Here is a 412745-nt window from a genome sequence, read left to right on the forward strand (position 1 = left end):
ATGCCCTCTACTATGCGTATTATTCTATGGAAGCTCCACCTCAAACTGAATGACAAGCTCGACTCTCCAAATTTTCCCCTTTCTAAAAATCTTCTCCTTCTATCACCTATGGCTATTCCTAGATTCCTATTGCAACGAGCTAGCTTCTAAAGCACGAGGCTTCTTCGCTATTTGCGGCTGTGCGCGGTGTGTACAAATGGTCACAGCGGGCTGCGACGCCTTTATTATACAAAAACAGTACGCTCTATTCTATTTATCTAACGCGCTCATTGGTTTAGCAGCAGAATGTCATCGAAAGTTGGTAACCAATGATGATGATGATGAACCCCGCCCCAAGTGCGAAGATGGTTTTGAGACAAAAGTAGATTCAGTCTAGTACAGTTGATTAAATCTACTTCTAGTACAGTTGACTAAATCTACTTCTGTCTCAAAACCTTGTTTGCAAATTTTCTCTGCTCACACGTTATTACATTTACCTATCGTATTCTACCGAGTAACATATCTATCATATGTAGATAGACAGAGGATCAAATGGTGCACTCGGCTAGTCAGTCCATCAGGCAGTCAGATTGACTATTCCCGGGATGACGTATTGGCCTGAGATAGGCCCGTGGAAAACCGGCCCATGCGCGGCATTGGCTTGGTCCTGTTGAGGTATGGCCGCGGAACCGTTGCGGCTCCCGGTGTCTTCATTGCCACCAGCCCTGTTCGCAAGCATCGGAGACGAACTACATTTACCGTCGCCCGCGGACGCTTTCAGAGCTTTGTCAGTTCGGATATAACCTTCTAAAATTGCCTTGGATGCCGCGGCCGTCGCCGCTGCAAAATTCTGCCGTCCCTTATGCTTATGAGAGTCCGCATAGTCACACACACCCTTAACCACGATACAGGGAACTTCGTCCCAGACCCCAGCGCCCTCCGTCTCAAACGCAATCACGCCTGCTTCCCTCGAGAACCTGTCTCGGTCGGCAGCCGACTTCATCACGGTATCTCCCGATGCAACCGCCCCCACATGTACTGCCGGCTGCCGAGCCGTATCGCTGTCATCGTGTTCTGACTGCCGTTTTGCCTGGAGCCGTTCCCTCGCGACAAGATGTTCGTCGTCGCATCCGAGATCCGCGCATGACGAGCTGAGGGCCTCGTCGCAAACGGGGTCTACGTCGCTGAAGCAATCGCGGCAACTACATGTTGGCGATACGCGGTGCTTGTGACGGTAGGCCGGCTCGAATAGCCTGTCTTCCGCCGGTCCGGGGTAGTCGTACTTGCCCCGACGCCTTGTCTGGGCAACGTTGGCCTGCAGCTGCCGAAGAAAACGGGCAGTCCGTTGTTCGAGCTGGTCGAGGCCCCGGTCGGTCTCGAATAGAGCGACCAGATTGCGGACGTCTTTGTTCGGCCGGCCAAGATTGTCCTCGACGGTGTTCTTGCGTACAAACTTGTCAGGATACTGCCGGCCGAAATCGTACTGGACGACGGTCTTGCTGATGACTATGTACATCACCTAACAAAACCTCGCCGTCTCGGCCGCAAGGCATAGCTCCGCACACGCCGACTAGGAGGGCCAGTTGCAAGCCTCCGTAGCTCGATCGCATGCTTGCGGCCGCGCTGGCCGCGTTGGTCTTGCCCATGTGCGGCAAAAGGGCCAGAACGACATTGTATTTGCCCACACGGCCAGTCGTATAGCTGTTGGTGTTTGGACGTGGCTGTTCAGCTGTTCAGCTGCGGGGTCCCCAAAGTAGGGCTGTGCCAACAGCGCTTCAAGCAGGCAAGGCTGCACCTTGCACCTCCTCCTCCACAACGACACTTACGAACGAGCTGTCACTCCCAGAGGCTATGACCAGCGACAGCGGTGACGATGGATGCACCCACTCATTTTCATGACACAGTCAGTGGTCAATACACCATCGCGGCCCCGCAAGCGTCCCTTTGGTCAGGATACCCACGATAACCTGCTTATGCTTACTGCGTTTCTCCGGCTTCTAGGAGGAAATTACTCGCGTCCTAGTATAGTTATTTACTATACAGTCCGGAGACGAGTATATACAATATAATATAATATAATACAATTTATTACGCCTGGCGGCTTATTTTGGCCAATAGGGCACTAATCACTAATACTTATATATATAGCCTGGTTTTTATCCTCTTCTTCCCGAGCCTATGCTATACTATATATTACTTAATCTATATTTATATTTCCTAGAGCCTAGATTATGCCTTACTTTTTACTATATAAATTAAAATAGGTCTCCTTAAGCCTATAATATACCTATTCCTTAATTATGCTTTTCCTTCTACCTTATTACTCCCTGTGTTATCCTGTAATTTATTAGTATAGCCAGTAAACTAGCTTAAAGGCTATTCTTTAAGTATTTAATATCCTATCTATAGCAGCTAAAGTAATATCTACTTATATAAGATAGGGTATTAGGTATTTAGTATTTAATATAAATAGGTTAGTAAAAGTAAGTAGGTAAGATTCTTATAATTTGGTTTTAGTATTATATATTAAGTTAGCTTATAGCTATTATAAATTATATAATTATATAGATTACTTATATATTTAGTATCTACTTAGTATTATTTAATAATAACTTTCCTCCTAGGTAGAATAAGAGGTTCCCTCTTAATATCTTAGTATATTATAATATCTTAATCTTATATATTATTTATTTCCTATATTAAAAGAGAAAGTACTTTACTATTTTTATTACTTATTTATATATATATTACTATAATACTATTATATTAATTTAAAAGAGGTATTTATTTAATCTGGCTATGCCTATCCTAAGCTATAATAATATACTAGCTTCTCTTTATAATAAGCTATTATAAAGTAATTAAGTATACTTACCTAGGAGTATAATATTAATTTTCTTTAAAAATTTCCTAATATTATCTAATAGCTATTTACTTATATACTAACTTAATTAGGCTATATTTAGGGTTATTAATTATATTTAGGGAAACTTCTAAGCTAGGATAATACTATCTTAGGTTATATTTTATATCTCTTTCTTTATTATTTTTAAAAGCCTATATTTAGTATTAGTAAGTATTTATATAATAGCTATTATATTTCCTTTAATTCTTAATATATTAATAGAATTATATATATATTTAATATACTCTTAACTAAACTACTAATAAGGGTTTTAAATTATAAGTATAATAGCTTTATTACTTATTAATAATACTATATTTTAATACTTAAGGTTAGGTAAGTATTTTAATATATAAGTTATTATTATTAGTTATCTAGAAAATAGGTTTTACTTTATTTATATACTAAGTATAAAAAAAAAGTACTTAAGCTTTAGTCCTCCTTATATTAAGGCAGGGATCTTAATAACCTTACTAACTTTAACTACCTTATTTTATACTAAACTACTTACTGTAATATATACTAATTATCTTAGATTTACTTATATTATCTCTAAACTATTCTTATTATTTACTATAATTTATACCTATTTTACCTAGGGTATTAATATAAAAGGGTTAATTATTTTTAGTTCTTTTATTAGAATCTTATTAAGTGCTATTACTACCTTATAGAATAATAAGTAATTATATCTTTTAAACTTTTAAATATAAGATATAAAGCTTTAGAGAGGGTTAATTATTAGAAGGGTATATAAATTAGTTTATATCTTAATAGCCTATCTCTAGAACTACTTATATATATTAGTAATATATACCTCTACTTTTATTATACTTATAGCTATTATAAGGAATATCCTTATAATTAAATTTGCCTTAATCCTCTAAACCTAGTTAATAAGGCTAGCTTTTTTATATTTATATATATATATTATATATTTAAGGCATAATTTATAACTAGGGCTATTATAGCTATAAATAACTGCCTTACTATCCTTAGAGTAAGACCTCTAAGCCTTTATAGCTTTATTATAATATTTAATCCCTTAGCTATTACCTATATAATATACTCTTTATATTTAAGGCTAGTATTTATAATTATTCCTAGAACCTTAACCTAAGTCTTAGGCTAAATAAGTTATCCCCTAATTATAAAAGGTTTCTTATTAGACTTATATACTTTTTATATAAAGTATATAATTACTATCTTTTCTATTTTAAATATTATATTACTTCTTCTCTCCTAATTTAGAGCTTTTCTAATAATCTTTCTAATCCTATTATAATTACTTTCTATAGTTAGATTTATTACCTAGGTAGTAAAGTTATTTATAAATACTATTACTCCCTAATAGTAATTAATATGTTACTAAATAAGGTTTATATTAAAGAAAAGGAATAAGATTAGGGATAAAAAGAAGCCTTATAGTAACCTGGCTTATAATAACTCTTACTTTTTAGATATCTATCTATTAACCTAAATAGTTATTATATAATCTAAGCTAAAGGCTTTAATCTAGTAAAATAGATCTTTTAGTATGCCTCTTACTCTTAGTCTTTATATAAGTCTCTCTTTATATATCTTATTATAAGCTTCTTTAACCTTAAAGCTTATTAAACTAAGGATTTATTAACCTTACTAGGTAGTATAAATCTGCTCTTATAGTAATATTAATACCTACTTAGTAAAATATTATTTATAAGCTTTAAAGTAATTTATTAGTAATAATTTATATATTTTAATAGTATATAAGATCCTTTTTATAATAATTACCTTTAGTATTTTACCTAAGGTAAATAAAAGTAAGATAGGCCTTTATGCCTTTATAATTAAATAATTTTCCTTATTTAGTTTCTTTAGAGAAATAATCTTAATATATCTCTATTAATTTAGTAATATATTATCTTCTAGTAAAATATAAAAAAGTAAGAAGACTTAGTGCTTAATAGAAGGCTAGATCTATTTTTAGACTATAATAAATAGCCTATCTTTACTAAGTACTTTTTATAATTTTGCTATAAAAAGCTATTATTATACTAAATATTACTATAAAGGAGGTAAAATAATAGCTTTTTATAGTAAAATTATAGAAAGTATTTAGCAAAGATAGGCTACTTATTATAATCTAGAAATAGATCTAGCCTTCTATTAAGCACTAAGTCTTCTTATTTTTTTATACTTTACTAGAAGATAATATACTACTAGATTAATAGAGATATATTAAGATTATTCCTCTAAAGAAACTAAATAAGGAAAATTATTTAATTATAAAGGTATAAAGGCCTATCTTACTTCTATTTACCTTAGGTAAAATACTAGAGGTAGTTATTATAGAAAGGATCTTATATACTATTAAAATATATAGATTACTGCTAATAAATTACTTTAAAGCTTATAAATAATATTCTACTAAATAGGTATTAATACTACTATAAGAGCAAATCTATATTACCTAGTAAGGTTAATAAATCCTTAGTTTAATAAGCTTTAATATTAAAGGAGCTTATAATAAGGTATATAAAGAAAGACTTATATAAAGACTAAGAGTAAGAATTATACTAAAAGATTTACTTTATTAGATTAAAGCCTTTTACTTAGGTTATATAGTAACTATTTAGGTTAATAAATAGATATTTAAGAAGTAAGAGTTACTATAAGCTAGGTTACTATAAGGCTCCCTTTATCTCTAATCTTATTTCTCTTCTTTAATATAGACCTTATCTAATAATATATTAATTACTATAGGGAAGTAATAGTATTTATAAATAACTTTACTACCTAGGTAATAAGTCTAACTGCAGAAAGTAATTATAATAGGATTAGAAAGATTATTAGGAAAGCTTTAAACTAAGAAAGAAGAAGTAATATAATATTTAAGATAGAAAAAATAGTAATTATATACTTTATATAAAAAGTATATAAATCTAATAAGGAACCCTTTATAATTAGGGGATAGCTTATTTAGCCTAAGACTTAGGTTAAGGTTCTAGGAATAATTATAGATATTAGCCTTAAATATAAAAAGTATATTATATAGGTAGTAACTAAGGGATTAAATACTATAATAAAGCTATAAAGGCTTAGAGGTCTTACTTTAAGGATAATAAGGCAGTTATTTATAGCTATAGTAGCCCTAGTTATAAATTATGCCTTAAATATATAAATATATATATATAAATATAAAAGAGCTAGCCTTATTAATTAGGTTTAGAGGATTAAGGTAAATTAAATTATAAGGATATTCCTTATAGTAGCTATAAGTATAGCAGAAATAGAAGTATATATTACTAGTATATATAAGTAATTCTAGAGATAGGCTATTAAGATATAGATTAATTTATATATCCTTTTAATAACTAACCCTCTCTAAAGCTTTATACCTTGCATTTAAAAGTTTAAAAGATATAATTACTTATTATTTTATAAGGTAGTAATAGTACTTAATAAGATTCTAATAAAAGAACTAGAAATAATTAACCCTTTTATATTAGCACCTTAGGTAGAATAGGTATAGATTATAATAAATAATAGGGATAGTTTAGGGATAATATAAGCAGATTTAGGATAATTAATATATGCTATAGTAAGTAGTTTAGCGCAGAATAGGGTAGTTAAAGTTAGTAGGGTTATTAAGATCCCTGCCTTAATATAAGGAGGACTAAAGCTTAAGTATTTTTCCTTTATACTTAGTATATAAATAAAGTAAAACCTATTTTCTAGATAACTAATAGTAATAGCTTATATATTAAGATACTTACCTAACCTTAAATATTAAAGTATAATACTATTAGTAAGTAATAAAGCTATTATACTTATAGTTTAAAACCCTTATTAGTAATTTAGTTAAGAGTATATTAAATATATATATAATTTTATTAATATATTAAGGATTAAAGGAAATATAATAGCTATTATATAAATACCTATTAGTATTAAATATAAGCTTTTAAAAATAGTAAAGAAAGAGATATAAAATATAACCTAAGATAATACTATCCTAGCTTAGAAGTTTCCCTAATTATAATTAATAACCCTAAATATAGCCTAATTAAGTTAATATATAAGTAAATAGCTATTAAATAATATTAGGAAATTTTTAAAGAAGGTTAATATTATACTCTTAGGTAAGTATACTTAATTATTTTATAATAGCTTATTATAAAGAGAAGCTAATATATTATTATAGCTTAGGATAGGTATAATTAAATTAAATAAATACCTCTTTTAAATTAATATAATAATATTATAATAATATATATATAAATAAGTAATAAAGATAGTAAAGTACTTTCTCTTTTAATATAAGAAATAAATAATATATAAAACTAAGATATTATAATATATTAAGATATTAAGAGGGAACCTCTTATTCTACCTAGGAGGAAAATTACTATTAGATAATACTAAATAGATATTAAATATATAAGTAGTTTATATAATTATATAATTTATAATAGCTATAGGCTAACTTAATATATAATACTAAAACTAGATTATAAGAATCTTACCTATATACTCTTACTAACCTACTTATATTAAATATTAAATACCTAATACCCTATCTTATATAAGTAGATATTACTTTAGCTACTATAAATAGGATATTAAATACTTAAAGAATAGCCTTTAAGCTAGTTTACTAGCTATACTAGTAAATTATAGGATTATATAGGGAGTAATAAGATAGAAGGAAAAGTATAATTAAGGAATAGGCATATTATAGGCTTAAGGAGACCTATTTTAATTTATATAGTAAAAAGTAAGGCATAATCTAGGCTCTAGGAAATGTAGATATAGATTAAGTAATATATAGTATAGCATAGGCTTGGGAAGAAGAGGATAAAAACCAGGCTATATATATAAGTATTAGTGATTAGTGCCTTATTGGCTAAAATAAGCTGCTAGGCGTAATAAATTATATTATATTATATCTTATATAAAGAGGTTTTTTATAATACCGATTTATGCTTATTTTAATACTTTAAAGCTTATGATATTATGAGATATATTAAGCTAATATAGTAAAAGTCCTGAGTAACTTAGAATTTAGGCAGAACTAGCCGTCTAAGGCTAATTTATGCTTGGATTTAATAATTTGTAGGGCGCTTGTTTTCCTTCTATGACTTTTATTTATTCCTATATAATATAAAGCTACCGCTTAGATATTATAAGTTGCGCCTGCAAATTCTTAATAACTAGTATTATATTAAAAGCTTATATACTATGTCCCTGGCTTTAATTATTAGGCTGTTTGACTAGGCAATACTAATAATAAAGTTTAGGTGCTTAGCATAGACTTGCAAACTAATAACATAAACTGGAATCTAATGTTCTAGGCTCTTATCTTAAGAAAAGCTGGACCTTAAATTTGCACTCTTTCCTCTTAGGTTGCTGGAGGTAGGCTGTTTGAGTTGCTAGTTAGGGTCTATGACTCCTTCTTTGGCGTGTTTAAGATTGTACTGCAATCTAATCTGGCGTAACTTCTGCGGATTCCTATTTGCAGCCAGTTTAACTGTTTCCTCTACTGGGTCGAGGCTATTTCTTTTAGCAATGACTTTTAGGATAACCTTGTATGTTCCTGCCTCCAGGGTGAGTTTATAGTTAATTAATTGACCGTCGCCAAGATAATATAGAGAAACTCGATAAATATTGATCTTGGAGATAATAGGCTGCAGGAGGAAATAAAGGGTAAAGTTATACTCCCCTTGAAGCCCTGGAAAGTACTGATTATCTAGCTGCTAATCTTTTAGTTATATAAATTAATAAAGTGATTAAAATATACCTGAGATAGAATAATAATTACGGTGCTCTTATCTTTGAGATTAATAATAAACTTTTTCTTTAGAAATCCTGATAGCTATGGCATAAGAGTACTTATCTACTTCTGTGCCATAGTCTACCCGTGATGTAGAAGTTAAGTCCTATATATATAATTAAAATTCTCTATAGCATCTTCGTAAGTTATCTAGAAGATGCTATTATCACCAAACTCGTAATGAAGTGCATTTATTGTATAGGTATTTTATTCCCTAGAACTATCTGCCTATGCACCACACCACTCGCCATAGCCAGTATCTGACCTTTGGCCCCAGGGGTTCCTTTGCATATGTTAGCACGTGTATTTATTCACAAGAGAAGGAGAGAGACAGCAAAATGCCAAGCAGCCAGCTGAACAGCACTAACCTAATCTTGACCAAGCGAGTCATGCCGCCATGCTCCTTCTTTAACTTGATAGCCTTGAGGATAGAGTAGGTATGGCTTAAGATAATTCTATTTTGGTGCTTAAAGCCAGGGCCACTTAATAATGTGAAAAGAAATTCTCTACCTATGATACCGCAAGAGAGGAGCTCATGCCAGAGTCATTCTTTATTGAGAATACTATTGGTTGTAATAAGTGTAGCGATACCGCCAGTGAGATCCTCTATTGTAATGCCAGCCTATCCTCCGTCTAGAGCTTGGTAATCGCCGTGGACTTTGGCGAACTATCTTCGGCATTAGCTGAGTATATACCAGTTAAGAGGGAAGTAACCTACTGCCTTCTTAAGTAACAGAAGCTAGGTCTCATTTAGATCTATATACTTGGCAAAGAAGAGAGCTTCTGAGTTAGACTATTTCTGTTTGCAGTAATATCTTGCTTTACTGCCTATAATATTATACGTCTCCTTATTAAAATCCGGCTCTTTTAGGTAAAGATTATTATTAACTACTGTTGAGATCTAGGCTCTATCTCTGTGGAATACAAAGCCATAGACCCCTACCTCTTCGTTTTGCGCTATATAGATCTTATTTATTAAATCCTCCTGATAAGTAATAGTGCCTAACGCAGCAAGCCACTAATAGTTACTGCTATTTTCCTACTGAATATCTGAGCTTAAGAATCTACTTATAGTGAATTGTAGATTTTTAAAAATCTAAGGAATGCGATGAACTAAGCCGGGGAGAGATGTGTTATCGTCTTTATTGCTATGGCTATAGTACTGGCGTGATAACTATGGCAAACCCTTTACAAAGGGATTTTTGCCATATCTGCTAGTTTGCTTAATGTATGTCATGAGATCAAAGAGGTAATTATGCTGGCTTATAGTAAAGTCACTTTTGATATTAAAGTCTGTGTCGCAGAATTTGGTATTGCTAATATTGCATTGGTTTACTATGCTTTAAACCTGTGACTAGTATTTCTAAGTAGCTATGTTATAGCTTTGAGTGATAATAAATGGCTTTAGGTAGTAAGTATTATCTGCAAGAAGAAGGGAATAAAGGTTTGTAGGAAATATCAATGTAATAAGTCTTGGTGTTTAAGAATGTAACCTTGACTAAAAGTCCATGATTTAAGTCTGAGAGTCAGATGACTTGATTTCTCTACGTTGTGAAAGGGCTAGTCCAGGGGTTAGTGGCCTTGGTGGTTTTATTTTGATTTTACGATTTACAGGGACTACAGATGCAATGCAGACTATATTAAGCTTCCCTGAGTTCTGACGGGGGCTGTTTTTAGCACCCTTGAGTGCAAAGCCCCCTCTACTAGCAGGGGGTCTGCTTATAGCACCTTACTACTTTGTCTAGGCAGTATCCCTGTATATACTACCTTTCACTGAAGTTTCACTGTGTTATAAATGCAAGAATTAAATTAAGCTTTAAACTATTGAAAGAATGTAATGCTACTGGCTAGTATGTCCTCTGTGCCTTTTTTTTGTGGTATGTCTCTTTCTTGGCTTATTAGGCTTGGTGGCATCTATCGCGCCTAATGCATTAACCTGTATTTCTAGCTTGTTATATATAGCTTTAAGCTTTCTGATCTCTGCCTGAAAAAAAGAATACCCATCTATAGCCTCATGCCGCTCCTTCTTAAGTCTCGCAATTATTATGTTTTGCCTATGTATTTCTCCTTTGTTATGCTTAAGCTCGGAAGTCAGCTTATAGATCTGGTCTTCTCCTAAATTGACCCTTTGCCTCTAATACGAGACTTAGGAACTGAATATAAACACTTGGCGATGACATGATGCAATTTGAAGCTTATTATCCCTCAGAGACTTCTTCTGCTCTTTGATCTTGCTGCAGTACTGCTCTAAGAGTAAGTTGCTTAGCTCCTTCTTGAATACCTCTCGTTTAATTTCTTTATTGCGCTCTATAATCTCGTCTTTATATTAATTAAGAACTAGGTCTCTAAGCTCTCTTTAGAACCTTTTGTATTTAAGTTGCGCATAAATTTAGGACTTTTCTGTTAATATCCTTCCTATATCTTTGGCTAGCTTATTATAGTTCTCTTATAATTGCTGCCGCTTGCTACGAATCTTGGCGTTCTCTTGCTAAGCCTAATCGAGTTGATGCTGCAAAGATCTTTGATTCTTTGTAAGGGAGTTATTTCTCTGGAGTATTTGGCTGAAGCGATTTTTGAGCGCGTGATAAGCAGTTGCTATGCATGATGTGTAGGCTTTGTAAGCGTTTGTAGAGCTTCTAACTACTTGAGATTGGTTTGGTAGCGCCTAGGCTTGTTAGATAGGTTTAGAAGCAAATAGTAAAGAAACCTACAGAAGGCATTTCTTTTTCTTCTATTATTTCTTTCTCAAAAAGTTATAAATATTAATCTTAAGTACTTACAGCGGATTTCCTTTGGTATATCCACTAAATAGTCTCAGAAGGGCTTTCAAAAAGAAGCCATTCAAGGATTAAACCAGATACCCTTGCTTAACTACCAGAAGAAGGGTAGGTCAAAAGCAGACACCCCTGACAAGACGCCTCGAAATCAGATATGCCGATAAGTAATATATCTATATATATAATCACTAGTCAGTGCTAAACTCCTGACCTCTTCACATCTACTGCGGTAGAGATAGCAGCTTATACGATTAGGGCTCAGGGGTATCGACCCCCAACCATCACAGATGCCTCATCAAGCAATAATTATCACCAGAGCCCTTAACCGAGCTTAGTACCTTATGGCGGTTTATTAGTTATTTTGCAGGATCCCTCTCTTCGAAATCCGATTATTACGGCCTGTAAAGAGATTGTTAATTTATAGATAGAAAATGAGTTAAAAGATGCAACCGCGGGAGATGTTGAGACCTACCGTTACATTCTCAGCTTAGAGGAGGAGATTACGAAAATCAGTAACGTCGTTCTTAGTAAGATAACACAAGGGAAGAGACTAAATATAACCGCTATTGCCTAAGAGATTGGCAAAAAAGAAATTATTAAGTTCTTTATTGAATATGCATTTGACTTATGCATAGAGAAGAAAGAAGCGCTACAAAGGGAGGCATGCGAAGAAATAGAATGTATTCTTGACGTTCTAGAAGCAGGAGGTAATAAATACGATATGCTAGGTATAGATGAGCTGATTGTGCTTCCTGACCTTAGAAAGCTGAGACGTAGAATTCTGTACTTGGTATACCTAGATAAAAACAAGGACGAAGAAGCCCGGAAATATGCCTAAGGTCAGTAGTGCCGAACCTTATCCCTTATCTGTTACTGAGATACGCAACAGAGGTCAATAGTGCTGCAGATAAGCTACTTAGTATGAACTAGAAACTGTATTAGCCGCCTACAGGGTCCTAAATCTTTAAAGAATATAAGGGAGTCTTTGGGCCTGGGGTATTTGCAACAGGGGATACAGAACCTGATAACGATGAAGATTTAGACGCTGAGGATGATGTTATGTCTGTACCTGATATCCCTAATGCAGTAAAGAAAGTTTACAAAAAGGTTTCTAAATACATCTAAATATATATTTTTAGACTTTACGAAAGGCCTGCCAGTATTTAATAATAAAATCCGAAAAGCTAATAATAAGATCAGGAATCTAAACGTCAAGGCTGGCATTTCTAGGGACTATTACTAGGCGGACAGAGATGTTTTATAGGGCTTAAAAGAGGCGCAGGTATATATAATCCGGATTCGGGAAACGCAAGGCGCGAAAGAAGCTGAGAAATAGCTTTCGGTTTTCAAGGGCTAATACGAGAAAACCTGCAGATAGCAAAACTTTTAATGGCCAGGAAATTAGTCAGAAGTTATGGTATAAGCTATTCATAAAAAGCTGGATAAAATAAACCAAAGCAAGCCTCCTCCTAATAAGGAAGACAGCTTAGATGCAAATATAACGGATACTAAAGGCAATAAGGAAGAAAGTAACCTAGTTATAGATATGTTGGATGCTAATAACGTTAAAGGTATAATACTTGGTTACTGATTATTGCGGCAATATAATAGATTCTAGGAGTAATATTTAACTGACGACGTCATATTTTTTATTCAGTCCTTAGGAGCATTGATTTTTAGGGTCTTTTCACTAGGGGATCTTGGTTATAAGATTTTAACTAAAGCTCTAAGCTACTATAAAGACGGTAGGAATAATATCTCCAGACATATCAAGGCCATTACCAGTTTAAATCCCTCTATCACCCTAGCCATATATAATGGAATACTATGCATTGGCGCCAAGAAGTCAGGTAAGCCCCCTAAAGGCAGATTTCCCGACACCTAGATATAGATTGCATTAAAACAAGATAGCAATCCTTCAATAGCAAAAATAATCCATAGAACTGCTCTGCGGAAGTTAGTGAAAGATACTAATTCTTAGATAGAAAGGTTCTATAATAAGGTCGGCGTGGAGCCACTATAGGCCTATATACCTTACCCGGATCCTTATAATCAATTGCGTCCCCGGCCCCTTATGTTTCCAGCACCTAGAATCAGGTATTATGAGTATGATTATCATTTGCCGAAGGCTCTGCTATTTCATGGTAACATGGGGTCAATTGGATATAAAGAGGCGGCTACCAGAAGGGCGCCTTAGACGAGATACTCTGGTGCTTAGCCTTAAATTGCAAGCGGTCTAGAGCGGCTGATCGCTGCTATGGAAACTCTTGTACTGGCTATGGCAGAAGACAGAGAAGATCGCAAGAGATACTAAGACTACATAGAATCTAACTTACTAAGAGAGGGGTAGGTATTGAGGTTTAAGGGAAAAGGTTATAGGGCAGGTCCCTTGGCACCTTGAGTTTATGTTTAATATGTAGTTTATTTTCTATTTTTATAGGTTAAAAGAGGTGATTTGGCAGCTTGAGAAATGTAGGTATATATAACAACATTATTTTAAAGTGGCATTAGTATAGAATAAGTGTTTTTACTACATTGGCAACTATCTGTAACTGTGGTCTTGCCCCACTAGACTATAAAGAGCGAGAAGGCGATATCGAGATGCACTTATAAAGGATTTCTAATAGTTTAATCAATATTAGTAACTACCTTCAGTAAGGAGGATAAGATATTTGCCATTAGCGCCTAGGAGTCTGGTTATGAGGATGTTAATTGTTATCCGGTGCTGTGTAAAAACCTGACTCTTTATGATCGCCATGCCTATCTAGCCCACAGGGAGAGAGCTTAGAAATCTACAGGTCGGCGTCCCCGTGGTATCCTGCCTTTTTATCACGACGTCGGGCTCTCCTTAGTGGATCCTTGTAATAGTTATATGCAGGGAAACCCTAGATTAAGGAGTAGGGCTAGACCCTGATGAGTTTGCATTTATAGAATGCTAAAACTATTATATAAGATAATGAATCTTTTATTAATGCTTCTCTGAGTCGGTAATATGATATAGGTAGCAGGCATAGGAATATTAAATAAATGATTTAATAATAATAATAACTATCTAGGGGTATGGTCCTGCTACTACACTAAAAGAAGAAGAAAACGCATTTTATTACAACCAAACTGACGAGAGAAGTGCAGGCTGCTTAACGCATTATGACTGCATTAGATAATATAGGAGCACTGGGACTTGGAGTTGGTGTGGCTCTTGTAGAGCTATTTAAGCCTGCGTGGCCGGTAGTTGGGATGAGAGGGAAGGGAATAGGAAATGAAGTGGGCATAGGCGCCGTGCCCTGGCTTGAAGGGGTTGTAGATTTGCTTGTATGATATGTTGCGGTTGATGTGTATGGCGTATTGCTGTTTGTCGAAGCTAATATAGGCGGTATCTTACTTTCTTAACTAGGCGACTTGAATTTAATTACACTAGTACCGACTAAGCCGCCTGCTTCGATAGTTAGATCGATAACTTCTCTCGGTGTTAGTTAAGCTTAGGTATCTTAGGAAAGTATAAAGACAAGTAAGCTGGGAAGGAATAATATGGTGGCTTGTCCGGCTGAGAGTCTGGTAGCTAAAGATAGAATATATATGCAAGGGGCAGGAAAATTCCTGCAGGACCCAACATATATCGCGCTAAATCATTGCTAGGATCTGGTTTTAGCTCCTTAATAATTAAGGGGTATAAAACCTGCACCTCAGACTTAATTAGTAAGTGCAATCCAGAAAAGGTGCTTAGCTTAGCATCTTGGTTTATATATAAAGTTATAAGGACCTGCAATTAACTGGCCGTTTTATCTTATTTACTATCCTAAGATCTTTTCTTCCTTCTAGTATCGTTATTATTACTAGCCCTCGGTATAATAAACATTATGCCTCAAATAACTCCAAAGGGGAGTAATAAGAAACCCAGGAAGCGAACTACGAAAGAACCTCTTAATGCAGCATCAAAGAGAAAGCTCTTTATATCGCCTTAAGAGTAATCGCCATATGCAAGAAGTCGTCGCTATAGTTAACCCCAAACTAAGAGATCACCGCAGCTAGAGGGTTTAGCCGATATACAACGTTACATTAACCAGCTGAAAATTCAACCTAATAAAGGCTTAGATAATAAGAATAAGAACGCCTTAAAGGAGATACCCGATCTTAAGGATAGGAATCTTTATGTAATATTCTATGTGCAGTCTTCTCGTTGGCTTGCAGCGCTCCTGCTTCCTCTTAATGACTTACATCGAGTTGGTATCTCAGAGACTTTTGATAGTCTGGGTCTTTCTCATAACACTCTAAGCTGTATGACTTATGATCTGGATTCGAGCAAATTGGAGTGGCGAGACGGGTTTGGAGATAACGAGCCACTTTCCTATTAGCGCAAGTTCCCTATAGCCTATTACCTATCAGATCCTGATTCCCCAGAAGGTTTTAACACACAGTGGATTAGAGCAGAAAGTCTTTGGGAATTGAGTAGTTATGGTTTGGAGTTCGGTATAGTCTGCCTGCTGTTTACCTTTATGTATTGATAATTAACTGTGGTGCATAGGTGAATAGAGCGAACTGCAAGCGGTTACTGCTAGACTTGCATCTAGAAGCATAATAAAGTTTACGATATTGAGCTTCCCTAAAATCAGCCCTAGCGTTATGTTAATAACTACCAAATTGCCTCCTAATTGAACCTAAATAATCTGAGTTTCTCTGCATTCTATGACGGCCGGGGAGAGGATCTCAGTTGAGTGCATCCTTCTAGACAAAGTACCTGAGGTTCCGAGGTCGCTAGAATAATTAGCAACTGTAGACAAGCTTAGCAAGCGAACGGGCATTTCTAGCAGCTTATTAGAAATCAGAGGCATATATGCAGGTGTAGATATATACCTGATCCCTAAAAATACGAAGTTGCCAGGGATACTGCAGGTTGCCTCTCGATGGCCACTGCCACTCCTAGATCATGTCCTGCGCGAACTTTCGATAAAGTTAATTAATAGAGTTTTGTTAGGTCCCGAAAACTTTAGGATTCCCAGGCCCCAAGAAATCTACTATTGCCCTCTATGTTCTAATAAAAAGAGGTTCCAGCGAGTTGCGATTTTTATCAATTATTTATCCGATATCTATTAGTAGATCTTATAGGGACACCCTATGACGATTAGGGTAGGGCAGCATACATATAAGGCGATTTAGCAGAGGCTATATGGAATCTAAATATAATATAATAATTGTTTTATTTGTTTTAGAATCGGCCTGTCTCTTAAATCACTAATTTCTCGCTTAAAGTATGTTCTTATATCCCTGACATGCCTGCCCTTATCCTGGATAACAGCACTATCGCGCCTAGCAAGAGAATAAGCGCCTCACTCCCAAGTAGAACAGTAACCCAGAGAGGATATCTATCGATAGACCAGGCTATTAATCTAGACATCAATTAGGTAATGCTGATATTAACCAATCCCGTTTGGATCTACAGCTGATTTCTATCCAGATGATTATGGGCTTGGAACTTGAATAGTACTATCTGGTTAAAGAGCAAGGCTATAATGCTTGAGATTATAGTACTACCTAGAAACCCTGTTGCTAAATTGCTAAAAATGGTTCTTTCGTGGTCTAGAATAGTATTAAACGACATTATTATTGCAGCTATGACGGCAACTAATGCAGCTAGAGAGTTAAATCCTCTATAGAGCTAAAGGATTATATTATAAACTATAAAATCTACTGCTAATATTAGCTCTCTTCTGCAAGTTAAAACGGTTGGTACTGATGAATGGGATCCATGTTAGTGGGGAATAAATAAGTAAGAACGTTTATGCGATTCTAAGGTGTTATGCATATAAGGATTTCGAAAGCCCTAGCTCCTATATATTATACATTTAGGCAATTGCAGCCTAAGTGCTGCTCTAAAGATACGTCTTACTTATGAGATTAAAAACGTATACCCTGGTAAGACCGAAATGCGTACCCTAGTATTACCGAATACAGGGGTATCATTTTCATCTAATAAGCCTACGCCGTATAATGCTAATATATAAGTAATTCATAAGTGAAGCTGGTATTACTTCCTAGGCGGATACATATATTCTATCGTAGTAATATAGATCGACCTGCTAGTCCGCGCCTAATCGACAGGGAGATAGTAAATGCTTATGGCGAGTCTGTTTCTCTAGATGCTACTCGGGACAAACTTAAAGTGACTAAGAATTTTGACCGATAATCCCCTGAAGAAACCATCTTGGAAAGAACACGCGAAGTTGGACGTCTCCGTGCAGAAGTTGCTTACCTGCAAGATGTCCGATGACTAGGTGAATACCTCTGTGAAGAGGTTGAATATGTTATTGACCGGCTATAACTAGCCGTTATTGCTTTTTATAAAGGACTATAACAGATCGAAGGAGGTTAATTGGATTTGGCAAAGTAAGGATTATGTCTGCTTAGGGTATATGTATTCAAATGAATTCTAGTAGATAGTTAAATGATTCTATTTAGCTACTAGAGCTCGATAAACAAATTTTAAAGAATTGGGAATACTTTGCCTAATGTTGCAGCGATCTAATTTTCTTCTTCTATGGGTGATAACCTAGGGCGCCTCGAGCTTGCCCAAGGACAAAAGTCTAACTCTACTAAGTCAAGGTCGTCTCTAAGCAATGGACGAACAATCCTGGTCACTGCTTGAGCCGTGATTGGTTCCGTGCAAACTATAGATGTTAGCTTTATTAGGGTTTTTACAGGGAGGTGTATATGAGAAACTAGCATACGGCTTCCACTCTTGCGTCTTTGCATCTTATCCTCTAGAAGGCTCTGTGGGTCCATAATGTCATAGTTTAATGTAAGTTGCTTAAGCTTCTCTCCTTTCTTTACGGATATGCCTCTCTCAGTATCTTTGGCCAGATATCTTCCTCGTATGTATAATTGGATGTCCTGTGATAAGATTGATATGAGTTGCAGTTAACGGCCTGCTTAGGGGATACTAATGTAATTGATGTTCCATGACAGGATCTCGTTGATCCATTTGTTTACCCAGTACCTATATTCTATGAAGTGTAAGTTTTGAATTAGTCTGAGTATTGTAGACCCCACCTTCTGCTTTAATCTCCTAATACAGGATATGTCTCCTGGTTTTTGTTTGCCATTCTCTATATAATTGTAGTTGCTTATTTATGTATGGCAGTTGCCCTGCAATGCCAATCCCTGTAGCAAAGAGTAATACAGTCCCGTATTGATTAAGTTTGGTAGTGTTACCGTATGGCCCTTCTATAAGGGCTGTGTATCTTTCGAAAAAAACCGCCAGACGAAGTCGACTAGTAAAACCATGACGAGGCTGGATGATGATCATAATCACCTGTTGTCTGCCATTGCTTTTGTTACTTAGGTACTCCTAAGCTACTTGGAAAGGATAATATTGGAATAAGGCAAGTCGCGGGATACTTAAGAATACGAACTGACTGGCATGAAACTTTAGAGGCCGCGGCATAGTTACCCTGACTTCTATGCCGTTCTCTCTAACCTGCTGAATAGTAGCGGTAGAGATAAGTTCTGTTGAGATGTTGATAAAAAGGAGTTTTAAAAAGAAAATCAACTTGACTAATGCAAGGATTGATATTGCGATAATAAGGTAGAGCCTAGGGATCTGTGTTATGTTTGTTGAAGGTAGGTGAAACCAGAGACTAGTAATTATTGTGATAGAAAGAATGAGGTGCAATATCAATAAAGGCTCGTACATCTATTTCCAGAGAGCAGGAATTGATATTAATAAGATTGCCCCAACAGAGCTGGCAGCCTTTATATCGTTAGTACTACTAAAGTTTTTAAGAGCTAACGGCTTGCAAAAACCAATTACTTGGTAGAAGATATGCAATATACTTATAACTAAACCGGCTTTATCTGGCCATCTTCCGAGATCAATATCGCTATGCAGCCATGAGAGAATGGAGTGTAGAGAAGCTTCAATGATGAAAACCAGACTGATGTATTTATGCAGAGTGAGATAATTATCTGGCCGACTTGAAAGAATATGCGCGATTTGGTTAAACCGGCCACCTGCATAAAGAGGTACGAGGTTTATTAATGCAGCTCTTCTAAGTCTTCGTGTGAAGTCAGAGCTATCTTTCACATCAACGACAAGCAGGCAGACATTGGCGTTGAGGTAAATAATCATTAGCAATCCGCAGTATCTTGATACTTGAAGACATCCACCAAGCCACCTGGGCAGGAGGGAAAAATAGATTTGACGGAGAAAAAAACGACGGATATGACTGTATGCAACTTAAATAACGGAATAAAAGAACGAATAGATGAGTAGAAAAAGGATAACACTTCCTATGAGGATACCGTAGATATCCGTAGAATCCATAATGGCAGTTGGCAGCCAGGAGTTAGTTAATTAGAAAAGGAGCGTCTAGTAAGTATATCATAATAGATATGTTAATCGCAAAACCGGCATGCCTACCCCTGTTAACAGGCAGAAGCTAGTAACACAGGTCACGAGGGGTGCTGAAACTAGACACTCTATGAGAGGAATATAAAAGCTCGCGTATTTGCCCTCTAATGGCGACGTCGAGAAAATACTTCTATGTGGATATCCTATCTCAATAGAAATGGAAACTACTCGAAGCAAAGCTGAAGAACTTGAAGATGTTGCCTTAAAGGCTGCTTAGGTACCCCTTCCGGCTGAATCCCTATTAAGCTACGAAAGAATGGTTGTGGAGTCGCATGAAGTTCCTCTTCGTTGGAACTTTCTTGCTTTAATTTCCAACTGGCTTTTACTAGCAGGCTTTATTGTATTTCCTGGAATATTTACCTCTATCAGTCGGAGCAGACTTTTGAATTATAACCAGGCTGGGCGTGTTATCTAGAGTGCTGTCTGTAACGTCCCCTTGTTATATATTGGAAGCCTGTCTTGTATTATCGGTATTCTAGGTATTCTTTAGGCGTGGTGGAACCTTAAGTATAATTGGTTCTGGCTTGTCTATTGAATCTTTCTGTTAGTATGTCCCACAGCTAAACAAATATATGCTGATATATTAGAGCCCTGGATTACTTAATGCATTAATGGCTCTTTTAACCGGGCTTACAAATGTATACACCGCTCAAGATGGTGATTAGTCGGTGGCAGCCATAGTAACAGCTAGTATTGCTGGTTTTTGTAGCCTGTTTATGGGCTTAATGCTGCTATTGTATTAATTCTGGTTCTTACGGCTTCTTAAATAATATTAGATTCAATATCGTGCTGGAAACCATAATACTTGCAATAGAGCTTTTTCCTAGTAGCTCCTTAGATATCTGGTATATTATACTTGAATGTGTTTATTTCCTGTTATATATGCTTATGCTGTTGATATCTTAATATGAATTTGAGCGCATCTGATCCTAATCTCTATAGTTTAGCTTGATAGATGCCATAGGTGGTTTCTCGGGAATAAATGCGTAACTTCAATACTTATTGTAGTAAGATATACTGTAACTCATCTAACTAAATATACTCTGTAATATGAAATCTAAATAGTGGCTTCTGTTCTGATTGTGATGGTCTGTAGGTTAATTCTTGATATGCAGGCAGCTCATATGGCAATGGCGCCGGGCCATCAGTAAGCTTAGCAACCTGTATAGGTCGGTTTCTAGTACTCTCTATAGACCCTGGACGGAGCCTTTTCTTCTCCTTTGTTATGCCCTTGTCCCTGTTACTATGATACCAGTGATGGTGGTGAACGTGGATATTTAGACCGTTGCCACTTATTAGAGCACGATAGATGGTCTTGACTGCGATAATGATACTTCGGCGCATGGGTTTGCTCTTGTGTGTTTGCTGGCAAACCGGTTGCTTATGAGATTTACTTGTAACTCCACGCTGTTCCTGATGACAACGGCGACAGATGGAATGGGTGCGAGGATAACCCTGGCCAGCAGGGTAACGACGATGGAACTTATCTGACCGAGGGCGATGATAGATACTGCAAGTATGCGATTTTATGCCAGTTTCTATGCCTATCTTGTTGAAAGTCGCATTGAAAATGATCTTAATGGCTTGTTCATGCTTTTATGTATTGTGGCAGGAGACCCATGGGTGCGTGTTTTGTGTCCTAGGTTACCAAATCCCTACAGACAGCGGTGTTTAAAACAGAACCGGGCCTGGGTTATCTCGCTCGCATATATATATTCACGGCTTCTCCTGCCAGATTAAGTCACAAAACGCTCTAATATGTAAACAAGATGGCCAGGTGTAACTATAGCCATTGGTTATGGGTTTCTACTTAGGAAATTCTATTAGTCTATTATTCGGGGAGACTGCAACGGCTTACTTCTTTATTTCAACCTGAAGTCCTATGTCCGAGCCTCAGTATTATCTTTGGCAGCCAGCAGAAAAATCTTATTAAGAAACGTCGGCAATATGCTGGTAGGCTTCGCTTGGATATTGATACGAGAGCGGAAAATGAGGAGCCTGTGCTGATTGCTAACGCTACTATGCCTCTTTATAACTCTTAAAGAAGTTTTGGGTGTTGCTTATCTTAGTCAGAAACCCTGCTATCGCGAGAAATGTCTGATACCTAGTCTTATGGGCTCCTGTTCTCTTGCTTATTATATTAATTTGTGGATATCTTCTGCTTCTATTTATATGAACCTTTAGACCTGGCCAAGGTTGTGCGCTGGATCGCCACTTGGCCATTTTAGAATGGCCCCCTCTGGAAGCCATTATTGATGATTCTTCTCTGTGAGAAATACTTGCTGCAGCCAGATGCTGCGGCTGTAGCAGAGCGCCTCTTTACCTTAACAGTTACGGAACTGACCTCTAATCTATTGGATTTCTACTTCACTGACTCTTGGTTTCTTCCAGCCACTGATTTAAGTTCTTCTGTATCGATTGAGACTGGCTTCTACGAGCATCTTGCAGTGGTTCGCCAGCGACGCCGAGAATCCGGGCTGCTGTTATCTATTAAGTATATAAACGCATTATTTAAAAGGGCTTTTAAGTCAGCAGGTACCCTATACCAGCAACCCATCGATCTCATTCGCAGTGCTCAGCGCGATATTCTAGTTTCGACTGAGCTAGCAGACCATCTTACCCAGTTCATAAGTCATATACCCTCACCGGAAGATCTTATCTCCTTTACTTCCCCTATAATTGCATCTAGTTTATTTTATAACCATTATCTTCCTGATATGCATTATAGGTTCCTAGAGACAATTCAAGACCTTACGCTAAATCTTATAGTGTTTAACCCCTAAGATGTCTTTTAAAGCCTATATAGAGATATCTGTATGGAGGCCTGTAAGCAGGCGACTGCCGTCAATCGAAATGAAGGACATCTATTGCCAAGCAGTCTTTTGAATTTAATTATGCGCAGATTCTCCTGTTTATTCAACCGCCTCCGAGAAGGCGAGTCGTCAAAATGCATACACAAATCTGTACTGATCGGTCACTTGGATCGCTAGGCCAACATTAAAACCTACAGAACTTATTTCTCCTGTCTTACACGGATTCCGAGGCACAAGTTATTATGTGGCCATTAGATCTATGAAACTTGCGTTCAGGTGTTCGGCGTATTAGAACAAGCTAACCCTTATCTTTTTTCCCTAAAGAATTATTTGCTTAATGGGGATGTTATAGACTTGGTGGTACGTATTCGGCCGCCTACAGCCGGCCACTCAATATTATGTATTAATGGGGGTGGCGTTCATGGAATAATACCTCCTGCTATCCTAGGTCAAGTCTAACAGCAGCTTGATCTCCCTATACCAATACAAGAGTTCTTCACACTGGCATACGGTGTAAGCGCAGGTATGTTGCCATGACTAAGCAACCCTAGCGCGCGGAACCGCACTAACTGACTGCCACTAGGGGCTTTAATAGTACTTGCAATGTTCGCCAATGGGTGGTCGGTAGAACGATGCGGCGTTGAATTTCAGAAGCTGGCAAAATCTGCTTTCCGGCCTCCATTAACAGCATCCGTACCTGGCGTAAATTGGATCCGGGCCATTCTTTTGGACTTATTGTACTCTGAAACTGATATTGAGATTGCGCTGAAGAGCGTCTTTGGTGAAAAGGCCTTTACTGAAGTGGCGTATGCGCAGAGAATAGGAGCGAAAATTGGTATTCTGGTAGTAATTATTAAACACCCTTCTTCTCTTTGCCTTTTTACGAACTATAATAACTTAAGGCAAGGAACACGAGGTTATATGGTTCTGATAGCAGCAGAAAATATTAAGACGTGGGAAGTGTAAGCCGTGGCTAGCCTTAAAAGCTATAAGAACTACTGGCTAATTCTTTAGTAGAGGAAGAAGTGCCTTAGCGGCACTATTGTTAGTGCTGCGCTTATATTTAAGGGCTATGCTGAATCTAACGGCGTTTTTAGATACTTCTGAGTAAAATATCTTGCCGGTCTCGGGATATTCCAGGATGCGGGGGTTTTAGCAAACAACCCCCTTTTGATCGCGTTAGCGGAGTTTGCGGCGATAAATGGCAATGCGCAGCCAGACCTCGTCTTGAATGTAGGGACCGGAATGTCACTAAATGCTCCCTTAAGAGACGAAGAGTCAAATTTTATCACTGATAGCTGGATCTTGCGACTTAGATGCGCGTGTATGTCTCTAATGCAAGGACGAAGGATTTGGGATGATGTCATAAGTACCGATATCAATGCCGGTAGGAATTATGGCAGGTATAGGCTGGACCTCACTATCTCAAATCTTCCCGCTATTGACGATACTATATTGATGCCTGTACTCCTATCTATGGTGTACTGGGACGATATACTGCTCGGAGCTGTGCCAGAAATTGCTTACCACCTATTTGCAACTCTATTCTACTTTGAACTGACCGCTTTGCCTTAAAAGAGCGGGTCGAACCTCTATGTCAAGGGCAGTATACTCTGCACTCGAAAAGGTAGGGACGCAGCATTATCAAAGGTAGCCAATAAACTACAACGGTCAAAAGTATATATCAACGGAAAGTCTTGTTAATCGACAGTAGAAACAGACGAGCATGGCAATATTCAGCAGCACCTTGAATTTATGACTGGTCAATCCCTGCTGATTGAACTAAAGGAATAAGGTAGCTTACGCACCTTTCCAATCAGTAGATCACCATATGATATCACGAATCTCATTAAGAGAGGATCTATAACTGCGGTTTTCGGGATGCGAACCTATAAAAAGAGAGTGCGGGAGCTTACTTGCAGTTGACCTTCTAAGCAAAGGAGACTTTATAGGGCATGTTTATCTTCTTAGTAGAAGGAGGAAAAATAATGTGAGGACAATGTGGATATATTTATAGAGTTTTATCATGCTAAAGTCTATCAACAACATCTCTCGCTTATCTGTGCTGTTACTCCTGAGAATAACAAGGGGTAAAGACATCTGGCACTATAGGGCTAAGAAACTTTTTAGGTTTCTCTTCAAGGGGGGCACTCGACATTAAGCTGCTCAAATCGCTGCTAAAGTCGCTCAACAAAGTCTTAGCCTTCTGGCCGAGTAGATATCTCAGGTCGACCTGGGGAGTTAGTTAAGCGACCTGGGGTCTACGATACCTGGATTAGCTAACGCGAATAGCCTACTCTGTTGTACTTACGGTGGCCCAGCCGTGATCAGGTGAAAATGTGAAAGTTTGGTTTTGTAAGGTCTTCCTGTCCTGCATGATGATGGTAATATTGATGCCGAAAATATGTGAGTATTGCTTCATTTTGTTTTTTAATGTCTAAGTGCGTCTTTTGCGCTGAGTGACCTTTGGATAAGACATTGCCGATTTAATATAAAAAATCCAGGAGCAGTAGCTCTATGTAGGGCGAGGGAAAGAAAGAGTCTATGTCAAAGAGTTTAAATGGTTTATGTAGGTCGGGTCGAATCCGATCCTGTCCAAGGAATTACATCATCACGAGCACGGAAGGTACTAGAAACGGCACTTCCACCATTCGCAACCGAATGAGTCAATGCCTCGCAGGACAGTACTGCGGGTTAAAGCAAGGCACGAAATCGACCTTGCAGGGATCAGCTTTTTGAACCCCCTGCATAACGGCAGTTAGAATTGAACACGCGACTTGGAGACAAGGGTCAACAACCAAAACGAATTCTTTTAAACTTTACGCGAACTATGAATACAGCTTAGCGCGCACTGACCTCATTTCACTCATCACCTCCCCGGCCATGCACAAGGATTTATCATCGAATGCTCCCCATGCACCTCAATGCGGACGCCCCCATTTCAGACACAGCTTGAGCTCTGCGCCCGCGTATAGTTTGTGGTATCAGACGATGTGATGTACACGCCCAAGCAGCAAAGTGTTTGGTAGGCAATGAATTATGCACCAAGTGAACTAAGGCATTAAGAGTGTGAACAAAATCAAGTCATAAATCGGCCCTCCCAGATAGAAGCGAGCTGTTTCCATCTCTTCTCATTCGTTTAGTAGTAATCATAACCTGAATCAACAACAATCATTGCACTTCATTACAGTCTCAGCGCAACTGCTACAAATCAACACCGGTGCCATCAACACAGTAAAACAGACAACATGGAAGCTACCAATTATTCTTGTAAGATTCTGATTGTCGGCAGTAGTGTCGCTGGCCTGGCCTTGGTTAACATGCTCGAACGAGTCGGCATAGACTTTGTCGTCCTCGAGGCCGGGAGTAAGATCGATCCCAGTGTAGGCGGAGGTATTTTTGTGCAGCCACAGATGTCTCGAATACTCGATTAGATAGGTTGTTGGTAAGTTCCCTCCTCATTGTTTCTTTGAGCCTGTCTCGTCCCTTGGACGAAATATCATTAGTCCATTTTAGTTGACATAAAAAACAGTATGTTCAAACCATTCCCTTTCCATTTTCTTCTAGTATGGACGTTCTAATAAGTCTATGGTGATGAAGGGACGCTATTCGAAATGGCATCCAGGACCTCGACAATCACGTTTCCGTTCGGCATCAGCAGGGCAATATAAGATTTGAGTTCGACGGCCTAGCTGACGCTCTACAAAAGAGGTTCGTTTCAATTATATCGATGCAGCGGTAATCATTCGTCTGATAACCTGTATAGACACGGATATCCGGTCGTCTTTGTTGAACGCCAGACTCTGTTTCGGACCCTTTATGACAACATGCATAACAAACACAAAGTCTTGCTACAGAAGCGGTTCGTCAAGCTGGAGTACAGTGATGATAAAGTCATCGTCACGACGCAAGATGGGTGCACTTATGAAGGCGACGCCCTTGTCGGGGCTGATGGAATGCATAGCCCTGTACGTAAGGAGATGCATCGCCTTGCCCACAAACTGTCACCGGGATACTTTGACAAGGATGAATACTCTCGTAAGTGTCACTTGAGGTTGACCCGACGGCTTCTGAGGTAGCAACGTCGCTGACCTATATGGACCACAAAAGTGGTGCCGTGCCTGTACAAGTGCATTTGGGGCATCTCACACCCCACACCGAGCATCGAGTCGGGTAGCATCCATGTTGTTATGGGCAAGGACCACAGCTACTCGCTGTTCACCGGCCGCGAAAAGCTCTATTGGTTCCTATACGTAAAGAACGCTTCCACGATGCACGGAAAGCAGGTGCCTCGCTACACAGCCGAGGATGAACAGCAGCTTGCCGAGCAGTATTTTGAAGATCGCTTCAGCGAGACTGTGACTTTTGGCGACGTCTACAAAAACAAGATGGTTGCGAGCCTGACTCCTCTGCACGAGTATCAGTGGAAGCGATGGCACTTTGGCCGCATCATGACGATTGGAGATGTCTGCCACAAGTTAAAGAGCCATAGCACAGCGTTATCTCCCCATAGCTCAGCCAAATAGTGATAGAAGACTAACTCAGTCAACCAGGTCCACCCCCTCGGTGGAAGCGGAGGCGGTGCCGCCGTCGAGGACGGCGCTGTTCTCGTTAACGCATTACTACAACGACTCCGACGATCGCCAAGTCGGAAGCTATCCACGAGTGACTTTGACAATATATTTCCAAAAGCGCAGGCCGACCAGGAGTATCGCTCGCGAAGGCTTGTCGACAGCGTCACCGAGAAACAGAAGGTGGATGCCATGCAAGGGATCTTCGCACCACTGGCCGTCAAATTCATTATACCGAACCTGACGGATGATCAGGCGCTAGCCATGGATAGCGCCAGAGCCGTGACGGGACAGCGGATCGAGGCCCTGCCGGTACCGGTCCGGGATCGCTACGTGCCTTACAACGACGAACTGCCGGCAAAACCCCTGCAAAAGACTTCTCTAATGGTGAACTCTTGCTTTGCAGGCTTTCAGTTACTGCTATCTATGGCTGCATATGTGCCACTCTGCACACTGGTGTCCTGGATCAGCATCTTTCGAGGTCTACTCCACGAGAATTACCTTGAATCACTTGTCCACCATCTGGTGCAAGCCCGTGAAAACTCTTCAATTAATCGAGCATCACACTTCATGCTGAGTCTGATTCTTCTCACCCCCGTCTCCCTGCTCTGGTCATTCGAGGGTTTCCGCCGAGGCAACCTCGGCTCCCTATGGTCATGGTACGTAATTAGTTACTCGCTGCTTTTTGACTGCAGATTTCTAACCAGTATCAAGGCCTATCACGTTGTTTCTTACAGCAGGACTGGCAATCGGCGAAGCACCGAAGGTCATCCCTCTCTACTTTCTGTTCTCGATGCTAAACTTATCTAGAACCATGTTTACCTTTGTGACCGGGAGGCCGGTTCCTCTTGCCATAGCCAATGTCATGGTTCCTGTGACCTTGGGCATTTATGCTGTCGAGATCGCCCTCTACGTGGCAGTGGTGAGGAAACCAGTTGATGACGGCTACACTATGGCTATGGGAGGCTTACTTCCAACATGCGCGCCAGTTATCATAAGGCTGCTTGCCTCAAAAGCCCCATCAAAAGATCAGTCAGTGGGCCGTGCTTCTAAGGATTACATGGCACCATACATGAATAAGGACTTCCCAGCAATCACAAGTTGGTATCGAGTTATACTCATCCTGAGTGTGGTAGGAGATATGCTTGTTATGGCAGGGCCCTCTGCCCCTGCGCAGTCAGCCCTGGTTTCGACCAGCATCGTTATCCACTGCCTACAGTGTGTCTTTCAACTGAGGTGTTTGGGTTGCGCAACAACAAGACAGGCCGCAGCCGCAATGGCCTTGATTATGCTGGGGACCAAGGTTTTTGGACACACGACAGTCTATTGCGGGTTATGGTATTGGAGGGAAAACGTCATTTACGGTTTGAGCAAGTGAATTGTTAAATGAGACGCAAAGCCTGCCAGCAGAATGACAACACAGAAGGTTACTACCTCTATAATCCAAACCTGACTCCTTGCAACGGAACAGGAAGGTAGGATTGAAGGTAGGGAAAGTGGGGGTTCGGGTTTAGAGAGCTTGCTAAGACATGGGGCGAAGGAGTACTCGTAAGCGTCTGACGAACAAGTTTCCTGGGCTGTTGGGCGTGCATTTACAATCGATATTACTTCCAGAACATCACTCCAAATTACCTCATTGCACACAAAGAAATGTTTGCAATCTTTGTGGTGCAGTTTAACGGAGTTTCTGTCCAACTTATCTCCATGCATGATCGACTGGAGCAGGTTACCTAACAATGGAGTACCAGACCTTGGTCATGGCGTCATACAAATTTGAATCGCCGAAGTGCAATTTTGTTGTGTAATAGATGTAGCTGCCAGTATAAATTTCTACCACACAGTTCTGTTGCATAAAGGTGTTGTTTTATTGAGTACGCATTGCCGGGCATCTTATCATCAGATGTATCACTAGCAGACCCTAAATAGACCTGTTGCATATCGCTTGTACCTGCCCTCAATGCTCTGCCAATTACTGGGACACCCGCATGAGATCATTTTCATAGGACTACTTGTAAATACATTATTCCTGATATTAGATGACGAGAATTATTTTTGTAAGCAGGGGTTAGAATGATACCAACATAATGCGACAGTGACATAAGAAACGGGCCTTTATCCCGCTGGCGGCCCGTTCCTAACCGCCACTATTCATGCAATACGACGCCGCATGCGACAAGCTTAATCATCTAATTACATCGAAATCGCGTCAGAGGACGCGTGGGAAGCTACTGAAATGTTCCTGGTGGTCTGTTGCAAAGGTTCCCTTACCCCCTGTCAAGTACCCGCACCAATGAGGTGCGGGTTTGCGCTCGTGAAATAGATAACAAAGTGAACCAACATGTACGTTACACACTGATAATAAATTAACGGCTGTTATCAAATTGATTTAGTAACGCCTGATCATATCTTTGGCAAAACACCCCTGGCTGCATGCCTTGCGGCCGTTGTGGGCGTTCTATCTAGGGTAGTATTACATAAAATTAACACCACCTTACTTCATGAAGGACTTCCACATAAGTCGGACGGAAGCAAACGGCGCATTTTATGCTCAGTCGGAATACAAACTTCCATATGCCATGCAAATCCATGCATTACGAATGTAACGAGATCGGGGCCAACGTCAAAAGCCCGGAGATTCCTTCAATTGCAATCCCATCATTCTGCCTGGCGTAGAGGCGTATGCAGACCTTCCAAACGGAACTCTGGTATACAGAGAAAGGAACCTTGCAAATCCCGGAGCTTTGTCGCCGAGTTGTGACGGATGAAGGGCACCTTGATCTGCGCTCGTTGAGAAGCTTCTACTGCCTCACCAGCACAACGTCCTGAAAAGGGAGGCGATTAGCTCGGCAGGAGACAGGATTTTGAACATGTAGAAGTGGCCAAGTCTCTTGCAGTGGGTAGTCCGATGGACTGCGCATGTGTTCAGCTGTCGCTTGATGCAAAGCTCATGTCACAGCTGGAAATCAGATCATGTTCGTCGTAATGTTCCTGTCAAAGCTCGCATCCATACCGTTTAATGAATGGCTGGAAACTACGTTCTGCCGCCTTAAACCATTGCGTCTGAACTACACACGTGTCCTTGTACCGGAACTACCATGTTCTGGTCTGGTTGATTTAGTATAATAACCAGCCCCCCTTCTGCAATGGCCTTCAGATTAGATTGAAAGAACCATTCGTACGCTCTCAAGTCAACCGAAAGCTAAGCACAAATATCAACAAAGTCAATATGATTAACCAGAAGCAGGAAGCACAAGACCCTAACATGGTTCCTAGTGAAGCTGCTAGTAAGAAGACCAGTGTTGAAGCCTTCAAATATGACTGGGACCGCGCAGTGGCCATGGTGGCTGCTCACTCCAATGAGGTAAATGAACCAGCACACCGTGTCGACATGAGCTTTGACTAAATCTTGCAGATTGTCCATGCTCCGTTTGAATACCTCGACAGCCTGCCGAATCCGAAGACTCTCGTTCCAGTAGGTTCCCTGTCACAGGGTATCATGTTCTTGGCTTCTTTATTGCATCGGCCCATGAGTTTCTACAGCTAGTCGATGGTCTCCACGCTTGGTTTCGCATTCCTGAAGACCAACTCGTTAAGATCCGAAAGATTGTGCACGAGGTGGACCAGACAACTCTGCTGTGAGTTCCTGGCTACAGTTCCAATATTGCTAAAGTTGAACTGCAATGCTCATTCTGGACAGTATCGATCATGTTTTAGACAACGACACAGAGCGACGCGGTTCTCCTGCCACCCATCTCGTCTTCGGAGTCGGTCACACCATCAGTACCGCGCTGGTTACGTATGGGAAGATTTATGAATTGGCTTCAACTTTGAGCGATGTTGCCTCCCGCTCCCTACTCGGTAAGGCGTGCCCCGACTGTACAGGGTAGGAGTGGCACTGACGGCTTGTAGATGAGATCAAGATCTTGTACTCGGGCCACACGCACGAGTTCTTCCAAACATACAACTGCGCCCCACCACCCATTCCAGTACATCTTAAGGTCCTCGAGCAGAGTAAGTTGTTCACCCCAGACAGAAACTTAGCCAAGCTGTCACTGACGACTGGTTCAAGAGACTGGCAGCCTTTTCAGAATGACATCCAGGATGATGCAGGCGGAAGCAACCAAGAACCAAGACATCAACATCAACAACGTTATCACCGTTCTTGGCCGCTATTATCAGATCCTCAATGACTTTCAGGACATTACAGACACGGCCCTGGGCAAGATCTCGTTGTCCGACAAGGATGACCTTGACCAAGGCACCTTCACGCTGACCTTGATTCATGCACTCAACGAGCAGAAGAAAGCCGGCAAAACCGAGCTGATTGATATCATGAAGTCCCGGAGCGACCGGGGCTTGCCCTAGCTCCGGTTTCCATCGCCGCTTAAATCCGTACACCACCTAGCTATGTCATTCAAAAGCTCTCAGGTGGACATTTTAAGAATCACTTGCGTGATGACCCTTCCATTCAAGCACCTTAAGACAAACGTACCATACCTACTCTTACATCTATTTCCACTCACGCTTGTCCTGCCATTACCTCGGTAACTTCAGAGCAATAATTCGCCGTCATGCCTGCCGAACAAACGCCTTCTCTTCTCTCTCGACACCGCCAACTCTCCCCAAATGCCTCGCTAAGAGTTTCTCCTCTGTGCCTTGGTACGATGAATTTTGAAGATGCCTACACAGCCCGGATGGGGGAATGCTCGAAGGAAACAGCCTTCAAGATCCTAGATCATTTCGTCAGCTCAGGCGGCAACTTCATCGATACTGCCAATGCCTATCAAGCCGGTCAGACGGAAGAATGGCTCGGAGAGTGGATCACAACCCGACAGAACCGAGACGACTTGGTCATCGCCACCAAGTATTCGGCCCCGTATAAACCCATTGATGGAACCAGCAGCATCACGACGAACCGTGGCGGCAACGGCATTAAGTCTATGAGACTCTCCTTAGAAGCGTCCCTTCGAAAGCTTCAGACATCCTACGTCGATATCCTCTACGTGCACTGGTGGGATTATGCAACCACCATTCCTGAACTCATGCATGGGTTGAACGACCTTGTTACCTCTGGTAAAGTTCTATACCTAGGCATTTCTGACACACCCGCTTGGGTCGTCTCGAAAGCCAACCAGTACGCCCGAGTGGCTGGCCTCCGGCAATTTGTGGTCTATCAAGGCATGTGGAATGCGTCGATGCGCGATTTCGAAAGGGATATTATCCCGATGTGCCAGGATGAAGGCATGGGCCTTTGCCCGTACGGTGTCTTGAACCAGGGGAGATTCCAGACAGAAGAAGGATTCAAGGCTCGTGAGCAGAATAACGGAGGCCGAAAACACACACCGCTCTCCGGCCACGACAGGGCAGTATCCCGAGCCTTGGAACAGACTGCTTTGTCTCTCGAACCCCCAGAGGCCATCACTGACGTTGCGCTATCATATGTTATGCAAAAAGCACAATTTGTCTTTCCAATTGTTGGCGGGAGGAAATTGGAACATATAGAAAACAATATTCGGGGCCTGAGGGTGGCGCTTACAGATGATGACATGGGCAAGATTGATACAGCATCTCCATTCAACCCGGGATTTCCTCACACATTTCTCAGTGGCACTCTGTTGGATGGGGCCGATGCTCCTCAAAGCGGAGCATACGCGCCTGGTGATGTGTGGTTGCTGAAGAGTCTTGGGACGATGGATTTCCATGCTGGACTAACACCTCTCAAGCCGCCATCGGTACCATAATTAGAATATTAGATATCAGACAGAATTTTAGAGGAGCTGTTCCTGGAAGATTGCTTGGATACTCTGATAACAGGCTTAAACGATACATTCTACAATGCCCCCAAGGACCACTGAACGCACCATCATAGCCATTCCTCCCGCTAACCATTCGTTCAGTTCTATGCTAAAAGCAACAATGCCGCAAAAGTTCGCACTTTCGACGAACAACAACGTCTTTCAGCGCAACGCTCACGCAAATAAGAATGGTAGCAAAGGCTACTCGACATAGGTACATAATGAAGGGGACGACGTGTCTGTTTATTCTGTACAAGGCCCGGCAGATGAGACATAGCAGCTAACGTTTAGGCGACGACGACGCGACAGCCCTTCCCGAACGCGCTGGATGGTAAACTGGAGAGAGGACTCATTCAGTATCCGCAACTCCTCTGCCGCAACCCATCCAGCTGCACTGCTATCCAGGAATCCTGGACCGCAGCCATAGAAGCTGTTAATTATTAGGTAAATTATATATTATTCCTCTTATTATCTAATCTCTGTTTCTGTCTTACTACTTAAGGTTTAAAGCAAGCTCTATATGTCTTTTCTATATTATGTAGAATTAACTAGAAGCTGCTTACTAAGTATATCCTAAGATAAAACTTGAGTAGTATATAATCTGCTAATAGGTGCCGCTTTTATAGCACCCCTTAGCCCCTATTAGCTTATACTAGAACTACTTACCCTAAGCTCTTAGTCCTAATTTTAGGACTAGGACCTTAAGTATTACTATACTCAAGACTTTATAGCTATGATAATAACCCTGACCAGGGGCACCTTCTAATCCTACTTCTATACCTAGATACCACTTTTATACTAGGATACTACTTTTTAATCTCTTAATAAAATCAAAGAGCTTAGCTATAATTAAATCCTCTTATGCCTAAAGTAATAAACTCTAGTATAAGGCTTCTTACTCCTAAGAAGAAATTATATCTTTATAATATATATAAATTAAGTTATTTCTTCTTATTTATATTTAGACTTCTGCTTAGTATTTAGACTTAATTTTACATACTTATATATAATATTTCTTATTATAATATTTACCCTTCCCTTTTTTATATTTATAATATATTAATATTTAGCTAATTTATTAAATTTATTATATATTATATCTTGAAACCTATTTAACTCTCCTTATACTACTAATATTAATAATCTTTAACTTTAAGTAATTAAACTTATATAAAAGCAGCTTACTTAATATTAATAATATTATCCCTTGTTTATATTAATAATATACTAATATTTAGCTAATTTATTAAGTCTATTATATATTATATCCTATAATCTATTTAACCCTCCTTATACTACTAATACTAATAGTCTTTAACTTTAGGTAATTAAACCTATATAAAACTTAATATATTTTCTTCCTATTTCTTTATAAAACCCTATAATTACCCCTCTTCTATCTTTATTAAGGTTTAGTCTTCTTTAGTACCTTCTTAGCCTATTACTAGATAGCCTTAAGCTACTTATTATATAAGCCACCTAGGCAAAGGGCCTTAATAAATTCCCTTTCCCTCTGGCTTAGATTTACCCCTCTAAGTAATTTCCCTTTTAGCTTATAAAGTAGTTTTATCTTATAATTAAGAAAGCCTTTATTAAGTATCTAATAATAAAACTATAAAAATAAGAGGATTTTATAATTAAAAATTATTAATTTAATATAGCTAGTATTATCTTTTTTTCTTTAATTTATTTTAATTTTTATTATTATATTATGAAGCTTATTATAATTATCTTTCTTAATAGCTTATTTAATTTTATAGGTTATATTATAACCTTTTATTAGATAATACCTATTAGGATTAAATACCTATAGGCTTCTTCTAATAGTAAGTATTATAATAATAAAGCTATAATGCTATTAGTAGTTATAATTAGAAGTTAAATTAAATTACTTATTATAAAAGCATAATAGATACTTTAAATATACTATAGGGGTTAGTAAAAAAGTGGCCTTTAAAGTAGGTTATAGGAAGAAAATTAAGGCTAGTTAAAAAGTAAGGCTTTTTAGCTAGGTTATATATAGCTAGGTTTAGGCTATAATTAAGGTAGCTAATTATAATAATATTAACTTAATAAAGCTTTACTTACTAAGAGGTAATACATATTTAAATTATAATAAACTTTAAAAATACTTAAATATACCTTTTAAGGCTAACTTATAAACCTAAAAAGATAAAAAAAATTAACTACCTTATAATAAAGACTATAAGGAGATATAAAGTCTTATAAATAAAATATATAATAATAAATACTTAGAATGTTATATATAAGAAATAATAAAAAACTAGAAAAAGTATAACCTTATTAAGATTATTAATAAAATATAAAGAAATAATAAATTCTAAGACTAAAAAATGTAAAATATATATAATATAACTACTAGGTTTATAATATAAGTCTTTAACTTTAGGTAATTTAAACTTATATAAAACTTAATATATTTCTTTTAAACTTTATAATTACTTTATCTTTATATATATTATAGCATATTATCTTCTTTATTTATAAGCCCTTATGCTCTTATAGTCTAAGAGGTTATAGTACCTATAATAGCCCTTTAATTAAATAATAGTATATATTAACATACTAGGGGACTTCTAGGACAGAACAAAGAAGATTAACCATCTGAAAGTCAGATTAAAGACAGGTTGCTGTTTACTACCTAGTCCAGGTGATTATAAAATAGTTTGTTGTCGATGTCGAATCTTTTGTCTTATAGGTCTGAGAGTAACAGAATGGAACCCAGACATTTAGCAAGCCTCTACGTGCTATGCTAACCAAGGGAGAAAAAACTTACGGGCCGCGCTTTTTGTGATCTTATCCCCCAATCGTTTACTTCTAGCCGTGTACTCCTTTTTCTCATTAATATGTGGAAAGGATACATCAGGGACATCTTTTCCCAAAAACAAGCACAGCGGTTCCCAACCGTCGGCCAGGTTGAAGTCAAGAAGCTGTTCCCTCGGAACACTAGCGCGAACGTATTCGTAGTGCCTTATATATGCTGCTCTCAGATTCTTCTCAACATCTTCGGGGCATCCCGATCTGGTCCAGCCCTGCTGCGTTCGGAATGACACCGAGCCACATGGGTAGCCTGCGTAGTCGCCGACTTTTGTAACGAACCAACGCATCCAGGGGTTCATTATCGGCTTAACAACAGCCTGCATGCTATTACACCAAGCGTCGATATGGCGCTCAACGAGGATCACCTTGGCATCAGGATACGCCGGGATCAGAGACTCAGCATAGAAAGACGCCACATCTGAAACGGCGTCGTACTGCCCAAAAACCTGGTCCCATTGCTCTCGAGAGAAGGGTGCCCCGCGATACGTAGGGAGGCTTGTGAATGTAGCGTCGTTGGCCTGGTCCAGGATTGGCCACTGCCATTGTAAATGGTCGAGCTCGCAGAGATCCCATCCATGGTGCGTGTTGGGGAACCCAAGTATCTCGAGGGCCTTCATCAACGAAGCAGTACCTGTGCGGGGGCTGCCCAGACACAGAATGGGTGGTCTTTCCAGTGGCTTGACGGGACGAACTTCTCCGCCTTCCGGAAAGATTGATCGACGGGTGTAGACTGTACCAGCGGGCTTGGATTCTTCTGTCGGCGTCGAAGCCATCGTCACAAAATTGATATGTATGTTTCTTTCTTGGACCAGTCATATCCAGTACTCAGCTAGATATGAGCGAGCGAGTGGTGAGGGACGTGGTAGCTTTTAATGTTGGCAGCGCTTCATCTTCCGAGCACGGATTGGATCGGTTAAGTAAGTGTCATAAAGTGGAGACCATCCTCAGGCCAATGTTGAGCACTTCTGTTCTCTGATCGGATGGGTTTGCACGTTAGTGTAGGTACGCTCCTTTTAGGTTAAAACCACTCAAACCCGTGTTTCCTTTGTAGAAAAAACAAGGCCTTTGAAAACCACTTTTCTATCCTACCTATCGCTTAGCACGATATCCAATCTAATGACAGGTTGCCCCACCTGCTGAAACAGAAATGGATTAGCTGATCAAGTCAGCATCGGACACAAGCGTGCACACCTGAATTGAGACCGACCTGACCAATCACATCTACCTACTAACCGTAGGGCTTTCTTCGGCGATGATATCTTTTTTTTTCCTCCTTTAAAGACAAGGCATTTGATAGGCAGGCTCGCATTCAGGAGTGGGGGTTCTGACTTCCAAACAGCCAAATACGAAATTATTTGCAGGCCTGTGAGTTATACCAAATCTTTCAATCCGGCAGGGCCGCATACCATATTCATCCCTTTCCGCGCGGCATATGAGGGGAAGAGGGGAGGTCACTCACCATCGTGATTGGCCATGTCAGACTCTAAACTAACTTTGACCAGCTTAAACAGCAAGTGGTTCACTCGCATGCACTAGACCAATAAATGTTAATTTGTCTACCAGATTCATGATACCGTCAACCGACATACACCGCGTCTTTGGATGGTTATACTTTTAAAGGCAACGTATACCTTGTGTCAACTCGATGGACTCCTGACCACTATTTCTGGATTGCTGGGTTCCTGACGAAATAGATTCATGTGTTACTGATTATGTTATGGGGCCTTGATGTAGGGCGCCGTCAGGGCGCACAGGTCCTGTGCGCTCGAGGCACAGCTCCCCTGTCAGCAGGCTAGGGACACAGTCCCCTGACTAAGCAATTCCTCGCAGAGAAGCAACAGAATAGTTCAACTGACTGGTCTCCTTAACAGCTGCTGCAAGCGTCTCTTTTGTCAGGAGTTGTTTTTTGATGAAAAGAGCCAATGCGTAGTGTCCTAGAAGCCGGGGTTCCTCCACTCAATCCCCCAGTTTCGCCATGGCCCACGCCAACCCATTTCTGCCACGTCTATCCGTACTCTCGATCCATATTGACGACAAAACCCCGCATCTTCTAAAATCACTGCACTGCATGGCGGACTTTCAGATTTATGTAGCATGGGTCTACCATCCCCTGTGCAATTCGTTTGCCGCCGTACGTAAGAGGCCAGTTCGGACTCAGCCCTATTGGAAACGCATCCCTGCCGTCAGCACTACTACCCGATGCGACAGGCTTCCGCTCCAAAGCTCCCAGAGATGGGCCCTGATTTGTGTTGTGATTGGGATGGCGCCCTGTCAATGAAGGTGAGACAGTGAATAAACATGTCGCAAGTGAGGATAAAGTCAAGCTGTCCCAGGCAAGTGTAGCCAACCACACGACTATTCTAAACTATCCATCACCATGGCAGACAACAACAACCCCTCCCTCGAATCTCTGGCAGCGACCGTCTCCGAGACGGTCAACGCCCTGTCCGCCAAGCTCAAGGAAATCGCATGCCCCGCGCCGTCATTCGCTGAAGATGGCCTCGTCGAATACCCTAAGCTCCCAGAGCTCAACGGCCTCCGCTTCCAGCTTATCGACGCAGCAGCAGACCTGTACCGACTTGCCCTCGGCCCAACCGACAATTCCATGTTTGCCCCCCTCCATGTCGGTTCGCCCACTCTACATACCAAAGAATCAGACCAGCTCACTAGATCCAGCTCAATTATGACGCCACCGTCATCGACGTCCTCAACCACTTTGACATCTGGAACGCCGTCCCCGTGGGCGGTTCAGCATCATATAGTGAGATCGCCACCAAGGTGAGCCTCCCAGAGAGCCTCGTCCGCCGCGTCCTTAAGTACGCCATCACGATCCGCTACTTTGCTCGTGACCCAAGCGACAAAGACCGCGTCGTCCACACCTCGCTGTCCGCCGTCCCCGCCAAGCAGTACCTCATCCGCTCTTGGTTTCGCCACCACTTCGACGAGGCGCGCGTTGCGGGCGTCCACTTTGCCGAGTCGTTTGAGATGTTCAGCGCCGGTAAGGACAAGCCCAGCGAGGAACCCATCGAGAGTCCCTTTTCGCTGGCCAACGTGGATAAGCTGAAGACGCCTGAGTCATTCTGGGATTACCTCAACCGCGAAGCAGAGGGTAAACCCAAGGGATGGCGGGCGACCAATTTTGCCGAGAGTATGCAGGCGGCGTCGAGTGCGTCGGCTATCCGGGCCGACGATCTGCTTAAGATTGGTTATGACTGGGTTCAGCTCGGCGACGTTACCCTTGTTGATGTGAGCAATCCCAATCTGTTTCGAGACAGTATTGCTGCTAATATGCTAATATGTCCTAGGTCGGCGGCTCAAGTGGCCACGATGCTGTCCATCTGGCTCGCACGTTTCCCAACCTCAAGAAGATCGTGGTCCAGGATCTCCCCGAGGTGCAAGTGGCCTTTGATGAGCGCCTCCCTGAAGAGCTCAAGTCCCGTGTCATCTTTGAGCCCCACGACTTCTTCGGCCCGCAAAACACCCCCGGTGACGTCTACATGCTGAAGACGATCCTGCACGACTGGCCGGACAAGTACGCGGCCAAGATCCTCGCCAACCTGGTGCCGCAGCTCAAGTCAGGCTCCCGCATCCTGCTTGTCGAGGCGGTGGGCCTGCCAGAGGGTGTCGAGCCGCCCTTCCAGATGCTGGGACGGACTTTTGCCGCCGCGGACTTGCATATGCTGGGCGTATTCAACTCCTTGGAGAGGAATCTGGAGGATTGGAAGAAGCTTCTGGGGGATGTCGACGAGAGGCTGGAGATTGGCCATGTTTCAGAGGTGCCTGGGGCTCTGCATAACTTTATCGAGATCAAGTTCAGCGGTTGATAGATGGAGATTTAAGTATGCATGCCATATATATTGAAGGTAGCCAGACATGGCTATATAAATATTGCAGTAACTTCCTATATAAATATGCATAAATATATTTATGTTTATATGTATGTAATATATAAGTATAATATATACTTATGTATTTATATTTATGTATATTTATATACAGTAGTAGGCTATAATTTCCTTTTTTGGCCTAGTAAACGCATAGTTGTGTATGATACTGCTAGAAGCCTTGTAAAGAAACTAAAAGTCTTTAAAACAGATAAGAATTCATTTAAGAGGACATAAGATTTGAGTAAAGCATGGGATGATAAAACGTAATAGAATATTAAAAGCCAAAATGTTCATTAACCTATCGCCACACTGCTGTCTCATTTTCTTGCTAAACTTGAATAGTTCAAGCTTAACTTTAACTCTAAGTCTCTGAATATCTTAAAGATACCCCCGATGCATCTATTAAGACTGAATTTCTTCAGTTGAGGAACCTTTTGAATTGTCTTTACACCTCATACCTTTTTAGGCCCGATCTAAACGGTAGCAGGTAAACTAACACCTGCTTCCGTTTGAAGAAAGATTTGTTAAACCCTTGTAGTTATCAGAGCTTTGTATCTGTTGTCTGTCCTCGAATAAAAGGGGAAACTTACAGGTCCTTAATTAGTCATGCAGTCAAGTCAACGTTTAGGATTGTATATAGAAGTGATATGCATTTAAGACTAACTATTCCTGAATAGGGACAATATATCCCTGCTTTTGCAGATAACCCTACATGGTTAGATAGTATATTAGGATTAACAGGACTACTAACATTTTCGTGTTTTGTTGTTTAGAGTCCGAGTCTCCGCTTCTGAATGCGAGCTGACCTATTATAGTCCTTATACTGAAATGGGAGCCTTGCTTAGCGTGATAAAAACAGACAGCTGAAGTGGTATAGTGCCCATAACAATAAAACATTCTGCTATTACAAAAGCACCTAATTGTTAGCCTTGATAATGTATTTGATGAAGTCGCTCAGGGACAGATCAGGTTGAAGGGTTAAGAGACAGAACCTCTGCTCTCGCCCGACTGCACTATTCCCGACTCGCACACTTTCCCCATCACACACAGTTCAAGACAGGCCTCATGGCTGGGTATCAAGCAGTTAACAACCTTGAGGTACTGAAACAGCGCGAACACAGAACCGGACACGACACAAGTCATTCCACGGCCAACTCCATCGGGATACAGTAGTCAGGAGGCCATCACCAACGAGACAGGCCAGGCCGGACTGCCAGATAAGTCTTGTCAATGGAACTTAAACATAAACGAAAGGCCATTGCGATCTCAAGACACATTCGTCGTCCCACCACGGTGACAACAAAATCGACAATGGTGTTATAGAATCAGTCTGCCTGGAATGATCATTCTCACCTTCGGCACGGGTGTCATCCTGTTTTCTGTTGCGCTACTCATCGCCCTTTGGCAGATTGCTGACAAAGCGAGGAGCCGCCATCACCGAGCCGAATTCTAGGATAAAATTGTTCTTTGATGGCTGGTCCACGCGACTTGTCACCATCTGTTCTGCCGCTATTCAAGTGTCGATGGGTTTCCAGATTAGACTTGCAGCAGCGTCTATGGCGGCTGTCATACTAGAGACTACTGGCAGTTGCTTCTCTGCCACGGCCATCCTATCGACCCAGAGGGCTTCAAGCTCCAGCGCCGGCCCAACGGATCTTCTTCCTACAGCTTGGCGAAACTGTCTTGCAGGCCGCCCCTTAGGTTTTCTTTACCTTGTTATCCTCCCATTGACGTTTTTCGTTGCGTTAGTTTCGACTTTGGCCAAGACCAGATCTCGAGTCCGGTGGCTAAAAACATCGAATCCGTTGGTTTTAATACATCAGAGATCTTCCCATTCAACGGCATCTCATATTGGAAATCAAGACCGATAGCTCATTGGCGCTTGGCCGAGTCTCGTCTCGCCGAGATGGAAACAGGGCTTCGCACTGAGAATGCTGTTGATACGGGCGACATCTATCGGCCAATGCTTCCATTTGACAGCCCCCAAGACAGGGCTGCTCTCGAGTACTACGCCGGGCCCGCTGTTGTCGTTAATCAGCGAACTGCCTGCTTCGCACCGACCTTGGACAATGTCGAACTCATTTACGAGTTAAATAATGGTTCTGCGGCCGGTGGCTTGTATCTCAATGCCACTATTGCCGTCGAGAATCAGACTGACTTCATTGGGACTGATCCGAGCAAGCTTGGACAAATAACCTGTAGGACTCACAATGGTGGCTTAGCATAGACCCGTTCCTGCTACCAATCTCTCTATGCATCAGCGTAGCAAATACTATGTCCATAAAAAATGGCACCGAGAACCCCCTCTCTGGCTGGGCTTATGGCTTCAATTCGGTTCTGCTCGTCAACTCAGGCTCAGCTTTGGATGGGATTGCCCCTGTCTCGAACGAAAAGACTCAAGATTCAAGCCTGCTGAAAATACCGGAAGCGTTAGATAACTTGACATTACGCCGAGATGGACCTTAGACAACGGCCTTCACAGCCAGTGGGACCGATGCATTCAATGCGACCATCTGCTATATCAGCCAGAACCTACCTCACAAGTATAATGTCACTATGATAGGGAGAGCTTTTCCCTCTGAACCAGAGTTCCTGGCTGAGTGGTCAACCATGATGGCCGCAGAAAGTGGCACAGGTATTCTGCAACAGCTGGGTATCGGCATCTCTCCTGACAGTACGAGAGGACGCGGAATCCTAGACCTCCAAGTTTACTCTGGTCCGGACCTCTGGGAAGACCTGGATGACGGAATGTAGGTACAGACTGCATACTCTTTGGTCTACACTTCTCGAATTTTCCGCCCTGGGCAGCTGGAGCTTCGCGGGCAGGGATTGTGAAAGATGAATTTCTGGCCCAAATCATTTGGCCGACCCACCCAGAGCATGCCGCCGTGTTCCAAAACATCCTTCGTCTGATTGGCGATCTAGCGTAAGCGATATAAGCAGCTATCTTCTGCTTCTACCAGATGCTATACTTCAACTAGCTGCTAAACTTTAATCCTACTCGCGAAGTCAAAACGATTTATGCTCAAGAGGTGCTTATCCCGCAGCACTGGAGAGGTTTTGTCGTGGTTATGGCCATCATAGTTGCGCACTTTGTCGTGACTGCTCTAACTATGGTACTCTTTGCGCAGTGCACCAAGTCTTCTCTGTTCGGCAATGCCTGGCAGGCTGTCTCGCAGGTAGTTTCTGCAGATACGCAGGATATCATCTGATCTGCGAGCAGCGAAGGTATAAAGGATAAGGATATGGAGGTACTCGCGAGATTAACAGGGCGAGATAAAGAAGTGATTGCTTTGTCAAGTGGTGTTGATAGTGGCAGAACGGAGTTGCGTGTATATTAGATTTAGACAAAAAGACAAGGATTTGCTAGATCTGTCTTAAAGAATTTAAGAACAGAGACAGTCATTAAGGAGGAGATAAAACTGCAGCCATATGATTGAAAAGGCTGAATATCCTTCTAAGTAAGGAAGTATGTTTAATTTTCTATGTACTTTTATAAGAGATCTCAAGGTCGTTAGTGGTAAGTAATTAAGATAGATTTTTCTAATAAATAGAATTATAGTATAAATGCCTAAATATTAATAATATATTTACTTTATTTAAGTATAAATTATAAATTTATAACCTATAAAGACTGCCTTTCTTTTAATAATTTATTTCTTTATTTAATATAGCCCTTTATAGTAATTATAATAAAATAGTTTAATTAATTAAAATATATTAACTAAGTAGTTTAAATTAAAGGTATATAAAATGCCTTATAGTTTTTAATATATATACTTATTAATTTATAATTAAAGTCAAGCTTTATAGAAATATAATATTATTTTAGCTTTATTTTAAGGCAAGCTCTTATAGATATATTATATATAAAGTTATATATGTTAAAACACCTCCTAAAGGGCATTGTTAACTAAAGAGATAATAATAATAAATAGTAGTATATAATAACCCTTAAAGCTAATGCCTTAAATCTTAATAATATATTTTCTATTTCTAGGGAAATCTAATTTAACATTAAGATATGTCTTAATACTTATAGTAATAACTTATTAGAATAATATTATTTATTATAAAGCCAGTCTAATTAAAGTTATAAATATCTGCCTCTAATATGCTATATTTAATAATAATATTCTACATAAGCTTAAATCAGCTATAAATTACCTCTAAATGTTTATATCTAGCTCTTTTATAATTATATCTCTGAAAAAAACACATCGTTAGCTCTGGTAGTCACTTGGCAAAGCTTTAGTGCTTGCTGATAGAAGCAAGTTGCAGCTAGTAACCAGCCTGTTTGTTATATCTTCTACATTGCAGAGGCAGGGAGGAAATGGTCGCGTATCTAGATTAAGAACATATCAGGAAATTATCTCCTCTAAATCAGTTCATTTTCGAGATTAGGTATGCAGTTGCATCGAGCAGGGATGCAGCAGATATACAAGCGAATGTTGAAATCTAGAAACTTCACTTTAAACTTTCGGGCCCTTGCGGTCTGCAAATTGACTAGTCGACTATCATTGAATTAATTAACAAAACCACAGACTAAGTCGCTGGCAAGTAAACGGTGATAAGATCATATTATGACGCTTTATATTGTAATTTCCAAGGTCTAGTGTTGGAGTTCCACTCGTCAATTTTCCCTCTCCACACAGGACTCTGGCTTTTTGCCTCATCACGCTGTGAGCTATGGTTTGGACGAGAATGTTGCCATATAATACCCGATCCTTACCCTTTCGCCAAATCATTCACTTGGTGCAGGTCCGTAAAACAATGCTCACCTGCACTCGATCTGTTTGTAGTTGGAATGCAGGGCAACAGCGCAGTCTATGGCGTCCACCGTCAGTGAATGCTCCGATTAAAGCGAGAGTTTCGAGTGATGAGTCTGCCGTGATTCTGGTCAAAACTTACGTCCTCGGAAAATAATCTTAGTATCGACGAAGTATGCGCACGGTCCAACGTGGGTGTTCTCAGTGTTCATCACCGTGCATGCCTCGTGTACATAATCTAGAAATGTGAGAATTTTGTTGTAATTGACCAGCGATAATTGACTCACCACCTCGGATCCAATAATGTTCGTTGTTGGCGGTCCATACTCCGTTCCCATCCTTGGTCCAGGCGGACGAGAAGTCCGTCAGGGCAAAGAGGGCTGCGGCAACGGGAATGAAACGCATTTTGAAGGGTTGGGGCTTGGCAGGTGAATGAAGAGAAGACTGATGATTCTGATTCAATCCATAATGCAAGAAACAGCCTTATATAACCTGCACACGTGCGGGCGATTTCTCCATAATTGTTTTTAGTTTGATGAGTTGCAAGCTTGAGGAAGGATTGTGAAGCATAGCTTAATTCCTGCTTATTGGAGGAGATGAGGATCTAACCATTTGAAATAAGCTGTTCTTGTCTCGCGGGGCTATGTGCCTCTTTACACGCCCATCATTGGCTTGATCGGACTCGTATGCGCTGGAAAATGACAAGCGGGGTTTTCTCCTTAACTTAGACGCTCAATCATACTCATGCTCCACTTCAGGCTTAACGAACCTGCCCCAACAAGGCTCGTATGCCCACTATAGGCTGGATACATCGGATTTAATTATCTACCAGGATTACCCTTTCGCAATTAGCAGCCCTAAGAGCTTAGTTAGAAGTCAGACGGCTATCATCCAAAGTTCAGGACTTTTGGCAGATGCATATACAATTGTCCCTGCATGTCCCGTGCACAAGTCATCAAACAAGCTCAATACAACCATTAATATAATATGACTGCAGTTACTTCTGTTGATACAATTTAGGCTTATGGCTTATAGAGACTGCTTGAATGGATTTACATTGCGAGGTGCAATATCAAAGGTAGCCTGGAGATGGTGGCGCTTGTAGAGCTTTACGTTACCAGTCAGAATCAGCAGCAGTGCTTTATTCAGATCTAGCACTCCACAGGTCGGCCAGTATTGCTAAACCCCGAGCATCCCTAAGGTCGTCTCTTCTAAAAGCTTACAAATGTCTCGGGGTTTTAATGCCACTATGAAAATCCGCAAGGCAAGACCCTCGTTTTAGTCCGCATTACTTATGATATAGAGATCTACCCGAGGCCTCCGACGTCCTAGCTGGCAAGGAGAAAGTTGCTCGTTGGAGATGCCGTCTTTGGTTAGATCTGAACCGTGACGCTAGACTAGGCATCTTTTCTGATTTCGTCGGCGCGGAGTGCGGCCTGGGTCGTCCAGGGTTGCGGTACGGACAAGGAGGATGTTATTGCTGGTGTTTGTAAGTTTGGGATTTCTCTCGGTCAACTTCCCATCTGATCCTAGCGCATGTACAAGGTCGGACTCAAGGTCGGACTCTAGTCTGCACAGGCCAAGACAGGGTTCCTTTAAGGAAAATTCATCTTCAACGACTTAACGAGGCGAATCCTGGGGCGTCACAGTTGTTGTTGATACGCCTTAGGATAAACACACGTCACACAAACTTAGTTCGTCCCTATTCGTACCAAAGAAGCAGAGGAAGGTGGGAGGTTGTTGATGTGCAATTTTCTGGGCCCAGTTCCCACTGTTACAGGAGCCAGTGGAGGAGATTTAAACGTCTCTGGGACATACAAATAGAGGTAGAACAGCTGCTCAGGATCATCTGGAGGGCGTATGAGGTAACTGGATCATCTTAACTTTCACATTCTTACTTGGTTGTTAAATACTGGATGCGATTCTTTAGTTCTAAGGAGCGTAGCTTGTCGGACCGGGGTAATTTGTTAATAAAGGTGGATAAGTGGTTGACCATTATATCTCTGTCTGAACTTCCTGGAACTGTGTACTAGTTTCTTGAGGTTGGATCTCGAAGCTAGGAGGATGGATAGCGGCGAATCTTTCAAGCCGAGACTTTCATGCTAGCAGAGTAGTATAAATAAGCAGACTATTTCTATAATATTTACTATCGATGAGCTAATAGTTGCGGTGTGAGAGTGTTACTGTTAAATCCAATCTCATTTAAACAATGAATGGATTATTAAACCATCGGCGGTGAGCGGATGGAAGGCGCAAGTCGCCCTCTAAGAACGGATGCTACCTGAGCTGTCTCGTGGGGCTAGGGATCATCCCTCTGATTCTCTGCTTGATAGGCCCCCTTGAAAGCTAACTCTTTTTCCACATGTTCAGTGTCCTATCTTTAGTAACTCAAGCATGGTATGTCAATCTGAGCCTGTTTTCATATTGTAGTCAGATGTGATGTGAGTATTTAGTACGTTGTGCTTTGTCTCTTATATTCCCTCGCAGCTCAGGCTTCCCGTCGCTATCGCAAACTTGACTGCCAGTATGGGTTAAGTGCCTATCCGACCTTGAGTTGCCACCAAGGAGCTACAACGCAGGCTACTAAATTCGTTAAAGAGAAGATGAAAATGATCAAGATAGCATCTTCTGGTCAGCCCAAGAGCAACTAGCTGAGCATTACGACGGCTAAGATAGTAGATATTGGTAATACTACATCCCATAGGCTCGACCGAGTCTCCAAAAGGTATCAAGACCACACTTCTTTTCGCCCTCTATTCTTGCGACTGATAAGCCCTCCACATTCGTGTAAAAGGTATCGGGGAACCTGGCAGGAAAACCAATAACAACGACGAATAGCGCAGATCTGTCTTCAGACAATGTAATCGCCCCTTAGCATTGGTTGCGGAATGACCAGATGTGGTCATTGAGGAAGCTCGGAACAGTAGGTGCAGAGCCACGCTGCTGCCAGTTGGATCCCCTACAGTCGCATTCCCTGATTTTTTATCAGTAGTTAAACTATTCACATAGAATAATAAAGAATAATCTTACCGGAAGAATATAGTGCATCCTGCATCACCTCCTAGGGAACTCGCCCGATCGCCTTTACCGTTAAGATTCCCTATGATATCCTTAATTATTAAAATTTCCATATCCAAGGATAGGCATGACATACAACAGGCGGCATCGTTATTACATGCCTCGATATGAGCAGCTCCACCATAGTTAGCATCATCGTATAAGACGAAATCTCTGGCTGATGCCACTAAAGCAAGGAAGATAACGGCGGATAAAACGATCTGCATGGTGGGCAACAGAGTACCAATGACTCTTATGAAAAAAGAAAGCTGGCTATAGAAGAAGAGGCTTAAGAGGACCGATGTCATAGACTTACCTTTTGGAAGTGATAAACAAGCGATTAGAACAGGCCTTATATATTCTGAGACTTAGCTGCCAATCAACCTGCTAGCTCAGAATCCAATAAGGATTTGGAAAGTGCTCTAAAGAGCAGTTATTACAATTTAAGACTCACCACCCGCTTACATGTAAGCAGGTGAGCGGCCGTCGGCTGGGTAAACGGCAGGTTGCAATTTGCTAGCGATTCTAAGGGCTGCTAATTGGCTGCTTCGCATTGAGGAGCAGAGGCTCAGACATTAAAACAATGATACCCGAAATGTTGTCCTGTTAATTCTACTAAAGCATCTAGCCTCATATGGGGAAGTAGACTGCGGGCGTTGAAAGTCTACACAAAGCAAACAATCCCTTTTCCTGTCACACGCACGGATGTAAGGCTCGGTACTACGTGAACGAGAGGTATCTCTTGTGGATTCGAACTTTCGGCATTTGTAGTATCTGAGACCATCAAAAACATGTTTGAGCCCGATCCTAAGCTATTCTGCGACAAAGTTACTGGTTGATGCGACTGAGCATGTCATGCCAGCCCTGTCGGCAGCACGGCAGAACCAGGCTTTCTATCTTATGAGAACATAACCATGGGTTGCACAGTCAATTTTCTTTATCAATTTAAGATAGAAAGGGTTGTGCTGAGGCTGGCTTTTGTCATTCATTGATGAAGTATTCATCCTTCCTGGGCCAAAAGGTTAGCATGCCTACTCAAGCAGTAGTCGGTCACTAATACCTACCTTGATCCCCAAGGAATTTCCTTAGAACATGGGGCAACATCCTGCGGATAGTCGAGGTCATCCATATCATGTCATGTTCTGTCTGTATTCGTCTCCGAGCTGTAGCATGCATCAGTTGGGTACCGAAAAGCCTCTCTGTCTCACTCAGTGCCTTCATTAACCGATACGCCGCGAACCGTATTTCCAGACAGTTACATCTCGTCGCTACAAAGTGCAAGATGGGCGAAGCCTAATTCGAAGAAAAACTGTGTCGATCACAGTGTGTGCAGGTCACTGAGACAAGTTGCCGATTCGACCATCTCACAAGAGGCCTTTGTATTATCATCATCGTCCGCTGCATTGCAGAATAATAGGTTAAAACACGCTTGACATAATTGGAAGCGCATCATCGTTAAGGTGTATTGCCCGTTGCAAGCACCATCTGCCTGTGCCGCTGCATGGACATTAAGGCCTTTCATCAAGAATTGCCATCTTTCCAGCAATGACTTGATGTACTCTCGTTCTATGTCCTGATCGAAGTGTAATCCTTGTTTCTTTAAAGAACAAAGCCGCTTTAATCGGTTAAAAATGTCATCTGTCATCACCTGTGCATCTTCCAGACTGTCGAACTTTGAGGGAATTACAAACCCCAGGACAATAGAGCGGCTAAGTTCTGTGGAGTCACTGCCGAAGAGTAGGGGCAAGACACTGATCCGTCGGAATATGGGGACCAGATGCTCTCGAGCCCAAGGGTTGTTGCAACGTTCCATGATGGCAATGCCATGGGCGCAATGCCGAATAGCCGTTCCGTTATTCGATTGCAGAAGTTCTATACAGGTGAATAAGATACACCCTAATAGTGCCAAGACATCACTCTGAGTGGTTTTGAGTCCTTGAATGGCAGAGTTGTAATGGTGTAATGCAAGGCTGGGCATAGCTGGTGGTGTCTTTTGGGCTTCCTGAGTCTCATAGAGAGAACTGATTGCCAGCAGGGAATGCTTCACTACTGGCTCTGACTCGCTGAGCTGCATCACTAGGTGGGTCCAGAAATAGGGGCTCTTGGGGCCCAATAGGCGTGGCGCGGCAACCTCGCAAAAGTACTGCAGTCCTCTACATTCCGTCTTCGTTCTCAAGTATTGACAGGTCACGGCCAGATGAGCCGCCGGCGTGGGCTGGCGGCCCTGAGGTGCGTAACCATCGCAATTGCGGCCAGTATTTGTGCAACGTCGGCAACAGGGCCTGGTCTCGTCACATTTGATCTTGCGGACCCTAAGCGATGCCAAGTTAGAGCATGTGACTCCGTGGTCTGAGGGATACCTACTTGCAGGTGATGCACCCGGTCCTGACCTTCTTGGAACCCTTTCGTACCATTTTGCAATAGTGGCTGTTGCCTGTGTGTCAAAATCCGAAGGAGCCTATGACAAGAACGAGGAGAATTTTTGAGTCCACCCCTTGAAGGGTGGAGGTGATTTTATGGCTGGTATTGATTGTCATGGGTTTTGGTCTGATTGCATTAGCCGTGATCTAAGGTTGTCGCTAATCCCGCATTTGGCATTAATGCCACGTCGACGGTGGGACTGATGCCTAAACCGTACATAAGCGATTCTTAGTGCTTACCAGGGGGGATCGGCACTTGGGTTTTCCAGACCACAACCCCAATTCCTAGTCATATCTACTTAAAATATAAATATATTTTCCTGCCTTATATTTATAATGCTATTGCATTATAGGGTCTAAACTTAATAATCTTAAATGCTATTAAGAATAGAATATAACTAAGTATTATATTTTCTTATTTTAAAATTAGGTTAGCCTTATTTCATTAGCTAAAAATATTAAATCTAAAGTGAAATTAATTAACTTTATTAAAATATATTATAACCTTAGTAGTTATATTATATATACCCTATAAAAGCTTATATTAGGTATTAACCCACTAATAGCTATAAATTAACCAGAGCTAAATCACCTTATAAATAGAATTATAATACTCTAAGAATTATTATAATTTAACTGCCTTAATAAATCTCTTAAATTACTTTTACTATAATATAATTAATAAGTATATAACCTAGATAAGTATATAACCTAGAAATCTTAATTATTATACTTTAAATTACTTTAAGACTATAATAAACTATCTAATTAATTAAAACTACTTATTATACTCTTGCTTAAATAACTCTAGAACTACCTAATAAGTCCTTATATTATAGCTAGCCTTATTATATATATTATAATATTAAATACCTAGTTTAATTAACCTTTTTTAATTACTACTTTATAATACTTCTATTATTACTTATATATTAATATCTATTTAATTAATTACTTATAATACTTTATATATAATTATTACCCCTTCTTTCTATAGTTTAGTCTTTTTAACCCTTTAGTACTAGCTTAGTATCTTATTTATATCTTAAAGATTCTAGAGCTTAGCCCTTAATAAGATAACCTTATATATAACTGCTTTTATTACCTTAGTAGCTAACTTTAAAGTATTAATAATAGATTTTAGGAAGCTATTATAATAATACTTAATTTACCTTTTAAGGTATTTAAATTAAGATTAGGCCTTAATTACTATTCTTAGGGTCTTAAAAGCTTATAATATTAATAATTTAATAGCCTTTTTAAAGGGCATTAAGGTTTATAATTATATATTAAGCTTTAAGATTATAGTTTTTAAGTTAAGAGAAGTAAATTTAACTCCTTTAAAACCCCCTTAAATATTACTTTTTATAAAAGTAAATTAAAAGGCAATATAAAAGGCCAGGAAGAACTTAGTCTTAAAAATATAAGTTATAAAATATTTAATTAAATACTTTATTTCTTAATTATAAGCCTTTTTTAACATTATAAAGTACTAAAAATTAAAAGGCTAAAGTAAATAAAATATATAAGTAGGTATATAAAATATAATAATTTTATTCTTTTTATAATATTTCTTAAAATTAATTAAAGAATAGCTTTTATAACTATTAAGGATTAAAAGATAATAAGGATTAATTAATTAGTTAGTTATATATTAATTAAAGTACTTTAATTACTTAAGACCTAGCTTATTATTTATTTACTTATTTTAACTTATTAAATAACCTAATTAGCTAAAAGGTTATATTTTAATACTAATTAGTAAAATAATATTAACTTATATTAATAATACATAATATAATTAATTAACTTTTTATATTAATTACTTAAATTATAATAACTTATTTTAATTTCTAGGTTATATTAATATTAATTTTCCTTACCTTTTTAAACTTATAATAATCTTTATTTTTTATTTTCTTTTAAGTTTATAAATTAGCCTTAAAAGATATATTTAAGTATCTCTAAAGTCTAATATAATTTAAATATTTATTACCCCTTAGTAGGCAAAGCTTTATTAAGTTAATATTATTATAATTAGCTATTTTAATTATAGCTTAAACTTAGCTATATATAACCTAATTAGAAAGCCTTATCTACTTTTTAGCTAGCCTTAATCTTCTTCTTATAACTTACTTTAAAGGCTACTTTTTTATTAACCCTTATAATATACTTAAATTATTTATTATACTTTTACTTTCAATTTAGCTAAAGGCTAAGTAATAGAGATTATATTATAAACTTATTAATAAGTAATTGAATTAAACTTCTCCTTATTTAATTATAATTATTAATAATACTTATTAAAAAAAGCTTATAAATACCTAATCCTAATAGGTTATATTTAATAAAAGGCTATAATATAATTAATATAATTAAAAAAGCTCTTATATAAGATAAAAAAGATAAAAGTAATATCTATTATATAAAGGCTATAAAAATTAAAAATACCTAGGATTATAAGGATAATACTATTTATATTAGGCTAATAGCCTTTAATTATAAGATCCTCTTACTTATATAGCCTTACTATAAGCTAATTAATAAAGGCTTCTTTTATCTTAAGATAGAGGAATTTAATAGGCTAAAGGGGAAGCTAGTTAGAGGGGCAAATCTAAGCCAGAGGGAGAGGAAATTTATTAAGGCCTCTTATAGCAGCTTATATAATAAGTAGCTTAAGGCCATCTAAAGGCAGGCTAAGAAGGTACTAAAGAAGACCAAGCCCTGGTAAAGACCAGGCTGGTTATGGTCTTAGACTATAAGAGTATAACTAGGACAAGGGCATGTTGTTTCGTGATATGGATATATATTGCAACCCCCGCGGTTATATCACGTATACCCCATATTTTTCGACATATTACTAAGAGATCCAAGATAATTATGCTCCTGACCGTGATCGCCTATAAAGGATTATAAAACAAACCGTGATCTCTCTATTAGGATTATGGCTTTAACTGTAATTACTTAAAGATTATTCTAGTATATAAACTATACTTATTAGCACTTTTATAGATTTAGCTTACTAGCTATTAATAGAACTTCTTTATATTAATTAAGCTTAATATATATTAAGTCTATTATTAAGAGATATATTACTTTAATAATACTTAGTATTATACTTTATATAATCTATTAATATTAAACCTAATATAGCTTAGTTTATTTATAATTAGGAACTAATTATTATATATATTTAATAATATTTTTATATAAAGTATTATTTAAATCTATAGCTACTTAAATAATATATCTAAAGATAGTTTTTCCCCTCTCTGTATTAAATTACTTTTATAATCTGCTTTAAAAAATAAGTCTTAAGTTTAAATTATAAATATTCTACAGCATCATAAAATATCTCACTCTCTGGTCTCGACTCTAATCCCTTTACCTCCTCGCTCACCACGCTCTGCAGCAATAACTCAAATGCTTGTGTAAAGCCAGCCTCAACATTCCGTCGTTTAACCCTTTCTTCTACAATTTGTAGAACTGTAAGACCTTTGCTATCAATACATTCAACATCTTCCAGGACTAGATAATAAGAGGTAAGCATCTTTATCGTTTCAACGTCAGCATGGTAGGCCGCCACATGCAATACGCTGGGATAGGCCTCACTATAGCCTCTGAAATCCACTCCGCTGTCTTGCAGAAACTGGATTGCCGCATGATTGTTGTACTCAACTGCGTAGAAGCCTGGTGAGCGACCATCATGGCCTTTCATATTGACATCCGCGCCATTGGCAACGAGATACTTCATTGCTTTGTTGTGACCCTCGATAATAACTGTAGTCAGCGGAGTCAGGCGTGGGATTGTGGGCCAGTTGACGTCGGAGCCATATTCTACCAGTGGTTCATAATAGGCTAAATCATCCCAGTGCCCTGCCGCGTAATGTAAAGCTGTTTGGCCTTCGACATCATATTGTGCTACGTTCGCACCGGCACCGAGAAGCGGACGAATGCTGTCTGGGTTGCGCGCCTCTGAAGCAAACATAAGAGGGCTGTGGCCATTTGGCGTGTTGATATTCGGATTAGCTCCATATCGAAGCAGGGTAGTGACAGCGTAAGTCATGCCCCGTTGAGCTGCCCAAGAGAGAGCGGTTCGACCTGATCCATCAACTGAGTCCACTTGACCTCTACTATTAACAAGATGCTCCTCTAATGACGATTTATCAAGCCCCAGAACGAGGCGATGTAGAGGTGGAAATCGCATCTCCTCTAGGCAATCTCTATCGTTGAACAATTGTTCCATCTCCACTTGCGTTTCCTGGTCATAGACACCGCCCAAGATTTTGGCCCAGGCCCATTCTAATGAAGAGCTGTTTAAATCAGTGACTGCCTTAAAGCTGTAGGGAGTAATGCACTTACAGTTGATTTCTGCCATCCTCTATAAGCGGATCAGCTCCAACGGCTAAAAGAGATTTTATGATGTTGGTATAGCCATAGCTGATTGCGTACTACTAGGGTGATAAGAATCACGACTTTGCATTCCCAGGTTTTTACAGTTGTTCTTACATGGAGTGGCGTCCAGCCCCTGGTATCAAGAGTTAGTCTTCCTCGGTTTAGTGTTTACTTGCGATGGGCTATTACCCTTTGAATGATGCACTAGGGTGAACCAAGCGTCCTTCAAGCATCTTATGTATCCCACCAACATCGCATTTCTCGATTGCCCTGTAGATCGAGAAGTCAGTGCTAAGGGGTCGAACCTTGATGCATACGGCCGGGTCTCCCTGTGTCGTAGTCATATAGACCAGAGAGACCATTTTGTTAAGAAAGGCGGTGGGAAGATGGTACGTGAAGTTGAATGAAAATCGAGATTTATGCATGCAACCATTGTGGCAAGGCCTCGATAGTAAGGGTATGCTGGAAAAAGCAACAAATGCTTCGCCTAAAATCTTTTGCGCAAAGGACGGTGAGCGGTAGCGCCGTCTTTGGTGGCAATGACATTCGCATCCCAGAACGCAGCCGCGTTTCTGGAATCTTGAAAATTCTAACTTGAGCGTTGAAATTGACTCGGTGGATATTTGTATGGACGATGTATTTGGAACTGGAGAAAGCTGAGGTAATGAGCGGGCAGCTCCAGCAGTAGGCGTCTCATCCGGTTTTCCCATATTGGATTTATTCTTTATTGTTTGCGAACTTGTAGTGTCGGTAGTCCTCTGCTCAAGGGTTACAACAGATGGTGCAAGGTTTTCCAGCAAGGCGATGAGCTGAGTCTGGCGTTCTGGAATAGTGCTCAACGCTGCGAGCGATCGAGACATGTTTTGTAATAACGCATCGAGATGGTTGTGTCTTTGTCCCTCTTGATGTATGTTCTGACTGTTCTCACATAGAACCTTGGTGAGTAGAACAAAATTCCGGCTAGCTTGCGTACTGAAGGTATGTAAGCAAGCCATTCATTGTTTATAACTAGAGAAATAACACCTAGAATACGTGTGAGTTTATACGCACCTTGCACTTCCCGAGAAGTAGAGGATTATATTGTCTTTCTGCTCTCGCAAATTCGCTCGTAACGTCTTGATTTTGTTACGATGCATCATCCAAGTCGCGCGATCGATGATTGTATTATCTTTGAACTTGGACTCTATCATCCTCAGAGTCTCTTCAATCTCGATCAAGCTCAATTCGAGCCTTTTGAGAAGGAAGCCAGCCTTATCGTTATTCTGAAGATTGCACCAAACTGCGTCCGAGTCTGTGAGTCCTAGACGGTGTTCAACATGCCTAATGGATGAGATATTTTCTTTTACATTAGAAAGGATTATCTGCGTATCAGCAACATCATTTTTGAGAAATGAAACTTCAACTGGTGCGTCGCGATACAGCGAGATCAGTCCAAGAATAGTTTCCGTCGTTTTAATGGAGGCTCCAACGACAGCTATAATTGAGCTCGCAACTCCTAGTGCTTCAGCCATGATATCGGACAATCCGGTTTTCGGAAAATGACAGGGTTCTCTGAGGCGTGATAAGTACCTCTCAGGTTTAGGGAGTTAAGGGAACGAGATGAATAAATATTTGTGACTTGCAAAGTCAGCAACTGCGAAAATAAGGGTCCCAGCAGTCGACGGATGAATTAATATAGACCGCGATATGAGCAAGGCAACCGCATGGGGTTCGCTTAAGGCAACTGAGTTGAAAACTGCGTCGCGCCAAGGCGTAGCGCTTATGCACATATGGCCATTAGTCTAATTTCTAAATGGCTACATGCTCGACAGGGTAGTACTATTGGCTGAATCAACTACATTTTGACAGAAACGTGGCCGCCTCAGCTTGGTAGTCCTTAGGGGGTAATAAGACTTTGGACCTTGAGCCCTGGTGATAATAGGGATCTAAGCTTACTGTAAATTCTTCTCAGCCTTTTATATTAAACTTAGGATTTAAGCCTTATATTAATAGCTCTTATTTAAGTGTTAGTATATAACCTTAAGTAATATAAATATAATGGTTATATTACTTCTTTTTATTTAGGAATAATATAATATAAATTTTGCCTTAGTTAATAATAATACCTTTAACTAAAATATAAAGAATAATAATTATTAAAAATTTAATAATAAGAATAACTTTCTTAATATTTAACATTAATAGTAAATTATAAATATAAATATTAAAATAATATATAAATAAGACCTAAGTAAGACTAATAAGAATATTATTAAATATAATAACTTTTAATTGACAATTTGCCATATAAGTAACCCCCTAATAAAAAAAAACATAATATAGTTTACAATTTACCATATAAATAACCCCTAAACAAAAGAAATATAATATATTAATCAGGTCCACCTCTCCTACCATAAAAAGGCCAATTTAGCCCCTGTAATAATTTTCCTCCTAACAGTATAATCTTTTATTTTGATCCCGCACCGTAAAACCAGACACTCCAAATTTATCAGGCTTTGTTCCCGCTGCATCCAAAAAGGTTAACGGCGCATCGGCTCCTTGCTGGGGATTATTAGCAGCCTGTAATGGCTTGAAGCCCTTGCTCTTTGCCTTATTATATGCAAGTGTTACACCTTTCGGCAGATTAGGACTGCTGTATAAAGTGCACGACCGCTTGCCGCTATCCTCCTTCATAAAGGTATGCTTCCACACCCAGTTCGTACACCGGGTCGGCAATTCTAAGCATTTCGCGGCGCAGTCGCAGGCAGACCTAAACCCATCCTTAAAATAGAAGTGTAGCTCCGTGACAACGCCTGTCATATCAATACCCTGATAATACCGGACGCAGCCGCCGTTATTATTAGGAGCCTGTAGAGTTGGGAAGCGCCCCTTAGTAATCTTGCCTTTGCAGATTGCCCAGTCGGAGTAAGTGTTGAAGTTTGGGAAGATGTCGGCACCTGAGTCCTGGTGGCTATGGGAGTCGAGGGGCGTTGCCAGGGCGGCGGAGGCAATAAGGAGGGAGAGAGTAGTGATAGTGAAATGCATTTTGGCGAGTGGGCTGCTTCGATGAGTGAAGGAAGAGATAGTCTCAGCGAATTAGTGAACTGCGGTCTTGATAGAAGATTAATCCTGGAGAGAACGGGGATATTTCGTTTCATATCCTGATGACCGTTATTTATACTTCTCGATTAGCGAGCAAATCTGGCTAGGTTATCTTGGTCTGAAGGATCTTTAGTGTATACCCCCAACATCATGATGACGATCCGCAGTCAAGAGGCTTCGTCGGCTGACTATGATTTATGCTCTGGCCTATGAAGCAGGGAGGAGGACATTCAGAAGACTTTCCGCCATTGCAGTTAAATCGGCCTCCTTCTAAGAACTGTAATTAACAAGGAAATCTATTTATAAGGTTAGGCTATCCTTAGAATAGCCTGTTTAGAGGCTTAAATCTCCTGTTAACGGATGGTCTGGTAGTGCACCTATATACAATGTCAGGTGAGACTGCCGTAGCTAAGTGGATAGATACTAAAAAATCTAAAAGTTGGGCATAATTGCGTCACTATGAATTACTTTGAACTGTAACACCTAGATTTAAAGGATATCGGTACTTTCTATCCAATCACTATAAATACTTCAAGATAATACGAGAGGCGTTCCGACTTATGATTGGCTATTATTACACTGGAGTTCACTACCATCCACTACACCTGCACTCGGATGTATTCATTCCGGAAGTAATGAAAGGCTCCTAATATGTTAACATATTTTACAGCATCCAAAGGTTAATTAATACGTAGAATGTTACTGGGAAGTGCGTATACAAATGATTGGAGAACTTTACCTACTGGGATTTTGGCAGGGATAGCTATTCCAAAATTGCCCTCTAGAGGGAGGGCCAAGCCTAGCAACCCAAAGACCGAGAGCCAAAAATAAATATCTACTTCACTGTTTTAATCGCCATGATTCGTATTTATTAAAACTCGCAATGCTAGGAAGGTTACGCCGCCCGTATGTCTATCGCTTTTTTCTTTCGCTCGCAAACGACCTAGAATCTGGGGAAGCCTATGCAATCTTTAAACAGCCATGAGGCGTCGACCACACTGCATGCCACGTATAACCGCAAGCCGTCTTAGCGACAAAGGATGAGCTGCTCAGTCATGATTAAATAATCATCCAAGCGTTGATTTATAAGGAAGGATTATAGCAGAGAGGAATTAAGTATAAATTTAACAAGAGTTAATACATAAGGCCTATAACTAAAACTACTTAATACTCTATATTGCCAGCTTTATAGATTTTTTCTTTCTTTTCTTTTTTCCCTTACTAAAGTCATGTGCTCTGTGTCAGGAGAAGATAAGGCCAAATAGATACATAGGTCCATATAGTCACGGGTTGGTACACAGAGTCAGTAATGTCTAGTGTTATTTCCCTCTAATTAATACATCTTAGTGTTTTGGAAGCTAATATTTATTAAATCCTTCCTTAGCCACTACTAAAAATTAGAAGCCATAATAGAATCAATTACATAAATAGTTAACTATAAGCCAACTAAATACACTAGTTAACCTTTATATAATAAATGTATAGCATTTGGCTATTGCCTATAAATTGAGAGCTATAACTAAAGCTTCTTGTAATAGGTATTACTATATCAGAGGAAGTTCAGCTGGATTGGAATCCGTTGCATTATGATAGTTGAAATAAGAATACTAGAAAAGGCCTGCACCCGAATAAATCGACGAAGCAAGGCAAGACAAAGTAAGCTCCCCGGCGAATTTGCTGCTGTTCACGAACCTCCACCGTCAATCAACCACCCACTCCAGATAACTGGATGTGGGGATCTCCGCGTCGGGCGGATGAAACTATCCGACGGGGAAATGTGAGGAAACGGATCCAAACTTAGCCGGGGAGGGTCGGCCGCCTCTAACTTATAATAGACCCTCCAGTATGTATTTCGCCCCACTTGACCTCACGTATAAGACAATTACACAAGCTTACCTTGAGATAAAGTAAAAAAACTTATCAACCAACTATAGCAGCTTGACTTTTATTGCAAGTAAATGTTCTTGAGAATCAGTGCTTATAGGTGTTATTGGTACGATCTATTTATGTACTGCATGGTTAATATACTGTGATTGGCAAGACGGGTAAAGTCAGACAACAGCCGCGAATAACAAGCGACTGTACGCCTTCTCAGCCAGAGCGGGTGAGCGATCCCCGGCAGTACTCCTTCCAAATAGCCAAGTCAGGTCAATCCCGAACCTGCTTAAGCGCATCCTTGACAATGGACCTTCAGGACGGCTTTTGGCTCAGTCCAGGATGTAGCAGTGCGTGATGAACCTTATTGCACTCCTTTGGAAAGCTTCCCTTGTGGACTCCAATTTCTGGGCGTCAAGGGGCGGCTCACACCATGGGGGTGAAGCCTTTTTCTATCTTGGCTATAATGTCTGTATTTCTGCAGTTTGTCTTTCCGGGCCCCTGCTTGGCGCATTCTTTGACTTAGGTGATCGGCGTTTCTTCGATCACGGCAACCCCATCTGCCGAGCCTCCAACCTATATGGGGTTGTAAGACAGTAGAGGGTGTCCCTTGCCCCGACCAGGGCTTGCGGCTTGCAGATATCACCCAGTCGAGATCGTTTGATATCGTGCGTGGTTCTGTGTTATAGGAGGTGGCCTATATGAACTGCGCCCTATCCCTCATGGCATACTCAACCTCTTCGCGTCTCTTAGCAAACCACTTCTCCTGCGCATCTTGACCCATCACTCCATCATGACATCAGCATATGGCATGTTGCTTGCCTCCATAGCGGCGTTGTGTAAGTCGTCCGCCAAATAAACCACAGACTTTCAGAAGAACCCCTCCCTAACATGGTCGTTACCTTGACCCATAGACACCTGCAGCACTTTAGCTCTTACCTCATCCTTCTGTCCCAACAACGGGGACGTCTGTTTCCGTTGGGGTGTCCCCAAGGCATCCGCAGTGTCAGGCTCCGGCAACATCTACTTCCAAATCGAAGCTCCCACCAGCCTAACATGGGCGGGGCTCGGCATAGGCACAGGTATGCGAGGCGCCGCTATGTTCCTATTTTATCAGAATGGTGACGGCAATATCACTCTGAGTACGAGAACCGGACGTGGCCATGTTATGCCCGAATACACAGAACGAAGTGAGGTCAAGCTGCTCGCTGGCTCTGGCGTTAAAAATAATAAGATGATTGCCAATATTCGATGTGGCGACTGCAGTAGCCTGAACCTCGAAGGCTCCAACTCTTGGATCGCCGCCTGGAAGAATGGCAACCCGCTTAACTCCACGAGTCTTTCCGCGAGAATCTTGGAGCATGATGGGGACAGCAGCTTCAATATTGACTTTGCCCAGGCGTCCATGAGCTCGGACAGCAACCCCTTCACGTCTAGCAGTAGTGGAGACTCAAGCTCCAACTCGGAGTCTGATTCTGATTCTGACTCCGGCTCCGGTAATGGTGCTATGCCAGAGGCAGAGTACAGTAGCACGAGCGATATAGTGCTCCGTGCCCATGGAGTTATCATGTCTATTGTCTTCCTCGCCGGATATCCCCTGGGAGCCGTACTCATGACTATGATCGGAAAATGGTTCATTCATGCCGGCTGGCAGGTCATTGTTTTCGTGGGTATGTGGGCCGGCTTTGCCCTTGGTTATGTCTATGCCCGTAACGATAGTGATGTAAGTGAACCCGGCCAGATACAGATGCACTAGCCCCATAGTAAAGCCACGCGTGCTAACTATATTTCTCTAGTGGTGGAAACAAGCTCACACAATAATGGGCACCATAGTCGTTGCACTGATGGGCCTGCAGCTTATTCTGGGTTGGGCTCACCATCGGTACTTTGTGAATTACGGCAAGCGAGGACTCATCAGCCACGCCCATATTTGGTTTGGATGAGTCCTCATGATCCTTGGTATCATCAACGGAGGGCTGGGTCTTCAACTAGCAGGCTCGCCTCAATGCTATGTCATTCCGTATTCTGCCGGTGCTGGTATCGCCGCGGTGCTCTACATCACTGGCATATTCGTAGGTGGGATGAGAAAGATTACACGCGCGAAGCAAATTTCGCCTCAGATAGTCCAGGAGGAGCAGTAATAATTCGGAAAAAACGAGGACATGGAGGAAAGGGAGCTAAAGGGACTTTAGGAAAAGTTTAGTATGATAATGCACTCTGTAAGTGGGCTATCGCGGCCCATATAACCGCCTATTAGCTCTTAGGATATAATATAGTAACTGGCTATAACTTAGGGATCGTTATTATCATAAAATTTGCAAATCTAAGGCTACTGGACTGGTAAAGAGTCAGTGAAATTCAAATTTGCCTTTTCACTAAGGTATTCTCGATTTCTGCTTGCAATTACGGGCGTCCGGTGTTTTGGCAAATAAAATCCATATTTTGTATAACTATTGCATGCCGAGTACTTTATTAGGGCCGAACTGCATAATATTAAAGCTTGCCACCATTGTAGCCTTTATCTAAGTTTAAATGCTTCGTTCATAATCTGAATATCTAGGCCCTCTAGTTGCTTCCCTTGTTTATGGTTCCATCTAAATGCCAATGACTCTCTATTTAATATCCCATGAACTTAACACTCCCTAATTGAGCCGCGGCGGATACCATACATTCCACGATAGGAAAGGATTACATCAAGACGTGCCCGCAGCGCATTTGATAATAGTTACTTTATGTTTGGTTAGGAATGGGGATAGGAAGAAGCCTTCTAATGCTCCACCGAGCAATAACAGCCTATTTCCTTATCCGCTGACCTTAGCCGCCGTATGGACTATATAGAGACTTGTTCTCGTTAGAATTTCTGCTTGCAGATATGAGAGTTGATGGCTGAACCTGACTCTCCAGATTATTATGTCATGATCCCCTTGCAAATAACAGTAGCTAATGGTAAGAAGAGATTATGGACCTTTAATTACTATTAGGCTGTAAGGATAATTTCGGGAGTATTCCGGCATTCTAGCCCTACAAGATGCGGAATGCTAGGATCATAAAGCTCCCGATTGAGGGAAGTAAAAAGAACGGCGTGGTTATTAGTGAAAATGAATTGTTTGCGGACCAGGATCCGCTTATCGTATTTATAAATATGGGGACTTCAATGATTATACACCGTGCTTTGAAGTTGAGTTCCTCCTCTTGGTAAATCTCACAGATGGGGTGGGAAAAATAAAGAATAGGTAAACAACGGCTTGATATCCTTGTATGGCAAGGACTGCGTCTACCCTCGACGGAGGTTGGTTTTGTCTTAGCAAGTAACTTACTAAACTCTCAAATAAGTAAAAGTATAGAGTCCCTTCTTATATTGCCTATAGCTAAGCATCGTTAGGAGTGAACTCTCCATCCATCCGATCAGCTAATCGTTTAGCAAAAAGAGACTCCCAAGTGCAGCCCCGTCTGCCAAATTGAGTCTAGAGGTCTGAACATTGAAAAGCCTGGCTATCGAGTTCCACATCTGACAGGAAAAAATACAAGTTTCATAATTCCAGCGCCTACTAAATAGGACACTTGCAGCTAGTAACAAAGGGAGGGCAATCGCAGCACACGGGATCCTTAGCCCAAGTGATGTGAGCGCCAAGGTTATACATATGGTTTAATGAGTTATACTCTGCGTACACCTTATTGACCCTGCTGGTCTTAGGGTTCACGAACACTATGTGGATGCCAAAGGTGCGGCCTACGGTCGGGTACTCGGGGATTGAGAAGTCGCCCTTCCAGTAGAAGGTGAAGGTATTGCAACCGTAGGTGACCAATCCCTTCTTCCATTGGTTAGGATTATTCTTGCGGATGAGTGCCTTAATAAACTGGGCGCGATTTTTAAAGATTGGAGGGAAACTATCGGTCTGTGAGGAAGTATTAGGATATGTCCTCGGACAGGGCATAAGGCTTGAGAGAACAGGCAACATGCCTTGGCCCACTTCTCGATATTCTTCTCAAGATCACCGCCTACGGCAGTGGTTATCCACCATCGGGTCTGGGAGTATATCTTGAGGTCCTCATCAAAGGTCTTCTTCGCCATCCTGCCGCCGTCTTCGATACCTGAGAAGGTCGAGATGTACTGGTTGAGAAGGGCCTCGAGTTTATCGCGGGGGACGCAGGTCATAGCCTTGCCTTGATACGACTCTTCATTGGTTTCTTCATCGTAGTACTTGTTGTATTCGTACTTGGCAATGTGGGGGATGCCCTCGTGGGGATGGAAGTTCTCCGCGTTGTTGTCGGCGTCGTTAGAGTGCTTACGGCGAATGCTGGAGGCCATGGCCGAGAAGGCGCACGCCAGGACGTAAAGAACGAGTGATACCTTCATTGAGAGTTGGTAAATCTTTGGTGCGGTTTCTAAGGTAAATAAGCTGTAAATTGTTCATGAGTCGACTGCCATAATAACTTGTAGTGGGCGTCTCTTTTAAAATACTTATAATCTGGGGTCTCAACGAGGCTACAAGAGCGCCATGGTAATGGCTTGGAGTAACTTTAAGCTATTGAAACTTTAAATGCCTACCTCCGAATAGTTACTGTGGGGAAGTCTAGTTTGTATAGCTGCAATGAGCCAGTTTCTGATTTGGAACTTACATCTTTTAACTCACAATCAGTTAGGTACTGGATCACGATTAACACCTAAAACGAACTTCTATCTCAGTCAAATGAAACTAATAGTAAGTAATAAGTAAAAGGCTACAGTACACACCCCATTCAGCTTACAGCACTGGGTTCGTGTTATCCATTACGTGGATTTGCACTGCTACAACTTACAAGCCATTTGAGTTTCTCTAGGGAGTTTCCCTATTGTCCGAAATAGGAGTCTTGGGGTCTTACAAAGCTATCCTAAACCAGACCTCAACTCATATATGGACGGCTCCTCCCCTTGTGAACACCGATCTAGACGCCCAGGTCTCATCGAGGTGGGCACTAGCTCGAGGAACTGACGCTCACGCGGTTTCTATTAGGCTTTTTTGGCGAGGATCACTGACACTGAGCGGCTATGGCGATTGGATGTGGCTGGTGAATTTCTCACCTGATGTCCAGTGTCTCACATTCGGCGTCACGCGGATACAATCAGGTGACGCATCCAGGCCGTGCATCTAAGTTTATTTAGTAGTCTTGCAGAGGGATTTAGCATAATAATGTGAAAACTAGCAGATATCAAGTCACTAAAAATACTAAATACCTTTGTAGAAGTAGTAGCTAGATACTACACTAGGGTAAGAGTAGCAGTCGCCGAGATGGCGGTGTCCGCTGTATAATGAGTGTAGCAGTGGTCTAGCCAGTTGCGAATGACTCTAAAATCGATCGAATCCGGGGGCATATTTGTCGAGCAGCAAGAATCAGGAGCGTAGTGTCCGGACAACAGCGAAAGATGACTTTTGCTTCCAAGTCGATCGTTCTGCTTTACATGACTTGATCAGCTGCCTAGGTCACCTTTTCGGGTCTAACATCTTCCCTCGTATCAGAGTTCTTATGGCTGGTCAGCAAGATTTGGGATCGACAATATATTGACCAGAATTTGTTCACTTCGCAGGACGGCTACAATCCTACAAACGAACAGTAAATGTGATGCTTTCAGTTTCAAAGGTTTATAAGCCCTATTCGTACTTTTTAATAAGCATCCGACTGATATATAAGTTCATTCTTCTAACCAAAACGTACATTTCCTTTAGAGGATGCCTGATATCTACAAGCCTTAAGGCTAGTCAGCTCGCGTGAGACGAATGAATGCAATTGACAGTAGTAAGTCGCGTGTTAGCGCAGACATTGCGCGCATTATGGCACCGGAACTATCATATGGGCGCCCTTATGATTCGAGCGCATACATAACTTTGCAGTTCCATGGGACATCGGGTTCCCACATGAGATATTTTCCTGTTGACAAAACAGCTTTATTTCTGGACTCGCGCTTCGTGCTCCTGAGCCACAGAAATAGAAAGAAAGAAAATTCAAGTAGGGAACTGGATCAGACATTTGATACAAGTGACAGAGAGATTCTGCTTTTTAGTTCGGAGCTAGATAAGTGTTTTAGTTTCACTCTCCTCATACTAAATCAGACTCTCACTAACAGCATACCAAAGACCGACAGGTCCACGACTGATGATCGGCGTGTGCGTCTCCGATCCAGCAATACGCCGTGCGATATGAACACGAATACATATGGTTCATATTGCCAAAGACGGCATCGAGGCATAATTCAAAGACCTGCATTCCGAAAGGCCTACATTGTTTGTACGTCGACGGGTAGATGCAAAGCTCTTCACATCCATAGTTATCATGTAAGAAGCTGCGCCCAGTTTGGTACCCCGCAATCCCGAGATCGCCATATAATCTTTGCTTATCCTCAACTGCTTATTTACCTTAAATAAGCCACAGACTGATGATCAAGTTGTGGCTTACGAGTGAAGCCAGCGCGGTATTAACCGAGTCCCGCTTTGTTCGCATTCTATGGACAATTCATTAAGGAGGGGGGAAGGGCAGCATTCACACCAGTATACCTACAGTAATTCGGGGCGCTATTTTGTTTGTGTAACACCTCCAGCGGGTCTGTTGCCCGCATATATCATCCTCCGTCTCACGACGGAGGAGTGTAAAGGCTATGCAAAAGCGTTAGCAGCAAACATCGATTCTAACCATACCGAGGAGCAACATTCCATGCTGGATCGTTTTATACGTGCTGTCTAATAACAGTACGTTAGGGACTAAAGAGTCAGGACGAGCTAATAAAATAAAGTGATCCGGCTATGACTATGTCCGGATTCGAAGCATTCCTCGTCTCGCTGATTAGTGAGCGGATGCATGGAGGTTTGTGTTCCAGACTTTTCGTCGCGTAGCTGCGATGTCATAGGAGAGCGAAAAGTACATCCATGATTACAGATGAACCTTATGGCTTCTGTCCCCTCTTGTCTCCGCACGCGTGCCAAGGCTTTAGAAGGTCGCTACTAGTTTTAGAATAAAACAAGTAAGCTATCTCTTTAAGCGGCACAAGGCAACAGAGGGGTCACGACTGGGGTCAGGGGCCAATCAAAATGATCGCGATAATCGGTACATTCCGCTCACACCTAAATTGGTGTGTAATAGAGGTACTAACAGTTAGTATTATTACAAATCGCTATATTATATACTTTGCAACCATACCTAGTCTTCTAGCACCCCTGATTTCCTGATATCGGCTTGAGATAGCCTCCTTTTTCCTTCCTTTTTTTAAAGGGTCGAGGCTGCCCTTGCCGGCAGCCCTTATAAGTTAGGCAAGCTGAAATACGGCCTCTATAGATATAGTTAATATCTCTTTGTAGGTGCTTTTGCCGCAATTCTATATTATTAATATCTTCTTCCTTCCCTAACTAACTTCTCTTCCTTATACTACCTTTAGCAGCATAGGTATTAAAAATCGCATTATAAATACATTCCTTCTAAGCTTTAAGCATACTATAGGGCTTCTAATAAGGGTGCCAGGTCTTCTTTTATAAAATAAAGCTATTTATAAGTGCAACTTTAAGGAGGAAGCCCTAAAGCAACGCCTACTAAGGACTACAGCAGAAGTAATACTTATATATTATATAGGACCTTATCTAATTACTGCAATCCATGTGATTTATTTTATTATTATACTAAGCGGCAACAATAAGTATAGGGATTATTTTAAAGCTATTCCTATTAAAAAGGCACTGCAGCTCTTTTACCTCTGCCTTTATGCCTTTCTTTACTAGCAGCTTCCTCTTTTTTAATATATACTTATAAGGGGCGCCTATATGCATAGTTAAAAGGAAAAGCACCATGCTACTATCCTTCTAAGCGATTTAAATAACCTAGGGGGAATAAAAAGGAATAAATTAGTAAGGGAAATACAGCTAAAAGCTATTTATACCTTTTTATCTAGTATTAGGATTAGTATAACCTTATTATACTTTAAAGGCATACTATTAGGAGCTTTATTAGTCTCTTTTATCCTCTTTATTATAGTACTAATACTGCAGTTAGGGCATACTATACTTATAGCTTTAAAACTAAACTACCTAAGAAGGCAGAAGAGCTGTAGTAATAAGAAGAGGTTATCTATAAAGATATAATATATCTAAGGAAGTAGCCTTTTTACTAAGTAAACTATAATACTCTATATATTACTAAGGGGAATCTCAGTCTATAGCTTTTATTTCTTGCCTACTAGCTTTAGCATAGGTAAATTAATAATAATAGTAGTATATAATAATAACTTTATATGCCAAAGCCACTAAAGAAAGAAGCCCTATTAGGTAATAACCTAGACTTTAAAGCCTACCGGGGTAGGCTTTCCCTTAATAAGTATTATCTCTTTTAATCTGCCTATAAACAGCACTATATACTTATCTATAATCAGATTAGTCCTTAGAAGATAGAGCTTAGTTAATACCTTCTATATAAGATTAGACTACTTTTTAGCTGCTTAGAAGGTCTTTAGAAGATTACTCTTATCCCTTATATTAACTTTAATATAATTAAAAGTATAGAAATACCTATTAATTAGCTTAAACTTCTATAGTAATATAAACTTAATAATTAAGTAAAGAGGGCACTAATCTCTAAGGCTAGGTGTCTTTTAATAGTCTTTTATTATTATTTCTTTATAAATTCCTAGGTAAATAATAACTCTAAGCTATATATAAGCCGTTAAAGTAGAGATACCTTCCTATTTAAGGATCTATAAGTATTAAGAAAGAGAGGTATTCTAGTTATTAATAATAGCATTTTTAAGCAGGCAAGTAACCTAGCTATTAGTATATTTAATCTATGACTATATAAGGGAAATAGGTATAAAAAGCTAGAATAATTAAAGGGGTTCTTAGGGTAGAGGGTTAATCTTAAAATCACGATATTTAAGGTTAAAAGGTTAAAAATCCTGACTGCAGCCCTCTTTGGGCGGAAAATTAGGCACGGTAGTAGGGTCACTTAAAGGGGGGGTCTTAAAGCTGTGATCATCTAAGCTATCTTATATCTTTAAAGAGCTCATCGTTTCAATTGCGACAGGCTAGGGGCTATTTGTGTGAGGTTTTTGATAAATTTGGTGGTGAAAAATCACCTAGCTATCTGACGAGAACCTTACGTACCCCGCAGGTACTTGCGGATTTAGTAAGCAGAGTGGGGCTAGTGACATGAGTGTTGCCTTGTGCCGCTCAAAGAGATAAAGCACCGAGCACTAAGCTGTCGACTCTACATTCTATTAGAGCATAGAAAGGGCGGCTGGTGGCGGTGAACGGGTTCACCGACCCTTTCTATCGCGCCCGGTTTACCTTTGTCACAGCTCGCTTGCTGCTTAGCGCCTATTGCTGAAACCCAGGAGATCACCATTTCGCAAGCTTCCACCACGACGGCCTTTATCTTCTCACAGCAAGCCTCACATGCTTTCAGGCCCAAATGCTTAGGTTTCAAGCACATGCTTCACCCTATGTGATACTGACTCGCGCCACAAAATACGCCAAAAGCTAAGGGTGTAGGCGTCAGCTTGAGGAAGGGTTCGGGGAATTTACCCGTGACAGGCTGTTGGGCCGTATAACCAAGACGGCCTGATCTGCCGGTGACCGCGATACGGATACTATGTAAGGAAATATGCTCACCTCAGACACATGTAACTTAGACCATTTAATAACGCCTTCGACTCACACAGTATTGTTTTTATAATAGGTCTATTTTACCGATGGAAACAACTTCGTCCCAACTCCTCCATATCATACGCCCCTCCAATACACCTCTGGCACATGATGTTGAGTCGCACTGGGCAGCACTTCTGCCATCTGAGTTCATTACCCCTCTTGTCTCTTTCTCTTACAGGGTATTTCCTTCTCTTATCCTTTAGAGATAAGAGTTCCCCGATATCAAACGCCTCTTCATGACTCATACCACCCGCAATGAAACGGCAGACTGCTTTGTGGGAAGCACAGACCCTGCCTACAGATTGGAGCCTCGGTCCCGTCTTTGTCGCCTCCATCTCCTTCGACTCTTACCATAGCGCTTATTTCCCAGCATATAAGCAGACTATTGACTGTCGTAGCAATGTCACTCTGTATCAAAGGTGCGCTTCGCCTGGCGCTGATTGTTACTCATTCACCAAAGCCGTCCCCATGTCCGTCGGCATATAAGGCTGTGTATTCTCGCCCGTCTCGCCCGCTCATTGCTAGGCCATGGAGGTACGCTGACTCAAACCATCTACTCAAATAACTACAACCACTTTGGCAATGTCAATGCTCATGTCACTACCAAACTCCGCGGCAGCTCCTCCTCGCAGATGCTACTCGGGTACCAGTAGTGCATATGCTAACCCTGATGAGGACTGGACCAAGATCTCTAACACTACTGAGCGCCGGCGGATACAGAACCGCATTGCTCAGCGTAACTACCGTACGTTCTCTCCGCTAACTCCGAGACGCTAACTTACACCGGACTTGGCTCCTAAGGATTCCAAAGCTCATTCCCAACCATAACTGACATAAACGCTCGCTTATAGGCAAGAAGCTCAAGCGACGCCTCGAGGACCTTCAGCGCCGTGCTAGCTCTGCTGACCCTTCCGGGCCTAATAAGCAGGCCCAGGAGACCACCGAGTCAAAGCGATCCTTCGAGTCCCAGAAGTCGCAGCCCGCTAACTCCGCCAAGCCAGTCATCTCTCAGAGCCAGTTCATGCCTCCTAGGGATCCGACTGACAATCTATTCTTCACCGGAAGCCCCGACGACCAGTCTCGCTCATACAGCGTTTCCCAGTTCACATACTCAACAAATCCGGTTACTGATCACAACTTTATCACTCCCTTCGATTCCCCTCAGACCTATGCAGCTATAGCTACTACCGACGCCCAGCCTAATTACCTAAATACTTCCGTCACGCCTATAATACCTTCTCCCAGAATGCTATTTAGCAATATGACTGAGCAGGAGCCATACACCAGCGACACTGAACTGACCCCTTATACGACTTATGGCTATATGTCGCCTATGGACTTCAACGCTCCAAGCCCCTACGACCAGTCTAACCCTCATGTGAGTTGTGCCACTCAACGCCTCGCAGGGTAACTCGAGACCCATGTATCTGATAGGGTTTATAGACTCCTCCGCTCTCGACATTTTTGGATAATTCAGCCACCTATTTCAAGGCCGAATAGGAATATCCTATCATGCATCGGTCGATGCCCAATTCGCCCAGGCTGATGCGGCGTTGATGCAACAAAAGCGGTAGATGATATCGCGTGTCATCGCTTCGTCCAAGGATGGAGAAGATAGAATCGAGGCTGAAGCTGAATATGTGTCAGTTATATTAGGCTGAGTAAGTTGCGTCGCGTGTCTACTCTCGCGTTCAAAGTCAAAGTGAAGGTCAGAGGCGGTCGTTAGAAGATCCTGGCGCGTGACGGACGGAGCAACACACGTACGTGAAAGCTTGACAGAGATGAAAGAGCGCGCCGAATCGGGGACAGACAGCCCAGTGTATCGTATCAGTCGAGTGGTAAAGTAAAACAAAGGTTCAATGGCGAAGAAAATAAGGCCCGGGCCGATCCATCGTCCGAGGTTCCAAAACGCGGCTTTAATTTCTGGATCAAGACACGTAAGAACACAGCAAAAGATCACGTCCTACCCTACTTACAGTATCGGTCGTCGTGGCTTATATTAGAATTTTCCTTTAATTAGTCATTGACTTATTCTGGGCTTTGTTTAATGCTTGTCCTTCTAAAAAGCGGCTGGTGATGATAAGAAATATACTCTCTGACAGTTTTCAGAAGCAGGATTCCTTAGGGTTAGGGTTAACTGCATCATCAACTCATCGCTTGCGAGTTTCACGGTCTTAGAACTGGATAGACCCAGCAATGCTAATGATAACAAATCGCCGCCCAGTCGGGGTCCGATGATATCCGACACAGGTTTTGTTTTCCTTCGTTCAACGTTTTTACCTAAGCTGGACTACAAATAAATCGCTCTCAACTGTTCAACTTCCTCTTTATATTATCTTTTCGGTCAGCCCATAAGCTGCTTTCATCCATAGCCTTAGTTTTCATTTCCAGGTGCGTCTTATTGTGCCTCCTCGCCTTGCCAACCATCGAAAATGCCGGAACTTCACGACAATGTGTCACGTGTCAAACGCTTCAATTTTCTCGGGACCACCATTTTTGTCGGCCTTCGTGCAGCAGATGTGTGGCTGCAGCGCGCCCTACTCGAGAAGGGCTGGGCATCCAAGTTGGTCGAGAAGGCGGGTGGGCAACCCGTAAGCCTTGTGGACCCCATCACTGCACAGATACAGCCGTACTTTAACGTCATCTCTCTGATGGCTCTTGGCAGCAGCTTGAAGCAAATTCTGACAATGCTCATCGTATCGGAACAAGACACTCCACCAGCCTCAGCCTTCTTGATTGCACTTTTCAACACTATCTTCAATTCTCTGAATACGCTTCTCTCTGTCTGGGATGTAACGTCACAGTCACCTGTTACCATCCTCAGGTCGCCTCCAATGCTGCTTGGAATTAGCATATATGCGGTTGGTATCTCCGCCGAAATGACATCGGAACTTCAGCGGATGATATTTAAAAGAAATCCTAACAATAAGGGTAAACCATACTCTGGCGGCCTGTTTTCTTTTGCTCGGCACATCAATTACGGGGCTTATATACTCTGGCGAGCATCCTATGCCTATACCTCTGCGGGATGGCCATGGGGTCTTCTTACGGGCTCGTTTTTCTTTCATGATTTCGCTACTGGAGGCGTCCCAGTTTTGGATCGATACCTTACAGATAGAGTCAGAACTTCATATCTCTCACCTTGACATGATATCTAACCATTTTATAGTATGGCGATCGATGGGCAGCAATCATGTCTCGTGTTCCGTATCGTCTGCTGCCATATATTTATTAGTAGTCATGGCGCCTTCGCTGCTGAAACTACCAAGAACGGAACATAAGGGATACGTATTATGGCATGTCTAGCTAGACCGGAGCAACGCAAAGATTAATCGTGCCAATACTCAATTAGTTCACAATAGGGCTCATAGGAGGTTGGTCATTAATACATAGAAATGATCACTCTATTAATGAGATCACATAGTTGAAAAAACACTATGGCTAACTCATAGTAGCATATTAGTCGATTTAGGAATCGTAGCCTTACCCCCAGCGAGATTAATCCTTGCTGATCTCCTCTCGTCTTCGTGGAATAACTGGATAGCAGACGGAGGATCTTTGAGCGCTATACGTATAGATCCATAAAGAGTGATCAGCGTAGCTTTGCAAGCTCGTAGTACTGAATAAATCTCCAATACCTTACCAGAGAAAGGATAGAGGTAATTAATTACGTATCCTAGCTGCACTCCTTTATCGATGAAGGACGTATGACTTGCAAGAGCTTTCCATGCAGCAAGCGCTAACGGAGATTCGTGATCATTGACTGCGTGGAGCAGCTCTAAACTCAAGATGAATTGAGGTACATAGGAGCAATGAAAAGCTGGTTGATCAGAGGTTCCCAATACTTGAAACATTGCCAATACTACAGGAGTCAGCAGAGGAGATATTATGAGAGAACTAGGACTTGATGACTGTAGTCAGGACTAAGGTTCAGGCTCGAATGGTCTGCCACTGCAACAGTCCTCTGATTGGCCGTGTAACTGATTCGGTTACTAAAAGAAACGCTCGTACTGCAGGAGAATGGATGGCTGCTGCATACTACGGCGAGAGTATGTGTTTCGCATGGCTCTGCGGCCGCGCTCTTAGTCAGATAATTGCGAGCGGCGACACCAATGCTAGCTCTGACTGGTTTCCATAGACGTTTCTCATTACAGGAAAAAGGCTTAGAGAGAAGACCTCCAGCTCGAGAAAGCGAAGTCTCACCTCTCACATCACATATTGAAGTTTTATGGCACTTAATTGGAGGTCTGAGATGCGGAGCCCCTGGTCTAGAGGGTGCTCTGTCTTTACGATTTCTGGCGAGTCTTAATTCCTGAAATATTATATTCTTCATGCCTTTCTGTCGCAGGGTAGGCATGGTCTTCGTGGCATCAGGAAATAACTGCCTTAATAACCTAGCTATATACTTTACTTAACTCTCTGGCAGTGAGTAACCCACCCTCGGAACAACTAATTAATATACTTTGCTGCTGTTCATCATATTCACTTCAGCCCTTTAAGCACGCTCAGTGCGATGGCTTGACTTGAAACTCTCTGCTCAAGGTAACCAAAGAATACGCCGAGAATTATCAATCAACAGCAATCAATATTGTTCACGCGCTTAAAGAAAAGCGAGTCGCAAAAAGTGAGACTACTGATCCTTCCGGCATAGGGGGACGTATCCAGATGGAGTGTAAAGAGCATTTCGATGGGTTTCATTCGCACGATCGTGCAAAAATCGCAAGTAACTACAACGAATATTAGTATCTTCTAGATCCACGGGTGCTTTTTAAACGTTGTGCATACTCTTCGTTTACGGCCCAGTCAAGTTTTTGAGCATTCTGTGACTCGACAAACCGCATCGACCCTTTATGCTTGGACTTGTATGACGAGTTGGTAAAAGTCTGTAAGTGCCGGGCATCCACGTCCTTGCACGAGCAAGCCTGCCACGCACATTAACGAGTGTAAGGGACACAAGGCTCGGTATGGGCTAAGGGGTAACTCACGTCGGAGGGTTCCATTTGATGGACGACTTGGCCTTGCGAATGCTGCCTTGCGGAAAACAGAGCCCCCAATGTCTGGATACAACCAGTATCGTCAGAGCAACTACAGTCTCAGCCGGATTTTGGCGCAGCAGGACCTGCGGTATTGTCAAGAGAGATACAGGCAGAGTATGTGAGAATCTAGCTCCGCTGCAACACCAAGGCCGCATGAGTTGTGTTTTGTGCCATATCGAGTCACGGGCGCTGCCTAAACTCGGAGGCGACCTCCGCCTCCCTCCCTGCCGACGTGGCGAGAGCCGGAACCATAAGTGGGACTTACTGATTGCGACGCTGGTCGGACACCGACGGCGGTGGTTGTGGATACCGTGCACAGGTCAAGCCGGCCCCCGACGAACACCGTGCCTCTAGTTTGTTATTTGTTGCGTTCCACTACTACTCACGGCTTTATTCGGTGTCTCTCAGTTTCCGACTGACACCTTTGAGCGATACTCCGCGATCATATCTGGATGACAAAGCAACCACCGTCTGTGAAACCATTGAATTTTTGACTAAGCAGAGATGTTCTCGTCATCTTGCCATCAGACTAACTACTATCACAGAGGCATCTAAATGTCAGACAAGGCTCGGACGTTACTTAAGCGCTTCTATAATAACTATTGATTTTTGATTTTTTTCCCCCTTTTTACCTTGGCAGATCCATTTGCGATGCGGTCGCTCAGCATCTGCCAAGCTTTTCCCAGACTGTGTGCTTCCTCAGGCGACATTCCGCGGCCTGCCCACTTAGCCTCATTATTCAGCCGGGCGTGATCCACAGCCTATGATCCTTTTATCTCAGAAAGCTTCCCTTGCGTGACAATTGTACCAATAGAAACTCTTCAATCAAAGCTGGGCAAGTGACATACAATGGTCATCAACCCTGACAAGAACGAATTTGCTCCAACACCAGAAAATGGAGTTGGAACCAGGAAGTCGGGTATAAGAGCTGCCCCAATCTTTTATGATATCGGTCACCAACAGATAACGTCTAGATACATCACTACGGCTATCGCCATCATAAAGCGATGATCCCCCATAGCGAGAAAGCGTCTCGACTAGATGTCGAAAGATCCTATGAGTCAACAGCCGACCAATTTCACCCCCTTGATACTCATGCGCATGATAAATCGAGCCAGACAAAAGATTGTGAGAACGCAACTGCCCCAAACCCTATTAGGTCTATTGAGATAGTAGAAGATCTCGAATTACAAAAGTGGAACTATCCGAAGGGCAACGTGCCGCGGCTCGGTTTTGCATTCTTGTCTTTCATCATTGCCGGCATGAACGACGCTGCAGTTGGGGTACGAGTTTGAGCAATGTCTTCGTTTGTTACACAACGCTAACAGCGACAGGCCTTGGTTCCTTACGTAAGTGACAAAGTGTTTGACTGTGTGCCATTTCATGACCTTTCGCCAAACATGATCTGACGCCGATGTAGCTTGAGAAATACTACGATCTCAACTATACAACAGTGTCGCTTATTTTATTGACGCCATTTGCTGGTTACGCCATTGCCGGCTTTCACCAAGGCACATATTCACTTACGTTGGGGCCAGAGAGGAGTCGCCATTCTGGCGCCTATGTGTCATGTCATTGCGTTCACCATCGTCACAATTCACCCACCGTTTTCTGCTCTGGTTGTGCTCTATGGCTTGAGTGGATTTGGTAACGGACTGGCCGATGCTGCGTATTGTGCCTGGGTTGGAGCTATGGACAAGTCGAATCAGATTCAAGGCTTTATGCATTCTTGTTACTCTCTGGGTGCACTATGCGGGCCTCTCATCTCGACTTCGATGGTCGTTCACTCAGGCTTGCCATGGTACTCGTTTTTCTACGTCATGGTTGGTATATCGGCCGTTGAGTGGGCTGGACTAATGTTAACCTTTTGGCGAAAGACTGGCGCAGTGTACCGAGCGGAGAATTCAGCGGGAGGAGAAGACACGGGTGCAGGTACCAAGGAGGCCTTGAAGTCCAAAGTAACATGACTAGGTGCTCTTTATTTCTTTACCTACATGGGAGTCGAAGGCAAGTCGAGGATTTAACCTGAAGATGAGGAAACCAGACAACTGACTCTTTGAAGTGGGGCTTGGTGGCTGGATTGTCACATTCATGTTACGTACCCGAAAAGCAACAGCATTCTCATCAGGTGTTTCGGGTTCGGGTTTCTGGGCCGGTCAAACTCTGGGGCGGGTAACCCTGGATTTTGTGACGGAGAGATATGGCGAGCGAATTTGCATCACGATCTATCTTGCCTTTGCTGTTGCCATGCAGCTCATCTTTTGGCTTGTGCCTAGCTTCATGGCTTCTGCCATCGCCGTGGTTTTCTTAGGAGTCTTCCTTGGTCCCATGTTCCCGGGTGCCATCACAGTAACTGCTAAGTTACTTCCCAAGCGCATCCATGTAAGTGCGATAGGCTTTGCAATGTCGATGGGAGGCACTGGCGGAACTATTTTCCCTTTTATTATTGGTCCACTTGCGTCCAAGTATGGCGTCTGGGCTATGCAGCCTTTTATTCTTGGACTTCTAATCGTGATAGCGGCTACAAGTTTTTGCTTTCCCCGAGTCTCGAGATAATCTGGTGTATGTTCGATGGTAGAACTCGGATGCATTTTCTATGTAGCTGCTAAAAGCTCTCCGAGTAGGGTCTAATGTCAATCTCTTGAGTGAATGCAGACCTATGTTGTGTGTGCAAATACCAGTACGTTTCGGCGATCTTGGGAACGTGATATCAGCAGTGGCTGTTAGAGCAGAGTGAGGCATAGATTTACACAAGTACCAAGCTCTACTGCTGAAGGCCCGTTGCTGACACAAAGGAGACAGGCTGCTTGTTGAGTAGCAGCAGTAATTGGCCGATTCCAGTTTCCAGGATGAGTGATGGAGACATGGTCATGGATATGTTGGAGACTAGTGCAGGAACTCATATTAAATTCCAACATTCAGCCGATGTGGTGTGCTCAAAATCGCAGGACAGAAATCCATTCTCACATCAATCGAGACTCATACGAAGCCTGGGCTGTAGTGTTGTGCATTTCCAGGGCTTCAAAGTTACGTCAATCACTAAATATAGACACACATACGCAATGCCGACCTTCCGCAACCTTATCCTCACTACATTCAACTCAGAGCCTTCAATCATCAAAGTTGGCACGGATTATTATATTACCACCTTAACATTTACATGTTTCCTGACATACAAATTCTTCTTTCAACTGAACTCGCAAACTGGCGCCAACTAGACTGCAAAGCCTGTTAGATATACACAGGGGCATGAGTAGCGGTGACACATGGGCAATATGCCTTTCACGCGACGGGAACAAGTTTTGGCTTGTATATACTGATGGGAAGAAAAAAGACGAGACATTTCAGGATTTACGCAATTATATCACCCCCAGTCCTTCTGTTAACGGTCTAGAGTTAGACTCAATTTAAGCCACTTCTTTTAGTATTAATCCATCACTATTCCACGATGATAATGGTCGGGAAAAGCTGGTCAAATGTTGAAGAGATCACCATCTTCTAAATGGCGACCACTTTTGCGGCATCATGCTATGAGAATTCGATCTGGCAGCTGGCGAACTTATTGATCCACTAAAGATCTTTAATGGGATTCAGATTGACGTTACAAAAAGACCGCATATTTGCAAACAGAACGACAAGTGATATTTTCCAATTGCTAATAATCGACATCAGCACACAGTCATGCCTGCACGCTTACGCAATCACATAGCGCCTAGGGTCCCTATAAGCTACACAACAAGGAATATGTTCTCACTTCACGGCAGTTCCCATCAGCCATACTATATTATGCCGGACGTAATGATTCACTTAAGACTTCACCTTGACCTCCAGTCAGAAATCTTTAATCATTTTATTAACTGGCGTTCCATGTTATGCCGTAGAACCACTTTCTGATTTTGTTGTTTATAGGTGTCAGTTATATCTGTCACACAGTCAAGCCCTCGCAAGCGCATCAGGTCTTACATACTTACCATTTGCCAAGAAAAAGCCAAGGCCACAAGTATACTCCTCAGCGCTGTCAGTGAGCCAGCAGCGCATCCTTTGTTCATAAAGCTTGCATTTGAAGGCCGTGCTTATTACGAATTGAGTTTGCGATATATGCTGTGCCCATGTAGTGACTTTGGTCTGTCCCGACTGACTCAGATAACCTGATCTGCCTGACCTCAATGGTATCTGGCAAACCTATCTGTCATGTTGAGCAAAACCTCTTGGGGGAACGCGTACATCGATTACGTTGCTATAATTATATCTGCATAGACATGCTCGTCATCAAATTCAATCACTACTTGTCTCGGGTTTCTATGAAATCTTTCACGTTCGTATGGTTCTCGGTTGTTAAGGACAAGGGGACAACCCAAGCGGCTAGGAATAAATAACTAGCTGTTCGATATAGTGCTCAATTTGACAAGTCTTCTTAACTAACACGGTGGCTTGACGTATTATCACGTACATAGGGAACCACGAATACAACATCTTTAATTCTCCTACCACGGTAGCTGAATTCTGCTATTCCCCCATGCGATTGCCGAATTTACCACTCATTAGTTGGCCAGAGAGAAGTAAGCGTGAGGAAGCTGCTCCAGACTTCGCTTTGACAGATACTCCTCCCAGGTTTCAGGCTTCACTTCCTTATATTGTTCGTTATCAGTCTCGGGACCGACGAACGTCTGACCATTAATCCAGTAGTACATAAAGAATCTGCACCACAAATTAGCATCATAGGCCGAGTTGTTCAGACACGGTCCGTAGACGCCCGAACCTGACGAAAACATTTGAGACTTACAAAGGCATGTAGCTGTATACGTCGGCCGCGTTCTTTTCCCGAAGAGCATGCATCTTGGCCTTTAGGTCCTCTAGAGATCCGAGGCGCTCGAGGTTAGGCTTGACGCCGTAGACCTTACCGAAGGTTGCAGCGATCTCCTTGATGGATTTGCGATCGCCTAGATCTATACCAAAGCTCATCAGTAAATGATTACAGGTGATTTAGGGGCGTTGAATTAGATCTTACATTTCTTGATTCCAATGGCAGACTTGTCAGCAACAATGGCTGCCGTAAATTCGGCGGCATTCTCATATGAAGTGCCCTCAAATGGTTCGTCACCCTCACCCCAATAGCGCAAGGTTTGTGTTTGCGGGTCCCAAACGCTAAAGAATGGGCTCAGAATAGGATCCATAAAGCCACCAATCAAAATGTGAACACCCTTGGTAGTTTTCTTGGTCTGAAGATATGCCTTGACATGGATCATGGGGTCCTTGGGGAAAAGTTCGCCGAGCTTCAGCTTAGTGTAATCCAATGACCAGTCGCTGGCAATGTAACGCGGTACACCAGCTTCATCACAAGCATCGATGAGCTTCTTCTGACCATCAATCATGAGATCATCGGCGCCAAGGTAAGCACAGATAATCACGTCGGTACCGGTGACAAATGGCTTGATGCTCGCGTCGTCAAAGGCTTCACCCTTGAAGAGCTTGACACGGGGCGACTCGGCAATCGAGGGTATCACCTTGGATGGATCGCGAGCATAGCCGAGAAGATTGATGTTGGGGTTCTGAAGCAGCTTTGAAGCAACCAGGCGGCCAAATTTGCCTGTGATGCCAGCGATGCCAACGGTAAGAGACGACATTGTGATGAGTGCGGACGTATTTAGTGAGGAGTAATTGAGTTAGGGAAAAAGTAATGATACAATCGAGAAAGAATTGATGAGAGTCGACTGAGCCGAGTTCGATATGTGTATTTATATCTTTAAGCTCTCGTCCCAAGGGAACATGAGGTACGCCTCCCGCAGTTGGCTGATGAGCTAAGCTGCACGCCAGATGATCGTTGCATGCGGTCTTGGTCGGACACCGATGTTACCAGCTTAATAAGAACTCTAAGAGCCCGACTTGACCTAGCTCAATAGAGCTTAGCGCGCGAGCGGAGAGATCCATATTTTGATGAGCTCTTTGAAATGCATGCGTGGCGGCGTTATCCAGAAAGGCTCAATCTCACCATCCTCTCCCAACCTTCGTGTCATTTCGAAGAGGCGCCATTCATGTGCAGGGTACAGTTAGATTGCGAATCTAGAGGTGTTTGTATTTTAGTATGGTTGTAGAAGACTCCGATCCATCAATTTGAAGGTTCAGGGTAGGCTTAGTTCTAAATAAGAATAACCTAAGCCGCACAACACGAGACGTTCCGCAGACCATGGGTTTATTCGTAATTTTAAACCCCCAAATTCTCGTTCCTAAGTAAGCATTAGTTCTTCAATCAATCCAAAGGGGCCGTATCTTCAAGGCTGCTTTAATTTGAACCTCTTTCCCAGACAGCTTCAAAGCATGAACATGAACATGTTACTTGTGAGTAAAGATATCGAAAACTACACGATATAAAGAAAGCAATAATATCAGTCTCCCTCCATCCAGCTGCTACCCGACAGTATCTACTTTGAATTGACAAACGCGCTATTCTTCAACCATGTCTCCATCTTGGTCACATTGGGGTGGACCTTCTCAATCTTGGCCATATCTGCACCATACCCTTCATCCCTGAACCAATCCACCATGAGTCCCATCTCTGCAACGCCATGCTTCAGGGCTTTGCCGAGGAGGCTAAAGGTAGTGCCAGCTGGCCTCCCTGTCACTCTCTGGAACGTATCGCTCAATTGAGAGAAGGTCAAGACATCTCCCGTGAGGCCAACAGCCCTTTTGTTCCAGGTCTTGGGGTCGTGAAAAGCCTCGGCTGCAAAGAAACCAATATCCTTGGTAGCAATCCATTGGATTGGCTTATCTTTGATTGTATCGCGCAGCATAGTCATGAACACCTTGCCCGGGAAACCGGGGACCAGATTGTCCATGAAGATAACCGGTCGTAGGATTGTCCACCCCATGCTCTTTCTGGCAGTCGTATCGCGTAGATAGTGTTCAATCTCGTGCTTTGTTTTGAAGTGCGGCACGGGTGTAGGGTTGTCCCACGATCGCTCGTCGCCCCCACGCTCAACGCTGCTGTACACAAAGTGCTGCACACCAGCCTTGATCGATTCATCAATCATGGCTTTGCCCTGCTTGATCTCGCCTTCAAGCGTAACGCCTTTACCCATCGAGACCTGTACGGAGTACACACCCCAGAGTGGCACAGTTCCAGCGACTTGTTTCGCAGACTCAAAGAGTCTGGCTGTAGAATCGAGGTCGCCCTCGACCAGACGAATCAAGGATGGCGATTTGGCGGCGAGGCTTTGGGCGCTGGGAGACTTGGCATCACGAGTGACGGCGAGTAGGAGGAAATCGGATGGTTTCCTGCTAAGGAGGGCGTCTACGACGGCACCACCTTGGTTACCCGTCGCACCAGTAACCAAGATTGCTCGAGACATGTTGGTGAAACGATAAACTAGGAGATTTGAAGAAGAGTAAGATAAGAGAGTCGGATGTAATGGCAGTGCTTGAGAGAAAGATAGGTGACTGTCCCTGCTAAGAAGTCACAGAGTTCAAGCGGCCCATGTCTTCCTTAAAAAGTTTGAAAAAGAAGGTGCACTAGAAAAACAAAGCTGTCTGGCCAGCAGGAAATCCCTCTGTTCACGTTTGGAGCTGTCCGTTTCTAAGATTGAATAATCAAAATATCTCCTGCGGCATATGTCGGACACCGAGATTGTTAGCGTCCAGGGATGATGCTTAACTTCGCGCCACTGAGTCATAATACCGATCGCAAAGCTGTGGAGGGGTGCCACAAATTACTTACTAGTAATGTTGAAGCTCATCTGATGTGGCGAGATACCTACGAAGAATCGATAACTAGTCGGCTTTGGTAAATAAATAAAAAATCTTTAACATCTATTCCATTGCAGCACCTCATTTTACTTGCCAGGACCTTTCGTTATTTTTATTTGTATTCTTTCTTGTGGAAGCATGGCCTAATTAATAACTATTATCTTATGAAACACCTCAGTGCCCTCAACAGACATAGACTGACCTGCCTAAGCCAAGTCCTGACTGTTCAGCCTAATGCTGGCCTCTAAAGAAGTGAATGTAGACTTGCCTAGTGCGTCTAATAGCTGAACAGATCGCGATCGTGGCTTTCCAACATCTGCCAAGTCTCGGCTACACTGGAAATCCGCGACGAAAGACTTATCTGGGTTCTGCCGTCGTAGGACAGCAAGAATCGTATCAAAGTTCCATGGCTCTGCCCAAGCAAAGATTCTTTCACCCTGGACATCAGAGAATATTGTTCCCGCAACGTGAAGCTTCGCGGTATCCTGTACATCAACAAAGTACTCTTTACAAGACTGTTAGTGATATTTGCTCTGGAATCAAATAAACTCGGCATTGACATACGTGGAGGGATATTCTTCAGCCGTTCTAGATCGGTCCCGTTCCAGAGACTCTGAATGAAGGATGACGTCGAAGGGTGGCCTTGATTCACAGGGTCAATGCTTTTACCAAAGTTTGTGCTAGGAAGTACTGCAGCGAGTCAGCCTGGGTGGGTATCGGCACCGGGGTGGACGACGCCGTCTATACCTGTGTTTACAACCAAGTCCGACCGACGGGATTGGTCCTTGTGAAAGAAATCCCACACAGCTCTTTCCGCCTCAGTTTTGGTGGCTGCATAGGCCACGTACCACTGTGCCAGCGAGGGTGAATCATGCGCCGCCATCACCGCCTCGTCATTCCAAGTGTCCTCCGTCACCACGATGCCTTCCACTTCAGGTCGAGGAAGAACCGCTGCAACTGACGAGCTGGTGAAGATGAAACGCTGCACGCTCGGCTGCTTGTTGGATGCTCTCAAGGCATTCGTGGCGCCAGCAACCGCAGCGATGATCAAGCTGTCAGTGCTGGTGCCCCAGTCCAGGGGCGAGGCAATATGTACAACCGCAGCAACCCCTTTACAAGTATTAGCGAAATTGAACTAGTTGATTCTAGGTGAGCCTGATTACCTTTTATAGCCTCTTCGAATGCATCTGGCAAAGTCAAGTCGATAACGGGAAATAGCGTAAACTTGTCTTGGCCATACTGCTTGACGAAGAGGTCTTGGATCCAGGCGCTTTTGGACAGATCGCGCACTGTTCCATGAACATTGTACCCCCGTTCAAGGAACTCATTGGCAACGTGAGACCCAATCAGACCGTTGACACCCGTCACCAGAACGGTTGAGCCTTTTGGAATAGCGAAATGTTCGTTGGAAAGAGGTGACATGGTGGGCGGTGAGCTTTACCTAGCTGCAATGTGATGCGAGCCGGAAGGTTGGCTAAAAGATAAAACTGAATGACTTTATCACGACGCTTTAACTTAATGGCTAGTGCGATGAACGAACGATAAAGTTACAGCGACCCGGTATCCGACAAGGGCCGAAAAGGGATTGATCGGTCTGGATTACTAAGATAAGGTAACTAGAATGCTGAGAAGGTGGCAAGGGTAAGTAAATTTGCAAAAGAGTTAGAATGCATAGATGTCCGATGCTTATAGATCATAATCAGTCGGAGTCCGATCTAACCCACTACAAGCCTACTCAGTGTCAAAGCCAGCTAAAATCAAAGTCAATTCCTGCGACGACGGTCTTTTACCTACCAATGACCGAGAAAAAAGAAAAAAAGGAAAAACGACCACCAAAGGAGAGGGAGAAGTCTTGTCTTTCTATAAAATTGTCTGTTCCCATTGACAATTGCATCCGATCTTTTCCCAAGTAACGGCAGCATATCCTTTCCCTTAAGCCAAGGTTTTCGCTCCTTAACACTGTTTCTTTTTCTAATCTGTCTTACTCTCTTTTATTCTCTCCTCAAGCAGGAACCTGGTTTGTTCAGGATGAGCGACGTGCCCAAGAAGGCGCTGGAAACGGACTCGGGTGCCGCAGCCGAGACCTCGATAGATAATGAAACTCAAGGACCAAGTAACACCATGGACGACGAAACAGCGGCGCTCTATCCCGTGGGGATCAAGCTCGCGCTCATAACAATCAGTCTCATGTTGGCCGTTCTTTGTGTTGCTTTGGATAATACTGTGAGTTATCCTTGTCACATTGCTCTCCCCCCTATTAATTAAAATATCCCAGATTATTGCTGTGGCAATTCCGCACATCACAGATCAATTCCACAACCTCAATGATGTAGGATGGTATGCTTCAGCCTATCTACTGACGACATGCGGTAAGTGCGCACCAAAAGAAATTTACCAGATGGGAATACTCATATCATGGCCTAGCTCTGCAACTTCTATTTGGCAAACTTTACGCCCTCTTCAGTGTCAAGATCGTTTTTCTCTCGGCGCTATTTGTGTTCGAGCTTGGTTCTCTGATCTGCGGTATTGCACCAACGTCGACTGCGCTCATCATCGGTAGAGCAACCGCAGGCTTGGGCAGTGCTGGCATTTTCACCGGTGCGCTCGTCACGATTGCGCACACAGTTGCACGGGAAAAGAGACCCATGTTCTTCGGCCTTTTGGGCGGCATGTATGGCATAGCTTCCGTCGCTGGACCTTTAGTAAGTTTTTGCCCTCAATTGTCGCAGTGGACGAACCTGACTTTATGATCAGATGGGCGGCGCTTTTACGGACCATGCAACATGGAGATGGTGCTTTTATATCAACCTGCCTCTGGGTGGTGTGACAGCGGTTGTCATCCTACTCATCCTGAAACTACCCCCCAAGCCGGCTTCAAAGCGAGGATCGTTTCTCCAAGTTCTCAAACTTTTGGATCCCATTGGAACTGCTGTTTTCATACCGAGCATCATTTGCCTCCTCCTGGCTCTTCAGTGGGGAGGGGTCAAGTACCAGTGGTCGAATGCACGAATTGTTGTTCTGTTTGTCATGTTCGGCGCCTTGCTTATTGGATTCGTAACCATTCAGCTAATTATGAAGGACGATGCAACGGGTAAGTCGAGATGATGAGAGGGAATCATCTCCACAATGCTAATATGGACGTTCAGTTCCGTCACGAATCGCTGGCAATAGAACTATTGCCTCAGCTGCCCTGTTCGGGTTCTGTATTGGTGGCTCATTCTTCATTCTGACATACTACATTCCAATCTGGGTAAAGATCCACGTATCGTACGCACGAGGTTATCCTATATGCTAACAATGCGCAGTTCCAGGTCATTAAGAACACATCTGCGGTTCGATCCGGTATATACTCACTACCTATGATCCTAGCAAATGTGGTAGGAATTGTCGGCGCTGGCTCCTTGACTACTAAACTTGGCCACTACGCACCCTTTTTCATCGCTAGTGCTGTCATCATGTCTATTGGCGCTGGACTGATTACCACCTTCACCGTGCACACTGCACAATCCAAATGGGTTGGTTACCTATTCATTTATGGCTTTGGTGTCGGCCTTGGCTTTCAGCAAGGTGGTGTAGCCGCACAGGCCGTCCTGCCTTTAAAAGACGTGTCTATCGGCACTGCCATGGTCATGTTTGTGCAGATGCTAGGTGGAGCCCTGTTTGTTTCTGTTGCTCAAAACCTGTTTACCAATCAACTAGTCAAGAACCTGATGGCTCTGGGTATTCCCAACCTGCATCCTGAGGTTATTGTACATGCGGGAGCGACGAGTCTGAGGTCTATGATAGACCCTGAGGCTCTGCCCCAGGTCTTAACTGCATACAATGCGGCTCTCGTCAAGACGTTCGAGCTTGCTCTTATAATGAGCTGTCTTAGTATCTTTGGTGCTCTGGGTGTTAAGTGGAAGAGCGTTAAGGGGAAAGAAGTCGCTCCAGGCGGCGCTTAATACTTCGGTGGTAATTTGAAAAAGGGCACAGGATACAGCTATTGCACATATATTTCTATGTGCAATTCGCGCTATGAGATAGACATACAGGATAAAAAGGGAGAGACCTTCGGAATGTCATTTTTAGAAGTCTTGGTTATATTATTCGAATCTTATTTACCTTACTGCTCACTCCCAGAGAAAATCAATTCCCTCTTCTGCCATAAGAAGCGAATACAGTTTTCGCATGACTCTAGCATCGTGACTCAATGCTTACACAATTAATTGCCCCTGAATTAAGTATTGGTGCCGACGCCAATATTCGAAGACAATGTTAATTAAAGTCAAAGCTAAAGTGGGTGGGTTTTTTTAGTGTGTGTCGGTGTCCGGCGGACACCGAGAGACATTCTACCTTGCTTACTAATTTTGCCACTCAACATTTGTTCGCCAGGCGTCTCCCTTCTCTCATCTCTTAATGACGTTGTGGACGTCTGGAATGGTTCATCGACAGCCCAGTCGTCTATTCCACCATGAGTCAACAGCAGATGCGCCTGTCATGTTTTGCATGCAAAGCCAAGAAGCAGAGATGTGACCGAGTCTTTCCCTCCTGCAGCCGTTGCCTCAGAACAGACACAGAATGTGACTTTCCGCGCTCAAGGAGGAGCCAGGTTGCTAGACCTATGAAAGTCCAGGAGTTGCAAAGCAAGCTAGGTGTGTAGCAGACTCCCGTTTCCTTCCCTAACATTCTGAGTTCTAAGGACATAATATGGATCAGTCAAACTCGAGGACGAGATCGCGTCGTTGAAGACAAATAATCAAGTATCAGACAAAAATGTATCATCTGATCCCCAACAGACAGATCACAGTCCTAAAATCATCTCGGAGCATGGACCGGCTACTGTGCTGCACTCGCACTCGGCGAGCACCGTTGTAGCAAGCCCAATTCTTACCAACCATGGCCTCACATCTGATGTAGTACTTGAGCTGTAAGGTATTCGTTACTGCAAGACCCCGTAGCCGCTAAGAGAAACTTTGCAGAACAAAGGCGTATTTTGACAGTCTAGCATACGCTGCACCGATGATTCACGAGGATCGCTATTTGGCATCGCTATCCCAACCCCCTGCTCATCAGCCCCCTCTCTGCCTGCAATATGTAGTCATGGCTCTAGGAGCATATGCCTCATCTTGCTCTCCCGAGTTTGTAGAATCGCTCTATCAAAATGCCAAAGCTCACGCGACGTCAGAGGACCCAGATGTATGCTTCCATTGCCACAGGCAGGTGATTTAACAGCTGATCAAAACAGGGGGACGAGCACGACCTTGTTACTCTATCACATACGCAATGTTGGTCTCTGATAGCCAACTTTGAGGCTCTACATATGATGTTCACCCAAGCATTGACCAGCTTATGTCGAGGGATCCGCATAGCACAGGCTCTAGGTCTTCACCAACTGGGTGAAGAGAGTGAGGGGGCGATCCTGGCATCAGCTCAGGAGAGAATTATTCTGGAAGAACAACGCCGAACATGGTGGTTTCTTTTTCTTTCAGACCGTCTCGTTTGTGGGACGACAGGCCTTCCTTTATGTATCAACCAGGAAGATGTGAGATTAGTTTCTATTTCATGTCACGGTCTCTGGTACTAACAGTGTACAGGTGACGGCGTTACTTCCTACATCAGAGAAAGCGTTCGCAGACGGACATTCAGAATTCGCTAGTCCTTTAAAACCTCTACACAGTTTCACAACTCTAGGCTCATCAATCCTTACAGTCCGGGTGTTTATCGCGAATCTCTTTCACCGGGTCTTGAACCATACTTCCTGTATTAGTCCTGGAATACACATCAAACGAGACCAGCACGAGTTTTGGGATCGACATTGCCGGCTTGATAACGAGCTCTCTCTTTGCATCATCAAACTGCCCGAAAATGCCCGCATTGGCAATCCTATCTATAACCGAGACGCCGTTATAGTCAACACCGAACTTCAGGCAGCCATCATCAGCCTCCATCGAGGGGCGATTTGGAATCTCCGCTTTTCCGAACGTAATTCGTGTGGAGAAGAGATAAAAAGACAACAAGCGCACCATAGCCAGGAGCGGGTGATGAACTCTGCGCAAGAAATCGCTCATATCTTGCGTATCGCTGGGGCCTACTCGACAACCTTTATGAATCCGATACTCATCTTTTCCGTCTATCTAGCTGCTTTGGCATTCATAGAAGACTTTTTGGATACGCAAAAAGAACAGAGTCAGGATACTGCTCTGATGTTCCTATCTGCCTTAGTTACGATTGGTGTTCGCAATGTTGTGGCGAGGTCACTAGCAAAGCAGGTTGCTAAAGACATGAGTCATGTTGGTATTGAATTGCCGCCAGATATAGTAAGTGTTGAGCTTAAGCAACTCTATGCTGGTTCTATCTGTGCTAAATTTATAGAATTCCCAGGCCCTACAGTCAGACTTGCCAAGCTTGTTCTCAGCGGAAGTAGGAGTTGCAGCTGCTAACGTGTCATTTCGATGTTTTATTTAACTTAATTCATGTGCATTATGGGCAGTTGGCGATTCCCACTTAAGTCAGTGTATATTCGACTGAGCAACTATGATTCTGATGAGAAATTCATCCCAATCTCGGAGAATTATCTTTATTCCAGGGGTCAATTAGCACTTATTTTTTCCAAACTGCAGCAGGAACTCCTAGTCTTATATAGCTTAACTAGGTATCTATATGCCTAGATACCTTAAGAATATATTTTTTTATCTTAGAAATTACTTTATAATTTTATTATAGGAGTTAAAGTAAATAAGCCCAAGGGCTACTAGAGAATAAAGTATTATTACGTATTATATTTTCCTAAATTACATTAGTATAACATGATAAAGTATTCAGTGCCTGCTCCTCGGTCAAGTGATGTACACAACCCTCAATTCGTTGGGTAACTTGTTAATTCCATGTCCACACCTTGTCGAGGTTAAGGCCATCAAGTAGGTTCAAGTCGGAGATAGTGTCATGGGCCTTGTTCATGATGGAGCATATAGCAGTGATAAAACATCTTAATTAATACCTTCTTAGTATTTATATCTTTAAACCTAGGCCTATAGATATAATACTATAAGAAACTGAAAAAACCTTAATAAATGATATATATAGGTTCTTAGAGTATAGCTCTACATAGCATATTATTTCTTCAACCTATAGCCCCTGTCCTCCCTACTTCCACTCAACTTTAATAGGGTCATGATTTCTAGAGAACTTTTGGCCCCGGAACCACAACTCAAAGCGTATATCAGCTGGAGCTACAATCACATGGATGTCAAACTTGCAGTTATAATACTTATATCCTTCACTAAAACAACAGAAGCCACGCTTCTCTTTTAGCTCAAGCTCATGTTGTTGGACGCCTGTGAGGTCGCTTTTCACGTTACAAAGTTTCTTGACACCCGCTGTTGATCAGAAGGGTAGAAGACTTAGTTAGCCGGATTTCTGATTTGGAGGCATGAGGCATAGTTTATTTGCCATCCTGGCAGGAGCCACAAGCACATACCTTTCCGCAGACTTCGGGGGAGGACATCAACCTCGCTTCGAGAAATGACAATCTGGGAGTTCCAAGACCTACTTGTCTGGCCTGGCTTCAATCGGATAACGAACTGCTTCACCAACGGTTCATTCGGGTCTACCGAGTCCCCCTATGTCCTAAGTAAGTATAATTGGAAAGGCTGTAGGCGGAATTCTCGAACGCATACCTTGCGAATAATCCACTGGACCTGGTTGACGGCCCATCTTTGACCAGGGTCATGGTCATCCTGCACAATCTCCTCATTGAAGTGACGCTCTGGGTTGTATAACTCGCGGACCACGACACCGTAGCTTGCTCGAGCGATGTATGAAGCCAAGACTGGTTTGTTTCCTGTTTCTATGCGCTGCTTGTGATCTTGAAGGAGGCCTCTTACAACAGTAGTTTGTGGGAATCGACTAGGAATGACAGAGCAATTGCGAGCGCTGGGGTGGTGGAACCGGTTGAGGTGTTCCCGAATGCGTTGTTGCACATATTCAGAGCTGCCCAGTCCTCCAGAGAGAATCATGCGTGTCTATGATTTGTATCAGCGGGAGACTAGAGTGTTGGCGACTGGGAAACCTACCACTTGCTCAGTAGGTTTGTTCTCCGCCATCCAGTCTAGTTGTTCCTTGATTATTTGTATGATGCGTTCGATATGGGGATCGAAAAGGGCTTGGATTTCACCACTATGTTTCAGTTAACTCATCGTATGATGTAGCTGAATTCTCTGTTGGAACCAACCTATCGAAGATCATGCGTCCTTCTTCAATTCTAAGCCCCCCATGGCTAAAATTATATGGCAGGCCAGGTACTGGGATCTTATAAACTGGGGAAGAAAATGAGGTCTCACCAAAATGGTGCTTGACAATCGTGAAACGCTCACTCATCATCAAGGTACCAGGGAGATCTGGATAATCATCCAGTACGCCCGGGTTAGAAGATAGTCGGTGCTCGACCAGATTCGCGAACGCAGAGTCAATGAGAGTTGACCCTGTACCGATGCCGCTGACCTCGGCGATCTGAGATATCTGTACAATATCATTCTCAACAGAAGTGACACGCACTAGTGAAAGGTCTGTTGTGCCACCGCCAGCATCAACGGTCAGGAATATGTCCCCAGTTCCGAATTCAACGACGCCGCTTTTCAAAGTGTCAACAGCCGCGGCTTCGGCCTCCGTCAGATCGATCTGTGCAGAGTGTCCAGGGCCTTCAGTACCGAATCCAGCGTCGCGGATGATTGATCTAAATGTGTTTATGACTTCCATACCTTTCCAAGTTGTAGGTACACTAAAGAGAAAGATAATGGTCGAGCTGGCCCAGTTCCTTACTCCAGTGCTTCGTTCATACGTGCTCTTCACATGACGGTAGATGCCTCGAAGGTAGTCGGTAATGCATCTTGCAACGTCTTGAGTGCTCCGTGGAACATAAGTCAAGCCTCCTTGCTTTGCCTCGTCATGGGTGGCTTGATCAAGAAACACCTTGAAAAGTCGACGTTCCGTCTTCCCATATGAGAGATGAGAATCAATAATATCACATTGAAACCCCCAAGAGGAAACAGTATTGTCTTGGTTATAGACCAGACGGGTTGGAACTTTTCGTTCGCTTTGCTGGTTATTTCCTGGCCAGTTATCCAATATGTCGATGGTGCCAGTGGAATATAGCAAACCGACACCTTTCAACTGATCAGTTACCTGTAATGTATCTATCGCGCTATAAAGAATTCGCCATCTCACCTGTGAAGGTCGTGCCAAGATCGATGGCTACTGTGGCATCTGGCCTTTTAGTCATCCTGGGAGCACAGGAACAGCGCTCTGCCTTGCAGTTTGGTGGTTGAGGTAGTGTAAAGATTGTTGGACAAGTTAGCGTAGCGCAACGCGAGAATGTATTGGAAATGAATGAAACTTGTTGAGCGAAGGTGGGGAGTAATTGAAATTCGAGGTGCAATCTTATAAACATTCCAACTTGCCTGTCAGCGGGGCTAGACGGGAATTGCATGGGTAAATCTAAAAATGGTTGTTTATTAGGGTCCTCGGAGATGTACTGTGATGGATGAAAGCCTCTTTTCACCAAATGCGGCTTGCAAAAGGCCTAGACCTTCTCAAGGCGGCGTCGGTCACTCAGACGAGGCCAGAGCCACGGCGACAGGCTTGGTACTAGTGCTTATGGCATGCTGTTCTTAGTTGATGCATTCGCACGACTGAGATGGAGAGTTTACATACGACATTAAGAATAACCGAGGGGTTTCGTCACACCGCACCAACGGCGTGCTCCCTTGTCGTTCTATAAGACCCTTTGTATTTGCTCATATCGGTGTCCCTCTCACTTGCCTTACACCTGAACAATGCACTTCTTATCATAATGGGATCCACACATACTTCCTTCACCTCTCCCGGGACTACCACAAACCCAAGTTCTTCCTCCCTTCCTTCAAAGTCCGAAGAATTAAGACCTGCCTCCATTTCAATCCCTAAAACACACTCGAGCCTTACCTCCGCGTCCACAATTGACAGTGGAACAGATGCTAGCGCCGGCCAAACCAGTCCTCAGGAAACAGGAAATAAGGCGAATAACCGGATTGAGCCCGGTGCTGTTGCTGGAATAGCCATTGGGTGCCTCTTTGCTGGTATATTTGTTGGTATTTGCTTTGCATGGCTCCTTCAGCGCTTTACTAAGCGCCGTCCGAGGCATCGCCGGGCAATCCGTATCGTCCGCGCCCCCAAGAACCCCGATACTGACAGCCCAGGGAGTATGGAGTCGTCAGACAATAAAATCAAGGTGGAAAATTTCATCTTGCAAGCAACACCCGACAGAGAGGTTGTTGGCATGTTGCAGCGGCTAGAAGTTATCATGGAGCAGCACATCGAGAACTACTACCACGTTAAACCGATAGACATCGGTGTATCGGTTCTGGCTGAGCAGCTCACGAATCTGGGCATCAGCCAGGATTCCTCGGGGTTCGAAGCTGAGGCTGTCGCTAAGTGGTGTCTGCATCCTGCTTCTCGTCGATTGGGCCTTCAGCATGTTGTCTCGCATGTTCTTTTCAACAGTATTGACTGCAACTCCCGGAACGGCATATCATTACTACCAGGACCTGCAATCAACTTCCTCCGGTCTATTCGCTCAATCGATAAGTCCCGAGAAGACTTCAATGGTAAGATTCATTATGGCATCTTTTCGCGCGCTTCTTAATCTGACCGCTAACCCCTCTTCCTCCTCCTAGTTATGTCAGTCGTCTTGACAAAGTGGCGTACCCTGTCCGCCCTGCTACTTCATCCCAACCCCAGTGAGAGAACGCCCCTTGAGGTGTCTGAGCGTGCAGTGAGACATCAAGCAGAGGAGCTTGTTAAGGAACTGGATGCATTTCTCCACTGTTTCGTTACGCCTGATCAAGATAACTTGCAGAAACAGCGCCACCACATGTATTCCATCATTGTTGAGGCGGCTAAACTCGGCTATGCACTGTTTTCGCACACTGGCGACTGGCGGTTCATTTACAAAGACATGGGTACGCCAAGGGCTGTCGTTCTATGCGTCGGCTTGCAGAAGCTGAGCCATCGGGATGGGCGGCGACTCTCGTCACCCCAGCTGGTTGTGGAGCCACGTCTGGCTACTGTGTAGTGCCTAGTAGAGTTGAAGCCATATTCTTTATATTTACAGTTTTTAATTATCAGTATTCACCAGGATTTCATTCACAGACTCATTTTAATTGATCCACTGCGGCTGAACAGCCCTAGTACGACACAAGGTGCTTGATTGGCAGCCTTGTCTTTGTGGCCAATAACAGTCACATGGCGCCGCCTTGTCGTCAACCTAAACTGCATATCGCCTGATCATCATAAAAGTCACTCGATGAGCTCCGTAGGTAAACGGAAGGCGGCTGAACAGCCCTAGTACGCCACAAGGTGCCTAACTAGCAGGCTGAACTTTGTGGCCAATAAACAGCCACATGGCGCCGCCTTGTCGTCGAGCTGAACTGCACATCGCTTGATCATAATGAAAGTCACTCGATGAGCTCCGTAGGTAAACGGAAGTCAATAGAATTGCTGTAACCTGCAAGGCCCTGAGAATACGTTGCATCCCGCAAACGGGGATGTTACCCTCGTTGCTCTTCGCATGATCCCAGTACAGTATCCCATCTTCCATCCACCAGACACGGAGATCTTCTTTCGGAAAGCGACACTGACGTATCACTCGTACGCAGCCGAGAAAGTTCTCGACAACCTCAACACCATTCCCCGAAGTACACACGCCTGCTGCTATGGCAGAGATTCTTCCAGCTGTGGGAGCCGTAGCTGGAGTTCTTCGCGTGACATATCAACTGATTACCCTCGCCATCGAGAGTGGCCAAGTCAGTGACGAAGTGCGCCGGAGCCTTGAGCTGGTCCGCACCTGCGAGCGAGACCTTCAACACCTTGTCGGGTTGCGCGAGGAATATCTGGATATCCTGGAGCGAAAGCCCATAGAGCTTGATCGCGTTAACACCATCATCAGGGCCGCACACCAAGGGCTCGCCGAAGTATGCAAGATTGTAGAGAAGTGCAGGCCAGAGGCAAACCAGGGCAGGATACCCTTCAAGCGCCGGTCGCGGTGGATTTTCCTTGACTCTACAGATTTCTACACACAGATACCTGTGGTCAGTGGCCACCATCGCGCGGTGCTGAATGAGATATCCTTTCTGCGGCAGATCGCTCTCCAGGCTCCAGTTCCAGTGCCAGACCAAGTGCAGAGCGAGAAGGTCGGATTGTCGCGAAAGAAATCCGTTGGTATCGACAATATTGCTCTCCTTGGCAATATCATGGGCGGCAAAGCTGGTTAGTATCTCTCTGTTGTGTCTTCTTCTTCTATCCTATCTAATGCTTTCAGCAGCCAGGAGATACTCAACCCAGGGAAATCGAGACATGGTACCGGATTCTGCTCCTAACGAGAATAATGCGCAGCCTGGCCAGCCTTTCCACTCGTCTGCGCCACCGCCATACAGGGCTGCTGATAATGTCCAAAGCTCTACTAGCCAGCGATCTTGGACTTCAACGCCAGAGGCAAGTGATACACGGTTTGATCAAGGAAGCCGCCAGGAGATGCGATATAGCCAACAGAGATATCTCAACTCTGCCGATATCCAGGCGACCAGACGCACTCCGAGCACACTACATGACACATTTTGGCACACTCCTCTCCGAGGATCTTCAGGCCTTGATTCAGATCCTCTTTATCAACCCAGGTCCTCTTATCCGGTATCACCGCCATGTGAAGATCAGTATAACATAACAGAATTACAAGCAATGCCGCAAACGTTACACCTTGATTCTCTTGGGTCACGGTCTCCATACCAACGTCGCGGAATGTCTTCATTTCCTCAGTATTTCAACGCAACTTGCCAAGAAAATGCTTTAACGTCCAGCTTTTCAGGGAACGAAATAGAGAGTTTATCTCCTCCGGTTTTACAAGCTCAACTACTGGGTCCTCCAAGGCTCCCTCCAAGGGGATCTCCGGAAGGATAAAGATAAGAGGGGTTAATCTTAATATAAAGTTTAATAGATATTTATAAATTATGATTACTTAGTTTTATTTATATAATCTTAAATATTATTATATTATATTATAACACTGTAATACTATAATACTATAAACTTTAATTTTTTAATACTAACCCTATTCTGACTCATGCCCTTAACTATTCTAGGAGGTTAGGCTTTCCTCTAAGCCCTTTACTTAAGCAAGCCAGTTATAATTTTTTATTAATGTGATTTTAATATTTGGCCTTTCTACTTATGGCACTGCTGTTAAAATAAAGGCTTAAGACAGCTGTCAGATCAGGGCATATTAGAGGGCTATTAATATACAAGCAACATTATATGTTTAGCTGAGATAATAAACTAAGAGGTCAAAACTTAGTGGCTTGAGTCTATTGTTATATTAATGTAAAACATTTGCATACCTGTGTGTAGTGTTGTGAGGAGCTGAATTAGTGGATACAGAAGATGTCCCTTGATTGTGAAATGAGGAACGGCGCAATTATGCAGGTCTGACGACATGTCTGTTATCCTTAGTTGAAGGTCGCTCAATGTAGTATAATAGTAGACATCAGCTCCAAGGCGAACAATGGTTTCTATGGCAATAGCTGTCATGTGCAACTCGCCACTATAATGATGTCAACCCAGCCATGAATCGTACATAGTGGTATATTTCATGTTCATTAAATGTCATTCCAGCGGTCCGCACAGTTTCAGGGAGGATCACAAGTTGAACGACTAGGCTTTCCAAAAACCTTTTTTGGGTGAGAATGCGAGTCAAATTCTCATTCCAGTCGTGTGATATTTTCTGACCATGTTCGGAGTTACTCAAGACTTTGGCAGGCCTAGAGCGGCGGTCGGAATAATGGTGGTTTCAGGGGTAGTAGTTGTTTGCAATGCGGAATGAATTTTAAGGTAAGGCATTACACCATGGGAGAGCTACGGTCATGACTTTATCTAAACTAGGCTTTCTATAACCATCCATAAACGGAAGCTCAGCCAGGACAAGCCTGCAGAGCAAACATCTGAGCAAATAAGAACACCCGAGAAGGAACAAGAAACATAACCTGCACCTGCAATAGCTACAGGCTAGTTGAGACCAATATCGAGGTTTATTGAATAAACATGATTATGGGCAAAAACGCCACGATAAGGGAATCATGTTTTAGCCATTTATTCAATCACATATTGGACTCTCCCTTGTGTCAACCTTTAAGCCAAGTTCAATAGATAGAGGGTATAGATAAACCTGTCTAGGCACCTCTGTTGCTGAGTTTCTCAGCTGGCAAATAAACGTAGGCCGGGATTACAGTTGTTTTACCAATGTGAATTACATTATTCACAATGAGGTTGCAGCTATCCAGCATCCAGGTTGTTGCCTCTGCGGTACTGCTGCCGGTCTCCCAGGCATTCAGCATCGTAACAACTAATGATGCAAACGCTCTGGCCTCTGCCATATTCGGTCAAGGCATAACCATTCTCCAGGCCTCTTTTTCAGGCGCAACAGTAAGTTCTGGAACGTTTGCCGATGGGCCTTTTGGTATCGGAAGCGGTGGGATACTCACCTCTGGCGCTGCTGTTGGAGCTCTACCCAACGGTGACCACTATGTCAACAACGGAGCACCTGGTTCAGATACTTATTGCAATGCAAACACTTTCAATGCAGCGATATTAACTGTCGACTTCTTCCTCAATCCAACCTACAGCGGTGTCAGAGTTGAGCTTATTCTTGCATCGGAAGAAGAAGGGTAAGTCGCACTCTCATGTGAACCAGAAGCAACCATTCAACTGATAGTGTCCAGCGGCTCTGCTGACCCCATCGGCATCTTTGTTGGTGGCACGCAATATGCCTTGGATCCCAATGGGAATAAGATAACCGCGACCAGTCCTTATCTTGCGCAGCCTATTGGCATCACACCGCCTGACAGCGTGACCTCATATCCCGGCTCATCACCACCTTTCTGGATTGATATCCTCACCTCTGGTGCTCAGACCATGGTCATTGCCATTTGTGACCAAGGAGATTCAGAGTGGGACTCGGCGCTCCTGATCAACGCTGAGGGTTGTATTGATTGTGATACTGATGTCCGCCTCGCTTATGTGACGACTACGACTACATTACCACCGGGTGAGGCGACTTTCACCTCTACTACCAAAGCTTCAGGAACTGTGTCAGGAACAATCAGGATCGGAGTAACAGCGGACGAGACCACCACCACCACAGCAGAGCCTACCACAAATACTACGCAAGACTTTACAACTACAACTGAAGAGCCCACCGCCACTACTCAGGAGACTACGCCTACAGAAACATCAACCGAGGCCAGCAGTACGTTGACATCTTCAGAAGAACTGCTGGATACCACCACAACAACTCTTGTGACAAGTGATGTGACGAAAGAGTCTTCAACCATTGCGATTGAGTCAACTTCTGAAATCATCACTACAACATCCCTGGATTCTTCCACTCAGAGTACAACGGGTACAAAGACGATCCGTACTTCTGATGCCCCCATTAATGGCACCACCACTTCTTCCGGCTATGTTAAAACGCCCATCACTGGTTCAGCAGTCTCAGCCTCTACCGATGAACCCACCGAGAGCTTGAGTAGCGATATCTCAACTCAGGATACTGCAGGTATGTTATAAGCCCAGGCTACCACAGATCATCATCGACCCTATCTGCAATGACAGGCCCTGCTAGAAGTCATCTATGACATTATCAGCTGTAACGAGGTCAGTACTAATATTGGATCCAGTTCCTAAGCCTGACATTACGACGACAGCAGAGTCTCTGGGAGACACCACAGTCCAACAGACCGAGCCCTCGACTGACTTAAATCCTCCCTCCTCCCCAGGGTTTGCGGAGAGAACAAGCTCTAGTAATAGTAAGTCTCCAACAGCCGTAGAGACACAAACCCGATATGCTATTTGTCGTTTCTCTATACAAACTATCTAACTCCACATTCTCATTAGCCATTACTTCAACAGCTGGTGGTATACCAACTCCAGCAACATCGACAGTTGCTGCCTCATCTATTATGCCGACCAACCTACCTGTGATTGGGACATTTAGGTTCTTTGGTTGTCTCGGTTCTCCAGCTGGCTACCCTAGCTTTGAATTAATCGGCGAAGGACCCGACATGACTACTGAAGAATGTGTAAGAATCGGCACTGGATATGCTTACATTGGTATCTACTTAAGGTAAATTCCTAGCCATGAAATCTAAGTATATAGCTTACCTTATTCAGGTCTTGCTATGCAGCAGATACGTTAGACTCTGCCGATACGGTGGCGACTGGTCGTTGCGATATACTATGCCCTGGTGACCCAGGCCTCTTCTGCGGCGGGGTGGTCGAAACTAGCTTCAAGTTTCATCGGGGCCTTAGCCATCGGGAAGCTCCGCCAGGCATTCTACTTACCTTATATGCACAGATCGAAGCGATTTCTAGTTCTTTAACTACTTCGGACGTTCTCAGCGCGGTGGACGTGAAGACAGACAACTCTCTCTTACCTACTGGTAATCCTACCATTCCTATTTCTCTTTCTTCAAGCACACGATCTCTCGTTGACTCTACTATTACCGTAGAGCCTTCAGTTACTATCATTCACTCACAAGGCAGAAGGCCTATCATTCCCCCATTTCCAACAACTATCCCCTTCAATGCAGGCAACTTCACAAGGACCGAAGCTGTAGTAATTACTACTATAACATATACAGTTGTTGACCCCAAAAACCCATCTTACTTGACCGTCACCGAGCTTTACACAACCTTAAGATCTCCTCCCTGCCGTCACTGCCAGTATCAGCAACCACAAACGGTAGAGATGACCACCATCAAAGTTGACTGCAATGCTTGTGGCCACTACGGCGAGAACACAATCATTCTGGATGTTCCAGCGGGCGCAGTCGTGGTAGCTCCGACCGGAGGTCACTCAGTTCACGAAACTCACCAAGTGCAGTATCATGAGCCCAACCCGTATAGACAGAAACCTCGCCCCGATGAGTCAGACCCTCATATTTGGCAAAAGCCTCGGCCACAAAACACTTCGCCTGCCACTCGCAACGAACTACATGACGGCGAAGGAGGACATAAGTTTGTTCAACCTCAGACTTACCAAGGCGGACCAACTGGCACTAGGAGCAGTCATGGACAAGGAGAGCCCGCTGTAGTGACTAAGACTGAACCAAAGCCTACACCGGTAGGATGGAATAGACAGCCCGAGCCTCCAGAATCAACATTTTACCGCAGGCCAGGTCCGGCATCTACACCAGTGGCGCTTGATGTGCCTATTGTGGTGGTCTCAGGGGCTGTAGCGAAAACGATGGAGGGTATGTTTATGGCGATCTCCTTGATGACTGTATTTGTTTTCTCTTTGTAAGGATATAAAAGTTTGGATAAGACACCAAGACTAGGTAAATTTCTAATATATTAAATCTTATCTGTATATTGCTTTAAGAGATATACTTAAAACATAATGAATAATAAAGTTACATATAAAATTATCAATAATAAATTATGCTGCCTGAATATATTTAATACAATTCTTAATAATTCTATTATATTTTACTACATGTATTATATTATATAATATATATATATATTTAGTCAGACCTTTTCTATTAAGTATATCTGTATTTATCTCGGCAAAATCCACTAATAGATAAATTACGACTAATTGCCCAAATATCAGCCATGGCTGTCAATAGGAATTCATATATGAAAAGGCAACTCAAGAGGTTACTTGACGATTCTGTGAGGAACGGAAAACATCCACTGGGTTGCAGAAACTTAACTGCTGTACCATGAGTTCAACCTACGTGTAGCTGAAAACGATTTTGAGCACGTATGTCATCACCTCTCAGACTGAAGCCGCGCATGATTAGTTCAATCATCCTCCGACTTTGCGTATGGGTTCCTACTCGAGGCTCATGTACCCGAGCGACTATCCTCATTGGCGACAAATATGAGTCCGAAACAAAGTTTCTATCTGGAAATGGACCTAAGAGACTCTCCTGTCCCTCCTATTTGTAGATTCAGAAGGCGCAAGAGTGAATACGATGATTCCCTAATAGCTAACAAAGCAGGTGTTTAGGCAGGATCAGCAGAGGAGGCTAGAAGGTAAGTAATCACAGTCTCTTATAATTCGCATAGTCCATTTAAGTATCCTGTAATCGCAAAACAATCACTGACAAGAACTTGCATGTTCCACTCCACTGGATCAGCCATACGCCATTGCCATCTCCAATAACATCGAAATCGGTCCTTAATATCGTTGGGATCTCCGGATCTTTCTTTAACTGGTCACCATTCTTGATTAGGTTCAAGAGCACCACAGCGTCTGCTATGAAGACGGAAGACATCCACGTCTGAGCCCTTGTGGTCCTATCGAGGCTTGTGTAATCAAACTAGTACTTTCAGTGGATTGCGAGGTTGAACTCCTAGTCTGAAGACTCGGTTCCTTTGTAGATTGACTGTCCCCGGCCAATTTACGACCAGCCTCGTGACGTCCCTGGAAGAACTTAGCACGATATCCCATGTCACGGGCTTTCAGGGTGCATGAAATGGTTCACACTGACCCTCACACTCGTGCCATTGATGGAGTTGAACGTCTGCATTTTCTTCACGCATGCGCCCAGCTACTGGATCTTCCGGTCGCCGCTCAACTCGATGTAATAGGACACAGGGATGGTGTCGATATTCTCGATGTAGTTGATGCACTTGTTGAACTTACCGTGGAGGACTTTTTGCTCTGTTGGCTTGATATATCTCCTGGAGATAAAATAAGCTCGAAACCGTCAATAAGCTGTGGGTGATGCAGGCCAATGTCGACCACTGCGGAGTTATAGCTACGACTCTGGGAGCTACATGTCATCTTTATCATTTCTAGCCTCGTCGTGATCACGCTAGGCTTCTCCAGCACCGAGTCGACCCCATTCAGCGAGACATAGAAGGACGCAACCTGGTTCATTTGACTATGTCGATGCCATGGAATTGATCTCAGAGATGCCTGGCGTCAAGGTGGGCCAACGAGACCGTTATGGTAAGACAGCCATTGACATCGCACTCATCTGACAGAGCAAGTATGTTGGTATCTTTCCCGCACGCAAGATGCCCAACATCAACATCTACTCCTGAGATCTGATGTATAACACGCCAAAAAGCCGATATGAGATCGAAGATCATCAAGTCGATACTTGCTATGAAGGTGACTTGCTAGAAAGGAATGCTCGGCGCCAAAAGCCGTCGAACGAGGAACATGAGGAACTAGAAAAACAGTATGTACCCGATCAACGGGCCCTTGTTATACCTCCTCCTAGTAAGGAAAAGAGCAAAAAAAAGATTACCCAGAATAAAGGCACTAAGAGAACTTCAGAGAAGAAAAACCTCAAAATCTAATAAGAAGCACAAAAAGGACACGAAGTAAGTAAGGGTTACGCAGGAGTTTTAAAACAAGATACAGCATATGCCGCTTCAGGTTCTTGCCGAGGCTTTGCATCTATAGGGACTTTTACTTCATCTGCCTCTGTAAACCAGAAATTACATATGCAGTATAGGAAACGATAGGGAGTAGTTCTCCTACATTTCCTGTCTTATTCCTAAGCTTCGGAACTATGGCACCAAATAGTGCCGAAAGGAGAGTAATAAAAACGTGACGTTCCCTCATTTAGCAGACAAGGTCTTCCGCCTTCCTTTATCCGACTGCATGTCGGGTAAATCCCTGTTCGAACGGGTGTGTGATGCTCAGAATTCCCGGCATATTGACTAATTCCGTCGTAATTTCTGTTTCCGTCGCATCGGAATGATGATAACCGTATTTCATTATAGGTACATGAACCATTTGCGACACATGAATCACATATTTATTAGCTGCCAAAATCTAGATCAGCGCCAAACTCTAATCCTTTATTCTTTACTCGCCGAAGTTAGTGCATTGTACTCCTTAGTTGCTACGATGGAGCCGTCGCCTACACATCCCAAACCAGGAACCATGTTCTCCCTCGAGAAGTCTCCAGACACGCAAGACATTGAGGAGGGCACAGTGCACCAGTAGGATACTAAGATAAATCTAATATGGATGGAAAGAGAGTATTAAACACGAGTTACAGATATGGTCAACCAGCGCCATCTGTCGACGAAGGATTAGAGTCCAAGCTTCGATGGAATATGGATCTTCGTATACTTCCCACGGTTACAATTATTTACTGTACGCCCCGAGAGTCCAAAGCCGTAGACAAGGCGTAGCTGACACACTCACGATTCAGTGCTTTGCTTTATTGATCGCGCAAACATTGGTGAGTATATCAAGACACCCACTCTCGAGCATATCTCTCATAACTCTGCAGGCAATGCCAAGATCGCAGGTCTAGAGGCCGACCTGAAGATGCAGGGTTACGACTTTAACGTTTCTCTCTCCATCTTTTATATCTCCTACATCTTGTTTGAGATCCCTCTGAATCTCCTGTGCAAGCGGATAGGGCCGGGCTGGTTTATACCTGCATGCTGTGTCGGCTTTGGTATCTGCACCACCTGCACAGCCTTCGTCCATGACTTCTCGACTCTGTGCGGGCTCCGGTTCTTACTTGGCGTCTTCGAAGCGGCCATGCTACCGGCTAACGTGTACTATCTCTCGCGTTGGTATCGACGCAGTGAACTGACCTTTCGGCTTTCGTTCGTCATCATCTCGGCATCCTTGGCGGGTGCATTTGGGGGCCTGCTTGCCTCTGCCATTTTGCGTCTTCAAAGTTTCGGCTCCTTGCATTCTTGGAGGATGATCTTTGCGATTGAAGGTTGGACAGCCCGCGTCTACCCATATCTTGATGCTTAAGCAATGCTAATCCAAGCGATTGAAGGTACTGTGACCTGTGCAGTGGGAGTGATCTCATTTTTCACGCTTACCGATAGGGTCGAAACTGCCACCTGGTTATCACCGGAGCAAAAGAAATTAGCAAATGCAAGAATCATAGCAGAAAGAGTCGGAACAACCGAGATTATCGACACGTTTGGTACGAAGAGAATGCTCCGAGGCATCCTGAACCCAGTGGTGCTGCCAACAGCCGTGATATCCTTCTTCAACTTCATCACTGTACATGGCCTGTCCTTCTTTCTCCCTACCATTGTTCGCACAATCTTTCCTCAGCACTCTGTCCAGAATCAGCAGCTCCTCACAGTTCCACCAAACGTCCTGGGCACGATTATGTGCATGCTATTCTGCTATACAAGCTGGAAGCTGGACAAGCGCGGCATCTTCCTTATCATATGTGCACCGTTCTCAATGGTAGGGTACAGCATGTTTCTGGCAACATCCAACCCACATGTGCGCTATGCGGCAACATTTTTGCCCGTATGCGGCATCTTCGCGTTGGGAGCATTCCCCAATGCCCACGTCTCAGCAAACGTCATTTCAGATACTTCTCGGTCTTCTGCGGTCGCCTTCAACGTGATGCTTGGTAACATTGGAGGTTTGGTATCAACTTGGGCATTTCTCCCTTTCGATGGACCCGAATATCGCATTGGTAACGGTTTGAATCTGGCAGCACAATCTTCTGTCTTTCTGATTGGTGTCTGTATGTATTTCGCGATTGAGAGGAGTAACAAGAGAAGATCTGGAGTGAATGTGGAGAGAGTATTGGATGGGAAGACTTTGTCAGAAATCCAAGACCTTGAATGGCGACACCCGGACTTCAGATGGCACAATTAGGATAAGTAAGCTGCACAGACTATCTACATGATTGATTCTCTTGATAAGTCGTGCCGAAACCCTCTGGATATTATCATCTATCTAACGTCCTTTTCTCCACCACTTGAGGAAACTAGCCACAAGAGTCTAAAGTCTAGGTAGCTTTTAACTTTATAGTTCTTATAATAATTCATCATACTCTTGTTTTCATTTACTTGTTAGACCTTCTCATGAAAATGCATCTGATGCCAAGCAATGGTAATCTTAGAACCGACGTCCAATTAGCCTTATACCCCACGGGTCAATTCTAGTCAGGAGCTCAGTGCATATCTAACCTAAAGAATAATCTTGCCATAATCGCATCTCGGGTTTTCTAATTAAGGTGATGCAAAATAACTTATGCAGTGCACGCAGATAGAAAATAAGCCGGGTGGAATATCATAGCCGAAAGAAGCGGGGTATAGCACTGACTGGCTGAATTGCATCTCCAATCATGTCCGAGCGGAACGGCCTGAGCTACGGAAAGTCTTTTCATATCATATATGCGACGGAACTGCGATCCGTAGAACCTTGTCTGGTCCACTAGAGCCCGGCCTTCAGTGGCCACGCCGCCACTGTACTTGGCGCGGAACAACTGTATCAGGTTTGACGGCGTAAACAAGGGAGTCAAACTGAGGAAGGAGATAGCAGGCCCTGTAATGATATTGCCGCTCTGTTCGAGAATGGGAAGGCCGAAGAGCCGATTTGCGTAAACCGTACATCCGTATAGCACGAGGTGACACAGACGCCGCCTTCATAAAGCAAACCCTGAAGCACTATACTAGCAAACCTCTTACCGTCTACGTCAAGTACAGTAGCCAATCCTAACAAACTCATTGCATAATTTCACTAGTCTTGATCATGATGGAAAAGAATTCCTCCGCGCCTCCAGTTCTCCCAGCTACTCGCCTGCGCAACCCTACAGTCAGCCTTACAATCCTGGAGCCGCTCAGCAGGCGGGGTTTCGGGCCAGGACTAATCATCCTCGTGCCCGAGACTGGCAAAGCCACCAGTGATGCATTGCGGATCGATGGATGCGTGCCGTCTCCGTTGATGAAATGGGCAGAAGAGGGCTACACTGTCGCTGAAATTACAGAGGCAGGACTTGCCAACCCTGATGTAGCTGTCAGTCAGGCGCTCAAGGAGCTCGAGGCTGCGAGGTCCACTGAGCCTAAGAACGTCGTTGGTATCATAGGTAAGTCTTGAATTATTAAACATTAACAGAAGAACCGGACCGGCGAGCTAATAGACCTCCTTGTAGCATACTCGACAGTGCTTTGGAACCAAATAGCTCCCCATGTCGACTCATTCTCACAGATCTCAGGTGCTGTCATTTTTGGCGATCTTGGGGATGGCGAGACCTCTGCAATCGCTTCCTCAAAAGTCCCACAGCTGCATCATCTTGCTGGGAGTGCCTCCAAACGCTTGCAACGTACAAGGGCGGTGACGGCTTACAACTACCCGGAAGCAACATCGTACTTGTTCGCCACTCCTTTCAGCAAAGACTACATCTACAACATGGAGTCTATTTCTCATAGCCGAAGTCTTAGCTTCTTGAAACCTCTTATGGACGGTCCTTACTTTGATCTAGAAGTTATTTGGGACGAACATACCTATTGGGAGTTCGAAAACCGCTCCGTGGAGCATACCATGAGCACCATGGTACAGGAGCCATATGTTAATCATGTGCCTACGGTAATCGCCTTTCTCCCTTTCACCTTGGTCTAAAGACCAATGTCAACTGACTTATAATACCCAGATGACAGGGGGGGTCGGCCGGGAGAAGCTAACTGCCTTCTACCGCGACCACTTCATTTTCCAGAATCCTCCAGATACAGAAACCTGCCTCATTAGCAGATCTGTTGGTATCGATAGAGTCATCGACGAGTTTATTTTCATCTGCACTCATCATTCTCAGATTGACTGGCTGTATGTCTCACAAACTAATCCACTCATTCGCGAATATGCCAACTGACGCTTTTTCTACTAGTGCACCAGGGATCCCTCCCACAGGGCGAAAGCTTGAAATACCTTTCACCGCTGTTGTTAACATCCGTGGGGACCGGCTTTATCACGAACATATTTGTTGGGACCAGGGAACAGTGCTAGCGCAGTTGGGTTTAATGCCTTCCTACCTACCATATCCTCATCCAGTGCCCAATGCGCAGGGTCAAGAGAAATTGGAATACCGCGTCCCTATCGCTGGTGTAGAGACTGCTAATAAATTACGGGATAAAGATGCTGTCGAGTCGAATGAGATGTTCGCGTTTGGTCTTCGCAAAGTCTGATCAGGGATGGGATGATATATTTAACGGAGTCTTTCTTTATTATAGCATATAGGCCAATATTTCAACTGCAAGTCTCTTGACTCATGGTTGTAGACGCGTGACAGTCTCCAAATCTTATTACTGAGACAATAAGATGATGGTAGGGGCATGAGTCGGCAGCACTCACCATTCATTCGTCCCAGCGCAGGTCACAAACTGGTGTGAGTTTGTCGATCCGGACTTTACCGGAGAATACGGAATGACGGACGGTGCAACGGCTCTCAAATAGACATCCGAAGAGTATGTGGAGTAAGCCAAAGGGCTCAGCCAACATAAAGCCTCAAGTCCACCTCGTTAGCACGCGTATTCCGCTCGCTTCAACACTCTGTGTTTCTCTCAAATCATTCTGACCACAATCTCAATCAACCAAGTTATCCTTAAACAAATCTATCATCAACTTTCGACTATGGCAGACATCAAGCTTCAGAATGTCCGGCCAATGTTCGAGCTGCGCAGCCGCAATTATATTGTGACCGGCGGCCTCGGAGGTATCGGCTACGCAGCTGTGCGGTCTCTTTGCGAGATGGGCGCCAACGTAGCCGTGTTAGACATTCAAGACAAATCAAGAGACGCATTTTCCAGCGTGGAAAACGAGTTTGGTACCAATGTTTTCTACTTCCAGACCGATGTCACCAAACTTGACAGCCTGAATGCTGGTGTCGATAAGGCTATTGAGGCCCTCGGGTCGCTTGATGGATGTCTACCTTGCGCGGGGATCAACTGCAACAAACCATTTGTTGACCAGTCATGGGATGAGTTCACGCGCATTCAGGAAATTAATGTAGAAGCCATACCTTCCTCCCTTAGGTTCTGTCAACTGTCTAACGTTCCTTTACAGGTGCGGGGAACATTTTTCACTGTCCAGCGCGTGGTCAAGCAGCTGATCAAGCAAGGAACCTCTGGTAGTATTGTCATGATGGCGTCTCAGTGCGCTCACATCGCTATTCCAGGCTGCCGCATGTCCTCCTACAACGCGTCCAAGGGCGGCGTTCTTATGCTTACAAAAGCACTCGGGGTAGAGCTGGCCAAGCACAACATTCGTGTTAACTCCATCTCACCTGGGTACGTAGATTCTCAGATGTTCAGGGATGTATTGGCCACTCAGAGTGAGCGGGATGCGAAACAGCCATACCAGGCCCCGCCATTAAGGCGCCTCAGCGACCCAAATGACCTTACACCTGCTATTATTTATCTTTTTAGCGATGCGTCTAGACACATTACGGCTACAGATATCAAGATTATGGGTGGATTGGACGCTGGGCAGATTGACGGACACATTACCTACGAATAAGAAGACCGGACTGAGTAGCCAATTCCACAAGCCATTTATGATAATTAGTTAAACACAATTGCGCCCAATGCCATGTTTATCCTCCTATTGCCGGATTCTCATGAAGGAGTAAATGCGTCCTCCTGGGGTCCACAATATGGATCTGCCATGTATATAATGAAGCTTCTCGATGCGTGAGTATTCCGCTTGTCCTGCTGTGGAGAGAGCCTAACCCACGGCCGAGCATCCCCAGGTATTCTCTTCACTCCTACAGACCACGACCGGGTTCCGGATCCACCTTTTCGGACCGTTCCGTAATCACGGCAGACCTGGTTGGAAAGGTGGGGCCACTTCCGAAATCTCCTAATCTCTCTCCGATAAGGTCGTCGCAGTACTAGTGCAAGGCTTATGTTGATGCAGAGGCTAGTCATTCCATTTTATGCTTCGGAGTTGTAGCGTCGAGAACAACCGCTTGGGGAATGGCACATATTGGTTTGGAGCAGGGGGTCCCAAACGGTGTAACATGGGATCAGGAAAGCTTATCATGGCGTAAAAGAACAGCAGGCCATTCCATGTCGTAGAAGACGCCCATTCTATCCAGGCCGTTTGCATTTGTACTTCCTCTGCCCATTCACTCTATCTTATCCATCTCATCTATCTCACTATCTCCAAATCAGATCCATCTTGCATTAATCCAAACATGTCAGAATCATATGACTTGGTCGTCATTGGCTCTGGTGAGTTCCAGCTCCCCTCGCAATGCAGAATTCACACCAACTGAAGCTACCACAGGCTGGTTCGGCCTCGGCGCCTCCAAAGCCTACATCGAGACGCACCCTGATGAGAAGGTCGCGATTCTTGAAGCAAATGACTCCGTTGGAGGAACATGGTCGGCCAACAGACTATACCCAGGTCTCAAGTCCAACAACATGATTGGAACCTACGAGTTTCCTGACTTCCCCATGAGCAAAGACATTTACGGCGTTGAGGAGAACGATCACATTCCTGGCAAGACTCTGCACAAGTATCTCACTGATTATGCCCGGAAGCATGGCGTACTTGAGAGAACCCAATTCAACAGCACAGTTAGTCAAGTAGAGCAGACCAGCGAGGATGGCTGGAAGCTTACTGTGGCAAGCCCTCAGGGTGAGCGTCAAATCGGAGCGAAAAGAATAGTTGTCGCCACTGGTCTCACCTCTACCCCCAACATGCCTTACTTTGAAGGCAGCGAAAGCTTTGGCAAACCTCTGTTCCATGCCAAAGAATTTTGCTCTCGAGCCGATGAGGTCAAGGGCGTTGAAAATGCCATTGTGGTCGGTGGTGCCAAATCTGCCTATGATGTTGCATACGCTATGGTTGACGCTGGAGCTCAGGTTGACTTGATCGTCAAGCCAGAGACGAACGGCCCTGTGTGGATTGCGCCTCGCTGGGTGACGCCCGTGAAGGCCCGTATCGATAAGACATTGACTGTTCGCTTCATGACATGGTTTGCTCCCTGCCCTTGGGGCCACGAGGATGGCTTCGGTGCGATCCGGCGCTTTCTTCATGGTACGGCGTTTGGACGCATGATTGTGCGTGCATTTTGGAGATCAATGGGCAACGACGTTTTGAACCAGATCAATTATGATAACCACCCAGAGACCAAGAAGCTAAAGCCGTGGTATGACGTGTTCTGGATTGGCAGTGGTCTCAGTATTCTTAACTTCAACAAGGATTTCTTTGATTTGGTCCGTGATGGAAGGATTCGCGTCCACATCGACAACGTCAAACGTCTTGAGCCCGGCCAAGTCCTTCTAGAGTCCGGAAAGAGGCTCAAGGCAGATAGCATGATCTGCTCTACAGGATGGAAGAAGGAGTCGCTCGTCAAGTTCTCCAATATCGGCGAGCATGCCTTTAGCCTACCATATGGCCCGAAGGAACAAGCCCAGCTTAACACCGAGTTCGATGCGCGCGTTAAGAAGCAGTTCCCTCAGCTCAAGCAACAGCCCAAGCTTCGCTCCCCTCCTCGCCCAAACGCTGAGCCTCTGCGGAACTACCGCTTTATAGTCCCTCCTGCTTTTCTTGGTAAACGCAACATTGCCTTTGCTGGTATGATCTCGTCTGTTACAACGGCGGTCTGTGCTTCGATGCAGGGAGTGTGGATCTCTGCCTATTTTGACAACAAGTTGGTTCGAGAAAGTAAGTCTCAGGAGGATATTACAAATGAAGTCATGATGCACACGCAGTGGGGTAAATGGCGCTACCCTGCTGGCTATGGAGCGAGCCTGCCTGACTTTGTGTTTGAAGGCGTTCCTTATGTTGATATGCTGCTCAAAGACCTTGGCATCAGGAATCGTCGCAAACCGTCCTTTTACGCTGAGCTGACGTCCCCGTACACCCCTCAAGATTACAATGGTGTCATGGACGAGTACAAGGAGCGTACACAGGCCACATAATTCTATGAAAACATCCTTTGTTGGTTATTTGTCTACTAAATCGTTGAGGAAGATACTATTCTCTGTTATATTATTAATCGGTTGGGCTAGTTAATGATTCATCTGTGTTCCCGTGATTATGATACTGAATACCAAGAAGGGCAGTCTACCGATCGTTCACTCAGTTTCGTTTAGTCCCAAAAGGCGGTCTACGTAGGAGATGTACGTGAAGTTTCGCCAAGAGATGTTCACTGATGGTGTAGTTCAGTGATTCTTTCTTGGAAGCGGCAGCCTTTTACTTCATTCGTCGATCAGAAAGGCAGATCAAGATGTCACAGTGTCCTCCGCTCTAGAAATTGAGATCAAATGATGAAATTCCCTCCAATGTAGACCATGGTGTTAGCAAGAAATACAAGAAGGGGGCATTCTATCAGTAGGCTACAGGTGAAATCCGCATCAGCCTTCACTAGATGTTGATGCGAGCACCAGATGGCTGAGATCTCTGGACGCCTGACAAGAATTAGTCTATTGAAATGTTAGAGTATCCGTGAATAAGCGCCAGCAGTAGGAACGGAAAAGACATTGGTTCCAGACTTCGGAAGCAAACCGTAGTGCTGGTTCGGGTCGGTGGGGTTAACGGCTCAAAGCCATTGCAGCCCCGACCGGAAGATGTCCTCTACATATGTTCTCCAGGGCTATGTATTCACCTTACCGGTTGGGGTAATAGATGCCGATAAGATATCAAAACACCAAGTTCCATTATATACAACTGTCAGCTGTAGTTAACCTCCACTCGTCGTCATATTACTTCTTACATTACATCATTCTCTTACTCCATCTAACCATGGCGCACCTGTATGTACGACTTTGTCTACCGTAGACATCATTTGCCGGGCCTGCCTTGAATCAGCCCTGGCACTTTTACTACTGTGGCTAACTGATTATGTTACAGAACAACCTACTCTGCGTCTTTTGCCTTTTTTGAAGCCCTCTACGAGGTAAGAGCTATGCTGGCACTATTCTAAATCTTCCAAGGAGCGAGCATTGGACTGACCTATTGCTATCACCTGTAGGCTGGTGTTCGCTATGTCTTTGCCAACCTCGGATCAGACCATCCCGCCATCATGGAGGCGCTTGCAAAGGCGAGAGAGCTAGACGACGTCAAGTTCCCCACGGTCATTACATGTCCCCATGAGGTATGTCTTGCGATTCCTGCCTCGAGACTTGAATGCCTGTTCAATGCCTCGTTGGGGAAACAAATTCGTTCTAACCCGTAGATGTTAGTTCGTGGCTATGTCAATGGCTGATGGATTCGCCCGTGTCACTGGCACACCCCAATGTGTGCTCGTACATGTGGACGTTGGCACCCAGATGCTAGGATGTGCCATGCATAACGCCTCATGTTCTCGTACTCCTGTCTTCGTCTTTGCCGGACTCTCCCCATTCACCCTCGAGGGTGAGATGAGGGGTTCGCGCACTGAGCATATTCATTGGCTACAGGATGCACACGATCAGAGAGCTATTGTCGCTCAATATTGTCGCTATGCTGGCGAGTTCAAGACAGGCAAGAACATCAAGCAGCTCACCAGCCGGGCTCTCCAGTTCGCCACAAGCGACGTTCCCGGCCCTGTCTACATGGTCGGCGCGCGCGAAGTCATGGAAGAAGACATCCCTGCCTACTCTCTGAAGCAGGAGGAATGGCAGCCTGTTCTGCCTGCCGCTCTTCCGCAGCCAGAACTGGAAATCATCATCAAGACCTTGGCTGAGGCAGAGTCGCCATTGATTCTGGTCGGGTACTCTGGTCGCAATACTTCTACAGTACCAGAGCTTGTAACGCTCGTTGAAAGCATTCCTGGAATTCGAGTTCTCGATGCCATGGGCAGTTCACTGTCTTTCCCCTTTGGCCACCGCGCATCGGTGGGTGTCCGCATTGGAGGACATCCGGCCATTGAGAAAGCCGACGTTATCCTAATTCTCGACTGTGATGTGACTTGGATCCCGACCAAGTGCAAGCCGCGAGAGGATGCCAAGATCTTGCATATTGATCTGGATCCGTTAAAATCCAACATGCCGCTGTATTACATTCCTGCGACTAGGAGATATCGTGCTGACGTTGGCGTTGCCCTCGGGCAACTCAATGACTACGTGCGCACAACTGACAAGTACTCCAAATTGACCATCCAGGAGCCTTACATTTCGCGCTGGAACAAGTTAGCTGAAGAGCACAAAGAACTCCTCGACCAGGCCGCACAAGCTGCGGCTCGTCCCGAAGACACGACCTCATCTCCAAGCACATCGTATCTCTGCGCGGAGCTACGACGACATTGCCCCAAGGATACCATCTGGTGTCACGAGACTATTACTAACGCGCCTTTCATTCATGAGCAGCTGCAAGTTGATGAGCCTGGCCATATCCTCGGCAACGGTGGAGGTGGTCTCGGCTGGTCTGGTGGTGCCAGTTTAGGCGTCAAACTGGCATCCGACTATCTAGCTGGAGGAGAGGGCAAAGGCAACTTTGTCACTCAGATTGTGGGTGACGGCACATATTTGTTTGGTGTTCCAGGCACGGTATATTGGGTTGCCAGTAGATATAACATTGCCACTCTTACAATTGTCTTGAGCAATAAAGGTAAGCACAAGATGCCCGAGCAGAATATGACTGGAATATTCTCTAACAATAAGGTCGTTATAGGATGGAACGCTCCTCGCGTCTCGATGGAGCTTGTCCACCCGACAGGTTACGGATCCAGGATTAACAATAAGGACCTCAACATCTCATTCGATCCAACGCCTGACTTTTCGGGCATTGCGAAAGCGGCGTCTGGCAACAAGGCGTGGGCTGCCGTGATTGCCTCCGTAGATGATTTAGATAGACTGTTACCTGAGGCTGTACAGCAGGTCAAGAGCGGTATTTCCGCTATTGTGGAGGTTCGCCTCAAAGGATCGTGGGACAAGCCATAGACGGTATGATTCATTGAATTTATGCTCAATTAAGTAAAGACTTTTTATTTCTCAATCCTTAATCCCTGCACAACTGTGATGATCTTTATGCCAAGAGATAAGAGGTTTAATACTTCAATGTTAGCCTGAACCTCATCAGACAGATTTCTAACCAGTATCGATGTCTGTATCTCGGTATCACGGTCCATTCGGTTACATTATGCCTGCCCTACTAGTCCCACGTGGTAAACAACTCATCTTGGCAAACACAGCCGTCACACTTGGCCCGTAGCATGCGCCAAGAGCCCGGACCAAGTCTATTTCCTTCAACCACGACATCGAGAGATGGCTCCCCGATAGTCCAGCGACCATCCGGTCTGATAGCAGACAAGACCGCCGAGATAGGAAGACATCTCTCACCGGCTAAATTCCGAACTCTGTGCCGCTCTCAAGATCTCCGGGGTAGCCTACGCTAACGCATGCCGTCCGTCCATCCATGATTCCGATACGCTAACGTGGGATCCGGCCGACCTCCACCAGGGATCGGAGCTGCGCCGCCCATGTTTAGCAATAACGTTAATAATCACATGTGAGTATGACTTTTATGGCCGTTTATACGGGTATACGTCTACGGCGTATGACGGTTCTCCATTTCAAATTACCTGAGCGAATTTGCCATTGAAGCGAATGAAACTGACGTTGATCTTGACAAGTGCTTCAGTAGAGCCATTTTTACCTGTCATTCACATATCATGAATCACTTCATTACCTCAGGGCGCATGATGCGGAGAGCCAGGTCGCCCTTGCCACGAAAGTTCTCTACCAGCAAGACCATTCCTCTCATCATCAACGGCAAGGATATCGTAACAGACAAGACCTTCCAAACCATAAGCCCTCTCAACAACGAAGTAGTCTGGAACTGTTCTGCCGTTTCGCAAAACCACATCGATGAAGCCGTCTGTACTGCAAAAGCGGCGTTTCCTGCCTGGTCCAAGACCAAGCCCTCTCACCGACGCGATATCTTCCTGTCAGCTGCTAACATCATGGAGAACCGGAGAGAGGAGCTCCTCCACTATCTACACCAGGAGATGGGAGCAGGCGTTGATTTCCAAAATTTCATTCTTGGCCTCGCCATTGAGGGCTTGAAGGATACTGCTGGCAGAATTGCTGGTGCCGTTACTGGTAGTGTTCCAGAGTCCATTCATGAAGGGATGCGTGCCATGATCCTCAAGAGGCCCTATGGTGTAAATCTTGGTATTGCGCCATGGTAAGCACACACCTCGCCTATATTCTGGCATAGGAATTGCGACTAAACTGACTCTCTTGCAGGAACGCACCATTTCACCTTGGTCTACGCTCCATCACGTTTCCCCTAGCCACTGGCAACACAGCCATCCTCAAGGGAGCAGAACTGACTCCAGCCTGCTACTGGGCCATCGCTGATGTGTTGCGTGAGGCGGGTCTCCCAGATGGCTGCCTTAACCTTGTGTTCCACCGGGCGCAGGAAGCTCCTGGCGTGATTGAGAGCCTTGTCAGTCATCCAGACATGAAGAAAATCAACTTTACTGGGAGTAGCGGCGTTGGTGCTATTATTTCATCCATTGCTGGAAAATACTTGAAGCCAGTGGTCATGGAGCTCGGGGGCAAGGCTAGCTCTATTGTATTCAAGGATGCAGATCTAGCCCAGGCTGCTGAAAACTGTGCAAGAGGTGCTTTTTTTAACGTGGGTTTAGGTCTTTGATCTCTTCCATATCTCGCCAGGTTGCTGACCCTCACTCAAGGCTGGCCAGATTTGCATGGCTACCGAGCGCATCTTGGTGCACTCCTCCATCGCCACTGAGTTCCAAAATGTCTTAGCCAAAACAGTCAACGCAATGTTTGGATCTCAGGAGGACACTCCGGTTCTCATCACGTCTGCCGCCGCCAAAAAGAACCGGGCTCTTGTCGAGGATGCCATCTCTAAGGGTGCAAAACCTCTGGATATGTTCACAACAGATCTAAATGCCAACACTGTCGATACCAAGATGCGCCCTGTTGTGCTTACCAATATGTCAACATCGATGGATCTATATCGCCAGGAGTCGTTTGGACCCAGCGTATCGTGGTTTGCTTTTGACACAGAGGAGGAGGCTATCAAGCTAGCTAATGATACTGACTATGGCCTTTCAGCATCTATTTATACTGAAAACCTGGGAACTGCTTTCCGTGTCGCCGAGCAGCTAGACTCGGGCGCAGTGCATATCAATTCTATGACAGTGCATGATGAGTTCGCCCTGCCTCATGGAGGTGTTAAGAAGAGTGGGTTTGGTCGTTTTAATGGGTATCAAGGGTTGGATGAGTTTATGTACTGTAAAACGATAACTTGGATGGAGTAGGAGAGTTAGGGGGTGCAGCATGTTCGGTACAGATCTTGATCTCTACTGCTGCCAAGTCCCCAAATGGTCTGAAAGAAGGTTAGTAGGCAATGATAGCTGTGACGACTAGTTAATTGCAATGAAGTAAGCCTGAGTTTTCCAGACGTCTTCGGTTGGCCGAGATGAGACAGCGGAAGTGAAATTAATTTATCTGGTAGCTTGCTTTGGATGCGGGAAACCATGCTAAGATAAGTATGGTCTGGTTAATTCGGACTATAGATTTCCCGACAATCGCTATCTGTGCTATTTTTACCATTATTTCACATTGACTTACCCTATGGCTTCTCTAGCACCTGAAGTTTTCGTAAACACTATTATAATATATTATCTCTACGAAAACGTGTCTATCTGACTAACTGGCTGACCTACACAGACTTTGATCTTGTTAATAGATACTGAATACCGGACAACATGAACATGGTGAGGTCATCTGATCAGTATATATATTTCTCACGAGAAGCTGTAGAGGACAATTCGGGGGCACTAGTTCGTGAACCCCTTGTCCGGACAACTATGACATGCTTTACATAAATTTAAGAAACTATAAAAGTAACAAATAGCCAAAACTCTGCTTTACCATCAACACGGTTAGAAGGTTATCCTACCTCGCTTTTCCTGCGTCCTACGTCTTCCGTCCCTAATGGAAATCCTCCTGCCTCGCCTAGCTCGCGTAAAACCAAGCGAGTTCCGGAACAGGGCAGCCCTAGCTTCCTCAGCGCCCCACTAGTTTCCGACATCGTTCCGGTACTTGACCCTTGAGATTGGTGATATTGTGGATCTTTCTTTCCGTAGCTTGAAACTGGACCCCATCTGTTCTCGGCCTTGTGATTCTAAATCTCTCTAATCTGCAAGAGCAAACAAGGTGCATAGATATGAGCGGCATTGGCAGATAACCCTTCAAGTTGTTACCCCTAAGTTAGAATTTAACTAGCAGAAGAAATAAAAGATCATATATGTCCTAATTAAATTGGTGAATTATGCTGAGTAATATTTATCCAAAAGGGCCCGCGAGTTAGCTCTCCTGGCAAGTCACAAAATCAGGTGCAGTACAAAGGCATATCTTTTGACTCGTTGCGGCTCGGCTATTCTCGTTTCCCTGAACTTTGTTTATCTTTAGGGGGTAACATCCAGTCGATTAAGTCAACCATTGGTTTCTGATTAGTTATCTGAGTCGCGCAGTCGCGCAGGGTAGGATGCCTTATCTTCACCCCTTGTTCTCCTCCAGCCAGCTAAGGTCACTAGGTTCAAGGACCACTTTTTCCCCGCGTTTTGGCGTTTTATTGTAGAGTACGGGTTTCCTTGTTATCAGGTGTTAGTGTTCGAGTCCTGGATTCACTGTTGTTGCCGCTGGACTTTGCCAGTTGAACCAATGGCAATACAACATCATAGGTAGCGGGGTAAGATTCGAGACCTTGGTGAGATGTACTCCGTGTGAAGTTTCGTATCTAAGGGTTTACAAGCTGCAGCCAGACTCACCCTTGTATAAAGACCACTTGCAGTGCAATTGCCTTGCTTGCGCCACTGTTTGCCGTGTTAAACTTTAAAGCAGACTTCGTGCTTCAATTCCCTTCCTCCGATACATCATCTTGCTTTGTCTCGTTTACCACCATCTAATCTTTTCTGTGGCCTGCTGCTCGCCACCTTTGCTGTCAAACCACCATGAGTCAAAACCAGTCAGCCAAGCGGTTGGCAGCTTCAAAAGGTGAAAGTGAAAGTACAGGCAAGAAGCGAGTGCGATATGCCACACGAGCATGCGACGCATGCCGCAAACGCAAGGGCCGATGCAGCGGAAGATATCCCTGCGAACACTGCGTCGGCCGCAATCAGCAGTGCGTGTATACCCTGCCAACCAACGATTGGCGCGATGCGAATCCAGCTCAGGTGCAGGATGACCAGATGAGGCGGCAGCTTGAGCCGCATCTTTCTCAAGAACAGCAACTCTACAACGATACGTAAGAGACACCTGTGAAATTTAAAGATTTGGTCTTTGTTTTACTGAAGTTTATAGCAGAATTCAGACGGCATCGCTAGGAAGTCTTCTAGTAAACCTCCAGCAACAAGTTGAATCTCTGGCAGCACAAGTGAGGCAAAACAACACCGAGAAAAACATCCCTTCTCAGTCTCTTTACACGGCATCGAGCCAGACGCTGGTAGATCCGGATCTTCAAATGTCTCAGTCTTTGATAACACCCTCTGTTGTCGGGGCCAAGGAGGCTCGCCCGCACAGCAAGTTCTACGGGCCAACAAGCCCGGATTACAGCTTCAATCTCGCCCAGAGCAAGTTATTGAACCATGCCACTTCCAAGGCGGATAAGCCACTTCCTGTCAGCATCGAAGAGAACCAATCTGATGATGAAGATGTGGAAATTGATCAGTTTGGGAACCTTAACCGACCTACTCAGCTGCAAATATCGTCATTGCCGCGGCAGCAGAGATTACTTCTCTTTAGAAACATCCTCAGCTCCCGGGAGGTCAACTCTCTCCTTATTGTTTTTCAAGAGACGATATGCGAGTACCATCCCATCGTCGATGCGCCGTCGCTTGTCAAAACGGTCGAATACTGGTATTCAAAACAGACTCTCCCGAATAACTGCACTCTATCGGCCGTGGACGAAGAGGATCTCATCGTCGCCAATCTTGCCATTGCCGTGGCTCTTTGTGTAGAGTCCACGATGCCTGGCTCCGAGTCATTGCGAGCTGCTGAGACTCTCTACCTGAGTTGCAGGGAACTGATCAATGCCAAGGTTGTCTCACCAAGGCCGACCATCAAGCATATCGTGATCGTCCTTCTAGTAGGACTTCTTCACTACTATAAGAATATGCCCCGGTATGCCTGGCGCATGTGTGGACTTGCTGGCCGGACCTTTATGGAGTCTGGCTTGCACAACACCGACGTGTTACGCCATGTTGTGAAAACGGAGGCTGATCTTGAAGAACATGCTGTCATAGTCAGCACAATTCAGGTTCTCGACCGGCAATGGAGCGCATCTACAGGATTGCCGACGAACTTCAGTAACTGGGAATTTGACATTGAGTTGCGACAAAGGGTAAATGTGCATTCCTCTTGAATATTTGGACTAACTAACTAACGTGGCCTGTAGCTCAAAAACCCGTACCTCATGGCCATGACAGCCTTCACTGCCATCAGCGACAAATTCAGCGAGCCCATAATACGGGGCGCCAAGGGAACCTGCTGTGAAGACAATGATGACTTTGAATTTATGAACTTTCAAATCGAGCAATGGCGAAAGAAGTCGGTGGGGAAGTTTGACTTTGGACCACTACAGAATATGGAACATGCGAATACGTCGCTTCCTCCAGCTTGGGCCATACTCCTACATCTCCGTGCCCACGCCGTTCGCGGAATCCTCCTTCGACCCTTTTTCTTTCCAAACGTGCCAAGTGCCGTCAGCCAGCGTAGCATTGAGCCTGGAATCGAGTTGGTGAACTGCATCGTTGACACGTTGACGCGGCTTAACCGGTACACTGATGTCTATCAGAAACAACACCCGCCGTTTCAGCATATACTAGCTGCTGGCTGTGCATTATTGTTCCTCGTGCTGGCATATGTCCAGGAAAATCGTGACAACGTCAACGATGCTCTGCCTAGCAACTTCTTCGACCAGGCAAAGAGGAACTTTGAGAACGCGTACTTACTGTCAAGTACATACAGCAAGTCTTCGCGAGCTGCGAGGAGGTTAAAAAGACGTCTCGTTGGCATGAGGGATTTACTGGTGCAAATGGGTATTGTACGTCCTGATGAGTATCCCACGCAAGAAGGTCAGAATCAGCAGTGCACAGGCACGGACATCACAGCTCAAAACATGCAGCAAAATGGGAATGCATCAGTGAACGTCCCCACATCACAAGAGACTCAGTCAATGAGGATTTCGAGGGCAACTGAGGAGCTGCTCGACTCAGCATTCTTGGATTTGGAGAACGACTTACCATTTGCTATTAATTCACCAGCTTCCTCTGACTCGATGCCCTGGTTCGGATCTGGTCAATTACCAACCTCGTCCATGGACAAATGGCCTACTCTTAGTCCCGGTTCACTTCTATGGCAGTCTTGAAAAAGTGTATTATGAACGGAATTAGGCATGAGATACTTTGATAGCCTGTGCTGATCTTACTACTGACTTGTTCTGCTTGAATCCGTCCCATCTCTCAAATCCATCCGTGTGAACCCCCATCAAGTCCAACATGCGCCCCACGCTCTGGTTAACTACATCCTCCAGACTGTCAGGGTTGGTGTAGAATGCAGGAACAGGCGGAAATATGATAGCCCCAGCTCGCCGTAGGAACAGCATGTTGTCCAAGTGGACATCACTCAACGGGGTCTCTCGCACGGCCATGAGTAACCGCCTGTTCTCCTTCAAGGTCACATCTGCCGCCCGCGAGATCAGATCATCACAGTAGCCGCTTCTTACAGCTGATAGTGTCTTCATACTGCAGGGTACAATGACCATACCGTCGTGCTGGAATGATCCTGATGCGATGGGGGCTGAGACGTCTCTTGCGGTGTAATTCGCATGTGCTAGCGAACGGATCTGTTCTTCAGTCATTGTCGTCTCGTACTTGAGAGTCGCTAGCGCCCATTTACTAATGACAACGTGCGTCTCTATCCCAAGTTCACGTAGAAGCCTCAGCAAAGCGATGGCGTATGGTGCTCCTGTGGCCCCGGTGATCCCTACAACAATGCGACGAGGGCGAGATGGCGTTTGGTGAATAGAGGATGAGGTGAACGTTGGTGGCGGGTTCAAAGGTTTGCTTGGAACAGTGAAACAGCGTCTGGATGTATGCTTTGGGGGAGGGAAAAGAGGGTTCTGGCGTTGTGGACATTGTAGCCCACGAGCAGACAATAGCTTTGAAGGCGAATGAATGCGTCGGAGCTGAGTAGGCTTCCTCATAGTCAGATCAGAATTGGATTGATACTAGGAGCAGAGACGGTTACTCCAAAGGGTATTGTCATAAAATTGACATGTTTCAGAGACAGCCAGGAGTTGTTGACAAGTATGTATGGCATGACAATCGAGAAACTGTACTAAAGGCGTCTTGATTCCGCACACTTTCGCCCCACGCGGCAACTCAAAGGTATCTTGGACTGAAGAGGGCCGATATTCGGTGACGACAACATGGAGTTATCCTGATGTATTGGATCGGCCGCTGGTGTTCTCAATTCCAGTAACACTGGCTCGCTAGCGTTTGTGCCTCTTCGGAGGATTCCGCAGTGGCCCGAACTCGTTCCTAAATTAGCGTCCGGCTAGACTTCAGTGCTTCACATCTGCTGTAACTGGACGACTTAGGGCGGTTACTGGAGATGATGGGCAGTATTATTAACACGAATATTAATGTTGCCAATTGAAGTGTGACTGGAAGCGGCTGGCAGTCAGTCTTCGGAGCAATTGAGTATCCCAACATCAAGTCGTCCTTTTTAGCGCAATGCTTCAAGCACCGAGTAAGCTGCACCTGCTATTCCCAAGAGGCCTAACCAGCAACCTTACGAAGCGTGGAGGTGTCTCTGGCGCCTTGCCACGGGGCAGAAAATACAGTACCTCTCAAACTGCCGATGGGCCGGACCCCCAAGAGGCGCAACTCGACTACCGCAAATTTCTAGACATGCTACGCCATGACAACGATTTAGTCGAAATCAACACCGGGGTCGATCCTCACTTGGAACTCGGCGCAATTATCCGGCGTGTGAGCGAAGTCAACGACAAAGCCCCCCTCTTCAACAACATAGAGGGTGCGCGTGACGGTCTATGGCGCGTCGCCGGAAACGCAGCTAGTCTTCGACCGAGCGAGAAGGACAGATATGGAAGGATAGCCAGGAGTCTTGGCTTGGAGCCCACTGCGAGTTGGAAGGAGATATGCCACAGATGGCAATCCGGCAAGAGGGCTAAAGTCCTGTCTCCTAATGTGCTCCCATCGGGCCCATGCAAGGACAACAAGATTATCGGGGACAAGGTTGATCTTACTACCCTTCCAGTGCCCTTTCTTCACACCGGCGATGGAGGCAAGTACATCCAGACGTACGGTGTGCATGTCCTCCAAATGCCCGATGGCTCTTGGACGAACTGGTCTATCTTCCGCGGTATGGTCTATGATAAGAATCGTATAGTCTGTCTTGTCGGTGGTGGCCAGCACAATTCCATGATACGTGATGCGTGGTTGGCTGCGGGCAAAAAGGAAGTCCCCTGGGCTTTGGCTTTTGGTGTTCCACCAGCTGCATCCTTGGCAGCCGCCATGCCAGTACCAGAGGGTGTTTCTGAAGCTGAATATGTTGGCGCATTAGTAGGCAAGCCGCTTGATCTTGTAAAATGCGAGCTCAACAATCTCCTTGTTCCTGCCAACTCGGAGATTGTTTTCGAGGGTACACTTTCACTGACTGATAAGGCTCACGAGGGTCCCTTTGAGGATTATCTCGGGGTGATATTTGAGGGTGATCAACGCTTGCAGCCTCTGTTTACTGTTGACGCCATCACATATCGCAACGATGCTATCATGCCTGTGTCTGTCCCGGGCCGTATCACTGATGAATCGGTGAGACCCCAGCCCCTCAGCCAATATTTTAGATAACTATACTAATTTGCGACAACTACAGCACACAACAGCAGCACTTGCATCTGCCGAGCTTCTCGAGCTGCTACAGCGCGAAGGACTTCCGATCAAAGAAGCCAACTGTCCCCTCGAGACATATGCCACATGGTGTGCGCTGCAAGTTGACACAGAGAAACTGGGAGACATGAAAACTAGTTCGGCCGAGTTATGTAGGAGAATAGGTGATCTTGCCTTCAAGGACAAGAGCTGTATGCTTGTCAACCGTATCATCTTGATTGGCGACGACATCGACGTTTTCAACTGGAATGATGTTATGTGGGCTCTAGTCACTCGATGTCGCCCTGGCAAGGACGAGACCCTATTCGAGAAGGTTAGAGGTCATCCAATTACGCCGTACATGTCTCACGGGCCACACGGTGATCCAACTCAGGGTGGTAAGATTGTTTCAGACTGTTTGATGCCGATTGAGTATCAGGGAAAGAAGAATTTCAGGGAATGTAGTTTCAATAAGTCGTACCCGGATGACATAAAGAACAAGGTTCAGGCAGGATGGAAGGATATGGGATTTACTGTGCAGTTATAAGGCAAGGGTGTAGATGCGGTAGCTTGGAAACGTATAAATGTATTCGCATTCTTGGTGCTGCGATCAGATAATAGCTTATGTGGCAGAGATCATGAGATTATTTGCAAGATCTGCTCCAAATCAATGACGACTGCAGGGAAATCACGAAATATTTATCACTGCGGGCTGGGTATAGTTATTGAAACATTCGTAGTTCGCTGATAGTGATGCGCAAAGGTAAATGAAGGAACGCAGTACAGAACTGGTGCATCACATGGTGCCTGCATCTAAGTTGCGCGCATAAAATGTTGTGATTAACGCTGGAGGATGCATGCTTGATTTAGATACATAGGAGGCTGTCGCATTGTTGCGCTTAGGAACTCACAATGATATCTAAAATACGTAGTCAAGTAGGTCCAGGCTGGTCCAGCTTCTAGAATATGCGGAAAATCAAGAAAGATCACACCTTTATTGCAACAGGCTATACTAAATCACCCCCCTAAAGTCTTGACTTGTTTTGTAGCTTGTTAATCTTCTTCGACGTCTTGATAAAGGCCTTGTAGGTAGGGAACAGCTCCTTTGGGTCGTACTTCTCACGAATACGAAGGAACTTGGCCAATGCAGTATCGCTCATCACCTTGGACTATAAGAAGAAGAAAACAACGCGTCAGTGCATGATCAGACCGCAGCTACTCGAATTACTCACATTGGCATCTTCACAGTTGATATCTATGTCGGTGATGTACTGACCGACAGCAACAGGGAAAGCCTGTCTGTAATAGTCACGCATGGGCTGCATGATGCTGGGCTCTAGCTTGGGGTCGGTCCAGCCAGTGAGTGTTGAGATGTACAGATCTTGAGGCAGACTCAAACAGGCGTCATCCTCATCCGGTTTGATGTCGCAGTGGCAGATGAAGACAGAAGAGACGCGGGTCGGCAGCTTTAGCATGGCAGGTCGGATGCCTTCAAGGAGCTAGGTTTGGACAAGGATGGTTAGTGTTCTGCACTGTCTTTAGTTTTGGAGATATACTTACTCGAGCAAGAGGGACATCTGGATCGTTCATAATGCTGTTGATAGACCACCGCTCTTGGCCAGCGTTACCTAGGAAAGTACGCTTGCGGGCAAAGACCTCCTCAAATGTTCGAACCTGGACAGGTTTTGACTCGATGAGAAAGTCAGCAACTTCAGGTGTAATCCTATCATATGCGCTGAGCAGAGTGCGGGCTTCTCTTTGCGTATCGGTATAGCAAAGGTTGTTCAGAGTAAGAACAAGTGTCGCGTTGGGGGGAACGTCATCTGTGGTATAGGCCGGATCATACTTCTCGCGGTAGTCGATGGTCAAGTTCAGATCAGTACCATACTTGGGAGTGTCTCGGCCACGCTCAATAGCCCAACTCATCAGGGCCATGTAGTTCTCATCATTGATCACAAACTTGAGAGTCTTCTCCCACATGGTAGATCTCTCAATTGTGCGACCCCAGAAGCGTGTGACTACAGCGAAGAAGCCCATGCCACTACCACGAGCTGCCCAGAAGAGATCCTGGTTCTCGGTACGGCTAGCGATGAGAGTGCGGCCATCAGGAACAACCATCTCGATCTTGGTGATCCATGTTTGGTTCGTCGCGCCCCAGCCCCGAACAAACCAGCCTTGGCCACCAGCTAGCATGAAGCCTGCCGATCCAACAGTAGGAGCGTGGCCATGAGGGAAGAAGCGGTTGACTTCCTTCAGCTTTGCAGCCAATTCCTCAACACGAGAGGAGGGACCGAAGCAGATCTCCTTTGTAATAGGGTCATAGTCGATGCGGCGGTTCAGGTTGACCGCGTCGATAAGAATGCCACCGTGAAAAAGGGCAGGAAAATGGAAGATGTGACCAGAAGATCGAACACCAACAGGTACACCAAGCTCAGTTGCGCGTGCGAGGGCTCTGGCTACTTCAGCAGGTGTCTCGGGAATGTGTATCTCAGCAGGAAAGCGCTCAATCTTGTGGGCGGTGGGATTCATTCGTCGGCATTTCTCGTAATCTGGGTCCCCTTGAACCAGGACTTTCTTGGAGTACTTGGGTGTAGTGGTATAGTAGCGATCGTCTGACATGGTGTTGGATTTGTGTGATGCTAAGATTAATTGAATGGTGACTGAGGCAAGGACTATAATGCTGCAGAGGGATATCTGACAATTGAGTCAGCGACTTCAACATTTGTATTAAACTGTCTCGACTACTTCCCCACGTTTTGCTCCGTAAACCGTAAAATGAAAACCCCGCGTGATCTCATCCGTTTCATGGGTTACAGAATATTCCACTTCGGAAGCTACGTTGGGGTTTTCGTGGCCAGTTAGAAGCCCTCGGAACATTCCTAAAGCAAGTCTCCCTACACCACATGGACGAATTCCGCTAGTATTCATCGACGAATTCTGAATCAGAGGAATAACTGTGGAGGATAGGTTATCCGTATTGAACAGGTGTAGGCTACACATTGCAACAGTTATCCAGCACTACGGACTGAGTATCCGAACCTCTGGCTACGGGGTTGCACGGCAAAAGAGCCGAGTCCCACGGGAAGTAGACCATCCAAAATCACCCAGTCTGCTATGGCGGAGGTAGGTTTGGGAGAGTCAATGGAATAATCGCTATTACGTACAGACTATATTCTGTGATTTCGCACCCTCACTCTCAATTCATTCATAGTGACCAACAATTAGGAAAGCCGAAAGCCTCCTCTGAGACGCCAATCCGACAAGTACTAGACACGATCTAAAGCCAACACTTCTCTCATGCCTAGAAAAGTAAGCGTGGCGGAAATACGCCAACATGGGATTCAAGAGGATGTATGGATTGTTGTCAATGGCGAGGTATTCGATATGACCCAGTTTGTGCCTGAACATCCTGGTGGGGAAGAGAGTAAGCCTACTACCGCAAGCTCTTTGCCACAAGAAGCAATAATCATGGAATTACTAACTTTCTGAACTCAACAGTCATCTATCAATATGCTGGCCAAGATGCCTCCACGTCGTACAATGAGATACACTCCCCGTCCTTGATTAAGAAATCTTTACCCACAAGCTGCCACATAGGCATGTTGGACACGACGACAATCGATGCGGCATGGAAAGGCCAGGAGAAGGTTGCAAGTTCCAATCTTGACGCTACTATTGATATCGTATCCGAATCTAAGTCCAAGCCTGATCTGAGTGAAATCATCAACCTGAACGACTTCGAGCGAGTGGCGGAAAGGTTCCTCGCCACTAAGCCTTGGGCAGTCATTCACACTGGCTCCAATGACAACATTACACGCGATGCAAATAATACGTTTCTCAATCGAATTTGGCTCCGGCCAGAGATAATGAGAAAAGTTGGACAGATAAATACTCGTCAGAGATTATTTGGATGTGACCTTTCAATTCCCATCTACATCTCGCCCACAGGAGGGTCAAAACTTGGCGGCGCCGAAGGCGAGATTACACTGGCGCGTGCTGCAGCAAGAACTGGCATTGTCCAATGTTTTGCTACCCCGTCGTCATATCCTCATCTAGAGATCTTGGAAGCTACGGAGAGACAAGCTTTCTTCCAGCTGTATGTGAACAAAGACCGATCAAAGTCCGAGGCCGCCATTCGGGACGCTATTTCTACCGGTAAGATCAAGGCTCTCTTTGTAACAGTGGATGTTCCGGTTATATCGAAACGGGAAGAGGATGAGCGAGCCTCGTCAAGTTTAGGGTCTGGACAGATGAGAGACAAGAAAGGGGCAGGGTTTGCGCGACTTGCTTCGTCTTTCATTGACCCAAACGTTTGTTGGGACGACATCAAGTGGCTACGTAGCATTCTTGGCGACATACCAATCGTCATTAAAGGTATACAGCGAGCATCCGATGCACAAATGGCCCTAGCTGTAGGCTGCGACGGCATCGTCATCAGTAATCATGGTGGGCGGGCCGCCGATGGTGCAGCCCCTGCTATTCTAACGCTCTTGGAAGTGAACAGGATCTGTCCAGAAGTGTTTAAAGGTATGAAAGTCCTCATTGATGGAGGGTTTAGACGGGGATCCGACGTTGTCAAAGCTATTTGTCTTGGCGCTTCAGCAGTCGGCTTTGGCCGCCCGTTTTTGTATTCTCTCGGCTATGGTCAAGAAGGAGTTGAGCATGCAATCAACAGTATGTTCCCCCACTCTGACAAATTTGACTAACAAGGCTCACTCGTGTTGCAGTTATCAAGGATGAGATGGAGACCGCTATTAGGCTTTGTGGAATAACAGACTTGATGCGGGACGCTCACCCTGGTTATGTGAACACAAGAGACCTGGATCATCTAGTTCCCGGGCCAAATGACGATCTTCCAAGCAGACGTCTTCTGCCAAAGAGCAGATTGTAGTCAGTTGCTAGATTGGGGTTAGATAGTACAACAAGTCCTTAGTATCTCACCTCATGTATAATGTTCCCGAAATCCTGACCAATGCAGTGCCGCTCAACCCAGCCTGTTATCACCCATGAGTCTACAGGGTTGGGTAAGTGTAGATCGCGGACTTCGCGTTCCGCTTGTAGGCGTAGAGTCCGTTAACATGATCCTGACGCTGAGTCGGAAATGCGGGGTGTTCACGGAGTCGCGGGATGGTTTACGCCACATACTTGGATGAGTTTGATTGCGCCCACTTCCTACTCTTGATCACTTGGGATTGAGATGCAGGTGTTAGCCACGTTACTAAACAATAAAGGCTTCTACGCCATTGTAGCGATAAACAAAGAACACTGTTGTGAATTGGACCAACGAATACTCTCTCCAGAGAGGAATTGGGAATTTAGTCGGAACATGCTCACGGAGTCGCGTTCCGCCTGCACCACGTCTTTAGTCGCAAGATTGATTCGTTGCTGCGCTAGCTCATCCTCTTGACGCTATCCTCTACCAACGATATGCTATGCCTGGTGAGGGGAACCCTTCCGCTTCGCTTACGGATCCTGTCCCCTGCAACATCTCGCTGTTCAGAGGCAGCATGTTTGATATAAGAAACACACACGAGACATTACATACACTCTCCTGCCTTTTCTTACATGAGGCTTTGCTATTTCTGCCTTCAAATAACAATTGAATATCTCTCGCCTACTGCTATCTATGTTAAGAGATGAATTCCAAGACAAAGGATTCGGGGCCATCGGAGAAGATGGAATTCCCTATGGAAAGATCTCACTCCATGGCGGACGCTGAACGGGTGACAACCAAGAACACTGATGCGGTCGAGCTCGCCAACCTCGGCTACAAGGACGAACTCCAACGACGTTTCTCGCTACCATCTCTTCTTGGTCTCTGCCTTTGCTTGATGGGGACGTGGGAGGCTTGTTCAGCCTCCATCGCCGCGGCTTTGACGAGCGGCGGTGCGCCATGCCTCTGGTATAACTTGTAAGATTAAGTCTTGGGTAGCATTGACTGTCAGTCTACTCACAACCGTGGCAGTATTCTCTCCTTTCTATTTACCCTCGCGATTGGCGCCTCTCTTGCCGAAATCGCCTCAATATATCCGACGTCTGGTGGTAAGTACTCTAATAAAGCGCTTCACGCAACCCGTTCGCGCCTTGGAACCGAGAAGAGACTTAAGACATATTTAGGCCAGTATCATTGGGTCACAGCATTATCTCCCGACCGTGGTAGAAAGACAGCTTCGTGGCTCACAGGGTGGATATCTATTGGCGGCCAGGTTGTTTTACTTGCATCGGCTGGCTTTTATTCGAGCTTCATGGTCCAGGGTCTCATCTCCCTCGGCAATCCATCCTATCACCCAGAGCGATGGCACGCCACTCTCATCTACATTGGCATTTTGATCTATTGTGCAATGTTGAACATTATCGGCGAGAGGGTGCTCCCGACGGCGAACTTTATCTCCGGTATGCTCACCACGCCTCCCCTCCTTTCTTCCCTTGGCTAGACAGGCTCTAACAACACCAGGCGCCCTCCATATCTTTGGATTCCTTGCCGTCCTAATCGCACTCGGTGTCACGTCCAAGAAAAACACTTCTGAATACGTCTTCACTACGACCTTCAATAATACGAATTGGAATGATGGCGTTGCTTGGATTGTCGGCATGATCAGCTCTATATATCCATTCTTAGGGTACGATGGTGCTTGCCATCTGGCTGAAGAACTACCGCATCCTCGCCGCAATGTACCACTCGCGATGATTGGAAGCATCGCCATCAACGGTGCTATGGGCGTTGGCTATGTCACAATGTTGCTGTTCTCAGCGGGATCGCTTGACCGCATCCTGGCTACACCCTACAGACTTCCCTTCATCCAGATCTACTACGATGCGACTCATTCAGTCGTCGGCACTACATTCATGGTCCTGGTATCGGCTTTGACAGCAATTGCTGCCGCTGCTGCAGGCATGACTTCTGCTTCTCGAACTTTGTGGTCCTTTGCGCGCGATGACGCTACTCCCTTCCACTCATGGATCGGGCATATCCAACCTAAGCTCAAGATTCCAGTCAATGCAGTTCTTGTGGTTTTTGTGCTCGATTTGCTGCTTGGTTTGCTGTACTTGGTCAACCCCACAGCGTCCAACGCCATCTTGTCCATGTCCGCTACGGGAATGTACCTTTCCTACTTAATGCCTGTTGCATGCATGCTGATTTGGGGCCGAAGCAAGCTGCAACCATCAGATTATGGCCCTTTCAAGTTGGGAAAGGTTCTAGGAATTTTCTTGAACTTGGCTGCCATTATTTGGATGGTGTTTTCTATCATCTTTAGTCTATTCCCGGGTTCTTTGCCTGTAACGTCCGAGAATATGAACTACTCAGTGGCTGTTATGTCTGGTTGGATTATACTTGGAGCTGTCCACTTTGCCCTTATTGGTAGGAAGAAGTTCAAGATGCCGGTTGTAGCAGCCACCGTCGTGGAGGGAATGGAAGTCAAGTGACAGAATCGGAAGACCTGGTTCGTTTGGAATCAGGAGGGGAGACTGCGTGGCTTCCCTCAGGTTTGTGTGATTTGCTTTCTGGGCTGTACGAAGTTCTGCTGCATGTTTTGACTGCTAGGAGCCATGTCTTTGTTGTAGCTATTAATTTACGTTTCCATTATGACCTGAAATCCGCTTCTCGTCTTCTGCTCGTTTGCCTTTTAGTAAATATTTACATCCCATCGAGACGGTACTGGGGAAACTCCCCCAATGATGAGTCCCAGGATGTGAGGATTCCCCCAGACTATCACCCCTTCACAAATCTAGCTGCGACTCTGTGTGTTAAATCGTGGCAAACGGAGTACTCACCCTGGAGTAACGGCGATTCTCTAATTGGTTGCCCCGTATTCTCTTTCAGCCCATGGGCCTTTCCGAGCTAACCAGGGTAGGAATGGCCTTTCAACGGAACGCCAGCGGAAGGGTGCGGCTAGTCACTGACCGTTCCGAATCACGGAGGATCCAGGCACTGCATTTCCTATGTCTGGGACAGATTACTACCGTCAAAGGTAATGGCCCCCGAGGGTTGTATCCAGGAGCTAGTCTGTCAGTGTGAGTGCAGGCCGGAATGTGCAAGATGCGGCCGCAGTGTAACGTAAGTCGACCTTATGTACATCGGCGGCGTTCGAGGACACTGGTGGCAGGAGACGACACCTGTTTGGGATGCAGAAAGTACCCATGACTACATAGGGTATCATGAGAGTCGTTAGATTCCGCCGGGGAATGATCGGGAAGTTACCCAATGTTGATTTCATAGGCACGGCTGATGGTCGTTGCTTGTCATATAGGTAACATTAGATAAGGTTCTGCGTGAGGATTTCCTGAAGTCTCCGACCACCTACATTAAGAGTATTTGAGTAATGGCGAGTATACGGGCTTTGATCGGAAAGAAGCCGGTATGCCGGGGATTCAGAGCCCTTGGTTTCAGCGATCGGGGCATAATCGGGAACATACTGCGTGCCAGTAGTCGAAAGCCAAAGCCCCTGAGAGCTATTTGAAGCTTCGAGAGCATGACTATACAGACTCCCTTCTCGTAAAACTGCAGAAAGGCCTTATTGTCTGTATCTTCGTCCTGTCCCACTGCTTGAACTGTGAATATTCTAGACTTGAACCACCAACACGCCGAAACAGCAATGTCCACTCAAAGCGGCTGGCGCGCACTTGACATGGCTGTTATTGGAGGGGGAATTGGAGGTCAAGCAGTTGCTACCTCTCTTCGTCGCCAAGGCCACAAGGTCACCATTTACGAACGCGCTGATTTTGCCGGCGAGGTTGGAGCCTCCATCTCATGTGCTGCTAATGGTACTCGCTGGCTGGAGGAATGGAAAGTCAATATTGAGATTGGTGATCCAGTTATTCTTAGAAAGTTAATCAGTCGTGACTGGAAGACTGGTGAGCCCATTAGCGTCTATGATCTCAAGGATTATAAAGAACGATGGGGCTATGTAGGTGATACCCTGACTTTGAACCTCGATCTGGAATAGGAATGCTGACAGCGATACCTAGGTCTACTACATGTTCCATCGCCAGTACATGCATCGCATGTTGATGGATAGTGCCATTGGTGAAGGCGAAGGCCCCCCTGCCCAGCTTATTGTGAACCATCAGGTGAGTTATCAGATACAGTATTGTCAGATGTTACAGCCATGTCACTAACCACTGTCCTTTATTCTAGGCTACTGATGTAGATGTGGAGAGTGGAGAAGTCACCTTTACAAATGGCAAAAAGGTAAAACACGATGTAGTCATTGGAGCCGATGGGATTGGATCCACCCTTCGAAGTGTTTTTGGCATCAAGCCCGATCGCAAACCGGCGACTTGCACCTGTCTACATACCAATGTTGACACTGCAAAGGCTGTAGAGCTCGGCTTAGTTGACTACTCCCAGAACAGCGCTCTGGAGTATTGGGGAGGTTACAACACTCATTTCAAGATCGTTCTATCTCCTTGCAACGGAGGCAAACTCCTGTCTTACTATTGCTTCTTCCCACGCGAAGCTGGCGACCTCAAGGCACAGACCTGGGATCAAGAGGCAACCCTAGACGAGCTTCTCGACCCATACCCCGATTTGGACCGGTCGGTCTTCAAGCACCTTGAGATTGGGTACGAGATCCGCCCCTGGAGATTGTGGCTTCATGAGCCTTACGATCACTGGACGGAGGGGGTTGCCTGCATTATGGGGGATGCTGCTCATCCGGTAAGTCGTGATGTTCTTCTGTCTCTACGCTTCATGCACTGACAGAGATGAAAGATGATGCCGGATCAAAGTCAGGGTGCTTGCCAGGCCATCGAAGATGCTGCCGCTATTGGTCTTGTTTTCAGCAAGAAGCACTTTAACGGCGATATTCGCGAGTCTCTCAAAGTCTTTGAGGAAGTTCGCAAGCCAAGGGCTACCAAGGTTCAGGCTGCATCGGCAAGGGCCCGGGAGAACATCAACGAGCGGATTGGTGAGAGATCTAGAGCTGATAATGTATGCAGATGCTGACAATTGCGGACAGGCTTTTCTAGCAACACAAACACCAAGGTGTACAACGTTGCAACTGAAGATGGTAAATTGACAATTGATGAGATGAACATGTAAGTTGTACTTGAAATCGGAAGTGGACTGGTTTTTACTGACTCTCTGAAGGTATAATATGCAGAACCATGTTGCGAATGTATTTAATGAGCGAAGGCTTAAGGAAAACATTAAGTCTAAAGAGCCAAAGGAGGAAGACCATAAGTTCACACTAGGCAGAGACACGCTTTCCCTGGCTCAGCATAACAGTGTTTCAGCATCTTAGGTTATATGACTGTTGTTTTGTAACACTCTTATAGCACCCACGGCATAAGCATGATCATACAGGCTCCACAATGCTAGTCGCAGCTGGGTACAGCCACTGCCTCAGCTGCCTAAATCCTTCACGGCGCTAAACCAAAATCTTGCGGGATAACGGTCTTTTGAAAGTTACCGAATGTCCAAACCACCATAATTGATCCGACGGACTATTTACTACTTTCCTCAAGCTTACATCCTAAAGGACTATCTGTAGTACCCGTTCTATATAAGCCACCCAATTGTCCTGAAATTGTAGCAAGAGAAGGACTTAGTCGAGTACTTTATCCACAGACTCAGAAACCCTCCTCTTTCCAAGACGCCAGTTAACGCAACTTCCCCTTAATTACCATAAGCAATATGTCGACTACTGACAGCAAAACTTTCAATTTTTATAATTTCTTCTTTAAATGGATTGATCCCATTATTGCTCTCGGAGGAGCATATCTCAACTTCATTGATCCAATTGGCGCAGTGACCTCAATGGCACCCAACTCAAAATACGACCCGGATCAAGTCTTTCTCTTCCATCAGAGCGGCGGTCTTGCATTAGCTGTTGCTTTTCTGTCCGCTACTATTCCTCGATGTTCGAAAGATATTACGGTATGGAGAATTTTGCAGTTTTCACTGCTGCTGTCCGACCTGGCGGGCATTAGCGGAGTGGGTTTTGCCATGGCCCGCCAAGGGAGACTTGGAGGAATCTGGACTTCAGATGATTGGGGTTGTGGTGGATCGTATGTCTTCCTGACCTTAGTGAGACTGCACTTTCTGGTATTTAGCCATGGAATTACTGGCATAAGCGACAGTCCGGTAGTTAAAAAGCAGAGCTAGACGTGCCCGACAATGAGGGGTTTTAAACAATGTTGGAAAATAAGATCCCTGTCCCGAGATTTGACTACAGTAGGAGCTGTCATAGATGCGACAAATTAGGTAAAGCGCAAACTAAGAATCCGGTATCTTAGTGGATCGTAGATAGTAGTATATACATGGCGCTTATTATGACTCTTATGGAACTCCCCCTTAAACATATGACGACTAGGAACTACTGACATAAGCATAGTGGCTTTGTTCTCCCATTCTCAAAGACATCACTGGTATGCCAGAGTCTCTATATAGCCAGATAGTTCCATTACAGGTAAAAAGAGAAAGATCTGTATTTCTTAGCCCCTATTTTAATCTTTAAAACAAGCAGTACGCAACAACACTTGTCGATCGCTCACAATGGGTAAATCTGTTATGATTAGTATCTTGGAGTGCGACAACCACATTGATCCTGACAGGTCAACGTGGGGTGGCTATGGCCCTCTTGTTTCCAAATGGCTGAGGTCGAACCATCATTTGCGGGAACCCGCGGAAAAACGTGTCTGGGATGTGAGGAATACCATGGACTATCCAAAGTCAGGAAGTTACGACTTAATCATAATTACTGGTTCACTTGAGCCATGGCCATTGGAACTAAATTGCTGAAAGGCACACACTGACGACTTTGAACTTAGCGCAAACCCAGAAGGTCAGGAACCCTGGTTGGTGAAGCTTCGAGAGTATATTAACAAAGGAGTCGAAACAACACCTACCAAAAAGTTTGTCGGCTTTTGCTTCGGCCACCAGATTTTGGTTTTGGCTCACGGGCTATGGGTTGAATGCAGTGATTCGGGATACGAATTGTCTGCAACAACTATCCAGCTATCGGATACAGGGGAAGGTCTGTTCAAACAAGACACTATTGTACGTTCAAACTGAAAATTGTTTCCTTTAAATGCAGGGACTTATGTGAACATAGTGTTTAAATGAGGGTCACCAGTTTCAAGTTAAAGACCAGGACCTGGGACAACTTCAGAATCTCGGGTCGACGGATCATACTCATGTACAAGGTCTCTTTCTTCCAAAACGTCTTTGGTCACTGCAAGCACACCCTGAATTTAATGCCACAGCATTGGATCAGATATTGGAGTTTGTTAAACCGAAATTATCTGATAAGGAATATCAGAGTGCAAAAGAGAGAAATACAGGCAATGTCGAGCAGCAAGTCGCATTAAATTCATTGGTCAACTTCATCTTAGAATAGAGACAAAGATGCTAGCATATTAAAACTCAACCTCAAGCATTTGTTTAACTCTGAAGCACTAGGTTATATGTAAGAGACTCGTCGATGTCTTCTAGAACTTGGGATATTAATAACAATCATTCTCAGCCTACCTCTGCGACTTGGCTTATATTTCGAGAGGCAGACTCTGGCGTTCTGAAAGGAGTTATCCTAGACGTTTTAAATAGTACTAAGGCGAAAAGGCCAAAGGCAATAGAAAATATTCCAGTGATTGGGAAAGTCTAAGTATAATGCATCTCCTTCATTCTGTTTTACTTCTTCCGCCATCTTCGCGACAGAACAAAGTCTCATGGCTAGGTAAACTTGCATCGATGTCTAGAAGCCAGAAATATAGTGTCGAGGAGCTGATTAATATCTTGGAACCTTAAATCGATAACTCAAAGATATCTCAAGAGGTGAAAAATAGTGTTAATTACAGCAGTAATTTTAAGCAATTAGGATATATAGTCTGGTATTGCATATCTGTACTATATATAACATTCCAGGATTATGAGTTCTAGACTGGTCTTTATCGCACCAGTCGCATCTGCAATTCAGTAATCATTCCAGACAAACATATATCCCTGTCAGTCTTAAACATACCCCCACACTACGACGCTTTTGGGAGCATAGAGCACGATATCGTATTTCTACCAGATGCCTTACCATCAAGCCGCGTTTAACAGCAGTTAGAAGGAGGGGTTTCTACAGAGTAGTGGCGTCTCTGAGAGACATACCTGAACTACTAGTTTCAAGTCAGCTAACCACAAAATGCCAAAGCAATAGTTCCTAATTGAGCATCCAATCATCCTTCCATGCTAGTCCCAACACCAGCCGAAGCCGGTGCTGCTATCAGAATTCTATAGTGGGGCCAGTGCTTCATCCTGTGTGAGTAATGGGACGAACACATATCGAATTACGCTATCTCACGTTAATAATCATCTGTGATGCATCAATAAAAGGCTTGTGACGCCAAACAAGTCAATTGAGATACTAGTTTCCAATTAGTACGGAATTTTATGTCCGTGATCCCATGCGGGCTAAGGCCATGAGGGGTCTCGTCTTTTTAGTTTGTGATATGTCAGACAGTATTCCAATTCGGTCAAGTTGCTAACCCACTTCGCTGTGATCCAGCTAGCCACTCCGCAAGTAATATTTCGATTGGTGGGTACCATTGGAGATTCGCCATAGCATTGCTAGTTCAGCCACTTTTCTCAATTGAGCTTTCTTGTCCTGTACCTTTGCACTGAAAAAGCATCTTTCAGCTAGCCACATAATCCAGTTACTCTGCATCTTTGGGCGTCTGCAGCACCCTATAATAATGAGCACCTGATAGCTCATCGTAATGTGCGATTATGCTCAACACTCCAATCATCAGTGGCTTCTCTTCCTGTGATCGTTTGCTGACTTCTCCCTTCCTTGTCCCTTCGCGATTCTCTTTCCTTTCAATGGAGCGTCCTAGGCCCGTACGCCCCAACGCAATGGAACGTGTCAAGCCTTTGGCTCCCAAGCTCATGATCAACATTCATCCTGAATGGGTGAAGAAACTTCGAGATGATTGGAATATTTGCTGTTCATTTGGTTTCAAATCCGACTCATCAAAGGAGGAGTTTAACATTATTGCATGGGCTAGGAGTAAGTGATTTTTATATTAGGTATTGCGTTACAGGCTCGACAACTTTGAAACTCACCTTCGCTCAATTCAGCTCCTCAGAGAAATTATAATGTATCATTCGAGGATATATATGAAATTGGCGCCTACGCTGATAACGTAAAACTAGGCGGTATGTACCATATAACGCAAGTTTATGTCTTTGATCGCTCATTCTTCTGTGATAGATGAGATTGTTCCCAATACGGAGTTAGTACGAGTCAAGCTTGGTGATACCGTCTCCCTCAGTAAAGGCTGGACCATCTCGCTCGTCGAGCCCCCAGAAGATGTTGCTCCAGACGGTTTCCGGTTCCGAACTAAATCAGATGGGGATGCTTCCGCTGTCGTCATGAAATACATCCATCAGGAAATGCAGCCTGTTTACATTGCTGGGCTAGGAACCGACCCCCTGCCATCTGGGACTTACACCATTAAACCCACAGGCAATGTTTGCTTTTTCTTCCTTGGTCAACAAGAGAAGACAGCCTTTTCACTGAACAAAGTTTCCAATCCCAAGATTATACAATATGCAGGAAAACTCCCCCTGACGGTTTCTTACGATCGTGAAGGCAATTGGATAGTTGGCAATGATATTGATTTAAACCCAGGAAGTCATTGACTATCTTCCTTCAGTTGAAAGCTTCAGGGGTGATTCTGAAACCTTGAAATTCAATGAAAGAAGATATTAGATTAGAATATATAACAGAGGCTGCCTCGGTTCTAAGTTAGGTGCGATAAGTTAAATTGATGTCAATCCTGAGAAAGCAATGATTTGACAGGAGGCTCTGTGATGTGTTGGTTTTCTATTTCTATTTCAATTACGACAGGTGTCAATTCCTCCGCTAGTCGGTTCTTTGCAGGCAACCTAGAAACCTAACCACTCCTGTATTTGCTTCTTTGAGATGGGGTCTATGTAGGCGTATGCATGCTTTAGTAGTGACAAATCTTAACTGCAGATAACACATCTACCCCCTTAACTTGGATCTCCATGTCCAATTAATTAAGTCGTAACTAAGTAGTAACAAAGGCATAAAGTCACATATATAGATTATTTAAAGTCTTCATGAGATTGCATTTTGACAGCAAGGTAAAATGGCCTATGATGATAGTACTAGCTAGGTATGTCCATCTAATAGTTCGTGTAGCAGTGGATGCGCTCATGTCTCAGCTTAATTCTGCGTCCAGTTGCCGTTATAATCAAGCAGTGCCTCAGTCTTTCCGGTCATGTCAACCTGCTTGGGTTCACTAACGAACTCAGAGATCATGGTAGCGGTTTCAGTGTTGGCCTGGAACCAGACGGCTACCTTCTCGACGGGGGTTAGATCTTCAGTTCCCTTGGGAAGTGGAGCCGCTGCGCTGAAGTAGATGGGCGCAAATTTGCCATTGATCCTTTTGTAGACGACAGCAGCAGCGCCGTTAGTCTGGTTGATAAAGCGGAAACCGCCTTTCGGCGCGTTTGGATCGCTGTTGATGTTGCCATTGGTCCAGTCGGCAGGCAGAGTGTAACTCTGGCCAAACTGAATATCAGCAGTATCCGTAGATGCGTTAAAGATCACTTAAACGACTGATCAGCAACTTGATAACGTTGAGATAATCCGGTGAGTTAGCTTATTTACCTCCATTGTTGAACGCGTCCTGGCTAGCAGCGATGGCGTAAGAATTGGTCCACTGAATGGTAATATTACGAGCAATAGCTAGAGAGGAATAATGAGCGGAATTCGTAGTCAAGTTGTACAAAGATGTTGAATCTGTGTCTTACCGTGGGTTGAGGCAACAACGTTAAAGTTGACCTTTCCTCCAGCCTGAACACCAGTAGCGAAGCAGAGTTTCCAGCCCTGCTGGTTAAACTGCTTCACCTTGTCCTCGGAGACCTTGATTCTGAGAAAGTTGGTAGACATTCTGATAAGGGAAATTCAAATCAATAGGTTTGAAGGTAGGAGTGTTTGTTTAAGGCTCTGTAGTTGTTTGTTGTGATGAGTGTGGGCTGGCCATTGAAGACGACGTTGCAAGCCGGATCTTTATACTTCTCTCTGTTCTCTTTTTGATCACCAGCATTTTTCTTGTAAAGTCATACCATGATGCTTTGGGAAGCTCAGCCAGCCTTCAGCATCAGGTTGTTATGGTCTGGAACACGACTTGGGTAGTTATCTCGTGTTGCAACAACCCCGGCTAGGACATTCTGTGGCTGCCTGAATATGTAAGTCTCAGTTGATGCCAAGTAAAGTCAATAGGCGGTTAGAAGATGACTTGAGGTTGTTTTGTGCATCCGGAGTGTGATTACCTTGCTCCGCAAAGAGTTAATCGGATGGGACTAGTCTTTCTTACACTATCATTTCGTATTCTAGTAAAGCTCGTATGCAAATGCACGACTAACTTTCAACAGAACTGACCAGGACCCAATTTTGCACAAACGCCAAGAATGGGGTGGGGAATTACATATTGTCCCCACACCGCTGAATGATCTGAATCTATTTCAGTTTAGCGGTGACTTGGATCTTTAGCCGCAGTGGTTCAATTTTGGAACTAACCCGCCGAATCAGGACGGGAGAAGAAGGGAGCTAAGAACAGACAGCCTATCGGGGGCGCTTTTGCTTTTCCACTGGCTGGGAGACCGTCAGTGAGACCAAATCACTGCATGAGCTGAGCCTCCTTGGCGGTCGAGACCACTGTTCGGTCCAGAGTGCCGCGCGTAAATTCCTTGGGTTCTTGAAAGTTCTACAGTCTACGGCCCTTTGCGGCAACACGCCAGTGTGATCTATCACGATTCACTCTGTGTGACTTCCCAAGTAGTGAATCCCATTATGTAACGTGCGGGCGTGTTCTTCCAACATTCATACCTGGAGAAAATGTGATGAGCACGTTCCATCGCCACTTCTCAATCAAAATCAGGATCATAGTGAGACAGGCTCCTTTCATCCTCACCAAGCACCATGGCGCCCCCTTTGCCCCTGCCGTTCCTTGACAAAGTGGTTGTTTCGAGATTGCGGTTTCCGCTCTATAACCATCTTGAGAACCCAACTAAGGTCCATTTCAGCCTGGAAAATGTGAATATCCTCGATCACGATGGGATCATGACCAACGGCAGAAAGGGGCTTTCTCCCATTGCAATTACCAAAGAAACAGAATTCAGCATCCAGCTATCACCACAAGGTCTGGAGTTAATCGCAACCCTTACCCCACCCTTTTGTCTTACTGCAACCTTGGAGAGCGCCGATGTGTTTAAGGTTGACTTTGTGAGCCCTGCAGTGATACAGCAGTTCACCCTTATTCAGCCCAGGGTCCAGGGTCAGCCAAAATCTCTCCCTTGGGTTCTTGATGGTCAACTGAGATGGTTGCTCCGAGGTTCCAAGGAAGACCAGCCGCAGTATTATCATGATGTGTTAGTTGAGATCTACACGCTGCCAGAAACGTTGCCGCCTTACTTTGAAAAGCAAGGCATACCACTTTATCTACTGCGGCTGCCTTGGTATATTCGTACCTGGATGCGCCAAGTCGAGCAGCCTCTGGGACAGCCCGCTGTCGATTGGCCCTCGTTTGTAGTTCAAGCTTTAACATCAGGTCCTCAGCTTGAATATAAAAACTTCAACGGTGTAAGTCAGTACACAAGCTGGGACCCCGAATGGATCGGAACTGCCTTGAGGGCTGGCCAAAGCATCGTCAGTTGGCTGGACCTTTGGCTCTGGGACTTATACCATAATACTCTTCCAGGCGCAAAGCATCCGGTAGATATCTATGACCTCGCCAGCCTCTCGCAAGTTTTAATTAGTCTCGGATTGGAGTACTCTAAGGAAAGAACTGGAATGAATTACTTAACACCTTTTGGTTATATCAAGCCAACCAAATTGATCGGACGTGTTGAGGAGCCGCCCAACCCGGATAATCAAGACAGCATGTGCAACAACCCATTATATGCTGTCGGCAGCATGTACGACAAGGCCATGCTATGTGCAACAGACTCAAGCACTCGCTCATCGCTGGATTACCACCTTTTCCTCACTATACAAAAGGATGATTCCTCGTATGTACTTGACGCCGGCTGTGGACCTCAGACAGGGACAACAACTCTTCAAAGCTATCCTGCTTCTGTCATCGATACAGACGCCAGACTCTATAGCCCCCCGAGTTATCCTGGTACTACTCAAGATGTTATTCACGGACCAGGAGTCAGTGATCTGGCTATTTCACGGGTTTTCGAGAAAAGCAAAGACTCATCCGCACAAGATCCCAGGACAATTCTCGATAAGATCAAAGCCCTTCTGAGCACTGAGGGCAGATTGTGCGAGCCTTATATATCTGTTTTACCAGGAAAGTATAACATGATGGCGACATGGACTCTTCAGCCATCGAGTCATTCTGGCGCGTTGGCCACTATTACATTATTTTCGCTTTGGTCTGAGCAGTCTATTCGAAGCTTGTTTAATCGTCGCAGACGTTCTAGTTCTCTATGGGAACTCACATCAGGTGATCCCTACGACATCTTTCTTGATAAAACAATAGGTAGCCTCCGCATGTTCGCCGATGTGGACCGTCATTATATTGCCACCATCCAGACCAGACACAGCAAATCTGACTCCACTAGGTCGCTCAAAGATAAGATAAAAAATGTTCTTTCATCCTCTTTACAACCACCGTTGACCATCCCGGACTACTTTGATAGCATAGTCCAGGTATCCCCTGTGCTCAGCAAGGAAGCGACGATAACAGCCAAGGGAAGTGAAGATTTTTACGTACCTTCTCCAAAGTCCTATTGACTCGGGATTAGACCAATGTTAATGGAAAGAGGGATGTGGTTGGCTTTCATGTCCAGATTACACAGGACAAGGCGGTAAACTAGACCCCCCTTCTATACTTGCATTCCCCACTAACTATTATCCGAGATCTTGACCCTGGTAAACGTCATCCATGAAGGGAATACAGCAACATTTCAGTTTCATTGCTCGTGCTGCCGGTCAAGCAGTAGTGAAGTTGACGTTGTATAGTGGAGACTTAGCATCGGATTATCAGGAAGTAACTATAAAGGTTCCAGAATGAAATAGCCTGTATTGTACTTTATAGTCTACGCATGGCTAAGAACGCTTGAGCATTAGGGGACTTCAAACCTCTCCTTTATCATAAGAGTTCATATAGGTTCTATCCTCTTTGCACTATGTTAACAGCCCTTTGTGTTGCTTCTTCCGGTAAACTGAGAATCTCATTATCGACCCGTTGCGTCCTCGTGAAATCCCCGTTTTCGCTGCTGGTGTTAAAGATTTGTCCAAAGATAGCCTTAGCAGTGCCTGATATCTTTTCCTCCTTCATTTCCTCCCTACCTTCGCTAATTCGTCGCGCAGTAGTCTTGTACTGGATATCCCAGTCCGTAACAGTGAGTCCCATGACGCGATTGACGCTGTCAAGCATATCCCACTATAAAACCCGAAAGCTATAAATAAGTATCTTGCGATCTTTATAGTCGGCGATGAAGGGAGAGGGGCCACTCTCTGGTAGACTTGTAGAACTTGGCTACTACCTGGACATACTGCTCCTATATGCTGACTGTGATAACCTGTTTGCTATTATTACGGTATATAATCTGGCCCATCCATAGCTTTTAAAAGAGTTTATAAGAGAGGCAGTAATACGATTGCTGAGCATTCGTTCTTTGGACACGATCAAATGGTATGCACGCTTGTCATAAGGCGTTGCTGTGATGTCCTCGGCGCCGGGCAGATACTGTCGACATTTTGATCCAATGCCGTCTGCTGCAATGACCAGATCAGCCTCGACGGCGGTCCCCTTCTCCGTTGTCACAGCTGCGGTCCCATGATTCATGTAGAGGATCTTCTTTCCAAATAACAGTGAGACATTTTTGAATCCATCCAGTCCCTAGTAAAGTTCACGGTGCAGATTTGGTCGATATAGGGTCCCACGTGGGTAGTCGTATGACCATTTAATTCTTTGGCTGTGAGAGTTCGCAAACGCTGTGGCGTTATTGCCCGCTCCATTGCAATCTTCTTTATTGACTCGTACAATCCGCATGCAGCGAATATTAGGACACGATGACGCCTGCTCCAAACACTCATAACTTATGATCTGATGGCTGGGATCTGTATGTGTGGGGGGACCGGGCAGCTAAAAGTCTTCCTAAGCTGGCGCCTACGATAGTAATTCTTAAGTCGTTTGACATGTCTCAGCGAGATTGGGATTCAGATCATGGGACAGATATGTAACAAATGCAGATGTTTAATTGACAGCATATACTAAATCGGAAGGATATTTCTAACTATTAATGTTCGGTTTGACTAATCTGAGCCGTTGGGATTGAAGGTTAAGGCACTTCTGTCTTATCTTCGAGAGAAGATGCTACTTATTAGGCAGCTGTTTCGATAGCGATGTCTGTAGTTGTAGTAGTGTCTTCCTTTCTGAAGCAGGAGTCAGAATCGACGTCTGCGTCTGTTGTCGCAAAGCTTGAGAACAGGGAGCAAATCCCAGTGGATGGTCTGCGCTGCGCAGCGTTACAGGAAGGTTCATCAGCGCATGCCTTAATACAAGATACGAAATCATCCGTCCAAACATTGGCAATACCTGCGCCTCCCAAAATACCAGTGCAACACTCAAGTCCAAATTGAGCACCATCGACGGTGTATGGATTGTCAAGTTGGGCACAGGATAAAGGAGCTGCACTTGTAGTTGCAGCTGCACTTGTAGTGTCGATGGTGGTGGTAATCTCAAAGGAAGTAGTAATGTCCATTTCGGTAGATTCTTCCGCCTCTGATGTTTCAATAGTGCCTTCGGTGGTAGTTGTTTCAGAAAGATAGGAAGTTGTATCCACCGTAACCGTTGCGCTTGTCGTCAAAGTCGTTGTTCCATGTGACTCATCCAAAGAGGTAGAGGGAATTGTGGAAGAAGATTCCTCTGTCAGAGACGTAATTGTAGCGAGGCCTTCTGTAGCTAAAGAGAAGCTTCTGTTCAGCAGATATGAGTAGAAATTACTTGCAGTGCTTACAGGTTGTTATTAACGAGGGTTTGCAAGGCCCCGCAAGTTCAGACGTAGCATCCCAAAGGCTGACAAAAAGAAGATTAGACCGCATTCTAAAGGAATTTACAATCCTTATAAATGAATCAAGAGAGGTTTGAGTAGACTGAATTATTCATAGGAAACAAGAAAGGAAAATAAAAACAAAAGTGCAGTTGAGTGCAATTGAGTTTTTCATAGAATGAATGATCCCAGTCAGGGCTGAGTCAATCGTGTTGTTTTCGCGATTGTAGTTAAGTTATTTCCCGTGTTCAATAGTAGTAAATAAAGCATTGCCTAAGCCTGTGCTAGTGGTGGCTTCTGAAGATTCCGTCCAAGCGTGCAAATCAAGGGGTTCAGTTATTTCGTTATGCAAGAAGTATAATACGCTATGCTTAGTACGTTTTTGCCACAAAGGCTCGATCTTACCAGGCAACTACTTTACAAGAGATATATTGCATCTAGCGTTGGGCAATAAGAAATAACTTAGGCGACTGAACTTTTATAAATATCTATTCATACCCTGGAGCAGCTCCTAGAGTGAGGTCGTATTGCATCGACGCTTTGCCAAAGACGTTGCAGGCTCCTCTATATGATTCTTTCGAAGGTTTGCTGGCTCTAAATACAAACAAGACAATGCACGATACTACTGGCTCGGATTGTACTTACACTCACGTTGAGCCTGGCTATCAAGGCTGGGATGCTGCTCTTCCTAAGCGCCCACTTCATCGTCCTCGCGATCGTTTCTGTGGCGGCTACTGCTTCTGGTCTTTCCCTTGGCGTTGAGCCAACCTGCAACGACCCTGCAATGAGTTCAAGTGAACTTGGCTGCAACAGAGAATCTCAATTAATGCCATGCCCGTAGTATTCCTATTATTTCTCCTACTTAAGCTGATTCAATAAGTATCTCAGCTTGGCTGTTACTACTTTAACTAACCAGTTATAAGACTGCACTGAACAAGGAAGTTTAACGTATGATTCTTGTATAGGAGTGCATAAAAGCGCGGGGTTTTGAAGTTATAATTGCGCGGGAAACAGTGCCAACACCAGACCCTGACACACCCGGCATATAAGCGATATCGCTATGGAAGACATCAGAGTGATCTCCTGTTGTACAATTGGCCTCCTCCCGATCACGAAACTGGTGACGTCAGTTTGCTATTCGGAACTCTCGGGCATTCGTCAAGGTGCCAATCATCACCTTGTCTCATGTACCAGGGAATTACCAAGCGTCTATAAAACGGCGCTCACTTTACGTAGAACTCCCAATTGAATACTAAGTAACAACATCACAATGAATTTTAAATTAATACTTCTTCGACATGGCCAGAGCACTTGGAATGAAAAGAACCTTTTCACGGGCTGGGAAGACGTGGGTATAACTCAAAACGGCCGCGCTGAAGCAACTCAGGCTGGGGCGCTGTTGAAGAGACACAATCACCTACCAGACTTGAGTCATACCTCGCTACTGCGACGTGCAATCACGACAGGCAATATTGTACTCGACGCAGCAGACCGTCACTGGATTCCCGTTACGAAAAGCTGGAGACTCAATGAGCGCCACTACGGCGCATTACAAGGCCTCAATAAAAAGACCACGGCGGAGAAATACGGTGATGAGCAAGTTAAGATCTGGCGGCGCTCGTACAATATTCAGCCGCCACCAATGTCTGACGACGCCTACCAGAAACAGAACGAGTATACGCGCTTGCAGGACCAATCCATTCAAGCCCCAAGAACAGAATCATTGGAAGACGTGGTGGCACGCGTGGAACCGTATTGGAAGGAGTGCATCATTCCTAACTTGAGATCTGGCAAGACTGTGCTTGTTGCGGCTCATGGGAATTCACTTCGTGCACTGGTTAAAATCATCGATTGCTTGGGGGATGAAGAGGTTGTGGAGCTGAATATCCCTACGGGGACACCTATTGTTTATGAGTTCGATGACAGTCTGCGGCCAGTAGTAAAGGGTGGCAAGTGGCTTCAAGAGTAATAATTATTAAGAATATTAGATCATGAAATCCAATACTCCGTATACAATAACCTAAGTATAAAGAGTCTGGCGGATAAACGGGGTCAGCCCCGACTTTACAAAATCAGGGTTTCTCCAATCCGTCCAGTTGTGATTCAACAAACCCCACAGTTCATCATTATCCGGCTTCCCATAACGCGTGTAGTAGCTTCCTGCAATCACCCACATAAACCAACTAGCCTTGAGGGAGCCGACATAGCTCCTCAAGCAAGTCGAGTAGACCCCCTGCCAGGTCGTGGCATCCATCAGGTGGCCCCACTCGGTGAGCTGTACAGGAAAGACGGCTTTCGTCGCATCATCAGTGGAGTTCATACCTTGGAAGCCCTTGGTGTAGAGATGACTCTTGAGAGTTGCACAGCTGCCAACCGTCTTTTCATAGTTGTGAATCTCGAGGACAAGCTTGTCAGAGAATCCTGCAAAGGCAGCTTTGTCAAAGACCTCCTTGCCAGGTGTCAGTGCTGTTTGTGTGAAGACTGGAGTGATCCACGTGTCGTAGCCGAGGCCGGAAAGGTAGACCAGGACGTCGCCATTGGCATTGTTGATGGCCTTGGCTCCCTGCTGCACGTATTTATACCATGTCTGCCAATTGTATGTTTTGAGCAGGGCAGGGTTGTTTTCCACGTTCCGAAGCTCATTTCGAAGTGACATTGCGACAAGTCCGGTCCATTGCTTTCCCTTGTCTGCATAAGCGATCGAACTGTTGATTGTAGGACTGACTTACATGAGTTGCCATGTAGCTTAACCCGCGCAGCCAGTTGGCGATGTTGAATTGGCTATCACCCCACCAGGTATTGCCGTCTGAGCCGGAACAACACCACTTTGCTTTAGAAATGTGGTTATCTAGGAGAATATGGATGTTTTGTGTGGCCAGTTCTTCAGCAATTGCGTCAAATACCTAGGTTTCAGTTAATATAATCCGAGAGCAGATAATGTGTCTGTACCTGAAGTCGGGTTGTCTCATTGGTGAAAGATGGATTATTCTCGAGCACTTTTGCGAGAGCCAAGGTTCCATTTTCAGATCCTAGACCGTTAACAAAGGCGGTCTCGATGCTGATATCTTTACCGTCGTTGTCGTATATCTGATCAACCATTTCGATGGCATACGTGAGGCGCACAGCGTTGAAGCCGACACTCTTTATCTGGGATACAATCTGCTCAACTGAGCGGTATTGCAAACCTTCTGGAATCATGACCTCGGCAGCTCCAGGCCAATTGACGCCGGCAAAATGGACTTGTTGTCCGGAGGCATCAACGACCCAGCGGCCATCGGTGCTGAAGGGGCCGTCGGGCCAATCCGATGCATCTCTAGGATGTATCTGCGTCGCCCACAAAGGGGAGGCAAAGGCCAAAGCAGTAGATAAATAACTGAAAGGCTTCATGATGAGAAAGAATGCTTTGCTGGATAATGTTGTTGAGATAGGAATTCATAGGTAGGGCAATAGCCTGTTTTATAATCATATGCTATGAAACCAGTAAACGCTTTTTACAACTCACCTCTAAATCATTCCCTCATGCCCACATTTCTGTGTCCTATCCTTCATACACCAGCACAGGCATTGCTTCTAGCCTTTACCCTCAATCTTCACTCGAACCGATTGGTCATCTCTCCAATCCCCCGTATGTTTAAAGGGGTCAATGCGACAAACCCCATGGGGAAGGTTACTAAGGAGGCAGATGGCCAATTGGCTGTATAAGTAGTCTATGCTCAAATAGGATATAGCCCGATGCCCGATCCTCGAAGACCTTTCGGAATGTGTGCATCGCACTAACTATCTAACTGGACCCGAGCTTGGAATTCAGTTCAGTCTTGTTCAACAAGGTCATCGGCATTTGTCGATCCTCAATCCTAGAGACAACGCCTACGAGAAATTAGGTAACTATCTTCTGGACTAATATGAGTTAGATTCGCAGTACCTAAGATGATCAAACACACTGAGGTTCCAATGCAGGGCTACTCTATTGCATGTCTATTGCATTACTCAAGTAGCGTTCTCCTTTGATCTCGCTAACCTCATTAAGTCCGGAATCGACAAGTGAAGGAAAGGCTACGAGATATTGCGAATCGACAACGGGTTACTTTCTCAAGACTCGGAGATGCTAATGAGGTGGCTGACCCAACAAAGCAAGTTCGAACTGAAAATATTTGATGCCCCTGCACATGTTCTGTACCCCACACTTCGAATACGAGGATTGCCGTTGGGGGATTGTGGGGTAAGCCTTAGTGTGAAATAGCAAGAAGTCATAGATGAAGTCTAAAATCAGTGACATAGCATTGGCTCCGGACTCTCGGGACTCGGATGAAGACTCGGCAAGTGTGAAGATTGAGATGGGTCCTTGAGAAACACCACTACAACACCATCGCCAAGAAAATAAACCTTGATATCATGCTTCCAGCTCTTTTTTTGATCGGTTGTTTCACCACGGTGGCAGCTTCCAATGGCGTCATCAATCCAGGGGCCCCTTTATATGACACCGACGGGAGAAGTCTACAAGCCCATGGCGCTGGTCTGCTTGAGGTTAATGGCACTTACTACCTCATTGGGGAAAACAAGACAAGAACTACCAGCAATCCTCGAGGCAACCTATTCAACAGTGTGGCGGTATGTTCCTAATCGTCCCAAAGGCCAGCCTCTCAGCGCATAGCATAGCTCACTGAAGGATAAATAGTGTTACAGTTCCAAAGATCTACTCTCGTGGGAGTTTCAGAACAATCTTCTGACAAACACCAATCCTCACCCAGATCTAGCGCCGGATCGTGTGATTGAGCGCCCAAAGGCTATATACAACGAGGAGACGGGCAAATATGTGATGTGGATGCACGTTGACAGTTCGGATTATGGGGATGCCCGGTCTGGTGTTGCCGTGTCTGACACACCCTGTGGAGACTATGAGTACCTCGGCAGCCTGCGACCAGAAGGCCACATTGCTCGCGATATGACCCTTTTTGTTGATGATGACAGTACTGCCTATCTTGTTGCTGAAGATAGAAAAGAAGGTACCCACTTCTTCCAGCTGTCTGACAACTATACAGTGGTTGATTCTTTGGTCGCTACCATTCCATACTCATTCATGTCAGCACTGGAAGCACCAGCTGTTGTGAAAACTGATGGAGTGTACTACTTCTTCGGGAGCCACTTGACTGGTTGGTCGACGGTACGTTCACATCGCTATCTTTCAGGTCTCATACGCTAAAGGCTTTCAGAATAACAACCAATATACAACGACCGAGGACCTCAAGGGATCGTGGTCCAAACCTGCAACCTTTGCGCCAACAGGCAGTAAAACTTGCAATTCCCAGACCACATTCGTCTTTCGAACGGCCGCTGGCAAATTCGTTTACATGGGCGACAGATGGAACAAGAATGAGCTGGACAAGTCTGGGTATATTTGGGAACCGTTGGACATTGATGTTGAAGCAAGGAACGCTTCAATGTCGTGCAGAACGACTTGGCAGCTGTCCGAAGTAGGACTATAAGAGACAGTATAATCAATATTGAAGAGATTGACTATTCAAGAGGGTTCTATGATGAACGTGCCATGTATTTACTTGATTCAAATACTTTCTAGTACAAATCCGTATGACTCAGGTTTAACCTTGACTAATAAATCATCCCGCACACCAGGTCCACACGTAGCGCTACCAACACCAGCGACCCTCGGACTCAGATTAAGAAGTGTCGCGTCTTCGCGAACCAGATCACAAGGATGCTTTGCGTTCTCGATAGTCTGATCTGACAGACGGCCGCCAGTCCAGTTGAAGGTGCTGGCATCAAGCCTGGAGGCTTTGATTCCGTGACCATCTGCATCCACAAGGCGCACCCAACGCGTTTCCATTCTGTTTCCGTTCCCTTGGGGCACATCATATGGAACTTCGAGGTCATCAACAGCCGAAGACCAAATTCCAATGGCTTGTGAGTGTTTCTTATCAGGGTAAGACTCGCCCGGACCGCGACCGAACCACGAGGCTTGGCTAAGACTCTTGGGCAATCTGATGTTCAGACCAACTCGCGGTACGTCGACTGGGAACACTCCCTTGGGCTTGAGGTCAAGGTTTATCGACAAGACGCCTTTTGATGATATGTGGTAGACAGTGTGAATGTCGTATCCCCATCCCAAAACCGGTGGCGCAAAGTAGGTCTTGGTCTCGATACTGACACCTGAGCCGTCTTCGCTTTTCTCGACCTTGAACGACCTCAGCTGAGAAGTCATTCGGTGAACACCATAGTCCTTCCATACGCTGACCGCGCTATCCTTGTCGTTGTCTGTCGGCGCGCGCCAGAAGCATGGATAAATTGCTGCACGAGTGACTGGATCAACTTCGAGAAGGTCTGATTCGCGAGACCATTTGGTGATGTAGCCTCGTACACGATCGAAATGGATATTCCAGTCCGAGCCGGACATTTCAACCTTGGTTCGAGTTTCGACAACCTTGACACTTCCAGAGGAAGTTGACAGACTGGCGGGAATACTGGGTTGTCTGTTGGCGGAGATCTTATGCTGGAAACATGCAACTTCATGCGAAGCTGGTGCCCACGAGGTAGATTCCTTGAGAGCAAAGGATACGCTCAAGAAAACTTCCTCGCCATGATCTGAGTACTGGGTCAGGTCGATGGGCAGATCAAGCTTTACAGTATTCCATGGTTGGGCGCTTGGAACTGCAAGTTTTCCTGACTCGAGGAGGGATACCCTAATTATCCTTGGTTAGCTTCGTCTCTCTATAGTTGAATGCTGTCTTACTTGTCGCCATATGCCTTGATGGCATACTTTGCCTCCAAATGGTCCAGGCCGATAAAGTCATACTCATTAGTGATGAACACCTTGCCATCCTCGTACTTGAAGTTGATGGGTTGGAATACTCTCTTGAGCTCAATCAGGCCTGGGGTCGGTTTGTGCTCGCTATTACAGAGACCATCCATGACAAATGTGGAATCGTTTGGCTCGTCACCAAAGTCACCTCCATAAGCATAGTAGCCGTCCTTGTGCAAGAGGCCGTGGTTGGCCCATTCCCAGATGAAGCCACCCTGGAGGCGTTTGTACTTGCGGAATGCGTCTTGGTAATCATCCAGACCGCCAGGGCCATTACCCATAGCGTGAGCGTATTCGCAAAGAATCACGGGCTTCTCCCACTGCCCATCCTTGATCCCGTCGATTTCAACATGTCTCTTGAGTCGATCTTGATCAGGATACATGTAAGAGTACATATCAGTCTCTTGTGCTTTGATGTCGCCTTCGTAGTGGATAAGTCGGTCATCGATACTTCGTGCATACTCGATCATCGCTACATGGTTAACGCCGTAGAAGGACTCATTGCCAAGAGACCATGAGAAGATACAAGGATGGTTCTTGTCCCTCTGCATCATCTGTACCATCCTGTCGAGGTAGGACTCTCGCCATTCGGGATTATCAGAGGTGAATTGGGCTGCTTTAGGGAAGAACTCTTCCTTGCTTCCCTCGTAATCCAGATATGGAGCAGGCGTGACGTGTTGAGTGACAACATCATAGAAGCCATGACACTCTAGGTCAGCTTCGTCCATGACCCAGAATCCCAGCTCGTCAGCCAAGTCATACAACCAGGGCTGGCCAGGATAATGACTTGTGCGGAGGGCATTTATGTTGTGCTGCTTCATGAGCAGCAGATCTTGCTTGAGAAACTCATATGGAACCGCCCTTCCATGGATTGGATGGTGGTCATGTCTGTTCGTGCCCCGAAGGAGAATTGGAGAGCCGTTGACAGTGATGAGGCCCTCTTTTAGTTCGATCTTGCGGAAGCCAACGTTCTGTGCAATGGTCTGGATTGACTCTCCTCCCTGTGTCTGGAGAGATATCTCGAGCTGGTAAAGGTAAGGGCTCTCGGCAGTCCACTTCTTTGGATTTGAAACAGGAAGTTCAAACTTGACCTTCCTGTTGGCATCGACAGTCTTGCGTGTTGAGCCAACTTCGATACCTCCATCTCGAAGAATAAGAAGAAGTTCAGGTGTTGATGGGTCAGGCTGATTCAGGGTGACATCGACTTGAAGAACGGCATTCTCGTAGGTATCATCGAGGTTTGTCTTGACAAAGAAGTCTTCAATCCTGTCTTGTCCAGGGAGTGCCAATAAAGTCACATCGCGGAAGATACCTGATAGCCACCACTGGTCTTGGTCCTCGATATATGATGCCTCGCACCATTGATAGACTCTCACTACCAGTTCGTTTTCATTGTCCTTCTTGGCGATGCCTGTGATGTCGAATTCCGCAGCGTTGCGACTACCTTGCGAATATCCGACAAAGGAGCCATTCAGCCAGACGTGATATGCGCTATCAACACCGTCAAAACGCAGTCGAAGTTGAGATGTGCTATCCCATTCAGTGGGAACCTTGAAGTGTCGCCGATAGGTCCCCGTGGGGTTCTCGGTTGGTATGTAAGGAGGGTTTGATGGAAACGGAAATTGGACATTGGTGTAGTGCGGATGGCCATGCCCTTGCAATTGCCAATGGCCCGGGACATTGATCGCGGACCAAGTCTCTTCGGGGCTCCCGTCCTTTGGGGGGTATTCTGAAGCTTCTAAGGGCGTTGGAGCGTATTGGAAGTCCCAAGTTCCATTGAGCAAGAGATGCGTAGGAGGTAACCAGTAGGCCCTGGGAGCAAGCCTATTCCTCTGTATCACCTCGAGAGTTTCGTAATCTGGCTTGTCCATGGTTAAATCTATCATAGAAAATTGACCCTTGCTTAAACGAAAACTAGGGCTTGTTTGTATGTGCGTTGAGAAACAATGGAGTTATAGGCACACTAATAAAACCAGAAACCTGCCATGGAGTTTGGTGATGACAATCGGTGGATTGATTGAGGGGGACGATAAGATGAAAGCCCCCACTTTCGCCGAAAAAAGCCGGCGAGCCGACCTTCCGCAGCAATGACTCGAGCGAGATGCAGGAAACCCCTCATTTGCGAAGCTAGCATAAACACTATAGGTTAGATGGCCGAGTTTTCACAATAATCAGCATAATGAGAATCTAAGATGGGAATGCTTTGTGAGCAATTACTGCTTTCTTGAAAATTGGTACTAGTTGAACCTAACTTCAACAAACTGCATACAGAATGTGCATATCGCCTTCCAAAAACCTGAGTTGATTGGGACTTTCCATCTTATTCTGTTGGCTTATTATATCTCGCTAGAACATCATGATCTCTCATTGTCAATTGACCGAATTATTTCTGCTTAATACTGAAGACTCAATGAATTATACTCTGGCCTCGGCTTCCCACATAAACTGATTGCCCCAATCTATCTATATCGACCCTCGCTTCTCAGTCTCGATAACTTGAACAGTCTTTTCCGTGTTCTTCAGAACCTCTCCGACCAGTCTGTCTCCCATCTCGGGACCATCGAGCACCAATGCTGTCTCCTCCAGGCTCAGGCCACGCGTCTCGACAAACAGGAAGTAGACGACAAGAGCCTCTACAGCCAACCAGACATCGTAAGTAATGTAATACTTCCAGCCCGAGTTCGTGACACCAATTGGGTTGGCGTATTGATTGAAGATAAGAGCGCAGGCCACAAACAGGTTGTACAAGACAAGGCCTCTTGCACGAAGGTTGAAAGGAAGGATTTCAACAACATAAGTGACTTGGAGAACACCCCAACCTGCTGTGAAGAAGACATTGAAGAGGAAGATCATGGCAAGAACACCCTTGGCGATGCCACTTGGGCCTCCAGTTCCGTCTTCATTGAGGTCGGTGGACATCTCGTAGGTCGCCTCAAGGGCGGTCCAGACAACGTAGGTTGCCAGTGAACCAAGAGTCGAGAAAAGGAACAAGGCGCGGCGAGGGATGCGGTTGACGAGAAGGGAAAATACAACACCCCAGAACAATCCCCAGACGGTCAGTAACGCATTGATGAGTGTCTGTGTCTCCTGAGATCGGTAACCAATCGAGTTGAGAATCAAAGTCAAGTAGTAGCTAATCAGACCATTGCCACTCCATTGACTAAAGAAGCCGACTGCGAGAATGATGAAGAAACGATGGCGGTTACCCCTGGTCTTGAAGAAAGATAGGTAGCTGGTGGAACTCATAGCGTCGTTCTCCAAGCGAATGGCAGTTCGGATCTCCTCCATCTCGACAGCTACTGCGGGATTGCTGCTGTCTCCGTTGGCGTGATACTTGATAAGAAGCTTCTCGGCCTCAGGCTCGCGCTCTTGGGCCACCAGCCATCGAGGGGACTCGTCGATGAGGAAGCATAGACCAAGCTGTAAGAAACTGGATAATGCTTGAAGGATGGAAGGAATGCGCCAAGCCCAGTCGCTGTTGATTCTGAAGGTGCCGTAAGTGATCCAAGCTGCAGAAAGAGCACCAAGACCCCAAAGAGTGTTGTAGATAGAAACCATAGGCGCTCGTTGAGTGGGATACGCCAACTCCATAATCAGAACAGGCGCAGCTGTGATGTTCAGAGCCAAGCCGAAACCGAGAATACCTCTAGCAGCAATGAACATTCCCGTATTCTGGGCTCCACCTTGAAGACCAACACCGAGAAGCATGATAGTCGCTCCAACAACAAGGCCAGGGCGACGACCATATTTATCGCAGAACCAGGCACAAAATGGCAAGGCTGCGAGTTGGCCGATGTTCTGAATTGCGTTCAAGCTGAGGTGGGTTAGGTTAGTTATGGAGCCAAGAGACTTGACAAGGTGCCAAGATTTAAGCCTCAACGGTCAAGACTTACATGGCGAGTTTATTGGCATCGGGATTGTTGAAGGATGCCTTCCACGTATCCAAGCTCTGCAATCCATTCATCATACCTAACAAAGTGGTGAGTAAATGTGAGCTGATACCAATTGATTAGGCTGAGCACTTACTTCCATCATAACCAGTGGCATAACTGGAGATGAGCGAAAGACAGAGAATCGCATTGAGTTTGAGGATGCCCTTGTTGGTCAGCCAGCCAAACCAGCCAGCGGCCAATTGGTCGTCGAGGGCAAGTGAAGCCTGTGCTTGAACCATTGTGATGCGATGATGAGACGAGGTTTGACTGGAGACGTGCAGAATGAGAGAGGGGAGGCAAGGTAGCATTATCTACCATCTGAGCCCGATACCGTATCTCTTGTGGGCCGGTGTTCCCCGCGACGTTACTATTATCGGACCCCCATGGGGGCGAGCTAGCTTAGTCCCCAGAGTGCACGCGACCATGATAGACAAGGATGGAAGTGATTAGCATCGGAGAGTCCACCGAACTTTGCCGGAGCCAATCTCGAGCCGTTTTCTAGCCTGCGAGGTTAGTGCTATCATCTGATCAGGGTCCAACCAGGCACTCGGAGCCGAAATTCCAAGCGAAAATAAGTCCCTCGTGTTGGGTAACGAAGTTAGAGTTTGGACTTTTGACATGCATGCTCAAGGAATTGGACCTGAGTCATTACAGTTGTCAGGCCGCATTCATCAATAAGCTGGCGTAGATGTGTCCTTTTAGCTACAGCAGTACAAAAGAAACATTTCTTCAAGAAACAAGTATAACACAAATGAACGGAACAATTGCGCATCAATTCCGTGTTTATCCACTCAGAGACAGAGATTGTTGAACCTGCATGAACTTTTGCAGCCCCATCAACAGCTGGGGCCGCTATCAAGTGTGGAGTGACCGTTCATCAGCTGTTTCCTAGCCTGATTTATCTAGTCTAGACGATGAATGGCAAGGTCAGAATGCGGAGAAGTTCCCAAGAGGGTCAAAATCGCCGGTGTCATTCGCCGGTTTTGCCCATCCCATCCCAAGGGTCTGGAAACGATCTGGGGAAAGACGCTGTTGATCAGGAGTCATGTTAAGAGGGGCTGATTGTCCACTCATTTCTCTGTCTTTCGGGTTACAGGTCCGTTGTCTGTTTTTGCCGTATCACTTCAACCTGAGACATTCAATATGGGTCTTCTTTCACTCGCTACCACTTTCTTGGCCTTTGGCTCTGCGGCGTCTGCAGCGAGCCTGGCCAAGCGCAACAGCAATAGCCAGAAGCTTACACCAGGTTTGTGTCACCGTTCTACTTCGTGCAACTTGTGTTGACAAATTCTACAGCTGCACAGAGCCTGTTCGATTACTCTATGCAGGTATCGGATTCCCGTTATGACTCAAGCTATGGTTATGTCTGGTACCAGGACAATGGTCAATGGTCTGTCCGCTTTACGGCCTGGCACATTCCAGGACTGCTGCATCGCGCCAAGGGCGATGATGTGAAGACTGCTGTCAAGGCCATCGAAAATGTGTAAGTCAGATTCTCACCAGCCCCAACAAAATCACTTGACTGACTTCGATACCAGCTTGGCAAACCAGCTGAACAGCGACTTCAACTCGGCTTGGTATGGTACTTTTAAGCTCTCGCCGGATGAGCCTGACCCTACCCCTAATGGCCCTCTCTACCCTCCTACTATCTATGGTAGTTATGATCCCAACTGGAGAGAATTTGTCGGGTAAGTCACAGCAATTCCTTGTCAGTGATGAATTTTTATGCTAACCCTTTTGCCAGTACCCAGCTTATCCAAGTTGTCGAGGAATTCGGCCACCTTCTGCCAGCTGGCCTTGAATCTCGCATCGAGGATGCTCTTGAGGCTGCTGCAATTGGAGGAATGCGTCGCAATGGATCTTTCCCTTTGGACGACAACCTGATTCTTGGTTACTCCAACCCGGGCATCATGCGAGCTCTCACCACTGGTTGGGTCGGAAAGCGTAAGAACAACAAAGTCCTCATCAACTTTGCCAAGGAGCAGGGCAATGATCTCCTGAAGCTTTTCAAGCGAGGCGGCCAGAATGCCTTGTCTGAGTACAATGCACCCAACTACTACGGTATTGACATTTGGGCTCTTGCGGCAAACATTGCATATGGACCCAAGGATGCTCCCATGACCAAGAACTCAGTTTACATCCTGCAAGAGATGTGGAAGGACATTGCTGCTCACTACAACCCTTATCTGGGTAACATGGTCGGACCATACGATCGTGCCTACAGTCGTGATGCCACCACTCATTCTCAGATTCTTTCCATGGTTCTCTGGGGTGTTTACGGACGTGGTGTTGGAGGCCAGCCCCCTCTCGGAGAAGGCGATCTCCTCTACGATATTGCGCAAGGTGCTGCGCTTGCCCTTGTCATGGATGTCATCGCGCCCACAATCTCCAAAGACGCTCAGGCCATCATCAAGTCCAAGGGCAAGTGGAAGGGTACACGGTTCATCAAGAAGACCATCTACGAGGAGCTTGACTCGAACAACCCCCGCCACGTTACCTCTTGGCTCAGTGCTGAGCTCATGATTGGCGGCCAGACCGTCAACGAGACCACGAACAGAGGTAACCAGTATGTCCCAGCCATCGTGCAGTGGGCCTCCGATCCTTCGCACAAGCCTTACCCGTACATGGGCTTCTTCTCGCTGTACCCCAGCGCCTCAACCTTGAACGCAAAGGCCGAAGCAAACAAGTTGACAGTGTCTTACCCCAACACTACTCAGGATGGAACCAACATCTTTACTTTTGCTCTGACTGGTATTCCTCCTTCTTGGACTCTTGGCGGCAAGAACGTTGTCAAGGGCCTTGAGAAGCTGCCATGCCTTGATGTGAACGTCACTGCACCAGGATTGGTAAAGCAGGATGTTGTTTATGGAGCTACACTGAGGGATCACTGGATCTACAACATCTCGTACGCGGTGCCTGAGGGATTCAAGGGTACTCCTAGCGTCACTTTGGACATGACTTATACATGCTAGAATGACAAGGGGCGGGATGCAACACTGAGTAATGGGGCTATTATGTTTCTGTCAGATTATTAGTAGTGTAACATAGCATGTGTCAATAAAGAGGAGTTCGGAAATTTAGAGTTCATCTGGTTCGGTTCGCGACTCATGTACCAAAGGGGGTTCTTTTTGTGGCGTTTGGTGGTTCGCCGCATTTTATCATTTGCCGATAAGGAGCTAACTTGAAGTTGTTAGTGTCCCGTACCCAAGGGACCGGAACCGCAGAATGGCCGTAGTATCCCGGACCAGTGACTGCCGTGAAACTCTGTTTGACTCAGTTTCCGCACCGGCAAAGTTCGGGCTTCTCCTTTGCTTCTATCATACTCCAATGACACAATAGATAGTTTAGCAAGTGATGGAGGAGAAGTGTATAAGTTATAATTGCCAGTTGATTATGAATCGAGATGTAGACTGTGTGCAAGTTAACATTATCCATCACATACTATTGTTCAAATACCTATCCACATTTTAAACCCAAGATGCGTCTCGTAATACGCGAAGGCCCCCAAGAGGCATCTCAATACATCTCTGACTACATTATCAGTAAGCCTTGCCTGCTTATATAAGTCTCCAGTCTAGATTAAACAAGATATGCTGATACTGCAATGTTTCAGACCGCATTCGTGCTTTCAATCCTACATCCGAAAAGCCATTCGTCCTCGGCCTTCCTACCGGAAGCAGCCCTCTCCATATATACAATGACTTGATCAAAGCATACAAAGCTTCCAAGATATCCTTCCAGCATGTCGTGACATTTAATATGGACGAATACGTCGGCCTACCCCGCGAGCATCCCGAGTCATACTACTCTTTCATGCACCACAATCTCTTCAAACACATCGATATCCAACCAGAGAATATTCACTTGCTCAATGGGAATGCCCCTGACCTCTTCGCCGAGTGCTTAGCTTATGAGGATAAGATCAAGTCATTCGGTGGCATCGAGCTCTTCCTTGGAGGTGTAGGAACAGACGGTCATATTGCTTTCAATGAACCAGGCTCTAGTCTTGTCAGCCGAACTCGAATCAAGTCACTTGCATATGAGACCCGGATTGCAAATGCGAGATTCTTTGACAATGATATCGAGGCAGTGCCGGACATGGCCTTGACTGTTGGAGTACAGACTGTCATGGATGCACGAGAAGTCGTCATCATTGCCACTGGTGCCTCGAAAGCAATTGCTATTCAGCAAGCGGTAGAGGGTGGAGTCAGCCATCTTTGCACACTCTCGTGCCTCCAGTTACATCCAAAGAGCATGGTGGTGGTGGATAGAGATGCTACCCTCGAGTTGAAGGTAAAGACAGTGAACGTAAGTAAACAGCCCAAGTTGTCGCCATCAACAAGACTGACGAATACAGTATTTTCACGGAGTTGAAAAGACTATCAGGCAGAGGGAGGTCTCGGGTCACCTTCCTCCATCACCCACACTGACAGCTGACGGGGACGAAGACGGTGACCTGAAGCCTGATAACATGGCATCACGTATAGCGCCTACGATGAGGGTTCGGTCTGTGACGTTCCCTGTTGGAATGTGAGGTCAGGTTTCTAGGTAGATTGGTAGTTTTATTTATCCAGGAAATTGTATCTGCTGCAAATTTACTTGATCGAATAATTGCCAAGAGTAATCAAACGTGGGGTCCATGACTGTTGGATGGCCTGGCTGCACGTAAGTAAAATCGGGCGTGCTGATATCTTGGAGGCTGTCCTCAAGTCGCGCAATAAGCTTATCGCAAAGACTTGGCTTGGGTTCGTTCTTTTGTTTTAGAATATCAAGGTGCAACCTGATGTTTCTCATGTCTAGAAAACGGTTAGCGCTTGAACCGAACATATACGATAATGCTTACCATCTATCTCTCCCACTCCCCCTTGTAATCCTTGCAGAACGATCAATGCCGCCCACGTTATCATGATCAAGTCCCAGTTAGCCCAGATGGAGTCATCATGCTGGTGAAGCTTTAGAGTCGCCCTCGCTGACAGGAGGAGCTCTTCCTGCTCATTTGACGTTATGCTATGCGCCCAAAGATTGCCGCTTCTAGCAGGATGGTAGATTGATAGCACAAGTAGTCGATGCAGGACATATTGACGAAGAACCAACTTGCTGCTTTGGTCATCAGGTTCTGTCATCTTCCCCTTGAACTCCTGAAGCCAGTCATCTAGTTGCTTTGCCCAATCTTTGATAAGTATTCCATCAATGGCAGTGAAACTTGTGGCTGAACCATGGTAGCTCAGGCTAGATTCCTGGAAGCAGGACCAGATAGTTGGTAATCTTCGCCCAGTAAAGTGACTCAACCCGGTATGCATCATACGGGAAAGCTTGTATAACTGATCCAGTGGTGACATGCGTAAAATTGGAAGCGGTGCTTCAATGGGAATCACTGGACAGGACAGATAAATCGATGAGTGCTCCAAGTCAACGATCTGAATGCCGCTGAATAGTTTGCGCCATTCTCTTGACGTGTCATCAACATGAGCAGGGCAATAGTCCAGCATCAGCCGGTAGCCAATGGCAATCCAGTTTCCAGTTTCCTTTATATTACCCTCTGTCAGCAAACCAGCAAGGACTATACCAAGGACAGTCTGGAAAGCCCACTCCTCTTGGGAGACAGTTGACTCTCGAGGCGTCCCAATCTCACTGCTGGGTATGCTCAGTTGAGCGATGGCGTTGCATAAAACGGTGAAGAATTGGGGAGCAATTTCTAACACGTCCGGTGGCCCACGACTGCTTGAACAGTAGAGAATGGATGCAAGTAGGATTGGCTGCGGCGTCGAAAATGTTTGCTTGTCGGGCATGAAATGCAGCCCTGGCATCCTGTCATGAAAGCTGGAACAAATACACGTTACTAATGACTTTTACAATGGAAAGAGAGTAAACGTACGAGGACCAGAGCGACTCAATAGTATCACGTTGCCAAATCGATGGTGGCACGGCTGGGGAGCACCTCTGTAGGAGTACAATCGCATTCCAGAGTGGTCCATCGGGGGTTGGCTCTGGTGACTGCTCGGAAACAGCAGAGAACATTCCCACAGCACCAAAATCCATATCACCATCAGCTACAATGGATAGTCTTTCCTCGACAACCTTTAACCTAGATAGGACATTGTTCTTGAAGTCTAGATCCAGAGTCCCTGAGAGCGAGGGTAACTGAGCTGCATTCGCTCTGGGCACAAACACACAAGGAAGTCCTGCTCGGCGACATCGACGACATGCTTCACTGCTACCCTGGAGGACGCATTTCATCTTTTGCTTCCGGCAGTTTACTTGGCAGCTTAATCAGCATTCGATGTCTTGGGATCATCTGGTGCCCAATAGGTCCAGAGACAGGGGGGTACCCACTGCATGCTTTGCGGGCCTTGAGTGCTGAAGCATCATCTGGGGCGTCGCGGTCCAGAGGACGGGAATCTTCGCCGAATGTCATGGTCGAGTGTCAGAGTGGACGTGGATGTCTGCTCTGCTCAGTGGATGTGCATATGCAAAGTGGATGAAGCAAGAAATGTGCGGGGAGGAGAGTAACGGCGAAGTGACCGATATTTCCCTGGTGTCTTATCAAGCTAGTCACCCCTGGTCTAGTACAAATGTGGCCACTCATCCCGGCGTTGGCCGCTACCGGGCCGGACTTTGCCGCGAAGCCTGGCGATGGGATTGCACCATTCTGGTCCATGCGGATTGAGCTGACTGCGGAATTATTAACAGTTTTGGTATTAGTCCTTGACCTTGCCTCTACAATGCGTACCGTACTCATTGTTTCCATCTTTACGTATTCTTTTGCCTGTCTTGCTTTGCCATGTTGGAGGATGGCTTAGGGGACAGCCAGCAGGCAACTGTTCAATCGGTTGCCCAAGAGTTCGAGGTTGGGAGTGAGAAAATACAGGAGATAACGAATTACTTTGTTAAGCAGATAAGTATGTATTGTGTCTTGCTATCTCGTGTATATCTACTGACCCAACCTATCAGAACATGGTTTGAAAGACAAGCATGCTTATCAGATACCCTCTTTTGTCACACAAATCCCCAGTGGCCGAGAGAAGGGCCTTTTTCTTGCAGTCGACTTGGGCGGTACAAATTGTCGAGTTTGTGCTGTTACGCTTCATGGCGACTCGACTTTCGATGTGTTTCAGAGGAAGCACCTTGTCCCTCATGATATTCGAGTGCATTCAAGTCATAAACCTCTATTCCATTTCATCGCCTTGAAGATCCAAGACCTTCTTCGTGAGCATAAGAGTAGTGGGAGTAGTGACAGTTTGGAGGCATGCTTCAATCTTGGCTTCACATTCAGCTTCACTTGTGAACAGACATCCATTTCTAGCGGCACCCTCGTTCACTGGGACAAAGGATGGGATATCCCAAGCACCCTGGGTCAAGATCCTTGCGCGTTACTACAGGAAGCGATTGATGAGATCTCATTACCAGTGCGAGTTCGCGTTTTGGCCAACGATGCAGTCGGAACGCTGCTTACTAGAGCATATACCTCGAAAACGAAGAACTCTACCTTGGCATCTATAATCCTCGGGACCGGCACAAATGCTGCGTATATTGAGCGCATGTCAAACATCCAGAGACTCGATACAACGGCCGATCGCGCACACCACTCGAATAGTGACGGGTTCATGGTAATCAACACGGAATGGGGATCATGGGACGACGGGCTGAAAGTTCTTCCTCAAACACGGTTCGACAAACTCGTCGATGAGTCTTCTTCAGATCTTGGATGTGGTCTTCTTGAGAAGATGGTCTCCGGCATGTATCTTGGGGAGCTACTGCGCTTGTCACTCTTGGACCTGATGCGCCACGGTGCATTAGACATGTCATTTCCGGATGGAAGCCCCGTTTACATACATATGGGTATCGAAAGCGCATTCTTGTCCAAGATTGCAGAGTCAAAACCAGAGAATTCGCTGTCAGCTTTGTCCTGTATCACCGACACGCTAGTAGCAACAGGTGTGACATCGAGGGACTTGCGAACTATCCAGATGCTGGCTACTGTTATCGTGAAACGATCTGCTCGATTGGTGGGTGCTGGTCTTGCTGCAATTCTCATACAGTCTGGCAGGCTTGATACTTCAGGTATGTCTCAGAAGACGGGCCTGGGAGCTCATACACATCAAATACAAGACAAGTCGACATCAACGCAGATCGGCAGCCGGCGGAACACCTTGACTCGATTTATACGGCGAATGTTTGGCTGCATACGCCCAGAAGAGCCATCACCCATTTCGACAAGCGGATCGTCATATGACTCCAAAGACACCCTCGAGTTTTCAGAACTGGCAGATGAGGTGATTGATATCGCGGTCGATGGCTCACTTTTTGAGTTCCATACTGCTTTCGAGAGCTTTATGCGTACTGCTCTGCACGACGTTGAAGCAATTGGGAAGGCCAACGAAGCAAGGATAAAAATAGAGCTTACAAGAGACGGTTCTGGGACTGGTGCAGCACTCATAGCTGCAGCTGCAGCATAACATATGCATATTGATATAGAAAGTTGAATAGATATTGACCAAAGGAATTTATAACCTTGGTTCTCCTAATAATTGAGATCCCTCAGGAAGCTTATCCCCTTTCCTCAGATAAGAGCTGCATCTGTACAGCATTCTTGTTGTTGCCGAACCCAGAGAGAAAGGCCAAGTGTATATATGCTGCTCTTGGACGAAGTCATCCGACACCACAAAGCCAGCTACTCTATTTCGCAGGCTTGAGAACAAAGTTGTCGAGCTTGAGTGTCAACTTCCCGTCTCCGTCGCCCGTCTCTTGACCTGGCACAATCCAATTGATGACCAAGGTACATTTGCCAACATTAACGTTATAGGGCAGTTTCATCGAGAGGTTCACCCACTGATTCACCTTGTGTGTTCCTCGCTGCACAGGATACCCAAGTGAACTGTTGAAAGAATTGGGTCCAAAGGAGAGTGTTCCTACTTGGCCATCGCCCGCGCGATCGTAGACCCAGATAGTCATTGCAGGGTTGCGGGGATCCAGGCCCTGAGCTGCACCCTTGGGGAGGTACATGGACCATGAAAGCTCGTACTTTCCAAACTTGCAGTTGGTGAAGTTCTGTTCAAGTCTACTGAAACCATAATCATTCTGTGTCTTGGCAAGGCCAGAGATCTGGAGAGCCTGGTCGCTCTTGTAGCCAGAGGCGACAAGTTTCTGGCTTGTGAGCTTCGGATAGTACGGGGAATAGACCCATGGTTCTGGCTCATGTTAGTGGGTTATTCATGGGCAGGTGAATTCACCTAGTAGTAATGGAAGAGTTTGGTAATTATGTTGCTGGTTGTCGACTAGACTTACTAATGGATTTTGACTCGAAGCCGGCGTTTTTGAGCAGGTTTGAAGGATTGGTGCAAGCTCGCTTATCGAGAGACGAAAAGAGGGAGCTGAAGACTCCGGAGGGTGCAGCCAGAGCTGAGGCAGCAACTGCCAATGAGTAGAGAAGCTGTATTTTGACCATAGTGACAATGAGACGATGCAGACTTCGGGCTCTGTCTTGTCGCAGTCTCCAACTAGGAAGTAAAATAATACTTTGAACACTTTTGCAGACCACGCCGTCTTTATAAGAATTGCTAGGCATTGTTGTTAACTCAAGTCAGGCATGTGAGCTCGTGTTTTTCTCACGGCTTTGGTCTCGATCTGTTTGGGCGTTGATCGAGACCTTCACGGCGTTCAGCTAGGCCAGATAGTGACATATAGTGACACAAGCTTGAGAGGCTATTGATAACTAGCTTGTCTTACATGCCAGTTCAGGAACTTCAGCTTTCCACCTACTGGCTACCATTTTGTGCTAGTTAACATTAATTACACAAAGAGTTAGCGCACTCCAAATGATCAGCTGATTGGTGAGTGAGTGATTCGCTTTGGATAAGGGAAATCATACTAAGATAAGCGTTGCCAAGGGTCCAAGCTGACCCGGACTATAGATTCCCCGGTAATTTGTTTATCTTTGGCCCAAAGTGGGTTTATGTTGTGCTTGTATTAGTAGTTGACATCTGCTCATTGCTTAGTAAGTTTTACCAGGAGTCATCGACCTGGATGTTAGTGACATAAGCTAGGTTATATTCTTTTTCTGTTCTCTTAGTGGTGGTTTCAAGCAATCCAATTCGTTTAGCAACATCTTCTGTATTGAAATGATCGGGTAACTCCAGATGTTTACAACAACAAACATAGATGAGGTACTGAACAGATTACATACCAAATCTCTCTAAACAATCTCTAAGTCAAATAGAAACGAGTCACCATGATATATCAGTATGTGCCTATTTATTTGTAGAATAATGGTAGGCTGCAGCGAATACATTAGAAATCATTAGAGGCTACCGGGTAGTATCCGAGACTGACCAGACTTGACCTCGGATGGAACCCGCGAGCAATGCGGGGTGTATCAGATCCACCAATCGGAATACAGAGATATGGTTTCCGTGCACTTGGATCTTGGAATTCCGTTTGCGATTGGTAATTCCGATACGTTAAATACATTCTGAGATGACCTTTTGCGTGACAGAGGAGGACGTTCTTTTTACTCACTGCATTGATATAGATTCCCAATCAACTCAAACAATGTCGAAAGAATTTTCCGAGGAGGATATCGCTGTGCATAGCACACCGCATGACCTATGGCTAGCGATTAATGATAAAGTCTATGACTTCACGGATTTTGCACCAGATCACCCAGGAGGTGCCGAGAGTGAGTTGTCAACAGCTTTCTGACATCACCGCATTCTTATCAATTAACATGCGAAAGTCATCTACCAGTATGCTGGCAAGGATGCGAGTGATGAATATAACAGTTTCCACGCGCCGTCATTGGTACAGAAAGCACTGGATGCCAAATATCATCTCGGATCCCTCAAAGTGTCTAAGAGCAACAAGGAGAAGCAATCGGAATCCAATGGGCAAGCAAAGAACAAACCAAGAAGTCCCAATGAGAGACCTCCTCTTCGCGACATAATCAACTTGCACGACTTTGAGAATGTAGCATCAACAGCACTGGCAAAGAAGGAATGGGCGTATATCAGCGGAGGAGCAAACGATAATCTCACCCGTGACGCGAATGCCTCATTCCTCGGACGGATCTGGCTACGCCCAGCAGTGATGAGAGACGTCCAAACGGTCAACGCCACAACTGAGCTATTCGGATGTAATCTTCAGTTGCCAGTATATATCTCACCGACTGGTGCGGCCCTGACGGGTGGTGAACAAGGAGAGCTCGCATTAGCCAAAGGAGCGGCAAAGACGGGCATCATTCAGACACTGGCGACACCCTCATCTTTTCCGCATGAAGATGTTCTTGACGCCACGCCGGAACGAGCCTTTTTCCAGTTATACGTGAACAAGAACCGAAAACTGTCAGAAGACCTGCTGAAAAAGGTCACAAAAACCGGCAAGATCAAGGCAGTCTTTGTCACAGCAGATTTACCCGTCGTGTCCAAGCGAGAAGCTGATGAGAGGGTTAAAAGCGAGAACGCCGGACCAGGGGAAGATTGGAAAGGATCGGGACTGGCACGTCAGACAGGCTCGTTCATTGATCCGTCTCTGAATTGGGATGATATCGCTTGGCTCCGTGCTCAGGTCGACGTCCCGATTGTTATCAAGGGAATTCAGAGATGGGAAGATGCTAAACTGGCTATGCAACACGACGTACAAGGTATTGTCCTCAGCAATCACGGAGGTCGCGCAGCAGACACAGCTCCTCCGGCAATTTTGCTACTCTTGGAGCTTCACAAGAACTGCCCCGAAGTGTTCAACAAGCTCGTCGTGTTAGTTGATGGCGGATTTAGAAGAGGTTCCGATGTACTCAAAGCGATCTGCCTTGGAGCATCAGCTGTTGGTCTTGGAAGACCATTTGCTTACTCAGTAGGCTACGGCGAAGACGGCGTCGAACATGCCTTCCATAGTAAGTCACCATCACCTGGAGTTCAAGAAACACTGTTTCGGCCTGGCCGGTACTGACATTATCCAAGTTTTACGAGACGAGTTGGAAACCGCGATGCGTCTTTGCGGCTTGACGGACTTGGCAGATGCCAGCCCCGACTATGTAAACACTTCCGATGTAGATCATCTTGTCCGCGTTGGAGGACATCCTTACGCCCGAAAAGTGCGGAGACCAGGTTCCAAGCTTTGATGAGGTCACGACAGAATAGAGCTTGGGAATAGCCGTGCGGGTATCGACATTCCGAGAAATGCGCATGGTTTTTCGGCAACTTCACGATCGATTATCCTTCCGACCCGGCATAAATGGCGTGGCTAAGTTGATGAGGTTACAATATCGGTACAGAAGAGGGTTGGGTGCTGAGAAGAATGAGGGGAATGGGTTATATTAGATCTGGGGTTCAATATCTGTGCTTAGTTTGCATTTTGCCACCGGGTAAAATACGTAAAATGAAGGAGGCTTGTCAGGTTCAATGCCGAATAATTGACAATTTACTTGGAAGCTGACCGTTTATAGTGATATCGACTTGTGGATCTCTCTGTGGAGCCACGGCATGAGCGAGTAACCATTTCTGAAGGATGAAACCGGTCCCAGTTTAACCGCTTGCACTGCAATGCCGGAGGAACAATGCCCGGATCGTCAAATAAAGTCAAAGCTGAACCTCAGAATGGCAACATGTCATACTGAGTCTCCGCATTGTCGAACCACGTGGCACTGATGCCGAAGTTCCAGATCAGGTCCCGGCTGTTATCAGCTGCCCTGTATCGTTGACCCTCTGAAATCACCCGTCGAATCATGGGTTATTCCGTCCGTTTGTGGTTTAATTACTAGGGGCACAGGGGGTCGCGAATTTAGCCTGAAAACACATAGCAGCGTTTCAGGACATCTTCCCACTGGGGTCCAAGGCCTGATTGATCTATGCAATGCTGTGATCTCAAGAGGACTAGTTTCGGGCCGGCTCAAATGGAGTATTTGTTTGCTGAAACAATACCTCGTTCATCATTCCTATATAAACACTCCTTGGCACCAACAATTAATATTGCCTTGTCAATCACTTCTCTTTCTTCACTTTTGTATATATCTTTTCGTACATATTCACCCACCATGAAGTCATTTCTCAAGGCCGCTGTCAGCACTTTCCTGCTCGTTGGCACCGTAGCCAGCGCTGCTATTGAGGACCCCGTTGAGCTCTTCAACCGCCAGGCGGCTGGTGTTGTCATCCGCCAATGCAACAGACCCGGTGTCCTTGCTCTCGCCTACGATGACGGCCCTGGACAGTACACCAGCCAGCTCGTCGACATCCTCAACAACGCTGGTGCCAAGGCCACCCTCTTCCTGACCGGCACGCTCTACGGCTGCATCTACAACCAACAGGCTGCCATCAAGAAGGCCTACAACTCTGGCCACCAGATCGCCAGTCACACCTGGACTCACCCCCAGAACTTCGGAAGTCTCAGCACCGACCAGCTGAAGCAGGAGATGCAGAAGGTGGAGCAGGCCTTGGTCAACATCATTGGCAAGAAGCCCGCCTACATGCGACCTCCCTACCTCGCCACCGGCGGTAACGTGCTGCCCACCATGCAGCAGCTCGGATACAAAGTCATCACCGACGATGTCGACTCGGGTGACTGGAATGGTCAATCGGCACAGCAGAGCCTGCAGAAGTTCCAGCAGGCTGGTGCTGGTGGAAACGGTCACATTCCCCTCATGCACGAGACCTACGCCAGCACGGTGCAGACTCTCACTCCTGCATTGATCAACTGGGCCAAGCAGAACAACCTCAAGCTCGTCACTGTTGGTAAGTTTGGAAAAAGAAGGCCAGACGATACGAGAAGAGTTGCTAACGATTCATAGCTGACTGCCTTGGTAACGCTGGTGGTGCTTACCAGTCTGGAACCTTCAACGGCAACGGACAGAACTTCTGTTAAGTTACCCATTAGCATGACTACAGAGCCAATAGGGACAAGTCATAACGTCCAAATTCACGATACTGTCCCAAGTTGAGAGGTGGTTGTTTGAACAGGGGGTTTTAAGGTCTAGTGATTCAGATAGCTGAGCTACATCACAATGCCAAGTACATATTTCTTTCTGCAAATGAGTTTGACTAGTGTGACATATGTGTATGAAGGCACGGTATACCAAGATGAAGGTGCTTACATAGAGAACGTAATAATTCCAGACCCAATGGGCCAATGTGGAATCCAATCTCTCTGCCACTGCTCTTATTGCAATTCAGGAACATTGTTATAGATGGGAAATGTTAAGTGTCCCATGTACACAGTCCTTACAGTCAAAGCTGCCCAGAGTGAGGGAAGCAATTACTCATTGATTCGATGGGTGAATGGATCAATCTTTCATGCATAAGATTACCATAGACTGCAAACATCTGTGGACCCAGGTGATTGTCCTCACACTTGAACCCTTCTGCTCATCGTCACTAGAATAACCGTGATCGTCAGCGATTGAAGCACTGGCGTTTGAATTTGGAAGAAATAAGTAATCGATACTCAAACCTTTCTAACAATATCAATGCACCACGGCAACGTCTTGCTTCCCTCACGTTATTCCATGATAAATTGGCGGAGCCGGCTTGACCATCCATGGATCCAACACTTTCCACTTTAGTATCCACAGCAAGAGTCTTCTTCAAGCCCGATCCGTTTTGGGAGGCCAACGCCGTGGACATAACATCGTCACCTCAGTTTGACAGCCAATGGACTTTTACTGCTTCTATTAAGTAAATAAGACGGTTGAACGGGAAGCTAGTATGGGGTTTGCTACGGGAAAGATATACACACCTCCTAGCATAAGAACTAATAGACTCATAAGAGCACGAAACCCAACTCCAATTTCTTGAAGCATCTTTGAAAGTTTCGAATGCGATTTCGAGGGCGTGGGCATCAAGGAAGCTTTGAAAGTCTATTTCTAATCAGAACTGGTGTATTTTGAGAATCAGAGGGCTAGGATTGAGTTTTGAATATCTTCGCGGCCTGGTGTTTTGACCGTAAAACTCAATGAAGCAATTTAAGGCAGCCCGAGAGACATGATCCTAAGTCACATCATAGGGTGTAGAGTATGTGGAGTGGGAATAGGATCTAGAAGGTTGGCATATACCCCTCTCGTCCTCTAACAAAGATTTCCTCTACCTTAGATTCATTGTCATCAAGAAACCCCTCACGTAGGTTTCCCGCTATTGCCTCCCACTTAACCACGATGTAAGTGTGCTCAACGCAATCACGCCACGGAACACTGAGGTCTTTCATGTTATCCCGCTCCGTTTGCCGACGGAATGAATCTATTTGCCATAGAGATCCAGCAGTGTCTGGGAGGACTACCACTTCAAGTGGTTTTTAGTATGTGATAGGCGAGCCGATTGACATTCTTATCACGCATTGCGACGGGTTAGTTGCTTCGGCGACCAATACGATTGCAAGGACTGACTTGAAGGAGTTAATTGGCCTAGATGGCAAGTCCAAAAAGGTAGATACCACTCCAGGTAGTGAAAGCTCGGGAGGCTGTGGTGACAACTTAAATTATATAGGTATATTTAGGCCTATCTTAATTAAGGGGAATATAACACGGCACTTACCGTCCTTAGATTCAATATCCGATAACTTGCGCCCATTTAAGCAAACCACTTTAGATTTAATTAATGTCTAAGGAGAGAATAGCCCAATCCTCGTCGGCTGCGTTGTGCATCCTCTGGCTAATGGCCACGTTCTTCAAATCATCTCCTACTATTATTTTTCCCATTGCTCGACTAGCGCCAACTCTACAGGTGTGTAAGCACAACGTTGTAGTGGCTGATGTCTAATCAATGCTCGCATAGTTAAGTGAGCGGAGTTTGCCGAGCAGTCCAAGATACGGATAGTTTCATTGTTTCGTATTGCAAGCCACAATGACGAATTTTCGAATCAAGCTTCTATCATTCAAACCCACGTTGAGGACATTTATTATCTTATTGGCCTTCGGGATACTTTCCTCTATTAAGTGCACATAGTGGCCTTTTTTCAGGCATATAATTAGGCTAGCTGTCCACGACTTAGCAGGACAGGGCCACATGGAAGTGCGCTAACCTCTAGCCACAGACTGCATTTATAAAGCACCCAACTCCAGTTAATAGAGGCATTATAGGCAAAGGAACCCTCAAGCCAAGGAGAACACAATCTACTAAGCGCATGACCGGCTAAAGAGGCACCGAACCATTACTCTTGTCAAGATGGATCCGACAATGCATACTGTTAACCCTGAGAATAAGGGTATCCTCAAATTGCAGAATGAAGTTATTAATATTCGGTCCATGTTACCAGGCCCGCTCAATAGGGACTGCCCGATAGTTTTAGGTAAAATCCATCCAACAATATTCGAAGGAGATATAGTATGACTAACGCAATGTTTTATAAGTTCCTGGATTCAGTGGATGGGGACGGCCCCTCCTAGGAACGGTGAATTATTTCGGCGGATTCGAGAATCTCCCGTTGATTTTGTCTCAACTGGGCTACGTCGTCATTGTGGTTCGAATTGGACCGATCTCTACCAACAGAGAACGGGCTTGTGAGATCTTCGCTCAGCTCACTAGTCCAGGGTAATATACCTCTATATTGCCGCGGAAATCTTGAGGCTAACTTGAATAGTGGCTTTGCCCTGCCCGGGACACCACCCGGGGCACCTGGGGCCTTTGTTCCAGTAGATTTCGGACTTGGGCATCCATCCCCGTATCCGCTGTTGCTTAGGAACGCTCAAACCCCCCGATCAGTGGTTTACGGCCCCCTTCCAGCCGGCTGGCAATGGAGTGCTACAAATAGGGTCAACTTTATCTGTCATTCACAGGGTGGCACAACTATCAGATATCTGATCGAACTATTATCTGGAGCAAAAGGTCCCAACTTTCCACAATTTCTGGGCGTTGACCGTCGGAGCTGGGTCAAATCCGTGGTCACTCTAGGTACACCCCATAAAGGCACAACTGTGACAGACGTCGTGAATGTAAGTTATCCGGTTAGGATATTATCGATGCTAGATAGCAACTAAGCCCTTAGCAGGATATTCTTCCCCCTCGTGGCTTAGATCCACTTATAGATTTCATCACATCGTGCTCATACGAACCGAGGCAAGATAGGATTTACGACCTCCACCTTGATCACTGGGGGTTTTTCCGTAACCCAGGAGAGACCTACAGCCAAATGCGTGCGCGGATCGCCCCCGACATTACCGCATGGTGGACTGGGCTACATAATGGACTCTACGATAACAGTATTCCAGGAGTAAGCAACCTAAACGCATTCGCCCCCACTCCTTCACCCAATATCTATTACTTCACTATGTCTTTCTGTGCAACTCGCCCATTCCCGAAGGATACTCTTACAACTCAAGATATCAATGGTTTCCTGGCATTATTTCCATTAAATCAAGTCTGGAATCCGCTAGGGGTATGGGGACGTGTTGCAGCTCCGTTTCAACCACTTGGAACTCGGCTCGGAGTTCTTCCGTCACTTTATGCGGCATTGACATGGATCACCGACGTGGCAAACCGCCACCTCCAGATTATGCAGTACTTCTCTCAAATTCCCCGACCCGGCTCACAAATACCCCGGCAAGACATGCTCCCACTTATAATGTACCCTGCCTACGCCATGGGAGGGAGAGGCACCACGTTGCCAGGTATTACATTGCAGGAGTTCCAGCAAAACGATGGCATTGTTAATACCAGATCGATGGATGGCCCGAGTACCGGACCCGTGAATCATGGAAGTTTTACGGCCCGGCTCGCCGCAGCTGCTCCTGCTAATCTTAAGGGAATTTATTGGAATTTAGGGGACAACGCGACTATTGATCATGCTGATCAAATTGGGGTATTCACAGATCCTGATACGGTAAGACTTCTAATTCATTAATCTCGTTTATCCCTTGGCTACTAGACGACGAATCATGGAGCCGCGCTGACAAGTGATGTACTGGTAGTTTCGCGAGGTCCAGGTCATGTACATGTTGTTTGCAGAGCTTGGAGACCGTCTGCCATAATCCTACTTCTGATTGATGAGTCACACAATTCTGAGGTGTTTGGGCAACTGTCCCTCGAGTATTGGACCAAATTGTTAACACATATGTTACTTTGGACTCTCAGAGAAAGCTTAGATGGCGAGTTTATCTGTAATGCAAGTAGGGATAGGGTTTGGGGGATGGTGAACATCTTTATTAAATTCAAGAGTCGAGTAGAAAATAATAATTAAAATATATTAAAATTAATAATAATAAATAAGTCTATAACTTAAAAGATAAATAAATATATATAATAATATATTTCCCTTATTTATATAAATTATTGTATATAAACCTTATATTTATTAATACTAGCTAAATTAGTAAATTATTATACTCTTTAAAAGGAAATTATTAAAGTTAAATAATTATAGTATTATTTCTTAAATTTAATAAGTAGTTATAATAAGAGTATAAATCTAATTATTAAAATCTTATTTTATTTTTATACTTTTTAATACTAAGCTTCTAGAAAGAGTTATATAAGATAATAAATCTTAATTATAATCTTAAAAAGCTATGTATTAATTCCCTCTTTAAATATTTAAGTAGATATATCTCCTTCTGTTATAACTCCTTAGAATCCTAGAGCTTATATTATAGCAGAGTTTTATCAAGTTGCAGGTCTTATGCAGGTCTTATATGCAGCCAAGCAAATGTGGAATCATTGCTTATACAGTGTGTTAATGCAATACTTATCAGACCACTTTAGGTAAATTAGACGAGGTACTTTCCTACCAGACTAACACACGATAATTACCTCTTGGCATAAATCTAATAAGTATTCTTCTAATGCGCAGTCTGGAACCTTAAAACACAACGTATTTCCACCTATTAACAATCCTGGTTAGTGCTGACTGTTTAAAAAAACCGCATAATATCTTGACAGTTTTCCTCTCCTCACAAACAATACCACGCATGGCCGAAAACACCACTGAAACCATGACGTCCAAGGACAAAAAGCCTGCTAAAGTCCGACAGCGGCGTGCCTATCCCCGGAGCCGCACGGGCTGCGCTGAGTGTAAAGCTCGACACGTAAGATGTGACGAACATCGTCCCACATGGTGAGCTGATGATTTGGTATTTGTTCAAATGCTGACTAGATACGTAGTCAAAACTGTATCAAGAGTCAAAGGGTTTGTGAATATCCACCTGTTAAAATTCCTTTAAGGGAAAGAAGAGCGTTGGAGAGAGCTGGAGTTGCTCAGCCGTGGGAACCTATACCATGGGACACTTTAACCTCTTCGAAGCAACCCGAGGTGCCTAAAACGCAGAGTCTGGTTTATCAACTTATTTTATCTAGTTCTAAGAAGAACTTGGATAGTTTATCGATTAACATGCCGCTTAAATCGCATGAACTTTTTCATTATTGTAAGGCCCTTCATCCTGGACCAATAGGTCATTGTTAACGTGTTCTTGTTAGTCTACCAACTAGGCGGAAGCGCTGGTATATCACCTGCAAACCACTGCCAAAGACGGTTTGTTTATTCGGCTTACTTCATCACCACCAGAAAAAACTAACATTGAACAGCATGGCATACATCATATCAGACCCTGAAGCACTTCGAAGTGCAGTTTTAATTGCAGCCACCCATTTCGGATTTAAGTTTGGTAACCTTAAGAACTTTGAGCAGACTTTTTACTTTCACATACTCGAGACGGTGCGCTTAGTAAGGGAATGGTTTGCAAAGGGAGACTTTACGCTTTGTGCAGCTATTACGAAGCAGATGGCAACGTTGGCGTACACAGAGGTATGGAGCTACTAATGATAATAATCAGAGGAGTACTAAGCTACTGCAGGTTTGCCGTGGTGATTATCAGATGGCGGAGAAACATTTGAACGCCATATACGCTCTTTCAAGCCATAGAGAAGGGCGAGTGACCACTGGGGGCAAGACTATGGACCAAGAACTGTCAGACCGATATTTTCTGATGTACGCACCATCACCCGTTTATGTTGTCCATTAACTGATATTGAAACTATAAGAACTTCTACCTTTATGCATGGCATAAGGACGGCCCTCGACGGTACCCGCCGACCTGCAGGCCTCACTGACACCACGACCGGTTCAGTATCTCCGGACGGTATTCGCCGCATGAACAATTGGCATATCACAGATAGGGGCCATTACTTTCATAGCGTCGCACTCAAAGCTATTCGCGAGTTCCCCGTGACTTTCAACTACAGCGGAGAAATCTTTCAGGATATTCCGCTCGCCCGTGTGCTCTCAGGACTTCGAATTCTCACGCGAAACTTCTACGATGGGTATTCAAAACCATTACCCAGAAGCGCTCGCCAAACACAGGACGACTTCTGGCAATCGGAGACGTCGGCTATGCTGTACGATGGTCTTATTGAAGCACACAAACAGTCCGTGCCCAAAAATCATAAATCTCAAGCCAGCACTGGTGACGAGAATGAGCAGAAGGCTTCATGGGTTGGATTACTAATTGCAATAGAGCTGTACTTGGAGCAGGTAGTGGTACTCTGGCGACCTTTCACAAGGGACAATTATCTCTACACCATGAGGATCTTCCAGCGCGATCTCAGCTACGCTCTACATAAGCCAGATGCACCACAGCTAGCAAATCTACTCTTCTGGGAGTCATTTATTGCAGTAATAAGCTTAAAGATGCACGAGAAACAAGGTGACCTTGCGAAAGATCTAGGTATTATGTCGTATTTTAAAGGGTTTGCTTGGGAGCAGAGTCAGGTTTTGGGATTAAAGACGTGGAAGGATGTAAAGGCGGCGTTGATGAGGATTGCATGGCCTTATGACTTTACTGATGATGATTATGTGAAGGGGGCATGGGAGGTGGTGATGGAATATAAGGCTGTCGTAAACTAGACTTAGTATAGATAAATTATAAATATGAATTTATGGTTCTATTTATGGCTATAAAAGGTTATCAAGTTCCTAGGTAGAAAAATATATCATATGTTTAACGGAAGTGTCTAAACATCTATCACCAGGGAAATTAATTGCGGTGTAACCAGTTCGTGAAGTTCATCGGAAAGACTTCCTTTGTCTTAGGCCCAGAACAACAGCCCATGTTCCAACTAATTACGTGACATCCCCCTCAACTTCAACTTAGAAGGCCAGCGCGAAGTCGAACTTCTTTTAAGTTCACCCCACACGAAACTAGTTCCCTCAGAGACGGAGAAGCAATGCACAAGTGTTACTTCAACATCGGTTTATAAAGTCGACGGATTTACAAGGAATTTCTATGAGGCGTACTTCTATTACAACGACGATTGCCAGGCATCAAGTAGTAGCGACTACTCCATGCTTTCTGGTGGTTCCGGAATACCTTCAAGCGGTGGATGTGTTGGATTCAGCAACAAAGCTATCAAGACTTATCGAGTCACTACAGGCGACTGTAGCGGCGATGCTGAAGAAGCATGGGACTTGGCATTCTCCAAGGTAAGGCTAGATACTCTACTCTATATATGGTACTCTATTACTATGCAAATATCGATGCTAATGGCGAGGAACGCAGGACTGCAAAGGCTCTCTTGGCAAGGCAAGCGGATATGGTAAGACTGCATGTAGTAATACTATTCCCAAGGGCACGAACAGTGTTAATGGCAATATTCCTCCCATGAAGCGAAATTGGAAGGCATGTCTTTATATCTATAAAGATTGCAAGACTATGGAAGTTCCTCCTGGCAACGAGGTCTTTGCACTCTGGGATGGAGATAGCTATAAGTCCTTTAAGAGTAAGAAAGAGTTTAGTTCTTTCTTAGTTAATAATAGCGTTATATGTCCTTAATCTTAGTAAGAGAAATATATAAAAAGGTAGTTAATTATTACTTTTTATTTTATAGTTTTCTTTTTTCATAATTATATTATATTTTTAAAGTATTAATTAATAATAAATATAAGCTTAATATAATTAATATATATATAACCTAGATTACCTAACTTAGCTACTAAGATAAGGAGATAGGTGGAAACTTTTTTAACTCTACGTTGTACCATGGTCCAGCGCGTGCATGCTGCGGCTGGAGTCCTGCCTAGAACTTGCCGAAGATCTAGTCCGAAGACTTGCTCCCTTCTTGTGGCATCCCATGGGAAGCAGACAAAACGAACATACTGCCATGATGGCTACTCAATGGAATATAAGTTAGTTGGCAGATCACTAGATATTATAGTATGTTCCCACCGCGATGTCAAACATCCAGGAGGGACAATTCTATTAATCTAATTTCTATTAAAGCCCAGACATTCCGAAATTGACACAAATTTGAAACCCTTAGAGGTAAAGAGATCTAATAGATATTGTGTTACGACTGTGGCGCTTGTATGGTATCGGCCATGCATCAAGACTATAGGTCCTGCATAGTCGTCCTTGTCGATTTCAGGCTGATTGTCTACCCAATGCTTGATAATCTCAATGCTGGACTCAAACTTGTCGTCTGTTCCGAAGATCCAGTCTAATGTGTCCATATTCCACTGTATAATGCTATACCCACCACCAGTCAAGGCCATCCTGCAGTCAATTTCACATGCGCCATAGGGGGGCCTGACGAAACTGGATCGCACCCCAATTACATCATGCAACCATGCATTCATCTTCTCCTGCGAGCTGTTAGCAACCAAGAATAAGGGTACGATATAAATAGCTTACAATATTATCTAAAGCTTCTTTGTGGCCAACATTATCTAGGTTGATATGGTCCCACCTGAGGAGCATTAGCCTAACAAACTGCACAGGTCTTAGTGAAACTGACGTATGGATTCCAATTTGATGCCCAGCTTCATGTGCATCATGGATGTATTTATCCAGTTTCAACGTATTGTAATGATGCGGGGCATTTGGAAAGAATGTCGCTGTTGCGTTATAGCTCTTCAAGAGCGACAGGAGGTCGTATATCCCCTCATTGGGATTATCATCATATGTGAGGGCGATGGTTCGTGGTCTAACACATCGTCCTACAGAGATTAATCGAGGGCTTTCATTGTTGCGACAGGTGCTAAGTTTGACTTACTATGTACCTTTGTGCGTTGGTTCAAGGTGAAGGATGAGCCATAGTATGGGCTTTTCTGGAAGCTGGAAAAGATTAGAAACTCCCAGACTCACGAGTTTGAGCACCTTACTAGAAGAAAACTAGGGCGATTCCGAATAGAATCAAGATCCCTTTATGAGCTGGTTGTAAGCTGGACATGGCTTGAGTTGGCTTTTGTGGCGTGAGTAGATGAGAAAACTAAAGGCGAAAAGAGTCTAGCAAAATTTCAGGATACGAATCGTACTAGCATATCTACCTCTGTATAAATCTGTAGTCACAAGACCTGCTGTAGATTTTCGTCTTGCAAGTGACATACAATCTTCCGAGCATTCCACCCGAGGTAGCGTCACTCGGCTCACGGCAACGCTTCGCTACCTGCTGTAAGAGAATATCTTTCACCGCTCGAAGACAAGCTTTCAATATCACACCAGTCCGGTAGTCCCGATGTCACCTTTGTCACATCATTGCCTTGATGTCTGTACGAGCGCCCGGAATTGCGAGTACCAAACGCTAAGTAGTGGAGTAAGAAACGTGTGCTTGCCCGTGCATGAACCCAGTTCCTGGTAGCAATGTAACAAGAAGTGACGTTTGGTAATCTTTTAACTTTGGCTCTCGGGCAATATTTTCCCAAGGTAACATAGCGTCAATCCCATGTGGAGAACATGGTAGGGACAACTAGGATATCCTCTTGGGCAAATTGACCTAAGTGGCCGCCTCGTCACCAAAGCACTTACATCGAGTGACTGATAGTAGGAGAATCGGGACATTTCCCGTTAAATGGTGGCTGTCGTCTGTAGACAATTGATTTCTCATATAACTTAACATTATACCAGTAACAGGGTGGTAGCAGGATTCTGTATCTCCTTATTTCATATGCAGTAGTAAGTAAACATGACTTCCAGACAAGAAGGACACATCCAGTGGATTGAGGTATGGTAATAAATAAAGCCGAGAAAATTATAGACAGCGTATCAAGCAGCTTTGTTTGCTGAGCGTGATATTATGACTACTAGCTAACCGGTATCTAGGGACTCCGTGGCATTGCGTCAACGCTGGTTTGGATCGCCCATGTTACACGTGCCTTTGATCTTGATCTCTACTCTCCAGTCTCTGGCGAAGGATTGAGACCACGACTGCTCCAACTTCCTTTTCTTCGGATCATGATCCAAGGCCGACTGGGTGTCATCATATTCATCTACGTCACAGGCTATGTATGTGCATTGAAGCCGTTGGCGCTCTTTCGACGGGGCAATTATGAAGCAGGCTGGAGTTGCGTTTCCAAGTCTGCGCTTCGGCGGCTTCCACGACTATTATATCCAAGTGCCATCGCAACAGCTTTGGCATGGACTGCGACACAACTGGGCCTCTTCCAGGCTGCCAAGATGACCAATAGCTATTATCTGACACAAACAGTCCAAGACAAGTTACCGATATCTTTAGCAGTCAGACGGCTTTTTATCAATATCTTCAACACCTGGACCGGAGCTGGGAATAAGTACGACGTTCACCAGGGCACGCTCTTCGAACTCTTCAAAGGCGGAATTTTCGTGCTACTGTTCATCACTGCGACTGCAAAGGTGCAGGAAAAGTTCAGAATGGGTGCGTCGTTACTACTATGGGCCTACTTTTGGGCTTGCGGGAGACGTAAGTAGTCTTCGTCAAATGCGCTGCTGCGGACATGGCTGACAAATCTGTAGCGTATTTTATGCAATTCTGGTGGGGTGTCTTCATGAATGATTTACACAACTCTCGAGTGTCTCATCGCATCTCATGGAGCAAGTCTCGGTACATCCCTTTTCTCGGTTTCTTGTCCGTGGGAGTCGGCCTCTTCATCGCCTCGTTCCCTGAAAGCCGCATTGAACTGGCTTCCTGGTCGCGCTGGCAAGATCAGATCCTATCAGCAATTGTCCCCAAGGACTCCGAATTTCCGAAATTTGCATCTTCCTTCGGGTTCTGCCTTTTAACAATTGGCGGAGCCCTACTCCCTGGGTATACGGACATTCTATGCCACCGTGTCTTGGTATGGCTTGGGAAGCGATCCTTCGCGGTGTACCTTCTCCATGGCACGCTACTAAGATGGTTACTCACATGGATGGTGTATGGAACTGCTCTACCACCCAATCTACAGATTCAGCAACCAGAAGGCGCGTTCACAAAGCTTGAATACGCAGGTAATACGTGGCTACTATTCTGCCTACCGGCTTGGCTTGGGATTTTATACGGACTTGCTGAGATCTGGACGAGATACGTTGACACAGCAGCTGAACGGTTCACCTCTCAATTTGTTGCCTACATACGACAGGAGGAAATCAAGGGCTCTTCGCTTGTCTAATGCAGTTTGAAGCATACACGTCTTGTAAAGTTGGTGTTGCATACTCTTGTGGTACCTGGATAGAGCAATATTAATCACATGCATGCAAAGTGATTCGAATCTGAGCGAAATGTATATATATATACATGAATATGTATAACTACTTTGAATCTGCCTTTGATTGCTTTCTGGGTGATATTATTTATGTAGTTGTAAGAAATTAAGTGGTATTCGCCATTGGTGTCATCCACAAGCTTGAAGGAACACTTGTAACTATTAGGCTGTTGGACTCAACAACCTGACGAAAGCCTACGTTGATCCAATAAATTCGCACCCTTCTTTGTCACCGCCTATTATGTGAATGATATCAGTCATGTCCCCAAACATGATTATTATGAGAGTTGGTTTCGGCTTACAAAGACGTGCTCACTGAAAGAAGCGGTGTGAAACTCCTGCATGAGTGTATAGTCCTCGTGTTGAGCTCGATAGCCAAGACCTTGTCACGAAGTTTCCATCGGCTTCATAGAGACCAGGCCGATGGACCTTTGCGTCGTATTCCGAGCTCCTCTTTCTACGTTACATTAGAGCGGGCAGCCCGGTGGCTAAGTAGGGCCTCGGCAAATTCTCAACTTGAGGCGAGCCTATGAAGGCTATGACATTTAATCTCAACACTTTTTTACATTCACTATCTTTTCGGGACCAATGGAAAAAGACCCGACGGTAAAGTCGTTCGAGTAACTGATAGACTTCACAAAGTTTAATCTTCACCAGTAAACTTACGAAACGCTCGGGCAATTTTTGCCACAGGCTAAATGCAACAAAATCAACGTTTACTGCCACTCCTTTAGCTTCAGGGCTTGATCATTCTAGATACAGTTCGGCTCACTGTCTATGCCTTTAAATTGAAACTAAAGAAGTAACATTTGGCATCCCAAAATGACAGACTCTCAACTTCGCCTTTTGTTTGGCATCTTGAACATATTTGGATTGCTTCTACTATCCTTTATACCATGGCCAAGTCCACCTCCGATATTTATTGGGCTGCCCGCAATAATACTTCAACTTATCGCTGTCTTCTATAAGATCGAGTACGTGCACATGGTCTGGCGATGGATCAGATATGAGCCTGTGCAACCTCCCTCAAAAGATGACAAGCTACCCTTCATCAGCATCGTTATACCAGTCTACAACGAGTCCGAGTTCGTTAAAAACTCAATCAAGTCTATCGAACTCTCAGACTATCCTAAAGACAGGATTGAGTTGATTGTTATCGATGATGGCTCTACTGATGATACATGGGAACATGTAAACAAGGCTGCAGGCTCAGTCTCCATTTGCGGTATAACACTTCGACTCTTACAACATGCCGTCAACATGGGCAAGAGGAAAGCCATTCAGTCGGGATTCGCTACTGCACTCGGAAGTATCATCATCTCCCTTGACTCAGATAGCGTCGTGGAGAAGGGTGCACTTCGCAACATCGTGAGCCCTCTGATGAGGGATCCTTCGATCGGTGCTGTAGCTGGACATCTGGCTGTCTTGAACATCTCGAGCCACAGCATTTTCTCATTCAGGAGCCTTTTGCCGCGTCTACTTGACATCGTCTTCGACCATATCGGTAACCTGCCTCGCTCCGCACTATCAGCTGAGGGGTTTGTCACGATTCTCCCGGGGGCCTTCTCGGCATTTCGTGCAGATGCAGTGCAGTCTCATATCGACAGGCTATGTGCAAGCACCTTCCTTGGCTCACCTCTGAAGCATGGCGAAGATATGGAGCTAGCATACCGCATTCTCTGCGACGGTTGGAGAACGGTTTATCAGAGTAACGCCGTTGTTCATACAATGGCTCCTGAAACTCTTGAAAAGGCGTTGTTGATGTTTTCTCGATGGGAACGTACAAACTATACCTTTCTCTGCATGGGATATCCGGCTTTAACAGTGCAGAAGACATTGAGACTATGGCTTGCAATGCGGCCGAGACGCGTTCAGTCCTTGGAATTCGTGGACAAGGAAAAACAGGAAGACGAACCATTTATTACAAAAGACGGCACAGGAAGCATATATCCATTTATCAACGTGGCATGCATCTGGCTGAAAGGGCCACTGATGCTCTTGGTCACCTACACGTTGCTGAGATGTGTGATTCTATACCCCAGACATGCGCTTTGGATATTATTGGAGATCTCGATCCTGACAGTTTGGAGGAGCTTCATGCTTATTCCAGATGCCCTTCGAGAAAAAGATACGGAATATGTTTCTGATGTTGGCGGGCTACAAATCTATCACACAAGTGGTAGGCTGGTGTGGCGCTTGGTTCTTTCCTGGCTTGCGGGGATGTTTCAGTTGGGGGTTTTGAGTTGGACCTCAATTTTTGGAATTCTGACTGTGAAGAGCCAAAAGTGGTGGACGAGGTGAATCTGCGTTTATTTAGTTTATAGATATCATTTCATATAGATCTTTCCACTTCCTTCAGAAGTATATAGAGTTTATAAATAGATTATTATACTTTCACCAAGTCTGGGATGGCTAGGAGTCTCTGAAGTTTATGTGATTGCCGGGTCCCCATTACCGAGCCAACTGAGTCAGGCTTCCTGCAAGTGGGCGACGATAATAATAGGCTCAATCAAACGAAGCGAGACAGCCCTGTCACTATCAAGTCAAAGTGCTATCTATAAAAGCAAAACTGTTCATGCCTGTCGCGTTGATCAATTTTATCTAAGCTGGATTTTACTTATGTGATTTATCTCTTGCAATAATAAAAACCGCATCTCGTGGGAGAATTGCTCTTATTCTCCTTTGTAAACATTGTCAAAGCTCTGGCCAACAAACAAGCAACCTTGTAGCCCGATGTTTAAGTACCAGCAAAAAAGGTCCAATGAACCAGCCTGCATATGCCACAACGGCACTTCTTTTCCCGCAATTGACCACCCTCGGTCTGAGAAGAGCAGTCTTGGTTCTGTTATGAATCTCGATACACAGATAACGACATTATTGGTTGCAATTCGAGCATGTGCTCAATGTTCAAACGATGCCCGGACAATCGAAAATGCGCTCTTGGCTTTGAAAGACATTCTGCTGCTCCTCGAAGCAGAACAACGAGTCTATACCCCAGCGACAATGACTCAAACACCTGACAACAGCTGCCTATCGTCTGACCGGTCAGATGATAGTCCGAAGGCGCCTGAGGAACCCACAAAAGAGAAATTCGTATTCGGAAGTATTATCCTCGATGATAGTGAGAGTACAGTCATCGCAAGAAGGCTTATCAGAGACGCAGCTATAAGAATTGGACAGAATCTTCGGTGGATTGGTATGAAGGGCAGGTCCGGGACAATAGGCTCTGTTCACCACCCTCAGCGATTTGACCAGGAAATAGAACTGGCAATGGACCGTGTGAAGATTATGGTAGCAAGAACATCTTTACATTTCTCATAATTCTCAGAGCGTATGGAACACTTCGAGACACATCTTACACTATAGAGGAGACCAAAACATACTCAGGGCAACCGATGAATGTATCTGTTCCGTTTAGGTCGTTTTGTTATAGGTGCATTCACGTTCTGACAAGAAACAACAGACCATTAAATTCTGTCTAAGAGAACGTCATCCACTAAACCACCAGAATTTATTTTACCCCTATATACTGCAGTACTGCTAGCTTTCTAAAAGGTCTATCGTTCCCGAAATAGCTTCTAATCGACTCTTAGCCACTTCGAGCATAAGTCGGGCCACTGGGTATAGTCGACCCAGGTCCCCTTCCCCTATGGAAGAATTTGTGTTGTTTATGCTCCGTATCACATGAATCGCTCTCGTTATCCTGCATTTGACGAGCTCATATATGCCGATAATGCCGTTCTGCCCTGTCAGGGTTGAGTTGCCGATCGTCAAACAACAACTCTGGATAGCGGCAGGATTCTCAAGAGCGTCTGCAATCCGTGATGAGACCCAGTCATACAGCAAAGCAAGCATCATGGGTGGTCGTCGAGGTGATGTGATCCGATTGGTCGTTTGGCGATATCCGTGATTGTGGCCATGATGGCATTGATCTCCATATCGACTTCTGTCAAATAGCTATTGGTCTCGTCTGTATTCTGGATTGTGACTGTATAAAACCCTGATGGGCTTGACGAGGTATGGCCGGGTGGCCCCTCGCTAGTTACACCATGTCCTGAACGTGTATCGTCTAAGCCATAGTGAAATAGAGTGTTGTCTTGACTCCACTCTTGTTTCAGAGTCATAGCAGATGCCGAGCCAAAGCCCTCAGGGTTATTCAACAGCATATCCTGCAGCATCAAGTCATCAAAGTCGCAGACGCTTGAAGGCTGTGTGACATCTGAGCCGAGACGTGACGTTGAAGCCCAAGGATCTTGCATAAAAACTGAGATATCTTGAGAGTCTGGTGAATAATGTACAAGATCTGGAAGTGATGGCAGAACCAGCTCGTTCTTCGAGCACTGAACACCATTAAAAGGTTGGTCGCTGTAGCTGGTGAGATCGATTCGTGGTTCCCGGTCAACAGAACAAACAATCGATGCTTTACTTGGCTTGGGCTTGAGGCGTGGACGCCCAGCGCGGCGAGCCTTGCTGTATACGCAGTCCAGGCTTCGTATCCGACATCTTTGACAAGAGGGCATCTCACCGCTGCATTTGAGCTTGCTTTTGGTGCAGCCATCACAGCAGCCTCGGAGTTTTGCTTGGACCATTGTGGACGAGTAGTGTTTTCGCAGTAGAAGAGAGTTGGTGTGCATACTCTCCCGAGTAATCGAGATTTATTTGATGAGTAAAAGGACAGTTTGGTTGCTAATGAGACAATTTGTTTTTGAGGTCTCTGCGTTTTCGAGAAACATTCGATCTGCTCAGACCGCCAGATTTTCTGAATCGATGATCCCATCAAGGAGTGCCCTGTCGTTTGCCTAGCGCTACACTTTTAGTGAGGTACTAGATTTTTAGGTTACCTGACCGCCACTGTACTTTTTGCGGCTAAGACCTGTAGCTCAAAGCTTATCTTCCACTATGAAGCCTTGGAATGGGTAAATTCGATCAATACACTGGAAGAGTATAAGCTGTGGGTATATTAAAGCCTTGCTTTCCACCATGAGCATTGCGCTTTAATACATGCGCAAATTACTAACCCATGTGCTTTTTAAGCAACGGTACTGCCGATTACTTGACGGAACACTGCACAAGATAAGTTTTAGATGAGAAGAGAAAAGAGGTCGTATTGTTATTGGACCCTATGTTACTCTGGCTAGCCAATCCCATCGACGTGGTATGATCAGGCATTGTAATGGACGCCCAATAATGTACCCCAACGAGGTAGCATTACAACTCAAATCCCGGTTCGAGTTCCCAGTCGTAAAGAAACCTAACATCAATACGATCCCCCATAAGGCCCGTGACCCCGATTCTTACCTCTTCGTCTGGCACCAGATCGATGAAGTTGTTGTCAAAGACCAGGTTCTTGCCATCACTACCCGATGCACTTAACACAACTCCTTTAACCGGTGCATTGGCTCTCACAATGACTGCTGATCCATCGTCCACTACTTCCGTAGTGACCTTCAGATCAGAAGACATGTGCACATACTTGAGAGGCTCCGGCCAGCTCACCCATCTTGCCACTTGTTCTCCAGATGAGATGTCTCGTAGATATGCAACCAACACTGTTTCATCTGGGTTTGGAATCTCCAGCCCAGCCAAAAGTTCAGTAGAACGGTTTCCTTTTAAAGCATATTCCTTCGACTCGTCCGAGCGTGTCCATCCGATTGACTTTCCACTTTGGATATCAAATGCCTTCACCTCCAACGTGACTCTCATCTCATGGAGATGGCCATTGACAGCCCAGATGTCGACCTTGTGCTTCTTATCGAGATAACCAGTGGTGATATAAGGCGGCTTCTCGGTGACGACTCGTTCCATTCCAACAACCATCTTGTCCAATGCTCGCTTAGTGATGTAGTATGCTGGTTTGGGATTCATGTCAATATCAACGAGGGCCCAGCTAATACCAGGCCAGATGTCGTTTAGCTGCCAGACCAAGACGCCAGCGCAATTCTCTTCCCCAGGCCCTCGGAACTCACGTCGCCAACAGTTATAAGCATACGCCATCGCCTCGGCTTGAAGGAACTGCGTGCAGTATACAAAATCCCTGAGAGGATTCATTCGAAAGCGATAGTTCTCACCCATGTACATTGGGTACCGTCTTTGATGACCGGGACCTTTATCGTGGACGTCAAAAGTCCTCGACTGTCCATGGCGCTCTTTGGGAGACGTAATAGCTCGGTGAAGAGTCTGGAGACTGGGAGCTGACTCGAAGCCAAATTCCGAGATGAAGCGGGACGTGTAGGCCTTGTAGTCCTGGTATGGTGATAGTTTGCCATGCCAGACATCCCAACAATGTGTGTCACCAACCGTCGTGTCGTTGGAGAAGCTTCCACCATAGGGAGAGCTAATCCAATACGGGACGTCAGTGCCTGATGCTTTGATGACGGAAGGGAGCGTGCGTTCATAAATCTCACGTGCTGGAAATGTAGTCTTATCCCATGGACCAGTCGTGTCACTGTAGTCAACCTCCCAGCAACGATCTCCGTCTGCGCACATGTAGTCCTCATTATTCCCGCACCACAGGACAAGAGAGGGATGGTGACCAACACGCTGTACTTGTTGCTCCGCTTCGATCTTGACACTGGCAACGAAATCTGGCGAACCAGGGTAGTTGCCGCATGCATATAAGAAGTCTTGCCAGACCATGATGCCTTCACGGTCACATATATCATAAAAGTCATCACTCTCAACAATCCCACCTCCCCAGACACGAATCATAGACTGATTTCCTGCCTTGGCAAGAGTGATCCATTTCTCGTACGTTTCCTTGGACACTCGCGGCAGCATGAAATCCGCGGGTATCCAACATGAACCGCCACTGAAGAGACAAATGTTGTTGACTTCAAAGATGAATGAAGTGCCTGGCTGATCCTTGAGTGGGTGTTGCAGTAGGCGCAACCGTCTGATACCCAACTTTCTACTCACAGTATGATTCGGAATGCTGACCTGGAGGAGATAGAGGCTTTGCTCTCCATACAAGAACGGGTACCACAGCTTCGGTTTGTTGAGCTTAATCGTAAAGGATGGAGCCCCTTTAGTCGATTTCGATGCTTTATCATCAACCACAATGGCCCCTGTTTCAACGTCCAGTAACTGAACCTGAACCTCATTGATACTGTTGTGACCCTCCAAGTGCGCTTCGACTTTGATGTCCACAGAAGAGAGATCTGGGGCAACGTCTTGGGTGACCCGGAGATCACAGATTCGTGACTCGTAGACATCTAAGTATATAGGCTTCCAGGGACCGCAAGTGTTGATGGCCGGTCCCCAGTCCCAACCCCAATGATACTGTGCTTTCCTGACAAACAGTCTCTCAGACCCGCCAAAGTTGACACCTCTTCCAACCTTTGTCGTCTTGTATCCAATGCGCTCACGTTCCGAACGACCGTATGCTGGTGCAGCTCTGAACCTCAGCTCAAGAACAGATGGTTTCTCTCTACCCCGCAGCATATCGGTAACGTCAACACGATGAGACCTATGCATATTGTTGCTAAACAAGATATGCGAATCGTTCAGATACACGTCAACCACTGTATCAAGGCCCTCAAAGACAAGCTCTGCCTTTTCAGACGGTTTCAGATCGACTGGGGAGATCTCCTCGGTACAATATGTCCAGTCCGCATCATTGACCCAAAGACACTTCAGTTCATTGATGTCGATATAGGGATCGGGGATCAACTCGTGATGCAAAAGATCAATATGAGCGACAGTTGGAAACTGGGCAACAGGTAGAAAGGATGAAGCAGTGCCATTGTTCCGAGAACTGGCTTGCTTGAACTTCCAGCCTTTATCCAAGTGGATTTGACGGAACATGATCACTGCGGGAGAAGAGATATTTGTTGAGAACAGTCAATGAAGGTTTCTAGATGTCCAACAAAGTGTTTCCTCTGAATGAAGTCGGACAGTCGATGCGGGGAATCTACAACTTATGTTCTGACTATGGGGGTTACGCCGAAAGTGGATTAACCAGTCGGGGATTTATCCGCCAGAACATGATTGATGATCAGACGTGTGCAGTCTTACATTGGTAGGTGAAGTACCCATATCTCCACTAGCAGCTAACTAAAGCGGTAATATGTAGATCCGTGCTAGCCGCGGTGCAACAAATAACTGTGAAACTCTGTTGTGGGGGCTATCAAGAACTGCGGTGCGCGATTATACATTGGTATCGAATTATTCAGAGATATTTTAACAGACTAAAAGGCAAGATAATCGAAAGAAATATATCTCAAGCCCGATTATAATTACATGAGAGATTCCGGTACACATAATGCTAAACCTTCACCTTGTCCTTGTCGCTGTTAATAGACAAGGCCTTAGTATCACTCGATGCCTCGATAGCAACTTCATCATCGAAGAGAGCTGAAATCTCCTCCAAGGTCATTCCCTTAGTCTCAGGGAAGAACACGGCGAAGATGATGGCACAAATAAGTGTGAATGCCATCATGATTAGATAAAACCTCCAACCAATGGTTTGGAACGCAGTCGGTGCAGCCTCGAGAAGAGTAAGAGAGCCAACGAAAAGACCGGCACAGGATATCGCAAATCCCTTCCCTCGAAGATGGGTAGGCCATATCTCAGAGCCGTACACATAAGTCGAGGCATCCATGCAGGTGGCATAGAAGGTGAGGTGCAGATACAAGAAGAAGACACCAGCCGAATTGCCACCTTTATTTGTCGTGCCCCCATAAAGAGCAACCATGATGCTTACACCAAGAAGGGAAATGGCGCAGCCGATGAGACCGGTCACCATCAGCCATTTCCTTCCAACGTAGTCAAGAAGAACGGCATTTATGGCATTGCAGACAAGTCCTTCGGTCAACCATCCAGCGGAGAGTGCGAGACTAGCAGAAGCACCATGTCCGAGAGCTGCATACAGGGAAGGTCCGTAGTTGTTGATGACGGTAGTTCCTGTAAGTTGGCCGGCAAGAAGAGTGGTGAAACCAATCAAGGCCCTTTTCCGATAATGAGGCACGGTGAAAAGGGAAGCCCAAGATGACGGCAAGTGCCGCTCAAGTTCCACCTGAGCGCGGATCTGAGCAAATTCAGCCCTAGCTGCATGGTTGTCGGGGTCACTTGAGTCTCCGTAGATGCGTTGCAAAACAGCCTCGGCTCTTTCGTGCTGATCGTTGTCGATAAGCCACCGGGGAGACTCAGGAATGAAGCAGACACCACATGCGAGGATGAGGGGAGGCAAGCACTGTATAGCCAAAGGAGGACGCCACTGAGCTCCGTCTGCATTCACGAAGTAAAAGCCGAATCCGACCCAAGCCGATGATGAGTATCCAACCAAGATCGAAACACCGTGAAGACCAACAAGGAGGCCACGAGCATGAGGAGGTGCAACTTCACTCTGCCAAAGAGGCACAAGCATGACGAGCCCGCCGATAGCAAGACCTGTCAGAAACCTTGAGACGAGGTACATTGCCAAGTGGACAGAACCAGCTTGAAGGCCGCCGCCAATGATAGCGAGTACACTTGCAAGGAACATAGCCTTGCATCGACCGAACTTGTCAGCAACGGCTCCAAAGGTCAAGGTCCCGATGAGGCCACCGCCTTGGAAGAGTCCATTGATCGCGCCAATGAGAGCAGCTGCATTGCTGGCTGTATCGAGACCGAAGTAATGGAGAAAGGATGGTTGACCGAGGGTTGACCCTATGATGGCCGAACAGTATCCGTAGGTGATACTTCCAAAAGTTGCAAAAGCGATGATCTGTTGATACAGAGATTAGATTTCGTCCACTGCCATAATGAAGTAGGACGTACTAGAATGTTATAACCACCAAGCGGTTTTCCGCGGAACTTAATGAGTGCCATGCCGTAGTGTTGAAAGATAGTTCTTGCAAGAGGTAGCGTTAACCGAGATGGTTATTTGCAACTCCTCTGAACCTCAGGGGCGCATTGGAAGGTTCAAATACTCCTACAACTGCCATGGCTTGTCTAATGCTACACTATGGCAATCTTAGCTAGGTGAATACGTTGATTAACTGGCGCTCACCAAAGGGGGACTATCAGTTACTGGACGTACTATTCCACAAGAGGTCAAGAGCAGATAGCATCTCTGGATAATGCTTACCCGGATAGAAATCACCAATCAGCTTCCAAAATGGGGACTCCGCTCTTGGTTACGCGAATATGCGGGGATGAAGCTTATCTCAAGGTGGCGCTTGTTGATATGAAGACATACTGGGTAATGCTTAACCAGGATTGCTGCTTAGCCCTTGAAGGCCTATCTGAAGCCCTTCAAAGGTTATATTCGGCAATTGGGTACTAGCACTATCTATATATCTATCGGTCTACTGCGAGCATAACTTATGGCTGCACGGCTGTACTCGGCTGGATTTAGCCATGTATCCTCTATGCCCTACCCGGAACCTCTCAATCACGGTGTCTGTCATCTGCAATGCTTGCTTTAAATCTTTCAGATCGCCGACAGCCACTAATGAACCGAGTTTACAGCTTTCCCAATGTACCTTTTCATCTTCTGGGCCATCTGACACAATGCATCAATCCCCGATTTCGTTGCCATCGTATAGCCGTCCTGGTTTTAGCGTATAATTTATGTTGGCTTGGTCAAGCGTAAAACCAGATAAGGGAAATACGAAACTGCGTCACGTGTGGCCTATAACCCCGCCCCAATGCTCGACTCTCCGTTCCAGGCTCTGTCCATCTCTGCGTGTACCGGAATGTCTGTACCATGAGATCTCAGGTGACGGTTTCTGGAAAGCCGAGGCAACGATCAGCTTTAGCTTGCAGCACATGTCGCATCAAGCGGGTCAAGGTAAGCTTGATTTCAATTGGTAGGGAGGACTTCCCTTTCGCTAAACATGGATTCAGTGTGATGGCCAACGTCCATCGTGCTCGACGTGTCATACAAACGGCGAGGTCTGTGAATACACAGCTCAGGACAGTAATAGAAAGTAAACACATCTAGCCTCTCTACATTAATATTCGTCGATTCTGTAGAATCAATGAAACAGCGCTAAGCATCTAACGAGTATTATAGGCCTCCAAGCAAACGTTATGTCGAGGCGCTCCAGGAGAGGATTAGGACATTGGAAGCGCAACTCGAACGGTTTCAGAGTGACACTGGACCCCAGGATAGAGGCCCATTGAACGCTACTGAAGAGTTTCACAGTAATTCAGAGGGCGATTCTATTCCTGACGATTCGAGCTACAGATCTCCAATCAGGGATATAAGCGATCGGCTCGGGGCCCTCAACATCGGCGAAGATGGCCAAATCCATTACTTCGGCTCCAGGAGTAACTTCTCACTGCTCAAAAACAGCCCCGTAGCAAGCTCAACGGTCTCATCACGTGAATTGCAAAAACAGGCCGCAGATACACTTGACCAACTGAATCTTCGCGTCGAAGTATCCGACGAGTTGCGGAATCACCTCTTGGATCTCTTTTGGAGCTGGCAAAACACCTGGCAGTACCTTGTCGTCAAGGAACTGTTCCTTGAGGATCTGTACATTACTCACTCCGGCCGATATGCCTCACCTCTATTGCTTTCCGCCGTCTTGGCGCTTGCAGCTCGGTACTCGGATCGCGTTGAGCTTCGAAGTGATCCTCTTGACCAGAATACGGCGGGGAACCCGTTGGCTGAGCAGGCCAAGATGATACTGTTTTATGAGAGCCAGGCGCCGAAGGTAACGACAGTCCAGGCGACAGCATTACTTGGATTACGTGAGATAGCTACTGATAAAGAGGCTCTTGGGTGGATGTATTGCGGTAAGAGAAAAGATACCTAGACGTCTGAATCACTAATAGCGAGATCACAGGCATGGCAGCAAGAATGGCCTTTAACCTTGGACTTCATCTTGACCGAAGCCACTGGGTTGATACGGGACATATAACCAAAGACGAAGCTGAAGTCGGGACTATTGTTTGGTGGGGATGCTACGTTTTAGATAAGTGAGCTTACTCCTTATTCATTGCTGGGAGAGGTCTACAGCTAACATGATCACCTGAGGCTATTCAATATTGGACTTGGTCGACCATCAACTATCCAAGAACACGAAATATCTGCCAAGCTGCCTTCTATGCAACACAATGCAGAGTACGAATCCTGGCACTCTGAATCTCCAATCGGTGAACCCATCGTCTTTCCACGCAGCCACCAAGTCTCGAATGTCCGCGCTACAGTTCAGCTATTTAGGGTCACATCGTCAGCCCTGGATGAGATGTAAGTGACTCCTTGATCAGAGGTCTCAAATACTGAAACTTTCTCAAGATACAGACCTGTTAGCCAACATGTCAAGTCTCGAATCATGGAGCTCGTTACCAAAACGCACGTCGATATCATTGAGTTCCAGATAAACCTTCCTAGCTGTCTTCGTCTTTCGCCATCAACGCTCGCCCCCACACTACCTCACGTTTACTTGCTTCAGTAAGCCTGACAATGTCACCTGGAAGCGCTCAGACACTAATGCTATGAAAGCCTCCAGATTCATGTCGCTATAATCTTACTGCATCGACCCTTTGTTGGAGTACAGCGAAGGACTTTGGACCCTGGTAGCTTTCATCCCAGCACCGGATCAAGTCATCTCAAGGAGTGCAGTCAGTCTTCACATTCCATCAGTAATATTTTTAAGCTTTACAGCAAACACTATACCTTGGTAAGCAGCTCTTTCACTCGCGTTGACATCATAATGCTAACTTTTGCCTCAGCGACGAATACCAATCTCAGCCATCCACTGTGCTTTCACAGCTTCAATTATTCTTCTCCTCGAAACAACCTCTACAGATGCAAAAGACCGTGAACGCGCTATAGCTTCGTTAAAAGTATTAGCTGAAGCGCTCACTGATATGAGTACTGCTTGGGCCTGGAGCCAGCGTGCACTGTTTGCAGTTCGCCAATTAGCTCGGGAATGGTCAGTCAGTGAAGACTCATTCGGTGCACTTGGGATCAAAGGGGAAAGCGGACAAGCCAATGGGGATGATATCGTTGGTACAACACAAGCACTTGAGGAGGCTGACTCTAGTAGTTCGCTTTGGGCAGTAGAAGGCCCTCATTGCTTCGATATGGATATCCCTTTCATGACTAGCGAAGGACTGGACTATCAAGGATGGATTGGCACATTGTTTACAGAACCGGGATATCCAGGCGATGCTGCTTGAGGAAACAACTAAAGGATAGGCAGCCAGACTTTGTCAACTATTATAGAGGTCAGCTGTTATTATCGGTTATCGTAGTCTAGTACAGTTTGTACAGTTCCTTATCTCTTGAGTCAACGAACTAGTGATGCCGTGTTGCGAGTACGTGTTCAGATAACCCATGTGAACATGCACAGTGTCTTTTCGGGGCTGTTCTAGCTTAGATTAATCCTAGTGAGAGGATTGGGTCTGGATAATGCTTAGCCGGGTCTAGGTCACCAGTGGTGGTTGCAGGCCCTGCATATCACTAAAGTCTGCCAATCTGCGGGGTAATACTAGGCTGTTCTCAGCCACTACGGGAACTTTATCATGGATAATGCTTACCCGAGAAACTGGGCAACATAGATGATTTTGACTCCTGCTGTGTGTGAAGGTCATGAATGTTAGGACAATAAGTATATAAGTTTATACCATACATACTTTAACGTTCAAAAATCCAAAGTACTATCACAACAGATAATCCTCTGCCTATTACTTCCACTACTCTTACCAAAATGTCAATCCGTCAATAGAAAGCCGCTATCTGCCAGGCAGAACCATGCTGGTTCGACAAAGTCGCCGGTATCAAAAAGACAATCCGACTCATCAGCGAAGCCAGCCAGAACGGAGCATCTCTCATAGCCTTCTCCGAAGTCTGGTTGCCCGGCTATCCCAATTTCCTATGGTCAGGAACATACGGGGAGAATATGCCCTTGGTGCAGAAGTACATGCAAAACAGCATTTCTGCCTATGGAGACGAGATGCTTGAGATCCGTCAAGTTGCCGCAGCTGCGAACATATACGTATGTTTTGGCTTCAGTGAGCGAGTCGGAGCTTCGTTGTATCTCGCTCAGGTCCTCATCGGTCCTGACGGAAACATTCTTCTTCATCGTCGCAAAACAAAGCCTACGCATGTTGAGAGGACTATTTTTGGCGATTCCACTGGGGATTCTCTCACTACCGTGGTGGATACCCCCTTGGGAAAGATTGGCATGTTGAACTGTTGGGGTACGTTGACGAGTTTGACGCATACTGTTGATTCTCTGCTAATGACGGGATAATAGAACACCTCCAGCCTCTCCTCAAGTATCACACCTACTGCCAAGGTGAACAAGTTCATATCGCGGCCTGGCCGTTCAACGCAAAGTGGACTGAATCAGCTGTTGAGCCCTACTCAGTCTTTTCAGAGGCCAACGAGGTCACAGCCAGTCGCATGTATGCCCTGGAGGGTGCTGTATACGTCCTCGTAACCAACCAGCCACTATCCGCCGAAGGCGCCAAGCTAAACAGTGAGGGTCAAGGGAACGCAGACAAGGACGGTTTCATGCTCGCTGGAGGCGGTGGTGCCGCAGCTGTCTTTGGTCCGGATGGCCGACAGCTGACTGAGCCTACTGACCCCTTGTTTGATGGCCTGATTTACTGCGACATTGATCTGGACAAGATTGACTACGCAAAGACCTTGACTGACTGTGTGGGTCACTACTCACGACCTGACCTGCTACGGCTGGTTGTTGATGATCAACCCAAGAACTATGTCGTTCGCGTATCTGATGGACCGACGAATACTACTTATCACACTGGTACAACTGGCGAGACGCTGCTTTCTGCTCACGAGAAGTTGGATGAGCTTCTCGCCAAGAAGGCTCAAAAGGACGAGGCAAGGTCGTGAATTGGTAGTTTCAGAATTTACCCGCCTGAACTAGGTAGACGAGATTGGTCGAAGGAGACATTATGAGAAACCGTTGTATAGACTTGACATAAACCCACGAGTCGTACATCAGAGTACCAGTGAGACGAGTTGTGACAAAAGGTATAACACAGACCAACTCCATGTATTATGTGGCTGGGTATGAACTTGTCTTATCTTGAATGGATGTACGTAATTGGAGAACTGATTGAGCATATCTGCTTCAGTAACGTCACCAAATCTCAAGCTCCCGACAGCCAGACCGAGCTCGACATGAATGGGTACCAAGCAATGTTGGATCATCCACCTATCTTTAGGCTTGTGCGCAAGAACAAGAGTACTATTCGCATTGTTTTGACTCCAATTCTCGGTTATGACAACGATTTGATTGGTTGACTTACTCGCCCTCAGCCGCGCGATTTCTGAAACACGGAACGCCACCCTAACCACGCAATTCCAACTTTCGGGCAGTTCAAGTTCTCCACCATCCACCTTTCTTTACTTACCAACAGTCAACGAACAATCGCAAAAAACATATTCGGCTCAAAGAAGACGACGCTTGCCGAGAGTTGGAACAGAAACGGCCTCCCGAGACTGCCCCGACATACCGTCGCGAATGTAACCTCGGCATCGGTCGGCAAGTTCATCAGACAGCAATCATCCAGCTGCTCTGTGTCTCTGACCTATCTTTCACAATGCAGAGATTAAAGAGATTTCTTCTGAAAAGATACTCGAGGCTCGACCATGAGTTATCTGCTCCGGAGCCAGCGCCGACGAATCCCCCGACTTCGCCTGAAACTAATACTGGCTCATCTTGTCATGGAAGCATCAACCTTTCCAGAATTGAGAGGCTACCCTTCGAGATCCGGAATGAGATATTACTTGCAGTAGACTCCATCGCTGATATTTCTTCGTTGGTGCATGCCTCACCCACCTTTCATCAGCAGTATCGGCTTGACCGAGCATTCTGGCTATGGCATTGCTTAAAGCAGGAATTAGGCAATGTACTTATTGATGCTTACAATGTCGATACATATAACACACCTGAGTTCCGGTCGACAAGAACCCGCCAGAGAGTGCTACTATACGTCGAAGATTATAAACTACAGCGGTCCGAGGGAACGGAGTCACTTTCTCAACCGCCCGAGGACGATGTCATCCGTATCGCGTCTTTTCATACCTCTGTCATCCGTGCCTTTATGCAGCAATATGCTACTTGGACCCGTGCCAGCTTGGAAGGCCTATCTGAGCCAAAAGATCTCAGCAGAACAGAAGCGAGGCGCATTGTGCGTGGCCTGTACCGGTTCCAAATATTCTGCAGCCTCTTCGGCCCGGCACGTGGTGGCGGCAACTTCTTCTACGATGATGGTCTCCTTGAAGCTGAAGAGAGGCTTCAGCTGCTTCTTGACGTTTACGAGGCTTGGGAGATCGAAGAGATTCTCTGCATCAATGTATTTGTGCATGCCAAATACCGCGTCTTGTTCGAACAGGTTGAATGGGACTTGCATCCAGATAACCCTTCATTCGACGACGTACGGACAGGTCCGCATACCCCACCAGGGGCGTTCCATCTGGCCAGTAATAGTAGGACTCAGATCCGCATTTAGGAGTGTTTAGCTGACCATATTAAAGTGTTTGCAGATTATTACAGGAATGGCATAGTCTGCCGAGGACTGCCAGTTCTATTTGCCGCCATGGAGATTCCAAGTCATTCCGAACTAGTAAAGCTAATAGCAAGTGAAATTGTTTCAGTGGTAGACGACATGGTCTCCGAAACAACAAGACCTTATCATCAAGACACAAGACGCGAGAACCACTATTCCGATCGCGACAAAGCGCAGGATAACCGAGAGAAAATGAGCTTCGAAGGAGAAAGCTATGACTCGCCTCCATATGCATGGGTGGTCTTCTGGAAAGAGTTGTATAGCAACCTCTATGGCGATTATGTACCACCGTCCTTTCGTCCCTGGGGGTATGTTATGTGGGACAAGAATCGGCTAGTCAACGCTGATGCTGTTGCCATAATCAGTCGGGAGTGGAAGGCCATGTATAACAGGCTCAATGACGAAGGGGAACCGGAGGACCCGAGAGATGAGATGTTGGCTTATCGCTGATGTATGGCAGCACATAATAAAGTGACTATATTTTTTATAGTAGAAGAAATGCCATTGCCAAGGTGGGAAGAGAGGTATAGATTGCAACTAGGTACATTGTTTGGGTCGGAGAAAGTTAGATTGGGATTATACGAAGTGAATTTCTACAACTATATAGGACCAAGTATATGAGGATCCAGCTTTAATTCAGGATAGTGCGCCATTTTCAGCCGTTACCTGAATCTATAGCTTAACAACCTTTCAGATTCGGAATAGCATTAGGTCCGGAACCAAATGCAACTAGCTTTTCACCACAGTTGGCTGGTGGAGCAAGTGCAACCTGTTTGTTGTCGAGATCGAAGGCAAGATAGGCGGCTTCCAAGAAAGGTTCTGTTCACGCATCAGCAGGTGTTCGCAAATGCCTTACGGGAACCAAGGTCAACTTACGTCCAAGGACTAGCTGTCCTTTCCAAGTGGTCAAAACACCGACCCAACAAGTCTTGCCCTTATCAGCTGACTGCGTGGTGATGATCTTGTTGTAAGGTATCTTGATCGTGACATCGCCGAATTGGAAGTCCCAACTACCAGGCATGTTACGCTTCTCGCAAGGCACGAAATAGGCGTCATTTCCGTCATTCACCGCGCCGAGAGTCTTGTAAAGAGGATCGACAAAGGAATGGCGGAATCGGAGGTACTGATTCGAGCTGTCGAGGAGGAAAACCGAGTCGTTCTTGTGAACTTCGTAGCTTGTCACTTCACTAGCGTGGTTCTTTCCTTTAGGGACAGTCTGGCGGAGGCCTGTGAGAACAATTGAAGGTCTAAATATCCAAGGTTAGATCACCTTCTTCTCGAAAGATAGACTTGAGTACTTGCCCAAATGTGCCAAGCTCATCCTTCACCAGCGGCCTTTTCACAAGTTTGCCCTTGAATTTACCCGTGTCAATGCCACCAAGAATAATTGAAGCTGTTATCCGACAGAGCGTTAGTGGAATAGTCTGTCCGCACAACAGAAGGACTTGCCTGGCTTGGAGCCGTGCTCGTGTAGGTCAACACTGTAAGTACGGCTGGCAATCTTTTTGTTGGCAACGAGGCTATCCAAGAACGAGCTGTATATCTTCCCCGGCGCATATCCATGTTCCATATTGGGGCCAAGTGCAAGCCCACCAATTCCGGAGAACTCATCCTTGGAGGGGTTGAAAAGACCAAAGACTTGTTTAGGAATGCTAACGCCGGCAATATTAAATATGTCCTTATGAAAATCAAGATGAAAGGTCTGGTTACTTGGCGGATATGTCGTTGGATCGCCATAGGAGACTGCAGTATGGCCCAGAATTGGGGACGAAGTCTTGGATTTGTTGAGTTGGTAGTATCCATCATTGCAGCCATCGCATTCCGCAAAGGTCTTATCGGAAATAAACCCTAGAAATGTCAGTGAAAAGAATATCGGCTGTTGACTGGAAGCTCATACATGTTGTCGATTTGGCTATGTCCAAATTCAGCTTCATTTTCTGGGAGGGAGTGCCAGCTGCAACTTCAGCAATCCATGAATGATAGTCATCCGAATTATCTTCAATCAGAGGCAGAACATGCACTCCAGGAGACGATGGGTACGATTTCCCTGCGTGACTTCCGGGAATTGCAACAACGCCTTGTGCAGCATCCAGCACCAGGATGGGTAGTGCTAACAGCCAGTACTGGTGGACCATCTTGAGGTAGTTTGGTAGGGGGGAGAGACACCAGAATGAGGTAGGACAACAGATGTGAAATTTGAAAGTTACAGCAGAAAATATGCTCTCCTGATATATAATTGTTTAGAGTATATACTTTATACTATTATTAAAATTCTCGTATTTTTAAGATGTATATAGGTTCCGGAAGCTTAAATCCCCTTCTTGAAGCTTAACAGCACATCGGATAAATCGGCGTCGGCATATCCAGTTGCAATTTTAATAACAAGGGTTTATAAAGGGCCATGCACTGGCATCTGTTAAACGGCAAAGGCTACTTGAGCACCGCGTTTCCCGAAAACGAGCTGCATTCCTAAGATAAGAGGGACTATATAATTAATTAAATCAATTAGGATTAGTATCTTACAGATCTAGAAAATACAGCAGGTTCCATAACTAGAGACAATTAAGATATCACCTTCTAGTTTAACAGCATCCTCCCAATTGCGCCTTGTGGGCAAACTTTAAACAAAATGTCATTCAGTAAAGGTATACCGCACCAACTCAGGAAATTCGGTAGTCCCTGTGGGTATACGCTAAGCAGAGCCACTTCACTTGCAGGCTCGGTACTTCAAAGCCCCGTGTTTATTGCCTGAAGAAATAAGGTTTCCGGTTTTCTCCAAGCGAGACTCCTTTTTCTCACGGCATCGCTCTTTGTAGTTAGGTCCAGTTCTTACTTTACTCCACTCCTCTCTCAGAATCATACGATGGCCATAGAACGCTCCAGCCGCTTTGCGACCTATCCCGCTGTATTGTACATTGTACACAGAGAGCTCCTCCTGTCCAACATCATCCCCCAAGCAGTCGAACAAGGGATACTCGCTTAGAAGCTTCCCTAAAAAGCTTCTCTGATAGTTATAGGCCTGAACTGTGACAAGAAAAACTTGTTAAAATTTTACCTTGTAAGGCTTTTCTAAACCAGTCCAAGATAGTTGGTTAGCCGAACAGTATGGTTACTGTCAAAGGCTCAACCAATATGCATGATACAACACAGCCGACACGTGGAATTTATTAAAGGCAAGCATGAACTTGTGGGGTTGCCTGTCAAACTGACAGTTGGCCCTCTCTTATCTGGGCTAAAATGTTCTTTACCGACAAACTGGAGCCAGGTCACATGTCGCTTCACATGTCAATAAAAAGACAGCCTCTCTCGAAACCCCCCGCCAACGGATTCCACGTACTCTTCTCTTCTGTATTTTTCTTCCCGGCACTGTAACCCCTGATGCTTTTGTTTCCCCACTAATACAGGTTCATTTTCGTAAGCTCCAGCCTTCAACCCGCCCCGTCCTCTTCACTGCTAAGTATCTGCCAGCCCGATACACAGTTAAAAGCCTTACTCGACGCCTTCCCTACGTTACTAGCCGCAATGAAACTTACACGCGCTATATCCCTGACCAATTTCTTCGTGGCCAGTTCTGCCCTGGGGTTCCAGGTTTTCGTATTATATCCGTGGCACAAAGAGTTAGACGCGGAATTCGATAAGCTGAAGAAGGAGCACTTAAAGGTTCTGAATGCAGCGGGAAACAGTTTGAGCGAGCAGCAACAAAAGGCCATGGCCGACGAATTGATTGAGCTGAAGAACAAAAGCTCGAGAAGGTGGTGGTGGCTTTAATTACCCTTTAAATACACGGCGATTGCAGCCTGTCTTCTTTCTCTTTGGTCCATTTGCTCATTCTTATCAGTAGCTTCCAATTCGTCAATCATGCACCAAATCCCGCAGAAGCAATCAGCGCTGCTAAAGACAAAATCCTGCCAACCAAGGAAAAGCTCATGGCCGCTGCAACAAGTGAAAATTTAACAAGCCTATCTCTTTACGCAAGATACGCTCTCGCTGGCGCTTTCTGTTGTTCTTTCACTCATGCCGTCCTTACTCCCGTTGATGTGTAAGTAACCCACCACTACAAAACATTGCAATGGTGGCCGTGGCATTGGTCTGCCCTACAACGAACGGTATGGTCGCTGACTCTTATCCCTTGCACAGGGTTAAAACAAGGATCCAGCTCGACCCACTTACATACAGCACCAGTCTTTCCAAGAGTGCACGACGTATAGTTTCAGCTGAAGGACCAGGAGCTCTCCTTACGGGGTTAGGTCCGACAATCACCGGCTACTGCCTCCAGGGTGCTTTCAAGTTTGGCGGTTATGAATTTTTCAAGGCTCGTGCAGTAGACTATCTCGGACAATCAACTGCTGCCAATCACCGAAATTCTGTATATCTTGGCTCAGCCGCTGCGGCTGAGTTCCTCGGCGATATCGCACTTTGCCCGTTCGAGTCTGTTCGAATACGACTTGTATCTCAGCCTAGCTATGCCACTGACAGCATAAGCGCCCTCGCTAAGCTAGCAAGAGAAGAGGGTACCGGCGGCCTCTACTCTGGCCTGAGCCCTATCCTACTCAAACAGTACGTGCGTCCAGACCAAATCCGGTCTCTGGGCTCGATATATACCTGGCTGCTAATCTGAACGGCCATCTTAGGATTCCCTATACCATGGCGACATTTCTAGTCTACGAAAAAGCTATCCAGACGGCCTATAGTGTTGTAGATAAGAAAGAACTATCCTCGATGGGAGTTACTGGCATCAACCTTGGGGCTGGGCTTGTCGCTGGATTGGCAGCGGCAGTTGTCTCTCAACCGGCCGATACGATGTTGAGTAGAATCAACAAGGAAAAGGCAGGTAGGGATGAAAGCACAACACGCCGCTTATTCCGCATTGCTTCCGAGCTTGGACTGCGCGGTGCTTACACAGGTATGCAAGCACGCGCAGTTATGGTTAGTGGCATGACGGCAGTGCAGTTCGGCATTTACGGAGACATAAAGAAGGTGCGTCTAAACCCCAATCTCTGACTTCTTTGTGACGGTCTATCGAGGCTTCTGCTGACTATACTCCGTTTCAGCTCTTTGGGGCAGTTGATGGAGTGGAGTTGAGCCAGCGCTATGTTGCCCAAGACTATTCTAAACGTGAGTATGCCTAGAAGTTTCTTTTGTTAAGTGAGGGTAGGAACAAAACTATATAAACAAGGCTCTAGCTATCTAATCTTGATGAGTTAAACGTCGCAGTCTTTCCCTCTTGATAGTTCGCTATATGTTGTTTTATAAATATAAGCCTTACCTATGAATATAAACTCGTTCGCGCTTGTCTAATTTAGAGTAAATGGTATCTGCCCCTTGGCGATAATTACTACACAGTCCTTTAGCCTCGCCTCCTTGGGTAATATCGCCAAATACCCTAGTTCTGTTCTCATCAGATACCGTCCCCTTAGGTATCGTATTAAACGGAACCCAATTAATTCCTCTCCTGCTCACGTCTCCCGACTTTTGCCTGCAGGCCCCTCGTTGCTGCTCATCGCTTCGAAGATCGAAGGAAACAAATCAGATAAATCCGTGTTTAGTACTTCCTGAGGAACATTGCATAAGTCTGTATACCTCTTAATGGCTATAAACCCACCAAATTTTGCTTGCCGTACTAAGCCGCCGCCTTCTCTATCAGTCACGCCAATATTGCATGCCCCAGGACCCATCACACAGACCTGACAGCAGGTATCCCTCTTCAGCTGGAACGGACCAAGGGACCGAAACGTGCAAGATTCAGTTCTGAGCTTGGAGGTTCTGATGACAAACATTACTGCACTTTGGAGCCGGAGGTCCCATTCACACTTTACATACAGGCTTATGCGGGCATACGCAATAGAAGGTGAGAGATGCTTCACGCCAGGTCATACTTATCTCTTGGAAGTTCGGGACAACGAGAGTATCAGGCGGTGGCGATACGGCAGGGAAGAAGATGTGTTCGCGCCGCCTGGCCAGTTTGAGCCTCCGGAACGAGGTGAAGAGCCGAGCGGACCACCGATTAAACTATGTCCAGTTGAGGCTACAGAGTTTGAGGTCATTGACTAGACACTCAGTCAGATACACAAGTCACATAAGAGATTTTTAATAAAGGGACGACATCTTTGGGAGAAATTGAAGTTTTTGTCTGTAGGGAAACTCTCTATGGTAAAGGTGGCTTAAGGTGCTTATTCCTGGAAAGCCTGCTTTCCTGTATTCACAGAACTCAATACACCTTCAGAAACCAGCTCTGAGGTGAGACGGATTGGGCTGTTCTCTGCTTGCCAACAACTATTCCGCCCTGATCAATTATGCGCTGGAGGGCTGGAGCTGTCGTATCGGCTTCTGGGTGAATAGAAGAGTAAGCTAGACTCCTACCCGTGGTCTGTATGCCTTCCAGATCGTAGACATCTTTGACACCAATTCGCTTCCCAGCGAGAGGTCTGTCATCTTCAACACTGTAAAGTCTTGAGGGGACAGGGATAGATGGAGCGCCCCATTCCGAATTGGAATAAGTCAAAGTGCGATAGCCATCTCCCGCTTCATATGTGCCAACCACGAAAGTCCTGTAGGTATCAACATACAAGCGGAAGACTTTGCCAAGGCTGAGACTATCGCCATCTGCAAGGCCAAACATGGGGCATGGAGTCAAGGTAGAGTTGCCGCAGAGACTAGGGCCACCCTTTCCTCCGTAGATGACAGTGGCATTGAGGCTATTGAGGTAGCTCACGACTGAGGAATCAATATCCCCTTCATCGCCCGCACTGACAAGAATAGTTGCGAGGAAAGCCTCCGAGAAAACATCATCTTGCTCCAAAGAGCTTTTGATGACATCTTCAAGCTCATCAGCAGTGGTACTAGCAAGTAGACCAGAGATGTAGGTAACAGGTCCCTGAGCAGGATCCGAGGAGTATGAGACAGAAGAGATAACATCAGAGGTGACTGAGAGATACTGTGAGTCATCAACTGAGAAGATCTGGTCTTGATTATGCAGGAAAAACAAGAAAGATAAAGCGTTCAAAACGGCGAGGGCTGCTACGACCATAAGACAGAGCATTGCAGGCACGTACTTGGAATCCATGATGCTGAGCTTGCTGTGGAATGGCACCATTATCTTTCAGCTGAAAAGATTCAGTTTAAATAACTGTTTTCGCCATCACATGAATATTGTTCCTCTTTCTCCTTCCTCCGCCATGATAGTATGCCAGCCAATGGGATTCTTTATTCTTTCCTCTTTTCTCTTGGTTAGCTATACCCTACCTCGGCTCACCAAAACATTCACACAACAGAGGGCGTCAAGACTTCCCGTGAGCTCAATGTCTCAAATGTTGGCGTTTATCACAAGGTTGTCCGGAGCACATTCAAATAGATAGAGCGGGAAGACATAAGGTCCCACGAATAAGAAAGCGGCAGAGACAATTTAAAGTTTTGAAGCGCTCGTATGAAAGCCTATCATCAAATCATGCTGTTTTGACAGGCCTCAGCCGATTGGATGATGAAGAGCCAGGCATGACTCCGAAGGTGGCACTATGGGTCAAAGTCAACTTCAACCGGTTCCTTGTTGATCACTTCTCGATATTCTCCCTCATTCTAGAACCATTATATATGGAGGCATCACCAACTCCCCTATCACTGAATAAGGTTGGGTGGCATATCAGCCAGAAATTGCCGGCAAATCCTATCGATTCACTATCAATTTGGCACTGTCGGGTCGACATCACTGCTTAAATCCATCTCTATTCAGAATGCAAGTCTTTTTTTAGGACCCATGAATGTCCCCTTCATCTCCAGGCTCCGATACCACCTCCTGGAAATGGAAATGCTTGAGAGAAAAGTGTGGGTTTTCGGCAGTTAGTTAAATTTCGGTCTCTCCTTCGCACCGGTCCGCTCTCCAGCACGGGAGCGATACAGGGGTGTTGTTTCCGGCTTGCCGGCCGAATAGGAAATTGTCCGAAGTCCATAGACGAACTTAATACCTAACGATTTAGTAAGAGATACGATTTCTTCAGCTGAAAGAAAAGAGAAAAAAAATCAAGACTGTTCCAAGCACCCTAAAAAGGATCCCTCCATTCCTCCATCAAAGCCAGTCTTTAGGTCCCACTGTGCTAAAAGGCAGCCCTCCAAGATCGGCGAGCAAAAGGTCCGCTCTCAGGCTGGGTCGATACACCCCAGATTGAGTACTCGGCATGGAACCAGGCTGCGGGTGAAACCGATCGGCCTCTTGTACCTCAGCGTTCCAACTTCTCTATCCCTCTTGTCGGTGGTGGCATCACCAATGTGGTTCTGGCTTTCAACCTCGTCAAGGCCGGTGGTGATGTCGGCTTGATCGAAGCCACAGATGATATGGGCGGTTGTCTCCGAACCATTCAAACCCTTGACAGTGTCAAGATTAGTGAAAAGGGAGAAATGCGTTTCCCCCTTTCTGGGGACCTTCTCTACTAATACGCCAATGAGTTCCATTACACCTTCATTCAGAACTTCCCTGATCCAGGCAAAGTTCCCACGATCGTCTTCTGCCAGGAGACTCCTATCTCTTGGATCAGCCAAAACGTCACTGTTAAAGGCTTCGAGAAAGTCAGCAACGGCTGGGGTTCTCTGATCTCCAAGGGCTTGACTGGTGTTTCTCAGTCGATTACTGCAGTTACGCAGCTCACAAAGTGGCTCAGTTCATCTGACGTTGACACACGCAACCAAGTCATCCCGGAATGGCAAAAGTACCTCGATGAGTTTTGGCAACGACAGTTTCTACACTGCACTCCAGCGCATCTTTGGGGAGAAACACGAGTGGGACGTTCCGGGTGGTCAGGTCTGGACTGAAGATGACTTTGAGCGATTCGGTACCCTCGGCGTTGGTTCAGGTGGCTTTGGCGCCGTCTACTCTGCTGGCTTCAACTCCATCTTCCGCCTCATCGTCAATGGCCTCGAGTCAGACCAGGCTATCTTTGCCAAGATGACTGATGATGGTCTCCAAGCGACCGGCATCCGGGAGTTGGCCAACGTCAAATGGCAGAGGGCTACGGACCTGGGCCTCAAGACCAAGTTTGACACTGTTGCCAAGATCACCAGCGGCGGCGGCGGCGATGTTGACTATGTTGTTATCCAGGAGACTCCATCTTCTGATGACGGTAATTCCATCGCTGACCAGGCCCAGTATGATCTTGCTGTTGTTGGCACCTCGAGCCGAGCCATGAACTTTGCCCTCGCGGATGTCTTGGACACAACCAACGAGCCCATCATGTCATCTGCTGTCAACCGTGGTATCACTGACCTTCACATGACTGCCTCTTCCAAGCTTTTCATCCACACGAAGAAGTTCTGGAGTGACCAGCCTGCTGATTTCCCTCGCGTTATTCTGTCTGATACCGACCTTCCCCAGGCTTACACGCTCGACTACGGACATCCAGACTATGGCATGGTCCTTCTCACATACGCCTGGGAGGATCTCTCCCAGACCATCTTGGCCATCCAAGATCCTCACAGGCTGCTCTCTATCCTCAAGGAGCAGATTGCCCGTATCATGCGAGATAGCAGCTATCCCAACTACGCCGACTTCCTTGACCCGGTGACTGACGATGACGTCTACCTCGTCCACTGGCCTCTTGATCAGTACTCCTACGGTGCATTCTCTCTCGGTCTTCCAGGACAGGACAAGCTCATCTCTTCTATGTTCTATGACTACCAGAAGCTCAAAGACACTTCAAGCTCCCGAGTCTTGATCAACAGTGACTGCACGTCATTCCTCGGAGGTTGGGTTGATGGTGGCCTGCAGCCAGCGCATAACTCTATGGCTGCAATCTTTGAGCGCTTTGGCTCTTTGAACCCTGTTGCCGCTGACTTTGCACCTTCTGTGCTTCTGGGTGCTAGCCCTTACCAGTACTAAAGGGAATGAGTACGTTCCTTGGCAATCACATTCTTTTCATTCTAGGGGGGAGGCTGTTTTACTTGTCTTTACTTGTTTTCAGAATAGTCCCTTTAAGTACTCAATTCTACTTGCTTTAACTACCTGACTTAGAGGCTCGTGTTATCTTTGGTACTGTGACTTCGTCCCCCTGGTCTGTTTAGCTCAGAGTGAAAACGACAGCGCTCGGTGTTGTATGTTTTTGAAGTTATGTCGTCATTACTTGACCTTCAACTTTTGGAAACGCTGGAATCCGCTCTACATTCTGAAACCATTAAATGCGTCACTCCTATCAGGTATGAAACGTTGACATGTCAACCCCAACTATACAGGTTTCGCAAGCAAGAGGAAAGATCAAGCTGTTAAAACGACGGTGTTACAACGACGCGGAATAGTTATAGCATATTTCATAACCCGACATAGGATAGGTGCATCGCCATTAATGAGACTGTAACATCTGTACGGTTAAAACGAACTCACCTAGAGGTCAGGTGCCTCATTAAGCAAACAAGAGGACACTTAATGCTGGTTCCATGGCCAAAGAATTCGCGCTCTAGGGTAATCTTGCAGTAGCCTGCCACTTTGGCGGGTCCAGCACTAGACTGTGAAGTTGAAACGCCAAGTCTAGTTGACGTATGAGACCTGAAACAAATCCATTGTGGCTCTCGAAACGGGGGAAGGTGAAATCATTGCAGCCTGTGTCGGAAATTCTTTCGTTATCTTGACGCCAAGTCCGTATATCAAGCGGGAGTCAAAGCAATTAGAGTAAGTCTTTCGCATTGGGGTTGTTCGATGTTGTGTAAGTGACAGACGTACCCTTATAGCATAGATACATATTAATTGCATTCACCACATGAGCCACCGAGAGGTATACGTCCCCTCTTATTGTCAAAAACCGCCAGTGAGTAAATCGGATATACCGCCCCATCGGGTAGACAGGTGGGGATGTACTGCCCTGATAAGTGGGACAGGGGCAAACCTGGAGGAAATCTCTATCCGTGGGTCTTTATGTAACTCGATGAATATTATGATGTCCAGTACACAATTAAACAATACTTGTTAAAGCGTTGCCATGGTTTACTTGACTTTGTGGCACTCGGCTTTCGATGCTAGAGCCTAGAGGGAAGCTATCTCATCGGCACATTCAACGTCTTTGCATGTGAACATTGGTCAGTTCCCCTCTTTTGGAGATTACCCCTTGTTTCGCCCCACTAATCCCTGATCTCATCATTCCAGATGCAGTGGAGAGTCGCCACGTGAGGTCTAGTGTTTCTATACATGGACATTCTATAATAACTGGATATCCGGATTTATTGGTTCCTTTGGGTGTTTCTTCCGGAGCCGGTACTTGTTTTCTTCTCTGCAGGCCGTTATGTTCAAACATTATAGGGGCTCAACGTAGCAGGTGCTTGTTCATGATCAACGGAGCCGAGCCAGAGTTAGACTAGTCAAACGCGGAATTTAACTGAGGTTACATCGGATGTACGCCAAATGGGGCAACTCCCCTGGCAGACGCACACCAACTCTGTCTCAGATCCTTGGCAAGTGCCGTCGATCCTCCTTGAACGGGAGACACTAATTGAATAGTACCGGAATGCTAACGCTGGGTGACAGAAAGCCGGACTAACGGACAGACACTGATATAGCGTATAAACAAACTAGTATTTCTGTCTGCGCGCCAAATTATACAGCGAGCTATCTTATCTTGGCCTCATACGGGGCACCGCAGCCGTTGCAGTCGGACGGCAATACCGCAATTAGAACGTAATGCAACGGTTAGTACAGTGCAAGCAGGTATAATACCGACTACAATAGCAATCCACATTTCATATAAAGTTTCCCTTCCCCCCAGGAACTCATCTCTTGGCAGGATTTCCATCCTGACAAACTTTATTTGCGCAGAAACCATCAATTGATCTGTCCCCATCATGGCAGCTCACATCGAGAATCGAGGGCCGCAGCTCATGGCGGTGAATATCACCTTCTTCGCCATGGCACTGATCACATGCCTATTGAGATGTTATGTTCGGTTGTTCATGGTCAATGGGTTCAGAAAGGACGACTGGCTGATGGTTGTCGCCATGGTATGTTGAGCCTCAAGGGGTAACAAGTTTCCAGCAATTGACCCCTACTTTTTCTTTAGGTATTCTTCACTTTTTATGCGACCTCATCGACTGTTGGTGTCACTTTCGGCACGGGAAGACACCACGACGACCTCGAAACCAATCAAATCCACACTGCGATGATGTGCTGGTGGTTCTGCTACCTCGGATACGCCCTCACCATGATATCCTGCAAACTCTCCATCGGCTATTTCCTGCTCAGAGTGACCACCGAAAAGATCCAACGATGGACCATCTACCTCGCCATGTTTTCGACTGCCCTTTCGTGCGGCATCTTCTTCTTCGTCACCCTATTCCAGTGTCATCCTATATCATACTTCTGGAACAAGGACCAAGATGGCACATGCATTGATCCCGGTGTCGTCATTGGATTGGCGGCTCTCTACAGTGTTTTCGCTGTTGGTTCTGACCTTGTTTTTGCGCTGCTTCCTGGGTGGATTGTATGGAATCTGCAGTTACACAAGCGAACGAAATACTCACTGATCCCTCTGCTCGCTATGGGTTGCATGTACGTCTTCTTTTATACCACGGATGATAAAAACTGTACTGACAATGCATATAGTGCTAGCGCAGCCGTCATTGCTCGATTCCCATACTTGCATCTCCTTGGAAAGCCCGATTTCCTCTGTAAGCTCAAGATCCCCCTTTGATTACGTGGCAGCCAACTAACCTATTACTACCAGGGAATACCACTGACATTGCCATCTGGTCAACAATCGAGCAAGGATTGGCCATCACGGCAAGCAGCTTGGCAACCTTGCGGCCTCTGATCAAACAAATAGCCTTCCGCCTGAACCTGACCAGCAAGCCCTTATCACTCGGCCCATCTGGCTACGGGTCATCACCGCGCACTCCTGGACCTGGGACACCAAGAGCCTTCTCAAGTCGAGAGGCGTACACACTCTCCTCAGTGAGTCGTCAGGATGGTCCTGAAAAGAAAGGATCGGGGTTTGATTCGAGACAACCAAGTGATCTCAAGCTTGGCATTAAAAAGGAGACCAAGTGGGAAGTCAAGATAACGAAAACAGCCATGAGTGAGAGCGAGGAGGAGTTGCACTCACCAAGAGCATGGAGAAATAATAACATCATTTAAAAATACCCAAGGTAAACATAGTGCGTATTAAATAGCACAGCCATACTTAATCTCTTATATAATAACTCTTATCAATTACTCAGCAGATCGTTTGTAGATCTGCCCTTGGGCACTATGTGAATTCGTGTTCTCTGAGATCAATACATCCTTGTTTCTCAAACTCTCCTACCAGCGGCTCAGTGAGAGATTCCACGGCTTCTAATGTACTCGATCTCGGTGTGAGTCTCGGGTGTTCTGGTCCCTTGCCCATCCATCTCACACGGCTCCACGTTGACCTGAAACGGTCTCCAGTAGTGAACCTGACCTGGGTCTTCCCCCTCAAACTCTTGAACTCCGGGGCTTCCGCGGCGCCACCTGTCGGGAGAGTGAGGGAAGTATAGCGGGCTTGAGATTTGCGGCATATATGGGACAGAGTAAAATGATTCTGTCGTGGGAGCTGACTGGACATTAACCTTCGCCTTTCGGTTCCTGCGCATCAGCCATAGGCCAACTAGAACTGCCAGCACGACAACTCCAGCGCCAACAGCAATACCAATAATTGCCCCTGTAGACAGTCCTGATTTTGAGCTTGATCCTCCTTCTGATGCAGCGGCCTTAGGATCAGTGCGTCCATCATCAAGCCTTGTACGATTGGTAAAAACTGCCTTCATGCTTAGCAACGTGCCAAGATCATGATTAACAAATCCCTGGTCAGGCTTGACCTTGGTTGCGCCTCCATCTTCCGTCCCCCCAATAACACTCGTCACAAACCCAGGAACCTTATAGCCGAAGAGACTCGGCTCATAGCCTGCCCAGACCTTCTTGAAGTTTGATTTGATCCGGTTGCCTAGATCGATGTTGTGAACTCCCCAAACCTCATCGACATCACATGTTTCTTCTTGTGGGAATGCGCCGCCTATAGTGAGCATTTGTGAGCCTTGGTTGACGACATCGCATGATAGGCTGTGAGATGGGTAGTAGCCTGTCCCGTTTTGATCGAGAGGATAGCTTTTGATCCATGTGAAAGAAGGTAAAGAGAGGATATAGACGTCATCGAATCCAGGCCCCTCCATCCCATGTCCTGCATTAATGTATCTATACATGAGTTAGCATCACGAAAGCAGTAGGCCAGAGCCAGGCACTCTGACTGGGTCGTCTTACATGTTGTAGCTGCTGCGATCCTCTGCCCATACAGCTCCAGCACAGAATCTTCCCCGACTCTCAGGAATTGTACCGTTTGCCTTCTGAACGTGCCACTTGTTCGATATCATATCATAGAGAAAGATCTCGTCTAATGGCTGTGAGACCATGGTGCCATTATCTCCAGGGTCCTGAAACCCCCCGAAGTAGACCAGCATACCACGGTCGCTGGCGGGGATAAATGTCATGACTCCTTCAGCGCGTTTAATATCATCAGGTCCTGAGAGTTTGGCCCAAGTATCACTGTCCATCTGGTACCGAATTAAATCTGATGTCGCACGTCGTTCGCCGCTCCAGTCGGGCACAGAAGCTCTCGAAAGGTAGCCTCCATAGTAATATCTAACGAGGTCAGTACTGGTTATTGTATAAAGGCCACCTGAGCCAGGAAAACCGTCAACTTGCCCTTCCCCTCGCTCCTTTACAGTTGTAGCAGCCCCATAACTGACGCGCTTGATATCGTCGGAGGGCGGTCCGAAATCATCCCACTGATCATACCATATATCGTAGGACATGAAGTTCGAAGTGGTCGGGCTGCCGCTAAAGAATTCGCCGCCGAAGAGGAATAAACGGTAGTTAACGTCATCTGCCCAAAGAGCACCGCCATGTACTGAAGGAACCGAGACATTCTTGCTGAGGTTCGCATGAATCTGTGGCATATTATCCTTACTATTGTGATCAAGGTCATGCCACACCAGCCAGGTATCTGGAGAAATGGTTACTTCACTCCACGCAAGATACGGGAAGACAGCGTACTTGTATAATTCTTTGGGTCGGTCTCTAGCGGTTTCCAGTTGACCAATCCTCCATCGATATATAGCTTTCGATCTACCACTGCTGTCTGGTGTCCAAATCGTCGGCAAAAGTCCTTGACGGGATCATTCTGGATCGAAAGATGGAGGCTGGTAACCAAGACTACAATCGATAATAACCATGACTTGGCTGCCATTGCACGAGGGAAGTTCTCAGCTTCCCGCACCTCGTGAGTAGTAAAATTATGAAGAGCACGGTCTTGTATTAGTATGGCATGTTGGGAGCCGAGATTAGGTAAATTACATGGTGGGACAGGAAGGGAATGATGTAGGTGCAAGGAGCAGAAATGGTCTTGTTATCTACATCTCAATCTGCAGTGCTCAGCCCCTACGGCCAAGCTTAAACTAGCTGCTCAGCCTTACGACTAAAAGCCCAGAAGGTTGTCTTCATTGGTATGATAGCCTGTGACATTCCGCATACGCTTCGACACCCATTTCAGTCCAGTTGCGTCAAAACCACTCTTTGGCGTTTTATCCGCTCGCCAGTAATCTTAATGAACCGCAAAAACCATGGTAGAGAAGGTCACATCGCTCTGTAGCCAAGCCACCACCAGTTCGATAGCAGCTACTTGGAGGCCAGTTTTGAGAAGCCCTCCGTTCTGACCCGGAAGTTGGCGTTGTTTCAATTGTGCACCCCACCCATAAACAGAAAGTGCACGAATTTTCACGAAGCTGCTGCGGCCTCCAGATTTCACAACGGATGAATGGACTGCTTCTTATAGCTGTTCTTGAAGAAAATACCGATTTAGTCTCGAGTTTATTTATTCTTGGCCCCCTGAGTGACATATGACCTAACAGAGACTCATCTAATTGAGGTGCGCCCGCGAGGTTCCAGCCATTGATGTCACTCCGCAGAAACGCGGAGATACCACATGAGGATGACCATGCCTCGATTATGTGGCGGATTGTGAGTCAAATCATCACAATGAGCTAGATATGATAAAAATTAATGCCTAGCACATCTATTCACTTTCTACTGTGTCATCATACTTGCTAAATAAGCTCTGTGTGGTGAGATAAGCTCTCAGCCACAGCTCTCGACTGCAAATAACACATCTAGCTCACAACATCGACAGCCTTTGAACTATGCGTTTTCGTTTACCTGGTTGGAAAGAAGAATACGATCGCTACAAGCTTCGGGTGTAATTCCGTGCAGTTTTCTCTCCGCTTTGTTGGGAAGATCTCCTTGCTTTCCGGGCATGACCCGACCGGGGTGTACAATATTGAGTACGCATGATGCGATCAGCATAAGTAAAGAATCGAGACAGTACTGGTAAGCTTCGTGTCGAGGGATGGAACTATTGAGACCACCAGAATACTCGATAAGACGAAAGATAATTCTGGTCTATGCTTACTTAGCAGGCGATTTCACAAATGCGTTATGCCGTAGTGATTCAACCTACAGATATCAAAATGACTGCAAAGTATAAGCAGTAAAGGAGCAGGAGGGCATTTCTTGGCAGGACCACGCTTGTATCTCTGTGGAAACATATTGCGATTACAGAGAAAATGCATATGAATAATTGCTGAATAGCAATGCCTGCCATGTAAATATGCAATCCTGTAGCAAGCATCAGTAACGCGGGACGAAATTATTCATGGTCAAATTACCTCTCAAGATCACCTCATTGCCTACATTTGTGTCAGAGGCTGTGGCTGCCCCGTAGATTTGCACCACTGCCGCACTGTATCCCGTGTAAATCAGTGCCTATCCTCCCCAAGAAATTCGCAATAACTTACATTTTATCCAAAACAACGGAGAGATACCCGACCCTCCATGCGCTTAATCCTAAGACCTTGCCAGCTTTTGAAAGGGTCCAGACCATGCGACCTAGAATCATGTATACAAATGCGTTGTTCCAGATTGGCGCAATCTTCTAGAGTCAGCAATGCTAACCCTTATGTCAGGGAGCTTTTCACATACCAGGATTAGAACAAACCATGCTGCATAAGGCCCTAGACTTGCCGGACTTTCGATGCTAAGAATTCGAAAGAGATATGCTAGGGTCTGAAGCAAACCGCTCATCGCAATTGTCCAGCAATACGGCTTGCGATATCTCACGGCTTGAACGGCGTGTGTAAATGTCGCTAAAGCGAAGACTACCGTCATGTGTAGGCTGCTGCTAGATTTGGACAGAAGTCCCACTTTGTGGCAGTGACTTCGAGTGCTGGATATGGTTATGAGTTAGAGAAACATCACAAAAGATATGAGGTTATGTGTACTGACCATGGCATGTCCGAGGCATACTTGGGATGATATAAGGGTGAAACTGTACAGAAAGCAGAAAAAAAGGATAGTAAAAGAATAAGACTTTAGTAAAGGGGAGTTAAGTAAGAAGTGAGAAGTCGGATAAGATTAAAAGAAGGACTTTATCAGGAGAAATTCAAGAAGACCTAGATAGACTTCTGTTTCTTATGAAAGGGCCTTTAGCTATCTCGGATGTTCCGGAGCAGCCGGCTTGAGCTTTAGAAATATTGAAGTTGGTGGACCACCGGCTTATGTCCAGCTCAGCCACCGCTTTCGATATGTACTAGGAGTGAGCTTGTAGTATCTGTACTCTAATATGCAAGGCGGGGGCCTGGGGCTTTGACTCACAACTATCAGCGAACCTCGTCGCATGAAGCCCAAGCTCGAAAGTAGGAATCAGAACGTAAGGGAAGTGCCTTATACAGGGACAACCGCGAGCGGTTGGAGATTTATATCCCAATCCAGAATTAATGGTGCAATCCTTGAATAAGAGAAAATAGATTTAGTAGCGTTGAGGCCGGAATTCGTCTTGAAATAAGATGCAGACTATGCTTTGTAGATCTGCGACTTATCCCGATCTAGAACAGATTGTGCGATCCCTACAAGAAAGACCAAGGAACCAACGCCCTCAAGATGGGGCTCGCAACTATGCCGTCCGAGTAAGATTTGATTTGCGATGATCGAAACAGCTCGAATTCTACCTCAATTGCGCTTGGGGCACCCGAGGCATAACTCCATCTACAGAGGGATGCAGTAACTTTTCATCTAAGCTATATGGAGTAATAGCTAACTGTTGTGATTTAGCTCCCGTATATAGCGCTTGGTCCCTTTGAGAGTGTATGTGGGTGGGCGGTAGCCGCGGAGTGCGTGTCAGATTTATAACTTATCCTGATTAAGCATGACTTACACGATCCCTACAGAAAGGGCTTGTTCTGACACCAAGTAATTCTAGTTCGAACTCTAGTCCCGCTTACGCCTTGAATTTCTTTGGACGACGCCGCCCATGTATTTTCGGGCGACGGCACATCGGAACCGAGACGATAAGGGCTGAAAGCCACACCTCTTTCATGAATCCTGCGTCTGTGCGCTTGATCGGGCAGAGTAGGGTTGAGGCGAACTTTGCTCTAGCGAGTTGTTTGTCTAATTGCCACCGTCCCGAATCTGATGATGATCAAATATCACGAACTGGCAAAGTCTCATCTAACTCCATCCGCTCAATCCGCATCCATCGAGTTTTTCAGGTATTAAACCATGCATCCTTCCTTGACTTCAAGACGCATTTCAGAAAACATCGTCTATATGCGCTTTCTAAACAGCTTTGTTCAACTCAATCTCAAAATGATTATCTCTCCCAGACTCGCCATTCTGTTCCTGGCGTCGACAGCCAAGGCTCAGACAGGTATAGGCCAAGCATTGAATTTCAACATCAGCAGCGAAGTCGCTCAATATTACGGTTGCAATGAGACATGCCAACAAGTCCTCGCCATCCCAATGCAGCAGACCTTGAGACGCTCGGAACAGCGTTCAACTTTGACTTCTACGCAACGGCAGATGATTTCTCCACGTCGAAGCCAGGGGATCTACTAAAGTTCGCTGCCATCGACAGCTCTCATTTGAATGTCCCTGCTGGAATGGCCTTTTTCCGATTTCAGTATTCTTCCCGGGATCTCGATGGATCCCCTGTCCCCTCGACCGAATTTATTGCCTTCCCGTTTGCAAAGCCTACGCAAGGTCGAAAGTTACGCCTAGTCTTGACTGTCATGTCCTGTTCTGATTTGATCTAGTCTCACTGCCGACTCGCTAGAAGTGTAATTTTAGTTGCACTGGGTCACAGCTCCATTCATAATAGCCCAAATGGCTCTCACTCTTGTGATATTCTTTATCCACTTGCGCCTTGGACAATCTCAAATAGATGCCAGTCGACTTAATTTTCAATGACAGGCTCTACTGGAACATGACAGAAGGTATTTACTTGCAGACTCCAGACTTAACTGATTACGGCTCCTTATCTCAGCCGTCATACTTAGAACAGGCCGGTTTAGAGAAGAACGTCAAGTAGCAGGACCCGAAGCGCCTGTAACTGCCTCCCAAGCCAGTTGCAAGTCTGCAATATAGACTTCTGCAATTATAAACCCTTGACTTCTAATCTTCTGCAACAACGAGGTAACGAGATGTCTGCTCGCTAGGTCCCGCACTTCAATTCCAATGACTACAAGATGCTGAATATGAATCACGGCCTCGAGCCCACAATACTGCAATCTGTTCCCGACGTGGTTCAAGGAAGTTTGTGCGTAAGCCTGGATACCTGACTCACGCAAAGCCTCTTCGGAGAAAGGAGCCTTTTGCCAGAGGAAGTGGGAAAATAGCCGAAGTGTACCTATCCTCAGACACAATGAATGGGCGTGGAACATGTCATACGCTGAGTCGTGAGCGAGTTTTGAGCCGCTTAACATTTCGTCAAACCTGTCAATAGACTCGAGGAGCTCTACAGCTTGCCGCATGATATTTTGCCCTGTTGCTAGGTGCTTGAAGTAAGTTGAGGCCTCGGCACAGTCCGAGCAGGTACAGTCCATTGCGTCATGGACGAACTCAGGAACGCGAGTAAACCGCCTCTCTTGATCAAGACAAATACGAGACATGGAAATTGAATCAGAAAAATAGGCCTACGTGTATCGGCGACAAGGGTGAGTGGACATACTGGACATTGATATCAGCCAACCTCGCGACAAAGATGCATACACACTCGAAGAACCACGTATCCTGTTCCCTGTTGATAGGAACCCCGCCCACCTTGACGTCTTGATATGTTTTGCACCATTCTGCATTTGCAAACGTCGTGCATTCATCGCGCATTAGTTTTCCTACTCCTTGAAGAAATCGAAATACCAGAAGTGTAGATTTGTCAAACTGTGTCGAAAGTCTATCAGGACCACGAGGGTGCACAATGTAGAAGGCGACCTGGTCCAAGATCTGCAAGCAGACATTAGTGCTCCGATTGCTCATTAACTATTTATAGTTGTTAATCATAGATTGAGGTATCCAGGTCTGATGGTAGAATACCCGCGTGATACAAAACAGGAGAGTCAACAGAAACAGGGAAGGGTCAGTATGCGCGTCGGGCTTTTGGGTGCGCGTTTGAATCGTGGCATAGAGCTCGTTTTGCTCCGTCTCCATGAGCACATCCCCCTGTTGGCTCTGCGCTGGCTGTTGGCTATTGATGACATACACGTCGCCAATAAGAACAAGAGCCGCCCGAATACTCTCGTCCTCTTGGGAGAGCCGCAAGAACACGTCGGTTGAGAACAGATCCGTTGTAGGCGACGGGCAAGTCCCGACAAATTCGTAGGCGCGACGCGGGCAGAGCTGGAGCCGGCTTTCATCTGGACTGGCCACGGCGATTGGCAAGATGATGTCAAGCTGCGTTGCCATCTGGGGCGTTCGATCCTGGCACCTGGTCACGCGCGCTCTACAGGCGCTGCATGGCGTTCGCCATCACACTATCAGACGGGGCCAGCACGTCGAGAAGAAAAGAAAAGAAAAGCCGAGGCGGCATGGTTGTGGCTTGCCTTTGTTCGACTCACGCGGCACTGCTCGCACCGATGGACGGTGCGGCGTTTATCCAATGGACCGGCAGTCTTGAATCGAGGGTGTCTCCACAGACGCATGATTCGCGTGATGTTGTTGGAATTGAAATGCTGCAATGAGGCAAAAGTACTGAAAATACAATTCTATATGGATTGGAATGATGGTAAAGGTCGGGATTTTTGGACCATGTCAAAGGATCTAGCTGTATCTGATAGTAATCCCACGAACCCTGTTCAAGGTTTCATCTGGCCTGCGCCTCCGCAAGCTGAAAGTAGCTCAATTCGGAAAGATATCCAATAGTTGGTGACATGGCTTGATATATCGCATCGCAGCCCTAGGTCTAGACCTATTCCACAGCTTACTACCTGCACTGATGCTTCAGTTGATAGGAGGACAAAGGTTTATGCATATTTACGATAGGCTGGGCAATAGTATGTATTATTACCCCACTTGGAATACGCCTCGAAAGCCATCGCCTAAAGCCCAATGAACCAGCGGCGACACTAAACTCAGTACGGATACATTGGGCTCTCGTTCTACACCGCAATCGTGCATCTACTGTCCACAGGCCCTTCGAGACCAAAATGTGCACCCTGAAAGGGTTGAACTGATTCTGGCAGTGAGGGTCACGGCAACACATTAAACGATGCACTCATCCATATTCGTGATAATATGCTGCAGATAGACCTTCATAAAAGTATGATCCAGCCACCGAGCTGAACCCTCTTTAGTTAGCTACACGTGATGTTAGGTAAAGTATTCGTGGTGGACAACTATATATATTCAGCAAGAGTCCGGATAAATTGCTTGACCAAAACTCAGCATTTACCATCCCACTTCCAATTCTATCAAGGAACCTACTCCTCTTACAATTTCCCAATCGCACACAAACAGTCATGGCGGCAGCCGCTGGTCAGGTCGCCGGCACCGTCGTCAAAATCGCTATCAGTTTGATCGAAAAGGAACAGGCGGATCAAGCCGCCGAAGAGCGCCAGAATCAGATCATGAGCGCGTTGAACAACATACAAGACACGCTCCAGTCCATCCAGGTTCAACAAGAGCAGCTGACGGATATCGGGATGCTGTTCTCTTCTCTCGCAATAATTGAGACCTGGCAGAATGACTATCCTATTGCCGTCCAAAACAATGATACCAACGGGATTAAGAGCTATCTTCATGCCTTTAATAGCAAGGGTGCAGAAGGTGCTGCGTATAATGTCCAGAATATCTTCAATGTTTTAACTGGGCAGGGTCAAGCAGCTTCTGGACAGTCTGGAGCAACCCCCCTCGTTCAAATATGGCATGATCAAAGCTATGACAAGATGTACGCCCAGTATGCGTTCACTCTTAAGGACTACCTTGATGACTTTGACAAGGCCCTCGGGTGGGCGTTCGGCATGGCGGGTTTTGCTTTGGCATGCCAGATAATCGCGTTACAAGGTCAGTCAGTATCTCAACCTTTCTACCCTGCTGAAAGCACATCGTTAAGCTGACCCAAAAAAAAACAGACCTTGCAGACAAGACTACAACACACGAAGAGATCCAAAGTGAAGTCGAGCAACTCACGAGTCAGTTTACTGCCAATGTAAACGAGGTCTTCAAGACGGCGTATAAACAATTTCCGGCATTTGTCAAGAAATTCAAGCTCAGCTACCAAGACGAAGGGTCGAACCTGACCAATTGGTTCAGAATGTGGCGTAATAATTCCCACGTCAAGAACTACACGCCTATAGCAGGCGGGCCACACGTGATAAATCCATTGGATGAGTTCCCCAACTCGGGCTACCCTGCGCAGGCTTTCGAGGTCTACCCAGCGCCATGTGACGACGCTGAAGGTATTTACCCTGAGGTAGAGTTCAGATTTGACGAGACAAACCACCCGCTGAAGGGTCTCGCGACAATTTACTCGCGAGATGGCGATCTACCCCTCCTGACGTACCTTATTGAAGGGCGGATGGGCTTGACGACGACGACGGATCCAAGTTATTGGGATCCAGGGGTTGACACCAACGGAATTCTAAACATCCCCTTCAATGTATTGCCTGTGAGCACCAAGCATTCGCACACTGATGCTCCTGCATTCGTCCTTTTATTAAGTAATGGTGTTAATACCCAAGGATGGCCTTGGGATATCGGGAGCGCTTCTCCTCTGGAGTATTGGATCTTACGCGACGATGGAACTATACAGTTGCCATGGGTGAGAACAGATGGTGGTCCGGCGCTGCCTCCTGGCCAGGCGCCAACGGCGCCTGGTCCTAATCCAGTAGATGATGGGCAACAGCAATCGCAGTGGAGACCTGATCAATTTGTTAGTTAAATTTGATTATTGTAGACGAGGACATCTAGAAACCTGTTTCAATCAAGGTGTATTCAAAGCTAATTGTCCTAAAGCCCGGACTTACGAATTATAAGACCATCTGACCTTTTACCTAGACCTCAATCAGCATTTGACTCACCAGAAGCAACCAGCGAGGTCATGAACTCACGCAAATATGAAGCTAGAGATAATAGAACCTAGAATAAGTCTGAAGATGGCGAGACCGGCGGTCGGTGGACATGTAGAGATACTCAAATTCTTGGTTTTATGTAGCACGTTTTACCTAATCGCCCAATCAATATAGTCTAGTTGTTACACGTTTTCCTTTCCTCCATCAGCAACCAGCCCTGAAGCAACATCAATCTATTGACCCACCAATCGCCTTCGTTCTAAGCTGCTTGAAGCATTACTCTGCGGCCTCACTGACCACAGAGAGAGTCTATCCCTGACTGCTTAGGCAGAGCGAGTTCCAGTGGGCTGGCCAGCAGGAGGGGTTCCACTGCCCGAAGGAGGTTGACCTCCCTGGCCACCGCCACCGCCGCCTCCACCAATACCGCTGTCCAAAGCATGGCCACCATCGCTAGCCAAGTATCCAGCAACACCGTAGTACTCATCCGAGGTGTAGTCCGCAGTAGTGTTGATACCAATCTGAATCCAAGCAAAGATTCCATCCTGGACAGAGTCTCCCAGGTAGACGTACTGAGGGAAGGGGTCATAAGACTCATCGGCCTGAAGGACAGACCACATATCCTCCTCGTTGGTGGTCACTTCGACAGTGTTGGTGTTGTAAGGAGCAAGAGCTTCAACTTCTTCACGGAGATCCTCGGGCCAGAAAAGCTGACCAATGTGTTGAACAGGGCTGTTATAGACCTGGATTGTGCCATTGGAAGACACCGAGGCATTGGCGTGAGTGAGGAGATGAGTATGGGTAGCGCGCCCCTCGTAATGTCCAGGGAAGATTGTCTCAAACTGAACGACACCATCATGATCGGTGATCTGAATACCACGAAGGAAAGTGGTGTTCAGACCAGCTTGGGAGCTAACGCCGGAGTAAACACCAGTGGCATTGCAGTTCCAAACGTCGGTGGCCAAGTTGGGGACTCCATTGCAGGTGGAGACATCGACGTATTGGACCTCGAGGAACAGAGGCACTCCGTCGCAGAACTCTTTCTCGATGACGTTGGATCGCAGGTATTCGCCGACGATGTAGTAAGGACCGGCAGTGATCTCGGGAGACAGGATACAGCTGGAGTTGGCGCCAAAGACTGTCTCGAGAGGAGTGAACATGTTGTTGTTGGAGACTCCAGTCTTGTTGTGGTTGACAGCCTCCCACTTGACAATATCATCTTCATCACGGCGGTGCTTCTTGGCAGCTGTTGAAAAATATTAGTACCAGGGAAAAAAAAGTCGAAAAGGGATTTTTTTAGCATACCAGTCTTGATGCCAAGTCTCTTGCGAAGCTTCTCGACCTTCTCTGCTCGGCGAGCAATCGAACGAGCCTTCAACTCCCGAGCATGCAGAGAACTAGAGCACGCATTCAGCGATCGCTGGCCCAGGTTGGCGATAGTGTCGCGGGTCTGGATCTGCCTCTTGATCTTCTGATGATCATGCTTCTCGCCAGGATGAGCGGAAACAAGACCAGCGAGAACGAAACCCGCTGAAGCGAGGGACTTGAAAGAGACCATATTAAACAAAGGATTGATGAGTGAGAAGGTTGTAAAGAAGCATATACAGAAGCGATTAGGTTAGCTTTTATATATAATACAGTTCATCGGATTGGTGGCTCGGAGAATTATAGCTTACACGTCCGTTACGCAATACCGATCCGAGTGGATGCCTCAGCCTTGGTGGCGGCATAATGAAGGACTGGATGCATTCGCGTTCACTTAGATCTCCCACAACCCGAAAAATATGTGGGTTTTTCGGCTTTTTCAAGGTTACGGGAGCTAACGTCATCTAGATTAGCCATGCGCCACGGAAACATGTGGGGGAAGTAATCCGAAATTCAGATGAGATTATTGGTCGGGTTAAGAGGTTAGAGTGCACTGCCATGACGGAATTAATGCGGTTCTGGTCCGTGGCCTGAAGAACCTGGGATGCAGTGGATGCATTGCTAAGTGGTGAAATACAGACTATTCTACTATCTAAGAGTTGCGTTGGCATGTAATTCGAACCGTAGCGGTGAGACTAGCTCTCGCCATGAGCACACTTGAAAGCCTCTATCATGCGCTGAGCCCCATCATCAGCATACATCATATCTTCCATGTCGATACTGCTCTGGATATGCTCGTAAGCTCTAGGTCGCATCTCCTTCTCATAAGCAACAATTGCCCCTTCTAGAGCTTCTGAATCATATTTCTGATCATAAGGTCCTTCGCGAACCCCAGTTGCGGAGATGATTTGGTCGAATAGTACAAGCGCGTCATACATGGCTTGGTTCACGCCTTCACCATTTGGAGTAGCGAGATGCGCAGCGTCTCCGAGTAGAACTACGCCGGGAGCGCGTTTCCATCTGGGTCGGCCATCGTGTACATCTTCATCATTAGAAGAGAACAAGGTCTTATCGAGGCGATAAAGTGGCCAAGGGCGCCACGGTCCCTCAGACGCCTTGATTAAACGTCTCAAGTCTTGTGTCCAGTTTTCGTAAAAGCCTCCAGATCCAAGCATCGTCTTTCGCGCTTTGTCCATGTCATTTGGATCAGCGTCACCGCCAGGACGCGTCAAGGACTCAGGTGCTACTACGCCCATGTACATCCGGTATGAGGCATCGGATAATTGTTGGACTGCGAGGGTGGATTTGGCGCTCATTACCATGGCTGTTCCTTTGCCTGCTACTTGTTGCGCGAGTTTGTATTGTGAGTTGTCTGGTGATATTCTGCCTTCAATGAACGATTTTCCAGAATAGATGGGCTTAGCATCAGTGATCTGCGAATAGAATTAGTTCATTATTCTCACCAATGTAGGTCATAGAACACTCACGAGAGACCGTACTTTGCTCCAAGCACCGTCTGCTCCGACAATGAGTCGAAAGCCACTCTCAGTCGATCCGTCGCGAAACTTGAGAGTCCAATCACGCGTTTTTCCATTTTCCTTCTGATAAACAGCATCCAATATCTTGCCCCAACGAATACGATCTGTTGGCAAAGAATTGAGTAACAATTGTCGCAGCTGTCGACGGTCTATCTCTGGTCTATCACCACCATCATCGTCACCCCCGAACGAAGCCCGGAATTTCCCTTGGAAGTCCATCAAAGTCATTGTTGTTGCATCGTACCGGGCCAATGACTTGAACTGGTTGTGGAGACCTGCGCGACGAAGCGCTTCTTGGCCTGAATCTTTGTGGATGTCTAGCGTACCACCTTGGCTTCTAAGGGTTGATGTTGGAGACTCGTCGCGCTCAAAAACGACAAAGTTGATGCTTGCGGTTTGGAGGAGGCGTGCTAATGTTAGGCCACATGGGCCACCGCCGATAATTGCGATTGGTGGAATAGCTGAGGCTCCCATAGTTAAGTATTTCAAGACGTTGAGGGATTGAAAAGTGGTAAAGACAGGAGGTACCTCACATACATGGGCATTGGACGTCTTTTATAATCGATTATAGAGTAGATATTGCAACGCGAAAAATAGACTTGGCTGCCTTGCGATTTTCCATCCACGATCTAATTCCATGGACATGATTGGATAGACATCTACTCAAACAAAGGTTCGGGTGTGAGTAAAACCCGAGGAAATCTGACGCGGTGACGTCACGATCTAATTTTTGGTGTTGGTTCGGGACTTTCTATGTCCCGACTTGGAAATTGGAATGTCAGCTAACAATTACGATTAAATCTCATTACTGTCAATTGGTTAAGGAGAAAATCCATGCCTGGCCTTCTTTCATTTTCCTTATTTTGAAGTTTTATACTGTTTGCAGTTGTGAACTCCGTTTTCGGATGTAATTTGTTAAAAGTGGTTGGTTTACCCTATAGAGAGCAATGAACGCGAAACATAGCCACGAACGCGTGTGAACGAGCTAAACATAGCCACAGAGATAAGATACCAAGCCACTGTTCGCCAAGCACCTCCAGGACGCAAGCGATGTTCTATTATTAGAATGCAACGACCCTCAATTTACCAATTTATTACAATATCTAGTGCACAGAGCATGGGACAAGTGTAGCACAGCTTAAAACACTTTTATAGAAGATAACAATCGTGACTCTCGCGAAAGGGCTAAGTAGCTGTGGGACCAGGTAAAAATATTGTCCTTCCTTAGTTCTTGATCTCAATCACCTCGCTCCTCGTCTCATGCTTTGGGGAGCGATCCACAAGTGGCTTCAAGCCTGGTAAGGCGACGACAGTAATAGCAAGTGCCATCTCAAGCATACTCATAGGGTCTGGAACGGAGACATCAGAAGCTGAGTTGGTATTATCCGAGAGAAGGAAGACTTACAAACAAGATTCTCTTGGCCAGTCCCAACCTTGAGAGTCACAAATCGCACAATGGTAGTGCAGATAGTCAGAGCACCAAGGACAAAGGTAGCAGTGACACCCTTGGAAGGCTGAAGAACACCCTGGACCAGCAGGATGAGAGGGAGGGCGTATACTACAAGATCAATTAGTATCTGGCGAAGCGCGGCAGGCAGAAGGGAACGTCAACATACCGGCAAGATAACAGGCCAAGTTCAGGGTAAAGTTGAGAATGAAGGGCTCAGGTGCATAGAAGACACTGCAAGCACCCTCCTCCTGAGACCACTGAACGGAAACATCCTTTCCACAGAAGAAAGTGTCGTCCCAAAGGATCGCCATGTATGATGCGCAGACAAAGGCAGTGATGCCATACAGAGCCTTTCGCATACCGGAGCTCATGCCGGTGGAGGGGAGGAAGTAGGCCCAGTAAAAAGCAAGCATGCTCATCTTGGGGAAACCCATACCGACATCGTAAAAGTAGTTGGAAGCGAAGGAGATCTGCATAGATAAGTTAGTCGCGTGATGCTTCAAGGAGTTTGACATCGTCTTACCTTGGAGAGCTTGACAGATGTCTCATACTCATCCATGACACCCATCTGGAAAGTCAGAGTGTCGCAGATGATGAGGGCGAGAGCATCAACGGCGGACAGAAGAAGGAGGTAATCGGACCAAGTCAACTTCTCACGCGCACGGAAGAGACGCGCGTAGATACGAAGACCGACAAAGACATAGGAGGCTGCCAACAAGATCCATTCCGAGATCTAAACACTTGTGAGTATGCTTACCGATGTAAAGGATGACAACCGTAGCAACCTACCATACAGTCCTTTCCATCGATGAAGAACGCCATTGTGAAATCCGATTGTCTTCCACTTCAGAACAACGGGAAATAAAATGGTGCACTCGCGGCAATAGAGAAAAAGAGAAGGAATTAAGGTTCACAGGACTGCAGGTATACTTAAAATTCCAGTTCATGGTGCTTATTTAATACGCCGCATGGTTACAGCACCAGCACCTCGGCTACAGAAGAAAAAAAGAAAAAAACAACATCGAACGACATACTGCATAGAATGCAACACTAAAAGGTCCCTGAAGGATCCATGGGGTGAGTTTTACCCGCTGCAAGTCTACGGCACAAGTCGGGCCATGGACAGGAGGGACGTATCAGGAAAGCAATCGCATTTCTGCTTTACGGGATTTTTAATTGAGAAAATGACCGGGGTTAGCATTTGACATGGGGGCTAAAACTGGAGGGGTTGTAAACGAGAGGTGGTAATTGGTCGGGTTGCAGTTCCGTCGATATGCAAACGAGAATAAACCTGGGACCAACGGATGTAACATGGGAAGGAATTTGACAGGGGAAGAGTGTTGAGACGATGTGCGTGTTGGTTGACCTTTGAGTTCTGTGATGGAGGGAGGGAGTCTTTTTGTTAATGCACCAATGAGGGATTCATTATTGACTTTCTGTTGGTTCAAGGTTTTCACCCGTTTCAATAAAACTTTGCATTGAACTCAAAGGTTGGGTTAAGAATTCATGCATGATGATCTGATCTATGGTAAACTGTCATATTCTATGTGTATATTTCTTTATTATACATAACTCGGGGTCAGTGAGACCAACTGTTATGTCACTCTTATTCCCGGCCATTTCCCGTTTTGTTGGTCCACCTGCATATCGAATGCAACGCTTACATCCATCCACCACCATCCATACTCTTACAGCACAGATATTCACCCCCGTCCCGAATTCCCCTGCCAGTCACCGTCTTCTCTTCGCTGGTAGGTCACACTTATGCGGGCCGACTTGTAGATACCTTGAAGGTTGGTCAGCTCCACTTCACTGCCGGAGTCTTCTTCGGCGCCCACCGCCACGCGAGCTGTGGAGGCGTACAGTTCTCTGTGGTGGTCACGGCCGCTTGACAGCTTGTTGAAGTGACTTGAGGTTGTCACTGTACCTGAGTGCTTGTTGTAGCCTGAGCCTGTCTGCGTGGTGTTTTGCTTGGAGGAGCGCAGGCCGAGGCCGTGGAGGAGGGATTTGAGGGCGGGGAGAGATACGACTACTATTGCGGCGGCGATCTCTGTCATGGAGAGGACGTCTGAGGAAGTCAGTAAATCTGTCATGACAGAAGACTTGAAGTTGATAGTGTTGACTCACAAACATTGGTCCAGGCATGAATTGCCTCGACAGTCGCAAATCTACCAATGCTTGCTCCCAATGTGATGAGTCCAGATGCAAAGATCGCAACCAGACCTGCCTTGTACCGCCTACTGAGCTGTAGACCAAAGAGAAGCGGGAAAGGCAGTGCAAAGACTGTCAATAATGTTAGTGATTACTTGAGCATAACTTCACTGAAATGAACATACCAAGCATGTCGGAGATGAGATTCATGACCCAATCAATCCGGAAGACAGTCTTTGAGTCAAAAGTACTGCACTCTCCATCAATCTCCCAATTGACAGATACGTTTGAGCCGCACCAGAAGGTATCCAAGAAACAAGTCGTGAGCATAAACGACCCCGTCAAAGCAGTAACTCCATAGAGGAATTTTCGTAGCAGCGGTAGTGTTTGTGGAATAAGCTTAAAGTAAAGCGCCAACAACGCCAGCTTCGGGAAGTATACACCCGTGTCGTAGAAATAGTTTCCCGCAAACGAGACCTTCATCAACGTGATCTGATCCTCAATACTCCGCGGCGGCGCACTCGGATCATATTCGTCCATCCCCCCCAGATTATACGCTGCCGTATCAGTCCCAAATAACGCAGCGGCATCGAGTAGAGAGGCGATAAGAAACCAATCGCTGACGGTGAGACTCTGATGTTGTCGAATTGTTCGAAGGGCTAGACGGGCGAGGACGAGGAGCGTTGATATTCCGAAGAGCACGGCCTCGATGGGCTGCATCGTAGATCGCGGTTAGCAAGCGAGTCATGGTCTCAATCTTGCCAAGAAATGCAGATCATGGTTCGGATTGATCAAGTCCAGTGGATCAGGACAGATCGGAATGGTAACTTACCACCACGGCCTCTTTAGCGACGCCAGCCATATCTCGAGATACAAAGCAGGCAGCTCAACTCATAAATGAAGAAAACCAAAAGTTGAGATTCGAAATTGAGGTCTAACGAGATGGGGTTGGCGTCGATTAAATGAAAAGCTGAAGCTTTCTTCTGTGACGTCCTGCATACAGCCTGTGTGCGGCGGTGCCGGTTCCGAAATCAGCACATGGGAATCATTACAATCACAATGAACGGCATCATAATCTTTCACAAAGAATCCAGTACCGGCGCAGGCACACACATGAGCTGACACACCACAAACTTCCGGGCCTTTTGTGAGACGGGTGTCATATGCATCTGGCTAAAAACTGTCAAATCCAGGGGTAAAGTGCTTATGGTGGTCAATGTCAGATCGCTTCGCGACGCCACCAGATACGGGGCGCACTGGCGCAGTTGGTTTACAAAGACATGATGAAGGATATTTTGCTGGTAATATGCATGCAATGATCCGAATCACTCTGTCATTAATCTCAACGTGCAGTGGGAAAAAGCAAAAGCAAGGATTCGAAACGGTCGGCGGAAAACGGAGCTTATTGGACAGCAGAAAAAGCAAGCAAATTCCCGCAGCGCTCTCCTTCGGCCCTTTGACACGTATTGTTAGTAACTGATTTTCATGCGTCTGCGGCACAGTACAAGGAAATTGTCTGTTGGTACCAATTGATGAATGTGGTGTTGGATCTCGAATAGGGAGCTCGGAGGGACTTCCCGAAGAGATCGACACGCCAGAAGGAACCGGTACAAATATAATCCCTGCATGGCCAAGATACGGGGCAGAGCATGGGTATTGGCTAATGTGCTGCTAATCGAGGAGTCTCGGGCCGTAGGGGTTTATTGGTTGCATGCCGCTTTTTCCGAGATCTGAAACGGTAAAGAGGCGCTCGAGTGAGAGACAAGCTTTGCTGCAAGAGGTTTATTAGGAGTAAAATATGCTTTGATCAGCATTGAATCGTCGCTTGGAATTATCTCCACGATTGAAGCGCAGATCACTGGACCGTGAACTTGGCTCTTGGGACTCTGTCAGAATGCCGTTCCAGTAGCCGAAATATGACATGCAAAACATAAAGAAAAAGCAATAACTGATGGGCTGATGTTATCGACAATCATGCCACGTCCCAAAACCAACCAGTCTCGAAACGTCTAGTCAACATTATAAAACCTCCTGCCAAACACTGGTCGAAACTAAACCGACTGAAACAATCCCAGGTCCGTTCCACTTAGTTCTAGAGCTTCACGACGTTACACTTTTTAACCTTAGCTGAAAGCTTGTCTTTAGCCTTTCACAACGGGCGCAAGACCCCTTACCCTTTTCTGTCTAGACTAATCTACCAGAGTGCCGAAATTAGAAGACATTTCGCGAGCTTCGGAGACTTCTTTGTCTGGATTTATTGTCCGGCGGCGAAGTTGAAAGTCTTAAAGGGCGCTGTATACGTGGTATTCTGGACGGAGAGTGGTGAGGCTTTTGATGGAATCCGCTGCGGCTGAAGTCGAGGTTACATCGTGGGCTCGGGTTCGCTTCTAGAGACCCGAGTCTTGCCGCAGAAGCAATGAAACTTTGGATAAAATGGCATGTCAAAGTATAATGCGGAAGCGAGTAACATTCGAAAAGCAAGCATTAGAAAGTGTCAACTGTAATCCAATCACCCACTGTCATCTCGCAGAGTTTGGCATTCCCGAACATCCGAGCAACAGCATAAAACTATACCTTGTCTGGAAGATTCGGCCTATCCTGCCCCGTTTGGCATTCAAAAAGCTCAGCTCTTTATACTGAGGCGAGTAAACAATCATCAATGGCATTAGTGCGGACCTGAGTGGACAACAACTCATGTAAGTGTGCTGACAAGACTAGGTGACGTTTTACTCTAGCAGGGGTCCAATCAGCATACTTGAGAGCATCAAGAAAACCCGTTTAACGGATCTGGCATTAGTGTAGTACCGTCGTGACATATAAATCACCTAATCCCCTCTGCTCTACACATTTCGCAAACTCCTCATCCTGATGCTGGGCATAGCAACTGTACTCTGACTTGAAGAAGACCTCAATACCTCGCCCTAAAAGGGTCAGGCGACTATGAATCCTCAACCATTTCAAACCTATACACAGAGACATCCATCGTGGCATGATTAAATTTAACGAGCTTGGATAGATGGGGTGGCACCCTTATGCTAGATAAACATCACGAGACTTGGTGACCGCTGTCAGCAACCTACGGCAGAGACTGGCGAAGCAAGCACATAAAACTTGAGTGCCCAGAACGCCCGAAGAACTCGAACAGCTTTGGCGCGTGCTGCCTGAGTCTAAATGACACTGTGTCATAGGGTATCATGATTTAAGCTTTACTAAAACTCAAATTCGGGTGTGTGCCCTGACGATCCAGGTTACAGCCTTTCACTATCCAGTGTTCCTTTTATCACAATGACGTCTTCTCTCCCACATAGACGCAATGCTATGGCACGTGGCAACCTTTTCGGTGCCTGTTAGTGTCATAGATCGTTCAAGCTGCGCTGATATTTTGTAGGTATAATGTTTGACAGCTTCCCCGCACTAATCGTCTCCGCTAAACTTGATCGGCCGCTGATGTTTCCCCACCATCTTGACCGTTGGTGTCTTCCCAGTATACGGTTGGACACTGTATTCAAATGAGTGTTACGATGATCTGACGCGCCTTATGCAGCTTGGAAAAGGTGGGTTCTCGGGATGGTGGTGTGTTCTCAACTAGCTTAGGGGATCCCCTCAATAATCTGTGATTCCTTGGCTTGAGCTCTGCAGCTGTGGGGGTATGGATGGCGAGGGGACTGTGAATTCTGGTTTCCCAGCTTCAACACCACAAGGTGACCATGGTGATGTTTTCTTATCATCTGTGTCGGCAGCCTGAACCTTAATCTTATGGCCAGCAAGATGACCGTGTCGTGTTTGGTCTCCTCCAATGGAGCCATATAAAGTGTATTGAGCCGCGGCGTTCTTCAACGACTCTTTTTGCAGTGCCACCTCTCCAACATATCTTCACTTCTTTTACCCAGTCTTGATCAACATCTCCCTCCTGACCAACACTTCCTAGACCAACAACGCCATGGCCACGAGGGAGCTACTCATCGTTATTCTAAACCATACCAACGAGGAGCTCAACACAGAGCCTGAATGGCCAACTCTCAATCACGGCCAATGGAACAAGACGCCAGACTTACAGCCGCCGCAGACAATACTAGCAGGGGAGAGCGGCATGCTACGCTGCAAGTCGAGTCATATAGGCGGAGGCCTTGATGGTTCGATCACATACCGCATCGTCGGATTCGAGGGGAGGAACGAAGTTGCGTTTATGTGGAGTGTCCCGTATGTTGGGGCAAATAAATTTGATGCCTCATGTGCTGTATCTGACTTTGGAGTCGAGATCTTAGGCGGGCGGGGTAGGGAGGCTGTCGTTGTCTTTGTTTTTGGTGAGTCTGATGCTTGCGGGGATGGCGAGAAAGTCTAATGCTCTTGTAGGACCAGCGAAGATGGTAGATGTAAGCCCCGAGTGATGGTGTGCGGGCAGCTGTTACCAAGTATCCTGTCGAGTGTGCCAAGAGTCTTGTAGGTGGCTTCAACCACAAATGAATCGACAAAATGTCATTGTATCTGTGTGTGATATGCAAGTTATTTGGGGATGGCCCTGATTAAGACTAAATGGATTATATTAGGTGCATGCTGCACCAAGTTCAATCTGTGTAGGTTATGGTATATTCCGTGGACCAATGAAATTATGCCATTCGGCTTCCGCAGTTTGTGGCTGCTTACTCCAAAAGATTAACATTACCCCGCCTGCACCCTCCCTAGGCTAGAACGCTGGAACAGTGTGAGATGGATTGTGGCCTAGACATTATCTGTCGCTTCGGAATTTCGCTGATAACCATGGACTTTGGGGTCCCCTCTTGAGTGCAAGGATCATTAGTCCACCATCTCAATACCGCAATGGTTCATGCTTACCTGGCAAGCTTTTCCGCATGTTGCTTTAAATCGGTCTTTGTCTCGTCGAGCTTGATATAGGTACGGAAAACGTATATACCCTGTATTTGGTCGCGTCAGCTCTGCCGTGTTCTGCTTAACGTGGAAATAACTCACGAGAATGCCACTCAGAAGATGGAGAAACCACGCAATGAATGAAAACGCAAGGGCTGTCCTCCACGAGCCGCAACCCGCCGAGTTAACATTCACCGTCCCAACAGGTCCGACTCGCCAATAGCGACCCCAGTAGTAGCCCCAATAATTGTAGTACCAACTCGCAGAGCAAGTGTGACTCCCGGTTCTCTATGAATGCGGATCAGTAGGCGTGGGGTGATTAGAGGATGGCAAGGCCCTACCGTCTGGAGCAAGCAGTATGCCACGAGCCACATGACAAACATGACAAAGTCAAAAGGAAAGCCTAAGAACAAGGACTTGAACGGCGGGCAGAAGCAGATGGAGTAAATAATGCTGAGACATGCGACGACGATAGCGTAGATGATGCGTCCGTCAATATGCACCTGCGCGATGCCCGCAAGGTAGGTGAAGCGCGAGAGAATGCCCAGGACGATTATAGCGGAGGCGAGTTCGGAAAGACGGAGAATAACAGAGATGACTTTGTGCGCAACGCCGGTTTCCGCCATGTTTGCATGAGCTGGAGTGATGGGGTTTGAAAATATGATGTTGCAGGTTATTCCAAGCGAAATGGATGTTTTGCTACTCAGACTATCATGAGATTGTAGAGCGAGCAGTGCTGTATATATTCATGAAGCGGCTAGTGAGTTTCTGCCCTCGACGTAAATATTACGTAAATGTCATCTTCATCGGCATTGCATGTTTCGTTATGCTCAGTACTGCGTTCCCCGTCTGTCGTGTTAAATGACAAGCAGTATCAGCCCCTACAAGTCCCTTTGTTGTTGACTGAAGTAAGTGGCTTGGGATTAGACGTAGCACAGTCTGGTTGGGCACCATCACATGCAACAAGATGTAACTGACGAAACAAATTCTTTATTGTGGCGCTTGTCAACCAGGGCGGACACAGTGCAACTGCATTCAACGTTCAATTAGTCCGAGTTGAAAGCCATCTCATGATTGCTGCTGCAATCTAGCCGAGATGCTGATAGGGCTTACTGAACTGAACTGATGGCTGCAGCAAGCCGTACTCAGTCACAACAAGATTGATTGGGAGATGGCCGAATGGCCCTGGGTATGTACAGAAGCCTCACCATCAGTATGACGCATTTCATCATTCTTGGCCCGGTGAACTTCCTATCTTGGTTCTGGCCGTGTAAAATATACTGATCTGCATATGGGCACAATTGACATACATCCTTTCAAGCCATCGGGCGATCTACTCGCCGCGGAAAGACAGGTAACTGACAACAACATACGATGTGGCATATCACACACCCAAACCCCTCTGCTCCGCATATTTCGCAAATTCTCCATCCTTCTCCAGCTGGGCATAGCAAGTCTCCTCCAAACCAAAACAGACTTCGATACCTTCATCCTCCCCAGCATTTCTGACTCCGGCTCTAGACGGAAGTACAAAGAAGAAGCCTTCAAAATTCGGATGCGGCCATCTTAGTGCGGCAGGCGTCCCAAAGCCAAAGTCATGGTTCTCGTATGATTTCATGGTATGCCAGTCAAAAGCCATGCAGTCTAGACCAAGCACCCAATGCATATCTAGCTCTGACCATTGGAGGTTTGAAGACCCTGCTGCATACTTGATGAGATCTGACATGTACTCTGGGTTGACAGAGTTGGTACTCTCGCGTACTGCCCGAGCAAGAACTGGTAGGGTCGTCTCCAGGTCACCAAGAACCTCAGAAATGGTAAATGTTTTTGAATGGGGCATAGTGATAGCAGTGCCTATGTATCGATCTGAAATTGGGAAGCCGGTGCGCCCACGGCCATTGACTGCATGAACTGCTTTGGATGGTATAGCCGGATCTGGCTTGAGAAGCCTGGACTTGGCTTGGACAGTTGCACGCCACATTATAGACAGGATGGCATCATAAGTAGAGATCCAAGTTCCTGGTTCCAGACCAGCACTGCATTTTGCTTTGAGTATTTGTAGTTTGCTTTTGGGGAAGTGCCATATACGAGTCTTGACAACTGGCATCTTGAAGTCTGCTGGAGGGGGAGCTGGAGGACCATCTCGAAGTTTCATAATAGGGAACTTGGCACTCAACCTCTCCAGCTCTTCAGCAGTTAGCTTGGGTTTGTTTTCCAGTGATAGGATACTGCGTGATGGTATCTCAGATCTAGATGCTGCAAACCCATTGAGCGAGTTCCCATTGGCCGCGGCAGCGGTGTATCTCGCCCATGCTGTGAATAGGCTCTCAAAGCCTGGCCCATCACAGACTTGATGCGTGATCGCTAGGCCAATAATAATGCCACCTTCGATGAATGTTATCTGGGCACCTCCTACTGCGGGACCAATGACGGCGATGTCACTTCCCGGGACTGGAAAGTGGGGGCCGACGAACTGTTCGGGTAGTACTTTGGGTGCATCAAGAAGATGAACGGGAAAGTCATGCTTGTCTAGAACAGGGAAGGCGGGTAAATCTTCAGGGCTAGCGTCCTTGATGTGGAGGGTGAAGTGAGATTCTGCCTGTTTCTTCACCACAATGCGTCGACTTTCATTGTCAAAGTGTAGAGTTCCTGTTCACGCCAATTAGTCTTTGTGCTGAGTAACGCCGTGCGGATGACTGACCCGACAGGATGGGGTAATCAACCAGTGTACGCTCCAACCCAGTGACCAGACTCTCGACAATAGAGTCTTTGCAAACATCCTGGGGCAGTTCAAAAATCTCAATCATGTGCACGTAGAGCTTGGGCATCAGGTGATCCAAGTCCGAAAGCTGAAAGATTCTACCTGGGGCATTTGTTTCAGCGCCCATAGGTCGGACGTTGATTACTCGTTGACCAGTCATCGTTGCTGCTATCGCTCAACAGAGTAGTGGACAAGTGCGGCGCACAGCTGAAACAGAAAAGCAAATATACAAAGGATGGGGGACTGGAAGTGCTGTACCAGCGATGATGCTTCTCAATGGAGATGCTGTCCGCCATAGCCAATGAGAATTTGGTTTATATAGATGTTGCACCTACGCTAAGAATGGGCCGAGACGCGAGATCTGTGGAGATGGTTGTACTGGTTACTGATGGTTTCTTTTAAGCGATATGGTGTGATTATCCAGAGCCATGCGACTTCAAGGCCGAGGTAACTCTGTTCCTACTCACATTCATATGCAGGAGAATCCTTCGCGCTGTCAAGGGCTGGATAAGATCAATGGGACCGCAAACATGTTCAAAGTGCACTGTGCATGGCCATGGTACCTGCATGACTTGAGCCTCTGATCTGAAGCAGAGTAATCGCCGCTTCAAAACTTGATAATCAATTGATGCAGAAATACTGTGTCTGACAATGGGAGAGATGCGACTTGCCAGTCGTCACGTCCTTGCATCTCCTCTCCTACAGAGCGGCGGACTCTTCCCAGCATAAAGCCGAGAGAGCTTCACACAATGAATCATGGCACAGACTTACAAATAATCACACGATAGGACATGCTCGCGAGAAGCGAAATAGTTTCAGCATGGTTGCCTACGAAGGATCCGAAAGTTGTGTTCTCACTTGATCTGATGTTGAGGATCATACGATGCGCTCCACTGCGTGTAAACGGTTGATGCTACATTAATCGGGGCTTTAGAACGAACAGTTGCGAAACACCCTCGCTTGCGAGAGAATCAACAGTCGGTTCGTCGTTGAGGCCCCATAAGGATCGAGAACCCGGTACATGGGCCCGCATCGGTTCCGCTAGGTGGTAGGTTCGGTAATAAGGGGGATTTCTGAGCACGTCGGGCCCGGGAAGTTAATAAATTCTCCTATTGGCTGTTGAGCTCGCCACTGTGCTCATCTTCGCCTCTTACGAACGAGAACGGTCCCAGGAACAGAGGTAGAATCAATGCATGCCAGAATCGCTTCTCAAGAGGATTCTCTCGCTTGTGTGATAAGTGCTGATGAACCATGTGATATTGCTGTGAAGAAACATTGTCAAAGCTGGCCCCTTTCGTTAGTGCAGGTATTTGAACGATGCGGCGTATTTGTCCCGGAAACTCAGGACTGACTCTGATTGAAGTCTGCAGTTTTGGCTGATAATTTGGTTGACGATTGACTGAAGATCCCCAACTTGATGATCGACAATGATTGACGAAAATGCTAGAGCCGTTGTACTGGAGGACTTCCCTCTCACAATGACCGTCCTTGTCTTGGTGTTTCTTGGTCTGGCTGTCATCACGGTCGGAATTCGCACCATGGTTCGAGTAACAGATGACAACTTTGGAATCGATGATTGGCTCATCGTCGCAGGCTTGGTGAGCGCGCTCTCCTTTACACTTTGCGATCTACTACTGACGGATATAATTGGATAGGTCGTTTACATCGCCGACTCAGGTCTTGCCGTACACGCAGTCAAAGTCGGCATCGGCTCCAAAGACGATCATCTCAATACATGGATGCAGTCTGAAGCGCAAAAGTTCTACATCATTTGGATAACGGTCTATGTCGTTGCCGTCGCATTGATCAAAACTTCGGTATGCGTCACACTCAGAAGAATTGCAGCCAAGTCCGTTCCGCTTATCCAGTATGCCATCTGGGGTCTGTTTGCTCTTACGTGGGCATCGTTCTGCGTCACCTTTTTCGGTATCCTTACCTTCTGTCGACCTGTTGAAGGAAACTGGAACACGACTCTTGTTTTGGAGGGAAAAGCGAACTGCGCGACGACTGAGACACTTATTGGCATTAGCCATACGAATACCGCCACAAGCATTGTTACCGACGTCGGCTGTATCGTGCTTCCGGGAATCTTGCTTTGGAAGACCCAGATGACAATCAGAGCTAAGCTGCAAGTTCTATGCCTTCTTTCTCTGGCCTCAGTGTAAGCTCTTGAATCACACCTGTTCTGTCGTCATGTGTACTAATGTTTATGAAGCGCCTCTATTGCGACCATTGCGCGTGCCCCTTTTATCTCTCACTACAAGCGACCGACAGATAATCTCAAGTGTTAGTTGACACCTGTAACTATATTGATCTAGTTATTGCTGATGAATTCGCAGATTATATCGGCTACATCGTACTTTTCTCTTGCGTCGAGATCGGCATCGGCTGCATCGCCGCCTCCCTTCCATCACTACGAATATTATACAAACGAGTCCGAGGCCAAGAGTCACAAGGCTCAACGGGGACACCCAACGCCAATACACTCATCACGATTGGTGGTGGAAAGATAGGCGACAGCAGCTCTCGGGGGCCCAAGCGCGTGTTTACGAATCCTACGGATCGAGGCATAACGTCAACGCACGTTAACCGAGAGGACAACAACTGGGAGCGATTGAGTGATGAAGACTCTGATAAGGGTATATTGGTGAATGGGCAGAGTGGTATACGTGCTGATTATACGTACTCGGTTGAGCTGGAGACGTATAATACTGGGAATTCTAGAGTTCCGCCGCAAATCGCCTCCTCAGAGAGGTGACAAGGGTCAGCTATGCAAGAGTATATGGCAATAATCATAATAATAAAAGGTCACCCGTCCCGTTAATTTGACGATCAGTCCCATCTTTGGTTTCTATTTGTTCCCTGTGCTATCTTCCTTTGGATTGGTTGTCCTTCCAAGCCTTTCATCTCTCACTCCATTCTGCAAGTACAAGGTCCGCCCATGTCCTATTAGATCCAAAATTGTCCGAGGTACCACACAGCATCATCTGGATGAGCTTACTTGCTGCTGTCCCGCTCCGACAGAACCAAGTAGCAGACCTAAGCATTGACTACCCAAATATCGTCCTCAAGTTAGAACTGAGCCATGATGTTGATCCAGTGCACTTGACTAACCCCAGCACCTTGGACATCATAGGCTGCCCAAACGGTCTGAACCAGTTCCTTGACGACCCGGATAGGCTTGGGAGGGAGACTACTTTCCAGTATGCTTAAGCGCTCGAGTACAAATTGGCGTCCCTGGCTAATTTCGGTGGAGCGTTTTGTAGCTCCCAAGGTATTGTGATGGATATCTTGAAATTGGGGATCGTGAAGCGGTGCGCCACGCAGATCGGCTGATAATATATCGCTCAGCAACGTCTAGGTATGCTGCTGCGGATTTATTGTTGGCATATCAAGCTTCATGATTATCCCGGCCGTCAAGCAGAGAAGAGGTTGAATACAACGAGTACCAGAGGCCAAGGGAATCTTTTCGAGGATACGTATGATCTTCAAGCCTAAGTCCAGAACTCGGTACTCGGCGTCAACTGGATCGTATCCATTTTGTAATGTATCCTGGTTTCTCAGGTCAGAGAAGGTTTGGTACAAGTGGGCCATGGCAGCCAGTCGGTAGGCTTCTGCTATTTGAACCAGGTGTTGTTTAGGTGTTAACATATCTCCCGTGTCGCAGATGTGTTGTTCCGCTGGTATGGGGAAGGATTTTAGGCACTGATGGAGCTCCCGTGCCTCTTTAATATCACGGAGGGCGGCCTGAAGTGACCGTGAACTCTGTCGATGATCCTGGGTCATTCGGGCTCGAAATCCCTTGCATAGAAGGATGGAGCGGAAGAAGAGCTCCATGATCTCGGTTGAGACACCTGTCCATGGATGCAGATTACCCTGGCTGCTCCATGGCTGCGACGACATAGCTGAAGAGGTAGTAATAGGGTCAATGATGCCCGTGTCTTGTGCGCCAATGGTACTACACAGCATGTCCCAATACAGAGTACTCTTATTGAAGAAGAGTAGTGCATCTTGATCATCTTTGGAGAGAAAGTGTTTCGATTGATTGTAGGACTTGAGTATGGCTTTTGTCTCCTTCAGGAACGGGAGGCCAAACTGCAGTGGGTCAGTCCAGCAAGCTGAGGTACTGATGCAGAACATAGATAGCAGGAGATGTCGTGGAAGGACATGAGGGCAGAGAGCCATGCTCAATTCCCTTTTGATGGCCTTTACGGCTGCTAGAGTCATAGTTATGGCGATCCCTCGAAAGTGCGGCAGATGCCCCGCCAGATATGCAGCGGCCATGCTTTGCAAGCTATAGGCAAGTCCTGCGGAATGTGGGAAGGCTTCCAAGGCTACACTTCGATTCAGATTCTTGGCTGAATCAAAAGAATTCCAATTGGCACAGACGGTGTGAAACCAGTAGTCGATCAGAAATGTGGGAGTGTGTGTCAGAGTCTAGGAGACACCGGTATGGTAAAAGGGCACGGCGGTTTGGGAGACTGGTTTTGAATCCTGCTCCTGCGATACATGGGAAATTGTCGTAGAGATCGGCTCTTGGTCTTTTGTGTCTACAAGGAATGTCTCTTCGAAATGGCTGGATGGACGGATGTCAACCAGCGACGCGATCGGGGTTACTCGGCGAACATCTTGCACGGTCTATCGAGACCAGTATCGTCCCCCGGACACAGTGGGATGAATTGTTTGAACGGGTCATGAAGCCCAGCCTGGCTGAGCTGTTGATCAAAGCCAATGATGCTCAAAATCCGGGTGGCCTGGTGGACATCGGGCCAGACTCTAACGAGGTCTGCTTTGGCACAACTACGCTGTTTGATGCACTTGGACAATCGTTGATGTCCCTCTGATTCTATAATTTAATTGTACTTAGTGGACTATCCTCGGGTAGTCTTTAACAATCGTAATACAGTTTTCGTTTTTCCACAATATATGCTAATCCCAAAGGCTTCCACAGTAACCAACTGGACCCTGTTAAAGCTCCTTAGATAAACAACTAACTGCATATCCAGGACTGTCTATTAGGTTTGTCTTTATTCACTCCGTCTTGGCTGGTGTCTTGTTCAGTGGCATCAGAGTTGTCGATGGGCGATAGTTGGGGTAGGCCAAAAGCTGCCGTCCTGAACTTCGGCCTTTTTTCCCGGCAACATAAGCATACCAGTCCGTCCAACCAACGTTGCTTAGAGCGATGTGTAAATCTTTTAACTCCTTGTTTTCGTCAAAAACTGGAAGTGTCTGGACATAGAGCCCAGCAGAGTGTCCGCCCCCAGTCATAGTGATTTTCGAGAACTGGAGGCCACCTACTCTGCTGAGTGATCGCGATGGAATATGAATATCATTCCATGAGGGGCCGCCGTGCCATCCCAATGAGTCACCTTTTTCGCGGCCATCAACCCAGACTTTGATGTTGTGAGTGTAGATTTCTTCAACACGAAGCATCAATCCCACTGCAACCTCGACAAGTGCAACATCGCCAACCACGCCCTTCTGAGTGTAGGTATCCTTGTTCCTAACCTCTTTCTCGAACTCGACACCAGTCTCTGTTTTGGCTTTGGCTTCTGCCTTTATCCCCATGTAGTTGCCTCCAGCTGAAACTTCCAAAGCGAACTCTGCTTTTGCATACAGCTTGGTTGTTGTAGTCTCCACACGTTCCTTTTCGATGTTGGTGACGATGCTGTTCTTGGGAAAGTCCCTGATTCTTGCAACAGAGGGAACCCATTCAATTGGTTTGTACACGACAATGTCTCCAGTGACGTTCCACCAGCCACCACCGGCAGTGCCGCCCCAGGTACTGTCGAGGCGGGGCAGGATGTAGTAGGCTGGGAGATCAGGCAGCGTGTCGTTGCTGATGCCGAACCATTCCTCGAGCTGCTCGCGACTCATTCGCACGTCACCATAGCATTGGTCAGAAAGGGGAATTCGATGGCTCTCGACGTCGCCATCGTTGTAGTAGTAGGCGCCATTGCCGTCTTTCTTGACGCCGTTGAATGTAAAGCTCATTGTACAATAGTATGGCTCAACGTGAGAACAATGAAGAAATATTGAAATAGTGGATTGTTGTAAGAAGTTATGTTAAACTTACACGGCTTGACCTTGGTCTTTTATACCTGTGGGAGTCAGATGGGCCCAGCTTTTACCCGGCTTTGCAGAAATCCCAAATCTCTGAGAACAATTCCGGTCAATAATTCTCATACCGGCAATGCCAAGCCTGTAAATGCTGAATATGATGTAAGATAAACTCTGGCAGCCCATTGTGGTGCTGATTGTCGGTGATCGACCAGCCAAGCAAGCTGAAGCTTTCAGCTGTCAAGGGTCCTGCTGAAGCTGACGGACGATGATCGAATGTAAGGGAATTAAGTAGCCAGTTATAAGTGTCTCCAACAATGTTCACATCCACGGATACAACGTCTACGGAAAACCTGACATCATTTAACACATTGCATGAAGTAATTATCGATTGTCTAGTGCTGATAGATCGCTGGTTCGAAAGCTTTGTGTTTTACGGCTCGCCTCTGATAATCCATTATGACGTAGGTTTGGAGTTAGTCTGCCTGCCCAACTGATCTCGAACATCCGTGATGACTCAAACTGCATAAATGAGACAAGTGTTTCAACATAGTGACCTCACCGATCTGCCCAATTAGAAAGCTACTGGATTCCTTGCGCGAATAGAGTAGCCCAAATGTGAATATTCCATATATCATATGTCGCTAGTGTGCCGTGTCTCATAGACACAGGCTGTAAACCAATGAAGGGGCACGTACTTGCCAGCGATCTGCACCAGCTAGAGCGGCCCGCCGTACTAACTTGGATCGTCGGATTACCCAGTTACGCAAGTTCTTCGGTAGAATATTATTATTTTTCACCTATTCCAGTCTAGTTCTCAACTGCTCGCTCCACCGAGATATCTCTGGAGAGTGATCACCGAAGCCCAGTAAACGTTGAAGGACACACCCGTCAATCCAATTAGTCGGTCGCTATCGTCATGATGAGGTTGATACCCATAGCCAGCATCAATTTAATCCCTGGTTCTTTGCAACCCCAATGTAGCCGGAGCTCACTCTCTTCAAGTTTGCAAACACAACATCTCCGTCATTATCCACAAGCATCTAGGCTCGGGTCGGAGTTAGGGTATGGATCGTAAGGATTAGTGCGTATTGCCGACACTATAAAGCCTGCACTTGATTATGTCCCTGTGATCACTCTCAGAAATTTGCTTCCCTTAATTCTTATTGGCTTAATACTCTACTATTCACTATGTCTTCATCTTGTCAACAACCGTCGGCATAGCAGCAAAAAATATGCCTCAAACCCGACCAGCAATGCTCACTTCAGCCAGCAGGAAGCACTCTATCAGGCAGCGTTCTTCTTCTGAATTGGGGCGGCAAGGAATTAGGGGCCGAGAATTGCAGCATCTGCACCATATAGAAAGTGGGCAGGAAGAATAAACAATGCGCCATCACAGACAACATCGGTTGGCAAGCATAATACCTTGGTTCGATCTGTAGGGAAGTTCAGGATACGACCACCAAGCTGTTTGTTCTTGGTATATCCAAAGAGAGCAGCTCCAAGCACTTGACTCTGAATTAAGTTGGCATTGAACAGCTCCCTTCTTTGTCTTTGGGGCCCACCTGGACCTTGAAAGACAGAGACAATTGTCGAGATGATCTGTGCTCTGCAAACGGCTAAATCCCAAAGCACGTGTTCTGGTGACGGCGCCGACTCACAATGCAGTGGATAACATGATGCGTCGGTATATTCAGCGTCTCCAGAAACAGCAATTTGCTAGAAAGACTCAGCCAAATCTGGTAAGAGTCTCAACTGAGGTATGTCACCAAGTGCCCATGTTCACAGGTGAGGTCTGCTAACTATTTGGAGGTGCACAAAGTTGTGGATGATCTGCGCAAGTATACATGCGACGCCATGGCGGGACAGGAGATTCATTCCGACTACAAGGCTATGAAGAAGGCCACGGAAATGGCCAAACGTAGCGACACCTTCTTCACCACCTGCATTGGAGCAGGTATTGGGTTAATTCGCTCAAACTTCTTTGACATCGTCACGGTTGATGAGGCTTCTCAACAAACAGAGCCGAGTTCGCTAGTCCCACTTGTGAAAGGCTGCTCACAGGCAATTTTGGTTGGAGACCATGTACAGCTACGGCCGACTGTCAATCAGACTGCCTTGGCGCTCGATTTGACGTCTCACTCTTTGAGAGACTCTACACCAAAATTAAGTACTCCAAGGGCAACGGAGGCTTGAGGGCGTTGGTGTTGGACACGCAGTATCGTATGCATCCAAAGCTATGCGAGTTCAGCTCAGGGCAGTTCTACGAGGAGAGGTTAGAGTCAGGCATCAGCAGCTCCGCTAGGTCACCTATTAGATCTAACTTCTCATTCCCGCCAGCAAGGGTAACGAAACAGAGAAGAGACCCAGGGACGGTAGACTATGAGGGGGCTATCTTCATCAACTGCGACGCAAAGGAAATGCCAGGCCAAACGTCAAAGGAGAATAGAGGACAATCAGAGGTCTGCCTTCACATCTGCAAACTCTGAACCAGCGGTCCAGAACCCGAGAGCCCGTCGCACTCAATCGTGGTCTTAACACCATATACTCCCCAAGCCGAAGTCCTCAAGCGCATGCTCTCTAGTATATCCTACCGAATCGAAGTCTCGAGTATCGATGGGTTTCAGGGTCGTGAGGCGGACGTCATCGTGTTTGTGACCGTGCGATGTAAAGAGCACCGTGAGATCGGGTTCTTGAAGGACATGCGAAGGATGAATGTTGCTCTGACTCGGGCAAGATCAGCGCTTATCGTTGTAGGAAGCCGGGTGACGTTAACCGAGGGGACGGCAGATGAGGAGAGTGCGAGTATGTGGAGGAGGTTGCTTGGGAGTCTCACGGAGGTAAAGTTGGAGGTTCCCGTCAAAGGGCTCAGTCAAGAAGGGCTGATCTTGAGAGTATTGCTGTATCCGTACACTGAACAGGCATAAATCTCACACCGTCTCAGCTAGCGGTAAACGGAAAAGGTAGCTTCCGCGGAAACGTCGGACAAGCCCCCAAAAGTCCTCTTCACGAAATAGTGCTAAACGCGGAAACGGGTATCTCATAAACACCGATAGGTCAAACTCTAGGGGTGTATGTATGCCGAGATCCGAAAGGCGCCACGTTCATAGGGCAGAAGGGCCATGCAGTCATCTTTTCACATGAAACGCCCCATCAGGAATACTACTCGTCGATCATACCGCGGCATTAGGATAAATCAGCCGAGTGAGGCCACCTTCCTGAAATGCCGTCTTACGTGAGTCTAGATTTAATGCCTCTTTGCGGCACATGATTGAAGATCTTTGCCTCAGGAACCTAGTCTGTAAATGGAAGTGTTTTTACGGAGGAGAATCCCCTTATGCTCAGTTAGCGAAGGGAGACCATACGCTATACGGAATAATCTGCGGCCCGCGCCGCATATAAGTTCCGAGTAAGCTACCCGGGCCAATCGGCAGTCGTGGTGAATACGGGCCCACGGACATTATTGCATGAGCTAAGCCACTACTCGACCGTCCTACGGACTTGAGACTCGAAGGCTCTGAGTTGGGAGGCCTTGTTCCAATTAGGCATAATCTTCAGGACTAGTGAAATGAAAATGGAATCACTCAAGTGCTTATAGACAGTATGCCAAGCGTTGGAATCACTTCTGAAACAGAGGCTGAGTACTGAGGATCGAATAAGACAACAGTTCTACAGCTTTAGTGTTTGTGATACTCACGCGCAGGATCGTGCATTGCTCTGCCACTGTTGAGTAACAAGTCAGATTGTCCAGGTGCCTTGAGAATAGTAATTACTGCACCATCAGCAAATGGAGAAACAAATTGGAAGCTAGGTAGCCCTGGGGAAAGTGGAGCGTCAATCGTAGGAATCTCACCCATTGCATTAGCTCTCGCACTCTGAGGTCGGACTTAACCCTGACTTACAGCTCCAATTTTCACAAGTACTTTCGTCCAAGTTCAAGTAATACAATTGGAATCACAAATATTCCAAAAAGAGAGAACGGTTCGCGGCTATTCTCGTCCATGTTGATCAATTATGGAGCACAACATCTCGGTCCCGAGCTCTCAAGTGGAATCCGAGCTTGCGGCACATGCACCTTTATTCCCACTCGGACTATCGGGCGACGTGCCACACTCGTGCAATCTCCAGCGTCTATGTTATACGAGGAGGATCCTTGTAAACCCAACGATCCTCCCTTATGCAAGTGTCGTAACAACGACTTATTCGCCTCTGTGACTTGTTCACTAACTATTACTACATATTATAGTGAGTAAAAGTGATACTAGTAATATTTTGGTTAGCTAGTGAAGCTTGTATCCTACTATGTGTAGCCGCTCATTTCCTAGATGAGAAATACCTCACGGTGAGGCGATAGCCAATGAGTAGAGGGTCAACCCGAGATGATGATGATGGTGGACTAATTTCTTATGGTTGAGGACTTTTGAGAGGATTCAGTTGCATGAGGCGAAGTCCAGCACAGACTGTCTCGGGACATCGTGAGATGAATACTATCTCGGGAATCACTCATGAGCGAGCGTTACTATGGTTTGCCTTTTTATAGCTTTTGAAGACTATAAGAACTCGAGGGCTTTCGCAGTCTTTGCATCTCATCATCCTCACTCATCTACTCAACTATTCAACCTCAACAGATTCTGCAGCAATCATGAAGGCCACTCTCTTCGTCTCTCTCCTCCTCTCTCTCGGCGTCACTGCCACTCCTGCGACCGACACCGTCACCATTGAGGACGGTGGCTACACCTACACTGGTATCGACAAGGTAAGCAAACTCCCCTCTCCACACTCATCATAAAGCTCTACTGACACTGTATCTTACAGCCCCTCCTCGCCCTCCGTGGTCTTGAGGCTCGTTGCAGCTGCTTCCCCTGCTACTCTCCCCACGCAGACTGCCAGCCCGGAAAGTGCCAGTGTGCTGGTGACTATGGTTGCTGGTCTTGCGGCGGTGGTCGCATGCAGTGCCAGCCCGGCCCTGGATCTGGACAGTGCTGGACTTAGGCTTATTTGGTCTTGACTTTGATGGGGACTCTCTACATGCAAACGGATAGAGGTTCTTATCTACAATCGCTTCAAAGGATTGGCAATAGTAGCTTGAGATGTTGAGGTTTCTCAATAACTAGACACTCGTTATAACAGACACTTCTCATACACACAATCTCCTGATTCTCAAGGCTAAAGCTAAGAGTGTGACTGAAGACTCATGCCAAAGGCTCAAGAGCTCCTCTTCCACTGATCTTGACTTGACCAATCTGCCTTACAATTGCCTCTGTAGATGCCCGCGTCCTACTGTCAATCCAATTCCCATGGACCTGAGTCTTAAGATGCATAGGAAGCTGTATAAAAGCAACAGGCTTCTCAAACTCTTTGGTGTCAAGAACGACAAGTTCACTCCGATTGGCAACGCGTCTCTCAAGCATAGCGATGATCCATCCATCCCCTTCGGGCGCATCAGGAGTACGAGGAATAAAAATTGGTTCCTGGACGAGAGAGTCCTTGCCTGCAAAGAACCACTTAGTTTCGCCAGTGCTGTGACTGTGCATTGCCAATCCATTCAGTCCGTGGAAGATATTTTTGCCACCTTGGGAAGTCTCGGGGATGAAGACATTCAAGAATATGTATTCATTTCTCTTGGTCATGAAACGCTCGTCAATTCGTGGGAACTCGGATGGCACGTCGAGGATAATCTCTGGATCTACCAGCTGGGTCCCACTTGGGGCATTGAGGTCGATCTCCCAACGAACAAAGTCAGCTTTGGCGTCTGGAGCTGGCATTCTCCCGTCCTCAGGCGGGAAAAATGGGAAAGCATTGTCGTGAACCCGAGATGACTCGAGATACAGTTTTCCATTATCCTCCTCCCAAGCGCTGCCTGCATGGATATTCATACAATTCTTCCAGTGGTAGACTCGATGCTCTCCTTGCTTCCAGGAAGCTGGCACCTTGGAGGTCTTGCGACGAGGAACAACGATGAAAGTAGCTGGAAGGTTGTAATCCCAAGCCCAATGCTGCTTGCCCGCTTTCATCCTCTCCACATTCGCTTCAAACGGCCAAAGAATGAGAACGATGAAATTTGGTGTAATGACGCAGTCATGGATGGGAGCGCACCAGGGAGACTCAATCCATTGCTCATCATGCTTAATGCCGCTCTTGTCGAGAGAATAAATGACTATATCTCTAGTCGCTAGACCCTTGGCCTCGTACCCATAGACAACGAGTTCATTGGAGAATGGGTCAATTTTGGGATGCGCTGTAAATGCTTTTGCCTTGACCTGACCTCCAAACGGATCGTAGCAGAGAGTCTCGAGGGTATCAGGATGCATCTCGTAAGGAAGCGCAGATTCTTTAAGCGCCAAGAGACGATTCGCCCAGTAGACCATGTTCGTGTTGGCAGTTGAGTCAACGGCTGCTCTCACGCAGGGATGATGCGTAAAGGGATTTCTGTAGAGACCGAACAAAGCCTTTCCGGCTTTTCTTTCAAGCTTATATCGTTCTGTCTCAACATACTTGATCTTCATGTCAACTTGACCGTTGTGGATCCTGAAGGCAGAGACGTGACCATCGCCGTCAAGGGGCACATTGTTGGGGTGAGGAGGGACGAAGGGATCGCACATAACTCGGTAGAATGTTCCGTCGATGGCAGGTGGAATTTCGCCGAGGACAACGAGATCACTGAGCTCTCCTTCAATTCGACAAGGGGAGTTGGAGCCTGCGAGATCGAAGGCTTGGGGCCATTTGGACTTGAGGCCATGATGTTCTTCAGGTGGGGACATGATGACAATAGTTGTTCCTGTTGAGAGTTTTGGTGATTTAATTAACAGTAGAGCAATTGCTAGACTTCATTTTCCCGTATATCAACGCGACGTCAGGCCGTTTATATCGCTATAAGTCGGTCATGATATCTTCACGGCCCCACTAGCTTGGCGTCGCGATGTCTTCCACCTCCGCACCCTAGACAGCCGTGACTAAATTGAAATCAGGGCAAGCCATCTTGTTCAGCATGTGGGGAGAGCGGGAAAAGTCCACCGCCACAAAATGGAAAATGTCCAATGACGATGAAGTTATTATAATTTCCCCGCGTTTTCTGTCAAACAAGGTTCTGGCTAAGTACGAAACGGGATATGATCTGTATGTGGGATTGCCATATCGGTAGTTGCACTGCCATTCGTCCGGAAACATCTTCAGCCAAGATCTTGACAGTTCTCAGGGAACGTCGACCTCGTGCGCTCAGGGATAACCTGGAGACTGTCCTGCGCACCATGGACACGGCGACAGCTACGTCTCAACTGCAGCTGTCAGATCCATTACTCCGGCGTGCAGGTATGTACTGTAGCCCAGGTCCCTTAATAGCTGCTCTCGACTATCCAGTTGCTGACGGCCGTTGTCAACCTGACAGAAATTTCGGACTCGCCCTCTATTTGTTCATTTTGCCAACGGAGATTCACTCGCAGGTATGTCTTTCTCCCCCCACTGTCCACAGCCATGCCCACTGATGATGCTTCTCAGAGATGCTCTCAAGCGCCACTGGGGAATTTGCAAAGTCCGCCTCGAAAATGGGTCAGATATACCACTTCTGCCTGCTCGTAGACCCAGATTGAAGAAGCCAAGGGCCTGCAATCGCTGCGTCCGCTTGAAGCGCGCTTGCGATCGCAGTGTTCCTTGCAGTACATGCAGTATACGGAACTACGAGTGCTCTTACGAGCGGGCAGCCAGTTCCAAGACATCAGCGGTTTCAGAAGATTCGTCACAAGCAGAGACGAATGGCGCATACCAACAAGAGATATCCTATGGTGTTGTTAAAGCAGATGACGCAATGCCTGTCGTCTTGGCTGAGTTCATTGACTACTCACAAGAGTGGCTTCGATGTGAGTCCCTACCATTTCCAGTCCTCAACTTCGATGTCTGGAATAATGTCCGCGGAAGTAACCTGCATCTTGGACCCTGTTTCGATCAGACAGTTCCAGGACAAAAGTTAACTCTACCGTTTCTAAAACGATTTACCGAGTCATCCGGCATCGCTGATGGTTTCGACTGCGGCACCTTAGCTCAAAGACGCCAGTTGAACAACACCCTCAACGACTCTTCTTGTCAAGATTTGGCCGCTAAATCAGGTGAGATCTTGGGCATGATAAAGAGAACTCTGACTCGAACGCGATCATGTTCCCATGCCAGCATAGAATGGTCTCCCATCGTGGAAAAAGCTTGTCTCGACTTCTTTTCACCCAGCAATCTCCACAGGTTCCTACTTCTCTTCTGGTCCGGCTGGTATCCTAATAGTCCCATAATTCACAAACCAACCTTCAACTCCGAAGCTGAGCCCCCAAGACTTATTGCATCGATGGCTGTTCTGGGAGCGTGTTTATCTCCAGACTTTAATGACTGTGTACGTGCAATGGCATGGCTTACGCCCGTTGAGGAAGTAGTCTTTGCCGACAATATCCTATATGACGATTCTATCATTGCGTCTCCAAACCTTGTTGGGGATGAGGCGGTAGTGTGGGATAAACTGAAGGCGTTGCATGCTGCGTACTTTATATGTATTGCGCAGAATTGGGAGGGGTCGAAAGAGGGGAGAAAGCGTGTTCGAAAGGATCGCTACAGTCGCATTGTCTCGGTACGCCTCATCTCATGGGCATCTGGGAGTTTCGCTAATCGTGTTTGGTAGATCGCTAGATCGTTTGGTCTCTACAACTTAAGCCTGGCGAAGTTGGATACTACGTTCTCTACTCAACAGAAATGGGCCAGGTTTATACTCCTTGAAAGCATGATTCGGTATGCACAACCCAAGTTCCACTCCTTATCTGCTTTCTTCTGACTACCTAGGACGGCAACTTATATCTATCTCCTTGACTCGGCGTTTGTTCTGTACTATAGACTGCCGCCGAGGGTAATATCGCTTGAACTCAATACTGGACTGGTTTGTCCTGAGGTGTGCTTCCAGGCAGAATCAGCCGCGGAATGCTTCCTACAACTGCACATGGCTACCATGGGAAAGCAAAACCAATCCAGGCTAACGGTATCGTCTGCTGTTCGACTTTTATGCTCACCTCACAGCTTAGACCTGAGCATTTTTCACAACCTCAGTTCCTTCAACATGTTTACAATTATCTCGGGTAGGTTCAACGTCCTCCCCCCTTTCATGTCTGACGATAGTGTAGCTCTTTGTTGTCTGGTATTCCAGTACCAGACCACTCTGGTGGACGTGTCACAGGTAACGCCAGCAGCCACTGGTTTAAGTCGGTGGATATGGTTATGGCAACGAGATGGCCATATTGTGGTCGATTCCGACGGCTACTCCTTTGAAAATATGTGGAAACGTGCCGGGTTCATGCAACATGCCAACGAATATTATCATCTTGCTTGCGCAATGCTTGAGCGATGGAAGCTTAGCGAGAGACAAATTGGCAATACCTTGACTGCCTGGGCAGCGCCGCTTGGGTCAGTACAGGGTAACCCAAAGTATGATGATGGGGAGATGGTCCAGGTCAAGGCTCTCATTCATGATATGGAAAATATGACCTATTAATTGATTTGTTGTATCTGAAATCTTGTTTTGTTATTTGTTGCAGAAAGATTGTTGTCTTTGGAGAGCCCACAATGGAATCTTTTCATCCTCTCGACTGCACCTAATCCAGTTCTCCAGTGTGGGCTGCGACGGTTAAGGGACCAAAACGTACTTTCATTTCCTACCTTCTATATTTCACCATTCTTCAGTACTCTCTTATTCTAAAAGTTAACAAGTTTTTTACGCAAATGTACATCTCACGCATATATACCGCATATGCTCAATAATTTTCTGCATGGCTTGGAAGTATCTCTTTAGACTTCTTCTCCGTTCACAGAGCTGGAATGAAATGGCCTAACTATTTCTAGAAGTGTAAGCGAGCTACCCGCCAACTGCCCCGTTCCAAAAAGTCATACGATCTATTTTTATCTCTTTTCTGACTCGGCCAAGTAATTTCATAATGGATCACATGACTCGTGTACACTCACTTAGCCAATATCAATTTCCTCAGCGTCGCATTGATACAACATCAGCAACGGACGAAGCCAAAGCGCCAAGTGCTTACCCGATCATTAACCTGCTATTACCCGACAACCCGTGTCTTTGGTTAGAGCTTATACAAACAGTCGAAATTGCGCCGCAGGGGTCGTTTCAGATGACGGTACTAATTGAGGTCTGACTGCATGTTCCCAGAGTCAGCACCGCTTAACGTTTTCCGAAGCCCAACAAAGTGCCATTATCGTCTAAAACTGTAAGTTCTGTGCCCTTCCGTACATCAACTGCCTGTGATTTTCTTGCTGCGATCATCAGAAAGATGGCTTCTATGTGCAATTCGTCCCGTTGGCGCCGCTTGGCTAACGCACTGGGAAGTAGTAAAATCCTTCCACCACCAATTTAATGTCGAGAGAGCGACCACGAGTTTTACTGCGTGCTGCTCAGCCGCGACATCGTAAGGGACTTCCTAAGGCTCGCACTGGATGCATGACATGCAGGTGAGATTAACGAGATCCACCCAAATCACATCGCGTGCTGATTTGATCGATCCATGCAGAATCCGCAAGATCAAATGTGACGAGGCGAGGCCGGGCTGTCAACGATGCATTGGCACTGGTCGTAAATGCGACGGCTATGGGGATACAGACAGTGTGACCCAGCAGACACTAATCATTCGAGAACGACCACCAATTACACGTGCCTTCGATAACGATCTTGGGATAGAGCTGAGCTTTCATGCTTTTGACTACTATCGAGGCCACGTCTCTCACCAAGTTGGCGATACAGTGGACAGAGACTTCTGGGGAAACCTAGTGTTGCGACTTGCACCCACTGATCCCGCGATACGGCATGCCATCTCAGCAATCAGTCAGATGTATGCTGAAAAGACAAAGGATACGAGAGACACCTGTCCAAACTACAGACCCGCCATCGTCGAATACAACAAAGCCATCCTCGCCGTGCGGTCATGGCCCTTAGCCACAGAGTCAAGAGTCAAGCCCCTCCTCGTATGCTTGCTGTTTGTCTGTATTGAGTTCATGCTAGGCCACGAGCATCAAAACGCAGCCAAGATGCACATCCTCCAAGGACGAAGGCTTCTTGCAAATATCAAGGACCGCAAAACACCAGAAACCGACATCATTCGACAATATCTGGCTCCGATATATCTACGCCTCGCATATGTCGGTAATGACCGAGTTGACTTCCCACGGCATCTTCTACAAATGACGACGACACCGCTCAAGTTCGCTTCTCTGTCTGACGCGCGATGCGCCTTGTACTACCTCGTGGATCTTGGATTCACTGTCATTTACGAGGTGAAGTCGTACCGCGCAAAGGGCGCCGAAGAGGAGACTTCGGATACTGAGGGAGGTACTTTGCAGTCACGACACAAACATATCATCCGTGAGCTGGCGAACTGGCGTCACGCTTTTGAAGCGTACCTTGCGTTCAGCGATCTCCATGGGCCAGACATGAGAACGGCAAAGCTTCTCACGATGCGTCATTGCCTCATGATAGTGTTCCTTGACTCAATGGTCTCGGGGTCCGACTACGTCTGCGACAGAAACAGTCTTTGTGAAATGTCCGTTGCTACTGATTCCGCAGCTTTCGTTGTTAAATACGATAATGATGTGCTACAGGGACCATCATTCACTTTTGAAAGCGAGGTTGTTGGTCCAGTTTACTGGATAGCAGCCAAGTGTCGACAACCTGCCATTCGGAGAAGAGCACTTGAACTTCTTTACGAGCGAGAAAAGACAAACCGAGTCGAAAGTCTTACAATGATAAAGCATACTATTGCAATGGCTAAAAGAGTCATCGAGATCGAGGAGGAGGGACTTGAGATACCACGTGGCACTAAAGCTATCCAAGATTACCCAAACAAGTATGAAGTTATCTCGAGAGAAGAGTCCAGCGAATGGGCAGAGGGCTTTCTCACCGATCAGAAAGAACAGTGGCCTGTGCTGTGGGATCTGGGAAGTCACCGCTCTGACATTCCAACAAAGTTGACCGGTATTACTGCTGCGAGGGAGCAGAAAGAACTTGCTGAAGGGCTGGCTAAAGGATGGCCGAGAGATCGACTTATCTGGCCTTATGGAATCACGAGAGAACGGAGGGTGTTGAGTGTCGTCGTCAAGAAACATACTGCCGATGATTTATGGTTGGAGTATGTGAGAGAGCCATTGGCACCTGGTGGAGAATACCGAGTTATGAAGGAGCATATCCGGTTTGGATGACGACATAATAACCGTTGTCGCATATATCATGGAGTTTGGCGCTGTAAATTTTTCTATTTTATTGATCCTATCCGAGTGGCCTTGTTTCGCTACAGTTAATTCCTATCAATGCCTACTAAAGTACAGCCGGCTGGGCGGTTTCGGTGCAACTTACTTGAACTTTCACAGGTGTATAACAGTATGTTCTGGGACTGATGGGCTCCTTGGCTCCGAGCTTCTAACAGTCAGAATAGAGCGCGCAAGGGCTCTCAGAATGTCTAGTTAAGGTGAGACTCTCCAACTGCCTACACACTACTTTCCAGGCCATCTCGAGCGCCAGAGTAATTAGTGCCTGCCAACGTCTGTTTACCACCATTCTCTCTCTTCTGTTTCTATGAAATGGCCAATGCAACCACCTCCTAGCCGTTTCCTCCAATGGTCTGGGTCCCTCTGCGGTCATTTTGTTCTGTTCGGCATGGTTGGAGGGAAGTACACGCGGTTGATGATGGAAACGAGAGAAACCGGACCGGGATTGCCGTTGTCAAAGCGACTCAACTCCTTCTGAATTAAGCAAAATTATCGCCGTGATGAGCAGTGCAGAAACTGCTGTAGCGATCATGTAGGCCAGAGTTAAACTGCCTGGTGCCCTGCTCATACTAAACAACCCGGTTGAGAACCCCAGCGGCAAGAAGATAACTGTGACATAGGTAAACCGTTTAATGTCATCAGCGCGTTGTTGGTCAAGATAATTACTTATTTTCTGGAGGATTTCCGAGAGTAAGTCGATGAAGTTCAAGATATCTTAATAAGTATGCCTTAGTTCTTGTATGAGGTGATCGCTTGAGACACTTTGCCTTTGATGTAATGTTCCTGTGCCGACTCTCGTCATAGAAAGTCCAGCGTGGTTTCTTGGCCTGTCGTCCCTTCTTGCGATTCTGCCATAAGCCGATTGTAATCAGGTTCTCTAAAAGGTCTTTTTCTACACTCTGCCAGAGCCTTTGAACCTTTTGGTAGGGCGAACTGGTCTTGGAACAAGATCCATAGTCGATGTCGCGATACTCAACGTCAATCGAACTATTGGGTTCTTGTATTATGTCCTTCAACCACGACCCTCGCCTCCCTTAGAATAACGTCAGCTCCCGACTGCAATTTTTCAACCATTCGACTAAACAAGAGTAACCCTAGCACTCTGCGTTGTCGCCAAGGTGCTTTCTTCGCATTAGTCTCACCAGTCCTATTCGTACTCTTAAACAGCTTGTGTAAATCTTCTTGAAAAGGAAGATTGAGACAATTACACTATTTGTGGTGCTTTTCCAATACATGTACTAATGACAGCTTGGACACACCGATGTCTTAAAACAACTCCGTAGATAAAACTGCTACTCTAGTGTAACTATGATACTACAAATGTCCCAAAACTATTAATCAGCCTCGGCACCCTGAGCGCCACACTTCTCTTCGCAGTAATACGTAAACTATGAACTGATTAGTATCTTTAATTTCACATTAATCTCTCTAATCTTACCTCATCGCCACCCATGTGGCCCTCTGCCGAGTTGCATATTGTTCCATCCTAGTGAGAACATTAGCGAAAAAAGGCGATCCAGCTTAGAGCAGCCTAAGCTCACAAAAGTACAATCAGGGCACGTGTCCCACATCTCACCACCAGTGTTTCGCTGCTTATACATATCGCAAGCGCACTTGGTAGCATCGGCAAGGACTTCATAGGTGGTCTGCCAGTTGTAGCTTGGGCTGAATGGGGTTCCGCCTACGGGGGACGACACCCTGTTGGACACACAGGCAGCAGCCTTGTGAAGAGCAGCGTGAGCACTATCCGTTCAGTCAACGAAGTCGTTAGCTTCTTTGCAAGGAGACGTCGGGGGGCTGTGTAGACGTGACGAACCCGCTGATGGCCATGAGGGCCACTGTGAAGAGAGAAATTTGCATGATGAATAGGATACAAGAAGAAAGAATAGGTTGAGGAAGTTGAGTTGGCTAGTTGAATTTCTACGGTAGATGAGCTAAGATCTTTATACAGTTTGTCTCTATTCTTCATTCATTATATTTCTTGCCGGTCCGAGAAGAATTCCTGTAATAGCTAAAGATACAAGGGCCTATACAACAACTCTTTGATCCAAACAGGATATTCGTAAACCGATCATCGGTGAAGCCGTATATCGGCAGTTGAGCTTGGTACAATATTCCCGCCTATCAGGTAACACAAATTTGATATTTTCATGGCATGATTCAAGAACCCAGTGCCAAAGGATCTAACGTCTCTCACTATACGAGCAGCTGTTCCTATTAGTTTGGTTGCCCCACCAATGAACTAACTACAATAGTGACTTGATCATCAACAACCCTGAGAAACCTGAGACGAATCTCCACTTCAGAACTCCAGAACTCGCGTCAGAAAAGGAAAGTGCGTTATTTACTCACCCCAGATAAACTCTATTGAAATAAGGATTGACATCGTGCCTAGAAGCTGTCAAATGCATGGAGTGACGTAGCGTGCGTGATCCGTTTTCTGAGCAGTACTAGGAGGAACGTTAGACTTAGTGCTGTTGGGCGACATGAAAGTCAGAAGATGATACTTTCATTGGAATAAGACCCAAAATTTGATCATCGCGTTTGAGTATCACGCTCAAATATAAATACTTGGTTGGCTCCTACTTAACGAAGAGCAAATCAACCGCGCCAACTCATACAATCACATTCTCCCTCATCTCTCATATCAAACTCAAGTCTGATAATCTTTACAAGATGCATCATCTCAGCCTCGTCTATGCTTTGCTCATTTCTGCCACTGGCGCGATTCCGTTAGAAGACTCCCCCTTCCCAGGAGCCATTAAGTGGACTCCCAACCACCAAATTCAGCCTGGCGATGTCATTGTTCCTGTAAAGAGTGTTTGTAAGTTGACATTCTGAAGACTATTTCGAGAACATATGCTGAAAAACTAATAGCCTACGTCGTCAAGGAGGAGGCCTACCTTGCCAAGCTCAAGGCCGAAGGCATCAAGATTGGTGCTCCCGAACTGGACCCGTCTTGGATCTCTTACAACGGTACTGATCTACCCAAGCCCAAATACCCCAAAGCCTCAAAGGGCCAGCTCGGAAAGCGAGCTGACTGTGACGGCACCTTCTACATCACCACCGACAAGACTGAGACCTTTGTCGACTGGGACGTGCAGATGTCGCCTGTTGTCTGCGCCGTCGGGGACATGGACATCAGTGTGTCTTCAGGCTACAGCGTCGCCAACACCGTTGGAGGCAGTGCTGGAGTCGATCTCACGTTCGTCAAGGACAAGCTGGCTGGGTCTCTTGGCATCAACTACAGCCGCACCTGGACCACGCAGACCTCAGTCATCACCAAAGCTACTATCAAGGACGGCCAGTGTGGTGTCATGATCACCAAGCCTCTCACCACTCGTCGTTCTGGTCGTCAGTTCCGCGGCTGCATTGGATCTGCCACTGAGGTTGGTACTTGGTATGCCGACAGCCGTGGCGAGGGAAGCTACAATGGAATCACCTGGATTGAAGGTGCTATCTCTGCTTGTGCTAAGCCTGGTAGCAACCCTCCCCTGTCTCGCTGCAACGGACAAGGAAACTTCCGATGAGCGGAGAGAAAGTTCAAGAGTGACGGGCGATAAGACAAGATTTCCGTGTCTGTACTCTCATAGAGGAATGCCTAGAAGGGAGGTATTTTAGATCGTTTCAGTGGCTGTGACCGAGCATGCGCTGGGGTAGAATTCTACAGAATTACGTAACATTTTAGTATATATCTCTATAGTACATATATTCAAATATTAGGTCTTGTCGTATCTGTTAAATCTCTAGAGTCAGGACCTGAGTCATTTCTAATAGCTGCTTGCTGATTCTGAGGAATTCTATAATTTGCGTCGAGAGACATAATATCCTGGTAATTAATTTTAGGAGAGTGTAATCAATGGACTTGTGATTGCTATTTGGTCTGGCCTATAGCATGAATTATTTCTTATGAACTCGCTCCTAGGAGTCTACTTCCAGGGGCTCACAGTACCCCATGACCTGCACGTTGACTTTTCTTTCTTACAAAACCCGGGTCGGAGCCAGGATCCGGGTCCGGGTACCGGGCGGCAGCGGGACGAAACGATCATACCGGACTTTAGCAGAAGTCCGCAAAAAGGCCATCCCGCTAAACTCGACTCGATTAGTATAGGTTTCAGCTCGAGCGCTCGGGGCTGGCACAGAAGCGAACCCCTCATAGTCCTAGTGATGCTCTGTCCACCCGAGGGGCCATTCATCTCTCCGTCGACAACAGGAGCATGGTTTCTGCCCAATTTGTAGTCATTGAGTGGCCAAGGGTTATCTACCTGTTGTATGTTCTTGTCTAATATCTAGAGGCTACTGAGAAAAGCAAGCCAAGCATGACCCAGTAGCGTGCAATACCAGTATATATAAAACTATAGTAAATAGTAAAGGATGTAACCTAAGTCCTTGGTATATATAATTAATTATCTTAGTACGCGAAAGAAGATCAAGAGCAGGTATTAACACCCCAAGTAAATACAGACTAAAGTAACCAACTACCTACAAAGCTCTGATATTGACAATGTCCTAAAGTTATCACAATTCCCTGCCAACTGTTGCGGTCACTGTGCCTCACGCCGGCCCAAGTCCACCATAACAGCGTGGCTAGTTACATAGCTTGTAAACCGATCAAAGACTTCTATCTTAGCCTCTTTGTCCACCAAGCTAACCTCGTACTTCTTGAAAAGATAAGCGAGAATGTAGTGTATCTCTGCATATGCCAAGTTCTGTCCAAGACAGCTCCGTATGCCTTAAGAGAATGAACACATATTGGTATCCAGACTCTTTCCACCAATACCTAGCCAATGGTCAGGGTTGAATGTATCAGCGTCTTCGCCCCAGAGCTCTTTACTGAAGTCCATGGTGTAAGCTGATGTTCCAAGGACGCTACCTGCAGGCACGACTTTGTCACCCACAACGAGATGCTGTGCGTTGCGAGGTACATCTAATTCTACATACTGCTTAAGTTATTCTAATATTTGTTTAATATATTTAACAAATTATAAACCTTATAAAATATATTTCCTTCTATAAAGAAATGCAAAATTCAACAGGCCTTTAGAGTCTTGACCAGATAATTCAAGGACTAAAACACTTCTTTGCCCCAGATATTCCCGTTGGCGTATTAGATTTAACCTTCGGATCACAGGACCCCGGGCCGGGACCGTTTCCACTCTTTCGCAGTTCCATCCGGGACATGCAACGGTTAGTTGCTTAGCGCATTGGCAATAGATGGACTCTGGGCAATTACATATTTACTAATGCCTTCAACAAACATTCTCAACTCCTTAGATCCACCGTAAATCGATAAAACCATCATCTGTTCTAGTCTCTCACATACTCACCATGGGTAATTTCAGAGTCTGTATAGTTGGCGGTGGTCTGGCAGGCTCACTGCTAGCTAACGGGCTTATCAACAATGGCGTTGACACGATGGTCTTCGAGAGAGACGAGGAAACCCTTAAGAGGGAAGGATACCAGATCCGTCTGGGTGATCCTGCTTTAACAGGTCTGGCCTCTTGCCTGACCGATTCACAGTTGGAATCTATTGTGCAAAAGCTTGGGAGATATTCTGGCTCTTCCAAGACAGCACCGAGTATCTGCAACACCAAGTTCCAGACTATTCTGGACCTGTCAGCGTTGCCTACCTACTCCAAGTCATCGGCCATCAATCGCGTCGTTCTGCGTGACCTGCTTCTTGACCCCGTCATTGCTGAGGGGAGGGTCAAGTTCGATAAGCATTTCTCACATTACGAGATTATCGAGAATGGTCCCAGTGGAAACGAGAGCGTTAAAGTCAACTTCACGGATGGCTCGTCCGAGTACTGTGACATTCTTGTCGCTGCGGATGGTAGCGGATCAAAGGTTAGCGAATCTTGCTTGGTACCCATTTCTTTTCACCCCAATATAACAGATACTGAACTCAGTATGCAGATAAACAAGCAGATAGGGGCCAAGAATCTCGTTGACATGAAAAGTCATGTGTCTTTTCTGTCAAAAGGGAATGCCACCAAGGAACGTCTGCGCCAGCTGCCCCCTCGTCTTCTAAACGGTCCAATTCTGGTGTTCAAGAATGGGATCTCTCTCTACTATGCGCGTAGGATACTGCTGACTCTGATACTTTACAACTTCCCTATTGACATTGTGCAGTTTACTTGCCCGCCTCCCAACAGAAAGGCGGGGATCAAGATCAAGATGACGATTTCGACTTTGACGAGAAACAAGCATCATTCTACTGGAGCCTGTCTGTTCCTCGCGAGTTGTGCCCCTTCGATAACCCAAGTGATATCCCCGATAGAAGACAGGTTTGTCTTGATATAGTTCGCGACTGGGCTCCAGAATAGTAAGCTTTGCGACCCATCGCTTGTCCATGTATCGCTCACTCACCTTGCACAGCCATGTCATGCTCTCCGCTGGAGCCGGTGATGAGGATAACATTACAGTGACAAGGCTCCGGGCGAGTACAAAGCTCTCGAAAGACTGGCGACAGCGACTTCAGGCGCACAATGGCAACGTCCGTGAAGAGGGCCACCCGCGCGTATGGCTCGTGGGCGACGCTGTGCATGCCATGCAGCCAACCCGGCAAGTCGGTTCACGAGCTACAAGTAAGAATCTGCTAACAAGGAATAAGGGGAATGGGCGGGAACCAAGCTATGCGAGACATTGCCGACATGTTGCCTCAATTGCTCGAGCTGAAAAGGGCGGCAGAAGCGGGCCCGCCACTGTCTACTCGAGAGATCGAGACTAGGTGCAATGCATACGAGAAAAACATGATTGACCGTTCTTTTGCTTGGGTGGCTAAGAGCGGGGGCACATCCCAGCCGGTAAGTCGACGCCTATCCTGTACTAACATTCAAGATCGAGGAGCTTGAAAGCGCTGATTTTCTCAAGACCATCGACCTCGATGGACTTCTGGGCAGGGTTATATCCTTCCTAGCAGGCTTGCTGCTGCCTGTAGCAACTATCCTGTACAAGACTGCCAAAAGATCTAAGCAGTAGAGATCGTCGCGGAGTCGGACAGGCGGGATATTGAGGTGAGATATTGAGTTGAAATAATTAGCGGTATTGTTGCGTTTCCGGAGTTTCGCAACACCGAGACGGAGGCCGGCCTTTGCTGAAGGCCGGAATGGCCGTGAAAAGCGGGGTATTAATCTGGGGTATGAGGCTTGAAGTGCAGGGCAGGATCACCGTAAAAATTGTACATGCTGTAACCATCCCAAAGTTTTAATTGCATATACAAGTTGTTTGACTTGATAAATTCTTAACATCAGCTGTATGTAGCTCGTGTGCAACTCGTAGTATAAATATCTTGCCAGCCGATTATACATGTTATTTAGCAGATAGTTAGTCGTTGATACCAGCTGGCTAATTATGACCCAATACCCGACACATAGTTATCAGTTAGTCTGCTACCCACCTTCCCCGCATTTTAACGGGTAGTGGTATCGGTAGTGAATTTATAAAAACTCTATGGAGTACGTGGTGGATAACTATCGATTGTCTCATTCTCGTCACTTTCTACTCCGGATTAACAAGGTCATATAAGAGGCATTTATACAATATGCCTACCAAGAGGCTGAGCGATAGCATGCGTCGTCGATGTGCGGCAGCATGCGAGAGCTGCAAACGCCGAAAAGAGCGATGCGACGGCAACTTGCCATGTCGTCGATGCGCCATCCGACAGATTGCCTCGGAATGTCGCTATTCAACTACAAAACGGCGGGTATCCATCTCCTCCCGCCAAAGTGCCAGCGTAGATCCAAGGGACCCCCCGGAACCACTGACAGACATGCTGCTGAACTATCCGATTACTGCCAAGGACCAGCCACTTCAACAGACCGCGAGCCAGCTTGGAGACTCCTTTTTGGACATCGGCGCCACATTCCATGACACGTATCGACTAGCAGAGAATGACCAACAAGGCTCCATCTATTTTGGGGATGCGTCCAATGAATCTTTTCTTCGGCAGATCCGTCAGCTCGTTGCTCGGACCCTGGGGCCGTGCCCTTTTGTCGAGCAGCCGATACAATACCATACCAATCATGATCCCTCTTATCCAGTTGCAGGGTCTGATCCCCCACCAATGCCCAGCGCTTCCCATGCGAAACAACTGGTTAGTTGGAGCATGCAAGCAACAAGTCATTTGCTGGGTGCTTTGGACGAATCAGAAGTTCAAGTACAAATAGAGCAGTGGCTTCAGCAAGACGACAACGCTGCAACCCTATCCTCCGCAATTTGCTACTTGATCCTTGCAAACGGCGCACTTACGTGCCCGGGAGACGAAGATGCAACCGCGGAAGCATACTACTCATATGCAAAATATCTGATAAATTCGAAATCAAGCCAAGGGCCAAATCTCTCGCTGATCCTGTGTCACAACTTGATCGCTTTCTATCAAATAAACTCAGGAAGAAGAGACGCATCTTATCACTCCATCGGGGTCGCATGTCGACTTGCATGCGCCATGGGCATCCATAAAGTGAACAAACCGCACCTCATGAGTCACGATGCTCCTGCTTTCCGTGAACGTCTTTGGAAAGCATTACGACTGTTTGATACTTTTGCCAGTGGTTCTCTAGGTCGACCCATCTGCACCTACGAGACTCGCAACACAAAGGCCGAGAAAGGCTATTCTTCCGCCATCGACATGGCAGCTATTATAGAAGCCGTCTTGAGGGAGGTCTACGGGCCTTCCAAGGTTTCAAGGCACTTCATCACAAACATGACTCAGGAGCATCGCTCATGGGCAACTCGCATGGCTTCCGGGCTAAAGGCTGATGGGTTAGAGGGCGTGGAACTAGTTCAAGGGTCTGAATATGTACCCACCCTGGCATCCTCCAACATGAAGCAGTCATACTACTGGTCGATCATGCTACTGACCCGGCCTGTTCTCCTTGATCGAGCGGCCACACATGCAATGCGTGGAGGTGTCAGTGATAACAGCTATCGAGATCAACAAGAGGCGCCACCACCATCACATGCCGACACAGCTCTTGTGTATGCTTCAGTTGACTCAGCTGTACGCATCGTACACTTGCTTGAGACTATCCTTACAAGAGAGGATTTACCCAAACGGTTACCATTTCCGGTCCACTCTGCCTTTACTGCTGCTCTGACCCTAGGTGTCGCTACCTTTGCAGATTTGGACCACGTTTTCCCGCTGCGATCGAGTTTAGTCATTGTAGGCCAGTTGCTACGAAGGTTTGAAAAGCATGATAGTATTGCCAGGTACTACTGTCAGGTTGTGCAGCAGCTCCAATCTGCATGTGAAGAGTATGTGGAGCAGCGGAATAACCGTATCGTTGAGAAGCAGAGCCATTTGGTCGGTGAGCTATTTGGACGTCTTCAGGAGAAGGAACCTTTGCCAAAATACAAGAGTGGGAGGATGGACGGTGGATGGACTGATGAATCAGTTACCGCCCAGGGGCTGCAAAGCCCTTTAGCTTCTCTATCAGCCACCTGTTTGACGGAGGATTCGGCCCTAGACTGTGACCCTGCTAGTGTTGGTGGAAGTTTTCCCGACCTGTCTTTGGACCTATTTCAAGAGTCCTCGTTGGTCGACATATCCCATATCGAAGATACTTCAGATATAGGTAGTCTAACTTTCTCTAGCCTGAGCTGGTTCTAATGAAAGCGACGATATAAAGATTGTAATTTTATATAAGGAATTCCCTTATTAGCATAATCTATGGAAATAGTGGTCCTTGCTAATTCTCGCCCACAAGTTAGATATCCAAGCCGTAAACTTTCCCCAGCTGCGTATCAATAGCTCTAGCTGCTGTCTCATGTTCGAGCATATCCTTTGCGGCAGTGACATCCACTCTGTAAGGCTTGATGATACTTAAAAATGTTAGCAGTGTAATAAAATTAAAAGACATGACTATTGGAATCTCACTTTTCATCATTGAGGCAGAAATAAATGCTGGTAGGTTCATCAAGCCACTTTGCCTGCCTGACAAGGAATTCAGCTGCCGAGCCTTGGAACGGTCTGCCATCAAGATTTGCTCGACCGCTAACTCCCAGGATAGCTACTGTAGGCTTGGGTGTCAGACACTGGGCGATGCCTTGATACACGCCCAAGTGACTATTGAACAAGATGCCTTTCCCGTCAGCGACAAAATTATACATCAGCTGGCCGCCGTCAAAGTGCGACATGACGTGCTTCTTACGGTCCTGCACATAATCGGCAAAGGCCCGCGTCCCTGGGGCCATGCTCTCCTCGGGCAGAAACTCCTTCATTTTGAAAAGACCAAACTGCATCAGTTTGTTGATGTCCAAGGAACAGTCGTAGGGGGTGACTTCGCCGGTATAGCTCTCAGCGGTATCGAATTCTTCAGGGAGGTCATGCGGTGTAATTGCAGGAATCAGGGAGTGTAATGAGGGCCAGACGTGGACTGCCGCTGTGGCGTACTTGACATGGGGCATAGGAGGCGCTGTCGGCGGTGCTGGAGCTCGATGAATTAGGCCTTGCGCAGCTCTTCTGAGAATTTCCTTGCTAAATAAGGGTACCCTTTCGCCACCGCTGACTGGGATCAACTGTGCGTCGGGGACGCCGGCATCTCGGAGGCATTTGATAGCCTCACCATTGGCAATCACCGTGGCACCAGTTCTGAGAGCGAGTTGGTCCGAGCCAGGCAGGCTTTCTGCGAATTAGTGAGCTGTGTGACTGAGATATTCGTTTAGACTTACTGATCAAAGTGGGCGTGCGAGATGACAATGTAATCCAGTTCCGTTACATCCTCAAGCTCAAGGTATCGTTTCAAACCCGCTGGTTTGTCGAGCCAAGTGTCGTGGAAGATGGTTAGGCCCTTCCATTTCAGCCTAAAAGTAGTTGTTCCTATACCATTTTGACTAGTGAGCAACTTCTATAGTGTTCTATTAAGGCCTTGCACTCCAGACTTGGATAGCTAGTATATACGAGATGACTGAGATGCTTGCCAGGGTTTTGAGAAAACATACCGTAGAACTCTAACGTCGCTTCCGTCGCCATGATCAGTTCGAGGCTTTTCCAGACTGACCTTCTGCAAAAGAATGCTCTTTTTGAAAATGAACCTATAGATGAAAAGGCTCTGTGATATAATGGCTCTAAGCTGAGAACTATCCCTAGGGTGTTATAACCTTTTCTATGCTTAAGTGAGCTTTAGTTTAGTTTTTTTTTATATTTTCAAGGTGATACAATTCCCAATACTAAGATAGATTGGATTTGGACGAACATGGATGAATTAGTTGCCATCTGTTAAGACCCAATGGAGGCGGGAATTGTTCCGACCCGGCCGGCTTCCGGGCTTCCGGCTCCGGGCTTCGAGCCATCCGAATTACCAGTAGGTCCGAAGATCTCTAATTCCAAGGATCCGGTAATGCCTTAATGTAAAAGACTCAAGTTTTACCTAGCAGAGCTGTACGCTCATCACATGGAGAATCCTTAGCGGCTTATTGACTAAATTTACATACCTCATTGACAATCGCCCATCGCCACTATCCAGGCCGATACTATTCAAATTGCAAAACGCCCAAACTAATCCAAGTTTCACACAACAATGGCTTCATTAAATCATGTCAATATGGGCAAACGAGACAACTGGGTGCCTATACAGGAGGGCCCTTCCTTTCAGCCCTGTAAACTCAAGGTTGTTTGCATAGGGCCTGGGTTTGCAGAGCTGATGCTCTTATATCAGCATAAGCATGGAGACGCGCCTTTAGAGAACTTTATACACCTGAAGATCTATAGGAAGAATGATAATATTAGGGGAACTTAGTTAGTTAATATATATCCTGGAGTTATATGCAATATTCCTGTATATATTTATATGTTCCCCTTTGAGCCTAATTCCTCTTGGAGTTAATTCTATGCCTTAGGCCTAGAGATATGGATATATATTAAGAAGATATCTGATAAGTATAAGCTTTATAAACCTATTATACTTAATTCTAAAGTTATATACTTGGGCTAGGATGATGACACTGGTAAGTGGCGTCTTAAGATCTAATAGGCTTATAGCCGCGATATTATCCAGGAGGAAGCAGATGTAGTTATTAATGCCACAGGCTTCCTCAGTAAATAGAACTGGCCTACGATAGTAGGGCTGGATAAGTTCAAGGGGAAGCTGGTTTACACCGCTGTATAGGATATAAGCCTTGACTGGTCGGGTAAGAGAGTTGCTATTATCGGAAATGGTTCTTCTGCTGTGCAAGTCCTTCCATAAATGTAACCTATGGCAGCCAAGGTTGTTAACTATGCCTGAAGCCTACTTTGGATTAGTAGCGCGTTTGCCTTAGAGTTTAAGGCAAAGATAGAGGATATACTTAACTATGACCCTGATCTATACGCTAGACTTATCTCGATATTCTAAGTTAGGTGTTAATGACTAAACCCTGGTAAGAACTATCTCAAAGCACTGCAATAAGGAAATATTACTATCTAAGATAAACCTATTCAGGAGATTTTTAAGGGTGGCATCTATAGCCTAATAAGGACGGAAGAGTTTAACATAATTATCTGCGTAATAGGATTTAATATTAGCTTTATTCCTAGATATAAGGTGCTAGGTCAGAATAGGATTTCGCTTACCAAGTAATGGAAAGATGCCCCAGAGGCCTACTTTAGGGTATATGCTGTAAACATGCCTAATTTCTTCACTATTAACGGCCCTAATTCCACTACTGGCACACAGAAGCCTACTGGCCGTAATATCATTTATAGTAGACTACATCTCAAGATGGATCCGCAAGATATTAACATAAAATATCAAGTAGGTTATACTTTCTTTTCAAGTCCACGAGAACTAATAGTAACTAATTACTACTTCGTTTAGGTTAGTCCAAGTTTGTCAGGATGCGTTGGATAACTTTAATATTTACACTCAAGAACTAATTAAAAGAATAGTCTAGACCGGTGACTGCAGGTCCTAGTTTAAGAGAAGAAATAGTAATAGTAGGGTAATAGCTATATACCCTGGTAGTATAATTTACTATAAGGAGATATTAGAAGAGTTTAGAACCGAGGATTTTATGTTTAAGTATATCAGCAAGAACCGGTTCTAGTTTATAGGTAATGGTTTAACCTTTAGAGAGAAGAACGATAAGGACTTGGCATGGTATATGCGGAGATAGTTTTACCAGGATTTACTCAGTCTTAGACTTCACTTTTATACATGCTTGTCGTTCTAAGCCACTGAGAACAGTGACATGCCACTGCTATCCATGCAATGCCTCTCAAACTGAATTTGGTACTGACTTTCTGTCAGACGAGGATCAGAGGATATGTTACTGGTTGCTTAATTAATAGCTGTATTTCTTTAAGTGATGGTGGTCGTCCGTGAACCTGTTGTGATACAAAAACCAACAATCAGCCGTTTTCTTTTCCACTATCATCCTGTAGTTAAGAAAACATTCAACAATTCATGTTATGAATATAATAAGGGGAGATTTTAAGTTCAAAGTTACAAGACATGAAGCGTGTGTTGGCTTGATATATCTCGTGGAGATATCATAAGCTTCAACTATCAATCAATTAATGAAGCCTCTTAAATAACCTCCTTCAGAAAGACCAACTGTTCCTTGACATTTTCTTCAAAGACCTTGCCATGGTAGGGGTCGAAATGACCAGCGCCCTTTAATATGGCCAGCTTCTTCGGCTCATAGGCTAGCGCATGGGCCTTGAGCTGAGTAAACGTTGGTGCACACATATCATTCTCTGCACAGACCAAGAGAAGAGGTGTAGGGGCAATTCGATGCATAAAAGCCAGAGGTTCAAATGCAAGGACGTCAAGAAGGGTCTGGGGTGTGACGTTCGGAGACCAAGGCAACTTGTCCTTGTCTAAAGCCTTGATGAAATCGCAGAGATTCTCATCGCGTAGAAGGACGTTGGAGTCAGGTTGGAGACTCTCCTGGGGAGTTTCGGCAAATAGCTTGATCAGTGGGGCAGGTTTACCAGTTTTGACCTGTTGTCGGCTGCTGTACAGGGACCCAATAATCGGGGCCAGGTGCGTACTGAGCAGTTCACCAGATACAAAGGGGACTTGTGAAATCACCGCTCGAATACGCTTGTCGAAAGCGGCAGCATGCAGAACGGAACCGCCGCACATGCTAGTCCCCCAGTAGACAATCTTGGAAGAATCAACCTCGCCCAACGAGGCAACGTAGTCAAAAGCGTCTGAGTAGTCGCGAGCAGTCTGGATGGGGTTCGTCTCGTTCCGCGGAAGACCGTCGCTTGCACCCCAGTTGCGGTGGTCAAAGAGCAAAACTCCATAACTAGCGGCTTGAAACCGCTGGGCAAAGTTGGAGCAAAACTGCTCCTTCAAACCTGCCAACTAAGAAAAAGATTAGTAGATGACCAGGCTAGTTCTTCGGGGAGAACTCACTCCGTCCGCCATAATGATGCATGGGTGCTTTCCATCTCCGCTGGCGGTGTGGAACCAACCCCTAAGGGCTAGTCCGTCAACAGTGGGGAACTCGACGTCTCGACGACCTGGTGCCATTTTCTGTGAGATCCAAGATATAAATATGGTAATTCAGAATAAAGCAGTTATTAATATATTATGATAAGCAAAAATGACTTTGTGATAGCACACTTAGCTACAACCATAGACCCGCTCGTGACAGGTCATCGGCTGAAGCAAACGTGCTTCCGGATTTCGGATCGGAACTTGGCCACATGTTGGTGATCTTCCGCTTCCGAAAAGCAAATTCACGAATTTTCTCTTTTAGCCTGAATGCTTGGATTGGTAAGAATAGACCTAATATAAGATGCTATCACTACATGTGGTGTAAATTGAAGAATAGCTCGAAATCTGGAGGATATATGTTACATCAGGCCTTGGAAGAAAAGAGCTCAACGTGGTTACCCTCTTCGATGCTGAGAAAACTGTCAGTGTCGGAGATAGCACGAGTCATAAGAATTAGCTTTTCAAGGGTCTGTCTGGATTTAATACATGTAATCCACTTCAGATGGGGATCGATATCCACCTTTCATCAACACGGATACCGAGAAACGTAAGCTGAAAGGCGAAACAAAACACCGAGGTTACGATCTGCGATTTTGAGTTTTATTGGTATCGGTGCTTTGTTTACCCACCAAGTGAATGATCAGTTCTTAACTTTGCAGACTGGATAACAAGTCTTAGCAGTCAAATAGTCGGTAAGGAGGAACAAGACAGTTCTTCATAATGGCCTAGATAATTATCTAGCTTGGAGTACTTATACCCCAGCTTGGTGCTACCAGCTGTTTTAAGTCTCACATATTGTCACCTCATCGCTCCATAAAGCGCAAATACTACTGAATTCTCCACCATGCATCTCTCGAGCATCCTGGTCTTGGCAGCTGCCTTCATGCCTTTCGCCGCTACAGATGATTGCGTGCAGCGAACCACCCCTTGTGTAAGTGAACACGATCTCTCAAAAATATACCGAGTACTTACAGCACATACCAGTCTCCAATTGCAGTTTGTGACAGTATGTCTGGCATCAACGTTTGTGGTACAACGGAAAACCCTAGCCAATGCTCGACAATGGTTGTTCCTGACGACGATTCTGGATCTGTTTCGGTAGGTCATACAGGAATTCGGGGCTCAGTCATTAGTAGCTAATAGTATAAAAGTGCCAGTGCTGTAAAGCCTAATAAGAAGCAGGTCACCGCAATAGGTCAGGTCAATTTACTACAACAGGATGTCTTAGTTGCATGGCTCAGAGGAGGTCGTAGATATTGTTCCCTTCGAGGTATAATACTCAAGAGATATTCAGGATTGGATGATGTGCATAGTGTCAGCGACATATTTAAATTGACTAGCATATAACATAAGTCTTTAGTTGTTTATGAAGCATTCAATACACGTCACCAGTTAGTGGTGGGCCATCCTGGCTATGAGCTATGGGTTGGCCACATCGGACACGGTCGAAGTCTAGTCGCCATTTTACTCCTTTTCGTTCCTCTGATGCTCAATACACTCAATGTCAGTCGTCTCAAGCTTCTTCTCGGAAGCACTCTCCGAGTACGTCTCGAAGACTTCAGAGATCTCCTCAAGTGATCGATTCTATAAACCCAATCAGACAGGTCAAGACTATAAAGAAATAGCAAAAGACTTACCTTGGTCTCCGGAAACATAAAGAATACTGTGATTAGAACAATACAAAGCCAGACACAGTACACGATATAGTACTTCCAGCCAAGGTTCTTCAGCCCAATGGGGTTGACGAACTGGTTGAAGAAGCTGGCTCCTTTGATGGATCCCATAAGAAGGGCGATGCCCTTGGCGCGGATGTTGAAGGGGAGGATCTCGACAGGGTATGCGACAGCCAGGGGATTCCAGCAAATATTGTACGAAGAAGCAAAGAAGATGACACAAGTAAGGATTCCTGCACCAGTGGCTTCTGACTTGGTCCTTGCAAAAACACTACCAGTGATGGTCCAAGCGACCATGCCAGCTAGCATGCATGAAGTTGCGACGACGAAGAGAGGGCGACGACCGACTCGATTGACAAGATTGGCGCCAGTCATAGCGACGATCATGTTCCAGATCTGGAGGATACCGTTGATGAGAGTGATGTCTTCTTGAGAGTTGATACCAATGGATCGAAGGACCGGAGCAATGTAGTAAGACTAAATAGGATAAGCGAAGTGATTAAAAGTCTCTGTGGTGCGAGACTTACAACCAGGCCGTTTCCAGACCATTGGGGAAAGAAAGCACAGCAAATAACAAGGAATGTTCGATGTCTATTGGCCTTGGTCTGGACCAACTCCTTCCAGGACCTTGAACCAGCCAGCTCAAGTTGAAGTGCAGTTCGAATCTCTTCAAACTCAGCAGCAACAAACGCAGAGTCTGGGTCACCATTGGCATGGTATTTGATGAGAATATCGCGTGCCTCGTCATGACGATCCTGACCTACAAGCCAACGAGGGCTTTCAGGGAGAAACCAAAGGCCGAGGAGGTTGATGATGGCGGGAAGGGCCTGGAGAGCTGTAGGGAGTCTCCAAGACCATTCGGAGTTGATGCGGTAAGTACCGTATGTCGTCCATGCTGCGATGATGGACTAGATCCGTCAGTTGGTCTGTGTTGGATCTTGGAGATATTGGACTTACTCCCAAGTACCAAAGGGTGTTATACATCGATGTAAGGGTCGTTCGCGATTCGGGATGGGCAAGTTCGGCGGCGAGCATAGGGGCAGAACTGGATGCGATGGTGATTCCAAGGCCGATAAGGAATCGTGAAGCCATATACATGGGGGCTGAGGATAGGGTCAGCCTCTCGATTCATAGGTTGGAAAGGTATTGATAGGAAAAACTGACTGTTGATGCTGGCGGTCTGAATGACGGTCGAGAGTATGACAATGACATCGCCAACAGCCATCGCCCATCGTCGTCCATGATGATCAGACAGCCAGGCTGCAGGGATTGTTCCGAAGACGGCGCCGAGAGGAAGAATAGCGTTCATGATACCAAGGAGAGAGCCTTGAGGATGGTTGAAGTCTGTGAATACCAAGAGTTAGCCATTATCAAGCTGCAGAATAAAGCCACTAACAATTCTGCCATCGATCGACTCCCTGGATGCCATTCATGAGACTCGAATCATATCCCATTGCAGCACTGACAATCAGAGAGCCAGGAATGAGGAGAAGATACAGCCTGAGAAGGCTAAGATTCTTGAAGAGCGAAGTTGGAGCTGGAGCGGTCATGATCGCGAAGTCGATGGTTGTCGATGATACTCAGAAAGCTGCTGATGATCTTCAACCCAGGCTGGGTTATTGCCTTTTTATGATCATTTCAAGGTGAAGAACTTGCATTCATCGTGGAATATCAAGGTGTCAGTTGACTAACGATCCCAACGCGGTCCAAGAATCTGGATCGTGCCTCGTTACCCCATCTGGGGTAGCCAATTGCTGAATCTTCTCCGCAAAACTCTATTAGCGAGCTGGGCAGAAGACGAGCGCTAGCCTATGGTGGAGATTGGGAGTTCATGATGTCGGCTCATACACCGAAATGCCCCGGCCAATCAGGGACTGAGGGCGGAGAATCAGTGTGTCGGCGCCACAGCCGAATTACCCCGATGAGGCCCGGGCGATGGACTTACCCTGTTGTTGATGTTGAGGGTTCCAAGAAAATGGACCTGGACCAGGTATCAACCCCGAACTGCCCCGGTCTGAATCTGTGGACCCCGTGTTCGGTGGCATTGCCTTTCAGAATGTGTTTATCTTCAATATTTTTAAAAAGTCATGAAATGTGCACATTTGCCCTTGAGCTATTCCAACTAGCCACAACTTGACACTTTTCCAACGCCAGCAATTTCACACCAAGTGAGCCATCATGGGCTCTATCGATCGCGACATCTCAGGTGAGCTATCATTAGAGGATGCTGTCAATCTTCTATCCGGGCAAGATTTCTGGCGCACCCGTGCGAATGAAGTTCTGGGTCTCGGATCACTCAAGTTCTCTGATGGTCCAAATGGCGTCCGGGGTGAAGACTGGATCAATGGAGCGCCGTCTGTAGCCATTCCCTGCGGGACAGCTCTAGGAGCCTCTTTCGATGCCGAATTGATTTCAAAATTGGCTGGTGTTCTTGCGAGAGAGTGTAGGCGTAAAGGCGTGCATGGACTACTCGCCCCAACCATGAATATCCATCGTTACCCTTTGTGTAAGCACTATGCGAATACTCCCTTGACTTCGACTAACTGTTGAGGTGGACGAAACTTCGAATCCTTCAGCGAAGATCCCTTGCTCACTGGCCTCGTTGCTGCGTCTTTCGTCAACGGTCTTCAAGCACAGGGCATCGCCACTAGCCCGAAGCACTTCCTAGCCAACGAGGCAGAGAACGGCCGACGATGGAGTGACAGCGTTATCGAACAGCGAGCACTGCGGGAGATATACCTTGAGCCGTTCAGAATTGTTGTTGAACAGGCCGATCCATGGTGCATCATGACTGCGTAAGTCACAGCAATAATAGCAAAGCTACTAGACGGCTAACTTGTGACCATACAGATATAACTCTGTCAACGGCTCTTTCTGCTCCGAATCCCGGAATCTTCTATCCATCCTCCGCAACGAGTGGCGATACAATGGCGCAGTTATCTCCGACTGGTTCGGGACCTACAGCACGACTGAAGCCTTCAACGCTGGCCTTGACCTCGAGATGCCAGGCCCGACAAAGTTCCGCGAATATAATAAAGTGCTGGAGGCCATAAAGAGGGGAGAGGTTCAAAAAGATCAGATCACAGGCTCAACTACGAGGGTCATCGATCTTCTTCGAAAGACGGGCCGCGTCGGAGAACCTGGCTTCCCGCTACCATTAAAGGCCGAAGAACCAGACTATCTTAACGATGCCAAATCGAGACTGTTGATCCGACAGGCTGCTGAGTCAAGTATGGTGCTTCTGAAAAATGAAAGAGATACACTTCCACTAGTTGATCGAAATACCACACTGGCAGTGTTTGGACATCATGCGACCGAGCCTTCTCTATTTGGAGGAGGCTCCGCAAGTCTCAAGGTGCCATACTCGTCAACTCCATGGGACTCTCTTAGTAAGACATATAGAAACGCCACACTTGGAGCCGGCGTCGCTGTCAACCGGCTTGTGCCGCTACCGATCGAATCCGGCCTTCACATTGAGAACATCACGCTTCTTTGGTATAACAGAGATCAACCCTCTCCAGAACAGCTATTTCACTCTCAAGAGTTGAAGGACACTCTGTACATGCTTGTTGAACATGCCCCAGATGGTCTGCTAGATCGCTCTGACTTTTGCACAAGCATGAAGTTCGAGCTTGTCGCACAAAAGACCGGGTCATACAACCTTAGTTTGAGCGGCCCTGGTAGCGCAAAGTGCCTATTGGATGACCGGGTTGTTCTTGACGTTGAGAGAGATCTCAACGTTTCTACCGAGGACTTCCTTTTTGATCGCTCAAAGCTTGAAATCTGTCGAGATGAGCCGCTTCTTTTGGAAGCAGGTCGAACGTATAGGCTTGATGTTTTGAGCTGGTCTTCGAAACACAAGGCGCAGAATGTGAACCGTGAGTTCTTCATCCAGGGTTGTCGACTTGGTCTAGCACTCGCCTGCGATGATGATATCGCCTTAACTAGGGCAGAGAAACTCGCAGAGACTGTTGACACTGCCCTAGTAGTGGTCGGTACTGGTACAGAATGGGAATCCGAGGGATTTGACCGTCTTAGCATGCAACTTCCACGTCGACAAGATGAGCTCATTCTTCGTGTCGCCAAGGCATGCCAGGGCCAAACAATCGTGGTGGTCAATGCCGGGTCACCCATTGACACCAGTACTTGGATTGATGAAGTTGATGCAGTCATATACGCGTGGTTTCCAGGTATGGAATTCGGCAATGCGCTGGCTAGAGTTATATCAGGAGAAGTATCGCCATGCGCTCGACTTCCAACCACGTTTTGGGATACGGTGGAAGACTATCCTGCTGGCCATGTCGAGAGCCTGATGACTTCTGACAAGGAGATATATTATCGAGAGGGTATCTACGTAGGGTACCGTCAACAGTCACTTCAGACGTACAACCCTCGATTCGCTTTTGGTCATGGACTGTCATACACCACATTTAGTTGTTCTTTCAAGAGCCCGGCCTTCTGTGCGTTTGATCTCCGTCAAGAAACAGCCAAGGTCTTTTTGACAGTTCAGAATACTGGGTCGCTCGCTGCCAGTCTGACCGTTCTCCTCTTTGTTGAAGCTTTAGAGTCAGCGACACCAAGACCGAACGTAGAGCTACGAGCATTTGCAAAGACGGAAGTTCTGGAGCCGGGAACTTCGCAAGATCTGGAGTTATGCTTAAAAGCTCGGGAATTCTCGTATTGGGATGTTAAAGATCATCTTTGGCGGGTTGACGCTGGAAAATACAGGTTGAGTGTGGCTGGACCGCGTGGGGTTCGGGACTGGAGAGCAATTGAGGATGTTGTCGTCAGAATTGAAGAAGGAATTATATTAGAGTAGAGTATGTTAGAGATTTGGAAACCTTTTATTGATCTATGTACTAGAACTGTCTCTCAAAGTCTTGGGTTTATGCAGAGTAGAGGTTGGTAATTTGAAGAAGGCTTTTGCCAGCGTCAGGTCATGAAGCACCAACAAAGAAGCACAACGATAGTTACACGGAACGCGAGTTTTCTCTTCGCTTCGCACATTATAAATTTACTACCAAATTTATTCTACAGAATGTCCTTCCACTGCACCTTCTCCACTTCATCTTGGCCTGTCATGAACCTAATACTGTTCTCAAGAATGACTCTCAAAACCTCTACCTCGGCCTCATCACGAGGTCCGTAGATCATTAAGTATGTGCTAGCAATAGCGTATTTGTTCTTGACCCATGATGTCTCTGGGACCGACAGCCTATGCCTCTCTGCCCATCCCTTCTCAATGATGACACGAGCGTCGGCAGGTGAAAGGTATAGATGAACCGATAAATCGGGGTGCAGATGGCCGAGCTCTCCTCTCGCTATTATCGCTGTGTTAGGAAGGCATTCGGGCTGTGACTCGAGGAGCATGTGTGAGACGAAGAGTGCGTCGTGATGGCGTTCATATAATGACTTCTTTGTCTCGAGGATCGTGGGGTGTTGCCGTGCGGCATTGGTGAAGAGGTTCTCGATGTACTGGCAGATAAAGTTATTAGAACTGTCAAAAGCAGCTAAGGTCGAGGACATACGGTTCTCATACGCGTAGGCGCATGCTGTGACAATTGCCGATGGGGAGCAATTCCTCCAAGAAGTGCCCTTTCTCCCTGACGCCGAGGTAGGCTCTGGATCTCTGGATGGCTTCCTTCCGTAGGATAATCGGCAACGTAAGTCGCCCCAGACTTGCTCAACGCAAAAGGGCGGATGCCAAAAGTGATCCACGCCCATCCCTTCACATTGTAAGGAGGACCACCAGGACCGAGGGCAAGGTAATCACGGTAGTCTTTGAAGCACCATGCTGCGAACGCTACTAGAGCCGCAGCTCCAGAAGTGGTAGCGATAAGTATGGGACGCTGGTGAACTATACGCTCTAGCATTGTCTTGAGATGTTGTAGATCAGTCATTGTAACAAGTCAGGGCTGGCACTGTGAGAAAGTGGTGCACTATTGAGTAGTTTGAGGTTATCTTTGGTTATATACCCCAGTACGGAAAGGTGGATCTTCGGGGCATTTCGGCCTCTGAACCGACGCCTCTAAAACTCTACGCACGGGCTTGACTCAGTGATCTCCACTACTCCACACCCTAGACCATTGTCCTGCTTCCGGTGACGGATGAGAATTACTGTAAGTGGTTCGAGTATTTATTTCAGCGTTGTATACTCGACAATTCTCTCAAGGGATCTGATATGCCCATGGCTTCTTCAGTCTTTCGACATCAGTTATTTACCGATTCTATAGTTAAAATGTCGATCCAACGCCTTGTTCGCTTCGTCTCGAAAGATGACGGCCAGACTTATTACGGTGCTGCAGATAAAGCCTTTCAATTTGCCAAACCTCTTCAGGCGGGAAGCCCGTTCTCACCTGAGACTCAAATTAGTGACAACCAGCATGGTATTCAGAAGCTCTTATGTCCCATTGACATCGACCATGCTCGTTCTGTTGTTTGCATTGGGCTGAACTACACAGATCATGCCGAGGAAGCAAACATGGCCATTCCAAAGGTGCCCGTGGTTTTGTAAGTATTAAACACTGTTCAGGTGTTTTTCCGTGGATACGTGTTTTGACAATCCTATGCAGCTTTAAGCCAGTGACGGCACTTGCGGGCCCATACGACGATCTTGCCCTGCCTCGAACCTCTTGGGAGAAAGAAAGACTAGATTATGAGTCAGAACTGGTACGAATCACCGATAGCAGCGGCAAAGAGATTACTTACATACTTAGGTAATTGTCATTGGCAAGAAGGCCGCTCGGGTCTCCAAGGATGATGCATTAGACTACGTATTTGGTTATACGGTAAGCTAGTATCCCCGAAAAGCTTGATCCCAGCTCACCAGTAAACTTATCATAGGCCGGAAATGATGTTTCAAACAGAGCATGGCAGCTCGAACCTCACTTAGGCGGAGGCCAATGGTGCTACTCGAAATGCTTCGACTGTTCCGCACCTATCGGACCTGCAATCGTGTCAAAAGACATCCTTGGCTCTGCTGTCGGTCTTGGAATTCGCGGTACCCTCAACGATAACCAGGTGCAAAAGGGCAATACCAACAACATGATCTTCTCAGTAGCCGAGATTGTGTCTTTCTTGAGCCAGGGCATGACGCTGCTCCCTGGTAAGTTCAACGCCATGAGACCGTCTTATCCACTTGAGCCATAATTGACTGTTTAGGAACCCTCATCTTTACTGGAACTCCGGCTGGTGTTGGGTTCGGAAGGACGCCTCAGATTAGTATGAAGGAAGGCGATGTCATCAAGATTGAGATAGATGGCATTGGTGCTATATCTAACAGGGTTGTATATGAACAGTAGCGCCGGAGAATGAATACACCGAGCACGATGACTAAAGAATTAACAAAGCTAATGTCGATGCATTTCGTTCCCCATTGTCCTGTTCTCATGCCATTGAGCATCCACAATCAATGCCCATAGCTGATCCGCACAAATGGAAAGACTCGCACTCTCCTTATCCCAAAGTCGAAGTTGCCGATATGCATCTTGACATGAATCCAAAGCTTTTTGACTAAATTGCCCACCAGTGATACTCGGCATGGCTGAACCCTGTGACATTGGGCTTGTACTGTCACAATTCTGAGTCTCCGGATCGCCTGCGTCCATATAACGAACTACATCCGGCAGATGGCATGCTGCGATGAGAGATAAAGCTGCTGACCAGATATTCCGTGCCAGAAGCCAGCATCCGTAATGCCGAACGGGCTGTTCTGACTGTTGGTGGAGAAACTTCATTGCATAGTACAGAAACTTTGCAGTTCCTTTTAATAGAGCGTCAGCGCTAGCACCTGATTCGTTTGTGTCAGAGCGAGCATCTGCAAGAGCCGCGAGAAAAGGGCGGAACACCAGCATCATAAGCTGTCCTTGTCTATCAACCAGAACCTTTCGCATTCGCTGCTTGATGGATTGCTCCAGGGTTTCAATTGTTCCTGGGGAGAAGTCGGAGGAAAGCTGTGAAGCAACTCGTAGGTCTGCCGGGAGGGAGCTCATCCTATTGACTAGTCAGTTATAGCTCCATGTTAAACAAGGCAGCTCTACTCTCTGAATTCTGCTACCTAACTCATAAGGCTTACCATTCGTTTATCTGACGTTCAAACTCGCACGCCAATGGATAACTGGTGCTTATACTGGATGCTATACCAGACCCAGTGGACTGATCTGTAAAATTATGAGACTCAGACACGGACAATAGTGCGAAAAACATACCACTGTAGAGCTCGGCCTTGATACGTTCAACCAATCTCCGACTGGAAGTCTCAGCTAGGTAGTAATACCACGTATCCGTGTCAAGCTGCGACCCGATACTCGGCCATTCAAACGGCTCAGGAGGCGGTGGCGGAATTGGAGTGCTTTGGATCAATTGTCCAAGCCTGCCTGACTTCAGAAGTCCTAGGTGTGGATAGATCTCTTCGGTTAACTCCAGTTGCATTTTTGCAGTGGCCCAGAGTACTCTGTGGCTAAGTTTCTGCTCCAGTATATCGGGATTCCTGTTCGGTCAGTGACTTACGACTTCATCGGCGAGAGTAGACATACCTTAGTAACATTGTCTCGGCTTTGGCAGCTGCTGTCTCAATATAGCACCAAGCTTTCCACGGCTTCAGAATCCACATCTGATAACTAGCGAGTAGTAACTGTGCTTGTAAGTCTTTGATGGGTGAACCACCACTGTAAGTCGTGACTCCAAGCCAAGGAAGTGCCAGAGAGATATAGCTGGATTGTCCAAGTGGGTGGCTTTCTGGGGCTGTCCTTGACGAGACCTCTCCCAAAGCGAGCACCAAGAGCAAGATTGCCATATCTGGAGGATGCAGTCCTATTGGTAGCTGCTTCTGAACTGGCCAGTTTTGAAGCTCGCTGTCTTTCAGTAGTCGGTCTTCCAAGTCTTTCAAGAAATCAAGGTCCAAGATTGGGGACTTGCTGTGGATATTGACCACATAGTTTCTGATAAGTGATGTCGTGAGATTTGCTGATTCTGGAGTGGAATCCACTAGCATATCGTCTGGCATGACTTGGTCATAATCGAATAGACCAGTTGCTGCATCCGGCCTCACAAACTCTGCCTTTATCGAAGGACTTGGCCCAGGTGTTTCCGAAGTTCCATCGGCGTTGGGTAGCAGCTCATTCCGATACATCTCCCAATGTCGATGCTGGCCACATCTGGCGATGGGCTCTCGAAGCACATTCCAAGACATGATCACATCCCCACTCGGCCACTGACTCCATAATCTAGGTCTCTGCTTTACAACTGACGTGGACAGATTGGCAGTGGACGTGACCAAGGCCCCACTGGCTGTGGCGTCCATGAGCTGTTTGAGCACATTACTCTCCATAGTTTGGATTCTGTCCAGGATGAGCAAGGAAGCTTTGTCTAGGCTTGAAACCCAATGTCAGTTTGGGTACTGCTGGGGGCTAGTCGCGGTCACCTCACCTAGCGGACTCTATGTCTGGATAAGTACATTCTGAGTTGGTCTTGAGGCAGAAGCCACAACTCGGCCGTTGGCTATCACACCGAGATTTCCTTGGGTTCAGTTAATATGGTCCTAAGGCTCTGAAAACGAAGGGATAATAAACCTTGCTCTGCAGACAAGACACGCGTGCAAGGCGCGCTTTCTGGAGTACTGACCCCCAACACGTTTGCTTGGCTCGGCCATATCTTGATGGCCGATGCTACCTAGCGAGAAAAAGAAAGGGTGGAGAAGCTTAGGATTCTTGAGCGCACAGGGTTTTCAATATCACCTCCCAAACTTGTACAATTTATCACCGCTTCGGCGTGTCACTGGAAGGTCTACCTTTGCCTCGCAAACGGGGTAGGTCAAGATCGTCGTGCCATACGTGTAACCCTGCACGGCAAGTTGTTCGCAGTTAGTGGGTACAAATACGTCTTGTGCAATGTATTTCTTGTTTGTTGAATGGAGGGCGAACCTCATAAACCATGGTGAGATCATATCTACAGTGGCTGAAAAATCCACTTTCCCGAAGTTTAACCTTCCGCCAGTGGAATACAGTACGATGATGAACCGCATGAATAGAATTATAAAATACTGAACATCAAGGGAAAAGGCTGAAGAGATTATTTATTGATTTTAATCCTGACTAGGCTGACTTGAAAGTGTATATCCTCTGATGCTTTGCTTTGGCCAGAACTAAAAGCGACATGGGAAAGGTGATAAGGAGGGCAAGTTATGCCAAATCGCTTGAAGGACTAGAGGTCTGTATGAGCTATAGTCACAATATCCTTTTACTCTGTTTATATAATTATTCAGCATATCTACTCGGAGTTTCAGCAAACATTTTATAGATGGCCATCATATCCTCCTCCCCCAAACCATTTTGGTGAGCTTCTCTATAGAGAGAATTGCAAAGTTGGACAAGTGGAGTTTGAACTTTAACGCCTTGCGCAGCCGACTTGATCAGCTCAGTGCTGTTATAGCAGTCTTTGATGGCAGCCTGGGGTGTCCAATCTCCCTTGAGTATCTTTGCAATTTTGACCCTGGAGTATGCAGATGCTAAAGGACTGCTGTTGACGACCTGTGCAAAGGCCTCCAAGTCTAGACCTTGAGCTCGAGCAAGATTCACCGATTCGGCGAGACCCGCTGTCACAGAGACCAAGAATAGGTTGATAGAATATTTGGCCTTTAAACCTGACCCGATAGGACCGCAATAGATCGCGGCAGTAGTGATGGGCTTAACAACGGGTCTGATCTGCTCAGCAACCTCTGGGTCACCAGCCATCATGCCTACAAGTTGCCCCTGCTCAGCTGGTCCTTTACTGCCACTTACAGGCATTTCGACAAACTTCCCTCCCGCACCTTGGACCTGCTGCGCAAGTTCATGGCTGAACGCGATATGCACTGAGCTTGTGTTGATGAGTGTTTTACCACGGATGGCTTTCATGAAACTGTTATCGGGTTCGTTGTCGATCATGGATTGGATTGCTTTGCCGTCGAAGAGCATTGTGAAGATGACATCGGATTTCTCAACCACCTCGGAAGGAGTCTTTGCCGCTTTAGCACCGGCCTCGATGAGGGGCGTACATTTGGCACCATTTCGATTCCACACCGTGACGGGAAATTGTCGACGAAGATTGAGGGCCATGGGCGTGCCCATCGTTCCCAAACCTAGGAAGCCAATTCTCATATTGGCTGGTCTTGACTGAGAGGCGTATTAATAAAATTCTGAGTAGAGAAATGTAGTTTATTCAACGGAATCAATTTGTCTACTGTCGTTTTTATTCATGACTATATGAGTTACCACAAATCACTCTCTTAAAAAAATCCGGACAAGAAATAACTCATTGTACGCCCTTCGCAATACAAGGCGCAGGCACCTAGCGTGTCCAGTTCACGGGTTTCGGTAACTTCATCATGGTTTGGCAACAGCTCAGGCCGATAAATCTACCAATGCCGATGCTAACCGCCTCTAGATATGAATAGGTGCCGAAACATGTTCCAAGATATGATTGCGTCCCCAGTAGGCCACTGGCTCTATGAAAAACTGTGTCGTTTATGTAAGAAATGTGAGAATAGCAGTGACTGATAATATATTATATAATGAACACAGGTGTTAGGGAACTTTCATCTCTTCCGCAACCTTTCCCTGCTCTACTGTGAACAAGACGAGCAGTCGACATTTCCGTCCTTCTCAAAATACTTGGAACCGCTTCGAGACGAAGTGCCAGAGTCTCCCGGATTGCCACTGTAACTTGAGCAAAGACCGCCCTGTGGAAGGGACGCGAAATCACCGAACTGGCAGCTCGGGTTGTTGTCACAGCGCTGCATAAACTCCTCAAAGCTACCAACAAAAGTGTTGAAGTCTATATGTCTTTCAAAGTTTGATAAACTGACGGTAACTGCTTGGTCGCAGAGGACCTCGAATTTGCAGTTGCATGAGGTCTGTGAGGGCGTGTAGGTGGTGCAGATTGGTCCGACTGAGCGGGTCTTAGTGGTGACAGATGTCGTCTGGTCGACCTCAGTGGCGTGCTGGGTGATGACGGAGGTGTCTTGATCGGCAGTGAAGGAGGTCGAAACTGTGGTAGCGTCGGCGGTAGTTGTCTCAGTGATTTGACGTCCAGGGAGAGTGACAGTAACGGTTCTTGTCTTGGCTGGGAGTGTTGTAGTGATAGTCACTGCAGGTCTAGTCTCCGTGCGGACATCAACAACCGTCTCAGGATGAAGCTCAACAGTCTCTGTAATGATAGAACCAGTTCCTTCGATGGTAGTCTCTTGGACACCCATACAGGCACAAGCACTGCTGTACTGCTCGGCATCTGTGCATGATGCAGCATAGGATGGGATGTCTGTTGGCCTAAGGATGTTCTTGGTGGATCGAGCGGCAATAGCACGCTTGGAAAGGAGGCCGAAATAGGTTGTCTCCGTAATGCTAAAAGAGTGTTAGAGTTAGCTTCATTGTAGGAGGTCGATACGTATTCACGTCAGTCTGAACAACTGTTTTGGCCTGTGTTCTGTTAGCCTTTAAATTGCTCATGTGGGTATCTCAATATACTCACGTTAACATCGGTTTCAAGGTAAGGGTCTGGTGTCTAATGCATTCAGCAACATGATCTCATAACGGATGGAAGTAGACTTCCTGATACTTACGATAGTGACGGTGACAGTCTTGGTCGGGGTGATAGCAACGAACACGGTCACAAGGTCGGAAGTAATGCTGGTGGTAGCACTAGATGATGTTAATTTCTCTCTAAAATCGTGTATGTATGCTGCAGATGCTCAAGGGACCTAGGTTTGATCTGACTGTGTCGCAGTCGCCTCATCCGTCTGCGGGCCCAGAGTCTCGGTATCCTTCAATGTCACGGTGGATTGCTCCCCAGTCGCAGTCACAGTCGTCGCGGAAGGGATCGAAGTGTATCGAAGGAATGAGGAACAGTCACTCTCATGAGCGGGCGGCCATCTTCGAGCTCGGCAATTGGACAGCCCAACTGCTTTGAGACATGCGTCCTACAACTGTTTAGCTAGGAAATATCATGGCGCATTAGTTATTGGGAATACCTTGGTGCAAGTGCCTGCATCGGCAGACGCTGATGCGATCAGCAGAGCGGAGAGCAATGTCGCCTTCATTGTGATAATCTCCAACGCCGCACAAATAATAGTTGCTAGGAAGAAAGTACAAGGAAACAATGGAAGCGAGGTACAGAGCGTTTAGAGATGCTTGTGTTTTATTTCTATGCAATCGGCATTTATTCCCGGCCCCTTTTGCGAATCTCATCCCATGAATCTCTTGGTAAGAAGCAAGTGCCATAAAAAGCAGCCTATCTAGAAACTATCGATTTTCAGAAAGGAATCGGTTCTTTACTAGCCAATCCAAAACTATCCTGCTAGCCCCAACCCTCCTAGACTCGATCCTGTTGTCTATAGCGGCGGGGACTAACTTGACGCAATTTCCGATTTACGAGCGTACCCTAGAAAGCCACTAATCGCTGAACGTTCGAAAGTTCATGACCTGAGAAATTCCAAGCAATTTATATTTACTCGTCACTCCGCAAGAGCTTTTTTCTTTGACTTCATGCAAGATTTTATTTCCGACATAGATAGGCGGGAGTGCCATGTCGGCGTCGTCTGGAGTAGTCCGAGGCTTGCCAGTACCTCTGAAGACAGAGAAAGTGGTGTGACGGAAGTCCTCGGCAGGCCTCTCCGGATCTCCAATCTGCACAAACTCCCATCGAAGATGGTGCTGGAGATAAACAATACATCGTCTATTCTCGTTGTTTTGATGTGTCGGAAGCGGTGGTCCAGCGCCTGAGGTACGATTCGAATGGTGAGAAGAACTTGAGCCCGAAAGAGCACCCCTTTGCCTTTTTGGGAAGCGCAGTTGGAGCATCCTTCACCTGAGGGATCCATTCCAGCGAATGAATAAACCTGGCCGATCAGGTTTTCTTCGTCCCGGAACGCCGTGTCAGAGTTCTCGCCATCGCCGCCAAGTCAAAGTTGGATGGAATAGGAACTTCCACCCAGCGCATAGCGATCGTAGATAACATTGATGACATAGTCGTTCCAGGTTTCATTTTCGGTGCTGGTAGGTCCAAAAAAGTCTACATTCTCGGCTTTCTTGTTATTGTCGAAGATCGCCGCGCAGTGCTTTTGCCCTGGGATAGATGTCCTGGATATGGGCTGCAAGGTCAATCTGGAATTGTTTCTCGTCCAATACATTTTCAGGAAGGATTGCGCCTGGCTTAGAAATCAGATCATCGTACTGGTAGCCTAGCTTGGTCCAGTCTTTAACAACATCTGATGTCCAGTACCCAGTCGCCGGAATGTCGGTTTCTATACGATGGAATGGTAAAAGAGGATCTCCCTTCTTCTTATCCTCAACCTTATAACATTCTGCTTGTAGCATACCTTATCAAACCAGGCTTTCCAGTTCAAACACTGGCACATCGCAAGCAAGCGGTCGCTGTTACTGGGCAGTGTTATCAAGGAGTTCCAGCCGAGACACTCCACTTCCCAGTGATGGAGCCTGAAGATCGGGTCAAATGCTGACACAGGAACGTCTGACATGTGGCCAAGACCGTGTCCTCCACTCTGAACTCCCTTCGGCTTCATGTAATTTGAACCGCGGGGAAGGTTCTGTTGAATAAGTTAATACCTCATCAATCGATTCTAGGTCACGTTTCCTTACATATACATTATTATGGATGTACTCCAGCGAAAGATAACCGGTACTTATCTCACGAGCACTCTCGTTCCACCATTTTATGCTAGCAAAGGTTTCCCAGGTGTCCGTATATTCCGAAGAGAACCGACCATTTACAGATTAGGCCAGTGTGCCAGGGTTCTTTGTCTTCTCTTAAATAGAGAGGATACCAGCCCTCCTGGAAGTTGTTAAGGGTCAAGTTGGCTTCGTTACAATTATGAAAACCTTCGACGCTAGTTTAATTTATGCCATCTTCGCTCTGTATACTATAATGACTTATTCCCCTGTTTATATTAATAGTGCACCGATGTTTAGCTGATCCATTAAATCTGTTACTTTAGGCAAGTAAACCTATATAAAACCTAACACGTTTGCCTCCAATTTCTCTAAACCCCGCGATTGCCCCTCTCCCATCCTAAGTATCGCAATACGCCGTCCCTATCTAGTCGCGCCCTCATGGTTTAAGACTATAACTATAAGTTATAAAAAGAATATTAGGGCTAGTTAAAAAGTAAATAAGGCTCTCTAACTGATATATATAGCTAGGTTTAGGCTATAATTAAGGTAACTAATTATAATAATATTAACTTAATAAAGCTTTATTAGCTAAGTATTAATATATATTTTAATAATATTAGATTTTAAATTTATTTAAATATACCTTTTATGCTAACTTGTAGAATTAAGAATAATAATATAGTATATATAAAACAAAAGTAGTACAACTTTTTAAAAATTCCTTCTTTATATTTTTAAATACTTTATTTTAGCCTTAAAATACTATAAAATATTGTATTTAATTTATATATTTACTTAATTTACTTATTATTTATTTTATTATTAATTAGAAACTATAGTTTTAGGTTATTTATAATAATATCAGATATACGGTCTAGGTAGGTGATTCCAGAATTGTGGCACGTGACTGTTGAGGAAGCAATCTGGATGGAAAAACTGTTGTTCCTTAGGTCGGTGCCAATTCCTCCTAAGAACTTTAAAACTCAGTGCGGACGCCTCTGATGGAACAAAGAACTCAATCTCTCTGTCTTCGGCAGACTCTTCTTAGATCTTTCTATTTGTGGCCAACACAACTTGACAACAACTTCGTAGTTATCACTTAACGCCATCGACTTCCAGTGATAACTCAGCAATGGTGCCTATTGTATCCGAGTCGGTGTCGAACCAGGCCAATGAACAGCGCCCGAGGAAAAGAGTTCGCATGGCCTGTAACAGATGTCGGCGGCAAAAACTGAAGGTATGCTGCATGTATTATACGGCGGTAGTGTTTGCGATGGGCACCCTGTGCTTGCCATTTCGAGGATCCATCATCACCTGTTGCTGAGTGTTATGCCTATATGAAGACCTATCATGTTGACTTGCTTGCTATTCAAGTGTGACACCGAACGACCCTGTGCCCTTTGCACTCGCTCGGGTGTCGAGTGCGTCACAGACTCCCGAGATGCTTCCTGGTACGTCCAAGCATAAAGCATCACTTTCCATATTCTTATCCTAACACACAGTATGGATAGGTACAGAGAGCAAGATAGGAGCTCTATTGTTGAAAGTGGTGGACCACCAGCAACGACTACCCCAAGGCCAGGACGAGAATTCAATAATCCCATCACGCCCAACGCCTGGTCAATGGGAACACAATGGCAACCAACTTCCTTCCAGGCAACCGGCCATCTAAATGAGGATACTAGGATTCCTCGGAATAGTCCTCGAGACACGTCAGCTGTAAAGTTGACACAACAAGTATGGCTTTCATCGAAACCTGCAATGACCCAAGTTGATAATGTTGAAGAACTGACATGGAAGATGGCCAGATCCTACAGCAACTGAGCCCTGATACCTCACTGAATACCGATACTTCAGCATTACCGGGGGGTTCAGGCAATAATCAAGCTCTATCTTCAGACGTCGTTCCGATCAATCAGATACTTGGATTAGATTTGCCCTCTAAGCCCGTTTCAGACCATTTGATCAACGTCTACTTCGAATCAGTACACTGGTTCATGGTTTTGTTCCATGAGCCTTCATTCCGACAACGATACGATGCCCTCATGGTGGCAGGTCAAGCCTCGTTGAGTGATACTTCGTTCCTCGTTTGCTTGATGTTGCTTCTTGCTATCGGAGCCAGATATATAGACCCGGCGTCGAACCTCCCTCGTGAGGTAGCAGACACGGACTTGGATGCTCTGCAAAGGAAGCTATTAGACAAGACACGGGTGCACTTACTAGATATCATAGAGGTTGGAGGTGTTGAAGGCGTACAGATCTGTGTTCTTCTGAGCACATTTTATCTCTACCATGATCGGCCGAACCTGGCCTTTGCCATCCATGGCATGGGAGTTAAATGTGCTCACGCCATGTATCTTCACCAAGAGGCTACTTGGAAGGAGCCTACGGCCCTAACCCGTGAGATTAAACGACGAGTTTGGTGGGCATTGTATGTTGTTGACTGGTAAGAGGCGTCGCTACTGCCACCCAAACCTACATCTAGGGGCCAAGCTGGCTAAATATTAGCAGCTTTTATTCTATCATCTTTGGCCGTCCACGCTCTGTTCGGGACGAAGAGTCGAATGTAGCCATGGTCCGAAATCTCGAGGATACAGCTACCCGTCATCCAGCCTTCAACTCCACCGAGAACGTTTCTGGGTCGAGTTTTCCTGTCACTATCTTCTCATACCAGCGTTATAAGTTTCGTCTCTACACGATAGCGGCCCGTGTTATGCGCGACATTTACTTCGGAAACTCTTCCACGCCACTGACATCAGTCTCACAGACCATCCAGTCAATAAGCCGTGATCTCGAGTCTTGGTTCCAGAGCCTCCCACCCGAACTGAAACACTCGAGCGGCAGCGATTCGAATCTGGTGATGCAACAAGACCAGGAACCGCCGAAAAACAATATTGTGAGAATGTTTCGACTGCAAGCCATGACTTTACAGCTGGCATACGATAACATACAGATCCTACTTCATCGTCCATTATTGCAACTTCCCATTGGGTCCGACTCTCTCCAGTCTATCCACAGTATAATAACACGAGCCAGGGGCAGCACGGCAAACGAGCCAGACCTAAGTGCGATTGACGGTACAATATTATCCATGAGTAAAGCTCAATGTTATAAGTCCGCCATTCGGACAGCTTGCCTGAACGTTTCAATTGTTCAAGAGGCGAGGCATACTCATGCGGCATCCTATGTCGGGATACAAATGTTCACGGCAGGCATGGTCCTCAGCATTGCGGCTCTCTCAGCACCGCTCTCGTCAGAAGCTCAACAGGCGAAACGGGCCATCGGGCGGATTGTCTCTACAATGGCCTCAATCGGAAATGAGACACTTCTGTCAGCCCAAAGTCAGCAGGTTCTAAAGCAATTAGTTCGTCTCATCCTAGAAAAAGAGATGAATTCAATCTTTGCGGAAACGACAGGACAATTCGATACTCTTCAACCTGGGAAATCAAACTTTCAAGATCCGAGCCAGCCAATGCCGTGCCAGTCTCCCCCAGTCCCAACACAAAACGCAAGCGATAACCCACAGTCGACTGTCCAAACAGATCCGACCCCTTGTGAGCCAACTGGTGACAGTTCCATGGTCCGGAGATATGACCTTGATACAGCGGATGAGTTTATGCAAGAAACTTGGAATGATATCCTCCCCACAGCAAGCTTTGACTACAGTGAAGGCATATCTTCTGTCCGACAAGGTACGTGAAGTGACGTATTCAATGATCCGGTGGTCCGGCCAATTGTGTCTAATAAACTTACTTGCTGAAAAGTCTTCTCCCAAACCGCATACCCGCAGGTTACTCGTCCCGGTTGGACTGACTATCCAGTCAACCCTTCTCTGTTGACCGAATCTGCGGAGCCAGTGGACAATTTAACAAGGCCATTTCGCTTTTCACCTCCTGGTAATGGCTTCCAAGGGGTTGGCCAAGCCTGGCTTTGGGACGATGGGCCTTTGCAACCTGTCAATATGGATAGCGGTGAGAACTCAACATTTTGATGTAACATGAAATTCTCATTCTGAATTACTACTCTCGAGATTTCCTTGCAAGAGAATTGAACAGCAACAAACTTACCACTACATAAGAAGGAATAAAAACAATACCCTGTTTATTCAAGAATTACAAATTGATTCTCACCCTGTACTCAAATGTTCCGATAAGCTTATTGGCATTGGTACGACACTTGGGATGTCGTAACAATGCGAGACCTCTGGATGTGCTCTCTCTATCATAGACAGAACGATGCGAGTAAGTAAAGACGAACAAAGAGATAAGAACTTGCAGAACTTTGCGGGCCATTTACGTAAGGACCCTAAGGGGTTTTGTTAATCGTTCAGATTGAAGTATGGTCCGCAAAATCTATAGTCGCAGCCCCTTTGCCCTCCCAGGGTTCGATTGTGACACCTTGAATTCCCAGGAAAGAACTCCAAAATAGAACGGCAGTAAATAACGGCTTTTCCTCTAATCTTAACCAGTCATTATGGTTTTCGAACTCATGCAAGCTATATGTCGATGACTAATCCGTGACATCATAATATCAATAGTTCTAACAGCTTGGTCTACCCATATAATTACCGGCATACCGAGCAGTGCAGGTGCTACAAATGGGGTCTAATGGTGCTGGGCTTAACGTTCTAAGACCCTATATCAGCAGATTGTGATGGAGTATCTTCAGTGACTGGCAGGTGGCTGCAATCTTTGAGAACCGATCGAGTACATCAGTTGTCAGCATATGCTAGACTATAAAACTTAATCTATTTGCAGAAATAACCAGATGATTAGACTGGAGACTCTGAGAACATTAAGAGAAAACTGAGGTTTTATCAAGGGTAAATTTTGCCATAACCTCCAACAATTTTACTCTCGAACGAGATTTAAGTCAGCCATAGTAGAACTTGTGCCACGGGCCGGATAAGATATTCACTCTAGTGGATTGATCATGTCGAGGCGCCTATTTCACCACCCCACATTCATTCCATATCTTTAGATACAAAGTGGATTGCAATGCCCTTGAGCCCTGATTTGGTATTACCAAGTGGGCTCTAGCCTTTGCTTAAACCATCAAGCCACAAGCCACAAGACTCAAGACGTTAGAAGGCCGGATGCATCCGGTGGGACTGGCTGCGGGGTAGCGGGATTGGTGCGAAGGCTTAGTGTCCCTATGAGATTCCTGTTTATTTGGCTATGGGTTATGCAGTTCTCTAAATAAGTGCTCCGTGGATTAGTGCTACTTGGGTAGGGTCTAGAGGCCGACCCCCCGTGCTTTCCTTTCTACCATAGGTGCCCATGCATTAGGCACAGGAAGTAGGCTAACTAGGTAAAGGGGCGGGTAATTGGAGAATAAATTAGACATCGTATTTTTATATTAAAAAACAAGTTACTCCTTTAGGCCCTAATTAGTAAGTATATTTTTATAATCCAAGATAATATTGAAAGAATAATAGAGGATTTATTTTTTGTTATTAAAATAAATTAAAGTTATTTTAATTCTTAGAAGTAGTACTAATAGTTTAACTATAAAACTAGGTTTTATCTAAGGTTTATACCTTTTGTTTAATTTAATATAGCTTTGCCTATTAAGAGATAAGAAATATTTAAATTAGATTAAAGTTTAGAGATATTTAAATATACCTTTATGGCTAGTTATAAATTTAAAAAAGAAATAATATTACTATTAATAATATAAAGAGGGTTAAAGAAGATATAAAATGAATTATATAATAAATTTAATAGATTAACTAAATATTAATATATTATTAATATAAATAGAGGCCTTTATTATTATATACTAACTTCAATATTAATAAGTAAAATAATTATTATTTAAATATTTATAACTTTAATATAAATATTAACTTATATAAGTACTAATATCTTAAACTATTTATTACCCTAAGTTAAATATAATAAGCTTAGATTTACTACTTATATTAATTATATCATTAAAATGTATAATATATATTTTATAATTAGATAATTAATTATAATAGTTAGAAATACCTATTTTAATAGCTAATTACGGCTTGAAAATAATAGTAGTGTATTAAATATTAAGGTTTCCTATAACTTATATTCACCAAGGAACTTATAATGCGGGTAGTTGGTCAGGGCTCACCCAGGCCCCTTGCCTAACTCTCCGTCGCCCATCCGTTCTGCCTCCTCATATGCAAGTTGACCGCAGTGGCATTGCGTCCTAATTTTAAACTAGCAATGACCAAGTAAGCTCTAGCCAGGTTACCTGGCCTCGGGTAATCGGAAGGATAGAGGCTTACTAGCACTCAGCTGCCTGGAAAACAGAAACACCCAGATGCAGTGTTACTATATCGGATATCACCACCGTGATGAATGTCCTTGCCGCCCCTATTTGAGTCTCGACCTTCGATAAATTATAGCTGGGCGCTGAGTAAACCATGTTCCCAGCCACAAATTTTGAGGCACTAGCCGACCGGATGGATCCGGTGGGACTGGCTGGCTGCGGGGTAGTTTGATAGCCCAGCCCGATGTTCCCCATGGGGTTCCTCTTTGTTTGGCCATGGGAGTTATGGAGATCCCTAGATCTCACTTTGCAGGTGTGCTACCCCTAAAGCATTAGTCTGCAGCAAGGCCAATAAATAATGTACATAAGTCATAAAATTTCTTTCTCAGACCAAATCACGATAACGACAAGTTGACTTTTATCATCTCTTGGCGCTATATGCTTCTTCTAACAAACTCTGTCAACCTCCAGTAAAGTTTGCGATAATGGCGAGAATAGCTGAATCAAAGTCAGCATTGAATGTCCTGGTATGTTAATGATAGAACTTAGCTTTGATGCCCGTTACATGTCGGAGTGGGTGCGAAGAGCAGTCGACCATGGACTACGCACTGGGGAGGGGGCAAACAAAGGAAGAAATAAAGGAAGACATCAAGAAGTCACGTTTGAGACATTTTCAACATTTTTTCTAACCTCAAAACAGATTATCGTGTTTGTGACTCTCGGTTCTTTCTCATATGGATACTCCGCGTCGATCATCGCATCTACGCTCGGACAGTCTCATTTTATATCCTACTTTCATCTAGACCCGGCTCATGATCCGAACGCGAATGCTTTACTAGGAGCTACCAATGGACTATTCCAGACCGGTGGTCTCTTTGGTGCATTACTTATCGGTTACTGCGCTGATCATTTCTCCCGAAGAGTTGCCATTATCATTTCATCAGCGATCATTTGCATTGGAGGTGCGCTTCAAGCTGCAAGTCAAAATATAACCATGTTCTTGATCATGCGTTTCTTTACTGGGATAGGTGTTGGATTAATCGTTGGCGCTGTTCCTCTGTATCAGTCCGAGATTTCCCCCCCTCACTCACGAGGTTTTCTTGTTGGTTTGCATGGTGAGAAGTTTGTCTCGTTTTTAAACCATTCTCTACTTACAAAATTCCTTAGGTGTATTGATTGGCACGGGATATTCGATTGCCGGCTGGGTAGGGTATGCTTGTTATCCATTGAACGGAAACCTTCAGTGGCGCATCCCACTGGCCTTACAGGCCGTTACGCCAGCCTTACTATTGATCGGAACTTTTCTACTGCCAGAGTCCCCCAGATGGCGTATGTGCAGCCGACTGAATCTAGTCTGTTTCTGTTTTGTTAAAAGCTAATTGATGGCCAGTTCTTCAGAATGATTACCCTGATGAAGCCCTTGTTGTACTCAAGCGCCTCCACGCTAACGTGCATGACTCGGAATTTGAGTTTGCAAGAAAGGAATTTCATGATATGCAGCAGCAACTCAACCTCGAAAAGGCAGTTGGAAAAGACTCATACCTGGATCTTCTGACCGAAAGAAGTATGCTCAAGCGGGTAGCTGCTGGGTTTCTAACCATGTTCGGGGCTCAATGCACAGGGACCTTGGTAATCAACAGTATGCAAAAATCTCGTTCAACTTGGAATCATGTGAGATCTCTAACATTGATTATTGGCAGATTATGGCACTGTCCTTTATTCTAATGTTGGTTATGAAGGACGCATCGCCATCGCCTTCACGGCCGGTTGGGTTACCGTTTCCATTGCCGGAAATGCCATCACGGCCATGTTTGTGGATAGGCTAGGAAGAGTCAGGTTTATGAGTAAGTGTTTCCTACGAAGCTAAGACTAAATCTGACTATCGAATGATAAGTCATTGGATTCAGCGGCATTGTTTGCGTCCTAATTGGCGAAATTATCTGTTTGGCCCTGCTCGAGAAACGGCAAAGCTATGGCCTGTCCATTGCCGCGATTGCATTTCTATATGGGCATATCGCTTTCTTTTCATCATGCATTGACGCGACAACTTACATCTACGCCTCTGAGATTTTTCCGACCCACCATCGGGCCCGAGGACTCAGTCTATCATTGAGCGGCCTATTCCTCGCCAGCTTATGCTTTACACAAGCGGCCACATCGGCTTTAGCGGCTATCTCGTGGAGGTACTACATTGTGTTCACAGTGACGTCGGCACTCATGGTTGTCGTGCTTTACTTATACTTTCCGGAGACCAAGGGGCTCTCTCTAGAGGAGGTAGCAAAGCTCTTTGGAGATGAGGTAGCTACCGAGGTATCGGCTTCGGATTATGGTGAAGGCGGTCCAGAGGCAAAGCCAATCGAAAATCAAGAGGTGGTCTCTGAACACTGTGAGTCTGCGTGACCACAAATGTGGTGGCAACAGGGCCATCCCTAATTGAGCCTGAGCGAGGTCGTTTAGCCTGGGCGATGAGCAACTGAAGGATTTATTTTCTCTCATTCTTTTCAAGGGCAACTGCATGCCATATTATAAGGGCAAAGCTATTCAAAATATGATATGAGAGTTGCGGGGGCTTTATTGAATTGACTAGAATGCTGTTTGAGTTGGTCATAACATAATACATCTTTAGCCGCTAAATGCAGGGACTTTTCATCTAACTTAAGACATAATTTGATGATTACTCTCTTAAATCTTTATCAGCACGTAAGGCAATGTAGAGCATTAAGATCGAGTTCGGATATTTTATCGTTCTTTTCTCTATCGTATCCTATCCGCCTGGGAAGGGGTCCCTGTTATGAAGAGCAATTATAGGACACTGGACTCTGTAAAGTAAGGATGTTAAAGAAGGCAGCGGGTGGAGTTGGTGAGGTCTGCCGCCATGGCTAGAATATTATATCATTTGCTACTAAAGCGGATTTGAACATAAACGATAGACTTTTAAACATATGGGCTTGGTTTAGGAGCAGACTTCGCCAAGTTTGCTAAGGGAGTTGGATTTCTTTGACATTCTATACGACATAAGATAGACTTCACTTATTATTGGGATATCGCGTAGTGAACTGTAACCAATGGCTTTCTAAAAGAGGGCCAACGCATTCGGTGGGCTCCCTACGCTTCCCGGAACGTTGAGAGGCACGCTTGTGAGCAAAAACGAATATCGGCCCAGCTCCTTGCATTTTGCAGATAACTCCCTCAAATCCCAGAGCTCACCGATATGTAGCCCAAAGAGAGACAGAAAATACTGATGAAGAACTAGAATCATGTGTCAAAAATGTTTGTCTTGAAGAACATTACACAGACTGTAAGGATGAATCAATATCACATACCTAGTTCATGGATTTCTCCCTCGCTCCCGTCCTCTCTTAGAGGTGGAAGAGCCTCAAATGCAATTGCATCGCTAGCAACCGCTGAGAAGCGCTTGTTCCAAAACCACCTTGCCGTTTGTTCGTTGCCGTCCACCCCAACAGCCCTGTGTGTCGCAAGGGCTTCCACCTGTGCCTCAGGGGTGTTAATTGAAGAAATATCCTCGGTAAAACCTGTTCGTATGATGAGAATATCCCCATGCTTCAGAACCGTTCCCTGGTGTTTCGCCGTTTTCTCTAATTCTTCAACAGTGATGCGTTTATCATCAAAACAGCTGAAGCCAACGCCCATGGCTTGCGAGTATGCACGGTAATCGAGCAAGACACCCCGACCAACAAGGCCGCCGCGGCCGTGCCAGTGATCGAGGGTAGGAAGCTGGCATGACTCTTCTTTATTTGCAGATGGCTGCTCGAGACTCTTCACAGTGGGCTTAAATCCATTATAGCTGGTTTGGGTTTTCTGGTGTTGATAATGAACCAAGGAATCCCACTGAGACGAACACTGAGTATTGAATTCAACCTCATCGTCAAAGCCATGATGGCCGCCAGGGCAGTCTTTTGACAAAACCTTGTGCTTCAGGCCTTTTCTGTGGAAGCCTGGCTTGAATAGGGCGCCCATGGGCCAGTTGAGAGAAACAGAGAAGCCGTCGTAGGCTTCCCTGTAAGCTTCCTGGACCACAGATGGAGTCAGAAAGTTAAGGCATCCTAAGTAATCTTTCTTGCCGTCCTTGTCGAAAACCCCCCATGCGCAGCCCTTGCGTATGCCCTTGACAGGGGGGAGAGAGTCGAAGTCTGGAACCGAGGGGTACTCCATTTGAATTCGGATAAGAAAGAAACCAATTTATAGTGGTGACAAACTGAAGAAAGAAGAGTAGAAGGGGCAGTCAAGGAGGGTTGGGCATCAAACAGCCTGTCATAGAACCTTGTTGGGGACGGTACGTCATTGATGTATGCTTCTTGAATTGAGAATAAAAAATGGCAGCTAAGTTGAGATAACCACCCCACGGGGTTCCCCAGATTGCCTCAGTACGACACCCCGCACCTTTCTTCATCATGTGACGAGAACAGGTGCGGGTAGAAATTTTTGTGGCCGTTCTTGACCAGGTCTATAACGCCACCAGAGTTGTGTAAGCCTCGAGCGAAAAATTGCCGAGGGCCTAGACCGCAATTTTGTCCACTTCCACCGGGTCGGCAGCTTCCGGTGGAAGCTTGATGCATAGACTCCAACGCTTAAATCCAGATGAACGACAGAAACTGCCTGGAAACTCGAAGATTGATAAGAATGCCTCTAGAATGGAAGGCCGACCTTGGGAAGCCCATCCTCGTAACTATTACAAACCTCCCCGCAAACGTATATTGGACCTTTAAGAAACATGCTTCAAACAGAAGCCAGTCACAATATGCTGGCAAACGTTTCAAATGAGATATCCTTACCAAGAAACATGACGCTCACAACTCAGAGCACAACTACTCAAAGACCACAAGAGGCATATCCCAAGGCACAGTCAAATGATAACGCGAAGACTGCTACCCTGCAGCCTCGAGCGCCAGTTCACATGCCAGTAAGCAAGCTCTTTACGATCCATGGACGAACAGCGATATGCACTGGAGTAACAGGTGGCATTGGAATTGAGCTATGTGTCGCGTTGGCCGAAGCGGGAGCAGATATTGTGTCCATTCAACTTCCTAGGGACCCAGCTGGACCCCGCCTGCAAAAAATGATAACTGGACTTGGTCGGAGTTTCAAGTCCTTTGAATGCGACATTGCTGACTCCAGTTCACTACGGGCCTGCTTCATTGATATTTGGGCTGCTGGTGTGCAGCCTGCCATTCTCCTCAACGCTGCAGGCGTCAATCAGCGAGGGGCTATGGAAGACCTCACAGACGATGACATAGACAAGGTGAGTGGAGCCATATTGAGTTCGCACGGGAATCCATAGGTCGTCACTAACCACACCAAAGGTCTTCGCGATAAACCTTAAGGCAAGCTTTGTGACCTGCCAAGAGTTCGCCAAGAAGTTATTTGAGCTTGGAAGACCAGGAAAAATAGTGAACATTGGATCTATGACATCGTTCATAGGGATGTTCAATGTGTCGGCATACGCATCTTCTAAAGGAGGTGTGCTGCAAATGACAAAAGCTTTCAGCAATGAACTTGCCCCAAGGGGAATACAAGTGAACTGCATCTGTCCTGGGTATGTTATTCACCTAATACGTACATGTGTTTTTAAGAACATGATGACTAACACAGAAGTTTTACGTGTTAAAAAGTTATTTCAAAACGCCTCTTACTGAACCGTTGGTAAAAGACAAATCTTATAATGACTTTATTATGAGCAGGACACCAGCTATGCGGTGGGGTGAACCAAAGGATCTACGTGGCGCCTTAATTTTCCTTGCAAGCCCAGCAAGCGACTTTGTAACAGGCGTTCCAATTATTGTTGATGGTGGGATGTTGGGGAAGTAGAAATCATCTTCTAAGTAGAATTATAAAATCGTTAAAAAATAACCCTTCTCTGATAATAAAATGTTATAACTTACCAGAAAATATCTCTATCTTATTCTACTAAGAGGGTCATTCTTAGCCTATATTATAAATATTTCCAGAAAGTATATCTGTTAAAGCTGTAAACAATTGGCCTCGACGTTATTTCCATGCAGTGCTACAAGTACTCACTAAGTAACCCTAAATAGTTGTAAAGCGTGTACTAAGGATAGGACAATAGCAGATAGTCAGATGTTGACATTGAAGTCCGCAGCAACAGAAATGCCATAATCTTTTTATATCAATTAGTCTGTTAAAACTAGTTTAAAGAAACAGACTACAGAGAAACAAAGACATTAGGTCGATTGTTCACACCCAACGCGCAATCTCACTCCTAACGTATAAATTGATCAACAAAATCCTCGCCTAGCCCGACCGCCTTATAATGTACTTTAGCAAGCTCAAGCTTGCTAAAAACATCTTCAATTGCCTCGGGGTTTCCAGCCTGATCAACATAGATGTATGCTCCGGTTACATGAAAAAGAGTAATCATCTCTTCAACTCCCTCAGGTACTTCCAAGGTATGAATATCTCCAGGAGGCTCGAAAGCATAGCTGCCCTCCTCGGCCCACCAATCATGCTCGAGGTAGTGCCATCGGCCCTTCAATACGGTAGCGTGCACAGGGCCAGCATGCCTATGACGTGACAAGATACCGCTTTTCCGAACTCGCAAAAGATTGACGAAGTAGCCTTGGCTGACATTGAAAAGCAAGGGGCGAAACCAAACATCTTTCGTCTGAGGAACCCACAGTTTCTCTTCGAAGTCGAGCTGCAAGGTGTTATGCACCACGAGGTCATCTGCAACGTTTGGCAGTGGAGCACCTTGGTAAGCAACCTTTTCAGGGGCTGGTCGGGAGGGCGTGGAGGATGTCATGATGCTTCTTTCGGTTTGTTCGATTCTTTGATGACTGATAGTGCAATATCTTTTAATTGTATGAGAGGGAAAACAAGGTCAACCATGTGTGCATGAGAATAACTCGAAGGTGATTGAAACAAGTTATATCCTTCAAACCGCCTACGGAAGGTGTTATGTTATACCTGTTCTCGATATGCTTAACACCATCCTTGCATACTCTGTACTTGAATACATAGGAGTCGTTCAAATGCGATCCGATCTCTCGTCATTGTAAACGTCATTTGGCGAATGTCACGGCCGAAACACGAATGCCGCCGGATGCATCCGAAAACGCCACTGAGACGTCTTCTAGCCTTTCCACATCTATATCCACCGGATGGTTGCTCCACTTGTCTACTTGAAGCCCCGATGACCCACCGTGATCCGATTGGATCGTTCTAATGCATGATACTTTCCGGTCCTGCCCCACCACGATCCATCTGCTAGACCCTATTGTCAAGCAGTCAAGCGAGGCTAAGACGGAAAAGACTCAAGAAGAGAAGTGGGACTTTCCTATACCGGATCAATGCGGAACAATCGTAAATAGCTTAGCGTGCCTACTGGCCCTATGAGATTCGTTCTCCTGGGTGTAATAAACTCTATCTATTGTTTGCTGGGTCTAAGCAAGGCGGCAGACAACCCTGGTCAAGATAACATGTATAAAAGCTACGACGGAACATCACCGATATGAATGAAACATGATTATTAACATATGCTATCAACAACCTGAAATGACTAGACTTAGCGGAAAAGTCGCTATTGTAACAGGCGGAGGGTCGGGATTTGGTGCTGGCATTGTCGCCAAGTTCGTATCAGAAGGGTGTAAAGTGGTCGTGATGGATATTGACAAGAGCCTGGCGTCTCAAGCTGCTGCAAAAGCACCCTCGGGAAGCGCTGTGGCGATCAGAGGAGATGTTTCGCAGAGCGAAGACTGGGTTGTTGCCTTGGATACTGCCCTGGTCAACTTCGGCAGCCTTGACATTGTGGTTAATAACGCCGGGGTATTGCACGTGGCACAGCCCTCCATCGACATGGATGAGCACGAATACGATCGTGTTATGAGAGTCAACGTCAAGCAACTTCTCTGGAGTACCAAAGTGGTAGTGCCATACTTGATCAAAAATGGAAAGTCAGGAGCTTTCGTCAACGTATCAAGTATGAGTGGAGTGCGGCCAAGGCCGAACCTGGTATGGTATGCAGCAAGCAAGGGTGCTGTCAATTCGGTATTTCCTGTCGCATATCTGTTTAAAGACAGCGTGCTAACTCGTTAGCTAGGCTACCAAAGGTCTGGCCGCTGAATATGCATCAGCTAAGATCAGATTCAACGCAATCATGCCATCTGTTGGAGAAACGAATATGTATTTATTCCACGAGTGGTCCGAGTTAAAATAAGAATCTCTAATGCTAACTATGGGCAGGAAACCTCTCTTCTTAGGGCATGATGATAGTCTGGAAGCGTGGGGAAAAATGATGAGTTCGATTCCGCTTGGTCGTTTGTGTCAACCTCATGACGTTGCCGATGCGGCTTGCTTTCTAGTAAGCGATGAAGCATCTTTTCTCACTGGTGTCTGTTTGGAAGTAGACGGGGGTCGAGGAATCTAATAAGCGGAATAAACATACTATGGTACTAAAACACCTTACGGATGCTTTGTGCTACTTAAAGAGATACAGGGCACGAATGACTTTGATGTGAGTGTAGTAGCATTGGTTCGGCACTACATGTAGTGTTGGCTGTGGGATTTGTCATGATGTCAGAGAATCGACATTTGTAAGCGGATTGAGGAAGAGGATCTTAATGAATAATCTAGAGAAGATTGAATGGCTTAGTAATTTAATTCAGCCATTAACTAAAGAATAAATACCTGGTTATGTTCTTTGGCAATGCAGACTGTGACTGTACAAAAACCAAACTTTAGACCAATCAATTATTATTCAATATGTCTCATTTTCACAGTGTTGGGATCTTTCCCGCCTCTGGTGGTATTGGAGGTGGTACTGTCAAGCACATGTTAACACGGCTTCCTCCCACCGATCTCATCCTCATCAGCCGCCACCCTGAGAACCTTGCTTCTGTCAAAGCCCAAGGAGCCGAAATTCGTCAAGCGGATTACGACGATGATTCCGCGCTACAGCATGCATTTCATGGTATCGACACACTTTTTTTGATCTCGTATGCCTCCGTTGAGCATGAATACAGATCTCAGGTAAGCAGCCGAACAATCAAGGATTCTCAGGTTTACTGTTCCATACGCTAACCCAAAGAATGAAAAGCGCCACAAAGCGGCGATTGATGCAGCCATACGCAGTGGGGTCAAGTATATCTTCTACGGATCTTTAGGCTTTGCTGGAACACCAGACAGCAAGGAAAGTGTGGCACACGTCATGCAGGCACATCTCGATACTGAGAAGTATTTAGAGACATGTCGACAAAACAACGCTGGCTTTGCCTATACCATTGTCCGTGAGGGTCTATACTCCGAATCGTACCCTCTGTACACTGCCTTCTTTGACCCGGCGCGGCCTCGAAGGGAGGTCAAGATTCCTCACGATGGATCGGGGCCTGGCATTTCATGGGTGAAGAGAGAGGAGCTCGGCGAGGGCACAGCGGAGCTCATCTCGCGGTATGTAACTGAGAAAGAAAAGTTCCAGTGGCAAAACAAGACTATTCTCTTGTCTGGAGAGAAAACGTTGACCTTGGCAGAGACGGTGGCAATTCTTGGCGAAGTCGCGGAGGTCCCTCTTCAAATCAAGCAGGTTTCTGTCGATGAATTCGCTACACAACCTGACGTTTCTCTCAATTTTACCTATCATGGTGCGGACTATTCTAAGCCATGGGCAACGGCCTTTGAGGCTTTTAGGCAGGGCGAAGCATCCTGGGTCTCTCCAATTCTAAAGGAGCTTTTGGGAAGGGAACCTGAAGATTTCAAGACAACTATTTGCCAGTCAATGTAAATAAGGATGTGGATTAAAATATTATAATTCTTTATTTTATGGCTATCTTTAAGAGTATATAAAATTAAAAGAAAATAAGAAAATATTATTAATATATTTCCTAAATACTTAGAATATTATAATTCTTTTTTAAATTACCTTAACTTTATTAATAATTGTAATTATTAAACCTTAAGGCTATTATATTTATTGGCTTATAACTTATAAAAATAAGATAATACTGCTAATTTATAGAATTAATTAACCTAATTAGGCTATAATTCAATACGGTTAAATTTACACCTTAATAGGAAGTTCTTTGTAATAGTAATAACTATTATATAAATCTCTCTAAGCTTTTCTTTCTTAAGGTAAAAAAGTAAGCTGATCTCATATTCCCTTTGCATGTGGATACTGCCGGATACATCCACCGGGAACGAGAGACCCACTGCACAACCATGTGATGTAATATTCTCGGGCCGATAATGTAATAGTAAAGAAACCTACCTTGAGGACAAGCGGCAAGGCTTTAGTTCCTTAGGCAAGGAAGAGGGTAATCATAGCCTGGTTGTAGTTGCTTAGAAATCCGATTTGTTAATTCCCATGCCAGTAACGTTGAATTAAACGCTGTTTAAGACTAATTACCAATAGGTAATAATTGTTACTCTACTAATATGCGGGTAATTTATAAAAAGTCTCTCTATGCTCCTTTTAAAATTTCTTCTTTTAGGTGCTTTACCTTACCTCTTAAATTATTATATTCTGACTATTATAAGAATCAATTATGTCTGCCTATTCAACGCAACGTATCTCAGGCCCCCAGCCCACAAGTCCTATGTCGAAGCCGGCAACAGCATCTCCGGAACAAGATGAAACATGTGAAGAACCACCATGCAACATTGCTGCAAAAAATATTCCGTTCTTTACACCTGCGCAGAATCCACCCGCCGGAACAGCGTTGGAGTGTCAGTCACCTGGAAAGTCTGTCCCAAAGTTATTTACGCCGCTTAAGATTCGAGGTATCACGATGCAGAATCGTATCTGGGTCAGCCCAATGTGTCAGTACAGCGCACATGAGGGCTTTCATACACCTTGGCATATCGCCCATTATGGAGGGATGGCTCAGCGAGGTGTAAGTCAATCACTGTGGAACAAAGAGAAAAGACTAACATAGATAGCCCGGCCTAATCATGCTAGAAGCTACGGCAGTTCAAGCCAATGGCCGCATTACACCTGAAGACTCGGGTATCTGGCTCGACGCCCACATAGATACTCTCCGAAAGCATGTTGAATTGGCCCATAGTCAGAATGCTCTGATTGGAATTCAGCTAGCCCATGCTGGCCGTAAAGCTTCCACTATTGCTCCCTGGTTGAAATCCACGGCTGTTGCGACACGGAAGGTACAGGGATGGCCTGATGATGTCGTCGGACCTACTAGTCAGCCTTTCAGCGAGCATACTCCCAAGCCTCGAGCTATGAATTTACCTGAGATAGCTCAGCTTCGACAGGACTTTGTGCTAGGCACGCAGCGGGCTATCCGTGCTGGCTTTGATGTCATTGAGTTGCATTTTGCACATGGATACCTTGTGTCGACTTTTCTCACCCCTGCTGTTAACAAACGAACAGATCAGTACGGTGGCAGCTTCGAAAACCGCTGTCGATTGGCCCTTGAAATTATTAAGGATATAAGGGCTTCCATGCCTGCAGATATGCCATTATTTGTCCGCATCAGCGCTACTGACTGGCTGGAAAATAACCCAGAGTACCAGGGAGAAAGCTGGACCGTTGAGGAAAGCAAAAAGCTGGCTATTCTCCTAGCTCAATATGGGGTAGATGTTTTGGATGTCTCGAGTGGCGGAAACCACGTATTACAGCAGCCAGTTGGTGGCCCGGGATATCAAGCCCCATTTGCAAAAGCTATCAAGAAAGCTGTAGGTGATACAATGCTTGTCAGCTGTGTTGGTAGCATTAGGACCGGTGACCTCGCGGAGCAGCTGATTGTTGGAAGTAACGACTCAGATGACGTTCCTCTTGATCTCATAGCCGCAGGACGTATGTTTCAAAAGAATCCTGGACTGGTATGGGCATGGGCAGACGACTTGGATACACCGATTACTATGGCGCACCAGATTAGCTGGGGTTTCCGTGGTAGGGCTCAGAAAACATCTCAAAATGTTATGTAATAATATATAATATTAAATTTAGAGACATGTCCTATTCGTTGTCATTTACCCAAAGGTCGGGCCTATCACTTATGTCTACATCTTCATTGGCCAAAAAGATGGCCCAAATGTATGAACAAGGCGCCAAATCACAAGTATGGCGCTGGAATGAGGCTGTCAACTCTAACCATTCCTAACTCAGTATTTTTTTCCAATTTAGTATTAACATACATATATTACAGGATATAACTATATAACCTATATATACAGGGTCTTAGACTTTTGCTCTCTATCATTTAGTAGCGATTAATCTACTGTTGAGATTTCAATCAATGAACTATTTTCTAGTTTACTAGACCTATAAGACAAGCAAAAGAGCCAAATACAATAAGATCTGTAAGAACTATCGCTCCTTCTGAGATCATTTAATCTAATCTAATATATATCCTTCATGAAGGCTCTTAATGTACTTTCCAAACTTCTCCACTTCGGCCATGACTGACTCAAGGTGGTGATAACCAAGCTTCTCCTTACGAAAGGCAGCAAGCTGTCGTGCTGTTATAATCATATTTCAAATCTAGCGACCGTTAAGAGGAGCCTCCGCGAGGTCATTAATTCAATCTCTTATACTCTTAATATCCACATCGAGTCTTCGAGCAGTTTAAGGGTTACCAAGCATATCCATACGGGATTGCTCGTTTGCCTGTTCTGTGCGCTGTAGCTCGAGATTTTCTAGCCGGTTGATGAACTTTTGCTAGACTTGGCGCCTTTGGCCTTCAGAGATCTTTCGTCGTCGATTATAAAATTGATTAGCTTTTGGTAAGCTATAAGGTCTTTATAGTCATCGTCCTATTAGCCCCAAGCTCAGATTATGCTAATATATCGAATTTAATATATATCTTTAAAGCTAAATAACTAGGTTAAGCTATATTAGCCATTACATAGCTCCCTTACTTAATATATTCTATATACCCTCTATTAACTAAGCTTTGACCTAGAAACCTTTTTATTAAGTAATTAAAAGGTTTAATCTAAAAGGTTTAAAATAGAACTTAAGGTTTCCCAGTATATTTTCTTTTTAAGACTATATATACTCTTATAAGTCTTTAAATATCTCTGCTATTAGAATTAAAGTCTAAGCCTAAGGAATTATATTTTCTCTTTAGTCCTATTTAAGCTTTATATTATTTATATTAATAATATTTATTATATATCTTAATTTTCTTATAACTAGTAATTTTAGGGCCTCTTTATTATTTAAGGTATATTAAATAAGATGCCTTACTATATACAGCCTTTAAAGCAGATAGTAATAATTTATTGTTATTAACCTTTATAACTTTTATAAAGAACCTTTTATACTTTTAACTAATAGGATTAGTTAGGAGATATAGAGATAGAAACTAATTATATATATTACTCTACTTTAACCCTAGTTATAATATTCAAAGGTATATAGCAAAAAGGATAACTAGACCCTGACCTTTACCTAGTAATCTCTGTGTTACGATCCCAGCGGTTACATCACGTGTACCCCACAAAGAACTCCACTTCAACACCCAACCAGGTCAGGACCGACAAATACAGGACCGACGGCGCTCCAGGACCGACGACGACCTCATGTCATGTCGCTCCCATACCCTTACCTTTAGTATATAGATCACATTCATTTGCACTTTCATAGACTCGAGCTCACCAGCTATCAATAAAACTTCTTTACATTGATCAAGCCTAACACGCATTGAATCTACCATTAAGAGACGTGACACTCGACAAGCTCAGTACCACGCCCTACGCAATCTGCCAACAATAAACCTAGCACGGCTTAGTTTATCCGCAGTTGGACACCAACCGTCACACTCTGCCTCTGCCTCTTTATTATATATAAGGCTTATATTAACTTTTTAATATAATAAAAGTATACTATCTTATAGTATTAACTAATTAACCTTATAATATATATTATCTTCTTATAGTATTTAAAGCTTTTATTATATTTAATAAATATCTTTCTTTCCTTTAAACTTTTAATTAAATATAAATTTAAAAGCCTCTTATAACATAATAATTTTAAGATATATAAGAAACACCCTCTTAATAATGTTTTCTAATATAAAATATTTATTATTAAGTCTTTTATTTAAATATATACTTTTTTTTTTTTTTTTTTTTTTTTTTTAATTTTTTTAAGTTTATAAACTTATTATTATAATTTTATAAATTTAGTTCTAAGTAAACCCTTAAGAATATTAATTTATCATCAAACTAGAAGCCGTAATATTTAATTTAGCTAAGTTGAAACACAGTACGTGTAAAGCGAATCAATACTAGACAAGTGAAATCAGCCTACAGCGGCTACCCTTTTTGTTGCTAAATTCTGTAATATCAGGGTCTCGAATACGGCGCCATGGCGTAACTTGTGGAAAGCATATTTAGAAGATTAAATAGTGCCAAGCGCTATAACGCACTATTGGCTTCTAGGCTTTGACAGAACTTTCACAGACAGGGGCTAGTGACTAGTCTCAAGCTGAAGTCAGGGGTAGTTTTCCAATATCCAGCAATCACAGAAAAAGACATAATTATCTCCAGGAGGTAGATAATCTGTAATCAATTGGACTGATTGGTCTAATACTCTTGAACTCTTAATGACCATGTTTATAGTGAAAAGACTGTTAAATGCAGCCAAACAACATTCAAATGCGCTTCCTAACCATTTTCATCCAGCAAAAGCGGAAATATTTCCCTTTCAGAGCAGCGGACGAGGCGTTCACTAGTTGTCACCGATTTAGCGGACCCGTTGATTTTAAGTAAATAGTCTCATAGCGTAGAAATAAGGGTCTCGACCGCTCTCTTGGGAAATATCTCGATTGAATTAGGGGCCGAGGTCGCCGAATTCCGCAGCCGGTATCTTCATAAACAGTCGATATGCCGCTGCCCGGGTCTCCTCGCTGCTTTTGCTAACCCTCTCAGCGCCTCTCTTGGCTACTACACTCGTTAAACCTTCGCCATGCGTTCTGCTTTCGCTTTAACGGGCTTGGCTATCTTGTGCAACATTAATGTTGCCCTGGCAGGCCCATGCAAGCCTCATGGTGCGACCAGTCATACCGAAGCAACAGTAACGACAGCTGCCCCGACCACTTCGGAGACAAGGGGACCCCTCGTTGTCAAGAACGTGATTGGTAACGGAAACTTTGCCCTCAGAGACCCCACCAACCCAAGTTACATCCCCAACTACACCGTCGAAGGCCAGGGTGAAATTGTCGAGAACCAGGGTTATACCGGCGATGGCAGCAAAGAGAAGGGTTGTGTCGAGCTGCAAGCTGCCAACAGCCCTCCCGGACGCAAGCGAGCCATTGGAAACATCGTAAGCATTTCTCAACAGCTTGACTCCCTCGACATCATGAAGAAGTACACTGTTCGCTTCTTTTATGCTGTTGTTACTGCCAGCCAGATCAATGTCTGCACCCTAAGCGCTTCTATCGCCGGCCATCAATTCTACACATCGACAATCCTCAGTATTGGAACAGCTATCGACTGGAATACTGTTCTTGAGCAAACCGATGTTCCAAACACACAGGGTGCCTTTTCAGTGTCGGTCAATTGCCCGATTGGTGGAATTGCGGCTATTTATGTCGACTCCATCTTTATGTCTAACCAGGTCACTCCTCAGACGATCAACGATGTATCGATTGACTTTGGTGATGGAAATGATGTTACTACTACGAGTGGGTTACCGGTAGGATCTACGACATCCAACGCGCCAAACAGTAAGGAGAGCACCAAAAGCCCATCGACACAAACCCTGACTTCCACTGGAGCTGATGCCGTCACTTCGGAGATTGCACACCCGACAACTCGTCTTTCCATGGGTTCCGATACCGAGACTTTCCATCCATCAACCAAGTCTGTCATCGGTAGTGACACTGTAACTCACGGTTCTGATGGAGCTCAGACCAAAGAACCTACAAGCGCGACTGGTGAATCGACTGCCTCTGAGCCTACTACACAGAAACCGCCAACAGCATCAGACAGCGACATTCCGACTCTCACCCTGAACCCAACCACTAGCGCCCTGCATCCTTCAACCGCAAGTGACAGTTCCCCCTCGACCGCAAGCTCTTTACCAACTGGCTCGCGTGTCTGCCCCGTAGGAGCCCCTCCACCTGGATACTGCAAGCCTGTGCAGCCAGAAGTAACCCAGACGGTGTCCCTGCCAGGAATTCCACAGCTGTCTGATAATGATCGTCCTACCGCCCCCAGGGCCTGCTGGGCTTTTGGAAAGGCAAAGCAAGGTACATGGGGTCGCACAAAGTCGAGCAACCCTCGACAAAACTCCATCGCTGACTGTGCCCTCCTTTGCAAGCAAGAAGGATCTGCTTGCAAAGCCTTTGCGTTGTACAATTTGGGTGGAGAGACTAGCTGCTGGATGCTAGGTGACAGACTGGGCGTCGTTGGTATTGATCTGAATCAGCAGTATTCTCTGATGTGGAATGATTTCGATTGCTTCGAGTGTCAGGATTGTGACATCAAGAACCCAGCGGATATCGAGACCTCGACCCTCGCACCTTCAACCACCTCTCTTCCAGCAATTATGACTACATCGGTTTCTCCCTCCACCCCTACTCTTTGTCCCAACTGCCATCTCCGAAGCTCACCATCTTCAGACCTTGTCTGTGAGAAGATCGGTAACCTCGGCGCTGTTGATCTCCAGCCTTATGCCAACAACGATTTCGATCAGGCCACTATGCAGACAAACTCGGAACAATGTGCGACTATCTGTTATCAGCTGGACGGCTGTGCTGCCTCAGCTCACGATGCCGCGCGGGGACGGTGCATCTTTTCCAATGTCGCCATGACGAGCAGCGCATTCCAGGAAGCACAGGCTTTGAATGCCCACGATTACATTCTACCATGGAGTTCCCAGGGCTGCTGGTCCTGCTCCAACGATTGCTCAGTTCAGCAAGATACCACCAGCGAGGCTCCTAGCCCTACTGAACATGCCGTTGAACACACGACAATAACCCCCTCACGTACTGAACCTCTTACAACCTTCATCTCTTCTTACGTCCCAACAACCACCGAGTCTGCCATGCCTCAATGTACCCTTGCTTTATCCGATGGATGCACCTTCGATCAGAACAACTATAATTATCAAGACTGCAGTAAATATGGAACTATGAAGAACACTTTTACACTCGGAGACAATGAGTACCCCTGGCAAGATGGTATCAACACTTACCAGAACTGTGTAGCCATTTGCAACCAAATGCCTCACCGCTGCAAGTCTTCCGCATGGGATCAGAACCAATCGGCGTGTGTCTTCTCCTCCAACTCTATCTTTACCTCCGCGTTCACCTCCAACAGCGGAGACGATTCGGATATGAATTGGAGTGACCAAAGTTGCTTTAAATGCTTCTGCCATGACCAAGATCGCGATGCATACTCTGCGTCGCTGAGAACTGCTCTCCCTACAGCGACTTGCACGCCGAGCATTACGAGCGAGGATGCTGTTTGTTCGATCAAGCAGGTTGACGCCGGCGATTTGGTCTGCCAACATCAGGGTTACTTCCCATGGCAATGGGACGAGGCACCTTCCAAGTTTCCCAACCAGGATTCAGAGGAGCGTTGTGCGGCTCTTTGTAACTCGAACCCTGACTGTCAAGCGTCAGGCTGGTCTGAGGAGTATGGCAAATGCGCTATAGGAGGTTTCCAGCTTAAGGATATTACGTGGCAGCAGTTTGGTGATACGAAGTTGAGCTGGAGTGATAAGGGCTGTTGGGACTGCTCTGACTGCATCAAGAGTCAGAAATGGCGTATTTATAATTAATTTCTGCTCTTCGGAGACGACAGTGGTAGTAGAATTTGGTGTTACGTTGATAAGACCTCAATAGAAATATAGATTCGATAGCCGGATTGCATTTGAATTAATGATGCTTGTGTATTTGATAACTTAACCTGGAGATGACCCGAGGTAGCGGTAGGGGTTCGGACCGTACGATTTCTACAACTTCAGGACTTGCGTGATATTACAAGATTCGATTTACCGTCAGACGCGTGACTTGTAGTTGCTCGCTCCAGTGCTGCCCTCAAATCAAACAAATTAAATCTAGGGTCATGTTTGAAATATTTGATAGGCCACGATGCTAGATTTGGTATTTAAAATATGTATTCAAAGATTTTAAACATTCCAAATCTCACCATTTGTGGTCTTAGCTTATCTCTCCTAGCCACTATTATATCCAGCTTCACCGCACTATCCCTGACCCAGTCATCGAGGCATTGTAGCTGTCCGGTGCCAACTTGAAGGGTGGGGGGAGGGTAGGGCACACGTTGGGAGAAGTAAACAAGCTTCTAACGACACAATCTAACGATATAGGGCGAAGAGGGGAAATATTAGGCAGCTACTTTCTCTTTGGCGGATTAGGAGGTGATGATAGGGGGTTGCTCACTAATGGAAAGTATCAGCGAAGGCTTTGATTAGTCAGATCCACTCCCCAAGCATTCACCAGGTTAGGTAGGCTACAAAGAGGCACTCATCAGCAGAGCAGGTTAGATCCCCAATCTTCTATCCTACATAAAATAAATGTTATTTCGAATCCAGTATTTTACATATATTTAATCTAGAATAAAATTTTGGCGTATTTGATTTATTTATTTGGCAGTTTGTTTAATTAGATTTGATTTATGGGCAGCGCTGGCTCGCTCAGTTCCTAAAGTCCATACCTGTTGTTACCGAATATAGTTTGGTTCTCTATCATCGTTGTATACAGTGATACGTCGGTTCCAGTGACTTTGGCAATTGTAATGGAGGTTCGTGATGATCGGAAGGATCGGGTTGGCGAGGCTTCGTTAGGTTTCGATGCGCGTTGTCGGATTCGAACCAGTAGGTGCCACATAATTCTCCGTCTAAATGGCTCGTGTCGGCTCGGAGCGTATGAGACTCTTAATTGTCAGATCCGTGGATCCTATTGATGTATCATGATACTTTAATGTATTTTCGATGTGTCCTTTTTTTGGTGAACTGCTTGAGTGGGATCCACAATCTACTTTGTCCCTGGTCCAGATTCTGGCAAAAGTACTTGTGATTCCTGAGGCCGACAGCTTGCAGCTTTTGTGTGCCGATAACCCCGCCCACTGCTGGTCAACCCCTTCACCCTGGAATATTTCCTTGCCAACCAGCTCTATCCAATGTCTAGGTCTAGCCGAACTGTCGGGGATGTTTGTGGTGTCGACAACCATAAATTTTGGATAAAAGATGTTCTCAGACGACCCAAGGTTTGCGACAGATGCTATCGCATCACAGCAGATATGAAGTGCTTGCATCAAGCCATGTCAAGAGAAGGCTTCGGAATGCGAGTTCCACTCTCGGAGCTACACAGGTCTGCCGAATCCTCACTTTGTCGTTTGTGCAGCATCTTTCTTTGCTTGGCTCTACACTCACTACTAAATGAGAGTTTCTTCAACTGGCCTGTGGCGAAATTCCTTAAGGTTCATAAGACGGCGATTGCGGCGCTTCATGTACGGGCTGTTGTTCAACCTGTGGGGCTGCGGAAGTCATTTTGCGATCTACAAATACTACTGCTGTACGGAGGGATAGTAGATGCTGGAATCCAAGCGCGGGATGCTATGGATCAACATCTCAGATTCATGATTTACGCATGCCCTAGTAAGTGCCTTCTCCTCTCATTCTTCAAGTTCGATAACTGATTTTCACCTCGCCATTTCTAATCAGATGACCGAGAAGCTACATATATCCGTTCTCGGGAGTGTGACCACAATGTGAACTCTGAAGCTGCCTACTCCAAGATCAGATCGTGGATAGCGGACTGTGATGACCGTCATTCATGCTGCCCCCGTCCAGTACCGATGCCATTGCCCACACGTGTTCTCGATCTGAATAACCCAGACAGCGTGAAATTACACGAGACGCAGTCAGAACGCGGTCAATATGCTGCTCTTAGCTATTGCTGGGGCAAGAAACAGCCATCCAAGTCTCTCCCATCGTCTTCTCAAGGTATGTTGCCATAGCCTGATAGATAGTGGCATGCTGACATATCAACCTTCCTTCTAGATGGCTCCACAAATCTACAAATTTCTTCTCTGCCCCTTACCATTCAGGACGCAATCACGGTTACGAGGCAAATTGGCCTCAGATACCTTTGGGTTGACGCACTCTGTATCATCCAGGACTCCAACGAAGACAGAGACACCGAAATTGCACGGATGGCGCAATACTACCAGAGCGCTTCGATAACCATATTTGCAGCCAGCGCGAGCGGCTCCGATCAAGGATTTTTAGCATCCACAGCTTCAGTAAGGTCCCGAGAGCCCGATGCTACATCATATCAATTCCAATTATCAATTGCTTTGCCGGATGGGACTGTGGGTATTGTTAGCGCCGAGTATTGCATATGGGACAACGGGGTCTCTCCGGAGCCTTTGGATCATCGTGCTTGGGCTTACCAGGAACATCTTCTATGCCGCCGGGCCTTGACATACGGGACGTCAACGCTAACTTGGCGCTGTGGAGAAGGATTACAAACCTGGAATTCTTGGCTGCGTAGGCACCAGAAAGAAGTGACCAAACTTCTTCCTCAGGGACGGAGTCAGTACCTTTACAAGAAAGAATGGAAAGACATGATAGCCATCTACAATTACCGCAATCTCACCTTTCTAGAAGACAAACTACCTGCCATCTCTGCGCTGGCGAGCGAAGTTTTCCGCATCTCTGTCGAGAACGGCGGCGAGCCTGGCAAATACCTCGCAGGAGTTTGGGAAAATGATCTCCATAATCAGTTGCTCTGGTTCACGGCTCCGGGAGAGAGTCGAGATGTCCGATGCATCCCGTACCGCGCCCCAAGCTGGTCTTGGGCGTCTGTTGAGTGCAACGTTCTATTTCCGGACCCGGGTAGTGGCCTAGATGCTGTTGAGATCGAAAACCCAAAGAGTCTTCAGCTGGAGATCATCGACTGCGGTGTGACGCCTCGTTGCAGTCTGCTACCATTAGGGCAGGTCACTGCGGGCCGGCTACGGGTACGAGGTTGTCTGGTCCATGGGGCCAGTATCCCAGACCCAGAAAGCTGGTTGCTAGGTACATTCAAAGGCACGAAAAGCGATATTGTGCTGAAATTGGATTGCTATGGAGTAGGAGACACGGCCACAATTTTGAAGGCACAATCGTGCTGGTGGTTGCAAGTTCAACATCATTACGGGCTGGTCTTGGAGCCTGTTGATGGTGATATCTACAGGCGCGTTGGCTGTGTGGTGTTTCAGAATTGGTCTGAATTTAGTGGGAAAAAACAAATTATTGATCTTATCTGAGGTTTAATACAAGTGTTGTGTCGATTGAAGGGACTCCCTTAGTCGGGTTACGACTCCATTAAAAATAGCCAGGCTGGCGATCAATTCCACCTTCAACTCAATCCCGTCAATTTTTTTGTGGAAGTTCAAGTCATGCCATCATTCAGTCCAAAGGACTTCATTACCACGATTACTTGAAAGCATAAGCTCTGCCTTGAGGAACGAAGTGACGAGAGGTCTTATGTGGGGTCCCATAGGGACATGGGCCCGTACACACGCGGGTTCCTTCACAGTAGGACGTCCGTTACACCTACAGCCACATCCGGATGCGGATTTACAATTGCCGCACCCGGGTGCGGTAAGCATTCGTCGCCCACCACATCATCACGATTTATCGTGCACAACGTTCAAATCACAAGATCTAGAACTGCAATTAATTCCTAGTCACTTAACTGAATACAATTCCTACTGCTCTTTTCCATCATTCTCAGCCGCCTCCCAGATATCGCGCATGCCTCTTCTACTAGAAAAAGGATTGCTTGCCATCTCTGCGGCTACCCGGGCCTCCACCGGTCATCTCTGCGGTATGATAAAAATAAGCTACCAGTGGTGTCTTGAATCGAAACAGCTGGGCAAGCGTTGTACGGCGCCAACTAGATCCAGAGATTGGACCAAGGAGGATATGATGGCGTACCTAGGTTGGAGCAAGGCAAAGGTAGACCTAGCGCCCTCCGATACTACGGGTCAGAAAAGCCGAGCTCCTTCACATACCTAGGGGTCTGTTAGATGAAGTATTTTGTTTTAATGGAAAGCCAAGGAAATACATACTAACTCATCCCAGAGTTTAAGATCTCTTTCATAGAATTTTTGGCTGTTCGGCCTTAATTTCCGAGGCATGACATGATGGTTGATTATGCTCCGGTCGCTTTTGAAGCCTCTCTCCTTAGCTAGTACAAGTATTCCCATGGTGGTGACCGTATTGGACGATCAGCTGAGCAGAGTGCGGGCTCGAATTCAATCAGTGATAAAGAAGGATACGTATTCTGGCCGTGCCATCGCTTACGGATACGTCAACTGTGATTCTCCTGGACATATTCGTGTCACAACATCGAGTGGGAAGCCAGTCCTCCGGGACTCTACTATGATCCAAGGTCAGCATGATCGTTCTTGATGACCTACTTTGAGCCGTCGAGGGAGAATTTATATGCTTTAGCTATCATGCCGATGGCAGAGAATCAAGAGGCATGGGAAGAATGGAAGGCTTTGAAGGAAGACAAAGTCACACTCAAGCGGGACATCGCTGCTTGCTTTGAGAAAGGCAGTATTAAAGGGCTAGAACTCATTATCAATGAGAGCGACTGGTACTTCTATCCTGTCTATATGCTTCCTCCTGAGGGAAGATGGAGCAAGGGGAGAGTGTTTCTTCTAGGGGACGCCGCTCATGCTGTAAGTAGTGTACCCCATTCACCTTGGTTATATCACCTGACATCAACAAATAGATGCCACCTCAGGGCGAAAGTACCGGTATCGCGATTGAAGACGGTGTCCTATTCGCACACGTACTTGGCGAGGGGATAGCAAAGGGTGTCCCTTATGTGACGGAAGCCTGCGAAGTCCTAAGACGGCATGGCATTGAGAAGATGCACGCTGAGACGATGTTTCGCTGGAACGCTGGAAGTTCGCCTTCGTGGCCATGGAATTTGCTACTTGGGCCTATATTCTTCTTCCCAACCATCGACAGAAAGATTACTTTAAATGGGATGTAAGTAGCTTCAAGCTTCCATCAGAGTAACTGACATTCTGTAGACAGGCTTATTAAGGCAATAAATATCTATTGATAGCTCTCCGATTTCGGTGTCAAGTTAATGCAGTTGTAACATAGAATTGTCCAGTCCGCCACGAAAGTCAGCTAGGCAGCAAGGATCCCAGGTGCCATAACCGGATCAGAAATATTTTATGTAAAAGGCACTCTTTGACTATAACCACTATTATTATAACTGCTTGACTAGGTGCTGCCCGCAAGGTTAAATTTCGGTTGCAAACACAACTTTTGCCATAAAACCGGCCGAGGGTTATCCGGTACAGCGGCCAGTCAAACACAAGCAGCAATTCAATACGTACACGACTCGTATATCTATTAAGACAGCTGGCCGCAGCAGCTTGAAGCTTAAAAGAAGAACAGCTATGTGATTTGCGAGCTCAACCCCGTTGTGGTCGATGACCCCGACCTCAACGCAGGTGATTAACATTGACTGTGATAACATTGTGGATATATCATCAGAGAATTCTAGGTTTTTAATATGCTGTGGCTGGAGGATTACAGAAGCAAACATCTAAGTCGGGCAGAAATCTTAAGGATATGTACATAGCCTAGAACACTACTAGGCTGCGCCTCCACCAATAAATATACTGCGCCACCGCCGATAAGCTGCGCCTTTATCAGTAACTACTTCAAATCAATAAAAACCTCTCTAACTTTCCTCGCCTGCCCAAGGCATACAGTCCATCATCGATCCATCAACTCGCGGGGTTAAAGACGCTTTAATCATGGCCTCAACGACATCCTACAGTCAAGGAGAAACCTCACAGCGAGCCCCGCACAGGCGAGCCAACGTGGGATGGCTCTCCCCTTGTAAGTACGCTCAAGCGCAGCCTTGCATTCTAATCGCTGATGCCAACAGCAACCCAACCACCGAAAGCAATTATTAACAGCAACTACGGCCCTGCGCTCACAAACGAGGAATTATATGCTGTGGCTCGCAGCCTGTCTAAATTAGACCAATTTCTTCTTCTTTATTGCCAGCATTTCTACCAGCAAATCTCGTCTGGTGACCTCAACCCAGGCGATGTATCTGCGCAGAGACTGGCTCTGAACGACCTGGACGATATTCAGACGCTCATAACTCAGATTCAAGATGTCAATAACGGCCGGTTTGTGTTCAGTAGCCTCTACCTGAAGGAGAGACATATCCTTTACTACTGGGGAAGAGCTTTCTCATTTCTCTCTCAGAATCTCTTAGCAGGGGATGAAATACATCAACCTTCGCTAGGGAACCTCAAGAGAGTCACAGATTATGCCGCCGAGATAGAGAGTGCACTGCTTGATGCAGGCTCGGAAGGGGTGCTGACATCTGATTATCGATTGGTGCTTTCCGAGCGATGGGATCTTCTCGAAAGCGCCTTCAACTTATACCACCAGCATTCGCATTCTCCTCGAACGGTTGCAAGATGGTGAGTTGTCTAGTACATCATGTAAAAAGCAAGCTAAAACATAGTTTAGGCCTGAAATAGTGCGTAAAGTCCAAGCGACCCCGAAAGTGTCGCCTCAAGAGACCAAAGTAGGTCTTCCAACGCAGTCCGGTGTACGTATACCCTGTAATCAATTTTGGGTATAAACTTACCTCAACCTAACAGACATTCACTACGATACTCTGGTTAACATTCGTCGGAACAACCTTGTCTAATGTCTGGACCTTTGCCCTTGCCTACAACTACTCAGACCATACACCGGGAACTACAAAAGACGCAGATTTCTGGTTTCTGATGCAAAGCTGCATCACACAGGGGTTTACTTTGATCATCTCAGGCATCCCTTTAAAGGCGGACCCTCGATTGCGAAAGCGCACTTGGGTGCCACCAATGTTGCTAGCATTGGTCTGCACGGTTATAGCACCGCCCCTTTATCTCGCAGCTCCGACGGAGTGGTCCAGCTTTATTGGTCTTGTAGCAACTGGCATTCAGGCCTTTATGGTTCTACAGCTTGTGACAGTTTCAGGATGAGTGCAGGACCTGTGGTTGCATGGCTATTCACAACCTTAGCAAGTTCTCTTCTCTTAAATGGCGTGACAGTAACATAATAGTCTAGTAGCTCTAAATCCCAATTGCTCCTTCAGCATTATGTGCTTCCTCACGGGTAATCTAAGTTTAATTGAAGCGAAAGATAGCATAAAAGAGTATGCACTTGGGGCTGATGACGGGGTTATAACGTAGCATCGCCCGGTCCGTGATGAAAGTATTCTATGCGGCAAGGATTCCGGGTCCCGTATTCGGATCAAAGACATTCCACACAAACGGCATTCCTTGACTATAACTATTACCATCAAGTTTCCTCGCTTTGACGTCCTCACTGAACTTCGATAAAGTGGCTGAATACACTTTGGAAGCTGCGCGTGCCTCCTTGTTGATGCGGGAATGGAACTCAGGTTCGTCGAAAAGAAAAAGTAACGAATCGGTGGTTCCAGCCATCTGTGCTTGGTTGAACGCCGTGACGAGCGCGATCTGCTGTATCGAGGCTTCTAGGTTTGGAAGAAATGACACGAGGCTAGAGATGCCCTTGTCCTTTGGCAGCGGTTGATATAGTGACAGCGGGTGCATCGGCAAAACGGCACTGTAATGCACAAGACTATTGCTATTTAGCGATCCATGAAGGATTGAGATGAGATACGCGTGATGAGAGAGAACAGCGACCAATTCCGATTTGGTAGTGATGGAGTCCGGAAAGTCAACGATGGAGGCGACGTTGGCTGCTTCGTTGAACCAAGCGAGGAGCTCATTATCCGCGGCGATGGCATCGTCCGAAGGGTAATATGCGTCAATATACGCGGTGATAAACGTTTGCAGAGCATCTAAAATGACCGATGCATCCTCGTAATATGGGAATGACTCCAGCTCAGGACCGTAATCGCAGTTTATCAAACCCCGTCGCTTGAGCTTTGTTTCGAGATAATTCGCCTGCCAGGGGGCGCATTCGGAATGCCAAACCTGTTTACTGTACTTGATTGCTTGGTCGCCATTCCAAGCAAAGTTCTTTTCGATGTCGCCGCCGGGGTTGACGAGGGATGTGCTAGCTCCCACCCGGTATGCGAAAGAGTTGACGCCCACTACACGATGCAATCAGTTCTGCTATTTGACCGAGCTTGCTTCAAACTTACAGCGACGGACCAGACCCCAGACTGGGTGCATGTCACTGAATGACCGGGTAGCTGACATGTAGATGAGGTCGGAAGAGATGTGAGCTGCGGCGAGGTGATACCACTGATTATGCCAGACATCATTCATGTTAAGCAGTATCTTAGCTAGATTCCAGTCATTTTCTTCATCGAGAGGAGTGTAGATCAAAGGTGAGCCGTTGTTGGGACGAATAGCTAGTGGTAAGAATTCCCCTGTAGTAGGGTGAATGAAGAACAGCGCCTCACAAGCACCAGCATAGCGGCCTTTTGTCAAAGTCAGATTCGCCAGACTGCTATGATCGACGATGAATAAACGCCCTTCTTTCTGGAGAGAACGCTGTGTCTTTGTCGTGATCTTCCGTGCAAGCTTTTCTTCGATGCGCAGTGATACGCGCTCATCTGGTCTGACTCGTCGTAGACTTTCAGGGTGTACTGAGAGGCGCTCCATTGCAAAAGACAGATCGGACTTGGCATTGCGAAGGACTCCTTCAGCGAGCCCGTCTGGAACGCTGTTCTGCCACTGACCATCGTATAGCTTCAGATAATCTTCGAACGAGTCTAAGTGGAGGGTCTTGATATTGAAAAATTAGCAACGGCAATGGTCAACATTCCCGGCCGTATGCTTATGGCTTACCCCATTTAGGGACGCTTGGGCGTGGGCAGCATCCTCTTCAACATGCTTGTAGACAGGTGTCTCAGCTACTTCAAAAGCACTGTAGTGCGCCTTGACGGACTTTTTTCCGAGTGGTCCCGAGGGCCATGGGTTAACACCGATGAGGGTATCATCCGTTCCGTACTGGAAACCTTGACGCGTTTTTTCAATCGCGGCAGCTCGGCCTGAAGCGTTGCTCGACGGGAGTGAAAACGGTCGTGGCCGATTCGCTGTTGCGATGGCCCCAGCAACATTCAATAGCAACGCGATATTTAAGAGCATTTTTAATTCCAAGGTCGAAGAATAAAAGTTAAGGACTAAGATTTGGTTGATGTAGCCGTTGGATATGAGATATCTTTTATACGTAATTACCATTCAACAACGAGCGGGCGTACAACGAGGCTAATTGGAAGTAAACGGCCGTCAAGATCATTTTACAGTGGTAGCACTAATTCATTGACTTTCAGTCATTTCCTGATTGCCCGAGCCAGCAGCCTAAAGTTTAAACTTATGGCCAAGTGGTTCTGTAGCATTGGCCTTCAAAAGCCGAGGCACTGTCGGCTAGGTTCGGTGCCGCGGATCTGTTAAATTACCACGATGCATCGCTCCACCTTCTAACATCGTCGTTGAATAATAAAGGATCGGCCGATCCATTTTTGCATAGTCATGACATACGTCCTGTTATTTGACCAAGCTCGTGCTTGAGCCTAGTGGGCATCCCGCCACGAAGGCATAGATGGAAACTTCAAGATGGGCGGCTTATTTGGACATCTGTTAGCTCTTGCAAGGCCTTTCGGGAGGCGGTATACTGGAGGCTACGTTATATGCATTAGACATTCTGGGCTATCCCTCTGCATGGCCCTGCCACGGCATATTACATATTGCCCACGAGAGTGCGGCATGAACAAGAATAGGCCCTTGATGGCCAATAGTCAGACAAGTTGCTGCTAAACATATCAAACAAAGACGGACTAATTAGAGGGTCCCGCCATTCGGTAAAGAGCGCCTGTTGCGTCGACTTGATGGCAATAAACTAAGTCTTATCTCCAGGCCGGGGGCCGAAAATACCTATCTCGAAGCGTATTTCCCGGAATTTAGTGGACATCAGGCGAGAGCATCTCAGACTGAGACGAGGTTTTCGCGCAGTTCACGACACGCAGAAGGTAGACCGGCTCTTATTTAGGTTTGTCAGATTCCAGCAGGCCTTTTTCTGATAAAATTTTTTGAAAGGAAAATAACAAGTAGCAGGGCTTGCTAGATCTGTTTGGCATGGTGGTACAAATTGGAGCGATTGATGTCAGACAGGGCTAATAAGGTCAGAATATAGAGCCTGCTCTACCGACTGCACAATGCCTTGAGAATCGATTCTTTACGTCTCTGATAGTAGCCCGTTCATAATTACAATACCTTTCGATTATTGATCTGTCACATACGTATCCAGATGAAGTCATTTGCTCAATAGTGTCAGAGGAGTTTAGGTGCTCCTCAGTTTCTGTTGCCTTCATAATGCATACAGCTTCCATTTTCGTCTTATGTGCGAACAATGGTCTTCAGGTAGCTGTAACTCACTTCGGCACGTTGGGATCACTATTTTACCTAGTCAACTAGTTAGTTCATTTGCCTGTGAATGCCCATAATGCAGGGACAGCGCACGCTTGTTTAGTCGGGGATTTCGCAGTATCGGAGTGGGTCCGTATCCGTGAGCACAAAGAAGTATCAAACAGCCTCACTGAACTGTCACCATGCACAGCTGAAATTCGGGCCCGAATCGTGCCCTCGTTAGGCGAATTAACGGCAATTTGTATCCGCTGCGTCATTTTGCGTTGCAAAGGCTTGTATGTCACAACCTGGGACCCGCGGGACCCGGAATTGGAGGCCCCTTGGCAAAACTCCAAACCCCAGCAAAGCACCGATATTGACTACATAGAGCGGAATAAAAAAGCGTCTAGCAATAAATAGTCTAAGTTACTGCACTACTCAGAGTCCCTGTATATTCAACAACGGTTTCGAAGCACCCGGCGATATAAACCATCACCCCTCCGAACCTAATCTGAGACGTATAGCCGCCATATTTCATCATGTTCGAGAAGCTCAGTCTCCGAATTCCGTACCCTCCACCACAAGAAGGATTTTGGGGACAACCAACTTCCACTTTAAACTGGTGCGAGGAAGTGAGTTGTTCCCGTTTTCTCTGGATCTTCGGCGTTACCGCAATTCTTTCATCCATCAGTTCATAGCTAACACACACCAGGACTATGTCATCAGCCATTACGCTGCGGAAATCACCAACACTTTGACCAACCTGTTATTCATGGCGCTTGGCGTTCAGGGAGTGCGGACTTGCCTCAAGTACGAACATGACATGGTCTTTGTCATCGCATACCTGGGCTATTTGCTAGTAGGCTGCGGTAGTTTTGCTTTCCACGCTACGTTGTCATGTATCGTATTCGCTCTCCTCAAAGCTATGCAAGCTCGCTGACAAGTGCCTAGATCCAATGCAGCTCGTGGACGAGCTTTCCATGATCTATACAACATCCATCCTCTGTTATGCAATCTTCACACACGACAGGTCTCGCTTGTTCTCGATACTCCTCGGGATCGGACTCGTTGTGCTATCCATTTCAATTACAGTCCGTGCTTCGAATCTTTTCAGTGTGGTATATCAATAACCTGACTCCTCCTCTCAGGCATATTACCACTACATTCAAGACCCTTCATTCCACCAAAACGCCTTTACCATCCTTTTTCTTGCTACAGTGTTCCGAAGTCTGTACACGATGGAAGCAATCTTGCGTCCCACGTTGAGCGACAAGTACGCAAACAACTCCCGCAGGACTTCGCTCTCAGACAAGGAAGCGCTATATTCCTCTATTCGAATTGATCAGGCTATAATTCGTGAGATGCGATGGATTGTGGCCATGGGGTTCATCACCTGTGCAGCAGGTATTGCCGCCTGGACACTTGACAACTTACGCTGCGGTGATTTTGTCCAGTGGAGACATCGAGTGGGACTGCCATGGGGTATACTCCTTGAAGGCCATGGGGTACGTAAGACTTGATGATTCTCGCATTCAAACAGCTAACAAGTGATAGTGGTGGTATGTCATTGCACTGATATAGTGTACGAGCCTTTTACTAACGATATCTAGGCACCTGATGACTGGGCTGGGAGTGAACTACTTTATTACCTGGGGTATTTGGCTTAGGCATTGCTTGAACGGCTTGCAAGAACAATACATCTTGCATTGGCCACATAAGCTATTCTCCCTCCCAGTTGTCGTTCCCTCGCCTGAACACGCACGATACCTAAAGCTACAGCATGTAGAGAATGATGCCCTCGGGGGTACTGGCTTGGAGAAAAAGCAGCTGTAATCGCTTATGATGGACTCTAGAGTACCTATGTAACGGAAGAAGCAGGTGTATATTGGCAAAACATGAGCTTCGGCCTCATGGCCAAGAGTCATGGAGGCACAAATCTAACACATATTCAGATTATCAAGGTTTTATGTTGCCAAGTCTAGATATAGGATTCAATGGCGGCATGTTGAGCGCGACAGAATGTCAAGATTTCTAGGCACCTGGAGCGAAGTTTTAAGTCAGGACCCCTCTAATCTCGTCTATGGCAAGGTTACACCTTGAGGGAATTTGTCGCGTAAGCCTTAATAATGAGGGCTGAATTTTGTTATGTATACCTCATAGGTCTCAATTCTTAGTTTCAAACGATTGTGGATCCTTGGTCGTAGCATCAGCACATAAACCTAAATGCTCATTGCACTCTTTAGAGATGCCCAGATATCTAAAGAATCCTGGTATATCTGGCGCGGCGCTCAAGACGAGGGCATAAGACCAGCACTTCGCATCTGGGTCTTTTAGTGCCGAGACGCGAACACCACCCAGGAACATAGCTTTTGACCTCCTTCTTCCTCACTGATCTAGCGGTCGTATCATGCGGACTGTCTTGCTCTTCCGATGCTGTCATGACCGAATGCTCCCCTCGGGGTTTTCTCGCGTGCTGAACATCCACATTGCGATGATACCACAGGGCTCAAACCCACTCACAGGAAAACCCGCATACCCTCTAACAACTGGACTGCGAAGAGTTACAAACCCACTATTTACCTCACCCGGTGGATTATTTTCAGATGTTTAATATTCCGTGCCCAGGTACTCTAAGTGTGCTGTGAATGTTAAGGGGTTGGTAGAATTATGATAGTTGGTCGGACCCGGAGTAAAGGCTATGACTAAGAAAGTGCTATATCGTACTTGGAGATGTTTATTTTTCTAATAGTAAGAGTCTCTTTTAAAAACATATCTAGCCTTTAAGGGCCAAAATGAATAAATGAAGCCCAGTGCATTTCTCTTTCATCATCATCATCCTCCTCCTCAATACGCATGAGGCCACGATGGGTACTAGCTTGCCCAGTCCGGGACCTTTCTCTCTCAGCAATCCACCGATCCCTACATTGTCGGGTCGCATCATCAAGACATAATGCAACAGTATCACCCGAAAATTCTCTATTCGCCCAAGCTCCATAAAATAAACCCGAAATCTCAGCGCAGAGCTCGTCACCGTCTATACCTAACGTTCCTATAGTATGACAGAAACCTCCCATGTAGAGAGCACCAGCTGCATGAACAAATTCATCGGCAAATGTGTCACAGCCGGAGAGATAAGCAAGATATGGAGGATGAAGCTGTGGAGTAGCATCTAGAATATCCTTCACTGTGATTGAGCCATTCGCGAGCAAAAGCTGGCTCTTTAATGGATCTTCCCAACTGCCCCTGAACATGCCTGCAAAGTGAAATAGGTTGCAGCTCGCCAAGCCTTGTAAAATGCCCTCTTTATGGTTTGGCTGGGATACTTCGAGCCCTCGAGACCGGCAAATATCGTCCAAAGTGGAGATTTCTTTGGAAGCAAATTGGAGCTTGGCAACACCCGGACTGTCTTCGGTTCTAACGAGAAGCGCCCTTGCGCCCACAGGCATTGCTACAGGTCTTTCTCGAGCTAAATTCAAGGCCTTGATAGATGTACTGTAAGAGCAGACAGCATAATCTGAAATTGAAATTGATTCCGGTCTTCCCCTTGTGTAGTCTCCTGCTGCATGGATTGGCAAATTGATTAAAGGGCCAGTAGGAATCAACCACAGACGAGGGCGATTGTTGGATGGAGCAGGTGGTAGGCGAAGATGGACCAAAACTGGCTTGGCAATCGTTTCCCAAATCCATAATGAGGTTGCTACTGTGCATCTGCTGCGCGAATCCGATTTATCCACAACGTCAAAATAATCGAGGTCAGGTAGCCATACAACCTTAATCGCGCCTTGATAGATGATAATGGCGTCGCACCGAATGTGACTCGCAGTCAAAACAACAACAGGTCCTTTGGTCCCGGCTTGTAGCATTCTTGTCTCATCCTCATGACTTAGCCAGTTGGAAAAGCCTGGTTCTTTTCGAATTTCGGTCAGTATTTTGTCACATTCGATTCTTGCTTGGTAGCGTCTCCTGGACTGTGCTTTCCAGGGCGAATTACCAATGAAGCCTGCCGGGGGAACAATCATCGGCTTTCCTAGGTCTTTTCGGATGGAAAGAAACTCATCTAGCTTCGAAGGATGCGCTTGACGTAAGCGCTCAAAGTCGTCCAGGTAATAACCACCAGAATTAGCATCTAGCCAGCGGCTGTCCTCCAGCAAGGAAAGAACTTCAGAGGGGGGCCGCCCTGCATTCAGTGCTGCAGCGACGCCATTAGATGTAATCCGTCCTGTTGTTTGAAGAACGCGATTTTTGTCAATTTGCTCAAGCTCTGCAAATGGTAGATGACCAAGGCAACCAATGGTCATTTTCGCAACCTTAAAAGCGCCTTCCCAATTTTGGAATTTACAGTTTGCCTCGAAGAGCTTTTGGCCAGCCTGCAAGCGAGATTTCAATGAAGAATATCCATGGCTGAGAGCCCGTTCATATAAGTCAAGTGATTCACGCTGCTGTTGATGGTCGCCCAGACGGTCGCCCAGCTCCAATGTCGCATCTGCCAGGAGGCATAAATACGTAGCCATGTTTACGTCAGTATCTGGTAAGAGTTTGACAGCTTCGCTGCTGTTGCCAACGGCATCTCTTAGATCTTGGGTTGATCCGGTTGTGTGGAACCGCTCAAAGATCCTGGTCGCAAGATTGTGACAGTAGACGTGGTAGCTAGAATGCTCGACGAGGGTGAGTGCTTTCGCAGTAGTGGAAAGATAGATAGCTTCCTCTAGCGATTCCAACTCACCCGTTCTTTGGAACTTATCGCCAAGCCGAGCCGCGAGGTGAGCCATGCGATCTGCGGCATCAATGTCGTTTTCGGGCGTTGAAGCTACAACGTTTCGAGCAACCTGGATGCTTTCTTCGAGAGCGTCTGTTGCACCAGTCGTATTGTATAGCTCCCCAAACATGACTCCTAGGCTGTTCAGGCGTCTCAGGTAGGCGGGATCGCGTTCAGCAACAAGGTCGATTGATCGTCTCATAAGTTGCATGGCTTCGTCCAATTCCTCTTGAGATCCTGACATTGCAAACTTCTTGTCAATCCCAACTGATAAAGTTGCCAAGTACTCGCTATACTCAATGTCTTTCTCGGTCGCGTAGTCTAATGCTAGACGTAGCTCATATATCGCCTCATCAATAGTCTTTTCAATACCGGTTCTCCAATAGTCCAAAGTCAATAGTTGTCCTAGATGATTATGGTATTTTGCTTGTCTGCCACTGTCTCCCGGAACCATTCCGATGGCTTGTCGCGCAATTTGAACAGCATACACCAGGTCTTCATCCGTGCCGATCTCGGAGTATCGCCACCGATGTAGGTTGCTGAGATGAATATAATGGTCCAACAGCTGGTGAGTGTTATCGTTCGTTTCGACTACTCTTGTTGTTATCTTAATAGCGTGATCAAGGTTCACTACGTGGCGCTCCATATTATATTTTTCGACTAGGTGAGTAGAGAGATCTGCCAAGTTCTGCCATGTAACGGAATGCTCTGACGGGATCTTGTCTGCTGCCGTCTGAAATGCCTCAATGGCCTCATTGAGATCATCTATCTCCCTGGATTCATGGAAGATTTCCGCTTGTAACAGGCCGATCTGCCTCCACCGATACCCATTTTCAACACGCTTGTCATGGGCGCTTGTGAGGTCCAGCCGTAGGCCCCTGACAGACTTTCTACAGGACTCAACTCGAGAAAGCTCTTTTCGCTTGCTGCTGAAATGCTGAAGGATGGCGTCTTCTTCTGTGGAACTATCCGCCAAAAGACCAAGGCCGTCCCACTGACCTTCTTCGTAGGGTGACAGGACACTTTCAGCTGCCTCCTCATTCAACCTCAACTGTTCCAGCTGAACTCGTTCTGAGTCAGAAATGTACACCAACGATGGCTCCTCGCCGGACCACGTGTCTAACTCCAGGCCGTCTTTCATAGAGGAAACTGATCCCGTTGCAGGGTCATTAGAGCCATGCGGGCAAGTGAGAGATTCTTCTTCTGTATCATGATCCAGAGTTTCCATGAGACGCAGTGACATAACAAGCAAGAATTGCAAGTGTGCCGCGATGTGTAATTCCAATGCGAAAAGAGTCGAAGAATCATGGTCTAGATTATCGCCAGTATCGACATCAGAAGCTGCCTTGACGTCCCCTGCAAACCTGACGCGATAGTCTACACGTTTCTGATCCTTTTTGTTACTTTGCAACCTTTTAGACGACTCCGGTGGGACCCCAGACTTCGAAGATGATGTGTGTTTCGCCTCAAGACTGTTTTCAACCACGAAGAAGCACAATGGACAAGATGAAGGCGACAAGGTGTCGATAAGGGAAGTTTGGTGTTTCAAATACTTTTTGAATTCATTGTCGGATAACCGCTTCTCCGAACGATGTATCAGTAGCATGTGCTGTTCAAGGTCGTTCTTAGATGAGAAGGCGTACGGAATGCTCTCGCCATCCTCAACGTGATCGTTGCATACCCACATCATCTCGCCATAGAGAGTCTGAGGCCAGGCCATAGAGTGTTCCGATCGCATATGCTCAAGCCACTGTTTCCGAGACGAGAAGCTAGGACGAGACTGCCCACACGTTTCAGAAAGACATGGAAAGGGCTTGAGATCACGCTTGTAGTGAAGCCTTGATTTAGAAGTGCCATTAGCACATAATCATTCCCCAATCGACTATCAACCTACCGTCCAATATTTGACCATCTATTGTTACTCACAACAGCTCGATCGAGAAGCTCATGACACCATTCGCATTGGACCTGAGCTTCACCAGCCTCGAATTTCGGTGGTTTAGGCTCATACAAGTGACCATCGCTTTCATAAACAGACAAGGTTCTTTTCGACTGAGAGCTCTTAATATGCTCATTGTTAAAACGCTGACGTAGGAGTCCAGTGTCGAGAGACGAAAGTGGCTTCTGTTGCAAGTTTGGGTTTTCCTCTTGTGTCTTCTTCTGAACATGGTCAAACTCTACAGTTCTTGATCCTGAAATAACCGAGGTCTGTCCAATGGTTTCCTCCTCAATCTTCGGCCTCATAGGAGCTTCGCCACCTTGAGCTTGCTTCGAAGACTTAGAGCTGGATTTGTCGTTTATATAGGCACTGTACTCTAGCCTTGCGTACCTGTCAGTGAGCGTGTTGCAGATGTGCTCTCGTAGACTTTCAGGCGCGTTTGGGTACAGTGTTTCAAGAGATGTCAAAGTGAGCTCTTCGAGATCTTCCAGGCTTCGATTCATAGTTGCGAAATTTCGAGCCAAGGTGAGTGCATACGACCTGGATGATTGTCTGATAGTTATTGCAAGTTTATTCAGACTTTTCAACGAGTCTTTGATGCCAGCCAGAGCCGCTCTTGCGTCTGATTCTAAATCCTGCGGACGCTCGGATTTCGTGTTTGAGAGGAAATCGAATACTAAAAGATCTCAGTTGGCCACAATTCGATACGCATCAATGTGTATTCGGAGAGGCTACAGACCGATGAACAGATTCTGTCGTAATAACTCTAATAGTCGGATCATGATATCTTGGATGGATTCATGCCTTCGAAGCCGGTAGTCGAGGGATGAGCCAGGTTCGCTAAAGAAACATAAAAATGATGTTAAGGCACTAAACGCATCACGATACACGATTGTCTGAGAAATGATTTCTCGCTGATTCACGGAACTAGCCTTGATGATTTGTTCGAACAGCTCATTGCAGTCTGTAGCCAAGAACCGCATAGGCTGATCAGGTTCTGCTTCTATGTTAGTTAGTGCCAAAGCCAGAGGAATAGTCACCAGCAGATGCTCGCCTTCGTCCTCGGCCATTCTTTTCTAATGCCGCTCTTTGGAATCGGCTTTCAACTATTGTTGTAATTTTAACATGAATAGATACACCAAAGAGATTGATGAGGGAATAATCATGCATGAAACCCCGCATCTCACAGCCTGATGCAAGTTCACGTGAGCAGGGCCGCTGTTTGTTGGGTGCCTAAGCCTCAGGGCCTCGTTTTGCAAATTCTGTCATCATTCGCTATCTCGCGGTCTACGGCTAGAACGCTTAACCTTGGAAGACCTTTCGAGTGAGTGTTTTGTTGAACATTCATTACCTGCAGTGTGACGTGACTAGGGCGCTTATCGACCCAGCCCCGATGATCTGACCGAAAGGCCGCCGCCATTTGCTGTCATCTCGGAACCTTGACTATCAACCCGTCTTGAGCATGGCAACCCTAACGAGAAGCGACCAATCCCATGGTTCCTATGTTAAGCTGGAGCCTGGAATAACGATCACTTACCCTGCTCTATCAACAGAGTGGACGGTCCTTCAAGCGTTTCGATTGCACCATCAGCGGCTTGAACGTAAGACTAAGTACCAGCCGTTAAGAAGGTCCCTCCAAGGTATCAGTACCATCAAATGGCAAAACGACCTTGCTTTGTTTGACACCCATCTCCGCCACATTTTGACTAGGGGCGACTTAGACACGATTGTCAAGCATAAGCTCAAAGAACAAGAACAAATTGCTCAATCACAGCTTGTGTCAATTTGTACCTTGCTCAACCGCTTGACAAACTCACAGCTTTTGTCGGGACTCTCTGAAGATGCAAATCTCAACGAGCAAGACAGTCCTTACCCGAGACTCTTGTTGCTGGCTCAAATTCTCAACGATACTGAGTGGAACTTTGACCTGATAACAGGACAGGGACGGGTCCTTTTTGTTCTGGACTCAGAACAGGACGCATATGAGGCAAACAATATCGTTCGCACTTTCGATGAATTTTTCTCTCAAGTCATGCTACCCATGCGTGTTGAGAAAGCTCAACATCCGACTACGGAAGCATGGCAGTCTCGTCTCGGGTTAAGAGACCGAGCTGTCAAAGGGCTTGAATACTTGTTCCTTCGTGTCCCGCAGGGCCAGTCTCAAGTTTGCCAGGGTCATAGGATCCTAATACAGTTACCCGATTGGGATACCATTGACAGACCCCCAGAACCGGAAACAGCGTTGGAACTTTTCTTTTCAGCCTGCGCCAGTTCAAAAGATTGGCATCAGGCATGGTGTGCAGTTCGATCAACAGCGTATAACCCACCTTTACTCTACCTTATATTAGCATCCTCGACTAACAATAGCGCTCAGGGAAAGCGATGATGAGTATGTCTGCGATTTTTGCGACGATCTGAGAGACGCGAAGACGAGTGGGAATGTCTTTCGATTTATTGCTAGGGACAACAACCTGTTTATATCATCAAACGATGATAACCAACGACGCGCTCGGCCAAACTGCCAGCCCACCAGGTCACTGTATGATCTCATAGAGAATCAGAGTTTCTGTGAATCACGGAACATCAACCCGTTCATGCCTCCGATAAAAACACAGCGTTTCAACGAAAAGAAGAGACGGGCCCTCGCTTCACGACTTGCATTGAGCCTATCGCTATTCCTCAACTCAGATTATGTTTTGAATGCATCCGAGGCGACTACTGTCTTTTTTGTTCTCGAGAATGGCCGGTGCGAGTTGGATCTAGTGTACGCTACTTCAGCTGCCAATAATCACAACCAGAACACAGCATTCAACGAGTCAATGTCTTTATACAACAACCTTGCCAGGATACTTCTAGAGATAGAGTACGGGTTTTCGTTGAAAAGTTTAGAACTCGAAAATATGAAGACTTGGGTGAATAATAGACTAATATTAGGCTATGAGGAGTCGGGCAGCGAGGACGATATTAACATCAAAGATACCGAGGCGAGGATTTCGTATTTAACAGCGGTTCGAGACCTCTTGAACTTTAAAAAAACATACAGAAAAGGGTCCCGTCGGTTCAAGGGCATTCTTTTTGACATTGGGGCCATCGCTAGTGAGGTAATCTTCTCAGATGTTGCGGAGCGGCTTCGAAGTTGCATCGAGCCAACACAACTGCGAGTTTCAGGGCTTGAAAGCTCTAAAGAAGAGCTCCTAACTCCTACCGAGGATAATGACAGCATGCGGACGATGAAAGAGAGAAAGGTTGTTATGAGATCAACCGTGCGGACAATGGCATTCAAGAATCGGGCAACACCATTTCAGCTGTTTGACGACAAAGACGAGTTTGAAGAGGACAAAGGGCAGGTTTACAAAAGCCTTACTTCCAAGATTCGCAGCGCTGACTACATGTTTAGGCTAGCTGCGAAAGCTGACTTCTTCTTCACTCAACTGAAGCAGTTTCACAAGAGCTGCGAAGAGCGAGCTACCTTTATGCAGTCCATTTCACGGTTCTCGCCCAAGCCTGTTCGCATCGCTGTGCTTGATACCGGCATCGATAAGAATAGTGGTGCCATAAGAGGAGGGTTAAGAACACACCGCATCAAACATCAGAATTGTCGCAGTTGGGTGGGAAATGACTCTAATGACGTTCACGACTATGACGGCCATGGAACAAGAATTGCGGAGCTCATCCTTCGAGCTGCCCCCGAGGCTGACATTTACATTTGTAAAGTTTTCAACGGCCGCAGTCTTCTTCCAGATGAGGTCGAAGGCATCGCAAAAGTTCGTAGTTGGAATACGTTTCTACCCTACAAGTCTTTATCTGGCTGACGTGATTCTTAGGCTATCACCTACGCGGTTGATGTTTGGGACGTTGATATCATCTCAATGTCATTCGGGCTTACCTCTGACAGCCTGATAAACGATACAAAAGTCAAGGTTGCATATAGAGATATAGACGCAGCAATCGAAAACGCCAAGTCTACAATCTTTTTGGCTGCAGCTGCAAATCATGGTAGCCACGGCCCCAGAACATTTCCTGCAAATCATGACTCTGTGATCTGCATCCATGCTTCAGACGGAAATGGAAAGGATGGAGGGATCAGCCCAGAGCCCAAATCTACAGACGATAACTTCATGATTTTAGGTATAGCACTTGAACTTGGAGGTGGACGGAAATCGGGAACAAGCTATGCTGCACCCATGGCAGCTTCTATGGCTGCACACATCATATACACTGCAGAAAACCTTTTGGATCTGACCGATACTGCGAGATATCGGTTAAGAACTGGACGTGGGATGCGAGAGATGTTTCGCCTGATGTGCGGACGTAACTGTACTGGGGGATACCGCTTTCTCGCGCCTTGGGTCGAACTTTGGACAAAGGATTGGCACCTTGATCATGATAGGATCAAGTTTATTGAGACTAGGATTCTAACTACGGAGGTGTTTAAATTCTAGTTATCGTAATAAATATAGCCTCCACATTCTTCACGTCAACAAAGCTGTAAAATTCCGTTCCGATTGAGTAAGTTTTCTCAAGGCAAAGCCCAGTTCGATGGTTCAATTCCCAGATCATCAGTCTCATTTGCAAATACTTTCCCAGCGGGAGGCTTTTCGCCGTCATCGACCAGGAAATCTTCAACAAATCTTGCACCTGAAACAGGGCTGACCTTGTCTTGAGCCCCTCCATTATCCAAGGCCACACCAGCAACCTTGTCAGATGTTTTCCTTACACCCTTCTCCCACCAGATCTTACGAACGCGTATACCCAGAACAAAGGGTGTAGAGCCATCGAAACCCATAGCAGAGGTATTCTCACTCGTGTAACCCCCGGTGCCACCAGCTGACACCATGCCCTGGGGGTCTGAAGCTCCTATCTCGGCTTTGACATTCTTGGTCTTACTCTCGACCCGAGATAGCTTTGCTCCGATCGCAATCTTCAAGCCTGTCACCATATACACCGGAAACTTCTTCTGTGTAACGGTGACGAAGCTGGCCACATCCGGAAGCTCCAAGCTTTTTGTCATGTATTCCTCGGTTGGGCTGAAGTATCGGGTTTGGATTTCTTCGACGGTCAGACTTTCATCATCCGTTCGCTTGTTCAGAAAGTTGAAGGTGCCACCAAGCCCTTGGAGGCTGAAGATTTTGGCCCAGATGCTTGCTTCCACGGATCTTAGTTCCTTCAGAGTTCGCGTAAAGCCAGTCTTCGAGTCAGGCCCATTGCGGGGGAAAATGTGCTCTGCTGGGATTTCTCTGGCGGCATTGATGTTAAGTGGATGAGCTACCCCATCGACATCGAGGCTTTCAAGAACCGAGCCGAGGGTCAGATGACCATCGGGCGGGGGCGCAATAGAAAAGTCGGGACAGAGATGATAAGAGGGTTTTGGGCTAGTGCTGCTGACCATGTTGATTGGCTTGGTAAAACGCGGCGTTCTATCTAGATACGTCTTGCTGAGGTACTAATAAGGTTTGCGATAACTTTACTGTCTTGCTGGGCTAGTTGTTTGGGGGAGGAGAAAGAGAGTAGCTTTGCTTACTATCATTATGCACGACCCCTCTTTTCTAGCACAAGCCATGACCCTGTTTGTAAATATGATGCTTATAACTGCCTTGCAGATTAGTTAAAAGAATAAATAAACTTTAGTAATTCATAGGCTTAAACAGGTTAAACCGACTTGAACCTAAATTGGTAAATATAAAAGACATATTCGTGTTATGTCCTCTTATTACTGTTTGCTTGTGAGGATTATAGCTAGTATTGAGGTTATTTAATTTTATATAGAATGGGACTAAAAGATTTTTAAATATTAGACTGCCTCTTAATTAACTATAATTAGTCTGTGTGTTATTGATAGCATCGCCATTCTTTATCCGATCATCCCACCACTTGTGAATATCTGGGGCTCCTGACACCAACATCTTGATGTCTCCATCGATCAGAAACCTGTCTAGGGCACTATCTTCAAAGTTGTCCATGTTATCCATTCGCAACGCACGAAGAGAATAGCTCCGACAGAATGCCACCAAATTCGGTGCTAAAACTGAATGCGGTTTCGTGATGAGATGAGGTAGCCTTTCCATAAACCCTGTTCCTCTTCTACCCTCCATGGCCGAGATAGATTCTGCTGCAAATAATCAGACTTCGCCCCGAAACAGGAAGAATGATACTTACCTAGTCCAAAACGAATGAGCTCACGCTCTGTTTCCAGAATGCGATAATTCGAAAATATCGAATTGACTGTTTCCATTTTGCGTGCGATGATGTGCAGGTAATAAACCAGCAGTTCAAAAGGGTAAGAATTCTCAATCCAAATATCCCAAAAGTTTCCACCGTGAGCCATCTCAATGGACGAGACCATGTCATTCCATATAGGCTTTTCGATGATCCACTGGAGAGATTCCAGCAACCAAAGCTGATCACCAAAAGAATTAATAGACCGCCCCAGAGTTGCTGCTGCTTTGCTCATCAAAAACTTCTCGCGGTCTTGAAAAGACATTCTGGATCGCCAGACGATGGGGTTCCGCATATGCCCCTCAAAGATGTCTCTGATTTCGCCGGGCGCAACGAATATCGCCTCGGAATCAAGCCACATTGCGAAGTCGTAGTCAAAATGATCCGCCGCAGACATCTTTTTGAGCGATTGATAGGCGTATTTATCAAACTTTTTCAACAAAGCGCTGGTGTCTTCGGGGGTAAGGTCCGTTCGGAGTCTGGCTGGGAGGATGTCGTATAGGTTCACGATATTGAAACTGGGATTCTTTCCAGGAACGTTGTCCTTTGGGGTTTTCCACCGACTGAATGTTTGGTTGCAGGGCTCAAGGGTCGAAAGTAGCTGGGTAAGGCTTTCGACTTCGGCAGTGTTGGATACGATGATGTGCCAGTCCACTTTGTCATGATCGACGCATAGACACTTGACGGATTGGAAATAGTGAAGAACTTGAGGGAAATGTCCATCCTTGGCATAATATTAGATTCGTGACCAGAATAATGCAAAAAGAGGGCCTTACAAAGGTTGGTAGCAATACGGCGAGGCGCTAGGTTTCTATGGGCTGTACCTCGCTGAAGTTGGGGTGTTCAGGTTTGTAATTGGCGAGCCTGTCGGTGTATCGACTACTCTCAGCTGGCTGCGGCGGCCATGATGGTGGGTCTGATGGAACCCATGAATTCTGAATATTGTTCGGTCGGAACGGGAGGTGAGGCGATGTGTGTAGCGCGAAGAAGACGACGGTAGAAAAGGTCAAAACTGAGATGCCGATTAAAATATTTTTGAGCCTGCGTATTAAATTAGCACTCTCCCAAAGGATTGCCGAAATGTGTAGCTAACTTGCCAAGAAAGATAGTTAGGCTTGACAAAGAGCTGCTCATATGAATATGACATCTTCATCGAGAGCATCTTCTATCTAGATCATTTGAACAAAAGAGTGTCTTTTTAGTTGGAGAAAGTCCCTCTTCATGGAGAAATGGAAACGCGCTTCTAAATCCTATGAATCACATGATAAAGTCTAGACCCAGTTGCAATGTTTTATGTGCAAAACCTCTGACAACATGCCAGCTCGCAGCTAGCTTAGCGGCTAGTAAAGCTTGTTCTGTTTCGCTTCCTTATTAGGTCTAGCAAGGTACATCGCGGGATGAAAGCAGCAGCTGTCAGGCAGACCAAATAGAACTAAGCCAAAATTTGATTCACTGGAATGAAGACCTTCTATTTCTACCGAACCAAACGCCATTACAAGGAATTCTATATGATATGCCACCCAATCACTCCTACACATGTAAGTCAAATGCGTTTCCCGCTAAACTCCTCCGCCGGCCAACCCTGCATCGTCCTTCTCTCCTCGACAACATCGCCACCCATGATAAGCGTATGTTCCAGCAAACAGCTATCACTCCTCATCTGCGCACCACTCAAAAGTCGACTTCCTGTTCGGAGCACACATCTATCGCCAATCTCAACCCTGTTCAAGTCGAACTTCCCTCGTGTGTTGATGTGTGCGACGACACTGGCATCGTCAACGACAACGCGATCGCCAAGGGTGATTAGATCAGGTTCCGTGAACATGAGGCTTGGGGTACCGTTGACGAAGAGTGCGCAGTCTTTGCCGATTTTGGCACCCATGAGCTTGAAGTAGATCACCATCCAGTGAGTCCCGGTAAGGAGGTTGAGGATACCATTGCCTTTGTAGCAGTGTCGGCGCAGGCGCTCAATGCCGAGGAAGATCTGCCAGCGCTGGCAGTATGGAGACTTGTCCCAATCGTAGTTACCAGCCGTGCGACGACCCATCAATAGCCACTTGGACCCAATGATGATTGCAAGCGCGAGAACGGATTGGATGGTGGAAAGAACGGCGATGCCAGCCAACATGGTCAAGAAGATGGCAACAAGGTCGAACCACACATTCATTCCCCTGGGAAAAGAGCTTCGGAACATGATACCCACGAACTGAATAGATGAGACACTGGGAACATCCCAATAAACAGCGGTGAAGACTGTGAAGAAGGTAGAGTAGCAGAAGATGGCGAAGGGGCCGAGGACATGGTACGGTGCTAGCTTTAGATAGAAAGCTCGACCGAATGGAGAGAGATGCTGTGCCCAGTCTCCTTTGCCGTCACTGCCCTCGGTATCGCTTCCAGATGTGATGCTGGGCTGTGTGTCAGGGCGTTCCTTCTCGTCGTTGAACTTCTTGTCGTTGGTGAGGGTATCCTCAGACTGCATGTTGCGGATGTGAGACCGAGAGACCTTTGTGTCACTACCAGTTGACAAACAGACTGCATCTCCTGCCTTGGAGCCAACATAGGTACCATCAGAGGCATAGCTCCCGTTTCGCTTAGTGACGGCACCGGATCCCATGGTAGTCCGTTCGCCAACTGCGACGCCAGGGAGAAGACAAACGCGATCAGCGATCATGGCACGGTCTTGGATGGTGACCTTCTCAGACCCGATTCCATCAGAGGTGACGAGGTGAGAACGCGAGCCGAAGACTACATCGTTGCCAACGTCGATGAGATGGTAGTCGCCGATACTGGGACCAGTGCCAGGCCAGTAGACGCGCTCACCAATCTTGGCCCCAAGCATTCTCAAAGCAATAGACGTAGCCTCATAGTGCTGCCCAAACAAAGAAGTCATCCGGTGAAGCTTCCCCTCAGGCAACAGCGTCTTAATCAAGTTCGCTCTCCAGATATCCACCGTGGATCGCGAATTGGCTTTGAGTTTTCTAAAGATGCAGTCTAGTACAGACTTGACCAAGACGACGAACCCGAAGAGAAAGAATGGACCGAATAGGCATCCAAGAGCAAGCGCGAGGTAATGGTAGGCGATTCGGTTAGGCTGAGTGAACCAGTCCACACTGCTCCTCAATGGAGCCTTGTGGTTAACCTTTTGACCCTGTGTAGTGACCATGCCTACAAGACCGGCCATCCAAGGGACTGCAGAGAGGAACAAGCCGATGAGCTTAAGGGGCATGGTGAAAAGCAGGTTCAACACCCAGTGAGGCTTGGGCTTCTCGCTTGGAAGCTGGTCTCTATACTCTTCACTTGCGTCCTGCATCTCCCAGCTGGATGAGTTGAAGCCTAGGCATGTATCAGGCGGCATGTTGGTACCAGGCGCAACGATAGAAGACATCCCGACAGAGCAGTTGCTTCCAATGGCGATGCGGCCAAGATACAACGACGTATTCCCCTCAGCAGCAAAAGGTCGACAGATGCATTTCGTGAGATTACAATCATCACCAACCTCGATCAAATCCCACTCCCCAAGCGCCGCGCCCTCAAGCTTGACATTCCTGCCAATCTTGGCCCCCATAAGCCGGCAGTAAATCCGCTCCGTCATCTCATTCGCATCAAAGAAGCCCTTGCCGCAGATGGCAACAATCTTTTGCACAAGCCACCATCTGGTATGATACATTCCCCACATGGGATACAGCCCTTCGCGATAGCGGCCGATGATGAGCCACTTGCAGATGATGCCGACGATGGGTGATACGAAGCCCATGATGATGCGGGCGATGAGCATGGAGACGGTGAGGTTGAGGAAGCGGCCGGGGAGAGAGTGGTTGGTGGGGAGTTTTTGAGAGTGGGCGAGGGTTACGAAGAAGATTGTCCATTGGACGGCGCGGCGGAGGGGATAGAAGATTACGAGGGGGAAGAGCTGGAGGATCATGAGGAAGGGGTTGGTGGAACTGCAGGTCTCGGTACATCCGAAGATAGCACTGGGCTGGTCAGATTCATCGGTCTTGCTATGGAGCATCTTGTCGATGTGTGCAGCGATGGAGGTAACGGTACCGCCATTGAAGACAGCAGTGATGGGGAGGCTGATGCTGAACTCGGTACGGAGCGTCGATAAAAGTCGACCAGCGCGAAGTGAGTCACCACCGAGACTGAAGAAGTCTGCGTCGCGGGGAATGTCTGCGGGTGGAATGGATAGGACTTCGGCGAAGGCTTTGGTGACGAGTCCTTCTGTGCTGGCGGCTAGTTCATTCATGGAAGCCATTTGAAGTTGCTCAAGTTCTGCGCAGAGTACTTCGACGTCGATGTTCCCAGATGAGTCCTTCTGGAATGGTCGAGGCATGAGGTGAATCTCGGTAGGGATCATGTAGTTGTCGATAATTGATGCCAATTGATGTCTAATGTTGCTGACAATATCAGAGTCAATAGCACCTTCAGCCTTAGGCGCAAGGATGGCTTCTGGTGACCCGTCGTGAGTGCTGCGAAGGCAAAAGACGTCGAGGTCTGGAACGATGGTCTGGATATGAGTCGCAAGCTTGGTATAGTCAACAGAGCAAGGTGAGCACTGAACAGGCTCTGACAAAGGTCTATCAGCCGGAGGACAAACCGCATCCCAATGCCTTCCCATATAAGGTGTATCATCAGTGACAGAAGGAAGTCCCAGTCGCTGACCAAGTTTGATACGTAGTACCTTGTTGTTGTTCTTGGGAAGGTCGTTCATATACGTGATCAGGACAGGCCACTTAGCTTGTTGGAGAGAAGACTTCAACGCTCCGTGAAGAGTCCTCAGATCAACACGCGGAACATTGGGAGGTGTGACGAGGACAATAGCGACGACTTCTTGAAGAACATCATGCGATGCTGAGAACGCCAAAGCCTGTGAGACCCTTCCGTAAATAGGCGAGTCACTCGATCTTGAAGCCGTCATGATGGCATTCTCAACCTCAAATGGAGAGATCAACTCTCCACCACGGTTGATGACCTCTTTACTCCGACCAGTGATGTAAAGATATCCATCATCGTCCATGTAGCCAAGATCACCAGTATCGAACCAACCGTGCTCGTTGAAAGGTGATTTGTCGTATGTACCATCGGGCTTGAGATAGCCGGGGAAGACAGGTTCGCCGCGAACACAGATGCGACCGACGGTCCCGTTTGTGACGTTCTGTTCGGACCAGTCGAGGATGGTGAGCTCGGGGCCGGTGCTGATACCTGATGTACCTTCGCGATCGAGCCGATAGTCTAGTGGAGGTGTAGAAATGGGCATGCACCTGTGCCTGTTAGTATATGTGACACTGAGGGTGTAAGTGGCTTACTCTGTCATTCCATAGCTCGGTAAGACGACACAGTTGAACGTGTCCCTCAGCTGATACGCCAAAGACGGTAGCAACCCACCCGCAGCGTTACAAGCCAACCGGATCCGACTCTTCCGCAGAGCTTCAGGTCTCGCAGTTGCTTCTGCGATAATGATAGAGTGCATCGATGGTGAAGCGTAGTACCATGTCGGTTGAATGGTCTCAGCCACGTCCCAAAACAAATTGGCATCGAAGGAGGGACAGCAGACCGTCGAGCCGCCGGAGAATATCGGTGCAAAGATGTTACGAACTAAACCTCCTCTATCTATTGTCAGCGGGGCTATGGGCAGGACGCTGAAGTGGCTTACACGTGGTAGAGGGGCATCATATTCAGACAGATGTCGGTGGCTGTGAGGCCCCATGATTCGATGACGAAAGCGACGCCGGCGACGATGGAGTGGACTGTTAGTGGTACTACCTTCTTGGTACCCGATGTTCCACTCGTGAAGAGGATCAGGCCGATGTCATCAGCCTTGTTAGCGACTCGTTGTGTACTGCCAGTGGGGACTGCTTCTCCATCAACTGTCCTTAGCGAAATGCCTTCATCTCGAGTCCAGTCCATAATGAAGATCTGGATATTGTTATCTGATACCCAACGGGCATCGAGTTGGAGTTTCTCGTACTCATCCTTCGTCGTAAGGATAAAGTCTGCTCGCGCTTGTAGAATGTCTGCTCGAAATTGTTCCGCTCCAGCAGCGGGGTTGATTGGCGATGTGGTGTAGTAAGTCGTAACAGCGATGCATGTTGCTGCTAATAAAGGACCATTTGGCAACGCGATAGAAACAACAGGTTTCTTATCTGATGCATCAGCGGGAAGTTGGAAGTTGTCAACGAACTGCCGTAGTTCGCGATGGGTGATGACATCCTCATCTGTGGGGGCTCGTAGGGCTGGCTTGTCATCGCAGCCAATGAACTGCGCAAAGGATGTATACGAGCTCTTGACTAGCGCTGAGGTTTGCTCAATTAGGGAAGAGAGCTCGTGGTTGCTGTTTGTCTTGGCATCTTCTGGGAGTTGGGTGTAGAGTCGCGTGTAAGTCTTGATGAGTTGGAAGACTGGCCATGAACCAGGTAACTCCTCAAGGAGATGGCACAAAGTGTAGAGGGAGGAGAGTGAATGTTGTTCGGATGTAAGAATGGCAGCCAAGAGATCAGCTCTGTCTAGATTCAGAGCTACAAGTGATTGAAACTGTTGGCTCTGCTTGACCGCCATTGGCGGCAGGTCGCACAGCTCCCGCAACAAACACGGCACACTCATATCTCGATGAACAAAGCGATAAAAACAAAGTAACGATGATCCTTTGACTCAGAGTAATGAAGATCTGATAATCATATCCATCACAGCGCTCAAAGCATCTCTATATAACAAGTTCAACTCTCATCACAGCCCTTCCACTTTTTTCCCAATTTCGTCTCGCCGATAGATCATCAGGCAGAATATGAAGTCTAATCTGCAATGGCATGGCCAAAGATCATCAAACCTGAAATCAAATCACAAAGGTCCTACCGCCGGTCCACTTCATCCCACTTAGACTATTGGCGCCCCGATTTACGACAAGGGATTCTCCTGTAGATCCGATTTGATCTTCACGGCATTTCCTCTTGGGCTCCATACTGACGGGCTGGGTGAGAGCTGAATGGGTGAAGTGCCCGGCATTGCCACGGGTTAATCACTACTGACAAGTTCCACGAGTGCCGGCGCTTGGTGTAGACTAAGCTGTTACTAACAAGGCGGAGTGACATATTATTTTCCTTGGTGGCCGTGCAGAAGCGGTTCGTGCGCTGATGTCACAGAAGAATTACGACGGCGAATAATTCTAGTTCTACTTGACTCGCGAAAAGTCCATAAGTTGAGGCTATGACCCTTTATGTTTATCCACCGATTGAGTTTACGTCAATGTAACAGGTCGAACCGTAAATGCTCCCTGTTCATCTATTACCCGATTGGTTGGGGTGATGTAACCTGGGCTTTGAGCCGCATGGTGCAGGGATTTACGACCCCGGTCTCGGAGGGAAACACGTAAGCTCACGCTTCTGAGCCTTGACGATATCATATTGATAAGTGAGCGAGTTTCAAAAGGTCAGGGGATTACTAAGATCTTTGTGAAGTTCGGTAGTTGGACATGAGGTAGGCTTGGCTATCATGAGTCAGGCAGGGTTGGAGATTTCAGCGGCCGACTGGCGCAGCGGTTGGATGCAAGGCATTCTACGATGCAGGTGATCATACTTGAGTTGCTAATTAGCATATTTGGTGGAAAGAAATATTCCTATGCTCTGTATAAGAGCCACTGCCCAGCTGAGATGCGTAATTCACCACGCATCACGACATCTGTTCCAGCTTGGATATTCCATCAATCAAGCGAATCATCAAGCTTATCCCTGTAACATACAAGCTTGTCCAAAATAACAATATAATTAAGGATAATCTCAGTATCGTGGGGTATTGAATTCTCCGAAATAAAGTGTTTCTAGATAATTGACGACCTTCCAAAGTGGAACCCCGACACGTCAGCTGTCATTGGACCTCCCGTAAATCTATATCGAGACGGCCCCGTCTATTAAACTTTCCGCCGCTGCGGGTTTCCCGCCTCTTTCTGCTCCCCGAAACCTTACTGGACTTCATCTCATTGTCTTGAGATTGGGCTGACGAATAGTGGTTTTGATCTCGTGAGAGCAACTGCCGAAACAGCTATTAGTGGCTGACGGATTCATCATGCACAGGTTGCCTTGTAAGGTGGTATGGGTTTTCAGACTCTCGTAGAGAAGGTTTACCTCTGTACTAGGTATATAGATGATACAGAAATATTTAACGTTTCGTATTGGTATCCCATTATTTCCACGCATCACATCCTTCCTAGTGCCGCATTTCGCTCGTCTCTCAGGAAGGAGAAATAATAGCAATGTATCACGAAGGCTATGCACAAGCCTATCACCCCGTTAATAAATGCAACAAATTTCATGTACTAGAGAGCAATAGTGACTCGTCGACTTCTGACCATGTCCTTCGTTGCACTAAAATATCCCAGTACTCATGCTTCGACCAATCACTATTAAACTCGAGTGTCACACTATTTCTATCCTGTATATCAACAAACCGTCGAACCTAGAGACCAAACCGTCACTTTGTCCGCCCCTCCTGATCTAGACTAAAACCTTATTCACAGGCCTTATCTCCTCCGTACCCTGCGTTGTAGTCCGTCGGCGCTAACGTAAATGGAGATCTTCCAGCCATTGACCTCCCTGTCCACGAAGCGGATTCCTCCCTGAGCTTTGAGAATCGTCGTTGAGATTCTCAGCCCAGTCTCTAGATACAGTGTAGCTCTGCCCGAACTTCATCACTCATATCAGTTGAGGTCATGTTCCCCACTAAGCAGTCAGTAGCGTTGGTAAATACATGGAGGGGTAATTACTGCCGTTGTTAAAGCCGTCTTGGCTGGCAGCAATGCCGTACTCATCGCTCCAAGTAACAGTGCTTGTATCTATCTGGGCTTGACGTTATTAGTCAACGTTAGGATTCTGCACTCCTGCGCTATACTTACGCAGTATCGAAGCAATGTTATTCTGATGGGTTTAACCGCCAACTTCAATTCCGCAATCGACACAAACTTTGAAACCCCTCTCGAAAGTGTTTCGCGCCGAGTCTCTGCTTACCTTGACTGTCAAAGTATACTGTGACATTTTGAGTTGGGTAAGTTGAATAAGTCATGGGTAATTGATAATATCTCCAGGATTGCGAAGCTTGTATGTTATTCCAAATGTCAGGCTTTCAACGATATGAAGACATTGGACAGGGCGGCATTTATACTCTCGTGAACCACAGTAAGTAAGATGTACTATTTGCAGACGAGAACAATGCCTGGAAACGCATGCTCACCCCACACACTTTAGTATCATGGCGTTTTGGTGTTTTGGTGGAAGAGGGGGGAAGGCTGCTACGCCAAACCAATTGGATTTCCTCAACAGCACTGTCTAAGTTGGCAAAGTACGGTAAGTTGTAAGCCAACGCGTGATTCCAGCCTCCAACTTTCAGCTGAGAGGAAACGCGTAGTACGTGGCGGAAACTTATTCATGATTAATCATCTATGAACCATAAATCCCCTTCATATATAATGGTTCTCGAATTATAAGCTCTAATATACTAGATCGATCAATCTGGCCATAGATATAGTTTAATATTGACCTCTGGATTCGCTTTGCTCAATCTCCCGCGTCCAAACCACCAAGTTGAATTGTGCTCGATTAAGAGAATGTACTTCCTGTCAACTAACAATACCGTTGTCAGCAAATAAATTGGTCAAGCTTACAGTTTATCATAATCCTTTGGCCTTTTTAAGCAGACTAATGATCCGGTGTGAAAGTAGCCAATTGCCCATATCAACCATTCATTCAGCCTCAATAGGCAGGCTTTCTTTCGGGATCGGCGTGTACTTCTTTGCAGTACCTCTTCAAAGTTCAAAGATTAGATGGTTCAATCTTAGTTGATCTACTCCACATACTGTTAGCTATTCCAAGTCTGTATCCCATGATTGACGGATAACTCACAATGTCACATTTGATCTCTTGTTCGTGGGGTCTTTAAACGTATAGTGTTTCTCGCTGGGTAGTATTTTCTGAATTAATGCTCATGATTGCCTATAGGCTATAGTAGTTCTCCAGTGTCCCATTATATCAAGCATAATATGCACACCACTCTCCAACAGCCCTTTCGTGTTCAATAGAAGGCGGCGGGAGAAGGGTGGCCTTCGGCCTGATAAGGCGATGACCGAGACGTTTTCCCTGGTTCAACTGGTTTGCATTCTTCGGATGATTTACTTGGTGCCAGCAACCTCGATGGTCCTGATAGCTTGTGCCATGCCCGTCCTGAAAGTGATGTATCCTAAACTCTTCGATCAAAGAACGAAAGGCTTTGACTTCTTCTGCAGCTGGCTTTTTCATATTTTCCCATAGCTTTTCTTGTTCAGTGTTTGCCCTCCATACCATCAAATCCATTGGCGTTTGGTTGTTGATGTCTTTGCCCTCTGGGTCCAGTCCTGTAAGGCGATGCTCGCGTAGGTATTCAATGTGATCCAGGTCTCCGTATAGCCCCGCGTAATGCAAGATGGATCTCTCCATATCGTCGAGAAGGTCAAGTCTTGCACCTCTTTGGTAAAGAAGATCAAAGACGCTATTGTCCCAGGGGATACAAGACGCGATATGGATAGGGGTCCGGTCATGTTTATCCCGTATATTGATGTCGGCTCCAGCATCCACAAGTATCTCAATCTTTCCATTAGAGTCCCAAGGCTCAGCCTCATTGCAACATGCCGCGATGAGCTGATGGATAGGAGCAAAGCCTGTAGCTTCGACCTTGAGGTTCGGATCAGCACCCTTATTCATCAGAACCTGAACAATTTCCGTCGAGGCTACCTCCACAGACGCGCAGGCAACATGCAATGCGGTTGTCCCCTTCCAGTCTTGGACATCAGGGTTGCTGCCCAAGCTGAGCAGTTTGACAATGATATCGACCCATCCGTAGAAGGCAGCGAGATGGAGTTGGGGATAGCTACCGCGGTGGTTCACGACATCGAGACGAGCCAGGCGGTAGAAGATGTCGAGTGTCACATTCAGGAAGAAGAGATCCTGCGGATTCTCCTTGACCTGGACGACGTGCGGTTGTTTAACGTTACCTGATAAGGGGAGGTTAGTCGCATGGTCGGACTTGAGGACAGGGTGGACTTACGGATTGTAGCCATGGTAAGTGTTTACAGATTTCAGTAGAAGAAGGGGTAGGTGTACATTGTGCCATGATGGGTGTACAAGGTGTATTTATACATATGGGCAGAGCCATCATGCCTTTGCATACACTTCGAGGTGAGAACTCAGTCAGCCAAAGGAGCGGCATCCTCATCGAGCTTTGACATTGAGAGAGGGGTAGGCACCATCCGTGCTTTTTATTTGGCGTGATATTCTTCAGGAGAGATAACAGGAGTTTGCCTAAAATGGTGTGAGTTATCGATAAGCTCATTCTGATATATAATGACAGTCTAATGATGCGTTGACGAACCATGTTGTTATTCTGGAAAGGCCCAGATCGTTCAAAGGTATATCGTAAGTTCGGTCACCGAGAGTTATTGCAAGACATATTTCGCAGATCTGTCTTGTCAATGGTCCAAGTCAATTGAGTTTAAACTTAAGGTGTACCATGGATTCATGAAGCTCTAATGGAAAATGAGTCACATGACATTATTTGCAGAGTTCATGTCAATTCCAATTAAACGTTACGTAGGCGTTCGATATGTCGTTTCATTGCCTGGAACGTGGTAACTCGATTGGGCCTTGTGGGTAGAATGCTTCCAGTCACCATCGAATAGTTGTGGCAAAAGGGATCTGATTTGTCCATGTCTAACTTAAAATTCAGCCTTGCGAGGGGGTCCATGCTTCCAGCCAATTCATATCGTCGTGGCTGATTGCAGGCTGAATGGCTTATACAAAAGGCATCAGTTTTGCCCAAGAGTAGCAATTCGCTGTGAGCATACTTCCGGATTGGTCAATTACAGTTTGTTTTCCTACTCCTAACATCAGAGCTTTCAATTAAGTGGGTAAGTACATGCGCAACGCGGCATATCATTTGTCCCGGCCATATGACTCACGACAAACACACAGTATGTTAGTTTAAGCACAGAGTATATCAAAATTAGGTACAGAGTATAACAAGAATAGACACAGAATATAACAATATTTTTTTTGCATTTCGGCGTTCAGTCCATGACCACTAGATATAGAATCTTCCATATTATAAGTTCAGTGATTATTCATTACAGTAAATAGCATTCCGCTTGCAACATCAATGCTCCACGTGTTCCAATCAAAACCTCAATTCTTGTCTTGGTATAGTTTCTTCCAGTAAATAGCGTCAACCTTGACAATAGCAAATCGGAGAAAGGGCCACGACTGCATTCGAGTGCGGAGAGTCTTTCTCCATGTTGCGAGAAGGTTCTGGTCATACGCCGTCATATCAGGCTGCCGCTTCTGGAGACAGAGCATGTAGCAGAATAGTCCGGGATATGCTAGACAGTTCCGTGTATAAGCAGGCCAAAATGCCGATTGATGTCTTGCATCTAAGCCGCGGATAAACTTGATGACTGTTTGGATTAGACCACGACATGCTTGGAGGACGGTTTCCACGGAAGATTGTACATGATTGAGCTGTGTGTTGCTGTCAATTATGGGACGTAAGAGCGCACGTAAAACGAGGATATGCGTGGTGTAATATGCTACGTAGAGGGATCTGTGACTCTTGACGGAGTCATCTGCATCACTGTCACTTGGCTCTGGCCTGAGTGCTAGCGATTCAGGAAGATCTTCTAGCCATTTGAGTAGCTGCTGACGTGGCCCACGAGCTTGTTCAAGAAGTGAGTCAAGAATTTGAGGCCGTGATGCAGCACGTAGGGAGCTATTGTTGTCAGTCCAGAGCAATGGATGGCCAGAAATAGGGCAACAAAGAGGTCTTACAAGAATTGTCGACAGATTCCGCTAGTGATCTCTGTCAATGAGCACAAACGAATGAAATATTCGAGTGACTGATCTCGAATGCTCTCCGGTATGATGGCTGTAGGATCAAGAGTGAAGTCGGCAGATGTAAGTGATGAGACATCCCAATCATCGTCAGATATCATAGAAGATCGACCATGAGTTACTGCACGCCAAGTATACTCAACATAAACAGCCCACCATAACCGTCTCCGAAGGCGAACCTCCCACGCCGGCAACTTCCATCCAGTCGAATTGACATTCAAGCCAAGTGACTGAGCCATGGCCAGCATGGAAGCTGCTAAGGACCATACAAACGGGTTCTCCACAACGACGACATCAAAAGGGGTGTGATTGAGAAGGAGGAGGAATATCTGGATGGTGGAGAGACGGGGGAAATGAAGTTCCTTTTGGAGGCATGTGTAGGAGACTTGCCACAGATCAGTGACGTCAGGCTTGAAATATGCACTGTCGAGACAGAGCTTTTCGTCCCAGGGGGTGAAGGGCAGTGCGAGGGCGTATATACCCGCGAGTAAGCCGGTCGATGCCTCTGCGACAAATTTGTTCAAGTCCTCAAAGACGAGAGAGCGAGAAAGGATTGGTAAGTCTTCGAAAACAAACCTGAAGTACCTGTACATGGCTAAGTAAGTATGTTGATCAAGTACAGAGGGGCGTAAGAGGCATACAGTTTCACTAAAGCCACGCCTGTCTCTCGATCCACCAATTTCTCCAGATGTTCCCTATCACCCAGCGACGACATACACTTATCCACAATCTTCTGACTCTCAATAGCAGTCCCCGTTTGACTCTGCAAAAAATGGATAGGAGGATTCGCTGGGAACGTTTGATCTTGGGGATGCTGTTGCCGTCGATACGCAACGCGATAAAAGTCGACTTCATCACTACTCGAGTACGGAAAATGATTAAGAGAAAACGGATCCGACTCGTTAGAAAAGCCAATTAGTGACGTTGAGTGGTCTGGCCGTTGGTCGAATGAAAGGCGCTCGAATAGGGCTGTTGGGCTGGCGGGAGGTTCTGTTGTTTTGCCGGGGGTGGTAATGGGAATTTCTCCGTAATCGTCTGAGGGCGTTGGGTCATCGAGGGGCTCAAGATTGGGAAGTTCGCCGTTGGCGAAGAAGTCAAACGGCTGGTCGCCGCCGTCTATGCCGTGTTGATCGAATGATATGTCCCAGTTGATCCCACCGCCTGGGGAGAAGATGGATTGGGATACTGTGCCATCCAGAGGGGTTAAGTCGAGTCCTGGCTCAATACCGGAAGATTGGGTTTCTAAAATATGTCAGCAAAGTATCTTTCAGGCCCCATGTCTTCTCACCATCCGGCATGCGCAGCGTCTCATACACACCCGCATCCTGCGCAAGCGCCTGTTCCGGCTGCGGCACAACAATCGGCGTCCCTCCACCATCAGAATCCAGCCGCCTCGTCCGACTATCCCTCGGCTTCTTATTCGGATTCCCCACAAACGTGCAATCGCGTCCTGTGCGGTCACAAAGCTGGCATGGACGCGTCGGATCAGGGATGTTGCAGAGCACTTTTCGGGCCCTACATAGATCACATGGTCTTTGCGACTTGGAGCGGTAGCGCCTTATGCCCGCGACTTGGCGGTGCGGTTGCGGAATGTTATGCTCGTCATGATTCATTGCGCGAAATGAGATGCTGACAAGGTCAGACTCGCGGTATTCGATTGATGAAGTGAATTACCGATAGCGGGGTCCGAGTTTGCGCCCGATATCCGGGGCACGTGATTGGAAGACCGGCAGTTAGTGTCGGCGAACATCATGTCTGTCATGGAATACAAATGGTCGCGATTGTACGATATAAAATATGAATCTAGGTAGTATTCGAATGGAGCGTAGAAGTGATATTAACAATATTCATTCTGTATGTTCATATAGCCAGGAGGTTTCCTAAATGAGGGGGCTCCTTGATCTGTATCGCTGAGATCCAACGACCTTATCATGGAGCCAATCATGGTATCCGTGAGCGCCATATGTCTAGTCAATATTTATTATCCCTGGAGCCTACGGTCATTACATCTGATCATTGTTTGATTAATTCATTCCCGGGGGGGAAAAAACAATAACGTCTCACTCTCATTACCGGCTCAATATTCTTATCATGACTTGTTCTTGAGTCCAATCAAACAAGATTTGCTATTTCTCTATACACCTGATGTATTACACCACAGACATCGAAATTATAATAACAGCTATTTGAATTATTCAACTCTCGTCGCACGAAGCTTGTCATATCGCAAAACCGCTCCGAGAAGAACACTCGCGCCAAGTGCACTACATCATGTTAGCATATCATCCCCAACTCTTTCAGTACAGAAAAGACTTACCAATCTTCAGGCGAGCAATACTCCGTTGGGTTATGGCTAATTCCCGATCTCGTCGGCGTAAAGATCATACTCGTAGGACAAACCCGATTCGTGTAGCAGCTATCATGCCCCGCTCCACTGATCATAGGTCTCCAAAGCTTACCCTCCGCATTCTGCGGCAACGTCGAGCAAACATCCGCAGCACTCTGCTCCACGACTGAAATACACTCTTGGCTGAACTTGACAGCGGGGCTGTCTACAAGAAGCTCCCAGTCGACTTCACAGCCCTTTTCGCTATCGTCATGAGAGATGCGTTGAAATTCTGCTTCGCATTCCTTTACCATCTCGGCTAGGACTTCATCCTTGACGTGACGAAGGTCGAGGGTGAATTTGACGGTATGCGCCATTGTGTTGACGGTTCCAGGGTCGGTGGTGAAAATACCGGTTGTTGCGAGACCGTCGTATTTTTTGGCGACTATATTGGCGGCGACGAGCATTTTGCTGGCGCATAAGACGGGATCTTTGCGAGCGTATAGTGGTGTTGTACCTGCGTGGCTGTCTCGGCCTTTGACGGTGATGTTGAACCACTTGAATGCTTGGACGCCTATTTGTAGCTGTCAATAACCGTACAACCTCCGTCAAAGGGCTTTCCTTACCGTGCACAACGCCAATTTTGAGACCCTCATCTTCCAAAATCGGCCCCTGCTCAATGTGTAGCTCGAAATGCGCTGCGAAAGGATTCGATCGGTACGAGGCGGGCTGATCACCGCAGTATCCTATCCTGTCGAGCTCCTCCTTCATCGACTTGGGGTTAGCAGCCAGGACCTCCCTCAAATCCCATGCAGTTTCGAGAGGAATGACATCGGCCCATACGCCTGAAGACACAGCCATCTTGGGAAAGCGAGCACCTTCCTCACTGCGAAAAGTCAGCCAATTCTCAGAGTGCATAGTCTTTGCGGGATACGTACTTGGTCCAGTTCACTACTCCAATAGGTCCCGCAGTCTCATAACCATGATCTTTCAACGTTCGCAAAACCTCAAGACCCGAAATAACGCCAAGAATACCGTCATATCTTCCGCCAGTGGGTTGCGTATCCAAATGCGAGCCCATCATGACTGGAGGTAAATCATTGTTCTTGCCCGGCCGAATAGCAAACAAGTTACCCATTTGATCAATTGAAACCTTCAATCCAAGCGACTTGGCATAGGTGATGAACCAATCTCGTACTTGCTTGTCCGAGTCATCGAGGCTGAGCCGCGCCATGCCGGTTTCTGTAGAAGCCCTAGGTAACGGGTTTAATTTTGGCAAAAAAGGTCATTTCGCGACAATGACTTACTTTCCATAGCGGTGCGCAGCGCCGAATTGACAGCTTTCGTGAAGTGATTTTGCGAGATCGACTTCGCTGATTTTGAATGGTGGTAAACTGAGAGAGCCCATGATGATGCCTGCTGGTTTGACAAGTTGGTGATTTCAAGCAAGATCTCGAATGCTCTATCTCAAGATATTTGCTGCTGTCAATGTTTAATCTTTCGATAACAGCTCCTTGATAAATCCAGGTCTTGTCTGATTATGAATACTCTCCCCTCAGATGTTATCCTGTATCCGTCCCCGACGGTCATAATTCGCTCTCGAGATTGAATATCACGGCCGAGTGCTGAGAGTGGGGTGCTTGTCCGCCGTCGGCCGTCGGCGGAGACTATTCTTCGTTAGGAAGCTTATTGGAGCTCGGAAGCGACTCCAATCTTGCCGAAGAACTATGACATAACCTTTTTGCATGGCTGCAAGGATGTCGAAAACGCGGGGTAACCTTAGATTCAATTGACTTTCCAGAGGCGGTAATGGGAGAATAACTTTGTTATTCAGCTTAATAACGTCTCCTGGTTGATTGTGCTGTAGATAGACTTTTTCGAATCACATCGGAGATAATCAACGCACGGTTCAGTTTTGCAGCTTCAGTTTTCAATCTGGAGAGGCTCCAACAATCTCTTATCATCTCATATCAGTCTTATCTCATCTCTATCATGTATAATCATTCAAAAGGGAAGGATTTACCTTAATCATCTCCACTTGTGGAGTTTTCTGTCTCCGCCGACGGTTTATTACAACTTGACTATCAGACTATCAAATGCGGGGGTGGATAAGTGACCATCGCTTAACTCGTGCAGCAGATCACCTGGTGATAACCCGGGCATGGTAACATGTAGCTGGGGCCTTAAAAGAGTAGGTCTGAACCTGTAATCCACATTTTACACCTCGTATTCTTCCAACGCCTTGTCAATACAGATTCAACATTGTCAACACTGGCCAGGATGGAAGCCGCCGAGAAACAGTCAGAGCTCAAGATGCCGCTCGAACAAGAGCTCGATCAGAACTCTGGCGAGATGAACGACATCACTGAAGTCGAGAAAAAGGTGTTGTCAAAGTTTGACAAGTTCGTCATGCCGCAGATGGCACTGCTCGTTCTATTTGCATACCTTGACCGAACAAATATCGGTAAGGACCTTGCAAACCTTAACTCCAGCTCAGAAAGATAACAGTGATACCCTAGGAAACGCTCGAGTTTTCGGCTTCGAAGAAGATACAGGCATGCATGGAACCCAATTCAATGATGTATCCATGTATTTCTATATCTCATACGTTGTCTTTGAAACACCATGGGTTCTCGCCGTCAAGAAGTTCGGACCTGGTCGTGTCCTTGCTATTGCTATCATAAGCTGGAGTTTCATTACTTTGGGAACAGGCTTCGTAAACAGTTACGGCCAAGTCGTCGCTTGCCGAGTTCTCCTCGGTTTCTTCGAGGCTGGTCTCTTCCCTTCTCTCACTTTCGTCGTCTCTCAGATCTATCCACCTGCGTCGCAAGGAAAGCGCGTTGCGGTCCTATATGTCTCCATCGCGCTTTCTGGAGCACTTGGTGGACTTATCGCATATGGCATTCAGTCCATGGGTGCGCGGCATGGTTTGTCAGCTTGGAGATGGCTTTTCATCATTGAGGGTGCCATCTCACTCGTCATCGGAGCCGTTTGCTGGCTGAGTCTCCCGACTTCTCCGCAGACAGCTTGGTTCCTCTCTGAAGAAGAGAAATCGACTATGGTGCTTATCAAAGAGCGCAACCATCCATTCAAGGAAACGGAAGGCTTCTCGTGGAAGCAAGTCGTCATGGCCCTCACGGATCCCCTCGTCTGGCTTGCCTCCGTCTCCCTGTTCTGCGCTTCCATCGCACTATTCGGCTTTGGCACATTCCTGCCTACTCTTCTCAAGGGCCTCGAGTAAGTATCTTTACCTCTTTTTCTGGACTCCACTAACCAATCATGCAGCTATACCTCTCTCCAAGCCAACTATCTCAGCATTCCTGTCTACGTTCTGGCATCCATCTTCACTGCTGCCACCACCTACGTCTCGGACCGCCTCAACCGCCGAGCTATCTGCCTTATCCACTCTCCACTATTAGTGATCGTCGGATATGCCATAGTCGTCGGTACCGGTCACAAGGCCGCGGGTTTCTTTGCCATGTTCCTCGTTGGCGGTGGCGTCTACTCCTTCAACACTGTTTTGGTAACGTATGTCAACACCCAACCACATGGCGGGCAATGAACTAACGATGTTTAGATGGGTATCAAACAACATGCAGCCAGACTACAAGCGCTCTGTCGCAATCTCCATGCTGATCTCACTCGCAAACGCATCCGGAATGGCTGCGTCGCAGATCTATCCCATCCAGGATGCTCCTCGTTACGTCATGGGAAATGCAATCTCTCTTGGAGGAGAGGTCTTGGCACTTGTTTGCGTCGGACTCATTTATGCTCTTCTCAAGTACCGCATGCGACAGAAGGAGAGGTTGATCGCAGAGGGTAAGGATGGCAATGGAAAAGAGGGAGATCAGAGCTTGGGGTTCAAGTATGTCTTTTAAAGAGGGAACCCCGATACGCCATAACACGGATGTCGGTGTCTCAAAATTACAGCTTTTATTATGAATTGTAGTAGTGTCAGAATTATAAAATGCTATATGTGATGCAGTCCCAAAGTTGAAATTGAGAACCAGCCAAGAGATGTGTGGCTGAGTAACAGATACGTATTTTTCAAGTTAAGAATGGTAATATCGTTGAGTGTTATGTATTAAAATAGCTATATACTTGAAGATATTTCGGGCTTCATGTAAGAAGCGCTATATACTTTGCCATATGTACCGCTAGAAATGAGCAGCAGTTTAACCACTTCCGCCGAAAGCAGGGAAAGAAGGTGTGCTCTCATCACAGGCGAAGCGAACAAAATACCTGTTATTGCTACCATCACCATTGACAATGACCGTTCCATCAGGAGCCTGGACCTCAGCGATGAAGTTGAGATCGCCCTGAGCATTAGCCCACAGGAGTCGGAAGGGAGTGTAAGTGCCAGCGGTGAGGTGAATGGTGAAAGACTTGGAAGTGCCACCAGGGTAGTCCTGCTCGAGATCCGCGTTTTGGCGAGTCCAGCCTGAAATGGCCTTGGTGCCGAACCAGATGAGGGTGATCTCATCGGAGTTGGGAATAGTGACCTTGTAGTCACCGGTATCGGGGGCGTAGAGGAATGCTTGGTGGTTGACGGCCTTGTACTGGAACCTCTGAACGGGGCTGTCATCGTAGATGGCGAAGGACGTGTCGGATGCTGTGCCGGGAGGAATACCGATGCGAGTGGTTTCGCCCTGAAAGGTAGGGGTGGCGGTATGGAAGAAAGTAGGGTCGAAGGAGGAGAAATGAGGAGGATCAGAGTTGTAGAATGTGTGCTCGTAGATGGCATACTCCAGGCCGGCGTTATCGCAAGATTGGTCTGCAGTAGGCTCAGCAGAGGTAGTGGTCTCTGTTGCGGTACCGGATGTGGTTTCGGCATCAGTGGTGGTAGCCTCAGTGGTGGTAGCCTCAGCAGTGGTGGTGTCAGCAGTGGTGGTGCCCTCAGCAGTGGTAGTCTCAGCGGTGGTGGTGCCCTCGGCGGTAGTGGTGCCCTCAGCAGTGGTAGTCTCAGCGGTGGTGGTGCCCTCGGCGGTAGTGGTGCCCTCAGCAGTGGTAGTCTCAGCGGTGGTGGTGCCCTCGGCGGTAGTGGTGCCCTCAGCAGTGGTAGTCTCAGCGGTGGTAGTACCGGCAGCACTTGTCTCGGCAGTAGTGGTGCCAGTAGCGCTTGTCTCAGCAGCACTTGTCTCAGTAGCGCTAGTCTCCGAGATAATCACTGTAGCGAGAGTGGAGCTCTCAGAGACAACAGGGACGGAATAGTCCGTGCTGGTAGAAACAGCAGCAGTCTCAGTAGCAGTGGAGGATGCGATCTCGGTGGAGGAAGAGACCGCAGCAGCTGTTGTTGTTGTGCGAGGCCTGCAAGGGCCAGCAGCGGCGAAGCTGGCAAAGGCCAAGCCCGCAAAGGTAATGATCGACTTCATATTGCTAAAGAGCGTGATGAACAGTAAAGAATGACTGGGAAAAAAGAAGGAATGAATGAGTGTGTGATCTGCAAGCAGAATTGGGATCGTCGGCTGTTATATACAAGGACTCTAATCTAATGCCATGTCAAAGAGGCGTTTACTTAATATGGCAATTTCTTCGCAATAGCCAAACACTGACTCGTCTTCACGAAGCTAATATAACCATATTGCGCCAGGCTGAGGACTTCAACTGTCGTTTAAATTGCGACTGTGATTTGGCTGAACTAAAGTCCGCGCCGTATTCCGGATACCCCGTATTCCTCTTGGCATCGGCTCATGTTTTGTTTCCTTGCAAGGTTCAAGGATGTTCGATCTAGTTAGCTGCTCATCAAAGGCAGAAGCTAGCAACGGTCATCGCGGTTTGTTCGGCTAACAGCCGATGGTAGGGCAGTGGCTTGGGCCCCTTGAAGAGCTGTAATAAACCTGAAACCAGGTAACTGGTCGAAATTTACGTCATGGCGTTAGTGTTTATGGGTGGGCCAATAGGGTGTTGAGATAACCTATTTTAATCCACTTCTGCACAGACTGTAATTCTAAATTGTTAGCTCAAAGACCGCTGAGGCTTGAGCTGCCCCTTTACCCTACAGCTTCACAGCCCAATGAGATGAAAAGAGTTATAGACTATTGAAACTAGTACCTGGATCCGTCTCTCAGCTGCATCGTTACTGTCAACTTTCACGCCTTTTTTGAGTAGCTATTTTCGTATCAAAACAATAATGCAAAGTCTGGTTTGCGACTTTGGAGCCAACAACCACGCGATAAGAAATCGACAAATGAAGCACAACGTAAAGTCTTCACACTATCTTTACAGCTTTGCAATGCCGAAGGCTGTAGCAGATTTCCGCACTCCCACCATTGATCTAGAGATATCTGTAATTGCCGCAGCGCCACTCAGCACCATTGTACGCCACAGCTCTCTCTCCAGGATGTTCAACACCGTTTCTACCCCCTGTTGCCCATCCACGGCTAGACCCCATAGCGCTGACCTTCCCAACAGGCAAAGATCTGCCCCTAAAGCTAGGGCTTTAAAGACGTCTGTACCCTTGCTAATCCCACCATCAAATAAAACTGGAATGCGGCCCTTTACAGCGTTAGAAACTTCAGGTAAAGCCTCAAGTGTAGCTGGAACGCTGTCGAGTTGACGACCTCCGTGGTTTGATACAATGATGGCGTCAACGCCTGCATCAACCGCTAGGAGAGCATCTTCAGCTGTGAGAACTCCCTTGAGAATGATCTTCATGGATGTTTGAGATCGTAGCCAGGGAATTGTCTCCGTCCAAGTCAAGGCTGAGTCGATGAGAAGATCCGAATGCTCCCTTTCAATCTTAGCAGCCTCTTCCGCAGTCTCCGCGTTCAGAATCAATCGACCCTTCGATGCGCCACCGCCTTTGATAGTAGTCATGTTAGCCATGCTCAAATCAGCAGGCAAGTTCAACGGATTCGTGCGTTCGTGCAGGCGATTCCCCATGGTTGTCGTATCCACTGTCAGAACGAGAGCTTCAAAGCCCGCTCGTTCTGCTCGCTTGATAAGCTCTTTCGTTATGCGTCGGGAACGCACAAAATATAGTTGAAACCATGGTTTAGGATACTTCGCATCGCGTTGAGGTAGGGCCTGGGCAACGTCTTCGAGGGATGTTGTGGCGTTGGAAGAAAGACAGACATTCGTGCCACGGGCAAAAGCGGCTCGGGCGACGTCTATCTCGCCGTTGTATCCAGCTAATCGTTGGTATGCGCTTGGTGCGATGGCTATCGGCACGTCATAGTGTTTCCCGAATATCTGTGTTGAGGTATCAATTGTAGACACATTTCGAAGAATGCGTGGACGAATGACAAGACTGTTGAGGCAAACATATTAGTATGTGATTCTTTTCGCGTGGGAGCTGTGATAAGGTTGAGGGGTAGGAAGAAGCTTCAGCCCCAACACGCTCATGGCGGCAGAGGATTATGCACCCCACGCGACGCGAACGACTGTCACCCGCCGCATCTGGTCAGCTCTAGGGTAGTAATACTCACGTTTTGTATACCTCGTCATTCTGCAAAGTCGTCAATTGATCATCAGCTCCATCAGCGTAATAGCGCCAGATATATGCTGGTAAGCGCTTTTGAGCTAAGGCTTTGATCTCGTCGACCGTGATGTGTTTTCCGTTCTTTGCTTCCATTCTATCTTGGATCCGAGTTTTATCTCTGTGGTAAAGTGAATTACTCGGTTGGTTTGTCGTCAGTTTTCGAAGTGAAGGACGTTAGAGATCAAAATGGAGAGATAAATTGCAACGATTTCTTCAGGAGAAACTTAACTCGGCTACTTTCCATTACAATTGAATCAACCCTAAGTCGACTTGGCCACTGACGCTTCATAAGCCGAGTGTAAATAAGATTAAGAATTGGCTGCAGTTAGCGTCGCGGGATGTCCGGTGATGGGCACCCTTACCTTCGGGCGGAGTCCGCGAGATCTTCTCCGCATCTCGCGGACCCGCACCGAGATGATCAATCCTCAATACGTTATCATTATACAACGAATGAACGGTAAAGTTGCACTCGCTCTCCATCCGCTTCAATGTCCGAACAGCGACTATTCGCCTGCGAGCGATGCTCACGCCGCAAACAACGATGCGATCGCACAGTCCCTGTTTGTCAACCATGCCAAGAAGCTCAAGCCGAATGCATTGGCTCAGCGTCCGAGGGGACTATTATATCCGGTAATAACAGAGTCGCTGCGCGGAAAGGACCTGTCACGCGATTGCTGGAGCAGATTGACATCTTGGAAGAGAAGCTTCGGGGTCATGACCGAGGCGAGACTAGTAATGACAATGCTTCTGCAGCGGTTGAACCTGAAAGGGCTTCGTCAGATGCTGCCGCGGAGCCATCTGAGCACCAGGGTAGTGCAGCGTTACCGCAATCGACAAGCATGAATATGAGATTCCTTTCACTAAGCGCCATGACCGAGCCGTCTTCTCGTCGGGGCGAGTTCCTCAAACACCTCTCCACCCAGCGTTTAATTGTAGGCATCACAAAGACCTACGGCGGTGATCCTGAGTCTACCGCTCGCCCCGATTCACTATGGGAGGGCATATCGGCATATCTACATCATCCTCAGGGTAGTAAGCATCGCTTGCGTATACCCCCCGCCGACGCGAACAAAGCCCTCGAGATATATCTCGCAGTGGTCGACTTTCGTTTTCCTCGCCTCCCTGTGGACAAGGTGCTACTAGGCATTGATGCCATATCGCACGTTGAAGAGGACCATTTCAGAAGGGTTGTCGCTACAGACCCGGCGCATGTTTTTATGGCATACGCTGTCATAACTATCGTGCCACTTGTCAGCGATGCCTACCCCATATCACAAGGATCCTGGGTGTCAGTGCACCTTCTGGGAAAGTGCATGGAACTACTCGATAGGGTGTTTAATCAAGAAGATGGCATCGATATAATCCAGTGTCTACAACTTCTGGTCATTCTTGCCGTGCACTGCTCTGCCGCTGGATCGGCCTGGCATCTGTCCAGCTTCGCGATGAATAAGTGCATCGCCTTGGGATATCATCGGGAGGACCCAAAGTCTGCTTCCATGTCGTTACTGGATGTTCAGCAGAGACGCTGGGCGTTTTGGGGATGTTATTTTCTGGATGTCCTGATATGTGCCGCTTTGGGGAGACCACCGAGTATTGATGTCAAACATATCACTACTCCTCTGCCAGCGGATCCTGCATCAAATTCATCTAGTCAATGTGCACAGCATGGACAGATCATATCAAATCTCCGAACTTCCCCTTCCACGACCCACCGTCTCGTTTCTCGGGACGTATATCACAAACAACTATTCCAATATGCCCGACTTCTATCTCAGATTGTTAGTGAGGCTACAAACAGTCCCCAATCGTCAGGTTCTTGCGACGATTTCGAGCATCACCTCGGGCAGGCCCTTAGCTGGAGAATCAGCTCACTGCCACATGATGAGCCAGACAGCTGTAACATCTATCTCTTCCAGACCTCCTTATATAACACCCTTATGTTACGACTGGCAGTCAGGGAGCTACTGATTCTATTCTCTTTCGGACCTGACTTGCATGACTCCGAACCTACATCTGAGCCAATCACTCGGTTTCTAGGCGATATAAATACTGAGGAGAGTCGGATGAAGAGATTGAAGATTTCACAAATATGCGCAGCTGTGGCGCGAAGTTTGGACCGCGTTCACATGACCGGTCGTTCTTATCTCTCTCTCATCACTGGCTACAGCTCTTTGACCATGGCATTTACGTGTTTATACTTCATGGCTGTTCGAACCATCGTCAGGCACGCAACAGCAGAGAACACCACCTGGGACGTTCCTCAGAGTCACTTGGGATCAGATGGCTCAAGTATGACATGGCACCCGCCACCGTCTTCATTCCCCTTCCAGAACTCTGGAGATACCGTACCATCATTTGTTCCCAGTTCCTCACGCTCCTATCATCAATCACCCGAAAGCCAGGCATGGGCGGATAGCTTTGAGGTTGATGGTGTCAATGACGCGTTCAATATTGCCATTGCTAAAGTCGACGTGGTGGGAAGACAATTCCCTCGACTCAATTACTATGGTCGCATGGCTCTCGATATTCGTAAGCTTCTGATATCAATGTCAAGCCCGGCTGCATTCTTCTCACCAACTGAGGCTGTTGGTGATCAGCTTGGAGCAGTCAAGGCCAGCGCTCAGGATATTGGACCAATGTATTTAAGGCAGCTCACAGCTGCCATCTTGTGTATAATCTCTCAGGCTCAACCGAATTGAGCAACAACTCTGTATGTAACGACCAAGCTTATCTGAGATTATTCGGCAAACTCTCAATGGTCAAGCCTAATGGAATAGGTGCTGAAAAAAAATAAAAAAATCATGGCACTAGTACAGCCGAATGCGATTCATGTGAAGTGGTGACTGTGAGGGGTAAGATAGTGCGGGGTTGCGATATTGCTACCTTCGGACCTCAAACCTCGCAAGACGCCCGATGGCTCTAATGCCGAGGACTTGGCTCGATAACAAAGCCTCCCAACGACGGTCTGCGAGGTGTTTGGGTCCATTATATAGTTGGAACATTATCATGAAGCCACTCATGCCATCAGCAGAAACCTCTATCCACGCCATCTTTTACAATGGGTTCGATACCAACCACCGCACCAATGGCTGATTCCGCCACCAAACCTGAACTTTACATCCTCAGTGACTTTCATCCAGAGGCCGTAAAATACGCCCGAAAGTCTTTTGATTGCATCCTCTATGGCGATCCTCGCACAGAGAATTGGCACTCCCACGCCACAGCAATCCTTATCAAGGATTACTACATCACAGAAGATGACCTTGCCTCCGCTCCCAAGCTACGGGTCATTGGCAAACAGGGCGTCGGCTTGGATAAGATTGACGTCGAGGCTTGCAAAAGACACAATGTTAAAGTTTGCAACACTCCTGGCGTTAATGCCTCGGCTGTTGCAGAGATGGCGCTTTGTCTGGCGTTGACTGTCGCTCGGGAAGTGCCCCAGATGGTAATCCGACAGAGAATTCAGGGCGAAGCTATTCGAAAAGAGACCGTAGCCGGAATATTGCTGTCTAAAAAGATCATTGGAGTTGTAGGAATGGGCCATATCGGTCAAGCTATTGCACATATGTTCGTTGGCGGATTGCAAGCAGAGATCATTGCTTTCGATCCATATTTCCACGACAACGAAAGCTCCTGGAACACAATACCCTACAAACGCGTCAAGACCCTCCCTGAGCTTCTCGAGGTCGCAGACGTGGTGACACTACATGTCCCTCTCACCCCCACTACGAAGAACATGATTGCAGCGCCGCAGTTGAAGCAGATGAAGAAAACAGCCATATTGATCAACACAGCACGTGGTGGGATCGTCAATGAGGAAGATCTGGCGGATGCGTTGGAGCAAGGTGAGATTTGGGGTGCTGGTTTTGACTGCCATTGTGAGGAGCCGCCGACATTGGCAAAGTATGAGCGGCTTTGGAAGTGTCCGCGTTTCGTTGGGACGCCGCATATTGCTGCTGCGACGGATGAGACTCAAATTGCTACGATAAATGGGGCCACGGATGGTATACTTCAGTTCTTGCGTGAGAACAAGAAATGAATAGTCAGATTGATGAAGTCCCAAGGTTGCTAGGGCAAAGGGAGCACTGTTCGATACATATTTATGTAGGCAGAATGAAACAATTGCAATGGAACTTACAGTCCTGTGAAACTGAGCTAAAAGTCTGATGACCTTGCCGGTGACTCTTCCCAGGGAACCACGGTATCCCACACAAACTCCGATAAGCCCGCTGAGATGCCCTCCACCCCTAACACATAGGCAAGTGGCCACCCTTCTGGCATTCCGCCCTCACTCAGCGAACTAAGTTGCGGATTACCTATCTGAATGCTTGTGAGATCAAGGATGTTCATGCCACCCATATCCAGCTGATTTCCTCTATTCAAGGCAGCATTGTTCTCAGCGTTTGAAGTATCGGAGGGCGGAGTATTGCGAGATGAATGCGTTTCATAACCCGGCGCAGCACTTTCCAGCACCAGCTGCGTAGGTTGTTCTCCAGAGGATCCTGCCGTCTCCAGGTGGTGGCGCAAGCTTTGGAAGAACTGGTTATACACAGCCATATCTGGCATAGAGTCTGCGAACCACGATAGCAATGAACCAGCTACAGATAGATCATTCCATATATCTCTCGCTTCAGCATTCCACCGGTCATCAACAAGATCTCGCAGCCACTCTTCAGCATCTATTCCAGACGACCTTGTCTTGTGACTAGGCCCATCCTGTCGATGAATACGCGTCTCGAGCACTACAACGATAACCAACGCCGCGGTGAATATAAGGTGCATATAAGCTCTCGAAAAAGTAATCATATTTAAACCCCGCAAAGCAGCGAAGGAACAGATGATTGCGCGGGCGGCTTGCAGACAGGGTTCGAGAAGTACATCAGGTGGTAGCATAGTTTTCGAGCCCAAAACCTCAATAGTTGCGCGGATCAGACGAAGTCGTTCTTCCTGGTATGTCAACTCGAAGAATTCTCTTGTCTCGAATAAGCAGCTCGGGTTATCGAAGAATGGCGCTGACTCATGCCAACTGCCTAGATCGTGGTGAAAACCGCGTAACTGACATAACACTTCACCAAGGTCGGGAGTTGAGGTTGCAGATGGTCCAACACTGAATGATGCGGAATTCGGTCTTCTCTCCTCCATCGCGGAATGGATTTGAGAGGAAAGGCGTCCAATTCCTATTAACCATTGGAAAACCGAGATGTCTTCTTCGTGGGGCGACGGAATCGAGTTCGGGATATCAGTGGAAATGAGCCTGTCCGCTACTGCGAATGGACGACCTAAAGTTCTTGATGAGAACCTGTCAAGGAGATAAGCCTCCCAAAAGACCTTTTGACACTGTTGAAGGAGCGAGGTATCAGTGCCGCATAATTTGGGGCGTCGTCTATGTAGATCCAGCTCGATGCAACTCCTCATACAGAGACGACTTAGCTCCCATAGTGAGCATCCTGTCGATTGTATTAGCACTCGATAGAGCGGTAGGCTTGGTGAAGTGGACCTCATACATACCAATATTGTAATAAACACCAAAGCGAGCAATCAATATCAGATTCTCGATATTCCCAAGTGTATTGTAACGAGACTCTGCAGGAGGGTTCATCTCTAAAGCGGCACTGAAGAAACCAAAAGGATGCTGGTCAAATGTTTTATCTCGAAAGAGTCGTATGCTGCCAATAGCAATGGCCATATAGAGCTGGAAGATATCGTGCCTCTGCTCAGCTGTCAAGTTGATTCTTTCTTGGGTGGTCCAGTCCGGAGCCTGCTCAAGGCAGCTTTGAAGCACCTCTCGCTTAAGAAGAGGGTGTGCGACGTGAAACTCTTTGAAGCTGCAAATCCGTTAGACTCTAATGATGTCTTATTTTGAAGTGTCTGTGGTGACTCGTTGGCCAAATGATCAAATCCTGGACTTACTAATGATCAATAGCTTGTATCGCAATATCATAAGCTGGGAACGGATGTGGTGAATGGTACTCAATACGAATGAGCGGCGTTGGAATATCGTCTAACGGCCCTGATGAACCCTGCTGTAACCGATCCGACGCTGAATGAAGCCTTGAGAGTAAAAAACTGTGCAAAAGCCTGTCAGCGTCTCAGCTAATGTCCTGAATAATAGTCAAGGCAAACCTGACGCCTGTATCTTGACCAACGTACCGACCAACGTCCGGTGGATGTGCGATTCGACCAACAGTTGCTTGACGAGAGAATAGAGGGTCATCTTGAACTGCAACTGAAGTATCAATCGCTGCTGCCCTCTCTTGAAGGTCTTTCAACTTTTGTTCCAGTGCAAATACTTCCCTAAAGCAAGATTCTAGTGAGCATCTCTTTACATCCAGACAGTCACGAGAACTCACTCTCGAGTGTAAGGTCTTAGGGCCGATGGATCGGCAATCATGCACGGAGTACTGGCTTTGAGACAGCCTTTGCATATGGGAAACTCGGCGCCGCACTGACATTGAGAGATTAGTCACAGCAGATTGTGTAAATAGTTGGCCTGTATACCTTGACCTTGCGTGATCGACATCTTTCACAGGCTGCTGCGCTTGCAGGCTTGTTGTCGACTTCAGAGGTATGTCGCGCTCTTTTTCTGGGTGGCTGTGACATTTTCTCGGCCTCAATTGCGTGTACTCGATCCAAATGTACTCTAGACAGTTGTGAGAGGTCTGAGCTCACAATATTGTGACAAATTGATTACATAACAGCTTCTTTGACAATCAGAAGCTACGAGCAAGTCGCAATCTATGATCTCCTCATGCTGATGAGCACCGAGAGTCTAGACCCCGTCATCCCCCGCACAGTTGCTGTTATCCGGGGAAGAGTGCGGGGAAACCAGTCAAGTCGCTACCGCGCCTGATGCTGGTCGGACGAAGAGCGAAGCTAAAATGGCGTGGAGGAAAATATCCTCGGCCGCCATGCGATTGGCTCGCTCTCTTACCCCGGATCCAAACCCCAGATCCTGAGCCGAAAAGAGAAAAACCCCAAGGATCTGCTTCCAAGGGTGGACAGTTGCGGGAAAAGGTATATGAAGGAGCCCTTAGGGATCTAGCTTTCTCTCACATTGGGCTTGAGCTTCTTATCCTCAACAGACTCTATCACTCATACACTATACTTCTTGCTGTTACAATGGCAGATACTGTTAACTCCAAGCCCGATTCCTTCCATGACGAGGGTCTTGGGCAAAAGGAACCCAGTATCAAGCTGGCCAAGGCACAGACCGATGATCATCCCATTGATGATGAGCAGTTCAAGCAGACGTCTCGACGTATTGTTCGTAAGCTGGACTTTACGTTGATGCCGATTATCTGGTTGTTGTATCTTTTTAATTATCTCGATCGAACTGCCATCGCGTAGGTGTTTTCGTTGCAGTGGATCTGACTTGAGCTAATCTGAAGAATAGTCAGGCCAAGTTGAACGGTATTGAGAAGGATCTCAACCTTACTGGAGCCCAGTTCAGCACAGCTGTCTCGATCCTGAACGTTGGGTTCGTACATCTACCAAACCTACTGCTCAACTCAGAACTGACATTGGAACAACAGATACATGGTCATGCAGATCCCTAGCAACATGATCCTTACTCGCGTTCGTCCTTCGATCTACCTCCCCATCTGGGCCTGCGTCTGGTCTGCTGTTTCCGCCAGCACCGCCGCCGCCGATAACTTCGGCCATCTCATCACCGTTCGATGCCTCCTTGGTATCGCAGAAGCTCCATTCTTTCCTGGAGTCTTCTTTCTTCTGTCTTGCTGGTATACGCGCGGTGAGCTCGGTCTGCGTATGGCAATTCTATACTCTGGCCTTGTCGTTGCAACAGCCTTCTCTGGTCTCATTGCGGCTGGTGTCTTTTCGAACCTTGATCAGGTTCGAGGTCTCGCAGGCTGGAGGGTATGTTGAACTCCGTATCAGTGGGGTAATGATGCTAACAAGATTTGTCACAGTGGCTTTACATCATCATCGGATCTGTCAACTTCCTGCTTGCCCTATGCGCCGTCGTTCTCCTCCCCGACTTTCCCGAGTCTCATACTGGAAGTCAGAAATGGCTCTTCACTGAGGAAGAGCTTCGAGTTGCTAATCAGCGGATTGCCATGGACCGCATTCCGCAAGAGAGCAATCGTTCTGTCTGGTGGGGATTCAAGCGAGCTGTGACTGACTACCGGACATGGGTTTTCGTAAGTTGCCTTGAACAGTTCCCTATACCTTCGTCAATACTGACTCTAAGCCAAGATCTTTATGCTTATCTGCAACCATGCCGCCTACGGCTTCAATTACTTCTACCCTTCTATCGTCAGTGGCTTCGGTCTTGGTTCCCGTACCATTACCCTTCTATGCACAGCACCGCCATTCCTCATTGGTGCCATTGCGTCCCTGTTCATCTCCTGGTCAAGCGACAAGAGAAACGAACGGTCCTACCACATTGCCATCCCTATGGGTATTTCAGTAGTTGGCTTCGTCATCTCCGTCTCGACGCTCAACGGACCGGCGCGATATGTGGCATCATTCTTATATGTTACTGGCTGCTTCGCTGCCAATGGTCTCGTGTACTCATGGGCTGCGGGCGTTCTCAACCAGACACCAGAAAAGAAGGCGGTCGCTACGAGCATGATCAACGTTATCGCGCAGCTTGGAAATATCATGAGCCCGTACTTTTTTCGCGACCAGGATGAACCTCGATATCTTATGGCGATGATTTTGTTAATTGTCTTTGCGACGCTGAGCGGCCTTACCTGTCTGTTTTTGAAGTGGGACTTGACTAGAGCCAATAAGAAGATTCTGGCTGAGGCTGAGGCCGACGGTACCGAACCGAGACTGTTCTCACACTGAGAGATTGGTTAGTATCCTTGTGGAATGTGATCTGGAGTGACACTGGGGAGTAGGGTTTGGGCCAAGACCTGGTCGTGAAGGGAGAAGTCGTATAGCTCAGATAGCAGAATGAAGTCTCATGTAGCCGAAAATTGCCCTGATAACTTGAATAAATCGCCTGTAGCAGTGACAAACCATCTACTCTGATTGAGTCCTTCTGCATTGATTACGGTGTTCCTGCATATGGAGAGTCTAGCTAATCATACTCATAAAGTAATATTGTTTTATCTGTGACATCCGAAACCATTCAATGAATCAAGGTTTAAATCTAAATTCAAAGTCACCGAGGTTTCTGCACCTCTCAAAAAAACATGGCAAGGCCACAGACCTAGGAGCAATATTTGCAAAGATCAACTCCTGCATGCTTCACCACGAGCCCATTACATTTCACAGTTCGTCACGAGGAGTCTTTTGCCATAGCGACCCTGGCCTAGCGTTAGCTCGGTCCCTCGGCATCAGCTTTCGGGGCAGACGCGAAAGGGAACTCGGCCCCACGCCCCGAAATAGCTGCATTGTCACTTCTCTAGGAAAACCAGTTGTACAGCGTTAATATTCCCTGATAAGTACCAATACCGAACGTAATCGAATTGTAGTATAATTCCGTTCAGTTAACAATTTTGTGTTCGAGAAATAATCCCCCTTCTGCCCAATTAACACTTCACACCACACTTCTCACCATGGTACGAGCATCAACAATCACTGCCCCAGTGCGCAACCCGCAACTACGCATGTTGCATGCACTACACACCAATGGAAAACCCATCATGACCTTTTTGGGGCTACCGTCTCTCCGGACAGCTCAGATTGTTGCTTCCACTGGAGTCGATGTAAGCTTCCTACCCATACGTTTAGCTGATTTATGCTTGGATGATATTCCCTGACGCTTTCTCCAGGCTGTCATCATTGATTGCGAACACGGTCATATTAGCGATGACTCCATGCATGACGCCACCGCTGCCATTGCCGCCGCCGGTGTCTCGCCTCTTGTCCGTCTAAGAATGACCCACCCTGACCTTATCAAGAGAGCTCTTGACAGTGGTGCACAGTAAGTTGCTCGCATACTGAACCACTAATTCTTCCTACTGATATCTCTAGTGGTATCATTCTACCTCAAGTTAACACTGCCGAAGAAGCAAGTGAGGTAGTAAAGTACTCCAAATTTCCACCGCAAGGTCTCCGGGGACAAGGATCACCATTTGCGGGGTTTGCTCACAACGTCGATATTGCGACATATGTCAAGACGGCCAATGAGACGACTATTGTGTGCGTTCAGATTGAATCGCGGCAAGGAGTAGATAACGTCGATGCTATCTGTGCTGTGCCAGGCGTTGGTAAGCCACCAACAAATTCCCCACCATGTGTTCAGAGCTAACTCCAGTCAAGATATGGTCTTTATCGGGCCCAATGATTTGGCTTTCTCTCTCCTCGGCTATGTCCCGGCCAAGGGTGACGAGCCCGAGTTTCTAGATGCCATTGACAGGATTGTGGAAGCTGCCAGAAAGCACGGAAAGTGGGTGGCTCGGTTGTCGAACTCTGGAGCTTTATGTAAGGAGCATTTGGATGTGTTTGATACAGTTGCTTTAAGTTATGATGTTAGGGCGATTCAGAATTGGTATGCTGCAGAACTTAAGGCTGCAAGGGGATAGAAAGTAGAGACCGTAATCAACGAGGCTATAATTAATCTTGGTTATCAACATCTTGTGATTATATGGAGTACTTAGGTCTAACTGCCTTAATTTAATGCTACTTGACTGCGTTGTTCCTAGAGAGTTCGACTCTTCTCATTTGATCGAAAGTCCTGGTGTAGATGCGACAAATCGGGCTACGAATGAGCCTTGCAGAACCGTGCCGAGAATGAATTGTTTCCCCGAAAAGCAATTTACTGACACTTATGGTGCTATTGGCGTAGACCAACTCGATCCGAATGTTCTCTATCGGCCCTTAGTAAATTGTGGCTGCTGATACAAATTTTCTTGACTCGGCGAGGCCAACCGAGCAAAGTTCCAGGGATTCGCCCGGTCCAGCCCACCGAGCAACCACCTCGGCCATTGCGGCTACAATGCCAAATCTCGGTGTTACCTCTCCGTGTCTCTCTATATTCGCCTAGTCAAGTCCAATCCTATCGTTTCTTATCGACTTAAAAGCATGCGTGGCGTATACCCTTGATCGTTCATTTCACAATAGCTTTACCCAATACTAGCACTCTACACATCCCTCAACATGTTCTCCTCGTTTCGAAAGGGTCCCGATGACCCCATGTACTTTCTAAAGCGTGCGGCCGATCAGGATACGTCCCCCGATAAGGTTGATCTTGGCGTTGGTATCTACAGAAACGAAAGTGGCCTCTACAGTCAGCTCGGCTCTGTCGCAAAGGTATACACGATGCAATGGAGTGAGGGGGATGAGCACTGACTCGCGTTTGTAACTTTAGGCAAAGGCAATCTTGGCTGAGAATGATCCTGGACATGACGTGAGTTTGCTTTCTGGACATATTTGTCTCGTCACATCTAATACTATGATAGTATGAGATCACAATAGGAAACCAGCGGTTCTTGAACCATGCTGCCCGTCTTTTGTTCGGACAAGACTGCGAGGTCCTGCAGTCTGGTAGCGTAAGTCCTCACCCCTTGCAGTACTGACAAGAGCTCACTAACAGCTCCCAGATCGCGTCAGTTCAGACCATCTCTGGTACGGGAGCCAACCACCTCGCTGCCCTAGCCCTGAGCCAATCCATCTCTCCCCGTCCACAAGTCTACATCGGCACCCCTACCTGGGGTAACTACAAGCCAATGTTCGAACTCGTCGGCCTTGAAGTGATCGAATACCCATACTTCGACTTCCAGACACGAACCATCGACTTCTCTTCCATCATCTCAGCAGCGCTAACTGCACCCCCTCGAAGCGTCTTCATCCTACAAGCCTGTTGTCATAACCCTACAGGTGCCGACCCCACGAGAGAACAGTGGCAAGAACTTGGTGCGGTGCTAAAAGAATACTGTCACTTTGTCTTTTTTGACATTGCATATCAAGGATTGGGCAATGGCATTGAGGAGGATGCTTATGCAATCAGACATTTCGCTACTCTGGGCGTTGACATGTTTGTATGCCAGTCGTTCTCTAAGAACTTTGCTTTGTATGGCGAACGATGCGGTGCCCTACATGCTGTATGCTCAAGCCCCGAGACAGCAGCGGTGGTTCAAGATCGACTCCGATGCTTAATACGCTGGGAGTTTTCGTCTTCTCCTGCATATGGTAGCCGCTTGGCCACTCTGGTATTGGAATCTGATCAGCTCACTACTGAGTGGTAAGCCCTTGTCTTGTGGCAAGACCAAGTAGAGCAAATGGATGCTAACGAAGACACTTCGCAGGGTTGAAGAGCTGTGCGTGATGCAGCATCGGCTGAAGCATCTCCGCAAACAATTGCATCACAGATTGACTCAAGTCTTGAAGGTTGGTCAACAACATGATCGATGCAGGTCTAAGAACTGACTTTTACAAGACACCGGGAGATTGGAACCATATTTTGAGAGAGAATGGGCTCTTCTCGTAAGTGGTATCTATGCTCAACGTTGAAGACCTGTGCTAATTCCCGATAGATACCTGGACCTTAGTCCTCAACAGTGCCAGAAACTCATCGACCAGCATCATATCTACCTTCCACCAAGCGGTCGCATCAACATTTCAGGGCTCAACCAGAGTAATATCAAGAGAGTGGCGGATTCATTAGATGAGGTCATACATGAGGAGATCGGGCAGGGCATACAGACAAGGGCAGCTCTTTAGATGCTTCAGGCCGGGACAGGAACAACCGAAGGACAGCATTAGTGTACTACTATGACTATATTCTTCTGTTACAAGACTATTCTGCAAGACTATAATTTCCCATTTGCATCTTGATATTGGTACAAGCTTTCGGCTGTAACAACTGACCTGTATCCCGTCTATCATACTACGCCTAAGGCCCATTGCCAGTTGCATTATAAATCTAGTTCCCGCCAGCCCAGGCTGATGCGTATGTAGAGGCGGAGTCTTCTGGGATATTTCTGATGAGAATACTACATTGCTAGAAGGATGTTGTCTCTTTATTTCCAGTATAGTAGTCAATCCGACTACTCCAGCTCCGAGAATGACATAGATTGGGCTGGCTTGTTCGCCATATTTGTGGCCTGCCGATAGCCGGGGTTGTTGAATAATGTTCGTGTGACAACAAGAGACTCCGGTAGGTGCCTGGGTATTCAGATATTGGTCCGATACTCCGAAAAGCTTCTGTGGGCTAGAAAGCGCGTATATCCCGCCATGCTGCAGATGACTACAAATTAACCGGCCCATCGCATCGGCGAGCACTCTCCGAGGTCTCGGCACTGGGCAACGGTCTTACCTCCCCATGTTTATCATTGCGGGGTAACAAACTCCTTTCCATTTTTGCCACGCGTTCCGAATGATATCAACCCTCATTTAGTCGCCTGACTCGATCCTAGACTCGGAGCCATTCTTTGATAGCTTGTGGGGTATCATGGGGTAAGACTGGGTGGAAGACATGACAAGCACCCACCTCGGTGGGCAGGACCGAGGCCATGATAAGGTTCGGTGGCTGCTACTAAGGTTAAAAGGGTTTGGTCTACAATCGAATCTTTTTGATAAAGACCGACATGTCGGACGCATTAACAGCTTTTACTCAACAGCGACTCAACAACCAAAAGACACTGCAAGGCCGTTTTACAATGACTGAATCGTTTGAGAAAGAAAAGACCAACGACCTTGGCCTGGTCGAATCGCAAAGGCAGGGCGAAATGGCTCAGCCTAACGAACTACGAAGGGACTTCAAGCCACATCAGGTCTTCATGTTCTCGATTGCTTGTGCAATCGGCACAGGACTTGTGATCGGTACAGGCAGTGCTTTGTCCAGAGGCGGGCCAGGCAGTCTCTTGATTGCGTATATCCTCATAGGGATCACGGTCTTCTTCGTCATGACTGCTATTGGAGAGATGGCGACTTTTCTTCCCATGAATAAGGGATTCGGAGGTTACGCGACGCGCATGGTTGATCCAGCTCTCGGGTACGATGATTTCTCCTGCGGAAACTTCCGAACTGACATGGTATAGTTTCGCAACTGGCTGGAACTACTTCTTCAAGTACATCATAGCCACGCCGACAAACCTTACGGCTGCTGGGCTGGTCATCCAATTCTGGAGACCAGATCTGAACGTGGCCATCTGGATCACCATTTTTGGCGTCGCTATTGTAGCTGTCAATGTAAGCAGCCTGAAAGCCTCAGCCAGTGTTCTCATTGTATCTAACAAGGCTCTAGATTCTTCATGTCAACAGCTTCGGCGAGACCGAGTTCTGGCTTGGCTTTGCCAAGGTCCTCATCATGACGACTCTGATAATCACCACTTTCGTGGTTGCCATGGGTGGCGGTCCGAACCACCATCGATCCGGCTTTCGGTACTGGCAAGACCCTGGAGCATTTGCCGAGTACCTGCTTGAGGGGCCCAAGGGACGATTCCTCGGTTTCTGGGCCTGTTGTTGCCAAGCGTGCTTTGGTTTCACGGTATGTAGATTTGTGATTTCCCAGGACGCTTTACTGATAAGATGAATAGGGCACTGAAGTCGTAGGCATGACTTTCGGCGAGACCCCAAACCCGCGGAAGAACGTCCCTCGAGCTGTCAAGCAGACGTTCTGGAGAATCGCCTGTTTCTATATCCTTGGCGTCTTGGTACTTGGCATGGCCGTTCCCTATGATAATGAGCAACTTATTGGCGCCACTAAGCAAAAGACGAGTGGAGGTAAGTTTCTCAGATGATTCTAGTCGATCAGCTGGTTAACATGCCCCTTCTAGCCGCTTCACCCTTCGTCGTTGCAGTGACTCTAGGTGGTGTCCCCATCTTCGCCGACATTATCAACGGATGCCTTTTAGTGTTCACTCTAAGTGCCGCAAGCTCAGGTATGCCAACTCGTCTCTCACCGTGTTCCATGTACTTGGATTAATGTTAGCAGACATCTACTGCGCCTCTCGGTCTCTCTACGGTCTCGCCAAAGATGGCCAAGCGCCTCGCATCTTTGCCAAAGCGCGCGAAAACGGCAACCCGATATTCGCTGTCGGTATCACGTCCTTGTTCATCTGCTTGGGGTACATGAACGCCAGCAAGTCTTCTTCTACAGTATTTGGCTACTTTGTCAGCCTTGTGACGGTTTTTGCTGTTCTCAACTGGGTTGCTATTCTAATCTCTCACATCCGTTTCCGACAAGCATTGAAGTCGCAAGGAATCGTCGCAGCTGATATGCCCTATGTTGGGTTTCTACAGCCATACGGCTCATACTTTTCACTATGCATCTCTCTTCTGGTCATTGTCTTCAATGGTAAGAACCATCTGTTCTATCGGGAAATAAGATCTATCGCTAACTGGGATACTATAGGTTACGATGCTTTTATCCCCCATTTCAAGCCCGAGGTTTTTGTTCTCAAGTACCTCGGTACCGTGATTTTCATTTTCAATTTTGTTTGGTGGAAGGTTTCAAAGAAGACTACTTTTTGGTCCGCTTCAGATGTGGACCTCAACACAGGTAGACGGGAGTGGGAAGAAACGGAGAGATCGGAGGAAGTGCATTGGGAGGGTGGACTGTGGAAGAATGTTCTTGACAAGTTCAAGCGATAGAAGCTACATTTAGTTCTCGATATACGACAATCAAAATCTATCTCTTTACTTGAAAACTATCCTTTGATGGCATTTGTTAAACGTAGGAACTTGGGGACAAGACCTTCTCGACCAGCTTCCGGTCTGTTATGGCATAAATCTATGGCAGTAAAAGAAACTTAGTTAGAGACATAAGTTAAAACTAATTACTTTAATTATCCTCTTAGATTACCTTTAGTATATAAATTATATCTATTAATACTTGTATAAATCTTAGCTTATTAACTATTAATAAAATATCTTTATATTAAGAAGCCTACTACATATTACTTAATTATTAAGAGATACAATACTTTATAACTAAGTAGTATTAGCACCAGCTATAGGTCCTCTACTCTCAGCAGCTAGGTTAACCTTTTTCCTTTATCCTACCTAAAGGAATACCACGCCTAAACTATCTATTACACTTAAGTACATTCCCTGACCTAACTACTAGTTATACTTACTAATATTAATTATAGCCACTAATATAATACTATATAATAGCCTGCAGCCTAATTAGGTTTCTTTATTTCTTCTAAAGCCATTTTACCAATATCCTTTAGGGATAGTTTAAATAGATCCTACTAACTTAACCTCCTGGTAATACTATTAAGGCCAAGAGAGCCAAGATAACCTATTATCTAGACTTAGGAAGACATTCTACCTAAAGACTTTATAATTCTATTACGGTAATTATTAAGGAATTTTATATTACAACCCCAGCGGTTCCATCAGGTATACCCCACATTTTCCTCCAATCAACACATGCCCCACAAAACGGATCAGTGCCAAGACTCTACAATCATAGATAATCCGTCACGATCAGTACTGATCCCGCGATAACCTCACTGATTAACTATTGGCATTTACTAGTATATAGACCATACTTATTAGCACTTTCATAAGACTTAGCTAACCAGCTATTAATAAAGCATCTTTATATCAATAAGCCTAATACGCATTACTTGATCATTAAGAGACGTGACACTTCGCAACCGCTCAGCATCACGCCCTACGTATCCTGCAAACATAAACCTAGTACGGACTAGTTTAACTGTTTGGAAACCCAACCGTCACAATTTATATATATAGTACTATAGGGATAACACTAAGGCTATACCTAACTTAAGTAGGAGGATTTAAGATATAAATATTATATAAAAAAGATGAGTATTTTGTTAGAAATTATACTTCTTATTATATATAACTATATACTACTAAGCCTAGGTTCTTACTAAAATCCCAACTCCTGAAAAAAAGGCTGAGCTCGGCCAATTACTACTCACATTTCCGTTCCTGGCAATAGCACAGCCTACCATTCTGCCTTACAGGGCGGCCTCATTGAACCCCGCTTCTATTCCATTTTCTCACCTTCAATTCTTCGTCGCAGGTCCCCAGCCTCAATTCCCTCGACCTGATCGATAGGAAAACGAAGAACCTGTAGCTCGGTTAGCCACCGATTGAAGCCAGCGATGGACTTTGGGCTAAGTTTCGGCTCTGTCGGTGACTTTATTACAATCGCCCTTCTAATCAAAGACATTGTCGCCGCCCTTGACGATTGTCGGGGCTCAGCCAAACAATATCGCGATCTAGTTCAAAGGCTCAACACCCTCCATCAGACGCTCGAAGCTGTCCAGCAAGTCTACGAAGACCCCCAGCTGACGCAATCCCTCGAAGGTCTTTCAAAAATAGCTCTCAGTGCTGTTGGCCAGATCCGAAGCTGCTTGGAAGTGTTTCTCGGTCACATTCGCAAATATGAGCTGAGCTTAGGTAACAGTGTCTCGGGTGGTGGCAATGCTTTGAAAGATATCAGGCGAAAGGTTCAGTGGAGGCTCAATGAAAAGGAAGTCGAGAAGCTCTGTGATGAAGTGGTTGGATGCACCATGACGCTCAAAATGTTACTTGAAGTGACTACGATGTGAGTAGTACCGTACATGTTGGATCTCATCGCTTGCTGAGTTCTTTTTGACTTTAACAGGCGGGTTTTGCAGAGAAACCACGATACTCTAATCAGAGAACGATCCGACGGCGAAATTCGTACAGCCGCCATGGTACACCAATCAGCAGCGTCGATAAAGGGCTATTTGGGGCTGTTAGGACGACGAATCGTTACCAAGTTGGACCTTGTTTCTCAGCTTGGCGCAAGTCTCAAAAGATCAACAGGCCACATCGTCGCCATGATGACTGCAATCACAGGAGACTTGAGCAGTATACGGACCGTGATTATGCGTTTAGATAGGGGACCCAGCGATGAACACTTCGTGTTGGAAGACATTACTGGGAGGACGTTTCCCATACACCTCAAAACCATCACGTCATGGGAGGCTTTTGAGTTCATACTCAACCAACGATTCAAGGGAAAGAAAGGTGCTCGCCGAGTACAGCGCAAGCTCTACTCGCTTCAAGAAGACACTACGCACCGTAAGGTTGATTGGTCAATGCCGTGGGAAAGCGCATTCTTGCCGTATCAAAGAGTCAATATGAGCCTTATGTGCAAAGAAGCAGAGGCAGAGATTACTGGTGAAAAGGCAGGATCCAGTTGTCCCTTCTGCCATACACCTTCAGATGGTGAGACTGGGGTCGAAGTAGAGTGGTATGTATGACCAGTTTCTGTCTCAGCGTCTGCTAACCGATTTTATTAGTCAAAAGTGTAAAAGGTTCTTTACAAGAGTTGTAGAGGTTGACAACGACGAATCACTACCATCTGCTCCAACGGCTTTACATGGTGAGACATCTTTTTCAGTACGCCTCAAACGACGAAGAGGTCCTGAAAATGCCGACTGTGAGGATATCGAGACATGAGACAAATGTCACCAACCAAAACGACGCAAAGCTCAAATGGGACCAAAGAGAAAACGCGGTTTCTCGGGCTCGGACTCTGATTCTGATGACGGAGATGTTCAAGGGCTCGTGAGAGTGCATATTATCTCAAAAAGAAGGCGTACCGGGAAACCTCAAGTTCCATTCCAAGCCATTCAGGTTGAATCTTTAGACCAGTTGGCTAAAAGGTTTCTGGGTCAAAGCTCAGTTAGGGGAGGGTATACAGAACGTATTGAGCAAGGGAGCCACTCAAAGACTGACACAGCTCAACCCAGTCATTCAGGTTCAACGACGTACATCAAATTCGAGACATTGGCACAATCCGAGTTTGGGGCTTATGGGACGACGACTACAAAGACCTTATCGCTTACCAAAAACCAATCAATATCACAATCGGCGACGAAAGATCCCTCTGATAAGAACAATGCCGGACAGATCAAAATCGACAAAGCAATATACATGAAAAAGCATGGGATTTCTGCCAGCTCCTCCCTCAAGCATTGGGATCCAGAAGAAGAACCCGTACTCTTGTTTGGAAGTGTTTTCGATGCAAATAGCATTGGAAAGTGGATTTACGACTGGACGGTTCATATCTACGGACCGGGAACTCCAGTACCCGAAATAGCTGGCGATCTGTGGCTGCTACTGATTCAATTAGCGGGCAAGACTAAAAGAGCCAATGAGACTGTCATCAAAATACGGAATATTGAGAAGAGAGAGCTGGTTGAATGTTTCGTAGAAGCAGGAGAGCGCCTGGCTGGAAAGTTTCAATCTTTACTGAAACTGTGCGAGGGGCATGTGTTGAAAGCTCGAAAATGCCGGAGGCTTGTGGACAAGTCGATACCGAAGTTTGGTGAGAAGGAAGCTACCGAGTTGGTAGAGATGTTGTTCAGCCCGAACCACGAGTTTGAGAAGATGGCCAAGTTCATGCAGGGAGCTAGGCTGTTTAACTTGAGGTTTGATGCCAACTGCGAGGAAATCTTTCGCAACCCGGAGGCATAGTTTAGGTTTCTGAGCTGGACACTCTGATCTGGGAAAAGCCATCCGTGTTTTTAAGTGGTCGGAATCGTCAACAAGCTACGCCTGGAACGACGTCTCGATCGATCATTGGCCCACAGACATCTCCAAGTTCGTCTCCGCGTGCCCAGCGGATACAACGAAAAATTGGCTCTTTAGCAATTCGGCCAACAACATTATCGGTGCCACACGACGCCGCACCAACGAAGTCTGGTTCGCTTGGAACGCAAGCTCTGGGGGCGGATTCGCCAACCCTCACGTCCAAATTGTGCAAGTAGACGTGGGGAGCTTTCCGAGCCTTCCCAAACCTAAACAGTGGCAGATCTGGAACCCAAGTTTTGCCTTCGCGTTCCCGAATTTCTACACTAGTAGGGAATGTGGTGATGTCGGACTTGCTATTGCGTTCGGCGGCGGGACCTTGAATCCGAGCGGTGCCCTAGGCGTTGTCACTTCGGAGGGAATCCTGATGCAAACTGTGTATTATTCTGAACTGAGCAATACTTGTGAGGAGCAATTTGGAGATTATTTGGGAGTTAGGTCAGAGAATGGAGTGAACTATGAGGGGTTCGTCTATGCGTTAGAGAGTACGCCAAGCGGGCCCCCTCTGAGGAGTCCGAGATATGTTGAGTTCGGGAGAGGGTAGGGGAAATGTTTTGTTGCCTAAAACGAGATTGGTAATGATTTGCAAAATGAAAATATTTATCTCTAGTTACCCTATCATCTATTGTAATGGTGAATAGGCCATTTCACCTTTTTTTAATAGAGGAGTTTAGCACGGTGCTATCATATCATAGGTCAACTTACCTCCATATAATTCACCTTTTCACAGAGTAACAGAAAATTTACCCTTCCTGCGGTTAGATTTATTTAAAAACGAAGCATGTATCATATCGCTATTTAATTAGATAATTAAGCCTCTTTTTTATACTAACCCTGGTATTATTAGCAAGATATAAATATAACCCTACGATCGATTTGGATTTTATTATAGTAGACTTAGGCCAGTCATACTCTGATACTTTATTCATCAGCAGCTTGCCTTGAACTTTTACTAGCGACTATCATGGTCATAGATTCTGTATCATCCGGCGAATCTTGGATAATATTCTGTTCATTACGTGACAGCAAAGCTTGTCCCGTTGCATAAGCTCGGTTTTGCATCGAACTCGCGAATTTAATGATGCCCTCACCTAAACTAATGAAGAGTGCGATGCCCACATAAGCTATGTATAGATAGACAGCTTGACCACAGACTGAACCAAGACTTCTCACGATACTCGCTGTGTGACTCGAACATCAGTATCCGATATCTCTATGGATAAGTAGCGTTTCAAAAGACCTGCATGAACACATTACCCACTGTGGCAACGATTGCCGAGGGCCGCATCTGGTGTTCGGGGAGTGGGCCCCGAGCCGGAGAGTGGTCCCCGAAACTCGTTGGGGGACCGCGAGCCCCGAGCAGACCGACCTACCAGCTAGATAAAGCAAGGGCAGCCAGCCCACCGGTATCAGTCAACTTATAGGCCAGACGTTCAGATTCGGCACAATTCATATTTCAGTCTAGCAAAATGCTCGCTTGTCAGAATTCTCTCAAGACAAGGGTCGCCAACGGGCAGCTCTGCAAGGTATGAATGCATCCCCAGGCACTACTTTGTCATGACCATCCGCTGGAGCATAGCATTATGTGACCTCCGCGTTCTATAATGGGTGCCCTTAATGGTGCGGAATAAGATGTCCTGCTCAGTGTTAACACCATCAACTTTTAGGCCCTTGGTGTACGACTCATCACAAACCCTCAAGTAGTACAACTAGCCAAGAATGCAAATTTCGATAGTCTCTTCATCGATTTGGAACACTCAACGCTCTCTCTCGACGACGCAGGCAAGTTTTGTGGTGCTGGACTTGCTCTCGGCATAACGCCATTTGTACGTGTGCCACATCAATGCGGCAATGGATTCATCCAGAAAGTCCTCGACGCAGGTGCCATGGGAATAATCTTTCCTCATGTACAAAACTCGGGTGAGCAACATGTTATCTGGATGGTTTATCTGTTCTACTAACATACACTCCCCCCAGATGAAGCAAAGGCAGCTGTGGCCATATCGAAATATCCCCCTCAAGGCTGTCGCTCAATCACCGGCCAACTACCCGCCCTATCCCTCAAGTCCTACCCTCAAGCCGATGTGATCCGAGAGACCAACGAGCACGCATCATCAGTGTTCGTCATGATAGAGAACGAGGGGGCCGTCCAAAGAGTAGAGGAGATCGCCGCCGTGGAGGGAGTCGACGTTGTGCTAATTGGGTCCAATGACTTGGCTATCGAACTTGGTGCCCCTGACGATTTTCGCAGCGACAGATTTCGCCAGGCTTTGATGCGGGTGAGCAAAGCATGCAGGAAGTATGGAAAGGTTATGGGTCTTGCGGGTATCTATGGTACGCCTGATATTCACGATTGGGCTATTCATACATTGGGTGTGCGGTTCATGCTGTGCCAGCAAGATTCAGGGTTGATCGCGGGCGCTGCAGCGAAATGCTTGGCTGCTGTAGAAATGGTTGAGAAAGCCCCTTCATCAAAGTCGACGAATGGGTCAACTTAACAAGCACACGGCAAGATTGTTATATAACGCTAACTCCCTGTATTGGATAAACTCTAGCTCTACTTGCACTTTATGTTCTTCTATCACATTTCTTTCTGTCCTGTGAGACTATAAATCATTCGTTTGACTTATGCTGCCTGCATACGTATCACCTTGTCACAATTCAGTATGCACAATGGGTCAAATGCATTCTTCATCTATGCCCTCGAGTTAGTATCATATCACCCTCGACGGTCCAAGAAGGCTTACCGATCGCATCGTATCTACAGCTTCTTTACCGAGTTCCTTCTCCAAGTAGTCCCTCTTCACAAGTCCGACGCCATGCTCGCCCGTCGCTGTACCTTTCATCTCGATGGCTTTATCAACCATTCGGTGGACGACCTCTTCGGCGATATAACGCTTGTCCTCGGGAAATAATAGTAGTGTATGGAAGTTCCCGTCACCAACGTGCCCAACGATTGAGCCGAGCAAGCCCGACTTCTCGATATCGGCCTTAGCGAACTCTATGATGTCAGGAAGCCTGCTTAAAGGTACAGCTACATCAGTAGTCCAGACTTTGTCAGTTGGTGACTTTCTCATGGCAAGCATGCTCCAGAGGGCATTCTTCCTTGCGGACCATAATTCGTTTCGTTCCGTCTCATCGGAGGCGAATTTATATGCCGTGCTGCGGTTTTGCTTCGTGATACTTCCAACTTGTTTGGCAAGATGATCCACGATGAACTCATCGCTCCCGGTGAACTTGAAGAACAGGGTTGGTTCTTCTTTCCACTTCAATCTCGTTAAAGCAGAATCATTGATGCTCTTCATCTGTACTTCATCAAGGATCTCAACAGCTGCAACCTGGATGCCATTGGATAGCACCTCTCGAACTGCCGAGGCCGCGTCTCGTAGCGTTTGGAATGTGCACACGGCCACGGCCTCACAGGGTGGCTTGACTGCCAGTTTGAGTGTAGCTTCCGTGACGAGGCCAAGGGTTCCCTCGCTGCCGATAAAGGTCCTCGTCAGGTCATAGCCTGCGCTTGACTTTCTCGCCCTCTGCCTGGTCTTGATAATCGTGCCATCGGCGAGAACCACCGTGAGTGATAGGACCCAATCTTTCATAGTCCCATAAGCCGCAGCGTTTGTTCCTGAGCATCCTGTGCCGACCATTCCTCCAATCATGGCGCCGGGACCAGGATCTGGGGGGAAGAACAGACCATGGGCCGCTAACTCCTCATTTAGGTCCATCCAACCAATACCGGGTTGCACAACGCAGTCGAGGTCATACTTGTTCAGCTCTACAATGTTGTTCATTCGACCAAAATCGATACATATACCCTGCAAATGGGGTATGTACTGCCCTTCAATCGATGTCCCTCCCGAATATGGCGTGACTGGCAACCGACGTCGGAAGCATACTTTCATAAGCTCTGAAACCTGTTCTGTAGTCTCAGGGTAGAGGATGACTTGTGAAAGGATGGCAGACTCTTCAGTCCAGGCATACGACTGATAGTCTGAGCCGGAATGGGTAACGAGGTCTGTACGTTCTGTTGAGACGTTCTCAGGACCCAAGATAGCGGCGAATTCTTTACAAGCACCTTCAATATTCGATGCCGACAAGTCATGTTGAATCTCGGGGGTGTCAAACAGTGACTGTGTTGATGATAGCTGCCTCTTTGTTGGGAGGCTGTTGACACTCAGTGCTCCAGCCATGCCGACGGTTAATGCCGCCAACCCCAGTACGTATAGCCCTGGGTGAAGTCAGTCTTTGGTCTATGAATGTAATGAAGGACCTACCTCTGCTACTTGTCTGCCATTGCGTTGATCCTGAAGTATCTGTTTTTGATGTAATCGAAACTGACCGAAGGTACCGAGCTGGTAATCGAGTCCGGGAAGACGTTGGACGTCGCCCAACATGTACTACCCGGCGTAACGATCTGCCCAGAGCCCACATGACAGCTTTGGTAGATCACAGCAAGTCTTAATAAGAAAGAGAGAGTTGATAGAGGGGTATAACTAACAGACAGGCAATCAATGTGAATGGCAATTGTTTATTACAATCTTTTCCATTTCGCTTCTCTTATTTACTCTACTTCAATCTCTCATCTGACTCCCCGGCGAGGTTCCGAGTTGAGCCGGGGATGGTGCCATCGGCTATGGAATGCAGATCGCAGAAGTGGACTATGAGCATTCGGCTATGGACAATACCATTCCCGGGGATCCAATTTCCATTTTTGGAGTAGGAGAACAGACTATTGGGTCTAGCTAAATCCCTTCAGCCCATGTTATGGCAAATCATAGGTTAGTAAACCTCCGATCCCCGCACTTGCTCAAGACACCAACTAGTCTTAACAGTATGCCAAGAATATGGAGTTTGTGCGTTCCAGCCAGAGATCAAGACTAGATACGCCAAGATTACAATAAAGTCTCACAATACGTTTGTTAATCCATAGGCTCAGTGCTTGCTATTCCCAGATCGGCCAGAAAGTACATCGCTTGATACTGGAATGAGTCTGGGTGCGGAAACTCCATGTCATCACTTGACTGCACACCCGAGAAGACACCGTTTGCCAAGTATGTCGGCCAAAACCCGCCTCCCTCAAATCCTGAACTCTGGTCAAATGCAAAATTGGAGTCTTCAAAATCTGTCGCATCATGTGTGGCTTGGCCAGCTGATGCAGTGTTTCTCTGGATGTCGTAGGCTTGATCCGTGCTGCTATTCCTCATCTCTGTGCCTGTTCCCCCGCCATCTACGTCGTCGCCATTTGAGTTCGTAGGCGGCCTCTGCGCTTCTTCCGTGTCTATAGGAGGTGGACGGTTCAGTATATCCATGAAGAAGTTCTTGATCCATCGCGCCAGGATATAGACTGACTCAAACTGTTTGAGAGCCAGTAATCCAGGCCGGATCTTGACAAAGATCTGATCACTTTTGGGCGCTGAGGTTTTGACGTCAACTGCAAGAGCCATCATCGCAGAGAAGAGAGCAGAGACACTGGAATTATTGTAAGCCTCTTGTTACAAGAGCTCTTTGAGAAACTTACTATATCATGGGAAAGTGCTCCGGTGTCCAAAAGAGTAACGAGTTCTCCACGAGGCTGAAGATTTGTGCTGCCGCGTCAAGCACGGGCTTTACCTCCTTGGATGCGTTGCACTGTCTTTGCAGCCTCTGGCTGAGGTTGATCAAATAGTAACTAATGAAATCAGCTTCATGTTTGGCGAATAGGAGCTTGATACGCACTGATAGCAAACTTTCAGTGTTAAGCTTAGATGATGGTTACCGTTGGAGAAGTTCAAGCCCTGAGACGACTCATACCAGGCTTGCAGCGTCGACTGGATATCTCTCATGGCTTCATGGAGAACATGAGCTTCATTACAGAGAGACAGACGGGAAGGTGAGCAGTGGGAGAAGTACAATCGAGCCACTATTCCGTTAGTATTTCTCATGGCTAGCAATCAGGCTTAGGGGCATGGAAGATCTTACTAGCTTTACTCAACTTAATCTGCGATATGATGTACTGCACAGTCTCTGGAGCTTCTTCCGGAAAGTCTTCCTCAAGAAGTTCTTCGACATCATGATCTTCGTCGTTGATCACCATAGGCGTGCCAGTAGAGATAGCGATTTGACGATCCCGAACCTGATTAGTGAGCAAATGCTGGCTATCATTGAATATTTACTCACATAAAGGCACCACCAGATACGCTTCCACCGTGATCTTTCCTCAGGCGACATCTTGCTGTTTTTTGTACTCCTGTGGTAGCCTGTACACTGCGCGGATCGTATCGCAGCTGCAAGCCACCAGTGGCAATCGCGATAAGCCGTTGGACTTCCAAACCAGTAGTGAAGCAGGTACGACGACAGTATCATATGTGTTCGACTCGATTCCCGATCTGCGTCGAAGGCTGCGCTCGCTTTGTTGTACAGAGCATTGTTGGCATCCCATCGAGTGCTGTACCCCATGAGATGTAATACCCCTGGATTACAGTGCAACGATGCAACGAAAAGGACACTTCGGAGTAGGGTACCAGACATGGCTCCGTCATCAAAAGATGAAAGGAAGTACTTCTTCCCAAGTATCGGGCAAAAAGCGTGAAATCTGTCGAAGTAGATCTTGATGAGACGGTCTACTAAGTCCGGTGATGGAAGGTCTGCGAGGCCCGTCTTTTCGAGAGGCAAGGATGGCCGACTGCAGACGCTCTCTCTTCTCGTGTCGCGGGTTACACTCTGAACCGTTTCGTTACACTCGCCGATTGGGCGGTGAACACTATTGTGACCAGGCGTGTAACCTCTCATGACATATGATGCATACCAGCTTTCACCAACAACGCTTGGTTGAGCATTAGGACTCGCATGCTGGTCAGAAGATGGCCTTGCGATAGTAGAATCGCTCAATTGTTGCACCGGTCTGCTGTTCTGTTCTCTTTCTGTCGGAGGGTCTTCAGTGGCCATCCTCATGGATTCATCCTCATTGTTCGGGGGGACGCTGGGACTGCCTGAACTGCTACACGACTCGATGTCAGGCAACAACGTGTATCGTCCGTCGGGACCTCTACACAACGAAGATCAGTATCATCTCGTGGCACAGGGATAAGATCATACCTTCGGCGTTTGGACTGGATCAATGCACACTGCTCATGATGGCCACTCTTCCTGCAAGCAGAGCATGGTACCCCAGTGACAGATCCATCGCACTTTGTTCTTCGCCGATTGCAACGCTCACACGCCGTGCCTCTCTTCCTGCCATGATTGGGCGTCCTCCTGGCCAGTTGTCGATTACTACTCTCTTCCATTGCCCCCAATGGTATTGAGTAACTCATCACACTCCAGAAAATGCATGCCTCCTCTTCCCCGCCTGGTAGAATCTGGGGATTGCCATCCAACAGTGGGCCCGGGGTGAAGGATGCAGTCTACCCCGCAGACTCACCACGCTAAATCGATTCAAGCTTAACCATGCTTCTTCTCTGACGGACATGTCCCCGGGAATTACCATAGCCGATGGCCATCGCCGTCATCGGCTGTGGTTAGCGGTTGCAGATCCTCCATCCTTCACGTTTCCCTTCTCAAACCGGAAAGCTATCAAATGAGACATGGGTCATTGGCGATCTTGGCCCGGAATGCACATGTATAAAAGTAACCCCAGACTTCCCCGGATTCAATCGAGACCTGCATGAGCTCACTCCCGGCAGGTAGCACTTCTTCACTATAGCAATGGCCAACAGCACCGTTCACCCAGAGATTGACATGTCTCACGAGGAAAAACATGACCTAGAACAGATTGAAACCAAGGACAATGGCCAATCAGCTCACGACACCAAATTCGAGAAGCGCGTCCTTCGAAAAATTGATACTCGACTCCTACCTATCCTCGGATGCCTTTACACAATCGCCCTTGTCGACCGATCCAACATCGCGGTCGCTCGCATCTCCGGCATGGATGAAGACCTCGACCTCGCTGTTGACAATCGCGTGTCTATTGTCTTGATGGTCTTCTTCATCGGATACATCATTTTCGAGATCCCCAGCAATGCTTTCATTCACAAGCTCGGTGCAGCCAATTGGCTTGCCTTTCTGGCTTTTGCCTGGGGTTTGGTGTCGCTTGGCATTGGCTTCTTGAACAACTGGGCTGGCCTCGCTGTACTGAGAGCTCTTCTTGGCGTTTTCGAGGCTGGTTTCTTTCCAGGTACCTATGCAAATTCCTCATCCCAAGTAGCCATGGAACTGACAATCAGAAAGGCTGTGTTTATCTTGTGTCTTCCTGGTACAAGAGATATGAGGTACAGAAGCGCATGGCAGGCTTCTTCTTGACAGCTTCTGCGCTGTCAGCGTTCGCCAACATTCTTGCATACGGCCTGATACAGATTTCCAAGACTCATCACTACAAAGGGTAAGTATGCCTGTCCATTCACTGATGGTCTAGAAGCTGATTGTTGTAGATGGCGTTGGATCTTCATCGTCGAAGGTGCCATCACAGTCGTCGCCGGCATCGGCTCATGGTTCATCATCGTCGACTTTCCCGACTCCGACAAAAACACATTCCTCACCCCCGAAGAACGTGCCTTCGTCAAAGAACGCCTCGCTGAAGACCGTGGCCCCGAAGAACGAGAGAAAGTGACCATGAAAATCATTGGCCAGACAGCTGCTGACTGGAAGCCCTGGGCACATTCGCTTATGTATATGGCCGGTGCTGTTGGAGTATATGCCTTCTTGTTCTTCCTGCCTATCATCCTACGAGGTGGTCTTGGATACTCACTTGAGCTTTCGTTTATTTTGAGTACACCTCCAGCACTGTTTGCTGTCGTTGAAGCAATGGGTATCTCGTGGCTTGCTGATAAGACGAGACTGCGAGGTCCGTTCGTCATCTTCCAAGGCCTGATTGGCATCATTGGGCTATGCATGACTGGTTTTCTCAATTCACCAACACCTCGCTATGTCGGCACATTTCTTGGCGTCGCTGGCGCTAATGGCCTAGTTGTGACGACACTTGCGTGGCAGGCCAATAACATTGTCGGGGATGCCCGACGTGCTGTATCCACTGGCTTCCTTATCAGCATGAGTGGTGTTGGTGGGATTTATTCCAGCATGGTATTCCGTAAGTTGGCAACCCTTCCCTTGACATATCACATCTAACAGCAGTCCAGGCCAACAAGATGCACCAAACTACATCCCTGGACTCGTAGCTGTCATGGCCATCAACGTTGCAGCGGTTGTAGTCGCTGCGCTAACAATGCTTATGCTCCGTCATAATAACAGACAGGCAGATCGAGGGAAGTACCTATGCGAGGGTCGAGAAGGATTCAGATATACGTTGTAGAGCTCTTAGTATTCCATTTGACAATCATGATTCACTGCAGTCTTCGAATTGCTCTGCGTGATTCAAGTTGCTATCGTCATCAGAAACAGGGTAGACATCGTCGCCGCCCATACCGTCCAGCGCCATATTCTCGCTCTCCGGTGCTATCGCAAAGTTTCCCACGAGATTAAGAGCCTGTTGCAGTCTTTGTCCCGCCATAGCACGATACCTTTTATCCTCCCTTTCCATGCGGCGCAAATTCTCCTGCTCTTTCTGATCGAGTTCGGCGCGCTGCTTTGCTATCTCTTCTTGAGCCTTCTCCAGCTGCAGCTGAATAAATTGCTTGTTCTGCGCAAGCTCTGTGAGTGTTGACTGCGCATCTATCCTCATTTGCGAGATAACTTGTGTGTATATATTGACTCCCAGAATTCTAGCAAGGTCTTCTGCGTCGGCGAGAAACTGTTCTAGTCCTCTTGAGTTGGTGCGTAGACGATGAACAGCTGTATGTCTGATTTGTGCAATTGATCGCAGTAATTCTTTCAGTGCCTTACCGGTTCCCTGCCGTTTTAGGTTTCCCTCATGTCCGAGGAGCTCTGCCCACTGATTAAGCTCTACTGACTCAGAGCAGTCCCAGTCGCGGTGTTGCACGATACTCGAGAGTTCCCTTATTCCGTACTCGTAACAGGCAGTTTCCAAGACTTTTTGAAGTTTCTCCATAAGGAGATGCTCCGTAGGAAACGGCAGATAGACTGGGAATAACAATGAACTGCCAGCAATGTCGCTTGCAGTGCTATCGCTAGCGTCTGGCCAGTCTCAGTTAGTATCAATAACCTTGAATGGGCAAGACGTACCATGTACTGCTGTGGTGGCTGCTTGTAAGTCGCGAATATCCTGATTGTCATCCGAGTGGGTTTCTTCAATGCCCTTAAGCGCGGCTTGCTCGGTCCTAGTCGCTTCTGCTTCTAGTTGCGTCCTGGCAATATTCTGAGCCGTCGAAGGCTCAAATAGATCGGGAAAGCGTTGGCGGGCAATCGGGGTCGACTCATAAACCTTGTCCGAAAGGAGCTTCAACACTTCCCGAGATACAGCGTCAAAGCCGTGTCGAGTTACAACTTGTTGCACTAAGCTCCCCCTTTTTAAATGGTTGTTAATCGACGCTCTTACGACCCCACGATCTCTCAACTTAGCGTATTGACCATTAAAAATATTCTTTGTCGCTTGGTAGATCACTCGTTCGTTCAATTCAGTTCCGATAACGAGATCCATGTTGGGCACTTCAGGAAGTTGAAGTAGTATTCGCGAGGTACAACAAGCGATACATATAAAGACGAGTGCGATGAGCTGACGTCCCTAAGTTCATTCGATTGGGAATGTGTTTTGATTCAAAAGGAAAGGCTAGGTACTTGTTTAAAGCACTGCCATGATAAGAAGCGGGGAGTATTGAATGGTAGGCCTCCCTTGGCTGTATTTTTTCTGAATGGCTGCGTATTTACCACGTCATATATTGTGTGTGACATAACAGGATACGAACATTTAACTTTTAAAATTGCGATTCACAAGTTTATTCCGTGGTAGCCACTAAAACAAATAATCTAGCTTTCTTAGCTTTTGCCCCTATGTTCAAGGAAAACTATCCTCTGCAAATAACCTTTCACAACATATATCCGACAACTGGCTTACATTAAACCGGATTTAATTACAACATAAATGCTAGGGACCTTTCAGACTATTACATTAATAGTGAATGCTATTTTTCTAGATACAGGGTAGGATTTGCCGACATCGGGTTCCGGCTATATGATACTCCGACAGCTTTTAGCATTGGTACTAACAGTAGCTTGCTTCGACTTATCTCCAAAACGGACTTTTGCTTCCGTCGACCTCATCGGAGACTTGACATATAATGCCTATTTAATTACCCTACACTGCAAGTGATGAAAACAGAGAGTAGTTGAAGAAGTAACAACATACAATACAGGCGTTGGAATGAACCCGCAATCTACACCTCCACCGTCGGGGAAGCGCAACAAGACAGTCGCGTGAGTAGCTCTCGCTTCATTGACCAATTATACCTACCCGAAAACAGTGAATCAATCGCTAACATAACTTACTCTTCGAAGATGTTTGCAATGTCGCGAGCGAAAGGTTCGTTGCTCAGGCACCTGTCCCTGCGCTAATTGTACGCGTCGCTCGACAGACTGCGTGTTTGAGCAGGAGGATCGCAAGGTTGTCGTATCCGAGAAGTAAGTGGCTGTTCATAGCGTTGCAAAAAGTGGCTAAGCTGAGACTAATTGTAGCTTGCTCAATGATCTGAAGCGAAAGGCAGAGGATTGGGATGAGGCGCAAAAACAGAAGAAGAACAAAACTGCTGCGGATACCAGTACAAGTGAGAGCCGTTATCATTTGACTTGAAGCTTACTGACAACTTTTCTCAAGATGTAACGGCTACAGCACCCGGCCGAAGAACGAATGCTGACGATGGCCTACCACAAATGACCAATCCTCTACTGACACCGTCGTCTAAGTTTGTCGTAGACCATCAAGGCAGGAAACGTATGTTGATCTACATCCCAACCGATCCTGAAAACTAATTTGTACAGGCTTTCTAGGCCCTTCGTCTACATGGGCGTATAGTCATCATGTAATGGGCATGATACGAGAGGTAACTCTCCAATCAAAACAAGCGTTGTGTGCACGCTAATACAGATCTTAGTATGTGGGCCATGAACTCTCACCCGAGGTTCCACTGAATCACGATGGTGTTGCTTTCAACATCGAGCTACCAAGTATGAAACAGACTGATCTTGTTGTCAACATCGAAGGTCTGCCTTCCCTGGACTATGCCCTTTATCTCACCAACACGGTCAAGTTTCACATCGTCCAAACTTACCACCTATTCGACGAGCAAAAGTTCATGCCAGCTCTTCATTCATTATACAGTGATGGCCCACCACTGGTGACCGCCAGGAACAGGATGTGGTATGTCCAGTACTTCCTCATCATGGCTCTGGGGAAGGGACTGCTCACCCGCGGTATGTCCAAGGCTGGTTCACCGGGGAGTGAGTACTTCATGAAAGCCATGGAGCTATTCCCAGATACATACGGACTGTACATAGATCCAATTCTGTCGATCGAAGTATGCTGCGGTCTTGCTTTATATCTCCAAGCTGTCGATCACCGCAACAGCGCGTACGTCTATGTAAGTATACACTGTCCAGGAAATCGCAAACGATACTGAACGATACTGTCTAGCTTGGAATGGGTCTTAGGATAGCGCTTAGCCAAGGTCTACACCGTGATATTGCTGGAGAATCCGCCGACGATCCTGAAGTTAGGCGATATCGCAATGCATGGTGGACACTCTACATCCTCGATCGCAAATTCTCATCCTTGATGGGCGCTCCAAGTTCTGTCCAAGACAGCGATATATCTGTGCCGATCCCAGGAGATCAGACAACGCCTCGAAGATCAAGCTCATTGGAGATGCATATCAAGCTATCAAGGCTCAAGACCAAAGTACTAAATAGTATGTCATCCTCAGCAAGGACCGCATGATCGAAGAGCGCTGACGCATAGACTAGCTATATACGGAATCGACGGGAAATTAGACGTCTCGTTCCCGAAAAACACCATGACCATTTTGAGGGAACTCGCTGCGCTTGGAGTTGAGCTAAACTCAGCGCCTGATCTGAAGCTGGACAACCAAAGTCCACTATCACGCGTCTCTGCAACCTTGAATCTATGCTACCATCAGGTCAGTCATGAAACATTCCCTTCAATTAGGATGTAGGCTAATTACAGCCAATCCAGTGCATAGTTCTTGCTACAAGGCCGCTTCTCATGTGTATTCTCAGAGACAAGCTGGAAATGAGCAGGCATGATAACAATACCAACTGCGAGATTGTTGAGCCTGTCAAAGCTCTAGTTAGAACCTGTTACGACTCAGCCCATAAATCACTTCGTATCTTGACAACACTTCAGTCACAGGATCTTCTTGGTACAGTTCTCTTTCATCTGACAAAGTGCAACCAGCTAACGTATCGAAGAACTCTTTCTCCCCTTTGATCTCGACCATGCATTTTCAGATGGCTTCGTCCTGGCACTTATATCCGCCATCCAACCCTTCCCAGACTCAGCCAGCGAGTCTTCCTTTGAGCTAACAAGGAATATTCTTGACGCTTTGATCGCAGGTGGAAATCTCCCTGCACGGTTTCGGCGCCAGGAACTTGAGCGTCTGCATGATATGTTGCACCTGATTGAACAGCGAGATATCGTGCCTCATCTTCAAGGTCAAGATAACGACTGCATTTCTGTTCTGGGAGAGCAGGGAATATCGCCGAACCAGATACTCAATGTTGCTAGTTTGCTTGATGGGCATACGAATATTGGTGCGGATCTTGATGATGTCAATGGTTGGTTATGGGAGGTCACTGGCTTTGAGGGGCTCCCTCCCGTTTGAACATGTCTGGCAGAGGTTGAGATGATTTACAGGGTGTTTGTAGCAAATTAATCTTTCCCTGATTCTCTCCCTGGCATCCGCTGCCCAAATGTGGGCATCTAAGCAATATAAGCATTGCATTTAACAGTTCTTATCTCAGTTCTTATCTGCATAAGGGCGTGGTCACAGCCCCTCTATTCTTTACACTAGGGCGTCATTGACATTAGGGCGTGGTCACAACGGCTATACGAAGTTGTGGGGTCTCCCTACAACGCCGACCGCCTAGCTAACTGTGCTTACGTGTATTTACTAAGGTGCGCCTTGATAAGCTACCTCTTGAAATAGCACAACCCTTCGGGCGGTAAATTCTTTACCCTGCGTATAGGATTTATTTTAACGCTGGATGCTAAGTATAGCTAGTTTCTTATACTTCACTCGACAGCTGTAACCCCTTTGGAAGGCTGAGGCTCTGAGATACTTAAAGTCATAGGACCCGCATTGTTTAGCTCTTGTCTTAACAAGAAAGCCATCAAACAAACGATCTTGAAATGGCGAAACTGACCGTCACTCTTATCCCATGGGATCCAAACTCCCCTGAACATGTGAGGCGCATGGTTGAGCAGCGCATAATTTGTGGCTGGCAAGCGTCAACTGTCCCGACTGAGTGGGAAAATGGACATATCAACGGGACGAAATGCGTTTACTGGATTGTAAGTCCCACCTCACACCACTATATTACATTATCATTCTAAGTCTCTTTTGAGATCTTTCCGCAGGACGAGCCACAGCGTGAGAAATACCTCAAGATGCATACTGAGGCTTATCCCAAGGTAGGTTCAGTATATGAAGCTGATCCACTCTTTTTACTTATGCTTTGTAGGAGACAGAAGAACTCCTCGACTCGAGCAAGACGCTGCTCGGAAAACCACGCGTTCCCACTGGCGCAAAGTTCATTCCGGTTGGGCACGTCGCTCTTGACACCCATATCTCAGACTATGCAGAAAAGCTTGAACTAGAGTTCCCCAAATCTGACGCATACTGGGTCAAGAGTCTTTACGTATCTTACAGACTTCAAGGCCTTGGTGTCGGCGGAGCTGCTATGAAAATCGCTGAACGTGTGGCCACGGAGGAGCCCCTCAACGCTAGACATCTCCTATTAGACACGGTGCACCAAGAAGATCAGGCGAATGAGGAATTCGCTATAGCTGTCTATGGAGGAGCTTTCAAGGTAAATGACTGGTATTAAGTAGTTACCTATGAGGAATGCTAATTGTTGATTTAGATTCCCACTCAGGCCTGGTATGAGAGACGGGGGTATAGGTTGATTGGCACAGCTGAAAACATATATCAGTATCCAGATCCAAATGGGAAGGTTTGGCCTTGTAGAACAGTCTTCTTACAGAAAGATATAGTTTAGAACTATATATTGATACTGGGTATAGCTTGGCACTCGTCCGATAATCTCAGATTGAGGGATAAACTTTCGTGTTATGAGTCCGCCGAAACGTGGGGTAATCGGCCCAGAACGATAATCGGTCTGGGGCACCGAGCTCAGTTTAACAAGCTCGAGATGGCGCACCGAACATAGAAAAGCCTAGCGTTTGGTTCTCCAAGACCAACATGAGTGCGGCACATACTTATCATTCATCATGCACGTTTCGCTATCCACAATATTGTCTCTGATAAATTTGGTTCTATACCCTTCACTGTTTAAGGCCTTTTGTCTATGACGCTAGAGGAAGACTTGGTTACCCGGTACATTGGAAAGTGGACTCCGAAATATCGAGAAATTTAACGCTTCGTGTAAGCTCTAGCCTTTTTGTAGGATTGAAGCCCCTTGTTCGCCTGTTGCATGGTCAGTCTTGGGATCTGAAACGAGGCCAACTTTGTGGTTTACTTTTAAGCATCATTCTATCGGCCATACCAGTCATCGGCTATATACGTTAAAATTATGGACCCCGAACCCGAGCTTAGCATCGGCCCCCTCTTCCCGAAGCTAACAAAGCCAAATTTAATAGTCTGACTATGGGTTCTATTTGAATCTTCGGGGTCCGCTTCCCGAACCCAAACTCCTCATTTCCATTCTCAGCAGCAATGTCCACATCGTCTCGATCTCCCAGGATTTCGGGTGTGAGAAAAACACAGAACAAGAAGTTATTGGCGTGAGTGAATCTACTCGCTAACCGGCTGTGCCTCCCTGACAAACGCGTATCTAGATGCCTGACATGTCGGAAGAAGAAGGTCAAATGCTCCGGGACCGTGCCTTGTGAATACTGTCACAAGCGTGGACTGCAGTGCAGTGTTCCCCTTCGCCAAGAAAGAAAGGTCTATCCCGTAACGTAAGCGCCCCCTCGCAGTTTTCCATTCACGCGTCGTTGTGCATCCGCATTGACACTCTCCTAGCCACGTTGAAGATCTCGAGAATCGCCTCGCTCAGTATGAAGGACGGAATCATGACATGGGAGACTGGGCCCCCGATGCTATTGATGTTCGAAGTCCTTTCTCTACTGGTCAAGATGCTCAACAGCCGCGAGACACACCGGCCGTTGCGCCCTCACCGATTCCAAAATCTACGACCAGACCGACGACCTCGATACCATTGACCGGCCGGTGTATGCATTTCACGTTTGAGATGGGAGCAGCATGTGCTAATTAATGGTACAGCAATAGAAACCGACTCGTCGTTGAGCTCGAGCGCTACCTTTGGCTTCAGGGTTCAAAACCTGCTCAGTAATGCTCGACATAGACGCGATATTCCACACCCTACCACTCACGTCTCCAACAGTAACAACTTGTCTCCAAGACAGGCCTACATCACATATCAAGGCTTTCTACCCCTTCTGCCTAGCGAAGCGGAAGCCTATCATCTCCTAGAGGTTGTCAGCCTGTACATTGGTCAGAGTCAAAGTCACTTTGACGCGCGAGAGGTTTCCGACAATATTGAGCTCTACTATACGGATCCAGAAGGCCAGCTCCCGCCGACACCATGGTTTTTGCGGATGAGCATCATGTTTGCATTGGGAATGCTACTTTCCGGCGAAAACGTAGGGAGCAATGGCGATCACAATTTAGGAGGTAATTTGTTTGAGTTCGTCCATGCACAATTGCCAACACCTAGCGAGCAATATGCTCAAGGGAGGGTTGCAATTGAGACATTGACGTTGCTCGGGGTTTACCTACAAGCCATGAACCGAAAGGAAGAAGCATATATATATGTAAGCATTTGATGATCTATCCTGTAGGACATGTATCTTATGCATCACTATTTAGACCAGCATAGCCTTGCGGCTCGCAGTCACACATGGTTACCATCGTCCTCTGGAGGGGACCCAAATATTGCGCTCGGAAAAAGCCCACATTGGTAGGCTATGGTGGACAATTTACATGCAAGAAAGGTAGTATTCATGCAAACTGTTCTTTGTACCCGCCATAGTTAACATGTCGATCATAGGCGGTTGGCAGCGGCGACAGGCCACCCATATGGTATTGATGACGCTTTCATCGTGCTAGAGTATCCCACCGACCAGCCGGGGTTCAGCTCCACTCAGCCAATACGCACAAATGCTCGAATCGCGAGAGTCACAAGCCGCATCCTCATAGGTACTAGGTCTATCTCAACGCGATGCTTTCGACTGACTGAGAATTACTAGACCTCTATAGCCGCAAACGTCAGAACCAAGGCTCTTTCGTGCATGATGTCAAAGAGATCATTAGATGTCTGCATGATATTTCGAGCGAGATACCAGAGAATCTAGCAACGGTAGCTCATGGACCAAATGCGAATGTTTCTGTGAGAACAACTGCCTCTCTTCAGCTCATGCTATACCAAGTAAGTCGCTTCCTCCTGGAAGCTTATTCGACTAAGCATATTATCCTTGAAGCCTCAAGTAGCGTTGAAGCTGACAGGCATAGGCCACCTTACTCACAATACGTCCGGTAATGCTACACGTAGCACATTTAATACTTGCAGGATCGAGTTCTGGCCTGGAGCAACTGGGGAACTCTTCGTTGGCACAGCTTTGTCGAGCATGCACTGAAGCAGCTAGGCGTATTGTGCGTACTATCATAACATTACGAAGTATGAATCTCTTAGGTGAGATCCCTGAAAGTGTCGTTGGAGCTGAGATTAGGGCTAAATCCACCGACCTATAGCTATCTTTGGGTTCTTTGACTGCGATGCCATTTTTTCTGCGACTTTTGTCTTGATTCTCACAGCTGTGTTTGACTCTGCTTGTGAAGACAAGGACAAGCTCAATCCATCGCCTGGATTGGCTGATGCAATGGAGAGTCTTCAGTATCTGGCCGACAACCACAATACCACCGCCGTTGAACGACTCCAAGAGATCCATGAGATTTTGCATCATTTGCCGGAAAATTTACGAACAAATGAGGGTACAACTGTCCCCTCGGGCTATCGCTCACAATCTGCGCATATCAATGTACGCCAGGTCGCTGGTGATAGTCAAGGTCGTGACCGCACAGAGCCCGTAAATAATACCGGCGCAACAGATAATGCAACAGAACCAGTGGTAGATCCAGGTCTGTCGAGACCTGATATCGACCTGAATGGTGTTGAACAAGATAATTTAAGCTTGGAGCAAGAGCCGTCAAACTTCAACGACATGTCACAAGTCTGGATACCCTCAGCAGTTAATGCAAGCACTGTGCCAAACGACGACCTAATCCCTATGGATACACCATTGGATGAGTATTATGGCTATTTTCAGTCTCTGTTGGATAACTCTGATTGGTATCTCACAGGGCAAGATGTTGGAGACTTGGCGGAATTTGGGAGACATGTTGTTAACTTTAGTAGATCTGAATAGGATGATGCCGGTCCGCTGTCGGAGATACTATATTGCTAGAGTTGTGACGTACGACACCAAGTGCGGATAGATTACAGGATTTAGGCTGAATTTCGACGATGGATTATCCCAGCATGATATACCAACCTTGTCATGTGGACTTTCGCTCCACTGTATCCCAGAACATAAAGCCCCTCGACAGTTGAGATACTATGTCCAACCATTTGAAGAGCCCTGATAAAGACTTCATAGATATCGCTGCCCTTTGAATTTGCAAACTCATAAGGCGTTACCTCTGTGGCAGCGCCGCCCTCATCCACCACTATCCGTGAAGGTTGATGGGGGTCAGCCCCCAATTCCAGAGCAAACACGATGGCTTCAGGGCCCCCAGATTCAATAGCAATGTGTAGGATGGTCCGGCCTGGAAAGTCAATATGATGAACAAAGTCCGGGAGCATAATCTCGACCAGCCTTTTCAGTACCGCAGCATTATTCATACTTGCTGCGCCAAACGCAGGCGTCCATCCAACATCGGTGTCCATTAATAACGGCGATGCACCAAGTCGGAGAAGTGCATTTATATCTCCTATTGTCCCCCATAAAGCAGCTCGATGTAATACCGTGGCCCCATAACGGTCCTGAACATCAATATCTGTAAAGGAGTTACAAGATAGGAGTCCAAAGAACTCGGGAGGGACTTCTGGGAAGTCTTTCTGGAAGAGTAGCATTGCTGGAGTCCATCCACGGTAGCAGAGATAGTCTAGGGAAGCTCCTTGCGTGAGGAAGAAGCGCGCAATTTCGATATGTCTGGTTCGAAATGCCCATTCTAGAGGGCTTCTATGAAGACACAATCGTCAGTAGAATCCACTTCAAGAGTTTTCATCTATAACACAGACTCACGTCTCAAACTGTCCAAATGTTGTATTGGCATCAGCCCCATAGTGACAGAGCAGCTTGACCAGCTCTAAGGACCCGCTCTCGATAGCGAACTACCAGGTAAGTAGGATGTAAGTAACTCCTTCAATACAAGTAGTTGTACGGTTCTTACCCGTAATGGTCCACAATTTGACTCAGTTACATCATATGGAGATGATCTTCGAGACATAAATAATCTTTGGACAGTGGAAATGTCCCCTCGCTTGCAGGCTGTGATTATCTCAGAGTCATCAGGTATGACTGTTTTGACCAAGAGACCTCCCCTCAGGATAGAGAAGCCCATGCTATCTAAAGGGAATATACGAAGTCCAATACTAAATAACGCTGCTTTTGCTTGGGGTGATTTCCAGAGAGATAACTTCCCGGAAAAGAAAAAGGTGGTATGAAGTGAATTCCCATATGTGGTTAGTACTAGCTGAAGCCCGAGCCAAGACAAGATTGAAGTGTCCCATGAGCGCCATGACCCGTAGTATGAGTTCTGAAGCTGTGGATTCCTATCTAAGAGAGTATAGAGAGTTATATTTCGAAAACGGATATTTTCGTTGATCGACTGTCCTGCGTGGAATAAACTGTCGGTTTGCCTTTCTACAGGCTTTTGGGAGTCTCGCATCGAAGCGACCAACTTGCACGAAAATGTGCTTAAACGACTACCCTTGTTTCGATGAACGTAGCATGAAAGCCTAGTTCACCCTCTCCATCCTGGTAGATGAGTCCTTCGTTAGACATTCTCTTCATCTAAGAGCCTTGCAACTTTCCAGAAGAGCTATCTCCATGTCAACTTATGTTAGTAAAGATCTCATGACACTCCAAAATCATCACTTAATTATCAAAGCATGTCCGCTTAGGAGCAAAACACTTGGCCGGGGTGAAATGTACCAACAGCAAGATCCCGATATCTGTCTTTTGTCCTCTTACCAGCGAAGAACAGGCTACCTTTTCAGTAGGCCTTACAGCCAAAGGCCTCCAATTTCTCGAAGGCTCCTTCGAGCTGCCGTACCCGTTACCCAAGCTAGATTTAATTAGAATTCCTGAAGTCTCCACGGGCGCAACGGAGAACTGGGGAGCCATCAACTTCAAAACTACAAACCTTTTACTTGACCCGGGAGATTCTACTATAGGTACCAAACACAGGATCGCAGAGACCATCCTCCATGAGATTTCTCTTATGTAGTCCAGTGACCTGGTTACAACGAGATACTGGGATGGGTTATGGCTGAAAGAGGGTTTCCCTACATTGATGCCCTGGTATGCCGTGGACAAGATATTTCCTAGCTGGCAATTTTGGGATTCCTATGTATAAAACACCCTTCATAAAGCCCTCGCCCTCGACTCCATCACCAGCAGCCATTCAGTTGAGCGTTTCATTTCGGACTCAACCGACGCGAAGCAGATCTATGATGGAACCTCTTATCAAAAGCGCTTATGTGTCCTCAAGATGGTTCTGAACAACCTGGGGGACACCAAATGCTTCGAGGGCCTGAAGGTCTATCTTCGACGTCACCAGTTCCATTGTACTGAGTCGGATGACCTCTGCAAGGCCTAGGAGGAGGTTACAGGCGAATCTATCGCAGCGAGCATGAGGGTTTGGACCAAGGAGCATGGCTTCCCTGTCATTCGAGTCTCTGAGTCTCGTGACGCGAGTGGCAAGGTAACAGGTGTTCGACTCTTCCGGCAACGTTTTTTAACCAGCGGTGTGGCAAAGCAGGAGGATGTCGTATCTGACACAATCTACCCGCTCAGATTTACAATCCGGCACAGACAGGATGTCGAGACAGTTGATATGAACACAAGGGAGTTGGTTCTTCCTCCCTCTGGCAGTCTATTCAAAGTCAACGCGGACCATGGGAGTTTCTTCCGCACCTCTTACTCACACAAGCTACTCACCCGTCCCCTCGAAGAAGCATCAAAGGGCAGTCTCAGCCTGCGCGACGGCATCGGGCTATTGTGTGACCTTAACGCTTTAGTCGCCGCAGGGGTGAACTAGACAAGTGAACTTCTCGACCTCAATCACGTTCGCTGAACTAGACTCATTCTATGTGTGGGAGATGATTGACCGCAATTTCAGATCTATCCAGCCTGTCTACAAGTTTCACGGGCCTGAGCCGAATGAGGCTCTTCGGAAACTCACTAGCGATGTGATCGACCGCAAAGGTGAGGAACTCGGGTGGACTATCTCAAAGCATAATGACGAGAATCTTGACACGATCAAAACATCAATGTGTAGCGGCGCGGACCTCGCAGGATACCCCAGGTAAGTTCAATATCCTTCTGGCTCTAAATATAACTGACAGCTTCCTTACAGCGTCGTCTCAACTGCAAAGGAGCTTTTTACCGAGCGCATGGCTGGTGACGAGAATGCAATCCCAAGATCCCCACGATGGGCTACAGACTCTGCTTCGCTTGCGCAGTAAATATTTTCAAAAGGAAAAGCTGCGACATCATCGCTTTAGCTGCTGGTAGGCCCAAAGTATTCCTTTTAGGGTAACGAACTAACCAGAATTACCCAGAAATAAGTAGCGAGATTATAATCCAGTGGACTGATAAGTATGGAATTGCTGCTAGTCAAGACGAGTTCAACCGCAAATATAAGAATCCGCGCAACTCCTCTTTTTACATGATGGGGAGCTAAATTACCACCAGCTAAGTTCTCCGTATTCACGCCTATCTCCGATATCAATCTTGGCCAGAAATATACCCTTCCTCAAGACGGGAGTCTTGGTACGGTAGTGAAAAGCACTGATCCAGACGCACCCATGCATGGATTCCGATTTTTCAACAAGGCCGACAAAGCTTCTCCTGTTGTGTACCAAACCAGCAATGGGCAAAAGAGTCCGGTTTGCTTCACAGATGATTTTATTTGGTAAGGTAGCGGTTATTCAGTGGACCTTTCTCCCTTGAACGAATTTGTGATCCGGTTTTCGAAGAGCGAAAGTGGTGTAATGATTGACTGTTTTGATGGCCCCCCTTGTTTTGTTGATATAAATAACAGGGAGGAAGCAACTGTTATGTATAAAGATGGTTGGGACTCCTAATACTTAGTCAGAGAAATGATTCCTCGCCACGAGGCCAAGCTGTGGGCTGCTGATACATGTGATTGCGAGTCGGTGTGTGGTGTAACACAAAGGCGATTTGTCATAGCCGCCAGTGTGCTGTAAGTCCACCTTGTTTGGATGAGACGGCACACCTTTCGAAAATTTCTGGTGATTGCCAATCGATTCCAAAGTCGGCACATAACACAAGTTTCTGTCTTATACCGATCAATTATACAGTAGTTGGCAATATGAGAAATTAACTGGGCGTTTGGAATGGCATTTAAACTTTGGCCCTACGGTACTGTTTGGCACTGCAAGCTACCGGCAAACATCAAACTATTTGCAAGCAAACAATTATAAGAGAAGCCTGCTGCACCATTATAACATCATTCACCGCCGTGGCCCTTCTTTGTTTTCTTCTTTTCCCTAATGTCAACACCTTCTCACTATCTTCGCATTTTCACACCACACCACCGAGCCTGATTAATTAAACAGGAGACTCTTCGCGATGGCGCCCCAGCCTCATTCCTTTCTCTTGCACTTGGTGCAATCTGGAGAGTTCAGCGACTTCACTCTTCTTTGTAAGGATCGCGAGTTCAAGCTTCACCAAATGATCGTCTGCCCTCAGTCGCCTGTCATCACCGCTGCGCTTCGCGGCGGCTTTGAGGTACGTGCAAAAGGCCTCACCCACCGGCTCTTGCTGACACTGTGAGCAGGAAACGGCATCAAAGATCATCACTGTCAATGAATTCGATGTCGCGACCGTTTAAAACATGGTCACTTTCCTCTACACCGGAGACTACAAGCTCGCACCCAAACCCGAGAAAAGGCCTGCCCAGCACGATCACGATGAGAAGAGGGAGGAAGGCGAGGTTATAAGGGTTGAGAAAAGCATTTATTAAATAGACTATAAGCTCCTCCGCATTTGCGTTATGGTATTGGGAAACTCCTAGGGAAAAACCAATACCGAGAAGTAAATGAAATACTAAAACGCCTTCTCCAATTTGATAGCAAAAGTACAGCATGTCCCTCCGGAGAATCTCGAAGCCACATCCCACTGCCATGCTCTTCGCTTGGCTACTTCTCTTGCATCTCCCAGTTAATAGTTCGATAAGGTTGATTGTGCCCTTGGCTCCTGATTGTTACTGCAAGGAATTGCGACCACGCACGAACGACTCAGGGTTAATCACGTCGCTCTTGTTCAACTCGCGACCTGCGCAGCAGCAAGCATAGCAGTAGCACATGCTTGCTCCGAGCGGCCCAACTTGGAGGGAATAGCGCTTCTCCTTTGGGATATACATCCAGTCTCCCGCGTTAAGCTCGATACCATCATAGTAGACTGAACCGGACATGATGAAGCGGACGCCGTCATTATCGTGCGAGTGTTCATCGACTTCCGCGTTTGGCGCCGTAGAGGTGATGAAAAACTGGCCGCCGTCCAGGTAGAAGGGCAACTGCCACTTCGTGAAACCTGCGGGAAGTTGTTCGCGTGGGACGCCGAGGAGGTTGCATAATGCTACAGCCTCCTTGTCCCTCGATGTCAGGATCCGCGAATTTTTCTTGTATCCGACCTTCGCCAGTGCCTCATCGATACGCTCCACACCGTCTGCAAAACTGATATGCTGAGGCTTGAACGTAGACATAGCTATTTTGATTTGCAAGGTGTGCAAGTGATAAATCCAAGTATGGATAGCAATGAGTTAGTCCTCTTAATAGGTAAGCAGTTGTTTTGACGTCGACGCCTGAGCTACATGGAAGACCAAATCTGTGCCATCTATTATATGCCTTTTCAAACAAACTTTCTAGTGGCAAAAGCCTATAGCAGTCAGGTGAGCTGAATTGCTTGGAAGTTGACTTGTGATTAAACCCTGCATCATCTTGATGCCAACATGATAAAGACACCACCCTCCTCGAATATTTAAAAGGTGCCTGGTTTGGAGTTCTTAACCAATTAAACCCTTTGGGTTCTATATCCCTATGGAGCTATTTACCTTTACTGAAAGTATACATTTTGTATAACCAATGCGATGTGTGTGGCGTGTCAGCTGAATAACCATTCCCAATTACTTGCTTTTACCTTAAGCTTCCTCCGCCAGTACACGGAGGAGGCTTGGCTGGACTGGAATTTAACTTATAAGGCATTAATGTAAGCCCAAAGAAGTCACCACGTCACCATCACGACCCAGAAACTTAGGGTTTAAGCTTAAAGATAATGCAATACCTTCCTGCTTATCCTCTCTAAGCCATTTGAGACGTAATATTGGCACGCCTTAACCTCCCCTGCGTTGTTATATAAAAATTACCATTAGGAGTGGTGCAAGAGGATAATTAGGGCAAGGCTGTAATTGTAGGGCGACATGTTTAGCCGCAAACCATGTTAGCAAAGATGCCTAAGACCTGATAAAGAAACCTATATTATGGATTTGCCCTTGGATAATCACTTATATTAATACCATGCTAATAATTAAATTTCTACAAAGAAGTATATAATTTTAATAATATATAAGTAGAATAATAATTAATATATTTATTTATTAATATTTAATATTTTAAACTTTTTTATACTTATAAGTTAGCCTTAAAAATATATAAAAATATTTTTAAAAGTCTAATATAATTTAAATACTTATTACCTCTTAGGAGATAAAGCTTTATTAAGTTAATATTATTATAAGTAGCTGCCTTAATTACAGCCTGAACCTAGCTGTACATAACCCAGCTGGAGAGCCTTACTTGCTCTTCAGCTGGCCATAATCTTCTTCCTGCAACCCACTTTAAAGGTCTTTCGCCGACCCCTGCAGATACCACGCTTAAATTATCTACTGCGCAGTAAGTGATCCGATCTGACTTCCCCTCTTCTGATCGCAACTGCTAACAGTATTATAGCTACACTGTTATAATACCTATCTAAAGAAGCTTATAGCCGCTTAATAAGGCCTTTTATACTAAAATGCCTAACCTAATCCCTTATTTTATAGTAGCTCTTAATAGCTATAAATATAAGGATAACCTTTATACCTTAGTAATAGAGATTAGAAATATATAAAATAAAAAGGATAATATTACTCTTATTAGGTAAGCTACTTTTAGCTATAAGATCTTCTTATTTATATAATCTTATTATATAAAATTAATAATTTCTAAAAATTACCTTAATAAGAAGATTAAGTTATTATAAAAGCTAAAGTAATCCCTAGTAATAAAAAGGCCTATAAAGGTAAGTAATAAGGAATTTATTAAGGACCTAAGGTTAAAGACCTTAGTAAAAAAGCCATATAGAGAGTAACTTAATAATATAAAGAATTAGTTAATAAGCCTAATAAAGGCCATAAAGGTGCTTAATAGCTAGTAATATATAAACTAGGCTAGCTAGGTCTTAGATTATAAGTATATAATAGAGATAAGATATAATAATAGGGTTTCTAAATAGGTAAATTAATTTATACTAGGTTTATATTTATAGATAATATAAGGCATAATACTAAGTAGTATAAAGTATTATATCTTTTAATAGTTAAGTAATGCAGTTTAGGCTTATTAATATAAAGATACTTTATTAATAGCTAGTAAGCTAAGTTTTATTTACTATTAAACGAATATATATATATACTAAGATATATAAGAGTTAAATAAAGTCGGTTCGACTTTATCTGTCTTTCTTTATTATATAAGTTAAATAGTATATATTTAAATTATTACAGGGTAGGTAGGTGTTTATTGGAGGAAAAGGTAGGGCACCCATTCTCACGTGCATTAGAATGTATTAGGTTATAATATAAGGGGAATAGTATATTATAATATTTAGGATACAAGAGGGGTAATTATAGGGTTTTATAGAGAAAGAAGAAGAAAATATATTAAGCTTTATATAAGTTTAGTTACCTAAAGTTAAAGACCTAAAGTTATAATATTAGTATTAGTAATATAAAGAGGATTAAAGGGGTTATAAGATATAATATATAATAGATTTAATAAATTAGCTAAATATTAGTATACTATTAATATAAATAAGAGATATAATACCTTATATTATATTATATTAAGAGGCTAGCTAAAAAGTAAGGCTTTCTAGCTAGGTTATATATAGCTAGCTTTAGGATATAATTAAGGCAGCTAATTATAATAATATTAACTTAATAAAGCTTTACCTACTAAAGGGCAATAAATATTTAAATTATATTAAACTTTAGAGATACTTAAATATATCTTTTAAGGCTAACTTATAAACTTAAAAAAAATAATAATATATATATATATAAGTCTTAAAATAAGCTATATAAAATTTCTTAAATTTTAAAAAAGAATCCTATATAACTATAAACTTTAAAGTATATTTATATTATAATTTATATTATATTTTAAGGTTTTTTATATAAAATAGAATTATTAAAAGTCTTTATAAAATATTTTATTATATAATAAGCTATATTATTATAAAAAATAATTTTCTTAGATTTTTAAATATTTTATTTAAGTATTAAAAAGCTATAAGCTAAGCCACTTTTAACTATATAGTTTACTATTTTACTTATTTATTATTTATATTACTTTTATATTTATTATTTTATTATATTAAAAGTATTAATTAATTAATATAAGTTAAATTAGTCTTCTAGGTCTAACGCCTTATATAAGGTTTTATATTATATATATAATATAACTATTAAGGTTATAATAAAAAGGTAATTCCTTTATAATTAGCAGAAATTGTAAAAACTATATAATATAGCTGCAAACATTATAATATTAAATATAAGATAAAAGGTAAATTATTATATTTAGTTATTTATTATATTTACTTTATTAATTTATTTTAAAATAATATTAATCTATTTGATATTATTATTTTATATTAATTTTCTTCTTTTAAATATTTTAATTATTTATTATACTAGCAGTTAACTTATATAATCTTATATAAAAAGATACTATAAGGCAGCCTAACGCCTCTATATACTTAAGGGTTTAGCTTCATACTGAAAAAGCGGTCTAGACTACCCTCTGAGCAGCATGCGGTTGATATTTCATAACCCACCAAGGTTGTGCCAATTAAATGCCAGAGTCAAGCCCGACTAGACAGTCACTGAGGCTCGAGGCAAAAACCATATCGGGGGGTCTAGCCCGAGGGGCACCACGTACTTCATCTTAGCAGCCGACTAAACCCCAAGCGGAACCGTCTTTACCTATATAAGATGGTTAAGGTTCAGCCACCGTGCTGAGGCCTAGGTAATGACCTAGCTGAAAGAACGATCCCCTAAATTGGAGCTCGTTATAAGAGCTGAAAGCCAAAGTAGGCTATGGCTTTCGTAGTGGCGGCTCGTGGTCGCAAAGTTCGCCCTGGCGGTCTGTAATTATCATGTGATAGCCAGAGGCGTCACGATCGGTATGCTTAAGAAGCACGATTCCCTTCCGCCTCCAAGACATTCAACCAATTCTTTTTCTCATTATCAACAGTCAGTAATTTGCAGATCAATGCCTAGTAGTACCGGACCTTACTTTTCATACACCATGGCAGGCCTGTTGCCACTTCTATGCATTGGCCTTCTCATGCCAGGACTCGCCACGGCTGGTCTAGACGGCCATCCACTCCAAGGCCGGGAAATACCTGAGTGTGACTCCAATTGTGGTCAGTCCAATACAAGCCCTACTACGAGTAATACTTACCTAACTCGTTATTGCTTGCTAGGCACATGGTGCTGTCCTCCTGCCCTTCGCTGCGCATATGTAGAGATGGCGGGTGGGTGGAGTTGCTTTGAGAACAAAAGCTATACACAATCGGCGTTTACAGAGCTTCCAACTACAGCCTCAACTGTGAGCTTTCACTTGTCGTTTGTATTTTAAAGTACTAAATAGCGTAATGCAGTTACTAGACCTTTCGGATGAATCCGTCATTACTGATACCTCATTGGCAACTCTTAGCACCACAGCATCTAGCAAGGCAACCTCTAATACTAATAAAAGTCCTCGATATAATATATTCTTATGGTGGAAATATTATTATATTGCTATTATTATATTTATTAGCTTTTTTTAACTTTAATTATAATAAATTAGTTTAATAATTAAATTATAATTTTAATTAAAAAAAATAGAATTATTTTTATACTTTAGGCTTATTAAATAGATTTTAAATTAAGTTTATAATAAATTATATTTATTTATAATCTTTACTTCTAAATCTTTTACTATAAATCTTTTACTTAATAAGCTTATAATAACTACATTTTAAAGTGAAAAAAACTAAGTAATTTAAAGAAGTAAATTATAATTTAATATATTTTTAACTTAAATTTATAAGAAGTTTCTTTCTAATATTAAAATATTAAATAAATAATAATTTAATTACTTATAAACTATTATATATTATTAGTTAATAAGCACTAAGCTATTAATTTAATTACTACTTCTTAGAAACTAATCTCTGGGTAAATTTCTTAATAAAGTATAAAACCGCCTATAGGAAGTAGTTATTAATCTATAATATCTTTTACTCTAATTGCTAATCCTTTGTATTAATAAGAATCTAGGATTGCCAAATATTATTAGCCTTCCTGCTTAGAAATATAAGTTTGTCCTAGATATAATTACATAGCTATCGCTTGCCTCTTATATCTATACCATTAATCTCAGGTATATAGTTTTTTCTGATATTGCAATAATACCTTATAACTTATGGACCACAAGTTATAATACTTATATTGGCCCTGCCTTGTTTTAATTGCCAGGTATGGAATTAAGACAGACTTAGCAGCTTGCTTAATAGGGCTAGGAGGATACAGTGAGTTAATAAGAGTATTTAGCTTCCGGCGATGTGCTTTAGTCATATTATATTTCTCCCTGGGGTGACGTCTAATATGATTGTTGTCTATCTTGAAAACTAAAACCCTAGGGCATGCAAATAATGGCTTGATATGAGATATCATAGTAAAGCCCTAGAGTCTTGAGCATCTGCAGTTGACTTGATATAATGTTCCACTGATGGAGGATGCTTTTAGAAGATGCCTAGATAAACCTGCTCAAAACGTAAGGTGAGAAGGGGAGAGAGATACTATACATGAGCTTGTCAGGATAAAACGAGGCGGTCTATTCGCGCAAGAGTCAGCTCATGCTATAATAGCTACGAGAAGACTTCAAAAAAGAGCTCTCAAGTTCTGTGCGAATTAAAGGTATAGATTAGGGAAGATATCGCGACGCTGGGAAATACCCATATAATTAAAGGCAACTAGTTACGTACTTCATCTCTGATTAAAATAGACATCCGACGTAGATATAAAACACTCGTGATCCCATCACCTCAAACTCTAGCCACTCTTATTATAATACCATTCCTCCTATAGCTATAATATATCTTCCTCAGCGTATGTTACCAAGCATTTAGACAGGCTACCCTTGATAACGAATCTCAGTGGTTCCGCTGCGGTGCCAAGTAGCAAGTGTGATGCCGCACTGGGTCACGTTAGGTAAAACATAGACATTAAGTTTAAGGAGAGATCAGTACCTGTCCGCATTTATGCTCGACATCCTTGGCATCATTCATGAGATATGGAATACAGCCTAAGCAGAACAGGCAGCAAATAGCAGCAGCCCAGCCGCTGATAGCCATCAGCCATAAGCACTAAGCCGATATGTTTTTAGGGCATTTACTTACTGGGTGGTGTTGCCAATTGCAAAGCTGGTAGCGGTTAAGGCGCGCTGCCCACAGCCAGGGCAGTCCACGGGGGCGGGAGATCGACCGAGAGCCGCAATCGGAGCTACGGTCTTGTATTGTGAGTTTGCGTGGAGCGTCTGGGCTACCTGGGCGGCGTTCATGCCTAGTGTGATAACTCCTTGCTGCCCTGGATATGTCGTATGGTGTCCTGGAAAGGTTTCTTGCAGCTGAGGTACGGTTCCTGCATATTGTACGGAAAACGATGGTTGCTGAGGTAAAACTCCTGATTGAGCTGGAATGGACGTTTGATAGCGGTAGTCATTAACAGTAGGAGAGTGGGGGAAGGTGGTTGCCGGGTTGGTAGGCATAGATGTTACAGCTATTCCGATTTAATTAGTATAGCTATTCAAGGAAGTTGAGCTGCACGGCAGTATATTACGTACCAACCTCCTTCTCCATTTTGATAATGTTTAGTGTGAAGATAAAAAGGAGCGAGGCCAGATACGAAGAGGATAGAAGGAGAATGTCTTAACGGTGAATATCTCCCGCCCTTGTTTTTATACCACTCCAACGGACTCAGACTGCATACTCTAGAGAAGTAAAGCCTTGATATGGCGTGGCTGATTTGGCTCTATATAATTGGCCCAACAAATAAGACTATGGTGATTAAGGGCTAAGGCTGGGAAGCTACACTGTAAGAGGTGATCTTATTAGGCTGGCCGTAAAGGAGGCGTCCATCAGGGCATCCCGTCTCTGTCATTTTTTGGGCAAATTCTTTAGGTTTTTGGTCTGGGGGTGTGACCCTTTGAGTTTTAACGCCGTGGCGGCTCTGGACTGCGCTGGGACACTGCATGGTGGGCCAAATGCGAAAATGAAGTGGGGATGCAGGGTTTTCGTGCCGTGAGCATAGGTGGTCCAAGGGACTCTATTGAATTAATCGAAAGCGAATTTGATATTACGTGGTAAGTTGCTTCTTTAGATATGCTTCGACGGCAACTGCTATAGGATAATTACTTAACTAGGCCTGAAATGGGAAAGATGATAAGCTAGGAGAGCTAAATATGTTCCACTACCCTGGGAAAAGTATTAAGCTTGATCATGCCGAAGGAAGCCCCCACAATACCGGAGGCTAAAGCCCCAAGTCCATCTCTGGGTTGAATGGGGCTATGGTGCGGGTCAAGGCCATTAGAATCTTCGATCCTGTCTGAGCACGGGTCCCTACAGTTTTCGTGCACTGCCGACGACCATCGCAGTCCAGAAGCGAAACGGCGTTCTATGTTCACTGGAAAAGATCCACTTTTACTGTGGAGATTGCGTCTTCAGCCGCATGCAAAGATAGCGACCGGTAAGCTTGCTTGACCAGCTGCAACAAAGCCATGAGGTAATAAATTGACGTGGCTGTCCAGGTGACCGCACCCACCAACGGATTATCGCGTCGATGGGTTAGACTTTGCATGGCCAGAAAGGCCTTTGAATGCATGTAGCGAATTATTCGCTAATGGGCATACGGGAGCATTAGGTATTTAATAATTATTTTGCAAAACTTGTAATCAAAGTTACTTTAGTTCGGAAAGAAATCACCGCTTTGTACCTTATGTCAAGTGTCAGATAAGGCGAATAGTGGGTCGTCGGCAGTCTCCGCCGGCTAAGACCCGCCTGTTTAAGCCTATTTGGTTAGTCTTGTTATCTCTATCCTCACGAAGAATGAAGATATGCTTTGTTGTCCAGATTAGTTCATCCGTACTGCGGCATTCTTTTAACTAATAATACCAGTAAAGTTATTGCTCCTTAATTTTCCAATCTACACCGATATAAACGGGCTGTGCACTTTGCTAACTATGTTGCATGCCTTTCCTATGTAATGTTATGAGCCCCGCGCCTACGTCACCTGGCACTGTAAATTCCACTAATTACAGCAGGATTACTCCTCCCTGTAATGATCCTCGTCCATTGGATCACTTGGATTATAATGCTCAAAGATTAGATTATTATACATCACTACCGATCCTTATAAATCTGGCCTATAGATTACCTTTATTTCTTCCTAAGCTATATAGCCATTCCGAGTATATAAAATATATTTATCAGCACTTTTATAAATTCTAGCTTATTAGCTATTAATTAAACTTTTATATATTAATTAAGCTTAATATAATATAGTTAATAAGTAAGTCGGCTAATATATCTTTTACCTTAAAAGCTATTTTTTAAATAATTCTTAAAAGTTTAAACTAAGATTAAAATAACTAAGATTTAAATAATATAATATATATAATAGATAAGTAAGTAGATTAAAAACCTTAAACTACTTTAAATAAATTATAATAAAAATATAATAAATTATTTAATTAATTAAAATTAACTATTATACTTATTTCTAGAGGCTTTAATACCCTTCTAATACGTTTCTTATATTATATCTAGTCTTACTATAAGTCTTATAATACTAAACCCTTAGTTATATTAAACTTCCTTTATTATTATATTTTAATAATTTAATTACTACTTATATATTTATACTTATTTAATTAATTAGATTTTAATCTTCTTATATAGTTATACTTCTTTTATTTTATAAATAGGTCCTTTTTTCCTTATATTATTAAGTAAGTATCTTATTTACCTATTAAAGACCTTAGTTCTTAGCTATAAGTAAGGCAACCTTATATATAATTACCTTAGTTCCTTTCTTAAGAGATCTTAAGGCTTTAAGAATTAACTCTAAGAAGCTAATATAATATCTTCTAATTTATCTTTAAAGGTATTTAAACTAAGATTTAGTCTTAAGAATTATTTTTAGGGTCCTTAAAGTCTAAGATTAAGCTTATTAAGCCTTCTTCTTATTAGGTATTAGAGTTTATAATTATATATTAAGCTTTAAGATTATATATTTTTATAATAATATGTTTTCTAATTATAGTAACCTAAGCCATACTAGGTTTATTATTAGTAGATTATATAAGGTATAATACTAAGTATTTATTAAAGTATTATATCTCTTAATAGTAGATTTAATATAAATTAGGTTTAATTAATATAAAGAAGTTTTATTAATAGCTAATAAGCTAGGTCTATATAAGTGCTAATATATATAATTTATATATTAGAAATAATCTAAGAGGAATATTAAGGCAGTTAGATTATAATAATTTTAGATTATAATAATTCCTAAAATATTATAATCCTCTTATTAAAGTAATTTAGTTTTAATTAGTTTATAGCTATTAAGGGGCTAATACCTTATATAAGTTTTATAAGGTATATATAATATAACTACTAAGGTTATAATATAATCTCTTCCCTTTATTAGGTCTTATTCTTAAGACCTTAAAGTAGGCCTAGTTTATTTTTTATTTAATTAGTTTTAATTTATATTTTTAAATAGTTTTTATTAATATATATTATTAATAAGATATTTAATTATATTTCTAAGTCTATTAATTAAAAAACTAAAAAGTATAAATATTTAGCTAAAAGTATTAAGCTATTATATAAGCTTACTAATATATTATACTTTTATTATTTTAAATACTAGAAAGAGAGCTTAATAATAATAAATTCTTTATATTTTAATAAGTATATTTCTTAAGGGTAATCTTATAATAATATTAAGGTAATATCTTCTTATATATTATTTTTTTCTTTTATTTATTTAAATTACTAATAGTTTTAATTAAGAAGTTAATTTTTTAAAAGAAGAAGCTAAATAGAAATTAAAAAAAAACTAATAAGAATTTATTAAAACTTTATAAAAGGTTAGTTATATTATAAGTATATATAATTATAACTATTAATTATTTATCTTATATTTATAAGATTAAAAATAAAATAAAAAAGTATTATATATTTAAATTTTATTATAATATTTAAGGTCCTAAAGAAGAGGATAAGCTAGCTAAGAAGCTAAGTTATTATAAATATAAAGCTTTTAATAAGCTTTATTCTTTAAATTCTAAAGGTATTAATTAAAATTCCCTTAGTTTAAGGGATTTTAACTTTGATTTTTTACCTTTTAATATTATTAATAGAAGTTCTTTAAGAGCTATTAGGTATTAATAAGATATTTTAGGGGTTTTTATATATTTTTATTTTCTAAGTAGCTTTTTTATTTTATAAGGTATTTTCTTTAATTATTTATTTTATAAGTATTTTTAATAACTTTTACTTTATAAACTTTTAATTTTAAGATTTCTTATAATCTATTACTTATTTTAATTTATAATATATTCTTTTATAACCCTAGTAGTTATATTATATATATCTTATAAAAACCCTTATTTATATTAATAATATATTAATATTTAACTAGTTTATTAAGTTTATTATATATTTTTTTTTTTAAGTTTATAAGTTAGCCTTAAAAGATATATCTAAGTATCTTTAAAGTCTAATATATTTTAAATATTTATTACCCCTTAGCAGGCAAAGCTTTATTAAGTTAATATTATTATAATTAGCTGCCTTAATTATAGCCTAAACCTAGCTATATATAACCTAGCTAGAAAGCCTTACTTACTTTTTAGCTAGCCTTAATCTTCTTTTTATAACCCACTTTAAAGGATACCACGCTTAAATTATCTACTATGCTTTTATAATAAGTAATCTAATCTAACTTCCTATACCTTCTAATTATAACTACTAATAGTATTATAGCTGCCTTATAGTAATGCCTATTCTTTAAAGAAGCCTATAGCTACCTAGGCCTAATAAGCCCTACTTAATAAAAGACTATAATATAATTTAAATAATTAAAAAAGCTCTTTTAAGTACTAAGCAGAGTAATTATAATAAGCTTTATATAATAACTACTAAAATTAAAATAGCCTAGATAATTAAAGATAATATTAGCTATATTAAGCTAGCTCTCTTTAGCTATAAGGTCCTCTGGCTTATATAGCTATATTTTTATATCTCTTAGATTAGTAAGGCTTTCTTTAATACTAAGATAGAGAGCCTTAAAACTCTTAGATAGGCATTAAATAAAGGCTACCTATAAAGAAGGCAGAATAAGTTCCTAAAGAAACTTTATCTAGGCAGCTTATATAATAAGTAGCTTTATAATATTAAGAAGTAGGTAATAAAGATATTACTTTTATTAAAGGAGATTAATAACCTATAAAGACTAGGCTAATTATAGTCTTAAATTATAATATAATTAAAATAAGAGAGATAATATATTATAATATTTAGGATAAAAAAGGGGTAATTATAGGGTTTTATAAAAAGAAAATATATTAAGTTTTATATAAGTTTAGTTACCTAAAGTTAAAGACTATTAGTATTAGTAGTATAAAGAGGGTTAAATAGGTTATAAGATATAGTATATAATAGACTTAATAGATTAGCTAAATATTAATATATTATTAATATATATAAGGGATATTTATTATATATTAATAGCTCTTATTTAAAATATATTATATTAATTATTAAGTAATATTATATTATTAATATATTTAATTATATTAATATTAAATTAATATGTTTTTAAATTAAAATACCTCTTAATATAACTAAACTTATAATTAAAGTTTAATACTTAAATAATATTATTTATAATTTATAAATATAAGTTAATAAATAAGAAAATACTATATTAGCTAATACTATTATTAATAAGTTATAAGGAAAAAACCTAAGGGAAGTATTTAAATTACCTAAGTTAAAACCTTTTAAAAAATAGGTAATTAATATAATCTCATTTTTTATAATAATTAGGATTTTAAGTAGGTAAGCTAATTTATACTAGGTTTATATTTATAAATAATATAAGGTATAATACTAAGTAATATAAAGTATTATATCTCTTAATAATTAAGTAATATAAGTTAGGCTTATTAATATAAAAATACTTTATTAATAATTAGTAAGTTAAATTCTATAAAAGTACTAATAAATATATTTTATATATTACTAATAAGTATATAAAATTAATATAATATAAGGTTATTATTAGTCTTAGAATATTATAATCCTAGAGTATTATTATTCTTTAATTTATTAATTCTTATTTAGTTAGCTACTTAAGGTAGAGTTTTTTATAAGGTATATATAATATAACTACTAGAATTATAATATAATCTCTCCCCTCTAATAGTCTTATCCTTAAGGCCTATTATCTTAATTAATATTATTCTTTTTTTAATAAGGTTTAACTTAAATCTTTTATTATTATATCTTATAATATTTAACTATATATTTAAATAATTATCTTATAAGGATTATAAAATCTAAATACTTATACTTTTTATTAAGTTTACTAATAAAGAAGCTAATATACCTTATAATTATTATTTTTAGATAGGTAAGAAGTATTTAATATCTACTAATTCTACTTATTATAATAAGTATATTTAGGCTAAGAAATCTTATAATAATACTTATTTTTTTTTTCTTTTTTTTACGTTTATAAATTAGCCTTAAAAAATATATCTAAGTATCTTTAAAGTCTAATATAATTTAAATATTTATTACCTCTTAGCAGGTAAAGCTTTATTAAGTTAATATTATTATAATTAGCTGCCTTAATTATAGCCTAAACCTAGCTATATATAACCTAGCTAGAAAGCCTTACTTACTTTTTAGCTAGCCTTAATTTTCTTCCTATAACCTACTTTAAAGGCTACTTTTTTACTAACCCCTATAGATATTATACTTAAATTATCTACTATACTTTTATAATAAGTAATCTAATCTAACTTCTTATACCTTCTAATTATAACTACTAATAGTATTATAGCTGCCTTATAGTAATACCTATTCTCCGAAGAAGCCTATAGCCACCTAGGCCTAATAAGCCCTACTTAATAGAAGACTATAATATAATCTAAATAATTAAAAAAGCTCTCTTAAGCACTAAGCAAAGTAATTATAATAAGCTTTATATAATAGCTACTAAAATCAAAGTTATTATAATCCCAGCGGTTATGTTATATATACCCCATAAAAACTCCACCTTAGGCAACTAACCAGATAAGGACTAACACTTATAAGAACGACGGCGCTCTAGGACTGCATTATTCTAGGACTAACGATAACCTCTTGTTGCATCGCTCCTATATGACTATTATTAGTATATATATATATATTTATTTAGCAGTAGATAAAACTTAGCTTACTAGCTATTAATAAAGCATCTTTATATTAATAAGCCTAATATGTATTACTTAATTATTAAGAGATGTAATACTTTATATTACTTAGTATTACGCCCTATATTATCTGCAAATAATAACCTAGTATAGATTAGTTTACCTATTTAGAAACCTAAACTATTATATATTAATAGCTCTTATTTAGACTGTACTATATAACGCTAAGTAATATCTATATAATAGTACCTACTACTCTAAGCCGCCCTTTGACTACAGGACGTACCTAGCATGGTACCTCCCCTAAGAAAGTATAACCCCTTGCAGAAGAACTACAGGAGGTTCTAATAGAAATAGACAAAGAAGATAAGATTTAAAGTCCTCTTATCTACCTAAACTCCTATAAGGACGAAGTTAAGAAACTTAAGAAAAGACTTCGTGACCTAGGAAAATAATATAATACTCTCTTAGATAACGCCAAGAATAACGCTAAGATTGCATAAAACAGGATTAAGGCTTTAGAGAAGAAGGTGGCTAATCTTACCGAGATTGCAGAGTTACTTAGAAAGATAGCTAAGAATAGTTAGAAGCTATATAAGGAATACATTAAATATACTATAGCTCTTGCTATTACTGGAAAAGACCCTAGAGAAATCCTTAGACCTTGTTAGCCTGACTTATTTAATGGTAATGCTAATAAATTGCAAGGATTCCTTATTAGTCTCTAGAGTTATTAGATATATTACCTAATTTAGTTTACTACTAAAGAATTATAAGTCTAATATAAAATAGGATTCCTTAAAGATAAGGCGCTATAAATAATAAAACCTATTATCTATAACTATATTAATAACTTACTAAATAAACGAAAGTAAATAACTAAATATATCTATAAGAAATATAAATATTTTAAGTCTAAACTTAGAAATACCTTTAGAATTATAGATAAAAAATAAATAGTGGAAATAAAGATCTAATAACTTAAATAAAGAGGATTAGCTATAGACTACCTAGCTAAGTACTGCTACTAGGCAGCTAAATTAAACTAGGGCAAAGAAGCCTATATGGCATAAGTATACTTAAGACTTAAGTCTAAAGTTAAAGATACTATAGTAAATATTAGGCCTAAACCTAAGGATCTAAATAAACTTATTAGTATTACTATAGAAATTGATAATTAGTAATATAAATAACGCAGAGAAAAACAAGTAAAAAAACACAGAGGATTATATAACCCCCGGTAGAATACAAAATAACAAAACGCCAACCAAGGATGCAAATAACACGTCAACACTTAACATAGCACCGAGCCTGGACCTATAGTCCTCGGGGCCATATAACGAGATAATAACAGGAAACCTTACAACATATCTAAGGTTAAATGTTATAACTGCAACTAATTCGGACATATCGCTAATAGATATCCAGAACCTAAGAAACCTAGAGACCCCAACTAAGGTAAGCATATACTAGGAGTAACTAATAAACAGGACCCCTAGATAGCTATGCAAACCCAGACATTAGGTATAACACAAAGCCTCTATAATATAACGGCCCTACACAAAGAAAGTAGAGCAACGATAAGATAGAACCCTCACTTAGACAGCTTAATCCGGGAACTATAAGACGAATTCCTAACAGAGGAAAACATAAGGACTAGAAACACACCCCGAATTCCATTGCCATATTAGGCAAAGATTAATAAATATCGCAAGGAAAGACAGGAGGACCTAGAATACTAAGAGAAGGAAAAGGCAAAATTTTATACTTAGTACCTTAGAAGAAAAGAAGAAAACAGATAAAAGAAGCAGGAAGCAGAAAAAGCATTCCGATAATAATATACACAAGGGAAATACGGTGTAAATAAAACCCTAGGCATGATGAGAGAATAAAGACTTTCGAAATAAGAAATCAGGAAGTACCTTAAAGGTTTATAGGAGAAAGAAGCTACCCCTAATAAGGGCAAGCAGCCTAAAGCACTCTAATAGATTGATAATATTCTAGTTAGAATTACTCTATAAAGTATAGAAGAAGCTTAGAAAAAGGAATGCGAAGCCGGAAATTATATCTGCATAAAGAAGTATTAGAATGCCTAAAGCATAGGATATAGAGGAGGAGCAGCTAGATAAGTAGTATAAGACCTCTGCAAATAAGATAAATAACTTAAATAAAAGTAGAAATAGAAGTATAAACTACTTTATAATAAATTTAGAAGCCAGATATATACCTTATATAAAGATTTCTGCCTATAAGGAGCCAGAGAATATAGAAATACTAATAAATTAGAAATAATACTAGTTAAAGTATATTATATTAATAATGCTATAAATCTACTATATAAGGAAGAAAAATATAACTAATAGGATAACATTTAAATACTTCCTACTTATAAATAATATAAATAGATATTATAAATCTCTTATAAGTACTATTAGTATAATATATATAAATAAGAAAAGCTTAATAATAACTATTTCCTAATTATAATTCCTAAAACACCTAATAATAAACCCTATCTTAAGAAAGAAATAAAAGGATATATACCTTTTATCTGGTATAATAATCTCGGAGTATTAGAGCTATAATTTAGCATAGCCTATTATCGCAAGATTCAGAAGAATAAGAACCTCTATTAAGGAATTAAATAAATAATACAAGGAATCATAGAAGCCAAAAAAGAATTAGAAAACCTAACTTTAAAAGAAATCTAAAAGGGAAAGATTAAGTTTATTAACCTAGGAAAATATAACTGCAAGGAAAAAGAAGAATATGCATAAGAAGTATATAAATGGCTAGAGAAATATCTCTACGATAAGGAAAGCATAGAATAAGAACATACTTCTAAACCTACTGACCTTAACAAAGAAATTAATTAGATCTCTATTAGTAATAAACTTAAGCAAGAGATAATTGCAAGGGAATAATAGAGATAAGAAACCAGATAGTTAGCAAAGAAATAACTAGAAGATAGAAATATATCAGGAGATAAGTCAGAGGATACCCCTGAATATTATAAGGGACTTAACTATAATAATAAGGATTATAAATTGCTATACCTTATGGACTTAGGAAAAGTTATATACTTCCTATAATAATAAAGCCATAAGAACGCAATAATACAGGACGAGAAAGACTTAGACCTATAAGTACTCTAGGAGCCATATAAGATAATAAACCTAATCGCCTAGTGCTATAAGCTTAGATTAAGGGAAGATAGCTAAATATATAAATTAACTATAAAGCAAAGAAGAACTTTATTAATCTAAGAATAGTTATAAAGCTAGGACTACTATAGAAGAAGAAGTAATTATTATACTAACTTATAAACGCAGAAGGATAATACTTTAATTATAATAATGGTATTATAGATTAAGAGATTAATTACCTTAAGGTCTATATCAGAGGAAAGAATTAAGAGATAAGCTTTGATATTATACCTTTAGGAGAGAATATAGATATTCTACTTAGTATAAACTAGCTTAAATAATAAAACCTGCATATTAACTAGAGGACTAGCTAGGTTACTTTTTCTAGTAACCCTAATAGTAATAGTAAAATAATTATAATAAGTAAAAAGAGATCTTAATCTATGACTAAAGGAGAAAGCATAGACTGGCATAGAATAAAGATTTTACTACCTCTAAAAGGAGTATAATATAAGTATAAAAGAGGCCAGAGAAACAAAACAGAAATCCTAGGTATTCTCTAATAATAAAATCTATAAAAAGACAGACTACTAACTATAAGCTAGGACTAACTAAAGAATATTCTAGAAGAATATTAGATATATAATAAACTATTTAGAGAAGAATTAGAAATAGGAGTCCCTAAATATAGCTAATAGGACTATAAAATTAATCTTATAGATAATAACTTACTATTTTAGAAGTTATATCTGCTTAATAAAAGAGAGTTATAAGTATAAAAGGAATATATTAATAAGATATTAGTAAAGGGCTATATTAGGGAATCTAGTTTATTTTCTGTATTATTTATATTCTTTATATTAAAGAAAAATAGAAAAGATAGACCTGTTATTAACTACTAACTGGTTAATGCAAAAACCATTAAAGACTAAACCCTACTTCTGCTTATTATAGAACTTAAGGATTGGTTATAAGGCAAAAAGATCTTTACT

General features: G+C 45.4%; 150 protein-coding genes across 150 annotated transcripts; 86 read left to right on the forward strand and 64 right to left on the reverse strand.

Moving 5' to 3' along the window:
- Positions 1 to 556: 556 nt before the first annotated feature.
- Positions 557 to 1495, reverse strand: FOBCDRAFT_237504 (uncharacterized protein; the record flags this gene model as incomplete). Its single annotated transcript, XM_054703597.2, has 1 exon — positions 557 to 1495. The coding sequence occupies one exon, from the start codon at positions 1493 to 1495 to the stop codon at positions 557 to 559; it is 939 nt and encodes a 312-aa protein (XP_054559572.2).
- Positions 1496 to 20912: 19417 nt separating this feature from the next.
- On the reverse strand, positions 20913 to 21501 carry FOBCDRAFT_237505 (uncharacterized protein; the record flags this gene model as incomplete). Its single annotated transcript, XM_059610153.1, has 2 exons — positions 20913 to 21424; positions 21498 to 21501. 2 exons carry the CDS (start codon positions 21499 to 21501, stop codon positions 20913 to 20915), a joined length of 516 nt encoding a protein of 171 aa, XP_059466877.1.
- A 1163-nt stretch (positions 21502 to 22664) lies between these two features.
- FOBCDRAFT_197898 (uncharacterized protein) lies at positions 22665 to 23800 on the forward strand (the record flags this gene model as incomplete). The annotated part of the gene is made up of 7 exons (XM_059608892.1): positions 22665 to 22706; positions 22970 to 23053; positions 23156 to 23216; positions 23277 to 23499; positions 23596 to 23655; positions 23711 to 23737; positions 23791 to 23800. 7 exons carry the CDS (start codon positions 22665 to 22667, stop codon positions 23798 to 23800), a joined length of 507 nt encoding a protein of 168 aa, XP_059464313.1.
- A 2141-nt stretch (positions 23801 to 25941) lies between these two features.
- On the forward strand, positions 25942 to 28074 carry FOBCDRAFT_129406 (uncharacterized protein; the record flags this gene model as incomplete). The annotated part of the gene is made up of 5 exons (XM_059607850.1): positions 25942 to 26108; positions 26144 to 26198; positions 26386 to 26731; positions 26804 to 27159; positions 27229 to 28074. The coding sequence occupies 5 exons, from the start codon at positions 25942 to 25944 to the stop codon at positions 28072 to 28074; spliced, it is 1770 nt and encodes a 589-aa protein (XP_059464314.1).
- Positions 28075 to 30490: 2416 nt separating this feature from the next.
- FOBCDRAFT_197900 (isoprenoid synthase domain-containing protein) lies at positions 30491 to 31629 on the forward strand (the record flags this gene model as incomplete). The annotated part of the gene is made up of 6 exons (XM_031175047.2): positions 30491 to 30625; positions 30677 to 30736; positions 30805 to 30899; positions 30962 to 31122; positions 31174 to 31275; positions 31334 to 31629. 6 exons carry the CDS (start codon positions 30491 to 30493, stop codon positions 31627 to 31629), a joined length of 849 nt encoding a protein of 282 aa, XP_031046180.2.
- Positions 31630 to 31835: 206 nt separating this feature from the next.
- Positions 31836 to 33005, forward strand: FOBCDRAFT_270290 (sterigmatocystin biosynthesis dehydrogenase stcV; the record flags this gene model as incomplete). Its single annotated transcript, XM_054703601.1, has 1 exon — positions 31836 to 33005. One exon carries the CDS (start codon positions 31836 to 31838, stop codon positions 33003 to 33005), a length of 1170 nt encoding a protein of 389 aa, XP_054559576.1.
- Positions 33006 to 35603: 2598 nt separating this feature from the next.
- Positions 35604 to 36673, reverse strand: FOBCDRAFT_257852 (P-loop containing nucleoside triphosphate hydrolase protein; the record flags this gene model as incomplete). Its single annotated transcript, XM_059611211.1, has 2 exons — positions 35604 to 35614; positions 35857 to 36673. 2 exons carry the CDS (start codon positions 36671 to 36673, stop codon positions 35604 to 35606), a joined length of 828 nt encoding a protein of 275 aa, XP_059464315.1.
- A 1604-nt stretch (positions 36674 to 38277) lies between these two features.
- On the forward strand, positions 38278 to 39724 carry FOBCDRAFT_177941 (O-methyltransferase-domain-containing protein; the record flags this gene model as incomplete). Its single annotated transcript, XM_059608538.1, has 3 exons — positions 38278 to 38523; positions 38577 to 39146; positions 39206 to 39724. 3 exons carry the CDS (start codon positions 38278 to 38280, stop codon positions 39722 to 39724), a joined length of 1335 nt encoding a protein of 444 aa, XP_059466878.1.
- Positions 39725 to 41693: 1969 nt separating this feature from the next.
- FOBCDRAFT_270293 (uncharacterized protein) lies at positions 41694 to 42999 on the forward strand (the record flags this gene model as incomplete). The annotated part of the gene is made up of 5 exons (XM_059611444.1): positions 41694 to 41985; positions 42054 to 42216; positions 42274 to 42537; positions 42665 to 42713; positions 42769 to 42999. The coding sequence occupies 5 exons, from the start codon at positions 41694 to 41696 to the stop codon at positions 42997 to 42999; spliced, it is 999 nt and encodes a 332-aa protein (XP_059466879.1).
- Positions 43000 to 44564: 1565 nt separating this feature from the next.
- Positions 44565 to 44961, reverse strand: FOBCDRAFT_270294 (uncharacterized protein; the record flags this gene model as incomplete). Its single annotated transcript, XM_031175053.2, has 3 exons — positions 44565 to 44614; positions 44699 to 44794; positions 44844 to 44961. The coding sequence occupies 3 exons, from the start codon at positions 44959 to 44961 to the stop codon at positions 44565 to 44567; spliced, it is 264 nt and encodes an 87-aa protein (XP_031046186.2).
- Positions 44962 to 47427: 2466 nt separating this feature from the next.
- FOBCDRAFT_270295 (uncharacterized protein) lies at positions 47428 to 47840 on the reverse strand (the record flags this gene model as incomplete). Its single annotated transcript, XM_031175054.2, has 3 exons — positions 47428 to 47530; positions 47587 to 47656; positions 47711 to 47840. The coding sequence occupies 3 exons, from the start codon at positions 47838 to 47840 to the stop codon at positions 47428 to 47430; spliced, it is 303 nt and encodes a 100-aa protein (XP_031046187.2).
- A 517-nt stretch (positions 47841 to 48357) lies between these two features.
- On the reverse strand, positions 48358 to 50027 carry FOBCDRAFT_257854 (uncharacterized protein; the record flags this gene model as incomplete). Its single annotated transcript, XM_031175055.3, has 4 exons — positions 48358 to 48622; positions 48678 to 48881; positions 48982 to 49925; positions 49978 to 50027. The coding sequence occupies 4 exons, from the start codon at positions 50025 to 50027 to the stop codon at positions 48507 to 48509; spliced, it is 1314 nt and encodes a 437-aa protein (XP_031046188.3). The 3' UTR covers positions 48358 to 48506.
- Positions 50028 to 53358: 3331 nt separating this feature from the next.
- FOBCDRAFT_197908 (ankyrin repeat-containing domain protein) lies at positions 53359 to 55939 on the reverse strand (the record flags this gene model as incomplete). The annotated part of the gene is made up of 5 exons (XM_059608893.1): positions 53359 to 54346; positions 54396 to 54484; positions 54543 to 54561; positions 54618 to 55400; positions 55479 to 55939. The coding sequence occupies 5 exons, from the start codon at positions 55937 to 55939 to the stop codon at positions 53359 to 53361; spliced, it is 2340 nt and encodes a 779-aa protein (XP_059466880.1).
- Positions 55940 to 56861: 922 nt separating this feature from the next.
- On the reverse strand, positions 56862 to 57455 carry FOBCDRAFT_130953 (uncharacterized protein; the record flags this gene model as incomplete). The annotated part of the gene is made up of 1 exon (XM_031175058.2): positions 56862 to 57455. One exon carries the CDS (start codon positions 57453 to 57455, stop codon positions 56862 to 56864), a length of 594 nt encoding a protein of 197 aa, XP_031046191.1.
- Positions 57456 to 60180: 2725 nt separating this feature from the next.
- FOBCDRAFT_237510 (uncharacterized protein) lies at positions 60181 to 61528 on the forward strand (the record flags this gene model as incomplete). The annotated part of the gene is made up of 4 exons (XM_031175059.3): positions 60181 to 60226; positions 60302 to 61110; positions 61184 to 61253; positions 61332 to 61528. 4 exons carry the CDS (start codon positions 60181 to 60183, stop codon positions 61526 to 61528), a joined length of 1122 nt encoding a protein of 373 aa, XP_031046192.3.
- Positions 61529 to 62720: 1192 nt separating this feature from the next.
- Positions 62721 to 63779, reverse strand: FOBCDRAFT_316416 (uncharacterized protein). The gene is made up of 2 exons (XM_059611984.1): positions 63349 to 63779; positions 62721 to 63283 (listed from the first exon to the last, which is right to left on the reverse strand). The coding sequence occupies exons 1-2, from the start codon at positions 63742 to 63744 to the stop codon at positions 62936 to 62938; spliced, it is 744 nt and encodes a 247-aa protein (XP_059464316.1). The 5' UTR covers positions 63745 to 63779; the 3' UTR covers positions 62721 to 62935.
- Positions 63780 to 69628: 5849 nt separating this feature from the next.
- FOBCDRAFT_129697 (uncharacterized protein) lies at positions 69629 to 70457 on the forward strand (the record flags this gene model as incomplete). The annotated part of the gene is made up of 2 exons (XM_031175061.3): positions 69629 to 69791; positions 69898 to 70457. 2 exons carry the CDS (start codon positions 69629 to 69631, stop codon positions 70455 to 70457), a joined length of 723 nt encoding a protein of 240 aa, XP_031046194.3.
- A 1021-nt stretch (positions 70458 to 71478) lies between these two features.
- FOBCDRAFT_248495 (uncharacterized protein) lies at positions 71479 to 72281 on the forward strand (the record flags this gene model as incomplete). The annotated part of the gene is made up of 2 exons (XM_031175062.3): positions 71479 to 72165; positions 72216 to 72281. 2 exons carry the CDS (start codon positions 71479 to 71481, stop codon positions 72279 to 72281), a joined length of 753 nt encoding a protein of 250 aa, XP_031046195.3.
- A 2808-nt stretch (positions 72282 to 75089) lies between these two features.
- On the forward strand, positions 75090 to 76638 carry FOBCDRAFT_237514 (major facilitator superfamily transporter; the record flags this gene model as incomplete). Its single annotated transcript, XM_059610154.1, has 6 exons — positions 75090 to 75210; positions 75262 to 75365; positions 75503 to 75535; positions 75594 to 76014; positions 76054 to 76089; positions 76145 to 76638. The coding sequence occupies 6 exons, from the start codon at positions 75090 to 75092 to the stop codon at positions 76636 to 76638; spliced, it is 1209 nt and encodes a 402-aa protein (XP_059464317.1).
- Positions 76639 to 78567: 1929 nt separating this feature from the next.
- Positions 78568 to 79838, reverse strand: FOBCDRAFT_177949 (uncharacterized protein). The gene is made up of 3 exons (XM_054703605.2): positions 79091 to 79838; positions 78866 to 79028; positions 78568 to 78780 (listed from the first exon to the last, which is right to left on the reverse strand). The coding sequence occupies exons 1-3, from the start codon at positions 79704 to 79706 to the stop codon at positions 78624 to 78626; spliced, it is 936 nt and encodes a 311-aa protein (XP_054559580.1). The 5' UTR covers positions 79707 to 79838; the 3' UTR covers positions 78568 to 78623.
- A 663-nt stretch (positions 79839 to 80501) lies between these two features.
- On the reverse strand, positions 80502 to 81428 carry FOBCDRAFT_130091 (uncharacterized protein; the record flags this gene model as incomplete). The annotated part of the gene is made up of 1 exon (XM_054703606.1): positions 80502 to 81428. One exon carries the CDS (start codon positions 81426 to 81428, stop codon positions 80502 to 80504), a length of 927 nt encoding a protein of 308 aa, XP_054559581.1.
- A 600-nt stretch (positions 81429 to 82028) lies between these two features.
- On the reverse strand, positions 82029 to 83244 carry FOBCDRAFT_197918 (uncharacterized protein; the record flags this gene model as incomplete). The annotated part of the gene is made up of 4 exons (XM_054703607.1): positions 82029 to 82327; positions 82387 to 82512; positions 82570 to 82932; positions 82986 to 83244. 4 exons carry the CDS (start codon positions 83242 to 83244, stop codon positions 82029 to 82031), a joined length of 1047 nt encoding a protein of 348 aa, XP_054559582.1.
- A 699-nt stretch (positions 83245 to 83943) lies between these two features.
- On the forward strand, positions 83944 to 85766 carry FOBCDRAFT_128983 (major facilitator superfamily domain-containing protein; the record flags this gene model as incomplete). The annotated part of the gene is made up of 6 exons (XM_054703608.1): positions 83944 to 84045; positions 84098 to 84191; positions 84247 to 84524; positions 84577 to 84913; positions 84969 to 85072; positions 85128 to 85766. The coding sequence occupies 6 exons, from the start codon at positions 83944 to 83946 to the stop codon at positions 85764 to 85766; spliced, it is 1554 nt and encodes a 517-aa protein (XP_054559583.1).
- Positions 85767 to 86236: 470 nt separating this feature from the next.
- On the forward strand, positions 86237 to 88448 carry FOBCDRAFT_156312 (uncharacterized protein). Its single transcript, XM_059608378.1, has 6 exons — positions 86237 to 86456; positions 86521 to 86731; positions 86784 to 87000; positions 87050 to 87346; positions 87399 to 88121; positions 88177 to 88448. The coding sequence occupies exons 1-6, from the start codon at positions 86276 to 86278 to the stop codon at positions 88267 to 88269; spliced, it is 1722 nt and encodes a 573-aa protein (XP_059464318.1). The 5' UTR covers positions 86237 to 86275; the 3' UTR covers positions 88270 to 88448.
- A 505-nt stretch (positions 88449 to 88953) lies between these two features.
- FOBCDRAFT_289393 (uncharacterized protein) lies at positions 88954 to 91081 on the reverse strand (the record flags this gene model as incomplete). Its single annotated transcript, XM_059611748.1, has 6 exons — positions 88954 to 89180; positions 89282 to 89423; positions 89481 to 89803; positions 89873 to 89979; positions 90035 to 90965; positions 91027 to 91081. Coding segments are annotated over 6 exons (1785 nt in total), but the record flags the coding sequence as incomplete, so codon positions are not given.
- A 918-nt stretch (positions 91082 to 91999) lies between these two features.
- On the forward strand, positions 92000 to 92970 carry FOBCDRAFT_216558 (uncharacterized protein). Its single transcript, XM_059609453.1, has 2 exons — positions 92000 to 92444; positions 92514 to 92970. The coding sequence occupies exons 1-2, from the start codon at positions 92042 to 92044 to the stop codon at positions 92909 to 92911; spliced, it is 801 nt and encodes a 266-aa protein (XP_059464320.1). The 5' UTR covers positions 92000 to 92041; the 3' UTR covers positions 92912 to 92970.
- A 581-nt stretch (positions 92971 to 93551) lies between these two features.
- On the forward strand, positions 93552 to 94791 carry FOBCDRAFT_257861 (uncharacterized protein; the record flags this gene model as incomplete). Its single annotated transcript, XM_059611212.1, has 2 exons — positions 93552 to 94104; positions 94160 to 94791. The coding sequence occupies 2 exons, from the start codon at positions 93552 to 93554 to the stop codon at positions 94789 to 94791; spliced, it is 1185 nt and encodes a 394-aa protein (XP_059464321.1).
- A 1356-nt stretch (positions 94792 to 96147) lies between these two features.
- On the forward strand, positions 96148 to 99187 carry FOBCDRAFT_237521 (uncharacterized protein; the record flags this gene model as incomplete). The annotated part of the gene is made up of 5 exons (XM_059610155.1): positions 96148 to 96551; positions 96606 to 97441; positions 97780 to 97964; positions 98240 to 98524; positions 98567 to 99187. The coding sequence occupies 5 exons, from the start codon at positions 96148 to 96150 to the stop codon at positions 99185 to 99187; spliced, it is 2331 nt and encodes a 776-aa protein (XP_059464322.1).
- Positions 99188 to 101919: 2732 nt separating this feature from the next.
- Positions 101920 to 103642, forward strand: FOBCDRAFT_156319 (major facilitator superfamily protein). The gene is made up of 4 exons (XM_059608379.1): positions 101920 to 102013; positions 102072 to 102101; positions 102153 to 102596; positions 102660 to 103642. The coding sequence occupies exons 1-4, from the start codon at positions 101974 to 101976 to the stop codon at positions 103505 to 103507; spliced, it is 1362 nt and encodes a 453-aa protein (XP_059464323.1). The 5' UTR covers positions 101920 to 101973; the 3' UTR covers positions 103508 to 103642.
- Positions 103643 to 104389: 747 nt separating this feature from the next.
- Positions 104390 to 105813, forward strand: FOBCDRAFT_248499 (uncharacterized protein; the record flags this gene model as incomplete). The annotated part of the gene is made up of 4 exons (XM_031175069.3): positions 104390 to 104720; positions 104787 to 105220; positions 105285 to 105454; positions 105516 to 105813. 4 exons carry the CDS (start codon positions 104390 to 104392, stop codon positions 105811 to 105813), a joined length of 1233 nt encoding a protein of 410 aa, XP_031046202.3.
- Positions 105814 to 106342: 529 nt separating this feature from the next.
- FOBCDRAFT_216562 (putative short-chain dehydrogenase) lies at positions 106343 to 107171 on the forward strand. Its single transcript, XM_031175070.3, has 2 exons — positions 106343 to 106633; positions 106691 to 107171. Exons 1-2 carry the CDS (start codon positions 106376 to 106378, stop codon positions 107141 to 107143), a joined length of 711 nt encoding a protein of 236 aa, XP_031046203.3. The 5' UTR covers positions 106343 to 106375; the 3' UTR covers positions 107144 to 107171.
- Positions 107172 to 107822: 651 nt separating this feature from the next.
- FOBCDRAFT_156327 (putative dimethylaniline monooxygenase) lies at positions 107823 to 109536 on the forward strand (the record flags this gene model as incomplete). Its single annotated transcript, XM_054703613.2, has 2 exons — positions 107823 to 107859; positions 107915 to 109536. Coding segments are annotated over 2 exons (1659 nt in total), but the record flags the coding sequence as incomplete, so codon positions are not given.
- A 959-nt stretch (positions 109537 to 110495) lies between these two features.
- FOBCDRAFT_177970 (thiamine pyrophosphate enzyme) lies at positions 110496 to 112497 on the forward strand (the record flags this gene model as incomplete). Its single annotated transcript, XM_059608539.1, has 4 exons — positions 110496 to 110534; positions 110610 to 110732; positions 110821 to 112165; positions 112229 to 112497. Exons 2-4 carry the CDS (start codon positions 110661 to 110663, stop codon positions 112495 to 112497), a joined length of 1686 nt encoding a protein of 561 aa, XP_059464324.1. The 5' UTR covers positions 110496 to 110534; positions 110610 to 110660.
- Positions 112498 to 113258: 761 nt separating this feature from the next.
- FOBCDRAFT_237527 (putative aldehyde dehydrogenase) lies at positions 113259 to 114851 on the forward strand (the record flags this gene model as incomplete). Its single annotated transcript, XM_031175073.3, has 3 exons — positions 113259 to 113743; positions 113806 to 114199; positions 114258 to 114851. 3 exons carry the CDS (start codon positions 113259 to 113261, stop codon positions 114849 to 114851), a joined length of 1473 nt encoding a protein of 490 aa, XP_031046206.3.
- A 1692-nt stretch (positions 114852 to 116543) lies between these two features.
- Positions 116544 to 118980, forward strand: FOBCDRAFT_177975 (uncharacterized protein). The gene is made up of 3 exons (XM_059608540.1): positions 116544 to 116842; positions 116926 to 117937; positions 117992 to 118980. Exons 1-3 carry the CDS (start codon positions 116550 to 116552, stop codon positions 118961 to 118963), a joined length of 2277 nt encoding a protein of 758 aa, XP_059464325.1. The 5' UTR covers positions 116544 to 116549; the 3' UTR covers positions 118964 to 118980.
- Positions 118981 to 119035: 55 nt separating this feature from the next.
- Positions 119036 to 119605, reverse strand: FOBCDRAFT_105304 (flavo protein; the record flags this gene model as incomplete). The annotated part of the gene is made up of 1 exon (XM_031175075.3): positions 119036 to 119605. A coding segment is annotated over one exon (570 nt), but the record flags the coding sequence as incomplete, so codon positions are not given.
- Positions 119606 to 120332: 727 nt separating this feature from the next.
- On the forward strand, positions 120333 to 122034 carry FOBCDRAFT_248505 (putative 3-octaprenyl-4-hydroxybenzoate carboxy-lyase; the record flags this gene model as incomplete). The annotated part of the gene is made up of 3 exons (XM_059610849.1): positions 120333 to 120348; positions 120406 to 121433; positions 121495 to 122034. 3 exons carry the CDS (start codon positions 120333 to 120335, stop codon positions 122032 to 122034), a joined length of 1584 nt encoding a protein of 527 aa, XP_059464326.1.
- A 478-nt stretch (positions 122035 to 122512) lies between these two features.
- FOBCDRAFT_248506 (oxidoreductase, FAD-binding protein) lies at positions 122513 to 124157 on the reverse strand (the record flags this gene model as incomplete). Its single annotated transcript, XM_031175077.3, has 3 exons — positions 123048 to 124157; positions 122720 to 122986; positions 122513 to 122656 (listed from the first exon to the last, which is right to left on the reverse strand). The coding sequence occupies exons 1-3, from the start codon at positions 124104 to 124106 to the stop codon at positions 122513 to 122515; spliced, it is 1470 nt and encodes a 489-aa protein (XP_031046210.2). The 5' UTR covers positions 124107 to 124157.
- A 627-nt stretch (positions 124158 to 124784) lies between these two features.
- Positions 124785 to 126378, forward strand: FOBCDRAFT_129712 (putative mitochondrial cytochrome b2; the record flags this gene model as incomplete). Its single annotated transcript, XM_031175078.3, has 3 exons — positions 124785 to 124911; positions 124986 to 126161; positions 126215 to 126378. The coding sequence occupies 3 exons, from the start codon at positions 124785 to 124787 to the stop codon at positions 126376 to 126378; spliced, it is 1467 nt and encodes a 488-aa protein (XP_031046211.3).
- Positions 126379 to 127192: 814 nt separating this feature from the next.
- FOBCDRAFT_177989 (amino acid/polyamine transporter I) lies at positions 127193 to 129075 on the forward strand (the record flags this gene model as incomplete). Its single annotated transcript, XM_059608541.1, has 4 exons — positions 127193 to 127398; positions 127453 to 127529; positions 127605 to 127880; positions 127942 to 129075. 4 exons carry the CDS (start codon positions 127193 to 127195, stop codon positions 128910 to 128912), a joined length of 1530 nt encoding a protein of 509 aa, XP_059464327.1. The 3' UTR covers positions 128913 to 129075.
- A 1006-nt stretch (positions 129076 to 130081) lies between these two features.
- FOBCDRAFT_130663 (putative salicylate hydroxylase) lies at positions 130082 to 131731 on the forward strand (the record flags this gene model as incomplete). Its single annotated transcript, XM_054703617.1, has 6 exons — positions 130082 to 130393; positions 130455 to 130556; positions 130624 to 131145; positions 131200 to 131395; positions 131447 to 131525; positions 131578 to 131731. The coding sequence occupies 6 exons, from the start codon at positions 130082 to 130084 to the stop codon at positions 131729 to 131731; spliced, it is 1365 nt and encodes a 454-aa protein (XP_054559592.1).
- Positions 131732 to 132123: 392 nt separating this feature from the next.
- On the forward strand, positions 132124 to 132594 carry FOBCDRAFT_197937 (uncharacterized protein; the record flags this gene model as incomplete). Its single annotated transcript, XM_059608894.1, has 2 exons — positions 132124 to 132497; positions 132543 to 132594. 2 exons carry the CDS (start codon positions 132124 to 132126, stop codon positions 132592 to 132594), a joined length of 426 nt encoding a protein of 141 aa, XP_059466881.1.
- A 390-nt stretch (positions 132595 to 132984) lies between these two features.
- Positions 132985 to 133828, forward strand: FOBCDRAFT_197938 (uncharacterized protein; the record flags this gene model as incomplete). Its single annotated transcript, XM_059608895.1, has 3 exons — positions 132985 to 133160; positions 133260 to 133488; positions 133544 to 133828. The coding sequence occupies 3 exons, from the start codon at positions 132985 to 132987 to the stop codon at positions 133826 to 133828; spliced, it is 690 nt and encodes a 229-aa protein (XP_059466882.1).
- Positions 133829 to 135327: 1499 nt separating this feature from the next.
- FOBCDRAFT_289398 (uncharacterized protein) lies at positions 135328 to 136116 on the forward strand (the record flags this gene model as incomplete). Its single annotated transcript, XM_054703618.1, has 3 exons — positions 135328 to 135481; positions 135553 to 135630; positions 135686 to 136116. The coding sequence occupies 3 exons, from the start codon at positions 135328 to 135330 to the stop codon at positions 136114 to 136116; spliced, it is 663 nt and encodes a 220-aa protein (XP_054559593.1).
- A 432-nt stretch (positions 136117 to 136548) lies between these two features.
- FOBCDRAFT_216571 (uncharacterized protein) lies at positions 136549 to 137480 on the reverse strand. The gene is made up of 3 exons (XM_054703619.2): positions 137257 to 137480; positions 137114 to 137191; positions 136549 to 137052 (listed from the first exon to the last, which is right to left on the reverse strand). Exons 1-3 carry the CDS (start codon positions 137393 to 137395, stop codon positions 136667 to 136669), a joined length of 603 nt encoding a protein of 200 aa, XP_054559594.1. The 5' UTR covers positions 137396 to 137480; the 3' UTR covers positions 136549 to 136666.
- A 947-nt stretch (positions 137481 to 138427) lies between these two features.
- On the forward strand, positions 138428 to 140248 carry FOBCDRAFT_197941 (uncharacterized protein; the record flags this gene model as incomplete). Its single annotated transcript, XM_054703620.1, has 1 exon — positions 138428 to 140248. One exon carries the CDS (start codon positions 138428 to 138430, stop codon positions 140246 to 140248), a length of 1821 nt encoding a protein of 606 aa, XP_054559595.1.
- Positions 140249 to 141843: 1595 nt separating this feature from the next.
- Positions 141844 to 142564, reverse strand: FOBCDRAFT_197942 (uncharacterized protein; the record flags this gene model as incomplete). Its single annotated transcript, XM_054703621.2, has 2 exons — positions 141844 to 142424; positions 142480 to 142564. The coding sequence occupies 2 exons, from the start codon at positions 142562 to 142564 to the stop codon at positions 141844 to 141846; spliced, it is 666 nt and encodes a 221-aa protein (XP_054559596.2).
- A 1218-nt stretch (positions 142565 to 143782) lies between these two features.
- FOBCDRAFT_177992 (histidine phosphatase superfamily) lies at positions 143783 to 144520 on the forward strand (the record flags this gene model as incomplete). The annotated part of the gene is made up of 1 exon (XM_031175094.3): positions 143783 to 144520. One exon carries the CDS (start codon positions 143783 to 143785, stop codon positions 144479 to 144481), a length of 699 nt encoding a protein of 232 aa, XP_031046227.2. The 3' UTR covers positions 144482 to 144520.
- Positions 144521 to 144551: 31 nt separating this feature from the next.
- Positions 144552 to 145921, reverse strand: FOBCDRAFT_248509 (glycoside hydrolase superfamily). Its single transcript, XM_059610850.1, has 4 exons — positions 145462 to 145921; positions 145242 to 145415; positions 144835 to 145099; positions 144552 to 144787 (listed from the first exon to the last, which is right to left on the reverse strand). Exons 1-4 carry the CDS (start codon positions 145897 to 145899, stop codon positions 144696 to 144698), a joined length of 969 nt encoding a protein of 322 aa, XP_059464328.1. The 5' UTR covers positions 145900 to 145921; the 3' UTR covers positions 144552 to 144695.
- Positions 145922 to 146904: 983 nt separating this feature from the next.
- On the forward strand, positions 146905 to 147995 carry FOBCDRAFT_270329 (glycosyl hydrolase; the record flags this gene model as incomplete). Its single annotated transcript, XM_031175096.2, has 3 exons — positions 146905 to 147120; positions 147188 to 147673; positions 147723 to 147995. The coding sequence occupies 3 exons, from the start codon at positions 146905 to 146907 to the stop codon at positions 147993 to 147995; spliced, it is 975 nt and encodes a 324-aa protein (XP_031046229.2).
- A 62-nt stretch (positions 147996 to 148057) lies between these two features.
- Positions 148058 to 151302, reverse strand: FOBCDRAFT_156359 (glycosyl hydrolases family 2, TIM barrel domain-containing protein). Its single transcript, XM_031175097.3, has 2 exons — positions 149258 to 151302; positions 148058 to 149207 (listed from the first exon to the last, which is right to left on the reverse strand). The coding sequence occupies exons 1-2, from the start codon at positions 151210 to 151212 to the stop codon at positions 148073 to 148075; spliced, it is 3090 nt and encodes a 1029-aa protein (XP_031046230.3). The 5' UTR covers positions 151213 to 151302; the 3' UTR covers positions 148058 to 148072.
- A 366-nt stretch (positions 151303 to 151668) lies between these two features.
- FOBCDRAFT_316436 (general substrate transporter) lies at positions 151669 to 153497 on the reverse strand (the record flags this gene model as incomplete). The annotated part of the gene is made up of 3 exons (XM_031175098.3): positions 151669 to 153140; positions 153220 to 153295; positions 153353 to 153497. The coding sequence occupies 3 exons, from the start codon at positions 153495 to 153497 to the stop codon at positions 151790 to 151792; spliced, it is 1572 nt and encodes a 523-aa protein (XP_031046231.2). The 3' UTR covers positions 151669 to 151789.
- A 904-nt stretch (positions 153498 to 154401) lies between these two features.
- On the forward strand, positions 154402 to 156265 carry FOBCDRAFT_178002 (uncharacterized protein; the record flags this gene model as incomplete). Its single annotated transcript, XM_031175099.3, has 4 exons — positions 154402 to 154504; positions 154555 to 154741; positions 154797 to 154946; positions 155003 to 156265. The coding sequence occupies 4 exons, from the start codon at positions 154402 to 154404 to the stop codon at positions 156228 to 156230; spliced, it is 1668 nt and encodes a 555-aa protein (XP_031046232.2). The 3' UTR covers positions 156231 to 156265.
- A 471-nt stretch (positions 156266 to 156736) lies between these two features.
- FOBCDRAFT_237540 (uncharacterized protein) lies at positions 156737 to 157792 on the forward strand (the record flags this gene model as incomplete). Its single annotated transcript, XM_031175100.2, has 3 exons — positions 156737 to 156800; positions 156872 to 157566; positions 157616 to 157792. The coding sequence occupies 3 exons, from the start codon at positions 156737 to 156739 to the stop codon at positions 157790 to 157792; spliced, it is 936 nt and encodes a 311-aa protein (XP_031046233.2).
- Positions 157793 to 158054: 262 nt separating this feature from the next.
- Positions 158055 to 159673, reverse strand: FOBCDRAFT_178006 (uncharacterized protein; the record flags this gene model as incomplete). The annotated part of the gene is made up of 3 exons (XM_031175101.3): positions 158055 to 159078; positions 159134 to 159515; positions 159592 to 159673. 3 exons carry the CDS (start codon positions 159671 to 159673, stop codon positions 158055 to 158057), a joined length of 1488 nt encoding a protein of 495 aa, XP_031046234.3.
- Positions 159674 to 160039: 366 nt separating this feature from the next.
- On the forward strand, positions 160040 to 161714 carry FOBCDRAFT_257877 (uncharacterized protein; the record flags this gene model as incomplete). The annotated part of the gene is made up of 2 exons (XM_031175102.2): positions 160040 to 160157; positions 160210 to 161714. The coding sequence occupies 2 exons, from the start codon at positions 160040 to 160042 to the stop codon at positions 161712 to 161714; spliced, it is 1623 nt and encodes a 540-aa protein (XP_031046235.2).
- A 79-nt stretch (positions 161715 to 161793) lies between these two features.
- FOBCDRAFT_178010 (uncharacterized protein) lies at positions 161794 to 162753 on the reverse strand. The gene is made up of 2 exons (XM_031175103.3): positions 162544 to 162753; positions 161794 to 162446 (listed from the first exon to the last, which is right to left on the reverse strand). Exons 1-2 carry the CDS (start codon positions 162701 to 162703, stop codon positions 161935 to 161937), a joined length of 672 nt encoding a protein of 223 aa, XP_031046236.2. The 5' UTR covers positions 162704 to 162753; the 3' UTR covers positions 161794 to 161934.
- A 978-nt stretch (positions 162754 to 163731) lies between these two features.
- On the forward strand, positions 163732 to 165697 carry FOBCDRAFT_156373 (FMN-dependent dehydrogenase-domain-containing protein; the record flags this gene model as incomplete). Its single annotated transcript, XM_031175104.3, has 3 exons — positions 163732 to 163933; positions 163991 to 165142; positions 165210 to 165697. 3 exons carry the CDS (start codon positions 163732 to 163734, stop codon positions 165368 to 165370), a joined length of 1515 nt encoding a protein of 504 aa, XP_031046237.2. The 3' UTR covers positions 165371 to 165697.
- Positions 165698 to 166244: 547 nt separating this feature from the next.
- FOBCDRAFT_316441 (uncharacterized protein) lies at positions 166245 to 167273 on the forward strand. The gene is made up of 2 exons (XM_031175106.3): positions 166245 to 166976; positions 167033 to 167273. Exons 1-2 carry the CDS (start codon positions 166283 to 166285, stop codon positions 167104 to 167106), a joined length of 768 nt encoding a protein of 255 aa, XP_031046239.1. The 5' UTR covers positions 166245 to 166282; the 3' UTR covers positions 167107 to 167273.
- Positions 167274 to 169397: 2124 nt separating this feature from the next.
- Positions 169398 to 171215, forward strand: FOBCDRAFT_130871 (uncharacterized protein; the record flags this gene model as incomplete). Its single annotated transcript, XM_059607875.1, has 5 exons — positions 169398 to 169521; positions 169583 to 169763; positions 169813 to 170164; positions 170221 to 171051; positions 171177 to 171215. 5 exons carry the CDS (start codon positions 169398 to 169400, stop codon positions 171213 to 171215), a joined length of 1527 nt encoding a protein of 508 aa, XP_059464329.1.
- An 845-nt stretch (positions 171216 to 172060) lies between these two features.
- FOBCDRAFT_248517 (uncharacterized protein) lies at positions 172061 to 174066 on the forward strand (the record flags this gene model as incomplete). The annotated part of the gene is made up of 6 exons (XM_059610851.1): positions 172061 to 172281; positions 172329 to 172588; positions 172641 to 172695; positions 172749 to 172968; positions 173018 to 173151; positions 173205 to 174066. Exons 1-6 carry the CDS (start codon positions 172136 to 172138, stop codon positions 174064 to 174066), a joined length of 1677 nt encoding a protein of 558 aa, XP_059464330.1. The 5' UTR covers positions 172061 to 172135.
- A 1356-nt stretch (positions 174067 to 175422) lies between these two features.
- On the reverse strand, positions 175423 to 176542 carry FOBCDRAFT_237549 (uncharacterized protein; the record flags this gene model as incomplete). Its single annotated transcript, XM_059610156.1, has 4 exons — positions 175423 to 175800; positions 175850 to 175904; positions 175953 to 176154; positions 176485 to 176542. The coding sequence occupies 4 exons, from the start codon at positions 176540 to 176542 to the stop codon at positions 175423 to 175425; spliced, it is 693 nt and encodes a 230-aa protein (XP_059464331.1).
- Positions 176543 to 177119: 577 nt separating this feature from the next.
- FOBCDRAFT_129780 (uncharacterized protein) lies at positions 177120 to 178560 on the forward strand (the record flags this gene model as incomplete). The annotated part of the gene is made up of 4 exons (XM_059607855.1): positions 177120 to 177158; positions 177257 to 177872; positions 177926 to 178248; positions 178357 to 178560. 4 exons carry the CDS (start codon positions 177120 to 177122, stop codon positions 178558 to 178560), a joined length of 1182 nt encoding a protein of 393 aa, XP_059464332.1.
- Positions 178561 to 179475: 915 nt separating this feature from the next.
- FOBCDRAFT_237551 (nucleotide-diphospho-sugar transferase) lies at positions 179476 to 181069 on the forward strand (the record flags this gene model as incomplete). The annotated part of the gene is made up of 3 exons (XM_054703627.2): positions 179476 to 180832; positions 180994 to 181014; positions 181056 to 181069. The coding sequence occupies 3 exons, from the start codon at positions 179476 to 179478 to the stop codon at positions 181067 to 181069; spliced, it is 1392 nt and encodes a 463-aa protein (XP_054559602.2).
- Positions 181070 to 182507: 1438 nt separating this feature from the next.
- On the reverse strand, positions 182508 to 186456 carry FOBCDRAFT_248518 (glycoside hydrolase superfamily; the record flags this gene model as incomplete). Its single annotated transcript, XM_059610852.1, has 4 exons — positions 182508 to 182822; positions 182853 to 183290; positions 183952 to 185514; positions 185569 to 186456. The coding sequence occupies 4 exons, from the start codon at positions 186454 to 186456 to the stop codon at positions 182508 to 182510; spliced, it is 3204 nt and encodes a 1067-aa protein (XP_059466883.1).
- Positions 186457 to 186916: 460 nt separating this feature from the next.
- FOBCDRAFT_270346 (general substrate transporter) lies at positions 186917 to 188460 on the reverse strand (the record flags this gene model as incomplete). The annotated part of the gene is made up of 2 exons (XM_031175117.2): positions 186917 to 188356; positions 188410 to 188460. The coding sequence occupies 2 exons, from the start codon at positions 188458 to 188460 to the stop codon at positions 186917 to 186919; spliced, it is 1491 nt and encodes a 496-aa protein (XP_031046250.2).
- An 880-nt stretch (positions 188461 to 189340) lies between these two features.
- FOBCDRAFT_178023 (fungal-specific transcription factor domain-containing protein) lies at positions 189341 to 191803 on the forward strand (the record flags this gene model as incomplete). The annotated part of the gene is made up of 8 exons (XM_031175118.3): positions 189341 to 189424; positions 189481 to 189563; positions 189650 to 190377; positions 190428 to 190560; positions 190619 to 190831; positions 190880 to 191035; positions 191087 to 191264; positions 191317 to 191803. The coding sequence occupies 8 exons, from the start codon at positions 189341 to 189343 to the stop codon at positions 191764 to 191766; spliced, it is 2025 nt and encodes a 674-aa protein (XP_031046251.2). The 3' UTR covers positions 191767 to 191803.
- Positions 191804 to 192296: 493 nt separating this feature from the next.
- On the forward strand, positions 192297 to 193450 carry FOBCDRAFT_237555 (carbon-nitrogen hydrolase; the record flags this gene model as incomplete). The annotated part of the gene is made up of 3 exons (XM_059610157.1): positions 192297 to 192306; positions 192337 to 192789; positions 192846 to 193450. The coding sequence occupies 3 exons, from the start codon at positions 192297 to 192299 to the stop codon at positions 193448 to 193450; spliced, it is 1068 nt and encodes a 355-aa protein (XP_059464333.1).
- A 499-nt stretch (positions 193451 to 193949) lies between these two features.
- FOBCDRAFT_316445 (uncharacterized protein) lies at positions 193950 to 195667 on the forward strand. Its single transcript, XM_059611985.1, has 2 exons — positions 193950 to 195052; positions 195101 to 195667. The coding sequence occupies exons 1-2, from the start codon at positions 194164 to 194166 to the stop codon at positions 195580 to 195582; spliced, it is 1371 nt and encodes a 456-aa protein (XP_059464334.1). The 5' UTR covers positions 193950 to 194163; the 3' UTR covers positions 195583 to 195667.
- On the reverse strand, positions 195649 to 197376 carry FOBCDRAFT_216589 (aspartic peptidase domain-containing protein). Its single transcript, XM_059609454.1, has 5 exons — positions 197030 to 197376; positions 196582 to 196980; positions 196435 to 196525; positions 196009 to 196379; positions 195649 to 195951 (listed from the first exon to the last, which is right to left on the reverse strand). The coding sequence occupies exons 1-5, from the start codon at positions 197265 to 197267 to the stop codon at positions 195812 to 195814; spliced, it is 1239 nt and encodes a 412-aa protein (XP_059464335.1). The 5' UTR covers positions 197268 to 197376; the 3' UTR covers positions 195649 to 195811.
- A 1011-nt stretch (positions 197377 to 198387) lies between these two features.
- On the forward strand, positions 198388 to 200413 carry FOBCDRAFT_216593 (mitochondrial phosphate carrier protein). Its single transcript, XM_059609455.1, has 6 exons — positions 198388 to 198546; positions 198601 to 198884; positions 198971 to 199171; positions 199270 to 199689; positions 199764 to 200109; positions 200184 to 200413. The coding sequence occupies exons 2-6, from the start codon at positions 198655 to 198657 to the stop codon at positions 200259 to 200261; spliced, it is 1275 nt and encodes a 424-aa protein (XP_059464336.1). The 5' UTR covers positions 198388 to 198546; positions 198601 to 198654; the 3' UTR covers positions 200262 to 200413.
- Positions 200414 to 201340: 927 nt separating this feature from the next.
- FOBCDRAFT_270352 (uncharacterized protein) lies at positions 201341 to 202195 on the reverse strand (the record flags this gene model as incomplete). Its single annotated transcript, XM_031175132.2, has 1 exon — positions 201341 to 202195. The coding sequence occupies one exon, from the start codon at positions 202193 to 202195 to the stop codon at positions 201341 to 201343; it is 855 nt and encodes a 284-aa protein (XP_031046265.2).
- Positions 202196 to 202719: 524 nt separating this feature from the next.
- On the forward strand, positions 202720 to 204994 carry FOBCDRAFT_237560 (uncharacterized protein; the record flags this gene model as incomplete). Its single annotated transcript, XM_059610158.1, has 4 exons — positions 202720 to 202819; positions 203240 to 203496; positions 203569 to 203808; positions 203876 to 204994. The coding sequence occupies 4 exons, from the start codon at positions 202720 to 202722 to the stop codon at positions 204992 to 204994; spliced, it is 1716 nt and encodes a 571-aa protein (XP_059464337.1).
- Positions 204995 to 206940: 1946 nt separating this feature from the next.
- Positions 206941 to 208228, forward strand: FOBCDRAFT_178034 (uncharacterized protein; the record flags this gene model as incomplete). Its single annotated transcript, XM_031175134.2, has 4 exons — positions 206941 to 207096; positions 207156 to 207643; positions 207698 to 207762; positions 207819 to 208228. The coding sequence occupies 4 exons, from the start codon at positions 206941 to 206943 to the stop codon at positions 208226 to 208228; spliced, it is 1119 nt and encodes a 372-aa protein (XP_031046267.2).
- A 176-nt stretch (positions 208229 to 208404) lies between these two features.
- Positions 208405 to 210063, reverse strand: FOBCDRAFT_237562 (uncharacterized protein; the record flags this gene model as incomplete). The annotated part of the gene is made up of 3 exons (XM_059610159.1): positions 208405 to 209302; positions 209369 to 209746; positions 209810 to 210063. The coding sequence occupies 3 exons, from the start codon at positions 210061 to 210063 to the stop codon at positions 208405 to 208407; spliced, it is 1530 nt and encodes a 509-aa protein (XP_059464338.1).
- A 1237-nt stretch (positions 210064 to 211300) lies between these two features.
- FOBCDRAFT_237563 (RTA1 like protein-domain-containing protein) lies at positions 211301 to 212462 on the reverse strand (the record flags this gene model as incomplete). Its single annotated transcript, XM_059610160.1, has 7 exons — positions 211301 to 211561; positions 211620 to 211777; positions 211828 to 211901; positions 211957 to 212090; positions 212141 to 212316; positions 212352 to 212384; positions 212444 to 212462. 7 exons carry the CDS (start codon positions 212460 to 212462, stop codon positions 211301 to 211303), a joined length of 855 nt encoding a protein of 284 aa, XP_059464339.1.
- Positions 212463 to 214515: 2053 nt separating this feature from the next.
- Positions 214516 to 215893, reverse strand: FOBCDRAFT_197973 (uncharacterized protein; the record flags this gene model as incomplete). Its single annotated transcript, XM_059608896.1, has 3 exons — positions 214516 to 215127; positions 215204 to 215434; positions 215525 to 215893. 3 exons carry the CDS (start codon positions 215891 to 215893, stop codon positions 214516 to 214518), a joined length of 1212 nt encoding a protein of 403 aa, XP_059464340.1.
- Positions 215894 to 216945: 1052 nt separating this feature from the next.
- On the forward strand, positions 216946 to 218366 carry FOBCDRAFT_197974 (uncharacterized protein; the record flags this gene model as incomplete). The annotated part of the gene is made up of 2 exons (XM_054703635.1): positions 216946 to 217489; positions 217558 to 218366. 2 exons carry the CDS (start codon positions 216946 to 216948, stop codon positions 218364 to 218366), a joined length of 1353 nt encoding a protein of 450 aa, XP_054559610.1.
- Positions 218367 to 218819: 453 nt separating this feature from the next.
- On the reverse strand, positions 218820 to 220051 carry FOBCDRAFT_248525 (Intradiol ring-cleavage dioxygenase; the record flags this gene model as incomplete). The annotated part of the gene is made up of 2 exons (XM_031175140.2): positions 218820 to 219739; positions 219799 to 220051. 2 exons carry the CDS (start codon positions 220049 to 220051, stop codon positions 218820 to 218822), a joined length of 1173 nt encoding a protein of 390 aa, XP_031046273.2.
- Positions 220052 to 220494: 443 nt separating this feature from the next.
- Positions 220495 to 221918, reverse strand: FOBCDRAFT_156402 (uncharacterized protein). The gene is made up of 2 exons (XM_031175141.3): positions 221346 to 221918; positions 220495 to 221291 (listed from the first exon to the last, which is right to left on the reverse strand). Exons 1-2 carry the CDS (start codon positions 221868 to 221870, stop codon positions 220554 to 220556), a joined length of 1263 nt encoding a protein of 420 aa, XP_031046274.2. The 5' UTR covers positions 221871 to 221918; the 3' UTR covers positions 220495 to 220553.
- A 530-nt stretch (positions 221919 to 222448) lies between these two features.
- Positions 222449 to 223842, reverse strand: FOBCDRAFT_19214 (uncharacterized protein). Its single transcript, XM_031175142.3, has 5 exons — positions 223636 to 223842; positions 223370 to 223579; positions 223013 to 223316; positions 222802 to 222954; positions 222449 to 222745 (listed from the first exon to the last, which is right to left on the reverse strand). Exons 1-5 carry the CDS (start codon positions 223666 to 223668, stop codon positions 222621 to 222623), a joined length of 825 nt encoding a protein of 274 aa, XP_031046275.3. The 5' UTR covers positions 223669 to 223842; the 3' UTR covers positions 222449 to 222620.
- Positions 223843 to 224301: 459 nt separating this feature from the next.
- On the reverse strand, positions 224302 to 226296 carry FOBCDRAFT_216600 (uncharacterized protein). The gene is made up of 4 exons (XM_059609456.1): positions 225830 to 226296; positions 225183 to 225711; positions 224974 to 225129; positions 224302 to 224914 (listed from the first exon to the last, which is right to left on the reverse strand). The coding sequence occupies exons 1-4, from the start codon at positions 225857 to 225859 to the stop codon at positions 224550 to 224552; spliced, it is 1080 nt and encodes a 359-aa protein (XP_059466884.1). The 5' UTR covers positions 225860 to 226296; the 3' UTR covers positions 224302 to 224549.
- A 2436-nt stretch (positions 226297 to 228732) lies between these two features.
- On the forward strand, positions 228733 to 229461 carry FOBCDRAFT_248528 (uncharacterized protein; the record flags this gene model as incomplete). The annotated part of the gene is made up of 2 exons (XM_059610853.1): positions 228733 to 229301; positions 229376 to 229461. The coding sequence occupies exons 1-2, from the start codon at positions 228938 to 228940 to the stop codon at positions 229459 to 229461; spliced, it is 450 nt and encodes a 149-aa protein (XP_059464341.1). The 5' UTR covers positions 228733 to 228937.
- A 295-nt stretch (positions 229462 to 229756) lies between these two features.
- Positions 229757 to 230563, reverse strand: FOBCDRAFT_216604 (uncharacterized protein). The gene is made up of 3 exons (XM_059609457.1): positions 230205 to 230563; positions 229966 to 230151; positions 229757 to 229910 (listed from the first exon to the last, which is right to left on the reverse strand). Exons 1-3 carry the CDS (start codon positions 230487 to 230489, stop codon positions 229827 to 229829), a joined length of 555 nt encoding a protein of 184 aa, XP_059464342.1. The 5' UTR covers positions 230490 to 230563; the 3' UTR covers positions 229757 to 229826.
- Positions 230564 to 231100: 537 nt separating this feature from the next.
- On the reverse strand, positions 231101 to 232898 carry FOBCDRAFT_19228 (trichothecene 3-o-acetyltransferase). Its single transcript, XM_031175148.3, has 2 exons — positions 232565 to 232898; positions 231101 to 232512 (listed from the first exon to the last, which is right to left on the reverse strand). Exons 1-2 carry the CDS (start codon positions 232782 to 232784, stop codon positions 231248 to 231250), a joined length of 1485 nt encoding a protein of 494 aa, XP_031046281.2. The 5' UTR covers positions 232785 to 232898; the 3' UTR covers positions 231101 to 231247.
- A 1153-nt stretch (positions 232899 to 234051) lies between these two features.
- Positions 234052 to 235382, forward strand: FOBCDRAFT_129444 (uncharacterized protein; the record flags this gene model as incomplete). The annotated part of the gene is made up of 4 exons (XM_059607852.1): positions 234052 to 234165; positions 234280 to 234785; positions 234840 to 234910; positions 234964 to 235382. The coding sequence occupies 4 exons, from the start codon at positions 234052 to 234054 to the stop codon at positions 235380 to 235382; spliced, it is 1110 nt and encodes a 369-aa protein (XP_059464343.1).
- A 314-nt stretch (positions 235383 to 235696) lies between these two features.
- On the reverse strand, positions 235697 to 236908 carry FOBCDRAFT_197983 (fungal-specific transcription factor domain-containing protein; the record flags this gene model as incomplete). Its single annotated transcript, XM_054703636.2, has 2 exons — positions 235697 to 235956; positions 236074 to 236908. 2 exons carry the CDS (start codon positions 236906 to 236908, stop codon positions 235697 to 235699), a joined length of 1095 nt encoding a protein of 364 aa, XP_054559611.2.
- Positions 236909 to 237655: 747 nt separating this feature from the next.
- FOBCDRAFT_129014 (uncharacterized protein) lies at positions 237656 to 238618 on the reverse strand (the record flags this gene model as incomplete). Its single annotated transcript, XM_031175152.2, has 1 exon — positions 237656 to 238618. The coding sequence occupies one exon, from the start codon at positions 238616 to 238618 to the stop codon at positions 237656 to 237658; it is 963 nt and encodes a 320-aa protein (XP_031046285.1).
- A 1818-nt stretch (positions 238619 to 240436) lies between these two features.
- Positions 240437 to 241730, forward strand: FOBCDRAFT_248532 (AAA domain-containing protein; the record flags this gene model as incomplete). Its single annotated transcript, XM_059610854.1, has 4 exons — positions 240437 to 240787; positions 240835 to 240907; positions 241187 to 241578; positions 241629 to 241730. The coding sequence occupies exons 1-4, from the start codon at positions 240542 to 240544 to the stop codon at positions 241728 to 241730; spliced, it is 813 nt and encodes a 270-aa protein (XP_059464344.1). The 5' UTR covers positions 240437 to 240541.
- Positions 241731 to 243279: 1549 nt separating this feature from the next.
- Positions 243280 to 243676, forward strand: FOBCDRAFT_316458 (uncharacterized protein; the record flags this gene model as incomplete). The annotated part of the gene is made up of 2 exons (XM_031175154.3): positions 243280 to 243440; positions 243500 to 243676. Exons 1-2 carry the CDS (start codon positions 243327 to 243329, stop codon positions 243674 to 243676), a joined length of 291 nt encoding a protein of 96 aa, XP_031046287.2. The 5' UTR covers positions 243280 to 243326.
- Positions 243677 to 243876: 200 nt separating this feature from the next.
- Positions 243877 to 245445, reverse strand: FOBCDRAFT_178054 (carotenoid oxygenase; the record flags this gene model as incomplete). Its single annotated transcript, XM_031175155.2, has 1 exon — positions 243877 to 245445. The coding sequence occupies one exon, from the start codon at positions 245443 to 245445 to the stop codon at positions 243877 to 243879; it is 1569 nt and encodes a 522-aa protein (XP_031046288.2).
- Positions 245446 to 245672: 227 nt separating this feature from the next.
- FOBCDRAFT_178057 (uncharacterized protein) lies at positions 245673 to 248198 on the forward strand (the record flags this gene model as incomplete). Its single annotated transcript, XM_059608542.1, has 7 exons — positions 245673 to 245800; positions 245904 to 245992; positions 246041 to 246123; positions 246153 to 247286; positions 247338 to 247444; positions 247547 to 247601; positions 247854 to 248198. The coding sequence occupies 7 exons, from the start codon at positions 245673 to 245675 to the stop codon at positions 248196 to 248198; spliced, it is 1941 nt and encodes a 646-aa protein (XP_059464345.1).
- A 648-nt stretch (positions 248199 to 248846) lies between these two features.
- FOBCDRAFT_178060 (uncharacterized protein) lies at positions 248847 to 251014 on the forward strand. Its single transcript, XM_031175157.3, has 3 exons — positions 248847 to 248928; positions 249051 to 249169; positions 249229 to 251014. Exons 2-3 carry the CDS (start codon positions 249075 to 249077, stop codon positions 250907 to 250909), a joined length of 1776 nt encoding a protein of 591 aa, XP_031046290.2. The 5' UTR covers positions 248847 to 248928; positions 249051 to 249074; the 3' UTR covers positions 250910 to 251014.
- A 1295-nt stretch (positions 251015 to 252309) lies between these two features.
- Positions 252310 to 252835, reverse strand: FOBCDRAFT_197989 (uncharacterized protein; the record flags this gene model as incomplete). Its single annotated transcript, XM_059608897.1, has 4 exons — positions 252310 to 252363; positions 252414 to 252461; positions 252517 to 252673; positions 252792 to 252835. The coding sequence occupies 4 exons, from the start codon at positions 252833 to 252835 to the stop codon at positions 252310 to 252312; spliced, it is 303 nt and encodes a 100-aa protein (XP_059464346.1).
- An 816-nt stretch (positions 252836 to 253651) lies between these two features.
- FOBCDRAFT_129661 (uncharacterized protein) lies at positions 253652 to 254505 on the forward strand (the record flags this gene model as incomplete). The annotated part of the gene is made up of 2 exons (XM_031175159.2): positions 253652 to 253799; positions 253853 to 254505. The coding sequence occupies 2 exons, from the start codon at positions 253652 to 253654 to the stop codon at positions 254503 to 254505; spliced, it is 801 nt and encodes a 266-aa protein (XP_031046292.2).
- Positions 254506 to 256303: 1798 nt separating this feature from the next.
- Positions 256304 to 257956, forward strand: FOBCDRAFT_129814 (uncharacterized protein; the record flags this gene model as incomplete). Its single annotated transcript, XM_059607858.1, has 6 exons — positions 256304 to 256822; positions 256892 to 257054; positions 257108 to 257300; positions 257354 to 257562; positions 257609 to 257781; positions 257816 to 257956. The coding sequence occupies 6 exons, from the start codon at positions 256304 to 256306 to the stop codon at positions 257954 to 257956; spliced, it is 1398 nt and encodes a 465-aa protein (XP_059464347.1).
- A 562-nt stretch (positions 257957 to 258518) lies between these two features.
- On the forward strand, positions 258519 to 260585 carry FOBCDRAFT_178061 (uncharacterized protein; the record flags this gene model as incomplete). Its single annotated transcript, XM_059608543.1, has 2 exons — positions 258519 to 259070; positions 259149 to 260585. The coding sequence occupies 2 exons, from the start codon at positions 258519 to 258521 to the stop codon at positions 260583 to 260585; spliced, it is 1989 nt and encodes a 662-aa protein (XP_059464348.1).
- A 97-nt stretch (positions 260586 to 260682) lies between these two features.
- FOBCDRAFT_130441 (uncharacterized protein) lies at positions 260683 to 261947 on the reverse strand (the record flags this gene model as incomplete). The annotated part of the gene is made up of 4 exons (XM_054703640.1): positions 260683 to 260797; positions 260853 to 261596; positions 261647 to 261794; positions 261917 to 261947. The coding sequence occupies 4 exons, from the start codon at positions 261945 to 261947 to the stop codon at positions 260683 to 260685; spliced, it is 1038 nt and encodes a 345-aa protein (XP_054559615.1).
- Positions 261948 to 264480: 2533 nt separating this feature from the next.
- Positions 264481 to 265434, reverse strand: FOBCDRAFT_197994 (Alpha/Beta hydrolase protein; the record flags this gene model as incomplete). The annotated part of the gene is made up of 2 exons (XM_054703641.1): positions 264481 to 265266; positions 265318 to 265434. 2 exons carry the CDS (start codon positions 265432 to 265434, stop codon positions 264481 to 264483), a joined length of 903 nt encoding a protein of 300 aa, XP_054559616.1.
- Positions 265435 to 266245: 811 nt separating this feature from the next.
- Positions 266246 to 266573, forward strand: FOBCDRAFT_270380 (uncharacterized protein; the record flags this gene model as incomplete). The annotated part of the gene is made up of 3 exons (XM_031175165.2): positions 266246 to 266332; positions 266386 to 266499; positions 266553 to 266573. The coding sequence occupies 3 exons, from the start codon at positions 266246 to 266248 to the stop codon at positions 266571 to 266573; spliced, it is 222 nt and encodes a 73-aa protein (XP_031046298.2).
- A 292-nt stretch (positions 266574 to 266865) lies between these two features.
- Positions 266866 to 268624, reverse strand: FOBCDRAFT_197995 (general substrate transporter; the record flags this gene model as incomplete). The annotated part of the gene is made up of 6 exons (XM_054703642.1): positions 266866 to 266985; positions 267039 to 267551; positions 267602 to 267982; positions 268032 to 268177; positions 268239 to 268418; positions 268471 to 268624. The coding sequence occupies 6 exons, from the start codon at positions 268622 to 268624 to the stop codon at positions 266866 to 266868; spliced, it is 1494 nt and encodes a 497-aa protein (XP_054559617.1).
- A 628-nt stretch (positions 268625 to 269252) lies between these two features.
- Positions 269253 to 271893, forward strand: FOBCDRAFT_197996 (glycoside hydrolase superfamily; the record flags this gene model as incomplete). The annotated part of the gene is made up of 3 exons (XM_054703643.1): positions 269253 to 269580; positions 269626 to 269869; positions 269925 to 271893. 3 exons carry the CDS (start codon positions 269253 to 269255, stop codon positions 271891 to 271893), a joined length of 2541 nt encoding a protein of 846 aa, XP_054559618.1.
- A 212-nt stretch (positions 271894 to 272105) lies between these two features.
- On the reverse strand, positions 272106 to 272974 carry FOBCDRAFT_129811 (uncharacterized protein; the record flags this gene model as incomplete). Its single annotated transcript, XM_054703644.1, has 2 exons — positions 272106 to 272549; positions 272603 to 272974. 2 exons carry the CDS (start codon positions 272972 to 272974, stop codon positions 272106 to 272108), a joined length of 816 nt encoding a protein of 271 aa, XP_054559619.1.
- A 338-nt stretch (positions 272975 to 273312) lies between these two features.
- Positions 273313 to 274375, forward strand: FOBCDRAFT_128963 (uncharacterized protein; the record flags this gene model as incomplete). The annotated part of the gene is made up of 5 exons (XM_054703645.1): positions 273313 to 273584; positions 273647 to 273743; positions 273791 to 273862; positions 273918 to 274179; positions 274236 to 274375. 5 exons carry the CDS (start codon positions 273313 to 273315, stop codon positions 274373 to 274375), a joined length of 843 nt encoding a protein of 280 aa, XP_054559620.1.
- A 619-nt stretch (positions 274376 to 274994) lies between these two features.
- On the reverse strand, positions 274995 to 276402 carry FOBCDRAFT_248537 (uncharacterized protein; the record flags this gene model as incomplete). The annotated part of the gene is made up of 4 exons (XM_059610855.1): positions 274995 to 275046; positions 275173 to 275233; positions 275282 to 275562; positions 275609 to 276402. 4 exons carry the CDS (start codon positions 276400 to 276402, stop codon positions 274995 to 274997), a joined length of 1188 nt encoding a protein of 395 aa, XP_059466885.1.
- Positions 276403 to 277327: 925 nt separating this feature from the next.
- Positions 277328 to 278209, reverse strand: FOBCDRAFT_130474 (NAD binding domain of 6-phosphogluconate dehydrogenase-domain-containing protein; the record flags this gene model as incomplete). The annotated part of the gene is made up of 1 exon (XM_059607869.1): positions 277328 to 278209. One exon carries the CDS (start codon positions 278207 to 278209, stop codon positions 277328 to 277330), a length of 882 nt encoding a protein of 293 aa, XP_059466886.1.
- A 464-nt stretch (positions 278210 to 278673) lies between these two features.
- FOBCDRAFT_130745 (uncharacterized protein) lies at positions 278674 to 280146 on the reverse strand (the record flags this gene model as incomplete). The annotated part of the gene is made up of 6 exons (XM_054703646.2): positions 278674 to 279451; positions 279495 to 279526; positions 279579 to 279611; positions 279670 to 279769; positions 279824 to 280026; positions 280078 to 280146. 6 exons carry the CDS (start codon positions 280144 to 280146, stop codon positions 278674 to 278676), a joined length of 1215 nt encoding a protein of 404 aa, XP_054559621.2.
- A 2613-nt stretch (positions 280147 to 282759) lies between these two features.
- Positions 282760 to 285835, forward strand: FOBCDRAFT_216617 (fungal-specific transcription factor domain-containing protein). The gene is made up of 6 exons (XM_059609458.1): positions 282760 to 282974; positions 283112 to 283188; positions 283249 to 283474; positions 283546 to 284183; positions 284249 to 285429; positions 285502 to 285835. Exons 1-6 carry the CDS (start codon positions 282870 to 282872, stop codon positions 285726 to 285728), a joined length of 2454 nt encoding a protein of 817 aa, XP_059464349.1. The 5' UTR covers positions 282760 to 282869; the 3' UTR covers positions 285729 to 285835.
- Positions 285836 to 288471: 2636 nt separating this feature from the next.
- FOBCDRAFT_130444 (and other transporter-domain-containing protein) lies at positions 288472 to 290386 on the forward strand (the record flags this gene model as incomplete). Its single annotated transcript, XM_059607868.1, has 6 exons — positions 288472 to 288513; positions 288687 to 288948; positions 289154 to 289315; positions 289377 to 289625; positions 289687 to 289830; positions 289881 to 290386. 6 exons carry the CDS (start codon positions 288472 to 288474, stop codon positions 290384 to 290386), a joined length of 1365 nt encoding a protein of 454 aa, XP_059464350.1.
- Positions 290387 to 291059: 673 nt separating this feature from the next.
- On the reverse strand, positions 291060 to 292159 carry FOBCDRAFT_178068 (uncharacterized protein; the record flags this gene model as incomplete). Its single annotated transcript, XM_054703649.1, has 2 exons — positions 291060 to 291235; positions 291310 to 292159. The coding sequence occupies 2 exons, from the start codon at positions 292157 to 292159 to the stop codon at positions 291060 to 291062; spliced, it is 1026 nt and encodes a 341-aa protein (XP_054559624.1).
- A 559-nt stretch (positions 292160 to 292718) lies between these two features.
- Positions 292719 to 293812, forward strand: FOBCDRAFT_237591 (uncharacterized protein; the record flags this gene model as incomplete). Its single annotated transcript, XM_059610161.1, has 3 exons — positions 292719 to 293246; positions 293308 to 293540; positions 293686 to 293812. 3 exons carry the CDS (start codon positions 292719 to 292721, stop codon positions 293810 to 293812), a joined length of 888 nt encoding a protein of 295 aa, XP_059464351.1.
- Positions 293813 to 294078: 266 nt separating this feature from the next.
- FOBCDRAFT_130218 (RmlC-like cupin domain-containing protein) lies at positions 294079 to 294764 on the reverse strand (the record flags this gene model as incomplete). The annotated part of the gene is made up of 2 exons (XM_054703651.2): positions 294079 to 294122; positions 294230 to 294764. The coding sequence occupies 2 exons, from the start codon at positions 294762 to 294764 to the stop codon at positions 294079 to 294081; spliced, it is 579 nt and encodes a 192-aa protein (XP_054559626.2).
- A 752-nt stretch (positions 294765 to 295516) lies between these two features.
- FOBCDRAFT_198007 (uncharacterized protein) lies at positions 295517 to 296387 on the forward strand (the record flags this gene model as incomplete). The annotated part of the gene is made up of 2 exons (XM_059608898.1): positions 295517 to 295977; positions 296204 to 296387. 2 exons carry the CDS (start codon positions 295517 to 295519, stop codon positions 296385 to 296387), a joined length of 645 nt encoding a protein of 214 aa, XP_059466887.1.
- Positions 296388 to 296722: 335 nt separating this feature from the next.
- Positions 296723 to 297737, forward strand: FOBCDRAFT_129977 (NmrA family protein; the record flags this gene model as incomplete). The annotated part of the gene is made up of 2 exons (XM_059607862.1): positions 296723 to 296989; positions 297057 to 297737. The coding sequence occupies 2 exons, from the start codon at positions 296723 to 296725 to the stop codon at positions 297735 to 297737; spliced, it is 948 nt and encodes a 315-aa protein (XP_059466888.1).
- A 763-nt stretch (positions 297738 to 298500) lies between these two features.
- Positions 298501 to 300178, forward strand: FOBCDRAFT_178071 (uncharacterized protein; the record flags this gene model as incomplete). The annotated part of the gene is made up of 4 exons (XM_054703653.2): positions 298501 to 298848; positions 298895 to 299794; positions 299922 to 300008; positions 300149 to 300178. The coding sequence occupies 4 exons, from the start codon at positions 298501 to 298503 to the stop codon at positions 300176 to 300178; spliced, it is 1365 nt and encodes a 454-aa protein (XP_054559628.2).
- A 2707-nt stretch (positions 300179 to 302885) lies between these two features.
- FOBCDRAFT_114867 (uncharacterized protein) lies at positions 302886 to 305090 on the forward strand (the record flags this gene model as incomplete). Its single annotated transcript, XM_059607727.1, has 2 exons — positions 302886 to 303785; positions 304560 to 305090. Coding segments are annotated over 2 exons (1431 nt in total), but the record flags the coding sequence as incomplete, so codon positions are not given.
- A 1976-nt stretch (positions 305091 to 307066) lies between these two features.
- FOBCDRAFT_248542 (heterokaryon incompatibility protein-domain-containing protein) lies at positions 307067 to 309206 on the forward strand (the record flags this gene model as incomplete). Its single annotated transcript, XM_059610856.1, has 4 exons — positions 307067 to 307544; positions 307611 to 307892; positions 307950 to 308998; positions 309075 to 309206. 4 exons carry the CDS (start codon positions 307067 to 307069, stop codon positions 309204 to 309206), a joined length of 1941 nt encoding a protein of 646 aa, XP_059466889.1.
- Positions 309207 to 310142: 936 nt separating this feature from the next.
- FOBCDRAFT_198012 (uncharacterized protein) lies at positions 310143 to 310997 on the forward strand (the record flags this gene model as incomplete). The annotated part of the gene is made up of 4 exons (XM_054703654.2): positions 310143 to 310329; positions 310392 to 310624; positions 310678 to 310940; positions 310985 to 310997. 4 exons carry the CDS (start codon positions 310143 to 310145, stop codon positions 310995 to 310997), a joined length of 696 nt encoding a protein of 231 aa, XP_054559629.2.
- Positions 310998 to 311693: 696 nt separating this feature from the next.
- On the forward strand, positions 311694 to 313071 carry FOBCDRAFT_178077 (uncharacterized protein). The gene is made up of 4 exons (XM_059608544.1): positions 311694 to 311810; positions 311860 to 312409; positions 312459 to 312540; positions 312593 to 313071. Exons 1-4 carry the CDS (start codon positions 311726 to 311728, stop codon positions 312956 to 312958), a joined length of 1083 nt encoding a protein of 360 aa, XP_059464353.1. The 5' UTR covers positions 311694 to 311725; the 3' UTR covers positions 312959 to 313071.
- Positions 313072 to 313195: 124 nt separating this feature from the next.
- On the reverse strand, positions 313196 to 315061 carry FOBCDRAFT_270400 (lipoxygenase; the record flags this gene model as incomplete). Its single annotated transcript, XM_031175173.2, has 3 exons — positions 313196 to 314058; positions 314110 to 314698; positions 314762 to 315061. The coding sequence occupies 3 exons, from the start codon at positions 315059 to 315061 to the stop codon at positions 313196 to 313198; spliced, it is 1752 nt and encodes a 583-aa protein (XP_031046306.2).
- A 1721-nt stretch (positions 315062 to 316782) lies between these two features.
- Positions 316783 to 318267, forward strand: FOBCDRAFT_178079 (alkaline ceramidase). The gene is made up of 6 exons (XM_031175174.3): positions 316783 to 316950; positions 317031 to 317217; positions 317270 to 317409; positions 317467 to 317823; positions 317873 to 317877; positions 317929 to 318267. Exons 1-6 carry the CDS (start codon positions 316858 to 316860, stop codon positions 318149 to 318151), a joined length of 1005 nt encoding a protein of 334 aa, XP_031046307.3. The 5' UTR covers positions 316783 to 316857; the 3' UTR covers positions 318152 to 318267.
- Positions 318268 to 319098: 831 nt separating this feature from the next.
- On the reverse strand, positions 319099 to 324136 carry FOBCDRAFT_257909 (uncharacterized protein; the record flags this gene model as incomplete). Its single annotated transcript, XM_054703656.2, has 4 exons — positions 324068 to 324136; positions 323753 to 324013; positions 322969 to 323689; positions 319099 to 322912 (listed from the first exon to the last, which is right to left on the reverse strand). The coding sequence occupies exons 1-4, from the start codon at positions 324081 to 324083 to the stop codon at positions 319099 to 319101; spliced, it is 4812 nt and encodes a 1603-aa protein (XP_054559631.2). The 5' UTR covers positions 324084 to 324136.
- Positions 324137 to 324304: 168 nt separating this feature from the next.
- FOBCDRAFT_248547 (uncharacterized protein) lies at positions 324305 to 326825 on the forward strand (the record flags this gene model as incomplete). Its single annotated transcript, XM_059610857.1, has 3 exons — positions 324305 to 325308; positions 325388 to 326360; positions 326454 to 326825. The coding sequence occupies exons 1-3, from the start codon at positions 324476 to 324478 to the stop codon at positions 326823 to 326825; spliced, it is 2178 nt and encodes a 725-aa protein (XP_059464354.1). The 5' UTR covers positions 324305 to 324475.
- Positions 326826 to 327428: 603 nt separating this feature from the next.
- Positions 327429 to 328493, reverse strand: FOBCDRAFT_216629 (uncharacterized protein). The gene has a single exon (XM_059609459.1). It carries the CDS (start codon positions 328400 to 328402, stop codon positions 327533 to 327535), a length of 870 nt encoding a protein of 289 aa, XP_059466890.1. The 5' UTR covers positions 328403 to 328493; the 3' UTR covers positions 327429 to 327532.
- Positions 328494 to 328820: 327 nt separating this feature from the next.
- On the reverse strand, positions 328821 to 335826 carry FOBCDRAFT_237604 (uncharacterized protein; the record flags this gene model as incomplete). Its single annotated transcript, XM_059610162.1, has 8 exons — positions 328821 to 329122; positions 329170 to 329953; positions 330006 to 330032; positions 330156 to 330270; positions 330548 to 330569; positions 330811 to 334487; positions 334533 to 334832; positions 334880 to 335826. The coding sequence occupies 8 exons, from the start codon at positions 335824 to 335826 to the stop codon at positions 328821 to 328823; spliced, it is 6174 nt and encodes a 2057-aa protein (XP_059466891.1).
- A 3410-nt stretch (positions 335827 to 339236) lies between these two features.
- FOBCDRAFT_237605 (ankyrin repeat-containing domain protein) lies at positions 339237 to 340300 on the reverse strand (the record flags this gene model as incomplete). Its single annotated transcript, XM_031175183.2, has 2 exons — positions 339237 to 340234; positions 340288 to 340300. The coding sequence occupies 2 exons, from the start codon at positions 340298 to 340300 to the stop codon at positions 339237 to 339239; spliced, it is 1011 nt and encodes a 336-aa protein (XP_031046316.2).
- A 968-nt stretch (positions 340301 to 341268) lies between these two features.
- Positions 341269 to 343760, reverse strand: FOBCDRAFT_216631 (fungal-specific transcription factor domain-containing protein). The gene is made up of 4 exons (XM_031175184.3): positions 343411 to 343760; positions 342764 to 343364; positions 342060 to 342707; positions 341269 to 342000 (listed from the first exon to the last, which is right to left on the reverse strand). The coding sequence occupies exons 1-4, from the start codon at positions 343733 to 343735 to the stop codon at positions 341421 to 341423; spliced, it is 2154 nt and encodes a 717-aa protein (XP_031046317.2). The 5' UTR covers positions 343736 to 343760; the 3' UTR covers positions 341269 to 341420.
- Positions 343761 to 344313: 553 nt separating this feature from the next.
- FOBCDRAFT_257913 (uncharacterized protein) lies at positions 344314 to 346028 on the reverse strand (the record flags this gene model as incomplete). Its single annotated transcript, XM_031175185.3, has 5 exons — positions 345756 to 346028; positions 345387 to 345701; positions 345075 to 345334; positions 344440 to 345022; positions 344314 to 344386 (listed from the first exon to the last, which is right to left on the reverse strand). Exons 1-5 carry the CDS (start codon positions 345854 to 345856, stop codon positions 344314 to 344316), a joined length of 1332 nt encoding a protein of 443 aa, XP_031046318.2. The 5' UTR covers positions 345857 to 346028.
- A 700-nt stretch (positions 346029 to 346728) lies between these two features.
- FOBCDRAFT_237608 (major facilitator superfamily domain-containing protein) lies at positions 346729 to 348326 on the forward strand (the record flags this gene model as incomplete). The annotated part of the gene is made up of 4 exons (XM_059610163.1): positions 346729 to 346912; positions 346950 to 347685; positions 347734 to 347976; positions 348026 to 348326. 4 exons carry the CDS (start codon positions 346729 to 346731, stop codon positions 348324 to 348326), a joined length of 1464 nt encoding a protein of 487 aa, XP_059464355.1.
- Positions 348327 to 348500: 174 nt separating this feature from the next.
- On the reverse strand, positions 348501 to 349962 carry FOBCDRAFT_216633 (GLEYA domain-containing protein). Its single transcript, XM_059609460.1, has 2 exons — positions 349524 to 349962; positions 348501 to 349472 (listed from the first exon to the last, which is right to left on the reverse strand). Exons 1-2 carry the CDS (start codon positions 349818 to 349820, stop codon positions 348624 to 348626), a joined length of 1146 nt encoding a protein of 381 aa, XP_059464356.1. The 5' UTR covers positions 349821 to 349962; the 3' UTR covers positions 348501 to 348623.
- A 652-nt stretch (positions 349963 to 350614) lies between these two features.
- FOBCDRAFT_156459 (FMN-dependent dehydrogenase) lies at positions 350615 to 352021 on the reverse strand (the record flags this gene model as incomplete). The annotated part of the gene is made up of 2 exons (XM_031175189.3): positions 350615 to 351697; positions 351876 to 352021. 2 exons carry the CDS (start codon positions 352019 to 352021, stop codon positions 350668 to 350670), a joined length of 1176 nt encoding a protein of 391 aa, XP_031046322.2. The 3' UTR covers positions 350615 to 350667.
- A 395-nt stretch (positions 352022 to 352416) lies between these two features.
- Positions 352417 to 355967, forward strand: FOBCDRAFT_237611 (D-isomer specific 2-hydroxyacid dehydrogenase; the record flags this gene model as incomplete). The annotated part of the gene is made up of 4 exons (XM_059610164.1): positions 352417 to 354566; positions 354613 to 354638; positions 354766 to 354767; positions 354960 to 355967. The coding sequence occupies 4 exons, from the start codon at positions 352417 to 352419 to the stop codon at positions 355965 to 355967; spliced, it is 3186 nt and encodes a 1061-aa protein (XP_059466892.1).
- A 116-nt stretch (positions 355968 to 356083) lies between these two features.
- Positions 356084 to 358142, reverse strand: FOBCDRAFT_130264 (uncharacterized protein; the record flags this gene model as incomplete). The annotated part of the gene is made up of 4 exons (XM_059607866.1): positions 356084 to 357375; positions 357437 to 357753; positions 357839 to 357968; positions 358079 to 358142. 4 exons carry the CDS (start codon positions 358140 to 358142, stop codon positions 356084 to 356086), a joined length of 1803 nt encoding a protein of 600 aa, XP_059464357.1.
- Positions 358143 to 359047: 905 nt separating this feature from the next.
- FOBCDRAFT_237615 (major facilitator superfamily domain-containing protein) lies at positions 359048 to 360739 on the forward strand (the record flags this gene model as incomplete). The annotated part of the gene is made up of 5 exons (XM_054703659.1): positions 359048 to 359271; positions 359322 to 359405; positions 359461 to 359803; positions 359857 to 360087; positions 360143 to 360739. The coding sequence occupies 5 exons, from the start codon at positions 359048 to 359050 to the stop codon at positions 360737 to 360739; spliced, it is 1479 nt and encodes a 492-aa protein (XP_054559634.1).
- Positions 360740 to 361455: 716 nt separating this feature from the next.
- FOBCDRAFT_130465 (Pyruvate/Phosphoenolpyruvate kinase-like domain-containing protein) lies at positions 361456 to 362424 on the forward strand (the record flags this gene model as incomplete). Its single annotated transcript, XM_031175253.2, has 4 exons — positions 361456 to 361605; positions 361672 to 361823; positions 361874 to 362109; positions 362162 to 362424. 4 exons carry the CDS (start codon positions 361456 to 361458, stop codon positions 362422 to 362424), a joined length of 801 nt encoding a protein of 266 aa, XP_031046386.2.
- Positions 362425 to 362998: 574 nt separating this feature from the next.
- Positions 362999 to 364561, forward strand: FOBCDRAFT_198031 (pyridoxal phosphate-dependent transferase; the record flags this gene model as incomplete). The annotated part of the gene is made up of 6 exons (XM_059608899.1): positions 362999 to 363151; positions 363210 to 363248; positions 363301 to 363390; positions 363442 to 364082; positions 364229 to 364324; positions 364375 to 364561. The coding sequence occupies 6 exons, from the start codon at positions 362999 to 363001 to the stop codon at positions 364559 to 364561; spliced, it is 1206 nt and encodes a 401-aa protein (XP_059464358.1).
- A 938-nt stretch (positions 364562 to 365499) lies between these two features.
- Positions 365500 to 367435, forward strand: FOBCDRAFT_237618 (amino acid permease/ SLC12A domain-containing protein; the record flags this gene model as incomplete). The annotated part of the gene is made up of 7 exons (XM_031175255.3): positions 365500 to 365834; positions 365881 to 366031; positions 366087 to 366329; positions 366379 to 366565; positions 366619 to 366723; positions 366774 to 367139; positions 367197 to 367435. The coding sequence occupies 7 exons, from the start codon at positions 365500 to 365502 to the stop codon at positions 367433 to 367435; spliced, it is 1626 nt and encodes a 541-aa protein (XP_031046388.3).
- A 1493-nt stretch (positions 367436 to 368928) lies between these two features.
- On the forward strand, positions 368929 to 371753 carry FOBCDRAFT_248553 (uncharacterized protein; the record flags this gene model as incomplete). Its single annotated transcript, XM_054703661.2, has 4 exons — positions 368929 to 369374; positions 369435 to 370049; positions 370099 to 370238; positions 370290 to 371753. 4 exons carry the CDS (start codon positions 368929 to 368931, stop codon positions 371276 to 371278), a joined length of 2190 nt encoding a protein of 729 aa, XP_054559636.1. The 3' UTR covers positions 371279 to 371753.
- Positions 371752 to 371975, forward strand: FOBCDRAFT_216637 (uncharacterized protein). The gene has a single exon (XM_031175259.3). It carries the CDS (start codon positions 371760 to 371762, stop codon positions 371934 to 371936), a length of 177 nt encoding a protein of 58 aa, XP_031046392.2. The 5' UTR covers positions 371752 to 371759; the 3' UTR covers positions 371937 to 371975.
- An 886-nt stretch (positions 371976 to 372861) lies between these two features.
- Positions 372862 to 373890, forward strand: FOBCDRAFT_237620 (Pyruvate/Phosphoenolpyruvate kinase-like domain-containing protein; the record flags this gene model as incomplete). The annotated part of the gene is made up of 4 exons (XM_059610165.1): positions 372862 to 372918; positions 373060 to 373218; positions 373258 to 373312; positions 373370 to 373890. The coding sequence occupies 4 exons, from the start codon at positions 372862 to 372864 to the stop codon at positions 373888 to 373890; spliced, it is 792 nt and encodes a 263-aa protein (XP_059464359.1).
- A 216-nt stretch (positions 373891 to 374106) lies between these two features.
- On the reverse strand, positions 374107 to 378657 carry FOBCDRAFT_178103 (uncharacterized protein; the record flags this gene model as incomplete). Its single annotated transcript, XM_059608545.1, has 9 exons — positions 374107 to 375207; positions 375289 to 375620; positions 375667 to 375679; positions 375732 to 375828; positions 376361 to 376861; positions 376911 to 377106; positions 377351 to 377504; positions 377549 to 378416; positions 378467 to 378657. The coding sequence occupies 9 exons, from the start codon at positions 378655 to 378657 to the stop codon at positions 374107 to 374109; spliced, it is 3453 nt and encodes a 1150-aa protein (XP_059464360.1).
- Positions 378658 to 379075: 418 nt separating this feature from the next.
- On the forward strand, positions 379076 to 380544 carry FOBCDRAFT_237622 (major facilitator superfamily domain-containing protein; the record flags this gene model as incomplete). Its single annotated transcript, XM_059610166.1, has 4 exons — positions 379076 to 379547; positions 379601 to 379751; positions 379801 to 380456; positions 380498 to 380544. 4 exons carry the CDS (start codon positions 379076 to 379078, stop codon positions 380542 to 380544), a joined length of 1326 nt encoding a protein of 441 aa, XP_059464361.1.
- A 158-nt stretch (positions 380545 to 380702) lies between these two features.
- FOBCDRAFT_178107 (uncharacterized protein) lies at positions 380703 to 381923 on the reverse strand (the record flags this gene model as incomplete). Its single annotated transcript, XM_031175265.2, has 2 exons — positions 380703 to 381460; positions 381509 to 381923. The coding sequence occupies 2 exons, from the start codon at positions 381921 to 381923 to the stop codon at positions 380703 to 380705; spliced, it is 1173 nt and encodes a 390-aa protein (XP_031046398.2).
- A 660-nt stretch (positions 381924 to 382583) lies between these two features.
- On the forward strand, positions 382584 to 385160 carry FOBCDRAFT_248556 (uncharacterized protein). The gene is made up of 10 exons (XM_059610858.1): positions 382584 to 382696; positions 382778 to 382900; positions 382955 to 383043; positions 383094 to 383210; positions 383258 to 383319; positions 383371 to 383856; positions 383910 to 384183; positions 384239 to 384411; positions 384468 to 384654; positions 384704 to 385160. Exons 1-10 carry the CDS (start codon positions 382644 to 382646, stop codon positions 385114 to 385116), a joined length of 1977 nt encoding a protein of 658 aa, XP_059466893.1. The 5' UTR covers positions 382584 to 382643; the 3' UTR covers positions 385117 to 385160.
- Positions 385161 to 385643: 483 nt separating this feature from the next.
- Positions 385644 to 389921, forward strand: FOBCDRAFT_237627 (uncharacterized protein; the record flags this gene model as incomplete). Its single annotated transcript, XM_059610167.1, has 13 exons — positions 385644 to 385805; positions 385976 to 386323; positions 386378 to 386394; positions 387188 to 387257; positions 387312 to 387361; positions 387499 to 387707; positions 387760 to 388310; positions 388366 to 388490; positions 388547 to 388695; positions 388746 to 388924; positions 389066 to 389102; positions 389248 to 389550; positions 389605 to 389921. The coding sequence occupies 13 exons, from the start codon at positions 385644 to 385646 to the stop codon at positions 389919 to 389921; spliced, it is 2517 nt and encodes an 838-aa protein (XP_059466894.1).
- An 80-nt stretch (positions 389922 to 390001) lies between these two features.
- Positions 390002 to 391119, reverse strand: FOBCDRAFT_270430 (ankyrin repeat-containing domain protein; the record flags this gene model as incomplete). The annotated part of the gene is made up of 3 exons (XM_054703664.1): positions 390002 to 390737; positions 390801 to 390889; positions 390949 to 391119. 3 exons carry the CDS (start codon positions 391117 to 391119, stop codon positions 390002 to 390004), a joined length of 996 nt encoding a protein of 331 aa, XP_054559639.1.
- Positions 391120 to 392271: 1152 nt separating this feature from the next.
- Positions 392272 to 393091, forward strand: FOBCDRAFT_237628 (uncharacterized protein; the record flags this gene model as incomplete). The annotated part of the gene is made up of 4 exons (XM_059610168.1): positions 392272 to 392347; positions 392393 to 392484; positions 392599 to 392780; positions 392902 to 393091. The coding sequence occupies 4 exons, from the start codon at positions 392272 to 392274 to the stop codon at positions 393089 to 393091; spliced, it is 540 nt and encodes a 179-aa protein (XP_059464362.1).
- Positions 393092 to 394376: 1285 nt separating this feature from the next.
- FOBCDRAFT_270432 (uncharacterized protein) lies at positions 394377 to 394638 on the forward strand (the record flags this gene model as incomplete). The annotated part of the gene is made up of 2 exons (XM_054703666.1): positions 394377 to 394535; positions 394585 to 394638. 2 exons carry the CDS (start codon positions 394377 to 394379, stop codon positions 394636 to 394638), a joined length of 213 nt encoding a protein of 70 aa, XP_054559641.1.
- A 372-nt stretch (positions 394639 to 395010) lies between these two features.
- On the reverse strand, positions 395011 to 395511 carry FOBCDRAFT_198043 (uncharacterized protein; the record flags this gene model as incomplete). Its single annotated transcript, XM_054703667.1, has 1 exon — positions 395011 to 395511. One exon carries the CDS (start codon positions 395509 to 395511, stop codon positions 395011 to 395013), a length of 501 nt encoding a protein of 166 aa, XP_054559642.1.
- A 5759-nt stretch (positions 395512 to 401270) lies between these two features.
- FOBCDRAFT_198044 (LITAF-like zinc ribbon domain-containing protein) lies at positions 401271 to 401975 on the reverse strand (the record flags this gene model as incomplete). The annotated part of the gene is made up of 4 exons (XM_059608900.1): positions 401271 to 401282; positions 401367 to 401460; positions 401517 to 401895; positions 401960 to 401975. 4 exons carry the CDS (start codon positions 401973 to 401975, stop codon positions 401271 to 401273), a joined length of 501 nt encoding a protein of 166 aa, XP_059464363.1.
- Between the last annotated feature and the right edge of the window lie 10770 nt (positions 401976 to 412745).

The sequence above is a fragment of the Fusarium oxysporum genome, chromosome III (genome assembly GCF_013085055.1).
Source record: "Fusarium oxysporum Fo47 chromosome III, complete sequence".
NCBI lineage: Eukaryota > Fungi > Ascomycota > Sordariomycetes > Hypocreales > Nectriaceae > Fusarium > Fusarium oxysporum.

Excerpts from the sequence above, each read along its gene's own strand:
- FOBCDRAFT_316416 (XM_059611984.1), bottom strand. The coding sequence starts at position 63,744 with ATGAAGGTATCACTCGTTCTTTACGTCCTGGCGTGCGCCTTCTCGGCC. Across the intron at positions 63,284-63,348 it reads ATATCGAGAAGTGGGCCAAG|ACCGATAGTTTCCCTCCAAT; the intron begins GCATGTTGCCTG and ends ACTTCCTCACAG.
- FOBCDRAFT_177949 (XM_054703605.2), bottom strand. The coding sequence starts at position 79,706 with ATGTCGTCTCTTACCGTTGGCATCGCTGGCATCACAGGCAAATTTGGC. Across the intron at positions 79,029-79,090 it reads TGCCATTGGAATCAAGAAAT|ATCTAGGCGATCGCAAATCC; the intron begins GTAAGATCTAAT and ends GCTTTGGTATAG. Across the intron at positions 78,781-78,865 it reads GTATACAGCTACATGCCTTT|ATTCTTTATGTACTACTGGA; the intron begins GTAAGTCTCAAA and ends TTTGTGGTGCAG.
- FOBCDRAFT_156312 (XM_059608378.1), top strand. The coding sequence starts at position 86,276 with ATGAGTCAACAGCAGATGCGCCTGTCATGTTTTGCATGCAAAGCCAAG. Across the intron at positions 86,457-86,520 it reads GGAGTTGCAAAGCAAGCTAG|TCAAACTCGAGGACGAGATC; the intron begins GTGTGTAGCAGA and ends AATATGGATCAG. Across the intron at positions 86,732-86,783 it reads TCTGATGTAGTACTTGAGCT|AACAAAGGCGTATTTTGACA; the intron begins GTAAGGTATTCG and ends GAAACTTTGCAG.
- FOBCDRAFT_216558 (XM_059609453.1), top strand. The coding sequence starts at position 92,042 with ATGGAGTCGTCAGACAATAAAATCAAGGTGGAAAATTTCATCTTGCAA. Across the intron at positions 92,445-92,513 it reads GTCCCGAGAAGACTTCAATG|TTATGTCAGTCGTCTTGACA; the intron begins GTAAGATTCATT and ends TCCTCCTCCTAG.
- FOBCDRAFT_156319 (XM_059608379.1), top strand. The coding sequence starts at position 101,974 with ATGGATCTTCGTATACTTCCCACGGTTACAATTATTTACT. Across the intron at positions 102,102-102,152 it reads TATTGATCGCGCAAACATTG|GCAATGCCAAGATCGCAGGT; the intron begins GTGAGTATATCA and ends ATAACTCTGCAG. Across the intron at positions 102,597-102,659 it reads GATGATCTTTGCGATTGAAG|GTACTGTGACCTGTGCAGTG; the intron begins GTTGGACAGCCC and ends AAGCGATTGAAG.
- FOBCDRAFT_216562 (XM_031175070.3), top strand. The coding sequence starts at position 106,376 with ATGGGCGCCAACGTAGCCGTGTTAGACATTCAAGACAAATCAAGAGAC. Across the intron at positions 106,634-106,690 it reads CGCGCATTCAGGAAATTAAT|GTGCGGGGAACATTTTTCAC; the intron begins GTAGAAGCCATA and ends GTTCCTTTACAG.
- FOBCDRAFT_177975 (XM_059608540.1), top strand. The coding sequence starts at position 116,550 with ATGAGTCAAAACCAGTCAGCCAAGCGGTTGGCAGCTTCAAAAGGTGAA. Across the intron at positions 116,843-116,925 it reads CAGCAACTCTACAACGATAC|TCTTCTAGTAAACCTCCAGC; the intron begins GTAAGAGACACC and ends ATCGCTAGGAAG. Across the intron at positions 117,938-117,991 it reads ACATTGAGTTGCGACAAAGG|CTCAAAAACCCGTACCTCAT; the intron begins GTAAATGTGCAT and ends CGTGGCCTGTAG.
- FOBCDRAFT_216571 (XM_054703619.2), bottom strand. The coding sequence starts at position 137,395 with ATGTCTACCAACTTTCTCAGAATCAAGGTCTCCGAGGACAAGGTGAAG. Across the intron at positions 137,192-137,256 it reads CGTTGTTGCCTCAACCCACG|CTATTGCTCGTAATATTACC; the intron begins GTAAGACACAGA and ends ATTCCTCTCTAG. Across the intron at positions 137,053-137,113 it reads GGACGCGTTCAACAATGGAG|TGATCTTTAACGCATCTACG; the intron begins GTAAATAAGCTA and ends CAGTCGTTTAAG.
- FOBCDRAFT_248509 (XM_059610850.1), bottom strand. The coding sequence starts at position 145,899 with ATGAAGCCTTTCAGTTATTTATCTACTGCTTTGGCCTTTGCCTCCCCT. Across the intron at positions 145,416-145,461 it reads ATGAGACAACCCGACTTCAG|GTATTTGACGCAATTGCTGA; the intron begins GTACAGACACAT and ends ACTGAAACCTAG. Across the intron at positions 145,100-145,241 it reads TAAGCTACATGGCAACTCAT|ACATGGTATAAATACGTGCA; the intron begins GTAAGTCAGTCC and ends TACAATTGGCAG.
- FOBCDRAFT_156359 (XM_031175097.3), bottom strand. The coding sequence starts at position 151,212 with ATGATAGATTTAACCATGGACAAGCCAGATTACGAAACTCTCGAGGTG. Across the intron at positions 149,208-149,257 it reads ATCAAGGCATATGGCGACAA|GGTATCCCTCCTCGAGTCAG; the intron begins GTAAGACAGCAT and ends AAGGATAATTAG.
- FOBCDRAFT_178010 (XM_031175103.3), bottom strand. The coding sequence starts at position 162,703 with ATGGTCAAAATACAGCTTCTCTACTCATTGGCAGTTGCTGCCTCAGCT. Across the intron at positions 162,447-162,543 it reads CTTCGAGTCAAAATCCATTA|AACCATGGGTCTATTCCCCG; the intron begins GTAAGTCTAGTC and ends AACATGAGCCAG.
- FOBCDRAFT_316441 (XM_031175106.3), top strand. The coding sequence starts at position 166,283 with ATGAAGTCATTTCTCAAGGCCGCTGTCAGCACTTTCCTGCTCGTTGGC. Across the intron at positions 166,977-167,032 it reads CCTCAAGCTCGTCACTGTTG|CTGACTGCCTTGGTAACGCT; the intron begins GTAAGTTTGGAA and ends AACGATTCATAG.
- FOBCDRAFT_316445 (XM_059611985.1), top strand. The coding sequence starts at position 194,164 with ATGCAGAGATTAAAGAGATTTCTTCTGAAAAGATACTCGAGGCTCGAC. Across the intron at positions 195,053-195,100 it reads GTTCCATCTGGCCAGTAATA|TGTTTGCAGATTATTACAGG; the intron begins GTAGGACTCAGA and ends ACCATATTAAAG.
- FOBCDRAFT_216589 (XM_059609454.1), bottom strand. The coding sequence starts at position 197,267 with ATGGTCCACCAGTACTGGCTGTTAGCACTACCCATCCTGGTGCTGGAT. Across the intron at positions 196,981-197,029 it reads CATAGCCAAATCGACAACAT|GGTTTATTTCCGATAAGACC; the intron begins GTATGAGCTTCC and ends TGACATTTCTAG. Across the intron at positions 195,952-196,008 it reads AGGACAGCTAGTCCTTGGAC|AACCTTTCTTGGAAGCCGCC; the intron begins GTAAGTTGACCT and ends ATGCGTGAACAG.
- FOBCDRAFT_216593 (XM_059609455.1), top strand. The coding sequence starts at position 198,655 with ATGAAACTTACACGCGCTATATCCCTGACCAATTTCTTCGTGGCCAGT. Across the intron at positions 199,172-199,269 it reads GTCCTTACTCCCGTTGATGT|GGTTAAAACAAGGATCCAGC; the intron begins GTAAGTAACCCA and ends TCCCTTGCACAG. Across the intron at positions 200,110-200,183 it reads TTTACGGAGACATAAAGAAG|CTCTTTGGGGCAGTTGATGG; the intron begins GTGCGTCTAAAC and ends ACTCCGTTTCAG.
- FOBCDRAFT_156402 (XM_031175141.3), bottom strand. The coding sequence starts at position 221,870 with ATGGGAGCCTCAGCTATTCCACCAATCGCAATTATCGGCGGTGGCCCA. Across the intron at positions 221,292-221,345 it reads GGAGCAAAGTACGGTCTCTC|ATCACTGATGCTAAGCCCAT; the intron begins GTGAGTGTTCTA and ends TTCTATTCGCAG.
- FOBCDRAFT_19214 (XM_031175142.3), bottom strand. The coding sequence starts at position 223,668 with ATGGCGTTCTTCATCGATGGAAAGGACTGTATG. Across the intron at positions 223,580-223,635 it reads TCGATGGAAAGGACTGTATG|ATCTCGGAATGGATCTTGTT; the intron begins GTAGGTTGCTAC and ends ACAAGTGTTTAG. Across the intron at positions 223,317-223,369 it reads CATCTGTCAAGCTCTCCAAG|ATCTCCTTCGCTTCCAACTA; the intron begins GTAAGACGATGT and ends TTATCTATGCAG.
- FOBCDRAFT_216600 (XM_059609456.1), bottom strand. The coding sequence starts at position 225,859 with ATGGCTGGCGTCGCTAAAGAGGCCGTGGTG. Across the intron at positions 225,130-225,182 it reads TCTCATCTCCGACATGCTTG|TCTTTGCACTGCCTTTCCCG; the intron begins GTATGTTCATTT and ends CATTATTGACAG. Across the intron at positions 224,915-224,973 it reads TCATGCCTGGACCAATGTTT|ACGTCCTCTCCATGACAGAG; the intron begins GTGAGTCAACAC and ends TGACTTCCTCAG.
- FOBCDRAFT_216604 (XM_059609457.1), bottom strand. The coding sequence starts at position 230,489 with ATGGCGGAAACCGGCGTTGCGCACAAAGTCATCTCTGTTATTCTCCGT. Across the intron at positions 230,152-230,204 it reads CATACTGCTTGCTCCAGACG|AGAACCGGGAGTCACACTTG; the intron begins GTAGGGCCTTGC and ends CCGCATTCATAG. Across the intron at positions 229,911-229,965 it reads ATCTTCTGAGTGGCATTCTC|GGTATATACGTTTTCCGTAC; the intron begins GTGAGTTATTTC and ends GACCAAATACAG.
- FOBCDRAFT_19228 (XM_031175148.3), bottom strand. The coding sequence starts at position 232,784 with ATGACTGGTCAACGAGTAATCAACGTCCGACCTATGGGCGCTGAAACA. Across the intron at positions 232,513-232,564 it reads TGATTACCCCATCCTGTCGG|GAACTCTACACTTTGACAAT; the intron begins GTCAGTCATCCG and ends TGGCGTGAACAG.
- FOBCDRAFT_178060 (XM_031175157.3), top strand. The coding sequence starts at position 249,075 with ATGTCGAGAGAGCGACCACGAGTTTTACTGCGTGCTGCTCAGCCGCGA. Across the intron at positions 249,170-249,228 it reads ACTGGATGCATGACATGCAG|AATCCGCAAGATCAAATGTG; the intron begins GTGAGATTAACG and ends CGATCCATGCAG.
- FOBCDRAFT_216617 (XM_059609458.1), top strand. The coding sequence starts at position 282,870 with ATGGTGCCTATTGTATCCGAGTCGGTGTCGAACCAGGCCAATGAACAG. Across the intron at positions 283,189-283,248 it reads GACTCCCGAGATGCTTCCTG|GTACAGAGAGCAAGATAGGA; the intron begins GTACGTCCAAGC and ends CAGTATGGATAG. Across the intron at positions 285,430-285,501 it reads CATATCTTCTGTCCGACAAG|TCTTCTCCCAAACCGCATAC; the intron begins GTACGTGAAGTG and ends CTTGCTGAAAAG.
- FOBCDRAFT_178077 (XM_059608544.1), top strand. The coding sequence starts at position 311,726 with ATGGCCTCAACGACATCCTACAGTCAAGGAGAAACCTCACAGCGAGCC. Across the intron at positions 311,811-311,859 it reads CGTGGGATGGCTCTCCCCTT|CAACCCAACCACCGAAAGCA; the intron begins GTAAGTACGCTC and ends TGATGCCAACAG. Across the intron at positions 312,541-312,592 it reads GTCTTCCAACGCAGTCCGGT|ACATTCACTACGATACTCTG; the intron begins GTACGTATACCC and ends TCAACCTAACAG.
- FOBCDRAFT_178079 (XM_031175174.3), top strand. The coding sequence starts at position 316,858 with ATGTTCGAGAAGCTCAGTCTCCGAATTCCGTACCCTCCACCACAAGAA. Across the intron at positions 317,218-317,269 it reads TTTCCACGCTACGTTGTCAT|ATCCAATGCAGCTCGTGGAC; the intron begins GTATCGTATTCG and ends ACAAGTGCCTAG. Across the intron at positions 317,410-317,466 it reads TGCTATCCATTTCAATTACA|GCATATTACCACTACATTCA; the intron begins GTCCGTGCTTCG and ends TCCTCCTCTCAG.
- FOBCDRAFT_216629 (XM_059609459.1), bottom strand. The coding sequence starts at position 328,402 with ATGGTCAGCAGCACTAGCCCAAAACCCTCTTATCATCTCTGTCCCGAC.
- FOBCDRAFT_216631 (XM_031175184.3), bottom strand. The coding sequence starts at position 343,735 with ATGAATCATGACGAGCATAACATTCCGCAACCGCACCGCCAAGTCGCG. Across the intron at positions 342,708-342,763 it reads GGCGTGGCTTTAGTGAAACT|GTACTTCAGGTTTGTTTTCG; the intron begins GTATGCCTCTTA and ends AGCCATGTACAG. Across the intron at positions 342,001-342,059 it reads GGAATCTGTCGACAATTCTT|CTCCCTACGTGCTGCATCAC; the intron begins GTAAGACCTCTT and ends TGACAACAATAG.
- FOBCDRAFT_216633 (XM_059609460.1), bottom strand. The coding sequence starts at position 349,820 with ATGAAGTCGATCATTACCTTTGCGGGCTTGGCCTTTGCCAGCTTCGCC. Across the intron at positions 349,473-349,523 it reads AGACAAGTGCTGCCGGTACT|ACCACCGCTGAGACTACCAC; the intron begins ACCACCGCTGAG and ends GCCGAGGGCACC.
- FOBCDRAFT_216637 (XM_031175259.3), top strand. The coding sequence starts at position 371,760 with ATGCAAACTGTGTATTATTCTGAACTGAGCAATACTTGTGAGGAGCAA.
- FOBCDRAFT_248556 (XM_059610858.1), top strand. The coding sequence starts at position 382,644 with ATGAACCCGCAATCTACACCTCCACCGTCGGGGAAGCGCAACAAGACA. Across the intron at positions 382,697-382,777 it reads AAGCGCAACAAGACAGTCGC|ATGTTTGCAATGTCGCGAGC; the intron begins GTGAGTAGCTCT and ends TACTCTTCGAAG. Across the intron at positions 384,655-384,703 it reads TCAGTCACAGGATCTTCTTG|AACTCTTTCTCCCCTTTGAT; the intron begins GTACAGTTCTCT and ends AACGTATCGAAG.